The 486,625-nt window shown below is 45.9% G+C and overlaps 7 protein-coding genes across 9 annotated transcripts; 3 read left to right on the forward strand and 4 right to left on the reverse strand.

Moving 5' to 3' along the window:
• Positions 1 to 20,420: 20,420 nt before the first annotated feature.
• Positions 20,421 to 134,794, reverse strand: anxa6 (annexin A6). 2 transcript variants are annotated; one of them, XM_073067115.1, is made up of 26 exons: positions 134,670 to 134,794; positions 126,392 to 126,449; positions 105,799 to 105,895; positions 102,613 to 102,707; positions 99,000 to 99,113; positions 96,361 to 96,451; positions 95,660 to 95,739; positions 92,566 to 92,622; positions 91,601 to 91,694; positions 90,287 to 90,382; positions 81,650 to 81,708; positions 79,335 to 79,457; positions 77,420 to 77,478; positions 69,457 to 69,535; positions 54,057 to 54,138; positions 50,986 to 51,080; positions 49,373 to 49,486; positions 47,752 to 47,842; positions 45,198 to 45,277; positions 43,363 to 43,416; positions 40,959 to 40,976; positions 33,966 to 34,059; positions 29,535 to 29,630; positions 28,301 to 28,359; positions 24,630 to 24,752; positions 20,421 to 21,463 (listed from the first exon to the last, which is right to left on the reverse strand). In XM_073067115.1, the coding sequence occupies exons 2-26, from the start codon at positions 126,407 to 126,409 to the stop codon at positions 21,404 to 21,406; spliced, it is 2,028 nt and encodes a 675-aa protein (XP_072923216.1). In that variant the 5' UTR covers positions 126,410 to 126,449; positions 134,670 to 134,794; the 3' UTR covers positions 20,421 to 21,403. The 2 variants fall into 2 exon arrangements, with proteins under 2 accessions (XP_072923216.1, XP_072923217.1); XM_073067116.1 differs by lacking the exon at positions 40,959 to 40,976 and having other exon boundaries at positions 134,670 to 134,793.
• Positions 134,795 to 150,251: 15,457 nt separating this feature from the next.
• Positions 150,252 to 240,126, reverse strand: gemin5 (gem (nuclear organelle) associated protein 5). The gene is made up of 28 exons (XM_073067120.1): positions 239,855 to 240,126; positions 238,657 to 238,811; positions 237,992 to 238,173; positions 234,630 to 234,781; positions 232,832 to 232,945; positions 232,132 to 232,261; positions 229,153 to 229,315; positions 226,484 to 226,696; positions 224,059 to 224,144; positions 222,721 to 222,803; positions 221,067 to 221,203; positions 218,873 to 218,946; positions 217,779 to 217,960; positions 208,766 to 208,905; positions 203,997 to 204,168; positions 202,597 to 202,812; positions 191,621 to 191,752; positions 187,954 to 188,076; positions 183,003 to 183,098; positions 181,688 to 181,825; positions 172,920 to 173,067; positions 169,922 to 170,041; positions 168,643 to 168,853; positions 166,504 to 166,767; positions 161,905 to 162,067; positions 159,567 to 160,191; positions 152,247 to 152,334; positions 150,252 to 151,821 (listed from the first exon to the last, which is right to left on the reverse strand). The coding sequence occupies exons 1-28, from the start codon at positions 240,042 to 240,044 to the stop codon at positions 151,648 to 151,650; spliced, it is 4,671 nt and encodes a 1,556-aa protein (XP_072923221.1). The 5' UTR covers positions 240,045 to 240,126; the 3' UTR covers positions 150,252 to 151,647.
• A 1,797-nt stretch (positions 240,127 to 241,923) lies between these two features.
• mrpl22 (mitochondrial ribosomal protein L22) lies at positions 241,924 to 257,575 on the forward strand. Its single transcript, XM_073067119.1, has 7 exons — positions 241,924 to 242,155; positions 242,239 to 242,281; positions 248,523 to 248,655; positions 251,765 to 251,830; positions 253,893 to 253,970; positions 255,465 to 255,534; positions 257,273 to 257,575. The coding sequence occupies exons 1-7, from the start codon at positions 242,134 to 242,136 to the stop codon at positions 257,479 to 257,481; spliced, it is 621 nt and encodes a 206-aa protein (XP_072923220.1). The 5' UTR covers positions 241,924 to 242,133; the 3' UTR covers positions 257,482 to 257,575.
• A 1,871-nt stretch (positions 257,576 to 259,446) lies between these two features.
• apbb3 (amyloid beta (A4) precursor protein-binding, family B, member 3) lies at positions 259,447 to 323,525 on the reverse strand. 2 transcript variants are annotated; one of them, XM_073067117.1, is made up of 12 exons: positions 323,285 to 323,525; positions 309,445 to 309,644; positions 301,782 to 301,873; positions 294,348 to 294,405; positions 286,408 to 286,554; positions 283,973 to 284,100; positions 274,359 to 274,473; positions 270,128 to 270,215; positions 267,288 to 267,371; positions 264,627 to 264,742; positions 261,700 to 261,879; positions 259,447 to 261,066 (listed from the first exon to the last, which is right to left on the reverse strand). In XM_073067117.1, exons 1-12 carry the CDS (start codon positions 323,331 to 323,333, stop codon positions 260,818 to 260,820), a joined length of 1,506 nt encoding a protein of 501 aa, XP_072923218.1. In that variant the 5' UTR covers positions 323,334 to 323,525; the 3' UTR covers positions 259,447 to 260,817. The 2 variants fall into 2 exon arrangements, with proteins under 2 accessions (XP_072923218.1, XP_072923219.1); XM_073067118.1 differs by lacking the exon at positions 323,285 to 323,525 and adding an exon at positions 323,152 to 323,265.
• Positions 323,526 to 386,167: 62,642 nt separating this feature from the next.
• On the forward strand, positions 386,168 to 401,406 carry LOC140739143 (SLC35A4 upstream open reading frame protein-like). The gene is made up of 3 exons (XM_073067123.1): positions 386,168 to 386,278; positions 387,125 to 387,223; positions 401,209 to 401,406. Exons 1-3 carry the CDS (start codon positions 386,264 to 386,266, stop codon positions 401,404 to 401,406), a joined length of 312 nt encoding a protein of 103 aa, XP_072923224.1. The 5' UTR covers positions 386,168 to 386,263.
• Positions 401,407 to 401,872: 466 nt separating this feature from the next.
• Positions 401,873 to 407,706, forward strand: LOC140739142 (probable UDP-sugar transporter protein SLC35A4). Its single transcript, XM_073067122.1, has one exon. The coding sequence runs from the start codon at positions 401,880 to 401,882 to the stop codon at positions 402,849 to 402,851; it is 972 nt and encodes a 323-aa protein (XP_072923223.1). The 5' UTR covers positions 401,873 to 401,879; the 3' UTR covers positions 402,852 to 407,706.
• Positions 407,707 to 455,018: 47,312 nt separating this feature from the next.
• Positions 455,019 to 467,593, reverse strand: camlg (calcium modulating ligand). The gene is made up of 4 exons (XM_073067124.1): positions 467,392 to 467,593; positions 461,979 to 462,439; positions 457,847 to 457,912; positions 455,019 to 456,901 (listed from the first exon to the last, which is right to left on the reverse strand). The coding sequence occupies exons 1-4, from the start codon at positions 467,540 to 467,542 to the stop codon at positions 456,710 to 456,712; spliced, it is 870 nt and encodes a 289-aa protein (XP_072923225.1). The 5' UTR covers positions 467,543 to 467,593; the 3' UTR covers positions 455,019 to 456,709.
• Between the last annotated feature and the right edge of the window lie 19,032 nt (positions 467,594 to 486,625).

Raw genomic sequence — 486,625 nt, forward strand, 5'->3', positions numbered from 1 at the left:
CAGCAAGCCGGGCTCCAGCCTCTCCCAGGCATTCTGTCCGTTCACTTCACCACACTTTGCCCATGCTGCCCCCCTCTGATATGTAAACCCCTTCTTATTTCTAGTTCGGGTGTGTTGGTGGGGGTGGCATCTCTGGTTAAGGGGCAGGGCGCTCACCGGGCACTCAGCTCTCACTTCGACAGGCAGCCTAAACCAGGTGAGGATAGCTGGAGGGCCTCATCCCCCGGTGAGTCGGGGCCACGGTCCAGTGGACAAAGCCAATTAGTGAGATCCAAAGGCCAGGAATGGCTCTGCGATGCCCTGCGGAGAACGAAGAGCATGACTAGGTACAGACTGCAACCAAGGAAGCCACAATTGTTCTGACTACTTGCACCACTGGAGCCAGACTTCCGAGATTGAGAGATTGTAACTGTTGCCGTGCAATGGCTTTTCCACTTTAAAAACTCTCCCACACGGGCCTCCCGTCGCCATCCAACATCACAGCATTTCTCGTTTTCTTATAACTGGAGGTCATGCACTTCACACTTTGACCTTTCTCTGTCGCTGCATGTCGTCAGAAGCTCAGAGAACTGTACAGCCATGGGAACAGGCACTTTGGGCCCACACCATTACACCAAAAGACATAATAGCAGAATTACGCCATTTGGCCCATCAAATCTACTCCTTCATTCCATTGTGGTTGATTTATTATCCCTCACAACCTCATTCTCCTGCATTCTCCCCGTAACCTTTGATACCTGACTAATCAAAAGACTATCAAGCTCCACTTTAAATATACCCAATGACTTGGCCTCCACAGCCTCCTGTGGCAATGATTTCCACAGATTCACCACTCTCTGGCTGAAGAGATTTCTCATCATCTCTGTTCTAGACGGACGTCCCTCTGTTCGGAGGCTGAACAAAGTACGTTTATTATCAAAGTATGCAGGCAGTATACAACCGTAAGATTTGTCTTCCCACAGACAGCCAGGAAACAAAGAAAACCATGGAACCCGTTCAAAGGAAACATCAAACCCTCCCCCACCCTGCACGCCAAAAATTTAGCACAGGGCAGCAAAAAAACGAATGAGAAACCGAATATAAAACAGAAAATCGAAAGAGTCCAGGTATATTCAGTTCAGCTCAGTGTTCACTATCTGCAGGGCACCCTGACTCAAAAAGGCCCAAAATAGCAAATAAAAGGAGTTTACCAAAACCCAGAAACACATCGTAACGTGAACAACAGAGTCGAGAAAGGAGTGAACAGAAACATCAAGTGGCCAATCCACAAACCGCGTTGATTAAAGACCCAGGACTCGGGTAGCATCCTCTGACAGCATCGAGGGGGAGAAAGAGAGCGAGAGACACCATTCAAATGCAGGGGCCTTCCTCCTTGAGCACCGAGCGAGAGGGGTCGAGATCGTCGCATGTAGACACCTTCCTCTGGCAGCAGCGAGCGAGAGGGGTCAAGATCGTCGCATGTAGACACCTTCCTCTGGCAGCAGCGAGCGAGAGGGGTCGAGATCGTCGCATGTAGACACCTTCCTCTGGCAGCACCGAGCGAGAGGGGTCGAGATCATCGCATGTAGACACCTTCCTCTGGCAGCAGCGAGCGAGAGGGGTCGAGATCGTCGCATGTAGACACCTTCCTCTGGCAGCAGTGAGCGAGAGGGGTCAAGATCGTCGCATGTAGACACCTTCCTCTGGCAGCACCGAGCGAGAGGGGTCGAGATCGTCGCATGTAGACACCTTCCTCTGGCAGCAGCAAGCGAGAGGGGTCGAGATCGTCGCATGTAGACACCTTCCTCTGGCAGCACCGAGCGAGAGGGGTCGAGATCGTCGCATGTAGACACCTTCCTCTGGCAGCAGCGAGCGAGAGGGGTCGAGATCGTCGCATGTAGACACCTTCCTCTGGCAGCACCGAGCGAGAGGGGTCGAGATCGTCGCATGTAGACACCTTCCTCTGGCAGCAGCGAGCGAGAGGGGTCGAGATCGTCGCATGTAGACACCTTCCTCTGGCAGCAGCGAGCGAGAGGGGTCGAGATCGTCGCATGTAGACACCTTCCTCCTTGAGCACTGAGCGAGAGGGGTCGAGATCGTCGCATGTAGACACCTTCCTCTGGCAGCAGCGAGCGAGAGGGGTCGAGATCGTCGCATGTAGACACCTTCCTCCTTGAGCACCGAGCGAGAGGGGTCGAGATCGTCGCATGTAGACACCTTCCTCTGGCAGCAGCGAGCGAGAGGGGTCGAGATCGTCGCATGTAGACACCTTCCTCCTTGAGCACCGAGCGAGAGGGGTCGAGATCGTCGCATGTAGACACCTTCCTCTGGCAGCAGCGAGCGAGAGGGGTCGAGATCGTCGCATGTAGACACCTTCCTCCTTGAGCACTGAGCGAGAGGGGTCGAGATCGTCGCATGTAGACACCTTCCTCTGGCAGCAGCGAGCGAGAGGGGTCGAGATCGTCGCATGTAGACACCTTCCTCTGGCAGCAGCGAGCGAGAGGGGTCAAGATCGTCGCATGTAGACACCTTCCTCTGGCAGCAGCGAGCGAGAGGGGTCAAGATCGTCGCATGTAGACACCTTCCTCTGGCAGCAGCGAGCGAGAGGGGTCGAGATCGTCGCATGTAGACACCTTCCTCCTTGAGCACCGAGCGAGAGGGGTCGAGATCGTCGCATGTAGACACCTTTCTCCTTGAGCACCGAGCGAGAGGGGTCGAGATCGTCGCATGTAGACACCTTCCTCCTTGAGCACCGAGCGAGAGGGGTCGAGATCGTCGCATGTAGACACCTTTCTCCTTGAGCACCGAGCGAGAGGGGTCGAGATCGTCGCATGTAGACACCTTCCTCCTTGAGCACCGAGCGAGAGGGGTCGAGATCGTCGCATGTAGACACCTTCCTCTGGCAGCAGCGAGCGAGAGGCAGGTAGATGGTGCTGAACACCTCTCGCCTTCCGCTCACTTCTCAATGTTTTCGATCTTCATTGGCGAGATCAGCAGCCATGGGCTCACGCCCCATCTCCAGGCTTCTTTGCTCTGAGGCCACACGCCTCACAGAACACCCTCAGCAACAGCAAAGCACCAGATTGCACTTTCAGCCCAAAACACACCACCAAAATGTACATCACAGGCTCCAACAGCAGAAGAAACATATATGAAAAAACAAGACATTAAAGAAGTGAAAGTAGTGTTTTGTGAACCGTCTGAAGGGTGTCACACCCTTGTCGTGTCATTTGCTGGCTCCATCTTCTAACCAGCTTCCCCAGCATCGACGACACCTTCAAAAGGTGATGCCTCAAAAAGGACCCCCATCACCCAGGACATGCCCTCTTCCCATTGCTACCATCAGGGAGGAGGTACAGGAGCCTGAAGACCCCTCTTCCCATTGCTACCATCAGGGAGGAGGTACAGGAGCCTGAAGACCCCTCTTCCCATTGCTACCATCAGGGAGGAGGTACAGGAGCCTGAAGACCCCTCTTCCCATCGCTACCATCAGGGAGGAGGTACAGGAGCCTGAAGACCCCTCTTCCCATTGTTACCATCAGGGAGGAGGTACAGGATCCTGAAGACCCACACTCAACAATTCAGGAACAGCTTCTTCCCCTCCACCATCAGATTTCTGAATGGACATTAAACGCATGAACACTACCTCAATAATTTTTCCTCTTTTTGCATGACTTATTTAATTGTTAAAATACATTTCTTACGATAATTTATGGTTTTTTTCAATTACAATGTATTACAATATACTGCTGCTGTAAAACCAGAAATGTCAAGACATCTGGCAGTGATGTGAAATCTGATTCTGGTCCTGATCCCCAACCTAGGCCTCTTATTGTCTTACATGCATCTATTGGGTCCCCTTCACTTCAGAGAAAAACAGGGCCCCATTAACCCAAATTCTCCCCGTAACTAAAGCCCTCCAGAATAGGAATCAGGTTCAGATTGATTTATTTATCACATGTACATTGAAAGACACAGTGAAATGCGTTATTTGTGTTAATAAGCATCACACCCAAGGATGTGGTGAGGCAGCCTGCAAATATCACCATGCATTTCTGTGCCAATGTAGCATGCCTACCATGTTAAACAAATGTTTTAGCCCTCAAATTTTAGACTCTCTCACCCTGGGAGAGTATACCCCATCTATGCCTTCAAAGATTTAGAAATCCGTATAACGTTATCCTTCAGGGTTCTACATTCCAGTGAGAATAAACCAGGCACATCCAATTTCCCCTTGTAACTACAGGCCTCCAACACAGACAAACTCCTGGTGTAACTACAGGCCTCCAACACAGACAAACTCCTGGTGTAACTACAGGCCTCCAACACAGACAAACTCCTGGTGTAACTACAGGCCTCCAACACAGACAAACTCCTGGTGTAACTATAGGCCTCCAATACAGACAACCTCCTGGTGTAACTACAGGCCTCCAACACAGACAAACTCCTGGTGTAACTACAGGCCTCCAACACAGACAAACTCCTGGTGTAACTACAGGCCTCCAACACAGACAAACTCCTGGTGTAACTACAGGCCTCCAACACAGACAAACTCCTGGTGCAACTACAGGCCTCCAACACAGACAAACTCCTGGTGTAACTATAGGCCTCCAATACAGACAACCTCCTGGTGTAACTACAGGCCTCCAACACAGACAAACTCCTGGTGTAACTACAGGCCTCCAACACAGACAAACTCCTGGTGTAACTACAGGCCTCCAACACAGACAAACTCCTGGTGTAACTACAGGCCTCCAACACAGACAAACTCCTGGTGCAACTACAGGCCTCCAACACAGACAAACTCCTGGTGTAACTACAGGCCTCCAACACAGACAAACTCCTGGTGTAACTACAGGCCTCCAACACAGACAAACTCCTGGTGCAACTACAGGCCTCCAACACAGACAAACTCCTGGTGTAACTACAGGCCTCCAACACAGACAAACTCCTGGTGTAACTATAGGCCTCCAATACAGACAACCTCCTGGTGTAACTACAGGCCTCCAACACAGACAAACTCCTGGTGTAACTACAGGCCTCCAACACAGACAAACTCCTGGTGCAACTACAGGCCTCCAACACAGACAAACTCCTGGTGTAACTACAGGCCTCCAACACAGCCAGACTCCTGGTGTAACTACAGGCCTCCAACACAGCCAACCTCCTGGTGTAACTACAGGCCTCCAACACAGCCAACCTCCTATGGGCCTCCAGGAGGTTCCGGTGACATCATCGTCCAGAATGGCAGCTTAAATCAATAGCACCTCTGGAAAAACGCATATTTTGCCCCGTTAATCCATCAAATATAAGATCTTTCGAAAATATCTGAATTGATAAGGGGGGCAAGAATGGTGAAAGAGAATGGAGATTTAAAAAAAGCATCACTGCGGAGCCTGTGGACGAGAAGGGTGCAGCAAGCGGCTCTCCTACCCAAACGTGTGGTAGCGAGGCTGACGGTGGGCCTTGTTCAGGCGAAGCGGCAAATATGATAAAAATTCTGAAAGAGATACGGTGATTCCAAAAAGATATAAAACAGCAATTGAATGATATCAAGTCAGAGCTCACCAACGTCAATCAAAAAATAGCGGTGGCAGAGGCACGAATTGAGAAGGTGGAAGATCGCGTGCAAAACGTGGAACAGATACTAGGTAAGATGATAAAAATATTAAACTGGGAAGATCATGGCAGAAAAATATCAGGATATACAATGTTCCTGAAGGAGCAGAGGGTTTGTCTATAATGGAGTTTGTAGGAAAGTCGCTGTGGGACACGCTGAAGATTCCTTTGACTATGGAGCTTGAAATTGAGAGGGTGCATCATGCACTCGTCCCGAGGTCTACTGGAGACAGAGAAGATAAGCCACACTCACACTCAATAGTAATTCGATTCCTTCGATAGAATACCAAGGCGGAGATTCTACGAAGGGCCTGGGGAAAGAAGAGGGTGTTTGTGGACAGGAAATTAATATATTTCGATCGAGGTTACCCCCTGGCAGTCCTACAGAAACATAAAGGATACTCTGAAGTAAAGCAAATATTAAAGCAAGAAAAGATTAGATTCCAAACTCCATACCCTGCTAAACTGCAAGTGTGTTATGAAGATGGGATCCAACTGTATCAGACAGTGGAAGAGGTGACTACAGACATGAAGGGCAGAGGGTTGCCCGTCAGCATGATCAAACCAAGGGAAAGCCTGGCTGAGCAGTTATCTGCTCTGCTTGGGAAATAGTGAGAGAATCGAGAAAGTGGGGAACGGGAGGAGGGCAGGAGAAGTATATCAGGAAGAGACTGGGAGTTTTCCGAAGACAGCCCTCACCCCCTCCAGAAGAGCTGTAAGGTTTGGCTAACTTTAAAAGTGTTGAGAAGCTAAACAGAAGCAAAAATAAATGGTGCTATACCTATCACAAGAAATACTTATTATAATGTAGATTTTATATTACTCAATTATTCTTTTTTATTCACTCATTCACTCCTTTCTCCCCACCTAAATGAGAATATATATATGGGAGGAATACACAGGAAAATCTTTTCTGTGTAATGGACACAGATTTGTTCACTTACTTTTATGGGTACTGCAGTGGGAGCCCTCAACTCACAGGTAGGAGGGGCTATCCCCCACAGCTAGACGTTGCCTCTAGCTCAACCCAGGGTCATCTACTAGAGACCTCAGCCTTGGAATCACACCTTCATTGCCTTTTTTTAAAATTATTTGCGTTTCTTGGTTCTTATTTGTTCAGGAAGTAGATCGATTAAGTTTTATTCTGCTAATCTCAATTATATATTGACAGATAAATACATATGGCTCAGGACAAAGTAAAATCCATTTCTTTTAATGTCAATGGACTGTTAAACCCAATCAAACGCAGTAAAATTCTATCCAAAATAAAAAAAGAACAAGCCCATGTAGTATACTTACAGGAAACTCACTTAAGTGATAATGAGCATGGAAAACTAGAGGATGGGCTTCACTAATCTGTTTTTCTCCTCATATAAATCAGGACAAAGGAGAGGAGTTGCTATCCTTATCTCAAACAAGCTAAATTTTGAAAAAGTATTCGACATGGGAGGTAAAGAGGGCAGATATATTCTGGTAAGGGGAAATATAGAGGGAAATCCAGTTACTCTATTGAATATATACGCATCCCCAGGAAGTGATATTAGTTTCTTTCAGAAAATTACTAATATTATGGTAACGGAAACAGAAGGTCTCCTGATATGTGGGAGCGACTTAAATTTACAATTACAACCAAAGTTAGACTCTTCCAATAGAAAAACCTATGAAACAAAATCCTTACATAAGAAAGTTAATACACTTTTTGAGGATGTTGGTCTAATTGATATATGGAGGAACCTTTTCCCCAACAGAAGGGATTACACTCATTATTCTGACCCCCATTCTGTATATACAAGGATAGACTATTCCATAACATTTGGAAAAGACAAAGACAAAATAAACACCTGTGGAATTGGGACAATAGATGTAAATGACCATGCACCTTTATATTTATCTGTTGATTTTGACCTACAACCAAAGAATACTATTTGGAATCTAAATTCAAGTCTACTCAATGGTCCCTACTTTAAGGAACAAATTAAAAAAGAAACTGGTCTTTACTTAGAATTCAATGATAAGGGAGAGGCTTCACCTCCCATTCTATGGGATACTCTGAAGGCTGTTTTAAGAGGGTAAATTATAGCGATATCTTCATCTAAGAGAAAAATAAGGACTAAAATGTTAAAGGAATTACAAAATAGGCTGAAGGAACTAGAGAAAAAACACAAATTGAACAATATGGTCAATTATCAGGATACAAGATCAACATAGATAAAACCCAATTACTTTCATATAACTATAGCTCACCAAGAGAAATTGAAAGTATATATCCCTGGGCATGGCAAACAGATAGTCTTTCAAATATTTGGCCATCATTATACCAAAAGATTTGGCAAAATTATCAGAATGCAATTATCAGACTATATATATATATATATAAAGGAAGATATAACAAGATGGAACCTAATTCCTTTTTTTAGTCTCAGTTCAAGGATTGAGTCTATTAAAATGAATATACTGCCCAGACTATTATATCCCTTTCAGACCCTACCAATAGAGATTAAACAAAATCAATTCAATGAATGGAACAAAATGTTATCAAGATATATTTGGCAAGGTAAAAGGCCTAGAGTTCGTCTCAAAACTTTTCAATTAGCCAAGGAAAAGGAGGGATGGGGCTTGCCTTCTCTTAGAGATTATTATTTTGCAGCACAGTTGAGAGCTGTGATATGTTGGTGCAACCCATCATATGACGCTCAATGGAAAAACATTGAGGAGCGGGTACTTCCCATCCCCATACAAGCAATCTTGGCTGATAACAACCTGCAAAGGTACATAAATACTATTGATAACCCATGGGTGAAATTGACTCTTAAAATATGGAATACTATTATAAAAAATATAAACTAGAGGGAGATATTGCAATTCTTAAATAGATAGATAGATAGATACTTTATTCATCCCCATGGGGAAATTCAACTTTTTTCCAATGTCCCATACACTTGTTGTAGCAAAACTAATTACATACAATACTTAACTCAGTAAAAATATGATATGCATCTAAATCACTATCTCAAAAAGCATTAATAATAGCTTTTAAAAAGTTCTTAAGTCCTGGCGGTAGAATTGTAAAGCCTAATGGCATTGGGGAGTATTGACCTCTTCATCCTGTCTGAGGAGCATTGCATCGATAGTAACCTGTCGCTGAAACTGCTTCTCTGTCTCTGGATGGTGCCATGTAGAGGATGTTCAGAGTTATCCATAATTGACCGTAGCCTACTCAGCGCCCTTCGCTCAGCTACCGATGTTAAACTCTCCAGTACTTTGCCCACGACAAAGCCCACGATATGGTGTGCATATGACTCGAATTTTACACCGAATAAGCTGAATGCTAGATTTAAGGACTGGACAGCTAAAGGAATAACAGTTCTTTGCAATATAATGAAAGAAGGAACACTGGTCGGTTTTGAAACACTTAAAGAGAAACACTTATTAGAAAAACAAGACTTTTATCAGTATTTACAGATGCGACAATATGTTAGTAGGACAGTTAAAATGTAACCAAGGCAAGTACATGTTTGATGGAGCCATTTAGAAAAGTATTTAATTCAGATAACGGTAGTAGAATCATTTCAAGCGTGTATAAGGGTTTGTCAAATCTTAAAACACATTCAACTTCATACATTAAAGCAAAATGGGAGAAGGAAGGAGGGATAATTATACCTGAGGAAGAATGGACAACAATATGGAGATATCAATGGAAGTGTACCAGTTCACAGAAATGGAGGGAGTTTGGATGGAAAAACTTGATAAGGTATTTTATTACACCCTCTCAGAAATCCCATTATGATAGTAACCTCCCTGTTTGCCGGAGAAATGGTGGAAATCAAAATGCAAATCATCATCATATTTTCTGGGAATGCCCCGTTATCAAAGACTTTTAGAGTGGGATACACAATGCCCTACAAGACATCTTTAAATGTGAAATACCCTTAGAAAGTAACACCATATATTTTGGGTATATACCTCAAGAATAGTTGTAAAGAGATAAATATTTAATGAATACACTGCAGGTGGCTGGTAAAAAGACTCTTTCTAGGAAATAGTTATCACTGGAGAGCCCAACCTTAAATGCATGGATGGAAATTACAATGGACATTTACAAAATGGAGAAGGTAACAGCATCTGTTACTTGTAAGTTGGAACAATTTCCTTCATACTGGGAAAAATTGTTTAACTACATAACACCTCATAGGCCTGATTTTATTCTCACAAATCAATGAATCTGTTGTAAAAAAAAGATCACTCCCTACTTGTACATAGTTTTCTCCTTTTGCTTGTTCTTTCTTTCCTCTCTTTTCTATAAGAGTTACCTCAGATAAATACTTTGTGGAGATTTGTGGCATATATGACTATATGATATACATGTACAATATCTGAAATACATCTTATGGAAATGTTTGTTTGATGATGAACTTCAATAAAAAATAAATTACAAAAAAACTACAGGCCTCCAACACAGCCAACCTCCTGTAAAACTACAGGCCTCCAACACAGCCAGTCTCCTGGTGAAACTACAGGCCTCCAACACAGCCAACCTCCTGGTGAAACTACAGGCCTCCAACACAGCCAACCTCCTGGTGAAACTACAGGCCTCCAACACAGCCAACCTCCTGTAAAACTACAGGCTTTCATTACAGCCGATCTCCTGGTGTAAGTACAGGCCTCCAACACAGCCAGTCTCCTGGTGAAACTACAGGCCTCCAACACAGCCAACCTCCTGTAAAACTACAGGCTTTCATTACAGCCAATCTCCTGGTGAAACTACAGGCCTCCAACGCAGCTAAGGAGAGGGGATGCTGTGTTGCATTTGTGGTTTCTAAATGACAATAAACTGAAACTGAACTGAGTTAAATGATCTGATCCAGCGAGAGACTCCAACCGTCCGAGTTAGTCACCCTGTGGTCCACACAGCATCGTGAGTGTGTGTGTCTCGTGATACGCACCTGGCAGGCATTATTGGGTAGTACTGAGTCAGCCTGATATGGTGGGAATCCCCTTAGGAAGTGCTCTAATGGGTTAGGTATTCAAAAATTGAAGGCTGGCCTGTTATCAAGACACCACCAACTATATAAATGTTCTTTACAATCATCCAATCTGCCAACAACAAAGCGCTTTTTTTCTTTTTAGAAATCTTGGCCGAGTGCCAGATATGTCAGTTAAAACTGAGTTCTCTTGATATCATCTGCACAAGTCTGTGTGTGCACAGGTGCAATGAAAAACTTTCTTGCAGCAGCATCACAGACATGAAGTGTCAGATAAACAGCGGCCACACAACTGAAACATACGCTCAGTGGCCCCTTTATGTGGGACCTCCTATACCTAATAGAGCAGCCACTGAGTGTGTGTTCGCGGCCCATCCACCTCAAGTTTCAACGGTTAGTCCATTCAGAGATGCTTTTCTGCACACCACTGTTGTAACGCGTGGTTATCTGAGTTTCTGTCGCCTTCCTGTCAGTCTGGCCATTCTCCTCTGACCTCTCTCATTAACAAGGCATTTCCTCCCACAGAACTGCCATTCACTGGATGATTTGTTTCTCATAGCTTTTTCTGTAAACTAGAGCATTGTGAGTGAAAATCCCAGGAGATCAGCAGTTTCTGAGATAGTCAAACTGCTTTGCCCGATACCAACAACCATTCCACAGTCAAAGTCACTTAGATCACATTTCTTCCACATTCCGATGTTCGGTCTGAACCTCTTGACCACGTCTGCCACACGACTGGCTGGTTGGATATTTTCATTAACAAGCAGGTTAACACTTCAGCACAAGTCAACATGGTTACACAAGGGATGTGTTCGGCACAACTTTGTGGGCCGAAGGGCCTACATTGTGCTGTAGGTTTTCTATGTTTCTACCTGCCTAATGAAGTGGCTGCTGAGTGTGTCTTGATGTTCTTCTGTTTCGGAGTGGGACACAAAATACCATCCATGAAGACAGAGTCTCAACACAAAATGTCAACTGGTCATTCTCCTCCATAGATGCTGCCCGACTTGCTGGGTTCCTCCAGCAATTTGTGTGTGGCTCCGGATTCCAGCATCTGAACTTACTTGCATCTCCAAAGATATTCAATGCCTCTTGGTTGTAGGATTGTATGAAAACAGACCTAGGATAAGTTGGTTAGTTGGCTTATGTACCGAGACACAGTGAAAAACGTGGTGCTTTGTGTGCTGTTCCTACAGATCAGATCATTACACCGTGCATTGAGGTAGAACAAGGGAGAACAATAACAGAATGCAGAATAAAGTGTCACAGTTACAGAGAAAGTGCAGTGCAGGCAGACAATAAGGTGCAAGGTCATAATGAGGTAGATTGTGAGGTCAAGCATCTGTTTCATCATATTAATAAAGTTCAGCTCAACACATCAAACCATACAGTGAAATGCATCATTTGTGTCAATAACCAACACTGTCTGAGGATGTGGTGTTCCAATAGCTCAGTGGTTAGAGTGACACTGTTACAGATCAGGGCATTGGAGTTTGGGGTTCAGTTCCGATTTTGTCTGTAAGGAGTCTGGATGTCCTCCCTTTGGCCATTTGGGTTTCCTCCGGATGCTCCGGTTTCCTCCCACAGTCCAAAGATATACAGGTTCGTAGGTTAATTGGTCATGTGAATTTTCCTGTGATTAGGCTGGGGCTAAACCGGTGGGCTGCTGGGTGGGTCAGAAGGGGCTTTTGTACTCTGTTGCTCGAAATAAATGAAATTAATGTGCTGGGTGCGGCTCACAAGTGTCACCATACTCGCGGCACCAGTGCAGCGTGCCCGCAACTCACTGACCCTAACCCATACGTCTTTGTAATGTGGGAAGAAACAGGAGCACGAAGTGGAAACTATGCCATCATGGAAAGAATGTACAACCTCCTTACAGGCAGTGGCTGGGATTGAACCTGTTGTGCTAACCACTACATACATTCAATAGTCCTAAAACTACAGGGTGGACGCTGTCTTTGAGCAGCTGCTGCTTTGGGAACTCTCTAGTAGCTAGCACAGATTTGATGGGCTGAACAGCCTGTTCCTTTTTGTCAAGAATTTTAATACACTAAAGACAAAAGGCATCTCTCAGAGCTTGAGAAACAATTCAAACCGAAGTGCTTCAGCCCACCACAGAATGACACAGACAAGACCATCAGGTGAAGGATGGGACATTTCGTCATTTGGGGCTTTCCAGAGTTAAGATTAGCTCCACGTGTGAAAAGATTCTGTTTAGCAATTTGCAGAACTGATCTGATACAAAAAAATTACTTCCTGTTGAGCTGTGTGCAAACCCTCAGTACTTTTAATCATAATTCTGTTTTTTTCTCTTCCTCCTGGAACTTGCCTGTGAAGATTCAGCTGAAGTTCACTAATGACAGAATCGTAGCCTTATCCAGCACATTGTGATTATCATGTGACTCAATGTCCTTTCCCCATTCTCTTCACTATGTTCCTTCTCCAATTTTCTTTTGCAATCTCCTGTTAACCCACTCCCAGAACATTGCAACTCACTGGGCTGATAATCACCTCTTCTTTTCATCTCTGAGTTCCACAGCCATGAGGTAATGTTACAGCTCCTTAAAACCCTGGTTAGATCACACTTGGAATATTGCATTCAGTTCTGGCCATCTCATTATAGGAAGAATGTGGAAGCTTTCTGAGGATAGGTTGAGTCAACTGGGGCTTATCTCTTTGGAGTAAAGGGGGATAAGAGGTGACTTGATAGAGGTGTACAAGATGATAAGAGGCTTGGACAGAGTGGACAGTCAGAGACTTTTTCCCCCAGGGCAGAACTGGCTGATATGAAGGGGCATTATTTTAAGGTAATTAGAGGAAAATAAATCAGAGATATTTTGCTTTAAACACAGAGTGGTGGCACATGGAATGCTCTGCCAGGTTGGGCATTTTAGCAATCCTTAGACAGGCATTTGAATGATAGAAACATGGAGGAAGGAAGGGTTAGAATGAGCTTAGAGTAGGTTAGAAGGTCAGCACGATACTGTGGGCTGAAGGGCCTGTACTGTTCCATGTTCTATTGCTGAAACTTGCTGTTAGCTCAGAGGGGCGACCAGAAATCATTCTTTTAAACATGAACACCAGAGATTCTGTAGATGCTGGAAATTCAGAACAACACACATACAAAGTGCTGGAGGAACTCAGCAGGTCAGGCAGAATCTATGGAAATGAATAATCATTCGATGTCAGGCCAAGTTCAAGCTCAAGTTCAAGGTGAAGTTTATTGCCATCGGACTGTACGTACGTACAACCAAACAAATTAACATTTCTCTGTATTGCAGTGCACCTACAACGCATACATTACACACAGCAAATAAAGCAAAATATTACCACAAATACATTGTAACTCAAAATGCATGTAGTAAGGTGTAGCATAGGTAAACAGTAAACACTACAGTAAACAGTAAACAGCTCGCTGTCCTAGTGACAAGACCTTGGTGGTGGCAGGATATTCATCAGTCTCACAGCCTGAGGGAAGAAGCTGTTACCCAGTCGGGCAGTCCTAGTCCTGATGCTCCTGTACCTCCTCCCTGATGGTAGTGGGTCAGAGAGATTGTGGGATGGGTGGTAGGGATTCTCAACAATGCTTCAGGCCCTTCGTCTGCAACGTTCCCGGTAAATGTGACAAATAGGCGGAGGAAGACCCCGATGATCTTCTTGGCAGTTTAACCTTCACCAGCACGCTGCCTGAATTGCCCAGTTTCTCGATCACTTTGTGCATGTTGCTCTGGATTTCCAGCATCTTGTGTTTACCAGAATACTACCTGGATTAGATGGATTATGGACAGCATGGTAGTGCAGTGGTTAGCACAATGCTTTACAGTACAGGCGACCCGAGTTCGATTCCCATTGCTCTCTGTAAGCAGTTTGTACGTTCTCCCTGTGACCATGCAGGTTTCCTCCGGGTGCTCTGGTTTCCTCCCACAGTCCAAAGACATACCAGTCGGTAGGTTAATTGCTCATTGTAAATTGTCCTGTGACTAGGCTGAGTTTAAATCAGAGAATTGCTGGGTGGTGTGGCCAGAAGGGCCTATTCCATGCTGTATCTCTATTAAAACATAAAAATATATAAACTATAAAACAAACGGGTTATACTCCCTGGAGCATCAGAGGCTGAGAGGAGACCTAATGAGGGGTTTATAAGGTTATGAGAGGTGTAGATTGAGTGGACAGAATCCTATTCTCAAGGTAGATGTGTCAAACATCAGGGGGTGTGAGGTGGAAAGTTTAAAGGAGATGTGAGGGGCAAGTTTTTTTTAAAAACACAGAGAGTGGCGTGCTGCCAGGGAAGGTGGTGGAAGCAGATATGATAGTGGTGTTAAAGAGGCTGTTAGACAACTGTTCCTTAAGGTTGTCATAGCCAGGGGAGGTAGTGGGGAATAAGCTCCCACTACCTATTAAAATGCACCTTGTGTCTGAAATAGCCTCTGATATCTAAGAGTATCTGCTCACCTTCACGTGTGGCTTAACTATCCATTTCCACTGACAGGAGAACGGACAAACACAGGTCACTGGCGCCTTAAACAGTCGCTTCAGGTAGATAGGGCTCGTCAGCTGTGGTTGGCAGATCATTTCAAAGGAAAACTCTGATCTCAATCCTCTGCGATACCCACTCACGGGGAAGGCTTCCGGAGTAAACCTCGAGGGACAAATCTGGAGCTGGAGTCCCTGAAGCAAGCCCTACATTGAGTTTAATGCTGAGTGGCAACTCCTGCGATGCCACCGGTGCCAAAACGTATAGGTCTCTGCCATTCCTTTGGATTTGTCAGGTTCAGGGAGAGAGGGAGATTGCTACATGGGCACCAGCTCGCTCTCCACATCATACTGCACTAGCTGGCATACTGACTTGTGTATCACATAGACAGTTGGTATGCAACATCCGTGGTCGAGTACCGTACTATGAATATAAATTTACATTGAATTTGATGCTTGGTAGATAGGTAGGGTGGGTGGGTAGATAGGTAGCAAAGGGAAGAGTGGGTAGATAGGTAGCAAAGGAGAGAGTGGGTAGATAGGTAGCAAAGGGGAGAGTGGGTAGGTAGGTAGCAAAGGGGAGAGTGGGTAGATAGGTAGGGTGGGTGGGTAGATAGGTAGCAAAGGGGAGAGTGGGTAGATAGGTAGCAAAGGGGAGAGTGGGTAGATAGGTAGGGTGGGTGGGTAGGTAGGTAGCAAAGGGGAGAGTGGGTAGATAGGTAGCAAAGGGGAGAGTGGGTAGATAGGTAGGGTGGGTGGGTAGATAGGTAGCAAAGGGGAGAGTGGGTAGATAGGTAGCAAAGGGGAGAGTGGGTAGGTAGGTAGCAAAGGGGAGAGTGGGTAGATAGGTAGGGTGGGTGGGTAGATAGGTAGCAAAGGGGAGAGTGGGTAGGTAGGTAGCAAAGGGGAGAGTGGGTAGATAGGTAGCAAAGGGGAGAGTGGGTAGATAGGTAGCAAAGGGGAGAGTGGGTAGGTAGGTAGCAAAGGGGAGAGTGGGTAGATAGGTAGCAAAGGGGAGAGTGGGTAGATAGGTAGCAAAGGGGAGAGTGGGTAGATAGGTAGGGTGGGTGGGTAGATAGGTAGCAAAGGGGAGAGTGGGTAGATAGGTAGCAAAGGGGAGAGTGGGTAGATAGGTAGCAAAGGGGAGAGTGGGTAGGTAGGTAGCAAAGGGGAGAGTGGGTAGGTAGGTAGCAAAGGGGAGAGTGGGTAGATAGGTAGCAAAGGGGAGAGTGGGTAGATAGGTAGCAAAGGGGAGAGTGGGTAGATAGGTAGCAAAGGGGAGAGTGGGTAGGTAGGTAGCAAAGGGGAGAGTGGGTAGATAGGTAGCAAAGGGGAGAGTGGGTAGATAGGTAGCAAAGGGGAGAGTGGGTAGGTAGGTAGCAAAGGGGAGAGTGGGTAGGTAGGTAGCAAAGGGGAGAGTGGGTAGATAGGTAGCAAAGGGGAGAGTGGGTAGATAGGTAGCAAAGGGGAGAGTGGGTAGGTAGGTAGCAAAGGGGAGAGTGGGTAGGTAGGTAGCAAAGGGGAGAGTGGGTAGATAGGTAGCAAAGGGGAGAGTGGGTAGATAGGTAGCAAAGGGGAGAGTGGGTAGATAGGTAGGGTGGGTGGGTAGATAGGTAGCAAAGGGGAGAGTGGGTAGATAGGTAGCAAAGGGGAGAGTGGGTAGATAGGTAGGGTGGGTGGGTAGATAGGTAGCAAAGGGGAGAGTGGGTAGATAGATCAACCATAAGACCATAACACTTAGGAGTAGAAATAGGCCATTCAGCCTATCAAGTCTGTTCCAGCCTTTCATCACAGCTGATCCATTTCAATCTTAACCCCATTCTCCTGCCTTCTCCCTGTAACCTTTCACTCCTTGACTAATCAAATATCTATCAACCTCTGCCTTAAATATACCCAATGTCCTGGCTTCCACAGCCACCTGTAGCAACAAATTCCACAGATTCACCACTCTCTAGCTAAAGAAATTCCTCCTCATCTCCATTCTAAATGGACATTCCTCTATTCTAATGCTGTCCTCTGGTCCTAGACTCCACCAAAATAGGAAAGATCCTCTCCACATCCACTCAAGGCCTTTCAACATTTGATAGGTTTCAATGAGACCCCTCTCATTCTTTTAAATTCCAGTGAGGAAAGGCCAAGAGCCATCAATCACTCTTCATTAGTCTTTCATTCCCAGAAAGTCTTGTGAACCTCCTCTGAACCCTCTCCAAAGTCAGCATAAGGAGCCCAGAAGTGCTCAGAATTCTCCAAGTGAAGCCTCACCAATGCTTTATAAAGTCTCAGGATACTACCTTTGCTTTTATATTCTAGTCGAACTGAACACTAACCGCATTTGCCTTCCTCACCACAGATTCAACCTGCAAATTAACCTTTAAGGAATCCTGCACAAGGACTCCCGAGTTCCTTTGCACCTCAGATTTTTGAATTTTCTCCTTGTTTAGAAAATAGTCTACATTTGTATTCCTTCTACCAAAGTGCATGACCATACACTTCCCGATACTCTATTCCATCTGCCACATCTTCGTCCATTCTCCTGATCTGTCCTTGTCCTCTCTAGTCTCCCTGCTTCCTCACCATTTCCTGTCCCTCCACCTATTTTTGTATCAAATGAAAACTTGGCCACAGCGCCATCAATTCCATCATCCAAATCATTAACATTTGTAAAAACATGTGGTCCCAACACCAATACCTAAGCAACACAACTAGTTACCGGCAGCCAATCAAAAAAGGTTCCCTTTATTCCCACTGTTTGCCTCCTGCCAGTCAGTCAATGCTCTGTCCATGCTAGAATCTTTCCTGTAATACCATGGGCTCGTGGTTTGCTAAGCAGCCTCATGTGTGGCATCTTTTCAAAGGCCTTCTGAAAATCCAAGTACACAACACCAATCAATTCTCCTTTGTTTATCCTGTTTGTTATCCCTTCAAAGAATTTTGACAGATTTATCAGGCAAGATCTTCAAACATCTTCCCAACCACTGAGGTCAGACTAACTGGTCTATAGTTTCCTTTCTTCTGCCTCTTTTCCTTCTTGAAGAGTGGATTGGTATTTGCAATTTTTCCAGTCCTCTGGAATCATTCTAGAAACTAGTGATTCTTGAAAGATCACCAATAATGCCTCCACAGTCTCTTCTAGCTGCCTCTTTTAGAACTGGGGTGTAGTCCATCTACCTACCTTCAAGACTTTTCAGTTTCCCAACCATTTTCTCCCTTGTAATAGCAACTGCACTCACTTCTGCTCCCTGACACTCTTGAAATTCTGGGTGACTGCTCGTGTCTTCCACAGTGAAGACTGATTCAGTTCATCTGCCATTTCCTTGTCCCCCATTCCTACCTCTCCAACATCATTTTCCAGTGGTCTGATATCTATTCTTGCCTCTCTTTCACCCTTTATATACCCTCTTTGATAATGATAACAAGCTTACCTTTGTATTCCATCTTTAACCCCCCCCCCCCATGCCCTTATGGGTTTTAGTGTCTTCTGGTTTAACTTCCCACTGAGTGGAGGGATAGGTCAGTAACTTTGCTGATGACACAAAGGTTGGAGGTGTTGTGGATAGTGTGGAGGGCTGTCAGAGGTTACAGCAGAACATTGATGGGATGCAAAACTGGGCTGAGAAGTGGCAGATGGAGTTCAACCCAGATAAGTGTGAAGTGGTTCATTTTGGTAGGTCAAATATGATGGCAGAATATAGTATTAATGGTAAGACTCTTGACAGTGTGGAGGATCAGAGGGATCTTGGGGCCCCGAGTCCATAGGACACTCAAAGCAGCTGCGCAGGTTGACTCTGTGGTTAAGAAGGCATACGGTGTATTGGCCTTCATCAATAGTGGCTTTGAGATTAAGAGCCGAGAGGTAATGTTTCAGCTATATAGAACCCTGGTCAAACCCCACTTGAAGTACTGTGCTCAGTCCTGGTCACCTCACTACAGGAAGGATGTGGAAACCATAGAAAGAGTGCAAAGATTTACTAGGATGTTCAAGCAACACACACAAAATGCTGGTGGAACACAGCAGGCCAGGCAGCATCTATAGGGAGAAGCACTGTCGATGTTTCGGGCCGAGACCCTTACCTAATGCGAAGGGTCTCGGCCCGAAACATCGACAGTGCTTCTCCCTATAGATGCTGCCTGGCCTGCTGTGTTCCACCAGCATTTTGTGTATGTTGCTTGAATTTCCAGCATCTGCAGATTTCCTCGTGTTTACAAGGATGTTGCCTGGATTGGGGAGCAAGCCTTATGAGAATAGGTTGAGTGAACTCAGCCTTTTCTCCTTGGAGCAACAGAGGATGAGAGGTGACCTGATAGAGGTGTATAAGATGATGAGAGGCATTGATTGTGTGGATAGTCAGAGGCTTTTTCACAGGGTTGAAATGGCTGGCGCGAGAGGGCACAGTTTTAAGGTGCTTGGAAGTAGGTACAGAGAGGATGTCAGGGGTAAGTTTTTTTTTTGTGTTTTTTTTTTACGCAGAGTGGTGACTGCGTGGAATGGGCTGCCGGTGACGGTGGTGGAGGCGGATACGATAGGGTCTTTTCAGAGACTCCTGGATGGATACATGGAGCTTAGAAAAATAGAGGGCTAAGGGTAAAGCCTAGGTAGTTCTAAGATAGGGACATGTTTGGCACAACTTTGTGGGCTGAAGGGCCTGTATTGTGTTGTAGGTTTTCTAAGTTTCTATGTTTCTTCTATGTAATATTTGTTCTGTTATATGCCTTCTGTTTGGCTTTTATGCTGGCTTTGACTTCTCTTGTCAGCCATGGTTGCATCACCCGGTATTTAGAATATTTCTTCTTCTTCGGGATGTATCTATTCTGCACCTTCCAAATTGCTCCAGAAACTCCAGCCATTGTTGCCTTGCCATCATCCCTGCTAGTGAGCCTTCCAATCAACTTTGTCCAGCTTCTCTTTCATGCCTCGATAATTCCCGTTACTCCACTGTAATACTGATACATCTGACTTTAGCTTCTCCTTCTCAAATGGCAGGGAGAATTCCATCCTAGGTAGGTAAAGTAGGGAAAGTAGTGAAGGAAGGTAAGCAGGGTAGGTAGATAGGTAGGGCATGTGTGGGTGGAGTAGGTGGGTAGGTGGGGTAGGGTAGGTCAGATAGACAGAGAGTAGGTAGGGTAGGTAGTTAGAATATACAGTTAAGACAGGTTGATAGATTGGACAAGCAGACTGAATGGACAGGCAGGATTGACAGACAGGTAGATGGATAGACAGACAGACAGACAGATATATAGCTCATATAGACAGATGATCAGAAAGACAGAGAGATTGATAGCTAACACAGATAGACCACTGTGTCCCCTCATTTGAAAAAGGTTTTACTTCTTGACCTCTTAGAGAAATAGAAGGCAAAGTCAAGGTGGATCTTTACATGTTTATTGGCTTCTTCCATCTTATAAAACAACTCAGGCAGATTTGCAAGCTCAAGGAGCACTAGGAGGAACATAGATTGCGTGCAGAAGACAGCCATGGGGAAATCGGCTGGGGGGGGCACCAGCAAGATTGGGTGGGGGTATCAGTGGTGATGTCATCCCAGAGGCAGAGAGGCATTCAGAACTCCAGGTTTGGGGGCGGGGACAAGAAGGGATACCCAGTCCAAATGGATGGATTTCCTAAAAAGGTGGCTGCAGAATCTCACTCCTCCATTTCACCTACCTTTCCCACTCCTTCCTCATCTTCCATCACCTCCGATAGTTAACTCACAGAGCTTTTCCTTTCAATGAAGTACTGGGACATCAGAACCAGAGGCACCAAGGGTTGGGGACTTTGAGGAGGTAGTGTGTGGGATTCTGAACGAGGGTGAGGGGAATGGATGTAAGACTGAGAGAGAAGCACGTTGTCTTCACAGGGGTAGGGTGCAGAATATGACCCCAGACGGTTGGAGAACAGGGATCCCATGGAGAGGGCAAGGCTGGGTCCGGTCTTCTGATGGGACACGGGATGAAGGAACAGGGTAAAATCCACCAATGAAAAGCAGTGGTCAAAGGTCAGGAACTGCAGGCCACCAATGGCAGGAGCCAGATCACAGATCCGAAGGGGGGTCGATCCACAGATCCTGCGGTTCGACGACTCCTGGACTGGGGCCGGATCAGAGAGTTCTGACCTCCTGGCAGAGTCCCAGTGGGGATTTGGGTGCTTTGGGAACAAAGAGAGCAGAATCATATGCACAGTGACACACGTGGGGTCAGCAAGACCCCAACCCAGGCTCCTGCCGCGGGGATAGGTTGTGGGGTCGGGAAGGGGTGGATTGGAAACGTTGGCATTTCGTCCCACGATGCTCCTGTACTGACATCCTGCCTGCGGCCAAGGACATCACCAACACGACAGGATGGAAGCACCATTTCTAGTCCTCTCCACCACACAACGCTAGAAGAACGCTACTGTATTCCCCCGACGTATCACTCTAGGAACGAACACAAAAAGGGCATTTATTTAACACACCATGCAGATGAGATTGATGCCTTCAAAGATGAAAGATTAGCTCTATTTGACACACATGTTGAAACCTACAGTGAAATGCATTGTTTGCGTCAAATCAAACCACAGAGGATTTTGCAAGAGTCACCTACATAACACGTTCACGACTCACCATCCCTAACCACGCGTCACTTGCGGGCTGCCCCAGCACATCCTCAGACTGTGTTGGTCATTGACAAGGACAATGCATTCCACTGCCGGTTTCAATGATTCCACACGTGACTAATAAAATCAAATTTAATCTTTAATCCAGGCATCTTCCTGCTAAACCTCTTCTGCTCCCTCTCCAGAGAAGAAAATTGCTTCGGTTTATTTGCCACATGTACGTCGAAATGTTAAAACAGGCAGGGAAGGGCATTGCTTGCGTCAGTACCCAACACAGTCCGAGGGTGTGTTATGGGCAGCCCCCAAGTGTCCAGCAACAACTTCCTAATCCTGACCCGGGCATCCATGGAATGTGGGCGGAAACCGGAGCACCTGGAGGAAACCCACGCAGTCACAGGGACAATGTACAAACTCCTTATAGACAGCAGCGGGAATTGAACCCTGATGGTAGAGCTGGCACTGTAACAGGGTTTCACCAACTGCTACCGTAACACCCGTTTTACAAACAGTGGCTCATTCATAGAGTTCCCTAACTGGTCCATAAACCACCACCTTCTTTCCTTGAGATCTTCCTGTTACAAGAATCACCCCTTGTAGTAATGATCAGTGAGGCACAGAGAATCTGTAGTTACCAACAAGTAACTTTTATGTTTCAACTAAAAGCACGTGGGTTCACACTCATATCTACCTGTGTGCTCCCTACTAGAACCCCTGACACTGCATGAACGGTCAATGGAGAGGAAAGGATATTACCCGGGAAAGGAGTCTACACTGGCCAGGCGTTCCTCGTGGTCCCGATCTCCACGTGTCCGTGGGGCCCTCCTTATCCGCGATGGCTGGTCTCTGGCTGCTGGAGAGTTATTGCCCTTGTGTATTTGGAGCTCCTCATCAATAGAACCATTGGATCTCCACCCCATTGGCTCAAGGTCACCTGACCTACCTGGGTCACCTTCTTACTGGTCATTGTAGAGGGCTACAGCCAACATTGTTTCATGGTTCTGCCCACCCCAGCCTTGTGTGTTTGTGTCTTTACACTCTGCCTGGTCCAAACCAGTTAAATGAGGCGACCCAGAGTCTAACAAGATTACCGATTGCAGGTCTGGCATTTTACATAACACGAGCTACTCCTCTGAGAATGGTCTCAGGTTTATTGCTCTGATAAGATTGTCCCAGAGTCAGGAGTCAGTTCAGAGTCCATTCCCTTTACATAACAAATGGCTTCTTGTTTTGCGAATGGCTACACGTTTAGCTGATCATTATCTGAAGCTTCCCGTGTCCACATTCAGTTGCTCTGATGAGATTATCCAAGAACAAAAAGTCCACAAAATGGGGGGAGGGAAACAAAGACAACTGGCTTGTCTCCTTCCCCTGTCCTTGATCAGACTGAGGTTTCTTCTGGCCAACATTCCCAATCCAGCTCCCTCTGGAATGCTCCAACTAGGACCACCTTTGGAGCGACAGAGCATGAGGGGAGACTTGATGGAGGTGCATGAGTTTATATGTGTCCCTTTAGAACAGAGATGTGGAGGAATTTCTCTAGCCAGAGGGTGGTGAATCTGGAATTCATTGCCACAGACGGCTGTGGAGGCCGAGTCACTGGGTATATTTAAAGTGGAGGTTGATAGGTTCATGATTAATCAGGGTGTCAAAGGTTATGGAGATGGCAGGAGAATGTGGTTGAGAGGGGTAATAAATCAGCCATGATGGAATGGCGGAGCAGACCTGATGGGCTGAATGGCCTAATTCTGGTCCTATGTTTTATGGTTCCCCACTCACCGAGCTTCACCTAACACCTGCCAGCTGGTAGTCCTTCCCCTCCCACAACCTTCTTATTCTGACTTTGTCCCCCCTTCCTACCCAGTCCCGATGAAGGGTCTCAGCCTGAAACATCGACTGTTAATCCATTTCCGTAGACGCTATCGGACCTGCGGAGCTCCTCCAGAACTTTGTGGGTGCCGTCATTGAGATAAGAAGATGGATAGGGGACGTTTAGAGGGTAATGGGCCAAATATGGGCAGGAAGGACTAGCTCACTGGGCGTCATGGTAACGTAGAGGTTAGTGCAATGTTATTACGGCTCAGGCGTTCCAGAGTTCAGAGTTCAATTCCCGTAAGGAGTCTCTGTAGGTCTTCCCTCCAAGGGTTTTCTCTGGGTCATCCTGTTTTCCCTCTACAGTCCAACAATGTACGGGTAGGTTACTTGATCATTGTAAATGTCCCATGATCAGGTTAGGGTTAATCCGATCCCGCCGAAGGGTCTCAACCCGAAACGTCGACTGTACTTTTTTCTCCCCCCATAGATGCTGCCTGGCCTGCTGAGTTCCTCCAGCATTTTGTGTGTGTTGCTTGGACTTCCAGCATCTGCAGATTTTCCCTTGTTTATGAGAGAAATACAGGTGTGGCTGAAGTTTCTCTGCTCTACGCTAGGGGTTCCCAATCATTTTCATGCCACAGACACCTACCGTTAACCAAGGGGTCCCTGCCCTACGCCCTTAACGAACCAGATTAGACTTTACAAGAATCTTCTCATTTTGTGACCACAAATTCAAATTGGTCAGCACGGTAGGACAGTGATTAGCACGACATTGGAGCTGGGAGTTCAACTCCGGTGCTGTCAGTAAGGAGTTTGTACAACCTTCCCACGAAGGTGCGGATTTCCTCCCACAGTCCAAAGGCAATTCGAAGGTTAATTGGTCCTGTCATCAGGCTAGGGTTAAAAAGGTGGGTACAAGGTGACATGGCTTGTTGGGCCAGAATTAACGTTTAGGCATACACATGTTTAGAGCTAAACAAAACAGCTTTCCTCCAGGGACAGGGTACTAAATACAATACGCATAATCACACACAGTAGTTACTACATCACACACAGTCACAAAAAAATAACATTTGCACAAGTGCTCAGTTCCACATTTTGTGTGCATTGGTTAAGATTTCCAGCATCAGCAGAATCTCGTGTGTTTAGGAAGATGTTAAAGTTGTGAGACTTGCCTCGATGAAGGAGTACAGTGAGGCATCGTAGGTCTTCTTGAATTCCTGGCGGATGTTCACCAAGTCGATCTCACTTCTGGAAATCATGATCCTGATCAGAGTCCTGTCATCCGTCCCAGCTCCCTGGAAAAGACACACCAGGGGAAGGTCAAAGTCAGAATTCAGATTCAAATTCTTTTATTTATCACATCTGCATCCAAACATCCACTCCCACATCACTCCTATAACAACCACCACTTCTACCAATGGGACAAAGGCAGTGTATGACACGCTTGCCTTTACTAGACAAGGCAATGAGTTATGTTACCGCTTTAGAAAGCTTCATCTCTGAAGTATTACAATTCCCATTCTCCCATAGTCCATCCACTCTCCTCTCCTATCAAATTCCTTCCTCTTCAGTCCTTTTTCCTTTCCCACCTATCACCTCCCAGCTTCTTACTTCACACCTCTCTCCTTTCCCACTCTCCTGGCTTCACCCATCACCCTCTAGCCTGTACTCCTTCCCCTGCCCTCACCTTCTTATTCTGGTATATTCTCCCTTCCTTTCCAGTCCTGACAAAAGGTCTCGGCCTGAAACGTCGACTGTTTATTCCTCTCCATAGATGCTGCCTGACTTGCTGAGTTCCTCCAGCATTCTGTGTGTGGGGAAAAAATTGGTCTCTGTTTCCACAGAGAGTGGAATACAATGTCTGGGGTATTGACCGGTTGCATCACAGCCTAGTACAGAAACACCAATGCCCTTGAATGGGAAATCCTACAAAAAGTAGTGGTTGTGGACCAGTCCATCACAGGTACAGCCCTTCCCACCACTGAGTAAACCTACACAAAGCACTGTCACAGGAAAGCAGCATCCATCATCAGCAAATCTCACCCCCAGGACATTCTCTCTTCTCACTTTTGCCATCAGGAAGAAGGTACAGGAGCATCAGGACTCACAGCACAGGTTCAGCAACAGTTATTACCCCTCAACCACCAGGCCCTTGAACCAGAGGGGATAACATCACTCAATTTCACTCTCCCCATCACTGAACTTTTCCCACAACCAATGAACTCACTTTCAAGGACTCTTCATCTCATGTCCTTCATATTTATTGCATATTTATTTATTATTATTAGTGCTTTCTTTTTGTATTTGAACAGGTCGTTGTCTTCTGCACTCTGGCTGAACGCCCTAGTTGGGCAATCTTTCATTGATTCTGTTATGGTTATTATTCTATAATTACCACAATACCCAATTAACTTAGAGAATAATAACCATAACAGAATCAATATATACCATAACATATACAACCCTGAGATTCATTTTCTTGTGGGCATACCTGTTACGTATCCCGTAATGGGTTAAAAAGGACCAGCAGATATGGACACACCTGGAGTCGGAGTCTTCCGTTATAAACACTATTTTATTAGTAACTACGTCCACAAGAAAATGAATCTCAGGGTTGTATATGTTGACATATATATACTTAGCTAATAAATTTGCTTTGAACTTTGGTGGTGGAGAAAACGGTGTTTAACGATAGAGGTGTTTAAGGGTCTCTTTGATGGATGTATGAACGTGCAAAGAATGGGGGACATGGACCATACGTGGGCAGAAGGCATTAGATGTCCTAAGCTTTAATGGTTCAGTACAACATCGTGGGCTGAAGTGCCTGGTCCTGTGCTGTCGTGCTCACTGTCAAACACCGCCATCTGCAGGCATCTCCCAGCACTGCAGACCGTTCTGATCATCGCAATCTATCCTCTTCCCTGTCACTGGGCCTAAATCCTGCAATACTCCCCAGCAACACTGTGAATGCTCCTTCACCAGAAAGACAGCTGTCAAAATTGAAGTAAATTTATTATCAAAGCATGTAAATGTCACAAATACAAATCTGAGATTCTCTCAAAGACTCTCACAAATTTCTACAGATGTAGCATGAAGAGAACTGGGATGAACTGAATTGAATTGACTTTATTACTTACACCCTTCATATACATGAGTTAAAATCTTTACATTACATCTCCATCTAAATGTGCAATGTACATTTTATAGCAATTTATAATAAATAGTATGTATACCAAAATAACATACAGTTGTATCAGCATGAATTAATCAGTCTGATGGCCTGGTGGAAGAAGCTGTCCCAGAGCCTGTTGGTCCTGGCTTTTACGCTGTGGTACAGTTTCTTGGACGGTAGAAGATGGAGCAGTTTGTGGTTGGGGTGATTCAGGTCCCCAGTGATCCTTTGGGCCCTTTTTACACACCTTTCTTTGTAAATGTCCTGAATAGTGGGAAGTTCACATCTACAGATGAGCTGGGCTGTCCGCACCACACTCTGCAGAATCCTGCAATTGAGGGAGGTATAGTTCCCATACCAGGCAGTGATGCAGCCAGTCAGGATGCTCTCAAATGTGCCCCTGTAGAAAGTTCTTGGGATTTTGGAGCCCACACCAAACTTCCTCAACTGTCTGAGGTGAAAGAGGCCTTTTTCACCACACAGCCGGTATGTACAGACCACGTGAGATCCTCAGTGATGTGGATGCCAAGGAACTTGAAGCTGTTTACCCTCTCAACCCCAGATCCATTAGCCCGCCTCCATTCCCCCTGCAGTCCACAATCAGCTCCGACATTGAGGGAGAGGTTGTTTTCCTGTCAGGGGAGGGGAGGCACTGCCCAGGATCAGTAAAAGCTGCTGAAAGTTGTAAACACTGCCAGCTCCGTCATGGGCACGAGCCTCCCCAGAATCCAGGACATCTTCAAAAGGTGATGCCTCAAAAAGACGGCATCCATCAATAAACAGCCTCAGCACGCAGGCAGGACACGCCCTCTTCTCGTTGCTACCGTTAAGGAGGAGCCTTGTGATAGCTTCTCTACATAGATTGATAGTATGTCCATAAAGTGACGCTGGGCACAGGAATGTCTGTACAGAAGGTGACTGAGGTGAACTACATATACCTGTCTGGACACGCCCCCCCGCTGACTGCTCCTGTGGCTCCTCCCACTGACCGTGGCTCCTCCCACTGACCCCGGTATAAAGGCCATTGGGGACTCCGCCCCGGCCTCAGTCTCCAGGATGTAGTGTGGTGGTCAATTGCTGCTTGTTCTTTCTTCCAGCCAATAAAAGCCTATATCTCGCCTCACGTCTCAGAGAGTTATTGATGGTGCATCAGTGACTGACAGGAAATGATAAAGTAGAGGTGGTTGGGGGTGCGGAGGGGTGGGTTAGTGGGTGGAGGTGTCGATCAGCCTCACTACTTGGGGAAAGTCACTGTTTTTGAGTCTGGTGGTCCTGGTGTGGATGCTACGTAGCCTCCTCCCCGATGGGAGTGGGACAAACAGTCCACGAGCAGGGTGGGTGGGATCCTTCATGATGTTACTGGCCCTTTTCCAGCACCTTTCTGTATCGATGTCCATGATGGTGGGTCGGCTGGTGCCGGTGTTGCCTTGGGCAGTTTTGACCACCTGTTGTAGACAATTTCATTACAGCTCCAGGGTGGTGGGTGCCTGGAACGAGCCCCCCGAGCGGCAAAGGAGGCAGATTCTAGATTCAAGTTGTTTAATGCCATTTCCAGCACACGAGTGTAAGGGAGAACAAAATAATTGTTACTCTGAATCCGATGCAGCACAAAAAAAAACACAGTAAGATAAGTACATAAGATAGCTTATATACAGAGATAGTGTACTTTACCTTCATGGACTTGTATAACCTCTCTGCAAAGAACGACGGTTTGTTTTTGATGGAACGCACTAGAAGAGAGAGAAGGGAAAACTTCAGGCGCATCATAATTGTACCTTTATCATCTAGAGATCCCCAACACTGCACTGTTAGCAAGTAAAATCTGAATTTACCTTGTGGAATTTAATTACAACCAGGTGGTAGAATCAGGTTTAGTGATACCTTTCAAACAGAGTTATGGACTGCGGGGCAGAACTACATCTCCGCCAAAGGAGGTGTAAGCTGCTCCTTCCCTCCGCTAGCCTGCAGGATCACCAGTGAGAAAGGTGTAAGTCCCTGCTTAGCCCCCCGCCACTCGATCAGGGTCACGTGACGCCACGGGAGCAGGTGGTGGATGGTCGTTTGAGCAGCTGGTACAGATCACAAGCCCTGGTTATGCGACCACTGACGCCAGGCAGACAATCTCTGGACAGTACTGATAATGGCTTGGCTCACCGTGGTCTAAAGACGCTGCCCAGAAGAAGGCAACGGTAAGCCACTTTTATAGAAAAATCTGGCAAGAACAATCATTGTCATGGAAAGACCACGACTGTCCACCTCAAACAACATGGCAGATAACGAATGAATGAAACGGAATTGAAATTGGTTCATTGTCACATGTACTGATCACTGCACAGTGCACTGGGGTAGAACAAGATAAAACAGTAACAGAATGCAGAATGAAGAGTTACAGTTACAGAGAAAGTGCAGTACGGGTAGACAAACAGATGCAAAATCATGAGGTAACCAATTAATCTACTAACCCAACACACACAAAATGCTGGTGGAACACAGCAGGCCAGGCAGCATCTATAGTGAGAAGCACTGTTGACGTTTCGGGCCAAGACCCTTCGTCAGGTCTCGGCCTGAAACGTCGACACTGCTTCTCACTATAGATGCTGCCTGGCCTGCTGTGTTCCACCAGCATTTTGTGTGTGTTGTTGTTTGAATTTCCAGCATCTGCAGATTTCCTCGTGTTTGAATCTACTAACCCAACTGTCTTTGGAATGTGGGAGGAAACCAGAGCATGTGGAGGAAACCCACACCGTCACAGGGAGAACGTACAAGCTCCATCCAAGTAGCGGCAGGGTTGACCCTGGGTCACCGGCGCTGTATCGCGGTATGCTAACTGTGCCGCGATTTTGGTTTTTATGCCAGGTTTCCAGCAGCCTTTCAGCCCAACACGATGTCGTTCGCAAAGACTCACCGACTGCAATCAGCCCGTACATTAGGTCTCCCGACATCTCGGTCTTGATGGCCTGCTCGATGTCCCTGTTGGTCAGTTTAATGTAATCCTGAAATACTGAAAGGAGGCCAAGCCTGTGAATTGTCAGTCAGCGCGGGTCAGTGAGTGAGAGAGTCAGAAAGTTATGTTGCAGCTGGATAATGGAAAAACTTTTTCACCCAGAGAGTTGTGGATCCGTGGAATGCTCTGCCTCAGAAGGCAGTGGAGGCCAATTCTCTGGATGCTTTCAAGTAAGAGATAGATAGAGCTCTTAAAGATAGCGGAGTCAAGGGATATGGGGAGAAGGCAGGAACGGGGTACTGATTGTGGATGATCAGCCATGATCACAGTGAATGGCGGTGCTGGTTAGAAGGGCCGAATGGCCTACTCCTGCACCTATTGTCTATAATAATATATTTTTTATTATATATTCAGAGATCCAACACGGTAACAGACCTCACCAGCCTAACGAGCCTGCCATGTACAATACACCCATGTGACCAATTAACCTAATAATCGGTACGCCTTGGGACTGTGGGAGAAAACTGGAGCACCCAGAGGAAACCCAATCAGACTCAGGGAGAACATACAGACAGCAGCGGGAACTGAACCTGGGTCGCTGCGCTAACCACTATGCTTAACAGCATAGTTCTGCCCCATGTCCCACACACTTCCATCCACAGGGCTGCGGCACGGTAGTGTAGTGGGTAGCACAACGCTTTATAGTACCAGTGGCCTGGGTTCAATTCCCGCTGCTGCCAGTAGGGAGGTTGTACGCTCTCACCTTGACCACGTGGGTTTCCTCCCATTGTCCCGAGAAGTACTGGTTAGGTTAATTGGTCATTGTAAGTTGTCCCGTGATGAGGCTAGGGTTAAGTAGGTGGGTCGCCGGGCAACACAGCTTGAAGGGTTGGAAGGGCTGTTCCACGTTGTTGTTCGCTGAGCGAAGGGTGCTGAGTAGGCTACGGTCAATTATGGAAAACTCTGAGCATCCTCTACATAGCACCATCCAGAGACAGAGAAGCAGTTTCAGCGACAGGTTACTATCGATGCAATGCTCCTCAGACAGGATGAAGAGGTCAATACTCCCCAATGCCATTAGGCTTTACAATTCTACCGCCAGGACTTAAGAACTTTTTAAAAGCTATTATTAATGCTTTTTGAGATAGTGATTTAGATGCATATCATATTTTTTACTGAGTTAATTATTGTATGTAATTAGTTTTGCTACAACAAGTGTATGGGACATTGGAAAAAAAGTTGAATTTCCCCATGGGGATGAATAAAGTATCTATCTATCTATCTATCTCAATGAATAAATAAACAGCCTTGGACATTGAAGTGTCTGTCTATTTGTTACGTAAATGAATGTGCAACTTCTCCTCAGCAAAGATGCACATCAACATACTCACACCTGGGTGTGCAGCTTCACCTCAAAAACCAGAAAGTGCTTTTCACAAGGCTTTGTGAGGTTCGTAATAACTTTGCGATTGTTGTAAAGTGTGGGAACCGTGTGTGATTTCTGCAATATCAGCACGTTATGTTCAGACAGGGTGAGGACACAGAAGAGATTCTCCAGGATGCTGCCTGGATTAGAGAGCGTTACCTATAAAGGAGAGGTTGGATAAATGTGAGCCACACACACAAAATGCTGGAGGAACTCAGCAGGTCAGGCAGCCTCTATGGAGAGAAATAAACAGCCGACATTTCGGGCCGAGACCCTTCCTCAGGACTGAAAAGGAAGGTGGAAGATGCCAGAATAAAAAGGTTGTGGGGAGGGGGAGGAGGGCAAGCTGGAAAGTGACAGGTGAGTGCTGGTGCGAGGGAAGATAGGAGTGTGAGGAAGGGGAGATGAAGTAAGAAGTTAGGAGGTGAGAGGTGGAAGAAGTGAAAGGCTGGAGAAGAAGGAATTTGATAGGAGAGGAGAGAGGACCACGGGAGAAAGGGAAGGAGGAGGAGCACAGAGGGGGGAGGCGATAGGTAGGTGAGGAGAAGAGAAGAGGTGAGAGGAGAAGCAGAATGGGGAAACAGAAAAAGCGAGAAGGGGGTTGTTTTCTCTGGAGTGGTGGAGCTCATCAATTATAAGAGGCAAAGATGGAGTAGGCAGTCAGAATCTTTACTCTGGGATAAAAATGTCGTGTACCGGAAGACGAGTATTTAGAGTGAGTGGGGAAAGTTGAAAGATTTTTTTTACACGGGGGAGAGGTGTGTGCTTGGAGTGGTCTGCCAGCACTGATGGCAGAAGCGGAAATGATAAACACGTTTAAGAGGCTCTTAGACACACGATTATGCAGGGAGTGGAGCATTCGATTCATGTAAAGGGCATACTTTTACAGTGACTGTTGGAAAAATATATAAACGGGCGAGAGCAGACATTGGACTGCTGGAAAATGACTCTGGAACAGTGGCAATGGAGGATGAAGAAATGGTGGTCAAACTGAAGAGATATTTTAGACCATAAGATATAGGAGCAGAATTAGGCCATTTGGCCCATCAAGTCTGCTCCACCATTTCATTATGGTTGATCCAATTTTCCTCTCAGCCCCAATCTCCTGCCTTCTCCCTGTATTCTTTCATGCCCTGACTAATTAAGAATCTATCAATCTCTGCCTTTAATATACATGAAGACCTAGGCCACTTTTATTTTTCCAGGTCAACATGGTTTCCTCAAGAAAAAAGCTTGCTGACAAATCTGTTGGAATTCTTTGAGGGAATAACAAGCGGGATAGACAAAGGAGAATTGGTTGATGTTGTGTACTTGGATTTTCAGAAGGCCTTTGACAAGGTGCCACACATGAGGCTGTTTAACAAGCTACGAGCCCATGGTATTACAGGAAAGATTCCAGCATGGGTAAAGCGGTGGCTGATTGGCAGGAGGCAAAGAGTGGGAATAAAGGGAGCCTTTCTCGATTGGCTGCCAGTGACTAGTGGTGTTCCACAGGTGTCTGTCTTAGGACCAATTCTTTTTACATTATATGCCAATGACTTGAATGATGGAATTGATGGTTTTGTGGCCAAGTTGGTAGATGATACAAAGATAAGTGGAGGGGTAGATAGAGTTGAGAAAGCAGGGAGTCTGCAGAAGTTCACAGATGGATTGGGGTAATGGGAAAAAACTTATAGATGGTATATAGTATAGGGAAGTGTGTGCACAAGGATTAAAGACTTGTAGATGGTATATAGTATAGGGAAGTGTGTGCACAAGGATTAAAGACTTGTAGATGGTATATAGTATAGGGAAGTGTGTGCACAAGGATTAAAGACTTGTAGATGGTATATAGTATAGGGAAGTGTGTGCACAAGGATTAAAGACTTGTAGATGGTATATAGTATAGGGAAGTGTGTGCACAAGGATTAAAGACTTATAGATGGTATATAGTATAGGGAAGTGTGTGCACAAGGATTAAAGACTTGTAGATGGTATATAGTATAGGGAAGTGTGTGCACAAGGATTAAAGGCATAGACTATTTTCTAAACAGGGAGAACATTCAAAAATCAGAGGAGCAAAGGGATTTGGGAGCCCTTGTGCAGGATTCCTGAAAGGTTAACTCGCAGGTTGAGTTAGTGGTCAGGAAGGCAAATGCAGTCTCAGTATTCATTTTGAGAAGACTAGGATTGAAAAGCAAAGATATAATGTTGAGGCTTTATAAGGCAATGGTGAGGCCTCACTTGGAGTAATGTGAACAGTTTTGGGCCCCTTATTGGAGAAAAGGTGTGCTCACATTGGAGAGGGTCAAGAGAAGGTTCATGCAAATGACTCCAGGAATGAAAGGGTTAATGTATGAGGAGCGTTTGACGGCTCCGGGCCTGTACTCACTGGAATTTAGAAGAATGAGCGGGGATCTCATTGAAACCTACCAAAAATTGAAAGGACTAGTGAGTGGATGTGGAGAGGATGTTTCCTATAGTGGGGGAGTCTAGGACCAGAGGGCACAACCTCAGAATAGAGGGATGTCCATTTAGAACAGAAATGAAAAGGAATTTCTTTAGCTGAAGAGTGGTGAATCTGTGGAATTCATTGCCACAGAGAGTGTACAGGCATTAGGTATATTTAAAGTGGAGGTTGATAGGTTCTTGATTAGTGAGAGTGTCAAAGGTTACAGGCAGAAGGCAAGAGAGTGGATTTGAAAGGAATAATAAATCAGCCATGATGGAACAACGAAGCAGGCTTGATGGGCCGAGTGGCCTAATACTGTTCCAATGTCTTAGGAAGGGATGTCAGAGGTAGTGGTGAATGTGTGGACGGTGGTGGGGGGGGGGGGGAGACGGTTGGGGAGGCACGGTGGGGGGGGAGAGCAGACTCTCTCTTAGCCCAAGTCATACACAGTGGAGAACGGGAGGGCGGGGGAATGGGGATGGCCTCAGGAATCCCGGGGGTTGCAGAGACTGGGAAACAACGCGGCTGAACTCACCCCTCCTGAGGTGGGCGTAACTCCTGGTACACAGTATACTGATGAACTTCGATTCCATTGAGGCAGATTCGTCATCGCTGGAGCTGCACAATTCCTGGGAATCAGAAGGTATCGGAATTATATCTGCATTCATGGAACCGGAGAGATGCCTCTTTGACCACTGTGGTGCTCGCTCTCCGCACTGACCCCTCCCCGTCTCACCCACCACAAGCCCCATACATTCCTCTCCTGATTTTAAGATCACAGAGACTATTTGCCCCCAGCTTTTTCTGGGGGGGATGGGGTGAGACCTGCACTGTCTCCCTTTCCAGGGGAAAGACTTTTTCTCAGGTTTATTTTATTTAGAGATACAGTATGGCCCAATGAGCTGTGGACCCCAGCAACCCACTGACTTAACCCTAGCCAAATCATGGGACAATTTACAATGACCAATTAACCTACTAACCCGTACATCTTTGGACTGTGGGAGGAAACCGGAGCACCTGGACAAAACCCCCATGATCAAACTCCTTACAGATACACACAAGAATTAAACCTTGAACTATCCAAAAGTGTCTTAAAAGACCTTATCGTATCCGTCTCCACCACCGTTGCCGGCATCCTATTTCACGCACTCACCACTCTCTGAGTAAAAGAACGTACCCCTGACATCTCCTCTGTACCTACTCCCCAGCACCTTAAACCTGTGTCCTCTTGTGGCAGCCATTTCAGCCCTGAGAAAAAAGCCTCTGACTATCCACACGATCAATGCCTCTCATCATCTTATACACCTCTATCAGGTCACCTCTCATCCTCTGTCGCTCCAAGAAGAAAAGGCCGAGTTCACTCAACCTATTCTCATAAGGCATGCTCCCCAATCCAGACAACATCCTTGTAAATCTCCTCTGTACCCTTTCTATGCCTTCCACATCTTTCCTGTAGTGAGGCGACCAGAACAGAGCACAGTACTCCAAGTGGGGTCTGACCAGGGTCCTATATAGCTGCAACATTATCTCACGGCTCCTAAATTCAATTCTATGGTTGATGAAGGCCAATACACTTTACCCCTTCTTAACCACAGAGTCAACCTGAACAGCTGCTTTGAGCGTCCTATGGACTCAGACCCCAAGATCCCTCTGATCCTCCACATTGTCAAGAGTCTTACCATTAATACTATATTCTGCCATCATATTTGACCTACCAAAATGCACCACTTCACACTTATCTGGGTGTTATACTGTATTGTTTAGGGAATAATGACAAGAAAAAATAGTCTGTACATGCTCAAGCAACAAGTGCTGGAGAGAGAACTTCCGGGTTTTCCTGATCCGCGGTTGGTTGAATCCACGCATGCGGAATCCGTGGATGTGGGATGTGGAAGCTATGGAGAGGGTGCAGAGGAGATTTTCCAGGATGTTGCCTGGTTTGGAGAACAAGTCATATGAAGCAAGGTTAGCAGAGCTGGGACTTTTCTCTTTGGAGCGTAGAAGAATGAGAGGGGACTTGATAGAGGTCTACAAGATTATGAGAGGCATAGATAGGGTAGATAGCCAGTACCTGTTTCCCAGGGCACCAATAGCAAACACCAGAGGGCATATGTACAAAATTAAGGGAGGGAAGTTTAGGGGAGACATCAGGGGTAAGTTTTTTTACACAGAGGTTTGTGAGTGCCTGGAATGACTTGCCAGGGATGGTGGTGGAGGCTAAAACATTAGGGGTATTTAAGAGCCTCTTGGACAGGCACATGGATGAAAGGAAAATAGAGGGTTATGGGGTAGTGTGGGTTTAGTACTTTTTTTAACGATTATATGGGTCGGCACAACGTGGAGGGCTGAAGGGCCTGTAATGAGCTGTAATGTTCTATGGTTCTATGGATTGAACTCCATCTGCCACTTCTCAGCCCAGTTTTGCATCCTATCAATGTCCCACTGTAACCTCTGACAGCCCTCCACACTATCCACAACACCCCCAACCTTTGTGTCATCAGCAAATTTACTAACCCATCCCTCCACTTCCTCATGCAGGTCATTTATAAAAATCACGAAGAGTAAGGGTCCCAGAACAGATCTCTGAGGCACTCCACTGGTGACCGGCCTCCATGCAGAATATGACCTGTCTACAATCACTCTTTGCCTTCTGTGGGCAAGCCAGTTCTGGATCCACAAAGCAATGTCCCCTTGGATCCCATGTCTCCTTACTTTCTCAATAAGCCTTGCATAGGGTACATTATCAAATGCTTTGCTGAAATCCATATACACTACATCTACTGCTCTTTCTTCATCAATGCTTGTAAGGCATGACCTGCCCTTGACAAAACCATGTTGACTATTCCTAATCATATTATACCTCACCAAATGCTCGTAAATCTTGTCTCTCAGGATCTTCTCCATCACCTTACCAACCACTGAGGTAAGATTCACTGGTCTATAATTTCCTGGGCTATCTCTACTCCCTTTCTTGAATAAAGGAACAACATCCGCAACCCTCTAATCCTCCAGAACTTCTCCCGTCCCCATTCTGTGTAAAAAAAACCATCTCTGACATCTCCCCATACTTTCTTCCCATCTCCTTAAAATTATACCCTCTCGTATGAGCCATTTCCACCCTTGGAAAAATTCTCTGGCTGTCCACTCAACCTATGCCTCTTATCAACCTCTCCTCATAAGACATTATGCCAGGCAGCATCCTGGTGAATCTCCTCTGCACTCTCTCTAATCCAGGCAGCATCCTGGTAAATCTCCTCTGCACCCTCTCTAATCCAGGCAGCATCCTGGTCAATCTCCTCTGCACCCTCTCTAATCCAGGCAGCATCCTGGTAAATCTCCTCTGCACCCTCTCTAATCCAGGCAGCATCCTGGTGAATCTCCTCTGCACCCTCTCTAATCCAGGCAGCATCCTGGTAAATCTCCTCTGCAGCCTCTCTAATCCAGGCAGCATCCTGGTAAATCTCCTCTGCACCCTCTCTAATCCAGGCAGCATCCTGGTAAATCTCCTCTGCAGCCTCTCTAATCCAGGCAGCATCCTGGTAAATCTCCTCTGCACCCTCTCTAATCCAGGCAGCATCCTGGTAAATCTCCTCTGCACCCTCTCTAATCCAGGCAGCACCCTGGTGAATCTCCTCTGCACCCTCTCTAATCCAGGCAGCATCCTGGTAAATCTCCTCTGTACCCTCTCTAATCCAGGCAGCATCCTGGTAAATCTCCTCTGCACCCTCTCTAATCCAGGCAGCATCCTGGTGAATCTCCTCTGCACCCTCTCTAATCCAGGCAGCATCCTGGTCAATCCCCTCTGCACCCTCTCTAATCCAGGCAGCATCCTGGTAAATCTCCTCTGCACCCTCTCTAATCCAGGCAGCATTCTGGTGAATCTCCTCTGCACCCTCTCTAATCCAGGCAGCATCCAGGTGAATCTCCTCTGCACCCTCTCTAATCCAGGCAGCATCCTGGTGAATCTCCTCTGCACCCTCTCTAATCCAGGCAGCATCCTGGTAAATCTCCTCTGCACCCTCTCTAATCCAGGCAGCATCCTGGTCAATCTCCTCTGCACCCTCTCTAATCCAGGCAGCATCCTGGTAAATCTCCTCTGCACCCTCTCTAATCCAGGCAGCATCCTGGTAAATCTCCTCTGCACCCTCTCTAATCCAGGCAGCATCCTGGTAAATCTCCTCTGCAGCCTCTCTAATCCAGGCAGCATCCTGGTAAATCTCCTCTGCACCCTCTCTAATCCAGGCAGCATCCTGGTAAATCTCCTCTGCACCCTCTCTAATCCAGGCAGCACCCTGGTGAATCTCCTCTGCACCCTCTCTAATCCAGGCAGCATCCTGGTAAATCTCCTCTGTACCCTCTCTAATCCAGGCAGCATCCTGGTAAATCTCCTCTGCACCCTCTCTAATCCAGGCAGCATCCTGGTGAATCTCCTCTGCACCCTCTCTAATCCAGGCAGCATCCTGGTCAATCCCCTCTGCACCCTCTCTAATCCAGGCAGCATCCTGGTAAATCTCCTCTGCACCCTCTCTAATCCAGGCAGCATTCTGGTGAATCTCCTCTGCACCCTCTCTAATCCAGGCAGCATCCAGGTGAATCTCCTCTGCACCCTCTCTAATCCAGGCAGCATCCTGGTGAATCTCCTCTGCACCCTCTCTAATCCAGGCAGCATCCTGGTAAATCTCCTCTGCACCCTCTCTAATCCAGGCAGCATCCTGGTCAATCTCCTCTGCACCCTCTCTAATCCAGGCAGCATCCTGGTAAATCTCCTCTGCACCCTCTCTAATCCAGGCAGCATCCTGGTCAATCTCCTCTGCACCCTCTCTAATCCAGGCAGCATCCTGGTAAATCTCCTCTGCACACTCTCTAAATCTTCCACATCCTTCCTATAATGAGGTGACCAGAACTGAACACAATATTCCAGGTGTGGTCTAACCAGGGTTTTATATTCCTGATTTCCCTAATTATTTAATTTCCCCAACTGCTGCGGTGGGGTTTGAACCTGTAGCCTGGGATCTCTTACTGGTAGATGAGAAATCTGACCATAAGTCACAGTTTGCGAAGACTGCTGGGAGAATTATCGAGGTCTCTCTCACGCCCATCCAGGCTGTACACCAGAAGCTCTGTGTCTGCAGAGCCCACACTTTGTCAAGTACTCCTCCCATCCGACCCACCATCTCTTTGACTTCCTACCATCAGGCAGAATGTATCGCAGTATAAAATCAAGGATTGTTAGGCTGATAACAGCTTCTTTCCCCAGGCTGGGAGACTTCTGAACACCTAGTACACGTTATTTATGACAATTCCAGTAGCACAGTGCACAGTTGTATATTTAACTTTTGGTCATACAGTACTGTGCAAAGTCTTGGGCACACATACTGTGCCTATAAAAAGTATTCACTCTCCTTGGAAACTTTCATGTTTTATTGTTTTACAACATTGAATCACAGTGGATTTAATTTAGCTTTTTTTGACACTGATCAACAGATAAATCCTCTTCCGTGTCAAAGTGAAATCTGATCTTTACAAAGTGATCTAAGTTAATTACAAACATAAAACACAAAATAATTGATTGTATAAGTACTTACCCCCTTCAAGTCAGTATTTAGTAGAAGCACCTTTGGCAGCAATTACAGCCTTGAGTCTGTGTGGATAGGTCTCTATCAGCTTTGCACATCTGGACACTACAATTTTTCTCCATTCTTCTTTACAAAAGGTGTTCAAGCTCTGTCAGATTGCACGGGGATCGTGAGTGAACAGCCCTTTTCAAGTCCAACTACAAATCCTCAATTGGGTTGAGGTCTGGACTCTGACTTGGCCACTCCAAGGTATTAACTTTGTTGTTTTTAAGCCATTTCTGGGTAGCTTTAGCTTTGTGCTTGGGGTCATTGTCTTGCTGGAAAACAAATCTTCTCCCAAGTCACAGTTCCCTTGCAGACTGCATCAGGTTTTCCTCCAGGATTTCCCTGTGCTTTGCTGCATTCATTTCACCCTCTACCTTCACAAGCCTTCCAGGGCCTGCTGCACCAAACGTAGCATTTAGTCTGATGGCCAAAAAGCTCAATTCTGGTTTCATCAGACCATAGAACCTTCTTCCAGCTGACTTCAGAGTCTCCCACATGCCTTCTGGCAAACTCTCGCTGAGATTTCATGAGAGTTTATTTCAATAGTAGCTTTCTCTTTGCCACTCTCCCATAAAGCTGTGACTGGTGAAGCACCCGGGTAACAGTTGTATCACAGTCTCTCCCATCTCAGCCACTGAAGCTTGTAACTCCTCCAGAGTTGTCACAGGTCTCTTGGTGGCTTCCCTCACTAGCCCCCTTCTTGCACGGTCACTCAGCTTTTGAGGACGGCTGCTGTAGGCAGATTTACAGCTGTGCCATATTCTTTCCATTTCTTGATGATTGACTTAACTGTACTCCAAGGGATATTCAGTGACTTGGAAATTTTCTTGTATCCATCTCCTCACTTGTACTTTTCATAACCTTTTCATGGAGTTGTTTGGAGTGTTCTTTTGTCTTCATGGTGTAGTTTTTGCCAGGATACTGACTCACCAGCAGTTGGACCTTCCAGATACAGGTGTATTTTTACTACGATCAATTGAAACACCACGACTGCACACGGTGATCTCCATTTAACTGATTATGTGATTTCTAAAAACAATTTGCTGCATTCTTTGGTTGTCAGAATTAAAGGGCAGGAGGGGAGTGAATACTTACGCAATCAATTATTGTGTGTTCTATATTTGTAATTAATTTAGATCACTTCATAGAGATCTGTTTGACCTTTGACATTGAAATCTTTTTCTGTTGTCAAAAAAGCCAAATTAAATCCACTGAGATTCAATGTTTAAAACAATAAACATGAAAACTTCCAGGGGGGGGGGGTGTGAATACTGTTTATAGGCACTGTATATAGCTGGGACGCCTTAGACTTTGCACATTACTGTAGTAATTTTATGCATTGCACTGTAGTGCTGCCACAAAAAAAGCTAATTTCATGGCATATGTGAGTGATGATAAATCTGATTCTGATATGGGTCTCTATTGCAGACAGAGTGGGAAGGGGGCAGGGAGAGGGGAATCATGGTTGGGGAAAGGGGGAAGGGAGAGGGGAAGGGCGCAGGAAGTACCAGAGAGACATATTCCGTAATGATCAATCAACCAGTTGTTTGGAATCAAATGATCTTGCCTGGTGTCTCAGAGATGGGTGGGTCTGCACCCTCACCAACACCCCTCCAGCCCTGACACTCCTGCTCTGCCACCTGTCCCACCCCTCCCATGGCGCTCCTCTCTCACCATTCCCAATATCCTTTACTTCTGCCAGATTTACAAATTTGCTCTTTGCTCCACATTGAGAAATACAGCACTATGCAAAGGTCTCAGGCAACCTAGCTATATGAACGTGCCTGGACTTCTACACAGTACAAAATGTGCACTTCCTATCAACTCATACAGTAAACTACAGAATAGTACAGAAACCTGAGCTCGTGCCCAGGATGACACAGGAATGAATTCCCACAGTGACTTACCAGATAGCCTGTGACAAGCTGAGGAGGTTGGCAGAGAAAGAAAGATAGAAGAGAGACATTGCTAATGTGACAGACATGATGCAACAGACAGACAGGACGAGTACGGACCAACACAGTTCCATTGCAGAAACACCTGACAGAATATCCTAAAGCCGGATAGATACCAATACCATATTTGGGGTACGGTAAAGGCCTGCATAGCAGGAAACATAGAACTTGATTTGTACACAATACTTGCCCACAGATATGATCATAGGCAGAGAAGGGAGGAGACAAAGAGCGAGGTGAGAGAGAGGAGGGGGGAGGGAGAGAAGAGAGGGGGGAGGAGGGGAGAGAGGGGGGGAGAGAGGGGGGGAGAGAGGGGGGAGAGAGGGGAGAGAGAGGGGAGAGAGAGGGGGAGAGAGAGGAGGAGAGAGAGGGGGAGGGGGAAGGGAGGGGGAGAGAGGGGGGAGAGAGAGAAGGGGGTGTGAAGGGGCAAGGAGCGGGGAGGAGGGGAGGGGGTGAGGGGGCAAGGGTAAGAGGGGGTGGAGGGAGAGGACGGGAGGAGAGCGGATGAGAGGAGGGGGAGAGGGGAAAGGAGGGGGGAGTAGGGTGAGGGGTAGGAGTAGTGGTGAGGGGATGGGTGGATAAAGGCGATAAAGGGGGCTGGGGGTCAAGGGTTGGGGTGGGAAGAGGGGGAGGGGGAGGCGGACAGTGAGGGGCAGAGATGGTGGAGGGAAAAGGGGGAATGGGGTGAAGGGGGGTACAAAATTCTGGAGGAACTCAGCAGGAAAGGCGGTATCTATGGAACTGAATAAACAGTCAAACCAAGACCCTTCATCAGGACTGGAAAGGAAGGGGGTAGAAGCCAGAATGAGATTGTGGGGAGATGGGGTTCATCTGTCAGATTCTGCCCACCTTCTGATTCTCAAAGAATTGGTCAGAGCACACCTGGGGTATTGTGAGCTGCTTTGGGCCCCATACCTAAAAAGGATGTGTTGGCATCAGAGAGGGTCAAGAGGAGGTTCATGATCTCAGTAATGAAAGAGTTAACAAATGAGAAGCGTTTGATGGCTCTGGGCCTGAACTCACTGGAATTTAGGAGAATGGGGAGGTGGTCTCATTGAAACCCATTGAATATTGAAAGGCCTAGATAGAGTGGCTGTGGAGAGGACATTTCCTATAGTGGGGGAGTCTAGGACCAGAGGACACACACAGAGTGGATGTGGAGAGGATGTTTCCTATAGTGGGGGAGTCATGGACCAGAGGACACAGATAGAGTGGATGTGGAGAGAATGTTTCCTATAGTGGGGGAGTCTAGGATCAGAGGACACAGATAGAGTGGATGTGGAGAGGATGTTTCCTATAGTGGGGGAGTCTAGGACCAGAGGACACAGATAGAGTGGATGTGGAGAGGATGTTTCCTATAGTGGGGGAGTCTAGGACCAGAGGACACAGATAGAGTGGATGTGGGGAGGATGTTTCCTATAGTGGGGGAGTCTAGGACCAGAGGACACAGATAGAGTGGATGTGAAGAGGATGTTTCCTATAGTGGGGGAGTCTAGGATCAGAGGGCACAGATAGAGTGGATGTGAGAGGATGTTTCCTATAGTGGGGGAGTCTAGGACCAGAGGACACAGATAGAGTGGATGTGGAGAGGATGTTTCCTATAGTGGGGGAGTCTAGGACCAGAGGACACAGATAGAGTGGATGTGGGGAGGATGTTTCCTATAGTGGGGGAGTCTATGACCAGAGGACACAGATAGAGTGGATGTGGAGAGGATGTTTCCTATAGTGGGGGAGTCTAGGACCAGAGGACACAGATAGAGTGGATGTGGGGAGGATGTTTCCTATAGTGGGGGAGTCTAGGACCAGAGAGCACAGATAGAGTGGATGTGGAGAGGATGTTTCCTATAGTGGGGGAGAGTGGATGTGGAGAGGATGTTTCCTATAGTGGGGGAGAGTGGATGTGGAGAGGATGTTTCCTATAGTGGGGGAGTCTAGGACCAGAGGACACAGACAGAGTGGATGTGGAGAGGATGTTTCCTATAGTGGGGAGTCTAGGGCCAGAGGGCACAGATAGAGTGGCTGTGGAGAGGACATTTCCTATAGTGGGGGAGTCTAGGACCAGAGGACACAGATAGAGTGGATGTGGAGAGGGTGTTTCCTATAGTGGGGGGAGTCTAGGACCAGAGGGCACAGCCTCAGAATAGAGGGACGTCCATTTAGCCAGAGCAGATGAAGGGTCTCAGCCCAAAACACCGACTGTTTATTCCTCTCCATAGATGCTGTCTGACCTGCTGTTCCTCCAGCACTTTGTGTATTTTCTGGTTCTATTTCAGATTTCCAACATTTTCCATTTTTAAAATAATTTCTCCCTCTGCTTGCTTTTGGCGTCCCAGGTATAAATTCTGCCCATCTGTACCTTGGCATCTTCGGCCGCACGAGCCAAATTTACATCACCCTCTTCTCGATTGGCCTGTCACGAGAAAACAAAAAGTACATTAATGTCACCATATACTGCCTTAAGACTCATGTTCTTGCAGGCATTCACAGGAAAGCACAGAAATACAATGAAATTTACAAGAAGCTATACATAAACAACCAGGAGAGTTGGAATCCTGAAAAATGAGCCTGCAGGTTGTGGAATCAATTCAGTGTTGAGGTGACACTGGTTCAGAGGTCTGATGGTTGTAGGGTAATAACTGTTCCTAACCTGGTGGTGTGGGACCTAAGGCTCCTGTACCTCCTTCCTGATGGTAGAAGATTCCAGGGAGTTGGAGGAAGCCACAGGACTAGAGGGCCCTCTGCTGGGTGGAGTTGACATTGGATGTCACTATTTACATCATGGAGCCCCCTCTCCCTGCAGCTGATGAACCCAAAGGAACGGCAGAGGCTGACGCAGTTTGCTACCCGTGGCATTGTAGGAGTTGTCACTCAGCATCGAACTCAATGTCGGACTGCCTTCGGGACTCCACCTCCGGACTTTTCCCTCGAGCTTTTCTTATCCACGTTTGGGTATAGCCGCAAGGCAGCCGAGGTTTGAGATTAGAGTTTTTTCCTTCTCCTAGACGAGCTGTTAACCACGGCTGAAAAGCCCCATTTGCCCAAAATGACTGGTTTTAATGCGCCAGTAACCCACCTTTGCCCATTCCCCTGTCATTAGAATTGGTCCCACTGAGCTAAGCCACACGTGAAAGCCAGGAGCTGGGTTGGTTGTCGGAGGCTATCTCAGACACACACCATTGGGAGCATTTCACTGCTAGCTGGAGCTCATCTCCACTACATCTCCAGATACAACCACCTGAAGGAACAGGACTAGAGGTGCTGAGTTTTACAAAGGAGCTCGTGCGTGCTGTGTCCCAGAGTTTCCAAGGAGCTGATTATTTACTCAGGGGGATGAACACGCTCGTCCCCATCGATGGGTCAGCAGTGGAAAGGATGAGCAGCTTCTACTGCCTGGACATCGACATCTCAGACAGTCTATCCTCGGCCCAGCACAGGATACAATCACCAATAAGTCACACCAGCAGCTCTGCTTCCTTTGAGGGGATTCAGTATGCCTAGCATATTTCCGCAGTTGTACAAGGGAGAGCATTCTCACAGGTTTAATCACTGCCTGGTGCAAGATTCCACTGCTCAGGATCGGAAGAGATCGCAGATGGCTGTAGACTCAATCAGCTCCTTCGTGGACACTAACTTCAAAACCATCGAGAACGTCTTCAAGAGGTGATGCCTCAAGAAGGTAGCCACCATCATTAAGGACCTTGGTCATCCTTCATTACTGCTTGATGCACCATCAATAACTCACGCCGAGACTTAGGTAGTGAGATATCGGCTTTTATTGACTGAAGAACAACACTACATCCTGGGGAAAATGAGGGAGAGCAGCAGGCCACAGTCGCCTTTATACAGGGGTCTGTGGGAGGAGCCACAGGAGCAGTCAGACAGGTATATCTAGTTCACCACACTGCTGTCAGGAAGGAGGTACAGGGTGCTGAAGATACACATTCAATGTTTCAGGAACAGCTTCTCCCCCTCCACCATCAGATCTCTGAATGGTCCACGAACACTTACTTGAACATCACTCTGTTATTACAAAACAAATTTCACATCGTATAGGTCACTGACAATAAACCTGATTCTGATTTGGATCTGCGAGGAACTGACTACCGGGCTCAAGGCAGAGTTGGTCCAAGACACCAGTGCAATCCAGACAGAGCAACAGCACTTATTCCATGGTCTTCAGTCCCCTCATACCTGGATTAGCGAAATAAGGAATCTCTTGAAGTGACCAGACGTCTCAGAGCCGACATCCTCTTCTAAACTGTTGTGATAGGCTGAAGAGAGAATAGAAACGGAAACACAGAAATGTGATACCAATGACTGAGTGCATGGGGAGCACACCCTCTCTCTCTGTCTCTCTCCCTCCCTCCCTCTCCCTCTCCGTCTCAGAGAACGTGTGCCACACCGTTTATCAGATTATGTCTGATCTCATTTTCATTTCAGCTCCTCAGTCTCGGAATCAGTTCACCACCCGCCCCCTCAGTCATCATCGCCCCCTGAAAAAATAATGAAACGTTTTGTTTCCACCGCACTTTGGGGGACCGACTCACAACTGCAAGAGAAACATTCTGCTTCTTTTCTGTCTTAATTGGGTGATTCTTCATTTTACAAAGACAGATCTAAATTTAAATTTTTCCATCAGGCAGCCGATAACAAAAACGTGAAAGCACGTCCCACCAGGCCCAAGGACAGCTTCTACCCCACTGTTATCAGTGAAAGCACGTCCCACCAGGCCCAAGGACAGCTTCTATCTCACTGTTATCAGTGAAAGCACGTCCCACCCGGCCCAAGGACAGCTTCTACCCCACCTTTATCAGTGAAAGCACGTCCCACCAGGCCCAAGGACAGCTTCTACCCCACTGTTATCAGTGAAAGCACGTCCCACCAGGCTCAAGGACAGCTTCTACCCCACTGTTATCAGTGAAACCACATCCCACCAGGCCCAAGGACAGCTTCTACCCCACTGTTATCAGTGAAAGCACGTCCCACCAGGCCCAAGGACAGCTTCTACCCCACTGTTATCAGTGAAAGCACGTCCCACCAGGCCCAAGGACAGCTTCTACCCCAGTTATCAGTGAAAGCACGTCCCACCAGGCCCAAGGACAGCTTCTATCTCACTGTTATCAGTGAAAGCACGTCCCACCAGGCCCAAGGACAGCTTCTACCCCCACCTTTATCAGTGAAAGCACGTCCCACCAGGCCCAAGGACAGCTTCTACCCCATTGTTATCAGTGAAAGCACGCCCCACCAGGCCCAAGGACAGCTTCTACCCCACTGTTATCAGTGAAAGCACGTCCCACCAGGCCCAAGGACAGCTTCTACCCCACTGTTATCAGTGAAAGCCCATCCCACCAGGCCCAAGGACAGCTTCTACCCCACTGTTATCAGACTACTGAATTGTTCCCTTGTACAAGAAAATGGAGTCCATTCCCAGTAGGATGGACTCTTGACCTCACAGTCTCCCTCGTTATGACCTTATTGTCTGCCTGCATTGCACTTTCTCTGTAGAAACATCAAGTCAGACTAGCAAGCACATAATTAGGCCTTTTGGATTATCTAGTGCATACTGAACTATCAACCTGCCTACTTCCATTGACCTGCACCTTGGTCCATATCCCTCCCCTCCATGTACCTACACAAACTTCCCTTAAATGTTGAAATTGACCCAGCATCCACCACCTCCACTGGCAGCTTGTTCCACACTCATATTCCCCCTGAAACATTTCACCTTTCACCCTTAACTCATGACCTCTAGTTCTAATCTCATCCATCCTCAGTGGAAGAACCCTGTCTATACCCCCCATAATTTTGTATACCTCAATCACAGGGGTTTCCAACCTTTTTTATGTCACGGACCCCAACCATTAACTGAGGGGTCTGTGTGGAAAACCCTGCTCTATCAAATCTCCCCTCAATCTTCTACGTTCTGGGGAATAAAGTCCTCATTCGGCATCCCGTTGTTGTTGGGAACAGCTTGTCTGGATAATATGCAAACAAAGCCTTTTCACTGTATCTCGCAGTGTGTGACAAGAATAAATGATAATTCAATGTGAATAATAATTCGCATTCAGCCAAATACAGACAAAAGGGAAACAATACAAAACAGACAATAAATAAAACACAGAACAGTACAGTACAGCACAGTAGAGGCCCTTCGGCCCATGATGTTGTGCTGGCCCTTTAACCTACTTCAAGATCAATTTAACCCTTTGCTCCCACAAAGCTTCCATTAATCTACCATCCATGCGCCTGTCTAAGAGTCTGTTAAATGTCCCTATTGTATCTGCCTCTACCACCACCCCTGGCAGGGTGTTCCACACGCCCTCCACCCTATGTAAAAAACCTACCTCTGACATGCCCCTATACTTTCCTCCAATTACTTTAAAATGATGCCCCCAGGTATTAGCCATTTCATCCTTGGGGAGAAGTCTCTGAATGTCCACTTGATCTACTCCTCTTATCATCTTGTACACTTCTATCAAGTCTCATCTTCTTTTGCTTCAAAGACAAAAGCTCCAGCTCGCTCAACCTGTCCTCGTTAGACATGCTCTCTAGTCTAGATCTGGTCTACACCTTTTTGATGCCATAGACCCCTACCATTTAACGAGGAGTCCGTGGCCCCCAAGTCGGGATCGCCTGCTAAGGCTTCCACATCCTTCCTATAATGAGGTGATAAGTAAATCCCAAATATTCTCAGAGCCGGATGTGAGAGATAAACTTGGATTAGTCCTAGGTCATGTAAACTCACCTTCCTTGTAGGCCTCCTTGATGTCCGAAATCTCCTGATTTGTTCTTGTAGTAAGAATTTCGATCAAGGCCCTTTCGTCCGTGCCTGCGCCCTGTGCAAAGCAAGAATGTGATAGTCCTACAGCTCAGAAACAGGCCCTTTGGCCCAACTCATCCATACTAAACATGTTGCCCCAACAAGTCCCAGTTGCCCGCATTTGCCTGAAGTCCCTTGTTGGATTCTGAGGTTTTCAATCCAAGGTTCTTTCAGAAGTTAGGAAAAAGGCACAAAACCTGTCACTTTGTGATCATTTTATTAAGCATTGATAGAACAAAGGAACAGAACAGGAGCTAGAAGCAGAAAGCTTAAAGACAAAGAGACTAAGATGCTGGATGCCCTCCATTGATTGGGGTTGGCCATGGACATTGTGTACATGATACACAAGCTGGTACACATGCCAGGACAGTACGATACGGAGGGTATGCCAATGCCCATGTGGCAGGCTCCCCTCTCCATGCAGCTGATGAACCCAAAGAAATGACAGCGACGGATACAGTCTGGCACCAGCAGCATCGCAGGAGTTGCCAGTCAGCATTGAACTCAACATTAGGTCAATGAATTAGGCCATTCAGCCCATCACACCCACTACACCACTCCATCACATCTGATCAACCCCATCGTCCTACCTTCTCCACGTAACCTTTGACCCCCCCTGACTAATCAAGAACTTACCAACCTCCGCTTTAAATATACTAATGACTTGGCCCCCACAGCTATCTGTGGCAATGAATTCCACAGATTCACCACCCTCTGGCTAAAGAAATTCCTCTTCATCTCTGCTCTATATGGATTTCCTTTTATTCTGAGGCTGTGCCCTCTGGTCCTATACTCCCCCACTATAGAAAACATCCACTCTATTGGGCCCTTACAATAATATAGATCTGTTCTCATTCCTCTAAACTCCAGCAAGTACAGGCCCAGACCTATCAAATGCTTCTGACACGTTAACCTTTTCATTCCTCCGATCATTCTTGTGAGCCCCTCTGGACCCTCTCCAATGCCAGCATATCCTTTCTTAGATAGAGGGCCCAAAACTGCTGATAATACTGTGTGTGGCCTGACCAAATCCTTGTCAAGCCTCAGATGGGCCAAAGGGTCTGCTTCCCATGATTCTACAAAGTCTGCAGATGCTGGAAATCCAGAGCAGCACACACAAAGTGCTGGAGGAACTCAGCAGGCCAGGCAGCGTCTATGGAAATGAATGAACAGTTGATGTTTTGGGCCGAGACCCTTCATCAGGGCTGGAAAGGAAGAGGGAAGATGCCAGACTGAAAAAGTGGAGGGAGAGGAAAGAGGACAAGGTGAAAGGTGATAGGTGAAGACAGAAAGTGGGAAAGATAAAGGGCTGGAGAAGACAGAATCTGACAGGAGAGGAGAGCAGACCATGGGAGAAAAGGAAGGAAGGGGGTTACCAGGGGAGGTGATGGGTAGGCGAGGAGTAGAGATCAAAGTGGGGAATAAAAGAAGAGCGATTCAAAATTAAAACCCCACACAATGAGAGATGAAGATGGAGAGCAGTCTCTGAGCTGAGCCCATGATCTTGGTTGATCTCAGGAGGGGTGTGGGCCCAAACACAACTCACCTTCATTGCCTTCTGAAGCTGTTTGGCATCAAACTCAGCGGGAGTCATCATGAGGCCGAGAAGGATTCGCTGCAGGTTCCCACCAATCTCAGACTTCAGGTCTGCCATCAGGTCCTGGGGGGAGTGGGGGAGACAGTCAGAGTGAAGGGCTGCCTCATATCAAACCACGTTCTACCACACACCCAGAGTAAGATCCCATCCAGCCTGGTAATCTCCCCATCCTTCCCCATCTCAGCCCAATACACCATTCCCTCACCCTCCCCTAAATCTAGTTCCACCTCCACAATAATACCCCTCCACCCAACTACCCCCAGTCTAATCCATTCCACTCAATCTAAACCCGTACCCTCATCCAGGCAGCCTCAGTAATCCCTCCCTCCCTTCAATTTACCCCACCCCAATACCCCCTTAGATCTAACTGCACCTTCCTCTCCCCCTCCTACCAGTCTATTAAGCCATTCTTTTACCCCCTCCCTCAGTCTAATGACACCCTCCCTCCTGCCTGTCTAATTCCACTGCCGTTCCCTGCACAGGGCGGCCCCTCTCTCTTCATTCCTTCAAGCGTCTGCAGAATCTCTTGTGCTTTTGAGAAGGTTTGGTATGTCATAGCAAACCCCTACAGATTTACGTACCGCGGACACCAGTCTGACTGGTTGTACCCCCGTCTGGCACGAAGGGGCAACTGCGCAGGGTTGTAAACTTAGCCAGCTCCATTACGGGCACTAGCCTTCCCACCATCGAGGACACAGAACATTACAACACAGTACAGCTCCTTCAGCCCACAATGTGCCATTTTAACCTATTTTAAGATCAATCTAACCCTCTCCTCCCACATAACCCTCTACTTCCCTTTCATCCATGTGCCTATCTAAAAATCTCTTAAATGCCCCCCTAATACTTCTCCAATGTGATGCCTCAAAAAGGTGGCATCCACCATTAAGGACCCCATCACCCAGGACGTGTCCTCTTCCCACTGGGGGAAGTACAGGACTCAACGTCTTAGGAACAGCTTCTTCCCTTCCGCCGTCGGATTTCTGAATGGTCCGTGAATCCGTGAACACTACCTCACTATTCCCCTTTTGCAGAATTTATTTATCTATTATCATAAGTTATAGTAATTTTATATGCAGTGACTCAGAATCAGGTGTCAGCACTGTACCGCTGCCACAAAATGAACACAGAGGGTAAAGACTATCTGCTGGTCGAAAGCCACAGCCACCGTGTTATTTGTCGATCGGCCCATTTGAAGAACACTGTAGGCCTTCCACTGGCTGCGTTTGGCACCAGGGTACAGGCGTCCGGCACCAGAATACAGCTAGCGTTTAAATACAGAGCGCGTCCAGCTGCAGCTCTCTGAATCACCGTGGGCTGGGCGTTGTGTAGGCAGTGCTGTGGAAACACTGGAAAGGGTGCTGCAGGTAGGGGGCCCATATCTCTGTAACTTGAACACTTTAGTCTTTGTCGTTGTTGATAAATGGTTAAAATTTTAAACAGTTCGTGTCTTCTGCCCCCTTTACTGAATCCATGAACTTATTTCCCTCCGACAGTGCCCTTCAGATCTTACGTATGTTTGAATATGTCGGCCTCTATCCTTCAAAGCACCGAGGACCTACCCGGCCCAGCTGGGATTTGAACTGCTGCCGGAGCTGTTGTCTTTGTGCATTGCTCCTCTGGGAAATTATGTTGATGATCGCCTCCTCATCGGTGCCTAGACAAGAGAGCGGGCAGCCTGTGTTAGCAGATACACAGATACAGAGAGGAACAGGCGCTACCGGCCCAATGACCCGCACTGCCCAGCAAACCCCCGACTTAACACCAACTACCCAAACCACGGGACAATTTACAATGATCAATGACCCTACTAACCGGTACGTCTTTGGACTGTGGGAATGATCACGGGGAGAATGTAAAACTTTCTTACAGAGGACATCAGAAATGAACTCCAAACCCCAACACCCCGAGCGGTAACAGCATCACGCTAACCGCCACCCTACCGTGGCGCCCTTCGACGTTTTCCCTCCGATCACCGGTGGGAATCCCCTCCCTGCTGGTAGAGGCAGAAGCAACGAGGGGTGTAGTCTGTACCTTCCCGTTTCTCCCCTTCCAACCCAACAGGTGCACCGCCCAGCGACCCACCTACTTAACCCAATCCTATTCACAGGGCAATTTACAATCACCAATTAACCTACTAACTTCGGACTGTGGGAGGAAATCCACACGTTCATGGGGAGGACGTACAAACTCTTTACCAAGGATGCCAGAATTAAACTCAAAACTGTGACATCCAAAATATGATAGAGTTGTGCTAACCGCTACAATACTGTGGCACACAAATTAATTATTTCCTTCGACCCAACTCATCCATACTGACTGCTCACGCTTGGCCCATATAGAAACATAGAAATCTACAGCACATTACAGGCCCTTCGGCCCACAATGTTGGGCTGACCATGTAACCTACTCTAGAAACTGCCTAGAATTTCCCTACCACATAGCCCTGTTTTTCTAAGCTCCATGAACCTGCAGGAAAGGCCCTATTGTATCTGCCTCTACCACCATTACTGGCAGTGCATTCCACACACCCACCACTCTCTGTGTGAAAAACTTACCTCCGACATCCCCCTTGTACCTACTTCCGAGCACCTTAAAACTGTGCCCTCTCATGATACCATTTCAGCCCTGGGAAAAAGCCTCTGGCTGTCCACACGATCAATGCCTCTCATCACCTTCTACCTCTAAACCTCTCCTATCCAGATGGTAACACACACAAAATGCTGGAGGAACTCAGCAGGTCAGGCAGTATCGATGGAAAAGAGTAAACAATTGACGTTTCAGGACGAGATCCTTCATCAGGACTGGAAAGGAATGGGGAAGATGCCGGAACAAAAAGTTGGAAGGAGGGGAAAGACGATAAGCTAGCAGGTGATAGGTAAGACCAGGTGAGGGGGAAGATGGGTGGGTGGGGGAGTGGGATGAAGTGAGACACTGGGAGGTGATAGGTGAGACCAGGTGAGGGGGAAGGTGGGTCGGTGGGAGAGGGGATGAAGTGAGACACTGGGAGGTGATAGGTGAGACCAGGTGAGGGGGAAGGTGGGTGGGTGGGGGAGGGGATGAAGTGAGACACTGGGAGGTGATAGGTGAGACCAGGTGAGGGGGAAGGTGGGTGAGGGAGGGGGATGAAGTGAGACACTGGGAGGTGATAGGTGAGACCAGGTGAGGGGGAAGGTGGGTCGGTGGGAGAGGGGATGAAGTGAGACACTGGGAGGTGATAGGTGAGACCAGGTGAGGGGGAAGGTGGGTGGGTGGGGGAGGGGATGAAGTGAGACACTGGGAGGTGATAGGTGAGACCAGGTGAGGGGGAAGGTGGGTGGGTGGGGGAGGGGGATGAAGTGAGACACTGGGAGGTGATAGGTGAGACCAGGTGAGGGGGAAGGTGGGTCGGTGGGAGAGGGGATGAAGTGAGACACTGGGAGGTGATAGGTGAGACCAGGTGAGGGGGAAGGTGGGTGGGTGGGGGAGGGGATGAAGTGAGACACTGGGAGGTGATAGGTGAGACCAGGTGAGGGGGAAGGTGGGTGAGGGAGGGGGATGAAGTGAGACACTGGGAGGTGATAGGTGAGACCAGGTGAGGGGGAAGGTGGGTGGGTGGGGAGGGGGATGAAGTGAGACACTGGGAGGTGATAGATGAGACCAGGTGAGGGGGAAGGTGGGTGGGTGGGGAGGGGGATGAAGTGAGACACTGGGAGGTGATAGGTGAGACCAGGTGAGGGGGAAGGTGGGTGAGGGAGGGGGATGAAGTGAGATACTGGGAGGTGATAGTTGAGACCAGGTGAGGGGGAAGGTGGGTGGGTGGGGAGGGGGATGAAGTGAGACACTGGGAGGTGATAGATGAGACCAGGTGAGGGGGAAGGTGGGTGGGTGGGGAGGGGGATGAAGTGAGACACTGGGAGGTGATAGGTGAGACCAGGTGAGGGGGAAGGTGGGTGGGTGGGGAGGGGGATGAAGTGAGACACTGGGAGGTGATAGGTGAGACCAGGTGAGGGGGAAGACCCTCATTATGAAGATGTTTCAGGAACTGCTTCTTCCCCTTCACCATCAGAATTCTAAACATGAACACCCCCTCTCTATTCCACTCTCTTTTGGCACTTTTTTAAATATACGTTTATTGTAACTTATACTGATTGTTTAGTGTATTGCACAGTAGTACTGTCACAAAACAACAAATCTAATCCTGTGCTCCAGTGATAAAAAATGATCCTGTTTCTGTTTCTACACCTTGGGTGCCATAGTAACGTAGTAGTTAGCACAATGTTTTTTCAGTTAGAGTTGATATTCAATTCCGCTGCCATCTGTAAGGAGTTTGTACGTTCTCCCCATGAAAGCATGGGTTTTCTCCAGGTACTCCCACAGTCCCAGATGTTCATTGGTCACTGTAAATCGCCCTGTGATTAGGCTAGGGTTATGTCAAGGGTCGCTGGTGGCGCAGTTCGAAAGGCCAGAAGGGCCCTTTCCATGTTGGATATCTCAATATATAAAAAGCTTCTAGCAGTTCAAAATTCTTAGTCAGGACCCCAAGCCGCCTCTCTGGCAATTAGATTCACAGATGGGATGGGCGAGAGTAAATTAAAACACCAGCCATCCGACAATGAGATGCAATGCTTCTGGAAGCTTCCACAACTCTGACCTATTCCTTTCATTGCCTTGCGGAGGGCCTTTACGTCCACCTCAGGTTTGAAGTCAGCAGCTGGGCCTATCGTCCCCTTCAGCTGTCGTGGGGAAGGAAAGTAAGAAGGATTGGTTACTTGATGGGAATTGATGGGTGTGCAGGGGTTGAGGGAGGAGGTGGTAAGGGGAGGGAGCAGTGAACCCCAAACCCTGTGCCCTGTGAGTTTCTCAGGGTCCTAAGTGAGTAACTGGATAACACAAGGACCCTGTGATACACAACTGAGTGAAACTCGATAGCGTTCACTCAGTACAAGAGGAATAAGCAGCCGTTTGACCCACTGCATTAGAAAGCAGGTGTAGTGAGTGAGTAGAGTTTGCAGAACACACACACAAAACGCTGCAGGAACTCAGCAGACGAGGCAGTATCTCTAGAGAGGAATAAACAGTCAACGTTCAGGGGTTCAGCCTCAGCAGCTGGGGTGTCCGTCCACCCAAACCCACTGTCAGCCTCAGCAGCTGGGGTGTCCGTCCAAACCCACTGTCAGTCTCAGCAGCTGGGGTGTCCGTCCAAACCCACTGTCAGCCTCAGCAGCTGGGGTGTCCGTCCAAACCCACTGTCAGTCTCAGCAGCTGGGGTGTCCGTCCAAACCCACTGTCAGCCTCAGCAGCTGGGGTGTCCACCCAAACCCACTGTCAGCCTCAGCAGCTGGGGTGTCCGTCCACCCAAACCCACTGTCAGCCTCAGCAGCTGGGGTGTCCGTCCGTCCAAACCCACTGTCAGCCTCAGCAGCTGGGGTGTCCGTCCGTCCAAACCCACTGTCAGCCTCAGCAGCTGGGGTGTCCGTCCAAACCCACTGTCAGCCTCAGCAGCTGGGGTGTCCGTCCAAACCCACTGTCAGCCTCAGCAGCTGGGGTGTCCGTCCGTCCAAACCCACTGTCAGCCTCAGCAGCTGGGGTGTCCGTCCGTCCAAACCCACTGTCAGCCTCAGCAGCTGGGGTGTCCGTCCGTCCAAACCCACTGTCAGCCTCAGCAGCTGGGGTGTCCGTCCGTCCAAACCCACTGTCAGCCTCAGCAGCTGGGGTGTCCACCCAAACCCACTGTCAGCCTCAGCAGCTGGGGTGTCTGTCCGTCCAAACCCACTGTCAGCCTCAGCAGCTGGGGTGTCCGTCCAAACCCACTGTCAGCCTCAGCAGCTGGGGTGTCCACCCAAACCCACTGTCAGCCTCAGCAGCTGGGGTGACCGTCCGTCCAAACCCACTGCAGCCTCAGCAGCTGGGGTGTCCGTCCAAACCCACTGTCAGCCTCAGCAGCTGGGGTGTCCGTCCGTCCAAACCCACTGTCAGCCTCAGCAGCTGGGGTGTCCGTCCGTCCAAACCCACTGTCAGCCTCAGCAGCTGGGCTGTCCGTCCAAACCCACTGTCAGCCTCAGCAGCTGGGCTGTCCGTCCAAACCCACTGTCAGCCTCAGCAGCTGGGGTGTCCGTCCGTCCAAACCCACTGTCAGCCTCAGCAGCTGGGGTGTCCGTCCGTCCAAACCCACTGTCAGCCTCAGCAGCTGGGGTGTCCGTCCGTCCAAACCCACTGTCAGCCTCAGCAGCTGGGGTGTCCACCCAAACCCACTGTCAGCCTCAGCAGCTGGGGTGTCCGTCCGTCCAAACCCACTGTCAGCCTCAGCAGCTGGGGTGTCCACCCAAACCCACTGTCAGCCTCAGCAGCTGGGGTGTCCGTCCGTCCAAACCCACTGTCAGCCTCAGCAGCTGGGGTGTCCGTCCAAACCCACTGTCAGCCTCAGCAGCTGGGGTGTCCGTCCGTCCAAACCCACTGTCAGACTCAGCAGCTGGGGTGTCCGTCCAAACCCACTGTCAGCCTCAGCAGCTGGGGTGTCCACCCAAACCCACTGTCAGCCTCAGCAGCTGGGGTGTCCGTCCGTCCAAACCCACTGTCAGCCTCAGCAGCTGGGGTGTCCGTCCAAACCCACTGTCAGCCTCAGCAGCTGGGGTGTCCGTCCATCCAAACCCACTGTCAGCCTCAGCAGCTGGGGTGTCCGTCCATCCAAACCCACTGTCAGCCTCAGCAGCTGGGGTGTCCGTCCGTCCAAACCCACTGTCAGCCTCAGCAGCTGGGGTGTCCGTCCGTCCAAACCCACTGTCAGCCTCAGCAGCTGGGGTGTCCACCCAAACCCACTGTCAGCCTCAGCAGCTGGGGTGTCCGTCCGTCCAAACCCACTGTCAGCCTCAGCAGCTGGGGTGTCCGTCCAAACCCACTGTCAGCCTCAGCAGCTGGGGTGTCCGTCCGTCCAAACCCACTGTCAGACTCAGCAGCTGGGGTGTCCACCCAAACCCACTGTCAGCCTCAGCAGCTGGGGTGTCCGTCCGTCCAAACCCACTGTCAGCCTCAGCAGCTGGGGTGTCCGTCCAAACCCACTGTCAGCCTCAGCAGCTGGGGTGTCCGTCCGTCCAAACCCACTGTCAGCCTCAGCAGCTGGGGTGTCCGTCCGTCCAAACCCACTGTCAGCCTCAGCAGCTGGGGTGTCCGTCCGTCCAAACCCACTGTCAGCTTCAGCAGCTGGGGTGTCCGTCCAAACCCACTGTCAGCCTCAGCAGCTGGGGTGTCCGTCCGTCCAAACCCACTGTCAGCCTCAGCAGCTGGGGTGTCCGTCCGTCCAAACCCACTGTCAGCCTCAGCAGCTGGGGTGTCCACCCAAACCCACTGTCAGCCTCAGCAGCTGGGGTGTCCGTCCGTCCAAACCCACTGTCAGCCTCAGCAGCTGGGGTGTCCACCCAAACCCACTGTCAGCCTCAGCAGCTGGGGTGTCCGTCCGTCCAAACCCACTGTCAGCCTCAGCAGCTGGGGTGTCCGTCCATCCAAACCCACTGTCAGCCTCAGCAGCTGGGGTGTCCGTCCAAACCCACTGTCAGCCTCAGCAGCTGGGGTGTCCGTCCGTCCAAACCCACTGTCAGCCTCAGCAGCTGGGGTGTCCGTCCGTCCAAACCCACTGTCAGCCTCAGCAGCTGGGGTGTCCGTCCGTCCAAACCCACTGTCAGCTTCAGCAGCTGGGGTGTCCGTCCAAACCCACTGTCAGCCTCAGCAGCTGGGGTGTCCGTCCGTCCAAACCCACTGTCAGCCTCAGCAGCTGGGGTGTCCGTCCGTCCAAACCCACTGTCAGCCTCAGCAGCTGGGGTGTCCACCCAAACCCACTGTCAGCCTCAGCAGCTGGGGTGTCCGCCCAAACCCACTGTCAGCCTCAGCAGCTGGGGTGTCCACCCAAACCCACTGTCAGCCTCAGCAGCTGGGGTGTCCGTCCGTCCAAACCCACTGTCAGCCTCAGCAGCTGGGCTGTCCGTCCAAACCCACTGTCAGCCTCAGCAGCTGGGGTGTCCGTCCGTCCAAACCCATTGTCAGCCTCAGCAGCTGGGGTGTCCGTCCAAACCCACTGTCAGCCTCAGCAGCTGGGGTGTCCACCCAAACCCACTGTCAGCCTCAGCAGCTGGGGTGTCCGTCCGTCCAAACCCACTGTCAGCCTCAGCAGCTGGGCTGTCCGTCCAAACCCACTGTCAGCCTCAGCAGCTGGGGTGTCCGTCCGTCCAAACCCATTGTCAGCCTCAGCAGCTGGGGTGTCCGTCCAAACCCACTGTCAGCCTCAGCAGCTGGGGTGTCCATCCGTCCAAACCCACTGTCAGCCTCAGCAGCTGGGCTGTCCGTCCAAACCCACTGTCAGCCTCAGCAGCTGGGCTGTCCGTCCATCCAAACCCACTGTCAGCCTCAGCAGCTGGGGTGTCCGTCCAAACCCACTGTCAGTCTCAGCAGCTGGGGTGTCCGTCCATCCAAACCCACTGTCAGCCTCAGCAGCTGGGGTGTCCGTCCATCCAAACCCACTGTCAGCCTCAGCAGCTGGGGTGTCCGTCCGTCCAAACCCACTGTCAGCCTCAGCAGCTGGGGTGTCCGTCCATCCAAACCCACTGTCAGCCTCAGCAGCTGGGGTGTCCGTCCAAACCCACTGTGAGCCTCAGCAGCTGGGGTGTCCGTCCATCCAAACCCACTGTCAGCCTCAGCAGTTGGGGTGTCCGTCCGTCCAAACCCACTGTCAGCCTCAGCAGCTGGGCTGTCCGTCCAAACCCACTGTCAGCCTCAGCAGCTGGGCTGTCCGTCCAAACCCACTGTCAGCCTCAGCAGCTGGGCTGTCCGTCCAAACCCACTGTCAGCCTCAGCAGCTGGGGTGTCCACCCAAACCCACTGTCAGCCTCAGCAGCTGGGGTGTCCACCCAAACCCACTGTCAGCCTCAGCAGCTGGGGTGTCCGTCCAAACCCACTGTCAGCCTCAGCAGCTGGGGTGTCCATCCAAACCCACTGTCAGCCTCAGCAGCTGGGGTGTCCGTCCGTCCAAACCCACTGTCAGCCTCAGCAGCTGGGGTGTCCGTCCGTCCAAACCCACTGTCAGCCTCAGCAGCTGGGGTGTCCGTCCAAACCCACTGTCAGCCTCAGCAGCTGGGGTGTCCACCCAAACCCACTGTCAGCCTCAGCAGCTGGGGTGTCCGTCCAAACCCACTGTCAGCCTCAGCAGCTGGGGTGTCCATCCAAACCCACTGTCAGCCTCAGCAGCTGGGGTGTCCGTCCGTCCAAACCCACTGTCAGCCTCAGCAGCTGGGGTGTCCGTCCAAACCCACTGTCTGCCTCAGCAGCTGTGGTGTCCGTCCAAACCCACTGTCAGCCTCAGCAGCTGGGGTGTCCGTCCGTCCAAACCCACTGTCAGCCTCAGCAGCTGGGGTGTCCGTCCGTCCAAACCCACTGTCAGCCTCAGCAGCAGGGGTGTCCGTCCGTCCAAACCCACTGTCAGCCTCAGCAGCTGTGGTGTCCGTCCAAACCCACTGTCAGCCTCAGCAGCTGGGGTGTCCGTCCGTCCAAACCCACTGTCAGCCTCAGCAGCTGGGGTGTCCGTCCAAACCCACTGTCAGCCTCAGCAGCTGGGGTGTCCGTCCGTCCAAACCCACTGTCAGCCTCTGCAGCTGGGGTGTCCGTCCGTCCAAACCCACTGTCAGACTCAGCAGCTGGGGTGTCCGTCCGTCCAAACCCACTGTCAGCCTCAGCAGCTGGGGTGTCCGTCCAAACCCACTGTCAGCCTCAGCAGCTGGGGTGTCCGTCCAAACCCACTGTCAGCCTCAGCAGCTGGGGTGTCCGTCCAAACCCACTGTCAGCCTCAGCAGCTGGGGTGTCCGTCCGTCCAAACCCACTGTCAGCCTCAGCAGCTGGGGTGTCCGTCCGTCCAAACCCACTGTCAGACTCAGCAGCTGGGGTGTCCACCCAAACCCACTGTCAGCCTCAGCAGCTGGGGTGTCCACCCAAACCCACTGTCAGCCTCAGCAGCTGGGGTGTCCGTCCGTCCAAACCCACTGTCAGCCTCAGCAGCTGGGGTGTCGGTCCGTCCAAACCCACTGTCAGCCTCAGCAGCTGGGGTGTCGGTCCGTCCAAACCCACTGTCAGCTTCAGCAGCTGTGGTGTCCGTCCATCCAAACCCACTGTCAGCCTCAGCAGCTGGGGTGTCCGTCCGTCCAAACCCACTGTCAGCCTCAGCAGCTGGGGTGTCCGTCCGTCCAAACCCACTGTCAGCCTCAGCAGCTGGGGTGTCCGTCCGTCCAAACCCACTGTCAGCCTCAGCAGCTGGGCTGTCCGTCCAAACCCACTGTCAGCCTCAGCAGCTGGGCTGTCCGTCCAAACCCACTGTCAGCCTCAGCAGCTGGGCTGTCCGTCCAAACCCACTGTCAGCCTCAGCAGCTGGGGTGTCCACCCAAACCCACTGTCAGCCTCAGCAGCTGGGGTGTCCGTCCAAACCCACTGTCAGCCTCAGCAGCTGGGGTGTCCATCCAAACCCACTGTCAGCCTCAGCAGCTGGGGTGTCCGTCCGTCCAAACCCACTGTCAGCCTCAGCAGCTGGGGTGTCCGTCCGTCCAAACCCACTGTCAGCCTCAGCAGCTGGGGTGTCCGTCCAAACCCACTGTCAGCCTCAGCAGCTGGGGTGTCCATCCAAACCCACTGTCAGCCTCAGCAGCTGGGGTGTCCGTCCGTCCAAACCCACTGTCAGCCTCAGCAGCTGGGGTGTCCGTCCAAACCCACTGTCTGCCTCAGCAGCTGTGGTGTCCGTCCAAACCCACTGTCAGCCTCAGCAGCTGGGGTGTCCGTCCGTCCAAACCCACTGTCAGCCTCAGCAGCTGGGGTGTCCGTCCGTCCAAACCCACTGTCAGCCTCAGCAGCAGGGGTGTCCGTCCGTCCAAACCCACTGTCAGCCTCAGCAGCTGTGGTGTCCGTCCAAACCCACTGTCAGCCTCAGCAGCTGGGGTGTCCGTCCGTCCAAACCCACTGTCAGCCTCAGCAGCTGGGGTGTCCGTCCAAACCCACTGTCAGCCTCAGCAGCTGGGGTGTCCGTCCGTCCAAACCCACTGTCAGCCTCTGCAGCTGGGGTGTCCGTCCGTCCAAACCCACTGTCAGACTCAGCAGCTGGGGTGTCCGTCCGTCCAAACCCACTGTCAGCCTCAGCAGCTGGGGTGTCCGTCCAAACCCACTGTCAGCCTCAGCAGCTGGGGTGTCCGTCCAAACCCACTGTCAGCCTCAGCAGCTGGGGTGTCCGTCCAAACCCACTGTCAGCCTCAGCAGCTGGGGTGTCCGTCCGTCCAAACCCACTGTCAGCCTCAGCAGCTGGGGTGTCCGTCCGTCCAAACCCACTGTCAGACTCAGCAGCTGGGGTGTCCACCCAAACCCACTGTCAGCCTCAGCAGCTGGGGTGTCCACCCAAACCCACTGTCAGCCTCAGCAGCTGGGGTGTCCGTCCGTCCAAACCCACTGTCAGCCTCAGCAGCTGGGGTGTCGGTCCGTCCAAACCCACTGTCAGCCTCAGCAGCTGGGGTGTCGGTCCGTCCAAACCCACTGTCAGCTTCAGCAGCTGTGGTGTCCGTCCATCCAAACCCACTGTCAGCCTCAGCAGCTGGGGTGTCCGTCCGTCCAAACCCACTGTCAGCCTCAGCAGCTGGGGTGTCCGTCCGTCCAAACCCACTGTCAGCCTCAGCAGCTGGGGTGTCCGTCCGTCCAAACCCACTGTCAGCCTCAGCAGCTGGGCTGTCCGTCCAAACCCACTGTCAGCCTCAGCAGCTGGGCTGTCCGTCCAAACCCACTGTCAGCCTCAGCAGCTGGGCTGTCCGTCCAAACCCACTGTCAGCCTCAGCAGCTGGGGTGTCCACCCAAACCCACTGTCAGCCTCAGCAGCTGGGGTGTCCGTCCAAACCCACTGTCAGCCTCAGCAGCTGGGGTGTCCACCCAAACCCACTGTCAGCCTCAGCAGCTGGGGTGTCCGTCCGTCCAAACCCACTGTCAGCCTCAGCAGCTGGGGTGTCCGTCCAAACCCACTGTCAGCCTCAGCAGCTGGGGTGTCCACCCAAACCCACTGTCAGCCTCAGCAGCTGGGGTGTCCACCCAAACCCACTGTCAGCCTCAGCAGCTGGGGTGTCCGTCAGTCCAAACCCACTGTCAGCCTCAGCAGCTGGGGTGTCCACCCAAACCCACTGTCAGCCTCAGCAGCTGGGGTGTCCACCCAAACCCACTGTCAGCCTCAGCAGCTGGGGTGTCCGTCCGTCCAAACCCACTGTCAGCCTCAGCAGCTGGGGTGTCCGTCCGTCCAAACCCACTGTCAGCCTCAGCAGCTGGGGTGTCCGTCCGTCCAAACCCACTGTCAGCCTCAGCAGCTGGGGTGTCCGTCCGTCCAAACCCACTGTCAGCCTCAGCAGCTGGGGTGTCCACCCAAACCCACTGTCAGCCTCAGCAGCTGGGGTGTCCGTCCGTCCAAACCCACTGTCAGCCTCAGCAGCTGGGGTGTCCGTCCGTCCAAACCCACTGTCAGCCTCAGCAGCTGGGGTGTCCGTCCGTCCAAACCCACTGTCAGCCTCAGCAGCTGGGGTGTCCGTCCGTCCAAACCCACTGTCAGCCTCAGCAGCTGGGGTGTCCACCCAAACCCACTGTCAGCCTCAGCAGCTGGGGTGTCCGTCCGTCCAAACCCACTGTCAGCCTCAGCAGCTGGGGTGTCCGTCCGTCCAAACCCACTGTCAGCCTCAGCAGCTGGGGTGTCCGTCCGTCCAAACCCACTGTCAGCCTCAGCAGCTGGGGTGTCCGTCCGTCCAAACCCACTGTCAGCCTCAGCAGCTGGGCTGTCCGTCCAAACACACTGTCAGCCTCAGCAGCTGGGCTGTCCGTCCAAACCCACTGTCAGCCTCAGCAGCTGGGGTGTCCGTCCGTCCAAACCCACTGTCAGCCTCAGCAGCTGGGGTGTCCGTCCAAACCCACTGTCAGCCTCAGCAGCTGGGGTGTCCGTCCAAACCCACTGTCAGCCTCAGCAGCTGGGGTGTCCACCCAAACCCACTGTCAGCCTCAGCAGCTGGGGTGTCCGTCCGTCCAAACCCACTGTCAGCCTCAGCAGCTGGAGTGTCCGTCCGTCCAAACCCACTGTCAGCCTCAGCAGCTGGGCTGTCCGTCCAAACCCACTGTCAGCCTCAGCAGCTGGGGTGTCCGTCCATCCAAACCCACTGTCAGCCTCAGCAGCTGGGGTGTCCGTCCAAACCCACTGTCAGCCTCAGCAGCTGGGGTGTCCGTCCAAACCCACTGTCAGCCTCAGCAGCTGGGGTGTCCACCCAAACCCACTGTCAGCCTCAGCAGCTGGGGTGTCCGTCCGTCCAAACCCACTGTCAGCCTCAGCAGCTGGAGTGTCCGTCCGTCCAAACCCACTGTCAGCCTCAGCAGCTGGGCTGTCCGTCCAAACCCACTGTCAGCCTCAGCAGCTGGGGTGTCCGTCCATCCAAACCCACTGTCAGCCTCAGCAGCTGGGGTGTCCGTCCAAACCCACTGTCAGCCTCAGCAGCTGGGGTGTCCGTCCAAACCCACTGTCAGCCTCAGCAGCTGGGGTGTCCACCCAAACCCACTGTCAGCCTCAGCAGCTGGGGTGTCCGTCCGTCCAAACCCACTGTCAGCCTCAGCAGCTGCGGTGTCCGTCCATCCAAACCCACTGTCAGCCTCAGCAGCTGGGGTGTCCACCCAAACCCACTGTCAGCCTCAGCAGCTGGGGTGTCCGTCCGTCCAAACCCACTGTCAGCCTCAGCAGCTGGGGTGTCCGTCCGTCCAAACCCACTGTCAGCCTCAGCAGCTGGGGTGTCCGTCCGTCCAAACCCACTGTCAGCCTCAGCAGCTGGGGTGTCCACCCAAACCCACTGTCAGCCTCAGCAGCTGGGGTGTCCGTCCAAACCCACTGTCAGCCTCAGCAGCTGGGGTGTCCACCCAAACCCACTGTCAGCCTCAGCAGCTGGGGTGTCCGTCCAAACCCACTGTCAGCCTCAGCAGCTGGGGTGTCCGTCCGTCCAAACCCACTGTCAGCCTCAGCAGCTGGGGTGTCCGTCCGTCCAAACCCACTGTCAGCCTCAGCAGCTGGGCTGTCCGTCCAAACCCACTGTCAGCCTCAGCAGCTGGGGTGTCCGTCCGTCCAAACCCACTGTCAGCCTCAGCAGCTGGGGTGTCCGTCAGTCCAAACCCACTGTCAGCCTCAGCAGCTGGGGTGTCCGTCCGTCCAAACCCACTGTCAGCCTCAGCAGCTGGGGTGTCCGTCCAAACCCACTGTCAGCCTCAGCAGCTGGGGTGTCCGTCCGTCCAAACCCACTGTCAGCCTCAGCAGCTGGGGTGTCCGTCCAAACCCACTGTCAGCCTCAGCAGCTGGGGTGTCCGTCCATCCAAACCCACTGTCAGCCTCAGCAGCTGGGGTGTCCGTCCGTCCAAACCCACTGTCAGACTCAGCAGCTGGGGTGTCCGTCCGTCCAAACCCACTGTCAGCCTCAGCAGCTGGGGTGTCCTTCCGTCCAAACCCACTGTCAGCCTCAGCAGCTGGGGTGTCCGTCTACCCAAACCCACTGTCAGCCTCAGCAGCTGGGGTGTCCACCCAAACCCACTGTCAGCCTCAGCAGCTGGGGTGTCCACCCAAACCCACTGTCAGCCTCAGCAGCTGGGGTGTCCGTCCGTCCAAACCCACTGTCAGCCTCAGCAGCTGGGGTGTCCGTCCGTCCAAACCCACTGTCAGACTCAGCAGCTGGGGTGACCGTCCACCCAAACCCACTGTCAGCCTCAGCAGCTGGGGTGTCCGTCCGTCCAAACCCACTGTCAGCCTCAGCAGCTGGGGTGTCCGTCCGTCCAAACCCACTGTCAGACTCAGCAGCTGGGGTGTCCACCCAAACCCACTGTCAGCCTCAGCAGCTGGGGTGTCCGTCCAAACCTACTGTCAGCCTCAGCAGCTGGGGTGTCCGTCCATCCAAACCCACTGTCAGCCTCAGCAGCTGGGGTGTCCGTCCGTCCAAACCCACTGTCAGCCTCAGCAGCTGGGGTGTCCATCCGTCCAAACCCACTGTCAGCCTCAGCAGCTGGGGTGTCGGTCTGTCCAAACCCACTGTCAGCCTCAGCAGCTGGGGTGTCCGTCCAAACCCACTGTCAGTCTCAGCAGAGCAGCATTAGTGGAAGAGCAGGAGATTCCGCAAACCGGGTTCATCACTTAAAGAGACAGTAACCCAGGGGTTGCAAAGTTCAATAGTTGAAAGGGGAGAGAGGGTGGGAGTCCTGTCTACTCTGTCGAGTGATAGGGAGGGGGAAAATCGGTGTCAAGGTTGGAGGTGGAAAGGGAGGATAGCGAGTGGTGTGGGAAAGGGGGAGTAGGGTGGAAGGGGGCAGTGGATGGGGACAATTGGGGAGAAGGGGGTGAGACTGATATGAAAGGGGGTGATGGGGAGAGAGGGAGAACAGTGAGGGGGAAAAGAGGTCGAGGAGGGGAGGGAATCTGCAGGTTGGATGGGAACTGTATAGGCTGAAAACACTATGTCTGCATCCTGGACACGCGCCTCTTTAACTGACTAATGCCGTTTGCCTGTGATTCTACCACAAAGGTAAAATCAAAAATCAATTTTTACTTTCTTTATCTAAACAGTGAAAAGTATCACAACGAGCTCCGTGTCAGAACGTTTCCCATTCATTTTCATGATTGACAGGTCTGTACTGAGTAAGTTTCAGAAGGACATTATGGTGTGAGGGGGTTTAACCTTCAATGCGCCACTGTAAACCCTCAGTTGCCCCTCTTTACAACCAGTGGACTCCTTCCAACATGGGCACTACGAGCTCAACGTTTAAACTGACCAAAGGAACTCCAGGGAGATGGGTCACTGTTCGACTGACTGCCTGTCCTACTACATCCCATCACCCAACTGCCTCAGAAACAGCTTGGAATGTTTTAAAAGCTGCAGGAATTTAAGTGAATTCAAATATAAAGGGCTTGAAATATCCATTTCAATTTCACTTGTCTGCAAATTCTTTAATGAACTGTTTAACCTCACCATCTGCCTCGCACCTTATTGTCTGTGTGCACTTTACTCTCTCTGTAACACTTCATACACAACACGCACAAAATGCTGGAGGAACTCAGCAGGTCATGCAGCGTCTTTGGAGAGGAATAAACCGTCAACGCTTCAGGCCAAGACCCTTCAACAGGGTATGTGCTTCACACCCTTCCAGAGGGGCAGATTACTCACCTCCAATGGGGAGTAATCCAGGGCGCCTCAGGGCGACTCGTGTGGCAGCAGAACTCTCAATGGACACGATTAAATATTCTCGTTTCAGCCTGATACAGCTGAAAAGCACAACTGTTTCCAAGGTCAGAACAATCAGCAAAGATTTCTTAATGCATTTAAACGAACTATCGCTGCTTAAAACGGACGGAAACAATGCCGATTGTGGACAGACTCCTCACCGGATTCCACTCAGGAAACGTGGCTGCAGGTCAGGAATACAAATGAGTTTAAGGAAACAGGGTTTTAAGTTCCCAATACCGACTATCTCCTGTCAAACGTACAGTTTCTGGTGAATAAAATCGATGATCTCAGAGTCAGGGTGCTGAATCAGAGGGACATTAGGATGGTGTGTGTCCTTTGTTTCACGGAATCCTGGTTAACCTCTTCCGTACCGAATGCAGTGATTCAGATTGACGGATTTACAATACACCGTCAGGACAGTGTCCTCAAAAGCAGAGGTGGAGGAGTGTGCCTCATGATCAACTCTTCTTGGTGCACAAATATGTCAGTGCTGTCCCAATTCTGCTCACCAGACCTGGAATATCTAGCAGTAAAGTGCCATTCTTTTTACCTACCACAGGAGTTCTCCTGGGTCATTTTGGTAGAAGGTTACATTCCACCTCAGGCCAATGTCAAGCAGGCTTTAGATAAGCTAACAAAGGGGATCTACAAGCACGAAACAGCGCAGCCTAACACTTTCACCATCGTTTTGGGGGATTTTAACCAGACCAATCTGAAAAAAATCACTAAGCAATTACCATCATCAGATCATTTGCATACCAGAGGAAACACCACACTGCACCATTGTTACACCACCAAGAGTGCCTACCGTGCAGGAAGTCTGATCTCCTGGCTGCGCTTCTACTCCCGGAGTATCGGCAGAGACTGAAGCCTGCAGCACCAGCAGTGAGGACCAAGAGGGTATGGACAAGGGAAGCACAGGAACGCCTACAGCACTGCTTTCAATCAGTGGACTGGACTGTATTTAGGGATTCATCTTCAAACCTGGATGAGTATGCTGCAGTTGTTACTGACTTCATTAAAACCTGTGTGGATGAGTGTGTGCCCACAAAGACTTACTGTACATTCCCAAACCAAAAGCCCTGGATGAACCAGCAGGTACGTCGTTTGCTGAAGGCTAGATCTGTGGCTTTCAAATCTAGCAACCCAGATCTGTACCAGAAAACCAAGTATGACCTGCGAAGGGCTACTTCAAGAGCAAAGAGACAATTTCAAGTGAGGTTGGAGGCGACGTCGGATGTACGACAACTCTGGCAGGGTCTGCAAGACATTACTTCCTACAAAGTGAAACCCAATAGCATGAATGACAGCGATGCTTCACTACCAGATGAACTCAACGCCTTCTATGCACACTTTGAAAGGGAGAACACAACTACAGCTGTGAAGATCCCTGCTGCACCTGATGACCCTGTGATCTCCGTCTCAGAGACCGACATTAGTCTGTCTTTAAAGAGAGTGAACTCTCGCAAGGCGGAAGGTCCCGATGGAGTACCTGGTAAGGCTCTGAAAACCTGTGCTGACCAACTGGCGGGAGTACTCAAGGACATTTTCAACCTCTCACTGCTATGGGCAGAAGTTCCCACCTGCTTCAAAAAGGTAGCAATTTTACCAGTGCCTAAGAAGAATAATGTGGGCTGCCTTAATGACTATCGCCCGGTAGCACACACAGCGACAGTGATGAAATGCTTTGAGAGGTTGGTCATGACTAGACTGAACTCCTGCCTCAGCAAGGACCTGGACCCATTGCAATTTGCCTATCGCCACAGTAGGTCAACGGCAGATGCAATCTCAATGACTCTTCACACGGCTTTAGACCACCTGGACAACACAAACACCTACGTCAGGATGCTGTTCGACTATAGCTCAGCATTTAGTACCATCATTCCCACAAATCTGATTGAGAAGTTGCAAAACCTGGGCCTCTGTACCTCCCTCTGCAATTGGATCCTTGACTTCCTACCAAAAGACCACAATCTGTGCAGACTAGTGATAACATTTCCTCTTCACTGACAATCAATACTGGTGCACCTGAGGGGTGTGTGCTTAGCCCACTTCTCTATTCTCTCTGTACCCATGACTGTGTGGCTAGGCATAGCTCAAATACCATCTATAAATTTGCTGATGATACAACATTGTTGGTAGGATCTCAGATGGTGACGAGAGGGTGTACAGGAGAGAGATGCCAACTAGTGGAGTGCTGTCACAGCAACAACTTGGCACTCAACGTCAGCAAGATGAAAGAGCTGATTGTGGACTTCAGGAAGGGTAAGACGAAGGAACACATACCAATCCTCATAGAGGGATCAGAAGTGGAGAGAGTGAGCAGCTACAAGTTCCTGGGTGTCAAGATCTCTGAGGACCTAAATTAGACCCAATATATTGATACAGTTATAAAGAAGACAAGACAGCAACTATACTTCATTAGGAGTTTGAAGAGATTTGGTATGTCAGCAAATACACACAAGAACTTCTATAGCTGTACCATGGACAGCATTCTGACAGGCTGCATTACTGTCTGGTATGGGGCGGGGGGGGGGGGGGGTACTGCACAGGACTGAAAGAAGCTGCAGTGGGTTGTAAATTTAGTGGGCTCCATCTTGTGGAGATTATATGGACTGGTTGTATCACTGCCTGGTATGGAAACATCAATGCCTTTAAACAGAAAATCCCACATAAAGTAGTGGATACGGTCCAGTCCATCAATGGTAAAGCCCTCCCCATCACTGACCACGGCAACATGAAATGCTGCTTGTTGCAGGAAAGCAGCATGCTTTATCAGGGGTCCTCGCCACCCAGGCCATGCCCTCTTCTCATTGCTGCCATCAAGAAGGTGGTACAGGAGCCTCAGTACTCTCACCACCATGTTCAGGAACAGTTACTGCCCCTCAGAGATTAGGCTATTGAACCAGAAGAGATAACTTCACTCAGCCCATCACTGAAATGTTCCCACAACCAATGGACTCATTTCAAGGACTCTTCATCTCATGTTCTCGGTATTTATTGCTATTCATTAATAATTGCATTTGCACAGTTTGCTGTCTTCTGCACTCTGGTAGAACGCACTAATTGTGCAGCCTCTCATTGATCCTGTTAAAGTTACTATTCTATTGATTTGCTGAGAATGCCACAAAAAATGAATCTCAGGGTTGTTTATGCTGAATTATATATACTTAAATATAACATTTACTTTAAACTTGGAACTTTCTGAGGTTGTGCCCTCTGGTCCTAAACTCCGCTCACTATAGGAAACAACTTTTCCACCTTCACTCTACCTTGGTTTTTCAATATTTGATAGGCTTCAATGAGGTTTCTTTTAAACTCCAGTGAGTACAGACCCAGAGCCACCTCATCCATTAACCCTTTTATTCCCAGGATAATTCTTGTCCTCCAGACCAAGATGGACTCTCGGCCTCTCCATCTACCTCATTATGAACTTGCACTTCATCATTTACCTGCACTGCTCACCTTCGGTAGTTTTTACAATTCATTCTGCGTTGTTCTCCCTCAGTACACTGTGTAATGATCTGATCGTATGCAAGACAAGTTTTTCACTGTACTCAGTCCATGTGACAATAATAAGCCAATAGCGATAAAGGAAGGCAGTGGAAGCCAGACGAAGGTGGTGGGGAGAGTGGGTATTACTGTCTCTTTAAGGTCAGTGTGGTGTGTCTGTAGGACGGACCAGACACAAGCCGTGTTTAGCAGACGGAAGTGGTTAGCAGATGGTTAGGCGAGGAAGGGGTGTCTGAAGCCAGGGTGTTTAAACCAAACCTCGACTCTTGCAGTGGCACTGAGTTCCCAGGTCTGATAGGCGACCTGCGCGGCCTCAGGGAAAAATTCACCCGCAACACTGTAATGTCAAGCAAATAGGACAAGATGTGAGGCCCGAGAGGGGTGAAGGATACCGAGATCGATGGGGCTGGGGAGGTTGGGGATGCATATGTTTCAAAACTCCACACCTGAGGCCACTCATGTTGCCAACCCCCACCCTGCCTCCATTTCCAAAATCCTTGCCCCCAACCTTGATTATTGACAATATCTTCAAGAGGTAGTGACTCAAGATGGCAACATCTATTATGAAGGACCCTCACCATCCAGAACATGCTATCTTCTCATTACAACCATCAGGGAGGACCAGAAGACACAAAGTAGGAGCAGAAATTGTCACTCAGCCCATCTGGGCTGATATATTACCCCTCTCAACCCCATTCTCCTTCCTCTCCCCATAACCTTTGACACCCTGACTAACCTAGAAATTATCAATCTCTGCTTTAAATATACTCAATGACTTGGTCTTCAGAGCCATCTATGGCAATGGATTCCATGGATTTACCACCCTCTGGCTAAAAAATTCCTCCTCATCTCTGTTCTAAATGGACGTCCTTCTATTGCGAGGCTGGGCCCTCTGGTCCTAGACTCCCCACCATACAATGCATCCGCTCCACATCCACTCTATCTAGGTCTTTCAATATTTGATAGGTTTCAGTGAGGTCCCCCCTCATTCTTCTAAACTCCAGTGAGTACAGACCCTGAGCCATTAAACACTTTCTGTATGTTAACCCATTCATTCCTGGAATCATTCTTGGGAAACTCCTCTGAAGACTCTCCAATGCCAGCACATCCTTTCTTAGACAAGAGGCTGAAAACTGCTCACAGTACTCCAAGCACAGTCTGACAGTGGCTTATAAAGCCTCATCTTTGCTTTTATATTCTATTTCTCTCAAACTGAAAGCTAACATTGTATTTGCCTTCATCACCACTGACTCAATCTGCAAGTTAACCTACACAAGGACTCCCAAGTCCCTTCACAACTCTGATTTTTGAATTTACTTTATTTAGAAAATAGTATGTTTTTCCTTTTACAACCATGTACTTTACTACCCTATATTCCACCTGCCACTTCTTTACCCATTCTCTCATCTGTTTAAGTCCTACTGCAGACTCCCAACTTTATCAACACTACCTGCCCCTCCACCTAGCTTTGTATCATCTACAAACTTGGCTACCGCCAGGACTTAAGAACTTTTTAAAAGCTATTATTAATGCTTTTTGAGATAGTGATTTAGATGCATATCATATTTTTTACTGAGTTAAGTATTGTATGTAATTAGTTTTGCTACAACAAGTGTATGGGACATTGGAAAAAAAGTTGAATTTCCCCATGGGGATGAATAAAGTATCTATCTATCTATCTATCTATTAATTCCATCATCCAAATCATTGACATATCCCAATAACAACCCTGTGGAACACCACTAGTCATCAGCAGCCAACCAGAAAAGGCTCCTTTCATTCTCACTCTTTGCCTCCTGCCAATCAGCTACTGCTTTATCCATGCTGGAATCTTTCCTGTAATACCAAGGGCTCGTAGCTTGTTAAGCAGCCTCATGTGTGGCACCTTGTCAAAGGCTTTCTGAAAATCCAAGTACACATCATGCACTGACTCTCCTTTGTCCATTCTATCTGTTATTTCCTCAAAAAATTTCAACAGATTTGTCAGGCAAGATTTCCCCTAAAAAAAAGTATGCTGACTTTGACCTGTTTTACCACGTTTCTCCAAGGACTCCAAAACCTCATCCTTGACAATCAATTCCACCATCTTCCTAACCACTGCAGTCAGACTAACTGCCTTATAATTTCCTTTCTTGTGCTTCTCTCCCTTCTTGAAGAGTGGAGTAACATTTTCAGTCCTCCGGAACTAATCCAGAACCTAGTGATTCTTGAAAGATCATTACTAATGAATGCCCCCACAATCTCTTCAGCTACCTCTTTCATAACCCTAGGGTGCAGTCTATCTGGTCCAGGTGACTTATCTATCTTCAGACCTTTCAACTTCCCAAGCACCTTCTCCTGAGTAATAGCAGTGACACTCACTTCTGCAACCATCCTCCCCACCCCGACACTCTCACATTTCTGTAATACTGCTGGTGCCAACCACAGTGATGACTGACGCTAAATACCTATTCAGTTCACCCGCCCTTTCCTTGTCCCCCATTACTACCTCTCTAGCATCATTTTCCGCTGGTCCAATATCCAATCTCACCTCTCTTTTACTCCATATATCTAAAAAACTTTTGGTATCCTCTTTGATATTTCTGGATAGATTACTTTTTCCTCTTCTTATGGCTTTTTAGTTGCCTTCTGTAGGTTTTTAAAAGCTTCCCAATCCTTGACCTTCCCACTAAGTTTTGCTATCTTATATGTCTTCTCTGGCTTTTATGTTGGTTTTGACTTCTCTTGTCAGCCATGGTTGTGTCATCCTGCCTTTAGAATACCTCTTCATCTTTGGGATGTATCTATCCGACACCTTCTGAATTCCCCAGAAACTCCATTGGTTGCTGTTCTGCTGTAATCCCTGCTATTGTCCCCTTCCAATCAACTTTGACCTGCTCCTCTCTCATGCCTCTGTAATTCCCTTTACTCCACTGTAATACTGATACATTTGGTTTTAGTTTCTCCCTCTCAAACCACAGGGTGAATTGCATCATATTATGATCACTGCCTCTCAAGGTTTCCTTCAACTTAAGCTCTCTTATCAATTCTAGTTCATAATACAACACCCAGTCCAGAATTGCATTCCCCTTTTGGGCTCAACCACAAGCCACTCCAGAAGCCATCTAGGAGGCACTCTACAGATTCCCTCTCATGGAATCCAGCACTAACCTGATTTTCCCAATCTACTTGCGTATCAAAATCCCCCATGACTATTGTAACATTGCCTTTAATACGTGACTTTTCTACTTCCACTTCCACTTGAAATCTATATCCCACATCTTGGCTATTGTTCAGAGGCCTGTATGTAACTCCCAAAAGGGTATTTTTACCCTTTCAGTTTCTTAACTCTGCCCACAAGGATTCTGATCCTATATCTACAAGAGCCTAAAGACCCACACTCTACAATTAATTAATTCGCTATCAGACCCCAAAAACTATGAACTATTGAACAGTACAGACCCTTCAGCCCACGATGTTATGCTGTCCTTTTAACCAGCTCTAAGGTCAATCCAACCCTTTCCTCCTCCATAGTCCTCCAGTCTTTTCTATCACCTATGTGCCTATCTAAGAAGTTTTTTTAATTAAATGTCCCTAATGTATCTGTCTCTGCCGCCACCCCAGGTAGCACGTTCCTCACACCCACCACTCTCCTTGTAAAAACCTACCTCTGACCCTATACTTTCCCCCAATCACCTTAAAATTATGCCCCCTGGTATTAGCCATTTCCACCCTGGGAAAAAGTCTCTGACTGTCCACTTAATCTCTGCCTCTTACCATCTTATACACCTCTATCAAGTCACCTTTCATCCTCCTTTGCTCTGAATAACATTGTATTCTGTAACACTTTATTAAAGTCAGTGTCATAGAACACTACAGCACATAAAACAGGCCTTTCAGCCCATCTAGTCCATGCCAAATCCAGCAAACCACAACTGAACCATGGCCCTCCATATCCCTCCCATCCAAGTAACTATTCAAGTTTACCTTCAATGTTTTAATCAAATCCGCATCCACCACTCTCACCACCCTACGTGAAGTTCCCTCTCATGTTCCCCTTAAACATTTCACCTTTCACACTTAACCCAGGACCTCCAGTTTTTGTCCCAACCAACCTCAGCCTGCTTGTATTTACCCTATTTATACCCCTCATAATTTTGCATATCTCTATCAAATCTCCCCTCAATCTCTACGCTTCAGGGAGTAAAGTCGTAACTTATTCAACCATTCACTATAACTCGGGTCCTCAAGTCTTAACAACATACTTGTAAGATTGTTTTTGCACACTTTGAATCATATTTACATCTTTCCTGTAGGTTGGTGACTAAAACTGCACTTAATACTCCAAATTAGGCCTCACCAACGTCTTATACAATTCTACTATAACATCCCATCTCCTGTACTCAATACTTTGTTTTGTGAAGGCCAATGTGCCAAAATTTCTGTTTATGACCCTATCTACCTGTGACACCACTTTCAAGGATCTGTATTCCCATTCTGCTTTCCTTCGTCAGGAATGATCTGTCTGGATAGCAGGCGAGCAAATGTTTTTCACTGTTTCTCAGTACCTGTCAATAAAAATCTGATACCTGACTTCCCTTTCCCACCTTCCCCAAGCCTCTGTCTCCCCTGGCTGCGTCTGGCATTGCACCGTGCTCCCAGTGTCTATTCACATACTGAATGTTTGAATGTTCAACACATATTACAATCCCCCCCCCACCCTCCCTCTGTAAGCTGTAAAGAAGAAAAAAGCTCTAATTCACTCAACCTTTCCTCATGAGACATGCTCTCTAATTCAGGCAGCATCCTGGTGAATCTCCTCTGCACCCTCTCTAATCCAGGCAGCATCCTGGTAAATCTCCTCTGCACCCTCTCTAATCCAGGCAGCATCCTGGTAAATCTCCTCTGCACCCTCTCTAATCCAGGCAGCATCCTGGTGAATCTCCTCTGCCCCCTCTCTAATCCAGGCAGCATCCTGGTCAATCTCCTCTGCACCCTCTCTAATCCAGGCAGCATCCTGGTAAATCTCCTCTGCACCCTCTCTAATTCAGGCAGCATCCTGGTGAATCTCCTCTGCACCCTCTCTAATCCAGGCAGCATCCTGGTAAATCTCCTCTGCACCCTCTCTAATCCAGGCAGCATCCTGGTAAATCTCCTCTGCACCCTCTCTAATCCAGGCAGCATCCTGGTCAATCTCTGCACCCTCTCTAATCCAGGCAGCATCCAGGTGAATCTCCTCTGCACCCTCTCTAATCCAGGCAGCATCCTGGTAAATCTCCTCTGCACCCTGTCTGATCCAGGCGGCATCCTGGTCAATCTCCTCTGCACGCTCTCTAATCCAGGCAGCATCCTGGTGAATCTCCTCTGCACCCTCTCTAATCCAGGCAGCATCCTGGTAAATCTCCTCTGCACCCTCTCTAATCCAGGCAGCATCCTGGTAAATCTCCTCTGCACCCTGTCTGATCCAGGCGGCATCCTGGTGAATCTCCTCTGCCCCCTCTCTAATCCAGGCAGCATCCTGGTGAATCTCCTCTGCACCCTCTCTAATCCAGGCAGCATCCTGGTCAATCCCCTCTGCACCCTCTCTAATCCAGGCAGCATCCTGGTAAATCTCCTCTGCACCCTCTCTAATCCAGGCAGCATCCTGGTGAATCTCCTCTGCACCCTCTCTAATCCAGGCAGCATCCTGGTCAATCTCCTCTGCACCCTCTCTGATCCAGGCAGCATCCTGGTGAATCTCCTCTGCACCCTCTCTAATCCAGGCAGCACCCTGGTAAATCTCCTCTGCACCCTCTCTAATCCAGGCAGCATCCTGGTGAATCTCCTCTGCACCCTCTCTAATCCAGACAGCATCCTGGTCAATCTCCTCTGCACCCTCTCTAATCCAGGCAGCATCCTGGTCAATCTCCTCTGCACCCTCTCTAATTCAGGCAGCATCCCGGTGAATCTCCTCTGCACCCTCTCTAATTCAGGCAGCATCCCGGTAAATCTCCTCTGCACCCTCTCTAATCCAGGCAGCATCCTGGTAAATCTCCTCTGCACCCTCTCTAATCCAGGCAGCATCCTGGTGAATCTCCTCTGCACCCTCTCTAATTCAGGCAGCATCCTGGTGAATCTCCTCTGCACCCTCTCTAATTCAGGTAGCATCCTGGTGAATCTCCTCTGCACCCTCTCTAATCTAGGCAGCATCCTGGTAAATCTCCTCCGCACCCTCTCTAATCCAGGCAGCGTCCTGGTGAATCTCCTCTGCACCCTCGCTAATCCAGGCAGCATCCTGGTAAATCTCCTCTGCACCCTCTCTAATCCAGTCAGCGTCCTGGTGAATCTCCTCTGCACCCTCTCTAATCCAGACAGCATCCTGGTAAATCTCCTCTGCACCCTCTCTAATCCAGGCAGCGTCCTGGTGAATCTCCTCTGCACCCTCTCTAATCCAGACAGTATCCTGGTGAATCTCCTCTGCACCCTCTCTAATCCAGGCAGCAGCCTGGTCAATCTCCTCTGCACCCTCTCTAATCCAGACAGTATCCTGGTGAATCTCCTCTGCACCCTCTCTAATCCAGGCGGCATCCTGGTCAATCTCCTCTGCACGCTCTCTAATCCAGGCAGCATCGTGGTAAATCTCCTCTGCACCCTCTCTGATCCAGGCAGCATCCTGGTAAATCTCCTCTATACCCTCTCTAATCCAGGCAGCATCCTGGTGAATCTCCTCTGCACCCTCTCTAATCCAGGCAGCATCCTGGTAAATCTCCTCTGCACCCTCTCTAATCCAGGTAGCATCCTGGTAAATCTCCTCTGCACCCTCTCTAATCCAGGCAGCATCCTGGTGAATCTCCTCTGCACCCTCTCTGATCCAGGCAGCATCCTGGTAAATCTCCTCTGCACCCTGTCTGATCCAGGCGGCATCCTGGTCAATCTCCTCTGCACGCTCTCTAATCCAGGCAGCATCCTGGTAAATCTCCTCTGCACCCTCTCTAATCCAGGCAGCATCCTGGTAAATCTCCTGTGCACCCTGTCTGATCCAGGCAGCATCCTGGTGAATCTCCTCTGCCCCCTCTCTAATCCAGGCAGCATCCTGGTGAATCTCCTCTGCACCCTCTCTAATCCAGGCAGCATCCCGGTCAATCCCCTCTGCACCCTCTCTAATCCAGGCAGCATCCTGGTAAATCTCCTCTGCACCCTCTCTAATCCAGGCAGCATCCTGGTGAATCTCCTCTGCACCCTCTCTAATCCAGGCAGCATACTGGTGAATCTCCTCTGCACCCTCTCTAATCCAGGCAGCATCCTGGTAAATCTCCTCTGCACCCTCTCTAATCCAGGCAGCATCCTGGTGAATCTCCTCTGCACCCTCTCTAATCCAGGCAGCATCCTGGTGAATCTCCTCTACACCCTCTCTAATCCAGGCAGCATCCTGGTGAATCTCCTCTGCACCCTCTCTAATCCAGGCAGCATCCTGGTGAATCTCCTCTGCACCCTCTCTAATCCAGGCAGCATCCTGGTCAATCTCCTCTGCACCCTCTCTGATCCAGGCAGCATCCTGGTGAATCTCCTCTGCACCCTCTCTAATCCAGGCAGCATCCTGGTAAATCTCCTCTGCACCCTCTCTAATCCAGGCAGCATCCTGGTGAATCTCCTCTGCACCCTCTCTAATCCAGGCAGCATCCTGGTGAATCTCCTCTGCACCCTCTCTAATCCAGACAGTATCCTGGTGAATCTCCTCTGCATCCTCTCTAATCCAGGCAGCATCCCGGTAAATCTCCTCTGTATCCCCTCGAAAGCTTCCACATCCTTCCTATAATGAGGCGAGCAGAACTGAACACAATATTCCAAGTGTGGTCTATCCAGGGTTTTATAGAGCTGTAACGTTACCTTGCAGCTCTTGAACTCTACCCCCACCCTGACAAAAGAAGGCCAATACACCATGTACCTTCTTTACCACCCTACCAATCTGCACTGCATCTTTGAAGGATCTATAGACAGTTCAAAAGTATCAAAAGAGCAGGGGAATAAAGGTGGGTGTGATTAGCTGTAACCCCACTGACGTAGACAATAAATTAAATCTGAGGCCAACTCCTACCCTTGACAACAGTCCCTACACTGTAACCCTGTGAACAAGCCCTCCCCCCAGTCTCTAGCTTTGGGGTGGGGATGATGTGGCTTCAGTGAACAGCCCACCCACCCCTCTGCCTCCAGTAGCCGGGTAACGGCTCCCATTTCTATCCGTCAGGGATGGAGACAAACTTACTCGTCGTCGCCTCCACACAACCGTAGCAGAGCTCGCTTGTACTCCCCAGAAGTGTCACTCTGTAAGGAAGAAAGGATGAGTGAAAACCTATCGTTTCCCCATCTGTGATCACCCCCCTCCACCCACTCAGAATCCGAATCACTGTCTTACGTGACGTGAAATTTAAAGAGAAGGTTAATCAGGACCTGCCCTCGCTACCACCAGGGAGGAGGTACAGGAGCCTGAAGACACACACTCAGTGTTTTAGGAACAGCTTCTTCCCCCCACTCTCAGAGTTGTGAATGGACAATGAACCCATGTACACTAACTCTTTTTTTTTCTCTTTTGGCTCTCTTTTTGCACTACTTAATTTAATTGTATACAGCACCAGTAACAGTAAAACTATAGGTCATACAGTACTGTGCAAAATCTTGGGCACATGTATTGTGTGTGTGTATTTTTTATTGTATTATGAGAGCCCCTCTGTTGGTCAGGGTCGATCATAGCTGTTGCATCCTAGCAGTCTAGATACATAGAAACATAGAAAATAGGTGCAGGAGTAGGCCATTCGGCCCTTTGAGCCTGCACCACCATTCAGTATGATCGTGGCTGATCATCCAACTCAGAACCCTGTACCTGCTTTCTCTCCATACCCCCCGATCCCTTTAGCCACAAGGGCCATATCTAACTTCCTCTTAAATATAGCCAATGAACCGGCCTCAACTGTTTCCTGTGGCAGAGAGCCTGCCTGGGCAGTACAATATGGAGAACAAGCTGTTTCCCACGTGGCTGATGAAACCAAAGGAATGGCAGAGACCGATACAGCTTGGCACCGGTGGCATCGCAGGAGTTGCCAGTCAGCATTGAAATCAATGTAGGACTGTCTTAGGGAGCCCGGTCTGGATTTTTCCCCTCGGGGTCTACTCCCAAAGCCTTCCTCATGAGTGGGTATTGCAGCAAGGCAGCGGACATTTGAGATCAGAGTTTTCCTTCTAGATATGCTGCCAACCACAGCTGACAAGCCCCATCTGCCTGAATATATAGTTTTTAATTTATATTTTTTTATTGTCCAATGCAAAGTACTGCTGCCGCAAAACAACACATTTCACGACATAGGCCAGTGATATTAAAGCTGGTTCTGATTTATTTGTCACATGCACAGTGAAACAGTGGAATGCCTCATCTGTGTCAACAACACTGTCCAAGGACGCGCTGGGGGCAGCCCACGAGTGTCACCACGCTTCCGGCACCAACATAGCGTGCCCACAACTCACCAACCCTAACCAGTACGTCTTTGGAACGCAGGAAGAAACGCACGTGGTCACAGGGAGAACGTACAACCTCAGTGCAGACAGCAGTGAGAATTTGACCCCGATCACCGATTCCTGACGCTGCAAGGCATTTTGTTGTTTTCCTGGCTGATCTTCACAGAAGTGAAGGATTTTTAGCGTGATGTTCCCAACCCACCACCACCCCTCAAATTCGCCAACATTTCCTTTCTGCTCAGGAGGAGATTCCCAAACTCACAATCTCAGGAAAGTTTCTGACAACTTTAAAAATGGTTTTGTAGAGAGCATTCTGAGCGGTTGAGTCACAATCTGATATGGAGGCTCCAATGCAATGGATCACAAGAGGGTTGTCGACCCACACAGCTCCTTCATGGGCACGACCCTCCCACCATCAAGGACTTCTTCAAGAGACATTGCTTCAAGAAGGCAGCATCCATCATTAAGGACCCTCACCATCGGGGACATTCCCTCTTCTCACTGCTATCATCAGGGAGAAGGTACAGGAGCTTAAAGACACACGCTCACCTACACTCAACTATTCATAACAGCTTCTTCCCCTCCACCGTCAGATTTCTGAATGGACAATGAACCCATGAACACCACCACAACATTCCTTATCTTTTGGAATTATTTGCCCCGACACTCACCCGGATCATACTGTGCAGTGATTTCTCATACTTTTTTCGAAACTCCTCGCGGATGTCCAGCATGTCGATCTCGCTACGCGACACCATGATTCGGATCAGTGTGTTGTCCCGTGTTCCCATACCCTGTGGGGGGTACGTAAGAGAGAGGGTGGGGAGGGGGGAGAGAGGGGGGGAGAGAGGGGGGGAGAGAGAGGGGGGGAGAGAGGGGGGGGAGAGAGGGGGGGAGAGAGGGGGGGAGAGAGGGGGGGAGGGGGGGGGGAGAGGGGGGGGAGAGGGGGGAGGGGGGGGAGAGGGGGGAGAGGGGGGAGAGGGGGGGGAGAGGGGGGGAGAGAGGGGGAGAGAGGGGGAGAGAGGGGGGGAGAGGGGGGAGAAAAGAGAGTGAAAGTGAGAGGGAGGGAGAGACGGTTGATGGGGAGAGAGGGGAGAGGAGATAGAGAGGAATGTAGAGAGAGGGAGGGAGCAAGGGAAAGCCCTCATCTGGTGTTCTGTCCTTGAAGTCTGTATCTACCCTCTGCCTCGGCTGCTGCACAACATCAAAGGGGCCCGCTTTGTGGGAGGGGGGGCGTGTTCACAGGGATAACACACTGGCACAGTGGTTAGTATAACACTTCACAGCGCCAGTGATCAGGGTGCAATTCTGCTGTGCCAACGCCCATCACAGTCCGTGGCCTGAAAGTGTCACCGTGCTTCGAGTGCCAACACAGCATGCCCATAACTCAGCTACCCGAACCCGAGCATCTGAGGGATGTGGGAGGAACCCAGGTGGTCACAGGCAGATTGTACGAGCAGCGCTGGGAATTGAACTGCAATTGGTGGTCACAGGCAGATTGTACGAGCAGCGCTGGGAATTGAACTGCAATTGGTGGTCACAGGAAGATTGTACGAGCAGCGCTGGGAATTGAACTGCAATTGGTGATCACAGGAAGATTGTACGAGCAGCGCTGGGAATTGAACTGCAATTGGTGGTCACAGGAAGATTGTACGAGCAGCGCTGGGAATTGAACTGCAATTGGTGGTCACAGGAAGATTGTACGAGCAGCGCTGGGAATTGAACTGCAATTGGTGATCACAGGAAGATTGTACGAGCAGCGCTGGGAATTGAACTGTAATTGGTGGTCACAGGCAGATTGTACGAGCAGCGCTGGGAATTGAACTGCAATTGGTGGTCACAGGAAGATTGTACGAGCAGCGCTGGGAATTGAACTGCAATTGGTGGTCACAGGCAGATTGTACGAGCAGCGCTGGGAATTGAACTGCAATTGGTGATCACAGGAAGATTGTACGAGCAGCGCTGGGAATTGAACTGCAATTGGTGATCACAGGAAGATTGTACGAGCAGCGCTGGGAATTGAACTGCAATTGGTGATCACAGGAAGATTGTACGAGCAGCGCTGGGAATTGAACTGCAATTGGTGATCACAGGAAGATTGTACGAGCAGCGCTGGGAATTGAACTGCAATTGGTGGTCACAGGAAGATTGTACGAGCAGCGCTGGGAATTGAACTGCAATTGGTGGTCACAGGCAGATTGTACGAGCAGCGCTGGGAATTGAACTGCAATTGGTGGTCACCGGCCCTTTATCAGAGTTATAGTCACTGCTACACTACTGTGTCTCACTGAGGAGATGCTTGGATAGGTACGTGGATGGGAGGGATATGGTCTGGGTCAATGGGACTGGCATGGGCTAGAAGGGCCAAGAGGCCTCTTCCTGCGCTGTAGTGGTCTATGACTCACAAGTACATCGAAACATACAGTTACACAAACAACACATTTCATTGTATGGCTCGATGCACCTGCGATCAATCCAATCAATGGCCAAGCTGTACACCTGCTCGTTAATGCAAACATATAAGCAGCCAATCATCTGGCAGCAACCCAACGCACAAAAGCATGCAGACGTGGTCAAGAGGTTCAGTCGTTGTTCAGACCAAACTTCAGAATGGGGAACAGATGCGGAAGAATGTGATCTAAGCGACTTTGACAGTAGAATGATTGTTGGTGCCAGATGGGGTGGTTTGAGTATCTCAGAAACTGCCGATCTCCTGGAATTTTCACGCACGACAGTCTCTAGGGATTACAGGGAATGGCGCCGGAGAGGAGTACCGAGAAAGGACACCTGACGAGTCTGGGCGATAAAGATCGAGAGTGCAGCTCAGAGGGAAATGGAACTAATGCTGAGAAGTGGGATTAACAAAGGTAGGTGTATCGCCAGCACTGAACTGCTGGGCTGAAGGATCTAATTCTCTGCTTTACGACTGTCTGAGAGCGTCACCCTGGGATACGTTGAGGTTTTCCGCCAGCGCGAGTTGCTTTACCTTCATGGCCTTGAAGAGTCGGGAGGCGAAGTACTCCGGTTTGTTTCTGGCACACCTGACTGCGGGGCACAGGCAAAGAGACAACATTAACCAGGGGGCGTCAGACCAAACCTCCAACCTGCCCACCGATCGCAGCGAAGACCCGGGCAAGCGCAGGGAAGGACCGGGGGAAACGGTGTGGGGAAGTGTTGGTGTGGTGTACCCCCCCCCCCCCAACCCCAGGGAAGGTTTCCAGTGGAGAGCATTCTGACTGGCTGCATTAGAGCCTGAATCACGGTTAACATCCCTGACATACGTCAGATATCTCCTGGCAGCAGCCATGAAAATAAATACAAACTGCGTAAACAAAGAGGCAACACACATAAAATACTGGACGAAGACTGTAAGACACAAGAACAGAATGAAGCCATTTGGTCAATCGAGTCTGCTCTGCCATTCAATCAAGGATGATTCTTTCCTGCTCCTCCTCAGCCTTCTCCCCAGAACACTTGATGCCGTGTCCAATCAAGAACCTATCCTGCTCTGCCTTAAATACGAGGGGTAATTGATAAGTGTGTGGTCTAGGGTAGAAGGAGTCAACTTTAGAAAACCTAGCACCTTTATTTTTCAACATCATCCCCTCCTACATTTACACACTTAGTCCAGCAGTCGTGGAGCATACGGATCCCTTCTTTGTAAAAGTGGTCCACAGCGGGGGGTGATTGATAAATTCATGGCCCAAGATAGAACGAGATGAGTTATACAGCTCTCATTACACGCACATACAGTTCAACTCTGTGTGAAAATGCAGGAAGTTTGAAGTTAATAACTCATCTCCTTCTACCTCAGGCCACGAACTTATCACCTCTGCTGTGGACTGCTTCTACAAAGAAGGGATCCGTATGCTCCACGACCGCTGGACTAAGTGTGTAAATGTAGGAAAAATAAATGTGCTCGGTTTTCTAAAATTGACTCCTTCTACCTTAGGCCACAAACTTATCAATCACCCTCATACATCCAATGACCTGGCCTCCTTAGTTGCCTGTGATAACAAATTCCAGAAATTCACCACTCTCTGGCTAAAGAAATTTCTTTGCATCCCTGTTTTAAATTGACAGCCCTCTTGTCCTAGACACTCCCATCATGAGAAACATCCTTTCCACATTTACTCTGTCTAGGTCTTTCAACATTCAAAAGATTTCAATGAGATCCCCCCTCATCCTTCTAAATTCCAGCAAGTACAGACCCAGAGCCATCAAATGATCCCTGTATGATAACCCTTTCATTTCTGGAATCATCCTCTGGACCCTCTCCAATGCCAGCACATCTTTTCTAAGATGAGGGGCCCAAAACTATTCATAATTCTCAAGGTGAGGCCTCACCAGTGCCTTATAAAGCCTCAGCATCACATCCCTGCTCTTGTATTCTAGACCTCTTGAAATTCATGCTAACATGGCATTTGCCTTCCTCACCACCGACTCAACCTGCAAGTTAACCTGCAGGGTGTTTTGTACAAGGACTCCCAAGTCCATTTGCATCTCAGATTTTATGATTTTCTCCCAGGTTAGAACATAGTCTGCACATTGATTTCTACTACGGAAGTGCATGACCATGCATTTTCCAACATTATATTTCATTTGCCACTTTCTTGCCCATTCTCTTAATCTGTCTAAGTCCTTCTGCATCCTACCTGTTTCCTCAACACTACCTGCCCCTCCACCAATTTTTGTATCATCTGCAAACTTGGCAACAAAGCCATCTATTCCATCATCTAAATCATTTATATACAACATAAAAACAAGTGGTCCCAACACCGACCCCTGTGGAACACCAGTAGTCACTGGCAGCCAACCAGAAAAGGATCCTTTTATTCCCACACACTTCCTCCTACCAATCAGCCAATGCTCTAACCAAAATATACAACATCCACAGCATCCCCTTTATCTATCCGCTTGTAACCTCCTCAAAGAATTCCAACAGGTTCGACAGGAACTCAGCAAGTCAGGCAGCATCTGCGGAAATGAATAAACAGGCAACATTTTGGGCCTAGACCCTTCATCAGGACTGGAAGTGAAGGGGCCAGATGACAGAATGAGGTGCAGACAGGGGAAGGAGGACTAGCTGGCAGGTGATAGGTGAAGCCAGGTGAGTGCGGAAGGAAGATGAAGTAAGAAGCTGGGAGGTGATAGGTGGAAAAAGCAAAGGGCTGAAGAAGAAACCTGATAGGAGAGGAGAGTGGACTATGGGAGAAAGGGAAGGAGGAGGGGAACCGGAGTAGGTGATAGGCAGGTGAGAAAAAGAGGGAAGAGGCCAAAGTGGGGAATAGAATGAGAGGGAAGAGGGAGGGGGAAAGTTACCGGAAGCTGGAGAAATAAATGTTCATGCCATCAGGTTGGAAGCTTCCCAGATGGAATATGAGGTGCTGTCCTCCACTCTGAGAGCGGCCTCATCGTGGCCACGGACCAACGTGTCAGAATGGGAATTGGGAGAGGAATTAAAATGGCAGTGAGGTAGTGTTCACGGGTTCATGCACCATTCAGAGATCTGATGGCAGAGGGGAAGAAACTGTTCCTAGAACATTGAGTGTGGATCTTCAGGCTCCCAATGTCTGTAATGAGAAGAGGGCATGTCCTCAGTGGGGATGGTCTTCAATGATAGATTCCACTGCCTTCGATGGTGGGAAGCTGTGCCCACAATGGAGCTTAGCAAGTCTACAAACCTTTGCAGCTTCTTTCGACCCTACGCACTGGTGACTCCTTACCTGGTGGTGATGCAACCAGTTACAATGTTCTCCATGGTACATCCGTAGAAATTTGCGAGAGTCTTTGGTGACTTACCAAATTTCCTCAAACTCCTAATGAAATGCAGTCACTGTCATGCCTTCTCCATAATTGCATCGATGTATTCAGTCCAGGACAGATCTTCAGAGATGTTGATGCTCAGGAGCTTGAAACTGCTCGTCTCCTCCACCACTGACAGCTGAATGAGGACTGAAGTGTGTTCTCCTAACTTCTCCTTCCACAATCAGTCCCTCGGTCTTGCTGCCACTGAGTGTGAGGTTGCCACCTGGACTGAAAGCTCCAGTGCAGAGGACAGCAAGAGGCTGCACAGGACCGTAGACTCCGCCAGCTCCACCACACACACAACCTTCTCCACCGTCAAGCACGTCTTTAAGAGTCAGTGTCCAGACGGTAGAAACTATCACCACATAGGACATACCCTCTTCTCATTTTTAGCATTGGGGAGGAGGCAAAAGACCCCAAATCAACTATTTAGGAACAGCTTCTTCGCTCCACCACCAGATTTCTAAATGGTCCTCATTATTCCATCCTTTTCTTTCCACTTTTTATTTTGAAATATATAGTAATTTCATGTCCTTGCAAACCAACAAATTTCACATCATGAAGATGTTGATGGTAAACCTAATTCTGGTTTGGGGTGAGAGGGAGGTCGAGTGACAGTCGGGTTCAGGAACTAAGAGTGAACATGTTCTCCCAGTTATAGTGGAAACGTGGCGTCTCATAAACCAACAACCTAGTTCAAACTGTGTCAGTTCGATTCCCCTCCAGGGAGGGTGAAGCTTGCCCTCCATTGTTGCTTGCAAACGTTTACAGATCTACTGTTGAAAGTGGACCTGACTGGTCTGGATACTTTGAACGCTCATCACGCTCTGGTACTGCAGAGGAACATCAGGAGCTGCAGAGGGAAATGGACTCAGCTCAATACCTCATGGAAACTTCCCTCCCCACCATCGCTATTCCCTACAGAGGCTCTGCAGAAGGCACCATTCATCATCAAAGACTCCCGCCATCCAGGCCATGCCATCTTCTCACAGCTCCCATCGGACAGAGATACAGAAGCCTGAAGTCCCACGCCACCAGGTTCAAGAACGGCAACTTACCGTCAACCATCAGGTTCTTGAACCGAACAACAAAACTGCAGTCATTACAGTTAAGTAACACTGTGACCACTTTGTGCTAAAATTAACTTTAAAAAAAATTCCAATTGTTTTTACACCATCTTAAAAGCTTCTTACCCCAGGCAGTTAATCTGATCATTCTAGTTAGCCCCTCCACCATCCCCTCTATCTACTACCCCTATCACGGCACTGGAAACACTTTAAACCACTGTTCATAATGTTGTTTACATTGTAAATACATGCTGGTGATTAGGTATTTATGCACATTTTATTCAGTAGCCATACTTCAACCTCTAACTTTACTTTTATAAGATTCTTTATTCTTTATAATTGTTGAATGTTCTTTTGTTACGTGTTCATATAACCATATAACAATTACAGCACGGAAACAGGCCATCTCAGCCCTTCTAGTCCATGCCGAACGCTTACTCTCACCTAGTCCCACTGACCTACACTCAGCCCATAACCCTTCATTCCTTTCCTGTCCATATACCTATCCAATTTTTTTTTAAAATTACAATACCGAACCTGCCTCTACCACTTCTACTGCAAACTTGTTCCACACAGCTACCACTCTCTGAGTAAAGAAGTTCTCCCTCATGTTACACCTAAACTTTTGCCCCTTAACTCTCAACTCATGTCCTCTTGTTTGAATCTCCCCTAAAAGCCTATCCACGTCAACTCTGTCTATCCCCCTCATAACTTTAAATACCTCTATCAAGTCCCCCCTCAACCTTCTACACTCCAAAGAATAAAGACCTAACTTGTTCAACCTTTCTCTGTAACTTAAGTGATGAAACCCAGGTAACATTCTATTAAATCTCCTCTGTACTCTCTCTATTTTGTTGACATCTTTCCTATAATTCGGTGACAAAACTGTGCACAATAATCCAAATTTGGCCTCACCAATACCTTGTACAATTTTAACATTACATCCCAACTCCTATACTCAATGCTCTGATTTATAAAGGCCAGCATACCAAAAGCTTTCTTCATCACTCTATCCATATGAGATTCCACCTTCAGGGAACTATGCACCATTATTCCTAGATCACTCTGTTCTACTGCATTCCTCAATGCCCTACCATTTACCATGTATGTCCTATTTTGATTATTCCTCCCAAAATGTAGCACCTCACACTTATCAGCATTAAACTCCAACTGCCATCTTTCAGCCCACTCTTCTAACTGGCCTAAATCTCTCTGCAAGCTTTGAAAACCTCCATTATCCACAACACCACCTATCTTAGTATCATCTGCATACTTACTAATCCAATTTACCACCCCATCATCCAGATCATTAATGTATATGACAAACAACATTGGATCCAGTACAGATCCCTGAGGCACACCACTAGTCACCGGCCTCCAACCTGACAAACAGTTATCTACCACTACTCTCTGGCATCTCCCTTCCAGCCACTGTTGAATCCAACTTACTACTTCAATATTAATACCTAACGATTGAACCTTCCTAACTAACCTTCTGTGCGGAACCTTGTCAAAGTCCATATAGACAACATCCACTGCTTTACCCTCGTCAACTTTCCTCGTAACCTCTTCAAAAAATTCAGCAAGATTTGTCAAACATGAACTTCCACACACAAATCCATGTTGACTGTTCCTAATCAGACCCTGTCTATCCAGATAATTATATATACCATCTCTAAGAATACTTTCCATTAATTTACCCACCACTGACATCAAACTGCTAGGCCTATAATTGCTAGGTTTACTCTTAGAACCCTTTTTAAACAATGGAACCACATGAGCAATACGCCAATCCTCCGGCACCATCCCTGTTTCTAACGACATTTGAAATATTTCTGTCAGAGCCCCTGCTATTTCTACAATAACCTCCCTCAAGGTCCTTGGGAATATCCTGTCAGGACCTGGAGACTTATCCACTTTTATATTCCTTAAAAGCGCCAGTACTTCCTCCTCTTTAATCGTCATAGTTTCCATAACTTCCCTACTTGTTTTCCTTACCTTACACAATTCAATATCCTTCTCCTTAGTGAAGAAAAGAAATGGTTCAAAATCTCCCCAATCTCTTTCCGCTCCACACATAGCTGTCCACTCTGATTCTCTAAGGGACCAATTTTATCCCTCACTACCCTTTTGCTATTAATATAACTAGAAACCCTTTGGATTTTATTTTCACCTTACTTGCCAAAGCAACCTTGCATCTTCTTTTAGCTTTTCTAATTTCTTTCTTAAGATTCTTTTTACATTCTTTATATTCCTCGAGCCCCTCATTTACTCCGTGCTCACCACAACAAACTCTAATACATGTAAATGCATGTGGTGAATAAAGCAGATCAATTCTCTTGTTGAAATTGTATTTTATGAGTATTAATGTTTTTCCTGTGACTGCTGTTTATCCGATGCTGCGACAATTCAGAATTACAATCAGAATCGGGTCGCATTTGTCGTCAAATTGTTAGCATGGCAGCAGCAGTTCAATGCAGTGCATGATACTATAGAAAGGATAAATAAAAAATTTAACAAATACAGTAAGTATATATATGTGTATTGAATAGATTAAAAACAGCACAAAAACAGAAATGATATATAGTGTCTATAATCACCCCCACCCCTTGGGAGTTTTCTTGGCTTGTTTTACAATGTTGAATCACAATGGATTTAATTTGGCTTTTTTTGACACTGATCAACAGAAAAACTCTTTTGTGTCAATGTAAAAACAGATCTTTACAAAGTGATCTAAATTAATTACAAATATAAAACACAAAATAATTGATTGCATAAATATTCACCCTCTTTAATATGACACATCAAATCATCACTGGTGCAGCCAATTGGTTTTAAAGTCACATAATTAGTTAAGTGGAGATCACCTGTGTGCAGGTGTTTTAAATGATTGTAGTAAAAATACTCCTGTATCTGGAAGGTCCAACTGCTGGTGAGTCAGTATCCTGGCAAAAACTACATCATGAAGACAAAAGAACACTCCAAGCAACTCCACAAAAAGGTTATTGAAAAGCACAAGTCAGGAGACAGATACAAGAAAATTTCCAAGCAACTGAAGGAGTACAATTAAGTCAATTGTTGAGAAATGGAAAGAATATGGCACTGCTGTAGATGTGCCTAGAACGGGCTGTCCTCAAAAACTGAGTGACCGTGCAAGAAGGGGACTAGTGAGTGGGGCCACCAAGAGACCTATGACAACTCTGGAGGAGTTACAAGCTTCAGTGGCTGAGATGGGAGAGACTGCGCATACAACAACTGTTGCCTCAGTGCTTCACCAGTTGCAGCTTTATGGGAGAGTGGCAAAGAGAAAGCCACTGTGTTGAAAAAAAACTCTCATGAAATTTCAGCTAGATTGCATGTGGGAGACTCTGAAGTCAGCGGGAAGAAGGTTCTGTGGTGTGATAGAACCAAAATTGGGCTTTCTGGCCATCACACTAAATGCTATGTTTAGCGTAAGTCAAACACCGCACAGCATCAAACTCATACTATCCCTACTGTGAAGCATGGTGGTGGCTGCATCACGCTGTGGGGATGCTTCACTGCAGCAGGCCCTGGAAGGCTTGTGAAGGTAGAGGGTAAAATGAATGGAGCAAGATACAGGGAAATCCTGGAGGAAAACCTGATGCAGTCTGCAAGAGAACTGTGACTTAGGAGAAGATTTGTTTTGTTTTCCAGCAAGACAATGATCCCAAGCACAAATCCAAAGCTACAGAGGAACGACTTAAAATCAACAAGGTTCATGTCCTGGAGTGGCCAAGTCAGAGTCCAGACCTCAATCCAATTGAGAATTTGTGGCTGGACTTGAAAAGGGCTGTTCACTCACAATCCCCATGCAATCTGACAGAGCTTGAGCAGTTTTGTAAAGAAGAATTGCAGTGTCCAGATGTGCAAAGCTGATAGAGACCTATCCACACAGACTCAAGGCTGTAATTGCTGCTAAAGGTGCATCTACAATATACTGGCCAATCAATTATTTTGTGTTTTATATTTGTAATTAATCTAGATCACCTTGTAGAGATCTGATTCCACTTTGACACAAGAGAGTCTTTTTCTGTTGATCAGTGGTTAAAAGCCAAATTAAATTCACTGTGGTTCAATGTTGTAAAACAATAAAACATGAAAATTTCCAGGAGGGTGAATACTTTTTATAGGCACTGTATATTTAAAAAAACGTGAGGTAGTGTTCATGGGTTCAATGTCCATTTAGGAATCGGATGGCAGAGGGGAAGAAGCTGTTCCTGAATCGCTGAGTGTGTGACTTCAGGCTACTGTACCTCCTTCCTGATGGTAACAGTGAGAAGAGGGCATGCCCTGGGTGATGGGGGTCTTTAATAATGGACGTTCCCTTTCTGAGACACCTCCTTGAAGATGTCTTGGATACTGCGGAGGCTAGTACCAAGATGGAGCTGACTAATTTTACAACTGTCTGTAGCGTCTTTCAGTCCTGTACAGCAACCCTTCCCCCATATCAGACAGTGATGCAGCCTGTCAGAATGCTCTCCATGGTACATCTATAAAAGTTTGAGTGTTTTAGTTGACAAATGAAATCTCTTCAAACCCCAAATGAAATATAGCAGCTGTCTTGCCTTCTTTATAGATGCCTCAATATGTTGGGACCAGCTTAGATTCTCAGAGATCTTGTCACCCAAGTAAGTTTCTCCTTGCACCTGTGCACCTATGGACTTGAGCAGATGACAATCGACTTGACTTTGACTTCCCGCCAACCATCAGCAAAAGTGTTTCCTTACCCACTGTCAACATCAGCTTCTGAAAGTCGCCCGAAAGCTCGTCCCGCAGGCTGTCTTCAATCTCCTTCCCAGCGATATCCCGATACTCATCAAACACTGGAAAAGAATATTTTTTTTTAAAGAGATACAGTAATAGTAACATGCCCTTAAGGCCCACACCAGCAAATGTTACCCATGTGAGCAACTAACCTGTACATATTTGGGAAGTGGGAGAAACCAGAGCACCCAGAGGAAACCCAGGTGGTCACGAAGAGAAATTACAGACAATGGCAGGAATTGAACCCAGGTTGCAGATGCAGTGTAGTGTTATGCTAACCACACATCACTACGTAGCTTCAATAACTTTTTATTGCTCATTTCCAACAGCTGCATTATTTTGTTTTCCAATTATTACAGAAATTAAACCCAGGTGACAAAATAGCTCCCCAGCCTAGTGCAAATTTAGAAAGAGAGTACTGCAACAGGCCACTACACTAACAACTGCCAGCCACCCGGACAGATGGTTAGCATTGAACAAGGAAACACTCACATCCTGACAAGGTCGACTGATTGCTCCTTCTGATCGTATCAGGGGACTGGTAACCAGACCAGACCATTGTCATACAGTCAAAGGCCCTTCGGCACAACTCAGCCATGATGCCACCTAAGTTAGGCCCATTTGCCTACATTTGGACCAAACCCCTCCAAACCTTTCCTATTCAGGTACCCGTCTACATCTAAGAAAGGACATGCTGGCATTCGAGAGGGCACAGAGGAGGTGATCCCAGGAATGAAAGGGTTAAAATATGAAGAGTGTTTGATGTGTCTGGGCCAATACTCGATGAACTTAGTTTAGGAGAATGGGGGGGGGGGGGGGGGTGAAATCTCATAGAAGCATACCGAATATTGAAAGGCCTATATTGAGTAGATGTGGAGGGGATGTTTCCTATAGCGGGTGAGTCGAGGACCAGAGGGCGCAGATAGAGTGGATGTGGAGGGGATGTTTCCTATAGCGGGTGAGTCGAGGACCAGAGGGCGCAGCCTCAGAATACAAGGACATCCCTTTAGAACACAGATGAGGGGGAATTTCTTTAGCCAGACAGTGGTGAATCTGTGGAGGACAAGTCATTGGGGATATTTAAACCAGATTGATAACATCTTGATTAGTAAGGGGGTCCAAAGTTATAGGGCGAAGACAGGAGAATGGGGTTGAGAGGGGTAATACATCAGCCACGATGGAATGGCGGAGTGAGCTTGATCAGCTGAAAGGCCTAATTCTATTCCTGTGTCTTACGGAGCAGCTGCTGGCAGTTCCATGTTGCTGTTGAGCCATACCTAACCGAAGGTGGCAGAAACTACGGCTTCCCAGAATGGTGATAAACTGGCTCTCTTCTGTTCCCCACTGGAGCTCCCCGGCTTCGTACAGCTCCTGCGGGATTCAAAACACAGCCATGAGCATCAGGAAGATATTTGGCCCATTAATCCTATCATTTCTGGAGACAATCTACAATCCTCGACGCCTGCTGTGAGCTGGTAACATGATTAAAGACCCATCCCATCCCGGACACTGTCTGTTCAGTCTCCTGCCGTCTGGTAGGAGATGCCGAAACATCTCAGCCAAGACAGTAAGACTAGGAAACAACCTCTTCCCAGCTGTGCAGCTGAATAATGCTACACCCTGGCTTTCCGTTGGCCTTTGAATGTTATGGACCATCAAAGTCACTTGTTGCATGTTATTAAACCATACCACACGCATGGTAAATACTTGTTTTGCACAGACCGGAGCAGCACTCCAATCTCGTTATCAAGAGATTCAGTCTTTGTTCAGACCAAATGTCAGACTGAGGAAGAAATGTGATCTACATGACTTTGATCATGGAATGATTGTAGGTGCCAGGCAGGGATGTCAGAAACTGTTGATCTTCAAGGATTTTCACACACAGTCTCCAGAGTTTACAGAAAATAGTGTGGGAAAACAAAAATAAAATCCATTGAGCAGTGGTCCTGTTGGGGGAATGCCTCGTTAGTGAGAAAGGGCCAGAGTAGTTCAAACTGACAGGACAGCGTCAGTAACTCAGACAGCCACACGTTACAACAGTAGAGTGCAGAATGGACAACACGTCGAATTTTGAAGGGGATGGGCTACAGCAGCAGAAGACCACAAACGTACACAGGTACGAGAGGTCTGTAATAAAGTGGCCTCTGATTGTATACGGTGAACAAAGTTGATCCTTGAACCTTATCATTTTACACACCTCTATCAAGTCACCGAGTCTGGGTTTGACCTGCTGCAGACCTACCTTGGCGTCCTGAGCCACAAGATCCTCGCTCACAACATCATCCTCCTCTCTGGTTCCCTGGGAGGCACAAGGGGCAGAAAGAACAAAAGATTAATCTCTCACCCTGGTACAACTGTCACTGGATTAACATAGGAAGAGCTTGAAGGCTCTGGGCCTGTACTCACTGGCGTTTAGAAGAATGAGGGAGATCTCATTGAGAACTATCAAATATTGAAAGACCTGGACACAGTGGACATGGAGAGGATACTTCCAGTGATGGGTGGGAGGGGGTGGTGAATCTGTGGAATTCATTGCCACAGACGGTTCTGCAGGACAAATCATTGGATATATTTAAAATGGCGGTTGATAGGTTCTTGATTAGTAAGGGCATCAAAGGTTACGGGGAGAAGGCAGGAGAATTTGCTTTAGAGTAGGGATTCCCAACTTTTTTTTTTAAGCCCTAGACCCCTACAGTTAACTAAGGGGCCCGTGGACCCCAGGTTGAGAGAGATAATAAATCAGCCATGATGGAATGACAAAGCCGACTCACTGGGCTGAATGGCCTAATTCTGCCCCTGTGTCTTATGAGTCCGTGATCTGGGGACCTGAACTGCTCACCCAGCCAGCACAAGTTGAATCTCATTGCATCATCTGCGATAATTGCCACTGTAGCGTAGCAGTTAGCCTGCGCTATGACAGCTCGGGGCATTCCGGAGTTTGCCGTTCAGTTCCCGTGCTATTCTGCAAGTCCTTCCTGTGGAATGCGTGGGTTTTCCCCAGGTGCCCTGGTTTGCTCCCATTGTCCAAAGGAGTACCGGGTAGGTTAATTGGTCAATGTAACTTGTCCCATGATTAGGTTAGGGTTGGTATAGACGGAGGTCCCACGTGTTACCAAAGGCGTGAGCCTCAAATAGCCTCGGACAACCAAGTCCAGCTCGCGGCCTTCGCTTGTGGCTGAGCTACTAGGCCCGTTGGAACTGATCCTACTAATAGGAGAAGGGGCAAAGGCAGGTTACTAGTGCCTTAAAACTCGTTGATTCGGGCAGATAGGTCTCACCAGCCCTGGCTGGCAGCTTACCTAGGAGAAGGAAAACTCTGATCTCAAACCTCCTCTGCCTTGCAGCTGTACCCACTCATGGGGAAGGCTTTGGGAGTAAACCCCGAAGGAAAAGTCTGGAGCTCTCCCCAAGGCAATCCAATGGTGAGTTCAATGCTGACTGGCAGCTCCTGCGATGCTGCTGGTACCAAACTGCATCGGTCTCTGCTGTTCCTTTGGGATCATCAGTTGCATTATCCATGGTCGACTCTGACCAGTGCAGACCCTCACCTCATCGGGTTAGGGTTAATCAGGGTTGCTGGAAGCCCAGAAGGGCCCACTCCATGCTGTATCTCCAAATAAAATAAATTCAAATAATTACCCAAAATCAACTTTTAAAAAGGATGAGTTTGGGATGAGCGGACACAGAAGAACATGTACACAGTGCTGGCACAGGTAATCAGATCAGTGAAGCTGGCTTTCAGCAGAGGTACAAGTTTAAGACTAGGGACATCCTGTTACAGTTGTACAATAAACACACACAAAATGCTGGTGGAACACAGCAGGTCAGGCAGCATCTATAGGGAGAAGCGTTGTCAACGTTTCGGGCCGAGACCCTTCGTCAGGCGCTTCTCCCTATAGATGCTGCCTGGCCTGCTGCGTTCCACCAGCATTTCACGTGTGTTGCTTGAATTTCCAGCATCTGCAGACTTCCTCGTGTTTACACTTGTACAATACTTTGGTTAGGCCGCACTTGGAGTATTACACACATTTGTGGTCACCACACCACAGGGAGATGATTAAGTTAAAAATGGTTTAGAAAAGATTCACTAGGATAAAGACACAAGGGATTGAAGGTACTAGAATCTGGAGAGGCAAACAATCTGCTCATGGAACTCACACTAAACGCAGGAGAAACTCGGCAGGTCAGGCAGCATCTATCTGCCGGGGAAATTGAACCTGGGTTGTTGGCGCTGTAATGGTATTACACTAAACTATCTACCCTATCCTGTCATTACACTAACCTATCATAACACAAACCCATCATTAGATTAATCCATTTGCACTAAACCATCATTAGATTAACCCATCTACACTAACCCATCATGACACAAACCCATCATTACACTAACTCATCCACACTAATCCGACATTACTCAAACCAGTCATATGCTAACTCATCCACACTAACCTATCATTACACTAACCCATCTAGGTAAACACTGGAATTGTCCAAGCACAGTAGGCAATGGTCCAAGTGGAAGATGGGATGAATGCTGATAGGTGCTCTTGGGTCAGTACGGCTACAATAGGCCACATGGCCTGTTTCCATGCTCTATGACTCCATGACCACAACAGTTAATTACAGACAACAATAACATCAGCATTGCCCTCCTTTCCTGACAATAGCCCAGAAATAGGCCCTTCTGCCCATCTAATCCATACGGATCTGTTATTCTGCCTAGCTCCATTGACCTGTACTCGGACCAGAGCTGTCCATACCCTTCCCATCCATGTACCTAACCAAGTGTCTCCGTAATATTGAAATCAAACTCACATCCAACACTTCCAAAGGGAGTTCGTTCCACACTTGCACTGCCCTCATGCTGGCCTTAAACATTTCACCCTTAACCCATGACCCCTGGTTCTAGTCCCACCCAACCTCAGTGGGGAAGCCTGCTTGCATTTACCCTATCTATACCCCTCGTAATTTTGTACATTTCTATCAAATCTCCACTCAGTTTTCTACATTGCAAGTAGTAAAGTCCTATCCAGATGACTCCCTCTCCTCCAACCTCTCAAGTCCCGGCAATATCTTTGTAAATTTCCTCTGCACTCCTTCAGTCTTTCTTGTAAACTGTGAAGTGGAGGTTGGGGAATTACCTGTTCACTCAAGAGGCGACTGTCCTACCATGAATTTACCTCATTGTACCAAAATGGGCAAGAGTTAGCAACACAACACCAATGTGACCTCATGCATTATCAAGTCAGGTTCCATCATCACTCCTCATGCACAAGTTCACAGAGGATAGGATAGAGTAATATTTTTCTACACAGTTCCATCGGCAGAACATGTACCTGCAGGAGCACCACCAACATCTTCTTAAAGTGTCCAGATGTGTCTCCGACAACATCAGTTTCCAGATCGGATTCGTACACTGTGCAGGAGAGGATACAATGCTGTCAGAGGCAATGGAGGGTGACCTGCTACTTCCTCCTGGCTCCTGAACGCCTGCCACTCTGAATCCTCTCCTCCCTCTCCACCACTCCTTCCTCATCTCACTCTCCCACCACCTCCCCACCTCTCTTTCTACCACACATCCACCACCTCCTCCCTCTCCCCCTCACACCCACCACCTCCTCCCTCTCCCACTCATACCCACCACCATCTCCCTCTTCCGCACACACCCACCTCCCTCTCCCCCGTACACCCACCACCTCCCTCACCCCGACACACCCACCTCCCCCTCCCCCACACACCCACCACCTCCCTCACCCCGACACACCCACCACCTCCTCCCTCTCCCACTCATACCCACCACCACCTCCCTCTTCCGCACACACCCACCTCTCTCTCCCCCACACACCCCACCTCCCTCCCCCCCCCACACACCCACCTCCCCCTTCCCCTGCCCCTGCCAGACATGCTGATCACAGGTTTGTCCTTTGGGTCAGCAGGCACAAGCTGGTGATGAGCAGGCAGTGACAACCTGGGTCAGTGGTACCCGAATCACCAGCAGTCCACAACCTAGGTTACATCACTCGAGCGTTCACCTCACCTTCCTTGTAGACGCTGGTCAATGCATGAATCTGTTTATTGTTCCTGGATGCAAGAACTTCAATCACACACTTCTCATCCGTTCCCAGACCCTACAAAGGGAGGGAGAAATGAGGCATCTAAAATGAGGCCAGGATGGTAGTACAGCAGTTAGCACAGTGCCTTATAATGCCAGTCTGATGCACCATCAATAACTCTCGGAGACGGGAGGTGGATGATAGGCTTTTATTAGCAGCAAAAGGGACCACGACATCTCGGAGACTGAGGGAGGAGCAGTGCCTCCAATCGCCTTTATACAGGGGTCTGTGGGAGGAGCCACAGGAGCAGTCAGCAGAGGGGCGTGACCAGACAGGTATATGTAGTTTACCACACAGTCATCAGGGAAAGGAGTTTCTACATTCTCCCTGAGACCCTGTGGGTTTCCTCCGGGTGATCCGATTTCCTCACCCAGTCCAAAGATGTACGAGTTGGGGTTAGTGAGTTGTGGGCAGGCCACACAGGCACCAGAAGTATAGTGACACTTGCAGGCTGTTCTCAACACATCCTCGGACTTTGTAGATCATTAATGCAGAGCGCATTTTACTGTAGGTTTTCATATACGTGGCAAATAAAGCTAATCTTTACCAAGACGTAGGAACAGAATTGGGCCATTTGACCCATCAAGACTGCTCTGTCATTTCATCATATCTGATCCAGTTCCCTATCAATCCCATTCTCCTGCTTCTCCCCGTAACCTTTGACACCCTGACTAATCAAGAACCTATCAACCTCTGCTTTAAATATACCCAGTGACTTGGCCTCTACAGCCGCCTATGCTAATGAATTCCAGATTCACCATCCTCTGGGCTAAGTAATTCCTCCTCATCTCTGTTCTAACTGGACATCGCTCTATTCTGACTCTGTGCCCTCTGGTATCTTTATCTATCTTTAGGCAGATTTTTCAAACCACGTCACCTCAGGTTCAATTCCCAAACAATCCCCTCCACCTCTTTTTGAGTATCAAATAGACAATCTCAAATTCAAGTTTAAGATGAAATTTATTGCCATCTGAGTGTACCTACAGTGTCTCGAAAAAGCATTCATTCGAACCCCCCCAGAAGTTTTCATGTTTTACAACATTGAATCACAGTGGATTTAATTTGGCTTTTTCTGACACCAATCAACAGAAAAAGACATTTGTGTCAAAGTGAAAACCAATCTTTACAAAGTGATCTAAACTAATTACAAATATAAAACACAAAATAATTGATTGCATAAGAATTCACCCCCTTCAATATGACACACCAAATTACATTCAAGAAAATTTCCAAGTCACTGGATATTCCTTGGAGCACAGTTAAGTCAATCATCAAGAAATGGAAAGAATATGGCCCAGCTGTAAATCTGCCTGGAGCAGGCCGTCCTCAAAAACTGAGTGACCGTGCAAGAAGGGGACCAGTGAGAGAGGTCATCAGGAGACCTATGACAACTCTGGAGGAGTTGCAAGGTTCAGTGGCTGAGATGGGTGAGACTGTGCATACAACTGTTACCCGGGTGCTTCACCAGTCACAGCTTTATGGGAGAGTGGCAAAGAGAAAGCCACATTCCATCACAGCACATCAAACAAAATGTTACCACAAAAAGGTTAATAAAATACTAATACACAGTGCATGTAGTGCACTGAAGTTGTTCTGAAGCTGATCTGAGGCTATTTGAGAGGGGAACATTGGTGCCAGGATTTGAAAGTGAGGCTGAGGCCAAACTCAAACCAGAAGATCACTTACAATCTGACTGCGATGAACAACGAATTCCCCAACTTCCAGTAATATGCTCCCCCTTTGTCCCATTTCTCTCTCCTCCCAATTCACTCACCCCTGCCCACATCACCCCATTTCTTTACCCTCCACCACCCCCTCATCCCAGTGGCCCCCCCACACTGGTCCTAACTGCCCCCACCCCCCCAACTCCCTCTCTTGGCTCCATGCTGCACCTTCCTCTCTGATCAGATCCAACTATCTATAGCCCTTTGCCATCTTCACCCCTCACCTCCCAGCCTCTGTCACTATTCCCACTTTCCCCTCCTCCGTCTGCCTATCATCCCCAGTCATCTGGATCCACGCATCACCTCCCAGCTTCTATCACTATTCCCACTATCCCCACCTCCATTTGCCCATCATCCCTCCCCACCTGGATCCATCCATCCCCTCTCAGCCTCTATCACAATTCCCACTCTTCCCTCCTCCGTCTGCCTATCATCCCCAGTCACCTGGATCCACCCATCACCTGCCAGCCTCCCACCTTCCCCATCACCTATCCCCTCCCAACGTCTCACTTCATCTCCCCCCCACCCACCCACCTTCCCCCTCACCTTCCCCCTCATTTGCCAGCTTGTACTCTTTCCTCTCTCCCCCAACCTTCTTATTCCAGCTTCCTCCCCCCTCCTGATGAAGGGTCTCAGCCAAAAATGTCGACTGTTCGTTCATTTCCATGGATGCTACCTGTTCCTAAGCAGCTAATTATTATTTTCCTCCTAAGTAACTGTAGGATTTTTGATGAAAAGAGTCAGTGATTCTCAGACAAAGTTGCTCTGATGAAGAGGTGTTACATCTCACCGAGGAGCCCTGGGCTGGAATTGCCAAGCATTCAACCATGTCACTGTACCTTGATGGCGTCCTTCAGCTCCTTGGCATCGTACTCGGCTGGTGTCTTCATGAGCCCCACGATGAGCCTCTCAAACTTCCCCGTCAGCTCATACTTCAGATCATCGATCAGATCCTGTAACAGAAAGATCGTAACAGAGACACGCGTGGTTCAAAACCCTCAACCATGGAGAAGTGGCCTTGGGTTCTCCACCACCCCCAGTGTTCTTCACAGTAATAAGGCCAAGAGTAAGAATTATGCCATTCAGCCCATTGAGTCTGCTCTGTCGTTCCATCACATCACCGAACATGGAAGAGTACAGGCTTCTCAGCTCACAATGTTGTAGAATTCAATCTAACCCTTCCCTCCCACACAGTCCTCCATAGTTCTATCATCCATGTGCCTATACAATTGTTTCTTAAATGTCCCTAATGTATCTGCCTCTACCTCCACCCCAGACAGCGTGCTCCACACACCTGTCAGTCTGTGTATAAAATCCTACCTCAGATATCTCCCCTAAACGTTCTTCTAATCATCTTAAAACTATTTCCCCTCGTATTAGCTATTTCCACCCTGGGAAAAAGTCTCTGACTGTCCACTCAATCTATGCCTCTTAGCATCTTGTACACCTCCGTCTGTCACCTCTCATCCTCCTTCTCTCCAAAGATGAAAGCTCTAACTCACTCAACCTGTCCTCATAAGACATGCTCTTTAATCCAGGCAGCATCCTGGTAAATCTCCTCTGTACTCTCTCGAAAGCTCCCACATCCTTCCTATATTGAAGCGACCAAAATGGAACACAATATTCCAAGTGTGGTCTAACCAGGGTTTTATAGAACTGCAACATTACCTCACGGCTCTTTAACTCAATCCCTGACTAATGAAAGCCAACACACCAATCACCTTCTTAACCACCCTTTCAACTTGTACAGCAGCTTTGTGGAATTTATGGATTTTGATCTCAAAATCTCTCTGTCCCTCCACACTGTGAAGAACCCTGCCATTCACCCTGGACTCTGTCTTTAAGCTTGACCTTCCAAAGCGAATCACTTCACACTTTTCCAGACTGAACTCCATTTGCATCTCCTCCACCCAGCTCTGCATCCTGTTGTGACCCACGACAACCTTCTACACTATCCACAGCAAATTTCGTGTCACCTGCAAATCACTAACCCACCCTTCTATTTCTTCATACAAGTTAATTACAAAAATCACAACGAGCAAATTTATTTTCAACCCCATTCTCCTACCTTCTCATAACCCTTAATTCCTTATCGGTGAAGAACCCACCAACTTCCCCTTTAAATATACCCAATGTCTTATCCTCCACAGCTGTACATGGCCATCAATTCCACACATTCACCACTCTCTGGATAAAGAAATTTCTCCTCATCTCTGTTCTAAATGAACATCCCTCTATTCTGAGGCTGTGCTTTCTGGTCCTAGACTCACCCACCATCGAAAACATCCTCTCCACATCCATTCTATCCACTATTTGGTAGGTTTCAAAGATCCCCCTCATCCTTCTGAACTCCAGTGAGAACAAACCCTGAAACATCAAACGCTGCTCATACATTAACCCTTTCCCCTGGGATAATTCTTATAAAACTCCTCTGGTACCTCTCCAGGGACAGTAAAACTTTCATTAGATTGGGACCCAAAATTCCAAAAGTAGTCTGACCACTGCCTTATCAAGTCATCAACTTCAGTCTTGGAAACTCCAATTGACCGCAATGTTGAAGACTTCCTGGGAGCCGGGGACAAGCTCCAGATGTCTACCCTAGCGTCACCATGGCTTACTTACCTAGATGTCCCTAACAAATTAAGTTAGACCTTCTTTTGTCTTACTTAATCTTTTGGCCCATCTAGACCTTCCCACAATTTCTTTAAGCCAGAGGGTGGTGAAACTGTGGGATTCTTGCCAGAGATGGCTCTGGAGGCCACATCATTAGGTATATAAAAAGCCGAGGTTGATAAGTTCTTGATCAGTAATGGTGTCAAAGCTCATTGGGGGGGGGGGGGGGGGGGGGAGAAAGGCAGGAGAATAGGGATTAAGTATTGTGAATACTTTTGGATCCCGTACCTACAGAAGGATGTTCTAGCATCGTGGGGGGGGGGGGGGGGGGCGGGGGATGCAGGGGTCCAGAGGAGGTTCACGAGAACGATTCCAGGAATGAGAGTTTGATGGCTCTGGGCCTGTACTCACTGGAGTTTTTTTTAAAAATTGAGGGTGAGCTTATTGAAACTTATCAAATGGTGAAAGGCCTGAGTGGATGTGGAGAGGATGTTTTCGATGGTGGGAGAGTCTAGGACCAGAAAGCACAGCCTCAGAATAGAGGGGTGTCCATTTAGAACAAAGATGAGGAGAAATTTCTTTAGCCAGAGAGTGGTGAATCTGTGGAATTGATTGCCATGGACAGCTGTGGAGGCCAAGTCATTGGGTATATTTAAAGTGGAGGTTGATGGGTGATGATATCAAAGATTACGAGGAGAAGTCAGGAGAATGGGGTTGAGAGGGAAAATATACGAAACGTGTTGGTCTGGTGGAACAGACTCAATGGGCCGAATTCTTCTCCTGTATCTTACGGCCTTAAACATCCCAATGTAGGAAAAGTTGGATAGGCTGGGCGTATACCCATGGGATTTAGCCAGGTGTGGGGGGGGGGGGGTGTATGCCCATGGGATTTAGCAGAGTGGGGGGGTGTATGCCATTGGAATAGACTAGGCATATGTCCATGGGCTTTAGCCAGGTGAGGGGGGGGGTCTATGCACATGGGATAGGCTGGGCGTATATCCATGGGATTTAGCTGAGTGTGGGGGGAGGTGGGGTGTACTTCCATGGGATTTAGCCAGGTGTGTGGGGGGGGGGGGTGTATGCCCATGGGATAGGCTAAGTGTATGTCCATGGGATTTAGCCAGGTATTGGGGGGGGGGGGGGGAGTGTATGCCCATGGGATTTATCCAGGTATGGGGGGGGGGTATGCCCATGGGATTTAGCCGAGTGTGGGGATAGGGTGGGATTAGATCAGGGGTTCCCAACATGTGGTCCATGGACCACATAGTCAATGGTAAGATCCATGGCATAAAAAAGGTTGGGAACCTCTGGATCAGCTTGATCTTGGAGTAAGTTAAGAACATGATACAAGCAAGGGATGATACCCTGCTATACTGTTCTATGGCTTCAAGCGTGGCTACGGAGTGCTCTATAAAATAACCGGAATGGTAATGATACACTGTACCTTGGTGACACAAGCCTGCAGAAATGACGAACACGAGGAGATTTTTTTTTAAACACAGAGGGTGGTGGGTGTGTGGAATGTGCTGCCAGGGGTGCTGGTAGAGGCAAACACATTAGAGGCAATTAAGAGACTCCGAGACAGGCTAATGGATGACAGAAAAATAGAGGGCTATGTAGGGGATTGAGCTGAGAGTAGGTTAAAAGGTCATCACAACATCATGGGCAAAAGGGATTGTACTGTGCTGTAATGGTCTATGGCCAACCTGGGGAAAAGGGGTTGGCTGTATCTATGCTTCTGATAACCTATGCTCTTCCATCATCCGAGGGCCCGTACCGTGTGCAATGTTCTGCATTCTTTGTGTTAAACATTCTGGAGAAGACAAGGTGATAAGTTACCCTTCCGTAGAGAGTTTTGTAGTTCATGTAGATCTGCTGCCGCTGTGCGTTTGACCTGGAGGTCAGGAGGTCAATGATGGTTTCCTTGTCACTGCCTGTATTCAGAACAGAAAGAATAATACAGTTACTGCAGCTGAGGAAGCCACCGTTTCTATCCCTGCTCTTCTATCACCCTCAACTCAGCCAGTTAGAGGCGGCACCATAGTGTAGTAACGCTTTACGGTGCCAGTGACCTGGGTTCAATTCCCACGGCTGTCTTTAAGCAATTTGTACTTTCTCCTCGTGACCGTGTGGGTTTCTCCGGGTGCACCAGTTTCCTCCCACAGTCCAAAGGCGTACCGGTTAGTAGGTTCATGGTCAACTGGTGTAAATGGACGGTGCAGGCTCATCGGGTCAGAAGGGTCTGCTACTGTGCTGTATCTCTGAACCACCCTTTGGGACTGCCTAGTTATCAACCAGAGACAGCTCATCCACTCGCTTTGTGAGGTCACCCTGGGCCTGATTCTGCACGGTACCATCTCCAAAACCCCAGGAATCATGTAGAGAAAATACTGAGGTGACTTGTGAAGGCACAAGGGACTTTAGACAGGGGCAGTAGAAGTTCAAAGTTCAAATTGAATTTGCTATCAAAGAACAGTTTGCTATCCAGAGACAGAGAAGCAGTTTCAGCGACAGGTTACTATCGATGCAATGCTCCTCAGACAGGATGAAGAGGTCAATACTCCCCAATGCCATTAGGCTTTACAATTCAACCGCCAGGACTTAAGAACTTTTTAAAAGCTATTATTAATGCTTTTTGAGATAGTGATTTAGATGCATATCATATTTTTTTACTGAGTTAAGTATTGTATGTAATTAGTTTTGCTACAACAAGTGTATGGGACATTGGAAAAAAGTTGAATTTCCCCATGGGGATGAATAAAGTATCTATCTATCTATCTATCTATCTATCTATCACATATATTACCATGTACTGCCTTGTGATTCATTGTCTTGCAGGCATTCAGAGCAAAATAAAACAGAATTTGGGTGGTCGGTAGAGTAGCCGTTAGTCTAACTATTACAGTGCAACTCCTGCCACTGTCTGTAAGGATTTTACATGTTCCTGCGACCACGTGGGTTTCCTCTGGGTGCTCTGGATCCCTCCCACAGTCCAAATACAGTCAGTTGCAGCATTCTACGTTGGGGCCACAAGCGTGGCGACTTTCGAGGGCTTCTTCTAGCACATCCTCGGACTGTGTTGGATGTGACCCAAATGATGGTATTCACCGGAGGTGTAAAGCACCAAGCAAAGCAAATTCTTTCCGGGAGAGGCGTAGATAACTCTCAGAAACCAGCCTCCCTCCACGGACTCTGTCTACACTTCCCACTGTCTCAGTAAAGCAGCCGGCAGAATCAAAGACCCCACCCTCCCCAGACATTCTCTCTTCCCCCCCCCCCCATTGGGCAGAAGATACAAAAGCCTGAAAGCATGTCCCACAGGCCCAAGGACAGCTTCTACCCCACAGTTATCAGTGAAAGCACGTCCCACCAGGCTCAAGGACGGCTTCTACCCCACTGTTATCAGTGAAAGCACGTCCCACCAGGCCCAAGGACAGCTTCTACCCCACTGTTACCAGTGAAAGCACGTCCCACCAGGCCCAAGGACAGCTTCTACCCCACTGTTATCAGTGAAAGCACGTCCCACCAGGCCCAAGGACAGCTTCTACCCCACTGTTATCAGTGAGAGCACGTCCCACCAGGCCCAAGGACAGCTTCTACCTCACTGTTATCAGTGAGAGCACGTCCCACCAGGCCCAAGGACAGCTTCTACCTCACTGTTATCAGTGAAAGCACGTCCCACCAGGCCCAAGGACAGCTTCTATCCCACTGTTATCAGTGAACGCACGTCCCACCAGGCCCAAGGACAGCTTCTACCCCACTGTTATCAGTGAGAGCACGTCCCACCAGGCCCAGGGACAGCTTCTACCCCACTGTTATCAGTGAGAGCACGTCCCACCAGGCCCAAGGACAGCTTCTACCCCACTGTTATCAGTGAAAGCACGTCCCACCAGGCCCAAGGACAGCTTCTACCCCACTGTTATCAGTGAGAGCACGTCCCACCAGGCCCAAGGACAGCTTCTACCTCACTGTTATCAGTGAGAGCACGTCCCACCAGGCCCAAGGACAGCTTCTACCTCACTGTTATCAGTGAAAGCACGTCCCACCAGGCCCAAGGACAGCTTCTATCCCACTGTTATCAGTGAACGCACGTCCCACCAGGCCCAAGGACAGCTTCTACCCCACTGTTATCAGTGAGAGCACGTCCCACCAGGCCCAAGGACAGCTTCTACCCCACTGTTATCAGTGAGAGCACGTCCCACCAGGCCCAAGGACAGCTTCTACCCCACTGTTATCAGTGAAAGCACGTCCCACCAGGCCCAAGGACAGCTTCTACCCCACTGTTATCAGTGAAAGCACGTCCCACCAGGCCCAAGGACAGCTTCTACCCCACTGTTATCAGTGAAAGCACGTCCCACCAGGCCCAAGGACAGCTTCTACCTCACTGTTATCAGTGAAAGCACGTCCCACCAGGCCCAAGGACAGCTTCTACCCCACTGTTATCAGTGAAAGCACGTCCCACCAGGCCCAAGGACAGCTTCTACCTCACTGTTACCAGTGAAAGCACGTCCCACCAGGCCCAAGGACAGCTTCTACCCCACTGTAATCAGTGAAAGCACGTCCCACCAGGCCCAAGGACAGCTTCTACCCCACTGTTATCAGTGAAAGCACGTCCCACCAGGCCCAAGGACAGTTTCTACCCCACTGTTATCAGATCCTTAAACAGGCATTTAATACAATACGACGAACTCTTGACTGTGGTTCTCCTTCCCCTCTGAACGTCCTGATTCTGGCTTTTTCCCCCTTCCTTTCCAGTCTTGATGAAAGGTCTCGGCCTGAGATGTTGACTGTTAATTCCCTTCCATGGATGCTGCCTGGCCTGCATAGTTCCTCCAACATCTTGTGCATGTCAGCCCATTTTGTCTGTAGTGGAAGAAGTTGGTGAACTGATCTGCAGCTCCCAATCTGTGGTGGTGAAATCGGAGTACCCTCCACACTTCCAGGTGCTGGTTTACTCTGAGCCCCACCCCGCCCGAGGCCCATCAATACCGAGCCAGGAGTTAACGAGAGAAGGAGCTTCCTCACCAATTCCTTTCATAGCGTTGTAGAGAATTTCTGCATCCTGATTGGCCGAAAAATTCTGGGAGGCCTTCACACTGCCCCGGTACCCAGCCCTGCCGCCCTGTGGGAATCAAAGTACATCAATGAATCCATCTGTCCTCACTATATTGTAAAGAATTTATTTATTAAAATATACCCACCTACACACCACCAGTACTTTATCATTTCCTGTCGGAGTCATCTTATGTACATACCCTCCTGTTCCTCACATCTCTTTATGGGCATACAACCGATCTATATCACCTGTCTTATGTATTTACAGTCCTGTGTAAGTGTAAGGCAGATAACACCAAGACTTTTGTACAGTACTGCATTTGTCAGTTTGGAGCAGAGAGCGAGTGTGTAAACCTGGTGGGAGAAAAGGATTCTGGGAACGGGAAGGGTGGAGCACTACGGTAGTCGTGTGGGACAGAAGGCAGAGCAGGAGTGCCGGGGCGGGTGGGGTGAGATAGGGTAGTGGGGGGGGGGGGGGCACTGATGCAGACACACCCAGCCCTGAGACACCAGGTAAGGTCATTTGATTCCAAACAATTGGTTTATTGATCATTACAGAATGTCTCTCTGGTGCTTCCTGCTCCCACCCCTCCCTTCCCCTTTCCCCAACCATGATTCCCATCTCCTTGCCCCTGTTCCCACTCTCAGTCCACAACAGAGATCTATATTAGAATCAGATATGTTATGAAATGTGGTTTTTTTGTGGAAGCAGTACAGTGCAATACTTAAAATTACTACAGTACAGTGCAAAAGTCTTGGGCACCCTAGCTGTATATATATGCCTAAGAGTTTTGCTCAGAACTGTAGATTGATTCAGCAATTTTTCACTCTTGTATTCTTTATCTTACTGTGTTTTTGTTTGTGCTGCATCAGATCCAGAACAACAATTATTTTGTTCTCCTTTACACTCGTGTACTGGAAATGACATTAAACAGTCTTGAACACATCATATCTCACGGTCACATTGGTTAAATTCTGAAGGAGGACTGTCTACAACTCTGCCCAGCTGGGAGCATACGAGGTATCTCACTAACGACTCAGTTTCAGATTTATTTATCACAAGGGTTCCCAACCTGGGATCCACAGACCCCTTGCTTAATGGTATTGGTCCAAGGCATTAAAAAAAATTGGGAACCCCGATCGATCACAAGTGCATGGAAACATACAGTAAAATGTGTCATTATACGAGTTTTTGTCATCCTACAAAGTTCTACAGATAACAGTGGAAAGCATTCTGTCAGGTTGCAAAACCACCCGGTCTGGAGGCTCCAAAGCACAAGTGGCTGCAGAGGGAGGGTTGTAGAGCCAGCCAGCTCCTTCCAGGCACAACCTTCCCCATCATTGAAGACATCTTCAAGAGGCAGTGCCTCAGGAAGGAGTCATCCATCACTAAGGACCCCCATCACCCAGGACATTCCCGCTTCTCATTGCTACCATCAGGGAGTGGGTACAAGGGCCAGGAGACACACACTCAACAATTCAGGAACAGCTCCTTCCTCTCCACCATCAGATTTCCGAATGGTCCATGAAGCCATGAACACTATCTTGTTATTAATTCTTTTATATTATTCATTTATTTTTGTAACTCATATTCTCTTTATGCCTTTACTTTTCCACAATTTATTTCTGTAATTTATAGATTATATGTATTTGCACTTCACTGCTGCTAAAAAATAACGAATTTGGTGTTGTAGAAATCAGTGATAATAAATCTGATTGTGATTTGAACGCTGACCTTGCCCATGTTGGAGGGAGGTGTCTGACCGCTCACACTGATGGCTGGAGTTGGCAGGGTCACATAACTCTGCCATCGCCAGGTAACCCGAGTCTGGACACCAAAATCGGAAGGTTGAAGAACTAAGTCAGTGAGTCCAGTGGTTGAGACAAGAAGCTGAAAGGTCCTGGGTCAGCACGTCCTGCCCAGGGACTGCAGGCTGGATGTCTATCCTTGGGTTGAAGGCTTGCCAATGTGTGTGAATGGTTAGGCGGTTGGGGAAGGAGCTTGATTAGCTGTTAAGAGTCAAGTGATGGAAAAATACAGCACAGAATCAGGCCATTTGGACCTTCTTCCATGTCAAAACCATTTAAATTACATACTCCCATCGACCTGCACCCAAACCACAGCCCTCCATACCTCTATCATCTATGTACCTATCCAAACTTCTCTTAAACGTTGAATCACGCTTGTATGCATCACTTGATCTGGCAGCTCGTTCCACACCCTCACGACCTTCTTAGTGAAGGTTTCCCCTCAAATTTTCTCCTTTCACCCTTAACCCATGACCTCTAGTTGTGGTCCCACCCAACCTCAGTGGAAAAAACCTGCTTGCATTTACTCTATTTATACCCCTCATAATCTTGTATGCCTCTATCAAATCTCCCCTCAATCTTCAATGTTCTATGGAATAAAGACCTAACCTATTGAACCTTTCCCTTTAACTCAGGTTCTCCAGTCCCAGCAACATCTTTGTAAGTTTTCTCTGCACTCTTTCAATCTTATTTACATCTTTCCTGTAGGTAGGTGACCAGAACTGCGCACAGTACTCAAAATTAGATCTCACCAACCTCTTTATTTCAACTTCAACAAACATCCCAACTTCTGTACGTAATACATTGACTTATGAAGGCCATTGTGCCAAAAGCTTTCCTTACAACCCTACCTACCTGTGACGTCACTCTCAATGAACTATGGACTTGTAGTCCCAGATCCCATTGTTCTACCACGCTCCTCAAAGCCCTACCATTCATTGTGTAAGATCTACCCTAGTTGGTCCTCCTGAGGTGCAAACCTTGCAGGTGTCTGCATTAAATTCCATCTGCCATTTTTCAGCCCACTTTTCCAGCTGGTCTGGACCCCACTGCAAGCTCTGACAGTCTTCCTCACTCTCCACTGCACCCTCAATCTTGGTGCCATTCGCAAATGTGCTGATCCATTTAACCAGATCATCATCCAGATCATTGATATAGAGGACAAACAACAAAGGACCCAGCACTAGTCCCTGCAACACACCACTAGCCACAGGCCTCTAATCAGAGAGGCAACCATCTCTACCACTCTCTGGCTTCTCCCACAAAACTAATATCTAAACCAATTTACTACCTGATCTTGAATGCCATGTGACTGAACCTTCTCGATCAACCTCCCATGCAGGACCATATCAATGGCTTACTAAAATATCCACGTAGACAACATCCACCGCCTTGCTTCTTCCACTTTCCTGGTAACATCTTCAAAAACCTCTATAAGAATGTTTAGATAAGACTTAACATGCACAAAGCCATGCTGATTATCCCCAAACAGCCCATGTCTATCCAAATACTTTCCAATAACTTTCCCACATCCGATGTCAGGTTCGCCTGCCTATAATTTTTTGGTTTATTTTTAGACCCTTTCTTTAACAGCTTAACATTAGCTATCCTCCAACCCGCCAATACCTCATCTGTCACTAAGGATGTTTTAAACGTCTCTGCTACAGCCCCTGCAATCTCTGCACTTGCCTCACACAAGGTCTGAGGGAAAACCTTGTCAGGCCCTGGGGATTTATCCACCCTCAGCAAACACCTCCTCCTCCGTAATCTGTACAGGGTCCACAACCACACTGCTGCTTTGCCTCATTTCTGTAGACTCTGTGTCCATCTCCCGTGTAAACACAGATGCAAAAAGTCCATCTGAGATCTCCCGTGTCTCTTTTGAGTCCATGCATAGATTACAATTCTGATCTTCCAAAGGACCAATTTTGACCTTACAATCCTTTTGCTCTTAATATATCAGTAAAGTCCCTTAGGATTCTCCTTCACTTTGTCTACTAGGTCAAACTCATGCCTTCTTTTTGCCTTGCTGATTTCATTTTTAAGTGACCTCTTACATTTCTTATATTCAAGTACCTCGTTTGCTCCTACCTGTCTACACGTACCTGCTATGCACCTGTTATTTTTCTTAACCAGGGCCTCAATATCTCTTGAAAAGTAAGGTTTCCTATACCTGCTATCTTTAACTTTTATTCTGATTACACATACAAGCTTTGCACTCTCAAAATTTCACTTTTGAAGGCCTGCCTTTTACACCTTTGCCAGAAAACAGCCTGTCCCAATCCACACTTGTCAGATCCTTTCTGATATCATCAAAATTGGCCTTTCTCCAATTTTGAATCGCATCCCATGGACCAGGCCTATCTTTTTTGCAAATTTACTAATGGTATCATGATCACTAGATGCAAAGTGTTCTCTGTCACCTGCCCTGTCTCATTCCCTAACAGCAGATCCAGTGTCGCACGCTCTCTCGTTGGGACTTCTAAGTACTGATGAAGGAAACTTTCCTGAGCACATTTGACAGAGTCTATCTCAACTAGTCCTTTTACAGTGTGGGATTCCCAGTCAATATGTGGAAAGTTAAAGTCACCAACTATAACAACCTTGTGTTTCTGGTTGTGGTTTTGTCGTTGTTGTTGTTGCTTATGTTGTTCTGCTTCTGCCAAACACTGTGGACATGTTATGTTGGCACTGGGATGTGTGGCAACACTTACAGGTTGCTCTCAGCACTTCTTCAAGCTTGTGTTGGTTGTTACACATAAATGACATATTTCACTGTGTGTTTCCACGTACACGTGATAAATAAATTAATCTGAATCTGAACCTGCCTTCCAGTAAAAGTCTGGTGTGGACGTTGCTAATTTCAGGGTTCCCAGAAAAAAGTACGGGGGATATCAGAGGTAGGTTTGTTTTTTACTCAAAGAGTGGTGGGTGCATGGAATTCCTCCAGCATTTTATGTGTGTGATGCTCTGGAGTTCCAGCATCTGCAGAATCTCTAGTGTTTAAGGAGAGACTGGACAGATTGGGGCAGTTTCTCCTGGAGTACGAGGGGGTATAATTTGAATGTGATTGGAGGAAAGTATAGGGGAGATGTCAGAGGTAGGTTTTTTTTCCCCACAGAGAATGGTGGGTGTGTGGAATGCCCTGCCAGGGGGGCAGTAGAGACAGATACATTCAGGACATTTAATGTATCTAGCTGTTTAAGCTGTGGATATAGATTAGCACATCACAGGAACCAGTCACTCCTTCATGGACTGTCTACACTCCTCAGTATATCAGCCCTTACATTGGCACATGGATGGGCTACATGGGAGGGTAGGGTTGGAAAGGTTAAGTGGTCAGCACAACATCGTAGGTTGAGGAGCCTGTTGTGTGCTGTAGTGTTCTATTTTCTATTTATTTATTTAGACCATAAGCAGAAATAGGCCATTTGCCAATCGAGTCTGCTCTGCCATTTCATTATGGCTTATGCAATTTTCCTCTCAGCCCCAATCTCCTGTCTTCTCCCCGTATCCCTTCTTGCCCTGACCAATCAAGAATCTATCAACCTCTGCCTTAAAATGCATGGTCATGCACTTTGGTAGTAGAAATAAATGTGCAGACTATTTTCTAAACTGGGAGAAAATCCAGATATCTGAGATGCAAATGGACTTGGGAATGCTTGTGCAGAACAGCCTAAAAGTTAACTTGCAGGTTGAGTTGGTGGTGAGGAAGGCAAATGCCATGTTAGCATGAATTTCAAGAGGTCTGGAATACAAGAGCAGGGATGTGATGCTGAGGCTTTATAAGGCACTGGTAAGGCCTCACTTTGAGTACTGTGAACAGTTCTGGGCTCCTCATCTAAGAAAAGATGTGCTGGCATTGGAGAGAGTTCAGAGGAGGTTCACAAGGATGATTCCAGGAATAAAAGGGGTATGATATGAGAAAAGTTTGATAGCTCTGGGTCTGTACTCACTGGAATTTAGAAGGATGAGGGGGGATCTCATTGAAACCTTTCGAATGTTGCAAGGCTTTGACATGGTAGATGTGGAAAAGATGTTTCCCATGATGAGGGAGTCTAGACAAAAGGGCACAGCCTCAGTATAGAGGGGCATCCAATTAAAACAAAGATGCTGAGAAATTTCTCTCGCCAGAGAATAGTGAATTTGTGAAATTTATTACCACAGGCAGCTGTGGAGGCCTGGTCTTTGGATGTATTTAAGGCAGAGCTTGATAGGTTTTTGATTGGACACAGCATCAAAGGTTACGGGGAGAAGGCCAGGGAACGCGGCTGAGGAGGAAAAAAAAGGATCAGCCATGATTGAATGGCGGAGCAGACTCAATGGGCCAAATGCCCTATTGCTTCTCCAACATCTTATGGTTTAAATATACATAAATATTTGGCCTCCACAACTACCTGCAGCAAGTCCACACGTACAAAAGAACTGGATGAACTCAGCAGGTCGGGCAGCATCTGTTGAAATGAGCAGTCAATGTTTCGGGCCGAGACCCTTCGTCAGGACTGAAGGAGGAGGGGGCAGGGGCCCCATAAAGAAGGTGGGGGAGGGGGAAGGTGCAGGTGAAAAACCAATCAGATGAAAGATCATGGGGTGGAGGAGGGGAAGCAGGGAGGGGATAGGCCAGAGAGGTGAAGAAGGAATGTAAGGGGAAAGCACTATGGGTAGTAGAAGAAGGCAGAATCATGACAGAGGTGATAGGCAGCTGGAGGAGGAGGAGGCAGAGTGAAACTGAGATGGGGGAAGGGAGAGGGAGGGAATTACCAGAAGTTGGAGAATTCGATGTTCATACCAAGGATCTGGAGACTACCCAGGTGGTATATGAGGTGTTGCTCCTCCAACCTGAGTTTGGTCTCATTATGACAGTAGAGGAGGCCATGTATGGACATATTTGAATGGAAATGTGAAGCAGAGTTGAAGTGGGTGGCAACCGGGAGATCCTGACTGTTGTGGCAGACGGAGTGGAGGTGCTCGACGAAGCGGTCCCCCAATCTGCGTCGGGTCTTGCCGATGTAGAGGAGGCCGCAACGGGAGCACCGGATGCAATAGATTACCCCAACAGACTCACAAGTGAAGTGTTGCCTCACCTGGAAGGACTCTTTGGGGCTCTGAATGGTGGTAAGAGAGGAGGTGTAGGGACAGGTGTATAGAAATAGGTGTATTCCCTCCCTCTCCCTTCCCCCATTCCACTTTCTCTCTGCCTCCTCTTCCAGCTGCCTATCATCTCTCTCATAATTCTGCCTTCTTCTACTACCCATAGTGCTTTCCCCTTGCATTCCTTCCTCACCTCTCCTGCCTATCCCCTCCCTGCTTCCCCTCCCCCACCCCTGGATCTTTCCTCTGATTGGTTTTCCACCCTCCCCCCACCTTCTTTATTGGGCCCCTGCCCCCTCCTTCTTCAGTCCTGATGAAGGGTCTCGGCCCGAAACGTTGACTGCTTGTTTCAACAGATGCTGCCCGACCTGCTGAGTTCATCCAGCTTGTTTGTACGTGTTGATTTGACCACAGCATCTGCAGTGTACTTTGTGTTTACCTGTAGCAAAGAATTCTACAGATTCGCCATTCCCTGGCTAAAGAAATTCCTCCTCATCTACATTGAGGCTGTGTCCTTTGGTCTTAGACTCTCCCACCACAGAAAATGTGCTCCTCACATCCACTCTACCAAAACCTTTCACCATTTGATATGTTTCAATTAGGTCACCCCTCATTCTTCTGAATTTGAGTGAATACAGGTGCAGAGACAGACGTTCTTCATATGACAAGCCATTCAATCCTGGAATCATTTTTGTGAGCCTCCTTTGACCCCTCTCCAGTTTCATCCCATCCTTTCTGAGATTAGGGACCCAAAACTGCTCACAATCCTCCAAGTGAGGCCTCACTAGTACTTTATAAAGTCTCAATGTTGTATCCTTGCTTTTATATTCTAGTCATCTTGAAATGAATGCTAACATTGCATTTGCCTTCCTCACCACAGACTCAACCTGCAAATTAAACTTTAAGGAATCCTGCAGAAGGACTCCCAAATCCCTTTGCACCTCAGCTTTTTGTATTTGTCTCCATTTAGAAAATAGTCAACCCTTTCATTACTTCTACCAGAGTGCATGACCGTACACTTCCCAACACTGTATTCCATCTGCCATTTCTTCAAATCTACTTAAGCCCTTCAGTGGCCTCTCTACTTCCTCAGAACTACCTGCTTCTCCTCCTATTTTCATATCATTTGCAAACTTTGCAACAAAGCCATCAATTCCTTCATCCAAATCATTAACATATAATGTAAAAAGAACCAGTTGTAACACAAACCTGTGTGGAACACCACTAGTCACTGGCAGCCAATCAGAAAAGACTCCCTTTATTCCCACTCTTTGCCTCCTGCCAATCAGCCACTGCTTTACCCATGCCTGAATCTTTCCTGTAATACCATAGGCTCATAGTTTGTTAAGCAGCCTCATGTGTGGCACCTTGTCAAAGGCCTTCTGAAAATCCAAGTACACAACATCAATCCTCTCCTCCTTTGTCTATCCTGCTTGTTATTTCTTCAAAGAATTCCAACCGATTTGTCAGGCAGGATTTTCCCTTGAGGAAACCATGCTGACTACGGTCTATTTTATCATGTGCCTCCAAGTACACCAAAACCACACCCTTAACAATCAACTCCAGCATCTTCCCAACCACTGAGGTCAGACAAACTGGCCTATAGTTTCCTTTCTTCTGCCTCTCAAACCTTCTTGAAGACTGGTGGCATTTTTAATTTTCCAGTTTTCCGGAATCATTCCAGGATCTAGTGATTCTTGAAAAATCATTACTAATGCCTCCACGATCTCTTCAGCCACCTCTTTCAGAACTCTGGGGCGTACACCATCTGGTCCAGCTGATATATCTACCTTCAGACCTTTCAGTTTCCCAAGAACCTTCTCTCTAGTAATGGTAACTTCACACACTCCATGATCCCTGACACCTGGAACTTCCACTACACTGCTAGTGTCTTCCACTGTGAAGACCGATGCAAAATACTGATTCAGTTTGCCCGCCATTTCCTTTTCTCACATTACTACCTCTCCAGCATAAATGTCCACTTTCATCTCTCTTTTACACTTTATGTATCTGCAGAAACTGTAGGTATGCTCTTTAATATTATTGGCTAGCTTACTTTCATATTCCATTTTTACCTTCTTAATGACTTTCTTAGTTGCCTTCTATTGGCTTTTAAAAGCTTCCCAATCCTCTAACTTATCACTAATTTTTGCTCTATTATATGCCCTCTCTTTGGCTTTTATGTTGGCTTTGCCTTCCCTATTAATCATGGTTGTGTCATCTTGCTATTAGAATTCTTCTTCCTCTTTGGGATGTATAAAATCTGTGCCTTCCGAATTGCTTCCAGAAATTCCAGCCATTGCTGCTCTGACATCACCCCTGCCTGTGTTCTTTTCCTATCGATCTGGCCAACTCCTCTCTCACGCCCCTGTAATTCCCTTTACTCCACTAATACTGAATTTAGCTTCTCCTTCTCAAATTTCAGGGTGAATTCAATCATACTATGATCAATTTCCTCTAAAGGTTATCAGAGGTTACAGCAGGTATTGATAGGATGCAAAACTGGGCTGAGAAGTGGCAGATGGAGTTCAACCCAGATAAGTGTGAAGTGGTTCATTTTGGTAGGTCAAATATGATGGCAGGATATAGTATTAATGGTAAGACTCTTGGCCGTGTGGAGGATCAGAGGAATCTTGGGGTCCGAGTCCATAAGACACTCAAAGCAGCTGCGCAGGTTGACTCTGTGGTTAAGAAGGCGTACGGTGTATTGATCTTCATCAATCATGGAATTGAATTTAGGAGCCGAGAGGTAATGTTGCAACTATATAGGACTCTGGTCAGACCCCACTTGGAGTACTGTGCTCAGTTCTGGTCGCCTCACTACAGGAAGGATGTGGAAGCCATAGAAAGGGTGCACAGGAGATTTACAAGGATGTTGCCTGGATTGGGGAGCATGCCTTATGAGAACAGGTTGAGTGAACTCGGCCTTTTCTCCTCGGAGCGACGGAGGATGAGAAGTGACCTGATAGAGGTGTATAAGATGATGAGAGGCATTGATCGTGTGGATAGTCAGAGGCTTTTTCCCAGGGCTGAAATGGTTGCCACAAGAGGACACAGGTTTAAGGTGCTGGGGAGTAGGTACAGAGGAGATGTCAGGGGTAAGTTTTTTACTCAGAGAGTGGTGAGTGCATGGAATGGGCTGCCAGCAACGGTGGTGGAGGCGGATATGATAGGATCTTTTAAGAGACTTTTAGATAGGTACATGGAGATGAGTAAAATAGAGGGCTATAGGTAAGCCTAGTAATTTCTAAGGTAGGGACATGTTCGGCACAACTTTGTGGGCCGAAGGGCCTGTATTGTGCTGTAGGTTTTCTATGTTAACTTAAGCTCTCTAGTCAATTCCGGTTCATTGCACAACACACAGTTCAGAATAGCTGATCCCCTAATGGGTTCAACCACAAGCAGCTCTAAAAAGCAATCTTATAGGCCTTCTAGAAACTCCCCCTCTTGGAGTCCAGCACTTACCTGATTTTCCCCAATCTACCTGCATTTTGAAATCCATTATGACTATTGTAACATTGCCCTTTTGACATGCATTTTCTACCTCCCATTGTAATTTGTAGACCACATCCTTACTGCTGTTTGGGGTCTGTATACAATCCCATCAGGGTCTTTTTACCCTTGCAGTTCCTTAGCTCTATCCACAATGATTCAATACTTCCTGACCCTTTCTCACCTCTTTCTAATGATTTAATTTCATCTGTTACCAACAGAGCCACACCACCCTCTTTGCCCACCTGCCTGTCCTTTCAATACATTGGGTATCCTTGGACATTAAACTCCCACCTATAATATTCTTTCTGACATGGTTCAATGCTGCCTACGACAACATACTTGCCCATCTGTAACTGTGCTACAAGTTCATGGTCCTTATTCCGTATACTTCGCACATTCAAATATAACACCTTCAGTCCTGTACCCACCCTTCTCGATCTTGTCCACCTTTTACATTGCAACTCATGCTGTTGTGTGCAATTCTGCCCGATCGATAGCCTCTCCTTGCCAGGACTCTCACTACACATTGCCTCTGTTCAGCACGATCACTCCTCTGCCAAATTAGTGTGAACCCACCCAAAAAACTCTAGCCAACCTGCCCACAAGGACATTTGACCTCCTCTGGTCCTTAGAATATTTATCTGAATATAAAGCATGGATCAGACCTTTCCAGCCCCACCAGCCACACCACCCAGCAACCCGCCAATTTAACCCGAGCCTAATCACAGGACAACTACAATGACCAATTAACCTACTGACTGGTACGTCTTTGAGCTGTGTCAGGAAACCAGACCACCCGGAGGAAACCCACGCAGTCAACGGGAGAACATACCACCTCCTTACAGAGGAAGAGGGAAGGGTTAGATTGATTTTAGAGTAGATTAAAAGGCTGTCACAATATCGTACGCCAAAGGTTCTGAACTGTGCTTACTGTTCAGTGATCTATGTATGAAGACACTCCCTCCCTCACTCTCTCCGTCTGTTCCAGCCCCTGGAACTAGCTGATCTCAATGTCAGATTCCACCAACAACCAGCAAGTCCCCTCCCTCACGAGTATACCGGGCAATCTAAATAAACTCACACAGCTGTCGTACATGAGGCAGAACTGGGAAGGGTTCATTCATCCCAGTGTATAGTGTGTGGAGACGTCAATGCCCATATCGGAACCAAATCCTCCCATCTTGATTTTTGACCTTTTCAGTACCTTCCCCTACATACTGTTCCTGATGAAATCATCACAGTGCATTGAGCTGAAATAAATAAAACTATAATAATGCAGAATAAAGTGTAAAAGTTACCGGAAACAGGCAGTGCAGGTAAACAACAAGGTAGGTTGTGAGGTCAACAGTCCATCTTATCATACAAGAGGTCTGTTCAAGCCTCTGATAACAGTGGGGTAGAAGCTGTCCTTGGGCCTGGTGGGATGTGCTTTCACTGATAACAGTGGGGTAGAAGCTGTCCTTGGGCCTGGTGGGACGTGCTTTCACTGATAACAGTGGGGTAGAAGCTGTCCTTGGGCCTGGTGGGATGTGCTTTCACTGATAACAGTGGGGTAGAAGCTGTCCTTGGGCCTGGTGGGACGTGCTTTCACTGATAACAGTGGGGTAGAAGCTGTCCTTGGGCCTGGTGGGACGTGCTTTCACTGATAACAGTGGGGTAGAAGCTGTCCTTGGGCCTGGTGGGATGTGCTTTCACTGATAACAGTGGGGTAGAAGCTGTCCTTGGGCCTGGTGGGACGTGCTTTCACTGATAACAGTGGGGTAGAAACTGTCCTTGGGCCTGGTGGGACGTGCTTTCACTGATAACAGTGGGGTAGAAGCTGTCCTTGGGCCTGGTGGGACGTGCTTTCACTGATAACAGTGGGGTAGAAGCTGTCCTTGGGCCTGGTGGGACGTGCTTTCACTGATAACAGTGGGGTAGAAGCTGTCCTTGGGCCTGGTGGGACGTGCTTTCACTGATAACAGTGGGGGTAGAAGCTGTCCTTGGGCCTGGTGGGACGTGTTCTCACTGATAACAGTGGGGTAGAAGCTGTCCTTGGGCCTAGTGGGACATGCTTTCACTGATAACAGTGGGGTAGAAGCTGTCCTTGGGCCTGGTGGGACGTGCTTTCACTGATAACAGTGGGGTAGAAGCTGTCCTTGGGCCTGGTGGGACGTGCTTTCACTGATAACAGTGGGGTAGAAGCTGTCCTTGGGCCTGGTGGGACGTGCTTTCACTGATAACAGTGGGGTAGAAGCTGTCCTTGGGCCTGGTGGGACGTGCTTTCACTGATAACAGTGGGGTAGAAGCTGTCCTTGGGCCTGGTGGGACGTGTTCTCACTGATAACAGTGGGGTAGAAGCTGTCCTTGGGCCTAGTGGGACATGCTTTCACTGATAACAGTGGGGTAGAAGCTGTCCTTGGGCCTGGTGGGACGTGCTTTCACTGATAACAGTGGGGTAGAAGCTGTCCTTGGGCCTAGTGGGACATGCTTTCACTGATAACAGTGGGGTAGAAGCTGTCCTTGGGCCTGGTGGGACGTGCTTTCACTGATAACAGTGGGGTAGAAGCTGTCCTTGGGCCTGGTGGGACGTGCTTTCACTGATAACAGTGGGGTAGAAGCTGTCCTTGGGCCTGGTGGGACGTGCTTTCATTGATAACAGTGGGGTAGAAGCTGTCCTTGGGCCTGGTGGGATGTGCTTTCACTGATAACAGTGGGGTAGAAGCTGTCCTTGGGCCTGGTGGGACGTGCTTTCACTGATAACAGTGGGGTAGAAGCTGTCCTTGGGCCTGGTGGGACGTGCTTTCACTGATAACAGTGGGGTAGAAGCTGTCCTTGGGCCTGGTGGGACGTGCTTTCACTGATAACAGTGGGGTAGAAGCTGTCCTTGGGCCTGGTGGGACGTGCTTTCACTGATAACAGTGGGGTAGAAGCTGTCCTTGGGCCTGGTGGGACGTGCTTTCACTGATAACAGTGGGGTAGAAGCTGTCCTTGGGCCTGGTGGGACGTGCTTTCACTGATAACAGTGGGGTAGAAGCTGTCCTTGGGCCTGGTGGGACGTGCTTTCAGGCTTTTGTATCTTCTGCCCGACGGGAGAGGGGGAAGAGAGAATGTCTGTGGTGGGTGGGGTCTTTGATTCTGCCGGCTGCTTTACTGAGACAGTGGGAAGTATAGACAGAGTCCGTGGAGGGGAGGCTGGTTTCTGTGATGTGTCCACAACTCTCTGCAGTTTCCTGTGGTCCACGGAATGGAGTCTGGCTGCTGTGATGGACCGGATTACGTCCACAACTCTCTGCAGTTTCTTGTTGTCACGTACAGAGCAGCTGCTGTACCAAGCAGGATGCACCCAGACAGAAAGCTTTCTATGGTGCGTTGATAAAAATTGGTTGAAGTTGACAGGGTCATGCCAAATTTCTTTAGCCTCCTGAGGAAGCAGAGACTTTGGTGAGATTTCTTGGCTGTGACGTTGACATGGTTGAACCAGGACAGGCTATCAGTGGAGTTTACACTGAGGATCATGAAACTCTCAACCTCAATAATGCTGATGTAGACAGAAGCATGTGGGTCACCCCACCACCTTCCAAAGTCGATAACTAGCCCTTTTGTTTTACTGCCATTGACAGAAAGACCGTTGCCATGACGCCATGCCACTAAGCTCTATCTCCTTATCTCCTTTCTGTACTCCAACTCATTGTTATTTGGGAATCAGCCTTTCCTAGATTTGAGACCCAGAACCACTCACAATACTTAACCCCTTTATAAACAAGAATTCATCAATCTCTGTGTTAAATACACCCAATGGCTTGTTCTATAGCCATCTGTGGCAACAAATTCCACAGATTCACCACCTGCTGGCTAAAGAAATTCCTCCTCATCTCTGTTCTAAAGGGACATTGCCTCTCTCCCGCTGATGCAGATTCTGGTAAACAGTCATGAGTGTACAGGGAATGGAGTAGGGGTCTGGAGATACAAACCAGAGTTCAGAATCATCGTGGCAGATCCTTGCTGATTGTGGTCTGTTGGTCAGAAAGTCAAGGATCTGTTAACAGAGGGACCTGTTAACTGCCAGGGTCTGGAGTTTGATGATGAGATTGGATACTAGAAAGCTTGGAAAGAGTGGACATGGAGAGGATGTCTCCATTAGTAGGAGAGAAGTGGACCAGAGGGCACAAACTCAGAAAAGAAAAACCTCCCTTTAGAACAGAGATGAGTCCAGAGGAGGTTGGTGAGAATGATCCCAGTAATGAAAGGGTTAATGAATGAGGAGCATTTGATGGGTCTGGGCCTGTACTCACTGGATTTCAGAGGATCGGGGGTCCTCATTGAATCCTACCAAATATTAAAGAGGATGCGGAGAGGATGTCTCCTGTAGTGCAGCACTGTGGGTGTGCTATGCTGGCAACGGAACTGTGGCAACACTTGCAGGCTGCCCCCCACTCACCTCCTCAGGTAGTGCTGGCTGTTGACGTACATGACGTATTTCACTGTAAGTTTCCATATGTACTGAACCTGAATCTGAACCCACCTTCCAGTGAAAGTCCAGTGCAGATGTTGTTACTCTCAGAGTTCACAGAAGAAAGCATGGGGGGGGTGGGGAGAGATGTCAGAGGTAGTTTTTTTTTACACAGAGTGGTGGGTGTGTGGAATGCACAGCCAGGGGTGGTGCTGGAGGCAGATACATTAGGGATATTTCAGGGCCTCATATATAGAGGTGGATGATAGAAAAATGGAGGGCTATGTAGGAGGAAAGGGTTAGATCGGTCTTAGTGTAGGTTAAAGGGTCAGTACAACATTGTGGGCCGAAGGGTCTGTACTGCGCTGTTCTACGCTCTATGTGCTATGAATTACCACACTCTGGAACAAGAGCAAATTTTCCACAAAAGGACTTCCATCTGTCTCCCTCCGTGACTTTGCCTGAGAAATCTATATCGCCCTTAATCCAACGTGGGGCCCCTTTTCACTTCCCGGATCATCCCCTCCCCTTCCCCATTCCCTCCACCCCCCCTCCCCTGGAAGCGGCTGTCCACAGCTGCTCTCTGCCACACTGCGTTGGGCTATAAATAACACCAGCTCGTGGGCTCCTGCTGAAAGCTTCATTCTCTTATATGGTTGTACGGAGCAGAATCTAAATAGCAAGGTGGTTAGTTACATCCCTGGCAACACCAACAGCAGGGACTTGTCTACTCTGGCTGAATCTACTGTCAGCCACACAGAGAATTATCCAGCTCAGAAACAAGCCCCTCGGCCGCTACCTGTCCATGCCAACACTTTCCGTTACTTACCCCACATTCAATGCAAACATTCCAACATTTTGAGAGGGATAGATAGAGTTGACGTGAATAGGCTGTTTCCATTGAGTAGGGGAGATTCAAACGAGAGGACATGATTTGAGATTTAGGGGGCAAAAGTTTAAGGGCAACACGAGGGGGTATTTCTTTACTCAGAGAGTGATAGCTGTGTGGAATGAGCTTCCTGTAGAAGTAGTAGAGGCCAGTTCAGTTGTGTCATTTAAGGTAAAATTAGATAGGTATATGGACAGGAAAGGAGTGGAGGGTTATGGGCTGAGTTCGGGTAGGTGGGACTAGGTGAGATTAAGAGTTCGGCACGGACTAGGAGGGCCAAGATGGCCTGTTTCCGTGCTGTGATTGTTATATGGTTATATGGTTATTCAACCTCACTCTCAGTGGCCACTTTATTAGGAACCTCCTGTATCTAAGAAAAGTGGACATAAGGCAGAATAAAGGCTTGGCATAGACTAGATGGGCTGAAAGGCCCATTTTTGTGTTGTATTGTTTCAAGGCAGGGGTTCTCAACCTGAGGTCCATGGCATAAAAAAATCCCTGCTCTAAGGGAACAGTTAAAACCACAAGGGCAGGGGTCACATGCTAACACAAGACAAGGTAGGCGGTTGAAATTAAGGTCCTTTTGTCTGCCCACTGTGTCTTCTGGAAGCTTCAAATTCCACAGAGTACATTCCTGAGCTCAACACAGAGCACTACAGCACACTATGGCCTGTCTAGGCCATGCTGACCTATTATTCTGCCCAGATCTATCGACCTACGCAGGGAGCACAGCCCTCCATACCCCTCCCATTCATATACCTATCCAAACGTCTCTTAAACATTGAAATCAAACCCACATCCACCACTTCCACCGGCAGCTCATTCCATACTCTCACCACCCTCTGAATGAAGAAGATCTCCCTCATATTCCCCTTAAACATTTCACCTTTCACCCTTAACCCATGACCTCACCCAACCTCAGTGGGTCGTCTCACCCAACCTCAGTGCAAAAAGCTTGCTTGCATCTGATGATGAACGCTGGTTCATCAGAAGGGAACTCCATTACTGTAGGACATTTTTCCCACCTGCGCTGAGTAGGTTTATAGTGAGGATCGGTGCGTGTGCACCGATTTCCACTCTTTAGGCCAGGGGACGTTCCACAACGGCACAGTGGGCTGCAATGACTGTGGTGACCACAAGGTTGAGTATCGGAGTTTTCCTTCTCCTGGACAGACTGCCTGGCAGAGCTAACGAGTCGCATCTGCCCGAGTTGTCCTTCTCCCAGGTTGGCTGCCAACCAAGGCTGATGAGCCCAGCCTGCCCACCCAGTTATACCACCGGACACTTGGTCACACTGTGACATAGCAAACTCCGTAAGAACAGGGAGGCCATGTGAAGGCATTGCTGTGGGCACAGTAGTGTAGGAGAGGCCAAATGTGAGTGATTTTCTGCACGGCAAGCCAAACAGTGGTCCTATAGTGATCACTACACCTGGAAAGAAGAGACTTCACCTTCCTTAAGTGAGGAGGACACCCAGCCCAGGACTCACTCGTCTCCAACTTGCATTTACCATGTCTATACCCTCATAATTTTAAATACCTCTATCAAATCTCCCCTCATTCTCCTACACGCCAGAGTATAAAATTCTAACCTATTCAACCTTTCCCTATAACTCAGGTCCTCAAGTCCTAGCAACATCCTTCTAAGTATTCAACTCCACGACTGAGAAACTAGTGAGAGATCCCTCTGCATCTGCTCATTCACCTCCATGCAGGCCCCAAGCAGTCCTCCCAGGTGAGGCAACACTTCATCTGTGTTGGAGTCACCTATTGTGTCCAGTGCTCCTCTACACTGGTGAAACCCAACGTAAATTGGAGGGCAGATTCCTTGAGCACCTCCACTCCATCTGCTGAAAACAGAATTTCCTGGTGGCCAACCACTTTAATTCCTGTCGCCATTCCCATGCCGACATGCCAGTCCGTGGCCTCCTCTTTTGCCATGCCGAGACCACCCTGGGGGAGCAACACCTGATATCAGGCGCTACGGTAGCATAGCGGTCAGCATGGTGTTGCTACAGCTCGGGGCGTCAGAGTTCAATCCCGCTGTCATCTGTAAGGAGTCTGTATGTCCTTCCCACGGAATGTCCAGGTGCCCTGGTTTCCTCCCACAATCCAAAGACACACCAGTTAGAAGGCTAATCAGTCATTGTAAAGTGTCCCATGATTAGGCAAGGGATAAAGCGGGGGTTACTGGGCAGCACAGCTCAAAGAGTCATAAGGGCCTTCTCTGCCCTTTTCTCACTGTTACCATCAGGTAGGAGGTACAGGAGCCTGAAGGTACACACTCAGCGATTCAGGAACAGCTTCTTCCCCTCTGCCATCCGATTCCTAAATGGACATTGAATCTTTGGACACTACCTCACTTTTTTAAAATATACAGTATTTCTGTTTTTTGCATGATTTTAATCTATTCAATATACATATATTGTATAAAGTATACTGAATAAGATTTATTATTATTTTCTTCTAGATTATGTATTGCATTGAACTGCTGCTGTTGCTCTGTTAACAAATTTCACGTCACATGCCGGTAATAAACCTAATTCTGATTCTGCACTGCATCTCCAAACGAAATAATTATTCCATTCAGGTAGACACCAACCTGATGGCATGAACATCAATGTCTCCAACTTCAGGTAATTTTTATCCTTTTCTTCTATTTGCCCTCTTCTTCAATTCCGCACACTGGCCTCTTACCTCTTCAGCTCACCTGCCTATCACCTCCCTCTGGTTTCCCTCATCCTTCCTTTTCTCCCATGGTCCAGTCTCCTCTCCTATCAGATTCCTTCTTCTCCAGCCCTTTACCTCTTCCACCTATCACTTCCCAGCTTCTTACTTCACCCATTATCCCTAACCCACCCACCTTCCTCCTCACCTTTCACCTGCCAGTTTGTCCTCCTTCCCCTCCCATCTTCTTATTCTGGCTTCTTCCCCCTTCCTTTCCAGTACCGATGAAGGATCTCGGCCCAAATCGTTGATGGGGTATTCCTCTCCATAGATGCTGCCTGACCTGTTGAGTTCCTTCAGCTTTTGGTGTGTGTTTCTCTTTTGTAAAGTGCCCCTCTCAACCCCAGCTCCTGTTGTACGATAGATGATAATTTTTCCGAAGAGTGGGCACGATTCTAACGTGGGGAAAGCGTCGTCAAAATCCCCACAAAGTGTGCAGTTGATAGAGCTACACGTCGTTATTGTCACAGGTTGAATTCCCAACCTGAACACATAATCCATACAGTCAAACAGCACAGAAACAGGTCTTCTGGCCCTCTGGGTCTGTGCTATCCCATTTTAATCTCACATTCCCATCAATTCCCCTCCCCCATATTCTACCCCTCGCCCACACATTGGAGGAAACATCTAATATACGACCCACCCTGCAGCCTGCTTTGTCCAAAAGCTCCCTTTTGGAAAGCACTAGAGCAGGATTAAAACAAAAACTTCACGCCATCTTAAAAGTTTCTTTCCCCAGGCAGTTAATCTGTTCAACCATTCTGGCTAGCTACCCACCCCCACAACCCCTTCTACTTATACCTCAGCTACTGTACTGTAAGCGATTTAAACCACTTTTTATAACGCTGCTTACATTGCAAATACATGCTGGTATTTATATATTATTGCATATTTTATTCTATATCCATACTATAACATCTAACATTATTTTGATATAATTCTCTGCAATTGTTGACTGCTGCTGTTTTCTGTCACCCCCTGCCCAGATTCCTAACACATGTAAATGTACATTCGGTGAATAAAGTCGATCCTTGATACCAAAGTACTTGGCGGACACCCAGGTGGTCAACGAGAGAGTGTGCAAACTCCATGCACACAGATAGTGCCAGAGGCCGGGATCGAACCGGGGTCTCTGGATCTGTGAGACAATGCCTCAGCCGGATGTGCTGCTATACCCCTCAATAGCTGGTCAGTAGGCTAACTTGCTGCTGTAAATTACCCTAATGTAGATGAGACGGGAGGTCTGTTGGGATTTAGACCACAAGACACAGGAAACACAATTATGCCATTCAGCCCCTCTGGTCTGCTTCACCATTTGACCATGACTGATGTATTTTCCCCTCTCCTGCCTTCTCCCCACAACCTACGACACCCTTCCCAATCAAGAACCTATCAACTTCTGCTTTAAATACACCCAGTGTCTTGGCCTCCACAACTGTTTGTGGTAATGAATTCCAAAGATTGGCCATCCTTTAGCTAAAGAAATTCCTCCTCATCTCTGTTCTAAGTGGACGTCCCTCTATTCTGAGGCTGTGACTCTCCCACTATAGGAATCCTCCTCTCCACATCCACTCTGTCTACACCTTTCAATACTCGATAGGTTTCAATGAGATTCTATCTCATTCTTCTAAACTCCAGTGAGTACAGGCCCAGAGCCATCAAATGCTCCTCATGTGTTAACCCTTCCATTCCCAGAATCATTTTTGTAATCCACCTCCAGACCCTCTCCAATGCCCGCACATCTTTTCTTGGACAAGGGCACCAAAACTGCTCACAACAGTCCGACCAATGCCTTATAAAGCCTCTGCATTACATCCTTGTTTTTATATTCCAGTCCTCTCAAAGTGAATACTAACATTGCATTTGCCTTCCTCACCACCCACTCAACCTGCAAGTTAACCTAGAGGGAATCCTACACGAGGACTCGAAAGCCCCTTTGTACCTCTCATTTCTTAATTTCCTCCTCATTTAGAAAATAGCCTATGTCTTTATTCCTTCTACCAAAGTGCGTGACCACACCCCAGCCCACCACACCGTATTCCATCTGCCACTTCGTACCCATTCTCCAACACCCCACCGTCTCTTGTGCCTCCCCCTACTTGCCCGGTTTGATCAGCTCACCTTCACCACAGCTGACATGTCTTCGAGTTACTTCGATCGGATGCTGAGGAGAATTAATCTGGAGAGACAAAAAGAGAGAGGCAATAATAATTTATGAATTGGACATTGTTCCATTTTGGATGCATCTGTCCACACTCGGTTGCCTGGACCATCAATAATTAATCTCATATTAGACCAGGATCTGTAAATAGAATCAGATGAAGCAGCAGACATTGTTTACTTACCCAAACATGCTGCAGGAAACCCCGTCTGAAACATTAATTTAATCAGCTCCTTAAAGTTAAGATTCAAGACTGTTTAAAGTCACTTCCAGTAAAGGAGAATGAAATAATTGTTACTCCGGATCCAGTACAGCACAAAAAAATAATAGTAAGATAAATAACACAATAATTTGAAAAACACACAACATAAATCCGTAAGAAAGCTTCTATGTACAGATTGAAAGTTTATCTATAAAGTGACACTAGGCACGGGAGTGTCTGTACATAAGGTGACTGACAGGAAATGATAAAGTAGTGGTGGTTGGGGGTGTGGAGGGGTGGGTTAGTGGGTGGAGGTGTTGATCAGCCTCACTGCTTGGGGAAAGTAACTGTTTTTGAGTCTGGTAGTCCTGGTGTGGATGCGACGTAGCCTCCCTGATGGGAGTGGGACAAACAGTCCATGAGCAGGGTGGGTGGGATCCTTTATGATGTCACTGGCCCTTTCCAGCACCATTCTGTATCTATGTCCTTGATGGTGGGTAGGCTGGTGCTGGTGGTGTGTTGGGCAGTTTTGAGTTGAATATACCGTACCATAGCAGAAGTTATGCCAGCACCTGCCTCTCCGACGCCTGCAGCCTACACACGTCTTCAGTTTGAGGCACTTGATGACAATGCATGCAGGTCGCTGCCAGTCAGACTGCAGCAGTGCAGGGGGTCACGTAGTCTTCTCTGCTGCATGACTGCCTCAGGGACACACACACCCTCCTCCGCAGCAGCGCCACCAGAGATTCTGCAGATGCTGCAAATCCTAAGTAACATGCACACACAACCAGCAGGATGAGCTTCCAGCCTTGAGCACGTGCTGCACCTCCACATCAATAGACAATAGACAGTAGGTGCAGGAGTAGGCCATTCGGCCCTTCTAGCCAGCACCACCATTCACTGTATTCATGGCTGATCATACACAATTAGTACCCCGTTCCTGCCCTCTCCTCATATCCCTTGACCCCGCTATCTATAAGAGCTCTATCTAACGCTCTCTTGAATGCATCCAGAGACTTGGCCTCCACTGCCTTCTGGGGCAGAGCATTCCACATATCCACCACTCTCTGGGTGAAAAAGTTTTTCCACATCTCTGTTCTAAATGGCCTACCCCTTATTCTTAAACTGTGGCCTCTAGTTCTGGACTCACCCATCAGCGGGAACATGCTTCCTGCCTCCAGTGTGTCCAATCCCTTAATAATCTTGTATGTTTCAATCAGATCCCCTCTTATCCTTCTAAATTCTAGTGTATACAAGCCCAGTTGCTCCAATCTTTCAACATATGACAGACTCGCCATTCCGGGAATTAACCTTGTGAACCTACGCTGCCTCCCTCAATAGCAAGAATGTCCTTCCTCAAATTTGGAGACCAAAACTGCACACAATACTCCAGGTGGGGTCTCACCAGGGCCCTGTACAGCTGCAGAAGGACCTCTTTACTCCTATACTCAATTCCTCTTGTTATAAAAGCCAGCATGCCATTAGCTTTCTTCACTGCCTATGTACCTGCATGCTTGCTTTCATTGACTGATGTACAAGAACACCTAGATCTCGTTGTACTTCCCCTTTTCCTAACTTGACTCCGTTTAGATAGTAATCTGCCTTCCTGTTCTTGCCACCAAAGTGGATAACCTCACATTTATCCACATTAAACTGCATCTGCCATACATTTGCCCACTCACCCAACCTGTCCAAGTCACCCTGCATTCTCATAACATCCTCCTGACATTTCACACTGCCACCCAGCTTTGTATCATCGGCAAATTTGCTAATGTTACTTTTAATCCCTTCATCTAAATCATTAATGTATATTGTAAACATCTGCGGTCCCAGCACCGAACCTTGCGGTACCCCACTGGTCATAGCCTGCCATTCCGAAAGGGACCCGTTAATCACTACTCTTTGTTTCCTGTCAGCCAGCCAATTTTCAATCCATGTCAGTACTCTGCCCCCAATACCATGTGCCCTAATTTTGCCCACTAATCTCCTATGTGGGACTTTATCAAAAGCTTTCAGGAAGTCCAGGTACACTACATCCACTGGCTCTCCCTTGTCCATTTTCATAGTTACATCCTCAAAAAACTCCAGAAGATTAGTCAAGCATGATTTTCCCTTCATAAATCCATGCTGACTCGGACTGATCCTTCTACTGCTATCCAAATGTGTCGTAATTTCCTCTTTTATAATTGACTCCAGCATCTTTCCCACCACTGACGTCAGGCTAACCGGTCTATAATTCCCTGTTTTCTCTCTCCCTCCTTTCTTGAAAAGTGGGACGACATTAGCCACCCTCCAATCAGCAGGAACTGTTCCTGAATCTATAGAACATTGGAAAATGATTACCAATGCGTCCACAATTTCTAGAGCCACCTCTTTAAGTACCCTGGGATGCAGACCATCAGGTCCCGGGGACTTATCTGCCTTCAGACTCAACAGTCTATTCAACACTGTTTCTTGCCTAATATAAATTTCCTTCAGTTCATCCTTTACCCTAGGTTCTCTGGCCACTATTACATCTGGGAGATTGTCTGTGTCCTCCCTAGTGAAGACAGATCCAAAGTACCTGTTCAACTCATCTGCCATTTCCTTGTTCCCCATAATAAATTCACCTGTTACTGTCTTCAATGGCCCAATTTTGGTCTTAACTATTTTTTTGCTATTCACATACCTAAAGAAGCTTTTACTATCCTCCTTTATATTCTTGGCTAGTTTACCTTCGCACCTCATTTTTTCTTGGTGCATTGCCTTTTTTGTTATCTTCTGTTGCTCTTTAAAAGCTTCCCAGTCCTCCGGTTTCCTGCTCATCTTTGCTATGTTATACTTCTCTTTTATTTTTATACTGTCCTTTACTTCCCTCATCAGCCACGGCCACCCCTTACTCCCCTTAGGATCTTTCTTCCTCTTTGGAATGAACCAATCCTGCACCTTCTGCATTATTCCCAGAAATACCTGCCATTGTTGTTCCACTGTCTTCCCTGCTAGGGTATTGTTCCATTGAACTTTGGCCAGCTCCTCCCTCATAGCTCCATAGTTCCCTTTGTTCAACTGTAATACTGACACGTCCGATTTTCCCTTCTCCTTCTCAAATTGTAGGTTAAAACATATCATATTATGGTCACTACCTCCTAATGGTTTCTTTACCTCGAGGTCCCTGTTCAAATCCGGTTCAGTGCACATCGGAGGACGTTGGGCACACACTTTACAAGATCTGCTCGATGCCGGGCTGTGGTTCGGAGGGGGTGGGGGGGGGGTCTCCTCTCCAATCCTGCCAGTGTCTCGTGCTGGAGACAGAGGCAGAGGCAGAGCCAGTGCATGCCGTTGGGTGGGGAGATGTTACTCAGCCCATCCGCCTGCTCCCTCAGGGCATCACAAGAGAATCCAACTTCACACAAAACTCTCCCTGGGTCAGTCGCTCCCCCTCGACTAGCATAACTAAACAATTCTCTGCTCACGATCTCTCTGCCATTTCAAGGTAGCTTCAGACATACTGGAATTGGTTTAATATTCTCACTTGTCCACCCAGATCAGATCGTTACACAGTGCACTGAGCTAGAACGATAACAAAGTGTAACACACACAATGCTGGAGGAGCACAGCAGCTCCAGCAGCCTCGGGAATTAACAATCAATGTTTTGGGCTGAGACCCTTCATCAGGACTGGGAAGGAAGGGGGCAGAAGCAAGAATAAAAGTGTGGGGGGAGGGGAAGGACAAGCTAGAAGGTGAAAGCTGGAGCCAGGTGGGTGGAGGAGAGGGGGGAGGATGTAAGAAGCTGTGAGGTGATAGGTGGAAAAGGCAAAGGGCTGGAGAAGAAGTAAACTGACAGGAGAGTGGAAACAGAATAAAGTGTAAAAGCTACCAAAATAGTGCAGAACAACACACACACACAACGCTGGAGGAACTCAGCAGGTCAGGCAGCATCAGTGGAGAGGAATAATCAATGTTTCCCAAGACCCTTCCTCAGGACTGTGATCATCAGAAAGTAACATCATCTAGAAATGCAGTGTAGGCAAACAATGGCGATGACTTCATTTTTACAAACAGAACTTCAAAAATTCAAAGTCTCTCTTCCTCCACCATCCCTCCCAGTTAGACACCTGCTGTCCTATTTAACTGGCCACTGAGTGTATGTTCATGGTCTTCTGCTGTGGTAGACCACCCACTTGAAGGTTCAACGCGAGATACTCTTCACCCGTGGTAAAGTGTGGTTATTGCAGTTACGGTCACCTTCCTGTCAGCCTGAGTCTGACCATTCTCCTCTGACCTCTCTCAGTAACAAGATATTTTCACCCACAGAACTGCTGCTCACTGGATGCTTTTTGGGGTTTTTTTTGCACCATTCTCTGTAAACTCTAGAGGCTGTTAATCCCGGGAGATCAGCAGTTTCTGAGAAACTCAAACCACCCTCTCTGGCACCAACAATCATTCCACAGTCAAAGTCACAGAGATCACATTTTTCCCCATTCTGATGTTTAGTCTGAACAACAACTGAACTTCTTGACCATGTCTGCATGCTTTTGTGCGTCGAGTTGCTGCCACATGATTGGCTGATTAGATATTTGGATTAACAAGTGTATGGGTGATCCTCATAAAGTGGCCACTAATTGCACATTGAGATAGGAAAAAGTAAACAGAATGCAGAATATAGAAAACAAAATGCTTGTGATAATAATTATGGAAACTAGCCTCCCCTCCATGGACTCTGTCTATACTTCTTGCTGCCTCAGTAAAGCAGCCGGCAGAATCAAAGACCCCACCCACCCCGGACATTCTTCCCTCCCCCCCCCCCCCCCCCCACCACCACTGGGCAGAAAATAGAAAAGCCTGAAAACTCAGGTCAGCTTCCACCCCACTGTTATCAGACTATTGAAAAGTTCTCTCACAGACTAGGGAACTGGCTCTTGACCTCACAATCTACCTCATTATGACCTTGCACCTTATTGTCTGCCTGCACTGCACTTTCTCTGTAACTGTGACACTTCATTCTGCATTCTGTTACTGTTTTCCCTTGTTCCACCTCATGCACAGTGTAATGATCTGATCTGTATGAACTGTGTGCAAGACAAGTTTTTCAGTGTTTCTCAGTACATGAGACAATAGCAAACCAATTCCAATAAACTAATTCCCATAGATGAATGAATTTAAAATTAAATCCCAAAAATGTATGTGTTCAGATGGGAGTTTGGATATCCTCTCTCTCTCACACACACACACACAACCCTCCCCCCACCCCACCCCGTGGGGAACTGTGTGAGGTAACTATTACAGAGGGATGAAGTACTCTCTCAAAAGCATCCATCCAACTAAATCGACACCACACCTTCCCTAGAAAACACAGCTCACACAAAAATGTGCCAGCAGTTTTAAAATTCACACCTTGCTCTACACAAGACAGTTATTTTGGTATATCTGCTCAGTGGGAGCATGCAGACTCAGTGAGAGAGATAATTATTTTAAAAGCTGCAGAATTCAGACCAGTCATAATTCACAGGGGTAAGGACACTGCACTGAAATTATAACCCTGCCACAGAACAAAATGGAGAAAAACAGAAGCAAGCAGAGTTTGAGGGGAAGAACATTGTATCTGATTTGGGCAGAACCACGAGAACATTTGGTGTTTAGCCAGGTCTCCTCTGCCTCTCTGTGATCCAGTCATTTTTACAGTGTGGTTCTGTAATATACACAGGGTCCTCATACCGTGAGCCTTTGAGACCGCTGTTCAGGGGAATAAATATTCCTGCCTATCTGCTTAGTTCAGGTTCAGTTTATTGTCACTCAACCGTACACATGTATACAGCCAACCAAAAAGAATGTTCCTACAGACCAAGGTGCACATCACTCACACACATAACACAAAGTAATATTACCATAAATAAATTTACGAATAACAAGGTGCACTTACAACACAAGTCAGAAAGTAAGCAGTATAACATTTCATGCATATGTGATCTGGGTGATGGCCGGGAGTTCAGTAGTCTTACAGCCTGGGTGAAGAATTTGCATCCCACCCTAGCAGTCCTTGTCCTAATGCTACGGTACCTCCTGACCGATAACAGTCCTTGTCCTAATGCTACGGTAACTCCTGACCGATAACAGTCCTTGTCCTAATGCTAGGGTAACTCCTGACCGATAACAGTCCTTGTCCTAATGCTACGGTAACTCCTGACCGATAACAGTCCTTGTCCTAATGCTACGGTAACTCCTGACCGATAACAGTCCTTGTCCTAATGCTACGGTACCTCCTGACCGATAACAGTCCTTGTCCTAATGCTACGGTACCTCCTGACCGATAACAGTCCTTGTCCTAATGCTACGGTAACTCCTGACCGATAACAGTCCTTGTCCTAATGCTACGGTAACTCCTGACCGATAACAGTTCTTGTCCTAATGCTACGGTAACTCCTGACCGATAACAGTCCTTGTCCTAATGCTATGGTAACTCCTGACCAATGGCAGTGGGGGGGGGGGGGTCAAAGAGATTGTGGGACAGGTGGAGGATAACTGACAATGCTAAGAACTCGGGCTGCACAGCTTGCTGGATAAATACCTCAAAATTTACAAGTGTGTTTCTCTTGGGGAGGAAAACTGGTAAGACTGCCAGTTATGTCAAGGCACAGGTTGCACGCAATCAAATGCTAATTTTTTGAAAGAAAAAATAACTGGAAAATAAATCAAACTTTTGAAAGAGTTTCACTGAGTGTTGAAAGAACTGAAAATGTCAGAATCAGGTTTAATATGACCGGAATATGTTGTGAAATTTGTTGCTTTGTGGCAGCAGTACAATGCAATACAGAATAAATCTATTAATCACAATAAGTATATATCTATAATTATAGTGCAAAAAGGGAGAAGAATTGAGCGGTAGGGCTCATTGTTCATTCAGAAATCTAAGGATGGAGGGGAAGAAGCTGTCTGCTAAATCATTGAGTGTCTCTCTTCAGGCTCCTGTACCTCCTCTCTGATGGTAGCAATGAGAAGAGGTCTGTGGTTAGGTCTATTAAATTGTGGGGTTTTTTTCAAAATTTCTTCTGCTCTGCACAAGGCTGCGCCTTGCGGGAGAGAGGGAACGACAGGGTGGGCTGGGTGTGGAGGATGATTTATCGGTCAGCTGTTAAAGCCTGTTGGAAAGGCCACTGCAGTGGTCACACCTCAACACTGCGGAACCAGAACTCAGCCCCTGGGACAGCAGGACACAAAATATATGGTGTAAAATCAAATTTTGCTAATTCCAAAGCTGTCCCCTTTTTAAACCTTTTTGATCTTTCCAAAGAGAAAGAGACACAACAAAGTCATAGGCGCTTATCTTAAAATGGTCAAACTGTATCAGTGTTAAAACAAAGTGACACAAAATGTACATATTTTGTTATAGATGTGGATACAATAAATATTCACATTGTCTTCTGAAAAAAAGTAACATTTTCCAAGGCAACATTTGAGATTTTCTTCAATCTCCATTCACAGTGAAGTTATTTAACACAAAAAGAGTTCCATTAAATTCTTCAAATAACAGATTTAGATTTTTAAAACTATTTAGCAGACATAACATTTACATATAATCATTTCAGCATATCTTTCAGTAGATGGCTACAATTGCTACTTATTTCCTTCAAAGGCAACCACCTGATCTGCAAACTTTAAAGCAATTTGACATTACAGAATATTTAAAAGTAATAATGTACAATTTTTTTAAATGCACCTCTTGCACCATTTTAAACAACTTCGGGTTGAAAGCTGAGCAAAGTGACATTTAGAAACAAGACTCGTGCACCTTTTAAGAACTATTAAACGATAATTATGCTGTGCCGCAAAACAACAAATTTCACGACATTTGCCGCTAATATACCTGATTAAGATTCTACAATTTAACAGTCCTACAGAAAAATATGAGAACAAATATCCAGGTAAGTTTAGAAAACGGACCGCACTTAATAAATTGTTTAAATGATGCTTAAGTAACAATCTCTCAAAACAACTGGACACATGTCTTTAGAGTAGACGATGTCTTTGCGATATCGTGGTCCCGGCCCCTGACACTCACCGTAATTCCGAGCTGCGCTCAGTGCGTCTCCGCCCGTCTCTCTGCTGTAGTCGCCGGCTGGCTCCCTCCTCCCCCGACGTCGGGCGGACCCTGACGTGGCGCAGAGTCCTGCGGCTGTCTCTGCCGCTTGGGGCGACCCCCCAGCCTCCACGCAGAGTCACTTGCACGGTGTGACCACTGGGGCGTCAACTTGGGAAGGTCAATGTGAAAAGTACATTCAGAATTGTAAAACAGTTTAATGCCGTTTCCAGTACACATGTCAAGGAGAACGGAATAATTGTTATTCCGAATCTGATGCATACCAAAAAATTATAAAGATAAAGAACGCAATCATAATAAACAAATAATAACTATAAGTACATAAAATGGCTTCTATATGTAGATTGATTGTATGCCCATAAACTGGATTACATCCGCTCTGACAGTCATCGGGGTAATCTGGTTCCAGGGAATCTGGATTACCACCTTTCTAACTGTATCCAGGTATTCTGGATTATCCCTCTCTGACTATGATCCAGACAAGGCTTGCAAGTGAGATATAAAATGCCCTTGGGAACATTGAACCATACAGCAGTAAACAGGCCATTCAGCCCATCACATTACACACAACAGCACACCATGGCTGTTTTGGCCCACCATGTTACACACAACAGCACACTATGTGTCCATTGACCCACGTTACATAGGACAGGACACTATGGGTTCATCAGCCCACAGATTTGAACACATACTTAGTGGCCACTTTATTAAGTACACCTCTACACCTGAGCATTAATGCAAATATTTATATTATTTATTTCTTTAGGGTACAGTGTGGAACAGCCCCTTTGGGTTTTTGAGTTACATCACCCAGCGACCCACCAATTTAACGCTAGCCTAATCACAGAACAATTTACAATGACCAATTAACCTACTAACCTACTAACTAACCTACTAACCTAATTAACCTACTAACTGGAATCTCTTTGGACTGTTGGAGGAAACACACATACACAGGAAGTAACTTACTTACAGAGGACACTGGAATTGAACTCTGATCTAGAATGCCCTGAGCTGTAATAGCATCAAGCTAACCGCTACACTACCGTGGCACCCCTCTTCTCACCCAATCATGCGGCAACAAATCAGTGCAGAAAAGCATGCAGATTCAGTTTTTATTCAGACCAAACATCAGAACGGGGAAGGAATGTGATCGAGCTGACTGACTGTGGTGTGATGACCCCATCACCCAGGACCTGCCCTCTTCTCATTGCGACCATCAGGGAGGAGGGACAGGGGCCTGAAGACCCACACTCAATGTTTCAGAAACAGCTTCTTCTCTTCTGCCATCAGATTTCTGAATGGACAATGAATCCATGAACACTGCTCACTACTTTGTTCCATTATTTCATTTGCTCTCTTAATTTATAGAATATGTATATACACATATATGTATTTACAGTATATACTATATTTATTACTGTATATAATTCTTATTGTAATTTATAATGTTTATTATTATATAGTGCAATGTACTTCTGCCACAAAACAAAAAAAAACTTCATGACATATGCCAGCGATATGAAACCTGACTCTGACCCATGGGGATCTGAAAGTTGTACAAGTTATGACACCTGAAAAGTTAAACAAGGAACCAGGTCAGGTCACAGATCTCTCAACGGGTGAGCATCTGGAGGACAGTGACCACCACTCCCTGGCCTTTATCATTATCATGGGAAAGGATATAACCAGAGAGGACAGGAAAATTTTTAATTGGGGAAGGGCAAATTATGAGGCTATAAGGCTAGAACTTGCGGGTGTGAATTGGGATGATGTTTTTGCAGGGAAATGTACTTTGGACATGTGGTCGATGTTTAGGGATCTCTTGCGGGATTTTTGGGATAAATTTGTCCCGGTGAGGAAGATAAAGAATGGTAGGGTGAAGGAACCATGGGTGACAAGGGAAGTGGAGAACCTAGTCAGATGGAAGAAGGCTTAGGTTTAGGAAGCAAGGATCGGACGAGTCTATTGAGGAATATAGGATAGCAAGAAAGGAGCTTAAGAAGGGGCTGAGAAGAGCAAGATGGGGGCATGAGACCTTGGCAAATAGGGTAAAAGGAAAACCCCAAGGCATTCTTCAATTATGTGAAGAACATAAGGATGACAGTAGTGAAGATAGGACCGATTAGAGATAAGGGTGGTGTTACAAACCCTGTAACTGGGTGTCTTACCAGCAAAGATAGAAGTGTCCATTGGAGTCTGGTGATACTATTTTCACCAGTATTTATTAGTAAAAATATACAAAAATAATATCAATGCAAATATACAGATAATATACGTCATCAATACTAAACCTAAAAGTGCAGGTATAATGATAATCAATAAGAAATAAGCTCTATCGTTGTCTAGGGGATAATGAATTGTCAGATGGAAATATAAAGTTCAGTTCAGTTCATGCAGGCTGCGGTAGTTGTTGGTCGCGGTGTTTCAATTGTTGGAGAGAGAGAGAGAGAGAGAGAGAGAACAGTAACAGCTACTGACTTGCCAACCTTCCTTTACGATTTTGATCCGTCGATGCGTTGTTGCTGTGGCCATTCACGTATGACCCCTCTGTCCTTTAGCTAGACCATTCTTCCGTGGTGGACTCGTCACCCAGGCAAGGGTGGACACACACACAAGCCCCCACCGGTCTCGCTAAAAAAAACACTGTGAGTTAAAATTTACCGACCCTCCATTCAGTTTCCAGTCTCCCATCCTGTCTCATGGGGGTTCTGATGCTCACTAGCATTTCTCCTGGTGTGTCTGAGGGATGTTACCCCAGACCCCACTTTTATCCCCACTCACGGGGTCTCAGGTGTCAATCAGGTTGAGATGATGTAACCCATCAAACCAGCCCAGTCTGGTTGTCCCCTGAGGGGTTTCAATGAATAGAACAGTACCAAGTAAACAATCCTTCTCCACAAGACAATAGCAGTAATCAATGGTTCCGTTCTGCTTTTGTTAGGAGGAGACATTCCACCTTAGCTGTGCCTCTCTCTCATTAACTTTCATGAGCTGTTATCAATAACAACTGCCCTGGCAGAGTCCTGTGTCTCTCTCACTTCCTTGATAACAGCATCGGAATAATAGCGATTTGCGATTCTCCAAAGGGGGGGGGGCATTGGCGATTTTGCACCCTTCTGCCCATCAGAGTTGTTCATCATTCGTAACAGTGGGAAGATGTGCCTGGAGGCTGTGGAAGTGAGCGAGGTCCTCAATGAATACTTCTCTTTGGTATTCACCAATGAGAGGGAACTTGATGACCGTGAGGACAATATGAGTGAGGTTGATGTTCTGGAGCATGTTATTATTAAGGGAGAGGAGGTGTTGGAGTTGTTAAAATACATTAGGACGGATAAGTCCCCGGGGCCTGACGGAATATTCCCCAGGCTGCTCCACGAGGTGAGGGAAGAGATTGCTGAGCCTCTGGCTAGGATCTTTATGTCCTCTTTGTCCACGGGAATGGTACTGGAGGATTGGAGGGAGGCGAATGTTGTCCCGTTGTTCAAAAAAGGTGGTAGGGATAGTCCGGGTGATTATAGACCAGTGAGCCTTATGTCTGTGGTGGGAAAGCTGTGGAAAAGATTCTTAGAGACAGAATCAAAGGGCATTTAGAGAATCATGGTCTGATCAGGGACAGTCAGCATGGCTTTGTGCGAAGGGCAGATCGTGTCTAACAAGCCTGATAGAGTTTTTTGAGGAGGTGACCAGGCATATAGATGAGGGTAGTGTAGTGGATGTGATCTACATGGATTTTAATAAGGCATTTGACAAGGTTCCACACAGTAGGCTTATTCAGAAAGTCAGAAGGCATGGGATCCAGGGAAGTTTGGCCAGGTAGATTCAGAATTGGCTTGCCTGCAGAAAGCAGAGGGTCGTGGTGGAGGGAGTACATTCAGATTGGAGGGTTGTGACTAATGGTGTCCGACAAGGATCTGTTCTGGGACCTCTACTTTTTGTGATTTTTATTAACGACCTGGATGTGGGGTAGAAGGGTGGGTTGGCAAGTTTGCAAACGACACAAAGTTTGGTGGTGTTGTAGATAGTGTAGAGGATTGTCGAAGATTGCAGAGAGACATTGATAGGATGCAGAAATGGATTGAGAAGTGGCAGATGGAGTTCAACCCGGAGAAGTATGAAGTGCTACACTTTGGAAGGACAAACTCCAAGGCAGAGTACAAAGTAAATGGCAGGATACTTGGGAGTGTGGAGGAGCAGAGGGATCTGGGAGTACGTGTCCACAGATCCCTGAAAGTTGCCTCACAGGTAGATAGGGTAGTTAAGAAAGCTTATGGAGTGTTAGCTTTCATAAGTGGAGGGATAGAGTTTAAGAGTCGCGGGGTAATGATGCAGCTCTATAAATACAGCTGAATGGCCTGTACTGTGCTGTGTTGATCTTTGTTCTTTGAAAGTGAAAACGCAAACAGGTGAGCTCCTTGTACAAGAGCTGGTCCCCACTCCCAAGTACCCGAGCAGCATTTCCCTTTTAAATTGTCAATGGTAAACTACCACCATTTAATTTATAATATCTGACTTCCAGCCCCACTCGCACCTACACTGGTTTATTTATGAGATGTTGGCAATTAAGATTCGGCCGTAACCATGGACACCACTCAGTTGGATGAGCAAATGTAATCCTATGGTCATCCCTGAAGTGTTGCCTGGGAGATTCATCCCCAGAGACACTTGTACACTATTAATTTCATTAACCTGCAATTGCACTCAGAGCACAGAACAGTAGAGCACACTACAGGCCCTTTGGCCCACAATGTTGTGCTGATCCTTTAACCTACTCTGATCAATCTAACCCTTCCCTCCCACATAAACTTCCATTTTTCTATCATCCATGTACTTATCGAAGAGTCTTTTAAATGTCCCTCATGTATCTGTCTCTAACACCACCCCTGGCAGCACGTCCACCACTCTGTGTAAAAACCCTACCCCTAACAATCCCTCATACTTTCCTCCAATCACCTTGTAATTACATCTCATCGGATTAGCCATTTCCAATCTGGGAAAAATTCTCTGGCTGTCCACGCTATCTATGCCTGTCATCATCTTATACACCTCTATCACGTTTTCCTCCAGCATCCTAACGATGTGTGGGGTCAGTGGGTTAATTGGCCATTGTTAATTACCCCAACTGTGGGGTGAGTGGTGGAATCTGAGAGATCTCAATGAAAACTATCAAATATCGAAAGGCTTAAATAGAGTGGAAATGGAGAGGATGTTTCCTACAGTGGGGAAGTGTAGGGCCAGAGGACACAGCCTCAGAATAGAGGGACGTCCCTTTAGAACAGAGATGAGGTTAGCCAGGGGGTGGAGAACCTGTGGAATTCATTGCCACAGACGGCTGTGGAGCCCAAGTCATTGGGTCTACTTAAAGCGAAGGCTGATAGGTTCTTGATTATTCAGGGTGGCAAAGGTTCTGGGGAGAAGGCAGGGGAATGGGATGGAGAGGGATAATAAATCACCCATGTTGGAATTGTAGAGTAGTCTCAATGGGCTCCTGTGTCTTATGGAAGTAGCTGTTCCTGAACCTAACAGTGTGGGACTTCAGGTTTCGGTACCTCCTGTCTGATGGGCGTTGTGTGGAGATGGCGTGGCCCGGATCGTTAATGGTGAATGTTGCGGAGCCTCCTGTAGATACTGCCAGTGCTGGAGAGGGCTGTGCCCATGGTGTATCGGGCAGAGTCCACTACCCGCTGCAGCTTCTGACATTCCTGCGCAATCGAACTGCCACACCAGACCGCGACGCAACCAGTCAGAACACTTTCAATAGCAGTTCATAGGAGTTTGTTCGATGGGTCAGCCATGACGATCTGTTCCTTTATCTCTCACTCTCTTTCCTCCTTCATCATATAGACCCCAGTAGCTCAAGAAGACAGCTCACCACCACCTGCTCCAGGAAGACCCAGTGGGTAGGTCCCCAGTCTCTACCGCTCCAGAGACCCAGGCTCGATAGGAAATATCTGAAAGTTTTAGAGAGGGTGCAGAGGAGATTTACCATAACATCAAGAAGGATCCCACCCACCCTGTTCATGGACTGTTTATCCCACTCCCAGCAGGGAGAAGGTACGTAGCATCCATACTAGGTCCACCAGACTCAAAAACAGCTACTTTTCCCAAGTAGTAAGACTGATCGACACCTCCACTCACTAACCCACCCCTCTGCACCCCCAACCACCAGTACTTTATTGTTCCTTGTCAGAGTCACCTTCTGTACAGACACTCCTGTGCCTAGTGTCACTTTATGGGCATACAATCAATCCATGTACATAATCTCTTATATATTTATATTATTATTGTGTTCTTTATCTTATGTTTTTTTGCACTGCAGTGGACCTGGAGTAACAATTATTTCATTCTCCTTTACACTCGTGTACAGGAAATGACTTTAAACAATCTTGAATCTGTATGGAAGAAATGCACAATTGTAGCAGTGTGCTACACGCAGCGCTGAAATAACGACACGGAGTCGGTGAGCTGCAGTTACAAAAGAGGTTTATTCAAACTTCGTAGCCTCGCTTTAAAGCCTTCCTGTTCCCGTCCTCCCCGGGCGGAAATGCGTATTCACAGTCCCGTCCCGCGCGCGGGCTTTTCCCCTTGCTGGTGAAGCAGGCTTGGTGCCCTCTTTGGGACCGGCCTCAATGCCGGCGCGCGCCACTTTGTGAGCCGGTTCGAGTGCGCTGGGAAGTGGGTCGCCACAAAACAAAGTCTTCACTGTACCTCGGTACACGTGACAACAATAAACCAATTTATCAATCACAAAATTCAGGATTGTTTATTCAGTGTAGATGGACTGCACTCTGCATTCTACAACCTCCAGACCCTTCCCCCGCTCTCTGTGGTCCATGACTAGGTCTGATTCTTCAGCATATTTATCCAGAGGCGGGCCTCGCTCAACAACCTCTTGTGCCAAGCTGCTCCTGTGTCTTAAATGGGCTCTTTGTCTGACCCTTTCCACAGAGCTGCAGAGCTCAAACACTGATGAGGCCCAGGAGCCTTCTTGTAACACCAACCCCCCCCCCCCCCCCCCCCCACCCACCAATCTGCCTCAGATTTTAATCCTGGCAATCAGATTCAGCTTTATCACTGACAAAGACTGTGAAATTTTCCAGTATGGACACTAAAGTACTGCATGCGTGACGCTATCACAGTTTGGAGTGTCGGAGTTCGAAGTTCAATCCCAGCTTCCTCCATGAAGGAGTATCTGTACGACCTCCTTGTGGAAAGTGTGGGTTTCCTTCTGTTGAAAGACGTACTGGGTCGGTTACTCGGTCATTGTGAATTGTCCAGTGATTAGGTTAGGGTTAATCGGTGTTTGCAGGGGTTGCTGGGCATTAGGTCTCAAAGAACTGGAAGGGCCCATTCCACACTGTCTTTCTAAATAAATAACTGTGTTCTTTAAATGATGCAGTTGGGGTGTGTGAAGAGTCCAGGGAAGGCAGGACCTCTGGTGAGGGGGCTTGTCCTGTCCATTCTAGGGCAGCTCACTCACCAGAGGCTCAGCTCTCACCCTGTGGCTCCAAGTAGCTGTTTGCAGGCTAGACCAGCTCAGAGGACAGGAAGGGCCTACCCCTGCCGTCTCTCTAAATAAAGTAAATTGTATTATAAATTACAATAAAATAGATATTAAAATAGTGCAAATAAGGCAGAAAATATTCATTCAGAATCGGGTTTATTATCACTGACGTACTCTGAGACACTGCTTCTTGAAGATGTCCTGGGTACTTTGTAGGTTAGGACCCAAGATGGAGCTGACTAGATTTACAACCTTCTGCAGCTTCTTTCGGTCCTGTGCAATAGCCCCCTCCATACCAGACAATGATGCAGCCTGTCAGAATGCTCTCCACGGTACTATAGAAATTTTTGAGAGTACTTGTTGACAGACTAAATCTCTTCAAACTCCTAATGAAGTATAGTCACTGTCTTGTCTTCTTTATAACTGCATCAATGTTGGAGCCAGGTTAGGTCCTCAGAGATCTTGACACCCAGGAACTTGAAACTACTCACTCTCTCCACTTCTGATCCCTCTATGAGGATTGGTATGTGTTCCTTCGTCTTACCCTTCCTGAAGTCCACAATCAGCTCTTTCGTCTTACTGACGTTGAGTGCCAGGTTGTTGCTGCGGCACCACTCCACTAGTTGGCATATCTCACTCCTGTACGCCCTCTCGTCACCATCTGAGATTCTACCAACAATGGTTGTATCATCAGCAAATTTATGGATGATATTTGAGCTATGCCTAGCCACACAGTCATGTGTATATAGAGAGTAGAGCAGAGGACTAACCATACAGCTGAGGTGCGCCAGTGTTGATCGTCAGAGAGGAGGATATGTTATCACCAATCCACACAGATTGTGATCTTCTGGTTAGGAAGTCGAGGATCCAATTGCAGAGGGAGGTACAGAGGCCCAGGTTCTGCAACTTCTCAATCAGGATTGTGGGAATGATGGTATTAAATGCTGAGCTATAGTTGATGTTTATATAATGTTTACACTGCTAACACATGACTGTGCAGCCAGATTCAAGGAGAACCTGATCATTAAATTTGCTGATGATACCACAGTGGTGGGGCTCTTCAGCAAAAATGATGAATCAATCTACAGGGAGGAGGTTAAACACCTAGAGAGCTGATGCAGTGAAAACAACTTGATGCTTAATGTCAGCAAAACCAAGGAGATGATCGTCGATTTCAGACAGTCTCAGCCTGAGCACACACCCCTCAGCATCAGCGGCTCCACAGTGGAGAGAGTGGAAAACATCAAGTTCCTTGGGGAGCAGATCTCGGACAATCTCACCTGGTCCAGGAACACCACTGGGATTGTGAAACGAGCCCAGCAGAGATTGCACTTTCTGAGGAAGCTTAAACAAGCATCACTCCCCACTAACATCTTAACTACATTCTACAGAGGCGTGGTTGAGAGTGTGCTGACCTTTTGCATCACAACCTGGTACTCCAGCTGCAGTGCTGCCAACAAAAAAGCCTTGCAGAGGGTGGTTAGGGGAGCAGAGAAGGTTATTGGGGTCTCCCTACCTTCTGTCCAAGACCTCTTTCAGAGTCGATGCCTCCAGAAGACACGATACATCATTAAAGACCCCTCACACCCTCTCCATGAACTGTTTGTTCTTCTGCCATCAGGTAAAAGTTACAGGAGCATCAAAACTAAAACCACAAGGCTACTAAACAGCTTCCTCCCACAGGCAGTCAGACTGCTAAATAGCTGCTCTACCTGACTCTGCTTTGGACACTTTTAACTTGCACTGGACACTTATAACTTGTTTTCAACTGACATGTGGCTGTTGTGTTTTACTATTTATTGTTATGTTTATTATTTAGTGTTGTGTTTGTTATGTTATGATTGCACTGCTCCTGGGAAACGCTGTCTCATTCTGCCCTGCAGAGCTGATGTACGGTTAGAATGACAATAAAGTTTTTGAATCTTGAATGAACAGCATCCTGACATAGGTGTTTGTGTTGTCCAGGTGGTCTAAGGCTGTGGGGAGACCCATTGCAATTTGCCTATCTGCTGTTGACCTGTTGTGGCGATAGACAAACTGCAATGGGTCCAGGTCCTTGCTGAGGCAGGAGTTCAGTCTGGTCATGACCAACCTCTCAAAGCATTTCATCACTGTCGATGTGAGTGCTAACGAGCAATAGTCGTTAAGGCAGCTCACATTATTCTTTTTAGGCACTGGTATGATTGTTGCCTTTTTGAAGCAAGTGAGAACTTCGGCCCATAGCAGTGAGAGGTTGAAAGTGTCCTTGAATACTCCTGCCAGTTAGTTGACACAGGTTTAGACCATAAGACATAAGAGCATGGCTGATCCGTTTCCCATTCAACCCCATTCTTTTCCCTGTAACCTTTCAGACCCTGACTATTCAAGAATCTAACAACCTGGCCTTCAGAACCACCTGTGAATTGAATTGACTTTATCTCTTACATCCTTCACATACAAGAGTAAAAATCTTTATGTTATGTCTCCATCTAAATGTGCAATGTGCAATTATAGTAATTCATTATAATTTATAATAAATAGAACAGTCAATGTAATATAGAGTACACTCAAGTCAGAGTGAGTTCATCAGTCTGATGGCCTGGTGGAAGAAGCTGTCCCGGAGCCTGTTGGTCCTGGCTTTTATGCTGCGGTACCGTTTCCTGGATGGTAGCAGCTGGTACATTTTGTGGTTGGGGATGACTCGGGTCTCCAATTATCCTACGGGTCGTTTTTACACACCTATCTTTGTAAATATCCTGAATCATGGGAAGGACAACGAATTCCAGATTCACCACCCTCTGACTTATGAAATTCCTGCACATCTCTGTCCTAAATGGACATCCCTCTATTCTGAAACTGTGCCCTCTGGTCCGAGACTCTCCCACCAAAGGAAACTTCATCTCTACATCCACACTGTCTAGGCCTTTTCAATATTTGATCAAAATGACAATAAAAAGTGACTTGATTTGACTTCTCCAGCCCTCTGGAACCATACCAGAATCTATAGATTCTTGAAAGATAATTTCCAATGTCTCCATAATCCCTTCAGTCACAGCTTTCACTAACTCAGGATTATAGTCCAAGTCCAGGTGAATTATCTACCTTCTAACCTTTCAATTTCCCAAGCCCCATCTCCCTAGTAATTGCAATTGCACTCACTTCTGCACCTTGGCACTCTTGAACTCCTGGCACACACCTAGTGTCTTTCACAGCAAAGACTGATGCAAAATATTTATTCAGTTGGTCCACCATTTCCTTGTCCCCATTACTACCTCTCCAGCATCATTTTCCAGCGATCCAATATCCACTCTCACCCCTCTTTCACTCTTTATATGTCTGAAAAAAAAACTTCCGGTATTATTTTTGATATTGGCTAGCTTAGCTTATGATTTTTTAAAATTGCCTTCTATTGGTTTTTAAAGATTTGCCAATCCTCTAACTACCCAATATTTTTGTTCATTAAATGCCCTCTCTTTTGCTTTTATGTTGACTTTGACTTCTTTTGTCAGCCATGGTTGCATCATCCTGCCTTGGAATACCTGTTCTTCTTTGGAATGTATCTATCCTGGGCCTTCCGAATTGCTCCCAGAAACTCCAGCCATTGCTGCTCTGCCATCATCCCCGCTAATGTCCCCTTTCAATCAACTTTGGCCTGCGCCTCTCTCATGCCTCTGTAAATGCCTTTATTCCACTGTTGTACCGATACATCTGACTTTAGTTTCTCCCTCTCAATGGTGAATTCTATCATATTATGATCACTGTTTCCTAAGGATTCCTTTACCTTAATCTCCCTAAATGTATCTGGTTCATGATACAATACCCAGTCCAGAATTGCAAATTTCCTAGTGGGCTCAACTAAAAGCTGCTCTAAAAAGCCACCTGAGACATTCTACAAATTCTTGCTCTTGGGATCCAGCATCAACTTGATCTATCTATCTACATATTGAAAACCTCCAGACTTAACAAAACGTGCTTTTTCTATCTCCTGCTGTAATTTGTAGACCACATCCTGACTACTGTTCAGAGGGCTGTAATTACCTCCCATTAGGGTCTTCTTACCCTTACAGTTTCTGAACTCTACCCACAAGGATTCCACATCTTCCGATCTGATCTCACCACTTTCTAAAGATTTCATTTCACTTTTTACAGCAGAGCCACTCTTTCTCCTCTGCCGACTTGGCTGTTCTTTCAATAGATTGTGTATCCTTGGATATTGAGCTCCCAACTTCAGTAGTCTTTCAGCCTCGATTCAATGATGTCCAGTGTCTCACCTGCCAATCTCCAACTGCACTACAAGGTCATCTACCTTATTTTGTATTGTGTACATTCAGATACCACCTTTGGTCTTGTATTCGTCCTTTTCAGTTTTGTCCCCCTCTTACACTGCAACCCATCCCACTGACTGCAATTTTGCCCTATTAACTGTCTGTCCTCCCTCACAGTCTCATGATACAGTACCTCTGCTTGTAAACCAACACCTCTATCCTCAGCTTTATCTCTCTGGTTTCCACTCCACTGGCAAACTAGTTTGAACTCTCCCCAACAGTTCTAGCAATCCTGCCCACAAGGATATTGATCCCCCTTGGGTTCAGGTGTACAGGTCATACGTTACCCAGAAGAGATCCCAATGACCATAAATCTGAAACCCTGCCCTCTGCACCAGTTCCTCAGCCACACATTCACCTGCCAGATCATCTGATTCTTGCCCTCACTGGCACATGGCACAGGCAGCAATCCGGAGGTAGTTACCCTGGAAGTTCTGTTTTGCAACTTTCTACCTAATTCCCTAAAATCTCTCTTTAGGACCTCTTCTCCTTTCATCAATGGTACCAATATGTACCAAGACGTCTGGCTACTCACACTCCCCAATCCATGACGTTCCTGATGCTGGCACCTGGGAGGCAACATACCACCTGGGTCTCTCTATCACGTTCACCTACTTCTATAACATCAGCTATTACCGATGCATGCCTTCCCTTCCGAGGCACAGCACCAGAGACCCAGTTGCTGTGACTCCCCCTGCTAGGTCGTTTACCCGCCCCCCCCAACAATATCCAGAATGGCATACTCGTTACTGAGGGGAACGGTCACAAGTACTTTGTGCTGGCTGCCTATTTCTCTTCCCCCTCCTGACAATCACCTATCTGCCCCCTGCAACCTAGGGGGTGACCACCTTCCAGCAGCTCCTGGCTACCGCCTGCTCATTTTCTCATATGGGCCTGAGTTGTCGTTCCGGCTCCGTTACGCATTCTCTGACGAGCTGCAGCTGTGGTTATCCAGGAGGCTGGAGGACTCTCAGAATTCCCATTTCTCACACGTAGAACATAACACAGCCTCTGGAACCATTCTTACTGTTGTAACTAGACACTTACAGATGAAGAATGAGCAAGAAAGAGCTTATCAGGTACTCACACTGCCCACGTCTGTTGAGCCAAAGTCTAACGGCTCCACTCCAATGATGGCGGCTCCATTTGACACCGCCTTATTTTTATTTGACTTTGCTAATAACTCCCAAACTCTGATTGGCCGATGTTCAAGCTCCTGAAAAATGGCTACGAAGCGCTAATTTTTAAAGTTTTCTCCTCAACCCGAGTGAAGACCATTACCTTTCACTTCCAAAGTCCAATTGCTCGCTGTTTAAACTTTATTTTTCCCTTTCCATATTTGCAGTAATTTTTGTACTTTGGTTGTCTGTCCATCCTGCTGGGTGTGATCTTTCATCAATTCTATTGTATTTCTTGTATTTACTGTGATTGCCCTCAAGAAAATGAATCTCAAGGTTGTTTATGGTGATATATATGGCCTTTGATATTAAATTTACTTTGACCTGTTTGAAAATGTAGTGAAAAGCTTGTCTTGCACTCTGTTCATACAGATCAGATCATTACACTGTGCACTGAGGCAGGACAAGGGAGAACAGTAACAGAAAGCAGAATAAAGTGTCACAGTTACAGAGAAAGTGCAGTGCAGGTGTGAGGTCATTACAAAGTAGGTAGTGAGGTAGTGCTCATAATTTGATGGCAGAGGAAAAAAACTGTTTTTAAAACATGGATTGAGAGTCTTCAGGCTCCTGAATCACCTCCTCCCGATGAGAGGAGGTTATGTCCCGATGGTCAGGGTCCTTAGTGATGGATGCCTCATTCTTGAATCACGGCCTCTTGAAGATGTCAATGGTGAGGAGGGTTGTGCTCATGATGGAGCTGAGTGAGTCTACAACCCTTTTGAAGATGTCCTCGATGGTGGGGAGAGTTGTGCCCGTGATGGACCGGGCTGAGTCTACAACCCTTTTGAAGATGTCTGTGATGGTGGGAGGTGTCAGTATTGTTTTACAGAGTTGTACTAAAGTGCATTAATCCTGTAATGTCCTTGTCAGGCACTGGTCAGTGATGTAAAATCCTTTTAAAAGTAGTGGATTTGGCCCAGTACATCACGGGCAAAGCCCTCTCAACCATTAAACACAGCTACGTGAAACTCTTGTCATAGGAAAGCAGCATCCATCATCAGAAATCCCCACCATCCAGGTCATGCTCTCTTCTTGCTGCTGCCAGCAGATAGAAGGTACAAGAGTCTCAGGACTCACAGCACCAGGTTCAAGAACAGTTACTATCCCTCAACCATCAGGCTCTTAAATAAAAAGGGATACTACTCTCACTTGCCCCATCGAGATGTTCCCATTTATTTATTGTTCTCATTATTTATTGCTATTTGTTCATATTTGTATTTTCAGTTTCAATCTCCACGTGTCAGTGGGTGTGGTAAACCATGTATACCTGTCTGGACATGCCCCTCTGCTGACTGCTCCCACAGACCCCTGTATAAAGGCGATTGGGGCACTGCTCCTCCCTCTGTCTTCAACATGGTCGTGCCCGTTTTCGCTGTTAATAAAAGCCTATCATTTGGTACTCTACTTCCAGTCTCCTAGAGTTATTGATAGTGCATCAGTGGGGCACCTCACATCCACAATGGTTGGTCTCTAATCACCATCTTCTACGTGAAGACCTCTGCTTTTATACTAATTTCTTACCAATTCAGACAATGCATTCCAGTGTCATTGGCTGCAGATTATGTGCCTGACTTTTAACACTTTTTTATTGGCTCTGCTCCAGGCTAGCATCCATTTATTGCCTCTTCCCAGCAAGTGACAATCAGTACTTTATGGCTTTTTGTTCTCAATCAGCAACCAACTTGAATCATGTAGGGCAGATACAGACCCCAACAGTCACAAACCTGCATGTTATATCCAACCAAAGAACACCTCACAAATAACTGCTTATTTGGAAGTGATCCCTGGTCCAGCAGATTACATTCCATGGAACATCATTGTATTAAAACACTCATCAAACCAAGTGACTGACTTGCAAAATGGAGAACACAGAGTCTCTTCATAAAATGGCAGCCTCCATCTTCTTCTTCATGGTAAAAACAAAGACAATTGGTCTGTCTGCTTCCACTGCTATACACTGAAGTATAGACTAGTTCTTTTTGCCAACACTGCAGAGAGTTGTGGACACATCACAGAAACCAGCCTCTCCTCCCTGGACTCTGTCTACACTTCCCACTGTCTCAGTGAAGCAGAATCAAAGACCCCACCCATCCCAGACATTCTCTCTCCCCCCTCTCCCATCGGGCAGAAGATACAAAAGCCTGGAAGCACATCCCACCAGGCTCACTGTTATCAAATCATTAAATAGTTTGTTGGTATGGTAAGATGGATTCTTGACCTCACAATCTACCTCATTATGACCTCACAACTTATTGTCTGCCTGCACTGCACTTTCTCTGTAACTGTGACACTTTATTCTGCATTCTGTTATTGTTTTCCCTTGTTCTACCTCAATGCACGGTGTAATGATCTGACCTGTTTGAACAATATGCTAGACAAACTTGGACATGCAAACTTTTTACAGATGGTGCTGGGAACTGAACTCTGAACTCCGACACCCTGTGCTGAAATAGCATCTACAAGACATGGTTTTTGCTGTACCTCGGTACCTGTGACAATAAGAAACCGATTTACCAAGCAAGTGGCAGGAGTGAGAAGTGGCAAGAGCTCGGAGAACTGATGATGCAGGAATTTTTTTATTGATTTCTTTTGTTAGTACAAAAACAGGATATAGTCACAACCTAGAAAAATCAAACCCAGCAGTCCACACACGACTCAGAAATAGAACAGAAACCCCTCCATCCGGAATCAACACACAGCCTGAACCTTAAATCTACTGATATGCTCCTTCAATCTATCTCCCCTGTTTGATACATGTTGGAGGGAGGTCCAAGATGACATGGCCAGGGCTGGGGGGTGAGTTTAGTATCAAGGGAGATCCTTCGTCTTACACACACACACAAGAACACAGCTCTCTGCTGAAGGGCCTATAGGGAACTATACCTTAGGGGATGAATAACAGATCTCCTGATTTTCTGAACACTAATCAGCACTACAGAGATCCTCAGCTCTGATCTCCAAACAACCCCGTCAACCAACGAGAAGCTGATGGGTCCCAGTACACATTGGAAGTACGGGGATGGTGGGAGAGAGGAGTGGTGAAGAAGTGGGGGTGCAGTAGGCCTCTGTGGGATATGGAATCCGTACAGGGTTAGGGACCGGCCCTTCCTGTCGGTGCTGCTCTCCAGTGCTTGCCTGTTACTGCTCTCTTAGTTTTCCACTTGGTGGAAGGACAAGCTGGACTAGAACAACCTCCAATGTACAGGCCAGGACACACAGGGACTTGGGCAATATAATAATCATTCTGTGACTGTTTTCCTGCTATTGTAACCATAAGTACTACATCAGCAGTGTGCTGTTGGTAATGCGTTTTTTACCTTGGCCCCAGAGAAACGCCGTTTCACTTGGCTATACTTTTTGTGTGGTTGAATGATATTAAGCTTGAACTTGAAGAAATCCAAGACACAAGATGGATTGAGCTCCCTGGATTTAGGAGAGAGGTCAAAGTCCTTTGAGAAGAGATCTGGTACTGTGAATACGAGGTGTATCGGTTTCTGTACCACGTCAGGGAGGTTCCAGGCTCGGAGTGTGGGGAATTCTGCTCAGATCAGTCAGCCTCGAGGCCTGGCTGAGTTCGGCAGCTAGGCAAGAGGGACACACAGGCCCAAAGGTTCACTCAGCACATCTGCACTTCATGTCCTCTGGCAAGTCCGCTTGAACAGGGTGTGCGGGGAGAGTCTGTTCCACTCTGAATTCAAGGAGCGTCGTTAGTCCATAAATCCCACTGTGGAATTCCCAAATCCATGAGAGGTGGAGAAGGTGAGATTGTAACAGATCTCAAAACTCAGGGTCTGTTCTCAAAGTTCACGCAGTTCTCCCTGACCTCCCCAGACTGACGGTAAACTCGAGCTGCATTTGGAACTCCAAACACAATCACTCGATCCAATGGGAGATCGGACACTCCCAAGAGTTGCTCCAGATCCTGGGAATTTCGGTCCTGACACATCTCCGTCTCAGTCTGTATCCCGCCGGAATTTTCGGACAATCTGCTGCACCTTGGCCGTGCCGTAGGCCTGAGCCAGAGATAGGGCAGATTCCCGGTGAGCAGGGGGCAGCAGGGAGGGGGCAAGAGAGTCGATGGCAAGGAAGACAAGGCAGCAGTCAATGACATCCGGGAAGGAGTAACGCTGGAAGAGAGGGCAACACGGAGTCAGGACATTCATGGGAGAACAGCACACACACCCACAGAAACCTCCCCACTGGCGTCACTGTTGCAAGGGCTGGGACGGGAGGGTGGAATTCGGTACAAGTAGGCGGAGCAGGAAACCCGACTGTGCCCCTCTCCGGGGCTGGGGGCAGAATTAAAGGGTGACATGTCAGGGTGGTGTCAACGGGAATCTCGGGGGGTGGGGGGTGGGCAAAGGCAAGGAAGGTGACAAGGGAAGGGCTGTGGATCAGAGTAGGGGCCACGGAAAGGTTAGAGGGGTGGAGTGCGAGGGATGAGTAGGGTGAGGGAGGCGTGCAAGGGTCACGTGGAAGGAGTTGTACAGGAAGAACCCCCTCCTCCTTCAGGCCTGCCACCCACAGTAAAACATCGATGACCGTTTCTCACCTTGACGGCCTCGTTGATCTCCGCCTGCTCTCGGCTGATGTCCTGTAGCTCTCCCATCAGACTCGCCATGGAGACGGTTCCTTCCTCCCTGCAGAGAGGAGAGGGAGAGTTTCCTTTCAATACCACCCGTTCCATCCCTCACCCCTCCGTGCTGGCTCCAGTGGAAAACAGCAGACACTGTAACTTACACAAGATGTCCCAAGCTGTGGTCAGACTTCGGACTGTGCACTTGTGCCCAGCCATGAGGCTCTACAGGACACTGGTGAGACCACACTTGGAGTTTTGTCTGAAGTTCTGGTCTCCCAGATGTAGGAAAGATGTCAGTAAACTGAAAAGGTGCAGGAAAGATTCACGAGTATGTCGCGTATGTTGCTGATACTAACAAAAGATTCTGCAGATGGTAGAAATCCAGAGAAACACATATACAAAGTGCTGGGGCAGCTCAGCTGGTCAGGCAGATGTCTGGAAATGAACAGTCATTTCGGGCTGAGACCCTTCATCAGGGCTGATGGGTTTGACTTTAAGGCAACACCAGGAGTGTCCATGGGGTAGAATAAACAATTAACGGAACTGTGTGTACGACTGGTAATAGTGGAACTATCTGTACATAATAGACGTTGTGGGAATGTATTGTGGTGTTTTAGTGAGATAGCATCGATCTTTTCAAATGCTTTCCCAAAATTGTTTAGCCTTCTCCTCTTTTCCCATTCCCTCTTACCCCTTCTCTTCTCCTCACCTGCCCATCACCTCCCTCTGGAGCTCCCCCTCTTTCCCCTTCTCCCAAGGTCCACTCTCCTCTTCCATCAGATTCCTCCTTCAGCCCTGTACCTCTTTCTGCCTGTGCTTAACTGTGAGACTGTACTAGACTTTGGTGAGACCATGCTTGGAGTGTTGTGTGTAGTTCTGATCTCCCAGCTGTAGGAAGGAAGTTATTAAACTGAAGAGGTTGCAGGAAAGCTTCGCGAGGTTGTTACCAGGACTGGAGAGCTTGAGTCCTAAGGAGAGACTGAGAGCATCTTTGGAGGTATTACTTTGTGTAGGACTAGTAACTCTGTGGCATTGCCTGTAATCAGTGTGTAAAACTGTTGTAAATAACTAACAGGCATCGTGGGAATGTACTGTGATGTTTTAGTGAGATGGAGCCAAACTTTTCAAATGCTTTCTCGAAATTGTTCAGCTGTCTCCTCCCTTATTAACTGTCCCCATTCTGGCTTCCCTCTCACCCCTTCTCCTCTCCTCCTCTGCCCTAAACCTCCCTCTGATGCCCCCCTCCTTCCCTTTCTACCAAGTCCACTCTCCTCTCCCAAATTCCTCCTTCAGCGCTTCACACCTTCCACCTATCATGTCCCAGCTTCTCACTCCTCTCACCTTCCCCCTCACCTGGTTTCACCTATCACCTGCCAGCTTGTAATTCTCCCCCACCCCCTCCTTTCCAGCCCTGATGAAGGGTCTCAGCCCAAAATATCGACTGTTTCTTTCCCTCCATAGCTGCCGCCTGACCAGCTGAGTTCCTCCAGCATTTTGTGTGTGTTGCTCTGGATTTCCAGCATCTGGAGCGATGGAGGCTGAGCAATGACCTTACAGAGGTTATAAAATCACCAGGGGTGCGTAGAATATAGATGGCCAGTCAGCGGACAACCACTGCTCCTTTCCCTGGGCAAAAAATGACCAGTGCAACAGGCCATAATTTTAAGTTGATTTGAGGAAAGTCTAGGGGAGATGTCAGAGGTCACCGGTATTTTTTTTAAACCCACAGTGTGGTGGGTGAATGGAATGCCCTGCCAGGGATGGTGGCAGAGGGAGATGCATTAAGAACATTTAAGATACTCCTAAGATGACAAATCCGTTGGAATTCTTTGAAGAAATAATAAACAGGATAGACAAAGGAGAATTGGTTGATGTTGTGTACTTGGTTTTCAGAAGGCCTTTGACAAGGTGCCACACAAGGCTGCTTAACAAGCTACGAGCCCTTGGTATTACAGGAAAGACACTAGCATGGATAAAGCAGTGGCTGATTGCCAGAAGGCAAAGGGTAGGAATAGTGGGAGCCTCTTCTGGTTGGCTGCCGGTAACTAGTGGTGTTCCACAGGTGTTTGTGTTGGAACCGATTCATTTTACGTTATATGTCAATGACTTAATGATGGAATTGATGGCTTTGTTGCAAAGCTTGCAGGTGACATGAAGACAGGTGGAGGGGCAGGTAGTTTTGAGAAAGTAGGGAGGGTACAGAAAGAATTAGACAGATTTGGAGAATAGGCAAAGAAGTGGCAGATGGAATATTATGTTGGGAAGTGTACAGTCACATGTTTTGATAGAAGAAATGAAAGGGTTGATAATTTTCTAAATGGAGAGAAAATACAAAAACTGGGGTGCAAAGGATATTGGGAGTCCTTGTGTAGGATCCCTAAAGGTTAATTTGCAGATTGAGTCTGTGGTGAGGAAGGCAAATGCAATGGTAGCATTCATTTCAAGAGGACTAGAATACAACAGCAAGGATGTAATGTTGAGACTTTATAAAGCACTGGGGAGGCCTCATTTGGAGTATTGTCAGCAGATTTTGACCCCCCTTCTTAGAATTGAATTGACTTTATTTCTTACAACCTTAACATATGTTACGTCTCCATCTAAATGTGCAATCATAGTAATTTATAATAATTTACAATAAATAGAACAGTCAGTGTAATATAGAGTACACTCAAATCAGCGTGAGTTCATCAGTCTGATAGCCTGGTGGAAGAAGCTGTCCCGGAGCCTGTTGGTCCTGGCTTTTATGCTGCGGTACCGTTTCCCGGATGGTAGCAGCTAAATAGATTGTGGTTGGGGTGACTCGTGTCTCCAATGATCCTACGGGCCCTTTTTACACACCTGTCTTTGTAAATGTCCTGAAGAGTGGGAAGTTCACATCTACAGATGTGCTGGGCTGTCCACACCACTCTCTACAGAGTCCTGTGATTGAGGGAGGTACAGTTCCCATACCAGGCAGTGATGCAGCCAGTTAGGATGCTCTCAATTGTGCCCCTGTAGAAATTTCTTAGGATTTGGGGGCAAACTTGCTCAACCATCTGAGATGAAAGAGGCACTGTTGTGCCTTTCCCACCACACAGCCGGTATGTACAGACTACGTGAGATCCTCGGTCATGTGGGTGCCGAAGAACTTGAAGCTGTTCACCCTCTCAACCCCAGATCCATTGATGTTAATAGAGGTTATCCCGTCTCCATTCCTCCTGTAGTCCACAACCAGCTGCTTCGTTTTTGCGACATTGAGGGAGACGTTGCTTCCTTGACACCACTGTGTCAGGGAGATGACTTCTTCCCTGTAAGCCGCCTCGTTATTGGTTGAGATAAGGCCAATCAATGTAGTGTCATCGGCAAGTTTGATTAGCAGATTGGAGCTGTGGGTAGCGATACAGGGAGTAAAGGAGGGGACTCAGTACGCAGCCCTGAGGGGCTCCTGTATTGAGAGTCAGAGGGTTGGAGGGAGGGAGCCCACTCTTACCACCTGCTGGCAATCTGCTGAAACTGGAGAGGGTTCAAAGAAGGTTAACGAAAATGATTTCAGGATTGAACGGCTTGTCATATGAAGAGAGTTTGATGGGTTTGGCCTGTATTCACTAGAATTCAGAAGAATGAGGGGTGACCTCATTGTAACCTAGTGAATGGTGAAAGGCCTTGATAGAGTGGATGTTTCCTGTAGTGGGAGAGTCTAAGACCAGAGGACCCAATCTCAGAATAGAGGGGCAACCTTTTAGAACACAGATGAGTGTTAGCCAGAAAGTGGTGAATCTGTGGCATTCTCTGCCACGGGCAGCTGTGGAGACCAAGTCTGTATGTATATTTAAGGCAGAGGTTGATAGATTCTTGATTGGGCAGGGCATGAAGGGATATAAGGGGATGGGGTAGTGGGGAAGGCAGGAGATTGGGGCTGAGGAGAAAATTGGAACAGCCATGATGAAGTGGCAGAGCAGAGTCAATGGGCCAAATGGCCTCATTCTGCCCCTGTATCTAATGGCGTTATGATAGAAAAATGGAGGGCTATGTGTGAGGGAAGGGTTAGATTGATCTTGGGAGTAAATTAAAGGGTCGGCACAACATTCTGGGCTGAAAGGCTATTCTATGCTCTAGGTTCCATTCTGCTTGTTTTAGCTCATACTTCATGGTGTAACGATCTAACCTGTATGAACAGCATGCGAGACCTGTTGCACCTGATTGTCTGCCTGCACTGCACTTTCTCTGTAACACTACCCTGCATTCTGTTGTTGTTCTACCTCAATACACTGTGTAATGATCTGATCTGTGTGAACAGTGTGCAAGACAAGTTTCTCCACTATATCTCAGTCCACCTGACCATAATAAACCAAATCCAATACTCTAGATGCGGCCGAACCTCAGGAACACAACTGACTAACAGTTGAACTCGGTAGGGGGTAATGGGTTAGACAGGAGGGAAGGGTTAGACTGATGCTTACCTACAGAATGTTGTCACAACGGCAGAAGTGTGTACGGGATTGACTGAAACATCTACGGGAAGTTTGGATGGGAGGGAAATGGAAGGCATGGGACTATGGTGCAGGTTGATGGGACTAGACAGAATAAGTTTGGCACAGAATAGATGGGCTGAAGGGACTGTTTCGGTGCGGTAGTGCTCTATGACTATAAACATCGCAGGCCAAAGGGCCTGTACTGTAGTATTGAGTCGCAAACCCCAGCCATGGACCGAGCGCTACGGCTCTCCAACCCAAACTCCAACCCCAGTCCTGAAGATGGCCTGATCACAGAGCAGAACTAGAGAGCAGGCCATTCTAGATTGGGTATTGAGCAATGAGGAAGGGTTAGTTAGCAATCCTGTCGTGCGAGGCCCCTTGGGTAAGAGTGACCATAATATGGTGGAATTCTTCATTAAGATGGAGAGTGACATAATTAATTCAGAAACAAAGGTTCTGAACTTAAAGAAGGGTAACTTTGAAGGTATGAGACGTGAATTAGCTAAGATAGACTGGCAAATGATACTTAAAGGGTTGACGGTGGATATGCAATGGCAAGCATTTAAAGATCGCATGGATGAACTACAACAATTGTTCATCCCAGTTTGGCCAAAGAATAAACCAGGGAAGGTAGTGCACCCGTGGTTGACAAGGGAAATTAGGGATAGTATCAAGTCCAAAGAAGATACATATAAATTAGCAAAAAAAAAGAGGCACACCTGAGGACTGGGAGAAATTCAGAGACCAGCAGAGGAGGACAAAGGGCTTAATTAGGAAAGGGAAAAAAGATTATGAGAGAAAGCTGGCAGGGAACATAAAAACTGACTGTAAAAGCTTTTATAGATACGTGAAAAGAAAAAGATTGGTCAAGACAAATGTAGGTCCTTTACAGTCAGAAACAGGTGAATTGATCATAGGGAACAAAGACATGGCAGACCAATTGAATAACTACTTTGGTTCTGTCTTCACTAAGGAGGACATAAATAATCTTCCGGAAATAGTAAGGGACCGAGGGTTAAGTGAGATGGAGGAACTGAGGGAAATACATGTTATTAGGGAAGTGGTGTTAGGTAGATTGAAGGGATTAAAGGCAGATAAATCCCCAGGGCCAGATGGTCTGCATCCCAGAGTGCTTAAGGAAGTAGCCCAAGAAATAGTGGATGCATTAGTGATAATTTTTCAAAACTCCTTAGATTCTGGATTAGTTCCTGAGGATTGGAGGGTGGCTAATGTAACCCCACTTTTTAAAAAAAGGAGAGAGAAACCAGGGAATGATAGACTGGTTAGTCTGACATCGGTGGTGGGGAAAATGCTAGAGTCGGTTATCAAAGATGTGATATCAGCACATTTGGAAAGAGGTGATATCATCGGACAAAGTCAGCATGGATTTGTGAAAGGAAAATCATGTCTGACGAATCTTATAGAATTTTTTGAAGATGTAACTAGTAGAGTGGATAGGGGACAGCCAATGGATGTGGTATATTTAGATTTTCAAAAGGCTTTTGACAAGGTCCCACACAGGAGATTAGTGTGTAAACTTAAAGCACACGATATTGGGGGTATGGTATTGATGCGGATAGAGAATTGGTTGGCAGACAGGAAGCAAAGAGTGGGAGTAAACGGGATCTTTTCAGAATGGCAGGCAGTGACTAGTGGGGTACCGCAAGGCTCAGTGCTGGGACCCCAGTTGTTTACAATATATATTAATGATTTAGACAAGGGAATTAAATGTAGCATCTCCAAGTTTGCGGATGACACGAAGTTGGGCGGCGGTGTTAGCTGTGAGGAGGATGCTAAGAGGATGCAAGGTGACTTGGATAGGTTAGGTGAGTGGGCAAATTCATGGCAGATGCAATTTAATGTGGATAAACGTAAGGTTATCCACTTTGTTTGCAAGAACAGGAAAACAGATTATTTGAACAGTGGCCGATTAGGAAAAGGGGAGATGCAACGAGACCTGGGTGTCATTGTACACCAGTCATTGAAGGTGGGCATGCAGGTACAGCAGGTGGTGAAAAAGGCAAATGGTATGTTGGCATTCATAGCAAAAGGATTTGAGTACAGGAGCAGGGAGGTTCTACTGCAGTTGTACAAGGCCTTGGTGAGACCGCACCTAGAATATTGTGTGCAGTTTTGGTCCCCTAATCTGAGGAAAGACATTCTTGCCAAAGAGGGAAGGTTCACCAGATTGATTCCTGGGATGGCAGGACTTTCATATGAAGAAAGACTGGATCGACTAGGCTTATACTCACTGGAATTTAGAAGATTGAGGGGGGGATCTTATTGAAATGTATAAAATTCTAAAGGGATTGGACAGGCTAGATGCAGGAAGATTGTTTCCGATGTTGGGGAAGTCCAGAATGAGGGGTCACAGTTTAAGGATAAAGGGGAAGCCTTTTAGGACCGAGATAAGGAAAAACTTCTTCACACAGAGAGTGGTGAATCTGTGGAATTCTCTGCCACAGGAAACAGTTGAGGCCGGTTCATTGGCTATATTTAAGAGGAAGTTAGATATGGCCCTTGTGGCTAAAGGGATCAGGGGGTATGGAGAGAAAGCAGGTACAGGGTTCTGTGTTGGATGATCAGCCATGATCAAACTGAATGGCGGTGCAGGCTCGAAGGGCCGAATGGCCTACTCCTGCACCTATTTTCTATGTTTCTAAGAATAGCCTACACAGTCAATCCCTTATCCCCCAGAGAGATTGGCCCGTCAATCCCTTGTAATGTCCACACCAGAGAACTCACCCAAGCTCAGAATGGTTCACTGACACTCAAAAAAATTCTCCCCTCACAGGGGAGGGTCCCTGCACTGGGAATGCAACTGATTATCCCAGCTTACCTTAATGGGAGCTCCTGCTCACAGCGGCTCGAGGTGGGTCTTTCCTCAGATGTTGCCTTCGATGTGTCATTGAGTGCCAGTTCTGGCTCAGTCCCAGCCCCAGGCTCGGGCCCAATCTCAGGCCCAATGTTTGCATTGGGCCCAGCCCCAGACTCGGTATCGGGCCCTAAAGCTGGCTCACTCTTGGGCCTAGGCACGGTCCCACTCTCGGGCTCTTTGTCACATTGAGGCCCAGTCTTCAGCTGGGCCCCACTCTTCAGTGCCTCAGTGCTAGATGACTGTCTCTGGTGAAGACTGACCAGTGTGGCCACTGCCTGCTGGACCTCTGCTGTCTTCCTCTCAAGGGCCTGCAGCCGGGCGTGCTCCACTGACAGCAGGAGGCCGCAGCGAGCCAAGAGTTCTTGGGCCGTGCTGCCGAGTCCTGGCCCACAGCTGCTGTCTGTGGGCACCTGCTCAGGCCTCTCCTCAGTGCTGCTCTGCCATGTTCTGGAATGTTCTGCACCCAGCGCCCACCACAGCTCGTAAAGCTGCCCGTAACAAAGGAAGGCTCGCAGGCTCCGGAGAGCAGCAAGGCCGAAGGGTTCGGGGGTCAGCTTGGCCTCCAGGTCCGGTATGAAATCTGCCCCTGGAGAGAGAAAGGGAGAGGGAGGAGTGGAGAAGGACAGGGAAGGAGAAGGAGAGAATGTGTGTAATGGGATACTGCAAAGAACCCTGACGTTCAGCTGTATCTTGGTTGTGTGTGAGGGAGTTTCATCCTGTTCCTGAGTGTGTGATGGGACGGTGTGGAGGGAGAGTCACTCTGTCTGACCCCCGGGAGTGTGTGATCGGACAGTGTGGAGGGAGAGTCACTCTGTGTCTGACCCTGGGAGTGTGTGATGGGACAGTGCAAAGCGAGCTACGCTCTGTGTTTGACCCCTTTTTTTCATATACAAAGTACTTTTATTACTAATTCAGTGACTAACACAATTACTTCACTACAAATAGACAATACACATTAAACTAAAATGTTTCCATCTCTGTCAATGATGGCAATAACCCCCCGTGGAGCCCAACGGTCCCGGAATGCCTCTATGGTCGCTGTGGACTGTGCGTGTTCCTTCTCAATATTTACCCGGGCATGAACATACCCCCTAAACATGCCCAGCCTGGGCTGAGCCTCCCGCCACCTGTTTCCAAGACCCCAGGAGAAAGCTGACAAGGACATCCTCATCCCTCCATGCCCCCCTCCTTACTGGATGACCGTATATAGATAGGGTGGGGCTAAAATGCAACCAGAAGGCGAGAAGCAGCCCGCGCAGATACGCAAAAAGGGACTGCAGCCTCGCACACTCTATGTACATGTGTTACATGGTCTCCTCCAGCCCGCAGAACTGACATGCGGGTGGGAGATCCGTGTACAAACTGAAGAACTTATTGCAGGGCACCGCTCTATGCAGCGCCCTCCAGCCGAGATCCCCCAGGTGCATGGGAAGAACCCCCTCGTAAAGGAACTTCCATTGGGGACCGTCCTGACCTGCAGGTGGAAAGACAGACCGCCATGGCGTGTCAGGATGGTGGACAAGGGCAAGGAAGTGCAGGGTGTGGAGCAGCAGCCCATACAGGTAAACTCCTACCTGTATCCCTGAATGGGACGGTGGGTGTCGAGGAGAGACGGCTCCAGTTGTGTGGATGTGGCTCTTGGATGAGATTGCGGGGCCTGGGCCCGGCAAGCAGCACAGCCTGAGTCGTTCCACACACCTGACATCCGTCGAGATAGGGTGAGATTGCGGGGCCTGGGCCCGGCAAGCAGCACAGCCTGAGTCGTTCCACACACCCGACATCCGTCGAGATAGGGTGAGATTGCGGGGCCTGGGCCCGGCAAGCAGCACAGCCTGAGTCGTTCCACACACCTGACATCCGTCGAGATAGGGTGAGATTACGGGGCCTGGGCCCGACAAGCAGCACAGCCTGAGTCGTTCCACACACCTGACATCCGTCGAGATAGGGCAAGGGTCGGCCAGGACTCCGCCCGCTGCCAGAGGAGGGGATTCCCGGCCTGAGGCGACCATGTTCCAGACTCTCAGTAGGTCCTGATAGAAGCCGGGCAGACTCCGCAAAGCAGCACGGCTGACGCCTGCCGGTGATCTCATCGTGAAGACAGCAGCCCCTCCGGAGAAAGAACGTCGCCAACTGATGCCACCTGACCCTGGGAGTGTGCGGCGGGACGATGTGGAGGGAATTTTATCCCGCGAGAATATTAACAGGTCAGTGTAGAGCAGGTGCCCCCAACATTTTTTAATGCCATTGAGTCCGTGGACCCCAAGCTGGGAACCCCCGGTGGAGAGAGAACTTCACTTACCCTTTGGGAAAAGCACTTTGCCAATCTCTTGCATCAATGTGAAGTCTCCGGCGCTGAGACATCGGACAAGAACCTTCAGCAGGGCGACCACCGACTCGGCGTAGTTTGATAGCAGCGTGCAGGACAGAGCCAGGCTCAGCTCGTGAGACATCTGCAGCTGTAACTGGGAGACAGGGATTTCCCGGTCACTGTTAGGTAGTGGGGTTGCAGTTTGTGCAGGGGAAACGATCGGGGAGGGGCAGGAAACCCAGAACCCCACCCCGCTGCCTGGATTAGAGAGTGTGTCTTACGAGGAGGGAGCTCTAGTTCTCTCTTTCGATAGGAGGGTGAGAGGTGACTCGACAGAGGTGTACAGGATGATAATGAGCATAGTTGGCAGCTCATCTGATCTCAAACCTCGGCTGCCTTGCGTCGATACCCACTCACGGGGAAGGGATTGGGAGTAAACCCTGGAGGTGGAGTCTGAGAGGCAGCCCTGTGTGGCACAGATAGAGTGGACAATGAGGCCCTCTGTTGGTCGAGGTTGACCACAGCCGTTCACGTGATACACATGCCAGGGGCAGACGATATGGGGAGCAAGCTGTTACCTGTGTAGCAGGCTCCCCCTCTCCACGCAGCTGATGAATCCAAATTAACGGCCGAGACCGATACACTTTGGCATCAGCGGCACCGCAGGAGTTGCCAGTCAGCGTCAAACTCGACGTAGGACTGCCTTAGGGACTCCAGCTAGGATGTTTCCTCAGGGTTCACTACTAAGGCCCTCCCAGGAGTAGGTAGCAGAGCTTTGAGATCAGAGTTTTTCTCCTTCCAGCTGTACTGCCAACCACAGTTAATGACCCCCATCTGCCTGAAACGACTGGTGCCAGTAACCCGCCTTTGCCCCTTCTCCCGTCAGTAGAAACGGTTCCACCGGGCTTAGTAGCTAAGGCACACGTGAAGGCCAGGAGCTGGACTTGGCCGTCAGAGGCTATTTGAGGCACACACCACTGGGAGCATTTAGTAGGTAGAGGGAGCTTGTCCCCATTACCCGGCTATAACAACCTTAAGGAACTGAGCAATAGAGTGGGCAGCCAGAGACTTCTTCCCAGGACAGAAATGTCAATAAGAGGGGGCATAAAGTATTTGGAGGAGTTGTGGGGGGATGTGGCAGAGGAGTTGTGGGAGGATGTGGCAGAGGAGTTGTGGGGGGATGTGGCAGAGGAGTTGTGGGGGGATGTGGCAGAGGAGTTGTGGGGGGATGTGGCAGAGGAGTTGTGGGGGGATGTGGCAGAGGAGTTGTGGGGGGATGTGGCAGAGGAGTTGTGGGGACCTTGGCCAGAGGGGGGGAAGCTAGTAAACTACACATGTACTGAAGACCGGTGAAAAACGCCCTCTGCATGCCATCCAACAGAGATCGCCCCCTCACATCAGTGCACCGAGGTAGGACGGGGGAAACCAAGAACAGAACAGTGCGGCACCAGAAATCCTGGCAAACCTCGGTAGACCTGTGGTGGAGAGCATTCTGACAGGCTGCATCACAGCCTGGTCTGGAGGCCCGAGTGCCCAGGATCACAAGAGGGCCGGAGAAAGACCCAGGCAGCTTTATCATGGGCACAGTCTTGTCTACCACTGTGGGCATCTTCAGGAGATGGTACCTCAAACGGGCAGCATCCGCCATGAAGGACCCTCACCATCCAGGATGCGCCCTCTTCTCACTACCACCATCGGGGAGGAGGTTCCAGAGCCTGAAGACCCACACTCAAATATTTTAGGAACAGCTTCTTACCCCTGCCATCAGATTTTTGAACTGTGCATGTACACTACCTCATTATTCTTGTTTTTGCACATTTTTTTGCAATTATAGTAATTTTATGTCTTAACACTGTACTTCAGGTGCAAAAGCACAAATTTTACAGCATGTAAGAGAGTGATAATAAACAGGAGAAGTTCTGCAGATGTTGGAAATCCAAAACAATGCACACACACGCAGACAAAACTCAGCAGATCAGGCAGCATCTATGGAAATAAATAAACATTCGACATTTTGGGCCGAGACCCTTCTTCAGGGCTGGAAAGGAAGAGGGAAGATGCCAGAATATAAAGGAGGGGGAGGTGAAGGAGGATCGCTGTAATAGGTGAGGCCAGGTGAGTAGGGAAGGTAAAGGGCTGGAGAAGAAGGAATCTGATAGGAGAGGAGAGTGGACCATGGGAGAAAGAAGGAGACCCAGAGGGAGGTGAGAAGTAAAAACATCAGAGTGGGTAATAAAGGGTGGGGGGGGGGGGGGTTAAATTTGGTTACCAGAAGGAGAAATCGATATTCATGCCACCAGGTTGGAGGGTACCAAGACAGAATAATATCAGAGACATAGAAAAGTACAACACAGCAACAGCCCTTTCGATCCATCGTTCATTCCAACCCACTCCTGTCCCCCTGTAAACTGCCCACTCCTGGCCCCCTGTAAACTGCCCACTCCTGTCCCCCTGTAAACTGCCCACTCCTGTCCACCTGTAAACTGCCCACTCCTGTCCACCTGTAAACTGCCCACTCCTGGCCCCCTGTAAACTGCCCACTCCTGGCCCCCTGTAAACTGCCCACTCCTGTCCCCCTGTAAACTGCCCACTCCTGTCCCCCTGTAAACTGCCCACTCCTGGCCCCCTGTAAACTGCCCACTCCTGGCCCCCTGTAAACTGCCCACTCCTGGCCCCCTGTAAACTGCCCACTCCTGTCCCCCTGTAAACTGCCCACTCCTGTCCCCCTGTAAACTGCCCACTCCTGTCCCCCTGTAAACTGCCCACTCCTGTCCACCTGTAAACTGCCCACTCCTGTTCCCCTGTAAACTGCCCACTCCTGTCCCCCTGTAAACTGCCCACTCCTGTCCCCCTGTAAACTGCCCACTCCTGTCCCCCTGTAAACTGCCCACTCCTGTCCACCTGTAAACTGCCCACTCCTGTCCCCCTGTAAACTGCCCACTCCTGTCCCCCTGTAAACTGCCCACTCCTGTCCCCCTGTAAACTGCCAACTCCTGTCCACCTGTAAACTGCCCACTCCTGTCCACCTGTAAACTGCCCACTCCTGTCCCCCTGTAACCTGCCCACTCCTGTCCACCTGTAAACTGCCCACTCCTGTCCCCCCGTAAACTGCCCACTCCTGTCCCCCGTAAACTGCCCACTCCTGTCCCCCGTAAACTGCCCACTCCTGTCCCCCCGTAAACTGCCCACTCCTGTCCCCCTGTAAATTGCCCACTCCTGTCCCCCTGTAAATTGCCCACTCCTGTCCCCCTGTAAACTGCACACTCCTGTCCCCCTGTAAACTGCCCACTCCTGTCCCCCTGTAAACTGCACACTCCTGTCCCCCTGTAAACTGCCCACTCCTGTCCACCTGTAAACTGCCCTCTCCTGTCCACCTGTAAACTGCCCACTCCTGTCCCCCTGTAAACTGCCCACTCCTGTCCCCCTGTAAACTGCCCACTCCTGTCCCCCTGTAAACTGCCCACTCCTGTCCACCTGTAAACTGCCCACTCCTGTCCCCCTGTAAACTGCCCACTCCTGTCCACCTGTAAACTGTCTAATCCCATTGACCATTATGAAGTGTTCCTCTCCGCCCTGAAGGTCTTGGCACAAGAATGGCCAGAGACCAACATGTCCAAATGGCAGTGAGAATCGAGATTAATATGCTTGAACACTGGGAAGTTCTGCTTTTGGTGGATGGAGCTCGAAAGAGCAATCGCCTAATTTACGATGGGTCTGAAATGGGAGACCAGTGATAATAAACCTGATTCTGATCCTGAAAATACAGAATCAAGTCTCACACCGACTGAAAAGGTACAGTGCAGACGGACAACAAGGAGCAAGGTCAAAATGAGTAGACGTGCTTTCATTGATAACAGTGGGGTAGAAGCTGTCCTTGGGCCTGGTGGGACGTGCTTTCACTGATAACAGTGGGGTAGAAGCTGTCCTTGGGCCTGGTGGGACGTGCTTTCACTGATAACAGTGGGGTAGAAGCTGTCCTTGGGCCTGGTGGGACATGCTTTCACTGATAACAGTGGGGTAGAAGCTGTCCTTGGGCCTGGTGGGATGTGTTCTCACTGATAACAGTGGGGTAGAAGCTGTCCTTGGGCCTGGTGGGACGTGTTTTCACTGATAACAGTGGGGTAGAAGCTGTCCTTGGGCCTGGTGGGACGTGCTTTCACTGATAACAGTGGGGTAGCAACTGTCCTTGGGCCTGGTGGGACGTGCTTTCACTGATAACAGTGGGGTAGAAGCTGTTCTTGGGCCTGGTGGGACGTGCTTTCAGGCTTTTGTATCTTCTGCCCGATGGGAGAGGGGAGAAGAGAGAATGTCTGGGGTGGGTGGGGTCTTTGATTATTCTGGCTGCTTTACTGAGACAGTGAGAAGTGTCGACAGGGTCCTTGGAGGGAAGCACCCAGGAGTTAGTTAGGAGGGGGCTTCTGGCTTCTTACATTTGGAAAACCCGTTGACATTTGGCCCAAGACTGAGGAAGGACAGGGACAATGGGGAGGTGCTGGGGGCTTACTGAGGAGGAATAGGCAGGGTGGAATGGGACAATGACCAGGAGAGAGGGCAGACACTGTGGCGGACGAGGAGGAGGAATGAAGTTACCAGTCTAGCCGGTGTGTTGGCTGATGCCTCAGGGTACACGGTGGTCCTCAGCTGGCCGTGAGCCGCCTCCAGCCGGCACTCGTCCACCACACTGACTCCAAACTCGCTGCTCCAGGCGGTCAGCATGGAGTCGATAAGGTTTCCCTCCGCGTGGAGGCTCCAGTTGTGGTAACGCGGAGGGTCGATGCTCCTCCAGAGAACCAGCTGCTTCTCGGCCAGGGTCCTGTAGAGCAGCTCGTAGGTACAAAGCACCAACCTCTGACCCTGTGGACAAACACGTTCACACACTGAGACCCTGCCACAGGAGCCCAGGAAGAGGAGAAAGAGAGGGATCTTGGGGTCCAAGTCTCTAAATCCCTCAAAGTTGCTGCACAAATCGATAGGGAGGGAGGTTAAGAAGGCGTCTGATGTGTTGGTCTTCATTTTTAATTTACTTATTGAGCTGCATTGTGGAACAGGCCCTTCGAGCTGTGCCACCTAGCAACCCCCCCCCCACCCCCGATTTAACCCTCGCCTAACCACAGGACAATTTACAATGACCAGTTAACTTACCAGTTGGAACATCTTTGGACTGTGGGAGGAAACCAGAGCACCCAGAGGAAACCCACACGTTCCACAGGGAGAACTTACAGACAGTGGCAGGAGTTGAATGTCTGCACAGGAGGTTCACCCTGGATTAGAAAGCACGTCTTAAATGTCCCTAATGTACGACCACACTCACTGCTTTCTGTGTAAAAACCCACCTCTGGCATCCCCTCGTATACCTCCCTGCAAACACCTTACAATTATGCCATTTCTGGTTAGCCATTTCCACCCTGGGAAAAGGTCACTGGCTGTCCACTATCTATGCCTCTTACCATCTTCTACACCTCTATCACCTTCTCTCCAAAGGGCACATTAAATCTATCTTCAGAAGACCAGCTCTCTAATCCAGGCAGCAACATGGTAAATCTCCTCTGCACCCTCTTCCACATCCTTCCAGATCTGAGCACAATATTCCCAGTGTGGTCTAACCAGGGTTTTACAGAACTGCAACATTACCTCAGGGCTCTCGAACTCTGAGGCCTGCACACGATAAGCCTTCTTAACCACTCTGTCAACTTGCGTGGCAACTTTGAGGGATCTGTGGACGTGGACCCCAAGCTGCCTTCTTGAGCCAGGGCAGCCGCTGAGGCTGCTGTTTGCCAACAATGCTGTTAGGGAGCGAGTTCCATGGTTTTGACCCAGAGCCAAAGCCAAAGCCATACAGCAGGGAAACAGGCTTTTCGGCCTATCACATCCATACTAACCCAAGATGCTTTCCTCAGGTTATCCCATCCCCCTGCGTTTGGCCCACATCCTACTGGACCTTTCCTACCCACAACTTGCTTTTAAATGTGGCAATTGTACCCATCTAAGACGGCGGTGAACCACGGTACCTGTAAAGGCGATCAACAAACGCAATGTGGTGTGCAGGATCACCTGGGGAGACTGCAACAAGAACTACATCGGTCAGACAGGACGTAAACTCTCAGCTCGAAAACGGGAACACAAACTGGTGGTACGGAGACATAATCCAGTGCTGCTGACCTCAGTACTTGAAGATCGAGAAGGGCACCACTTTAACGAGGACACCATGGAGGTTCTGGCCCACGCAAGCACGAAGCAGGCAGGAGAACTTTTAAGAGCTTTTGATCTCTTCCGATAACTCCATGAACTAACATATTGAAATAGACACTATCTATGAAGCCTAAGAGCCAAAGAAACGCTAAACAGTAGAATTCAAAGGTCAACTGAAGGGGCAGTCAATCAGGATGGAGGCAAGCAAACTGGGGCCTATATAAACACCAGCGCTCCCAGAGAGGAACACCAACCGCGCACTGAGGATGTCACCTCAACTGGTGATGAAACGTCTGCAAGCTCATTGCTATACTCGGTGAACACCACAACATGAAACTGTACCCATCTGGTCCACTTCCTCTGGCTGCTCGTTCCATGCACCCACAATCCTCTGTGTGGAAAAACCTACCTGTCAGGTCGGAAATATCCTTCCCCCTTCTCTCCTGGGGAAGGAGCTGACGCAGTGTTTTTGGGAGGAAGTTATTACTTGTTTTGGAGGACTAGTGACACGTTTCCCAGCTGGGACAGACTTAAACTTACCAGCAGACTGTCATTCCCACGCAGGACGTCCTGAGCCCCCAGCCAGTCTCTCTGTGCCAGGAGGTCCAGGGCGCATCTGGAGGAGAGCTGAGAGCACAGCTCCCGCTCCCCAGTGATGGAGGCCACTTCGGCTGCTGTCCGCAGAGAAGCCACGTCACCCTTCTTCGCCAAGACCTTTGCCGCGTCATAGGGCGATTCGGTTGCCAGGTAGCTGGAACAAAAGGGAGGCGCGGTGAGCGGGTTCGGTTACCGTGGGTGATGCCGCCTTCTGGACTGGCTGCCATGGGAACAGGCCCTTGGGCCCAGAGTCCTTGTCAACCATCCTTTCAACTCTCTCTGCATTCCTACCAGCGGCCTTGATTCACTGGCCTCTCATCATTTCCGGGAAAAGTGTGAAACAAAAGGGAGAGGATAAAGGGAATGGCTTTTTACCACAACTCCCACACGGATTCAGATCTCTGGACTCAAAGTCCAGCACGGGGACTTCAGGGGGAGCTCCTTCACTCAGAGGGTGGTGAGAGCGTGCAACAAGCTGCCGGTGGAACTGGTGAGTGCAGGTTCGATTGCAACATTTAAGAGAAGTTTGGATAAGTTCATGGATGAGAGGGGTTTGGAGGCGGTGGTTCAGAAGTGGTGGTCGACAGAACTAGGCAGGAAAACTGTTTGGCATGGACTAGATGGGCTGAAGGGCCTGGTTTGGTACTGCAGTGCTCTGACTCTAAATGCTAGAAACACTCGACAGCATCCACAGGGAGAGCAAGTGTTACTATTTCAGGTTGAAGACCTTTCATCAGAAGATACTGTCAACATAGAACAGCTAGATTAGAACTACAGGCCATGGGTTAAAGGTGAAAGGTAAAATATTTAAGCAAACATGAGGAGTAGCTTCTCCACTCAGAGAATGTCGACCAAGCTGCCAGCGGAAGTGTTGGATGCAGGTTGGATTTCAACACTTATGAGAAGTTTGGATAGGTACATGGATGAGAGGGATATGGAGGACTATGGTCCGGATCCAAGTTGATGGATGTTGGCAGAATAACATTTCATCATGGAATAGATGGGCTGAAGGGCCTGTTTCTGTTCTGTGGTGACATGTGCAACAATAAATAGAGGGACAATCAGAAAACAACCAAATGGTACAGAGACTATAGTGCAGCCTGAAGCGTCAACAGCAAGATCTCACCAACAGCACCCAGGAGAATAAGGAGAATTCTTCCAAATGGTGCCAGGATTCGAAGGTCTGGAACTTGGGCTGGCTGAATTACCAACTCCCACTTACCACTTTGCTGCGATGGAATAGTGCCCGTCTTTCTCCATGACGCTGGCCCAGTGGGTGTAGAGCTCCCTCAGCACAGGGTCGTCTGGCTGGAGAACGGCCTTAGCGAGGGCGATGGCCTCTCTATTGAAACACGATTCACATCTCTCAACAAGGTAGAACAGCATCAAATTCCAAAAACACCACGACACAAGAAGCACGGTCAGAGGCTGGGTCTTACAGAAAGGGGTCAGGGTGGCGGAGGATGCGGGGTGGTCCCATAGAGGTTTCTGAGAGTATCAGATGCACAGACAGAACAGGCAGCGAGCATCTTCTTCATGCATTTCAGCTGGGGGGGGGGAGGTAATTACAAAGGAGATGTGAAGGGCAAGTTGTGTTTTTTTATAAACACAGAGTGGTGGGTGCTTAGGGTGGGGGTAGAGGCAGAAACATGACAGACAGTTAAGAGACATTTAGATGGGCAGATGAATGTGAGGAAAATGGAAGGAGATGGACATTGTGTAGACAGAGAGGATTAGTTTAGATGGCTATTTGATGACAAATTTAATTGGCTTGACACAACAGTATGGGCTGAAGGGCCTGTTACTGTGTTGTATGTTCTATATGTTAAATGTTCAAAATACAGAGTAAATTTACTTTCAAAGTACATATATGTCACCATATACAACTCTGTGGGCATTCACAGCAGAACAAAGAAACACAATAGAATCAATGATAAACTACACACAAAGACAAACAACCAATGTGCAAATACAAATACATAACCAGATAAACAGCAAACAAGACAAATAAGTAGACAATGAGAACACGCATGGTAAAGCCCCTGAAAGTAGGTCCAAAGGTTGTGCTCAGTGATCAGTTCACGTGGAGAGGTACGGCAGTGGAACACTTTCACAGAGCCAGTGACCCCGGTTCAATTCCCGCCCCTGTCCATAAGGAGTTCATACATTCTCCCCGTGTCCGCGTGGGTTTCCTCCGGGTGCTCTGGTCTCCTCCCAAGGCCCAAAGACAATTAGGTTCATTTGTCACGGGGGGTGTAATTGTGCAGTACAGGCTTGTTGGGCCAGGAAGGCCCGTTACTGTGCTGTAACCCTAAATAAAAATAATTAACATATAAAATTATGAAAGAGATTAATAGAGGCAGGAAAGTTGTTTTCACTGGTAAGTGAGATTAGAACTAGGGGGACGTAGCCTCAAGATTCAGAACAGATTTAGGACGGAGATGAGGAGAAACTGCTTTCCCAGACTGGAATGAATCTGTGGAATTCTTTGCCCAGGGAGGTAACCCCATTAAATTGATTTAAGATACAGTTCAATAAATGTTTTGCATAGCAGGGGAGTTAAGGGTTTTGGGGAAAGGACAGGTAGGTGGAGCTGAACTCAGAGCCAAAGGAAGGGGGCAGAAACCAGAATAAGAAGATTCGGAGAGGGGAGGCAGCACAAGCTCGCAGGTGATGGGTGAGACTGAGTGAGAGAGGCTCGACATTTCATCACAGCTGATCCATTTTCCCTCTCAACCCCATTCTCCTCCCTTCTCCCCGTAACCTTTCACGCTCTGACTAATCAAGAACCTATCAACCTGTGCCTTAAATATACCCAGTGACTTCGGCTCCCCAGCTGTCTGTAGCAATGAATTCCACAGATTCACCATCCTCTGGCTGGAGAAATTCCTCCTCATCTCTGTTCTAAATGGACGTCCCTCTGTTTTGAGGCTGTGTCCTCTGGTCCTAGACTCCCCCTACCATGGGAAACATCCTCTCCACATCCACTCTATCTAGTCCTTTCAGTATTTGATTGGTTTCAATGAGATCCCCCCCCCCCCCCCACCCCATTCTTCTAACCTCCAGCGAGTACAGGCCCAGACACCAGGGTGAGCTGAAACTTGGTGCTCATGTGAATCCTGCAGAGTAAGCAGTGTACTCGGTGAAAATAGAACAAACTATAGCCAGGGGGTGGTGAATCTGTGGAACTCATTGCCACAGATGGCTGTGAAGGCCAAGTCATTGGGCATATTTAAAATGGAGGATGATCGTTTCCTCCAGTAACTTTTGTTTGTCCCCACACACAGTTTGTCCCATGCAATCATTCCCCTAACCACCCCACCCCTCCACCAGGGAGCAGGAGATGGAAAGGAAGACAGAGGACTTCATAGAATGGTGGTATGGTCAACACACTTGACTAATTTTTGGAACGTTTAATGGCTCTGGGCCTGTACTCAATGGAGTTTAGAAGGATGAAGGGGGATTTTGAATATTGAAAGATGTGGAGAGGATGTTTCTTATCATGTGGGTGGGGGAGTGGGGGGGGGGGGCAAGGACCAGAGGGTACAACTTGAGATGAGGAATTTCTTTAGCCAGAGCATGGAGAATTTATGGAATTCATTCCCACCGATAGCTGTGGAGGTCAGGTCATTGGGTCTACAATATTTAAAGCAGAGGTTGATAGGTTCTTGATTGGTCAGGGCATCAGTGTTTATGGGGAGAAGGCAGGAGACTGGGGCCAAATCAGCCACAATGCATTGGTGGAGCTGACTCAATGGGCCAAATGGCCTAATTCTGATGTAATCTGTCTGGGTTGCTTCCAATCTGGTAGCATGAACATCGATTTCTCAAACTTCTGGTGATTTCTCTCCCCCCCTGCCTCCCCCAAACCCATTCTTGTTTTCCATTCCCCATTCTGGTTCCCCTCTCACTTCTCACCTGTTCATCACCTCCTTTTGGTGTCCCTCCCCCTTCCCTTTCTCCTATGGTCCATTCTCTTCTCCAATCAGATTCCTTCTTCTTGAGCCTATTCTCTTCCACCTATCAATTCCCAGCTTCTTACTTTATCCCCCTGCCGGGAAAGCCTGGGGCAGTGGGGGAAAGCAGGGTATTGGGTGCTGAATGGCCTCACACGATAGTGTTGGGTTTTGTATTCCTCTGCGAATCCAGATCAGTATTAGACCCCCCCCCCCCCCCCCCCACCATCGCGATCCAAGAGTCAGTAGCACGGTAACTCCTACCGGAACATCTGATGATCCTTCAACAGCTGGACTGCCTCGTACACGCGGTGAATGGAGAGCAGGAGGGTGGCTGCCTTGGTGAAATGCTCCTGGAGACACAGCTGTCTGACAAATGCTTCGACTGTCCGCACCCACACCGCGTAGCCAGCTGTAATCCAACAGCAGAATCTGGATGAAACCGCTTCCAGAGAGATCTCCCCCGCACCCTCCCAGCGAGAGCTGTCATCCATTTCAGGCACACTGTGGCACCAATACACACATACACAGCACACCGAGTTAGATATGGAGCTAAACTCAAATAACAATTACAGCACGGAAACCGGCCATCTCAGCCCTTCTAGTCCATGCCGAACACTTACTCTCACCTAGTCCCACTGACCCGCACTCAGCCCATAACCCTCCATTCCTTTCCTGTCCATATACCTATCCAGTTTTACTTTAAATGACATTACCGAACCTGCCTCTACCACTTCTACTGCAAACTTGTTCCACACAGCTACCACTCTCTGAGTAAAGAAATTCCCCCTCGTGTTACCCCTAAACTTTTGCCCCTTAACTCTCAACTCATGTCCTCTTGTTTGAATCTCCCCTACTCTCAACAGAAAAAGCCTATCCACATCAACTCTATCTATCCCCCTCATAATTTTAAATACCTCTATCAAGTCCTCCCTCAACCTTCTACGCTCCAAAGAATAAAGACCTAACTTGTTCAGCCTTTCCCTGTAAATTAGGTGCTGAAACCCAGATAACATTCTAGTAAATCTTTTCTGTACTCTATTTTGTTGACATCTTTCCTATAATTCAGTGACCAGAACTGTACACAATACTCCAAATTCGGCCTTACCAATGCCTTGTACAATTTTAACATTACATCCCAACTCCTATACTCAATGCTCTGATTTATAAAGGCCAGCATACCAAAAGCTTTCTTCACCACCCTATCCACATGAGATTCCACCTTCAGGGAACTATGCACCATTATTCCTAGATCACTCTGTTCTACTGCGTTCTTCAATGCCCTACCATTTACCATGTATGTCCTATTTAGATTATTCCCACCAAAATGTAGCACCTCAGACTTATCAGCATCAAACTCCATCTGCCATCGTTCAGCCCACTCTTCTAACTGGCCTAAACCTCTCTGCAAGCTTTAAAAACCTGATTCATTATCCACAATGCCACCTACCTTAGTATCATCTGCATACTTACTAATCCAATTTACCACCCCATCATCCAGATCATTAATGTATATGACAAACAACACTGGACCCAGTACAGATCCCTGAGGCACACCACTAGTTATCGGCCTCCAACCTGACAAAGTTATCCACCACTACTCTCTGGCATCTCCCTTCCAGCCACTGTTGAATCCATTTTACTACTTCCATATTAATACCTAACGATTGAACCTTCCTAACTAACCTTCCGTGTGGAACCTTGCCTTACTTAAGTCCATACAGACAACATCCAGTGCTCTACCCTCGTCAACTTTCCCCGTAACCTCTTCAAAAAATTCAATAAGATTTGTTAAACATGACCTTCCACGCACAAATCCATATCACACACTCCAAGGTCAGGGACGGCATGTGCTAAATACAGAGTGAAGCTCCTGTGGGAGGGGGAGGGGGAGAGAGGGAGAGGGAGAGAGGGGGAGAGAGACACACACACACTTCGTCGACACTGTCTCATGACATCACACACTCGCAGGTCAGGGACAGCACAGAGTGAAGCTCCCAGCACACTGTTCCATCACACACTCCTGATCACGGACAGGACGGGAGAGAATGAGAATAATTTAGTTTCATTGGCATTTGAATATTATGGTCATTTATACTGACTTATTTGGGATTGTAGCACGTTAAAATATCTTGTTTCTGTTTACTGTACAGAATAGACAGAGTAGAGCTTGTTACGTACCCGTGACACGTGACAGTGGTACCCTTGTCACGTGACTGGGGTTGAAGTTATACTGGACATGAGGTAATGGTTTTGTGATGGTGGAGTGATGTCATTTTCCCGCCAGTAGAGGTCATGTGACAGGTTTTTTCTACAGGGTATAAAAGGAAGACCCACCCTGTCAGGTGGGGCAGTTCGTGGCTGGATTTGCCAAGATGACTTCATGTTACTGTGTGATTTAATGTGATGACGCAGTTTAGTTAAAAATGAAGTTTTGTTAATGCCAAAAGTTTAAAAGGTCAGAGCCAACGGTTTCTTTGCTAATGGAGAGTGAAGTTTGGAGATCAAGAAAAATCGATTTTCGATGGATTGACTTCGACCTTGTGTGATCCTCATTCGGAAGGATTTCGTTGACTATTCTCGCTGTTGACCCCTGGGATGACCAGAAAGGGTTTGAGAATAGTGTGGAAGAGAGGTCAGTCACTTTAAGTTGTTATATTTAATAAAATTCGACGTGGGAGTTCGACGCTGGGAATCGAAGGACATCGACGTGGAAGAGAATTTACATTGCTTTAAAAAGTCTCTCCTTTTAAAAGTACCGTGAGCTTTTGAACTGTCGGCATATCGTTCTTTGAACTGTTTTCATTCGGCATATCGCTTTGGAGAACTTTTTTTTCAATACTACTTTAAAGACTGTTTGAGACTGCAAAGCTATTAAGAACTGTCTGACCAGCTGCCAGCAGCTGAGCTCGGACCATTGTTTGGGTTTGTTTACTTTTGAAGGGGGTTTGTTATCAGTGTTTAATAAACATGTTATTCGTTATAAAACCCCTTGCCTAACTCATCTATATTATTGTTGCCCGAATACGTAACATAAATATGGGGGTACGTCCGGAATTGAATTTTTGAGTTTAAAAAGTTTTTTGAATTTTGAATCGGTGTTTTGGTAACGGGGATTGCTCGATTCTTTTTGTTTGATTGGCTTGTGAGTGGTATTCGGCAACGATGAATATTGATGAGTTTCTGGATTCGCCAGTCGCGGATTTGTTAGCGAAGGCGAAAAAAACTGAAGTGTCTGAGATCGCTAATCGGTTGCATCTTAAAGGGATTTTGCCAACTACTTCAAAAGCTGTAATACAGAGAAAGATCGCATCACATTTTGTGGCTTCGGGTCATTTTGAAGAATCGATTTTAGAATCGTTTCCAATAAGTAGTCTGGAGATGCAGTTGCAAATTGAACAAATGATGTTAGAAAGGTGTAAATTGGAAATTGAGCAAAAGCAGAGAGATTTTGAATATGCAATGGCTAAATTAAGGTCTGTAGAACAGTCTGCTAATTCTAAAAAACCGTTTGTTGCTAGCCAAGAAATTAAATTGGTCCCTCCATTTAGTGAAACAGAAGTGGAGAGATATTTTCAACATTTTGAAACTATTGCTCAGATGTCAGAGTGGCCGAAAGATAAATGGTCAGTGTTATTACAGAGTGTAATCAAAGGCAAGGCACAACAGGTTTACACAGCTTTAACTGCTGCGCAAGCATTAGATTATGATATTGTGAAAGAAAATATTCTCAAATCGTATGAATTGGTCCCAGAAGCGTACAGGGAAAGATTCAGGTGTTTGAAAAAGTCTGTGGAAAAGACTTATGTGGAATTTGCCTATGATAAAGCTATGTGTTTTGAGAGATGGGTTTCTTCTAAAAATGTAAATGAGGACTATGAGACTTTGAAAGAGCTGATTTTGATGGAGGAATTTAAAAGAAGCATTCCTGTTGAAGTAAGGATCTACTTAAATGAGAGGGATACTGATAAATTGCAGGACTGTGCTAGATTAGCTGATGAGTATGTTTTAATCCATAAGAATAAATTTCCTCAGGGTAGAATTTTTAAGAGGAAAAATAATATGGAGACTCCAGGTAAATCAGAAATTAAATTAGAGGTTAATGAGAGAGGTAAGGAGGAAGGAAAACCTGTGAAGGAAAGACAGTTTGGTCTTATTTGTAACTATTGTAAGAAGCCTGGCCATGTAATAGCTAACTGTTTCAAATTGAAAAAGAAAGAGAAGGAAGCAGTTCCAGATGCTTGTGTGCAACATACTGAAGCACCTGTAAAGTTACAGGGTTTGGTAAACACAAATGAGGATTTGTTAGAGTCTGACAAAGTTAGAAAGGGATATGATCATTTTATAACTGAAGGGTTTGTATCCTTGAAAGAAGGATCTACTCTGGTGCCAATAAAAATTCTTAGGGATACTGGAGCTTCTCAATCACTGATGTTAGATAGTGTGTTGAAGTTTAATGAAGAGAGTGATACTGGTGAGGTAAATTACATAAGAGGTGTTGGAAGTGATTTTATGCCTGTACATTTACATGAAGTAAATTTAAAGTCAGGGTTAGTTACAGGATTTGTTAAGGTAGGATTACAGCATAGCTTACCTGTGAAGGGTATTTCTTTATTGTTAGGTAATGACTTGGCAGGTGGACAAGTTTTTCCTGAAGTGCATTTGACAATGGAATCAGAGGAACCAGAGGTGAATTCTAACACAGATTTTTCTTGTGTTGTGACTAGAGCTATGGCTAAAAAGATTGATGTGCAGAATGAGGTTGTTACTCATGACTGTTCAACTCAGGATTTGAGTTTTGAGGATGTGTCAGAAACTTTCTTACCTTCGTTGTTTGAACAAGATTCTGGGAGTAAGTCTGACTATGAAGATTTATCTTTGTCACGGAAGGAGATGATAGCAGAGCAGAATAGAGATCCTGAGATTGTAAAATTAAGGGAACAAGCTTTACTAGGTAGTGAAATTGAGAAGGTGTCAGTAGGATATTACTTGGAAAAAGGAGTGTTGATGAGAAAGTGGAGGTCGCCTACAATTCCTGCAAGTGAGGAATGGAATGTTGTTTACCAGGTGGTTGTTCCTAAAGTTTATCGGAATGAGATTTTGACTTTAGCTCATAGTGTGCCTTTAGGTGGACATCAAGGGGTAAGGAAAACTGTGGACAAGATTTTAAAACATTTTTACTGGCCTGGTTTAAGAAAAGATGTGGCGATGTTTTGTAAGACGTGCCATACTTGTCAAATTGTGGGTAAACCAAATCAGGTTACACCAGTAGCTCCATTACAACCTATTCCAGCATTCGGTGAACCGTTTTCTAAAGTTATTGTAGATTGTGTTGGTCCATTACCAAAGACAAAAACTGGTTATCAGTATTTGTTGACTATCATGTGTACTTCGTCTAGGTTTCCAGAGGCAGTACCACTTAGGAATATAAAAGCTAAAACTGTGACGAAGGCTCTTATAAAATTCTTTACTTATTTTGGATTGCCTAAGGAAATACAAACTGATCAAGGTAGTAATTTTATGTCTGGATTGTTTCAACAGATAGTTTATAAATTGGGAGTTAAGCAAATTACTTCGTCTGCATACCATCCAGAATCGCAAGGTGCTTTGGAGAGGTTTCATTCTACTCTCAAGAATATGATTAGGACATATTGTGTGGAGAATGAAAGTGACTGGGATGAGAGTATAAACTTACTTTTATTTGCAGTAAGGGAATCGGTACAGGAATCTTTAGGTTTTAGTCCATTTGAACTTGTGTTTGGACATAGAGTTAGAGGACCTTTAGCTTTATTGAAGGAACAGTGGATTAGTAAGGAAGTGCATACTAATTTGTTGGACTATGTTTTGAAATTTAAGGACAGGTTACATAAAGCTTGTAGCTTAGCTAAGGAAAATTTGAAGTTGGCTCAGGAGAAAATGAAGACTTGGTATGATAAGGAAGCTAGGATGAGGATGTTTAAGCCTGGAGATAAGGTGTTGGTTTTTTTCCCAGTGCAGACAAATCCTTTACAAGCTAGATTTCATGGACCTTATGAAATTGTGTCTAGAGTTAATGATGTGGATTATGTAATAAAAACTCCAGATCGTAGAAGGTCAACACAACTTTGCCACATAAATATGATTAAACCATATTTTGCGAAACAATCTGATACTGTGACTGTTGTGGTTAGTGAGAATGAGTTGGATTTAACTGGGAACATGATAGATGATTCATCTGACTTTCATTCTAAATCTAACATTGTTTCTGTTAGGTTACCTAATTCGACTATTTTGGAAAATATGGATGAGAAATTAGCACATTTACAGCTAGAGCAGAAACAACAGATGAAGGAATTGATTTTTAAGTATAAGGATTTGTTTCCAGATGTTCCGAGAAGGACTACTATAGCTTCACATGATGTAGATGTTGGAGATGCCAAACCTATTAAACAACATCCATATAGGATGAACATGGAAAAATGTGAACTTGCTGAGAAAGAAATTGAATACATGTTAGAGAATGATATTATTAGACATTCTAACTCGAATTGGAGTTCGCCATGTGTAATGGTGCCAAAACCTGATGGTAGTATTAGGTTTTGTACGGACTATAGGAAGGTGAATGCTGTGACGAAGACAGATGCATATCCAATTCCTAGAGTAGATGATTGTGTAGATAAAGTTGGAAAAGCAAAGTTTCTTACAAAGATTGATTTATTGAAAGGGTATTGGTGTGTTCCACTAACGGACAGAGGTAGAGAGATTTCTGCATTTGTAACTCCATCTGGGTTATATGAATATAATGTTCTTCCATTTGGGATGAAGAATGCGCCAGGTACTTTTCAGAGGATGATTAATTCTGTGATTCAGGGATTGAAAGATACTGATGCTTATATTGATGATTTAGTGACAGGAAATGATACTTGGGAAGCACACATTATTGCGGTGGAGAAATTGTTTGAAAAGCTTTCAAAAGCTAACTTGACTATTAATTTAGCCAAGAGTGAATTTGGACATGCTACTGTGACTTACCTTGGTTATGTTGTAGGTCAAGGTAAGGTGGCTCCTGTTCAGGCAAAAGTTCAGGCAATTTTAGAAATTCCCACTCCGACGGGGAAAAAAACTCTCAGAAGGTTTTTGGGAATGGTAGGATATTATCGAAAATTTTGTAAGAATTTTGCTAATGTTGCCCTTCCATTAACTAATCTTCTGCAGAAGAATGTGAAGTTTGTGTGGACAGTGTTTTGTCAGGAAGCATTTGAAAAATTGAAAACAATGATATGTGAACAACCTGTGCTTAAGGCACCTGACTTTGAAAAACCTTTTTCATTAGCTGTGGATGCTAGTGATGAAGCTGCGGGAGCAGTATTGATGCAAAGGAATGAGGGTGATGAGGTTGATCATCCAGTAGCTTACTTTTCTAAGAAATTTAATAAGCATCAAAGAAACTATTCAACAATAGAGAAAGAATTGTTATCTCTTGTTTTAGCTTTGGAATATTTTGAGGTATATGTTGGTACAACTCAAAAACCACTTATTGTTTACACTGATCATAATCCGTTAGTTTTTCTGAGTAAGATGAAAAACAAAAACAGAAGATTGTTAAATTGGAGTTTGATGTTACAAGAGTACAATATTGTGATAACTCATATTAAAGGTAAAGATAATGTGGTTGCTGATTGTCTATCTCGATATTGAATGTACAATGTTTTTTTTTTGGAGTGGTTTTTTTTATTGTAACACTCCTACTGTATTGTATATTGTGTATGTTATATGATTTATATATTTGTTTTTTTTCTTGTAAGTAATTGTTAAAATTTTTGTTCTTGTCAGACCAAAAATGTTTTTTTTGGAGGGAGGTGTTACGTACCCGTGACACGTGACAGTGGTACCCTTGTCACGTGACTGGGGTTGAAGTTATACTGGACATGAGGTAATGGTTTTGTGATGGTGGAGTGATGTCATTTTCCCGCCAGTAGAGGTCATGTGACAGGTTTTTTCTACAGGGTATAAAAGGAAGACCCACCCTGTCAGGTGGGGCAGTTCGTGGCTGGATTTGCCAAGATGACTTCATGTTACTGTGTGATTTAATGTGATGACGCAGTTTAGTTAAAAATGAAGTTTTGTTAATGCCAAAAGTTTAAAAGGTCAGAGCCAACGGTTTCTTTGCTAATGGAGAGTGAAGTTTGGAGATCAAGAAAAATCGATTTTCGATGGATTGACTTCGACCTTGTGTGATCCTCATTCGGAAGGATTTCGTTGACTATTCTCGCTGTTGACCCCTGGGATGACCAGAAAGGGTTTGAGAATAGTGTGGAAGAGAGGTCAGTCACTTTAAGTTGTTATATTTAATAAAATTCGACGTGGGAGTTCGACGCTGGGAATCGAAGGACATCGACGTGGAAGAGAATTTACATTGCTTTAAAAAGTCTCTCCTTTTAAAAGTACCGTGAGCTTTTGAACTGTCGGCATATCGTTCTTTGAACTGTTTTCATTCGGCATATCGCTTTGGAGAACTTTTTTTTCAATACTACTTTAAAGACTGTTTGAGACTGCAAAGCTATTAAGAACTGTCTGACCAGCTGCCAGCAGCTGAGCTCGGACCATTGTTTGGGTTTGTTTACTTTTGAAGGGGGTTTGTTATCAGTGTTTAATAAACATGTTATTCGTTATAAAACCCCTTGCCTAACTCATCTATATTATTGTTGCCCGAATACGTAACAAGCTCCCGCCACATTCTCCTAAGGCCTTCGGTTGGAGAGACTTCAGTTGAAGTTCCCGCCACACTGTCTCGTATGCATTCCCATGGCAGGAATAATACAGGTTGGCTACGTCCCTCCTAAACAAAAATGGTTAAAGAACAAGGACAAAGGAGGAATCTGCCTCAGCTCACAAGGAAAAGAGAGTGTACTGGCAGCAGCAATGCAAGACCGCATGGTCTGAGTTCAAATCCCACCACAGACTCTGAGTGCATTCTATTTTTTTGAAGGAAATATTTGTGTCTGTAAACATCAGCGGGTTTTGGAGAGGAAGGTGTCCGGAAAGAAACTCACCCATGGGTGCTACGGCGACCAAGGTGTCATTCAGCTCCCCCCTCTCAATGGCCATCTCCAGGGCTCCCTTCACGTCGCCTTTCCACAGCAGCAGTTGATAACGCATCTCGGGGTGACCAGCCTCAACATGGTTCTTAGCTGTCGAACAGAAAGCAGAGGCTGGGTGCTGAGAAATGACAGCAGTAATTCCTGATGGATACACCTTACAGTGTTACTTTGTGTTTTTTGAGAGACTGGGCGAGCTAGGGCTTTTCTCTTTGGAGTGAGGAGGATGCGAGGTGACTTGAAAGAGGTGTACAAGATGACGAGAGGCAGAGATCGAGTGGACAGCCAGACAGAAACTTCTTCCCAGGGTGGAAATGGCTAACATGATTGCGTGTAATTTTAAGTTAAATGGAGGAAAGTGTCGGGGAGGTAGAGGGATGTCAGAGGTGGGTTTTTATTTATTTTTTTACACCGGGGTGATGGTAGAGCCACCAATAGAAGAGGTTATAATTTTAAGATGGTTGATGGAAAGTACAGTGAGGCAAATTTTTTAACAGAGAGTGGTGGGTGCTATTGGGTGGTGGTAGAGGCAAATGCAGTAGGAGCATTTAAAAGCCCCTTAGGCACATGAATGATGGAAAAACGGAGGGTTACATGGGAGGGAAGGGTAAGCTTGATCTCAGAGTAGGTTAAAGGGTCAGCACTTCATTGTGGGCTGAAGGGTCTGTACTGTGCTGTCGAGATGAAGATCATAAGGGGTATATAGACAAGGTAGGAGGCCAGTCTTCTTCCTGGAGGTGGGGCAACATCACTGGCACATGCTGGAAAAACCTTTCATCCGGGAAGGGGGCAGAATCCCTGCCTTCTCATTCTGGCTTCTTTCCCCTTCCTTTCCCATCCTGATGAAGGGTCTCAGCCCGAATCGTTGACCATTTATTCACCTCTACAGAGGCTGCCTGACCTGTTGGGTTCCTTCAATATTTTGTGTGTGTTTCTCTGGATTTCCAGCATCTGCAGAACCTCTGGGCACAAGCCTCCCATATCAAGGACATCTTCAAAAGGCAAAGCCTCAAAAAGAGGCTTCCATCATTAAGGACCCTCACCATATAGAACATACCCTCTTCTCATTACTATCTCAAGGAGGAGGTACAGAAGCCGGAAGACACACGCTCAATGTTTCAGGAACAGCTTCTTCCCTTCGGCCATCTGATTTGTGAGCAGACATTGAACTACCTGTTCATGGATTGCATCTCACCGGACTGTGAGAGTCACGCACCCCCCCCCCCCTCACCCCTCCAGCCAGATACAGATCACCAACCCAGGACCTTACCTTCCTCCTGGAACATCTGGTAGAGCGCCGGTCGGTCCACGAAGAGGCCGAGCTGTATCTGGTCCCCTGACCCCACCTGCCCGCGGCTGTCGGACCCTGCAACAAAACCACACACTGGGTGAGTGAGATACTGATGAAGTTTAACACCAAATCAAAGGTTTTGAAAGTAGTTCAAGAATGGCCCCCACAATGTTTGAAAGTCTTGGTTAGAATCAGAAATTGAACAACAGATCTTCTCTAAATTTAAGCATGACATAACATCACATAACCATTGAGCGTGAGTAGGCGGAGCAACATCCTTCCATTTAAGCAACACTGCCCTCCTAGCTATAAGAGAAATAAAAGCCAATATATGCAAATCAGATGTCTCCAAAGTTATGCCTTTTTCTCCAACAATACCAAACAAGGCAGTCAAAGGGTTAAGCTTAAAATTTACTTTAAAAAGTACAGAAAAAGTTTGGAATACTTCCTTCCAGTATTTTTCAAGACTCGGACATGTCCAAAACATATGGATTAGTGAAGCCTCTCCATTGTTGCATCTATCACAATAGGGAGATATATCTGGATAAAAACAAGATAGCTTGTCTTTGGACATGTGGGCCCTGTTGGCTAATAACATAAATCACTATGAGATAAGGATTTTTTTCTGTCTTTCTTTCTTTACCAAACAGCTTCAACTTTGGTAGTGGGTTTATGTTATTTTTTTATAATAAAATTATTACAATTCAAATTACAATTTAATTAATGTACATGTTTGATTATGAATATAGGGTACTGCGATTGCAAGTATGATTTAAATACAATGTATTCGGCACTATTCTATCCTTTTTTTGATTCATAATATATAATCCTCATGTACTCTGTATTCTTCTATGTGAAAATTAATAAAAATATTGAAAAAGAAAGATTTCTTTAAGTCTTTATTTACTTCTCTACCTAATCTAAATGAATATATGTTAATAATGGGTGGTGACTTCAACTGTTGTTTAAATCCTCTGCTGGATAGATCTATATCCATTCAGGCTTTACCAAATAAGTCAGCCACTTAAATCAATTATTTTTTGACTGATAATGGAATTTTCGATATTTGGAGATTTCTGCATCCTAAGGACAAAGAGTTTTCATTTTTCTCACATGTTTATCATTCTCACTTGAGAATTGACTATTCTTTTATTGACTCTCGTTTTATTCCATCTGTAACTGGTTGTTATTATGACATTATAGCCATCTCTGATCATGCTCCAATGAAACTTTCTATTAAATTAATGGATACAGCTTCTAGTACTAAGCAATGGCGATTTGATTCTACCTTACTGCAAGATCCGGATTTCATTAAATTTATGAAGGAACAGATTGATTTCTTCTTTTCAACTAATTCCATGGATGAAATTTCCTGCGGAATACTTTGGGACACTTTTAAAGCATATATATGTGGATAGATTATCTCCTATTCTGTTGGTTTGAGAAAACGTATTAAGAAGGAAACTCTTTTATTGGTTGATAAGATTAAAGAAATTGACAAGAAATATTCGATTGCTCCTAGTAAGGAGCTTTACAAAGGGTTGAGCTTCAAATGGAACACAGTTTATTACTTACATCTTCAATTGAAAATCAGTTAATGAAAACCAGAACTGATTTTCATATATATAGTGATAACCATGATGACAGTTAACCATGATGAGATAAACAAATCTTTTCAAGATTTTTATACCTCCCTATATCATTCTGAATTTCCTCATGATCATAATACCATGCATGATTTTCTTGGGAAATTGAATTTTCCAAAATTATCATCAGAAGAACTTTTAATATTAGAAACTCCTATTATGGATGCAGAAATTAAAGGTGTTATTTCCTCTATGAATTCTGGAAAAGCACCAGGTCCAGATGGGTATACAGTGGAATTTTTAAAGTGTTTTTCCTCTACTCTTTCTCCTTGGTTATTCAAAGGGTTTTGAAGAAGCAATTAGACTAGGTAAATTGCCACAATCTTTTTATAGAGTTTCCATTTCTTTAATATTGAAAAAAGATAAAGACCCTACTGACTGTGCATCCTATAGACCAATATCCTTATTGAATGTAGATTCCAAGATCTTTTCCAAGTTAATGGCGACCAGGCTGGAGAAGGTATTACCTCAAATTATCTCGGAGGATCAAACTGGTTTTATTAAAAATCGCTATTCTTTTTTCAATATTAGATTATTGAATATTGTTTATACTCCTTCACGCAGCACCTCAGAATGTGTCATTTCATTAGATGCGGAGAAAGCATTTGATAGAGTTGAATGGCCATATTTATTTACTGTGCTTGAGAAGTTTAATTTTAGTCCAACATTTATATCCTGGATTAAATTGATATATCATACTCCAGTAGCCTCGGTTTTTACTAACAATCAAAGATCTCCCTTTTTTCGTTTATTTCAGGGTACCAGGCAAGGTTGTCCTCTTAGTCCATTATTATTTGATATTGCTATAGAACCTTTGGCAATTGCTATTAGAGAATCACCTAACATTTTTGGCATTAATCGTGGGATGGATATACATAAGTTATCATTATACACAGATGACTTGTTATTATATATTTCTGATCCTGAGAAATCCATTCCTGCAGTTATATCATTGTTGGCTCAGTTTAGTAATTTTTCCGGGTATAAATTGAATTGTTCCCCTTAAATAGACAGGTTCCAATTTATGGAAATTTACCTTTTAAATTAGTTAATGACTTTTTTATATACTTAGGGATTAAAATTACAAAAAATCATAAGGAGTTATTCAAGGTTAATTTTTTACCCTTAATTGATCAGATTAAATGTTTGTTCACTAAATGGTCACCATTGTCTTTATCTCTGATAGGTCGGATTAATGCTATTAAGATGATTATTTTACCCAAGTTCTTATATACATTTCAAGCGGTACCAATTTTTATTCCGAAATCCTTTTTTGACAATGTTGATTCAAAAATTTCCTCATATATATGGCAGAACAAAAATCCTAGATGAGGTAAAAGATATTTACAGAAGGCAAGGAGGGAAGGTGGATTGGCATTGCCTAATTTTAGATTTTATTATTGGGCAGTTAATATTCAATATTTGAAATGTTGGTTAAGGGATTGGGATTTATCTCCTAGCCCTCATTGGGTAAATCTGGAAACTAAATCTGTACAAGGATTTTCATTGGGTTCTATTTTAGGGACTTCTCTTCCCTTTGCTCTTTCTAAATTGCATAAACGAATTGACAATCCGATAGTCAAACACACTTTACGTATATGGTTTCAATTTCGGAAATTTTTTGGGTTGAATCAATTTGTTTTAACTATTCCTATTGTATCCAATTTCTTTTTTCATCCTTCTATTATGGACCAAGCTTATTCAGCTTGGAAGACTAAAGGAATACTACAATTTTCTGATCTATTTTTGGATAATTGTTTTATGTCTTTTGAACAATTATCTAATAAATATAATTTGCCCAGATCTCATTTTTTTTTTTAGATATTTACAGATTAGGAATTTCTTAAACACTGTACTTCCTACCTTTCCAAATCTTGATTCCTCGGGTATTTTGGAGAAATTGTTAGAACTAAATCCTTTTCAGAAAGGTGTAATATCAAATGTTTACAATATAATTATGAAAATACGTTCAGAGGTCTTTTATAAGATTAAAAATGATTGGGAAAGAGAATTTAACTTTACTATCCCTATTGAGAATTGGGATAAAATTCTTCAATTAGTTAATTTATCCTCTATATGTGCTAAACATTCATTGATACAGTTTAAAGTTGTGCACAGGGCTCATATGTCCAAGGCAAATTGGCTCGTTTTAATTCCCATATAAATCCTTTATGTGACAGATGTCATTCTGAGATAGCGTCTTTAACTCATATGTTTTGGTCATGTCCGCTTTTGAAAAAATATTGGAAATACATTTTTGATATTATTTCCACGGTATTGAACATTGATTTACAACCTCATCCTATTACTGTAATCTTTGGTTTACCAATGATGGGGTCAATCCATTTATCTTCTTCTGCTTGTAGGATGATTGCATTTCTTACATTAATGGCTAGAAGATCTATTTTGTTGAATTGGAAAGAAATTAATTCCCCTACCACATTTCATTGGTTTTCTCACATTAAAATTAAATTTAAACATTAAATGTTTAAATTTGGAATAAATTAGAAGTGTCATATATGATCCTTCTATTAAATTTGAAAAGACTTGGAGGCCATTTATTCAATATTTGGGAAGACTTAACTATAATGTACTTATTGCTTGTGTATCCTTTTATGTTCATTTTAATTTTGTAAGTTTGTAATCCCATTATCTATGTACTAATCTTATCATGTTGATATTAATAAAAAGATTGAAAAAGAAAGAAAGAAAAAGAAAAATACTGATAGAATTGGGAGGGAGAGAGGTGGGAGACACAGAGAGAGGAAAAGAGAGATGTGAGGGGCTGGTTTGCAGAGGTGGAAGTGAGAGAGGGGTTGGGGATGCAGAAGAGGAGAGAGCAAACGAGAGGGTCACAGAGATGGGTGGGGGAGAGATAGTCCTAGGTGGGGTAGAGAAAGGGAAGGGAGATGGTGGTGGGACACTGAGAGGGGAGAAAGGGAAGGGAGATGGTGGTGGGACACTGAGGGGGGAGAAAGGGAAGTGAGATGGTGGTGCCGCGCAGAGAGGGGGAGAAAGTGATGAGACATCGCGGTGGGCCACAGGGAAGGGAGAAAGAATGGTGGCTAAGGTGGAGGGGTGAGGGAGAGAGAGACCTAGGGTGAGGGCACTAGAGGCAAGACAAGATTGGGATGTGGGCGAGGGGATCCGGTGGGCAGAGAGGGGAGAGAGAGAGCAGAGTTGGGGGGACCCATGGGGGGGGGGGGAAGGAGGAATGGTAGGGTTAGCTCCGATTGGCGGGAGGAACAAGCACAGAGCAGGAAGAGAGGCGAGCACCCACTCACCCTGTGTGTACAGGATATTGGCGAGGTTGACGCAGTCGGCGTGGAGCTCGTCCTTGGTCCTGTGATCATTGGCCGTACTCAGCGGAAGCATCGACCGGACCTTCTTCTTCTTCAGCAGAGCCTCTGCAACACAAACATTGTGGTCAACACTCTGTCCGGAACTACAGTCAGCACCCAGCACTCAATGTGCCAGAATACCTCCCTCTAACATCACCCGACACTCTCCTCCAATCTCCTTAAAGTCATACACAGGCTCCAAGGGTAGTCATAGCCGAAGGGTGGTGGTGGAGACGAGCTCCCACTGCTAAACAAATGCTCTTCATGGCGTGCGTCTCAAACAGCCTCTGACAACCAAGTCCAACTCCTGGCCTTCACGTGTGGCACAGTTCTTATGCCCGGCGGAGCTGTTCTCACTGACAGGAGAAGGGGCAAAGGCGGGCCACTGGCGCCTCAAAACCAGTTGCTCCAGGCAGATGGGGCTGGTTAACCACGGATGGTATCTCATCTAGGAGAGGGAAAACTCCAATTTCAAACCTCTGCTGCCTTGCGGCTATACCCTCTCACGGGAAAGGCTTTGGGAGTAAACCCTGAGGAAAAATCCGGAGTCGGAGTCCCGAAGGCGGCTGACTGCTGTACCCAGCACCGGCACGGCAACTCCTGCGATGCTGCTGGCACCAAACTGTATCGACTTTTGTCGTTCCTTTGGACCTGTCATCAGCATGGAGAGGGGGGGTCCCACTGCATGGACAACAGACGGATCTGCATATCAACTCTGCTCTGGCTTGCGTCCTGGAGAAGCCACTCTCAGTGACTACCAGAGGCACAGTGACCATGGTCGACCATGACCGACAGAGGCCACTTCATACAACACAGAAAATGGACCTTCAGCATAAATGGTCCATGCTGAGCACACCATCTTCCCTGCTGGTTCAAAGTTGAAAGCAGATCCTATCAAAGTACATGTATGTCACCATATACACCCTGAGATTTATTTTCTTGCAAGCGTTTCGATTCAGAGGATCTGTCCTGGCTCCAGCACGCAAGTGTCACAGGTAGAAAGCACGGCTGCACCTCTACTTTCAGAGAAGACTGGAACGATTTGCCATGTCATCTACAACTTTGAGACCCCTCTACGGATGGGTGGTGAAGAATATAATCGACAGGTTGCACCACGGCCAGCTATGGAAACACAAATGCGCTTATAAAGAACATCCTTCAGAAATAGTGGATATGGCCTAGTCCATCACGGGTAAAGCCCTCCCCACTACTAACCATATCTACACTACACAGAGCGCTGTCACAGGAAAGCAGTGTCTATCATCAAGAACCCCAGCATCCAGGTCATGATCTCTTCTCATTGCTGCCATCAGGAAGGTGGTATAAGAGCCTCAGGTTTAGGGACAGTTATTACCCCTCAACCAACAGGCTCCTGAACAGAAGTGGATAACTTCACTCAACTTCATTTGCCTCATCACTCACTGATCCCACAAACTATGGACTCACTTTCAAGAATTCTTCATCTCATGTTCTCAATATTTATTGTTCATTTATTATTATGATTTTTTTTGTATTTGCACAGCTTGCTGTTTTTTTGCACACTGGTTGTTTGTCTGTCCTGTTGGGTACGGTCTGTCATTGATTCTATTATGGTTTTCAGCTTTACTGTGAATGCCTGCAAGAAAATTGATCTCAGGGTCGTACATGGTGACATAAATTAATTTTGATAATAAATTTACTTTGAACAAGGAAATACAATAGAATTAATGAAAAACTACATTCAGACGAAGACCCCCACCTCCCATAACTATACACAAACAATGCCTCATAACCCTCCAAACCTCTCCCCTCCATGCACCTACCCTGGGGGAAAACTAGGACTGTCTACCTAATCCCATACCCCTCATGTCACAAGTCAAAAGTCAAAGTAATTTTTTTTTTAAACCGAAGTATTTATCCATCACCTTTTACGTCCTTGAGATTCATTTTCTCACAGACGTTTATAGAAAATTAAAGAAATACTATAAAATTTATACTATAAAAATTATACATACAGTACTGTACAAAAGTCTATATATAAGATAGAGTTATATCTATACAAGACTTTTGCACAGTACTGTATGCATAATTTTTCATAAATTCTATAGTATTTCTTTAATCTGTGACTCTTGTACAGTATTGTATTTGTCAACGTGGAGCAGAGAAAGAATTTGTAAATCTGGTGGAAGCAAAGGATGTCGGGAAAGGCAAGGGTAGAGCATCACAAGAGGGGTGTGGGACCGGAGGCAGGGGAGTGCCAGGGGCTGGGAGAGGGGTTGCGTGGGTGCAGACAAACCCAGCCCTGAGACAGCAGGCAAGGTCATTTGATTCCAAACAATTGGTTTACACAATGTGTCTCTGATCCTTCCCGCTCCCTCCCCCATCCCTTCCCCTTTTCCCAACCAACCATGATTCCACAATAGAGCCCCTTATCAGGATCAGGTTTATCATCACCCACATGTCATGAAATGTGTTCTTTTTTTGTGGCAGCAGGACAGTGCAATACATATAATTTCTACAGTACCGTGCAAAAATCTTGGCCTCCCTTGCTATACAGATGTGCCTAAGACTTTTGGATAATACTGTAGATGTCACAGTATACTATCTTGAGATTCATTTTCTTGTAGCATTTACAAAAAATTAAAAAATACAATAGAATTTATGAAAAATTATACTTAAACTTGTACGAGGTCACCCTCAGCATCAGAATAAGCTTCTAGTCTGAGCAAAGTGTAACCCTTCTTCACACTCTTTCCACTGAAACATCTTTCTCATAACATCACACACGGTACTCCAGGTTCAGCCTTGCTCAGTCAGTGCGATGTCCAACACATTGATGCAATCGTGATAGGCAGCACACCAGTGGCTCTCGCTACTTGGCTGTTTGGGGAGATTTGGCAAGTCACCGAAGACACTTGCAAGTTTCTATAGACGAACCACGGAGAGCATTTTGGACAGGTTCTGTCCGGTACATAGTACAAGATCAAACGAGGCTGCAGAGGGTTATAGGCTCAGCAATCTCCATTACTCGTGTTTCATATCTGAAGAGCACCCTCCTCGTTAGCCACAACACCACCGTTCAAAGTTTAAATTCAAATTTATTGCCAAAGTACATGCGTGCCTCCATATACAGCCCTGAGATTTGTTTTCTTGTGGGCATACTCAGTAAATCCAAGAAACAGTATAGAATCAATGAAAGACTGCCCCCAACAGGATGAACAATCAACCGATGTGGAAATACAAAATAAATAAATAAACAATAATTAGAGAACATGCGATGAAGAGTCCCTGAAAGAGAGTCCATAGGTTGTGGGAACAGTTCTGTGTTGGGGTGAGTGAAGTTGAGTGAATTACCATCAGGGAGGAGGTACAGGATCCTGAAAACTCACACTCACCAATGTAGGAACAGCTTCTTCCCCTCAGCCAGCAGATTTCTGAATGGTATTGAACCCATTGTTAGAACTTTTTTCCCTCCACTGTTTTGAAAGTTGTAGTAATCTTATCTTTTCATTGCACAGCTAAACAACTTCACATGATCTAACACAGTAAGAACAAACCTGATTCCAATTCACTGATCCTCTTGGAGAAATGCACACTTCCCATGACACAAAGAAGCAAACAGAAGATTCACCTGGCTTATCTCTCTTCTTCTCATCCCTCGTCCGGTCCTTCCTGGCCTGAGGCTTTGGGATTGCAGGGACATGTGCAGCACTGGGACACGAGGGTTCCACGCTCTCCTGAGATCTGTGCTCTTCCAGAGGCGCTGTTGGGAATAATCGGGAGACATGTCAATCATACAATCCCAAGGTAAATGATACAACACTGGAAATCAAAGACTGTAGATCAAGGATCAGCTTTGTTGGCCAGATCTGTACATTGACACGTGTTAGGGAAATGCTGTGGTGTGTTCGTCAGGGTGTGACATGTAACAAACATCAACACTGAACAGTAATGAGGAAACAGACAACACTAAATTGAACTGAACCAAACTGAACATTACTACACTGGTTCAATGACTCTGCAGTTTGATGTTTAAAAGTCAGCTTTTCACTCGTTTTTGCCGTTTGCACGATTTGCTCTTTTTTTTGTGTGTTGGGTGAACGGGTTCCATGGTGTTTCTTTGTTTCCTGGCTAACTGTGGGAAGATGGATTGCATACTGCATACATACTTGATAATGAATTTACTTTGAACTTTGAATAAAAAATATACAAAGTTAGAAGTACATATATGAAATAAAATGTGCAGAAATACACAAATACCAGCAAATATTTACAATGTAAACAGCGTTATAAAAAATGGTTTAATGTGTATACAGTGCAGTGACTGAGGTCATAGACAGCGGGAGATGTGGGGAAGCCAAATAGAATGGTTGATCAGATTAGCTGCCAATTACAGAATGTAGAATAAATCCCTTCCTCCCCAATACCCCTCCTCCTTCCCTTTCTCCTATGATCCACTCCCCTCTTCTTTCAGATTTCTTCCTCTCTAGCCCTTTCCCTTTCCTACCCATCTGGCTTCACCTGTCACCTTCCAGCTTGTCCTCCTTCCCCTCCCCCCACCTCCTTATTCTGGTGTCTTCCCCCTTCCTTTCCAGTGCTGATGAAAGATCTCAGCTTGAAATATTGACTACCTACACACTTCCATGGATGCTGCCTGACCTGTGTGTTGCTGCAGAATAGTGTTACAGTGCAGGCAGACAATACCACAGTGGTGTAGCGGTTAGCGTAACGCTATTACATCTTGGGGCGGAGTTCAGAGTTCAATTCCAATGTCATCTGTAAAGAGACTGCATGTTCTCCTCATGGAATGCATGGGTACTCTCTGGGTACCCTGGTTTCCTCCCACAGTCCTCCCAACGTCTTTGGACGTTCTGGTTAGTAGGTTAATTGGTCATTGTAAATTATCCTGCGACTATGCTAGGTTTAAATTGAGGGTTGTTGGGCGATGCAGCTCAAAGAGCCTATTCCGCATTGTATCTCAATAAAAATAAATAATTAAAGGTGCAGTACAAAGTAGGCTGTGAGGTCAAGTCCATTTTATTTACTAGGGGAGCGTACAATAGTCTTGTAACAGTCCGTTCAACTATCTTACTGTGATAAAATAATCGTCAGGTTCTCAGCTGGATCTAAGGAATTTATCCACAGTCTGAGCAGAAATTTATTAGGTCCGAGCAGAAATCACCAGTAAAGAGAGAGAAGATGATGATATGATTGAGAAAGTGCAGAGGGAGGGAAGGAAGGGTCAAGGGTCAACTTTATTCACCATATACATTGACATTGTTGGGAATTTGCTGTGGTGCATTGGGCAGGGTGTGACATCCAACAAAAAACTACATTCGACTATTACAAAGAATTATTCAAAAATAAAGTTAGAGGTAGAGACATAGAATAAGATGTGTATAAATACCAGTGTGTATTTACAATGTATTATAAAATGTGGTTTATAAATAAATGTGAATTCAGAAACACAAAAGTCTGGAAACACACAAGAGGCCAGACAACATCTGTGGAGAGAAGAAGCGTCTACGTTTCAAGTCAAAGACCTTGCAGCGGACTGGGAGGATTGAAAGATTTGTTTTATTTGTCACACACACAGTGTTAAAGTGAAATGTGTCCTTTGCAGCAACGAGCAACACCGTCCGAGGATGTGCTGGAGGCAGCCCACATGTGTCACCACACTTCCAGCGCCAACATAGCGTGCCAACAACTCAGGAACCCTAAGCCGTATGTCTTTGGAATGCAGGAGGAAACCAGAGCACCCGGAAGAAACCCACACAGTCACGACCGAGCGTACAGGCAGAGGAGTGAATTGAGCCCCCATCTTACAGCTTCCGCTGTAAAGCGTAACGTTAACCACTGCGTTGCCGTGCCACCAATAAAGCGTGTTTATCATTCTCCAAGAGGAAACCAGGCCTTGAGCCCAGTCAAGGCAGTTTACCACCAACAATGCAGTTCTCCCCTTGTCTCAGGATCAGTAGGACATGCTTCAATCCATGGGTGTAGCAGTCAGTGGGGACTATTACACCTCAGGGCGTCCGAGCTCAGAGTTCAATTCCTGTGCCGTTCTGTAAGGAGTCTTTGTACGTGGAATGTGTGGTGTCCCCAGGTGCTCCAGTTTCCTCCCAGTCCAAAGGTGCACTGGGCAGGTTAACTGGTCATTGTAATTTGCCCTGCGATTAGGGTAGAGTTAACCAGGTTTGTCAGGGGTTACAGGGCAGTATGGCATGAAGGGCAAAAGGGCGTAAAATAAATATGCCTGACATCAGACACAGGCACAAAAGTACAGACACTGTTACAACACACAAAATGCTGGGGGATCTCAACAGGCCAGGCAGCATCTATGGAAATTAATAAACAGTTGACGTTTCAGGCCAAGACCCTTCCTCAGGCCTGCTGAAGGATCTTGGTCTGAAACATTCTTCTCTATAGATGCTGCCTGACCTGCTGAGTTCCTCCAGCATTTTGTGTGTGTTGCTCAGATTTCCAGCATCTGCAGAACTTCTCTTGTTTATGACACTGTTATAACTCTACTAAATAGTTCCCTCACACACGGGCTTGTTTCTGTGCCATACAAATATAAATCAATGACCTTTTCACTGATCCCCATTTAGTAACATCACACAACAGAGAAACAGGCCAACGTGCCCTACCAATCAGCCATTTAATCTGTAGCCTTCTCAGCCCTGACAGTTCTCATCTTCATCCAGATGTTTAAAGAGTCTCTGTCTCTATTGGATCCGACTGCTTAATTCACAGATTAGACTGTTTTATTGCTTTTTTTTTGCAGTTTAACATGTTACGTACTCATGACACGTGACAGTGGTACCCTTGTCACATGACTGGGGTTGAAGTTATACTGGACTTGAGGTAATGGTCTTGTGATGGTGGAGTGACGTCATTTTCCCGCCAGTAGAGGTCATGTGACAGGTTTTTTTTTACAGGGTATAAAAGGAAGACCCACCCTGTCAGGTGGGGCAGTTCGTGGCGGGATTTGCCAAGCTGACTTCATGTCCCTGCGTGATTTAATGTGATGACGCAGTTTAGTTGAAAAATGAAGTTTTATATATTGCCTAAAGTTTAAAAGGTCATTGCCAACAGTTTCTTTACTGTGGAGACTGAAGATAAAAGTTTAGAAGATAAAAATCGAGGAGGATCGATTTTCGACGGTGGATTGGTTTCGACCTTATTTGATCCTCATTCGGAAGGATTTCGTTGACTGTTCTCGTGTTAATCTCCGCTGGGATAGCGGGAGATTGAGAATAGTGTGGAAAGAAGGTCAGTGCCTTTAAGCCGTTATATTTCATAAAATTCTTCGTGGGAAAGTTCGACGCCGGGGGAATCGAAGGACAACGACGTGGAAGAGAATTTAAATCGCTTTAAAAAGTCTCTCCTTTTAAAAGGACTGTGAGCTTTTGAACTTTCGGCATATCGCTTTAAAGAACTGTTTCTTTTCAATACCACTTTAAAGAACTGTTTTTTTTCCAATACCGCTTTAAGAACTGTTATGCTGCAACGCTATTAAGAACTGTGAATCTGCCGCACAGCAGCTGAGTTCCGGTTACGCTAATGTTTGTTTACTTTTGGGGGGTTTGTTTTCAGTGTTTAATAAATGTATTATTTGTTATAAAATCCCTTGCCTAACTCATATATATTTATTGTTGCCTGAATACGTAACAAACAATTAATTGTCTGCTTGTATTTGATATAATTATTTATATACAAGTAGCTGGTTAATATGCACCTTTCTAGCTATGGTATGTGGATACAAGTATAATATGTGTTTACACAAAGTATAATTCTGAAAAGTTCTGGAAGCATCTTTGAAGCATTATTTGAATAATTGTTTTCTCATTGGTTAACTTTTATCTATAAATTTGAATGGAATTTTTTCTTATCTATGGGTATAAAAATAGCTAAACACAAAGCCTTCTTGATCTTAGTTCTTAGTCTCTCTCTTTGCTCAGTCGCCTTCTATCACTGTCTGTTCAATTTTCCTTTATCAACTCTTAATAAAATGATCATGAAGGAACAAGTTTTGTGCCTCTTTCCTGACTTCCGAAAGAATCTTGCATCAAAAACATCAGAATCCAACATCTCTTATAAGATTACAAGAGTGTCTCTGGCACTCTTAAGACTGTTAAACAGTTCCTTAGTATGATAAGTTGGGCACCTGACCTCGTTTATGGCCTTATCGTTTTACCTACACACTTTCTCTGTTACTCTTAATTCTGCGATGTTACAGTTTTAACCTGTTCTACCTCAATGCATCTGATTGACTTATGTAGGGATACAGTGTGAAGCAGGCTCTTCCGGTTCAACGAGCCTCACCACCCAGCCCAGCAACCCACCGATTTAACCCTGGCCCAAGCACAGGACAATTTACAATGACCCACTGACCTCCGAGCTGATACGTCTTCGGACTGAGGGAGACAACCGGAGCAACTGGAGGAAATTCACCCATTCCACAGGGAGGATGTACACCAGGGTCAATTGAGAGTGGCCAATTGTCCCACTGACCCTTTCATTGCTGCAATGTGGGAGGACATGGAAGGCACAGAAAGGGTGCAGAGGAGCTTTACAAGGATGTCGCCTGGATTGGGGAGCATGCCTTATGAGAATAGGTTGAGTGAAATTGTCCTTTTCTCCTTGGAGTGATGGAGGATGAGGGGTGACCTGATAGAGGTGTACAAGATGACGACAGGCATTGATCATGTAGATAGTCAGAGGCTTTTCCCCAGGGCTGAAATGGTTGCCACAAGAGGACACAGGTTTAAGGTGCTGGGGAGTAGGTACAGAAGAGATGTCAGGGTTAAGTTTTTTTACTCAGAGAGTGGTGAGTGTGTGGAATGGGCTGCTGGCAACGGTGGTGAAGGCGGATATGATAGGGTATTTTAAGAGACTTTTAGATAAGTACTTGTAGCTTAGAAAAATTGAGGGCTATGGGTAAGTCTAGTAATTTCTGAGGTAGGGACATGTTCAGCACAGCTTTGGGGGCCAAAGGGCCTGTATTGTGCTGTAGGTTTTCTATGTTTCTAAACAGGAGCACCCAGGACAGATAGACATAGAGACAGACATACTTTATTGATCCCCAGGGAAATTGGGTTTCATTACAGCCGCACCAACCAAGAATAGTGAACAAATATAGCAATATAAAACCATAAATAATTAAAGAAAAAGTTAGGTTAATTATGCCAAGTGGAAATATGTCCAGGACCAGCCTATTGGCTCAGGGTGTCTGACACTCCAAGGGAGGAGTTGTAAAGTTTGATAGCCACAGGTGGAAATGACTTCCTATGACGCTCAGTGTTACATCTCGGTGAAATGAGTCTCTGGCTGAATGTACTCCTGTGCCTAACCAGTACATTATGGAGTGGATGGGAGTCGTTGTCCAAGATGGCATGCAACTTGGACAGCATTCTTTTTTCAGACACCACCGGCAGAGATTCCAGTTCCACTCCCACAACATCACTGGCCTTATGAATGAGTTTGTTGATTCTGTTGGTGTCTGCTACCCTCAGCCTGCTGCCCCAGCACACAACAGCAAGCATGATAGCACTGGCCACCACAGACTCGTAGAACATCCTCAGCATCGTCCGGCAGATGTTAAAGGACCTCAGTCTCCTCAGGAAATAGAGACGGCTCTGACCCTTCTTGTAGACAGCCTCAGTGTTCCTTGACCAGTCCAGTTTATTGTTCATTTGTATCCCCGGGTATTTGTAATCCTCCACTATGTCCACACTGACCCCTTGGATGGAAACAGGGGTCACCAGTGCCTTAGCCCTCCTCATGTCCACCACCAGCTCCTTAGTCTTTTTCACATTAAACTGCAGATGATTCTGCTCGCACCATGTGACAAAGTTTCCCACCGTAGCCCTGTACTCAGCCTCATCTCCCTTACTGATGCATCCAACTATGGCAGAGTCATCAGAAAACTTCTGAAGATGGCAAGACTCTGCAGTAGTTGAAGTCCGAGGTGTAGATGGTGAAGAGAAAGGGAGACAGGACAGTCCCCTGTGGAGCCCCAGTGCTGCTGACCACTCTGTCTGACACACAGTGTTGCAAGCGCACGTACTGTGGTCTGCCAGTCAGGTAATCAATAATCCATGACACCAGGGAAGCATCCACCTGCATCACTGTCAGCTTCTCACCCAGCAGAGCAGGGCGGATTGTATTGAACGCACTGGAGAAGTCAAAAAACATGACCCTCACAGTGCTCGCCGGCTTGTCCAGGTGGGCGTAGACATGGTTCAGCAGGTAGACAATGGCATCCTCAACTCCTAGTCAGGGCTGATAGGCGAACTGGAGGGGGTCTAAGGGTGGCCTAACCATAGGCCAGAGCTACAAAGGAGAAGCCCATGTGGTCATGGAGAATGTGCAAACTCCACACAGACAGAACCGAAAGTCAGGATCAAACTGGAGATAATGATGCTGAGAGGCTGTAACACCACAAGCCGTAGCACAATATTATCCATTAGCAACCCTTGACTTCAGACCACAAGACACAGGAGCTGCAACAGGCTATTTGGCCCCTTGAGTCTTCTCCACCGTAGTAGATTAATTTTCCCTCTCAACCCCATTCAGAATCAGAATCAGGTTTATTATCACCGGCATGTGACATGAAATTTGTTAACTTAGCAGCAGCAGTTCAATGCAATACATAACCTAGCAGAGAGAAAAATATAATAATAAATAAGTAAATCAATTGCAGCATACGTATATTGAATAGATTAAAAAACTTGCAAGAAACAGAAATACTGTACACTAAAAAAAGTGAGGTGGTGTTCACGGGTTCAATGTCCATTTAGGAATTGGATGGCAGAGGGGAAGAAGCTTTTCCTGAATCGCTGAGTGTGTGCCTTCAGGCTTCTGTACCTCCTCCCTGATGGTAACAGTGAGAAGAGGGCAAATGTTAAATGCTGAGCTATAGTCAATGAACAGCATCCTGACGTAGGAGTTTGTGTTGTCCAGGTGGTCTAAAGCCGTGTGGAGAGCCATTGAGATTGCATCTGCCATTGACCTATTGTGGCGATAGGCAAATTGCAGTGGGTCCAGCTTCTTGCTAAGGCAGGAGTTCAGTCTAGTCATGACCAACCTCTCAAAGCATTTCATCACTGTCGATGTGAGTGCTACTGAGCGATAGTCATTAAGGCAGCCCACATTATTCTTCTTTGGCACTGGTATAATTGTTGCCTTTTTGAAGCAAGTGACAACTTCCACCCATAGTAGTGAGAGTTTGAAAATGTCCTTGAATACTCCTGCCAGTTGGTCAGCACAGGTTTTCAGAGCCTTACCAGGTACTCCATCGGAACCTCTGCCTTGCGAGAGTTCATTCTCTTTAAAGACAGAGTAACATCGGCCCCTGAGACGGAGATCACAGGGTCATCAGGTGCAGCAGGGATCTTCACAGCTGTAGTTGTGTTCTCCATTTCAAAGTGGGCATAGAAGGTGTTGAGTTCATCTGGTAGTGAAGCATCGCTGTCATTCATGCTATTTGGGTTTCACTTTGTAGGAAGTAATGTCTTGCAGACCCTGCCAGAGTAGTACATCCAATGTCACCTCCAACCTCATTCGAAATTATCTCTTCGCCCTTGAAATAGCCTTTTGTAAATCATACCTGGTTTTCTGGTACAGACCTGGGTCGCCAGACTTGAATGCCACAGATCTAGCCCTCAGCAGACAACCTACCTCCTGGTTCATACACAGCTTTTGGTTTGGGAATGTACAGTAAGTCTTTGTGGGCACACACTCATCCACACAGGTTTTAATGAAGTCAGTAACAACTGCAGCATACTCATCCAGGTTCGAAGATGAATCCCTGAATACAGTCCAGTCCACCGATTCAAAGCAGTGCTGTAGGCACTCCTGTGCTTCCCTTGTCCAAACCTTCTTGGTCCTCACTGCTGGTGTTACAGTCTTCAGTCTCTGCCTATACTCAGGGAGTAGAAGTATAGCCAGTTCACACTTCCTGAAGTGAGGGTGTGGAATAGCACGGTAAGTATTCTTGATGGTGGTGTAACAGTGGTCCAGTGTGTTGCTTCCCCGGTATTGCAAGTGAACTGTTGATGGTAATTGCTTAGTGATTTTTTTCAGACTGGCCTCGTTAAAATCCCCAAAATGATGGTGAAGCCATTAGGGTGCACTGTTTTGTGCATATTGATCCCATCGCTCAGATCATCTGTAGTCTGATTGACATTGGCCTGAGGTGAAATGTATACCACTACCAAGATGATCCTGGAAATTGTAGATATTCAAGGTCTGGTGAGTAGAACTGGGATAGCACTGATATATTTATGCACCAAGAAGAGTTGATCGTGAGGCATACTCCTCCACCTCTGCTTTTGAGAGACATTCTCTCAGTAACCTTTCACATCCTCACTAATCAATAGCCTATCAAATTCCACTCTAAACATACCCCATGACTTGACCTCCACAGCTGCCTGTGGCGATGAATTCCACAGATTTACTATCACCTGGCTGAAGAAATTCCTCCTCATCTCCATTCTAAAGGAACGTCTGGATATTCTGAGGCTGTGCCCTCCGGTCCTAGACTCCCCCATTACAGGAAACATTCTCTCCACATCCACGCTATCTGTGCCCTCCGGTCCTAGACTCCCCCATTACAGGAAACATTCTCTCCACATCCACTCTATCTGTGCCCTCCGGTCCTAGACTCCCCCATTACAGGAAACATTCTCTCCACATCCACTCTATCTGTGCCCTCCGGTCCTAGACTCCCCCATTACAGGAAACATTCTCTCCACATCCACTCTATCTGTGCCCTCCGGTCCTAGACTCCCCCATTACAGGAAACATTCTCTCCACATCCACTCTAACTGTGTCCTCTGGTCCTAGACTCCCCCACTATAGGAAATGTCCTCTCCACATCCACTCTATCTGTGCCCTCTGGTCCTAGACTCCCCCACTATAGGAAACATCCTCTCCACATCCACTCTATCTGTGTCCTCTGGTCCTAGACTCCCCCACTATAGGAAACATCCTCTCCACATCCACTCTATCTGTGCCCTCCGGTCCTAGACTCCCCCATTACAGGAAACATTCTCTCCACATCCACTCTATCTCAACATTTCAGTATTGAAAGCTCAAAGTAAATTTTATGGTCAGAATACAAATATGTCAGGGTGGTTTTCATACAACGCTGGATTCATTTTTCTGTGCGCATACTCAGCAAATCTAAAGAATAGTAACTATTCTAGGATCAATACAACCTCAATCAGAGTGTAGAAGACAACAAACTGTGCAAATGCAAATATAAATAAATAGCAATAAATAATGAGAACACGAGATAACAAGAAAAAGAGTTCTTAAAGTGAGATCATTGGCTGTAGGAACATCTCAATGATGGGGCAAGTGAAGTTGAGTGTAGTTATCCCCTTTTTGATAGGCTTCAGTGAGATTGCCCCTCCATCTTCTAAACTCCAGCGAGTACAGGCCCAGAGACATTCATGCTCCTTAAATGTTAATCCATTCATTCCTGGAATCATTCTTGTGAACCTCCTCTGAACCCTCTTCATTGCCAGCATATCCTTTCTTAGATATGTGGCCTCACAATACAGTCGGCACTCTTTATCCGCGGGGGATTGGTTCCAAGACACCCCGCGGATACCAAAAAACGCGGATGCTCAAGTCCTTTATTTAACCTATCTCTGAGCGGTGGACTTTAGGACCCAGCGGAATCCTGGACCTTATTTAACCTGTCTCTGAGCGGTGGTCTTTAGGACCCAGCGGTGCAGCTCTGAATCTGCAGTGTTTTTGTTCACGAAAATAATCACGATTGAAAATAAAGTGGAAGTAATAAAGCGATCGGAAAGAGGTGAAACACCACCAGTCATTGGAAAAGCATTAGGCTACAGTCGGTCAACAATTGGAACAATTTTAATGGAGTATGTGAAAAGCCCTGCCCCAATGAAAGCTACAATTATTACTAAGCAACGCAGTGGTTTGATTATTGAAATACGTATGTTTCTTAAGTGTTTTATATGCATAGAAAGGTAAAATATATACTATATACTAAGAAAAACTTTTGACTAACTGACGCTAAGTAATACCGGATGTACCTGTTCTGACTTCAAATCCGACTTAAAGACGGACTCAGGAATGGAACTCATTCAGAACCCAGGGACTGCCTGTACTTTTAAGTCATTTCTAGATTACTTTGCCAATAGAATGTAAATACTATGTAAATAGTTGTTATACTGTATTGTTTAGGGGATAATGACAAGAAAAAATAGTCTACATGCTCAAACAACGAGTGGAGAGAGAACTTCCGGGTTTTCCTGATCCTCAGTTGGTTGAATCTGCGCGTGCGGAATCCGCGGATAAGGAGGGCCGACTGTACACTAAGTGTGGTCTGACCAGTGTCTCAACATTACATCCTTGCTTTTATATTGTACTCCTCTCCAAATGAACGCTAACATTGCATTTGCCTTCCTCACTACCGACTTGACCTGCAAGTTAACCTCTGAGGAATTTTGTGAAACTCCAAAGTCCCTTTGCACCTCCTCTGAACCATTAGATATTGGGCTCAAAAGGGGGTCAAAGGTTAGTGTTCACCCCTCTGGGCCATGGAATACAAGCAATCAGTCATACCTGGCATCTTAGAGGTTCCAACAAATCCCACTTCAACTTCCCCAGGACATTCCAGCTCCTCGCAGACACGGGGGGTGGGAACGGTCTCTGATGGAGTGTCCGAAAATCCCACTCCTCCCAGACCCTCAACACTCTTGTCCGCTTTTTTCTTGGCTTTCTTGGATTTGGGTTTCAAGCCGTTCATCTTCTTCCTTTCCATCTCGGAGAGCTTCTTCCCTAATTGGGGCACAACGACCACATTTCAGAGATATTTAAAGACAAGGAAGATCGAGGTCAGCTTTACTCATCACACCACACAAAGACTAAAACATTGAACCAAACAGTGAAACACATCATCGGTTTTTCGTTTTGCGATGTGCTGGGATGCAAGTGTCGCCATGCTTCCAGCACAAACACAGCATGCCAACAACTCGCTAGCACCAACCTGTACATGACAGTGGGAGGAAACCAGAGCACCTGGAGGAAACCCACACGGTCTGGGGAGAACGTACAAACTCCTTAGAGACATCAGCAGAATGGAATCCGCATCAATGCCACAAGAAACCACACACAGCTCTGCAGATTATGGAAACCAACCTCTTCTCCATGGACTCTTACTGAGGCAGTGAGAAATGCAGACAAACAGCCGGCATAAACAAAGACCCCACCCACCCCGGACATTCTCTCCTCTCCCCTCTCTCTTCAGGCAGAAGATACAAAAGCCTGAAAACACGTCCCACCAGGCTCAAGTACAGCTTCTACCCCGTTATTGGAGTCTTAGTCTGACCTCTTGTATGACAAGGTGGACTTACAATCGACCTCGTTATGATCTTGCACTTTGTTTACCCGCACTGCACTCTCTCTGTCGCTGCTACACTTTATTCTGCATTGTTACTGTTTTCCCTTGTTCTACTTCAGTGCTCTGTGTAATGATCTGACCGGTATGGACAGTATGCAAGACAAGACTCTCACTGTATCTCGGTACAAGTGACAATGATAAACCAATTCCGATTCCATCTCAAACGCAGTAAACACAGGCCTAACAGCGAGACTCACATCCATAAACAATTAATTCAACGAGAGGCTGCACAGTAACATTAGTGGTGAGTGTAACATTATTGTAGACCTGCGTTCAATTCCGACTGCTGTCTGTAAGGAGTTTGTACGTTCTCCCAGTGACCATGTGGGTTTCCTCCGGGTGCTCCAGTTCCCTCCCACAGTCCAGAATCAGAATCAGGTTTATTGTCACCGGCATGTGACGTGGAAGATGTACAGGTGGGTCGGTGGGTTAGTAGGTTAACTGGTCGTGAGTGCAATTGGGCAGCAGGGGCTCATTGGCCCAAGAGGGCCGTTACTGTGCTGTACCTCTAAACAAAACTAAAAGAAAACGAAATGCAAGGAAGGATCCACATTGTCAGTACCTTGAGGAGGTCTGGTGTGTTCCTGCTTTGAGACCTCCCACCGCCGCACCGTGAAGTCGTCCCCTCCTGTCCAGACCATGTCTGCCTCCACTGGTGACCACTGCACGCCCAGCAGTCTCCCCGCGTGTCCTCGAAAGTTGCACTTGGGCTCCTCCTTCAGGACGTCCCACACCTGCAGCGTGAAGAACCGTTAACATTTACACACGGTGACATTCACCTCAACCATCAGGCTCCCGATCCGGTGTGGATAACTTCACTCACCTCAACACTGACCTGACTCACTGGCAACTCAGTATTATTTATCTGTTTATTACTTGCATAATCTGTCTTCTTTTCCACGTTAGATATTTGTCCCACTCCCATCAGGGAGGAGGCTACATAGCATCCACACCAGGACCACCAAACTCCAAAACAGTGACTTTCCCCAAGCAGTGAGGCTGATCGACACCTCCACCCACTAACCCACCCCTCCACACCCCCAACCACCACTACTTTATCATTTCATGTCAGTCACCCTACATACAGACACTCCTGTGCCTAGTGTCACTTTATGGACATACAAGCAATCTATAAGCTATCATGTATTTATATTTATTGTGTTTTTTTTAAATTAATGATGCGTTCTTTAACTGTTTTTTTTATTCTGCTTCGGCTCTTGAGTAACAACTATTTTGTTCTTCTGTACACTTGTCCTGAACGATCTTGAATTTTATGTATAACTTTTCATGAATTCTATTGCATTTCTTTATTTTCTTGTTAACTCCTGCAAGAAAGTAAATCTCCAGGTAGTGTATGGTGACATATGTGCAAGAGATTCTGCAGACGCTGGAAATCCAGAGCAACACACACAAAATGCTGGAGGAACTCAGGAGGTTAGGCAGCACCTATGGAATAAAGTGCTGACATTTCAAGCTTATATATGGTAACATATGTACTTTGATAATAAATTTATTTTGAATTTGACTATGAAACCAAGCTTTTCGATAGGTGTGACAATAACAAACCATTACCAATTCCATCTCCACCAGCCTCTGGGGAAGTGAGCCCTCTCCTGGTCAATGGGTCTCTCACTGTTTTATTTACTGAACCAAAACACGATGTTTGCAATGTTCCCTATCTCCGCTCAAAGGTGGACAACCACCTGCTCTGGTCTCTCTACAGAACCAACCTTGTGCCCATTTCAACCAATCTGGGAAATCTCCTCTGCACCACAGTGTCCAGGAACAATGTGGCTCACTACCATAAAACACAGGAGGAGAATTAGGCCATTTGGCCCATCTAGTCTGCTGTCATTCCATCATGGCTGATTTATTATCCCTTCAACCCCATTCGCCTGCCTCCTCCCCATAACCTTTGTTGTCCTGAATGATCAAGACCAATCGAACTCTGTTTTAAATATACCCAATGACTTGACTCCATAGCCATCTGTGGCAATGAATTCCACAGATTCACCATCATCAGGCTAAAGAAATTACTCAACATCTCTGTTCAGAATGGACGTCCCAGAATTTGGGTGGCAGAGTGGAGATATATCTCTACAAAAGGAGGTGTAAAACGTTCCTTCCTCCTCTAGCCTGTGGGTCACCCTTGGGCAAGATGTCGCACCCCGATCAAGGTCACGTGAAGCCATGGGAGCAGGTGGTGGACGGTCGTATGAGCAGCCGGTGCAGATCACAAGTCCCGGTTATGTGACCACTGACACCAGGCAGACAATATCTGAAGAGTGTTTATAATGGCTGGGCTCACCCGTCTTGTAAGGACACTGCCCAGAAGGCGGCAATGGCAAACCACTTCGGTAGAGAAAATTGCCAAGTACATGAGACTATGACCACCCACGTCATACAACATGGCACATAATGATGATGTCATACGACACTGCACAGAATGATGAAGTATTCTGAGGCTCTGCCCTCCGGTCCTACCCGCTCCCACTGTTGGAAACATCCTCTGCACGGTCACTCTATCTAAGCCTTTCAGTGCTCAGGGGGTTTCAATGGGATTCCTCATCATTCTTCTAAGCTCCAGCGAGTTCAGGCTTCGAGCCATCAAACACTCTGCAAGCTTTAACCCTTTTATTCCCAGGATCATTCTCATGAACCTCCTCTGGACTCTCTCCAATGTCAGCACATCCATTCTCAGATTAGGGGCCCAAAACTGCTCACAATACATTCTTACCAGTGCCTAATAAAACCTCAACATGTCACCTTTGCTTCTATATTCTAGTCGTCTCCAAATGAATGCTAACAACACACTTGCCTTCCTCACCAACGACTCAACCTGCAAATGGATTGCTTTTATATTTATTGTGTTTTTTGATGCTGTATCAAATCCTGAGTAACAATCTCCTTTACACTGGTGTATTGAAGAATGACAATAAACGATCTTGGACCTATAGCACAGGGGTTCTCGACTTCTTTTGTTGCCATAGGCCAATACCATTAAGCTAAAGGTCCATGGACACCACTGTGGAAACCCTGTACTAGGACTCCCAAGTCCGTCTCTGGGATGTGGGAGGAAACCGGAGCATCCAGAGGAAACCCAGATGGTCACAAGGAGAATATGCAGACACCACACACACTCGCGTACGCGCACACACACAGAGTTTGGAATTGAACCAGGGACTCTGGTGCTGGGAAGCTGCGACTCTACCCTCTGCTGCTGACTCGGCCACCCATTCAGGACCTGATGGCAACGTCCACCCTAAGCACGGGGTTCAAGGTCCATCCCACGGACAAACATCTTGGCCTTCAGAGCTGGCAATGTTTTACATACAGGAATTTAAGGGCAGGAAGTCAAATTGCAGCAGCAATTCCTATTGGTGCCCCAAACTGTCAATCATATTAGCTGATCATATCTGCCTGCCCCATTACTCGAAGGGTGCGGAGGCTTGGGAGGGGTGCAGAGGAGGTTCACCAGGATCAATGCACAAACGCTGGAGGAACTCAGCAGGTCAGGCAGCATCTACGGATGGAAATAAACAGTCAACATTACGGGCCGAGACCCTCCAAAGATGCTGCCTGACCAGCTGAGTTTCTCCAGAATTTTCTGTGTGTGTGTGTGGCTGAAGATTTCCAGCATCTGCAGAACCTCTTGTGTCGGGACTAGAAGGTATGAGCTGCAAGGAGGGGCTGGACAAAGCTGGGTTCTATTCTCTGGAGCGGCAGAGACTGAGGGGAGATCTAATGGCATGGATAGAGTAGGCAGGAAGTATCTTTTCCCCAGTGTTTAAATGTCGAATACCATTTTAAGCAACACACACAAAATGCTGGTGGAACACAGCAGGCAAGGCAGCATCTATAGGGAGAATCACAGTCGACATTTCAGGCCGAGACCCTTTGTCAAGACTAACTGAAAGAAAAGATAGTAAGAGATTTGAAAGTGGTGGAGGGGGAAGATCCGAAATGATAGGAGAAGGCAGGAGGGGGAGGGATGAAGTTAAGGGCTGGAAAGGTGATTGGCAAAAGAGAGACAGTTGGAGAAGGGAGAGGATCATGGGACGGGAGGCCTAGGGAGAAAGAAAGAAAGAGGGAGGGGGGCACCAGAGGGAGATGGAGAACAGGCAAAGAGTGATTGTGAGAGGGACAGAGAGAGAAAAAAGGTGGGGGAGGAATAATAAATAAATAGATAGATAGATAAATAAATAAATAAATAAGGAATGGGATAAGAAGGGGAGAAGGGGCATTAATGGAAGTTAGAGAAATCGATGTTCATGCCATCAGATTGGAGGCTACCCAAATGGTATATAAGGTGTTGTTCCTCCAACCTGAGTGTGGCTTCATCTAGACAGTAGAGGAGGCCATGGATAGACATATCAGAATGGGAATGAGACGTGGAATTAAAATGCGTGGCCACTTCCTCATCTTCGGGCATGCATTTTAAGTCAAGGTTTGGACTGAAACCCTTCCCCAATCCTGATGGAGGGTTTCAGCCAGAAACATTGACTGTTTATTCCTCTCCATAGATACCAACTGACCTGCTAAGTCCCTCCAGCATTTACTGTGTGTTCCTCTGGATTTCCAGCATCTGCAGAATCTCCTGTGATTAAGCATTTAAGGTGAAAAGGAGGAAGAAGTTTATAGGAAATACACGGGGCAAGATTTTCTTTGATACTGAAAAGGTGGGGAGTGCCTGGGACGGACTGCCTGTGGTGGTGCAAGCTGAAATGTGGCGTTGAATATACAGACAGACGGACATACTTTATTGATCCCGAGGGAAATTGGGTTTCGTTACAGTCGCACCAACCTAGAATAGTGTAGAAATATAGCAATATAAAACCATAAATAATTTAATAATAATTAGTAAATTATTCCAAGTGGAAATAAGTCCAGGACCAGCCTATTGGCTCAGGGTGTCTGACACTCCGAGGGAGGAGTTGTAAAGTTTGATGGCCACAGGTAGGAGTGACTTCCTATGACGCTCAATGTTACATCTCGGTGGAATGAGTCTCTGGCTGAATGTGCTCCTGTGCCTAACCTGTACATTATGGAGTGGATGGGCAACGTTGTCCAAGATGGCATGCAACTTGGACAGCATCCTCTTTTCAGACACCACTGTCAGAGAGTCCAGTTCCACCCCCACAACATCACTGGCCTTACGAATGGAATAGAGAGATAGGGATCACTTACAGGCAGAAGGGATGACCTAATTTGACATTTTGCTCAGCACAGATATTGAGGTGCTATCTCCTGCGACCCACCTTCACGTAAAACACACCCCATCCAGACTACAGCCCAAGTCAGCTCACAGTCGATCCCAGACCGAACACTCACCTGGGCAGTGCCATCGTAGCAGGCAGACACCAGCATGGCATCGTGGTGGGGGCTCCAAGCCAGGCTGGTGATCTTCGCCGTGTGCCCCGCGAGGGTTCGGAACGGCTCTGTCATCGTGGTCGGCGTCCCAGAGGGATGTTCTGGGACAGAAAGAGAAATAGTAAATACAATCAGTTTATTATTCTCACACGAGGACAGTTCAGAAATCTGGTTGGTAAATTGGTTTATTAGTGTCACGTGTACCGAATGCACGCCAACCACTCAGATCAGTTCATCGCATCAGTGCACCGAGGTAAAACAATAACAGAACGCAGAATAAAGTGTTACAGTTACAGAAACTGCAGAGCAGGTGGACAATAAGGTGAAAGGTCATAATGAGGCAGAATGAGAGGCCAGGAGCCCATCTTACTGTATCAGGGAACCATTCAAGGGTCTGATAACAGTGGGGTAGAAGCTGTCCTTGGGCCTGGTGGGACGTGCTTTCACTGATAACGGTGGGGTAGAAGCTGTCCTTGGGCCTGGTGGGACGTGCTTTCACTGATAACAGTGGGGTAGAAGCTGTCCTTGGGCCTGGTGGGACGTGCTTTCACTGATAACGGTGGGGTAGAAGCTGTCCTTGGGCCTGGTGGGACGTGCTTTCACTGATAACGGTGGGGTAGAAGCTGTCCTTGGGCCTGGTGGGACGTGCTTTCACTGATAACGGTGGGGTAGAAGCTGTCCTTGGGCCTGGTGGGACGTGCTTTCACTGATAACGGTGGGGTAGAAGCTGTCCTTGGGCCTGGTGGGAAGTGCTTTCACTGATAACAGTGGGGTAGAAGCTGTCCTTGGGCCTGGTGGGACGTGCTTTCACTGATAACAGTGGGGTAGAAGCCGTCCTTGGGCCTGGTGGGACGTGCTTTCACTGATAACAGTGGGGTAGAAGCCGTCCTTGGGCCTGGTGGGACGTGCTTTCACTGATAACAGTGGGGTAGAAGCCGTCCTTGGGCCTGGTGGGACGTGCTTTCACTGATAACAGTGGGGTAGAAGCCGTCCTTGGGCCTGGTGGGACGTGCTTTCACTGATAACAGTGGGGTAGAAGCCGTCCTTCGGCCTGGTGGGACGTGCTTTCACTGATAACAGTGGGGTAGAAGCCGTCCTTGGGCCTGGTGGGACGTGCTTTCACTGATAACAGTGGGGTAGAAGCCGTCCTTGGGCCTGGTGGGACGTGCTTTCACTGATAACAGTGGGGTAGAAGCCGTCCTTGAGCCTGGTGGGACGTGCTTTCACTGATAACAGTGGGGTAGAAGCCGTCCTTGGGCCTGGTGGGACGTGCTTTCACTGATAACAGTGGGGTAGAAGCTGTCCTTGGGCCTGGTGGGACGTGCTTTCACTGATAACAGTGGGGTAGAAGCTGTCCTTGGGCCTGGTGGGATGTGCTTTCACTGATAACAGTGGGGTAGAAGCTGTCCTTGAGCCTGGTGGGACGTGCTTTCACTGATAACAGTGGGGTTGAAGCTGTTCTTGAGCCTGGTGGGATGTGCTTTCAGGCTTTTGTATCTTCTGCCCGATGGGGGGGGGGGGGGGGGGAGAAGAGAGAATGTCTGGGGTGGGTGGGGTCTTTGATTCTGCCGGCTGCTTTACTGAGACAGTGAGAAGTGTAGACAGAGTCCGTGGAGGGGAGGCTGGTTTCTGAGAGCGACCTAAGCCTGTCTTGGAAAGAATTTGTTTTGGTTGGTCCTCTAGCCACAGAGTGAAGACCATCAATTGCGCCAGCGATCAATACAGTCCGAGGATACGTTGGCAGCAGCTCTCAGGAATCACCACGCTTGCAGCGACAACAACCTACTAGCCTTCAACTGTTTAATGTGGGGGGAAACCAGAGCAATCAGAGGAAACTCACGCGGTGACAGGGAGAACATACGAGCTCCTTACACACAGTACTGGGAACTGAAAGGGAAAAGAGAGAACGCCCAGGGTGAGGGGGTCTTCAATCATGTTGGCTGCACGATCATAATGAGTCAGACTGCTAGGCAGATGGAATAAGTCCAATTCACTGTTATGGTCAGTGCCAACACACAGGGCCTGTACCTGGGCTTTTATGAGCATCCAGGGATCTCACAGTTGGAACATGGGATCTCGCTGTGCAGGAGGGACACCCCGGGATCTCTCAGAGTTAGAACGTAGAACGGTAGAGCACAGTTCAGGCATTTCGATGCACAATGTTCTTCTGACTTTGTAACCTGCTCCGAGATCAATCCAACCCTTCCCTCCCACATTGCCCCCATTTTTCTATCAATCATGTGTCTATCTAAGAGCCTCTTAAATGTCCCTAATGTATTTGCCTCGACCACCACAAGGCATTCCACACACCCACCACTCTCTGTGTAAAAAAAACCTACCTCTGAGTTAAAGGAAAAAGACAGTATCCATTCACCCTATGCCCCTCGTGATAGGGTATGGATCACCTCTATAAAATTACAACTCAGTCACCAATATGCCAAGAGTTCTATCCTCTCTAAGCTCTCCCCATAGCCCAGTCGCTCGATTTACAATCAGGTTTATTGTAATCCACATGGCACAGGAGCAGAATTAGGCTGTTCAGCCCATCTAGTTTGTTCTACCATTCCATCACGGCTGATTCATTATCCCTCTCAACCCCATTCTCCTGCCCTCTTGCTGTAACAGAATTAGAATCAGGTTTAATATCACTTAAACACGTTGTGAAATTTGTTTTGCGGCAGCAGTACATTGTAATACATAATAAAAACTATAAATTACAATAAATACTTACAAAATAAGAAAGTCAAATTAAATAAGTGGTGCAAAAGGAGAGGGAATAAATAGTAAGGAAGTGTTCATGGGCTCATTGCCCATTCAGAAATCTGACGGTAGAGAAGAAGCTGCTCCTGAATCGTTGAGTATGTGTCTTCGGGCTCCTGTACCTCCTCCCTGATGGTAGCAATGAGAAGAGGGCACGTCCTGGGTGTTGGTGGTCCTCAATAATGGTCACTGCCTTTTGGAGACATCATCTTTGATACCCTAACTAATCAAGAACTTATCCAACCTCCGACCTAAGTGACTTGGCCTTCACAGTCATCTGTGGCAATGAACTCCAGATTCACCACCTTCTGGCTAAAGAAATTCCTCATGCCTGTTCTAAATCAACACCCTTCAAGTCTGAGGCTGTGCATCATCACTGACATAATCTGTCATTCTGTGGGAACCATACATTGCAAGACAGAAAAATTAAAAATAAAGGGGAATAGCGAGGTAGTGATTGAGGGTTCATGGACAGTTCAGAAATCTGATGATAGAAGGTCCTGTTGGATCGAAAAGTTTAATTCTTAGATTAGACTGTTTAATTGTTATTTCCTTAGCAGCTTAACAATTAATAACCAGCTTGTATTTTAAGTAGTTCTCATATGCATGTAACAGTTTAACATGCCCTGTAGTGGCTATAGTATGTACATGCAAGTTCTGTGTATCTACCAGAGCAGCCTTTCTCACCTTTTTGCCCCAGAGGAACCCTTCAAATAATTTTCTGGTCTGAGTGAACCCCTGCATAAAAATTCTTATATCTACAACTCATGGTACATTAGTGTGATCAGTAAGCGTAGATATAATAATCCAAAAATTGTCAGTTTATTTCAAGATTTCCTTTAGCAGCATGATTTTTCCAAAGATTCAGTTTCCTTTTAAATACAAGAATCTTGTCACTTGAAGTCAAAACACTTTCTCCAGGGCCCTGCAGAGACTTGTCGAACTGGTTCATATGTTAAGTAGACTATTTTCTGCAGCCATTCTTCATCTTCAAAGCACTTAGCAAAATCTGGCCTACTATTTTCTTGAAAGTACTCCTGCAATTCACCTTTCAGCTCAAACTGTTGAGAACTCTTCTTCTGCTAATCCACCAGATTTCTGCATGTAGCAGGAGATTGATGTGCTCTTTGTCCAGGTTCCCACACAGTTTTTTTTTAAACATTCTCCAATTAACTGGCCATAAAGCGACTAAATAACTTGCTTCCTGATTCACTTTACTGACTGTGACTTTATTTTCAAAAGCTTTAATCTGCTTGTTTTGAGATTCCAATAGTCGTTTAAAATAATCAGCATTTTAATGTGTCATATGGTTGTGATTTGTACTTGTGTCTTTTCAATTTTACTGGAACCACACCTACACTTATAAGTTATCTGCTACAGACTAGGCACAACGGAACAGGACAACTCGGATCACCAGAACATGTAAAACCCATTGATAAACACCTTTCATTGTAAAGACGGATTTTTTGTGTTGCTCTAGTGCAGTGAAATGACTCAGAAGATTGTAATTAACCTTATCAGAATTGTCCGTAGGCCTTGGCCTAGAATCCTTCTCTTCCAAAATCGCCAGACTGGACCGGCTTGAGAATGAAAGTTTCCCTCCAATTTTCTACTATCCCAGTAGGGTTTGTTTGCTCCCATAAGTCAGTCAGTGGTGCACAAGGGGAAGTTGGGGGAGGTAATTCAGGAGGGAGAGGCTGGCGTCACAGCCCAAATTGGACGAGTCCATTCAATGCTCGGAAAGCACACTTCAGGCTCCTCATCACCCTACCGTCCTCCCCTCCGTGCAATACAACACTCACCGATTATCAGCCTACCATCCTCCCCTACATGCAATACAACACTCACCGATCATCACCCTACCATCCTCCCCTCCGTACAATACAACACTCACCGATTATCACCCTACCATCCTCCCCTCCGTACAATACAACACTCACCGATTATCACCCTACCGTCCTCCCCTCCGTGCAATACAACACTCACCAATTATCAGCCTACCATCCTCCCCTCCGTACAATACAACACTCACCGATTATCAGCCTACCATCCTCCCCTCTCTGCAATACAACACTCACCGATCATCACCCTACCATCCTCCCCTCCGTACAATACAACACTCACCGATTATCACCCTACCATCCTCCCCTCCATACAATACAACACTCACTGATTATCACCCTACCATCCTCCCCTCCGTACAATACAACACTCACCGATTATCACCCTACCATCCTCCCCTCCGTACAATACAACACTCACCGATTATCACCCTACCATCCTCCCCTACATGCAATACAACACTCACCGATCATCACCCTCCGTACAATACAACACTCACCGATTATCACCCTACCATCCTCCCCTCTCTGCAATACAACACTCACCGATCATCACCCTACCATCCTCCCCTCTCTGCAACACAACACTCACCGATTATCAACCTACCATCCTCCCCTCTCTGCAATACAACACTCACCGATTATCACCCTACCATCCTCCCCTCCGTACAATACAACACTCACCGATCATCAGCCTACCATCCTCCCCTCTCTGCAATACAACACTCACCGATCATCACCCTACCATCCTCCCCTCCGTACAATACAACACTCACCGATCATCAGCCTACCATCCTCCCCTCTCTGCAATACAACACTCACCGATTATCACCCTACCATCCTCCCCTCCGTACAATACAACACTCACCGATCATCAGCCTACCATCCTCCCCTCTCTGCAATACAACACTCACCGATCATCACCCTACCATCCTCCCCTCCGTACAATACAACACTCACCGATCATCAGCCTACCATCCTCCCCTCTCTGCAATACAACACTCACCGATCATCACCCTACCATCCTCCCCTCCGTACAATACAACACTCACCGATTATCACCCTACCATCCTCCCCTCCGTACAATACAACACTCACCGATCATCAGCCTACCATCCTCCCCTCTCTGCAATACAACACTCACCGATCATCACCCTACCATCCTCCCCTCCGTACAATACAACACTCACCGATTATCAGCCTACCATCCTCCCCTCCGTACAATACAACACTCACCGATCATCAGCCTACCATCCTCCCCTCTCTGCAATACAACACTCACCGATTATCACCCTACCATCCTCCCCTCTGTACAATACAACACTCACCGATCATCACCCTACCATCCTCCCCTCTGTACAATACAACACTCACCAATCATCAGCCTACCATCCTCCCCTCTCTGCAATACAACACTCACCGATCATCAGCCTACCATCCTCCCCTCTCTGCAATACAACACTCACCGATTATCAGCCTACCATCCTCCCCTCTCTGCAATACAACACTCACCGATTATCACCCTACCATCCTCCCCTCTGTACAATACAACACTCACCGATCATCACCCTACCATCCTCCCCTCTGTACAATACAACACTCACCGATCATCAGCCTACCATCCTCCCCTCTCTGCAATACAACACTCACCGATTATCAGCCTACCATCCTCCCCTCTCTGCAATACAACACTCACCGATTATCAGCCTACCATCCTCCCCTCTCTGCAATACAACACTCACCGATTATCAGCCTACCATCCTCCCCTCCGTACAATACAACACTCACCGATTATCACCCTACCATCCTCCTCTCCGTACAACACTCACCGATCATCAGCCTACCATCCTCCCCTCTCTGCAATACAACACTCACCGATCATCAGCCTACCATCCTCCCCTCTCTGCAATACAACACTCACCGATCATCAGCCTACCATCCTCCCCTCCGTACAATACAACACTCACCGATCATCAGCCTACCATCCTCCCCTCTCTGCAATACAACACTCACCAATCATCAGCCTACCATCCTCCCCTCTCTGCAATACAACACTCACCGATCATCACCCTACCATCCTCCCCTCTCTGCAATACAACACTCACCGATTATCAGCCTACCATCCTCCCCTCCGTACAACACTCACCGATCATCAGCCTACCATCCTCCCCTCTCTGCAATACAACACTCACCGATCATCAGCCTACCATCCTCCCCTCTCTGCAATACAGCACTCACCGATCATCACCCTACCATCCTCCCCTCTCTGCAATACAACACTCACCGATCATCACCCTACCATCCTCCCCTCCGTACAATACAACACTCACCGATTATCAGCCTACCATCCTTCCCTCTCTGCAATACAACACTCACCGATCATCACCCTACCATCCTCCCCTACGTACAATACAACACTCACCGATCATCACACTACCATCCTCCCCTCCGTACAATACAACACTCACCGATTATCACCCTACCATCCTCCCCTCTCTGCAATACAACACTCACCGATCATCAGCCTACCATCCTCCCCTCCGTACAATACAACACTCACCGATTATCAGCCTACCATCCTCCCCTCCGTACAATACAACACTCACCGATCATCAGCCTACCATCCTCCCCTCCGTACAATACAACACTCACCGATCATCAGCCTACCATCCTCCCCTCCGTACAATACAACACTCACCGATCATCACACTACCATCCTCCCCTCTCTGCAATACAACACTCACCGATTATCACCCTACCATCCTCCCCTCCGTACAATACAACACTCACCGATCATCACACTACCATCCTCCCCTCCGTACAATACAACACTCACCGATTATCACCCTACCATCCTCCCCTCTCTGCAATACAACACTCACCGATCATCACCCTACCATCCTCCCCTCCGTACAATACAACACTCACCGATCATCACCCTACCATCCTCCCCTCCGTACAATACAACACTCACCGATCATCACCCTACCATCCTCCCCTCTCTGCAATACAACACTCACCGATCATCACCCTACCATCCTCCCCTCCGTACAATACAACACTCACCGATCATCACCCTACCATCCTCCCCTCCGTACAATACAACACTCACCGATCATCACCCTACCATCCTCCCCTCTCTGCAATACAACACTCACCGATCATCACCCTACCATCCTCCCCTCCGTACAATACAACACTCACCGATCATCACCCTACCATCCTCCCCTCCGTACAATACAACACTCACCGATCATCACCCTACCATCCTCCCCTCCGTACAATACAACACTCACCGATCATCACCCTACCATCCTCCCCTCCGTACAATACAACACTCACCAATCATCACCCTACCATCCTCCCCTCCGTACAATACAACACTCACCGATTATCAGCCTACCATCCTCCCCTCCGTACAATACAACACTCACCGATCATCACACTACCATCCTCCCCTCCGTACAATACAACACTCACCAATTATCACCCTACCATCCTCCCCTCTCTGCAATACAACACTCACCGATCATCACCCTACCATCCTCCCCTCCGTACAATACAACACTCACCGATCATCACCCTACCATCCTCCCCTCCGTACAATACAACACTCACCGATCATCACCCTACCATCCTCCCCTCTCTGCAATACAACACTCACCGATCATCACCCTACCATCCTCCCCTCTCTGCAATACAACACTCACTGATCATCAGCCTACCATCCTCCCCTCCGTACAATACAACACTCACCGATCATCACCCTACCATCCTCCCCTCCGTACAATACAACACTCACTGATCATCAATGGCCTCTGCTACCTTGTGTTAAAAACGGAGAAAGGGCTCAAATAAACTGTCCTACTGTGTACTGCTGTACTGGGCTGAGATTGCAAGCCAGGCTGCTCGGTCACTGCCCACCACTGGGGGCGCTAGCATCGCGTGTTGCGTGAAGTTCAAACAATGATGCTTTTTTAAAAATCTCAATCTCTCATGGAACCCTGGATGAGAAACCCTGACCCAGAGGTAATATTGTGTGATCATTGGCACTTTATTATTTGCATAAGGGGCAACTCATTGGTTGACTCTTATCTACAGATCTGACTGGAATTTTCCATGTGTAAATAAGCTGCAAGAGGTCAGCGCCATCTTAGCCCCTTAGCATTTCCTCCCTCTCTTCACTTAGTACACGTCCATCACTGTTGATTTCAACTTCTCTTTGTTCTAATAAAATGATCAGGAAACAAGTTTTGTGCCTCTTCCCTGACTTCTGAAAGAACTTTGAATTAAAATCATTACAATCCAGCAGCTGGGTGGGGGTGGGGGGGGGGGGGGGGGGAAATGGAAGCCAAAGGCCTACAGACACTTACCCAACACGGTCCTGAGGTTGTGGACATAGACCACAGCGTTGTTGGATCCAGAGGCCAGCAGGAAGCCGAGCTCAGGGTCTGTGCTGTGGGTGTGGTGCCAGCGGATGGCATTGATGAGTTTGTGATGTGTCTGGACGGTGCACAATAACCTCAGGAGTGGAGCCTGGAAGATCTCAATGGAGCTGTAACAAGGAGAAAGCAGGGAGACCCAGCTGGGTAACAAAGCCAGAAATATGAAACTGATCCCAACAGAGGTCACAGGGCAGAATCACCCCACGTAAAGCATGGCACAGGCCCATCGGCCTAACTGCTCCCCACTGACTAACGTGCCCCCTCCACGACCTTTGGCCTATCTCATTCGCGCTGAACCATTATTCCATCTAGTCCCATCAACCTGCACCCAGAGCCGTGCCCTCCATACCCCTCCTATCCACGTTACTACCCAAAGTTCTCTTAAGTGTTGAAATTGGACCTGCATCCACCACTTCCACTGGCATCTCGTTCCACACTCTCACCACCCTCCGAGTGAAAATGTTACCCCTCAGGTTCCCCTTAAACATTTCACCTCTCACCCTTAACCCATGACCTCTAGTACTCAGCTCACCCAACCTCAGAGGAAAAAGCTTGATTGCATTTACCCTATCTATACCCCTCGTAATTTTGTATACCTCTATTGAATCTCCTCTCAGTGTTCTACATTCTAGTGAATACAGTCCTAGAACCCTTCCCTATATCTCAGGTTCTCAAGACCCGGCAACATCCCTATAAATTTTCTCTGCACTTTTTCAATCTTATTTACATCTTTCCTGTAGGTGGGTGACCAGAACTGGACATAAAACTCCAAATTAGGCCTCACCAACATCCTGTACAACTTCAACATCCCATCTCTTGCACTCAATACTTTGATTTATGAAGGTCAATGGGCCAAAAGATTTCTTTATGACCCTATCTTCCTGTGACACCACTTTCCGGGAATTACGGACGTGTACTCCCTTTGTTCTACCGCGTGAACCGTTTATTCCGTGAGCTGCGGCCATTGCATCTTGGTGAAGGTGACACTAACTGAACCTGAAACAGCGAGGTGTTCCTCTTACCCGTCATCATTGCCGATCGCCAGGACCGTCCCATCCGGCTTCCAGCTCAGTTCACTGTGGCCTGGGAGTTTGTGCTGCAGGATCGAGGGGAATTTTGGGAGAATTATTTCCAGCTAATTAACTTCTCATCAACCCCAGCACTTGCCCGGACAAGGGCAACTCCAACCACACTCAAAGGCAGCTTGACACCCACAAAGAATTGTGATTTTATAAACCCTCCACGACCCAAAACGTTTATCCCCCTCACTCGCTCCCTGTACAGACCATCCAGAACACAGAATGGTACAACACAGTTACTAGCCCTTCTGCCCATAATGGTGTTATTTACTAACTAACTACCCACTGGTCCCTTCTGCCTACACAACGTCCATATGCCTCCATTCATAGGGCTACCTAAAATGTACTCGCTGGAGTTTTGAAGAATGAGGGGGGATTTCTCCGCAACCTATCGAATATTGAAAGGCCTGGATGGAGTGGATGTGGAGAGGATGTTTCCTGTAGTGGGGAGTCTAATACGAGAGGACATAGCCTCAGAAGACAGAGAGCCATTTAAAACCAAGCTTTGAAGGAATTTCTTTAACCAGAAGGTAGTGAATCTCTGGAATTCGTTGCCACAGATGACTGTGGAGGCCAGGTCACTGGGTATATTTAAAGCAGAGGTTGGTAGGTTCTTGTTTAGTCAGGGTGTCAAAGGTTACAGGGAGAAAGCAGGAGACTAGGGTTAAGAGGGAAAGTAAATCAGCCATGATGTAATGGTGAAGCAGACTCAATGGGCTGAATGGCTTAAATCTGTCCAGTCTTATGATCTTACGCACTTCTAACATACTTGCCTCCCGCACCACCTCCCACCCTGACCCAAAACATCAGCTGTCCAATTTCCCTCCATAGATGCCACTCGACCTGCTGAGTCAGGGGCAGCCTAGCGGAAAGCGTAACGCCTCACAGCACCAGCGATCGAGGTTCAATTCCACCGCCATCCATAATGAAACTTGTAGGTTCTCCTCATGACCCTGTGAGGTGCCTCCCACATTTCAAAGACCATAAGACATAGGAGCAGAATTAGGCCATTCAGCCCATCGAGTCCGCTCTGCCTTTCTATCATGACTGATTTATTTTCCCTCTCAACTCCGTTCTCCTGCCTACGGCCCGTAACCTTTGACATCCTGACTAATAAAGAACCTCCGCTTTAAATATACCCAATGACTTGGCCTCCACAGCTATCTGTTTCAATGATTCCAGAGAATCACCATCCTCTGGCTAAAGAAATTGCTCATCTCTGTTCCAAAGGGACATCCTTGTATTCTGAAACCGTGCTCTCAGGTCCTAGACCCTCCCACTACTGGAAACATCCTCTCCACGTGCACTCTATCTAGACCTTTCAGTATTCTAAGCTCCAGCGAAAACTGGCCTCGAGCCATTGAACACTCCTCATAGGTTAAATCTTCCTCTCCCGGGATAACTCTTGTGAACCCCCTCGGGGACGAATCGTATGGATCAGTGACAGTGAGCGGTGGACGTGCTACGGTAACACCAGAAACACAGTGACACGTGCAGGCTGCCCCCAGAACATCCTCAGACCGCGTTGGTCGTTGATACAAGAGATACATTTCGCTGTGTGTTTTGACATGCTCTCAATGGCCGTTTTATTAGTTAGAGGAGGCCACCGAGTGAATGCTCGCGGTCTTTTGCTACTGTAGCTCATCCATCTCAAGATTCAACGTGGTGCGTGTTCAGAGACGCTCTTCTGCACACCACTGTTGTAACGCGTGGTCACCGTCACCTTCCTGTCAGCTTGAACCCGTCTGGCCATTCTCCTCTGATCTCTCTCATTAACAAGGCGTTTTCCCTCACAGGACTGCCGCTCACTCAATGTTATTTTGTTTCTCGCACCATTCTCTATAAACTCTAGAGACCGTTGGGCATGAAAATCCCAGATCAGGAGTTCCTGAGATACTGGCACCGACAATCATTCTGCAGTCAAAGTCACCTAAATTACATATTTTCCCCATTCTGATCTGAACAACAACTGAACCTCTCGACCACGTCTGCCTGCTCTCACGCATCGAGTTGCTGCCGTGCGACTGGCTCATTAGAGTGGGCGCACACTGAGTGCAGGTCTGACAAATACAGCGGAAATTAATCTCGTCCTCCATCGGACTGCTTAGCGCTCCAGATTTCAGCACCGGCAACCCACCTTGATCCCATTTGTTTCCCGGATGATCCGGTTGATATCCTGAGCGTCTGCCGTCAGTCTCCAGGGGTTGTGCTGGAGGATAATCCCCTCGCCCGCACAGCTGTACAGGGTCACGGCTGGACCGTCCCCAGCCCCAGCTGACGGGAGAAAGACCAGGGTTCACAAGTCAGCGTTGCCAGCAATGCAAGGGTTAACCCACAATAACAACTTACATCTATGTAGCTTCGATGTAAACCAGAAGCGGGTTTAGTATGTTGTGAAACTTGTTCTGTGGCAGCAGTTTCGTGCAATACATAACAATAAAAACTATATATATCAATTAGAAATATATATCAATTAAGTGAGTAGTGCAAAAAGAGAGGAAACAATACTCAGGTAGAGTTCATGGGTTCAATGTCCATTCAGAAATCTGATGGCGGAGGGGTAGAAGCTGTTTCCGAATCATTGAGTGTGTGTCTTCAGGCTCCTGTGCCTCCTCCCTGACGATAGTAATGAGAAGAGAGTGTGTTCTGGGTGATAGGGGTCCTTGATGATGGAAGAAGCTTTTTCGAGATATTGCCTTTTGAGGATGTCCCTAATGTGGGGAGGCTAGTGCCTGTGAAGGAGCTGACTTGAGTTTACAACTTTCTGCAGCACGTTGGCGTCATTACGCTCAATGAAGTGTTGGTATCATTTCAAGAGCACCAGAATATAAAAGCAAGAATGCAATGCAGAGGTTCTATAAAGTGTTAGAATGTTCAAAGTAAACTTATTATCAAAGTATGTACTTATCACCAAATACTACCCTGAGATTCATTTTTTTGCCTTCTAGATAGGCAATACAATAGAATTAATGAAAGACTACACACAAAGACTGACAAACAACCAACGTGCAAAGGAAGAGAAACCGTGCAAATGTAAAAAATAATAATAATGATTTGAATTGAGAACAAGAGCACTTGAAAGTGACTCTGTAGGTTGTGGAATCAGTTCAGTGTTGAGGTGAGTGAAGTTATCCATGTTGGTTCAGAAGCCTGAAGGTTGAGGGATATAATTGTTCCTGGACCTGGAGGTGTGGGACCTGAGACTCCTGTACCTTCTTCCTGATGGCCGCAGCGAGAAGAGAGGATGACCTGGATGATGCTGGAATGGTGTCAACAATTTTGGGTCTCACATCTCGGGAAAGATGGACAGGCACTGGAAAGAGTCCAGAGCTTTACGAGAGTCACGAATCAAAACGTATGAGGAACGTTTGATGCCTCTGGGCCTGCAGTAGGATGAGGGGGGATCTCATAGAAACCTATCGAATGTTGAAATACCTGGTTGTTGTCCATGTGGAGAGGGTGTTTCTTATAGTGGGGGAATTAAGACCAAATTGGAGGATATCCCTTTAGAACAGGGATTAGAAGGAATTTCTTCAGCCAGATGGTGGTGAATCTGGGGAATTCATTGCCACAGACAGCTGTGAAAGCTGTCATTAGGTATACTTAAGCCAGAGATTGATCGGTAAGGATGTTAAGTGTTACGGGCAGAAGACAGAATGGCCTAATTCTGCACCTATGTCTTTCAGTCTTGTGGTTACAGAACTGAGTGCGCTGAATGTTTAGAAACTGGGATGGGATGTGTAGCCAAGAAAGAGGGTATGTGAAAACTCAAGGGGGTGGGAGAGACCCACCTGTAGTCACGGGAGGCACAGGGGGTCCCCACGCCAGAGCATACACAGTTTTCCTGTGGTAGGAGCTGGAAATCTGAGGAGACCTGGAATGAAAGGAGAGGAAATCATAAACACAAGGGATTCTGCAGATGCTGGAAATCCAGAGCAAAACACACAAATTGCTGGAGGAACTCAGCAGGTCAGGCAGCACCTATGGAGAGGAATTAACATGCGATATTTTCAGAGAGGGGAAGGTCAGTCAGTGGGGGATGGTGAAGGTGCAGCAGGGGTTGGGGCTGGGGTCAGAGGAGTGTAGAGGGTGAAGAGGAGGAGTGCGAGGGGAGAGGAGGGTTGGGGTGGTCAGTGAAAGTGGGTTGGGGTGACTCAACCTGCAAGTTAACCTTAAGAGAATATTGAACTAGGACAGTCCTTTCAGGTGAGCCAACACTTCACCTGAAAATCTAATGCGGCCATTTACAGTGTGGAGCAGGCCCTTTCGGCCCAGCAAGCCTCACCTCCCCCCCAACCCACCGATTTAACCCTAGCCTAATCACAAGGCAATTTACAATGATCAATTAACCTACTATCCGGTACTCCTTGGACTGTGGGAGGAAACCAGAGCACCCGGAGGAAACCCATGTGGTCACAGGGAGAACGTACAAACCCCTTACAGAGGACGCTAGGACTGAACTCGGAACCGTAAGAGTGTCGCGTTACCATCTGCCCTACAACAGCACCTCTACTGTACTCAGTGCTCCCGATGTGGTCTCCTCTACATTGGTGACGCAAAGTAAACTGGGGGACCACTGGGAGCACATTCACTTCATTCCCCGTACACAGGATTTCCTGGTGTCCAGCCATCTTAATTCCAATACCTATTCTCACTCTGCTCATACATATCACAAGTCCCAGTTATGTGACCACTGATTCCAGGCAGACAGTCTCTGACAGTATTGATAATGGCTGAGGTCACCCGCCTTGTAAAGACACTGTTCAGAAGGCGGCAATGGCAAACCGCTTCTGTGGAAGACTTTGCCAAGAACAATCATGGTCACGGACAGATAAGGATCACCCACGTCATAGGAACCAACTGGAGTGTCGGTGTGGGCATCACCTCCTATTCTCCCAAGTGATACGGGAACTCCGGATGTGATACAGAGGTTTCAATAGGTACGTTTAATGTCAGGGAAATGTATACAATGTACATCCTGAAATTCCTTTTCTTCGCAAACATCCACAGAGGAGTGCCCCAAAGGTGAGAGAGTTCAAGCCCCCCTTACCAAGCAGAGGAAGGTCTGAACAATACCTGCAGGGGGCAGGGAGCGCTCTGGAGAAAGGTGCTGTATAAATGAAGCTCACTTGTTTGAGTAGATTTCGTAGATGCCCACTTTGCCATCCTCCGTCCCGAATGCCAGCAGGCTCTCCTTCGCTGGGTGCCAACACAGCTGAAACAAAGGAAACAAGCTGAAGCGTATCGGATCAATTGTGAGAATGCAGCGAGTGCACAAGCAGCTGATCGACTGGGCCTCCTACGTGCGGGGCTCCCTCTTTTCGCACAGGATTTTCTTTTTAATTTTGGCGGCATGTACTCCCAGCACATACCATTACCAGTATGACTCAGTAAAAACATTTAATCGGACTCCATAATCATCTGTGCTTTGTGCATATGTAACGCACATCACCAGCAAAGTTCCCAATAGATATCAGAGGCACCTTAGCCATAACAGGGAGACCATCTCTTGCAAGATGGCAAGGAACTGCACAAAGTGGGGAACACTGCCCAGCACATCACAGAAACCAGCCTCCCCTCCACGGACTCTGTCTACACTTCTCACTGTCTCAGTAAAGCAGCCGGCAGAATCAAAGACCCCACCCACCCCAGACATTCTCTCTCCCCTCTCCCATTGGGCAGAAGATACAAAAGCCTGAAAGCACGTCCCACCAGGCTCAAGGACAACTTCTACCCCACTGTTATCAGACCCTTGAATGGACATGTTGTACAATAAACTCTTGACCCCATAATGTCACTCATGACTTGAACTGTATTGTTTACTTACACTGCACTTTCTCCGTATCTGTGCGATGGAGTTTGCCACACACACACACACACACACACACACACACACACACACACACACACACACACACACACACACACACACACACACACACACACACACACACACACACACACACACACACACACACACACACACACACACACACACACACTCACGTCGTTCTGTTGTCAATGCACTCAGTGTGTGCACTTCAATGTTTCAGCCCGATATATTCTGATAATGAGTTTGCCTGTACGGTGCCGTTCCCATCATACACAGTGGAGTACTCCATTTTTTCAGCAATGGGGATGTGTCAATGTGTATATGTTGTTAGTATACTGTACTTAAGGGAGATACTTCTGCTTATTTTGTAATATGCTTGTAGCTACATGGCGGGGTGCTTCATATACTAATGCATGTGCTGTCTTAAGTTAACTTTGTTGGTAATTAATGATATCTCCTGTTGTCTAATAACTGAGACGAATCACTCTCTGCAGCAGAGCGAGATTGAGCTGCCAGTTCAGACTGGTCAGGTACGAGTAAGGAACTACTGAGATCTTTTTGTAAATATTGGTACCTTTCGTTGTGCTACCTTTACTAATTTTTAAAATTCTTGTATTTTGTTGCGGCAACAAAAAAAAACATAACATATGTGAGAGATGATAAACTGATTCTGATATGGGTCTCTTTTGTGGACTGAGAGTGGGAAAGGGGCAGGGAGAGGGGAATCATGGTTGGGAAAAGCGGAAGGGCAAGGGAAGGGAGCAGGAAGCACCAGGGACACATTCTGTAATTGTTTGGAATCAAATAACCTTGCCTGGTGTCTCAGGGCTGGGTGTGTCTGCACCCACGCATCCTCCGCCCCTGACATTCCTTCTCTGCCATCTGTCCCTCAGGACCCCACCCCCGCCACTCTCAACATCCTTTGCTCCCACCAGATTTACGAGCACGCTCTCTGCTCCTAGTGCAAAAGTGTCAGGCACCCGAGTTATATGTATGTACCTAAGATTTTTGCACAGTTCTGTAAGAGACATTTGATAGGTAGAGGGAGAGGCTGGTTGGCGGGGGAAGGGAAGGTAAAATTATGGGCAATCGGCAAGCAGGGAGGATGCTGTGGGTGGCATAGACTCGATAGGCCGAATGGCTTGGATCACTATGGCGAATGACACGCACTGCACCCGTGCACAACTGATGGGCCAGGGAGCAGGCCTTATGAGAATAGGTTGAGCGAACTCAGCCTTTTCTCCTTGGAGCGACGGAGGATGAAAGGTGACCTGATAGAGGTGTACAAGATGATGAGAGGCATTGATTGTGTGGATAGTCAGAGGCTTTTCCCCAGGGCTGAAATAGTTGCCACAAGAGGACACAGGTTTAAGTTGCTGGGGAGGAGGGACAGAGGAGATGTCAGGAGATTTTTTTATTCAGACAGTGGCGAGTGCGTGGAATGGGCTGCCGGCAACGGTGGTGAAGACGGATACGATAGGGTCTTTTAAGAGACTTTTGGATAGGTACATGGAGCTCAGAAAAATAGAGGGCTATGGGTAAGCCTAGTAATTTCTAATGTAGGGACATGTTCAGCACAACTTTGTCGGCCGAAGGGCCTGTATTGTGCTGGAGGTTTTCTATGTTTCTATGACCCTGATCCCGACTGGGAGAACCGGGTTGACGGATAGATTAGCCTCCATTTTCCCCACCACGACACCAGCGAACTGACGGCCACTCACCGACGTGACCTTTGACTTGATGCCTTGCCAGAGGGTCTTGATGTCGTAGGGGCCCTGGAGCGAGATGGTGTCCCACACTCGGATCATCCCGTCGCCCACGCCCACGGCCAGCGAGCCCACGTTCACCGGCGAGAAGGCCAGGCCGTACACAAAACCGCCAAGCGTCGGCAGCGTCCAGCAGCAGTCCAGAGTGGACAGGTCCCAGCACTTTACCTGTGGGCAGCACGAGCAGCGGTCACTGCAGGTCTTGAGAGGGCGGACAGACCACAGGAGAGGGTGGGATCCTTCGCCCGAGACCCCACTGGTCAGTACCCAGCAGAGCCAGGCAGCATGTTACTTATGTCAGTGAGCCACAGTCCTACCACCACATCACCGGCAATACCCTACCTGCCATCAAGGCCACACACACAGAAAGGTGCCGATAAAGAGCCAGTAACATCCTGCTCATGGACCGTTTGCCCCACTTCCCTCAGGGAGCAGGCCATGTGACATCCAAGCCAGGACCACCTAAAACAGTTACTTTCCCCAAGCAATAGACAATAGGTGCAGGAGTAGGCCATTCGGCCCTTCTAACCAGCACCGCCATTCACTGTGATCATGGCTGATCATCCACAATCAGTACCCCGTTCCTGCCCTCTCCCCATATCCCTTGACTCCGCTATCTTTAAGAGCTCTATCTAACTCTTTCTTGAAAGCATCCAGAGAATTGGCCTCCACTGCCTTCTGAGGCAGAGCATTCCACAGATCCACAACTCTCTGAGTGAAAAAGTTTTTCCTCAACTCCATTCTGAATGGCCTACCCCTTATTCTTAAACTGTGGCCTCTGGTTCTGGACTCCCCCAACATCGGGAACATGCTTCCTGTCTCTAGCGTGTCCAATCCCTTAATAATCTTATATGTTTCAATCAGATCCTTTCTCATCCTTCTAAATTCCAGTGTAAGGCTGACCAACAGCTCCACCCAGTAACCTACCCTTCCACAGCCCCAACCACCACTACTTTATCATTTCCCCTCAGAGTCACCTTATATAGGCACTCCTGTGCCTAGTGTCACTTTATGGAGGTGCAATCAATGCATATAACCTACCTTGTGTATTTATATTTATATAATCTATTTTATTTATTTATATAACCTATTTATATTTATTGTGTTCTTTATCTTATTGTGTTGTTTGTACTACATTGGGTCTGGAGTAACTTGTTCCCCTTCATACTTGTGTACTGAAAGTGACATTAAACAATCTTTAATAGCTGAATCTTCTGAAGTCAAGAGATCAAATGTCAGTGAGGCAGCTGACGATCTGAATTAACTAGCCACGTCAATAGAAATATTAGAGTCTGCACTGAATATCGATCATGTTTTTAAAATTTTTTTTATTATTAATCTCTCCCACATTAACGCAGAATACTACAGCACAGAACAAGCCCTTCAGTCCTCATTGTCATGCCAGTCTTATAACCTACCCCAAAAATCAATCTAACCCTTCCCTCCTAAAAAGCCTTCCATTTTTCCATCACCCATGTGCTGATCCAAGAATCTCCTAAGTGCCCCTAATGTATCTGCCTCTACCACCACCCCTGACAGGATGTTGCATACATCAAACGCTCTGTGTAAAAATCCTACCTTGGACATTCCCCACCTACACTTTCCTCAAATCACCCTAGAATCATGGGTATTCCACCCTGCGGAAAAACGTCTCTGGCTGTCCACCAAATCTGTGCCTCATCACCTCTACTAAATCACCTCTCATCCTCCGTCGGTCCCAAGAGAAACGGGCACTTGATGGTCTGCACCACATTGATGGGCCGAAGGGCCTGTTCCGGTGTGTATCAGCCTGAGGTGCTAATGCCTGTTTGCGACTGGTCTGGAATGATTTGGGTTCAAGTAAACGAGGTGAGATAATTTACAGAGTGGCATGGAAACAGGCCATTCAGCCCAGCATAACCGTGTTGAACATGATACCAGATTAAACTAAAATTTATTTAGTGATACAGCATGGAGTAGACCCTCTGACCCTTCCTGCCACGCAGCCCCAGCATCCCCACAACCCCAATTAACCCTCGCCCAATCGCGGGATCATTTACAATCAACAACTACCCTACCCCCTACGTCCGTAGTCTGTGGGAGGAAACCAGTTAGCACGATGCATTCCGGAGTCCAGAGTCCAATTCGGACATCAACTGTAAGGAGATCCCATGAAATGCGTGGGTTTTCTCCGGGTGCTCCGGTTTCCTCCCACAGTCCAAAGATGTACCAGTTAGCAGGTAAACTGGTCATTGTAAATTGTCCCGTGATTAGGATAGGGTTAAATGGGGGGGGGGGGGGGGGGGTTGCTTACTGGTGTGGCTTGTAGAGCCACAAGGGCTTCCGCACTGCATCTCGAAGTAGATCTGCCCGCACGCGATCCGCATCCCCCATTCCACAGGGTCAGATTGCACGCGCGTGTGTGTGCACCCTTAACTCCTGGTGGAGTCGTCGGGGCACCGTCGTGACAAGCTTTTTGCACCGATCTTTTTGCTCATCTTACAGCGCATCTGAAACCTGGCGGAGCCCATCCCTCTCCAGGTTTTTGGAGCCGGCTGGATTCGAACTCAGGAGCTTTCACTCCGAAGTCCGGCGCTGATGCCACTACGCCACCAATCGGCCACATAATGTCGGGAAGCACTCACGTCTCGGTCCATGGAGGTGGAGAGCAGCAGCTCAGGCCCAGCGTCTTGGCGGATGGAGCTCAGGTTGAAGACGATCCTGTTGTGGTTCTGGCCCTCAGATCGGCCCAACAGCGTCCATTTTGGCTTGGCCGACTTCGCCAAGTCCCAGAGCAGCAACTCCCCCCTGCAGGGGAAGGAAAGACCCTCGTCAAACAGCTGTCCACATTCACATAAACGATCGATGGCAGAAGGGGGACGGGAGGTGAATAGCGGCTGCTGTAACGTAGCAGGTTTTGAGGAGAGAGCACCAGAGAGGTTGGGAGGACAAGCAAGAACTCCCAAGCTAGTGCTCTGGGCTTCTGAAGCCACAGTTACCAACAGTGAGGGATCAGAGTCCGATTTATTGTTTTGAAATTTAGCAAGTCAGGCAGCATCAACTGAGAGGACAAACAGTCAATGTTTCTGACTGAGATCCTTCATTAGGACTGTTTATTCCCCTCCGTAGATGCTGCCTGACCTGCTGTGTCTTGTGTGTGTTGCTCAGGATTGCCAGCGTCTGCAGAATCTCGTGTTTTAGTTGTGAAATTTGCTGTTTTGTAGCAGCAATAGTGCAAGCAGGACAAATCAGTATAGGCTACAATAAAAATAAATTGAAGGGGCCGAGGCCTCTCTTATTCATATGTATTGGGCTTGTCCTAGCTTGGAGAAATTCAGAGAGATGTTTTTTTAAACTTTATCTCATATACTTAATTGCTATTTGGAACCTAACCCTGTGATTGCTCTTTTCGGCACTTCGGGAGAAGCTGACACGCATTTAACTCCGACTAAGCGTCGTACATTGTCTTTCGCCTCTTTTTGCCAGACGTGCAGTCCTTCTTAGGTGGAGAGATGCTGCCCCACCCACTCATGCTCAATGGTTCAGAGATATAATGTCCTGCTTAGACCTAATTCAGACATAAAAGTTCCAAAAGGTCTGGGGACCTTTTCTTGAATATTTTCATAATTCACATTTAGATTAAGGGTGCATCCCTCCCTTGTTTTATTTTGCATTTAAATCCCTTACTTCCAGCTTCTTACAGTTAAGATTTATGGGTTTTTTTGTGTAAACATATTATAGATTAGGTAGTAGGCAATATACCTTCATTTTATAAACTCAGCTCTGTGGTGATATAGTCCTGATTAACTTTTTTATATATCCCTAAGGTTGGCTTGGAGTTGGGCAGTGGGAAGGTGGGGTGGTAGCTAACTTTATAGCATTCTAATATGGGTGTTTTTCTTAATTGTTATGAACTGTGCTTTTGATATGTTTGTTTTGCACTGTATAAACCTCTTTTTTGTTTTGTTGCATTGTAAAAACTCATAAAAAAGTTAATAAAATAAATAAATTGGTACAAAACAAAAAGACAAAATGAGGCGGTGTTCCTTTTGTCAATGTCCATTCAGAAATCTAATGGCAGAAGGGAAGATGTTCCCAAAACATTGAGTGCATGTGTCTTAGTACGGAGACCGCAAAGTCCTTAGTAATGGATGGTACCTTCTTGAGCCACCACCTTCTGAAGATCAAAGTTCATAGTAATTTTATTGTCAAAGCACACATGTCACCAAATACAACCTGGGATTTGTTTTCCTGTGGGCATGCTCAGTAAATCCAATAAACACAATAGAATCAATGAAAGACCAGACCAACAGGGCATAGAACCAGTGTTGAACAACAAACTGGGTAAATAGAAAAAGAAAGAAAGAAATAATAATAATAAATAAACAAACAATAAATATCAAGAACATAAGATGAAGATTCCATAGGTTGTGGGAACATTGCAATGATGGGGTGAGTTATCCACTTTGGTTCACAAGGTTGAGGTTTCTGAATCTGATAGTGTGAATCCTGAGGCTCCTGCACCTCCTTTCTGACGGCAGCAGCGAGAAGAGAGCACGTCCTGGGTGGTGGGGGTCCCTGATGGTGGAGCGTGCTTTTCTGTGATAGTATTTCAATGGTGGGGAGTTTCTGATGCTGTGCAGTGACCCCTCCATACCAGACGGTGATGCAACCAGCTGGTTCCCTCCAGCAGTATATTATGTCCAGTGGCTTAGTGACTGGTTGATGAGTTTATTTTCTTTCTTTTTCTACTTTTTAAATTAATTCCCTTTCTTTCTGTATTCTATTCTTTACTGAGTAAATAAATATTAAAGTAATTTCTTTGAGCGTCAAAGTACACTCATGATCAAAGTACGTATGCAGTAAACATCCGAGATGTCTTCCCAGACAGCCACGAATCAAAGGAAACCATGCAACACCGTTCAGCGAAAATATCAATCCCTCCCCAATGAGCCCAAAAAACTGCGCAAATGGCAAAAAAAACGAGTGAAAAACACAAAATGTAAAACACAAAACCGAAAGAGTCCCGGCACATTGAGTTCAAACCAGCATGGTACCATTCTTTATCTGCAAACTGCCCCGATTAAAATCGCCCTCAGCAGCAACAAGAAGAAAAACGAGTGAGCAGAAACCCATCATAACGTGAACTACAGAGCCCAATGCACAAATTGCACTGACTTCTTACTCAACATCACTCACCCTAACTCTGAACTGCTCCCACAATCCATAGGCTCACTTTCAAGGACTCTTCATCTCACGCTCTCAATATTTATTGCTTATTTATTATTTTTGATTTTTCTTTCTCTTTTTCTATTTGCACAGTTTATCTTTTGCTCGTTGGTTGTTTGTCCAGCTTGCTGGGTACGGCTTTTCATTGATTCTATTCTGTTTCGTTACATTTACTGTGCACGTCTGCAAGAAAATGAATCTCAGGGTTGTGAATTCTGATACACATTGATAATAAACTTACTTTGAATTTGTTCACCAATACCTCCTGCTGCTGAATCAGAAGAGGAGGAAGAATGATTTTTAAAAATATTTTCGTCACTCTCGAGTGCATTGAAGAGGTAATCGGAAGCGAGGATGACGGTTCAAGGAGCAGACTGGCCAGAGGAACTACTTACCCAAAGCTGCTGGTCAGCAGCTGGGTGGGGCGGCCCTGGGGCCAGTGCAACGTGAGCCATATCCGCTCCTTAGTCCCCATGTCGGCCGCTCCTCGCCTCTTCAGCTGAGGCAACTTCAGGGTCACCAAACCTGTAAGAGAGATCGTTCCAGATCCGAATCAAGCACGGAGAGCTTCACCGTGTCTCAGGCACAAAACAAACCCAGAAAGGGGGAGGGTTCCACAGATTCACCACTCTCCAGTAAATCCATCGAGTGAAGCTCTCCCCACACACTCCCAGGGCAGGGAAAGCACAGATTAGCCAAAAGCCAACGTGTCCACAAGAGAGTCTGCAGATGCTGGAAATCCACAGAACACAGACAAAATGCTGGAAGAACTCAGCAGGTCAGGTAGCATCTATGGAGAGGAATAAACCGCTGACATTTTGAGCCCAGACCCTTCATCAGGACAGGAAAGGAAGGAACGTGGGGGGGGGGGGGGGGAGAGTACAACCTGCCAGGTGAGGGTGAAGGTGGGTGGGGCAGCGGGGATGAATCAAGAAGCTGGGAGGGGAGAGGTGGAAGAGGTAAAGGGATGAAGGAGGAGGAATCTGATTGGAGAGGACTGTGAACCATGGAAGAAAGGAGAGGAGGACGACGAGAGGGAGGTCTATTTCAGAGAAGTGTGAGGGAACAAGAGGGAGTGAGTGAAGTTAAATTTACCTTTCCCCTTAGAGCAGTTCCAAATCCGAACTGTTTGGTCCCTGCTCCCAGACGCCAGCGCACAGAACCGTACCGTCTCCTCTTTTACATGGTTCCCATTCTGTTCATCAGTTTCTGACAGGAAAGGAAACATTCCAGATGTTTAAAAAATACGTGTGTTGTCCCTGTGATAGGACACACTCCCAGAATAGGCACAAGGCTGGTTTAACAAAACCTGAGGATGTGGGGTAATACAGAAAATAACACTGACATGAGAAAGTCACTATCCTGTTCAATTGTAAATTTAGACATACTGCTAGACAGAGTGAAACTCCCTCTACACTGTCCCGTCAAACACTCCCAAGACAGGAAGTGTCTTCTGCGGGCTGGAGGAGACCGTGTACCACATGTACATGGAGTGTGCGAGGCTGCAGCCCCTTTTTGTGTATTTGCGTGGGCTGCTTCTCGCCTTCTGGCTGCATTTTAGCCCCAACCTATTTATATATGGTTATCCAGTAAGGAAGGGGGCATGGAGGGATGAGGATGTCCTAGTCAACTTGCTCCTGGGGCTGGCGAAATCCGCCATCCGAAGGTCTTGGAAACGGGTGGCGGGAGGATCTCCCCGGGCAGACTGCCTGGCAATGTTTAGAGGGTATGTTCGTGCCCGGGTAAATATTGAAAAAGAACACATGCAGTCCACGGCGACGTTAGAGGAGTTTCGAGAACATTGGGCTCCGCGGGGTGTAAATGCCATCATGGATAAAGATGGCAACATTTTGGTGTAATGTCTATTGTCTATTTGTAGTTTAGTTATTGTGTTTGCCACTGTTTTGCATATATTGTATAGCACCGATATTTGTAATAAAGGATTTTGAAAAAAAAAGACAGGGACAGCACAAATTAAACACAGAGTGAAACTCCCTCTACACTGTCCCATCACACACTCCCAATACAGGGACAGCTGCCCTTGTCAACTTGCTCCTGGGGCTGGCGAAAACAGCCATCCGTGGGTCTTGGAAACGGGTAGCAGAGGGATCTGCCCAGGCAGACTGTCTAGAAGTGTTTAGGGGGTATGTTCGTGCTTGGGTAACTATTGAGAAGGAACATGCACTGTCCACGGTGACCTTAGAGGCCTTCCAAGACCGTTGGGCTCTGCGGGGTGTAATTGCCATCATAGAGAAAGATGGGAATATTTTGGTTTAATGTGTATTGTCTATTTGTAATGGAGTAATTGTGTTAATCATTGTTTTGTATGTACTGTATAGCACCGAATTAAAGGAAATTTTGTATTAACAAAAAGACAGGGACAGAACGGGTTAGACACAGAGTGAAGCTGCCTTCACACTGTCCCATCAATCGTTCTCAGGACAAGGAAAGCACAGGTTAGACACAGTGAAATTCCTTTCTGACTGTCCCGTCACACACTCCCAGAGCAGGGACAGCATGGGTTAGACACAGAGTGAAATTCCCTCCACACTGTCCTGTCACACATTCCCAGGACAGGAACAGCACAAATTAGACACAGAGTGAAGCTCCCTCCACACCGTCCCATCACACATTCCCAGGACAAGGTCAGCACAGGTTAGGTACAGAGTGAAACTCCCTCCACACTGTCCTGTCACACATTCCCAGGACAAGGATAGCACAGCGCTGATCGTTTCAATACACTTGTCGTCACTTTGCATGATGGTTCCTGCAGCTGATTGGAAACTCAAGCTGGAGGGAGAGGATGTCACGCACCCACACAACGCAAGGGACTTAAACTTGCACCCGCAGACCCCCCCCACCCCCACCCAAGGACGAGGCACACTCGCCCTACCTGCCATAGAGTCAGCACAGGGAAGCTGTCCCTCCTCCCACAGCTGTGGACACCAGGCCAGGGACTGGATCTCCCCATCGTGACCACGGAGTCTGTGCACCACCATTCCCTTCCTCTGAATGTCGATGATGACAACCATTCCATCTTTGTACCTGGACAGAGGAGAGGGAGGTGAAGGAACAGTTAAACTGCCAGCATTGTCGGAAAATGGTCTCAAAAAACCTCCGCAGGTCAGTGAGCAGGGAATAAATAGTCAACGTTTCGGGCCGAGACCCTTCATCAGGACAGATTAAGATAGCTTAACGTTTAATGTCACTTCCAGTACCTCACTGTATGGAAGAACAAAATGATTGTTACTCCAGTTCCGATGCAGCACAAAAACAAAGAGATAAAGAACACGATAATAATAAAAAACAATAAATATAAATACGTAAGATAGTTTATACACATAGACTGATTGCATACCCATTAAGAGATGTTGGGCAAAGGAGTGTCTATACATAAAGCTGCCAGAAAAAGTTTGTGAACCCTTTGCAATTACCTGGTTTTTGCATTAATCGAATTTGTTGCCACGGGCGGCAGTGGAGGCCAAGTCATTGGGTGTATTTAAGGCAGAGATTGATAGGTATCCGAATAGTCAAGGCATCAAAGGTTATGGTGAGAAGGTGGGGGAATGGGACTAAAGGGAAGATTGAATCAGCTCATGATGAAATGGTGGAGCAGACTCGATGGGCCGAATGGCAGACTTCTGCTCCTTTGTCTTATGGTCTTAATTACTCATAAAATGTGGTCTGATCTTTATCTAAGTCACAATAATAAACACAATCTGCCTAAACTAAAAACACACAGATAATTACTTCTAATCATTACAGCGTTTAAACAATCTAGATTCAAAAAAAGTGGAGTCAGATGTTCCAATCAATGAGATGAGATTGGAGGTGCCGTTTGTAGAGATGCCCTGCCCTATAAAAAGACACACAAAGTCAGATTACTGAGAGCCTACGCTTTTCAAGAAAGATCTTCTTATGTGCACTATGCCTCAATCAAAACAACTTTCAGAGGATCTTTGAAGAAGAATTGTAGAGATGCATGAAGCTGGAAAAGGCTACAAAAGTATTTCTAAAAGACCTGAGTGTTCATCGGTTCACAGTAGGAGAAATTGTCTACAAATGGAGGAAACTCAGTACTGTTGCTACTCTCCCTAGGAGTGGAGAACCTGCAAAGATCACACCAAAAGCACAATATGCAATGCTGAAGAGATAAAAAAACAACCTGAGGGGTAACAGCAAGAGATTTGAGGAAATCTCGAGAACTTGCTAAAGTCTCTGTTCATGTGTCCACTATAAGCACTGAACAAGAATGGTGTTCATAGAAGGACAACCATGGAGGAAACCACTGCTCTCCAAAACAAAACATTGCTGAACATCTCAAGTTTGCAAAGACTACCTTGATATTCCACAATGCTCCTGGGCCAATATTCTGTGGACAGGTGAGACAGAAGTTGAACTTTTTGGCAGAAATGCACACCACTATGTTTGGAAGAGAATGGGCACTACACACCAATGCCAAAACCTGATAACCGTGAGCAGGGTGGAAGGAGCATCATGGTTTGGGGCTGTTTTGCTGCCTCGGGGCCAGGACAGTTTTCAATCATTGAGGGAACAATGAATTCAAAATTGCGTCAAGACATTTTACAGGAGAATGGCAGGGTAGCAGTCCGTCACCTGAAGCTTCATAGGAGTTGGATGATGCAACAAAACAATGATCCAAAACACAAAAGTTAATCAACAGAATGGATTAAAAACTAGAAAATTCATGTTTTGATATGACCAAGTCAAACTCCAGACCTTAATGCAATTGAGATGCAGTGGCATGACCTGAAGAGGGCTGTTCATGCAAGGTATCCCAGAAGTATTGATGAACTGAGACAGTTTTGTAAGGAAGAATGGTCTAAAATTCCACCAAGCCAATGTGCAGGACTGATCAACAGTTACCGGAAACGTTTGGTTATAGTTATTGCTGTACAAAGGGGTCACACCAGTTATTGAATGCAGAGGTTCACAAACTTTTTCTAACAAATTCATGTAATATTTGATTATTTTCTCAATCAATAACAAGTATAATGTTTTTGTGCTATTTAATTAATTTGGCTCTCTTTATCTAGTTTTAGGACTTGCATGAAGATCTGATCACATTTTAGGTGATATTTATGCAGAAATAAAGAAAATTTTACAGGGTTCACAAACTTTCCAGCACCACTGTAAGGTGATTGTAAATGAAACAATGAAGGTAGTGGTGGTTGGGGGTGTGGAGGGGTGGGTTAGTGGGTGGAGGTGTCGATCAGCCTCGCTGCTTGGGGAAAGTAACTGTTTTTGAGTCTGGTGGTCTGCTGTGGATGCTCCATCGCCTCCTCCCTGATGGGAGTGGGACCAACAGTCCATAAGCAGGATGCGCGTCTTAATTCTATTGAACTTTTGCCGGTTTTCAAAGCAATCCTACCACCCACTTAGATCACCTAACCTTGATCCCACATAAATAGTGCATTAGAACACCTTAGGGGTCCCAAAGTTGTATGATGTTAATGAGATTAGATCATAAAACCAGAAGGCAAAGGAATAGAAATAGGTTATTCAGCCCATCGAGTCTGCTCCACCATTCCATCGTAGCTGATTTATTATCTCTCTCAACGCCATTGTGAGCAAATTTGGGATCTAAGAAAGAATGTGCTGGTATTGGAGTTAACGTTAACGTACGAAGAGCATTTGATGGTTCTGGGCCTGTACTCACTGGAGTTAAGAAGAATGAGGGAAAAGCTCATTGAAACCTATCAAATATTGAAAGGCCTCGATAGAGTAGATATGGAGAGGGTATTTCCCACAGTGGTGGAATCTAGGAGCAGAGGGCATAGCTTTAGAACAGAGGGATGTCAATTTAGAACAGAGATGAGGAGGAATTTCTTTAGCCAGATGGTGCTGAATCTATGGAATTCGTTGCCACAGATGGCTATAGAGGCCAGGCCATTGAGTATATTTAAAGCAGACATTGTTTTAAAACTTAAGAAATAAGACATAGGAGAAGAATTTGGCCATTCAGCCCATCAAATCCAACATTCCATCACGGCTGATTTTTAACCCTCTGAACCCCATTCTCCTGCCTTTTCCCCGTGACCTTTGACGCCCTGACTAATCAAGAACCTATCAACCTCCACTGTAAATATACCCGGTGACTTGCTCTCCACAGATGCCAGTGGTGATTCACCACCCTCTGGCTCAAGAAGTTTCTCCTTGACTTCTTAGAGTTATACGCATCCCAAGGCGGAGGGCGACATGCTCCCGGGTAACAGTAAGGATGCAGGTGCCTACCCCACAGCCACGTGCTCCTCGTAGTGTGGTGAACAGGAAAGGCAGAAGACGTGTCGGGGCTCCGGGAAGTAGCTCTGTGTATCATCCTTGAAGTGCCTCCAGCAGATGACCAGTCCCTTCTCATCACCTGACACCACCATATCCTTCCTGAGCGGGGACCAGTGCAGGGCAGTGATGGTCGCCTGTGATGGGAGGGGGAGAGAGAGAGAGAGAGAGCCAGGAGCCAATTAGACACGTGTGAGCGGCTGCAGGATCTCCTGCCAATTCACCACCCGGGCTCACATTCCACCCCAACATCCAGATTGGGTACCAACTTAGCGCAGTGGTTAACACAACACTGATACAGCTCAGTGCAGAGTTCAGAGTTCAATTCCGGCGCCACCTGTAATGAGTTTGTACGTCCTCATGAATGCGTGGGTTTCCTCCGGGTGCTCCGGTTTCCTCCCACAGTCCGAGGACGGACAGTTCGGGTTAGTGAGTTGTGAACAAGCTACGTTGGTGTCAGAAGCGTGGTGACACTTACAGGCTGCACCAGATCCTGTTTTGATGGACGTGCGATGAATAAAGGGAATCTCCAAACTTTTAAATTTAATTTTTTATCAAAATTAAAATGTAATCTGTAATTTCTTTTTCCTGGTGGGGACCTGCATCACTGGCACACTAACCTGGTGAGCTGCGTGCTCCTTCAGCATGGCTTTAGTCTCCGTGTCCCAGATTTTGACAGTGCCATCGTCGGACGCGCTGGCACAGATACCGGACAGGCCCGGATGTGGGCAAAACACAAATCCCGTCACCCTCTCCGTGTGGCCCGTCAGCTCCCCTGCAGTCCAACAGTCACATTTCTTACATCAGGACAGGTAAGACTAAACTCAGGCAAATTAACATAAAAATATTTATTATCAAAGTTCAAAGTAAATTTATTATCAGAGTTTGTATATGTCACCGTATAAAACCCCGAGATTCATTTTCTTGCAGGCACTCACAGTAGAACAGGAAAAAAACAATAAAATCAATGAAAAACTACAAAGACTGATAAACAGCCGATGTCTAAAAGACAAAAGAATACAAAAACAAGAAATAATACTGAAACATGATTTGTAGAATCCTTGAAATTGAGTCCACAGGTTGCTGAATCAGTTCATACCTATACTAATTGGGATTCATTTTCATGCAGGCATATACTTAAAGAAACAATAGAATATTTGAAAATCTTGAAAGACTGGCATTCAACCAATCTACAAAAGACAAACTGCGCAAATAATACTGTAAACATTAAAATGTATATTCCCCCCCCCTCTATTTTCCCCCTTAGATGGGAATCTTGAACAGCAGAGATGAGATGGGCCTGTTTCATGCCTCCATGACTCTAAAAGAACAATCTTTCATCAGGCCTGGAAGGGAAAGGGCAAAAGGCACAAGAGTAGGGGCAAGAGAAGGAGCTGGCAGGTGATAGGTGAGGCTGAAGAGAAGGCAGGGGTGGGGCGAGGGGGTAAAAGGGGGAAGATAGGAGCTGGGGGATGACAAAGACTGAAGGAGGAATCTGGCCAGGCGACAGTGGACCATGGAATAAAGGGCAGGCAAGTTCAACATGGTCAAAGTGGGCCACTGGCTCCAAGCTGTAGAACCCTCTGCTTCCAGTTTAGGTATTGGGAGTTTGTGTCTCTCACATCTCCAAGGGAAACCTCACTCGCTGAAGAGTTAAAGGGGCATATAAAGGTTGAAGAAGGGCGCTGTTGGGACGCATGGGGGATGAGTTGAGAGACTGACCAACGCAGGCTTCTCCCTCTCACCTCACCTCACCCCTCTATCATACTTCCCCCTGCTCATCCCTCCCTCTGCCCCGGGGGTGGGGGCGAGTGTTACCGAGGACGAGAGGCCGGTCCCGGGTAACCCCCAGCAGGAAGACTCCGTTCTTGGCTCCGAAGCCCAGGACGCCGCCGAGGCTGGTGTCGCTGCAGCGGCTGCAGTACCAGTTGGGAGACGGGGTGAGCAGCCGGCCCGACATGGCCGCCTCCGACTCCGCGGCTCCGGCTCCCGATCCTGTCCCGGGCATGAGGGCTGCCGCTCCGCTTCACCTCGGCCGGCCTTGGGAGGGGAGAGCCGCTCCTCGTGTGCTCTGCAGTCCCTCCCCTTCCCCTCGCTTCCCCCTCCCAGGGCGGCAGCTCCTCCCTCCGATACCGCCCCCAACATCTCCGCAGATCCGGCGGGCCCGAGGGAAATCTCTTCACTTAAAGCAACCCCCGGGACCCGACCCGGCCCTCGGTGTCACCGCCTGTGTCCGGCGGAATTTCTCCAACACCATCAAAGCTCAAAGTAAGCTCAAACACACACACCTCCCCTCACACAACTCAGAGTTCAGTTTCTTGTGAATCTGAAGGACCATAACCATAGGGAATCAATGAAACACCACGGGGCGTTTAACCGGGTGCAAAAAAAACCTCAAACTGTGCAAATACAAAAAGAAATAATGTATCAATAAGCAATAAATATCGTGGAAAAAGATGAAGAGTCACTGAAACAACACACAAAATGCTGGTGGAACACAGCAGGCCAGGCAGCATCAATAGGGAGAAGTGCTGTCCTGATGAAGGGTCTCTGCCCGAAACGTTGACTGCTCCTTTGAACGGATGCTGCCCGACCTGCTGAGTTCATCCAGCTTGTTTGTACGTGTTATTCTCCCTATAGATGCTGCCTGGCCTGCTGTGTTCCACCAGCATTTTGTCTGTGTTGCTTGAATTTCCAGCATCTTCAGATTTCCAAGAGTTATTTAAAGTCAAGTCACTTTTTATTGTCATTTTGACCATAACTGCTGGTACAGTACACGGTAAAAACGAGATGACGTTTTTCAGGACCATGGTGCTACACTGAACTACGTAAAAACAACACATAAAAAAAACTACACTAGACTACAGACCTACCCAGGACTGCATAAAGTGCACAAAACAGTGCAGGCATTACAATAAATAATAAACAAGACAATAGGCCCGGTAGCGGGCAGTGAATTGGTGTCAGTCCAGGCTCTGGGTTTTGAGGAGTCTGATAGCTTGGGGGAAGAAACTGTTACATAGTCTGGTTGTGAGAGCCCAAATGCTTCGGAGCCTTTTCCCAGATGGCAGGAGGGAGAAGAGATTGTATGAGGGGTGCGTGGGATCCTTCGTAATGCTGTTTCCTTTGCGGATGCAGTGTGTAGTGTAGATGTCTGTAATAGCGGGAAGAGATGGTCTTCTCAGCTGACCTCACTATCCACTGCAGGGTCTTGTGATCCGAGGGTGCAATTTCTGAACCAGGCAGTGATGCAACTGCTCAGGATGCTCTCAATACAGCCTCTGTAGAATGTGATGAGAAAGTGAGTCCATTGGGAACACTTCACTGATGGGGTGAGTGAAGTTATCCCCTTTGGTTCAAGAGCCTGATGGTTGAGGGGTAATAATTGTTCCTGAACCTGGTGGTGTGGATCCTGAGGCTCCTGAACCTTCACGCAAAGGTGCTGGAAAAGGGCTAGTAACATCTTGAAGAATCCCACCCACTCTGCTTATGGACTGCTTATCCCACTCCCATCAGTTTCTCTAACCCACTCTCCTTTCCCCATCCCTCTCTCTCTATCCCCACTCTCTTCTCTCTCTATCCCCCTCCTTCTCCTCCTTTCTTCCCAACTCTCTCTCCCTTTCTCTACCCCCTTTCCCTTCCCCTTTCTCTCTCTCCCTCCCTGGCTCCCAAACGTTGTGTATCCCCGGGGAAATTTTGCAGATGCTGGGAATCCAAAGTAACTAACAAACACACACAAAACTCTGAAGGCTCTGAGCATCATTTCTCTGGACACTGCCTGAATTCCTCTTTCATTCTGTGGGCGTTGCAATTTCATGTCCCAGCTACGGGTCCCGCGCGCACTGAGGAAACGCGTTTCAAAACCGCGACCGATCCACCCAGCCAGGCCGGCGTGGCGAACACTTCGTTCGATCCCTCAGTTGTAGAGCCCACGCCGGACGCACCGCTTTCTCCGTTAATATAAAAGCACACACACACAGAAAAGCAAAATGTAATAAATCATCAGTCTGAGCCAGTCAGCCATTGCAATCGAGGGCGGAGTGGGGGAAATCGGGGTGTGCGATTGGTCGAGCCTGAATAGTGTGGCCGAATGTAACATGGCAACTTCCCTCTGGCCAGGTGGGTGTCTGTGTACTGTTCGCTCAATGAGTGTCGCCGGCTCCTCTCTCCCGTTCTTATTTGTCTTCCTGTCTCTGTTTAAGGTCTGGCTGCCGTGAGGAATCTCCTGACACACGTCCATTCAAGGTGAGAGTGCGTAATTGTGCTGGCATTGGAGCAGTTCACGGGAATGATCCCGGGATGAAAGGGTTAACGCATGAGGAGTATGTTAGAGTCGTAGAAAAGTACAGCACAGAAACAGGCCTTTCAGCCCATCGAGTCCGAACCATTTAAACTACCTACTCTCATCGACCTGCACCTGGACCATAGTTTGATGGCTCTGGGCCTGTACTCGCTCAAGTTTAGAACAGTGAGGAGAGATCTCATTGAAACCTATCGAATATTGAACGGTGTAGATAGAGTGGATGTGGAGAGGCTGTTTTCTATAGTGGGGGAGTCAAGGCCAGAGGACACAGATAGAGTGGATGTGGAGAGGATGTTTCCTGTAGTGGGAGAGTCAAGGCCAGAGGACACAGATAGAGTGGATGTGGAGAGGCTGTTTTCTATAGTGGGGGAGTCAAGGCCAGAGGACACAGCCTTAGAAGACAGATTCCATTTAGAACATTTCTTTCGCCAGAGGTATGAACCTGGAATTCTTTGCCATAGGCGGCCGTGGAGTTATTGGGTATATTTAAAGCGGAGGTTGATTGTTTTTTGATTGGTCAGGGGATCACGGGGAGAAGGCAGGAGAATGGGGTTCAGAGGGATAATAAATCAGTTTTGACTGAATGGCAGAGCAGGGTTGTTGAGCTGAAGAGATGCTGCCAAAAAGCCATTCTTCCAGAGTGAAAATAATGCCAAGAGACTCACCTGTGCACAAAAACACAAAGACTAGGGTGCCTAAGGGAATTGATTAAGTTTGGTGGTCACACTAAATGTTGGTTTGATTTAGTTTTTTCTGTTTACTGCTCTTAATAGTAATTTTTTTGATATTTAGAAAGCATCTTTGCTTTACAGAGTTTTTTACGTGTCTAAGACGTGCTCAGTACTGTAAGTCCTTGATGGCAGATACATTGGACAGTTTTGACTACTCGTCGCAGAGCCCCCAGCTCATGTTTTCAGTATTATCTTTTTATTGTTTACACAATTTGTCCTTTTTGCACGTTGGAGGCTTGTCAGTCTTTGTATTGTGTGTTTTTTTTTGTGGAAACTATTGTATTCCTTTATTTTCCTGTGGGTGCCTTCAAGAAACTGCCAAGAGGACCACAACCATGTTGTAGGATTTGGAGGCTTGCATGCCTCACTGACCCGGAAAGCTATGCTGACTGGAGTCTCAGCCTCGTGCTTTGACTCTTGGTGGGGTCATCCATGCCAAACAGGTCAAAGGGTAGAGGCCAGACTAAGAGTGGTCCACTGGTACTCCAGGTTCGGGGCTTCAGCTCAGGGTTAACAACCCTGACTAGTCACACAAGAGCGTTATGGAAGCAGCAATGAAGAATCTTTCTACGTCTGAGTGGCCAAAGACAGACAGAGATGAATGACCTTCATTACCATCCGAAACACTAGCAGCCGTAATGAGCGTAAAAAGTAAGTAAAGGTCATTCTAGCTCAAAGTAAGCTTCTTACGTATACCATATACAAACTTGAGATTCATTTCAAGGCATTAATCATCATCAAATGCCTGTAATGCCACTGATATTTAGGGCAGCAATGGAGGTCCTCCATCTCTGTCTGTCCTTGGCCATCTTCTCTATTGTGCCCAGGAGTGGTTCGGGACTTCATTTTGGTAGGGCACCGAGTTGTATTTGGTCTCTCATGTTTTCTCCGTCCATCAGGGGTCCAATGAAGTGCTGTCTCGATGATGGAGTTGGTCTCTCTCTTCTCATCACGTCCCCAATCCATCTCCAACATTTAGGCTTGTGCTGTGGAATGACAACGGCTTGGCATGGTCGTTCTCTGTCACACGCCAGCATTCTGCTAGCTTGCCAGTGTTGTACATGGTTCGAACATTCCTAAAACCAATTCTGGTCTTGATCTTGGTGGTGTTCAGGGCTTCCAAGGAAGGTGGGACCTGTACAGAAGGGATGGTTTGCAACTGAACTGGAGGGGGACTAATATCTGAGGGCGAAGTTTGCACAGTGGTGTTTAGAATAGCAGGGGAATGGGAACCAGAGTGCCAGAACAGTTAGTGGAAAGGTTGTGAGGGCAGATGTGGTTAAGATCTCAGACAAAGTTAGAAATCAAAAAGTTGAGCATGGTGTGACTAGTGTTCTGAGCTGTGTATATTTCAATGCAGGAAGTATCGTCGGAAAGGCAAATAATAAAGCTGAAGATGAGGCAATGTGAGGTGAGAAGAGACTGTCGATAGGGCAAAATTGCAGGCAACAGGATGAATTGCAACGTAAAAGGCAGACAAAATCAAAAAGGGTAAATACAAGACTGACGGTGTTGTATCTGAATGCGTGCAGTATATGGAATAAGGTAGGTGAACTTGCAGCACAGTTGCAGATTGTCAGGAATGTTGTTGTAGGCATCACTGAATCATGGCAGAAAGAAGATTATAGCTGGGAGCTTAATGCCCAAGGATTAACATGGTATCAAAAGGACAGGCAGGAAGGCAGAGGGGGCAGTTTTGCTCTGTTGGTAATAAATGAAATCAAACCACTAGAAAGACATGGGGTTGGAAGGTGTTGAATCATTGTAAATAGAGCTACAGAACTGCAAAGGTAAAAATAACCTTGATGGGGGCTGTATACAGACCCCCCCCAAACAATGGTAAGGATGTGGTCTACAGATTACAACGGGAGATAGAAAATGCATGTCAAAAGGGCAATGTTACAGTAGCCATGGAGATTTCAATATGCAGGTAGGTTAGGAAAATCAGGTTGGTGCTGGATTCCAGGAGGGGGATTTTTTAAGAGTGCCTGTGGGATGGCTTTTTAAAGCAGCTCGTGGTTGAGCCCACTAGGGGATCAGCTATTCTGGATTTGGTGTTGTGCAATGAACAGGAATTGATTACATTAAAGGTTAAAGAACTTTTACGGACAAGTGATCATAATGTGATCGAATTCACCCTGAAATTTGAGAAAGAGAAGCTAAAGTCAGATGTATCAGTCATACACGAGGAAATCTGCAGATGCTGGAAATTCAAGCAACACACACAAAATGCTGGTGGAACACAGCAGGCCAGGCAGCATCTATAAGGAGAAGCACTGTCGACGTTTCGGGCCGAGACCCTTCGTCAGGACTAACTGAAAGGAAAGATAGTAAGAAATTTGAAAGTAGGAGGGGGAGGGCAAATGATAGGAGAAGACCGGAGGGGGTGGGGTGAAGCTGAGAGCCGGAAAGGAGATTGGCAAAAGGGATACAGAGCTAGAGAAGGGAAAGGATCATGGGACGGGAGGCCCAGGGAGAAAGAAAGGGGGAGGGGAGATGGAGAACAGGCAGAGTGATGCGCAGAAAGAGAGAAAAAAAAGGAGGGGGGGAAAGCTAAATATATCAGGGATGGGGTAAGAAAGGGAGGAGGGGCATTAACGGAAGTTAGAGAATTTAAAGTTCATGCCATCAGGTTGGAGGCTACCCAGCCGGTATACAAGGTGTTGTTCCTCCAACCTGAGTGTGGCTTCATCTTGACAGTAGGGGAGGTCATGGATAGACATATCAGAATGGGAATGGGACTCGGCCGGAAACGTTGACAGCGCTTCTCCCTATAGATGCTGCCTGACCTGCTGTGTTCCACCAGCATTTTGTGTGTATCAGCCTTACGATGGAGTAAAGGGAATTACAGAGGCATGAGAGAGGAGTTGGCTGGAACTGATTGGAAATGAACACTGGCAAAGATGATGGCAGAGCAGCAATGACTGGAGTATCTGGAACCAATTCGGAAGGCACAGAATATATACATCCCAAAGAGGAAGAAGTATTCTAAAGGAAAGATGACAGAGGAGTCAAAAGCAACTTAAAAGCAAAAGAGAGGGCAGATAATAGAGCAAAAATTAGTGGGAAGTCAGAGCATTGGGAAGCTTTTAAAAACCAACAGAAGGCAATAAAATAGTCATTAAGAAGGTAAAAATAGAATACGAAAGTAAGCTAACCAATAATATTGAAGAAGATACCAAAAAGTTCCTCTGTGTGTGTGTGTGTGTGTGTGTGTGAGAGTGTGTGTGAGTATTTAGTGTAAAAGAGAGGTGAGAGTGGATATCGGACTGCTGGAAGACGATGCTGGAGAGGTCGTAATGGTGTACAACAAAATGGTGGATGAACTTAATCAGTATTTTGCATCAGTCTTCACGGTGGATACTCTAGCAGTGTAGTGGATATCAGGGACATGAAGTGTGTGAAGTTATTACTAGGGAGAAGATTATTGGGGAAACTGAAAGGTCTGAAGGTGGATAAGTCACCTGGACCAGATGGTGGACACCCCAGAGTTCTGAAGCAAGTGGCTGAAGAGATCATGGAGGCATTAGTAATGATCTTTCAAGAATCACTAGATTCTGGAATAGTTCCAGAATACTGGAAAATTGCAGAGGATACTCGACTTTAAGAAGAGAGAGAGGCAGAAGAAAGGAAACTATAGGCCAGTTCGTCTGACCTCAGTGGTTGGGAAGATGTTGGAGTTGATTATTAATTGTGATTTTTCAGGATACTTGGAGGCACATGATAAAATAGGCCGTAGTCAGCACAGTTTCCTAAAGGGAAAATCTTGCCTGACAAATCTTGAAATTCTTAGAAGAAATAACAAGCAGTATAGACAAAGGAGAATTGGTTGATGATGTGCACTTGGATTTTTAGAAGGCCTTTGACAAGGTGCCACACATGAGGCTGCTTAACAAGCTACAAGCCCATGGTATTATGGAAAAGATTCTCTGATGGTGAAAACAGTGGCTGACTAGCAGAAAGCAAAGAGTGGAAATAAAGGGAACCATTTACTGGTCAACTGCCGGTGATTAGTGGTGTTCCACAGGGGTCTGTGTTGGGGCCGATTCTTTTTATGTTATATGTCAATGAATTAGATGATGGAATTGATGGCTTTGTTGCAAAGTTTGCAGATGATATGAAGATAGGTGGAGTAGCAGGTAGTTTTGAGGAAGTAGAGAGGCTAGAGAAGGACTTAGACAGATTTGGAGAGTGGACAAAGAAGTGGCTAATGGAATACAGGTTCAGGAAATGTATGGTCGTGAACTTTGGTAGAAGAAATGAAAGGGTTGACCATTTTCTAAATGGAGTGAAAATACAAAAAATCTGAGATGCAAAGGGACTTGGGAGTCCTTGTGCGGGATTCCCTAAAGGTTCATTTGCAGGTTGAGGCTGCGGTGAGGAAGGCAAATGCAATGTTAGCATTTGTTTCAAGAGAACTAGAATATAAAAGCAAGGATGTAATGTGACTTTATAAAGCACTGGTGAGGCCTCACTTGGAGTATTGTGAGCAGTTTTGGGTCCTTGATCTTAGAATGGATGTGCTGAAAATGGAGAGGTTTCAAAGGAGATTCACAAAGATGATTCCAGGATTGAATGGCTTGTCATATGAAGAACATTTGATGGCTCTGGACCTGTATTCACTGGAATTTAGAAGAATGACAGCTGACCTCATTGAAATCTGTTGAATTGTGAAAGCCTTGATAGAGTGGATGTGAAGAGGATGTTTCCTATGGTGAGGGAGTCTAAGAACAAAGGATACAGCCTCAGAATAGAGGGGCATCCTTTTAGTTATGGAGATGAGGACGAATTTCTTCAGCCAGAGAGTGGTGAATCTATGGAATTCTTTGCCAAAGGCTGCTATGGAGGCCAAGTCTTTATATATATTTAAGGCAGAGGTTGATAGATTTTTGATTGGTCAGGGCATGAAGGGATACGGGGAGAAGGCAGGAGATTGCGGCTGAGAGGAAAATTGGATCAGCCGTGATGAAATGTCAGAGAAGACTCAGTGGGCCAAATGGCCTAATTCTGCTCTTATATCTTATGGTCTTATGGTGTTCAGGAGTTCTTTCATCGAGACTCAGGTCTAACACACACAGATATAGGATTCTTCTTTGCTGTTTCCATAAACAATTTTTTTTGTCCAGTCAGGGTTGCTAGCCCTGAGTGGAACCTTCGAATCTGGAGGACCAGTGGACCACTCTTAGTCAGGCCTCTACTCTTTGATCTGTTTGGCATGGGTGAACCCTACCATGAGTCAGCACACAAAGCCATGGACTCCAGTCAACAAGGTTGTGGTTTTCTTGGAGGTAGACTGACCTTTACCCAGGTTAAATGTCGGCACAAAGTTGTGGGCTGAAGGGCCTGTACTGTGCGGTGATGTTCTCTGTTGACGATCTGGAGAGGGTACGGAAGAGATTCACCATGATGCTTCCCTACATCGTAAAAACACTGCACCGATCTGCCTCCTCAGGTTACAGGCATCATGCACAGCCGTTCCTCACTCGAACTTTCACTCCAGCCTCGCTCTACCTGCGAGAAGCTGGGAGAGGAAGAACCGGAAAGTCTACCCTCCGCAGCTGCCGCACGAGCCTCGCCGGCCAGTGGTGAGTTGTCCCTTTACTGAGTCTCTGAATCAGGTTTATCGTCACAAAAGTATGAAACGAGCAGGATTTCCTGATAGCCAGCCATTTTAATTCTAATTCCCATTCCCATCCCAAAATGTCGGTCCATTTCCTCCTCTTCTGCTATGAAGAGTCCGCTCTCAGGTTGGAGGAGCAACACCTCATCATCTTTCCTGAATAGCCTCCAACTGATGACATGAACATAATTTTCCCCAACTTTTAAACTTTTCGTCCCTCTCCCAGTTCACTCTTTTTCCATTTCCCATTCTAGTTCCCCTGTCACCCCTTCTCTTCTCTCCTTATCTGCCTATCACCCCCCCCCCCCCCCCCCCGGTTCTCTTCCATCCCTTTCTCCCATGGTCCACTCTCCTCTCCTATCAGACTCCTTCTTCTTCTTCAGCCCTTTACCTTTTTCACCTATCACCTCCCAGAGTCTCACTTCATCCCCCTCCCCACCCACCCACCTTCCTCCTCACCTGGTCTCACCTATCACCTCCCAGAGTCTCACTTCATCCCCCTCCCCACCCACCCACCTTCCCCCTCACCTGGTCTCACCTATCACCTCCCAGTGTCTCACTTCATCCCCCACCCACCCACCTTCCCCCTCACCTGGTCTCACCTATCACCTCCCAGTGTCTCACTTCATCCCCCTCCCCACCCACCCACCTTCCTCCTCACCTGGTCTCACCTATCACCTCCCAGAGTCTCACTTCATCCCCCTCCCCACCCACCCACCTTCCCCCTCACCTGGTCTCACCTATCACCTCCCAGAGTCTCACTTCATCCCCCTCCCCCACCCACCCACCTTCCCCCTCACCTGGTCTCACCTATCACCTCCCAGTGTGGGTGGGTGGGGGAAGGGGATGGAGTGAGACACTGGGAGGTGATAGGTGAGACCAGGTGAGGGGGAAGGTGGGTGGGTGGGGAGGGGATGAAGTGAGACACTGGGAGGTGATAGGTGAGACCAGGTGAGGGGGAAGGTGGGTGGGTGAAGGAGGGGGATGAAGTGAGACACTGGGAGGTGATAGGTGAGACCAGGTGAGGGGGAAGGTGGGTGGGTGGGGGAGGGGGATGGAGTGAAACACTGGGAGGTGATAGGTGAGACCAGGTAAGGGGGAAGGTGGGTGGGGGAGGGGGATGGAGTGAGACTCTGGGAGGTGATAGGTGAGACCAGGTGAGGGGGAAGGTGGGTGGGTGGGGGATGAAGTGAGACACTGGGAGGTGATAGGTGAGACCAGGTGAGGGGGAAGGTGGGTGGGTGGGGAGGGGGATGAAGTGAGACACTGGGAGGTGATAGGTGAGACCAGGTAAGGGGGAAGGTGGGTGGGTGAGGGAGGGGGATGAAGTGAGACACTGGGAGGTGATAGGTGAGACCAGGTAAGGGGGAAGGTGGGTGGGGGAGGGGGATGGTGAGACACTGGGAGGTGATAGGTGAGACCAGGTGAGGGGGAAGGTGGGTGGGTGGGGAGGGGAATGAAGTGAGACTCTGGGAGGTGATAGGTGAGACCAGGTGAGGGGGAAGGTGGGTGGGTGGGGAGGGGGATGAAGTGAGACACTGGGAGGTGATAGGTGAGACCAGGTGAGGGGGAAGGTGGGTGGGTGGGGGAGGAGTGAAGTAAGAAGCTGGGAGGTGATAGGTGAAATGGTAAACAGCTGAAGAAGGAGTCCGATTGGAGAGGAGAGTGGACCGTGGGAAAAGGGAAGGAGTAGGGGCATCAGAGGGAGGTGATGGGCAGGTGAGGAAAAGAGAAGGGATAACAGGGGAGTCAGAATGGGGAATGGAAGAAAGGGGAAGTAAGAGAAATAACAGAGATTTGAGAAATTAATGTTTATGCCATCGTGTTGGAGGTTACTAGACAGAATATGAGGTGCTGAGAGTGGCCTCATCGTGGCAGTAGATGAGATTATGGATCAACATGTCGAAATGGGAATGGGTTAAGGAATTAAAATGGCTGTCCATGGGGAAATCCTGCTTTTTGCAGATGAAGAGAAGATGCTCAACAAAGTGATCCCCCAATCTTCGTCGGGTCTCACTAATTTAGAGGCCTCATCAGGAGCACCAGATACAGTAGATGACCTGACTGGCTCGCTGGTGAAGTGTTGCCTCATACGGATTATGTAGTTTGAAAGTGCTTTACAATGGGATAAATGTATAAATGTGAAAGATAATATTAAAAATAATTGAAGACAAAAAAAATTGTTTGTGAAAAGCAAGGTTGTATAAATTGGTCCAGAGCTAGAGTTTAAAAGTGTCAACTGAGTCTGCGTCCCTTATTGTTTTACGTATTAAATTCCACAGTTTAAAAATATAGTTCAGAAAAGCTAAGCTGACAATTATCTTTTGAGGGAGATTCTTTAAGAGACTGAAAGTGTTTTCACACAGAGTGGGTGGGTGCCTGGAATGGCTTCCCGGGATAGTAATGGAAGCAGGCAGTTTGATAATGTTTAAGAGGCCTTTACAGAGACACATGAATATGGAGGGTGGGGGTAATGGGGATACAATGGAGGAGGACATTTAGTTTTTATGGCAACATCACAAATTCCTGGGTTCATTGTCCATTCAGAAATCTGGTGGTGGTGAAGAAGCTGTTCCTGAATCGTTGAGTGTGTGTCTTCACCCTCCTGTACCTCCTCCCTGATGGTAGCAAAGAGAAGAGGGTTGTCCTGCATCGTGAGGGTCCTTAGTGATGAATGCTACCTTCTTGAGGGATCACCTCTTGAAGATGCCCTCGACATCATCTGCACCATGTTCTATAATCGATTTTCCTGTGGCCCTGGTGAATTCAAAAGAAGTGGGGATTTCATATCTGTGAATCCTACTTGCAGTCCATTTCCCTTTCTGCTCCATTTCCGGACCATGGTCAGAACCTTCCCAAGTTCCTGACCTCTGGCAATCCAAACACCAAACCTGGTCTGTCCACGCACCCAGTTTACACTCTGGGCTCCTCCAGCTTGCGTTCCGGACTGCTGAAGGAGGCAAATTCCGAACCATCGTGAATTCTGAACAGTCAGATGCAAGGGGAGCGGGTTGGTGAGTTTGAAGGCCAAGGCCAAGGTTTTGGACCTTACACATTCTCCTCTACATCCACAGGAGGTTTACCACTGCAGAAGACAGATTAAGTATAGCAAGGACAAGATGTGGTACCTGGCAAAGATGGTGAGTCTCTGAAGTCTGGTTACCATGGTGATGTGTCTCACGGCAACCTGATTGTGCTTTGTGCTTGCTTATCTGGGGAAATGACACCTTCTGTACCTGTCGCTTTCTGCACCGATAATATTTTGATTATGGACTCTCAGAATCAAAATTATTATCACTGACTTTACAGTACTGTGCAAAAGTCTTAGGCACATATATATTGCTAGAGTGCCTAAGACGTTTGCTCAGTATTTGTCATTTTGGAGTGGAGAGCGAGTTTGTAAATGTGGTGGGATCAAAGGATGTTTGGAATGGTGAGGGTGGAGTGCCTTGTGAGGAGGGTGGGACAGGTGGCAGAGAAGGAATATCGGGGTGGGGTGGGGTGGGGTGGGGCTGTGGGTGCAGACACACCCCGTCCTGAGACACCAGACAAGGTCATTTGATTCCAAACAATTGATTACATCATTACAGGATGTCTCTCTGCTGCTTCCCACTCTCTCCCCTCTCCCTTCCCCTTTTCGCAGCCTGATTCCCCTCTCCCTGCCCCCTTCCCACTCTCAGTTCCCAATGGAGAACCACACCAGAATCAGGCTTATCATCATTCTCATATGTTTTTGTTTGTTTTTTTGCAACAGCATGACGGGAATACATAAAATTAAATTACTACTGTACAATGCAAAAGTCTTAGACACTCTATCTCTACATACATATATATATATGTGCCTAAGAAGAGAGATTGAATAGGGTGAGTTGTTTCACACTGCCCTAGTCAATCTGTTGTTATAACTGTAGCTCTCCATTCCAGCCACCAATAAAGTGATTGAAATTGTGCTGCACAGGTCAATTGAGACCTTCCGGTGTCTCATCCCGAAATGTCAACTGTTTATAACCTTCCATAGACGCTGCCTGACTTGCTGGGATCCTCCAGCATTTCATGTGTGATGCTCTGGATTTACTGGATCTGCAGAGTCTCTTATTTTACCCACAGTGGTCTTCAGATAAGAATTAAAACAGTCCCATAGTACAGTGGAGTAGACTCTTGACTTCACAAGCAATCTCATCGTGGGATTCCTGTAAAATTTGATCCTCGTCCATTTTTACAGATGCACCATAGAATCACCTGTTTGGATGCATCACCACTTGGTACAGCAACTGTTCTGTCTGTGACCACTGTCCTGTCTCAATACACGACAGTCTGGTACCACTGTTCTGTCTGTGACCACGGTCCTGTCTCAATACACGACAGTCTGGTACCACTGTTCTGTCTGTGACCACTGTCCTGTCTCAATACACGACAGTCTGGTACCACTGTTCTGTCTGTGACCACGGTCCTGTCTCAATACACGACAGTCTGGTACCACTGTTCTGTCTGTGACCACTGTCCTGTCTCAATACACGACAGTCTGGTACCACTGTTCTGTCTGTGACCACTGTCCTGTCTCAATACACGACAGTCTGGTACCACTGTTCTGTCTGTGACTACTGCCTTGTCTGAATGAATAGTAGCTTGGTACGACAAATGTTCTATCTGTTCTGCCCAGCCTCGATACATGACGGTTTGGCACAACAACTGTTCGTCTGTGACTGCTGCCTCAGTAAATCAACCAGTACCATCAAAGACCCCACACACCCTGGACATTCTCTCTCTCCCCTCTCCCATCAGGCAGAAGATACAAAAGCCTAAAAGCACGTCCCACCAGGCTCTACCCCACTGTTATCAGACCAGTGAATGGTTCCCATGGTATGATAAGATAGACTCTTGACTTCACAATCTACCTCATTATAACCTGGTATGTTATTGTCTGCCTGCACTGCACTCTCTCTGTAACTGTGACACTTTATTCTTCATTCTGTTATTGTTTTCCCTTGTTCTACCCCAATGCAGGGTGTGATGATCCGATCAGTATGAACAGTGTACAAGACAAGCTTGTCACTGTATCTTGGTACAATATTAAACCAATACCAACATCATGCCAGGGTGGTGCAAGACCTGGACATAATGGTGCAGAGGTTCTGGGTATTGAGAGGTGGAATTGAAAGAGCCTCCGTCTGTAGATTTTAACATCTGTGTTTTTATTGGTAGATAAGAGGGATGACCTTTGACCAGGCCATTGCCCAACTCCAGTTCAATGACAAAAAGGGAGCAAAGGTTATGTTGGAGGTAAGAGACACCTGAGGACTACGCAATATCCATATGATGAGGAAACATTGAATAAATTAGGCCTTTATTCCCTGGCACGTAAGAGAATGTGAGCTATAATCAGGAGTGGTATAGATAGGGTAACAGTTCGCAGGCTTTTTCCACGGGGCAACACACACAAAATGCTGGAGGAACTCAGCAGGTCAGGTAGCATCTGTGGAAAAGAGTAAACAGTCGACGTTTCGGGCCAGTTCCTCCTGCATTTTTGCGAGTGTTGCTTGGATTTCCAGCGTTTGCAGACTTTCTCTTGTTTGTGATTTTTCCACTGAGGTTGGATGAGACAAGAACACAAGGTTCATGGGTTAAGGGTGAAAGATGAAATGTTTAAGGGAAGCATGAGGGGAAGCTTTTTCACTCGAGGGTGGTGTGGGTGTGGAACAAGCTGCCAGTGAAGACGTGAGGTCAATTTCAATATTTGAGAGAAGTTTGGAGGGGTTAGGAAGTCTGTGGTCCAGGCACAGGTAAATGGGACTAGGTGGGAGATCAAGTTGGTATGGACTCGATGGGCCAAAGGGACTGTTTCTGTGCAGTATTACTCTATTCTCCCTGTCGACCCACTTCTAAATCATAAGAAAAGCTCACATTTATATAGCGCCATTAACTCATCGCTGCTTTGTAACGCTTCTGACAGCTTCCCAAATCTTTCCACTCTTCCATTTTATCCTTTGTTTTCTTCTTTGGGTGAATGTGATCATGTCTGGCATGGCCAGGATTTAAAGCCCATCCTTGATTGACCCATGAGGAGGGATTTCTTTAGCCAGAGTGTGGTGAATCTCGATGGTTGTAGAGGCCAAAGTCATTGATATATTTAAAGTGTAGGTTGATAGGTTCTTGATTTGTCCAAGTGTCCAAGTCAGGGAGAAGGCAGGAGAATGGGATTGAGAGGGTTAATAAATCAGCCATGATGGAATGGTGGAGCAGACTCAATGGACTGAATGGCCCAATTCTGCTCCTATGTCTTATGGTCTTAGAACTCAGAGCAGTGGCTTTGGAAAGTGATGCTAGCTTTTGGCCAAGCAGGAATGGTTTGTCCTGAGTTCCAGGTTGCTCCTCTATCTCCTGTCTACCACAAACTGCAGGGAGACCTGAGATTATGACAGTCATATACAGAGTAGGCAGATGATATCTGTTTCCCGAGATTGCAACATCTAATACCAGAGGGCATGCATTGAAGGTGAGAGGAGGTTATTTTAAAGATGTGAGGGGAAAGGTTTCTTTTTACACAGAGAGTGGTGTGTGTCTGGGAGAAACATTAGAGACTTCTAAGGGACATTTGGATAGGTTCCTGAATGTGAGGAAAATGGAAGGTCATGCACATTGTGTAGGCAGAAGAGATTAATTTGATTATGAATTTATTTGGTTCAGCACAATATTGTGGGCTGAAGGGCCGTACTGTTCTACGTTCTATAATGCAGCTGCCTCTCACCCTCTCCCTCCATCTCCTACCTGCCTCAGGTCCTTCTAGAAGCTCAGGAAATGGCGGTGAGGAATCACAATCTGGAATATAGATCCAACCTCTACATTGGTAAGCTCCGGTACCTGGGTGTTGCTCTGGGAATTCTCCTGTCTCTGTGTCCCCCTTCACTCAAGGCGTCAGGCCAGAGCCAGTTCGTCTGGCCTGAGTTTTATTGGATAATGGTGCTACCGGGTGGGGGTGGGGGCTGTTGTTAAAGGCAGGGAGGTCGAGGGGAATGGGAAGTTAGCAGGATCAAGACTGGCAAAGGGACAGTGGGGGTCAGTTTTGTTTCACCTCTGGTCGGTTGGGGAATAAAACCATCAATTTCAGCAATGGCTGGACTCGTTCCATCCCTCTGCTCTCCACCTTTTTGTTTTCCTCTCTCCTTTTCTCGCTATACCTTTTTTCCCTCTTTCCATTTGCCCAACTCTGTGACTCTGCCTGCCTCTGTGGCACTCTTTCTGCCTGTCCCCGCATCTTTGTGACTCTCTCTTCGCCCGTTCCCGTGACTCTCTCTTCGCCCATTCCCGTGTCTCTGTGACTCTCCCTCTTCGCCCATTCCTGTGTCTCTGTGTCTCTCTCTTCGCCCGTTCCCGTGTCTCTCTCTTCGCCCGTTCCCGTGTCTCTCTCTCTTCGCCCGTTCCCGTGTCTCTGTGACTCTCTCTCCGCCCGTTCCCGTGTCTCTGTGACTCTCTCACTTCACCCGTTCCCGTGTCTCTGTGACTCTCTCACTTCACCCGTTCCCGTGTCTCTCTCTTCACCCGTTCCCGTGTCTCTGTGTCTCTCTCTTCACCCATTCCCGTGTCTCTGTGACTCTCTCTTCACCCGTTCCCGTGTCTCTGTGTGTGTCTCTCTCTCTCTTCGCCCGTTCCCGTGTCTCTGTGTGTCTCTCTCTCTCTTCGCCCATTCCCGTGTCTGTGTCTCTCTCTTCACCCGTTCCCGTGTCTCTGTGTCTCTCTATTCACCCGTTCCCGTGTCTCTGTGTCTCTCTATTCACCCGTTCCCGTGTCTCTGTGTCTCTCTCTTCACCCGTTCCCGTGTCTCTGTGACTCTCTCTTCACCCGTTCCTGTGTCTCTGTGACTCTCTCTTCACCCATTCCCGTGTCTCTGTGACTCTCTCTTCACCCGTTCCCGTGTCTCTGTGACTCTCTCTCTCTTCGCCTGTTCCCGTGTCTCTGTGTCTCTCTCTTCACCCGTTCCCGTGTCTCTGTGTCTCTCTCTTCACCCGTTCCCGTGTCTCTGACTCTCTCTTCACCCGTTCCCGTGTCTCTGTGACTCTCTCTTCACCCGTTCCCGTGTCTCTGTGACTCTCTCTTCACCCGTTCCCGTGTCTCTGTCTCTCTCTCTTCACCCGTTCCCGTGTCTCTGTGACTCTCTCTCTCTTCACCCGTTCCCGTGTCTCTGTGTCTCTCTCTTCACCCGTTCCCGTGTCTCTGTGTCTCTCTCTTCGCCTGTTCCCGTGTCTCTGTGTCTCTCTCTTCACCCGTTCCCGTGTCTCTGTGACTCTCTCTTCACCCGTTCCCGTGTCTCTGTGACTCTCTCTTCACCTGTTCCCGTGTCTCTGTGACTCTCTCTTCACCCATTTCTGTGTCTCTCTTCGCCCATTCCCGGGTCTCTGTGACTCTCTCTTCACCCATTTCTGTGTCTCTCTCTTCGCCCATTCCCGGGTCTCTGTGAATCTGTGTCTCTCATCAGGAATTCATGACCCTCGGACTGTATGAAAGTTGAAGAAGGGGGAGGGTGGCCGTCCTCGAGCACAGTCCCTTTGGGCTCCCTCTCATTGCCTGCTTCTTCCCTCTCTGACCAGCCGAGTCCTTCTCCGGTAAGGGCCAGTACCTGAAACGTCTGCGTTACCACGGTCGGGGCATGTTTGGTATTATGGACAGGGTCTACTGTCACTACTTTGTGAAGCTGGTGGAAGGCAACCCCCCGATCGAGAAGAAGACCACTGGACTGGACCAGGCCAAAGAGTACGTGCAGAGTCTACGCAACCGAACCGTTATCCACGCCCTGTAGCGGACCCAACGCAGCACTGTTCTATCAATGGACTGGTAGCTGTGTTTGGGGCATTGCCTGTATAACTGTTGTAAATAAATAACACACATTGTGAGACTGTTCTCCGGTGTTTGACCTTTACAATTACCTCGTTCAGCTCCCTCCTCTTGTTTTCCATTCCTCTTTCTGGTTCCCCTCTCACCTTTTCTCATCCGGATCCTTTTCCCTTTCTCACCCCTTTCTCTCCTCACCTGTCTATCACCTTCCCTTGGTTCCCCTCCTCCTTCCCTTTCTCCCAGAATCTACTCTCCTTTCCTAACAAATTCCTTCTTCAGCCCCTTACCTTTCCAACCTACCACCTCCCAGCTTCTCATTTCATCTTGGAGAATGGTGGGTGGGTGCAATGCCCTGCCTGAGGCGGTGCACATTTAAGATGGGCACATGGATGATAGAAAAATGAAGGGTTACCATATGTGGGAGGGAAGGGTTAAAAGTTCTCATCCTTTCCACTTGCCCATCACCTCCCTCTGGCGCTCCTTCCCTTTCTCCATGGCCCACTCACCTCTCCTATTAAATTCCTTCTTCTCCAACCCTTTACCTATCACCTTCCAGCTTCTCACTTCATCTCCCACCTCGGCTAGCCTCAACTTACCTGCATCAAACACAGCATGAGACCGTCCGTTGGTCAGGATCGACCATGGATGTTGCACCCTGGTGTCGCAGGAGTTGCCGGTCAGCGTTAAACTCAGCGTGGGACAGCCCTAGGGACTCCGGCTCTAAAGTTTTCTTTGAGGTTTACTTCTGAAGCTTTCTCCAGGAGTGGGTGCAGCCACAGGGCAGCAGAGGTTTGAGATCAGAGTTTTCCTGTCCCTGGGTGAGCTACCAACCACAGCTGATGAGCTCCATCTGCCCAAAGCAACTAATTTTAAGGCAGCAGTAACCTGCCTTTGTTTCTTCTCCTGTCAATGGAAACAGTTACACGTGCCATTGGGAGCATTTATAGGTAGTGGGGGCTTATCCCCACTACCCCCCCAATCCCTGGTTAGAGCAACCTTAAGGAAACAACACGCTCAGGATCTCAGTAGGTCAGGCAGTATCTATAGAGAGAAATAGATAGAATGATTCAACTAGACTAGAAAAAGGGGAACTAGCTGGTATCAGTTTCTCCTCACCTCTGGTCTAAAGATCTGAAAAAGGTGGAGGCAGTCTGCCTTTCACTCCCCTCCCTCATCTGAATCCTCCACCAATCAGCTACCAGCTCTTGTTCCTCCCCTTACCCCCAACCTTTTCATACAAGCCAGGTTTCCTCCTTCCAGCCCCGATGAAGGGTCTTGACCTGAAAGACCCTTCATCATCCATTTCCCTCCACGATTTTGCCTGGCCCGCTCAATTCCTCCAGCAATTCCTGCCTTGACCCCATACACAGTTTGTCCCATGCAATCTTTCCCCTAACCACTCCACCTCTCCAACAGGGAGCAGGAGATGGAAAGGAAGTCAGAGGACTTCATAGAATGATGGTATGGCCAACTCCCTTGACTGCTTTTTGGAGTGTTTAATGGCTCTGGGCTGTACTCACTGAAGTTTAGAAAAATGAGGGGGATCTCAGTGAAAATCTATCGAATATTGAAAGACCTCGTTAGAGTGGATGTGGAGAGGATATTTCCCACGGTGAATGAATCAAGGACCAGAGAGAGCAGCCTCAGAATAGTCCATTAATATAGTGATGAGGAAGAATTTCTTCAGTCAGAGGATGGCGAATCTGTAGAGTTAATTGCCATGAACAGCGCGGAGGCCAAGTGATTAGATTTAAAGTGGAGGTTGATAGAATCTTGGTTAGACAGGGCACCAGAGATTACGGGGCAAAGGCAGGAGAACGGGGTTGAGAGGGATAATAAATGAGCCATGATGGATTGGTGGAGCAGACTCAATGGGCTGAATGGCCTCATTCTGATCCTGTGTCTTTTGGAATTCATTAAGCAACTCACTGTCTTAATATTTTAGAAATTTATTCAATAAAGATTGGGCCGATCAAACATCGCTGCCAAGAGAGAAAGCATAAATGTAACGGCATTACAGACACCTTCAAAGGGCCGGCACACAAACCATTAAAAATGGGAACTGCAGAGGGGAAGGAGAACAGCCTGGGGACTTGCAGTAAAGACAAGCTCTTCGTGCAGCTCCCAAGTGCTTGTAGGAGGGGGAGGAGTGGAAGATTTGCCGAGGATTGCAAGGTGAGGAACAAGGGATGAGATGGAGTTTGCCCTGTTATGCACTTTTCCATTCCCCTTCATGACACAAAGGTTGGTGGTGTGGATGGTATAGGGTGTTGTCATGGGTTACAATGGGACATTGACAGGATGTAGAGCTGGGCCGAGAAATGGCAGATGGAGTTCAATCCAGAAAAGTAACGTGATTCACTTTGGAAGGTCCAACTTGAAGGCAGAGTACAAGGTTAATGGCAGGGTTCTCAGCAGTGGGAAGGAACAGAGGGACCTTGGGGTCTGCATTCATAGATCTTTCAAAATCGTCACACAAGTGGATAAGGTGGTTAAGAAGGCTTTGGTGCATTGGCCAAATTAGGGGATTGAGTTCGAGAGCCACAAGGTAATCTTACAGCTCCATAAAACCTTGGTTAGGCCACACCTGGAATATTGTGTTCAGTTCTGGTCACCTCATTATAGGAAGGATGTGGAAAATTTCGAGAGGGTGCAGCCTGGATTAGAGAGCATGTCCTATGAGGACAGGTTGAGTGAGCTCGGGCTTTTCTGTTTGGAACAAAGGAAGACTTGAGAGAGGTGTACGTGATAAAAGGCATAGATTGAGTGGACAGCCAGAGACTTTTTCCCAGGTTGGAAATGGCTAATACGAGGGGGCATGATTTTAAGGTGATTGGAGGAAAGTATAGGGGGATATCAGAGGTAGGTTTTTACACAGAGAGTGGTGGGTGTGTGGAACACTCTGCCAGGGGTGTGGCCGAGGCAGATGCATTAGGGACATTTAAGAGACTTTTAGATGTGCACATGGATGAAAGAAAAATGGAGGAGTGTGTGAGAGGGAAGGGTTAGATTGATTGTAGAGTAGGTAAAAGGGCTGGCACAACATTACAGGTTGAAGGGCCTGTACTGTTCTATGTTGGGAAGAAACTGGAGCGTCCGGTGAGAAAACCCACGTGGTCACAGGGAGAACGTGCAAACTCCACCAACAGACGGTCAGGATTGAACCAGGCTGTCGGGAGCTGCGAGGGAGCGTCTCCAGCTACACCACTGAAATATTCTCTATCCCTGCAAACCTTCAGCTGTGAGCAACCCCTGGTGCTCCCTTCCTCTACCGTTCCCTTGCCTCCCCCCTCCCCAAATACTATGGCATCTGCAGCACGGACGGCTTTTGCCGGAGTGTGTTGATCAGCGTCAGCAAGCCCCGCTTCAGGTTTGAGGCTGCTGACAGCTTGGGGGTGGGGACCAGGGCTCCGGCCTCTGTTTCTGTGATGCCGAGTGGCAGTGGCGGAGCAGCGTTTTTCTTCAGGCCCGCGGTGGTGCTCTCTGTCCCGAGGGCTCCCCTCGAACCGGCTAGTGGAGCAGCAGCCACCAGACACTTCTGATACTGCAGCTGTTGGGATAGAAGCAGGGAGGGAGAGTCAGACGGCAGCCAGAATATCGTGGACGCAGATGATCCCGTGAACTGACATCCGGCCACAAAGTACAACCACATACAAGTGCACCAACCGAGGCCAATCAGCCAATTGGGCCATACTAGCTCTTCCAAAAACAACTGGTTTCTAAAGAACAACATCCACACAACGCTGTAGGAACTCAGCAGGTCAAGCAGCACCTACAAGAGGAATAAAGAGTCGATGTTTTGGTTCATAATCCGGATGAAGGGTCTCAGCCCGAAACGTCGACTCTATTCTTCTCCATAGATGCTGCCTGACCTGCTGGGTTCCTCCAGCATTTTGTGTGTGTTTCACTGGATTTCCAGAATTCCCCATTCTTGTTCCTCTCTCACCTTATCTCTTTACCTGCCCATCACTCCCTCTAGTACTCCTCCTTCCCTTTCCTCCATGGACTGCTACCCTCTCCTTTCAGATTCCCTCTCCTCCAGCCCTTTATTCCTTTAGCCATTCAACTTCCCAGCTCATTACCTCAGCCCCTCCTTGCCACTGGTGCCGTGACAGCATTACACTAACTGCTCAGAGCTAGCAGCAAGGAAAGGGCCGAATGCACTGTATATTAGGAGACTCACCATGCAGGCAGCCTGAACTGCCTCGGAGACATAACCAGCATCTGGCTCGCACCAGAAGACGTGGCACTCAAAGCACTGTTGACTGGTATCCACCACGAGGCCGAAGGTGTGGGGGTCCTTCCCCACTCCCAGGAAGGTCAGGTACCGGACACGGCATTCCCACCACGGATCTTCCCTCTCCTGGACAATAACAAACGGAATGGCGCTCAGAGACATCCCCAAAATCTGGGCCCCTCCATGTCACAACTCCCAGCAGGCAGACGGTATAGAAGCTGGAAGCCCCTCGCCACCAGGTTCAGGAACAGCTACTTCCCTTCAACCATTCGGTTTTTGAACCAACTGGCATAACCCTAATCACGACCTCAGTACAGCAACTTTAAAACTACCTTGCATGACAATGAACTCTGTTGTTCTAATGTGTTCTTTCTTATTAATTACTAAATTAATCCCAGCCAGTTACAGATATGTGATCACTAAACGGGAGAATTAGAACTTTACAGCACAGTACAGGTGCTTTGGCCCGTGATGTTGTGCCAACCTTTTAGCCTCCTCTATGATCAATCTAACCCTTCCTCCCACAGAGCCCTCCATTTTTCTATCATCCACATGCCTGTCTAAAAGTCTTTAAATCTCCATAATGTATCAACTTCATCACTACTCCTGCCAGCACGGTCCAGACACCCACCACACTGTGCAGAAAGAACTTACACCAAAATCCTCCTTATACTTTCCACCAATCACCTTAAAATTGTGCCCTCTCATATTAACCATTTCCACTCTGTAAAAAAGTTGTCGAGCTGTCTACTCAATCTATGCCTCTAATCAATTTGTACATATCTCCACCCCATCACCCTTCCCTCCCACATAGTCCTCCATGTTGCTATCTTCTATGTGTCTAGGAGTTTATTAAATTTATCTGCCCTGCCTCTACCACCACAGTATCAACCAATTCTCCTTTGCCTACCCTACTTGTTATTTCTTGAAAGAATTCCAACAGATTTGTCAGGCAGGACTTTCCCTTGAAGAAACCATTCTGACTACAGCTGATTTTATCATGTGCCTCCAAGCTCCCTGAAACCACATTCTTATCAATTGACTCCAACATTTCCCAACCTCTGAGGTCAGACTATAGTGATTCTTAAAAGATCATTACTAATGCCTCCACTTCAAAACCCTAAGGAGTACACCATTTGATCCAGGTGACCTACCTATCAACCTTCAGACCTTTCCGATTCCCAAGAACTTTCTCCTTAGTTATGGTAACTTCACACACTTCATGGTGACCCAACACCAGGGACTTCCACCGTACTGCTAGTGTCTTCCACAGTGAAGACATGCAAAATACTTATTCAATTCATGCACTATTTCATTGTCCCCTGTTAGTGCCTCTCCAGCATCATTTCCCGGTGATCCAATATTCACTCATGCCTCTCTTTTACACTTCATGTATCTGAAGAAACTTTTTGTATCTTCTTTGATATTATTGGCTAGCTTACTTTCATATTCCATCTTTACCTTCTTTATTGCCTTCTTTTGGTTTTTAAAAAGCTTCCCAATCCTCTAACTTCCCACTAATTTTTGCTCTATAATATGCCCTCTCGTTGGCTTTTATGTTGGTTTTGACTTGTTCACCACAGTTGGGTCATCTTTCCTTTAGAATACTCCTTCCGCAAAGGAAACAGCATTATGAAGGACCCCATGCACCCCTCATACAATCTCTTTTCCCTCCTGCCATCTGGGAAAAGGCTCCAAAGCATTCGGGCTCTCACAACCAGACTATGTAACAGTTTCTTCCCCCAAGCTATCAGACTCCTCAATACCTGAAGCCTGGACTGACACCTTGTCCTACTGTCCTGTTTATTATTTATTGTAATGCCTGCACTGTTTTTGTGCACTTTATGCAGTCCTGTGTAGGTCTGTAGTCTAGTGTAGCTTTCTCTGTGTTGTTTTTTTATTATGTAGTTCAGTGTAGTTTTTTTGTACTGTGTCATGTAACACCATGGTCCTGAAAAACGTTGTTTCATTTTTACTATGTACTGTACCAGCAGTTATGGTCAAAATGACAATAAAAGTTGACTTGACTTGACTTCACTTCCTCTTTGGGATGTACAGTATATATCCTGTGCCTTCCGAATTCCTTCCAGAAATTCCACCCATTGCTGCTCTGCCGTAATCCCTGCCAGTGTTCTTTTCCAATCAATTCTGGCCAACTCCTCTCTCATGCCTCTAATTTCCCCTCATGACTTTATCTTAGAAAGGATGTGCTGAAACTGGAGAGGGTTCAAAGAAGGTTCACAAAAATAATTCCAGGATTGAATGGCTTGTCATATGAAGAGCATTTGATGGCCCTAGGTCTGTATTCACTGGAATTCAGAAGAATGAGGGGTGACCTCATTGAAACCTATTGAATGGTGAAAGGCCTTGCTAGAGAAAACATGGAAAGGATGTTTCCTTTGCTGGGAGAGTCTAAGACCAGAGGACACAGCCTCAGAATAGAGGGGTGTCCTCTTAGAATGGAGGTGAGAAGGAATTCCTTTAGTCAGAAGAGTGATGAATCTGTGGAATTCTTTGCTACAGGCAGCTAGGGAGGCTTTATGTATATTTAAGGCAGAGTTTGATAGATTCTTGAACGGTCAGGGGATGAAGGGATACGGGGAGGAGACAGGAGATTGGGGCTGGGGAAAACTGGATCAGCCATAAGTAAATGATGGAGGAGATTCAATGAGCCAAATGGACTAATTCTGCTCCTATATCTTATGATCTTATGAAATCCCTCCTACAGAGCAGATAACCCTCAATTTCTCTCACACCCACCGTGCCCATCTAAGAGTCTTTGAAATGTTCAGAACCAATCGCGACACAGCATACAAATGGGTGGCTGTGTGGCACAGGTCTCTGCATTGTGGAAGGTTCAAAACGGGTCTCACCTCTCCCTTAGAGATGGACAGCGTGGTGTCAGTGACCCGGAGCAGTACGGACGGCCACGCCTCCCGATCCGAGGAATCTAACAGACTCTGGATCACCTCGTTAACCAGCGACATTCCTAGGAAACGAAGAGACATCGAGGACTTTAAACACACGCTTGAAATTTACCCGCTAAAAATAACAACAACCTTCTCGGAAAATCAAGAGTCTGAATTGGAATCTGGTTTATGGTCTCTGATGTCATGAAATCTGCATTTTGCAGCTACACTACAGTGCAAGGTGTAAAAAGATCACTGTAAATTAAAATATAAAAACAAAATAAATGAATTGTGCTAAAGAGGAATAGTGCGGGAGTGTTCACAGGTTCATGGAAGAAGCCGTTGCTAAAATGGGGGGGGGGGGGGGGTGTCTGTCTGATTGTCTTCAGGCTCCTGTACCTCCTCCTTGATGGTAGTAATGAGGAAGGTCCTTAATGATGCACCACCTTTTGAAGATGTCCTCAGTGCTGGGGAGGCTGATAGAGTTGGCTGTGTTTACAACCCTCTGCAGCCTCCTGCCATCCAGGTTTCTCCAAACTAGATGGTGATACAACCAATCAGAATATTCTCAAAGTTCAAAGTAAGTTTATTATCAAAGTATATATATGTCACCATATATAACCCTGAGATTAATTTTCTTGCAGGCTATCACAGTAAATAGCAAGAAACACAACAGATCCATGAAAAATTCTAGAGAACGAAGATGGACAAACATCTAATGTGCAAATGACAGCAAACCGTGCAAATACAAATAGAGAAATTAAAAAACAAATAATAATAAATAAGCAATAAATATCAAGAACATGAGATGAAGAGTCCTTGAAAGTGAGTCCATAGGCTGCGGGAACAGTTCAGTGATGGGGCGAGTAAAACTGAGCGAAGTTATCCCAGTTCAAGAGTCTGATGACTGGGGGGTAATAACTGTTCCTGAACCTGGTGGTGTGGGACCTGAGGCTCATTGTGGTGAGTGAAGTTATCCACACCGGTTCAGGAGCCTGATGGTTGTGGGGTAATAACTGTTTCCTGAACCTGGTGGTGTGGGTCCTGAGGCTTCTGTATCAACTTCCCGATGGCAGCAGTGAGAAGAGAGCGTGGCCTGGGAGGTGGGGGTCCACATCATGGATGCTGTTTTCCTGCAACAGCATTTTGTGGAGATGTGCTCAGTGATGAGGAGGGCACATACATATATAGCGATGGTACCTAAGGCTTTTGCCCAGTACTGTGGTAATTTTATGTATGGCACTGTACTGCTGCTGCAAGAAAAAACAAATTTCGTGACCTAAGTGAGCAATGATAAACCTGATTCTGATATGGGTCTCTATTGTGGACTGAGAGTGGGAAGGGGGCAGGGAGAGGGGAATCATGGTTGGGAAAAGGGGGAGGGAGCGGGAAGCACCAGAGAGACATTCTGGAATGATCAATAAACCAATTGTTTGGAATCAAATGACCTTGCCTGGTGTCTCAGGGCTGGGTGTGTCTGCACCCGTATCATCACCCCCCAGCCCCGGCACTCCCCTCTGCCACCTGATCCGCATCCATCCATGGCACTATACCCCCACCATTCCCAACATCCTTTGTTACTGCCAAATTTACAAATTCATTCTCCGCTTCACGTTGATAAATACAATACTCTGCAAAAGGCTTAGGCACCCTGGATACAGATATTCACAGAGCTGGGGACAGAAAGTTATGTTGAGAATACTTAGACCCAATATGTCTTATCCCAGCAACCATGGTGGGAAGGACTAGGAGAGGATGTGGGAGTTGCAGTAAGGCAAGGACTGAAAACAGCGTTCAAGAGAGGGTGACTGGCAGAGTGTGTTCAAACCCGGACAATGGAGACCTCTGAAGTGAGACTGCCACAGCCACGTCTGCTCTCCACAAACTAGACAGGAGAGGGAGACTGCAGCAGTGGGTCCCTGATGTGAGAACATCTCTAGAAAGATCTTTGAAGAACATAACTTCTCTCCAGAGACAGATGAGGTGGGAAGGATGTGAAATACACCCAACAACTAAGGGACAAAAAAAAGCCTTTCTAACTTCAAAGTGTGAGTGGTTGTCAGCTTATAGTTTCTGTTGAGTTTGAACACCGCTACTGTGAATGACAATTGATCTTGCAAGTAAGGAATTCAAACATATATAATCGATCAAGTGGTCAATATCCGTTACTGGTAACCCAATTCTGTATGAAAATAGCAGTTTATTGTTCAGAATTCAGACCTGTGTGGGTGACGGGGGCCACACTGGTCTCCCTGTGCACAAGTAAAATGAAGTGTGGTTGAGTCGTAAGAGCGTGTGTGTTCTGGAACCAGTTATTTCACTTTAGTATCCACGATGACAGGAATAATACCCTCGGGATTGAAGAGGAAGTGCGAGTTAGAATTAAGCCCCTGTTCTTGAAAAGCTTCAGCGAGAGGTCCCTGGTCCACGCAGGAAAGAAAAACAGTGACCGACTGTTGCTTTGCGACTCTTGGGTCACTGCCCAGATTTTTTCTCTGCACATTGGGTCTTTATTTAATGGGTTCCTTTGGGCTTCTTTTTGTGGCTCCCTGCAAAGAGACGAACCTCAAGGCTGTATAACGTATACACACTTTGAACTTTGGATTCACGGAGGGAATTACTCACCTCTCGAGGTGGCCACAGGCAGGAATCCAACATACTGCACCCGAAATGTCTGTGTCGACTGTCTCACAGCCTCCAGGAGATCCACTGGAAAATAAGAGTGAGATGTACAGTGCGTTCCTGCCAATACAGTACCAACTGAACACCTCCCACAGCCCACGGACACTGTCCTCTCCCCACTGAATCCCCTCCCACAGCCCACGGATACTCTTCCTACCGCTAACTCTCCCCCCACCCAGTGGTCAATCGTGTCCATTCTGGGGCAGCACAGTCACCTTTGGTCCCCACCAGACACTCAGCTCTCACCTGTCACTCCAAGTAGCTGTCAGCATGTGACGGTGGCCACACCCCTTCGACAGGCAAGCTAAACCAGGTGAGGGTAGCTGACTGGCCTCATACTCGGTGACAAGCTAAGTCTGCTCTAGTGGACTGGGAAGAGGAGATCCACAGTGAGATCCGTGGAGAGCAAAGGGCAGGACAAGGCAGAGACGAAGTCCTGGTCATTCACTGCAACCAAGCAAGCCCTGGGTTGTAATGACCACTCGTAACACTGAGCCAGGTGTCCGAGGTCGAGAGAGTGGATCTGCCCTAGTGCACCAGCTTTTAATTTATTTTATTTATTTAGAGATACGGCGCGGAGCAAACCTCTCCAGCCTCCACCACGGAACCTATCCATACCTGATCATGGAACAATTCACAATGACCAATTAATATACTCATCCGTATGTCTTTGGACTGAGGGAGGAAACTGGAGCACCCAGAGGAAATCCATGCATTCATGGGGAGGACATACAAACTTACAGAATTGAACTCTGAACTCTGAACTCTAATAGTATCGCATGAACCGCTATGCTACCGTGGTGTCCAAAGTCTTCCTCTTTAAAGACTGTCCCGCACACATTTGTTTAACTGTCATCATTGGATGGTTAAGAATGGTTCCTTAAGTTTATCATAGCCAGGAAGGAGGGTATTGGGGACAAGTTCCCACTACCTATTAAATGCTCCCAATGGCGTGCATCTCAAATAGCCTCTGACAACCAAGTTCTACACTCCTAAACTGTGGAATTCAATATCGAAAACTTTAAGGGATGCAGACTTGGCTGACACTTCTAACATTAGCTCAAAACCTATTTATTTAACCTTGCTTTTAACTAACATCTTTCCATCTTTTATTTTCATGTTTATTTTTATTTTTTTATTTTATTTTCTTATTTGTACTTTTAGCCCATTGTAGAGCACTTGAATGACAGCATCTGTAGGAAAAGTACTCTAAATAAAGTTATTTTTATTTTTTCTCAGCTCAAGCTGGTAAAATCTGAGGTACGGCTATAGCCAAGCACACTCATTCCTCAAATGTTAGGAACTTTTGGACTATTCTAGTGGTGTTTAGTGCTGTGGCTTTCTGAAGACTTACATAGATATTGTTGTGTGGGCCTAATTGTTTAATACTATTATGTTGTGACTTTGGGATGACACAATTGGAATGATTCCTAAGGTGGTCTTAGCCAGGGGAAGAGTGGGGATGAGCTCCCACTACCTATAAAGTGCTCCCAATGGTGTGTGTCTCTAACAGCCTCTGACAACCAAGTCCAACTCTTGGCCTTCATGTGTGTCTTAGCTACTAAGCCTGGCAGAACGGTTTCTACCAAAGAGAGAAGGGGCAAAAATGGACCACTGGAGCCTCAAAATCAGTTGCTTCGGGCAGGTGGGGCTCATCAGCCTTTGATGGCAGCCCGCCTAGTAGAAGGAAAGCTCTGATTTTAAACCTCCGCTACCTTGCGGCCATACCCACCCTTGGGAAAGGATTTGGGAGTAAACCCTGAGGAAGAAATCTGGAGCCGAGATCTCTCAGGCAGTTTGATGTTGTTTTTCAACTTCACTCTGGCAACCTCTGCGATAACACAAGGTGCCAAACACTTGCCCTTCCCTTGGACTACATCAATGACATGGAGAGGGGCAACAGCCGGTTCTTCAAACCTTCCCACCCAGGCCTGCACCCTGGAGAGGTTACAGTCCACCAGAGGCACAAACCAATGATCCCCTGGGATCGACGGCTGCCTGCTACTACTACAATTGGGACAATGTATAACCTGTTCATGTTCCATAGTCTTTCAATTCCAATTCAGCATATTCCCGGTGTTTATCAATTATTGATTTCTGTATGTTGTGTGTGTTTGGAATGGCTATATCTATAAGTTATTCTTGCTTGTTTATCCTGCAATATTATATCCAGACTGTTATCATGGATTGTCCTATCTGTAATAATGGACCAGTCACAGTATAATTCGTAGGACTCCGATTCTAAAACTGGATCAGGCCTGTATTTATGGTAAGCTATGGTGTCTTTTATGAGTTCGTATTTTAAAGTAAGATTTTGATGAATGATGCTTGCCAGTTGATTGTGCCTGTGCAAGTAGTCAGATTGAGTTAAACCTCTACAGGATCCTGTAATGTTGTTATTATTATAATAGTGGGAATGCATCACTTGCTTCACAACAAATCAACGGATTGTGCTGGGCAAGTGTGTTACAGTGCTTCTGGAGCCAATACAGCCTGCCCACAACTCATTAACCCTCACCATTCTCACCCTCGATGCTCATTCTTATCCTCGGCCGTTAGGTTCTATAAAGAGTCAACCCATAACTGTTAGACTGTTTGTGGTAACTCACTCTTTATTCTTTCTACTTCTCTTCTGATATTTCGGTGTCTGTGCACTTGTAATGCTACTGGGACACTGTAATTTCCTTTGCGATCAATAAAGTATCGATCTACTTATCTATCTACCATACACCTGTCTCTGTGCTCTGGTGCCACTTGGCCCCAATAATTAAAAGACCAGGTACCTTTTAGAGGCAGGTCATCCTGACACAAATCTTCCTCCACTCCTGGGACCTTTGCAAAGTCGTTGTTCATTGTATGTTTTGCCATGATCTGGAATGAGTTATGGAACATTTCAGGTTTTGAGACAGTAAACAGACCAGCATCCTGGACTTCTTCTCTGGGTTGCCTGGACTGGGGCGAAGTAAGGGGTGGGGCTGTTTCTCTGGACCAGGGGGTTCACGAACCTCTTAGTTAATATGAGAGGTCTGTTGTACACAAAGGGTTGGGAACTCCTGCTCTAGCTCAGCGACACCCTCTTCTCTTCTGGTTAGACCACACTTGGAGTATGTGTTCAATTCTGGTTGCTCCATTATAGGAAGGATGTGGAAGCTTTATAGAGGGTGCAGAGAAGATTCACCAAGATTCTCTGGATTAGAGAGCATGTCTTATGACGCATACTGAGCAAACTAGAGCTTTTCTCTTTGGATCGAAGGAGGATGAGAGGTGATTTGTTCGAGTTGTACAAGATAAGGGGCATAGATCAAGGGGACAGCCAGAGACTTTTTCTCAGGGCAGAAATGGCTTCCTCAATACCACTTGCCCCTCTACCCATCTTCATATTGCCCACAAACTTGGCCACAAATCCATCAATTCCTTTGTCCAAATTGTTGACATACAACATGAATAGAAGCCATTCCATCACAGACCCTGTGGAACACCACTAGTCACTGGCAGCCAACCAGAAAAGGCTCCCTTTATTCCTACTGTTTGCCTCCTGCCAATCAGCCAAGCTAGAATCCATCCTGTAATACCATGGGCTTTTATCTTGTTAAGCAGCCTCATGTGTGACACCTTGTCAAAGGCCTTCCGAAAATCCAAGTAAACAACATCCACTGACTCTCCCTTGTCTACCATGCCTGTTATTTCCTCAGCAAATTCCAACAGCTTTGTCAAGCAAGATTTCACCCTTTAGAAAACCATGTTGACTATTTTATCATGTACTTCCAAGTACTCCGAAACCACATCCTTAACAATAGACTCCAACATCTTCCCAATCACTGAAGTCAGGCTAACTGATCTAATTTTCTTTCTTCTGCATCCCTCTCTTCTTAAAGAGTGGAGTAACTTTTGCAATTTTACACTCTAGAACCATTCCAGAATCTAGTGATTTTTGAAAGATCATTACTAATGCCTCCACAATCTCTTCAGCTTACTCTTTCAGAACCCTGGGGTGTAGTCCATCTGGTCCACGTGACTTGTCTACCTTCAGACTTTTCAGCTTCCCAAATAACCTTCTCGTTAGTAATGGCAATGACACTCACCTCTGCCCCCCTGACACTTTCGCATTTCTGACACTCTACTAGTGTCTTCCACAGGGAAGACTGACACAAAGTACTAATTCAGTTCTTCTGCCATTTCCTTCTCCCCCATAACTACCTCTCCAGCGTCATTTTCCAGCGGTCCTAAATTTACTCTCGTCTTTCTTTTACTCTTCATCTATAAAACACTTTGGTACTTCCCAGTCCTCTAACTTCCTACTAATTTTTGCTTTATTACATGCCCTCTCTTTGGCTTTTATACGTACCTTGGATTCCCTTGTCAGTCATGACTGCCTCACCCTCCCTTTAGATTACTTCATCTTTGGGACGTATACATCCTGTGCCTTCTGAATTGCTCACAGAAACTCCAGCCACTGCTGTTTTGCCATCATTCCTTCCAGTCAACTTTGGCCAGCTCCTCTCGCATGCTTCTGTAATACCCTTTCCTCCACTGTATACTGACACACACAATTTTTGTTTCTTCTCAAACTCCAGGGTGAATTCAATCATATTATGATCACTGCCTCTTAAGGGTTCCTTTACCTTAAGCTCCCTAATCAAATCTAGGTCAGTACATAACACCCAATCCAGAACTGCCTTTCCACTGGTGGGCTCAACCACAAACTGCTCTAAAAAGACATCGCATAGGCATTCTACAAATCCCTCTCTTGGGATCCAGCACCAACCTGATTTTCCCAATCTATCTTCATATTGAAATTCCCCCTTGATTATCTCAACATTGTCCTTTTTACATGCCTTTTCTATCTCCGATTGTAATTTGTAGCCCACATCCTAGCTACTGTTTGGAGGCCTGTATATAACTTCCAACAGAGTCTTTTTACCCTTGCAGTTTCTTAACTCTACCACCAAGGTCTCTACATCTTTTGATCCCATGATCTCTTTCTAAGGATCTGATTTCATTTTGCCCACTCCCTCTACATACCTGCCTGTCCTTTCAATTTGATGGGAACTTGAGGAGAATAAATAAAATAAAAATGGGATTATGCACTTTGAAGATTGGTAGGGCACTGAGGAGTGTGGTAGAACAAAGGGATCAGAGAAATCATTCTTTGAAAGCAACATCACAGGCAGATTGGAACACAAAGAGAGCTTTTGACAGAACGGTCTTTAACTATTGATTACATGACTTGGGATGCTATGATGAAGTTGTGTAAAATAATGGTAAAGACAAATTTGGAGTATTGTGTGCAGTCTGGTCACCTACCTATAGGAAAGATATTAATGATATTGAAACAGTGCAGAGAAAATTTTACAAGAATATTGCCAGGGCTTGAGGACCTGAGTTATAGGGAAAGGTTGAATAGGTTAGGACTTTATTCCCTGGAGTGTAGGAGAGTGAGGGGAGATTTGATAGAGGTATATAAAATTATGAGGGGTATTAATGAGGTAAATGCAAGCAGGCTTTTTTTTACTAAGGTTGGGTGAGACTAGTACCACAAGTCATAGGTTAAGGGTGAAAGGTGAAATATTTAAGGGGTAACTGATGGGAAACTTCACTCAGAGAGATCCGAGAGTGTGGAAGGAGCTGCCAGAGAAAGTGGTGGATGCAGGTACGATTTGCTACATTTACAGTCCTGTGCAAAAGTCTTAGGCACATATATACAGCTGGGGTGCCGAAGACTTTTGCACAGTACTGTAGTAATTTTAAGTATCACACTGTACTGCTGCCACAAAAATAAATTCATGACATGTGAGTAATTATAAACCTGATTCTGATATGGGTCTCTATTGTGGACTGAGATTGGGAGTGGGGGGGGGCAGGGAGAGGGGAATCATGGTTGGGAAAAGGGGAAGGGAGAGGGGAGGGAACAGGAAGCACCAGAGAGACATTCTCTAGTGATCAATAAACCAATTGTTTGGAACCAAAAGACCTTGCCTGGTGTCTCAAGGCTGGGTGTGTCTGCATCTGTGACCCTACCCTCCCAAACCCCCGGCACTCCTTCTCTGCCACCTGTCTCACACCCCTCCACAGTGCTCCACCCTCACCATTCCCAACATCCTTTGCTGCTGCCAGATTTACAAGCTTGCTCTCAGCTCCACCTTGACAAATACAGTACCGTGCAGAAGTCTTAGGCATCCTAGCTATATACACTATGTGCCTTAGATTTTTGCGGAGTATTGTACATTTGGCTAAGTACATGGATGGGAATGGTATGAAGGTCTATGGATCAGGTGCTAGTCGATGGGACTAGGCTGAATAAGAGTTTGGCTAGATGGGCTAAAAGGCCTATTTCTTCGCAGTAGTGAGTAAGTTAGGTCAGTGATGGTGGACCTCATCACTAATATGGCTTAAGAGGTCGATGGAGTGGAATGGTTTAGAGCAGCAGTTCCAACCTGGGGTCCATGGACCCCTCAGTTAGTGGTAGGGGTCCACCATGTTTGAGAGCCACTGACTGAGAAAGGGATGGGCCAAAAGCAGGTAAATGGGACTGGCTTAGATAGGAATCTTGGTCAGCAAGGATGAGATGGACCGAAGGGCCTGTTTCTGAGCTGGAGTGCTCTGTCAGGTCAATGACGTGGAGCTCCTCACTGTTTCGGCATAAACAGGTCCATAGTTGGGAAAGGTTGAGAGGGATATGTGCCAAAAGCTGGCATATGGGACTGGCTTAGATGGGAATTTTGGTCTGTATGGATGAGTTGGACTGTGGGGCCTGTTTCCGTGCTGAATGTTTCTTTGATTGAATGAGTTTGCTCTAGATAAAGAGAACACCCTTGAACGAGTTGGAAATTATGCTTTTGGAGATATATACAGTATTTCTCTGTCCATTTTAATGTGTTCTTGAATGAACAGCACGACCAAGGAACCAAGGTTCAGGTGCACCACCGATACTCCCAGCACTGAACCAGAATCAGAGTCATTGCCACGCCAAACAGAGAGCAGCGGGGGTCCTGGTTAACGGCCGAGCGGACTTGCCTGGGAGCACAGCTGGTGTAGGGCCGAGGCGATGGCCTTGGCTGGTGAGTTGCAGTGGAAGACGTGGCACTTCAGCATGCAGGTGTCCTTGTCGCTGGCCACGTAGGCGAAGTCTCTACCCAAGGTGAGAGAGAAAAACACACTCAATAGTGAACACACTGAACAAAAGGGTTCCACAAATGATCTTTCTGTCTACAGAGAGTTGTGGACACAGCTCAGCACATCACAGGTCCATACAAATCATTATTATCGATGCACCATAGACAGCATCCTATCCTGATGTACCACGGCTCGGTCCAGCAACGGCTCTGCCCGTGACCACAGGAAACTGCAGAGAGTTGTGGACACATCACAGAAACCAGCCTCCCCTCCACGGACTCTGTCTACACTTCCCACTGTCTCAGTAAAGCAGCCGGCAGAATCAAAGACCCCACCCACCCCAGACATTCTCTCTTCCCCCCCCCCCCCCCATCGGGCAGAAGATACAAAAGCCTGAAAGCACGTCCCACCAGGCCCAAGGACAGCTTCTACCCCACTGTTATCAGTGAAAGCACGTCCCACCAGGCCCAAGGACAGCGTCTACCCCACTGTTATCAGTGAAAGCACGTCCCACCAGGCCCAAGGACAGCTTCTACCCCACTGTTATCAGTGAAAGCACGTCCCACCAGGCCCAAGGACAGCTTCTACCCCACTGTTATCAGTGAAAGCACGTCCCACCAGGCCCAAGGACAGCTTCTACCCCACTGTTATCAGTGAAAGCACGTCCCACCAGGCCCAAGTACAGCTTCTACCCCACTGTTATCAGTGACAGTACGTCCCACCAGGCCCAAGGACAGCTTCTACCCCACTGTTATCAGTGAAAGCACGTCTCACCAGGCCCAAGGACAACTTCTACCCCACAGTTATCAGTGACAGTACGTCCCACCAGGCCCAAGGACAGCTTCTACCCCACTGTTATCAGTGAAAGCACATCCCACCAGGCCCAAGGACAGCTTCTACCCCACTGTTATCAGACTCTTGAACAGTATGAAAAGATGGATTCTTGGCCTCATAGTCTACCTCATTTATGACTTTACACCTTACCTGCACTGCACTTTCTCTGTAACTGTGACACTTTATTCTGCATTCTGTTATTGTTTTCCCTTGTTCCACCTCAACGCACTGTGTAATGATCTGATCTGTATGAATGGCATGCAAGAAGATTCTTCACATTATCTCGGTACGTGTGACAATAATATTCCAATTTACCAGTCTGTCAGCAGTTCATCTCCTCTATCTATAAGCGTGCTATCTATATCTACTATCGGTTGAGTCTGACCATCCTAACTGTGCCAGTGGTATTTGACATTTCTACCCCAGGGGTAAATGTCCTCTGGACTGTTGAGTATTTGCTGTTTACCTGTGCTGTGCACTACGTGCATTTTAAAGTATATTTATTAACTCGTTCATGGTCATATTTTGTTTGACAGTATGTGCTGTGTGAGATAAACGTGTTGTGGGTGCAGAGGAAACTTGTTTTGTTTGGTTGCATAAATGTAGTCAGATGGCAATAAACTTGATCTTCAAAAGATTCTGATCATCTTCCGTCTGTTCCTCTCATAATCTTATCAGATCTCCCCTCTTCTCTGCCGCTCCAGAGAAAACAACCCAAGTTTATCCAATCATTCCTTGTGGTTCATACCTTCTAATCCTGCTGATCCTCTGCAGCACATTGTCCTAAGCCTCCCCATCCATCCTCAAACTGAACATTTCAGGCAAAATCAATCAAAAATGATTCCAGTAATGTAAATGCATACCTTCTGGTTTTAGACATCTAATCACTAGGAAAAGGTCTACTCTATCTATGTGTCTCAAGCTTATAATCCTCTATCACATCTACCCTCAACCTGTGCCACTCCAGAGAAAACAACGCAAGTTTCCGCAGCCTCTCCTTATAGTGAAGGCCCTCTAATCCAAAAGGCCATAAATTAGAGGAGCAGAATTAGGCCATTTGGCCCATCGAGTCTGCTCTGTCACTTCATCATGGCTGATCCACTTCCTTCTTAACCCCAATCTTCTGCCTTTTCCCCGTATCCCTTCTTGCCCTGACTAATCAAGAATCTATCAACTTCTGCCTTAAATATACCCTGTGACTGACCTCCACAGCCACCTGTGGCAACAAGGTGGTTAAAGAAATTCCTCCTTAAGTCCATTCTAAATGACTGCCCCTCTATTCGGAGGCTGTGTCGTCTGGTCTTAAGATGCTCCCACCACAGGAAGCACCCTCTCCACATCCACCCTATTGAGGCCTTTCAACATTTGATAGATTTTCAATGAGAGCTTACCCCCCCCACCCCTCCGCCATTCTTCTGAATTCCAGTGAGTGCAGACTCAGAGTCATCAAACCTTTCTCAGACAAGCCTTTCAATCCTCCTCACGAACCTCCTCTGGACTTTCTCCAATGTCAGCACATAGTTTCTAAAATAAGGGACCCAAAACTGCTCACAATACTCCAAGTGAGGCCTCCCCAGTGCTTTATAAAGACTCGACATTACATCCTTGCTTTTATATTCAGGTCCTCTCGAAATGAATGCAACCTGCAAATTAACCTCTAGGGAATCTTGCATGAGGATCCCGAGTCTCTCTGCACCTCAGATTTTTAATAGAAAATAAATAATCCAGTGAACCTCTTCTGTACCCCTTCCAAGCCTCCACATCCCTCCTGTAAAGGGTGCAACCAGTTATCAACCTCCAGTATTTCTATGAAGCATTCTGCAATTTAAAAGGAACTTGCACTTCGTCCCTGCACAGGAACCAATGCTTCTCAACACAAGTAATACCAAATGCAAAGTAATGGCTGAGTTCAAAGTAAATTTATTATCGAAGTACATATGCCACCATATGCTACCCTGAGTTGCATTTTCTTGCGGGTGTTCACAGTAGAACAAAGAAATACAATAGAATCGATGAAAAACTATGCACAAAGTCTGACAAACAACCAATGTGCAAAAGCAGACAAACTGTAAACACAAATGAATATATAATACTGAGAGCATGAGTTGTAGAGTCTGTAGGTTGCAGAATCAGTTCAGGGTTGAGGTGAGTGAGTTATCCATGATGGTTCAGGAGCCCGATGGTTGAGGGGTAATAATTGTTTCTGAAGCTGGTGATGTGAGTCCGAAAGCTCCTTTACCTCCTGCCTGGTGGCAGCGGCAGTAAGAGAATATGGCCTGGATGGTGGGGGCCCTCGATAATGGATGCGACTTTCCTGACAGCACACCATTTGATGTGCTCAATGAAATAGACCTCATCGTCTTGGTAAGTACACACGCGTCGAACAGCCAACTTTCAATCACTGGCCCGTATAACCCCACAGGTCCAGAATTACTCAATAATTTGAAACAACTTGCTTTATGCCATTAACAGCTTCATATTCTCTAAAAGATCTCACCCAGCTGGTTTTGATTACATTACAAAATGAATTGACAATAAATTTAGGAAAGAGAACAGAATTGCTAACTAACTGCAGGAGGAACTCGGCATGTCAGGTAATAAAGGAATAAACAGTCAACATTTCGAGCCAAGACTCTTCATCAGCACTGATTATTCCTCTTCACAGCTGCTGCCTGACCTGCTGCATTCCTCCAGCATTTTGTGTGTGTTGCTTAAGATTTCCAGCATCTGCAGAATCTCGTGTGTTCAAGAATTACAAACATTGTCACTCCAAGTTTTGTCAGTACATTGAGAATAAGAGGGTCTGGAGCTTAGAGGAGGGGGGGAAAAGAGGGGAGAGGAAGAGGGGTGAGAAGGGGGGTGAAGGGTTTATGACCTGCCAATGATCAAATTATTCAATGACATTTCGAGGACGAGAAAATGAATATGTTGGGTTAGAATTGTGTGTGTACTGAGATACTGTGTATACTGTGATACTGTAAATCTTTAGTTTGCATGCCATTCAGACAGATCATCCCATATGAGAACTATCAGATAAAAGTAAAAAATTCAGATTTTTTAATCACATAAACATCAAAATTTACCCTCAGTGGCCAAACCATACACCTGCTTATGAATGCAAATATCTAATCAGCCAATCGTGGCAGCAACTCAGTGCATAAAAACATGCAGACATGGTCAAGAGGTTCAATTGTTGTTCAGATCAAACACCAGAATGGGGAAGAAATGTGATTTAAGTGACTTTGACGGCGGAGTGATTGTTGGTGGCAGATGGGGTGGTTTGAGTATCTCAGAAACTGCTGAATTCCTGGGATTTTCACACACAGCAGTCTCTAGAATAGTATGAAAAACAAGAAACAACATCCTGTGAACGGCAGCTCTGTGGGCAAAAATGCCTTGGGAGAGGTCAGAGGAGAATGGCCAGACAGAAAGGTAACAGTAAATCAAATACCCACGTGTTACAACAGTGGTGTGCAGAAGTTCATCTCTGCACACACAACACATTGAACCTTGAAGTGGATGGGCCACAGCAGCAGAAGACCACAGCGGGATCCACTCCTGTACCTAATGAAGTTGCCGCTGAATGAAAAACACAAAGTGTTGCTGCTTCCGAGGAAGTGCAGTGCGGGTGGACATATAAAGAGGAAAATTGCAAGATCAGGAGATCATGTTTTAGTGTATAAGAGCTCTGTTCTCAAGAGTTTTTACAGCGGGTAGAAGCTGTCCTCTAACCTGGTGGGACGTGCTCTCACTGATAACAGTGGGGTACAAGCTGTCCTTGGGCCTGGTGGGACGTGCTTTCACTGATAACTGTGGGGTAGAAGCTGTCCTTGGGCCTGGTGGGACGTGCTTTCACTGATAACAGTGGGGTAGAAGCTGTCCTCTAACCTGGTGGGACGTGCTTTCACTGATAACAGTGGGGTAGAAGCTGTCTTTGAGCTTGGTGGGACGTGCTTTCACTGATAACAGTGGGGTAGAAGCTGTCCTTGGGCCTGGTGGGACGTGCTCTCACTGATAACAGTGGGGTAGAAGCTGTCCTTGGGCCTGGTGGGACGTGCTTTCACTGATAACAGTGGGGTAGAAGCTGTCCTTGGGCCTGGTGGGACGTGCTTTCACTGATAACAGTGGGGTTGAAGCTGTCCTTGGGCCTGGTGGGACGTGCTTTCACTGATAACAGTGGGGTAGAAGCTGTCCTTGGGCCTGGTGGGACGTGTTCTCACTGATAACAGTGGGGTAGAAGCTGTCCTTGGGCCTGGTGGGACGTGCTTTCACTGATAACAGTGGGGTAGAAGCTGTCCTTGGGCCTGGTGGGACGTGCTTTCACTGATAACAGTGGGGTAGAAGCTGTCCTTGGGCCTGGTGGGACGTGTTCTCACTGATAACAGTGGGGTAGAAGCTGTCCTTGGGCCTGGTGGGACGTGCTTTCACTGATAACAGTGGGGTAGAAGCTGTCCTTGGGCCTGGTGGGACGTGCTTTCACTGATAACAGTGGGGTAGAAGCTGTCCTTGGGCCTGGTGGGACGTGCTTTCACTGATAACAGTGGGGTAGAAGCTGTCCTTGGGCCTGGTGGGACGTGCTTTCACTGATAACAGTGGGGTAGAAGCTGTCCTTGGGCCTGGTGGGGACGTGCTTTCACTGATAACAGTGGGGTAGAAGCTGTCCTTGGGCCTGGTGGGACGTGCTTTCACTGATAACAGTGGGGTAGAAGCTGTCCTTGGGCCTGGTGGGATGTGCTTTCACTGATAACAGTGGGGTAGAAGCTGTCCTTGGGCCTGGTGGGACGTGCTTTCAGGCTTTTGTATCTTCTGCCCGACGGGAGAGGGGAGAAGAGAGAATGTCTGGGGTGGGTGGGGTCTTTGATTCTGCTGGCTACTTTACTGAAACAGTGAGAAGTGTAGGGAGGGGAGTCTGGCTTGTGTGATAAACTGAGCTGCTTTCACAAACCCCTGCAGATTCTTGTCGTCTCAGCTGAAGCATTTGCCGCACCAAGCTTACCAGAGATGCCACCGTCCAGCAAATAAATCTGTAAGATACAAAAACCCGACGGCATGTACCATCGGGCTTAAGGACAGTCTCTATCCTGCTGTTACAGTGTATTAATTGTTCTCTGGACTCCTGACCTCGTTATGACCTCACACCTTATTGTCTGCCTGCACTGCACTTTATCACTGTAACTGTGACAGTTTATTCTGCATTCTGTTATTGTTTTCCCTTGTTCTACCTCGCTGCACGGTGTAATGATCTGATCTGTATGAGCAGAGTGCAAGACAGGTTTCTCACTGCATCTCGGTACGTGTGTCAATAATAAACCAATTGCAATTCCAAAGCTAGGGAGGACTTTGCCTGTGGGCTTATCCACCACTTTTTGTGAGTTCTCCCATTCCTGGACCTTGGCCGTGATGCAACCAGTCAGGAGACTCTCCACTCTGCATCTATAGAAGTTTGCCAAAGTTTTAGATGACATGTTGAGTCTTCACAAACGTCTAAAAAACGAGAGGTGTTCTCATGCTTCTTTGTGCTGGCTCTCACGGGCTGCTTGATATGATAACTCCAAGAAATTTAAAGTCACTGACCCTCTCCACCTCCGATCTCCTAATGAAGACTGTCTCGTGGTCGGCCCGCTTCTTCCTCCTGTAGTCAATAATCATCTCTGGTTTTGCTGAGGGGTTGTTCACATCCATCAATAAAAACTACACTAGCCCATGAAATTCACTGCAGACAGCCGGAACTCACAGCTCAGAGCTGTTACGCTTTGAACAACAGGCTAATTAAAGAACTGCAGATTAAACCAGCCAAACCATGAAGCTAATTAAACCTCCACAGGTTGCAAATGGTTAGACGATTTAAAAATAGCTTTGCATTTATTTTATTGCTCTCTTAACCCAACTATTCCAATTCTTAATGTGCCCAAATTCTATCCCTGGTATTTAGTCAGAGTGCTACAGCACAGAAGCTGGGCCTTTGGCCCAGTTAGTCCATATCAAGCCGTTATTCTGCCTAGTCCCATCACCCCACACCTGGACCATAGCCCTACATACCCCTCCCATCCATGTACCCTATGCTCGCAGCTCACTCTGCACTCTCAACACCCTCTGAGTGAAGGAGTTACCTCTAAGGTTCCACTTAAGTATTTCACCTTTCACCCTTAACCTGTGACCTTAGTTTTACTCTCATTCAACCTCACTGGAAAAAACCTGCTTGCATTTACCCTATCTATACCCCTCATAATTTTGTATACCTCTATCAAATCACCCCTCATCCTCCACGTTCCAGGGAATAACATCCTGTACCTCAGACCCTTGGGTCGCAGTGTCTTTCCTTAAATTCCTTGTAAAGGTTTAAACGGTTGGTTTCAACATTAACTGGAAACCCAGAAATCCCATTCCAATGCAGAGTTTATCAGTCAATAGATCACAAAAAAGCAGGTGATTGTGCGACCCACAACATTTCAATTCAAAGCCAGAGAAAGGAAATAGAAAGTCAAAAATTCTACCTGTCCCTGTCTCCACGGCAGCACGAAGAAAAGGAAATAATTAAATAGAGAACGTCCAGTAAGCATTCCAATTCAAGGCATTGCTGAAGGGAGACAAGATATTCAGTTCACTGCAAGTAAACACTCTCAGCTAAAAATTCAGCTTATACACCAGCTGTATAATGTTGGCGGAAGATTCCAGAGGCCCCAGGTTCCTCAGGCCTGCTGTTGTCTCAGAACCTCAGCCAATTCTCCCAACCTCTAACTCTGCTTGTGACCCAGACAGCAGAAAACACAGGCAGCTGCATAGATACAGAAAGGTGCCAGTAATATCACGAAGGATCCCACCCACCCTGCTCATGGACTGTTTGTCCCACTCCCGTCAGGGAGGAGGCTATGTTGTATCCACACCTCGACCACCAGACTCAAAAACAGCAACTTTCCCCAAGCAGTGAGGCTGATCAACACCTCCACCCACTAACCCACCCCTCCACACCCCCAACCACCACTACTTTATCATTTCCTGTCAGTCACCCTACATACAGACACTCCTGTGCCTAGTGTCACTTTATGGACATATGATCAATCTATGTATATAAGCTATCCTATGTATTTATATTTATTGTGTTGTTTTCCTTTTGTTGTGTTCTTTATCTTTTGTGATTTTTCTGAGCTGCATCAGATCCGGAATAACAATTATTTCATTCTCCTTCCACTTGTGTACTGGAAATGACATTAAACAATCTTGAATCTTGAGATGCTGAAGCCTTTCCCTGACATGATCTTCCCCGTTCCTCTTCCGCCCACCTGATGACCCTCTCATATCTTTACAGATGCACCACAGTTCCTCTCCATAGACGCTGCCTGACCTGCTGAATTCCCCCAACACTTCACTCTGGGTTTTCAGCACCCGCAGAATCTTGTGTGTTTACTATCGGGATGCATCCCAGCTCGGTCCAGCAACGGCTCTGCCCATGACCACAGGAAACTGCAGAGAGTTGTGGACACGTCACAGAAACCAGCCTCCCCTCCACGGACTCTGTCTACACTTCCCACTGTCTCAGTAAAGCAGCCGGCAGAATCAAAGACCCCACCCACCCCAGACATTCTCTCTTCTCCCCTCTCCCGTCGGGCAGAAGATACAAAAGCCTGAAAGCACGTCCCACCAGGCCCAAGGACAGCTTCTACCCCACTGTTATCATTGAAAGCACGTCCCACCAGGCCCAAGGACAGCTTCTACCCCACTGTTATCAGTGAAAGCACGTCCCACCAGGCCCAAGGACAGCTTCTACCCCACTGTTATCAGTGAAAGCACGTCCCACCAGGCCCAAGGACAGCTTCTACCCCACTGTTATCAGTGAAAGCACATCCCACCAGGCCCAAGGACAGCTTCTACCCCACTGTTATCAGTGAAAGCACATCCCACCAGGCCCAAGGACAGCTTCTACCCCACTGTTATCAGTGAGAGCACGTCCCACCAGGCCCAAGGACAGCTGCTACCCCCACTGTTATCAGTGAAAGCACGTCCCACCAGGCCCAAGGACAGCTTCTACCCTACTGTTATCAGTGAAAGCACAACCCACCAGGCCCAAGGACAGCTTCTACCCCACTGTTATCAGTGAAAGCACGTCCCACCAGGCCCAAGGACAGCTTCTACCCCACAGTTATCAGTGAAAGCACATCCCACCAGGCCCAAGGACAGCTTCTACCCCGCTGTTAGCAGTGAAAACACGTCCCACCAGGCCCAAGGACAGCTTCTACCCCACTGTTAATAGCATATTGAACCGAGCTCTTGTACAATAAGATGGATTCAGTTCTATTTATTCTATCCTAATCCCAAGGTATTTACTGTTTAGAGATACATCATGGAAGAGGCCCTTCCAGCCCAATCGCTATGCTACCATGGTGCCCCTGCAATTTGTCTGCCTCCACTGACCTACTCTATAACTGTAGTTGGAGTATATAACTGTACTATAACTGTAGTGCTCTGTCCTGAATTCTGTTTGTACAATCTCAAACTACATGTTACATAGTGCAGTCAGTCCTGATGAAGGGTCTCGGCTAAAATGTCAAGTGTTTATTCATTTCCACAGCTGCTGCCTGACCTGCTGAGTTCCTGAAGCATTTTGTGTGTGTTGCTCTGCAGAATCTCATGTCTTTCAATTGCTTTGGTCCGGGCAGCAGAGTGATTCCGCACTGTAAACTGACCTGCCATGGTTACAGCCAACACCCCACACACGGATGTTGATTATGGGCTGGGAATGGATCAGACTGTGGTCGATGGGATCCACCAAGCTGAGAGTATCCTTCCTGAGGACCAACACCATGTCCTGACCCTGAGGGAAGAGAGGCAGAGTTCAACATTCCAGAAATGTCCAACCAAACCCAAACCCAGAACACCCCACACAAATCCCCCAAACCCAGAGCACCCCACACAAATCCTGTACTCACAAATACCCCAAACCCAGAGCACCCCACACAAATCCTGTACTCACAAATACCCCAAACCCAGAGCACCCCACACAAATCCTGTACTCACAAATACCCCAAACCCAGAGCACCCCACACAAATCCTGTACTCACAAATACCCCAAACCCAGAGCACCCCACACAAATCCTGTACTCACAAATACCCCAAACCCCGAGCACCCCACTCAAATCCTGTACTCACAAATACCCCAAACCCAGAGCACCCCACACAAGTCCTGTACTCACAAATACCCCAAACCCAGAGCACCCCACACAAATCCTGTACTCACAAATACCCCAAACCCAGAGCACCCCACACAAATCCTGTACACAGGAATACCCCAAACCCAGAGCACCCCACACTAATCCTGTACTCACAAATACCCCAAAACCAGAGCACCCCACACAAATCCTGTACTCACAAATACCCCAAACCCAGAGCACCCCACACAAATCCTGTACACAGTAATACCCCAAACCCAGAGCACCCCACACAAATCCTGTACTCACAAGTACCCCAAACCCAGAGCACCCCACACAAATCCTGTACTCACAAATACCCCAAACCCAGAGCACCCCACACAAATCCTGTACTCACAAATACCCCAAACCCAGAGCACCCCACACAAATCCTGTACTCACAAATACCCCAAACCCCGAGCACCCCACACAAATCCTGTACTCACAAATACCCCAAACCCAGAGCACCCTACACAAATCCTGTACATAGTAATACCCCAAACCCAGAGCACCCCACACAAATCCTGTACTCAGCTCAAGAGCACAGAATAATGAGCATCACATGTGAAATGGCAATTTCACACTCCCACTCCCACTTCCAGTCCGTCACAACTACGCTCAGGCAGGGTAGGGTGACACGGTGCATGTATACTGATAGTATAATACTTTGCAGGGTTTTGATCCTGCTGTAAGGAGTTTGTCCATTCTCCCCTTGACTACATAGGTTTCCTCCCACATTCCAAAGACATGTGGGTAAGTAGGCTGATTGGTCACATGGGTGTAATTGGGTGGTGCAGGCTCGTTGGGCTGGATGGGCCTGTATCCAGGCCGTATCTCGAGGTAAAGTTGGATTGCTTTAGCTGGAGTATCAGAGGCTGAGGGGAGACATGATGGAAGTTTATAACATTATAAAAGGAATTCAGAGGATTTCTATCCCCTCCCTTCCCCCCCCCCCCCCGTCAATGTCAAATACCAGAGAACAACAATTAACATGAGAGGGGAAGCTTAAAGGAGATTTACTAGACAACACACACAAATTGCTGGAGGAACTCAGCAAGTTAGGCAGCATCTGTAGAGAAGAATAAACGGTTGATGTTTCAGGCCGAGACCCTTCATCAGGACTGGTATGGAAGGGAGATGAGGCCAGGATGAGACGGCGGAGGGAGGGGAACGAGTACAAGCTGACAGGTGAAGCAAGGTGGGTGGGGGACAGGGATGAAGTGAGAAGCTAGGTGGTGACGGGTGGAAAAGATAAAGGGCTGGAGAAAAAGGAGAGTAGAGTGGACCATAGGAGAAAGGCAAGGAGTGGGGGACCCAGGGGAAGGTAGTAGACCACAAAACCATAGATATAGGAGCAGAATTAGGCCGTTGAGTCTGCTCCGCCATTTTATTCATGGCTGATCCACTTTTCCTCTCAGCCCCAATCTTCCACCTTCCCCCTGTACCCCTTCATGCCCTGACCGTTCAATGATACAGCAAACCTCTGCCTTAAATGTACCCAGTGACTCGGCCTCCAAAGCTGCCCGTGGCAATGAATTCCACAGATTCACCACACGCTGGCTAGGGAAATTCCTCCTCATCTCCATTCTAAAAGGATGCTCCTCTATTTTGGAGCAAGAGAGGCCAAAGTGGGGAGCTGAAGACGGAAGGGGGTGGGGAAAAAAACAGCAGAAGTTGGAGAAATCAATGTTTGAGGCATATCACCTTTACAAGACAAGATATTTTTAGGTATAAACAAAGAGTGATAGGCGCCTGGAAGCAAGATGTAGACAGACACATGAACTGGCAGGGAATGGAGGGATAAAGGCCAGATACAGGCAGATGGTCAGCACAGAAACTGTGGGCTGAAGGGCCTGTTCCTCTCATGCCTGATGTACTTCTCTAAGGGTTTCTGCTCGTTCTAGTCACTAAGGGAGCATCACAGAGTGGCGCACCTCTCCCCAGGACAATCCCGTTTGCCTTTCCTCGGACTTGCTGTAGGACAGCTGTTGGATGCAGTTGTTCACCGCGATGCTGCTCTTCCCGGGAGTCAGGTCCTCCTCCGGGATCTCCACCCAGCCCAGAGACTGCACGGCAAAGCACTGGAAGGAAGCAGAGGAAAGAGCCGTCACATTAGAATAGAACCAAGGGTCACACACTTTACTAGGGACGTCCTGAACCAAGTTCAGTGGTCGCTGAGCATATGTTCACGGTCTTCTGTTGTGGTAGCCCATTCACTTCGAGGTTCAATGTGTCATGCATTCAGAGATGCTCTTCTGCACACCACTGTGGTAACGTCTGGTTATTTGAGTTAACGTCACCTACCTGTCAGCTTGAACCATTCCGTCCATTCTCCTATGACCTCTGTCATTACAAGACATTTTCACCCACAAAACTGGCGCTCACTGGATATTTTTTTTGGATTTTTGCACCATTCTCTGTAAACTCTACAGACTGTTGTAGAGAAAACCCCAAGAGAGCAGCAGTTTCTGAGATCCTCACCTCTCCTCTTCTCCTCACCCGCCTATCATCTGCTTCTGGATCCCCCAGCCCCTCCCATGGTCCACTCTCCTCTCCAGCCCTTTACCTTTTCAACCTGTCCCCTCCCAGCTTCTCACTTCCCCTCCCCACCACCGCCTGGCCTCACCTGTCACCTGCCAACTTGTCCTCCTTCCCCTCTCTCCAATTTCTTATTCTGGCATCTTCCCCCTTCCTTTCCAGTCCTGACTAAAGGTTTCAGCTCAAAATGGTGACTGTTTATTCCTCTCCATAGATACTGCCTGATCTGCAGAGTTCTTCCAGCATTTTGTGTGTGTAGCTCTGGGTGACAGGGTTGTCCCTCAGCTCCCTATTAAATCTCTTCCCCCTCACCCTAAACTTGCGCCCTTGAATTCTTGATTTCCCCCCACCTTGGGAATAAGACTGTGTATTCACCCTTTCTATTGGGCCACCATGGCCACTATCACAGCTTGGAGCATCAGAGTTCAGAGTTCAATTCCCATACTTTCTGTAAGGAGCCTGTACATTCTCCCCGTGACCATGTGGGTTTTCTCCGGGTGCTCCGGTTTCCTCCCACCATCCAAAGACATGCCATTTAGTAGATTAATTGTAAATTATGAATTGTCCTGTGATTAGGCTAGAGTTGAATCGGTTGGCTGCTGGCAGTGTGGCTCGAAGGGCCGGGAGGACCTGATCTGAGTGAGATAAATCTAAACACCTCGGGATTTTGTACTCCTCCGATTCTTCAGTATTCTAATGAAAAAGTCCCAACCTCCTCATGGTTCCCATAATTCTCTCAAATCTCTACAAAACCCGTGTGAGTACTATACAATGCACAGAACTGTCTGCGTTGGCGGAGCGGCTTTGTCAACCACCTTTGCTTTATCTGCCCCAAAAGGCATGTGGCCCTGGTGGCCAGCCCTATCAATGGGACTTCCCATTCCCTTTCCAGCACATCAGTCCATGGCTCCTCTACTGCCACAGCCAGGCCCATTTCAGATTGAAGGATCATCACCTCATACTGAACGGGTAGCCTCCAACCTGATGGTACGAACATCGAGTTATTTAACTTCCGGTATTGACTCCCCACTCCCTTTCTCTCCTCTTCCATTCCCCATTCTAGTTACCATCTCAGCCCTCCTCTTCACCTCATCCACATATCGCCTCCCTCTGGTGTCCTTCATCTTTCCCTTTCTTCCATGATCCAATCTCCTCTCCAATCAGATACAATCTCATTCAAACCTTCACCTCTTCCACCTATCACCTCCCAGCTAATCACTTCAGCCACCTCCCCCACCCACCCACCTTCCCCCTCACCTGGTCTCACCTATCAACTCCCAGTGTCTCACTTCATCCCCCTCCCTCCCCCACCCACCTTCCCCCTCACCTGGTCTCACCTGTCACCTCCCAGTGTCTCACTTCATCCCCCTCCCCACCCACCTTCCCCCTCACCTGGTCTCACCTATCATCTCCCAGTGTCTCACTCCATCCCCTTCCCCCACCCACCCACCTTCCCCCTCACCTGGTCTCACCTATCACCTCCCAGTGTCTCACCATCCCCCTCCCCACCCACCCACCTTCCCCCTCACCTGGTCTCACCTATCACCTCCCAGTGTCTCACTTCATCCCCCTCCCCACCCACCCACCTTCCCCCTCACCTGGTCTCACCTATCACCTCCCAGTGTCTCACTTCATCCCCCTCCCCACCCACCTTCCCCCTCACCTGGTCTCACCTATCACCTCCCAGTGTCTCACTCCATCCCCTTCCCCCTCACCTGGTCTCACCTATCACCTCCCAGTGTCTCACTCCATCCCCCTGCCCCACCCACCCACCTTCCCCCCTCACCTGGTCTCACCTGTCACCTCCCAGTGTCTCACTTCATCCCCCTCCCCACCCACCTTCTCCCTCACCTGGTCTCACCTATCACCTCCCAGTGTCTCACTTCATCCCCCTCCCCACCCACCCACCTTCCCCCTCACCTGGTCTCACCTATCACCTCCCAGTGTCTCACTTCATCCCCCTCCCCCTCACCTGGTCTCACCTATCACCTCCCAGTGTCTCACTTCATCCCCTTCCCCCACCCCCACCCACCCACCTTCCCCCTCACCTGGTCTCACCTATCACCTCCCAGTGTCTCACTCCATCCCCTTCCCCCTCACCTGGTCTCACCTATCACCTCCCAGTGTCTCACTTCATCCCCCTCCCCCACCCCCACCCACCCACCTTCCCCCTCACCTGGTCTCACCTATCACCTCCCAGTGTCTCACTTCATCCCCTTCCCCCTCACCTGGTCTCACCGATCACCTCCCAGTGTCTCACTTCATCCCCCTCCCCACCCACCCACCTTCCCCCTCACCTGGTCTCACCTATCACCTCCCAGTGTCTCACTTCATCCCCCTTCCTCCCCCACCCACCTTCCCCCTCACCTGGTATCACCTGTCACCTCCCAGTGTCTCACTTCATCCCCTTCCCCCTCACCTGGTCTCACTGATCACCTCCCAGTGTCTCACCTCATCCCCCTTCCTCCCCCACCCACTTTCCCCCTCACCTGGTATCACCTGTCACCTCCCAGTGTCTCACTTCATCCACCTTCCCCCTCACCTGGTCTCACCTATCACCTCCCAGTGTCTCACTTCATCCCCCTCCCCACCCACCTACCTTCCCCCTCACCTGGTCTCACCTATCACCTCCCAGGGTCTCACTTCATCCCCTCTCCCCACCCACCCACCCACCTTCCCCCTCACCTGGTCTCACCCCTCACCTCCCAGTTTGTATTTCTTTATCTCCCCCCACCCCCACCTTCTTTTCTGGCTTCTGCTCCCTTCCTTTCAGTCCTGCTGGAGGATCTCAGCCCAAAACATCGACTGATTATTCCTCCCCTTAGATGCTGCCTGTGCTGCTGAGTTAAACATAGAACATAGAACAGACAGGCCCTTTGGCCCGCAATGTTGTGCTAGTCCAAGATCAATCCAACCCTTCCCTCCCACATATCCCTCCATTCTTCTATCATCCATGTGCTTATCTAACAGTCCTTAAATATCCCCAATGTATCTGCCTCTGCCACCACTCCAACAGGGCATTTCACACACCCAGCATTCCCTGATACTTTCCTCCAATCTCCTTAAAATTATGCCCTCTTGCATTAACCACTTCCACCCAGGGGAAAAAGTCTCTGGCTGTCCACTTAATCTATGCCTCATTGTCTTGTACGCCTCTATCAAGTCACCACTCATTCTCCTTCACTCCAAAAACGAAAAGCCCCAGCTCGCTCATAGGATCCTCTGTCTTCACAAAACATGCTCTCTAATCCAGGTGGCATCCTGGTAAATCTCTGCACCCTCTCTAATCCAGGCAGCATCCTGGTGAATCTCCTCTGCACCCTCTCTAATCCAGGCAGCATCCTGGTGAATCTCCTCTGCACCCTCTCTAATCCAGGCAGCATCCTGGTAAATCTCCTCTGCACCCTCTCTAATCCAGGCAGCATCCTGGTAAATCTCCTCTGCATCCTCTCTATTCCAGGCAGCATCCTGGTAACTCTCCTCTGCACCCTCTCTAATCCAGGCAGCATCCTGGTAAATCTCCTCTGCACCCTCTCTAATCCAGGCAGCATCCTGGTAAATCTCCTCTGCACCCTCTCTAATCCAGGCAGCATCTTGGTAAATCTCCTCTGCATCCTCTCTATTCCAGGCAGCATCCTGGTAAATCTCCTCTGCACCCTCTCTAATCCAGGCAGCATCCTGGTAAATCTCCTCTGCACCCTCTCTAATCCAGGCAGCATCCTGGTCAATCTCCTCTGCACCCTCTCTAATCCAGGCAGCATCCTGGTAAATCTCCTCTGCACCCTCTCTAATCCAGGCAGCATCCTGGTGAATCTCCTCTGCACCCTCTCTAATCCAGGCAGCATCCTGGTGAATCTCCTCTGCACCCTCTCTAATCCAGGCAGCATCCTGGTAAATCTCCTCTGCACCCTCTCTAATCCAGACAGCATCCTGGTGAATCTCCTCTGCACCCTCTCTAATCCAGGCAGCATCCTGGTGAATCTCCTCTGCACCCTCTCTAATCCAGGCAGCATCCAGGTGAATCTCCTCTGCACCCTCTCTAATCCAGGTGGCATCCTGGTAAATCCCCTCTGCACCCTCTCTAATCCAGGCAGCATCCAGGTGAATCTCCTCTGCACCCTCTCTAATCTAGACAGCATCCTGGTAAATCTCCTCTGCACCCTCTCTAATCCAGGCAGCATCCAGGTGAATCTCCTCTGCACCCTCTCTAATCCAGGTGGCATCCTGGTAAATCCCCTCTGCACCCTCTCTAATCCAGGCAGCATCCTGGTAAATCTCCTCTGCACCCTCTCTAATCCAGGCAGCATCCTGGTAAATCTCCTCTGCACCCTCTCTAATCCAGGCAGCATCCTGGTAAATCTCCTCTGCACCCTCTCTAATCCAGGCAGCATCCTGGTAAATCTCCTCTGCATCCTCTCTATTCCAGGCAGCATCCTGGTAACTCTCCTCTGCACCCTCTCTAATCCAGGCAGCATCCTGGTAAATCTCCTCTGCACCCTCTCTAATCCAGGCAGCATCCTGGTAAATCTCCTCTGCACCCTCTCTAATCCAGGCAGCATCTTGGTAAATCTCCTCTGCATCCTCTCTATTCCAGGCAGCATCCTGGTAAATCTCCTCTGCACCCTCTCTAATCCAGGCAGCATCCTGGTAAATCTCCTCTGCACCCTCTCTAATCCAGGCAGCATCCTGGTCAATCTCCTCTGCACCCTCTCTAATCCAGGCAGCATCCTGGTAAATCTCCTCTGCACCCTCTCTAATCCAGGCAGCATCCTGGTGAATCTCCTCTGCACCCTCTCTAATCCAGGCAGCATCCTGGTGAATCTCCTCTGCACCCTCTCTAATCCAGGCAGCATCCTGGTAAATCTCCTCTGCACCCTCTCTAATCCAGACAGCATCCTGGTGAATCTCCTCTGCACCCTCTCTAATCCAGGCAGCATCCTGGTGAATCTCCTCTGCACCCTCTCTAATCCAGGCAGCATCCAGGTGAATCTCCTCTGCACCCTCTCTAATCCAGGTGGCATCCTGGTAAATCCCCTCTGCACCCTCTCTAATCCAGGCAGCATCCTGGTAAATCTCCTCTGCACCCTCTCTAATCCAGGCAGCATCCTGGTAAATCTCCTCTGCACCCTCTCTAATCCAGGCAGCATCCTGGTAAATCTCCTCTGCACCCTCTCTAATCCAGGCAGCATCCTGGTAAATCTCCTCTGCATCCTCTCTATTCCAGGCAGCATCCTGGTAACTCTCCTCTGCACCCTCTCTAATCCAGGCAGCATCCTGGTAAATCTCCTCTGCACCCTCTCTAATCCAGGCAGCATCCTGGTAAATCTCCTCTGCACCCTCTCTAATCCAGGCAGCATCTTGGTAAATCTCCTCTGCATCCTCTCTATTCCAGGCAGCATCCTGGTAAATCTCCTCTGCACCCTCTCTAATCCAGGCAGCATCCTGGTAAATCTCCTCTGCACCCTCTCTAATCCAGGCAGCATCCTGGTCAATCTCCTCTGCACCCTCTCTAATCCAGGCAGCATCCTGGTAAATCTCCTCTGCACCCTCTCTAATCCAGGCAGCATCCTGGTGAATCTCCTCTGCACCCTCTCTAATCCAGGCAGCATCCTGGTGAATCTCCTCTGCACCCTCTCTAATCCAGGCAGCATCCTGGTAAATCTCCTCTGCACCCTCTCTAATCCAGACAGCATCCTGGTGAATCTCCTCTGCACCCTCTCTAATCCAGGCAGCATCCTGGTGAATCTCCTCTGCACCCTCTCTAATCCAGGCAGCATCCTGGTAAATCTCCTCTGCACCCTCTTGAAAGCTTCCACATCCTTCCTATAATGAGACAATCAGAACTGAACACAACACTCCAAGTGTGGTCTAACCAGGGTTTTATGGAGCTGCAATGTTACCTCATGGCTCTTGAACTCAATCCCCCCAATAATGAAGGCCAGCACACCATACACTTCCTTAACCATCCTATCAAACTGCACTGCATCAATGAGGGATCTATGAATGTGGACCCCAGGTCCCTCTGTCCCTCCCCACTGCTGAGAACCCTGTCATTAACCCTGTACTCTGCCTTCGAGTTCCACCTTCCAAAGTGAATCACTTCACACTTTTCAGTTCAAGTTTATTGTCATTCAACCGTACACATGTACACTGCCAAACGAAACAATGTTCCTCTAGAGCAGGGTGGACAACAGAGTCCATATAACTCACACACACAAGACACTAAGCATTACAACCACAAATAAATTAACAAATAATAAGGTGCATATAAAGACTTAATAAAGTACTGGTGAGGTCTCACTTGAAGCATTTGTGAGCAGTTTTGGGCCCTTATCTTAGAAAGGATCTGCTGAAACTGGAGAGGGTTCAAAGGAGGTTCACGAAAATAATTCCAGGATTGAATAGCTTGTCATATTAACGAGCGTTTGATGGCTCTGGGTCTGAATTCAGAAGAATGAGGGGTGACCACATTGAAATCTATCGAATGATGAAAGGCCTAATAGAGTGGATGTGGAGAGGATGTTTCCTATGGTGGGAGAGTCCAAGACCAGAGGACACAGCCTCAGAATAGAGGGGATGTCCATTTAGAATGGAGGTGAGGAGGAATTTCTTTAGCCAGACAGTGGTGATTCTGTGGAATTCTTCGTCACAGGCAGTAATGGAGGCCCAGTCTTTCTGTATATTTAAGGCAGAGGTTGATAGATTCTTGATTGGTCAGGGGAGAAGGCAGGAGATTGGGGCTGAGAGAAAAATTGGATCAGCCGTGATGAAATGGCAGAGCAGACTTGATGGGCCAAATGGCCTAATTCTGCTCCTATATCTTATGGTCTCACACAAGTTAAGAGGTAAACAGTATAATGTTACTGGCACTTCACAGATGATGAGACCTGGATGGTGGCAAGGAGTTCAGTGGTCTCACCGCTGGGGGAGGAATCTGTTTCCCATCCTAACAGTCCGTGTCCTAATGCTCTGGTACCTCCTGCCTGATGGTAAGGGGTGAAAGAGATTGTTGGATGGATGGGAGGCATCATGCTAAGAGCCCTGAGATTGCTGCTCTCCAGTGGGCGGAAGAGAGACTCCACTGATCCTCATGGCGGCCCTTACCATCCTTTGTAGGGACTTGCAGTCAGACGCCTGACGATTTCTGTACCAGACAGTGATGCAGCTGCCAGGACTCTCCCGGTGGTGCCTCTGTAAGAACTGGTTAGAATGGTGCTTATGTGTCTTTCTGGGGAGAGCAAGAGGGGGCAGTAATACTGGTGTGACGCTGCTTTGGTCAAACTGATACCCTGTCACTGTTTCCGAGACACACAAACAAGGCAGAAGTTGTCTGTACCTTTGACTCTGAGCTCCTCTGAAGATCAAAGTTGCCGTCTTGCCAAGGTACCTCATCCCTGTAAAAGAGGACATCAGATGAGAATGTATTGTTAATTTTAAAAAATTTCATTTAGAGTTACAGCATGGTAACAGGGCCTGCACAGAAAGACAGATGACAGACCATAAAACATAGGAGTAGAATGAGGCCATTCAGTCCATCAGATCTTCTCTGTCATTCCATCATGGCTGATTTATTATCCCTCTGAACCCCACTCCCCATAACATCCGATGCCCTGACTAATCAAGAGCCTATCAACCTCTGCTTGAAATATATCCAATGTCTTGGCCTCCGCAGCCATCTGCGGAAATGAATTCCTTTTGGCTCCTCCATTCTTTTTTTTCACTACAAAAAAAAAAACCCCAAGAATGAAATAGGAAATTAACACAGTGCAAGATAAACATACAATGGTAATATAATACAGAAATATAATAATTGAAAAAGCACCCAAACTGAAGTCGTGTAAAGTTAGTGTCCACCCCCACCCCCACAAGAAAAAAAAACTCCAGACCAACCAGAGCAAAATGTAGGAAATATAAATCAGAACATTCAAACCCCCAAAACTGTAAATACAATTAAAAACAGAAGATAATAATGCCTACTACCAAAAAAAAAGCTGAAAGCAAGGGACTGAAAAAGAAACTTAGTCAAAAGGAAAGTTATGAAAATACTCAATAAAATGTCCCCAGACTTTAAGAAACTTTATGTCCAAATTAAGAATTGAGTAATGAATTTTTTCAAGATCTAAACAGGACATAATATCATTAAGCCATTGAGCGTGCGTGGGTGGGGCAACATCTCTCCATCTAAGAAGAATTAGACAACTAGCCAGGAGAGAAGCAAAAGATAATATTCGACGTTTAGTCAAACTCAAACGTATATCTGTCTCAGCAAAGAAACCAAAAAGAGCAATTAAAGGGTTAGGTTCTAAGTGGCGATTCAGAATACAGGATAAAGTTAAGAAAACATCCCTCCAAAATTTCTCTAGACTAGGACAGGTCCAGTACATATGAATGAGAGAAGCCTCACCACTTTTGCATTTATCACAAAGAGGACTAATATTAGGATAAAATCGAGATAATTTAGATTTGGACATATGAGCCCTATGAACAATCTTAAACTGTAAAAGGCAGTGGTGAGCACAAAGAGAAGTTGAGTTAACCGACTTGAGAATCGAGTCCCAAACCTCATCAGATAAAGGGATATTTAAGTCATGCTCCCAAGCCATTCTGATTTTATCCAAAGGGGTGTGCCATAAGGATACTAATTTATCACAAATAAAAGATATTAAACCTTTACATAATGGATTAATAGAAAGAAACAAGTCCATAGCATTTTTCTTGGGCATCTCAGGGAAGTTGGGTAATAAAGGATTAATGAAGTGTCTAATTTGGAGATATCTAAAGAAATGGGCATTAGGTAGATTAAACTTAGCAGAGAACTGTTGAAAAGATGCGAAGCGATTATCAATGAAAAGATCTTCAAAATACCTAATGCCCTTTCTATACCAATCATAAAATGTTGAATCATGCATAGAAGGTAGAAAAAGATGATTATGTAAAATAGGACTAGAAAGGGAAAAACCATAGAAACCATAAAATTTCCTAAACTGGGCCCATATTCGCAGAGTGTGTCTAACAAGAGGATTAACATTTAGTCTAGGCAAACTACTAGGGACTGCAAATCCAAGAAGTGCAGAGATAGAGAGATCCTTAGTGGAATTCAGCTCCATTGCTACCCATGTCGGGCGGTCAGACTGGCTATGGAAGAAAGACCAGAAGATAAATCAACGAATGTTAGCTGCCCAGTAGTATAGACGGAAATTAGGTAAGGCCATGCCGCCCTCTTTTTCAGATTTTTGAAGGTAAGTTTTGTTAATTCTGGAACACTTACCCTTCCACAGATAGGACAAAATAATAGAGTCTAAGGAATCAAAAAAGGTTTTAGAAATAAAAATTGGAATAGATTGAAATAAGTATAAAAATTTAGGGAGAACATACATTTTAATTACATTAACACAACCTACCAAGGACATAGATAAAGGTGACCATTGTGACAAACTCTGTTTTGTAGAGTACAAAAGATTGGCAAAATTTTCACGAAAAAGATCCTTAAAATTCCTTGTAACTGTAATACCAAGATAGGTAAATTGATTATCAACTACTTTAAAGGGGAGGTCGCGAAATAGTAATACTTGTGCTTCTTTATTAATTGGAAAAAGTTCACTCTTATGTAAATTAAGTTTATAGCCAGAGAACTGGCTAAATTGATCAAGAAGTGAAAACATTGGAGGTAAGGATGTGGACAGATTTGAAAGAAAAAGTAATAGATCATCAGCATAAAGAGAAACTTTATGCTCAACACCCTCCCTCCAGATCCCCGTCAATTCAGGACAACTTCGAAATGCAATCGCCAGAGGCTCTACAGCCAAATCAAAAAGAAGGGGACTTAAGGGGCATCCTTGACGGGTGCCATGTTTAAGGTTAAACAACTGGGATTGCTGAGAATTAGTCAAAACAGAGGCGGTAGGACACAGATATAGTAATTTGATCCAAGAGATAAAACTTTGACCGAGGTCAAATTTTTCTAAAACCGCAAAGAGGTTCCACTCTATACGATCAAATGCTTTCTCCGCATCGAGAGAGACAACGCATTCAACCCAGTTGAAGGTGAGTATAAAATATTAAATAAACACCGTATGTTAAAAAAGGGAAGACGATTTTTAATAAAACCAGTTTGATCATCAGAAATAATAGAGGGGATAACAGTTTCTAATCTATGAGCCAAAACTTTGGCCAAAATTTTAACATCAACATTAAGCAAAGAAATCGACCTGTAAGAGGAGCACTCTGTTGGATCTTTGCCCTTTTTAAATAAAAGGATAATACATGCCTCATTAAATGAGGGTGGCAATTTACCATAATTAAACAAATCAGATAGTACTGAGAGTAACTGAGGTGAAAGAAGTGAAGAGAATGATTTATAAAATTCTATGGGGAACCCATCAGGACCAGGAGATTTGCCTGACGACAGTGCAGAGATTGCAAAAGATACTTCTTCTAATGATATAGGCTCATTAAGTTTTGCTTTAGAATCAGATGAAACCGAAGGGATATTCAAGCTATTTAAAAAAAGGTCAACAGAAATATTCTCATTCAGGGATTCGGAGGAATAAAGCTGAGAATAAAAATTCTTAAATAAGTCATTAATTTCTGAGTGATTTGATGTAATATCCCCATTCTCCTTCCGGATCTTTGTAATATGTTGTTTAGCTTTAGAACGTCTCAACTGATTAACTAGAAACTTGCCAGATTTGTCACCATGAATGTAAAAGCAACTCTTACTTTCAAGAAGTTGACGTTCAACTTGTTGAGTAGAGAGAAGGTCAAATTTAGTTTGGAGTTCTACACGCTTCTTATATAATTCGGGGTTTTTAGTCTGAGCATATAATTGATCTAATTCTTTAATCTGATTAATCAGGTCTAATCGCTCTGAACGGGACTTTCTATTACGATTCGCTGTATATGAAATTATTTGACCCCTCAAATATACTTTCATAGCATCCCAGACAATCTGGGATGAAATTTCAGATGATGTATTAGTGTTTAGGAATAAAGTTATCTGGTCCTTAATAAATTTTACAAAATCATCATCCGATAATAAAGTCGGGTTAAAGCGCCAATGTTTAATCCTTTGAGGGAGACCAGGAAAATTTAGAGACAAAGTGACTGGGGCATGATCAGAGATCAGTATACTCTGATAGTCACAAGAATGAACAAATGAAATAAGTTGATTATCAATTAAGAAATAGTCAATTCTAGTAAAGGTATGATGAACATGTGAAAAAAAGGAATAATCTCTCTCAGTAGGATGAAGGAAACGCCATATATCAGAGATACCATAGTTAGAAAGAAAAGAGAGAATAGCTAAAGCAGATTTAGTAGGTAATCTAGTAACAGGGGACAATCGATCCAAAGTTGGGTCTAACCAGCAGTTAAAGTCGCCACCCAATATAAGAGAATATAGGTTCAGATCTGGTAATGAGGAAAAAAAGCGTTCAAAAAAATTAACATCATCTGAATTGGGAGCATACAGGTTAGCTAGTACTACCTTAGTATTATATAATTTGCCAGAAACAATAATAAAACGGCCATTTGTGTCAGATATCTTACTATGGAGTTCAAAAGGAACATTTGAGTTGATAAAAGAATGGAAACCCCGCTAGCTTTGGCCGGGAAGGATGAATGAAAATGTTGACCCACCCACTTTGACATAAGCCGAGAATTATCCAAACTACGAATATGAGTTTCTTGGAGGAAAGCAATGTCAGCTTTAAGTTGCTTAATATGGGAGAAGACTTTTCTTCTTTTAACAGGATGATTCAATCCCTTTACATTCCAGCTCACAAATTTCAATGGACTAACCATTATCAATTGTTAAGACGTAAAAGGCAGTAGGCATATACAAGATCTAACATTGCAATAACAGTTTGGAAGCAAAAATATAAACATAAATCAATAAAATCAGGACATAGACATGTCCTGGATAACAAGGAAAAACAAAAAAAACAATAGATGGTGTTGGTACTGGAGAATCCACCCCACCCTCACAACCCAAAACTAGATGGCTACCCAAAAAAGCAGCTAGCTCTACAAAAAAAGGACACCCCAAAAACCAACTTCCAGTTCCGTAACATTAACATAAGCTCCATGTAAGTAATATAGCAGATACTAACTAATTTATGCACTACAAATCGAAATTACAAATAGGAACAACTTCATCAGAAAGAATATAAAACTTACTACAAAATAATAATCAAGAACTAATCTACCCGTGAGAAACTATGAAAAATTGAAAAAAAAGGGTAAAAGGGGGAAAAAAGGGGGAAATTCTATATTTAAAGAGAGTACATATCAGCTGTTTTAAAAAAAAGGCAGGTCTTATACAGTAAATTGACAGGGAGACCTTCAATAAAAAACTCTAAGCCTCCCAAATAACTTAAGACCAGTTGTAGTTCTCTACAGTTAAAGTTATTCAAAAGTAAACTAAATTACACAAATGAAATCTAAGTCCACAGGAAAACATTAATTTAAATCATCTATTTAAGAAAATCACACCAAGTCCAAGGAGAGACCAACTAAAACCCTTAGGTTCTGAGTAGTTAAGGACTAAATTATTCAAATAGAGTCTGAGTTCGCAAATAAGACTTTAATTCAAGAAATAATCATCAGCCATTTTAGAAAGTCAAACCGGGTCCAAGGAAGTCAAGATGGCTGGAAGATTTCCAACAAACATCTCAGCCTCTCTAACTGACTTAAACCACTTATATTCTCCAGTAGTAAGCGTAATTCGAAGATCGGCAGGATTGCGAAGGGAAGGTTTGAATCCACGATTAAAGAGCTCTTTCATAACGCCTTTGAACTCGGCACGCATCTTCAGAACCTGGGGAGCATAGTCTTCCATGATATGAATGGTATTATTTCGGAAAGTCAGCATGCCTCTTCGGCGTGCCTCCATAATCAAACGGTTTTTCACCTGATAACGATGGAAACACAGGATAACTGGTCGTGCTCTAGAACCCAAAACAGCTCAAGGGACATAAATTCTGTGAGCTCTTTCTAGCTCAGGTGGAGTCGGGAGAAATTCTTTCCCGAAAATCTCACAGAGAAAAGAAGAGAAAAATTCAACGGGGGAGCCCGTTTCAGTGGCCTGTGGCAAACCGAGAATTCGCAGATTGCAGCGCCTGCTCCGATTTTCGAGATCCGCCATTTTGGAAATAAGTTTGCTGCTTTGCTCCGTTAAGTTGGAACAGAGAGTTTCCAAATGCTGAACGCGGCGTTTTAAATCTTCAGAGGTTAGGTCGATGCGAGATAAATGTTCGGCTTGATCATCCACTCTGGCGTTAATCTGATCCAATTTTGACTCCAGCTGACTGATAGAGGCTCTAAATTCAGTCTTGATATCAGTTCAAATGTCTTGTCCATTCTGTTCCAGGATAGAGAGAATCTCGGCAGACAAAGACGTGGGAGTTTCTTTTTTCCCGGATTTAGAATTTTTTGCAGCCATTGTAAGATAGACGTATTCGCAGGCAGATAAGAAAAAACAGATAGAAAAACGAACTAAGGTTTAAAAAGGGAGACACATAGTGCGAAGGTAAGAAATGTAACGGAGCAAAAGTTTGAAGCGACTAAACAATCGCCATCTTACCGGAAGTCTGGCTCCTCCATTCTAAAGGGACGTCCTTGTATTCTGAGATGGTACCCCCTCTGGACCTAGACTACCCCACTTTAGGAAATGTCCTCTCCACGTCCATGGTATCCAGGCCTTTCAATATTCAGTAGGTTTCAATTGAGATTCCCCCTCATTCTTCTAAACTCCAGCAAGTACAGCCCAGAGACATCAAACACTCCTCAATCCTGGGATCATGCATATGAACCTCCCTCTATTTTGAGGCTGTGCCCTCTGGACCTAGACTCCCCCACTATAGGAAACATCCTCTCTACATCCACTCTGTCTGTGTCCTCTGGTCCTAGACTCCCCCACTATAGGAAACATCCTCTCCACATCCACTCTATCTGTGTCCTCTGGTCCTAGACTCCCCCACTATAGGAAACATCCTCTCCACATCCACTCGATCTGTGTCTTCTTGTCCTAGACTCCCCCACTATAGGAAACATCCTCTCCACATCCACTCTATCTGTGTCCTCTGGTCCTAGACTCCCCCACTATAGGAAACATCCTCTCCACATCCACTCTATCTGTGTCCTCTGGTCCTAGACTTCCCCACTATAGGAAACATCCTCTCCACATCCACCCTATCTGTGTCCTCTGGTCCTAGACTCCCCCACTATAGGAAACATCCTCTCCACATCCACTCTATCTGTGTCCTCTGGTCCTAGACTCCCCCACTATAAGAAACATCCTCTCCACATCCATTCTATCTGTGCCCTCTGGTCCTAGACTTCCCCACTATAGGAAACATCCTCTCCACATCCACTCCGTCTGTGTCCTCTGGTCCTAGACTCCCCCACTATAGGAAACATCCTCTCCACATCCACTCCGTCTGTGTCCTCTGGTCCTGGATTCCCCGCGATAGGAAACATCCTCTCCACATCCACTCTGTCTGTGTCCTCTGGTCCTAGACTCCCCACTATAGGAAACATCCTCTCCACATCCACTCCGTCTGTGTCCTCTGGTCCTGGATTCCCCGCGATAGGAAACACCCTCTGCACATCCACTATCTAAATCCAACCATATGCCCAGCTTTCCCTGAAGTCTGGCAGGCTCACAGGAGGCATACCGACATTACAGGAGACACGGTCAGTCTCTTTGAGTCAATGTGCAGCCGATGCAGTTGGGAGCCTAGACAGCGGCTGAGAAGGAGGGAGGCCTCACCTGAGATCAAGTGAAGAAGATTCTGGCATGTTGCTCTCGAACTTCCCACCTCTGGTTGTGCGATGAACAGCGACAGGACCCAGATCAGCAGCCTGTGACAGTGAACAAGGTGGAGATCAGAGTCAAAGAGCAGGAAAACAGGCCCTTTGGCCCAGCTCAACCATTCCAGCCAATGTGCCTATCTCAGCCTGTCTCATATCCCTCTAAAGCTTTCCTGTTCCTGTACAATACTGTGCAAAAGTCTTAGGCACATATATATAGCTAGACTGCTTAAGGCTTTTGCACAGTACTGTAGTAATTTTATGTATTGCAATGAATTGCTGCAAATTTCATGGTATATGTGAGTAATAATAAACCTGATTCTGCTATGGGTATCTACAGTGGACTGAAGGTGGGAAGGGAACAGGGAGAGGGGAATCATGGTTGGAAAAAGGGGAAGGAAGAGGGGAGGGGGTGGGAAGCACCAAAGAAACATTCTGCAATGATCAATAATCAAATGGCCTTGCCTGGTGTCTCAGGGCTGGGTGTGTCTGCACCCATACCCCAACCCACCCTGGCACTCCTTCTCTGCCACCTGTCCCACACCCCTCCTGAGGTGCTCCACCCTCACCATTCCCAACATCCTTTACTTCCGCCAGATTTACAAACTCACTCTTAACTCCTTGTTGACAAATACAGTACTGTGCATCCTAGCTGTGCATACGTGCCTGAGCATTTGCACAGTACTGTACCTATCAGACTCTGAGACACAGGAGCAGAACTAGATCATTCAGTCCACCATTCCATCATGGCTGCTTCCTTATCCCTCCCAACCCCACTTCTCCTAGTGACCTTTGACACCCTGACTAAGAAGCTGTCCAAATGTCTCTAATACTGTAATTGTACCCACCTCTATCATTTCCTCTGGCAAATTATTCCATCTAACCACCACCCCCTATGTGAAAAGAATCCCTTTAAATCTTTCCCCTCTCACATGTCCCTTCTGTTTCTGGTATTTGGGTGTACGTACAGGAGCCTGAAGGACAAACACTAAATATTTTAGGAACAGCTTCTTCCCCTCTGACATCATATTTCTTAAACGTCCATGATCACTACCTCATTATTCATCTTTTGAATTATTTATCTCTCTATTTAAATAAATAAATTCACAGCACATTAGCGTAGCAGTTAGCATAACGTACCTGTCTGGGAGGGAACTATCTGAGATAGACTGGGACTGTTTAACCTGGAATGGAGGAGGATGAGGGATGACTTCATTGAGGTTTATATATTAATAAGGTACAGAGATAAGGAGGGTGACCAGAAACTAGACTAGAAAGCAGAAGTTACAGTGAGAAGGACAAGGTTTAAAGGGGACCGGGACTGTTTAACCTGGAATGGAGGAGGATGAGGGATGACTTCATTGAGGTTTATATATTAATAAGGTACAGAGATAAGGAGGGTGACCAGAAACTAGACTAGAAAGCAGAAGTTACAGTGAGAAGGACAAGGTTTAAAGGGGACCTGGAGGATAGTTTTCTCAACCCAGAAGCAGTTCAGTACCGTAATGGCAAGCGTAATGCTTCACAGTACCAGCTGCCGGGTTCAATTCCTGCCGCTGTCTGTAAGGAGTTTATACACTCTCCCCGTGACCATGTGGATTTCCTCTGGGTGCTCCGGTTTCCTCCCACAGTCGGAAGACGTACCGGTGAGGGTTAGTAAACTGAGGACATTATGTTGGCCACGGAAGGATGGTGACACCTTGTTGGTCGTTGACGCAAATGACACATTTCACTGTATGTTTGGAGGTACACGTGACAAATAAAGCCAATCTCTAGACTCCTCTACGGTGGGGAGATAGACTGTGGTCATTCACCTTATCCATGCTCCTCACAATTTTATAAACTTCTATAAGGTCATTCCTCAGCCAACCTCACTGCAGAGTAAACCACCCAGCTGTCCAGTCTCTCCCTGCAAGCCAGGCCTTCCAGCGTCAGTAAGCAGCCTGGGGCGTTACAGTGGAGCACTGGACAGATTACAGACTGTAACTTACAGCAGAGATTGGGAGTTAAGTGGCAAAATCAACAAAATAAACTTTGTTACTGGAAATCCAAAACAGAAACGGAAGATGGTGAACATACTGAACGGGTCAGAATCTGAAGTGGAGCTTGATAGTCAGGATGTGAAAGGTTATCGAGAGAAGGTAAGCTGGTATATTTCTGTTGCAGGCACTGAGATGTGTTTGTGATTGGTAAGGGGGGGTAAAGGATTTTGAGAAAATGGGGTTGAGAGAAAAAATATCAGCCATGATTGAATCACAGAGCTAATTGAATGGGCTGAATGGCCTTTCTGTTCCTGTATCTTGTGGTCAGGCCGTAGACATCTAAAATAAAAATGTAACCTTTCCTCATAAGGTATGGTCTCTCGCCCACCAGGGACTGCTGGGGTGATTGAGTGAGGTTGGGCTTTTCTCTTTGGAGTGAAGGAGGATGAGAGGTGACTTGATAGAGGTGTACAAGATGATGAGTGGCAGAGATCGAGTTGACAGCCAGAGACTTTTTACCAGTGGGGAAGCAGCTTGTAGGAGGGGACATAATCTTGAGGTAACTGGAGGGAAGTATTGGGGAGATGTCAGAGATATGTTGTTTTTTTACACAGAGAGTGGTGGGTGCGTGGAAAGCACTGCCTGGGATGGTGGTAGAGGCAGATACATTGGGGACATTAGGGACACTAAAGAGACTCTTAGGTAGTCACATGGATGATAGAAAAATGGAAGACTAAGTGGGAGGGAGGGGTTAGATTGATCTTAAGAGTAGGTTGAAAGGTTGGCACAACATTGTGGGCCGAAGGGCCTGTACTGTGCCTAGGTGCTCCAGTTTCCTCCCACAGTCCAAAGAAGTACTGAATAGTAGCTTATTTGTTTTTTTGTAAACTGTCCTGTGAACGGGCTAGGGGTGCTGGGTGGTCTGTCTCGTTAGGCCTGTTCTGCACCGTATCTCCAGATAAAAAATAAAATAAGATAAAACTATGGGAAGACATGGTGTGATTTGTTGGTCACCAGTTAGGAGATTACACAGGGAAACAGCCAGCTTCATTGTTAGATCAGGTCAAAATGGGAAAAGATTTCTGAAAGCACTCCAGTTATGTTCTTTAAACCAATATAGATGTTCCAGTCGACCCTCAACAATTTTAAATTATACACCATCGACAGTATCCTCTCTGGGTAATTGACCCTCAACAACTTTAAATGGTCCACCATCGACAGTATCCTATCTGGATGCATCACAGATTGGTACGGCAACATGAATGGCTCTCCACACAGCTTTAGACCACCTGGACAGCACAAACACCTATGTCAAGATGCTGTTCATCAACTATTGTTCAGTATTTAATACCATCATTCCCACAATCCTGATTGAGAAATTACAGAACCTGGGCCTCTGTACCTCCATCTGCACCTGGATCCTCAACTTCCTAACCGGAAACCATAATCTGTGCGGATTGGTGATAACATATCCTCCTCACTGACGATCAACACTGGCGCACCTCAGGGGTGTGTGCTTAGCCCACTGCTCTACTCTCTGTATACACGTGACTTTGTGGCTAGGCATAGCTCAAATACCATCTATAAATTTGCTGATGATTCAACATTGTTAGTAGAATCTCAAATGAAGATGACAGGGCGTACAGGAGTGAGATATGCCAACTAGTGGAGTGGTGTCGCAGCAACAACCTGGCACTCAGCATCAGTGAGACGAAAGAGCTAATTGTGGACTTCAGGAAGGGTAAGACGAATGAACACATACCAATCCTCATAGAGGGATCAGAAGAGGAGAGAGTGAGCAGCTTCAAGTTCCTGGGTGTCAAGATCTCTGAGGATCTAACCTGGTCCCAACATATCGATGCAGTTATAAAGAAGGCATGACACCGGCTATACTTTATTAGCAGTTTGAAGAGATTCAGTATGTCAACAAAGACACTCAAAAACTTCTATAGATGTACTGTGGAGAGCATTCTGACAGGCTGCATCACTGTCTGGTATGGGAAGAGGTGGGAAGCTACTGCGTAGGACCAAAAGAAGCTGCAGAGGGTTGTCAATTTAGTCAGCTCCATCTTGGGTACTAGCCTACAAAGTACCCAACACATCTTCAAGGAGTGGTGTCTCTTGAAAGGCAGAGTCCATTATTAAAGACCTCCAGCACCCAGGACATGTCCTTTTCTCACTGTCACCCTCAGGAGGTACAGAAGCCTGAAGGCACACACTCAGTGATTCAGAAACAGCTTCTTCCCCTCTGCCACCCAATTCCTAAATGGACATTGAACCCGTGAACACTACCTCACTTCTTTATTATATATTATTTTTGTTTTTGCATTATTGTTGATCAATTCAATATACGTATACTGTAATTGATTTACTTATTTATTATTAGTTTTCTTCTGCTATATCACGCATTGCATTGGACTGCTGCTGCTAAGTTAACAAATTTCACAACACATGCCGGTGATAATAAACCTGATTCTGATTCTGACCAAAAGAAACTGCAGAGAGTTGTGGAGAGTTGTCCCCTAGTACAGTAAAACGGATTCTTGACATCACAATCTACCTTGTTTTGACCTTGGACCTTATTGCCAACTTGCACTGCATGTTCTCTATAATTGTAACACTTTATTCTGCCTTCTGCTACTGTTTCCCTTGTCCTATCTCAATGCACTGATCTCCATGAGAGCTCTGTGCACAGTCGCTTTTATCCCCTGCTGCCTGAGGAAAGCAGCCAAGGTAACTAGAGATCCCTCCCACCCCAGTCATTCTCTCCTGTCCCTCCTCCCAGCAAGTTACAAGATCTTGTGAACATGCTCTACCAGGCTCCGGGACATCTTCTATCTCACTGCTGTCAAGCTCCTGTGAACGGACCTCCCATACACTAAAAGATGAACCCTTCATCTCCCAATCTGCCTGACTATGACTATTGCACTTTATGTGTCTGCCTACACTGCACTTTCTCTGTAAGACCCTCCGCTGTTCGGAGTTGACCTTTGATGTTGCGTCCTAGCTGTCATTCACAAGCCAGTATGCAAGCTAGGGCTGTACGATATGGGTTTTACTCCCAAAGCCTTCCCCATGAGTGGGTATAGCCACAAGGCAGCAGAGGTTTGAGATCAGTTTTCCTACATAAGAAATACGAGCAGGAGTCAGTCATCCGGCCTATTGAGCCTACTCGCCATTCAATAAGGTCATGACTGATCTGGCCATCTCTACCTTCTTGACTTTTCCCCATAACCCTCAATTCCCCTACTGTGCAAAAATCTATCCAACCTTGTCTTAAATATATGTTACTAAGGTAGCCTCCACTGCTTCTTTGGGCAGAGAATTCCACAGATTCACCACTCTCTGGGAAAAGCAATTTCTCCTCATCTCTGTTCTAAATCTACTCCCCTGAATCTTGAGCCTATGTCCCCTAGTTCCAGTCTCACCTACCAGTGGAAATGACTTTCCTGCCTCTATCTTATCTTGTATGTTTCTATAAGTGGATGTAGTGTACCTCAATTTTCAGAAGGCATTTGATAAGGTCCCACATAGGAGATTGGTGGGTAAAATCAAAGCTCAGGGCATCGGGGGGAAGACATTGACATGGATAGAAAACTGGTTGGCAGATAGAAAGCAAAGGGTAGCGGTGAATGGGTGTTTCTCGGAATGGCAGGTGGTGACTAGTGGGGTGCCACAGGGCTCGGTATTGGGACCACAGCTGTTTACCATTTACGTCAACGATTTAGATGAAGGCATTGAGAATAACATCAGCAAATTTGCTGATGATACTAAGCTGGGTGGCAGTGTGACATGTGATGAGGATGTTAGGAGAATTCAAGGTGACTTGGATAGGCTGGGTGAGTGGGCAGATACTTGGCAGATGACGTTTAATGTGAATAAGTGTGAGGTTATCCACTTTGGGAGTAAGAACAGGAAGGCAGATTATTATCTGAACGGTGTAGAGTTAGGTAAGGGAGAAATACAAAGAGATCTAGGAGTCCTTGTTCATCAGTCACTGAAGGTGAATGAGCAAGTGCAGCAGGCAGTGAAGAAGGCTAATGGAATGTTGGCCTTTATTACAAAGGGAATTGAATACAAGAGCAAGGAAATCCTCTTGCATTTGTACAGAGCCCTGGTGAGACCACACCGGGAGTATTGTGTACAGTTTTGGTCTCCAGGGTTAAGGAAGGACATCCTGGCTGTAGAGGAAGTGCAGCATAGATTCACGAGGTTAATTCCTGGTATGTCTGGACTGTCTTATGCAGAGAGGTTAGAGAGACTGGGCTTGTACACGCTGGAATTAAGGAGATTGAGAGGGGATCTGATTGAAACATATAAGATTATTAAGGGATTGGACAAGATAGAGGCAGGAAATATGTTCCAGATGCTGGGAGAGTCCAGTACCAGAGGGCATGGTTTGAGAATAAGGGGTAGGTCATTTAGGACAGAGTTAAGGAAAAACTTCTTCTCCCAGAGAGTTGTGGGGGTCTGGAATGCACTGCCTCGGAAGGTAGTGGAGGCCAATTCTCTGGATGCTTTCAAGAAGGAGCTAGATAGGTATCTTATGGGTAGGGGAATCAAGGGATATGGGGACAAGGCAGGAACCGGGTATTGATAGTAGATGATCAGCCATGATCTCTAAATGTCGGTGCAGGCTCAAAGAGCTGAATGGTCTACTTCTGCACCTATTGTCTATTGTCTATAAGATCTCCTCTCAATTCATCTGAATTTCCTTCTCCTAGGTGAGCTGCCAACCACAGCTGACGAGCCCCATCTGCCCAAAGTGACTGGTTTTAAGACACCAGTAACCTCCCTTTGCCCCTTCTCCTGTCAGTAGAAGCATTTCTGCCCAGTTTAGTAGCTAATCCAGATGTGAGGGCCAGGAGCTAGACGTGGTCGTCAGAGGCTCTTTGAGACTTTCTCTGTAACTGTAACATTATATTCTACATTCTGTTTCTTTATACTATCCAGTTATACAAACATATAGAATTATCCATATGAACAACATGCAAAACACAGTTTTTCACTGTATTTCGGTACTTGTGACAGTAATAAACCAACTTATCAGATCAACACACACAAAACGCTGGAGGAACTCAGCAAGTCAGGCAGCATCTATAGAAATGAATAAACAGTCAACATTTCAGACCAAGACCCTTCATCAGGAATGGAAAGGAAGGGGGAAGATGCCAGAATAAGAAGGTGGGGGGGGGGGGTAGTGGGAGATGTTCAAGCTGACAAGTGATAGGTGAAACCAGGTGAGTGGGGGGGATGGGAAGTAAGAAGCTGGGAGGTGATAGGTGGAAGAGGTAAAGAGCTGAAGAAGAAGGAATCTGATAGGAGAGCAGAGTGGACCATAGGAAAAAAGGGAAGGAGGGGCACCAGGGGGAGGTGATGGGCAGATGGGGAGAAGAGGTATGGGGAGGGGAACAGAGTGGGGGAATGAAGAAGAGGGAAGGGGGAGGGAGAAACAAAAGATGGAGAAATCAATGTTCATGCCATCAGATTGGAGGGTACTGAGATGGAACAGAAGGTGTTGTTCCTCCAACCTGAAAATGGCCTTAGATTTCTACCATTCACCTACTCATGAACGAAGCCCTCACATACTTCACTCCAAACACGCATGGCTGTCCCCACTGTCTCTCACTGCCCTCTCACCTCATTCCCCAGAGCAGGCAGCACCACGGGCGGAAGTTTGCCAGAGGCCAGGCCAACATCCGGACCACAGGCTGGGTGCTGCCACTGGGTAGTGCCCGTTGGCACGTGCCAATAGTAGGTCCCACTGGAGTCTCGGATGGTTCTCCAGCCCGGAGGCAGGTCATGGTCCATCTCCAGGGACTGGTCATTCCATAAGTTGTCTAGAAACACAACATCAGGGTACGAGTTATTGGATATCTATAAGACCTGGTACAAGTTTATAAAGTTCAAAGTAAATTTATTATCAAAGTGGATATATGTCATCATACACAATCTTCAGAGTCATTTTCTTGCAAACATTCACAATGAAAACAAGAAACAGGATAGAATCAATGAAAGACCACACTCAGTAAGATGGACAAACAACTAAAGTGCAAAAGACAACAAACTGTGCAAATACAGAAAGAAAAGAAAAATAAATAAAAAAGAAATATACAAGTTGTTAAAAGTGATTCCATAGGTTGTGTTATTAGTGCAGTGTTGGGGTGAGTGAAGTTATCCTCTCTCGATCAGGAACCTGATGGGTGAGGGGTAACGGTTGTCCCTGAACTTGGTGGTGTGAGTGCTGAGACTCCTGTACCTCCTTCCTGATGGTAGGTGCGGGAAGAGAGCGTGGCCTGGGTGGTGGGGGTCCTGGATGATGGATGCTGCTTCTGTGTGACAGTGCTCTGAGTAGACGGGCTCAACGGTGGGGAGGGCTTTACCTCATGAGACATAGATAGGGGAGGCAGCCAGTGTCTTGTCCCAGGATAGGTACGTCAGGCCACTCAAAGTAACTGCACAAATTGATTAAGAAGGTCTATGGTTTGTTGGCTTTCATTAGTCAGCAATTGAGCTCAAGAGCCATGAGATAATGTTGCAGCTCCACAAAACCCTGGGTTGACCACACTTGGTGTATTGTGTTAAGTTTGGTTGCCTCATTATGGGAAGGATGTGGAAGCTTTAGAGAGGGTGCAGAGGAGACTCGCAAGTATGCTGTCTGGATTAGAGAGCATGTTTTATGAGGGAAGGTTTTGTTCTTTGGAGAGAAGGAGAATGAGAGGTGACTTGATAGAGGTATGGACAATGATAAGAGGCATTGATGGAGAAGGCAACCAGAGACTCATTCCCAGGGCAGCAATGCCTAATACATACAGAGTGGCACACATCACCATCCCTTCCTTCATTGTTGCTGGGATTCCCAGCACCGTGGGAGTACCTCGCACCAGAAAGACTGTAGAAGATTGAAGTAACTTCTCACCACCATCTTGAAGGCTACTTTGCAATGGTCAGTAAATGCTAATCATCAGCGTCCCCTTTCCCATACAAAAGTCTGAAAACGCATACCACCAATTTCACGGACAGCTTCTACCCAGCTGTTATAAGCCTATTGATTGGTTCCCTATTATGAAAAGATGGATTCTTGACCTCACAATCTATCTCATTATCAACGATCAATCAAGTAGTGTCCACAGAGAGAGGACCGCAGTCTCCAATTTTCCATCGGGCAGAAGATACAAAAGCCTGAAAGAACATTCTACGGGGTCACGAATAGCTTCTATCCCACGGTTATAAGCCTTTTGAATGGTTCCTGGGTATGCTAAGATGAACCCTTGACCTCATAATCTACCTCATTTTGATCTTGCACCTTATTGTCTGCCTGCACTGCACTTTCTCTGTAACTGTGACACTTTATTCTGCATTCTGTTATTGTTTTCCCTGGTTCTTCCTCAATGCACGGTGTAATTACTACGGTCAATTATGGATAACTCTGAACATCCTCTACATAGCACCATCCAGAGACAGAGAAGCAGTTTCAGCGACAGGTTACTATCGATGCAATGCTCCTCAGACAGGATGAAGAGGTCAATACTCCCCAATGCCATTAGGCTTTACAATTCTACCGCCAGGACTTAAGAACTTTTTAAAAGCTATTATTAATGCTTTTTGAGATAGTGATTTAGATGCATATCATATTTTTTACTGAGTTAAGTATTGTATGTAATTAGTTTTGCTACAACAAGTGTATGGGACATTGGAAAAAAAGTTGAATTTCCCCATGGGGATGAATAAAGTATCTATCTATCTATCTATCTATCTAATGATCTGATCTGTATGAACTGTATGCAAGACAAGCTTTTCACTGTATCTAAGTACATGTGACAATAAGAAACCAATTCCGACCTAGTAAATGATTTAATTGACAGTGGGGGGGGGGGGGTCCTCTAACTGGTTGCATCACTGTCTGGTATGGAGGGGCCACCACACAGTATCAGAAAAAGCTCCAGAAGGTTGTCAACTCACTCGGCTCCATCACGGGCACCAGCCTCCCCAGCATCCTGGATGCCTTCAAAAGGTGATGCCTCAAAAAGGAAGCATCCATCACTGAGGACCCCCATCACTCAGGTTATGACCTCTTCTCATTGCTGCCATCAAGGAGGAGGGACAGGAGCCTGAAGACATAGACTCAATGTTTCAGGAACAGCTCCTTCCCCTCTGCCATCAGATTTCTGAATGAACCCATGAACACTACCTATTTTTTTGCACTGCTTAATTTAATTTTATATATACACATTTATAGTCTGCTGCTGCTGCAAAGCAACCTATTTCACAACATATGCCAGTGATATTAAACCTGATTCTGATTTTCAATTTGGAAAATCAAGGTAACTTGAGCCTGTGGATGGCATGGGCTTGTGGAAAGATCAAATGTTCCCAGACTCCATAAAACAAGTTGTGGAAATCTGAATTCTCTGATTTCTTCGCTGTACGTTGTGAGTGATTAAGTGAAATCTTGCAGTACAGGGAACTGCTGAGTGTGGTTTTGGAAAAGGGATCTTTCTCACGAGCCAAGGCATTTCATTAGCCCAGCTTCCCACCTTCTGTTACAGTGGAGTGATTTGTGTGTCTGCTTCCAATTTACCTTGTTCCCCTGCGACAGCTAAGTCTTTGGGTTTGGAATGGAATAAATTGCAGTACTTTCAATGACAGGTAAAAATAATGGACACTTCTTCCAAGAGCTAGGCAATTTCTTTATTAACCCTGCCAAATGAATCATCTCACACCCTGCAGCTTCTCACTGCCTTTCACTGACAGACTTTCTTGCTGTATCCTGATGACACTGGTTACACCTGCACTCTGCAATTGTTAGAAGACTGTATGAGTAGGCCATTCAGCCCTTCAAGCCTGCTGTACATTTCAATATAATCGCATGAGAGGGTGCAGAGGCAGTTTACTAGGAAGCTGCCTGGATTAGAGGCCATGCGCTATTACGAGAGGGTGGACAAAATCGGGCAGTTTTCTCTGGTGCAGCGGAGGCTGAGGGGAGATCTGATGGAGGTGTTTAAGAGTATGACTGGTATAGAGTAGACAGTCAGTATCTTTTACCCAGGGTTAAAATGTCTAATACCAGAGGGCATGCGTTTAATGTGAGAGGAGTAATTTCAAAGGAGGTGTGAGAGGCAAGTTTTTTTACTCAGAGAGTGGTGGGTGCCTAGAAGGTGCTACCTGGGGTGGGGGTAGAGGCAGATATATTAGGGACTTTCAGATAAGCACATCAATGTGAGGGAAATGGAGGGATATGGACATTGCGTAGGCAGAAGGGACTAGTTTAGTTGGCCATTTGATTACTAATTTAATTGGTTTGCAACTTTTTGGCCCAAAATATTCATTCCCATAGATGTGTTGTTGAGTGGTGCTGCTCGGTGAGCCAGGAGATTCTGATCTCTAAATAGATTAATTAATTGATTACATTAGCCAAGTAGCAGTGTGGTGGTAAATGGGTTTCTCAGGTTGGGAGGGATATCCTGGGGATCAGTGTTAGGACCCTGGCTTTCTTCCTGATCTATCGGTGATGACCTGGTGTTGGGTGCAAGCCCCAGTTCCTCAGCCTGCTGGTAGAACAAAGGTTTTGTGCACTGCGAAAATGGTAAATTGGTTTATTATTGACACACGTACTGAGATGCAGTGAGAAACCTGTCTTGCACACTGTTCATACAGATCAGATCATTACGCCGTGCGTCGAGGTAGAACAAGGGAAAACAATAACAGAATGCAGAATAAAGTGTCATAGTTACAGAGAAAGTGCAGGAAGACAATGAAGTAGATTGTCAGGTCAAGGAAATGGTCTTGTACTAGTGGGCTATTCGACATTTATTTTACTTTTTTTAGCGATACAGAATGGAACGGGCTTTCCTGGCCCAATGAGCCCCACCGCCCAGCAACCCACCGATTTAACTCCAGCCTAATCACAGGACAATTCACAATGACCTATTAACCTACTAACCATTATATCTTTGGACTGTCGGAGGAAACCAGAGCACCCAGAGGAAACCCACATGTTCATGGGGAGAATGTGCAAACTCCTCACAGATGATGCCAGAATGGAACTCTGAACTCCGATGCCCTGAGCTGTAATAGTGTTGCGCTAAAACAATGTTGCCATGGCACCAGTGCCATGCTCTGTCATATAACTGTGGACGGAAGATGTCCTTGAGCCTGGTGGGACATGTTTTCAGGCATCTGTATGGGAGAGGGGACACTGATATGGTTGGCATTTACTGACCAGTCACAAGTATCCCTGAAGGGGGTGGACAGCATTTACATAGAACATAGAATAGTACAGCACAGTACAGGCCCTTCGGCCCACAATGTTGTGCCGACCCTTAAACCTTGCCTCCCATAAACCCCCCCCCCCCACCTTAAATTCCTCCATATACCTGTCTAGTAGTCTCTTAAACTTCAGCTGGGTCTTCTGCAGCCTTTCTGGAGAGTGGTGCTCCCACAGTGCTGGGTGAGAGTTCCCCCACTTAGACCCAGCAACGCTGAAGGAAGGGGCAGTGACAAGTGCCGGGGTCATTGGGACCTGAGACTTGCAGGGCAACCTGCAATCTTGCCCCTGCTGCAGGTGAGGATCCGGGATTGGAACCTGGTGTTAGAGGAAGCACAGGAGATTCTGTAGATGCCAGAAATCTGGAGCAGCACACAGAGGGACTCAGCTGGGTCAGGCTGCAACTATGGAGAGGAATGAACAGTAGATGTTTCAGCCATGGTCTCAGAATGGCGGTGCAGGCTCGAAGGGCCGAATGGTCTACTTCTGCACCTATTCTCTATTCATTGATGCTACCTGTCCTGTTGAGTTTCTCCAGCATTTTGTGTGTGTTAGTCTGGATCTCCAGTATCTGCAGAATCACTTGTGTCTAAAGAGAGATTGGATAGACTGGGCCTGTTTAACCTGGAATGGAAGATTGGGGTGGGGGGGGGGGGGGAAGTGACTTCATTGAGGTTTATATATTAATAAGGGACAGAGATAAGGAGGGTGACCAGAGTCTTTCTCCCAGGGTACAAGAGTTTAAACTAGAAAGCAGAAGTTACGGTGAGAAGGGCAAGATTTAAAGGGGACCTGGAGGACAGGTTTCTCAACCCAGGGGCAGTTCGGTACCGTAATGGCAAGCTTAATGCTTTACAGCATCAGTGACCCAGGTTCAATTCCTACCGCTGTCTGTAAGGAGTTTGTATGTTCTCCCTGTGACCTCTGGATGCTCCAGTTTCCTCCAGCTGTCCCTGAGTTGTGGGCAAGCTATGGAAGTGTGGTGACGCTTGTGGGCTGCCCCCTTGCAGTGTTGGCCATTTACATAAACAAAATGTTCCACTGTAGGTTTTGATCTACATCTAACAAATAAAGCTAATCTTTATCTTTATCTATCATTAGGAAGTTTTTCCAAATGACATCTCAACTATGTCAGCCCAGGCTCAATTCCCCTACAGAAAGTTGTAGACACAGCCCAGTCATTACAGGCAAAGCATGAAAAGACCCCCGCAATCGAGCCATGCCCACTTCTCACTAGCAATATCGGGAAGGGGTACAGGGGCCTTTGATCCTACACCACCAGGTTCAGGGAAAGTTATTACCTTTCAAGGGTTGTGGAGTGGAGATACGCCTCTACCAAAGGAGGTGTAAGGTGCTCCTTCCCTCCGCTAGCCTGCAGGTCACCCTTGGGCGAGGTGTAGCACCTGCTTAGCCACCCGATCATGGTCATGGGAAGTCATGGGACCGGGTGGTGCAGATCACAAATCCTGGTTGTGCAACTACTGATGCCAGGCAGACAGTCTCTGAAGTGTATTGATAATGGCCGGGGGGCTGGGGTCACCCGTCTTGTAAAGACACTACCCAGTGGCAATGACAAACCACTTCTGTAGAAAAAATTGCCAAGGACAATCATGGTCAGGGAAAGACCATGATCACCTATGTCATACGACATGGCACATAACAAACAAATGAACCTTCAACCATCAGGCTCCTGAACCAGCGTGGATAACTTCACTCACCTCAACACTGAACAGATTCCACTTTGAATGACTCTACAGCTCATGTTCTCAGTATTATTTTTATCTTTACAACTCTCCAGTGTATTTTGTACACTGCAGTCACTGTTATAATGTTTTTGCTAAATTAATGTTTCTAAACAGCACAGCACTTTAAACCCCGCTTTCTGTTGCTGTATCTCTTGCCTGTCTATAACTCTTTCCTAATCCATAAATCTTCAAGAGGCCAATCTGTCCCTTTAGCTTGTTCAGCCTGTGTGTATGCCCCCAGTGAAAAAATTACTCTTCATTCCAACTGCAAGCACAGCAGTAATCTAGCTTGATGCCACTTCTCCCTCTCTCTCTCTCTCTCCTCCTCTCCTTCTCACACAGACAATGTCATGTCTATAATTAACTCCAGCCACACTGAGTGACAGCCAGATAACCACTCAAACAATTAAATGGCTGTGGGCGGCAAGAGGGACCACAGGAAGGAAAATTAACTGCCATGGCTTTCGCTCGGAACTCTCCACCTCAGCAGCCTTGCATGGAGATCTGAATGTACTGTACAAAGAAATTGGATGAGATTGAAACAGAGAATTTGACCCGTTGGGTAACACACACAAAACGTTGGAGGAACTCAGCAGGTCTTGCAGCATCTATGGAAATGAATACAGTCTCGGCCCGAAACATCGACTGTTTATTTATTTCCATAGTACCTGCCTGGCCTGCTGAGTTCCTCCAGCATTTTGTGTGTTATTCTGGGTTTCAATCACCTGCAGAAACTCTTGTATTCGATATGTTGGCCTTCATTAAGATCGTAGGTCCATATGACACAGGAGCAGATTCACATCAAGTCTTCTCCACAATTTCATCATGACTGATTGGCTACCCCTCTCAACCCTATTCTCCCCATAACATTTGACACCCTTACTAATCAAGAACCTATCAACCTCTACTTTAAATATACTCAAGAACTTGGCCACAGCTGTCTGTGGCAATAAATTCCACAGGTTCACCACTCTCTGGCAAAAGAAATTCCTCCTCATCTCTGTTCTAAAAGGATGCCCTTTTATTCTGAGGCTGCCCCCCCCCCACCCCCCCACCACCATAGGAAACATGCTCTCCACATCCACTCTAACTAGGCCTTTTAAAATTCGATAGGTTTGAATGAGATTCCCCCCTCACTTTTCTGAACTCCAGTGAGTGCAGGCCCAGAGCCATCAAACACTCCTCATACATTAACCCTTTAATTCACAGGATCATTCTTGTGAAGCTCCTCTGGACCCTCACCAATGCCAGCACACTCTTTCTCAGATAAAGGGCCCAAAACTGCTCACAATACTCCAAGTGTGGTCTAACCAATGCCTTATAAGACCTCAGCTTTAGTTGGGGGATTGAGTTCAAGAGCTATGAGGTAATGTTACGGCTCTATAAAACCCTGGTTTGACTACACTTGGAGTACTGTGTTCAGTTCTGGTCGCCTCATTATAGGAAGGATGTGGAAGATTTCGAGAGGGTGCAGAGGAGATTCACCAGGATGCTGCCTGGATTAGAGAGGGTGCAGAGGAGATTTACCAGGATGCTGCCTGGATTAGAGAGGATGCAGAGGAGATTGACCAGGATGCTGCCTGGATTAGAGAGGGTGCAGAGGAGATTCACCAGGATGCTGCCTGGATTAGAGAGGGTGCAGAGGAGATTCACCAGGATGCTGCCTGGATTAGAGAGGGTGCAGAGGAGATTCACCAGGATGCTGCCTGGATTAGAGAGGGTGCAGAGGAGATTAACCAGGATTCTACCTGGATTAGAGAGGGTGCAGAGGAGATTCACCAGGATGCTGCCTGGATTAGAGAGGGTGCAGAGGAGATTTACCAGGACGCTGCCTGGATCAGAGAGGGTGCAGAGGAGATTTACCAGGATGCTGCCTGGATTAGAGAGCATGTCTTATGAGGACAGGTTGAATGAGTTGGAGATTTTCTCTCCGGAACAAAGGAGGATGAGAGGTGACTTGATAGAGGTGTACAATCTTGTAAGAGGCATCGATTGTGTGGACAGCCAGAGACTTTCTCCCAGGACGGAAATGGCTAATACGAGGGGGCATAACTTTAAGGTGATTGGAGGGAAACACTTGGGTGATGTCAGATGTTTTTATTTTACACACAGAGCGGTGCGTACGTGGAACACATTGCCAGGGGTGGTAGAAGCAGATACATTAGAGATATTTAGAGACTCTTACATAGGCAGATCAATAAAAGAAAAATGTGGTGCTGAACAAATTAAACTAATAATTAAAAGCCTAACTAAATGAGGGTTAGTAAATTGTGGGCATGCTATGTTGGCACCAGAAGCAATGGTGACTCTTGCCAGCTGCCTTGGACTGCGATGGTCACTGCCCAAACAATACATTTCACTGTGCAAAGTCTGAGCTACGAATATATATAACTAGGGTGCCTAAGACTCTAGCACAGTATTGTAGTAATTTTATGTGAGTGGAAGGGGGCAGGGAGAGGGGAATCATGGTTGGGAAAAGAGGAAGGGAGAGGGGAGGGAGCGGGAAGCACCAGAGAGACATTCTGTAATGTTCAATAGAGCAATTGCTTAGAATCAAATGACCTTGCCTGGTGTCTCAGGGCTGGGTGTGTCTGCAGCGACACCACCCCCTGCCCCCGACACACCTCTGCCACCTGTGCCACACCCCTCCTGCGGTGCCCCACCCTCACCATTCCCAACATCCTTTGTTCCCACCAGATTTCCAAACTCACTCTCCGGTCCATGTTGACATGTAGAATACTGTGCAAAAGTCTATTGCACCATAGCCAAGATTTCAGCAAAATACTATATTTTCAATACATATGTGATAGCTAATCTCTTAAAAAATCTCTCTTCTGCCTACACAATGTCCATATTATAGAGAAAAGGTGAATGTTCAGATTTTATCCCCTGGTGTGTCGGAGAATGAGGGGAGATTTGATAGAGGTATACAAAATTATGAGGGATATTGATAGAGTAAATGCAAGCAGGCATTTTCCACAGAGGTTGGGTGGGACTACAACCAGAGGTCATGGGTTAAGGGTGAAAGGTGAAATGTTTAAGAGGAACCTGAGCGTGATCTTCTTCGCTCAGATAGTGGTGAGAGCGTTGAACAAGCTGCCACGGGAAGTGGTTCCCACTTAAAGGGGAGTTTGGATAAGTACATGAATGGAGGGGTATGAAGAGTTATGTCCCAGGTGTGAGAATGTACGTTAATAATAAATTTACTTTGAACTTAGAACTTTGAACAACCTCTAACCTGAGAAGCGTATTCTCTGAGGTTTGACATTTGTGACCCTGGGGAAAAGATTCTGACCATCTACCCTATAGGCAACATAAGAGCTCAGCATGGACTAGATGGGCTGAAGGGCCTGTTTCTGTGTTGTAGCACTCCATGACTTTATGCTGCCTCCTTAAGAGAATGGGTGGCTGTACCTGGGCAAAGGGCGTACAATGTGGTGAAACAATCTCCAACTGCCCTGCAGATTCTGCATAATTGGGTAATCTCCAATTACTCCAATTCTAATCTCCATAGTGTACGATGGAGATCTTTCCTACTGGTTGAATCATGCCTGGTCTGGAGGCTCCAAATCAGGATCACGAGATGCTTCAGAAGATTGTAGACTCATCGAGGACATCTTCGAAAGGCAGTGTTGCAACAAGGCGATATCCATCATTAAGAATCCTCACGGTCCAGGACTTTCCTCTAATCATTGCTATCATCAGGGAGGAGGTACAGGAGCCTGAAGACCCATACTCAATGATTCAGGAACAGCTTCTTCCCATCTGCCATCAGGGAGGAGGTACAGGAGCCTGAAGACCCACACTCAATGATTCAGGAACAGTTTCTTCCCATCTGCCATTATATTTCTGAATGGTCCATGAGCCCATGAGCACTATTTTATTTTTGTAACGTCAGACAGTTTTTACGTCTCGCACTGTACTGCTGCCACAAAACAACAAATTTTATGACATATAGTACTGTGCAAAAGCCTTTCTTTTTTCTGTTTCTTTCTCTCTCACAGACTCTCTCCCCTCAGATGCTACATGTGCATCTCCAACATTCACATCTCCATCAAGTTCAGAATCTGTTTTTAGTTCTTCTCATGAGCAGCAAAGTCACGTCCTTTTGGAATTGGAGGGGGTACAGAAACCCAAACCTTCCCTCTCACTCCAGGCTGTGAAAGGGTTAATTTCAAGTTGCAGATAATAGTAATTTCTAACCATTTGACACCAAGTTTGGGGGTGGAGGGGACAGTGGTGAAGGCTATGAAAGCTTGATTTGGTGAGAGATTATCAAAAGAATCTGGGTGTCCTCGGGCACAATTTGCACAAGTATGTTGGTAATTAGGCCAACAGATTGTTATTGCTAAGTGGGAGGTGAATTGAATGTAAACAGGGAGAAGTCATCTTCAGAAAATCACAGAACACTAATGAGACCACATTTAGACTGCTGTGGACAGTATTGTTCGAGTTATTTCAGGATGGTTGCGAAGGTATTGAAACCAATTCAAAGAGGGCAACTTTTACTTCAAAAGTTCAAAGGTTCATTGATCAAAGTATGTGAGCAGTATACAGCTCTGAGATTCACCTTCTCCAGATGTTCATGGAACAAAGAAAACTTATACCCAAATGCACAAGTTGTCTTAAGAAGGGACTGGGTGACTTGGGTTTGCAGCAACTCAGTTTAGAAGAGGGAGAGGGGATTTGATTGAAATGCAGAGTTCTGAGGGGCAGGTGTGGAGAGGATGTTTCCTCCCTTGTGAGAGAATCTTGAGCTTGGAGCCACTGTGAATTGAGTGACCACTTATTTTTAAACAATGTCCCTCTCAGGAGTTTTTGGAGCTCTCTTAAGAGTCCCGGTGTTGTACAACAGTGAAGCAGGCCCTAACGCCCAACTGGTTCATGCTGATCACAACATCCTCCCTTCTATCCCAGTCACAGCTTAAACCACTGCCCCACAAACAATCACATCACTCTAAGACCTTAAATGGAGTTCTACGTTCTCAATTGGGCAGCACAGTAGTGTAGTGGTTAGCACAACGCATTACAGTTCCAGCGACTCGGGTTCAATTCCCGCAGCTGCCTGTAAGGAGTTTGTACGTTATTCCTGTGACCAGGAGGTTTCCTCCAGGTGCTCCAGTTTCCTCTCACAGTCCAAAGACCTACCAGTTGGGAGGTTAATTGGACAGTGTAAATTGTCCCAGGAATAGGCTAGTATTAAATCAGAGGGATAGCTGGTCAGCATGGCTCAAAGGGCTGGTAGGGTCTATTCCCCACTGTGTGTCAGTAAATAAATTACAGAAACACAGCTTTCAGCCCAACTATTCCATCCCGACCGAGGCTCAACGAAGCCAGTCCCATTTGCGTGCATTTTGCCCGCTTCCCTCCAAACCTTTTCTACCTCTCCCAGTATATTTCAAATGTCATTACTGCACCTGCCTTAACCAACTCTTCTGGCAGCTCGTTCGACCCAGCCAACACCCTCTGGGTGAAAAAGATTCCCCTCAAGTCACTTTGCAAATCTTTCTCCTCTCACTCTCATCCACGCAGGTGTGAGGTGTGCACTTTGGGAGTTCAAATGAAAGGAGGGAGGTTGCATTTAATGGTTGACCCCCTAACAGCACTGAAGTACAGAGGGATCGTGCGATCCAGGGCCACAGTTCTCTGATAGTGGTAAATGCCGTGTATGTCATGCTGGTCTTCATTGGTAAGCGTGTTAAGTACTGTATAAGAGTGAGGAAGTCATGTTGCAGGTCCATAAAACTTTAGTTAGACCACTTGGACTATTTGTGCCATTCTGGTCATCAATGTTATAGGAAGGATGTGGAGAAGGTTGGAGAATGGGGTTGAGAGGGAGAATAAAGCAGCAATGATGGAATGGCGAAGCAGACTCGATGGGCTGAATGGCCTCTCTGGTCCTATGGACTGTGGAGAAGTTCACCAGGATGCTGCCTGGATTAGAAGCCGTGAGCTAAAAGGAGAGGTTCAAAAAGCTCACCTTGTTCTCACTAAGGTGTCGGAGGTTGAGGTGACACCTGAGGGGCACATATAGGGTCATTATCATCATCATCATTATGTGCCGTGCTGTATGACATCATCGTCATGTGCCATGTTGTATGACATCATCATTATGGGCTATGTCACATGACATGGGCGATCATGGTCTCATGACCACGATTGTTCTTGGCAAATTTTTCTGCAGAAGTGGTTTGCTTTTGCCTTCTTCTGGGCAGTGTCCTTACAAGACGGGTGATCCCAGCCATTATCAATACTCTTCAGAGATTGTCTGCCTGGTGCCAGTGGTCACATAACCAGGACTTGAGATCTGAACCAGCTGCTCCTACGACCATCCACCACCTGTTCCCGTGGCTTCACATAACCCTGATCGGGGTCTAAGCAGGTGCTACACCTTGCCCAAGGGTGACCTGCAGGCTAGCGGAGGGAAGGAGCACCTTACACCTCCTTTTGTAGAGACGCAACTCCACACCACCACCCACACTTAGAGGGTAGACAGTCAGAATCATTTCCCCCCAGGATCAAAAATGTTAAACCTCAGAGGACATGCTTCTAAGGTTAGAGGGAGTTCAAAGTTCGAAGTAAATTTATTATTAAAGTACATACAGTATATGTCAAACACGGAAAAATCTGCAGATGCTCTGGAGGAACTCAGCAGGTCAGGCAGCATCTATGGAAATTAATAAACAGTCGACGTTTCGGGCGAGACCCTTCTTCAGGACTAGAAACATCGACTGTTTCCATAGATGCTGCCCGACCTGCTGAGTTCCTCCAGCATTTTGTGTTGCCACACTATATATCACCAGACACAATCCCGAAATTCATTTTCTTGTGTGCATTACAGGAAGTTTAAAGAGGATGTGAGAAGCAGGTTATTTCACACGAGGGGTAACGGACCCAGAATGGACTACTAGGGGTGGTGCTGGAAAAAGGCAGTTTGAGGCGTTTAGACAGACACGTTTTTATGAAGGGAATGGGGGGGGGGGGGATATGGATGATAGGCTGGAGGAGGACATTCAGTATGAACTGGTTAAAATCAGCACAGCATCGTGGGCCGAATGGCCTGTCCGCTGCTATACTGTTCTATGCTCAGACTCCGGTCCTCAGTAGGTGACTCCACCCCCGCAACAGCTCGCCCCTAACTTTACTAGGCAGCCTCTGATTTAGACCAGGGGTAAACAACTTCCCCCCCCCAGTCCAGCCCCTCCCCTTCCAAGACCCCAGAAAGACCGCTTAACCTTAACCGTTTCGGCGCCGGGCTCGGGGCAGCGGGCTTGTGAAGCAGGCCGGGGTTTGCAGGGTTAACCCGCTGCCGTCGCTCGGGGGTTCGGCTCCTACCTGGACACACCTCCCCTTCTGGGGACGGATTGATTGCAAACGGCGCCGGGTTTGGAGGAGACCGAGGGTGAGGTACCCGACACAAACCGTGCCGCTTCCCTGACACTCTAAGTCACCAGGGATCTCGACGCACCCTCGCAGTTGACAATGATGATGGCGAGCATGTAGTCCTTCCCCAGCATGGCTCCCGGCGAGAGGGGGGCTCGCCGCCTCTTCCATAAACAAGGAGAGGGTCCCGGTTAATCGCTCGCACCGCCTGGCTACGCCGTTTCTGCTGATGGCTTCCTCGCTCCGCACCAACAGCTCCGGATCCCACCGCACTGGAACCTGGAGGAACGCGTTACCCAGAGATGGCAACCACACGCCAGCTTTGGAGACCATTAACCCCTTCGGCGCAGCTCTCGGCGCCGATCTGTTAACCCTTTCACAGCCCCGGAGTGTGAGAGAGGGGCGGTCTGGACCTCTCCCCACCCTGATTCCTGCAGGACCCTCCCTTGAGAAAAATCTTTTAAAACAACAGAATCTGCACTCGGTGGAGGTGCGGACCCTGAAGCTGAAGGTCGTGCAGCGTCTGGGGAGACGGAGGGAGAGGAAGGGGGAAAAGAGAGAGTGAAGGGAGGAGGAAGAGGGATAGATAGATGTGTTTTTTTTTGTCTGAGGCTCTTTGCCAGAACAGAGAGAGAAAGGGAGCAGGTTCATTAGCACTGACAAATGTGAAATGTGTTGCTTCGTGGCAGCAATACAGTGTAATACATAAAAACTATAAATTATTATAAATATATATTAAAATAAATTAAATAAGCAGTGCAAAAGAGAGCAAAGTAGTGTTAATGGCCTGTGCAGAAATCTGATGGCAGAGGGGAAGAAGCTGTTCCTAAAATCTTGAGCGTGTATCTTCAGGCTCCTGTACCCCCTCGCTGATGGTAACAATGAGAAGAGAGCATGTCCCGGGTGATGGGGGTCCTTAATGATGGATGCCCCCTTTTGAGGCATCGCCTTTTGAAGATGCCCTCGCTGGTGGGGAGGCTCGGGTCCACGATGGAGCTGGCTGAGTTTACAACTTTCTGCAGCCTTTTCCGATCCTGTGAAGAGTCAGCCGCGCACCCCCCCCCTCCCCCACCCCACGATGCAGCCAGTTAGAAAGCTCTCCACGGGACATCTGTAGAAATTTGTACCGAGCTGTTAAGGGGAACAAGAACTACCAAGTATTTTTGAAGATATTCTTAAATAAATAATCAGTTCACAAAAGTAAAGTCAACACAAATGAAACCAGCAAGTGGTTCAGTGAAATTTTAAGAGACACAGAGCACTGGAGATGCTGGAAAATACTCTAAAGTACTGAAGGAACTCAGCGGGTCAGGCAGCATCTGTGAAGGGAAATTGTCAGTCTACGTTTGGGTTGAGGCCCTTCACCGGAAATGGCAAATATTGATTGAACCAATTTTGATACAGGGTCTTGAGGAATTGAATCATTTTGTCCTGTAAGTTAGGCATCCTCACCCTTGTCCCTTCTTCCTTCCCTTTCTCCCATGGTCCTCTCCCCTCTCTTATCAGATTCCTTCTTCTCCAGCTCTTTACCTTTCCCACCCACCTGGCCTTACCTATCACCTTGTAGCTATCCTCACTTCATTCCCCTCCCCCCATCCACCCACCTTCCCTCTCACCTATTGCCTTCCAGCTCGTTCCCCCACCTCTTTATTCTGTCATCTTCCCCTTTCCTTTCTAGTTCTGATGAAAGGTTTTGACCTGAGAGTTCAACTGTTCATTCATTTCCAGGGATGCTACCTGACCTGCTGATTTCCTCCAGCATTTTGTGTGTGTGTTGCTCTGGATTTCCAGCATCTGCAGAATCTCAAGTGTTTAGGTATAATTTAAGTTAATTCATATTTGTAATGTTCTCTGTGGCTGCAGCACAAAGCTAATTTTCATGGCATTTTTTTGTTGCCCCCGACAATGAAAATGAACTTGAACTTTGCTGGTGCTGTCCTGTGACCAGTGACCTGGATTCTGCCCGGGTAATGTTCCAAACATCCTCTGGCCCAGCAGCCCCTGAATCCGTCTTCAAGTTACTCCATTCCTGGAAATCCTCTTGCTGAGTAAGCAATAAATCTGTGAGGAGCAGGCAAAGACTGGCAAAACGCAAACCACTGAAACAATCCAAGGTCAGCTCGATCTGCCAGGGCTAATTAATCGATTCCAAGTCCGTCACCTTGGATGAGGGTGTATACGTGGTGTAAAATCACCAAATTATAAAAAACGTACAGCAAAAACATCCATTCTATCTGTGTACTGTACCTCATAATCTTCTGCAACGTCAAAGTCAATTTATTATCTATGTTACCACACACTGTACCAATGGGATCAATTTTCTTGCAGGCATTTATAGGAAATTAAAGAAATACATCAGAATTTTTGAAAAACTATAAATAAAGACGATGTACAACCAATTTACAAAAGTAAGTCAAATTGTACAAATAAAAAATACATAATACTGAGAACATGGGCTATAGAATCCTTGAAAGTGAGTCTGTGGTTGTGGAATCAGCTCAGTGTCGGGGTGAGTGAAGTTACCAACGCTCGTTCAGGAGCCTGATGGTTGTAGGGTAATAACTGTTCCTGAACTTGGTGGTGTGGGATCTATGGCTCCTGTAAGTCCTGGCAGATTGAAGTAGAGAGAAGAGAGCATGGCCTGGATGGTGGTGGTCTTTGATGACGATACAGAGGATAAAACAGTATAAGTTAGAAGCATAGTCCATTTCCCCTGGATGGCCATAGAACATAGTACACCAAAAGCACAGTACAGGCCCTTTGGCCCACGACGTTGTACCAACAATTAAACCTACTCCAAGATCTATCATTCTTCCCTCCCACATAGCCCTCCATTTTCTATGATCCCTGCCCCTATCTAGGAGTAACACACACAAAGTGCTGGTGGAACGCAGCAGGCCAGGCAGCATCTATAGGGAGAAGCGCTGTTGATGTTTCGGGCTGAAACACAAACTGTTTTTCTTTCATTTAGTCGTGACGAAGGGTCTCGGCCCGAAACATCGACAGCACTTCTCCCTATAGATCCCTGCCTGACCTGCTGCGTTCCATCAGCATTTTGTGTGTGTTGCTTGAATTTCCAGCATCTGCAGATTTCCTCATGTTTGCCCTATCTAAGAGTCTCTTGAAAGTCCCCAATATATATTTGCCTCTACCACCGCCCCAGGCAGGTTATTCCACACACCCATCACTCTCTGTGTTAAAAAACACCTCTGACATCCCCTCCAATCACATTGAAACTGTGCCCTCTTATATAAACCAAGGGAAAAAATCTCTGGCTGCCCACTTGATCTATGCCTCTTGTCATCTCATACACTTCAATCAAGTCACCTCTCATTCTTCGCGCTCCAGGGAGAAAAGTCCTAGCTAGTCCAAACTGTCCTCATGAGACGTGCTCTCTAATCCAGGCAGCATCCTGGTAGATCTCCTCCGCACCCTCTCTAATCCAGGCAGCATCCTGGTGAATCTCCTTTGCACCCTCTCTATTCCAGGCAGCATCCTGGTGAATCTCCTCTGCACCCTCTCTAATCCAGGCAGCATCCTGGTAAATCTCCTCTGCACCCTCTCTAATCCAGGCAGCATCCTGGTGAATCTCCACTGCACCCTCTCTAATCCAGGCAGCATCCTGGTGAATCTCCACTGCACCCTCTCTAATCCAGGCAGCATCCTGGTGAATCTCCTCTGCACCCTCTCTAATCCAGGCAGCATCCTGGTGAATCTCCTCTGCACCCTCTCTAATCCAGGCAGCATCCTGGTGAATCTCCACTGCACCCTCTCTAATCCAGGCAGCATCCTGGTGAATCTCCTCTGCACCCTCTCTGATCCAGGCAGCGTCCTGGTAAATCTCCTCTGCACCCTCTCTAATCCAGGCAGCATCCTGGTGAATCTCCTCTGCACCCTCTCTAATCCAGGTAGAATCCTGGTTAATCTCCTCTGCACCCTCTCTAATCCAGGTAGAATCCTGGTTAATCTCCTCTGCACCCTCTCTAATCCAGGCAGCATCCTGGTAAATCTCCTATGCACCCTCTCTAATCCAGGCAGCATCCTGGTAAATCTCCTCTTCCCCCTCTCTAATCCAGGCAGCATCCTGGTAAATCTCCTCTGCACCCTCTCTAATCCAGGTAGAATCCTGGTTAATCTCCTCTGCACCCTCTCTAATCCAGGCAGCATCCTGGTGAATCTCCTCTGCACCCTCTCTAATCCAGGCAGCATCCAGGTGAATCTCCTCTGCACCCTCTCTAATCCAGACAGCATCCTGGTGAATCTCCTCTGCAGCCTCATTAAAGCTTCCGCATCCTCTCCGTAATGAGGCAACTGGAACTGAACACAATACCCGTGAGTGTGGTCTAACCAGGGCTTCATAGGGCTGCAACATGACCTTGTGGGTAATGACGACCAACAGAATATACACCTTTCTAACCACCCTATCAACCTGTGCGGCATCTAGGAAGGATCTATGGACGTGAACCCCTAAATCCCTTTGTTCTTCATCACTGCTGAGAACCCTGAACTCTGCCCTCTAGTTCGATCTTCCAAAGTGAATCACTTCACACTTTTCTGAGTTGAACTCCATCAGCCACTACTCGGCCCTGCTTCGCAACCTATCTATGACCCATTGTGACTTATGACAACCTTCTACACTATTCACAACACCAACCTTCATGTCATCTATATCAACACAGCACCCATTTAGATAAACACCCCCTCCCAACTTCCTGCTTAGTCATAAAAACAGCTTTCTTTTGCACTTCTACCCCATTCCTCTCCCCAACCATTCATAAAAACGCTCTTCCTTTCCATTGATGCCGAAGTCATTGAAATGTACACCCATTCATACTTGAGTTGAGTTGAGGCATCTGTTAGTTTTGCGAGACCGTGGATCTGCGCCTGGAAAGTCGCGGTGAGGCGACGCTGGAGTGTCCTCTCCAAGGTTGTTTGCAGTTGCCCAGGCAGCGAGTCTCCCCTCCACGCCATTGATGTTGTCCAAGGGAAGGGCAAGAGCCGATACAGCTTGGCACCAGTGTCGTCGCAGGAGTTGTCAGAACGAGGTTGAAGGCAACATTTGGACTACCTCAGGGATTCCAGCTCCGGATTTGTCCTCAGGATTTACTCCCGAAGCCTTTCCCATGAGTGGGTACGGCCGCAAGGCGGCAGAGGTTTGAAATCAGAGTTTTCCCTCTCCTAGATGGACTGCCTTCCCAGGCTGACAAGCTCCACCTACCCGAAGCACTGGTTTTAAGGCACCAGGACCCGCCTTCGCCCCTTCTCCTGTCAGTAGAAACAGTTCCACCGGGCTTAGAGGCTAAGCCACATGTGATGGCCAGGAGTTGGACTTGGTTGTCAGAGATTATTTGAGGCGGATGCCATGAGGAGCACTTTAGGTAGTGGGAGCTTGTCCCCTCTACCACTCCTTGGCTTGACAACCCTGGAACCCATTCATAATACGACACCATGATTATAACCTATTACAATAAATTACAATCATGTATAATTCATATGTTTGTGAAATTATAATTTTTTAATGGTAATAATAAAGTTAGAACATAGAGCAATACAGCCAAGGAATAGGCCCTTTGGCTTACAATCCCTGTGCGATCGCGGGATCAGGAGTGGAAAGTTTCACGTTCTTGGGTGTCACCGTCTCTGAGGGTCTGTATTGATGCAATTACAAAGAAAGTACAACAGCGGCTATATTTCATTAGGAGTTTGTGGAGAATTGGTATGTCACCAAAGACTCTCGCAGATTTCTATAGATATAACGTGGAGAATATTCTAACTAATTTCATCAGTGTCTGGTGTGGAGGGGCCACTGCATAGGATCGGAAAAAGCTGCAGAAAATTGCAGATTTAGCCAACTCCACTGACCTCTCCAGCTTGAAAGATATGATGAAAAGGGAATGCCTCAAAAAGGGGGCATCCATCATTAAGGATCCCACCACCCAGGAAATGCCCTCTTCTCATTGCTACTATCAGGGAGGAGGTACAGGAGCCTGAAGACTCACACTCAACAGTTTAGGAACAGCTTCTTCCCCTCCACCATCAGATTTCTGAATGGACAATGAACGCGTGAACAGGACACCGCTACTTCTGTTTCCTTTTGCAAATATATATTCCTTATAGTAATTGGTAGTAATTAGTATTATGTACTGCAATGTCGTGTTGCTGCAAAACAAGTTTCACGAAGTATGCCCGTGATATTAAATCAGATCTGATTCTGAACCATGGTGCCAGTTTAAACTAATTCCATCTGCCACACATGGTCTATACCCTCCATTCTCCGACCGTTTATCAGTCTGCCTGAATATTCCCAAGGCAGCCCTGCCTACATTGGTAAGACCCAGCATAAACTGATGGGGGGAGACACTTGATCAAGTACCTCCATTCCATCTACCAAATACAGAGTTTCCCGGTGGCCAATCATTTTCATTCCTATCCCCAATCCCGTTCTGTCATGTCGGTCAATGGCCTTGTCTTGGGCCACGATGAGGCCACTCTCAGTGTGGAGGAGCAACACCTCATATTCCGTCTAGGTAGCCTCCAACCTGACGGTATCAACATCCGTTCCCCCTTCTGGTGACCTCTCTCTTCTTTTCCCCCTCACCCTTCCATCCTCTTTTATTCCCCAATCTGGCCTCTTACCTCTTCTCCTCACCTGTCTATCACCTGCCCCTGCTGCCCCTCCTCCTTCCCTTTCTCCCATGGTCCACTCTTCACTCCTATCAAATTCCTTCCACTCCAGCCCTTTATCTTTCCCACGTGCCCGACTTCATCTATCATCTTCTTGCTTATCCTCCTTTTCCTCCACCCACTTTTTTCTTCCGGCTTCAGGCCGGGGCGTCGGAGTTCAGAGTTCAATCCTGTGTCCTCTGTAGGGCGTCTGTACGTTCTCCCCGTGAATGCAGGGGTTTTCACTGCATGCTCTGGTTTACTCCCACGGTCCAAAGACGTACCAGTTAAATTGATTGGTCATTGTAAACTATCCTGTGATTTAGGCAAGGGTTAAATCTGGGGGCTGCTGTGGCACTGCTCGAAGGGTGAGAGAGGTCAGAGGAGAATGGCCAGATGGGTCAAAGCTGATGGGAAGGTGATAGTTACTCAAATGGCCGACTCCTGCTCCTAGATTAGATGTTCTTGCGTTTCTAACTTGTCAAACCTCTTCTTATAGCTATTATTTTCAAATGCAGGCAGCGTGCTGGCAAATCTCTTCTGCGCTCTCTCCAACACCTCCACATCCTTCCCGTTATGCGGTGACCAGAGCTACACCCAATACTCCCAATGTGGATTAACTAGAGTTTTATACAGCGACATTTTCACCCATTAAAGCTTGGAGGAAGATGGAAGCATTGAGGCAAATGCAGAGGAGAGTGAGCAATTCTCGGAGAGGCGCTGGTTCGAGTTGCTTCTCTCGCAGGGGCCACTGGTTCGAGTCACTGCCCCTAGAGGGGCCACTGGTTCGAGTTGCTTCCCTCGGAGGGGTCACTAGTTCACATTACTTCCCTTGGAGAGGCCGTTGGTTCGAGTCTCTGCCCTCAGAGGGGCTGCTGGTTAACTCACTACCCATTGCTTTGACTCGTTGCCCTCGGAGGGACTGCTGGGTCCCAATGCTCTTGGAGATTTTATTGAAATTCTGAAATTGATGGATTGGATTGTAGCTCATATTGGCCTCTTTCCGTTTTTATTTCGTGTTCTCACCCATTCTTTCTCGTTGCTGATTGACGGCTGAGGGTTTCTTGTCCAACGTTCTTGTTGCTCCTCCACGTGGGTGAACTGTTAGCTTTTGTGCGAGGGAGGTGGGAGGGGTTGGGGGGCTGTTGGGATTTGCAAGATTTATTTCTTTTCGTGTGGGGGGAGGTTGATATCTTTCTTTCGGCCACTTCAATGGTTTTCTGATTCCTGTGGCTATCTGGAGAAGACAAATCTCAGAGTTGTATTCTGCATATGTAGTTTAATAATAAAATGAATGTTTGAACCTTTAGCTGTAACATGACCTGCCAATCTTTTTAGGCAGTGCACCAACCGATGAACATCCACTTACGTTGTCACCTTCAGGAAGCCGTGGGTTTGCACACCAAGATCCCTCTGCATGTCACTCTTTCCAGGTTCCTGTATTTTACTGTGTAAGTGGCAGGAAGTACATAAGCCTGAAGTCCCACGCCTCCAGGTTCAAGGGGCACTACGGTAGCGTAGTGGTTAATATGACTCTATTACAGCTGGGGGGCATCAGAGTTCGGAGTTCAATGCTGCTGTCCACTCTAAAAGTTTGTGTGTCCTCCCATGACTGCAGATGCTTCGGTTTCCTCCCACAGTCCAAAGATGTACTGGTTAGTCAGTTAATTTGTCATTCTGAAGGGCCTTTTGAGTTGCAGAGTGGGTCAGAAGAGCCTGTGCCACACTGCATCTCTAAATAAATAAGTAAAATAGCTACTTTCCTTCTACCATTCGGTTCTTGAACCGACCAGCACCACCCGAGTCACTGCGGTTTGGTAACACCATGACGCCTTCTTAACCACTCTGAATGACTATGCTTTTTGTTCTAATAATGTTCTTTTTCTCTTAAAAATGGTTTTTAATTCATATTTACCCTGTGACTACTGTTTACCTGATGCTCTGTGCCCGAGATGCTGCTTCAGGTAAGTTTTTTAATAAACATTGAACATAGGAGCAGAATGAGGCCATTCAGCCCATTGAGTCTACTCTGCCATCCCATCATGGCTGATTTATTAGAAAGATAGAAAACCTACAGCACAATACAGGCCCTTTGGCCCACAATGCTGTGCCGAACATGTCCTTACCTTAGAAATTACCTAGGGTTACCCATAGCCCTCTATTTTTCTAAGCTCCATGTACCCATCCAGGAGTCTCTTAAAAAACCCATCATATCTGCCTCCACCACCGTCGCCGGCAGCCCATTCCACGCACTCACCACTCTCTGAGTAAAAAACTTACCCCTGACATCTCCTCTGTACCTACTTCCAAACACCTTAAAACTGTGCCCTCTCTTGCTAGCCATTTCAGCCCTTGGAAAAAGCCTCTGACTATCCACACGATCAACGCCTCTCATCATATTGTACACCTCTATCAGGTCACCTCTCACCTCCGTCACTCCAGGGAGAAAAGGCCGAGTTCACTCAACCTATTCTCGTAAGACATGCTCCCCAATCCAGGCAACATCCTTGTCAATCTCCTCTGCCCCCTTTCTATGGCTTCCAATCCTTCCTGTAGTGAGGCGACCAGAACTGAGCACAGTACTCCAAGTGGGGTCTGACCAGGGTCCTATATCGCTGCAACATTACCTCTCGGCTCTTAAACTCAATCCTATGGTTGATGAAGGCCAATACACCGTATGCCTTCTTAACCACAGAGTCAACTTGCGTAGCAGCTTCTGTACTCGATACTGTGACTGATGAAGACCAGTGTATCAAAAGACTTCTTCAGCACCATGTCTTCCATTGAGACCACTTTCAGTGAACCATGTCGTTGTACTCCAACGTCCCTCTGTTCTACAACACTCCCCAGACCCTACTCCACCCTACTCCTCACTGTGAACATCCTACAATACTCCCCCGGACCCTACTCCTCACTGTGAACATCCTACAACACTCCCCAGACCCTACTCCTCACTGTGAACATCCTACAACACTCCCCAGACCCTACTCCTCACTGTGAACATCCTACAACATTCCCCAGACCCTACTCCTCACTGTGAACAACCTACAACACTCACCTGGACCCTACCATTCACTGTGAACATCCTACAACACTCACCCGGACCCTACTCCTCACTGTGAACATCCTACAACACTCCCCAGACTCTACTCCTCACTGTGAACATCCTACAACACTCCCCAGACTCTACTCCTCACTGTGAACATCCTACAACACTCACCCGGACCCTACTCCTCACTGTGAACATCCTACAACACTCCCCAGACTCTACTCCTCACTGTGAACATCCTACAACACTCCCCAGACTCTACTCCTCACTGTGAACATCCTACAACACTCCCCAGACTCTACTCCTCACTGTGAACATCCTACAACACTCCCCAGACTCTACTTTTCACTGCAAAAGTCCACCCGAAATTGTTTTACCAAAAATACAACACCTTGCACATATCTGAATTAAACTTGTGATCGGAAATATTTTGCATAAAGGCAATGGCTTTGTGAATCAAGTAAACTGATTATCAAAGTATGCATATGTTTTCTCTTTGGAGTGAAGAAAGATGAGAGATGACTTGATAGAGGTGTACAAGAGGCATTGATCGGGTGGACAGCCAGAGACTTTTACCCAGGGCAGAAGTGGCTAATATGAGGGGGCATAATTTTAAGGTGGTTGAAGGAAAGTACATATAGGGGGAATGTCAGAGGCAGGGTTTTACACAGAGAGGTGTGTGTGTGTATGGAACTTGCTGTTGGGGTGGTGGTAGAGACAGATACATTAGGGACATTTAAGAAACTCTTAGATAGGCACATGGATGTTAGTAAAATAAGGTGTTATGTGGGAGGGAAGGGTTAGATTGATTTTGGAGTTAATTCAAGTCAAGTCAACCTTTATTGTCATTTCGACCATAACTGCTGGTACAGTACATAGTAAAAATGAGACGTTTTTCAGGACCATGGTTTACATGACACAGTACAAAAACTAGACCGAACTACGTAATAAAAAAAAACACAGAGAAAGCTACACTAGACTACAGACCTACACAGGACTGCATAAAGTGCACAAAAACAGTACTGGCATTACAATAAATAATAAACAGGACAGTAGGGCAAGGTGTCAGTCCAGGCTTCGGGTATTGAGGAGTCTGATAGCTTGGGGGAAGAAACTGTTACATAGTCTGGTCGTGAGAGCCCGAATGCTTCAGAGCCTTTTCCCAGACGGCAGGAGGGAGAAGAGTTTGTATGAGGGGTGCGTGGGGTCCTTCATAATGCTGTTTGCTTTGCAGATGCAGCGTATAGTGTAAATGTCCATGATGGCAGGAAGAGAGACCCCGATGATCTTCTCAGCTGACCTCACTATCCGCTGCAGAGTCTTGCGATCCGAGATGGTGCAATTTCCGAACCAGGCAATGATGCAGCTGCTCAGGATGCTCTCAATACAACCCCTGTAGAATGTGATGAGGATGGGGGGGTGGGAGATGGACTTTCCTCAGCCTTCGCAAAAAGTAGAGACGCTGCTGGACTTTCTTTGCTATGGAGCTGGTGTTGAGGGACCAGGTGAGATTCTCCGCCAAGTGAACACCAAGAAATTTGGTGCTCTTAACGATATCTACCAAGGAGCCGTCGATGTTCAGCGGGGAGTGGTCGCTCCGTGCCCTCCTGAAGTCAACAACCATCTCTTTTGTTTTGTTCACATTCAGAGACAGGTTGTTGGCTCTGCACCAGTCCGTTAGCCGCGGCACCTCCTCTCTGTATACTAACTCATTGTTCTTGCTGATGAGACCCACCACAGTCGTGTCATTGGTGAACTTGATGATATGGTTCGAGCTGTGTGTTGCAGCACAGTCGTGGGTCAGCAGAGTGAACAGCAATGGACTGAGCACGCAGCCCTGGGGAGCTCCCATGCTCAGTGTGATGGTGTTGGAGATGCTGCTCCCAATCCGGACTGACTGGGATCTCCCAGTCAGGAAGTCTAGGATCCAGTTGCAGAGGGAGGTGTTCAGGTCCAGTAGGCTCAGCTTTCCAATCAGTTTCTGAAGGATGATTGTGTTGAATGCTGAATTAGAAGGTCAGCACAATATCATGGGACAAATAGCCTGTAATATTCTGTTATCAGATACTACCTTGAGGTTCATTTTATTTCAGGCATTTACAGGAAAATAAGGAAATAAAGTAGAATTTATGAAAAACTATACATAAACAAAGACTGACAAACAACCAATGTGCAAAAAAAGCCAAACTGTGCAAATAAAAAATAAATGAAGGGAATTGTAAAGAGCGAGTCTGTAGGCACAGTAGAACCAGTTCAGAGTAGCAGTGATTGAAGTCATCCACACTGGTTCAGGAGCCTGATGGTTGAGGGTGGCATGGTAGCGTAGTGGTTAGCACAATCTTTACAATACAGGCGACCCAGGTTCAATTCCCGCCGCTGCCTGTGGGTTTGCTCCGGGTGTTCTGGTTTCCTCCCATATTCCAAAGATGTACCGTTTGGTCATTGTGAATTATCCCATGAGTAGGCTGGAATTAAATTGTGGGGTTGCTGGACAGTGCGACTCAAAGAGCCCAAAGAACCCACTCCATACTCTACTTCAATAAATAAATCACTGTTTCTGAACCTGGTAGCGTGGGGCCTGAGACTGATGGTAGTAGTGAGAAGAGCGTGTTGGATTAGAGTGCAGAGTTGTTACATTTATTGTATTTTTCTTGTAGTTTACCTTGCTTGCTTGCTTGCTTGCTATGCTTGCTTTTAATTTTTATATTATGTATACACGTAATTGTTCAGTGTATTTTTAAGTAATTATCGGGCAGCTGATTCCATACCTTTTAGAAGCTTCTCAGTTTTTTGTGTGGAAGGTGTCTTGTCATTTAAATCCGTCTATTTCGTAGGTGAATTGTTATCACTGGAATGAGGCGACCACGACTGCTTTCACTTTCTGTTCCTCTCTGTCCATTGTTTGGTCTTGTAACACAAAGTTCAAAGTTCATTTATTCTCAGAATATGTGTATCGTATACAAGCTTGAGATTTGTCTCCTTACAGGCAACCACAAAACGAAGAGGCCCAATGGAACCCGTTAAAGCAAGAAGGCCAGCAAACACCCAAAGTGCGGAAAAAACCCAAATTGTACAAACAATAAAAGTAAGCAAATAACATTCCAGACTGGTTCACAAAAGTGAGTCCAGAGCCAAGATGCCTGTCGTCACTGCAGCCGACCCAGGGACCCGTAATTTCATTCCACAGCCTCAGCTCATCACAGGGACTAGTAAACCTCCTGGAGCTGTGAGCGGAGCACTGGCTGGCCAAACCCCTCGCTCCCGACCCCGACACCCTGACCTTTTCAATGTGGCCCTGGTGCTTAAATCATCCAAACGTCGGGTCGTTCCCGCCCTCGGGCCTGGGCACCGCTGCCTCGACACGCCCTGGGGCCTGGGCACCGCTTCCTCGACACGCCCTGGGGCCTGGGCACCGCTGCCTCGACACGCCCTCGGGCCGGGGCACCGCTGCCTCGACACACCCTCGGGCCTGGGCACCGCTGCCTCGACACACCCTCGGGCCTGGGCACCGCTGCCTCGACACGCCCTGGGGCCTGGGCACCGCTGCCTCGACACGCCCTCGGGCCTGGGCACCGCTGCCTCGACACGCCCTCGGGCCTGGGCACCGCTGCTTCGACACGCCCTCGGGCCTGGGCACCGCTGCCTTGACACGCCCTCGGGCCTGGGCACCGCTGCCTCGACACGCCCTCGGGCCTGGGCACCGCTGCCTCGACACGCCCTCGGGCCTGGGCACCGCTGCTTCGACACGCCCTCGGGCCTGGGCACCGCTGCCTCGACACGCCCTCGGGCCTGGGCACTGCTGCCTCGACACGCCCTCGGGCTCAATAGAACATTCGTAGCCCCCAGGCTTCATGACTTCCGGAGATCCTCTGGATCAATGTAACGGTATGGGATGGCCAGGATGAAGGGCTCCTTGATAGTGGATGCTGCTTTCCTGTGGCAGTGCTCCTTGTACATTTGCTCAGAGGTGGGGAGGGCTATGCCTGGGATGGACTGGCCTGTGTCCACCGCTACACTCAGCGGGTCGAGATCAAGTTCAAGTTTATTATCTTCCCACTGTACACACGTAGACAGCTAAACGGAACAGTGTTCCTCTGGACCAAGGAGCTACAGTATGTCAGATGTAGTACTCATCCATCATCAAGGAACTCAGCAGGCCAGGCAGCATCTATGGAAAAGAGTAAACGGTCAATGTTTCGGGCCAAAACACTTCTTCAGGACTGGAAAGAATATGAGAAGTCAGAGTGAGGGGAGTGGTTTCCATGGATGCTGCCTGACCTGCTGAGCTCCTCCAGCATTTTGTGTGTGTGCTGCTCTCCAACCCCAGGACAGGCCACCTCCAGCCTCCAGTGGACTCACAGACATCGGGCCTACAATTTCAAGATGTTTCCTAAAGCAAATGGATCAGATAATGTGAACAGATTTGAATGAATCAGCATTAGGCCAGAGAGCCAGTACTAAAAATAGAATTAGATCTATACTCTGATAGTATTACTGCACAGAAATAATTGTTGGTGTAATAGATTTCCAATCCTCTGTGGCTCATCTGTGCTAAAAGAAAAACCTGCATTGTCTTTCAGTCTTTCTGTCTCCACAGCTTTTATTTCATTGAATAAACCTAGCAAAAGCACAAAATAAACGTATTGTGTCCTAACTGTTAAACTGTTGCTAGGTAATTCAAGTTGGTAACTAGACTGTGGCCAGTAGGTGAGTGGCCTGGTCCTGGGGCTGAAGGTTGAGTGTTCTTTAGCCAGAGGGTGGTGAGTCTAATTTTGCACCTGTGCAAAATCGGAGCCACGTTCACATAGCTAGGGTGTCTCAGACTTCTCGCTCAGTATATAGTCATTTTATGTATCGTACTGTATCGCTGCCACAAAAAAAAAACAAATTTTATGACCTATGTGAGTGATGATAAACCTGATTCTGATAGGGGTCTCTATTGTGGACTGAGAGTGGGAAGGGGGCAGGGAGAGGGGAATCATGGTCAGGAAAAGGGGAAGAGAAAGTGGAGGGAGTGGGAAGCACCAGAGAGACATTCTGTGATTATGAATAATCAAATTGTTTGGATTCAAATGACCTTATCCGGTGCTTCAGGACTGGGTGTGTCTGCACCTGCACCCTGCCCCACCCCTGGCACTCCTTCTCTGCCCCTGTCCCACACCCCTCCTGAGGCACGCCACCTTCCCCATTCCCAACATCTTTTGCTCCCGCCAGATTTACAAATTCACTCTCTGCTCTACATCGACAAATACAGTACTGTGCAAAGGCCTTAGGCACTCTAGCTATATATACTTCGCACTTTTGCACAGGGCTGTATTTGTCTGTTTATATAAGAGTCATTGAAACCTGTCATTGAATATTGAAAACCCTAGACAGAGTGGATGTGGAAAGGATGTTTCCTATAGTGGGGGAAGTCTAGGACCAGAGGACACAGATAGAGTGGATGTGGAGAGGATGTTTCCTATAGTGGGGAGTCTAGGACCAGAGGACACAGATAGAGTGGATGTGGAGAGGATGTTTCCTATAGTGGGGGAGTCTAGGACCAGAGGACACAGATAGAGTGGATGTGGAGAGGATGTTTCCTGCAGTGGGGGAGTCTAGGACCAGAGGGCACAGATAGAGTGGATGTGGAAAGGATGTTTCCTATAGTGGGGGAGTCTAGGACCAGAGGGCACAGATAGAGTGGATGTGGAGAGGATGTTTCCTATAGTGGGGGAGTCTAGGACCAGAGGGCACAGATAGAGTGGATGTGGAGAGGATGTTTCCTATAGTGGGGAGTCTAGGACCAGAGGACACAGACAGAGTGGATGTGGAGAGGATGTTTCCTATAGTGGGGGAGTCTAGGACCAGTGTACACAGATAGAGTGGATGTGGGGAGGAAGTTTCCTGTAGTGGGAGAGTCTAGGACCAGAGGACACAGACAGAGTGGATGTGGAGAGGATGTTTCCTATAGTGGGGGAGTCTAGGACCAGTGTACACAGATAGAGTGGATGTGGGGAGGATGTTTCCTGTAGTGGGAGAGTCTAGAACCAGAGGACACAGATAGAGTGGATGTGGAGAGGATGTTTCCTATAGTGGGGAGTCTAGGACCAGAGGACACAGATAGAGTGGATGTGGAGAGGATGTTTCCTGTAGTGGGAGAGTCTAGGACCAGAGGGCACACCAGAATAGAAAGACATCCCTTTAAAACAGAGATGAGGAAGAATTTCTTTAGCCAGAGAGTGGGTGAATCTGTGGAACTGATTGTCACAGATGGCGGTGCATGCCAAGTCATTGGGTGTATTTAAAGGGAAGGCTGATAATTAATGTAAAACACAGAAGAGTACAGCACAGGAACAGGCCATTCGGCCCACAATGTTGTGCTGAACCAGCTAAAAAGCAAATCAAAACCACCCAAACACTAATCCCTCCCTCCTACACAAGGTCCAGATCCCTCCATCTTCCTCATATCCATGTGCCTTTCTAAATGTATCTTAAAATTCTCTCATGTATCTGCCTCTAACCCCACCCCAGGCAGCACATTCCAGCCACCCAGCACTCTCCGTGTGAAACCTTACCCCTCACACCTCCAATGCGTGCCCTCCGGTGTGAGACGGTTCAAACCTGGGGAACAGATACTCTCTGTTGATGCCTCTCATAATCTTGTAAGCCTCTATCAGATCTCCCCTCAGCCTCCAGCAGTCCAGAGAAAACAACTCAAGTTTATCCAGCCTCTCCTGATTAGCCAGGGTGTCAAAGGTAACGGGGAGAAGGCAGGAGAATGGGGTGGAGAGGGATAATAAATCAGCCATGATGGAATGACAGGGCAGACTCGATGGGCTGAATGGCCTTATTCTGCTCCTATGTCTCAAGTCCGACACTCTGCTGGGGCACCAAGGGAGTGAATCAGAACCAGGCTTGTTATCACTGACATGAGATTTATTCGCGAGCCCATGAACAATAGAAACACAGAAAACCTACAGCACAATACAGGCCCTTCAGCCCACAACTTCACTACTTTGCAAATCATAAAGACAAGAGATCCTGCAGATGTTGGAAATCCAGAGCAACACACGCAAAATGCTGGAGGAACTCAGCAGACCAGGCAGCATCAATGGAAAGGAATAAAGAGTCGATGTTTCGGGTCAAAACCCTCCGTCAGGACCCTGCTTTTCCTGGTGCATCAGTAAAAATCAGTGAGAGTCATCGAGGGCATGCCAGATTTCTTCAGCCCTGTGAGGAAATAGAGACCTTGGTTCTGTCTGCCCTCTCTCCCACTGCAGCCTCTGTAGACAGTCTGCTCGCCCACTGCTCCTACGGTTTAGTGAGTTCCTCAACATTACTACGCTTTGAGGTCGAAGCTGCTGACCGTGCACGAACAACGCAGCAGTTAAAAAGCTGTTCATCCACTTTAATGGCTGCTGAGTGTTTCTGATGGCACTGGGGATCTTGCCAGAGAAATTAAGCAGCCTGCATTGTTGTAATTCAACATCTCATAATTAAAGAGGTTTTTAACAGAAGCTCTGAATGATCCCTGAACCTTGGTCTGGTTGCCTTGAGATTTTGAATCCTTGCTTCTTCAACCCGCTGAGCAGCCTCCTCCATCTTCCTTCCCAGTTTACCCTGAGTTCAGAGCAGTGCAGAACCATGAGCCTCAGGCCTTGACACCCTGACCTTTTCAATCTGGCCCACTCCAAGGTCATTGTCCAAACATTGGGTTCAGTCACTCTGATTTACTGCAGGGCCTGGATGCCACTGCCTCAATTTGGCCTGTACCTGACCTTTCCAATTAGGCCTGGCATTTAAACCATCATCGTCCAGACGTCAGGTTCAGTGATGCTCCGGGATCTCGATTCAGTCTGTGCACGACCTTTCCGATTCCGCCCAGTGCTTAAAGCGACTGAACTTCCGTGGGTCCTCCGTGCTCATGGCGACAGGCCCACTGCCTGGCCTGGCCTCAGTTCTGCCACATCGAATTGCCTGCAAATCCAAAGGGAAGTCACAGACTACGTGAGGACAGAGCATTGCCCTTGTAGCCCAGCTGGGCCATGTTTGTGCTGCATGTCTCCACAGGGGGACAGTTATAGAGCCAAACAGAACAGATCAGGCCCTTCTGCCCATATGCTTCATGCAAGCCAAAATGCCCATTTCACCTGGTCCCATTTGCCTGCATTTGGCCCATAACCTTCCAAACATTTCCTATCCATGTACCTCTAGCAAATGTACTGTGGAGAAGATTCTGACTGGCTGTGTCACCGTCTGGTGTGGAGGGGCTGCAGTACAGGATCAGAGAAAGCTGCACACTCAACCACCTCCATCATGGGCACTAGCCTCCCCAGTATCGAGGACATCTTCCAAAGATGATGCCTCAAGAAGGAGACATCCTTCTGTAAGGACCCCCATCACCCAGGACATGCCCTCTTCTCATTGCTACCATCAAGGAGGAGGTACAGGAGCCTGAAGACACACACTGTTCCAGAGACAGCTTCTACACCTCGGCCATCAGATTCCTGAACAGACAATAAACCCATGGACATGACCTCACCACTTTTTCTCTTCTTACTCTACTTATTTATTTATATACACATTTCTTTTTGTATTTTATACATGGAGAGGTAGTGTAAAGTGTGGAAAACCTAAAGTTCCTTGGAGTTATGTTGTCAAAGCAGCTGACATGGACCAGCAACACCTCGCTGCTTGTAAAAAAGGCACAACAAAGACTCTTCTTCCTCAGAAAGCAGAAACAGGCCAAACTCCAAGAAAAGCTGTTGCTTAACTTCTACAGAAGCACAATTGAAACCACCCTGACCAACAGCGCCACCGTGTGGTATGCCAGCTGCACAGCCGCTGAGTGACAAGACCTGCATCGTGTGGTGGAGGCAGCCCAGTGAATTGTCAGGTTGGAGTTCCCAGGACTGGACACCATCTATTCCAGCAGACTCAGGAGGAAAGCAATCAGTAAAACCAGAGACACCACACACCCCGGCCACTCCCTGTCTGACCCGCTGCCGTCCAGCAAAAGGTTCAGGACACTAAAACCCAGAACAAATAGACTGAGGAACAGCTTCTACCCCAGAGCTGTGGCCTCCATCACACCACTCCCACAGAACAACGACTGAAACTGTGAGCACACACAAGGACTCAAATACTTGCACTAACAGCACTTTGTGCATTACTGTGACATTCTGGTGTTGCTGTAACTTATTTTCTGCTACATATCTATTTAATACTGTTTTTCTGTTAATGTCTTGTTTTTATCTACCACTTTGTTTGATTGCTTTGGGTGGCAGGGTGGAGATACGTCTCTACCACAGGAGATGTAAGGCGCTCCTTCCCTCCGCTAGCCTGCAGGTCAAGGTGTATCACCTGCTTAGCCCCCCATCAGGGTCATGTGAAGCCATGGAAACAGGCGATGGACGGTCGTATAAGCAGCTGGTACAGATCACAGGTCCTGGTTATGCAACCACTGACGCCAGGCAGACAATCTCTGAAGAGTATTGACAATGGCTGGGGTCACCCATCTTGTAAAGACACTGCCCAGAAGAAGGCAATGGCAAACCACTTCTCTAGAAAAAAACTTGCTGAAGAACAGTCATGGTCAGGGGACTATAATCGCCCACTTCATGTGACATGGCACATAGTGATGGTGACGGCTGCCACAAAACAAGAGATTTCACAACATCTGTCAGTGATAGTAAAGCGGATTCTGATTCTGACTCCGTACAAATACCTTTTAAATATCGTTAATGTACCTGCCTCAACCAATTTGTCTGCCAGCTCATTCGATATGCAGACCACCATCTGGGAGAAAATGTTGCCCCCTTGATCCGTGAGATAAAGTGCTCGCTTGAAGGTTTTTGGAGACATACCTTGCATTAATGAAAGCTTTATAAATATGAGTTATTAACTCTGAGGTAATCTTCTGGCAGTGGGAAAGATTTGCTGCTGTCCATTCCAAATTAATTGCAAAAAATCTTTGTAATTCAAGCACAATAGATGACTAAGATTTGTATTGAGGTCAGAATCAGACTTAGAAGTCAGAGCGCTGAAGGATTAATTAAAGCGTCAGAGATTAAATCCTTCTAAGCTTTGATTATAAGGTTTAAATTGTAGGGAGATGAGGCATGGGTGATATAAAAAGCTCTACAGTACATATGTGGTTTTCAAAACATTATTCATGGGCTCTCCGCTCAGAATCAGAACCAGAATCATGTTTAACATCACTGGCATATGTTGTGAAATTTGTTGTTTTGCGGCAGCAGTACATTGCAATACAGAATAATAAAAATTATAAATTACAGTCAGAAGTAAAAAATAAATAAAGTAAGTAGTGTGAAAATCCTGAGGTGATGTTCATGGGTTCATTATCCGTTCCGAAATCTGACGGTGTAGGGAAAGGAACTGCTGAGTGTGTGGCTTCAGGCTCCTGTACCTGCTCCCTGACGAGAAGAGGACATGCCCTGCGTGATGAGGGTCCTCAGTGACAGATGCTGCCTTTTTGAGGCATCGCCTTTTGAAGATGTCCTCGACGCTGAGGAGTCCAGTGCCCATGATGGAACTGGCTGAGTTTACAGCTCTCTGCAGCTTTTACCGATCCTCTTGATGTAGGAATAGATTTGTTCCTGTCTATTAAAAAAAGATGCTTCTTTTTAGGATCTGGAGAGGGTGCAAACAGATTTAAAACATAGAACATGGAGCATTCCTACAGGTCAGGTCGTTAAACAGCGTGTTGAGGTAGAACAAGGGAAAACAATAGCAGAACACAGAATGAAGTGTTACAGTTACAGAGAAAGTGCAGTGGGGGCAGACAGTTAGTTGTTTGTAGGGTTGTTCACTGAACCTGGCGGTTAGGTCACAAACATTTTGTCACCAGTCGAGGTGACATCATCAGTGCACAATTGAGTGACTTTTCTGCCGAGTGCTCGCGTTTATATCGGCCTGGCTCGCTTTGACTGTTTGGCTATCGCGCTGGCCGCTAGACTCCACTGGGTCCGGGCCAACCAGAAAGCTGGGTGGTCTCCACTGGCTGTTTTCCTACCAGCCAAGTTCAAATTCAAGTTTATTGTCAACTGACTGTACAGCACAGAAGTGTAGTGGTTAGCACAACATTTTACAGTGCCAGGGACCGTTGTTCAATTCCCGCTGCTGCCTGTATGGAGTTTGTATGCTCTCTCCCCTTGGGTTTCCTCCTGGTGCTCTGGTTTCCTCCCACAGTCCAAAGATGTACCAGTTATATTTTTTTCAGATTGGATTCAACTTTATTGTCATTGTGCTGAGTAAAGATACAAAGCCAATGAAATGCAGTTAGCATCTAACCAGAAGTGCAAAAGAATAGTGTTATTTAGAACCATGGAACCATAGAACATTACAGCACAGAAACAGGCCTTTTGGCCCTTCTTGGCTGTGCTGAACCATTTTTCTGCCTAGGCCCACTGACCTGCACCTGGCCCATATCCCTCCATACCCCACTCATCCACGTACCTGTCCAAGTTTTTCTTAAATATTCAAAGTGAACCCACATTTACAACTTCATCTGGCAGCTCATTCCACACTCCAACCAGACTCTGTGTGAAGAAGCCCCACCTCATGTTCCCTTTAAACTTTACCCCCTTCACCCTTAACCCATGTCCTCTGTTTTTTTTTCTCCGCTAGCCTCAGTGGAAAAAGCCTGCTTGCGTTTGCTCTATCTATACCCATCATAATTTTATACACCTCTATCAAGTCTCCCCTCATTCTCCTATGCTCCAGGGAATAAAGTCCTAACCTATTCAACCTTTCTCTGTAACTCAGTTTCTCAAGTCCCAGCAGCATCTTTGTAAACCTTCTCTGCACTCTTTCAACCTTATTAATATCCTTCCTGTAATTTCGGTGACCAAAACTGCACACAATACTCCAAATCTGGCCTCACCAATGCCTTATACAACCTCACCATAACATTCCAGCTCAAGACTTTGATTTATAAAGGCTAATGTGCCAAAAGCTCTCTTTACTACCCTATCTACCTGTGATGCTACTTTTAGGGAATTTTATATCTGTATTCCTAGATCCCTCTGTTCTACTGCACTCCTCAGTGCCCTACCATTTACCTTATATGTTCTGCCTTGGTTTGTCTTTCCAAAGTGCAATACCTCACACTTGTCTGTATTAAACTCCATCTGCCATTTTTCAGTCCATTTTTCCAGCTGGTCCAGATCCCTCTGCAAGCTTTGAAAACATTCCTTACTGTCCACTACACCTCCAATCTTTGTATCATCAGCAAATTTGCTGATCCGATTTACCACATTATCATCCAGATCATTGATATAGATGACAAATAACAATGGACCCAGCACTGATCCCTGTGGCACACCACTAGTCACAGGCCTCCAATCAGAGTAGCAATCCTCCACTACCACTCTCTGACTTCTCCCATTGAGCCAATGTCTAATCCAATTTACTACCTCACCATGTATACCTAGTGACTGAATCTTCCTAACTAACCTTCCACGTGGGACCTTGTCAAAGGCCTTACTGAAGTCCATGTAGACAACATCCTCTGCCTTCTCTTCATCCACTTTCCTTGTAACCTCCTTGAAAAACTCTAACAGATTTGTTAAACATTTACAAAATAGCTGAATAAAAAGTAAGTGCTACATGATACAAATATAGAAGTACTGAGACAGTACAATATGGGTGCAATACTGCTTAGCGCTGTGATGTGAGGTTCAGCAGGGTCACAGCCTCAGGGAAGAAGCTCTTCCTGTGCCTGCTGGTGTGGGAGCGGAGGCTCCTGTAGTGCCTACCAGATGGGAGGAGAGTAAAAAGTCCATGGTTAGGGTGAGATGCATCCTTGATAACGCTCTTCGCCCTGCCCAGGCAGCGTTTATGATAGATGTTCTCAGTGGTGGGCAATTGAGTGCCAATAATCTGCTGGGCAGTTTTCACCGCCTGCTGGAGTGCTTTGCGGTCCAATACGGGACAATTGCCATACCACACTGAGATGCAGTTGGTGAATATGCTGTCAATGGTACAGTGGTAAAAGTCCGTCAGTATCCTGGGACAGAGATGGGCTTTCTTGATGCTCCACAGGAAATAAAGGCGCTGTTGCACCATTTTGATCAGGATGGAAGAGTTCAGACATCAGGTGAGATAATCGGAAATGTGGACACCCAGGAATTTGAAGCTTGATACACGCTTCACTACAGCTCCACTGATGTAGATGGAGACGTTAGTGTGGCTCTTAGCATGCCTGAAGTCCACAATGATTTCCTCAGTCTTCTGGGTGTTAAGGGCCAGGTTATTGTCGGCAAACCACGCGGCCAGGTGCTGGACCTTGTCCCTGTAGGCTGTCTCATCATCCCCTCTGATCAGGCCAATCACTGTGGTGTCGTCTGCAAACTTGATTATGGAGTTAGAACCATGTACAGGAACGCTGAAAAGGGAGTACAGAAGAGGGCTCAGCACACAGCCTTGAGGCACGCCGGTGTTCAGGGTGAGAGTGGAGAAGGAGAGGTTGTCTAACTTAACAGATTGGGGTCTGTTAGTCAGAAAGTCCGAGGTCCAGTTGCAGAGGGATGAGCTGATACCAAGCTGGCGAAGTTTGGCGATCAGCTTGGAGGGGGTCACAGTACTGAATGCCGAACTAAAGTCAATGAACAGCGTTCTGACGTAAGAGTTGGGGCTGTCCAGGTGGGTCAGGGCAGAGTGAGTGCCGTGGAGGTAGCATCCTCTGTTGACCTGTTGGTGTGATAGGCAAATTGATGGGGGTCCAGAGTAGTGGGCAGACAGGAGGTAAGTAGGTTAATTGGTCATTGTAAATTGTCCCGTGATTAGGCTAGGATTAAAATCAGGGAGTTGATGGGCGGTGAGGCTGAAAGGGCCAGAAAGCCCTATTTCACACTGTATTTCAATAAAAATAAAATATATACAACCAAAAAAAATGTTCCTCCAGACCATGATGCTCCTGTCATACCTGCAACTGGCCACCAGAGGGAAGCAGAGATGACAAGGTCAACCATGCCTATTAGACTACTGTAATTATTAACACATTTTAATTCCACGTCCCATTCCCATTCTGATATGTCTATCCATGGCCTCCTCTACTGTCAAGATGAAACCACACTCAGACTGGAGGAACACCTTATATACCGGCTGGGTAGCCTCCAACCTGATGGCATGAACATTGACTTCTCTAACTTCTGTTAATGCCCCTCCTCCCCTTCTTACCCATCCCTGACATATTTAGTTGTTTTTTTTCTCTCTCTCTGCCCATCACTCTGCCTGTTCTCCATCTCCCTCTGGTGCTTCCCCCCCTTTCTTTCTCCCGAGGCCTCCTGTCCCATGATCCTTTCCCTTCTCCAGCTCTATATCACTTTCGCCAATCACCTTTCCAGCTCTCAGCTTCATCCCACCCCCTCCAGTCTTCTCCTATCATTTTGCATTTCCCCCTCCCCCCACTACTTTCAAATCTCTTACTATCTTTCTTTTCGGTTAGTCCTGACGAAGGGTCTCGGCCCGAAACGTCGACAGTGCTTCTCCCTATAGATGCTGCCTGGCCTGCTGTGTTCCACCAGCATTTTGTGTGTGTTGTTGTTTGAATTTCCAGCATCTGCAGATTTCCTCGTGTTTGTAATTATTGTTATCACCTGTAGACCTGTCTAAATTCCTTTGCACAGTCTTGGCATCATCTTTTGCAAGTGAAGCTTTGCCTTTGTTTGTAGGAATCTCAAGTTTCTGAAACTCTAGGTAATGTTTTTTTGGATTTTGATTTTACCTGAGTTTTTGGACCCGCTGTACCTTGTCTGCTAAGGAATCCAATAAAACCTTGTTGGATTTTCCCCTCTGATTTTGTGTGACTTTTCTCTGCAGCTGGGTTCACCACTATTCTGTGTGAGGGAAGTTACCTGGCCAGCTGTGACAGCATCCCGCGTTCCGGATGGGATGAAGCTAGAGAGGATGCCGAGGAGATTCACAAAGACTTTGCCAGTGCTGGAAGGCTCGGGTTACAAGACGGACAGATGTGGTGGAGATGGAGGAACTGAGTAAAGGGAACAGCATTTTTACAAGTGGGAAGATGTATACACGCTGGCCACTTTATTCGGTGAATCCGTACACCGGAGAGTTAATGCAAGTATCTAATCAGCCAATTCTGTGTATCTGAACTGATTCCACAACAGACAGACTCGCTTTCAAAGTCTTCAAAACTTGCGTTCTCTGTATTGTCTGTTTTTAATGCACAATTTCTCTTCATTTGAATGTTGGTGGTTTGTCAGTCTTTGTTTGTGTATAGTCTTTCATAAAATTTATTGTATTAAGGACCTCCAGCACCCAGGGCATGCCCTTTTCTCGCTGTTACCATCAGGTAGGAGGTACAGAAGCCTGAAGGCACACACTCAGCCGATTCAGGAATAGCTTCTTCCCCTCTGCCATCAGATTCCTAAATGGACATTGAATCTTTGGACACTACCTCACTTTTTTAATATACAGTATTGCTGTTTTTGCACATTTTAAAAAATCTATTTAATATATGTAATTGATTTTCTTGCTTATTATTAAGTTTTATTTTATTTATTATTATTCTTTTCTCTCTCTGCTAGATTATGTATAGCATTGAACTGCTGCTGCTAAGTTAACAAATTTCACGTCACATGCCGGTGAGAATAAACCTGATTCTGAGATACAGGGAGAACGGGCTCTTTCAGCCCATTGATCCACAGCACCCAGCAACCCACCTGCTGAACACCAGCCTAATCACAGTGCAGATTACAATGACCACTAACCGAATGCCACCGTATTTCTTTATTTTCCTGTTAATGAAAATGAATCTCAGGTTTGTATATGGTGACATATTGATGCACCATCAATAACTCTTGGAGACGTGAGGCGAGATAAAGGCTTTTATTGGCTGGAAGAAAGAACAAGCAGCAATTGACCACCACACTACATCCTGGAGACTGAGGGCAGGGCCCAGGCTCCAATCTCCTTTATACCGGGGTCAGTGGGAGGAGCCACGGTCAGTGGGAGGAGCCACAGGAGCAGTCAGCGGGGGGGCGTGTCCAGACAGGTATATGTAGTTCACCACACATATACGTACTTAATTTACTTTGACTTTGACTTGGAGATATTTTTAAGAGTTTAAACACATTCCTGTTGGATGGGCAGTCAACAGGAAACCAGCTTCAGGTTGTCTCTGTGATTTCTTTCCATTCTCAAACACCAGAGAGTAAAGATTTTTGATTTACAGTGAGTGGTTGAAGATTAATATTTCAGGAGTTTTAAATCTTTGAGCAGAAGATTAGCTTCTGGGTAGTTCAGTAGTTTTTCACCTGAGGCAGCTTAGATCCAGGGGACGGTGAGGCAATCTCACTGAAACGGCATACATCCACAGTGTCCTCGATGTCTGGTTGCCATTGAAATCACTGCTCTGTTTCTCCAGTCGATTCCTTCCTCTCCGAACCTTCTCTCTGACAGCTCAGGGTAAAGTACAAATAAAGAGCATGAAAAGTCAAAGTCCGTTTAAAAACAGAGGTGGAGGAGGAGGGGGAGGTGAGGTGGAGGAGGAGAGGGAGGTGAGGTGGAGGAGGAGAGGGAGAGAGGTGGAGGAGGAGGGGGGAGAGAGGGGGAGGTGGGGTGATGATGCACCATTAATAACTCTCTGAGACGTGAGGCGAGATATCGGCTTTTATTGACTGGAAGAAAGAACAAGCAGCAATTGACCACCATGCTACATCCTGGAGACTGAGGGCTGGGCGGAGTCCCCAATCGCCTTTATACCGGGGTCTGTGGGAGGAGCCACAGGAGCAGTCAGCAGGGGTCTGTGGGAGGAGCCACAGGAGCAGTCAGCAGGGGTCTGTGGGAGGAGCCACAGGAGCTGTCAGCAGGGGTCTGTGGGAGGAGCCACAGGAGCAGTCAGCAGGGGTCTGTGGGAGGAGCCACAGGAGCAGTCAGCAGGGGTCCGTGGGAGGAGCCACAGGAGCAGTCAGCAGGGGTCTGTGGGAGGAGTCACAGGAGCAGTCAGCAGGGGTCCGTGGGAGGAGCCACAGGAGCAGTCAGCAGGGGTCTGTGGGAGGAGCCACAGGAGCAGTCAGCAGGGGTCTGTGGGAGGAGCCACAGGAGCAGTCAGCAGGGGTCTGTGGGAGGAGCCACAGGAGCAGTCAGCAGGGGTCTGTGGGAGGAGCCACAGGAGCTGTCAGCAGGGGGTCTGTGGGAGGAGCCACAGGAGCAGTCAGCAGGGGGTCTGTGGGAGGAGCCACAGGAGCAGTCAGCAGGGGTCTGTGGGAGGAGCCACAGGAGCAGTCAGCAGGGTCTGTGGGAGGAGTCAGCAGGGGTCTGTGGGAGGAGTCAGCAGGGGTCTGTGGGAGGAGCCACAGGAGCAGTCAGCAGGGGGTCCGTGGGAGGAGCCACAGGAGCAGTCAGCAGGGGGTCCGTGGGAGGAGCCACAGGAGCTGTCAGCAGGGGTCTGTGGGAGGAGCCACAGGAGCTGTCAGCAGGGGTCTGTGGGAGGAGCCACAGGAGCAGTCAGCAGGGGTCTGTGGGAGGAGCCACAGGAGCTGTCAGCAGGGGTCTGTGGGAGGAGCCACAGGAGCAGTCAGCAGGGGTCTGTGGGAGGAGTCACAGGAGCAGTCAGCAGGGGTCTGTGGGAGGGGCCACAGGAGCTGTCAGCGGGGGTCTGTGGGAGGAGCCACAGGAGCAGTCAGCAGGGGGTCTGTGGGAGGAGCCACAGGAGCAGTCAGCAGGGGGTCCGTGGGAGGAGCCACAGGAGCTGTCAGCAGGGGTCTGTGGGAGGAGCCACAGGAGCAGTCAGCAGGGGGTCCGTGGGAGGAGCCACAGGAGCTGTCAGCAGGGGTCTGTGGGAGGAGCCACAGGAGCAGTCAGCGGTGGGGGGGGGGGGGGGTGTCCAGACAGGTATATGTAGTTCACCACGGGTGAGGAGAGGGGGAGAAAAGTAAAGTGGAGGTGAGGAAGAGAGTGAGACAAATGGAGAGGAGGGGTGAGAGAGAGGGTGGGAGGAGGGAGAGGGAAGAGAGAGACAAGGGAGATAATGAGAGGGGGTAAGGGGAGGCAGAGGTAGAAGAGGGGGAGAGAGCAGGAGAGTGACTGAGACAAAGGGAGAGAGGGAGATATTGAGATGGAGGAGGGGAGGTGGAGGAAGAAGAGGGAGAGATAGGAGGAGAGAAAAAGTGTGAGAGAGAAATAATGACATTTATTTTTATAACTTTTAATGTAATATATAGTAAATTTGTTTTTGTGGACATTCTGGTTTCTGTCCCTGCAGTCTCAATAAAATCGCTCCATTAAACTTACGTTAACTCTCTCACTGCTTAGTTAACCTTGACCAGACCTGTTTCTGAGCACTTCACCAATATGTTTACATCCCCTTAGTTAAGAATTAAGAACAGGGAAAGTTTGAATAGGTTGGGACTTTATTCCCTGGAGTGTAGGAGAATGAGGAGAGATTTGACAGAGATTTATACAATTATGAGGGGGCATATATAGGGTAAATGCAGGCAGGCTTTTTCAACGAAGGTTGGATGAGAGGAGAAATAGAGGTTTTGGTTTAATAGGACCATAAGGTATAGGATATAACTAGGCCATTTGGCCCATCAAGTCTGCTCCGCCATTCAATCATGGCTGATCCTTTTTCCCTCCTCACCTCCACACCCGGCTTTCTCCCTGTAACCTTTGATGCCATGTCCAATCAAGAACCTATCAATCTCTGCCTTAAATACACCCAACGACCTGGCCTCCACAGCTGCATGTGGCAACAAATTCCACAAATTCACCACCTTCTGGCTAAAGAAATTTCTCTGCATCCATTATAAGTGGATGTAGTTCACCACATCCCTCTATCCTGAGGCTTTCCCCTCTTGTCCTAGAGCCCCATCACAGGAAACATCCTTTCCACATCTACTCTGTCTAACCTTTCAACATTCAACAGGTTTCAATGAGACCCGCCCTCATCCTTCTAAATTCCAGCAAGTACAGACCCAGAGCCATCAAATGTTCTTTGTATGATAACCCTTTCATTCCTGGAATCGTCCTTGTGAACCTCCTCTCGACTCTCTCCAATGCCAGCACATTTTTTCTTAGATGAGGAGCCCAAAACTGTTCACAATACTCAAGGTGAGGCCTCACCAGTGCCTTATAAAGCCTCAGCATCACATCCCTGCTCTTGTATTCTAGACCTCTTGAAATTCATGCTAACATGGCATTTGCCTTCCTCACCACCGACTCAGCCTGCAAGGTGTTCTGTAACCTTTAGGTTGTTCTGCACAAGGACTCCCAAGTCCCTTTGCATCTCAGATTCCTGGATTTTCTCCCCATTTAGAAAATAGTCCGCACATTTATTTCTACTACCAAAGTGCATGACCGTGCATTTTCCAACACTGTATTTCATTTGCCACTTTCTTGCCCATTCTCCTAACCTAAGTCCTTCTGTAGCCTACCTGTTTCCTCAAAACTACCTGTCCCCCCACCTATCTTCATGTCATCTGCAAACTTGGCAACAAAGCCATATATTTCATCAGCTATATCACTGATATACAGCATCTATTCCATCATCTAAATCAGGGGTGTCAAACTCATTTTAGGTCACGGGCCGGATTGAGCAAAATGCAGCTTCATGTGGGCCGGATCAGTCGGACGCGTGCGAACGCAGCTTTCGTTGCCTCCGTTTTTTCAGCCTGCTCTCATGTGTCTCAGTCTCTGCTATAACTACAAAGTGTTTCACTTTACAAATTCCGTTTCTTATGAAGAAGACTGCCGAATAAACACTAAAAACCCTGAAAACCTGGTACCTGAATAAACTCAGCATTAGCCATATCATATGCCATAGGCGCTTTGATTACTGGGGCCAGCTTTAATAGTAATTAGATATTATCCCGCGGGCCAAAGATAATTCCACTGCGGGCCGGATTTGGCCCGCGGGCCTTGAGTTTGACAAATATGATCTAAATCATTGATATACAGCATAAAAAAGCAGTCCCAACACCGACCCCTGTGGAACACCACTAGTCACTGGCAGCCAACCAGCCAAGGATCCTTTCATTCCCACTCGTTGCCTCCTACCAACTAAAGCTGAAAGGGGAAAAGTTTAAGGGGAAACATGAGAGAGAACTTCTTCACTCAGAGGGTGGTGAGAGTGTGGAATGAGATGCCAGAGGAAGTGGCGGGTGTGGGTTCAATTGTGCCATTTAAGAGAAATTTGGATATGTACACGGATGGGTGGGGTTCAGAGAGCTATGGAATTAGTTCAGCACAGACTAGATGGGCTGAAGGGCCTGTTTCTGTGCTGCAGTGTTCTGTGACTCTATAATTAAATTTGCTAAATGCTGGTTATTGAATCAGGGAATTGCAAAGAGAGTCACAGAGCAGTACAGCTACAGAGAAAGAGCAGTACGGGTAAAGAATAAAGTGCAGAAGGTCTTAGTCCTTGCTGAATCTCTAAATAAATAAATAAACCAACTAACAAATAAATAACAAGGTAGACTGTGAGGTCAAGAGTTTATCTTATCATACCAGCAAACTACTTAATAGTCTAAAGTTGAATTTCCCCATGGGGATGAATAAAGTATCTATCTATCTATCTATCTATCTATCTATCTATCTATCTATCTATCTATCTATCTATCTATCTATCTATCTATCTATCTATCTAATACATTGGGATAGATGTTGTGTATTTAATATTTCAATAATCTTATAAATATTGTTTGATTAAGCAGTCTTGTTCCTTTAAATAATCCACTGTGGGTTATGTATAAATACTTGAATTCCATACGTAATCACGCTACCATGTGACATGTGTGAGGCTCAATTAAATTAAACTGAAAGTTAGACCCTCGTTCCCGGACTCCCGTGACTTCCTTAGAATTAGTTTAATGTTTTGACGTTACAAAACGTAATGTCCTTGATGGGGCGGGGGGGATGTGCTTTCAGGCTTTGGTATCTCCTGCCTGACGGGAGAGGGGAGAAGAGAGAATGTCGGCGGTGGGTGGGGTCTTTGATTCCGCTGGCTGATTTACTGCAGCAGTGAGAAGTAGCACAACAGTGGTGTGGCGGTTGGCATGACACCATTACGGCTCTGCAGGAGTCTATACGTCGTCCCCGCGGAATGCATCGGTTTTCTCTGGGTGCTCCCATCTTCTGCCACGGTCCAAGGACGTTCAAGGTAGATAAATTGTTGAGTGCAGATTGTCCCCTGGTTAGGGTAGGGTTAAACTGGTGTTGTTGGAGATTGCTGGGGTGGTGGACCTCAAAGGGTCGGAAGGTCTTATTCCTGTCTGAATCTTTAAATAAATAAACCAACACACATATAAATAAATAAAAGTACTGTGTAGTCCACTGGGGGAAGATTGGATTAGACCAGAAGATATAGGAGCAGAATTAGGACATTTGGCCCATCGAGTCTGTTCCACCATTTCATCATGGCTGATCCATTTTCTCTTTCGGCCCCAATCTCCTGCCTTCTCCCCACGTCCCTTCATGCCTTGACAAATCAAGAATCTATCAATCTCTGCCTTAAATATACATCCAATGACTTGGCCTCCACAGCTGTCTGTAGCAACAAATTCCACAGATTCACCACTCTCTGTCTCAAGAAATTCCTCCTCACCTCTGTTCTAAAAGGAAGCCCCTCTATTCTGAGGCTGTGTCCTCTGGTCTTAGACTCTCCCACCATAGGCGACATCCTTTCCACATCCACTCTATCAAGGCTTTTCATCATTTGATAGACTCCATGACGTGCCGAGCTGCGTCCACAACTCTCTGCAGTTTCTCATGGTCACAGGTAGAGCAGTTACTGTACCAGACCACGATGCATCTGGATGAAGGTGCGTAATTAACAATTGGTGAGGGTCAAACTTGTGCCATGATTTGATCTGTATAAACAGTATGAAAGACAATATTTTCGCTGTATCTCTGTATGAGCCCCCCCCCCCACCCCAGTTGGTTGGAGTGGACGATGAATGGTGTGTCTCAGCTGGCTACTTGATACCCAAACCCAGTACTCAGGCCAGGGCAGTTCGATATGGAGAGTGAGCTGTTGCCCATGTAACAAGCTCCCCCACTCCACATGGGTGATAAATCCACAGGAATGGCAGACACCGATACAGTTTGGAACCAGCGGCATCGCAGGAGTTGCCAGTCGGTGTTGAATTTAACGTAGGACTGCCCTAGGGACTCCGGCTCTCGATTTTCCTTGAGCTTTTTCACGAAACCTTCCCCATGAGTGGGTATAGCCGCAAGGAGGTTTGAGGTCAGTTTTCCATCTCGTAAATAAGCTGACAACCATGGCTGACAAGCCTGAAAACAACAGCTTTTAAGGCACCAGTAACCCACCTTTGTCCCTTCTCCTGTCAGAAGAAACAGTTCCACTGGCCAAGTCACTAAACCACTCGCGAAGGCCAGGAGCTGGACCTGGTTGTCAGAGCCTATTTGAGACACACGCTATTGAAACGTGGGAGCTCATCCCTACTACCTCCCCCGGTCACGATGACCTTCTGTCTCTCTGTACATGTGACAATAATAAAGATGTACCAAGAACAAAGTCAATAAAGATCAGGATTTTTCTGTTTTCGGTGACTTTGACTTAAAGAGTGGAGTATTTGCCAGCAGACAGCCTCTGTGTCTGGAGGTTATGGGTTCAAAACTCAAGGCGAGGAACCAACTGTCTACTCTGGCTTGTTAAGTACCAATGGGAGATCTACATTACTGGAGACACAGAAATATTAAACCAAGCTTACCCTTTCTCTGACCTGCTGAGGTAGGTGACTCTGACACTAATAAAAGAAAGATCTTGAAGCAAGAAGCAAGGCTCCACATCTGGAAAATGCCAAGCAATTTTTCATCCCTTATCTAAGGAAGTATGTGCTGGCATTGGAGCGGTTCACAAGAAGGATCTCAGGAATGAAAGGGTTAACATATGAGGAGCATTTGATGGCTCTAGGCCTGTACTCACTGGAGTTTAGAAGGATGAGCAAGGGTTCTTATTGAAACCCACCAAATAATGAAAAGTCTAGATAGAGTGGACGTGGAAAGGGTTTTCCCTATCGTGGGGGAGTCTAGAACCGAAGGGCACAGCCTCAGAATACAGGGACATCCCTTTGGAATAGAGGTGATGAGGAATTTCTTTAGCCAGAGGGTGGCGAATCTGTGGAATTTATTGCCACAGATGGCTGTGCAGGTCCAGCCATTGGGTATTTTTAAAGCAGTTGACGTTTTGGGCCATGACCCTTCTTCAGGACAGGAAAAGAAGAGGGCAAAAGGCAGAATAAGAGGGTGGGGGAAGGGGGAGAAGCATGAGGTGGTAGGGGGTAATACAGTGGATTCCTGTTACACGTTGGGACACACCGGGACCAGTACATTTTGGCCCAATTAAGCAGCTGCCCCATTTAGCCAAAGTTTCATGGAAATATTTAAAAAGGTATAAAAAAAAAGAAAAATTGAGTAACAGATTATGTGTTTAGATGAAATATGGAACAAATTTTAACACTAGCAATAGTACAATAGTACTATAAAACTGGGTATTAGTTCCCAAAAGTTATTGATGGAGGAATTCATCCAGTTAATGCAATGAACAAAATCAACACAAGCACCTACAACGCTGTTGGTGACTGCATCCTCAGAATCCTCATTTGCTTTGTACCATTCAAGATGATTGTCAATTCCTTGGCTGCATAACTCTGGGGAAGACACACTCTGGTCTCGCCAAACCCATGAGATTGAGGCGACTCTCTCACCCCAAACCCCGGTTTGTGGGGACGCTGTGTAATTCGCTGCCCTGTTACAACTCAGTGCCAAGAAACAACAGACAGCACACTGCATGCGATTAAAGGAATTATATTTATGAATCTTAACTAAAGGGCTAGTAAAGAAAAGAAAGGGAAAACAAAAAGGGTCCATTATAATTAGACAGTCAAATGTGTACCAGTTGGAGCTCCATTCACCGATCCCCAGTTGACCTCAGTGCTTGGCTCCGTTGAATCACAATCTCCCCACCCGGTCGTATCCTACGACTGATTCTCTCCAGCATCTTCTCCCTTCATATCCCGCCAAACAAAGGGTCCAGTTCACATTCCAAAGCACCCGTTATCGCTAACCATAACACAAACACTGCTTCTACAGAAAGACCATTCCGTTAGCAGTGAAACCTCTTCCATGGTGTTACACCAACTATTAGTGACAAAAATCACTGCTTTTGAGCACAAACACACATCTGACATGATTTAAAAGCTGTTTGCTGCAAGCACAGTATAGTGTCCAATAGCCACAAAAGTGCATGTGACTGAGACTAGTTAGAAACTGTTCAGCAGCAGTCTCCAGTCCCAATTAAGCGACAGAGTGTCCCAAATAAACAACGGGAATCCCACCTATTTTCTCAACTGATTTTTGCTTTTTGAGAGTTATCCGAAATAAGTGTCTGCCCTGTTTAACCAATAGCCCAGTTAACTGGAATCCACTCTGGTCTTGTTAGTCTCCAACCTGATGGCATCAACATCAATTTAGTAAATTGAACATAGAACAATAAGGCACAGTACAGGCCATTTGGCCCACAATGTTGTACTGAACCTTCTCCAAGATCAATTGAACCCTTCCCTTCCACATAGCCCTAATTTCTATGTCTTCTGGTAACCATATGACTCAGTACCCCTCCCCTTTTGTTTTCTCTTATTCCTCTGGCAGCCTTAACCCTTCTCATTTCTCTTCCCCATCTTCATGACCTGCCTATTATAGGTGATAGGCAGGTCATGAAGATGAGGAAGAGAAATGAAATCTTCCCTCTCATGCTCCTCCACCTTCCCTTTCTCCCATGGTCCACTGTCATCTCTTACCAGATCCCTCCTTCAGCCCTGTGACTTTTCCACCTATCACCTGTCAGCTTCTTACACCATTCTCTCTCCTCACCCTACCTTTCCCCTTTCACCTGGTCTCACCTCTCTTATCCTGGCTCCCCTTCTTATCTTTTCTCCTCACTTGCCTCTCACCACCCTCTGGTTTCCCTTCTCGTTTCCTTTCTCCCATGGCCCACTCTCCTCTCCCATCAGAATCCACTTTCTTCAGTCCTTTACCTTTTCCACCTATCATGTCCCAGCTTCTTACTTCATTTTCCCTCCCCCACCTCCCCATCACCTGGTCTCACCTATCGCTTGCCAGCCTGTCCTCCTTCCCATTCCTCCCATAAGACCATGAGAGATAGGAGCAGAATTGCCCATCGAGTCTTCTCCACCATTTCATCACGGCCGATCCAATTTTCCCAACCCCAATCTCCTGCCTTCTCCCCGTACACCTTCATGACCTGACCAATCTGCCTGAAATATACATAGAGACTTGACCTCCACTACTGCCCGTGACAAAGACATACACAGATCCTCCACTCACTGGCTAAAGAAATCCCTCATCTCTGTTCTAAAAGGATGTCCCTCTTGCCTGAGACTCTCCCACCATAGGAAACATCCTCTCCACATCCACTCTGTTAAGGCTTTCACCATTCGATAGGTTTCAATGAGGTCACCCCTCATTCGTCTGAATTCTAGTGAACACAAGCCCACAGTCATCAAACGCTCTTCATATGACAAGCCATTCAATCATCTTATTCTGGCTTCTTCTTCCTTCCTTTCCAGTCCTGATGAAGGGTCTCAGCCTGAAACATTGACTGTTTATTCCCCTCCATGGATGCTGCCTGACCTGCCGAGTTCCTCCAGCACTTTGTGTGCGTTGCCATAGACAACAGGTGCTAGGGAAAGTGTGCTACCATGAACTGAAGACTGGTTATCACAGTGACAACAGAAATCTTGAATATACAGGGGTTTTTTTAATGCTGGATTTAACCCTAGCCTAACCACAGGACAATTTATAATGACCAATTAACCTACCAACCTGTACATCTTTGGACTGTGGGAGGAAACTGGAGCACCCGGAGGAAACCCACATAGTCATGGGGAGAACGTAAAAACTCCTTACAGGCAGTGGCCGGAATTGAACCTGGGTCGCCTGTACTGTAAAGTGTTGTGCTAACCAACACATTCCATGTCATACGCAGAGTGTCCCTAGGATCAGTTCTTGGTGCTCAGCTTATTGATCTTTATTTTTAGAGTTTAGAAGAATGGCGGATTTTTAAGATCTTTTTAAGATTTAAGAAACATTTAAGATCATGATGAGATAAATATCCAGAAGTTTGTGACAGAAACTCATAACATTATGAAAAGCACAGAAAGATTAGACAGAATCTTTTTCTCAGAGTAGAAGTGTCAAGTACTAGTTTGAGTTAAAGTTTTCTGTCATTCAACTGTACGCACGTACGCCACCAAATGATACAAAGTCCCTCCAGACCAAAGTGCACAACAAGGTACATACAACTCATACACAAACATAAACTGATATTTACCACAAATAAATTAACATATGATAAGGTACATTTACAACACGATAAAAATTAAATAGTATAATGCTACTAGCCCTTCATGTGTGATGAGACCCGGGTGGTGGCAGGAAGTTCGGTAGTCTTAGAGCCTGGAGCTGTTTCCCATCCGAGCAGTTCTTGTCCTAATGCTACAGTGCCTCCTGCCTGATGGTTGGGGGTCAAAGAGATTATTGGACTGATGGGACACATCATTGACAATACTAAGGGTCTTGATAAATATCTCTGCTGGGTGGAAGAGGATCATTGTCCCAATCATCCTCTCAGCAGCCCTTTGTAGGGTCTTGCAGTCAGATGCCTTATGATTTACTAAAAGGTCAGGAGAGGGTGAGTTTAAAGGAGAGGTTTGGGGAAAGTTTTCTTTTTGCACAGAGAATGCGGATTCACTGAAACAGCGAAGTGGAAGTGGAAGCGGATGTGATAGGGGCATTTCAGAGGCTGTTTCACCAAGGTCTGCTGAGAGGATCACCAGGGTCTCCCTCTTCCCTATGTAGGACAATTATTGGGAGCGTTGCAGATGAGGGCCTGAAGAATTGTTGAGGATCCCTACTACCAGTCTCTTTGACCCACTACCATCAGGAAGGAGGTACAGGAGCATCAGGACTGGGACTGTCAGACTGGGTAACAGCTTCTTCCCCCAGGCTATGAGCCTAATGAATACCCCGTCACCACTGAGGTCTCATCACTAGGACAGCGAGCTGTTCACTGTTTAACTGTGCTGCGCACTACATCCATTTTGGATGAAATTTTATTTACTTATTAGTGGTAATATTTGGTTTTATATACTGTGTGTGATGTACAATACGTATAGTGGATGCACTATGATCTGGAGGAACGTTGTTTCGTTTAGTTACACATACGTACAGTCAGATTGCAATAAACCTGAAATTGAACGTGAGTGGGTTCATGTACAGTCATGGTCAAGGCCAGGTTTATTGCCCCATGCACGGACAGGTGCAATGAAAAAAACCTACTTGCACCGCAGGCACATAGCATCAGATAAACAATGGCCAGAACAAAAGTATAATTTAAACATAAATTATACACAGACAGAAGGGATTTAGTTTATTTTGTCATTTTGTTCAGTGGGTTGAAGGGCCTGTTCCCGTGCTGCACTTTTCTATACTGTTGAGAACTGCTTGTTCTTGCTGGTAACACCCCACACACCTTCGATTTACCGGTCACGTCACTCAGGGGTTTGGGCTGTATTATATTCTTTGTGTGACTGTATCTTTATCTGCTACTGTGTGACTGTTGGTATTGTGTTTTGTACCTTGGCCCTGGAGTAACGCTGTCTCATTTGGCTGTGCTTGTGTATGGTAGAATGATAATTTGAACTTGAACTATATTCTATGAAATGTAAGATATCCTAAGGGGCATAGTTAGGTAGATGCCAAGAAGTTTTTAGTAGTGGGAGAAGCTCGGAGAGAGGGACGTGGTTCAAAGTTCAGAGTAAATTTATTATCAAAGTACATACACATCACCATTTTCATCTTCTTGCAGGCATTCACAGTAAATACAAATTTAATAGAATCAGTGAGAAACTGCAAACAACAGGATAGACAACCCACCAGTGTGCAAAAGACAACAAACTGTGCAAATACAAAAAATCATAACATACAGAAATCAATGTGGAAAACACCAGAAACATGCTGAATTAAAAGAGGAAATTGAAAGACTATGAAACATGAACAGGGTATACACTGTCCCAATATCTACAACTGGTATCATCCCAAATTCACTGCACAATAGTATTAAACAATTAGGCCCACACAGCAATATTTATGTAAATCTTCAGAAAGCCACAATACTAAACACCACTAGAATAGTCCAAAAGTTCCTAGCATTTGAGAAATGAGTGATTTTACCAGCTTGAGCTGAGAAAAAATAAAAACTGGCACAGAACGTTGTAGAGTCATGAAGAAGTTCTGGGGAGGACCGTGGGGAACTGGCACAGAACGTTGTAGAGTCATGAAGAAGTTCTGGGGAGGACCGTGGAGAACTGGCACAGAACGTTGTAGAGTCATGAAGAAGTTCTGGGGAGGACCGTGGGGAACTGGCACAGAACGTTGTAGAATCATGAAGAAGTTCTGGGGAGGACCGTGGGGAACTGACAGATAGATAGATAGATAGATACTTTATTCATCCCCATGGGGAAATTCAACATTTTTTCCAATGTCCCATACACTTGTTGTAGCAAAACTAATTACATACAATACTTAACTCAGTAAAAATATGATATGCATCTAAATCACTCTCTCAAAAAGCATTAATAATTGCTTTTAAAAAGTTCTTAAGTAGTTTACTTAAATACATTAAATACAATCAACCCCGGCACTTTAACATATCTTACTCCTGGCGGTTGAATTGTAAAGCCTAATGGCATTGGGGAGTATTGACCTCTTCATCCTGTCTGAGGAGCATTGCATCGATAGCAACCTGTCGCTGAAACTGCTTCTCTGTCTCTGGATGGTGCTATGTAGAGGATGTTCAGGGTTTTCCATAATTGACCATAGCCTACTCAGCGCCCTTCGCTCAGCTACCGATGTTATACTCTCCAGTACTTTGCCCACGACAGAGCCCGCCTTCCTTGGGACCGTGGGGAACTGGCATGGAACGTTGTAGAGTCATGAAGAAGTTCTGGGGAGGACCGTGGGGAACTGGCACAGAACGTTGTAGAGTCATGAAGAAGTTCTGGAGAGGACCGTGGGGAACTGGCACAGAACGTTGTAGAGTCATGAAGAAGTTCTGGGGAGGACCGTGGGGAACTGGCACGGAACGTTGTAGAGTCATGAAGAAGTTCTGGAGAGGACCGTGGGAAACTGGCACAGAACGTTGTAGAGTCATGAAGAAGTTCTGGGGAGGACCGTGGGGAACTGGCACAGAATGTTGTAGAGTCATGAAGAAGTTCTGGGGAGGACCGTGGGAAACTGGCACGGAACGTTGTAGAATCATGAAGAAGTTCTGGAGAGGACCATGGGGAACTGGCACAGAACGTTGTAGAATCATGAAGAAGTTCTGGGGAGGACCGTGGGGAACTGGCACAGAACGTTGTAGAGTCATGAAGAAGTTCTGGAGAGGACCGTGGGGAACTGGCACGGAACATTGTAGAGTCATGAAGAAGTTCTGGGGAGGACCGTGGGGAACTGGCATGGAACGTTGTAGAGTGATGAAGAAGTTCTGGGGAGGACCGTGGGGAACTGGCACGGAACATTGTAGAGTCATGAAGAAGTTCTGGAGAGGACTGTGGGGAACTGGCACGGAACGTTGTGGAGTCATGAAGAAGTTCTGGAGAGGACCGTGGGGAACTGGCACGGAACGTTGTAGAATCATGAAGAAGTTCTGGAGAGGACCGTGGGGAACTGGCACGGAACGTTGTAGAGTCATGAAGAAGTTCTGGGGAGGACCGTGGGAAACTGGCACGGAACATTGTAGAGTCATGAAGAAGTTCTGGGGAGGACCGTGGGGAACTGGCACAGAACGTTGTAGAATCATGAAGAAGTTCTGGGGAGGACCGTGGGGAACTGGCATGGAACGTTGTAGAGTGATGAAGAAGTTCTGGGGAGGACCGTGGGGAACTGGCATGGAACGTTGTAGAGTCATGAAGAAGTTCTGGGGAGGACCGTGGGGAACTGGCACGGAACGTTGTAGAGTCATGAAGAAGTTCTGGAGAGGACCGTGGGGAACTGGCACAGAACGTTGTAGAGTCATGAAGAAGTTCTGGGGAGGACCGTGGGGAACTGGCACGGAACGTTGTAGAATCATGAAGAAGTTCTGGGGAGGACCGTGGGGAACTGGCACGGAACGTTGTAGAATCATGAAGAAGTTCTGGGGAGGACCGTGGGGAACTGGCACGGAACGTTGTAGAATCATGAAGAAGTTCTGGAGAGGACCGTGGGGAACTGGCACAGAACATTGTAGAATCATGAAGAAGTTCTGGGGAGGACTGTGGGGAACTGGCACAGAACATTGTAGAATCATGAAGAAGTTCTGGGGAGGACTGTGGGGAACTGGCACGGAACGTTGTAGAGTCATGAAGAAGTTCTGGAGAGGACCGTGGGGAACTGGCACGGAACGTTGTAGAATCATGAAGAAGTTCTGGAGAGGACCGTGGGGAACTGGCACGGAACGTTGTAGAATCATGAAGAAGTTCTGGGGAGGACCGTGGGGAACTGGCACGGAACGTTGTAGAATCATGAAGAAGTTCTGGAGAGGACCGTGGGGAACTGGCACAGAACATTGTAGAATCATGAAGAAGTTCTGGGGAGGACTGTGGGGAACTGGCACGGAACGTTGTAGAGTCATGAAGAAGTTCTGGAGAGGACCGTGGGGAACTGGCACGGAACGTTGTAGAATCATGAAGAAGTTCTGGAGAGGACCGTGGGGAACTGGCACGGAACGTTGTAGAGTCATGAAGAAGTTCTGGAGAGGACCGTGGGGAACTGGCACGGAACGTTGTAGAATCATGAAGAAGTTCTGGAGAGGACCGTGGGGAACTGGCACGGAACGTTGTAGAATCATGAAGAAGTTCTGGGGAGGACCGTGGGGAACTGGCACGGAACGTTGTAGAATCATGAAGAAGTTCTGGAGAGGACCGTGGGGAACTGGCACAGAACATTGTAGAATCATGAAGAAGTTCTGGGGAGGACTGTGGGGAACTGGCACGGAACGTTGTAGAGTCATGAAGAAGTTCTGGAGAGGACCGTGGGGAACTGGCACGGAACGTTGTAGAGTCATGAAGAAGTTCTGGGGAGGACCGTGGGGAACTGGCACAGAACGTTGTAGAGTCATGAAGAAGTTCTGGGGAGGACCGTGGGGAACTGGCACAGAACGTTGTAGAGTGATGAAGAAGTTCTGGAGAGGACCGTGGGGAACTGGCACGGAACGTTGTAGAGTCATGAAGAAGTTCTGGGGAGGACCGTGGGGAACTGGCACAGAACGTTGTAGAGTCATGAAGAAGTTCTGGGGAGGACCGTGGGGAACTGGCACGGAACGTTGTAGAGTCATGAAGAAGTTCTGGAGAGGACCGTGGGGAACTGGCACAGAACGTTGTAGAGTCATGAAGAAGTTCTGGGGAGGACCGTGGGGAACTGGCACGGAACGTTGTAGAGTCATGAAGAAGTTCTGGGGAGGACCGTGGGGAACTGGCACGGAACGTTGTAGAGTCATGAAGAAGTTCTGGGGAGGACCGTGGGGAACTGGCACGGAACGTTGTAGAGTCATGAAGAAGTTCTGGGGAGGACCGTGGGGAACTGGCACGGAACGTTGTAGAGTCATGAAGAAGTTCTGGGGAGGACCGTGGGGAACTGGCACGGAACGTTGTAGAGTCATGAAGAAGTTCTGGGGAGGACCGTGGGGAACTGGCACGGAACGTTGTAGAGTCATGAAGAAGTTCTGGAGAGGACCGTGGGGAACTGGCATGGAACGTTGTAGAGTCATGAAGAAGTTCTGGGGAGGACCGTGGGGAACTGGCACGGAACATTGTAGAGTCATGAAGAAGTTCTGGGGAGGACCGTGGGGAACTGGCACAGAACGTTGTAGAATCATGAAGAAGTTCTGGGGAGGACCGTGGGGAACTGGCATGGAACGTTGTAGAGTGATGAAGAAGTTCTGGGGAGGACCGTGGGGAACTGGCACGGAACGTTGTAGAGTCATGAAGAAGTTCTGGAGAGGACCGTGGGGAACTGGCACAGAACGTTGTAGAGTCATGAAGAAGTTCTGGGGAGGACCGTGGGGAACTGGCATGGAACGTTGTAGAGTCATGAAGAAGTTCTGGGGAGGACCGTGGGGAACTGGCACGGAACATTGTAGAGTCATGAAGAAGTTCTGGGGAGGACCGTGGGGAACTGGCACGGAACGTTGTAGAGTCATGAAGAAGTTCTGGGGAGGACCGTGGGGAACTGGCACGGAACGTTGTAGAGTCATGAAGAAGTTCTGGGGAGGACCGTGGGGAACTGGCACGGAACGTTGTAGAGTCATGAAGAAGTTCTGGGGAGGACCGTGGGGAACTGGCACGGAACGTTGTAGAGTCATGAAGAAGTTCTGGAGAGGACCGTGGGGAACTGGCATGGAACGTTGTAGAGTCATGAAGAAGTTCTGGGGAGGACCGTGGGGAACTGGCACGGAACGTTGTAGAATCATGAAGAAGTTCTGGAGAGGACCGTGGAGAACTGGCACGGAACGTTGTAGAGTCATGAAGAAGTTCTGGGGAGGACCGTGGGGAACTGGCACGGAACGTTGTAGAGTCATGAAGAAGTTCTGGGGAGGACCGTGGGGAACTGGCATGGAACGTTGTAGAGTCATGAAGAAGTTCTGGGGAGGACCGTGGGGAACTGGCACGGAACGTTGTAGAGTCATAAAGAAGTTCTGGGGAGGACCGTGGGAAACTGGCATGGAACGTTGTAGAGTCATGAAGAAGTTCTGGGGAGGACCGTGGGGAACTGGCACGGAACGTTGTAGAGTCATGAAGAAGTTCTGGAGAGGACCGTGGGAAACTGGCATGGAACGTTGTAGAGTCATGAAGAAGTTCTGGGGAGGACCGTGGGGAACTGGCACGGAACGTTGTAGAGTCATGAAGAAGTTCTGGGGAGGACCGTGGAGAACTGGCACGGAACATTGTAGAATCATGAAGAAGTTCTGGAGAGGACCATGGGGAACTGGCACGGAACGTTGTAGAATCATGAAGAAGTTCTGGAGAGGACCATGGGGAACTGGCACGGAACATTGTAGAATCATGAAGAAGTTCTGGAGAGGACCGTGGGAAACTGGCATGGAACGTTGTAGAGTCATGAAGAAGTTCTGGGGAGGACCATGGGGAACTGGCACGGAACATTGTAGAATCATGAAGAAGTTCTGGAGAGGACCATGGGGAACTGGCACGGAACATTGTAGAGTCATGAAGAAGTTCTGGAGAGGACCGTGGGGAACTGGCACAGAACGTTGTAGAGTCATGAAGAAGTTCTGGGGAGGACCGTGGGGAACTGGCACGGAACGTTGTAGAGTCATGAAGAAGTTCTGGAGAGGACCGTGGGGAACTGGCACAGAACGTTGTAGAGTCATGAAGAAGTTCTGGGGAGGACCGTGGGGAACTGGCACGGAACGTTGTAGAGTCATGAAGAAGTTCTGGAGAGGACCGTGGGGAACTGGCACAGAACGTTGTAGAGTCATGAAGAAGTTCTGGGGAGGACCGTGGGGAACTGGCACAGAACGTTGTAGAGTCATGAAGAAGTTCTGGGGAGGACCGTGGGGAACTGGCACGGAACGTTGTAGAGTCATGAAGAAGTTCTGGAGAGGACCGTGGGGAACTGGCACAGAACGTTGTAGAGTCATGAAGAAGTTCTGGGGAGGACCGTGGGGAACTGGCACGGAACGTTGTAGAGTCATGAAAAAGTTCTGGGGAGGACCGTGGGGAACTGGCACAGAACGTTGTAGAGTCATGAAAAAGTTCTGGGGAGGACCGTGGGGAACTGGCACGGAACGTTGTAGAGTCATGAAAAAGTTCTGGGGAGGACCGTGGGGAACTGGCACAGAACGTTGTAGAGTCATGAAGAAGTTCTGGGGAGGACCGTGGGGAACTGGCACAGAACGTTGTAGAGTGATGAAGAAGTTCTGGGGAGGACTGTGGGGAACTGGCACGGAACGTTGTAGAGTGATGAAGAAGTTCTGGGGAGGACTGTGGGGAACTGGCACAGAACGTTGTAGAATCATGAAGAAGTTCTGGGGAGGACCGTGGAGAAATGGCACGGAACGTTGTAGAGTGATGAAGAAGTTCTGGGGAGGACCGTGGGGAACTGGCACGGAACGTTGTAGAGTCATGAAGAAGTTCTGGAGAGGACCGTGGGGAACTGGCACAGAATGTTGTAGAGTCATGAAGAAGTTCTGGGGAGGACCGTGGGGAACTGGCACAGAACGTTGTAGAGTCATGAAGAGGTTCTGGGGAGGACCGTGGGGAACTGGCACGGAACGTTGTAGAGTCATGAAGAAGTTCTGGGGAGGACCGTGGGGAACTGGCACGGAACGTTGTAGAATCATGAAGAAGTTCTGGGGAGGACCGTGGGGAACTGGCACAGAACGTTGTAGAGTCATGAAGAGGTTCTGGGGAGGACCGTGGGGAACTGGCACAGAACGTTGTAGAATCATGAAGAAGTTCTGGAGAGGACCGTGGGGAACTGGCACGGAACGTTGTAGAATCATGAAGAAGTTCTGGGGAGGACCGTGGGGAACTGGCACGGAACGTTGTAGAATCATGAAGAAGTTCTGGAGAGGACCGTGGGGAACTGGCACGGAACGTTGTAGAATCATGAAGAAGTTCTGGAGAGGACCGTGGGAAACTGGCACAGAACGTTGTAGAATCATGAAGAGGTTCTGGGGAGGACCATGGGGAACTGGCACGGAACGTTGTAGAGTCATGAAGAAGTTCTGGAGAGGACCGTGGGGAACTGGCATGGAACGTTGTAGAGTCATGAAGAAGTTCTGGGGAGGACCGTGGGGAACTGGCATGGAACGTTGTAGAGTCATGAAGAAGTTCTGGGGAGGACCGTGGGGAACTGGCACGGAACGTTGTAGAATCATGAAGAAGTTCTGGAGAGGACCGTGGGGAACTGGCACGGAACGTTGTAGAATCATGAAGAAGTTCTGGGGAGGACTGTGGGGAACTGGCACGGAACGTTGTAGAATCATGAAGAAGTTCTGGGGAGGACCGTGGGGAACTGGCACGGAACATTGTAGAGTCATGAAGAAGTTCTGGGGAGGACCGTGGGGAACTGGCACAGAACGTTGTAGAGTCATGAAGAAGTTCTGGGGAGGACCGTGGGGAACTGGCACGGAACGTTGTAGAATCATGAAGAAGTTCTGGGGAGGACCGTGGGGAACTGGCACGGAACATTGTAGAGTCATGAAGAAGTTCTGGGGAGGACCGTGGGGAACTGGCACAGAACGTTGTAGAGTCATGAAGAAGTTCTGGAGAGGACCGTGGGGAACTGGCACGGAACGTTGTAGAATCATGAAGAAGTTCTGGGGAGGACTGTGGGGAACTGGCACGGAACATTGTAGAGTCATGAAGAAGTTCTGGAGAGGACCGTGGGGAACTGGCACGGAACGTTGTAGAGTGATGAAGAAGTTCTGGGGAGGACCGTGGGGAACTGGCACAGAACGTTGTAGAGTCATGAAGAAGTTCTGGGGAGGACCGTGGGGAACTGGCACGGAACGTTGTAGAGTGATGAAGAAGTTCTGGGGAGGACCGTGGGGAACTGGCACAGAACGTTGTAGAGTCATGAAGAAGTTCTGGGGAGGACCGTGGGGAACTGGCACAGAACGTTGTAGAGTCATGAAGAAGTTCTGGAGAGGACCGTGGGGAACTGGCACGGAACGTTGTAGAATCATGAAGAAGTTCTGGGGAGGACTGTGGGGAACTGGCACGGAACATTGTAGAGTCATGAAGAAGTTCTGGAGAGGACCGTGGGGAACTGGCACGGAACGTTGTAGAGTGATGAAGAAGTTCTGGGGAGGACCGTGGGGAACTGGCACAGAACGTTGTAGAGTCATGAAGAAGTTCTGGGGAGGACCGTGGGGAACTGGCACAGAACGTTGTAGAGTGATGAAGAAGTTCTGGGGAGGACCGTGGGGAACTGGCACAGAACGTTGTAGAGTGATGAAGAAGTTCTGGGGAGGACCGTGGGGAACTGGCACAGAACGTTGTAGAGTGATGAAGAAGTTCTGGGGAGGACCGTGGGGAACTGGCACAGAACGTTGTAGAGTCATGAAGAAGTTCTGGGGAGGACCGTGGGGAACTGGCACAGAACGTTGTAGAGTGATGAAGAAGTTCTGGGGAGGACCGTGGGGAACTGGCACAGAACGTTGTAGAGTGATGAAGAAGTTCTGGGGAGGACCGTGGGGAACTGGCACAGAACGTTGTAGAGTCATGAAGAAGTTCTGGGGAGGACCGTGGGGAACTGGCACGGAACGTTGTAGAATCATGAAGAGGTTCTGGGGAGGACCGTGGGGAACTGGCACGGAACGTTGTAGAGTCATGAAGAAGTTCTGGGGAGGACCGTGGGGAACTGGCACAGAACGTTGTAGAGTGATGAAGAAGTTCTGGGGAGGACCGTGGGGAACTGGCACAGAACGTTGTAGAGTCATGAAGAAGTTCTGGGGAGGACCGTGGGGAACTGGCACGGAACGTTGTAGAGTGATGAAGAAGTTCTGGGGAGGACCGTGGGGAACTGGCACAGAACGTTGTAGAGTCATGAAGAAGTTCTGGGGAGGACCGTGGGGAACTGGCACAGAACGTTGTAGAGTGATGAAGAAGTTCTGGGGAGGACCGTGGGGAACTGGCACAGAACGTTGTAGAGTCATGAAGAAGTTCTGGGGAGGACCGTGGGGAACTGGCACGGAACGTTGTAGAGTGATGAAGAAGTTCTGGGGAGGACCGTGGGGAACTGGCACGGAACGTTGTAGAATCATGAAGAAGTTCTGGGGAGGACCGTGGGGAACTGGCACGGAACGTTGTAGAGTCATGAAGAAGTTCTGGGGAGGACCGTGGGGAACTGGCACAGAACATTGTAGAATCATGAAGAAGTTCTGGAGAGGACTGTGGGGAACTGGCACGGAACGTTGTAGAGTCATGAAGAAGTTCTGGAGAGGACCGTGGGGAACTGGCACGGAACATTGTAGAGTCATGAAGAAGTTCTGGAGAGGACCGTGGGGAACTGGCACAGAACGTTGTAGAATCATGAAGAAGTTCTGGGGAGGACCGTGGGGAACTGGCACGGAACGTTGTAGAGTCATGAAGAAGTTCTGGAGAGGACCGTGGGGAACTGGCACAGAACGTTGTAGAATCATGAAGAAGTTCTGGAGAGGACCGTGGGGAACTGGCATGGAACGTTGTAGAGTCATGAAGAAGTTCTGGAGAGGACCGTGGGGAACTGGCATGGAACGTTGTAGAGTGATGAAGAAGTTCTGGGGAGGACCGTGGGGAACTGGCACGGAACGTTGTAGAGTCATGAAGAAGTTCTGGGGAGGACCGTGGGGAACTGGCACGGAACGTTGTAGAATCATGAAGAAGTTCTGGAGAGGACCGTGGGAAACTGGCACGGAACGTTGTAGAATCATGAAGAAGTTCTGGGGAGGACCGTGGGGAACTGGCACAGAACGTTGTAGAGTCATGAAGAAGTTCTGGAGAGGACCGTGGGGAACTGGCACGGAACATTGTAGAGTCATGAAGAAGTTCTGGGGAGGACCGTGGGGAACTGGCACGGAACATTGTAGAATCATGAAGAAGTTCTGGGGAGGACCGTGGGGAACTGGCACGGAACATTGTAGAGTCATGAAGAAGTTCTGGGGAGGACCGTGGGGAACTGGCACGGAACATTGTAGAGTCATGAAGAAGTTCTGGGGAGGACCGTGGGGAACTGGCACGGAACATTGTAGAATCATGAAGAAGTTCTGGGGAGGACCGTGGGGAACTGGCACGGAACGTTGTAGAATCATGAAGAAGTTCTGGGGAGGACCGTGGGGAACTGGCACGGAACATTGTAGAATCATGAAGAAGTTCTGGGGAGGACCGTGGGGAACTGGCACGGAACATTGTAGAATCATGAAGAAGTTCTGGAGAGGACCGTGGGGAACTGGCACGGAACGTTGTAGAGTCATGAAGAAGTTCTGGAGAGGACCGTGGGGAACTGGCACAGAACGTTGTAGAATCATGAAGAAGTTCTGGGGAGGACCGTGGGGAACTGGCACGGAACGTTGTAGAGTCATGAAGAAGTTCTGGGGAGGACTGTGGGGAACTGGCACGGAACGTTGTAGAATCATGAAGAAGTTCTGGAGAGGACCGTGGGGAACTGGCACAGAACATTGTAGAATCATGAAGAAGTTCTGGGGAGGACCGTGGGGAACTGGCACGGAACATTGTAGAATCATGAAGAAGTTCTGGAGAGGACCGTGGGGAACTGGCACGGAACGTTGTAGAATCATGAAGAAGTTCTGGAGAGGACCGTGGGGAACTGGCACGGAACGTTGTAGAATCATGAAGAAGTTCTGGAGAGGACCGTGGGGAACTGGCACGGAACATTGTAGAATCATGAAGAAGTTCTGGAGAGGACCGTGGGGAACTGGCACGGAACGTTGTAGAATCATGAAGAAGTTCTGGAGAGGACCGTGGGGAACTGGCACGGAACGTTGTAGAATCATGAAGAAGTTCTGGAGAGGACCGTGGGGAACTGGCACGGAACATTGTAGAATCATGAAGAAGTTCTGGAGAGGACCGTGGGGAACTGGCACAGAACGTTGTAGAATCATGAAGAAGTTCTGGGGAGGACCGTGGGGAACTGGCACAGAACGTTGTAGAATCATGAAGAAGTTCTGGGGAGGACCGTGGGGAACTGGCACAGAACGTTGTAGAGTGATGAAGAAGTTCTGGGGAGGACTGTGGGGAACTGGCACGGAACGTTGTAGAATCATGAAGAAGTTCTGGGGAGGACTGTGGGGAACTGGCACGGAACGTTGTAGAATCATGAAGAAGTTCTGGGGAGGACCGTGGGGAACTGGCACAGAACATTGTAGAATCATGAAGAAGTTCTGGGGAGGACTGTGGGGAACTGGCACGGAACGTTGTAGAATCATGAAGAAGTTCTGGGGAGGACCGTGGGGAACTGGCACAGAACATTGTAGAATCATGAAGAAGTTCTGGGGAGGACCGTGGGAAACTGGCACGGAACGTTGTAGAATCATGAAGAAGTTCTGGGGAGGACCGTGGGAAACTGGCACGGAACGTTGTAGAATCATGAAGAAGTTCTGGGGAGGACCGTGGGGAACTGGCACAGAACATTGTAGAATCATGAAGAAGTTCTGGAGAGGACCGTGGGGAACTGGCACGGAACGTTGTAGAGTCATGAAGAAGTTCTGGGGAGGACCGTGGGGAACTGGCACGGAACGTTGTAGAATCATGAAGAAGTTCTGGGGAGGACCGTGGGGAACTGGCACGGAACGTTGTAGAGTCATGAAGAAGTTCTGGAGAGGACCGTGGGGAACTGGCACGGAACGTTGTAGAGTCATGAAGAAGTTCTGGAGAGGACCATGGAGAACTGGCACGGAACGTTGTAGAATCATGAAGAAGTTCTGGAGAGGACCGTGGGGAACTGGCACGGAACGTTGTGGAGTCATGAAGAAGTTCTGGGGAGGACCGTGGGGAACTGGCACGGAACGTTGTGGAGTCATGAAGAAGTTCTGGGGAGGACCGTGGGGAACTGGCACAGAATGTTGTAGAGTCATGAAGAAGTTCTGGGGAGGACCGTGGGGAACTGGCACAGAATGTTGTGGAGTCATGAAGAAGTTCTGGAGAGGACCGTGGGGAACTGGCACAGAATGTTGTAGAGTCATGAAGAAGTTCTGGAGAGGACCGTGGGGAACTGGCACAGAACGTTGTAGAGTCATGAAGAAGTTCTGGGGAGGACCGTGGGGAACTGGCACGGAACGTTGTAGAGTCATGAAGAAGTTCTGGGGAGGACCGTGGGGAACTGGCACAGAACGTTGTAGAGTCATGAAGAAGTTCTGGAGAGGACCGTGGGGAACTGGCACAGAACGTTGTAGAGTCATGAAGAAGTTCTGGAGAGGACCGTGGGGAACTGGCACAGAACGTTGTAGAGTCATGAAGAAGTTCTGGGGAGGACCGTGGGGAACTGGCACGGAACGTTGTAGAGTCATGAAGAAGTTCTGGGGAGGACCGTGGGGAACTGGCACAGAATGTTGTAGAGTCATGAAGAAGTTCTGGGGAGGACCGTGGGGAACTGGCACGGAACGTTGTAGAGTCATGAAGAAGTTCTGGAGAGGACCGTGGGGAACTGGCACGGAACGTTGTAGAATCATGAAGAAGTTCTGGGGAGGACCGTGGGGAACTGGCACGGAACGTTGTAGAATCATGAAGAAGTTCTGGGGAGGACCGTGGGGAACTGGCACGGAACGTTGTAGAATCATGAAGAAGTTCTGGGGAGGACCGTGGGGAACTGGCACAGAACGTTGTAGAGTCATGAAGAAGTTCTGGAGAGGACCGTGGGGAACTGGCACAGAACGTTGTAGAGTCATGAAGAAGTTCTGGGGAGGACCGTGGGGAACTGGCACGGAACGTTGTAGAGTCATGAAGAAGTTCTGGGGAGGACCGTGGGGAACTGGCACGGAACGTTGTAGAATCATGAAGAAGTTCTGGAGAGGACCGTGGGGAACTGGCACGGAACGTTGTAGAGTCATGAAGAAGTTCTGGGGAGGACCGTGGGGAACTGGCACGGAACGTTGTAGAATCATGAAGAAGTTCTGGAGAGGACCGTGGGGAACTGGCACGGAACGTTGTAGAATCATGAAGAAGTTCTGGGGAGGACCGTGGGGAACTGGCACGGAACGTTGTAGAATCATGAAGAAGTTCTGGAGAGGACCGTGGGGAACTGGCACGGAACGTTGTAGAGTCATGAAGAAGTTCTGGGGAGGACCGTGGGGAACTGGCACGGAACGTTGTAGAGTCATGAAGAAGTTCTGGAGAGGACCGTGGGGAACTGGCACAGAATGTTGTAGAGTCATGAAGAAGTTCTGGGGAGGACCGTGGGGAACTGGCACGGAACGTTGTAGAGTCATGAAGAAGTTCTGGAGAGGACCGTGGGGAACTGGCACGGAACGTTGTAGAATCATGAAGAAGTTCTGGGGAGGACCGTGGGGAACTGGCACGGAACGTTGTAGAATCATGAAGAAGTTCTGGGGAGGACCGTGGGGAACTGGCACGGAACGTTGTAGAATCATGAAGAAGTTCTGGGGAGGACCGTGGGGAACTGGCACGGAACGTTGTGGAGTCATGAAATTGTACAGCACAACACAGGCCTTCATCCTAACCTGTCCATGTCAACCAAGATGTCTATCTGTGTTAAATAATTCACCTCATAGCCTTCTACTCCATTCCTATAACAATATATCAGCATATACAACCCTGAGATCCATTTTCCTGTGGGCATACTCAGCAAATCTCTAGAATAGTAACTGTAATAACATCAACGAAAGATCAACCGGAGTGCAGAAGACGACAAACTGCAAATGCAAATATAAATAAATAACAATAAATAGCGAGAATATGAAATAAAAAGATAAAGAGTTCATAAAATGAGATCATTGGTTGTGGAAGCATTTCAATGATGGGGCCAGTGAGAGCAGTTTTTGTTCAAGACCCTGACAGTTGAGGAGTAGTAACTGTTCTTGAACCTGGTGGTGTGAGTCCTGAGTCTCCTGTACCTTCTACCTGATGGCAGCAATGAGAGACGAGAGCGTATGGCCTAGATGGAGGGAGTCTCTGATGATGGATGCTGCTTTCCTGTGACATGTAGATGTGCTCAAGGGTTGGGAGGGCTTCACTCATGATATATGGGGCTGAATCCATTACCTTTTGTAGGATTTTCTGTTCAAAGGCATGGGTGTTTCCATACCAGGCCATGATGCATTTTGTCCTGCATACAGATCAAAATATCACACAGTGCCGTGAGCTGGAACAAGGTAAAATAACGAGACAGAATAAAGTGTCAAAGTTGCTGAAAAAGTGCAGTGCGGGTAAACGACACTGTTGCAACCAAGTTTTTCATTGCACCTGTGATTCAATGTACTTGTGCAAATGACAATCAACTTGACTTTGATCAGATCTTTTTAAATTTCTCTGCTCACTCTTTGAACCTGTGTCCTGAGCCCCGATGCCACTGTTTCAAGCAAACCGCCTGGGGATTTAGGGATCTGCAGAGACAGCTTAGGTGATAAACCATCTACACTGGTATTGAATTACATTCTCTGCAACAATATTTATTAGTATATCAAAGTTTTAAAATCTGATTCATGTTTAACATGCATTTCACAGAGATAGAAACATAGTAAACCTACAGCACTATACAGGCCACAAAGTTGTGCCGAACATGTCCCTACCTTAGAAATTACTGGGCTTACCCATAGCCCTCTATTTTTTCTAAGCTCCATGTACCTATCCAAAAGTCTCTTAAAAGACCCTATCATATCCACCTCCACCACCGTTGCCGGCAGCCCATTCCACACACTCACCACTCTCTGCATAAAAAACTTACCCCTGACATCTCCTCTGTACTTACTCCCAAGCAACTTAAACCTGTGCCGTCTTGTGGCAGCCATTTCAGCCCTGGGAAAAAGCCTCTGACTATCCACACGATCAATGCCTCTCATCATCTTATACACCTCTATCAGGTCACCTCTCATCCTCCACCGCTCCAAGGAGAAAAGGCCGAGTTCACTCAACCTATTCTCATAAGGCGTTGTTACGTACCCCGTAACTGGGTGTCTAACCAGCAGAGAAAGAAGAATCCATTGGAGTCTGGTGGTACTATATTTAAAGGTGTTTATTAATGAAAATAAGCAAAACCATATCAATAATGCAAATATACGTATAAAACAAGTTAGCAGTAATAAACCTAAAAGTGTAGGAATAATAATAATAATCAATAATAAACAAGCTCTATCAATGTCTAGGGGTAAATAAATTGTCATAGAAAAGTATAAAGTTCAGTTCAGTTCAGTTCATGAGTGCTGATGTAGTTATGGTTGTTGTATTGTAATCGTTGGAGAGAGAGAGAGAGCGAGTGAGTGAGATGTAACAGCAACAGCAGCCCAAACCTTCCTTTGCTTTCTTAATCCGTCGTGTCATTGTGGTCATTCAGTTATGACCTCTCCGTCCTTCTGCTAAACCGTTCTTCTGTGGTGGACTCATCACTCTGGCATGAGTGGACACACACACAAGTCCCCACTGACCCTGCTTTTACACTGATAGCCTTACTGACTGACCTCCTGGTTCGGTCTTCGAAGCCCCCACCTTTCTTGTGGGTTCCAACACTCAATCAGTGTCCACTGGCGTGTCTGAAGGGTGTCTCTCCAGACCTGTCTTTTATCCCTACTCACGGGGTCTCAGCTATCCATCAATCCTGAATGACTGTGTCCATCAAATCAGGCCACTCCTGCAGTCCACTGAGGAATGTTATTGAGCAAACTATTGTCCTTGCAGCGAAACAGTAAATAATTCAAAAAGGAGTCACAATACAGTTAATCAGCAATTTCTCCCTCTCTCTTATCTGTCGCAGATGTTCTTGCCTGGTTTTCGTCTCTTTCTCATGGTCAACGTAACAACAGTAATAGTTCATGGTTCTCAGGAGGGGGGGGGAATGGTTAACTCTTTATCCCATTGTCCATCAGGTCTGTTCATCACTCATAACAGCATGCTCCCCAATCCAGGCAACATCCTTGTAAATCTCCTCTGCACCCTTTGTATGGTTTCCACATCCTTCCTGTAGTGAGGCGACCAGAACTGAGCACAGTACTCCAAGTGGGGTCTTACCAGGGTCCTATATAGCTGCAACATTAATTCTCAGCTCTTAAATTCAATTCCATGATTGATGAAGGCCAAAGCATCGTATGCCTTCTTAACCACAGAGTCAAACTGCACAGCTGTTTTGGGCGTCCTATGGACTCGGACCCCAAGATCCCTCTGATCCTCCACACTGCCAAGAGTCTTACCATTAATACTATATTCTGCCATCATATTTGACCTACCAAAATGAACCACCTCACACTTATCTGGGTTGAAGTCCATCTGCCACTTCTGAGCCCAGTTTTGCATCCTATCAATGTCCCATTGTAACCTCTGATAGCCCTCCACACTATCCACAACACCCCCAACCTTTGTGTCATCAGCAAACTTACTAACCATCCCTCCACTTCCTCATCCAGGTCATTTATAAAAATCACGAAGAATAAGGGTCCCAGAACAGATCCCTGAGACACACCACTGGTCACCAACCTCCATGCAGAATGTGACCCGTCTACAACCACTCTTTGCCTTCTGTGGGCAAGCCAGTTCTGGATCCACAAAACAATGTCCCCTTGGATCCCATGCCTCCTTACTTTCTCAATAAGCCTTGCATGGGGTTGTCGTTAGGTTGCATCTGGAATTTCCAGTTGGCGGACGATTTCCCTCCACGCTGCTCTGTCCCAACACTTGTCGTTAACGTCGTTGTTTTGATCCTTATTTGGAGCTGACATATTGGGAAATCATGTATTGGCAGGTTACCGCAGCGGTTTGCTTTTGCCTTCTGCCAGGTGAGTTTAAAGAGATCACCACCACTCTTCTTGATAGATCATCTGCTTGCAAAGCAGCCATTGTCTTCCAAGGTCGTAGCTCTTCCGCCTTCCCCACCAAGTCTCCTGCTGGGTCCACCGTCGGCCATCGCTCGCAACCCCGAGCAAGGGACCCTTACCAGGTGCTACCAGCCGGGTCAGCTGGACATGGAGCGTTTCGCAGTGCCGGATCCGGGCTGGGTGTTGCAGCGGTCAGCGGCTGTGGTGGGGTCACCGGGGATGGAGCAGCAGGGCCTGGGCTTGAAGTGACGGTGCTGGTGGCTGCTGAGCCTGGGCGCGGTGGCGAAGGGCTGTGAGCAGACGTCGCAGGCGAAGGCAGGCTCCCGGGAAAAAATAACAGGAAACACACTTGCATCCTTAAGATCTTGTCCAACCCTCCTTTGGAAGAGACGCATTCTCATGGTTCCCGCTGTGTTTCTCCCACCTTTGTACACTGCCGTTGCTATCCCACCGCCATCTTGGGTGCATGGGGGTACCTTATCAAATGCCTTGCTGAAATCCACATACACTACATCTACTGCTCTTCCTTCATCAACGTGTTTAGTCAGATATTAATCTTGCTACAGCCATTGGGTGTACAATGAGTCGCAGGTGACCAATGGCGAGCTGGATCAAAATCAGGTTTAATATCACTGGCATATGTCATGACATTTGTTGTTATTCGGCAGCAGTACATTACAATACATAATAATAAAGACTGTAAAATACTGTAAGAAGTAATAATATATTTTAAAGTAAAAGAGTAGTGTAAGAAGAGGAAAAAAGTGCTCATGGGTTCAATCTCTATTCATATATCTGATGGCAGAAGGGAAGAAGCTGTTTTTAAATCATTAGACTGAGTGTCTTCAGGCTCCTGTACCTCGTCCCTGATGGTAGAATTGAGAAGAGGGCATGTCCTGTGTTAGAAACATAGAAACATAGAAAATAGGTGCAGGAGTAGGCCATTCGGCCCTTCAAGCCTGCACCGCCATTCAGTATGATCATGGCTGATCATCCAACTCAAAACCCTGTACCTGCTTTCTCTCCATACCCCCTGATCCCTTTAGCCACAAGGGCCATATCTAACTTCCTCTTAAATATAGCCAATGAACCGGCCTCAACTGTTTCCTGTGGCAGAGAATTCCACAGATTCACCACTCTCTGTGTGAAGAAGTTTTTCCTCATCTCGGTCCTAAAAGGCTTCCCCTTTATCCTTAAACTGTGACCCCTCGTTCTGGACTTCCCCAACATCGGAAACAATCTTCCTGCATCTAGCCTGTCCAATCCCTTTAGAATTTTATACGTTTCAATAAGATCCCCCCTCAATCTTCTAAATTCCAGTGAGTATAAGCCTAGTCGATCCAGTCTTTCTTCATATGAAAGTCCTGCCATCCCAGGAATCAATCTGGTGAACCTTCTCTGTACTCCCGCTATGGCAAGAATGTCTTTCCTCAGATTAGGGGACCAAAACTGCACACAATATTCTAGGTGCGGTCTCACCAAGGCCTTGTACAACTGCAGTAGAACCTCCCTGCTCCTGTACTCAAATCCTTTTGCTATGAATGCCAACATACCATTTGCCTTTTTCACCGCTTGCTGTACCTGCATGCCCACCTTCAATGACTGGTGTACAATGACACCCAGGTTTCGTTGCACCTCCCCTTTTCCTAATCGGCCACCATTCAGATAATCATCTGTTTTCCTGTTCTTGCAACCAAAGTGGATAACCTCACATTTATCCACATTAAATTGCATATGCCATGAATTTGCCCACTCACCTAACCTATCCAAGTCACCCTGCATCCTCTTAGCATCCTCCTCACAGCTAACACCGCCGCCCAGCTTCGTGTCATCCGCAAACTTGGAGATGCTGCATTTAATTCCCTCGTCTAAATCATTAATATATATTGTAAACAACTGGTGTCCCAGCACTGAGCCTTGCGGTACCCCACTAGTCACTGCCTGCAATTCTGAAAAGGTCCCGTTTACTCCCACTCTTTGCTTCCTGTCTGCCAACCAATTCTCTATCCACATCAATACCATACCCCCAATACCGTGTGCTTTAAGTTTGCACACTAATCTCCTGTGTGGGACCTTGTCAAAAGCCTTTTGAAAATCTAAATATACCACATCCACTGGCTCTCCCCTATCCACTCTACTAGTTACATCTTCAAAAAATTCTATAAGATTCGTCAGACATGATTTTCCTTTCACAAATCCATGCTGACTTTGTCCGATCATTTCACCTCTTTCCAAATGTGCTGTTATCACATCTTTGATAACTGACTCTAGCATCTTCCCCACCACCGATGTCAGACTAACCGGTCTATAATTCCCTGGTTTCTCTCTCCCTCCTTTTTTAAAAAGTGGGGTTACATTAGCCACCCTCCAATCCTCAGGAACTAATCCAGAATCTAAGGAGTTTTGAAAAATTATCACTAATGCATCCACTATTTCTTGGGCTACTTCCTTAAGCACTCTGGGATGCAGACCATCTGGCCCTAGGGATTTATCTGCCTTTAATCCCTTCAATTTACCTAACACCACTTCCCTACTAACATGTATTTCCTTCAGTTCCTCCATCTCAGTAGACCCTAGGTCCCTTACTATTTCCAGAAGATTATTTATGTCCTCCTTAGTGAAGACAGAACCAAAGTAGTTATTCAATTGGTCTGCCATGTCTTTGTTCCCTATGATCAATTCACCTGTCTCTGACTGTAAAGGATCTACATTTGTCTTGACCAATCTTTTTCTTTTCATGTATCTATAAAAGCTTTTACATTCAGTTTTTATGTTCCCTGCCAGCTTTCTCTCATAATATTTTTTCCCTTTCCTAATTAAGCCCTTTGTCCTCCTCTGCTGGTCTCTGAATTTCTCCCAGTCCTCAGGTGTGCCACTTTTTTTTGGCTAATTTATATGTTTTGTTATGAAGGATGAACAGCTCTGATGGGCAGAAGGGTGCAGAGATGCCCATGTCCCCCCCCCCCCCCCCGGGAGAATCACAAACCATTACTGTTGCTATGCTGCTCATGAGAGAGAGAGATGAGGAGGAAACATGCAAGAACATCTGCTACTGATAAGAGAGGGGAGAGAGACTTGTTGATTCACCGTATTATGATTTCTGAGAGGGTTATTTATCTTGTACCATTCTGTTCATTAACATTCCTCAGTGGACAGCCGGAGTGGGTTGGTTTGATGGACACAGCCATTCAAAATTGATTGATAGCTGAGACCCTGTGAGTAGGGGTAAAAGTCAGGTCTGGAGAGACACCCTTCAGACACACCAGGAGACACACTAGTGGACACTGTTTGAGTGCTGGAACCCACGGGAAGGTGGGGGCTGCGGAGACCGAACCAGAAGATTGGTCAGTAAAACTCACAGTGTTATAGCAGGGCCGGTGGGGACTTGTGTGTGTGTCCACTCATGCCAGAGTGCCGAGTCCACCACAGGAGAACGGTCTAGCTGAAGACCAGAGGGGTCATAACTGAATGACCACAATGACGCGACGGATCAAGAACGCAAAGGAAGGTTTGCCTGACTGTAGCTGTTACATCTCGCTCACTCTCTCTCTCTCCAACGATTACAACATAACAACCATATCTACCTCAGCATGCATGAACTGAACTGAACTTTATACTTTTCTATGACAATTCATTATCCCCTAGACATCGATAGAGCTTGTTTATTATTGCTTATTATTATTCCCACACTTTTAGGTTTATTATTGCTAATGTGTGTAATCTATATATTTGCATTATTAGTATTGATTTGCTTATTTTACTAATAAACACTTTTGAATATAGTACCACCAGACTCCAACGGATTCTTCTTTCTCTGCTGGTTAGACACCCAGTTACGGGGTATGTAACAGTTTCTTCTTTGGACTTGATACTATCCCTAATTTCCTTTGTCAGCCACGGGTGCACTACCTTCCCTGGTTTATTCTTTTGCCAAACTGGGATGAACAATTGTTGTAGTTCATCCATGCGATCTTTAAATGCTTGCCATTGCATATCCACTGTCAACCCTTTAAGTATCATTTGCCAGTCTATCTTAGTTAATTCACGTCTCATACCTTCAAAGTTACCCTTCTTTAAGTTCAGAACCTTTGTTTCTGAATTAACTATGTCACTCTCCATCTTAATGAAGAATTCCACCATATTATGGTCACTCTTACCCAAGGGACCTCGCATGACAAGATTGCTAACTAACCCTTCCTCATTGCTCAATACCCAATCTAGAATGGCCTGCTCTGTAGTTGGTTCCTCGACATGTTGGTTCAGAAAACCATCCTGCATAAATTCCAAGAAATCCTCTTCCTCAGCATCCTTACCAATTTGGTTCACCCAATCTATATGTAGATTGAAGTCACCCATTATAACTACTGTTCCTTTATTGCACGCATTTCTAATTTTCTGTTTAATGCCATCCCCAACCTCACTACTACTGTTAGGTGGCTTGTACACCACTCCCACCAGTGTTTTCTGCCCCTTAGTGTTATGCAGCTCTACCCATATCGATTTCACATCCTCCAGGCTAATGTCCTTCCTTTCTATTGCATTGATCTCCTCTCTAACCAGCAATGCTACCCCACCTCCTTTTCTTTCCTGTCTATCCCTCCTGAATATTGAATATCCCTGGATGTTGAGCTCCCATCCTTGGTCACCCTGGAGCCATGTCTCTGTGATCCCAACTATATCATATTCATTAATAACTATCTGCACATTCAATTCATCCACCTTGTTACAAATGTTCCTCACATTGACACACAAAGCCTTTAGGCTTGTTTTTACAACACTCTTAGCCCTTGTCAGAAACGGGCCACGTTCCCCAATAATGGCTTCAAGACAAATTCAAGGAAACAAAGTTTATTAACAGTTCTGCAGAGCTGGGCTCCCTCAGAGAAGGGAACCCTGAACCTTACAGGGCAGCAGATTTTATCCTTCTTCCTTACCCCTCCCCTCTGACAAAGACCTTCTGAGCCTCACGGAGTAATTCACTCAAGGGCTTGCTGTTCCAATCTTCCATTTTCTCCAGCTTTTTCCTAATGTCCGGCCAGGCTTTGGACACAAGCTCTACTCGAATTAGTTGTTGTCCCACCTCTGTCTCTGGGTCTACCCCGGCATATTGTTACATATTTTTCCGAATCCTATCCAGGAAATCGGTCGGGGTCTCATCGGGGTTCTGGTGGTTCCCGAAGGCTTTGGTGAAATTGTGTCCCTTGGGGACTGCCTGCCTTATCCCCTTTATTAGGAATTCTCGCATATCCCTCATATTTTTCCGGCCCCCTTCTGTTTGCTTATTCCAATCTGGGTCTACAAGGGGGAATTTCTGTTGCGGTTCTACTTGTCCTTGTTCTCCTTCTCTTTCCCACATCACCATGGCTGCCTGTCTTATCATTTGTCTCTCCTGGGTGGAAAACAAGGTTCCCATAATCGAGTGCATTTCATCCCAGGTATAGGTGTTAGGTCCTAAAAATTGGTCCAACTGTTCAGCCAGGCCCATGGGGTCTTCTAATAGGCCTTTCATTTCCTTTTTGAAGTTTCTTACCTCGGTACTCGTCAGGGGGACGTTCACATATCCCGTTCCCCCAACTCCCCCTGCCATAGGCACTTCTCTTAGAGGACATAGCTTGGTAGCCTGTTCGACTTCCTCTTTGTTAGTTTTAACTGTCTGTGACCTGGTTTGCACCCTCCTAGCTTCTGTACCCCGCGGTTTTGCACGCTCCGTTTCCTCTTCACCCTGGACTGCATCTCCTCCAGCTGCAGCTGCCAACTCATTTTCACTTCCCCTTTCCTCAGGGTCTTCAATTTCTGGAGCGGTAGAGGGCACATATGGGGGCGGCAGATGGTCGAGCACCTCCCATGTATTCTTTTTCTGTTCCCCTTCCTTTATCGTTTTCAACTTATAACTATTTGTCGTTGGTAACCAGCATAGGGCATAATCACTTTCTTCGGGTTTAACGTTAGGTTTTGAATTCACGTACAGATTAAGGGCTTGTTGTACCCAATCCTCGCTAGACCCGAACTTAGGCCACCACACAGCCGACCCTTAGATCGGCTGGCGGGACCATAATTCACAGTACTGTATCATTTTTTCTTTGACTTCCCTTTTCGCCTCCCATAATCCCAATTTTCTAACATCCGTCCCAACGGACTATCAGGGGGTACCCCGGGGTATTTTTCATCATTGGCGCCTGGATTTCCTTTACCCTTTTCTCTCTTAGACCCCTTATTCCCCATCTCGAGGACTTGCTCGGTTCCAATCCACCCGCAGGCACCCCGTAATTCCACAATTCTCGTGCACTACGTCTCTGCAGGAATTTAATTTGAATGTGACCCACCTAGCTCGGTCACTCCTGTCCAATTCTGGAACCTGTATTCCCGCGATCGCCCAGGAATTCACCTGCAGGCACCCCGCAGTTCCACAATTCTCGTGTACTACGTCTCTACAGGAAGAATCACCTGCAGGCACCCCGCAGTTCCACAAATCTCGTGTACTACGTCTCTACAGGAGAAATCACCTGCAGGAACCCCGCAGTTCCACAATTCTCGTGCACTACGTCTCTGCAGGAATTTAATTTGAATGTGACCCACCTAGCTCGGTCACTCCTGTCCAATTCTGGAACCTGTATTCCCGCGATCGCCCAGGAATTCACCTGCAGGCACCCCGCAGTTCCACAATTCTCGTGTACTACGTCTCTACAGGAAGAATCACCTGCAGGCACCCCGCAGTTCCACAAATCTCGTGTACTACGTCTCTACAGGAGAAATCACCTGCAGGAACCCCGCAGTTCCACAATTCTCGTGTACTACATCTCTACAGGAGAAATCACCTGCAGGAACCCCGCAGTTCCACGATTCTTGTGTACTACGTCTCTACAGGAATTCAATTTCTTACCTGGGTCCTGTGCACAGAAATTACTCGATCGCTCACTGTCTCAACTGCCTCGACAACACCTCTTTGTTTCCTTGAGTCCGCCGGATATCACTCGCTCAAGCCGCGCGGGGCAACGAGCAAGGAATCAGGGACTGCCGAACTCGGCAGGGTGCACCTTCTCCGATGTCCTTCCTTGCCCCCCTCACGGCTGGAGTGTGGATCCCGGACGAGCCCCCAAGTTGTCAGCAACGGGCCACGTTCCCAAATAATGGCTTCAAGACAAATTCAAGGAAACAAAGTTTATTAACGGTTCTGCAGAGCTGGGCTCCCTCAGAGAAGGGAACCCTGAACCTTACAGGGCAGCAGATTTTATCCTTCTTCCTTACCCCTCCCCTCCCTGACTCGGGAGGTACACAGTGTTTTCCCATTCCATATTTGGAGTTGTTTTTTTACACATTTCTGTAATACAATAGTCCATAAATCAGGACTTCAATGATTCCACAAACAGTTAATCTTGTCAGGGCTTCTGCATTCATAATTAAATCACATTTGTTTACAGACTTTAACCCAGACATAATTAAATCACATTTGTCCCCGGACATAATTAAATCACATTTGTCCTCTGACTTTAACCCAGACCTCTTTCAGAAACGCACATCTTAATTTTGAATCTTACAGCCCTTATACAATTATGTTGAAAAGTGGCTCTTTTTGCTTTTTGCCCTGGATTTGCCTGCCTGTCACTTTTACTTTTCACCTTACTACTTTTTGCTTCTACCCTCATTTTACACCCCTCTGTCTCTCTGCACTTGTGTTTGAGGGTCCTTAATGACGAATGCCACATTTTGGAGTTATTGCTCCTTGAATAAAAACACAAGATGCTGGCAGAACTCAGCAGGCCAGACAGCATCTATTGGAGGAGGTAGTGACAACGTTTCGGGCTGAAACCCTTCATCAGGAGTGAAGTAACATGGGATGGTCGAAGGGGGATAAGAAGTGGGGGGAGGGATGAAGTAGAGAGCTGGGAAGTGATAGGCTGAAGGGAAATAGGCTGGGGGAAGGTGGAGAATTATGGGAAATAAAAGAGAAAGAAAGGTAGAGCTGGGGGGAGATTATAGTGAGGAGGGAAAAGAGAGAGAAAGAGAACCAGACTAAAATTATAGATAGGGATGGGGTAAGACCTCCGTTGATACCCCTGCCCCCCTTACCCCATCCCTATCTATAATTTTAGTGTGGTTCTCTTTCTCTTTTCCCCCCGAAACGTCATCACTACCTCCTCCCATAGATGCTGTCTTGCCTGCTGAGTTCTGCCAGTATTTTGTGTTTTTATTTATTTCCAGCATCTGCAGATTCACTCGTGTTACCATTGCTCCTTGAAGACGTCCTGGGTGCTGGGGAGGCCACCTTCGCCCATGATGGAGCTGAGAACTTTCTGCAGCTTATTTCCACCCTGTACAGTGGCCCCCACCACACCAGCCAGTGATCCCCAAGGAACCAGAACAATTAGCTTTAGACAAACGATCATACTGGGAACTGGAATCATGAGCCTCAGGCTGAATCACTGAGCTTCAGGTGACCAATGGGGTGACAGATCGATGATCTTCAGGCGACCAGTGGAACTTTATCATAACTTTATCATTGATACCAGTGGTATCAATAAACTTTAGTCAACCAACGGGATGCCAGGTCAGCGGGAAGCTGGAGGAAAGAATCTCCGGCGACTAATGGTAAATCGGATGAAAGGGGTTCGAGTGACCAATGGGAAGCCAGATAAAAGTGCCACAGACAACCAATCGGGAGCCTGATGAAGGAGGCTTACACCAGCCAATGAGGAGCCAGCCCAGATGGGCGTGTCAGGACTGGGACCGCCACGGCCCCCGGTCTTCGTGCTGCGCGTGCGCCGTTCTCCGGCCGGGCGGAGAGGGAGGAGTTCGCCGGCGCGGGTAAGATGGCGGACGATAAGGTTAGTTGTTCGGGTGCCGGCGGGCGGATTCGGGGGTTGCCATTGGCAGAAGTAGGGGGATAGGGACGAGGGGATCAACGGGGAGCGAATGGGAGAGAGCCACCGCGGCGGGAACGGGACCGGACTGGTGCTGAGGCCTCGGGTTTGGATGAAGTTCAGTGCCACACCTGGGAGGGGCCAGGAGCGACGGGGAGTATAGGCTACTCGCCCTGGAAGGGGAATGGGGTGGTATGGATGGGGGAGGTTGGGTGGGGATGGGGCAGGGAGCAAGAATAGTATGGGCATTGGGAGGTAGGAAGAGCGAGCTGGTCTAGGGGTATGGAGGTGGCATGGGGGTATTAAGGATGATGTGGGCATGGGGAGTGGTATGGGGTGAGAAGATGGGGAAGTGCGGAGAGGGAGATGCGGTTAAGGATTGGGAGGTGGTTGGGAAGAGATGGGACGGCAATGGGGTGCGAGTATGGAGTACAGATGGGTAGGTGGGGAGGGGTTAGGAAGGATGTAGTGGGCAAGAAGAGTGGTGTAAGAGTGAGGAGATGGAGCTTGGATTGGGAATTTTGGAAGGGATGGACAGGTGCATGTGGAGAGATGGGGTAGAATGATGGGTGGGGTGAAGATGGGTTAGGGAGCATGAGATGGGGATGGATAGCTGAGTGTAGAGCTGTATAGGGGGTGTGGGGGGAAGAGGTGGGATGGATGTGGGTTCTGGGCCACCAGAGGGAGGCAGAGAAGGTGAGGACATTTTGAGCCTCAAGAAGGGAGCAGCTGGGCTTTTAGGAAAGGTGAAGAAAAGAGGAAGGGTTTTTATTGCAGATTTTTATCTGGTAACTTTTGGTCTTGCTGCAGGACACACTGGGTAAGCTGAAGGACCTTGCACAGCTGAAGGGTCAACTGGAGAGCATCCAGCGGAAGGTGGAGGAGGAGGTCCAGATGGGACTGCCGAATGTGAGTATGAAGTAAATTAGAGTGATTTAACCCCCTGTGGTTAGTACGGTTTAAGATTGATCTGGAGGTCTCAAGATGGCACTTATGGAGTGAAGCTGTTTTAGGCTTCGCTCCAATCCTTCTACTTTTTTCTACCTACAATCACCCCCTAATTGACCTGTTTATACCTATTTTAAAGGGGTTGATACTTATGAAATTTTTTTCAACTGTTTGAATTATTTTTCAACTTGTTAAAAAGTCTAAACCACGAGAACCTAAGGAATCGAAACTGGTGAAAGAACCTTTAACTTTGGAAGCAATTGCAAAACTTATGGATGAGAGACTTGGAAAACTGGAGAATAAACTAACCCCAAAGCTTTCTACGCTCGATGAAATTTTAAAGACAGTCATTGCAAAACTTCAATCACTTACACTGGATTCTCAACAACAGCAAGCAAGAATTTTAGCTCTCGAAGATGCCACTTGCCAGAGAGATCGCGAAATTGAAACTCTGGAACAACAGCAATCTTCGACTTCTCAACTGCTAGATCATTATAAATCTAAAATTACTGATCTTGAAAACCAGTCTCGAAGACAAAATCTCTGGATAATTGGGCTTCCGGAAAATTTTGAGAACGGTGATCTGACTGTATTTTTCTCTAAATTTTTAATGGACGTCTTCGGCTCAGAAGTTCTGGATACCCCTCCAATAATCGACCGGGCACATCGCATTTCTCGTTTTCAACCAGCTCCAGGTACGAAACCATGACCAGTGATTCTCCGGATTCATTATCCTCATACTAAAGAACGTCTGATTCGGGCTGCCTGGAAAAAGGGTATGATCAGCTTTCAAAATTTCAAATTTCGTATTCTGGAAGACTACAGTCCCGAAGTTTTGAGGGCAAGAATGACTTTTAAATCAGTTATGTCGGAAATTCATCAGAAAGGCTACAAAAAAGCATTGTTATTTCCAGTACAATTGAGAGTTACTCTCAAAGATGAGACTTGTCGGTTGTTCAGACTCCAGCGGATGCTCAAAGATTTTTTGAAGAATAGTACGTTTTTCACTACGAGTTGACTAATGTATTTTTACTATTTGTATTAATTTTTTTCTTTATGCTGTTATGAACCCCATAACTGGGTCACTTACCAGCAAAGATAGAGAGGTCCGCTGAAGTCTGATGGTACCATTTTTAAACGTTTTTATTTATAAAGGGGCACAAAAGTAAGGTTAATACAAACATTCAGATAATATACGTCGTCAATACTCAATCTAAAGCACGGGTATAGTAATAATCAACAATTCGAAGTAGCTCTATCGTTTGTCTAGGGGTAAAACTATTGTCTGATGGAAATATAAAAAGTCTCGCCAGTTCATGAAGGCTTTTAGCCGTTTGAGGGACCGCTGGGTGTTCACGGGTTGGAGAGAGAAAATAAACTTGCCAGCCTGTTGGACTCAAATCGTGGAGCCGGGAACGTGAGTTCCCCGTTGTCAGTTCGGAATCCTTTTCGGGGTTATTAGCTACTCGATTCCCTAGCTAGGGGATCCAAATCACACGTGGCTCCCGAGCAGCTTCCCGTTCTTACGGGAACGATGAGCGATGGTGTCTCCGTCTGGTGCGTCGCTGGAGTACCGCCTCCTGCAGTCTCCGTTTTATCATGGCTGGCAGATTTGTAAATGTCAATCAAGGTAGGGTGATACAATCCCCACCCCACATTGCCCGAGGGTATCCATGTCCCTGATAGCTGGTACGTACTATAGAGTTGCAATTCACACAGGTGCCTCTAAGAACAATGGTCAAATCCGTTGCATTGTCTCTCATTTCCTGGGTCCAAGACCCGAATTAATAGTGATCTTGCGATTCTCCGGAAGGAGGGGGCTGGTCCCGCACCCTTCGGCCCCTCAGGGCTGTGGTACATTCATAACAATGCTAATAATTAGTCTATAGATTCGGACCTTTTATAATTTGATAATTCTTACGTGATGGCTGATAGTGTATTTTTTACACACTTAAGTAAAGGTCCATTTTTTTTTGGTTTATTCTGAGTTCGTTCTTTTTATATTATTATTCTGTTAGTTTTGAAAGTAACTCATTAGATTTTTTAAAAGTTTATATACACTTTTTATATCTTTAACGCTTAAATATTAAGGTTTTTTAAAGAAACTTTTTTCTAAGATGCAGTTTCTTTTTCCCATAAGACCTTCGTGCTTAGATACGTCACATCCATTTGGATGTGTAAAAATATTAATACAATATTATCCATTCTTGGGTTTTAACGTTTTAGTTTTTTTTCTTTTAATCCTTTTGTTTTATATATATAACACTAATTTTATAGTTTAATCTTTGTTAGACTAACCCTTTTTTAAAAAAAATATGGGTGGTTTGTGTCTGTTTTTTTAACTTTTTCGTTTAAGTTGCAGTCTTGAGACATGGGGGTAAAGTTAGTATTAGTTTGCCTGCTTGCCTCTTTTTGGCTTTTTTTCTGGGGTTTTGTGGGTGGGGGAGGGTGATTCTTTTTGTTTTGCTTGCCTCTTGTTTAGTTCTACTTCATGGGCTGACTCAAAACTACAAAAATGGTTGGAGTGTCATAACTTACGGTTCCTCCTTGAACTTACTTCCCTCTTCCGGATTCATGAGTTCATCTTTTTTTTAACCTTATGTGTTAACTGCGATAAATATTGGCAATATGGATAAGATTATTAATTTTGTTTCTTGGAATACTAATGGTTTAAATCATCCGATTAAACGGAAAAAAATATTCAAAGTATTCCACAGAATGAATGCTAATATTATCTTTGTACAAGAGACTCATGTGAGGAAGGTGGATAGTCAACGTTTTTTTAGGTTTTCGAATTCCCAAGCCAAAGTAAGAGGCGTTTTATAGATTCTCAACCTCTTTTATACACTATGAAAATTTCAGACCCACAAGGTAGATTTTTGCTTATTACTGGTTATTAAAAGTAGTTTTAGTTAATGTTTAAACACTGACTGTCCTGAATTTTTTAAGTGTTTATTTACATCCTTTCCTAATTTAAATGAGTACATGTTAATAATGGGTGGGGATTTTAACTGTTGCTTAAATCCTTCGATGGATAGATCTAAGCCCACCCAGGTTCTTCCGAATAAATCGACCTCTCTTATTAATTCCTTTATGGTTGATTCTGGAATTTCTGAAATTTGGTGATTCATACACCCCAACGATAAAGAATTTTCATACTTTTCTCATGTTTATAATTATTCAAGAATTGACTACTTTATTGATCATCGTTTACTTACAGATGTTATTGATTGTAAATATGATTCCATTACCATTTCTGACCATGCACCTTTGAAGCTATCTATTAAGACAATGGATTCATCTTCTAATGCTAAATCTTGGAGGTTTAACTCTACTGCAGAACTCAGACTTTCTTAACTTCATTAAACAACAAATTGATTTGTTTTTTTCAACAAATTCTACAGAAGAGATCTCTAGTGGAACATTACGGGACACTTTTAAAGCATTTATTCGCAGACAGATTATTTCATACTCTGCTGGAGTTAGGAAATGAACTAATACTGAAATATTAACATTGGTTGATAAAATTAAAGAAATTGATAAGATTTATTCAGTGACCCCCAGTAAAGAACTTTATAAAGAGAGAGTTGAACTTCAAATGGAGCATAGTTAGTTATTATCCTCTTTGATTGAAAATCAGTTAATTAAATCTAGAACCCAGTTTTATGTACACGGAGATAAATCTGGCAAATTATTGGCTGATCAATTGAAAACTGCTTCGGTTAAACGACAAATCACTAAGATTCGTAAACGAGATGGCACTTTGACGATTGATCATAAAGAGATAAATAAAGCCTTTCAAAATTTTTATAATTCTTTATATCAATCAGAATTTGTTGAGGATTCTTCCATAATGGATGAACTTTTAAGAAAATTGAATATCCCGAAATTAACAACAGAAGATAGTGTACTTCTAGACGCACCTATTACGGAAACCGAAATAAAAGAGGCTATTTTTTCAATGAATTCAGGTAAAGCTCCTGGTCCGGACGGTTATACATATGAATTTTTAAAATCCTTTTCTTCTATACTCTCTCCTTGGCTTTGTAAAATTTTTAAAGATGCGTTAACTGTAGGTAAATTACCACAATCTTTTTATGATGCCTCCATTTCTCTAATTCTTAAAAAAGATGAAGACCCCACTGAATGTGCATCTTATCGGCCTATATCCTTGATGAATATGGATTCTAAGATTTTTACCAAAATTTTGGCCACTAGATTAGAAAATATATTACCTCAAATTATCTCTGAAGACCAGACCGGATTTATTAAAAATAGTTGTTCATCTTTTAACATTAGAAAATTAATTATTATAATTTATACTCCTTTATCTAAAATACCAGAATGTGCCATTTCCTTAGATGCTGAAAAAGCATTTGTTAGAGTTGAATGGCCATATTTATTTAATACATTGCAGAATTTTAATTTTAGTCTGAAATTTATATCATGGATTAAATTAATATATTATAAACCTTTGGCTTCGGTTCTTACCAATAATCAGAGATCTTTTTTTCAGTTATCCCATGGTACGAGGCAAGGCTGTCCTTTAAGTCCTCGTATTATTTGACATTGTTTTGGAACCTTTAGCCATTGCCATTCATGAATCACCTAATATTTTTGGTATTATCCATGGGGAAGGGACTTATAAGTTATCATTATATGCTGATGATTTGTTACTATACATATCTGGCCCTGAGAGATCTATTCCTACTACTTCATCCTTGCTTGCTCAGTTTAGTAGCTTTTCTAGTTACAAACTGAATTTTAATAAGAGTGAATTATTTCCATTAAATATGCAAGTTCCAATTTATAAACACTTACCATTTAAAGTTGTCACAGATCATTTTACTTATTTGGGTATTAAAATTACCAAGAAACATAAGGATTTATTTAAAGTTAATTTTTTACCTTTAATTGACCAAATCAAGCAACTTGTTACCAGGTGGTCCCCATTATCTCTGTCATTGGTTGGTCGAATTAATGCTGTTAAGATGATAGTATTACCCAAATTTTTATATTTATTCCAAGCATTACCAATTTTTATTCCTAAATCTTTTTTTGATATTATTGACTCCAAAATAACCTCGTATGTGTGGCAGAATAAAAATCCTAGATTAAGTAAAAAAATATTTACAGAAGCCTAAGAAGGAGGGTGGTTTGGCTTTGCCAAATTTGAGATTTTACTATTGGGCAGTTAATATTCGATATTTAATATTTTGGACACAAGAATTGATTATAGCATCTTGCCCACAATGGGTAAATTTGGAATGTAAATCTGTACAAGACTTTTCATTGTTTTCTATTTTAGGATCTTCGCTTCCTTTTGCTTTATCTAAATTGAATAAACAAATAACCAATCCTATAGTTAAACATACATTACAAATATGATTTCAATTTCGTAAATTTTTTGGCTTGGATAAGTTCATCTTATCAAGCCCTATTATATCTAAATTTTTTTTCAGCCCTCTTTTATGGATCAAGCCTTTGTATTATGGAAAACAAAAGGTATAACATGTTTTCGTGATCTATTTTTAGACAATAGTTTTATGTCCTTTGAACAGCTATCTAATAAATATATTTTGCCTAAAACTCATTTTTTAAAATACTTGCAAGTTGGAAATTTCTTGAATAATATGTTACAGTTTTTTCCAAAATTATGTCCAATGGACATTACGGAAAAAATTTTAGCTCTGAATCCTTGCCAGAAGGGTTTAGTAGCCATCATTTATAATATGATCATGAAAATACAGCCAGAAGTATCAGGAAAAATTAAGAAGGAATGGGAAAAAGAGCTTCATTGTCTTATACCCATTGAGCAGTGGGAGAAAATTTTACAATTAGTTAATTCTTCTTCTATTTGTGCTAAACATGCCTTAATACAATTTAAGGTTGTACATAGGGCTCACATGTCCAAGGATAAACTTGCTCGATTTTATTCTTATGTTAATCCAACCTGTGACAGATGTCATTCTGAAGTTGCTTCATTGACCCACATGTTTTGGTCTTGCCCTTGCTTGCAAAATTATTGGAAAGATATTTTCGGTACTATTTCAACAGTTCTGAATATCAAATTGCAACCGCATCCTATTACTGCAATTTTCAGTTTACCAATGGTGGATAATAGTTGTTTATCCCCCTCAGCTCGGCGGATGATTGCATTTGTTACGTTAATGGCTAGAAGATCTATCCTACTGAATTGGAAAGAAATTAATCATCCAACTATATTTCAGTGGTTTTCTCAAACTGTTTCTTGTTTGAGTTTAGAAAAAATTAGAAGTGTTGTCTTTGACCCTTCAGTTAAATTTGAAGAAACTTGGAGACCATTTATTCAACATTTTCCTATGAGCTAAACTGACTTTTCCTAAACCTTACTTTTATTATCCTTAATTATTTGGTTGGAGGTAAGGAGTTATTGACGCTACTGTGTATATTTGACATAATGCAATTACCCATGTTGGTTAGGTTTTTTTCTTTTTTTGGGGGGGGGTTTCTTATTTACTCCTTTTTTTGTAATTACTATGAGTTTGGGAGGTTATTATATATGGATTATCATCTATTTGTATTTATACTTTAAACTATTAATTATGTACTCAAACTATTCATGTTTGTTTAAAATTAATAAAAAGATTTTAAAAAAAGATTGATCTACTGATGGGCAACAGCTTGCTGGCTATTTTCAAGGCGAGAAATACAACAGAGTACTCTGGATAATTTTGGTACCGCGAACAATGAAGAGACAAGCGAAGGCAAGGCTGATCCAAGGGTTGAGGCGTGCGAGTGCAAGATGGAGTCGGAGGGAGATCGAGGCATATTTGAGACGAAGTGGGAGACGGAGCTGGAGTGGACAAAGCAGAGAAAAAGAATGTAGGAGTTTCAGCGCCCATCCTCCTAAACTGAGAGCGAGGTTGGATTGACTAGGTACTGGGCCGATTTGGAAAGGCTGGGTATGGGCAGGAATATGGCAGTGGGGTCTAGGCCCAGAGCATATCTCTGCAGCAGAGCCCGGATCCTAATGCAGGAACAATTTAAATGCCAGTCTGGATGAATTGAAAAGGCTGGGTGTCAGGGACCAGAGAAATTCTGCTCGCTCTCTTGCGCCAAGACAAACTCTGGTTGGTCCAGGCTTTGTGTCTGCAAGCTTCATTACGATTTGCTCTACTGTGTGATGAACTGAGGCTGTGGGCCTGTTCAGGCTGCTCCATGCTTCAGGCCAATGGATTCACTTTCATTCTGAAAGCTGCTGCTTGCTTTTCTTGTTTGCACAGTCAGTGTGTTTTATCCTAATCTGCACATTGGGTGTTGGTCTGTTTTTTAATTGGGTTCTTTCGGGTTTCTTGTTTTGTGGCAGCATGTAAGTAGACAAATCTCAAGGTTGTACAATTTTTCATACTTTGATAAGAAATGTACAGGAACCTCAGGGCTCAGACCACCAGGTTCAGGAACAGTTATTACCCTTCAGTCCTCAGGCTCCTGAACCAACATGGGTAACTTCACTCACCTTAAATCTGAAATGTTCTCACAACCTATTGACTCACTTTCAAAGTCTCTTCATCTCATGTTCTCAGTCTTATTTATGTGTTTTTTTTTTGTATTGCGCAGTTTGTCTTTTTGTACGTTGGTTGTTTGTCCATCTTTGCATGTAGTTTTTCAGTGATTCTATTGTATTTCTTTGTTTTGTCATGAATGCCCACAAGAAAACCTACTTGGCCTGTATCCCTCTCAACCTTTCCACACCAGCAAACTGTCCCAGTGCCTTTTAAATATTGTCAAAGATCAAGAATCAACTTTATTCACCACATACATTTACATGTATTTGGAACTTGCTCTGGTGTGTTGGTTAGGGCACGACATGCAACAAAAAACATCATTTAACAATTATAACAATTCAAAAAATTGCAAAAAGATGGGAACCAGAGTGCCAGAACAGTTAGTGAAGAGGTTGTGGAGGCAGATTTTGCTAAGGCCTCAGACAAAGTCGGGAATCAAAAGGTTGAGCATGGTGAGACTAATGTCCTGACCTGTGTACTGTATATTTCAATACAAGAAATATTGTAGGAAAGGCAGATGAGCTCAGCGCATGGATCAACACCTGGAATTTTGATGTTGTAGCCATAGTGAGAATTGCTTGCAGGACTGGCAGTTCAATATTCTGGGATTCTGTTGTTTTACACATGACAGAGTGGGAGAGATAAAGAGGGGTGGTGATACTAGTCAGGGAGAATGTTACAGCAGTGCTCCGTCAAGACAGACTGGAGAATTTGTCCAGTGATGTGTTATGGGTGGAACTGAGAAAGAAGAAAGATATGACCATATTACTGGGGCTATATTACAGACTGTCCAACAGTCCGAGGGATTTGGAGAAATAAGTTTATAAAGAGATCGCAGACTGTTGCAAGGAACATAAGGTTGTTGTAGTAGGTAATTTGAACTTTCCACAGATTGACTGGGAATCCCGTACTGTAAAAGGACTAGATGGCTTTGAGTTTTCAGAAAAGTTTTCTTCATCAGTATGTAGAAGTCCCAACGAGAGAGTGTGTGGCACTGGATCTGTTATTAGGGAATGAGACAGCAGATGACATAAGTTTGTGTAGGGGAACACTTTGTATTCACTGAGCACAATGCATTAGTTTCAAAGTAAATAGGCAAAAACGGGCCTGGTCCATGACTTCGAATTCTAAATTGGAGAAAGGCTAACTTTGGTATCAGAAATGATCTGGCAAGTGCAGATTGGGACAGGCTGTTGTCTGGCAAAGGTCTACTTGGAAAGTGGGAGGTCTTCAAAAGTGAAATTTTGAGAGTATGTACCTATCAGTATAAAAAGTAAAGATAACAAGTGTAAGGAACCTTGGTTTTCAAAAGATATTGAGGCCCTGGTTAAGAGAAAAAAGGAGGAGCATAGTAGGTATAGACAAGTAGGAACGAATGAGGTGCTTATGGAGTACAAGAAATGCAAGAGAACACTTAAGAAATCAGGAAGGCTAAAAGGCGGCGTGAGTTTGCTCTAGCAGACAGGGTGAAGGAAAATCCTAAGGGATTCTACAGGTATGTTAAGGGGGAAAGAATTGCAAGGGACAAAACTGGTCCTCTGGAAGACGGGAGTGGCAATCCATGTGTGGAGCCAAAACAGATGGGGAGATCTTAAATGCATTCTTTGCATCTGTATTTACTGGGAAGACAGAATACAGAGTCTGTAGAAGTGAGGCAAAGTGGCATCAACTTCACAGACCCTGTACAGATTACAGAGGAGGAGGAGGTGTTTGCCACCCTGAGGAAAATCATGGTAGTTCCTCAAGGCTTGACAAAGTGTTTCCTCAGATCGTACAGGAACTAAGTTCAGAAATTGCTGGGGCCAGAGCAGAGATATTTAAAACATCTTTAGTGACAGGAGAGGTACCAGGATAGCCAATGTTCCGCTGTTTACAAAAGGCTTTAAACAGAAATCAGGAAATTATAGATGAGCGAGTGGGAAAGTTAGTGTAAGATATTCTAAGGGACTGGATATAAAAGTATTTGGATAGACATGGACTGGTTAAGGATTGTCACAATGGCTTTGTGCATGGGAGGTCATGTCTAACCAACCTTAGATTTTTTTTTAAATAGTTACCAGGAAAGTGGATGAAGGCAAGGTAGTGGATGTTGTCTACGTGGACTTTAGTAAAGCATTTGACAAGGTCCTGCATGAGAGGCTGGCCAAGAAGGTTCGGTCGCTTGGCACTCAAATGAGATAGTAAGTTAGATTCATTTCATAGCTTGTCACACCAGAGTCAGCCATTCTTTTCTGGCGCGTGGTGTCAAGATTGGTCTCCTTTTGGATTAACTGGGTCACTGTATGAATGTTCCTGACTCAACGGCGGAGTGGCTAGCTCAGTGCTCAGCCCGGCAAGAATGGAAAGCGTGCTCAAGGGGAGGGCTAACTGGGTTCGAACTTGGGAGCCTTTGCTCCGGAGTCCGGCACCAGCGGGCTAGAGTAAATTGGATTAGACATTGGCTTTGTGGTAGTAGATAGTTGCCTCTCTGATTGTAGGCCTGTGACTAGCGGTGTGCCGCAGGGATTGGTGCTAGGTCCTTTGTTGTTTGTTATCAGTGATCTGAATGATAATGTGGTTAATTGGATCAGCAAATTTGCAGATGGCACTAAGACTGGGGTGTAGTGGACAGTGAGGAAAGCCATCATGGCTCGCAGAGGGATCTGCATCAGCTGGAAAAATGGGCTGAAAGCTGGCAGATGGAATTTAGGGCAGACAAGTGTGAAGTTTTGCACTTCGGTAGGACCAACCAGGGTAGGTCTTACAGAGTTGGTAGGGCACTGAGGAGTGTGGTAAGACAAAGAGATCTGGGAATACAGGTATATAATTCATTGAAAGTGGTGTCACGGGTACAGTGCCTATCAAAAGTATTCACATCCCTTGGAAGTTTTCATGTTTTAATGTTTTACAACATTGAATTACAGTGGATTTAATTTGTCTTTTTTGACACCAATCAACAGAAAAAGATTCTTTTTTGTTTCATAAATATTCACCCTCTTTAAGTCAGTATTTAGTAGAAGCACCTTTGGCAGCAATTACAGCCTTGAGTCTGTGGATAGGTCTCTATCAGCTTTGCACATCTGGACACTGCAATTTTTCCCCATTCTTCTTTACAAAACTGCTTAAGCTCTGTCAGATTGCACGGAGATCGTGAGTGAGCAGCCCTTTTCAAGTCCAGCAACAAATTCTTAATTGGATTGAGGTCTGGGCCCTAACTTGCCCACTCCAGGACATTAACTTCGTTGTTTTTAAGCCATTCCTGTGTAGCTTTGGCTTTATGCTTGGGCTCATTGTCTTGCTGGAAAATATATCTCCTCCCAAGTCTCAGCTCTCTTGCAGACTGCATCTGGGTTTTCCTCCAGGATTTCCCTGTATTTTACTGCATTCATTCTACTCTCTACCTTCATAAACCTTCCAGGGCCTGCTACAGTGAAACATCCTCACAGCATAATGCAGCCACCACCATCCTTCAAAATAGGGATGGTGTGTTTTTAATGTGTGGTGTTTGTCTTATGCCAAACATTACGTTTAGTCTTTTGGCCGAAAAGCTCAATTTTGGTTCCATCAGACCAGAGAACCTTCTTCCAGTTGACTTCAGAGTCCCACACATGCCTTCTGGCAAACTGAGTTTTCATGTGAGTGTTTTTTTTTAAAACAGTGATTTTCTCTTTGCCACTCTCCTTTAAAACTGTGACTGCGGAAGCAGCTGAGTAACAGTTGTTGTATGCGCAGTCTCTCCCATCTCAGCCATGAGAGCTTGTAACTCCTCCAGAGATCACAGGTTTCTTGGTGGCCTCCCTCACTAGTCCCCTCCTTGTACGTTTATACAGTTTTTGAGAACAGGCTCCTCATGGCAGTTGTGAATCTGCCTCATATTTTCCATTTCTTGGTGGTTGAAATAACTGTACTCCAAGGGATATTCAGTGACTTGGAAATTTTCTTGTATCTGTCTCCTGATTTGTCCTTTTCAATAACCTTTTCGTGGAGTTGCCTGGAGTGTTCTTCTGTCTTCATGGTGTAGTTTTTGCCAGGATACTGTCTCCCCAGCAGTGGGACATTGCAGATACAGGTATATTTTTACCACAATCAATTGAAACACCTTGATTGCAAGGTTTTACATTTGTCATTAATTGTCATTAATCATGTTGTAGAGATCTGCTTCCACTTTGACATGAGTCTTTTTCTGTTGATCAGTTAATCCACTGATTCAATTTTGTAGAACAATAAAACTGTAAAAGTTCCAAGGGGGTGAATGCTTTTTATAGGCTCTGTAGATACAGGGTTGTGAGGAAAGCTTTTGGTACATGTGCCATGGTAAATCAATGTACTGTGTACAGAAGATGTTAAGCTGAAGGTATTTAAGATGTTGGTAAGGCCTAATTTGGAGTATTGTGTGCTGTTTTGGTCATCTACCTACAGGCAAGACATAAACAAGTTTGAAAGGGTGCAGAGGAAACCTATAAGGATATTGCTGGCTCTGGAGGACCTGAGTTATAAGGAAAGATTGATTAGGTTAGAGCTATATTCTTTAGAATGTAGAAGATTGAGAGATTTGATAGATACAAAATCACGAGGAGTATAGACAAGGTAAATGCAAGCAGGCTTTTTCCACTGAGCTTGGGTGGGACTTATAGCCAGAGGTCATGGGTTAAGGGTGAAAGGTGAGAAGTTTAAGGGGAAACTTCACTCAGAGGGTCATGAAAGTCTGGAATGAGCTGCCTACACAGGTGGTGCTTGCGAACTTGATTTCAATGTTTAAGGCAAGTTTGAATAGGTACATGGATGGAGGGTCATGGTTGTCATACAGGTCAATAGTAGACAATTTAAATGGTTTTGGCATAGACTAGAAAGGCTGAAGGGCCTGTTTCTGTGCTGTACCCCTCTATGACTAATTATATAAGAAATAAAGTTTGAGGTTAAAGTATAGACATGAAGAAAAGTTGTGCATAAATATAGTAAGGATTTATCATGTAAACAGTATAAACAGTGGTTTAAAGTGTTTACAGTGCATTGCAGTGACGGGAGTACTAGAGGGTGGGTGAGGGCTAACTAGAATGATTGATCAGATTGACTGCTTGTGGGAAGAAACTTTTCAGATGGTGTGAAGTTTTTGTTTTAATAGCCCTGTAACTTTCCAGAAGGGAGCTTTTGGAAAAGGCAGTTTGCAGGGTGTATTGTTTCTGTAATGCTTTTTCCATGCCCACTTCTTTGTCCTGGACACATACAAGTCTTGCCTGTGTTCAGGACGTACAAATTGAACGATCTCTGCATTAGAACACCAGAAGTGGAAACAGTTCATTGGTGAGACTGACGGTGGGGGAGTTGCTTGGCCTCGGTTGTGCAGACTAGGCCCTCATGCTGTGGGATCCATGCGCCCAGGGGAAGAGGTGCTAGAGGCAGTGTGGGAGAGATGTGGCAACAGGCTGGAGTCTGCAGGCTGGCTGTCCCATCAGGGCTGGTCTCAGTGTTTGCTCCCTGGAGGACAAGTTGGATTGCCTTCATCCACTGCTTACGCAGCATGAGGTGAGGAACTGCTGCCTGTTTGTTCTTGCAGACATATGGCTTCAGGACAGCATCCATGTGCCATCATTGTTCAGGCATAGCACCAAGAGTTATGCTACCATTATTTTATCACTGTGTGCTGTGAGATCCGGCATTGGTCTGGGTCGACCACAGATGGTGCATTCTAGCTGTCTGCGTGATATACAAGCCAGGTCAGCACAATATGGAGAGCAAGCTGTTTCCCAAGTAACAAGCTTCCCCACTCCACGCAGCTGATGAATCCATAGAAACAGCAGACCGATACAGCTTAACACCAGCAACATCGCAGGAGTAGTCAGTCTGCCTCAAACTCAACGTAGGACTGCCTTAGGACTCCAGCTCTGGATTTTTCCCTCGGGGGTTTATTCCTGAAGCCTTCCCCACAAACAGGTATAGCTGAAAGTTGGGAGTTTTCCTTTGATCAACCATGGCTGACGAGACGCATGTTAAGGTGCAGCTAACCAGCCTTCGCCTCTTCTGTCTGTAGAAACGGTTCCACCAGGTTTAGTAGCTAAGCCACACGTGAAGGCCAGCAGCTGGGCTTGGTTGTCAGAGGCTATTTGATACGCATGTCATTGGAAGCATTTACAGCTCATGGGAGCTTATCCCTACTATCTCCGCCAGCTATGACAACCTTAAGGAACCTGTGTGACTGTGTGCTGTGTCCTGCACGTTGGCCTCTGAGGAATGATGTTTCATTTAGCTGTACGTGTCTGAATAGTTGAATGACAACTAAACTTGAGCTTGAATTTACAGCCTTTTGGGGGGGGTGGGGGGGGGAGTTTGGCATTCTGCTTAGTGAATAAACAGTATGCCAGACAAGCTTTTCACTGTATCTAGCTATACGTAACAACAAACCTATTCCATTTACTGTTACAGGGTGGCTCGCTACTCGCCTCTCCCTTCCTGAAGGGCTTCCTCGCTGGCTACGTGGTGGCAAAGCTGCGGGCATCTGCCGTGCTAGGCGTGCTGGTGGGCACAGCCACTGGGATCTATGCAGCTCAGAACTACAACATCCCCAACGTGGAGAACTCTGTCAAAGACTACCTGAGCTCCCTGAAGAAAGGACCCAAGTAAGGATCACCCCCCCTCTCCAACTCTTCTCTCTCCCCCCACCCACTCCAATCTTCGCCACAGCTTCCAAGCCGGCTTCTAGCTTCTCCAACGCCAGCTAACCTCCGGAGGAGAAGGCAGTGGGGAGAGTTGGATGCAAGCTTTGGGTCAAGATACCCCAAGTATTTTACAGCAGCAGGACGGTGCAATACATAAAAAATTATTTTAAGTTAAAACAAGAAATATAAATAAGCAGAGCAAAGTACATGATTGTGTTTATGGACTGTTCAAAAATCTAATGACAGAAGAAGAAGCTGTTCCTAAACTGTTGAGTGTGGCTCTTCAGGCTCCTGTACATCCTCCCTGTGGAACTTGAGCCTAACATTGACTCTGAAAGACGGGTACTTGGCTGGCCTCATTCCTACCCTATAGCACCCGTTGGCATTTGCTTTCAAGTGTTTAATTGTCTTGGCGGGCCTCTGTCTAGGGGGAAGGGGATGGAGTCATGGGAGGATGCTGCTGCCACTGACAGAGGCCGGCTGAGAAGACAGCTATACTGGGCACTGGCACTACTGATGTCGGCACTGGCCTACGGCTCTCATGCCCCCCTGCTCACCCTGTGCAAGGTGGGGTCGGAGGTCCCCTTCAGCAGCTCATCCGTCGTGGTGCTGACCGAGTTGGTCAAACTGTGTGCATCAGCTGTCGGCCTCCTCCTTTCCCGCGGCCGCTCTCCACCACTCCCGCTCTCCCCCTCCGCCTCCCTAATGGCTGCTGTCCCCTTCGCCCTGCCTGCCGCCCTCTATGCCATCAACAACAACCTGGCAGTCCACATGCAGCAGCAGATGGACCCCATCACCTTTCAGGTTCTGGGTAACCTCAAGATCGTGGCCACCGCCACCTTCTGCGGCCTCCTCCTGCGCCAGCGTCTCTCCCCCCGCCGCTGGCTGGCGCTGTTGCTCCTGACAGCAGCTGGCGCCTGTCACGCTGGCTCCATCCGTCGACATGATGACCGGGAGTCCCTGGGACCCCTTCGCCCCTACCTCACTCCTCTGGGTGCCACTTACTGTGCCCTGTACTGTACTGTGTCCGGTCTCTCTGCAGCCTGGACCGAGTGGGCACTGAAGTCACAGCCGCTGCCTCTCAGCCTGCAGAACTTCTTCCTGTACGCTTTCGGGGTGGCTGCCAATGCTGCAGCGCACCTAGCCTCCTCCCCGGCGGACGCTGGCTTCTTCCAGGGCTTCTCACCATGGGTTGCCCTCATCGTGGCCTCTCAGGCCCTGAACGGGCTCCTCATGTCCGTCATCATGAAGCACGGCAGCGGCATCACCCGCCTCTTCGTGATCTCCTGCTCCATGTTGGTTAACGCGGGGCTCTCTGTCGCCCTGTTCAGAGTGGAGCTCACCCCCTTGTTCTATGTAGCCGCAGCCCTGATCTGCGTGGCTATTCATCTCTACTACAATATTGGGTAGCACCAACTGAGAGCTTTTCATCTCAATCTGTTCCCTCACTTCAATGTTTACAGAAAAGTTGGGCTTTCACCTGCCCACACTAAATGCCCAATAAATTAACAAGGGCACCTTAGCTCTCTGCTTCTCAAATTCTATTCTTATCTACTTTGGATTTGAGAGGGATAGTAAATCAGCCGTGTTGGAGCAGTTAATGGGCCAAATGACCGAATTCTGCTCTGTGTCTTCAGGAGCTGTTGAACTCTGGCCATAAGGTACTACACCAAAACTCATCATCCTTAGATGTGGGTGCCACGGGATTATAATGGTCAGCACAATGCTGTTGTAGCTCAGGGTGTCGCAGTTAAATTGGGGCATTGTCTGTATGTTCTTCCCACAGTCTAAAGACTTGTCAGTTAGTAGGTTAATTGGTCAATGTATATTGTCCAGTGGTTAGACTAGGGTTAAGTCGGTGGGCTGCTGGTCAGCACAGCTCGTTGTGCTGGAAGGGACTGTTCCACACTATCTAAATAAATTCTCATGGTTGGGATATGTGACCATAGAAAAGATTTCTCCCCAATTTTTAAACCAGATTTCTGCCTAGGTTGTTGCCTTGGCTTTCCATTCTTCTGTGAGAGCAATGTTGTCAGGGTCTTCATCTACTCTAAATGGATCTGGTAGCATCTCAAAGCTGTTGTATCTTAGCCTGTGTATGGGGAGCACATCTGGTCAGTCAAACGTAGCCTTCCTTGCTTGACTTTGTTGTAAGCTAGTCCACGTACTGCTGGAGTGAGAGGGTCCTTTGTAAATGTGCCACAATTACCACATAGAACCCTTTGGCTCACGAGGCTGTGCCAACCTACTAACCTATACAAAAAACCTTAAAATTGTCGCCCATTTATTAGCCATTTCCACCCTGCGAGAAAGTCTCTGGCTGTGCTTTCTATCTATGCTTCTCATGATCTTGTACACCTTTATCAACTCACCTCTCAGCCTCCTTCACAACAAAGAGAAAAGCCCCAGCTCACTCAGTCTGTCCTCATAAGACATGCCCTCTAGTTAAGGCAGCTTCCTGGTAAATCTCCTCTGCACCCTCTCGAAAGCCTCCAAATCCTATGAGACAATAAAATATGAGATATGTTAACCTCTTCGCCATAGAGGCACTAGAGTAAGAAACAGGCCCTTCAGTCCTTCTAGAATGTGGTTTCACCTCAGGAGTCAGTTTTTGGAGGTCATCGGTGCAAGGCTGATTGTGTCCAGATGTTACACTTTACGTAGTCAGGTTATTGACATTAAAGACCGATCCCACCCTCAGGCCAGGTAGAATGCTCCCCAGTGATATTAGCTGCACAGACTGTCTTCTGATCTCCCTGCTCTACTTTAATTTCTGAGCATGTTTCGGTATCACCAGCAAAACCAAAGTCTTTTATTTAAGGTGCTGAATGGGTTGGAAACTTACAGCGAATTTGTCTTTCTTGTCGATCCATAATCATGCCCCAGATTACTCCTCGCTGTGTTGATGTGACCACATCATAGACAACCGCCATCTCGGCAGCATCTTGGATCCTGTACAGGAACTACTTGTGTTTACATATTGTGAATGAACTTGCTGGAAAAAAAGTAACTCCTTGATCTGTCACCTATTATTTTTCTTTAGTGATGTTATTAGTATTCAAATGTATGCAAATGAAGCATTGTATTAATGATTATTTGGAATATAGAGGAAATATATATGTGGCTTTTTGCTGAATAGAGATGTATTATTTGAAGAGCTGTTGCAATATTCAGGGTTAAATGCCTGTCACAATCTTAAAGGTGTGTGACAATTTTAAGTGCTGTTGCAACTGCTGTTTTAACTCTTTCTAGGCCAGAGGTTCCCAGCCTAGCTTAATTGTGTTTGTCCATGGCATTAAAAAAGGTTGGGAACCCCTGCTCTAGGCTGAAGTAGCAGTATCTTGTGTCAAAAGCTCACCCGTCCATTGCCTTTTTTTTAATTGTTTCATCTTCCCAGTGGGAATCTATAATGTGGCTGTGGCTGGTTAAGACACTTCAGCCTCTGATCCAAGACTGGAATACTCAACTGGTCAGGCAGCTTTTGTGCAAAGTTTCACATCAGAGACCTGAACGTGTCTTAAAGATCTCTGATATGAAACCCCCTTCCAATTAGGCTTCCACCAATGTCATAAACATTTCAATATTACATCCCAAACTAACTGGCCTTTAGTGCCGGCATTGCGCTTGGGAAGTTTAAGAGAGCGGGAGGTGCAGAGATTGGGGTGGGGTTCTCATTCTGTACCACTCCCACAGCCCGTAATCAGTGGAGTGAAAGGAACCATGGTTCTTCAGTGATGTTGAAACCATTTTCCAGCTTTCAGACAATTTGTGCCTTTATTACATAACTTAATGAAAACAATGCAAGTGTTTTTTTTCCAAATTTCTTGGCTGCCAATTAGTTTTTAAACATACTTCTGTGGTTTTTAATTTTAAGTTTTAAATAAATTCCGGATAGAAGTTAGAGACTGGATTTCTCTATAAAGGATTTTAAATCGGTCTGGATTTTTTGTTATTACACTCTTCTCCAACAATGTGACACAGAAATGGGACAAATTGATTTCTGCTTCCTGCGGCCTGGGAGAACACTAAATTGCTAGTCCTGCCATTAAGGGTACAGATTATTTGCTAAACACGAGATTCTGCAGATACTGGAAATCTAGAGCAACACACATGATGCTGGAGAAACACAGCAGATGGGGCAATATCTATGGAAAGGAATAAATAGCGTTTCAACCAAGACCCTTCATCAGGACAGGGAAGGTATTTTGGCATCTTCCCCTGTCCTTTCCGGTCCTGCTGAAGGATCTCTGCCCAAAATGTTGACTGTTTATTCCTCAGTAGATGCTGAGTTCTGTGAGTGAGTGAATGTGCGTGCGTACAGGCTGATCAATGCACAGCTTAATGAAATCTGATGCTGCTGTTATTAGGATCTCTTCCTAAATGCACCTTCATTTTATTACTGTTGGTACAGGTAATTCTAGTCCAATAACTTCTGTGGTCCAACGTGCTCTGAATCTGTAGTATAGATCTGTACTTATTAATTCTAAGTAAAATCTGAACTATCCGTAGCTTATCAACCACTTTTGCAATCTCAGCCAACAGCGTTTCCACCTTGAGGAAACTTTGGTCTCTCTTATTGCTTTATTATTGTCACATGTACCGAGAGACAGGGAAAAGTTTTTTTTTGGTTTGGTATGCTGTGCAGAACAGATCAAGGGTCAACTTTATTCACATGTACATTCACATTTACAATGCATTCTGGTTAATTGGGTCACATCCAGACCAGTACGTTTTGGCCCAATTTAATGGCTACCCCAATTAGCTGGTTTCATGGAAATTGTTAAAAAGGTAGAAAAAGTACAAACTACCATTTAACTGAATAACAAATTATGTATTTAAATGAAATACAGAGCAAATTGGAACACTATCAATGCTTCTACAGTACTATAAAACTGTATTCATTCGTATTAGTTATTGAGAGGAATTCAGCCAGTGTACGTTCTTTTGAGTGTAAATGAGCAAAAGCAATGCAGACGCAGTGTAGATAATGAACTGCCTTCATACAATGTTATCAATGACAGCTTCCAACTAATTTCCACTATACCTATAAATTCATCATAATTCCTAACTTGAAGTAATGAAATCGTTTCGTTTTTACTCCCAGCTGCTTCCAAGACTGAAACCATGGTGAGCAAAACAGTTCTGAATTGTCTTGCTTATTTCCCGTTGATTATCAGTGACAAAAATCTCTGCTTCTTGAACACAAGTGCACACTAATGCAGTTTCTAACTGTTCTCTCTCAGCACAGTGACCACACAAGTGCACGTGACTGATGTTAGTTAGAAACTGTTTGGCAACAATCTTCTGTCCCAATGAAACAGCATAATGTTCCAAATAAACAAAGCCAATCCTGCCAATTTTCTCCATTTTTGTTCTTTAAGAGTTGTCCCAAGTGGCTGCCTTATTAACCAATGGCCCAATTAATCAAAATCCACTGTTTTAGGAATTTAATGTATGTTGGTGCAACATGCAAAAAAAAATTCAACAGTTATAAAGAATTGTATAACATAACAAAACAATGTTAGAGGTTAAAGTATGGATATGGAATAAAATGTGCAATTATAGAATTACAAACATGTATTTTCAATGTAAACAAAATTATAAAAGGTGCTTTAAGGTGTTTACACAATGCATACAAAATGCTGAAGGAACTCAAGTCAGACAGCATCTTGCTGAGTTCCTCCAGCATTTTGTGTGTGCTTCTTAAGATTTCCAAAATCCGCAGAATCTCGAGTTTGATTCAAAGCAAAAGTTCAAAAAGTTAGTACAGAAGGTAGTACAAAAAAGAAAACAATGCTGACTATAGTGTTACAGTTACAGAGAAAGTGTGGTGCAGACAGACAAAGTGACAGTACAGATGGTTCTTGGAGCTCTTCCACTGAAGCACTCAGCTTCCTCTGAACAGGACAAAAGTTTATGGTGCTGGTCTAAACAGTTTCACCTTGTATTCCTTGCACTCAGCTCTGAACAGACTATGGTCTTTGGAAGTTGGAGTTCTGCTCTCACCCAGACACTTAAGTTTGTAATTTTTCACAAAGACCGGAATAGCAGAGCAGACAGTGGTTTTTAGTTGTAGTTGCTGCTGATGCAAGATTCCCAACATTTTATTTGAAGGTTGTCAGTGACGACTTTGGGAAAATTTCTTAAAGGAAAATCTATTTGCCTGTTTTGGTATCAGTCACTAAAATTCTGGACCTGGTACAAGGGTACTATATCTACATGATGATGTGTTATGTTATGAAATAAAGATATTTTATGAAGCAGAGCCTAGAGACTGAGTGTTATTTACTCTGATTTATGAACTGGCACATGACTCAGAGGTTACGTAGTTTAGAGTGTTGAATTCAAGGGTGGATATCAGTGAATGGTCTGAGTGTTGGATAAATGTGTCATTTCATTCCCTCACACCCACACCCAGCTATTGGTTAGAATGGACTTTTCAATACTTTGGAATTTGTTTTGCAAGTTCAAGTTTAATTGTCAGTCATCAGTAAACCATATATTGCAACACCTAAATGAATAGTGTTCCTCTGGGGTCAAGGTGCAGAACATAGTACCAACAATCATTCAGAGGACAAAACATATATAGCCCACAACAGTTCTGTAGTTGCTAACATTACTGTATCAGGGACTAGTATGTACAGTACTGTGCAAAAGTCTTGGGTATGTACACATGAAACCTCGCTGGTCTCCTTGGCTGCGTGAGTCTAGGGAATACACACTCTGGTGTCGTTATACCGTGAGATTGAGATGAATCTCCCACCCCAAACACCAGTTTGTGTGGATGCTGTGTAATTCGCTGCCACGAAACAGACAGCACACTGCATATGACTAAAGGAATTATATTTATGAGTCTTAACTAAAGGCTAGTAAAGAAAAACAAAAGGGGCCCATTATAATTAAACAGTCCAATGTCTTATGGTCTTCTGATCTTATATCAGTTGCCATCATGTCTCCCAATGAGGTATGGTTCTTTCTACTTTGATTAACATGCTAAAAGTATTTCAGACCCAGAGAGTCTCCCTGAGAAAATAAGACAATTACACACAACATTCCTACAGAATGGCTACAAAGTGAAGGAAATCAATAGGGCCCTTAAAAGGGCTGATGAGAAAAATTAGGAAACCTAATGAGGAAGAACCAGTTACTCCCACCTGTCTTCCCCGTATTTCCATGGTTTCTGGTAGGATCGCCAGTATCCTGGAAAAATTCCAGATTAATACCATTCACAAACCCAGAAGGAAGCTCACATCACAGCTTGTGCGGGTCAGAGACGACTTGGGACTCAGGACAGCTGGCGTTTACAGGATTTCCTGTGAATGTGGAGCAGTGTAAATTGACTAGACAGGGTGCATGGTTGAAACACATATCAAGAAGCATTGAAGGTGTATTTATTTGGGTTACCCGGAGAAATCGTCACTGGCAGAACACTGCATTTGCAATGGCCACAGGTTTGACTTTGATGGCACAAAACTGCAATGGTTTTTAGGACCACCTGGTGAAGGAAGCCATTGATATAAAAACAGAAAAGGATTTTAACAAAGAAGATCTTGCTCTAAGTCAGAACTGGAATTCGATTGTAAGCAACATGGGACAGTGGAAACCCGAATGGATGAGGACTAATCAATCAGGAGGGACGGACAACGGGGGTGTATATACCACCGGACTAGATGTGCCTAGACATCATCTCTGATGAATGTGGTGGAATTTTTCATTGAAACATTGGTTACAATCAACACCTGTACCCAGATGGAAGCCCGAGAAGAATTTATTCACTAATGCCATTATTCCTCCACTCAATGCAGAATCACACTTACCAAGTAATCTACAAATGTTTCCAACAAAAACATACCAACCGGTATTTCAGATTCACAGAATCGTTACAGCCCATCAATTCCTTCCAAGTTTTATGCAAGAGCCATTCAATCCTAGTCTTCTCCCTAAAATCTGCCTTTGTTCTCCCCCACCACACAGACTGATATTAACCATCCTCCCCCTGAATACTATAACCGATAGTGGCTCAATCATTACTCATAGGCTTTAACTGTATGAGGAGCATTTGATGGCTCTGTACTCACTGGAGTTTAGAAGAATGAGGGGGAATCTCATTGAGAGTATCAATTATTGAAAGGCCTAGATAGAGTGCATATGGGAAGTAGGCTTCCTATAGTAGGAAAGTCTAGAGTCAGAGGGCACAGATTCAGCATAGGATGTCCATTTAGAAAAGAGAGGAGGAGGCATTTCTTTAGCCAGGTGGTGATAAATCTGTGGAATTCATTGCCACATATGACTACATAATAATAATAATATATGAATATTTAAAATGGAGTTTGATTGGTTCTTGATTAATAAGGGCATCAAAGGCTACGGGAAGAAGACAGGAGAATAGGGTTGAGAGGGATAATGAATCAGCCATGATGAAAGAGTGGAGCATGCTCAATGGGCCAAATGGCCTAATTCTGCTCGTACACCATGTTTTTAGTCTAACCAGCCACAGAAGCAAATCAAAACTTCCCAATGTCAGTCTAAGAGTAACACACACACAAAACGCTGGAGGAACTCAGCAGGTCATGCAACATCAATGGAAACGAGTCCCAATGAAGGGTCCCTGCCTGAAACATCAAATCGTTATTCCTCTGTATAGGTGCCATCATGAAGGATGTACAGGAGTCTTAGGTCCCACACCATCGGGTTCAGGAACTATTACCCTTCAACCATCAGGCTCCTGAACGAGAGTGGAAAACTTCACTCACCCAACCACGGAAGGAATTCCTTCCATCAGGACCTGATGAAGGGTCTCAATCTGAAACATCAGCTGCTTACTCTTTTCAATAGATGCTGCCTGGCTTGCTGCTTTCCTCCAACATTTTGTATGTGTTACTCTGAATTTCCAGCATCTGAAGAAACTCTTGTTCTAGAGTTGTTTTCGCTCCTTTGCGAATCACCTTCATGCTATTTGTGACCCCCTGGACCAATAGGAATTGGTTTTCTATCTATTCTGTCTTGACGCTTCATTCTTTTGAATAGCTCTAACAGCCCTCACTGTATACTCCTCTCTTCCAAGTTAACTTGTCTCATTCCTCAAAATACTTTTTGTGCACTCAGCAAAAGCTTTGCATTTATCGGAAGGAGTGGAACCCAGAAACCTCAGGTTTTGCTGAGTCACTGTTTTGTCCACGTTGAACTTGACTGCCTTATCCACTTTACAGTGGGCCTGACATCTAATCTCTCGTGCATTGATACAAAAGGTCAAAATAGCACCACCTGCTGTGCAGTGCGGGATGTTACAAAATACAGGAAGTGAGAGAAGGAAGAGGCACTTCAGCTCATTGAGCCATTCAATGATGGAGATAACTGATCATTTGCTAACCACCCATCCATTTGACACTATAATACATAAAGACAAAGAAATCCATAAACAAGAGATTCTACAGAGGCTGGAAATCCATAGAAACACATGCACAAAATACTGGAGGAACTCAGCAGGCCAGTCAGCATCTATGGAGAGGAATAAGCATTTAACATTTTGGGATAAGATCTGATGAAGAGAGAGGAAAGAACAGTCAAAGTTTTAGGCAGAGACCTTTCATCAGGACTCAATCTCCTAATGAAATCTGGTCATTGATTTGTGATCGAATCAATATGTCCTGATAAGGGGTCTTGGACTGAAACATCAATTGTTTATTCCTCTCCATAGATGCTGCCTGATCTGCCAAGTTCCTCCAACATTTTATGTGGTGTGTCTGAATGTCATTGATCAAGGCACAAAGTGCCAAGTACATTTAAAGAACAGATTGCATTTACATTGCCAGATTAATGAGGTGTTGGCAGGAATCTCCTCAGATAAAAATCTGATATTGACCACATCAGGTGGTGTCAAAATCAGACCCAGGTTCATCATTGACATCTCAAAGTTCCAAGTGAATTTCTTTTCAAAGTAGATATATGTCACTATTCCAGCCCTGAGACTCATTTTCTTGTGGACATTCATAGTAAATACAAAGAAACACAATAGAATCAATGAAAACCTCACACAACAGAGACATACAAACAACCAACGTGCAAAAGACAATAATGTTCAAGTTTAAAAATAGAAAATAATAATACTAATAATGAATAAATATCAAAAACACAAGTTGCACAGTCCTTAAAAGTGAGTCCATGTGTTGTGGAATCAGTTCAGTGTTGAGGTGAAGTTATCCACTCTGGTTCGAAAGGGAGTGGCTTGATGGGTTGTAATCGTTTCTGAACCTGGTGACGGGTGTTGTTTTGCAGAAGCAGTAGGGCACAATACACAATGGTACAATAGAAAGTATTTAAAAAATAATATTGCAAAAAGAGCAAAGTGGAGAAGTTGTGTAGGTGTGTTAATGGGCCATTCAGAGATCTGTTGGCGGAGGGAGGAGCTGCTGAATGTGGGTTTTTAGGCTCCTGTATCTCCCCCCGATGGCAGTAATAGGAAAGGGGCATATCCTGGGTGATGAGGATCTCCAATGATGAATGCTGCCTTCTTGAGGCACTGTCTTTTGAAGATGTCTTTGTAAGTGGGGAGGAATGTGCTTACGGTGGAGCTGGCTGAACCCTGCAGTATTGTGTTCATGTGCCTCGGAGCCTCCACACAAGATGGTGATACAACCAGCCAGAAGACCCGCCATGGTACATCCGCAGAAACTTGCTAGAGTCTTTACTGATATACCAAATCTCCTAAAACTCCTAATTAGGTATACTGCTGAAATGTTTCCTTCATGAGTGTATCAATATATTGGGCCAAGCACAGGTCCTCAGATGTTGACACCCAGGAACTTGAAGAACTTGCCCTTTCCACCGCTGACACCTCGATGAGGACTTGTCTGTGTCCTTTCCCTCCCTGAAGTCTGTAATCAATTCCTTGCTATTACTAATGATGCAACACCACTCAACCAGCGGATCCATCTCACTCCCTCACAGCTCCTCGTCACCATCTGAGATCTGCCAACAATAGCTGAATCATTGTCAAATTCCGCCACCTCCAACAAGATCCCACTACCAAACACATTTTCCCCTCCCCCCCTTCTGCTTTTCGCAGGGATCGCTCCCTACGCGACTCCCTTGTCCACTCGTCCCTTCCCACCGATCTCCCTCCTGGCACTTATCCTTGTAAACGGAACAAATGCTACATCTGCCCTTACACTTCCTCCCTCACCACCATTCAGGGCCCCAGACAGTCCTTCCAGGTGAGGCGACACTTCACCAGTGAGTTGGCTGGTGTGGTATACTGCGCCCGGTGCTCCCGGTGTGTGGCCTTTTATATATTGGTGAGACCCAACGCAGACTGGGAGACCGTTTCGCTGAACACCTGCACTCCGTCCGCCAGAAAAAGCAGGATCTCCCAGTGGCCACACATTTTAATTCCACGTCCCATCCCCATTCTGATATGTCTATCCATGGCCTCCTCTGCTGTCAAAATGAATCCAAACTCAGGTTGGAGGAACAACACCTTATATACCGGCTGGGTAGCCTCCAACCTGATGGCATGAACATTGACTTCTCTAACTTCTGTTAATGCCCCTCCTCCCCTTCTTACCCCATCCCTGACATATTTAGTTGTTTGCCTGTTCTCCATCTCCCTCTGGTGCTTCCCCACCACTTTCTTTCTCCCATGGCCTCCCGTCCCATGATCCTTTCCCTTCTCCAGCTCTGTATCACTTCCGCCAATCACCTTTCCAGGTCTTAGCTTCATCCCACCCCCTCCGGTCTTCTCCTATCATTTCTCATTTCCCCTTCCCCCCCCCCCCACTTTCAAATCTCTTACTATCTTTCCTTTCGGTTAGTCCTGACGAATGGTCTCAGCCCGAAACGTCGACAGTGCTTCTCCCTATAGATGCTGCCTGGCCTGCTGTGTTCCACCAGCATTGTGTGTGTTGTTGTCAGCATTATCTCCTTGTTTTTATATTCTATTTCCCTTACAATAAATGCCAACATTGCATCTGCTTTCTTTACCACAGACTCAACCTGCAAATTAACCTTCTGGGAGTCTTGCACAAGGACTGTTAAGTCCCTCTGCACCTCTGATGTTTGAACCATCTCCCCGTTTAGATAATAGTCTGCACTATTGTTGCTTTTACCAAATGCATCTTGGTTGTTGCCAACACTCACCGTGACAGAGTCTGCCCTTTCTCCGCACTTGGTTTTGGCTTTTTGCCAGTCCTCACCATGATGGAGTCTGCCATTCCTTTGCATCTGGGTTTAGTCATTGCCAGCAATGAGCATAGCACAGCCCTACCATAATCCAACCCCACATCCACTCAGTACCTGAAAACCTGTTGACTTCCCCTGCAAGGGACCCAGTGACGATGCTTCAACATCCCTCTCCCATGGAGCAATCCAGATAAATGATCGTGCCATGAGAATCTAGATAGTAGACAGGGTGAGAGGTGAGTTATACAAGATGACAAGAGGATAGATAATGGTCAACCAGAGTCTTTTAGTGCAGAAATTGATAATATGAGGGGGCATAATTTTAAGGAGATTGGAGGAAAGTATAGAGGGAATGTCAGAGGAGTTGCAATGTACTGCCAGGGATGGTGGTAGAGACAGCTACATTAAAGACATTTAAGAGACTCACATAGACACACGGATGAAAGAAAGACTATGTGGGAGGGCTATGAGGCTGAAGGGCCTGTACTGTGCTGTATTGTTCTATGTTCTACAAATAATGAAAGGATATGGAATCAAATGAATCAGGTTGGGAGGAGGGTCATGCACAGCAATTTAAATGTGATCGCATTCGGAAGATGAGCGACATACGGGGATCAGCCAAGTACAGCGTCCACACCAAGGTGAAGCTGTACCAGAGCTGCGCTCTGTACACGTTCTTGTACAGGTCAGAACGCTGGCGCATGACAGAGAGCGACCTTGCCAAGCTGTCATCATTTCACACCATGAGCCTCCGGAAGATCCTCCGTATTTTCTGGCCAAGAAAGATCTCCAACCGCGCCCTGCTTCCATTGTATCATCAAAGAGACATGGCCACAATCAGCAATTCAGGAACAGTTCTTCCCCTCTGCCACCTGATTTCTAAATGAACATTGAACCCAAGAAAACTACCTCACTTTTTTAAAATCTGTTTTTGCACCATTTGTAATGTAACTATTTTCTATATATATTACTATAATTGATTTACTTTTTTATTTTCTTCCTATATTTATCATGTATTGCATTGCACTTCTGCCAGTAAGTCAAATTTGGTGACATATGCTGGTGATATTAAACCTGATTCTGAATCATCAGGAGGAATGTTGGAGATGCATTGGGTACGTGATGAGAAGAGATCAACTCCATCATCCCCTGAAAGGCAGAGGAAACACGAGAGACCAAAGACAACTTGGGGCCGTACGGCAGAGGCAGAAATGAGGACCCTGAACCACGCCTGGGGTACAATAGAGATGATGGCCAAGGACAGACAGAGATGGAGCAGCTTTATTGCTGCCCTGAATTCCAGCAGCATTAAGTACATTTGGAAGGATGATCACTTTATATCCTGTATAATTTTAAAACTGTATTGAGAGACAAGGGTCCTCTATTTACCAACACTTACAGCAGAACTTGCAGCAAAATATTCATGGAGAACACAAATACTGACTAGGAGCCACTGTGCCTTTTGTTCCAGTTTCGGTTTAACCCTGAGGGAGCAAAACTGTTTGCCATGATGATGATGATGGATGTGTCCTTCAGGACACTTGGATGCTCCAGGACACAATCCTGGGCAGAAAGTATGGAGATCCTGTGATGCCCAGTTGTCTAGATACCCCTCTCAGCCTCACTGGCGTGGTCCAAAGGAAAGCACAGCAACATGTTTGGCTGCAGGAGCTGCCGGAAGGATGTTCGGTAATGTCCAGCCACCTTAGTGTCTCCAGTTTGGATTTTCTGTCTGGGTTTACTCCCATAGCCTTCGTCTCTCCTGAGGCTGCCCACAGGGCAGTGGAGCTATTTACCCACAGCTGGGGATCATACAGTAGCTTTCCTATAAATAATCAGTAATGATATGTGACAAGAAATAGTTTAGCACCCGCCCCCAGCCTCTCAATACAAGTCTCCTACCTGGAAGCAGTTTAATTGGGAACATCGTGTGTTGGATACTCGTAACAGAGAGATGGCAGTCAGCGATACAGTCAAACCAACACTTAACACACACAAATTCCTTTCTTCATTATGTTAGAGACATCAATCAGTTTGAGTTAATGTTTCCATTTATAAAAAAAGCTGTGATAGCAAATTGATACGTGCATCAAGTTCTAGTCATTTTTGGGGGGTTATATCACAGTACATTGTACTCTTAATTCAAAAGCTCTAAAAAGTGAAACATACTTTTGAGCACTAAATCCCCACTCTATATGAATCATCGGGGAATTCAGTTTTTTTAAAGCAGTGTAATTTTCTTCTATTTGCAGGATGAGGCACTGAAGGGGAAGAACTGCAGGAATCCAGACTGAATGAGGAACTCAGTTGAGCTTTTTTTAAAGATGGTATTAATGGAAGTATTACTTTTAAAAGGATAACAGAGAGTGCAGGGAATTTTTATTCTTGATTTCGAGATACTGCTTAGTAACAGGCCCTTCTGACCCCACAAGCCCACACTGCACAATCACTCCCACGTGCCCAATTAACCTACTAACCTGTACGTCTTTGTGGGAGAAGACGACCAAGACTTAGCTGGATCTAATATGGCAAGGGAAATTCAGTTATGAGACTGGATCAACTGGGTATTTTCCTTGGTGCAAAGGCGGCTGTCGGGCAGGTTTCCCATTTATTTTATGCCATGGACCCCTACCATCAACCGAGGGGTCCATAGGTCCCAGGTTGAGAATCCCTGCTTTAGGGGGATCCGAGATGTGTGCAGTCTATGGGATATAGACAAGGAAAGTTTCTCCATAACAGACTACAGAAGGCTAAGATCGTGGATTTAAACTGAGGAGTGAAAGGGTTAGAGTGGGCCTGGTTTCTTTGTCCCAACCAAGAGGATGGTTGTAATCTTGAATAGTGCACTGGGGAACAGGCCCCTTGGCCCAGAATGCTGTGACAAACAAACTAAACTAATAATTACCTAATCCCTTCTGCCTAACAATATCCCTATCCTTCCATTCTCTGCACATTCATGACCCTATCGAAGAACCTCTTCAACATCTTTCATATTTGCCTCCTCCTCATTCCTGGTACAGGTGACTAAAAAAATATTGCCTGTGCATCGCCTTCAATTTACCCCCTCTCACCTTAAAAAATGCCCTCTGTGGAAAGGTACTGATTCTTTCATTTAACTTTGCCTCTCAATCACGTAAACTTCTTTCAGGTTTCCCAATTACACCCACATGCCCCATTAACCGACTAACTGGCACACCTTTGGAATATGGGAGAAGACTACCAAGATTTGCATGGACCTTACCTGGGATGGAAAATTCAGCCTCCAAAGCTTCAGGGAAAACTACCCATGTTTTCTGGGTTCTGCCGAAGGGTCTCGGCCCAAAAAGTCAACTGTTTATTCCTTTCCACAGATGCTGTCTGACCTGCTGAGTTCCTCCAGCATTTTGCGTGTTGCTCTAAGTTTACTGGACTGGAGAGCATACCTTATGCTGAAAGGTTGAGTGAGCTAGGACGTCTCTTTGGAGTGAAGGAAGATGAAAGTTTACTTGATAGAGGTGTGCAAGGGAAGAGACATAGATAGAGTGAACAGCCAGCACCTTTTCCCCCAAGGCTAATATAAGAGGGCATAACTGTAAGGTGCTTGAAGAATACAAGAGATGTCAGAGACATTTCTTATAAACAGAGTGGGTGCATGGAATGTGGTAGTAGAGTTGGTGGTAGAGGCAGACACAGACATTTAAGATAAGCACACAGATGAAAGAAAAATGGAGGGCTATGTGAGAAAGAAGTGTTTGATTGATCTTGGAATACATTAAAAGCTTGGCACAACATCATGGGCCAAAGGGCCTGTACTGTGCCATACTGTTTTACGTCTATACAGCTTCTCCTGAAGCTCATTTCCTCTAACACAGGCAGAACATTAGCTAAACCTCTTCACCACCAAATCCGAAGACTCCATATCCTTCCTATAATGGGGTGACTAGACTGAAGGCAGTACCCCACTTGCAGCCTAATCCGTTTTTAAAAGTTGCAGCATAATCACCTGACCTTTGAACTTCACACCTTGACTAATTAAGGCAAGCACATTTTCAAGTTCAAGTTTAATTGTCATTCACCCATACATGAAAACAGCCAAATGAAACAGCATTACTCCAGGGCCAACAGTAGCAACAGTAGCACACAGTACAAGGCCCATGTAGCCCATAAGATATTAGTCAAATACAATGACTCAAAAAAATAGTCCGAGACCCTGAGTCGATGAATGATGCAGCAGCCTATCAACTTGTGCTGATATTTTCAGGGAGTTAAGGACTTGGATGCCAAGATTATTCTATATATCAATGGTTTTAATAGCCATGCCATTTGCTGTGTACTGTCCCTTTACATTTGATCTCCCAAAGAGCAACACTTCACACTTGGGCAGATTATACTGAAATAATACAGCAAATCATATAGCCTGATGTGTCTTTAGTCTGTGTTACTGACCTGTATTGAATAATGAATGGATTGCACTCTGTAGCTCATATTATGCATTTCCGGTCACTATCCTCCCCCCACCTTCTTATTCTGACTTCTCATCCTTTTTTTCTCCAGTCCTGATGAAGGGTCTCGGACTGAAACGTCGACTGTACACTTCTCTATAGATGCTGCCTGGCCTGCTGAGTTCCTAGCAAATGTTGAAATCTGCCCAAAGCAACAGACCCCAAATGGGGTTAGGGTTTGCAATTTGTGTGTGTTGCTTGGATTTCCAGCATCTGCAGATTTTCTCTCGTCTGTGATTGCAGTTCAGCACTAAATTAAAGTGAACCTTCCAAAGCTAGTTCAATGACTCTCATGGTTTATATTCTGTGTTTTTCACTCTACGTTTGCTGTTTGCACTATTTTTTGCTTGCCCATTGGGTGCTTGATGTTAACTTTGAAACGGTTCCAAAGTGTTTCTTTGTTTCATGGCTCTTTGTAGGAAGAATAATCTCAGGGTTGTATACTGCATACATACTTTGATAAAAAATGTACTTTAAATTCAAACTAAGATCTAAAATTAAACAAAATTTGTACATACCTGTAGCTAAGTATTAAAGTTTTCTGGACTAACAGCAGTATTGAGTTGTATCAATTCTACCAGTAATTTAGATATCATTAGGGATGAGAAAGATAGGATGTTGTACAGGCAGGGGTTCCACAGTAGCGTAGTGGTTAGAGTGATGCTATTATAGTTTGGGGCACTCTGATATTCAGAGTTCAATTTTGGTGCCATCTGTAAGGAGTTTGTGTGTTCTCCCTGTGACCACGTGGGTTTCCTCTGGGTGCTCTGGTTTCCTCCCAGAGTCCAAAAATATACAGTGAAATGGTCATTGTGAACTGTTCTGTGATTAGACTAGTGTTAAATGCTGTGATTGGACTGTAGTTCATATTGATCTCTTTTAGCTCTAAGTTTCTTTCATGTTCTCGCCCATTCTTTCTTGTTGCTGATTTCCGGGCTGGGGAATTGGGTGGTCTGTTAGTTTCAGTGCAGGGGAGGGGTGAGGGATTTGAGTTTGCACGTTTTTGCTTATTTTTCCTTTGAGCAGAGGGATTGATGTTATTCTTTCTATGCTTTTTCTGTATTTGCCTATCTGAAGGCAAATCTCAAGAGTTGTATTCTACATACATACTTCGATAAAAAAATGGACCTTTGAAATACACGAGTTGCAGGGTGTTGTGGCTTGTTGGGCTGGGAGGACATGTTCTACATCACATCTCTAAAATAAATAAATACATGAAAATGAAACGAACTGAAACAATATTGGGTGTGACCATTTGTGTGGGCTGGGTCATCAAGGGAACAATCTAAAGACAGGTTGAGAGGCATTGTGCTTGTCAAACAGTCAGAACTATCAAACTTTGTCTAACAGAAACTTAGTGTTATAGCCAGTTCTCAGAAAGAACGCATTTTTTAGTTGCAGGGTATGGAAAGAAGGCTTACATAATATTCTAACTGCACAAAATATCTTACTGCTTTGACTAACAAAAAAATTTCACGCAGATGCTGGTGATATTAAACCTGATTCTGAAAGCAGTTGTAGATTTAGTTTAAAAAGAAATGGTAATGGTGCACAAAAGGCTACAGCTTTCTTCCCTGACAGCATCACTCAATGTGTATTTAAATTCTTGTCAAAAAGGGAGGAGTGGCAATGGAATTGTTAAGTAATAACAGATTTCATTTTTTGTCATACCAGTGCTTTGTTTAACGACATTATGGATTAGAACAGGACTGATAAGATAGAGACAGAAATTCTTTCCACTGATAGGTGAGACTACCAGCAGAATTAGGAGGCATCAAGATTCAGGGGAATAAATTTAGGATGAAGAGAGGAAACTGCTTTTCCCCCAGGAGTAATGATTCTGTGGAATTTTCTGCCTAGGGAATCAGTAGAGACCACTTCATTAAATATACAGTGGGTTCCAGTTAATTGAGCCATCGGTTAATTTGGACAGCCATTTATTTTGGACAACTCAAAGAACAAAACCTAAATTGAGACAATAGTTGGGATTAATTTCTGTTTGTTTGGGACACTGTCACCTAATTGAGACAGGAGACTGGTGCCAAACAGTGCCAAACTAGCATCAACCGCATGCACTTGCATGGCCGCTAGACACTACTGCCGTGCTTAAAATGAACAACGTTTATAAATAGTGTCAGTTGTACGTGTTTGTGTTCAGAAAGCAGTGGGTTTTTTTGTTACGAATAGTTGGTGAGAAATAAACAGCAAGACAATTTGAAACTGATTTGCTCACTGCAGTTTCAAGCATACAGGCTTTAAGGTGCCAAAACCGGCTGGAAGTGCAAATTAACTATTTCACTACTTCAACTACAGAGAGTTTGAAGGCATTGAAACTCATCTTGAATGTAACAGTAATAATGAAGATTTGGATAATGCTGTCATTGATAGCATATTATAAAGGCAGCCCATTACCTTCACCAGGTGTCTGCACTGATAGTGTTCACTGCATACACTGGACGAGCAGCATCCGTGGAAACGAACGGTCAATGTTTCAGGCCACGACCCTTCGTCAGGACTTTTTCCTAATGAAGGGTCTCGGCCTGAAATGTTGACTGCTCGTTTCCACGGATGCTGCTGGACCTGCTGAGTTCCTCCAGCTTGTTTGTACGTGTTGATTTGACCACAGCATCTGCAGTGCACTTTGTGTATACACTGGATGAATTCCTCCCTTGATAACTGAGGTTTTATAACACTGTAGAATGATTCATTCTGTATTTCGTTTAAGTAACTTATTACTCACTTTGCCTTTATTAAAATACCTTTTTATCTATTTCCATGAATCTTTGGCTAATTGGGGTAACTGCTTAATTGGGCCAACATGTAATGGTACTGATGTGTCCTAATTAACTGGCATAGATTGTATTTGAGACAGATAGATTTTTGGATACCAGAGGAATTAAGGGTTATGGGGAAAAAATCAGTAGATAGAGCTGAGTCCATGGTCAGATCAACTATAATCGTATCAAATGGCAGATCAGGCTTGCCAAGGTTGATGGCTTACTCCTCCTTCCATTTCTTATGTTTATGTTCTGATAACAAATACTCACACAGAGTACTGGAGGAACTCAGCAGGTCAAACAGGTCAATGAAGGGAACAGTCAGTAACTCTCATTGATGTGCAATGTTAGCACATCTTATCCTTGCTCTACAGATGCAAACCAACCTGCTGAGCACTTCCACTTTAAACTGAGCATCTGCCCTATATTGCCTTAGATCTTAGCATGGCTTCGACTGTTTGGCACAACCACCAGCCTTTAAAGAAATCACTGGATTTTTACATTTGCTTTTAAGCTGGTGAATAACTGAATAATGTCTCCAATTCACAACTATAATTTGTAAATCGCAAACGAGAGAAAATCTGCAGATGCTAGAAATCAGAACAACACACACAAAATGCTGGAGGAACTCGGCAGGCCAGGCAGCATCTATGGAAAAGACTGCAGTCAACATTTCTGGCCGAAACCCTTCAGCAGGATTGGAGAAGAGCTGAGGAGTAGATTTAAAAGGTGGGTTGAGAGGAGAGAGAAACATAATGCGATAGGTGAAAACTGAAAGGGGAGGGATGAAATAAAGAGCTGGGAAGTTGATTGGTGAAAGGGATACAGAGCTGGAGAAGGAGAAGTCTGATAGAAGAGGACAGAAGGCCATGGAAGAAGGTCAAGGGGTAAGGAACACTAGAGGGAGGCAATGGGCAGGCATGAGAATAAGATGAGAGAGGGAAAAGGGGAGACAGAATGGTGAATGGGTGTGGGGTTGCATTTCCAGAAGTTGGAGAAATTAATGTTCATGCATCAGGTTGGAGGCTACCCAGACAGAATATAAAGCATTATTCCTCCAACCCAAATGTGGCCTCATCACGACAGCGGAGGAAGCCATGGATATCAGAATGGGAATGGGAAGTGTTATTAAAATGGGTGGCCACTTGGAGATCCCACCGTGCTTACCGAAGCATTGTCTTCCAATCTACATCAGGGCTCACCAATATACAGGAGGCCAATTCGCTTTACAGAATTGTTTTTATATGTGCCCAAGACTATCGCACAGTACTGTATACAGTGATATGTATGTGCTCTTATAATAAACTTAAATTTAAACTTTGAACTTCAGAACTGAAGGGTGACTGGTTCTGATAAAATGAGTTCAGAAATGATAAACTAATTACTGGAGATCTTTTCCACCAGCCTCAGAAGTGATCCGATTTCACTTATGAGCACTTAATTCCAAATAATTGAAATATTTCACATTTAAGAGTTTATGCCTGGGAAAGGTTTTGGAAATGAACTGATTAGGAGATGCTTGCGAGGCTCCTGGCAGACTAGCAATAAATATCTTCCAATGTGGTTGAGTTGGTGGCACAGTTCTACACGGGTACACATTTATGTGCATTCACTTCATTGTATACTAACGATCAATGGCATGAATGTAAATAACTCCTGATTGCACCAATAGTCCAGGAAACTGCCTTGCAGCAAGACATTCCTTGCATTAATTCAAATCTCTGTAACCATTGCTTGTACAAAATTCCCACTGCACCAATTTACTCAGTGGCCATTTTATTAGGTACCTCCTGAAACGGCCACTGAGTGTTTGTGGACTTGTGCTGTTGTAGCCCATTCACGTCAATGTTTGGTGTGTTGTGCGTCCGGGGAGGCTCTTCTGCACAATACTGTTGTAACGCACGGTTATGCGAGTTACTGTTACCTTACTAACAGCTTGAATCAGTGTGGCCATTCTCCTCTGACCTCATTAACAAGGAGTTTTTCTTTTCCCCCCACAGAACTGCTGCACAGTGGATGTATTTTATTTTTCACACCATTCTCTGTAAACTCTAGACTGTTGTCTCTGAAAATCCCAGGAGATCAGCAGTTTCTGAGATACTCAAACCACCCCGTCTGGCACCAACAACCATTCCAGGGTCAAAGTCACTTATTTCTTCCCCATTCTGTTGTTTGAGCTGAACAACTGAACCTCTTGACCATGTCTGCATGCTTTTATGCATTGAGTTGCTGCCACATGTTGGCTGATTAGATATTTGCATTAACAACCAGGTGTACAGGAGAACCTGATAAAGAGGACACTGAGTGCATACCAGTGGGTGATCTTTTATCTCTTTTTGTTTTCCTACACCAGTAGTTATCTATCATTTCCAATGCCTTTATAATTTGAAAGTTGTTTTTATGTCAGACCCAAACTTCTCCTTCTCTTTAGAGAGGGTGTAGAAGGGATTTGCCAGGATGCTGCCTAGATTAGAGGGCACATTTTAAGAGGATACACTGAGTAAGCTAGGTCTTTTCTCTTTGACGCAAAGGAGGATGAGATGTGATTTGACAGAAGTGTATAAGATTATGAGAGGCATAGATAGAGTGAACAGTCAGTACCTTTCTCCTAGGGCAGCAATGGCCGATAACAAAAGACAACTGCTTAGGATGAGTGTGGGATCATTTAGTGGAGATGTCTGAGAGTTTTTTTAAAAATAACAGTATATGCCTGGAACAGAATGCCAGGAGTGATGGTAGAGGCTGATACAATAGGAACATTTAAGGATTTTTAGACAGGCAAATGGATATTTATTGGAATAAACTGCCAGAGGAAGTGGCAGAGGGGTAATTATAGCTTTTAAAAGAAATTTGGACAGATACATTGATACAAAAGCCACGATATATATGGGTCAAACATAAGGGCATGGAGGTCTATGGTGAAGGTTCATGGGACTAGGCAGAATGATAGCTTGGCATGGACCAGCTGGGCCAAAATGGCCTATTTCTATGAATATTACAGGCAAACGGGACTAGCTCAGGTAGATACCTGGATGGCATGGATGTGTTGAGCTGAAGGACCTATTTTCATGTTGTGTCACTCTATGAATTGATGATTCTGGGCGAGACAGTAGACAAAACATCCTTGTATGTGGTGATTAGTGCAAATTCAATTGTGGCTTTCAAAAGAGACTGAGTTAAGATCTTAACAGAACTAAAGAGACTGATGGGGACAGGGCATGATCTCAGATGCAGGAAGGGAGTAAGATGGTGAAAAGGGAGCACAAAGGAAACGTCCATAACCCTACTACCACATGAGAGCACGGACAGTTCAATGTCACCACACACAATCAGGGGTCACGTAGCATTAAAGATAGATTAGAAATTACCCAACAATTAATCTGAATCTCAGACTTCCTCTTGCCACGTTTTCCAGCCAATTTGTGCTCGGCAGGCAAGTGCAAATTTTCAAATGAAGCTGGCTGGTATCTAAATTCTGGATTTCCATCATCCTTTCTGAAGGATGTAATGTTGAGGCTTTAAAAGGCATTAATCAGACCAAACATGGAGTAGTGTGAGCAGTTTCTGGCCCCTTATCTATGAAAAAAATCTGCTGGCTTTGGAGAGGCAGCAGAGGAGGTCCAGGAGCATTACCCCAGGAATGGAAGGGTTAACACATGTTTGTTGGCTTTGGGCCTGTCCTTGCTGGAGTTTAGAGGAATGAGAGGGGATCTCTTTGAAACCTATTGAATGCCATAGATAGCAGATGTGGAGAGGACATTTCCTATAGTGGGGGAGTCTAGGACCAGAGGGCACAGCCTCAGAATAGGGGAATGTCCATTTAGATGAGGAGGAATCTCTTTCACCAGAGAGTGGTGAATCTGTTGAATTCATTACCACAGATGGCTGGAGAATGGGACTGAGAGAAGTAATAAATCAGCCTTGATGGAATGGTGAGGCAGACTCCATGGGCTGAGTGGCCTAACACTGCTCTACGTCTAATGGCCTAAACTCACCCATTCCATTATTTTAAGTCGCATATGTCAATTTTGCTTGATTGATCAATCACATATTACAGCAAGATACCTTATACAGTAATTGCTTTTCATTGCACATTTATTACCAAGGCTAAACTTTAACTTGAGTTCATGTGCAAATGTGAAAATCTATCAATGTGAAAATCCTAGGAGGTACTACAGCACACAAAAGGATTTAAATATGGCCATTTTGGCAGTAAAGCCTGTTGTATTAAGTATGGAAGAAAGAAAGGTAATTAATAGGTTCTTGCATCTTGTAGGCAAAATGCTTTATAATCATTGTCACTTGGAAAACTGCGTTTTTCCTACCACTTTCACTTGTGTTGTTGGGAGATGGCAATATTAAGAATTGCCTGACACCATGTCACACTTGGTACTGCTTTCACAGATCCAGCCATTCCTCCCTTGCCCATGTGCATCTCCCCCCCCCCCCCACTTCATCTGCTTTCCTCCCATATCCCAACTCTTGCAAATTGCCACAGATGTACCGTGGAGAACATTCTAACTGGTTGCGACACCATCTGGTATGGAAGTCCAATGCACAGGATCAGAAAAAGCTGGTTGTAGACTCAACCAGCTCACCATGAACACTGACCCCCCACCTACTCCCACCACAGACCACATCTTCAAAAGACAATGACTTAAGTAGAATCAATCATGAAGGACCTTCACCATCCAGGACATGTCTTCTTCTCATTACCACCATCAAGGATATGATGCATTTTCAGTGTTTTATGAACAGCTTCTTACCCTCCACCATCAGATTGCTTGGGAGGCGGGATCGAGATACGTCTCTAGGTGTTAAGGTGCTCCTTCCCTCTGCTAGCCTGCTGGTGATGTTTGGATAAGTAGCACCTGCTTAGCCACCCGATCAGGGTCACGTGAAGCCACTGAAGCAGGTTATGGAGGATTGTGTGATCTGCCAGTGCACATCACAAGTCCTGGTTATGTGACCACTAATGCCAGGCAGACAATCTCTGAAGAGTATTGATAATGGCTGGGGTCATCCATCTTGTAAAGACACTGCCCAGAAGGCAGCCATGGCAAACCACTTCTGTGGATAAAATTTGCTCAGAACACTCCTGGCCATGGAATGACCATGATCAGCCACATCACATAACAACCGAACATCAGGTTTCTGTTAGAGCCATCAACATGACCTCACAATTTTGCACTAATTACTTTTATTGTAACATGGTATTTTGTTTTGCACTGTACAGCAGTCACCAAATTTCATGTCAGTGTTAATAAACCTGTTTCTGATAGGTTAATTGACCACTAAGTTACCTTTACTGTTGATAAGTAGCAAAAGGGAACTGGAAAATAAGCTATATGGAAATAAGCAGGCTGTCCTGTCATGAATTGAATGAACCTTCCAGTGTCAAGGGAATAAACAGTGGAACTTAATGTTGCTAGAATATCTGTGAATACAAAGCATAACCAGAGAGGTGAGCAGACAAGGTACAGGGATCAGAGGAAAGGTCATCAACCTGTTTTTCCCTCCACAAATGCAGCCTGAGCTGCTGAGGACTTCTGGCATTTCCTGTTTTTATTTCAGTTCAAAGTAAGTTTATTACGAAAGTACATACTGAGTAGTCACTTTAGTAGGTACAGGATTGGAACCTGGTGTAGTCTCCTTCTGCTGTAGCCCATCCATCAAGGATTGACCTCTGCATTCGGAGATGCTCTCCTCCACACCAATGTTGTGCTGCATGCTCATCTGAGTCACTGTCACCTTCCTGTCAGCTGGAAGGAGTCTGGCTGTTCTTCTCTAACCTCGCTCATTAGCCAGATGTTTTCACTCACAGCACTGCCACTCTCCATGTTCTATTTTCTCACACCATTCTCTATAAACCCTAGAAATTATTGAGTATGAAAATCCCAAGAGATCAGCAGTTTCTGAGATATTCAAAAAGCACCCTATCTAACAGCAACAATTATTCCATGGTCAAGGTCACTTAGATCATATTTCTTCCTCACTCTGATGTTTCCCCAATCTGCCATTAGATTTCAGAACAGACAATGAACCCATGAAAACTATTTTTCTTCCTTTTTACTTGCACTACTTTTAAAATTGTTTTAAATATACAATATACTTATATTGTAATTTAGTTATGATTATGTATTGCAATATACTGCTTCCACAGAACAAATTTCACAACATATGCCAGGGAAATTAACCGATTCTAATCTGAACTGAGAAGGGGCTCATGTTAATGGTGGAGCTGGTTAAGGCAACGATGCTTTTGCTGCTTTTTCTGACTCTGGGCATTGGATCTTCCAAAGCAGACTGTGATCTAACCAGTCAGCATGTTCTCCATGGTACTTCTGTAGAAATTTATGAGCTGGGATGTGGGAAGACAGCTGAACAACTAAGGGAATTGGACATGGAAGGAATGTCTAGATTGGATCTGGATTGCTGGATCTGTTTGACAGCAGCACCAACTGTGACACCATGATGTTAAGCAGCTCCTAATATTCCCATATCCCAACAACATTCAAGTGAACATAGAATAGTACAGCACAGTACAGGCCCTTCAGCCCACAATGTTGTGCCAACCCTCAAACCCTGCCTCCCATATAACCCCCCACCTTAAATTCCTCCATATACCCATCTAGTAGTCTCTTAAACTTCAGTGTTTCTGCCTCCACCACTGACTCAGGCAGTGCATTCCACACACCAACCACTGAGTGAAAAACCTTCCTCCAATATCCCCCTTGAACATTCCACCCCTTACCTTAAAGTTATGTCCTCTTGTACTGAGCAGTGGTGCCCTGGGGAAGAGGCACTGGCTGTCCACTGTCAGCCAGCAAAAAGTGGTGACTATGTCTGCATGTTTCTATTAATTGAGTTGCTGTCACATAGGCTGATTCAAAAAAAAAAAGAGCAGATGTACCTAATAAAGTGGCCACTGAGTGCAGCTACCCTGAGATTCATTTCCTTGCAGGCATTCACAGTAGAACAAAGGCAATAAAATCAATTAACTACACACAAGTCTGATAAACAACTAATGTACAAAAGATGTGCAGTCTCTTTAACTTGTTTTCCCATTAGACAATAGTTCAAAATCTGTTGATTTTTATTGGATTTATTCACTAGATGTATGAAAATACAAATCAATTTGCCTCAAGATTTGGATAATTTTGCATTCTCAGCACCTTATGGAATTTCCCTCTGTCCAAAATGGTTGGCATTTCAAAAGGTAACCACACATCTAACAGCTTTGAATTTATTTCAAGACCCTTAAATTAAAATCAATTTTAAAGACATTCATATGACCCATTAGGTTTCTGCATTTTGGTTATCGTGTCCCAGACCTTACCCAGTCCCATTAACAGAAAGAGCAGCCACTGTAGCAAACAATGTAGGACTGTGCAACAAGACCATCATACAATATCAGACATCCATTTACCACGTTCAGGGAAGAATAACTACTTGAACAGTACAAGTACTAACATTAGTACACTATTGCCTCATTTACAACAGCAAAAGTAGTTTAGTCACATTAATATTAGTAAGGTACATGAGAGAGAGATTTCATTACATGGTGACTTGAGATTCAAAGTTCGGACTTCTTTCGGCAAAGGTAGAGACATTGTAGCTGGAGTTTTTCGAAATCCTGAAGGATTTTGATGAAGTAGGCAACAACCAAGGGATGCAGATTTAAAATAATGAGATTTAAAAGAAATGCACTTGGAGAATTTAGAATAATTTCAATGGGTCATTATGACCTGGGACAGACTGATGAATGTGGAGAGGATATTTCTTAGTGAGTGAATTAAGGACTGGAGGGCACAGCTTCAAAATAAGGATGCCCCTTTTGAACTGAGAGCAAAAGGAATTTCTTTAGTCAGAGCATGGTGGACCTATGCTATTCATTGTCACAGACAGCCACGGAGGCCAGTTCATTGGGTATATTTAAAGCAGTCTTTAATAAGTTCTTAATTAGTAAGAGTGTCAAAAGGTTATAGGGAGAATAGTGTTAAGGAGAATAAAACAGGGGGATGTCACGTGATGACATAGGATTGAGACATGGAAATCCAGCTCTCCCACAAAAAAAACTAATAAATTAATGTATAAGTGAAGAAAAGTTAGTAAATATTTTCTAAAAATTAGATCTAAACTACTCAGGATTTTCCTTGGCTATGCCTCCTAAACAGACACAGAAGAAACTACTTTGAAGACAGTACAAGCTGGGCCGGCCACCATGAAGGAGCCTCGGGCTCAAGTGCATCTTACCTCCGGCGATACAGAACAGGAATTGGCTGCAACATCAACAGTCTCCAAGAAGGAACAGGAACTGTGCGTGTGTGAAGGAAGGGGCATGCACAAACACGAGCAATTTGAACTACAAATCCCAGCTATGATTGGAAGTGGAAGTGAAAATGAATCTGAGGTGGATTCGGATTCCGATTCTCTGGAACATACAGATGAAGATGAGGCAAAAGAACAGGAAGAGGTTGGAGGTAGAAGATCTTCTGGAGACATAAAAGCTTTGGTGCAAATAATGCACAAATTAAAAGAATTAAAAACATTAATAGCAAAAGATATTAAAAATATGAAGACTGTTTGATAAAATGGTGAAAAAACAGAAAATGGACAAGAAAGTTAAGTTGGAAGAAATAACAGGAGACACTATTGATAGAGTGAATAAAATGGAAGATAATATTCTTGCCTAGACATCAGAAAGAAAACAACTGTTGGAAAAAATAGATGTGCTTGAATATTTTAGTAGATGAAATAATATTAAAATTGTTGGTCTTAAAGGTATAGAGGGAGAGGATCCAATAAAAAATTTTCAAAAATGGATCCTGGAAAATTTGGAAATGGAAGAGGGAACTCAGTTGATTGAAATCAAAAGGGCCCACAGAGCCTTAAGACCAAAACCTCAACCTGATCAAAACCCACGACCAATCTTGATAAAATGCTTAAGATATCAAGATAAAAAGATCCTGAAGGCAGCTGCCCAATGTGCCAGAAAGAGAAATGAGCCATTGATAGAAGGGAAAGCAGTTCTTTTCTATCTTGATACAAGTTATAACCTTTTGAAGAGAAAGAGGGAATTTAATCCAGTGAAAAAAGTTATGGGAAAAGGGTTATAAATTTATATTGCGCCACCCAGCAACACTGATAATTTTTTTGGATGACAGAAAAAGATTTTTTTATTTTTTATTTATTCATTTATTTATTTTTTTATAAACTGATCATCGGGATGCAGAGGAGTTTGCACAAGAACTCCCAAATATTCGCTAGACACAGTAAAGATTTAAAAGTGAAACAGATTAAAGATGAAGATGGGGACAGTGAAGTGAGTTGATGGACATTAAGGACAGAAGAATATTTAAATATACTTTTAATTATATGATACAGGGGAGAAAGGTAAAAATTTGAGAAATATTAATTGAGAGTAGTGATATTTTTTCTTCTCTTACACTTTTTTCATGCTACGGGGAGCTGGGGAACTTCAGATCAATCGCTAAGGGATTCACATGTATAATCATGGCGATTGCCATGACCCACACAATGGAGGGGGTAATGTGTTTTCCCCATTCACATTAGCAGGGGGTTTTTGTTGTTTTTTTTCCTTTATAATCTATTTTTCTTTTAACTTTCTTTCTTTGCCTGGATGATCGGAGGGGAGACATAGCAACATGGAGAATTTTAAAATAATTCCCCAAGGTACTACGAGAGTTGAAATATTATGTATTATAGATTGGAGTAACCCTGTTAAAAATAATGACTATTTTAATGAATTTAAGTTTTACTGTTAATGGGCTTAATGGACTGGTGAAAAGAAAGAATTTTAACATACATGAAAATGTAAATACATAGCTTTTATACAGGAAACATTTAACAGATAGATCAGAAATTAGAGAGATTGGGTCAGAAATGTTATTACAGCTTCATTTAATTCAAAAGCGAGGGGAGTTGCAATTTTGGTTAACAAAACTTTACCAATTAAAATACAAAATGTATTACCGGTAATTGATTCTGCAGGAAGATATGTAATTATACATTTCAAATCTCTTCAGAACTATGGACTCATGAATATTTATTCACCAAATGAAAATGTAAAATTTATACAAGAGGCTTTTTTGAATTTGGCTGACACACGATAAAATATTAATAGGTGGAGACTAAAACTTTAATCTAGACCCAGTTTTAGATAGAACAAAGGTTGTTACAAAACCAAAAGTAGCAAAATTAACTTTATCATTGATGAAAGATTTAAATTTGATTGAAATATGGAGAAGAATTAACCCAAGATTATTCATTTTATTCAAATAGACAAAACTTATTCAATGATAGATTTTTTCCTACTATCAGCAAATATTCAAGACAGAGTGAAAAATATGGAATATAAAGCAAGAATATTGTCAGATCATTCCCCCTTGACAATGATAGATGAGGAATCAATTTACAGATGACATTTTAATAATGAATTAAATCTCCAAGATTTGTGATTTTATGAAAAAACATTCATTTTTTTTTTTTAGATACAAACTCATTCAGTTGATGATAAATTTATATTATGGGAAGCGATAAAGGCATATTTGAGAGGCCAGATAATAAGTTATATTTCTAAGGAATATATGGTAGAAATAGATCAACTGGAAAAAGATTACAAAATTAGAAGAATCTCAAAGATATGACAGAAGAACAAAGACAACTTGTTAATAAGCTACAATAGTTCAGACATACTGAACAGAAAAAGCAATTATGAGAACTAAACAGATATTACGAACTAGGTGAAAGATCACACAAGATTCTTGCTTGGCAGTTAAAAACAAACCAGGCTTCCAAAATGATAAATGCAATTAGAACAAGTGTAAATAAAATTACATAAACCTTTATAAATCAATGAAACTTTAAAAAAAATTTTATTCTGAACTATCAATCAGAATCACAAAATTATATTGTTGAGAGAGAAAGGTTTTTTTTTTAAAAAATCACAAAACTCCCAAAATTGAATTCGGAAGAACAGAAGGGATTAGATGTGCCTTTTACATTAAAAGGTCAAAGAAGCTCTAGGATCACTTTAGAGTAATAAATCTCCAGAAGATGGTTTTCCACCTGAATTTTACAAAAAGTTTAAAGATTTATTAATTCCTCCTTTTATGGAGCTAATACACCAAGCAGAAAGAACGCATAAACTTCCAGAATCTTTTTCGACGGCTATTTTAATAGTATTGCCAAAAAAGACAGATCTTTTAAAGCCATCATATAGACCTATTTCTTTGTTGAACACAGACTATAAAATAGCAAAGATTTTATCTAATAGATTATCTAAATACTTACCAAAATTAATACACGTGGACCAAACAGGATTTATTAAAAATAGACAATCGGCAGATAATGTAACTTGGTTACTTAGCATAATTCATTTGGTACAAAAGAGGGAAGAAATGAGTGGCAGTTGCTTTGGATGCAGAAAAAGCATTTGATAGATTGGAATGGGATTTTTTTAATTTTTTTTTTTAAATACAAGGTATTGGAAAAATATGGATTAGGAGTATCTTTTATAAAATGGATTAAAACCTTAAGTACTAACCCCAAAGCTAAAGTGGTGACAAATGGCCAAATTTCATCATTTCAGTTAACAAGGTTGTCCATTATCACCTGCTTTGTGTTGGCAATAGAACCATTAGCTGAATTAATTAGAACTGACTCAGATATTATGGGTTTCAAAGTTAATCAGGAGGAATACAAGATTAACTTATTTACTGATGTTCTGACTTATCTAACCCATTGCATTTGTTGCATAAATTTTCTAAATTGGAATATAGGAAAATATCAGGGTACAAAATAAATTGGGATAAAAGTGAAATTCTACCCCTTACTAAAGGAGATTATAGTCAATGTCAATTAATAACTCAATTTAGATGGCCAATAAATGGTATAAAGTATTTAGGTACAAGAGTTGATATAAAGAATTTATATAAACTAAATTTGCCATTATTGAAAAAATTTGAGGATCTTGACAAATGGATGATGTTACCAATAACATTTAGGTAGAGTCAATATATTCCCTAGATTACAATATTTATTCCAAACACTACCAATAATTACCGCAGAAGTTTTCTTCAAGAGTTAAATAAATGTGTGAGGAAGTTCCTTTGGAAAGGTAAGATGTCAATATCATTGGAAAAGTTGACATGGAAATTTGACCTAGGAGGGTTACAATTACCAAATTTTAATTATTACAAAGCAAATCAGCTTAGATTTATTGCATCTTTTTTTGATGAAGATAAACCAGCATCAATTAGAATAGAATTAGATAATAGGAGAAAATATACCAGAAGATTTTATATATAAATGGGAATCTAAATGGATACAGGAAAAGAAAGAATCTCCTATACCAAAACATTTGAATGATTTCTGGAATAAGATAAATGTTAATGAGAAAGAAATCTTTATTAGCAAAGAGACCTTTAATTCAAACTTATTCCTTTTACAATGGATAATCAACTTTTATATAACTGGTTTCACAAAGGGATTAGATATATAGGAGACTGTTTTGGAGGTATATTAATGTCATTTGACCAATTAAAGAATACATACAAAATATCAAATAACACTTGTTATTTCCAATTAAGGGCTTATTTAAGAGATAAACTGGGTCAAACAATGTTATTGCCGAAACCTAATGAAATAGAAACTTTAGTTAAGGAAAAATTAAAATTTCTGGTATGTATAATTTGATTCAAAAACAGGCAATTAAACAATAAGTCAAGACAAAAATGGGAAACTAATTTGAATATTAAAATTGATGAAACAAGTTGCTCAAGATTATGTCTTGACAGTATGACAAATACAATAAATGTTCGACTAAGATTAGTACACTAACTTTTTATATCAATTATATATTACACCACAAAAAATAGATTAAACTCAAATTTATCTGATCAATGTTTTCGATGTAATCAAGAAATTGGTACTTTTTTTTTTACACTCGGTCTTGTTTTAAAATTCAACCTTTTTGGACAAAGGCAAGAGTTTTACTAGAACAAATTGGAATACAACTTCCACATAATCCAACATTATTTTTACTAGGCGATATTGAAGGGATAAAACCGAAACCCAAATTGAATAAATATCAAAGAATTCATAAAAATTGCATTGGTGGTAGCCAAAAAGGCTATTGGTTACTTGGAAATCGGATTCATACTCAAGTATAGATCGTTGGAAGAAATTTTTTTAGCTGCATTCCACTTGAAAAAATTACTTGTAATTTGAGATAAATGACATATTTCTGAAAATTCGGTGCCTTTATTTACAAAAGATAGGATTAAATATATTGGTGCTCCGAAGATAAAATTATTGGTTATTCTGGGGAAAGAAATAAATACATATTAAAGCTATTATGAACTCTATGGAGCATGTGGGGATCTTCCGATATCCAGGCATTCATTCTTCTCTTTTCTATAGGGATATGTTAGGGGGAGGGGTTAAGGGGAGGGGGAAAACGGTTGATAATTGTTTTCTTTCTAACCTATTTAAAAATTCAATAAAAATGTATAAATAAGAACAAAATATCATGATGAATTGCGGAGTAGACTCAATGGGTCCACCGCAAATTGAGTGCCCGCAAACATATGCATTTTAATATATTTACTTAGAACGGTGCATTTGAAATACAGTACCATTCAGCACATGATTTCCTCAGCCATTCATATCCATTTTATTGAATATATCGTGCTTTGGTCGAACTTTTGAATCTCAGTGGATCGGGAAACAAAAGCGTCAACTCGCAATATCAAAACCGATGTACAAAGTTTGCTCGTTCCAAGTGAAGCTCATTACATTGAAACAAAACACCAATCAGCTGTCCAACACAACTACTTCCCAATTGTGCCATCAGTTTGAACAAAAAAAATCTCCAGTTCAGCAAATATCAAAACTAATAATAAACGCCCAGAAAGCGGAAAGACAAATTGCCAGGTTTAGCAAATCGGGCCCAGATGCATTTGTCTTTTTTTTCCTCTTTTAAAATATTGCCAAGATGTTTTCCCTTCCTGCTAACGATTCTCAAAAGATCTGGTTCATTTCATTCCGAAAGTTGCAAACTCTACTCCAACAATTACATACACATCCGTACCCAGACTACTTAAATCCATACCGCCGAGCACAGCCGCTTGATATCTTACAAGGAAATTGGTGTTAAAAAACAGATTGGTCAGTTGAATTGACCAGCGGGTTTTACGACCAATTGAGACCCCTCTTGAGGTACTGCATCCACTTTTCCCGCTTAACCCCGATTCCCCTGGTCTCCGGACTCGTTGGATTTCTCCAATTGCTTCTCCTTATAAAGCGACCACAGTCCAATATCGGGCAGGAAAACCGGAGCCACGATAACCAGGCCGGTCATTTGCAAGCTCTTCTGTTTCCGCTTCATCCCGTCAAGGGTCAACTTTTCTCCCTCTTCTCGCTACCGTCCAGCCAGTGAGCAGACGTCCAGGAGCGAGGAGCCCTGAAAGCGCCCAACTTCTCTTGGCCGAAGGACCACACGACCCCGAGATCACCAGGGAAAGGGATAAGAGGATCTGTAAATCCAGACAAATGCACTACTTAAAAAAGCCAATGACACGTATTAACAATCAAAGAACAAAACAAAATTTGGAACATTGAAGAGTTAATGGCCAATACTCAACAGACGCGCACACGGTACTTTTAGAGTTGCTCACAGTTTAACACCAATCCTCTTGAACTCGCAAAGGCGCAAATGAGAATCGGAACCGATGGAAACGAAAGACTCAATTGATACGCGGTCCTTGATTAGTCCGTTCCGTTCACCCCGGCGAGTGGCCACTTACCTAGAAAGCAGCCGCAGTAGCAACCCATTTGCCCATTCCCAGGGATAACAAGCGTTGTCTTTTCAACCTCACCCACCTCCCCCCCCCCCACACACACACCCTCCGGCTTACTATGTGGGGGATTATTGGATTTGTCACACTGTGGGGGAGGGGGCAGTGGTACTGGGGAATCCAAATGCAGGACACGAACACGTTTTCGAAGGTTAACTACAATAGAGTTTATTACTCCTTACAATGAGAACCGTGACGCAAAGATAGAACAGACCTTGGACACGAGGACCGCCACGGCCAGCACTTAGTACTTTGGACTTGGAACACCAGGGCCAGGACTTGATACTCAAACACAGGACATGAAACACGGAGGCGGGACTCCACCTTAAGACATCAGGCATGGAGCCGGGAATCTTTAACACCAGGGTCAGGACCCTTCTAGGGTACAGGGCCGGGACCCCTCTTTAGACAGGACATGGATACGGAAACCACACAACGACAGTTCATTCGAGTAGCGGCAAACGGCCTGCCTACCGCGCTGGATACACGACGACAAAACAACGTACGGTACTATCACTGGACCCAAGTTTGTTCCAAGCTGCGGGAGCTCTTAGCTCACCCCTGGCTGGTTAACCTTGCCCGGACCCACTCGGGCAAGGGAAGGCGAATTGCTGGCACTTGCTGCTGGAGGAGTCTTGGCTTGCTCCAGCTAGATGACTTCGCTAATACTCCAAAACGCTCTCGCCACGAACAGCTGAAACCAGGGGCATATAAACTGCCGGTTCGGTCGAGAGTAAATTACCTTAATCACCAAGCTAGAGGGACACGTGAAACAGGGGAACAAGGAGTCAATGGTCCGGATCATAACACAACCTAGATAAATTTAAAGGGAAACTGATCCGGACCATGACAGGATTAGCACAGAACTCAGACTACAGCATCTAAAATATAAAGTGGTGCAGGAAATCGGAAATAAAAGCAACTAAATCTGGAAATGCTCAGAACAGGCAACATCTTTGGAGAGAGAAACAGTGGAAGGAAATCAAAACTGGCGGCGCGGGTAGCCTGAAATCAAACAAGATAGAAATATTCAGGTCAGGCAGCATCTGTAGGGAGATAAAGGGTTAAAATGACAGGTCAAAGACCCTTAACCAGGATTGTCGTTTGCTTTAATAAAGAATAGATTCGGTTTTATTTATAAAAATAATTGATTTCTGTTGAAGTATCTTTGACTTGGAATGAGAACGAATGAACATTTAAGGTCAATATCCCTTGAACTGAATCTTTAGAAACTGATTAAAAATAACAAGTTTTAAATGTTAATATCGGCAATGGCCAGTATCCATTCAACTTCGCCCAATGTGGATTGGCCACACAAGGCCAATGCCACTGTTGATAGCCAAGGCCACAAGAGAGATGCAGGGAGTCAGAGGGATTGGCCAACCTCCAATGCTCACCATACAGGAGTGGACTTTGTCCAGCCTAGATGATCAGCAGATCCTGGATCAATCCCACCCCTAAACTTCCAGAATAACCCTTCCCCTCGACAAAATCACTGGGCAATAGAATCAAGTCTATGGGGCAAAGAGAAAATAAGTGTTCACAGAAAACAAAATAGTTTGCTGTGGCATATGGGAGGACCCATGTGTAGGTAGCGAGGGAGGGAACAGTTGGGAGAGGAAGTCCCCCAACTACTCAGGGGGCCACATGAGTGGCAACAGTGTTATTGGCTTTATGAAATGTAATAAAACACGACTTAATGCATTGTCTATTGATATAAAAATTAAATTCTTGTAAATTACTTTTTATTATGAATAAAGTTTATTTTGATTAAAAGAAGATTTGCATTCATATTATCTCCCATTTGGTGTCAGTTTGGTCAAGTTTGTAGTGCCCTTGGATCTGATTCATTTGTAAGTTTGATCCCTACATTGGAACTTAATCCAAGTTGGCATTTCAGTGCAATGGAGAGAGACAGCTGGGTAGTGTTTTCTTTTTCTTATTGTGTTTTATTTTATTGAATTTTTTTTGTACTACATCTGAATCATGGTAACAATTATTTTGTTCTCCTTTACACTTGTGTACTGGAAATAACGTTAAACAATTTTGAATCTTGAATGTTGAATAATGAATAACGGAGCTCGTTGAGCTCTGGTCAAAGGAGAGAAAAGAATGTATTGCAGATGTTGTAGTAACTGTCAGCCAGGGCTATCAAACAGGAACTGCGCATAAAGAATTTGAGGGGAGCAGAGAGTCCCGGGAGGAGACTCAGGAATACTGAAGAAGGATTCTTCATTGTGTTTCCATAACAATTGTTTTACGAGTCAGGAATGTTGGCCCAGAGCTGAACTCCCAAATGGAGGTCTGGTGGATTACTCTGAGTCTATCTCTACCCTGTTAACTGTTTGGCAGGGTGACGCTACCAAGAGCCAAAACATAAAGCTCTCCACGTCATTGAAGCACGCAAACCACAAACCATCACAAGGTTGTGGTCCTCTCAAATGGTTCTAGGATGTTGGAGGGAGCTTGGAAAGAGGACTGTTATGCTTGGTAACAGCTTCTTCCCCCAGGCTGTGAGACTTCTGAACACCCTGCTTCCACCCAATACACACAATTAATGACAACACCAGTAGCATTATACTGTTGTATATTTATCTATATGTTATATATGCACTTCATGTCAACTTGAACATCTACAGAATATGTTTTATTATCTGTTGATATTATTGTATTAATATTATTTTATGTGCTGTATGTACTGTGATTTGCACCTTGGTCCCTGAGGAATGTTGCTTTTAGTTGTATGCATAGTTTCAATAACAATAAAATTGAACTTGAGAGGTACAATGGAAGAATGTGAAAGTTACTAAATTTGAGATTTTGGGCAAAGAGCAGATTATTAAGGATGTGTGCAGACTTGGGCACAGGGAGCAATGTGAACCATTATTTGCTTTACTGGTGACTAATTAAGCTATCAGCTCTACCCTATACTGATGGTATTAGAAGGAACAAGTCTGTGATCAGGGCTCAAGTATTCTAGGCATGAACTGATTTCTTTTGAACAATGGAAACTGGAAGAGGGATCTAACAGAAATGTATAAATTTATAGAGAGAATAAAGAAAGGATTTTGTCGGCCTAGAAGACCTGAGTTATAATGAAAAATTGAATAGGTTAGGACTGTACTCTTTAGAATGTAGATGGTTTGGAGGAGATTTGATAGAGGCACACACAATGATGAGGTGTATAGAAATGGTAAACACAAGCAAGCTCTTTCCACTGAGGTTGGGTGGGACTACAACCAGAAGTCATGGGTTAAGGGAGAAAGGTGAGAAATTTAAGGGGAACATCAGAGGAAATGTCTTCACTCAGAGGATTATGCGAATGTGGAATGAACTGCCAGCACAAGTAATCCATGCAGGCGTGATTTCAGTGTTTAAGAGAAGTTTGGATAGGTACATGAATAGTAGGAATGTGGATGGCTATGGCCTGTCGACATGCTGTATCTCTCAATAAAAATAAAATTTTTAAAATAAATATAAGAGCATAATCATTGACTATTTAAATTCGTACACAATTCAGAACAGGCTGGATGAGCTAAGAGAATAGAAGGGTATCAGACTGATCCAGTTCACCAATGCTCAGAGCTGAATAGTAGAGGGTATTTGACCAGATAGAAGAGGATAAGTGCTAGAGGATAACGATAAGGATAGAGGATAAGGATGAAAGAAGAGGATAAGTGCTAGTGCCAAGAATAAGGTCAATGCCAATACAAGGGAGAAAAATGATCTTATATCAGCTGACGTAGAATCAGAATTTGTTTAGTGGAACTAACTAAGAGATTTATAAGGTATTACGTATTAGTTCCTGAATGTTGTTCCTGAGCTGGGTGTGGAAATGGGGATAAGCTCCCATGGCGGGCATCTCAATTAGTCTCTGACAAGCAAGTCCAGCTCTTGGCTACCAAGCCTGGTGGGACAGTTTCTACTGACAGGAGAAAAGGAAAAAGCGAGTTACTCGCACCTTAGAACTAGTTGCTTTGGGCAGATGGAGCTCGGCAGCCGTGTTTGGCAGCTCATCTAAAAGGAAAACTCTGATCTCAAACCCCCGCTGCCTTTCAGTTATACCCACTCATGGGGAAGGCTTCTGGATTAAACCCAGAGGAAAAATCCAGAGCAGGAGTTAGTCTGACATTGAATTCAATGCTGACTGAGAACTCCTGTGATGCCACTAGTGCCAAACTGCATTGGTCTCTGCTGTTACTTTGGATTCATCAGCTGCATGGAGAGAGAGAGCCTACTACATGAGCAGTAGCTTGTCCTCCATGTCATACAGGCCTGGCCTTCGTATCACATAGACAGCTAGGATGCAATATCCATGGACTATTCAGGAAAATTGAGGGCCTCGGGAACAGTAGTTGTGATAGAGAATTGTACAGCATTGAAGTAGGCCATTTGGCCCAGCTGATCAATGCAGACCAGTAGGTACCCTCCCCTGTGAATCCCATCACCCACCCTTGGCCAACAACACTATGCTCAACTGATTAATGTGTAGATTGAAATACTCAAATGTAGTCAGCAAATCCAGTTTCAACTCCTCTCAGGCAAGGTATTTAGGTGCTCATTTCACTGCCTGGAGGTCCTCTCAGATCCTCCGTAAATCTTTCTCCTTACCCCAGATCTGTGCCTCCTCATTGAGGAAGAAACAGGTGAAAAGTTGCTATTACTAAGGAGAAGAACAGTGGGAATGGTGAAATATCCGAAGGTAGATAAGTCACTTGGATCAGATAGACTAGGGTTCTGAAGGAAGTAGCAGAAGAGAATGTAGAGACACTAGTAATGATCTTTCAAGAATCACTGGATTCCAGAATGGTTCCAAAGGACTGGAACATTGTCAATGTCATTCCACTCTTTAAGAAGGAAGAGAGGCAGAAGAAAGAATTATTGGTCAGTTAGTCTGACTTCAGAGGTTGGAAATATGTTGAAGTCTATTATTATGGATGAGGTTGACTCAGTTGGAGGCTCATGATAAAATAGGTCAAAGTCAGCATGGTTTCCTTAAGGGGAACTCTTACCTGACAAATCGTTTGGAATTCTTTGAGGAAATAACTGGCGGAGGATAGACAAAGGAGAGTTGGTGGATGTTGTTTACTTGGATTTTAAGAAGGCCTTTGACAAAATGCCATACATGAGGCTGCTTAACAAGCCAAGAGCCCATGATATTACAGGATAGATACTAGCATGGATAGAAGATTGACTGACTGGCAGGAGGCAAAGAGTAAGAATAAATGAGGTCATTTTTCAGGTCGGCTGCCGGGGACTAGTGGCATTTTGCAGAGGTCAGTGATGGGGCCACTTCTTTTCACATTATATGTCAATGATCTGGATGACTGAATTCATGGCTTTGAGGCCATGTTTTTGAATAAAATGAAGATAGGTGGAGGGGCAGGTAGTGTTGAGAAAGCATGGAGTCTGCAGAAAGACTTTGACAGATTGGGGGAATTGGCAGATGGAACATAGTGTAGGGAACTGTATGATAATGCACTGGTAGAAATAATAAAGGTGTAGACTATTTTCTAAATGGGGAGAAAATTCAAAAATCAGAGGTACAAAAGGACTTGGGTGTCCTTGTGCAAGATTCCCTAAAGTTTAACTTGCAGCTTAAGCTGGTGATAAGGAAAATATTAGCATTCATTTTGAGACGGTTGAGTATTTAATATTTGAATATATATACACACACATAATCATACATAGCTCATGGGTAATTAGCTTATGTATACCGAGCTATTGGAAAAGTATTTTGAAGCAGATGAAATAGCCGATGAGAAGCAACTGCCAATTTTGCAGAATGCATTGGGTTTAAAGGCATACAGTTTGCTTCAAAGTTTGGTCCAATCAAGCTATTAGATGGAGGAACACTTAGAACCATGCATTGTTGATTATGAATCGCTTTAGGTTTCAAAACCATAATCAAAAAATGGGTGAGTCCATTTCAGCATATGAGGCTGAATTGAAGAAATTGTCTCTACATTGTCAGCTCAGTAATGGGCTTGAGGGATCTTTTGGTTTGTGGAATTTTACAAGAAAGCATTCAAAAGCAGCTCCTAGCTGAAGCACATCTTACATTTAAAAGATCAATGGAAATCGCCGTTTCAATGAAAACTGCAGACAGAGGTGTATTTCAATTGCAGTCAGGAATCAAACTGAATGTGAACAAAATTGCATTGTCCATACAGAAACTGGCTTGGCCAAATAAATTGTGTTGCATTGTGCCAGGGACTCACATGCACCAAACAAATGCAGATTTAAACATGAACCTTGCAGAAAATACAATAAAGTAGGAAGCATACAAAGAGCATAGACAATAGGTGCAGGAGTAGGCCATTCAGCCCTTTGAGCCAGCACTGCCATTCAATGTGATCGTGGCTGATCGTCCACAATCAGTACCCTGTTCCTGTCTCCCTATATCCCTTGACTCCACTATCTTTAAGAGCTCTATCTAACTCTTTTTTGAAAGCATCCAGAGAATTGGCCTCCACTGCCTTCTGAGGCAGAGCATTCCATAGATCCACAACTCTCTGGGTGAAAAAGTTTTTCCTCAACTCTGTTCTAAATGCCCTACCCCTTATTCTTAAATTGAAAAATAACTGAAAAATATAAATAAAAAGTGAGGTAGCGTTCATGTGTTCAATGTCCATTCAGAAATCAAATGGCAGAGGGGAAGAAGCTGTTCCTGAATCATTGAGTGTGTGCCTTCAGGCTCCTGTACCTCCTCTCTTATGGTAACAATGAGAGCAGGGCAGGATGTTGGACAGATAAAAATAATTGACCCACACAAGGCAGAGAAAATGCTAAAAAGTCAAGTTGCAGTTTCAAAAGAGCACTAATCTGCATGCTGTCGATGGAAACTCTGATTATGATGAGTGTGGCACAGAACTATGTAGCCTTGGAATTAACAGTGTGAAAATTAGCAATAGATGAGCAATATGGCTTACACCAAAAGTAAACGTCAAACTAATTAAAATGGAATTAGACACTGGTTCAGCTGCTTCAGTCATCCCACAAAATGAGTTTGAACGGCATTTAAAATATACTGAACAGAAGTCTGAAGATATCCAACTAAGAACTTCTACTGGAGATAAGATAACTCCCATGGGAATGACATGTGACTGTGAAATACAACAACCAACAAGCCTTATTGATCTTGTATGAGGTAAAAATTACAGAAGGACCAGCCTTGTGGGGGCTTGATTGGCTGAGACTATTGCAACTTGATTGGAGATCCATCCGCCATCTGCTTGTCACATTCCCTGCAATGAAGCCAACAGACGGAGAATATAGAAAGGTACTGGATGATGCCACGACTGTCTCCATGCTGAACACCATGAACCATTGCCCAACAGAGGACAAATACGTGTTAGTGCCAACCACTGTGCCTGATTGAAAAGTATCTTGAAATAAGGACAGACTATGCTGCTCAGAGGAAGTGTGAAAGTGACAAAAGAAGTGGTCCAGCTACAGGAGTTTTCATTGGCAATGCATCTGAGGAAGCTTCTGATATGTTAATCAGTCAGGTACTTGCAAACGGTGGCTTGGTTTTAAGCTGAGAGAAAGTTGCATGCATTCAGCTTTTGTGAGTATAAAGAACCAGAATCTATTCTGCATGCACTAAGGTAATGGAATGAAATTCAAGAGGGAGACAAAATTCTCCTTGTAAAAGTAGATGCAAAGACCAAAGCCCAGCTGGATGAATGGGATGCCAAAAAGAACGGCATCAATGGAGATCCATCAGATGATGTTGTGGATGCAGAAGCCAATAGCAGAGATCAGATCATAAAAGGGGCAAAAGAAGAATTAGTAAGAGAATACTCCAGTGAACTAAATGGACCTTCCCAAGGTCAAGATGCTCAAATAAAGAAAAAGGAAATAAGAGATGGAGAGAAGAAACGAGAAAGAAGAAGAAAGGGATCAAAGTAGATCTGGAGAGAGAAAAGGTGAAAAGGAGTGTCCAGAGCTGTCAGAACTACTTCCTGTAGTCTCAGCGTCAACTTTTACAACTGTCACAGAGGAGGCCCAGAAGCTGAGATTTTCACAGCCACTAATGCCAGGATCTGGGCAGTTGTCAGAGGTTATTTGAGGCACATGCTATTGGGAACATTTAATGGATTATGGGAGCATTTAATGGGTGGTGGGAGTTAATCCCCACTAGCCCCACCCCCAGCTATGACAAACTTAAGGAACAAAAAAATGTACTTAAACTTTGTATTATGTATTTAAAGCAGTGCCAAATTGGGTGGTTTGAGGTAATTGGTTAAGGGTGATGTCCTGAGATTTATCCACAACAGTCTCTCGAGTTCATAGAGCATGGTGCAAAAATCAAAAATACATCCACTGAGTGGCAGTTCTGTGGGTGAAAATGCCTTGTTAAAGAGAGAGGTCAGAGGAGAATGGCCAGACTGGTTCAAGTTGACAGGAAGGTAACGGTAACTCAAATAACCACACGTTACAGTGATGCGCAGAAGGGTAACTCTGAAAACACAGCATGTCAAACCTTGAAGCGGCTGGCTACAACAGCTAAAGATCATAAACATATACTCAGCGGCCACTTTATTGGCTACAGGAGGTACGTCATAAAGTGGACACTGAGAGAGTGTATATGAATGGCAAAAAAAATCAATTCCCTTATAATAGTGTTACGAACCCCGTAACTGGGTGTCTTACCAGCAAAGATAGGAGTAGCCGTTGAAGTCTGATGATACTATTTTTAACAGTATTTATTAGTAAAAATACACAAAAATAATATCAATGCAAATATACAGATAATATACGTCGTCAATACTAAACCTAAAAGTGCGGGTATAATAATAATCAATAAGAAATAAGCTCTATCGTTGTCTAGGGGATAATGAATTGTCCGATGGAAATATAAAGTTCAGTTCAGTTCATACAGGCTGGCGTCGTTGCTGATCACCGTGTGGCAGTTGTTGGAGAGAGAGAGAGAGAGAGAGAAAAAAACTTGCCGACTTTCCTTGTTACGATCTTGATCTGTAACCGTCCTTTAGCTAGACCGTTCCATGGAGGACTCGCCACCCAGGCAAGGGTGGACACACACACAAGCCCCCACCGGTCTCGTAGAGTTTCTCCTGGTGCGTGTGAGGGGTGTTCCCCAGACCCGACTTTTATCCTTACTCACGGGGTCTCAGATGTCAGTCAGGTTGGGATGATGCAATCCCTCAACCAGACCACTCTGGCTGCTCCTGAGGGGTTTCACTGAATAGTACAGTACTCAATACACAATTCCTTCTCCAAGAGACAATAGCATTAATCAGTGGTTCCGTTCCACTTTTGTTAGGAGACATTCCACTTTTTGTGTATTCCTGCATTGTCAATAACAACTGCCTTTTCTGTTATCCTGTGTCTCTCTCTCATTACTGACATGATGTGTATCTCTCTCATTTCCTGGGTATCAGACCCGAAATAATAGCGATCTTGCGATTCTCAAAAAGGAGGGGGCGACGTTGCACCCTTTGGCCCATCAGAGTTGCTCCATATTCGTAACAATAGCCACAAAAATCCGACAGGAAAAAAGGACTATTTTTGGTTAACTGGGGATAAAAAGAGATGCTATAGCACTAAATCCACAGAAAAGGCTTCTAACATTGCCAGAAATAGCATTGGACCTGACAATCAAGAGCATTTTAGAAATCAAAGACATAGAAATTGGAAGAAAAGACAATTAAAGCTTATACTGATATGCAAAAAAGTAAAAGACAAGTAAAAAGCAAAGTGAAAAATTAAAGACAGACAGGAGAATTAATAATGGAGAATGTAAAAGTGATAGAGAAATTGATGTTTTGTGTCTGTCTTCAAAGAGGATCAAGAGTCTAGCTAGATTAGGGAACAGAAAGAATTTAGGACGAGTTTTTTTTTAAAAGAGATATTATAAAGTTGAAAGCTGACAAATCCCACAATGTTCATCTCAAAATTCTCAAAGTCCGCTCTGGAGCTATTAAATACATTTATACCTTTTTTAAACAAACTTCTACAGAGTCTGGAATGGTTATTGGAGCAAATGAAAGAGAGAGAGAGAGAGAGAGAGAGAGAGAGTAAAAGCAAAATTACTTACGGGTACCACAGTAGTGTAGCAGGAAGCAAAATTCTACTGAAGCACCTGCAAACCAGGCTCAATTCCAAAGACATCTAAGGAGTTTGTACCTTCTCCCCTTCTCCCCTTAATTAACTGTAAGGGATTCTTGCGGGTGCTCCAGTTTTCTCCCATATTCCAAAAACACACTGGTTAGGTTAATTGAACGCATGTTCCCGCTGATGGGCGAGTCCAGAACTAGAGGCCACAGTTTAAGAATAAGGGGTAGGCCATTTAGAACAGAGATGCGAAAAAACTTTTTCACCCAGAGAGTGGTGGATATGTGGAATGCTCTGCCCCAGAAGGCAGCGGAGGCCGAGTCTCTGGATGCATTCAAGAGAGAGTTAGATAGAGCTCTTATAGATAGCGGGGTCAAGGGCTATGGGGAGAAGGCAGGAACGGGGTACTGATTGTGTATGATTAGCCATGATCACAGTGAATGGCGGTGCTGCTCGAAGGGCTGAATGGCCTACTCCTGCACCTACTGTCTATTGTCTATTGTCTATTGCATGGGCGTACTCCTCAACCGTCAGGTTCTTGAACCAGAGGGGATAACTTCACTTGCCTCATCATTGAAACACTCCCACAATCTATAGACTCATCTCATGTTCTTGATATTTATTGCTTATTTATTATTATTTCTTCTTTTTGTATTTGCAAAGTTTGTTGTCTTCTGCACTCTGGTTGAACATCCTAGTTGGGCATTCTTTCATTGATTCTGTTATGGTTATTATTCTATAGATTTATTAAGTATGACCACAAGAAAATGAATCTCAGGGTGATATATATGCACTTTGATAATAAATTTACTTTGAACTGGGTAGTGTGGATTCAATGAATTGAAACTTACTGTTACCATGTTGCATCTCCAAATAAATCAATAAATCAACAATACACTATTAATGATCTAGTATTAGTGCACACGCTTGAGTCGAGTTTGATGGTCTCCCAAGAAGTCGTATGTTAGGGTAGATTCCCTTAGTGGAGAAAGCCTCTGAGTCACTTTGCTTAACGTGGGGAGGTTGATGCACAGACAGACATCACATCGTCCTTGACACTGTAGGTTCTCTGACATGGAATGCAAGATGACTGGAGACCCTGTGTGTGTGTACAATCAGTCATACAACACACTCTGCACGAGATCACAAGGAACCAGAGGGTTACGGCCACATCACAGCACATCGCAGGAAGCAGCCTCCTCTCTGGGTACTCTGTCCACATTTCTTGCTGCCTCAGTAAAGCAGCCGGCATAATGAAAGACCCCACCTGCCACACGAGCTCTCTCCTTTCCTCTCCCACCGGGCAGAAGGTACAAAAACCTGAAAGCATGTACCATCAGGGTTGAGGACAGCTTCCGCCTCACTGTTATCGGACTCTTGGACAGTAAGTTGGACTCTTGGCCTCGAAGTGTACCTAATTATGATCTTGTATTTCATTTACCTGCACTGCACTCTTACAGTAGCTTTTACACTTCATTCTGCAATCTTATTGGTTGACGTTATTCCAGCCCAATGCACTGTGTAACGATATCAACAGCATGCAAGACAAGCTTTTCAGGTATATTACTACATGTAATATAATGAACCAATAGCTATTCAACCCACTATTTATAAGACAAACTTTAAGTGCCTGTGTTGTGTCTGTTGAAGACATGTGTCTATTTAAACTTCCAGATCAAGATAGCGTTACTGAAGGTGGGAGATAGATTACTGGTGACTTTCCAAGCAAGGAATATGACTAACTACTCTATGAATAACACTTCATGTGGAAAACTATCACCACAATGAAGACACGAGCAAGGGCAAGGCTGATCTGACAGTGAAAGCAAGTTCTTGTGGCTGGAGTGAGGTGGAGGCATGTCTTCCAAACAAAGTCAGAGTCTGAGGCGGCGTTGAAGAGAGTAGAGCAGAGAAAAATTGGAGTGGAGCTTTTTCAGAGCCCACCCACGCGAACCGGGAGTGAGATTTGATCCATCCAAACGCCAGGCCGCTTTGAAACAGCGAGTATGGGCCAGCCCAGAGCGTATCACTGCAGCGGGGCCTGGGTCCTCGTGTGTGAGATGAGCTGGTGTTTGGATATTTTAAATGGACTGAAACGGCAGGGTGTCAGGACCGGAGGCGAAGGTCGGGGCCGGTTCTGCTCCTGCTCCACTTTCCCCAGTGCTGAGCCTGTGTCGTGCTGTGGCTGCTCTGGGCTTAGTGTCCAGGAGCTTTGCAACAACTTGCTCCACAGTGTGATGAACTGAACCTGAGGCTGTGATTCCCACCACTGTTTGTAAGGAGTTTGTACGTTCTCCCTGTGACTGTGTGGGTTTCCTTGGGGTACTCCAGTTTCCTCCACATTCCGAAGACATATTGGATAGGGTTAGGAACTTGTGTGCACGTTAGCTCTGGAACTGTGGTTTCACTTGTGAGCTGCCCCGACCATAATCCACTTTGATTTGATTTGATGCAAAGAATGCATTTCACTGTAGGTCTCAATGTTTCGATGTACACGTGACAAATAAAGCTAATCTTAACTTCCAAGGTTCACCTCGCTTTCCAGTCAAGGACAAGTAATGACTTTGGGTTTATTGCTGGGGAATATCTGGGAAGCATTTCCCTTCCCAAAATCATGATTTTGAGACCATCAAAGTTTAGAAGGAATTCTCTTGCTCTATCTGTGCATTACCAAAAGTTCGCAAAATCGATGAGTTATTAACTTCAAACTTTCTGCATAATCACTCAAAGAGTTGAACTGCATGTGCATGCAACAAGAGCTGTATAACTCATCTCCTTCTACCTTAGGCCACAAACCTATCAATCACCCCTGCTGTGGACACTTTCTGGAGGTCCAAGATCCGTATGCTCCACGACCGCTGGACTGAGTGTGTAAATGTAGGAAGGGACTATGTTGAAAAATAAATGTGCTAGGTTTTCTAAAATTGGCTCCTTCTACCTTAGGGCACGAACTTATCAATCATCCCTCACACTTTGAATGAAGTTGAGCATTGATGCTAAAGTCGATCCTTGAAAATTGGTATCTAACAACATGGATGTTTTAATGCAACATTTAAAGTACCATTTCAACTCATTCTCCATGCATTGAAATGCATTTGCTAAGCTTTGTTTTCTAACTAATCATTAAAAGTCTCCGTAAAGACCAGTTTTATTTTCATTTGTTATCCTTTTCTAAAATCTTTTCACAAGACGTTATTGATGTTGGCATGTTGGTCTGTTTTATTTCTAGTTAGTTTCCCAAGCAGGTGATACTGCGCCTTATTTAGTTCTGCAAGAATCAATGTCCTGCAATGATATAGGAGACCACAGGCACTAGTAATTTCTTTCGTAATAGTATTTCTTCCATTATTGAAATCAAAGAATGACGAGAAATCTTCAACAAAAAAACTTCATAATATTTACCAAGTACCAATGAAGGAATGAGTGCAATGGCATAACTTAATGAATAGCAGAAAGAGACCATTCAGCCCCTCATGTTCAATTCTATCACGTTTGATCCTTCACCTCCTTGCAGAATCAAAACCAGGTTTAACATCACTGGCCTGTACTTCTTTTGACGTTATACATTAATGATTTGGATGATGGAATGGATGGCTTTATGGCCAATTTTGCAGACGATGAAAAGTTATGTGAAGGGACAAGTAGTCTGAAAAAGCAGGGAGTCTGCAGAAGGATTAGATTTGGAGAATAGGCAAAGGATTGGCAGATGGAATATTGTGTAGGGAAGTATATGATCATCCACTTCTGTAGAAGGAATAAAGGTATAGCCTAATTACTATATGGAGAAAGTACAAAAATAAAAGAATCAGAGGTGCAAAGGGACTTGTGAGTCCTTGCCCAGGATTCCCTGAAGTTTAACTTGCAGGTTGAGTCAGTGGTAAGGTATGCAAATGCAACATTAGCATTCGTTTCAAGAGGACTAGAATACAAGAACAAGGATAGCAGTAGCAGTAGTATTTTCAGCAGCTTTGAGCTCCTCACCTAAGAAAGGATGTGCTGGCATTGGAGAGCCCAGGGGATGTTCACGAAAATGACCAAATAAATAAAAGGGTCAACCCTTTCATTATATACATTTGATGGCTTTGGGCATGTTCTTGCTGGAGTCTATTTGTATCTCATTGAAACAAAACAAATAGAAAGATATGGATAGAGTGGATGTAGGAAGGATGTTTCCTATAGTGGGGGCATCTAGGACCCACAGGCACAATCTCAGAATAGAGGGACATCCATTTAGAAGAGATGAGGAGCAATTCCTTCAGGCAGAGTCTAGAATCTGTGGAATTCATTGCCACAGATGGCAGTGGGAGCCCAGTCATTGAGTATATTTAAAGCAGAAGATGATGTTCTTGATTAGTCAGGGTATCAAAAGGTACAGGGAGAAGTCAGGAGAATGGGATTGAGAGGGATAATAAATCAGCCATGATGGAATGGCAGAGCAGACTCGATGGGCTGAATGGCCTAATACTGCTCCTGTGTCATATGGTATTACATTACAATAAAAAATAATAGTACAAAAGATGCTGTTCATGAACCAGAACTCAGATGGTAGAGGGGAAGAATCTTGAAGAAGTGTTGTATTCTTAGTTCCCTTTGCATCACCAAATGGCTTGTGCTAATCATACAGGATTAGCTAATCATAAAGGATTCAAGAAGCCTTTGTTCAAGATCCTGACGGTTGAGGGGTAGTAACTGTTCTTAAACCTGGTGGTGCGAGTCCTGAGGCACTTGTACCTTCTACCTGATGACAGCAGTGAGAAAAGAGCGTGGCCTGGGTGGTGAGGATCTATAATAATAGATGCTGTTTTCCTATGGCAATGTATCATGTAGATGTGCTCAATGTTTGGGAGGGCCTTATCCATGATGTACTGGGCTTTATAGGATTTTCCACTCAAAAGGCATTGGTGTTCCTATATCAGGTCGTAATACAGCCAGTGAGCACACTCTCCACCACACATCTATAGAAGTCTGCCAAGGTTTTTGAGGATATGCCAAACCTCCAAAAACTCCTGAAGTAGAGGCACTCTTGCTTCCTTTCTTCCATCAGTTTGTGGAAGAATTCCCTCATGCAGACAATGCAACAGGAGGGTGGGTGGTTGAAAGTTAAAAGGGTGTTACTGGACTTGTCAATCACAGGGTTTTGCAATAAAACAATCTTATTTAGCCTGTGAATTGAAGACTGCTTAGCCCCCTTCTCTACTCACTTTACACCTATGACTGTGAGGCTAGGCATAGCTCCAATACCATATTCAAGTTTGCTGACGACAACACTGTCATTGGGCAAATCAAAGGTGGTGATGAATCAGCATAATAGCAGGAAGATTGAAAAGCTGGCCGAGTGGTGCCACAACAATCTCTCAGATCCAGATATAAATAAACCCCAATAAACAACAAACATGAAAAGGCAATGTAACAGAGTCCTAAATGAGTGTAGCTATCCCTTCGTTCAAGAGCCTTATGGTTGAGGGGTCGTAACTGTTCTTGAAGCTGGTGGCGTGAGTCCTGATACACTTGTACCTTCTACCTGATGAGAGCAGTGAGAAAAGAGCATGGCCTGGGTGCTGAGAATCTTTGATGATGGATGCTGATTTTCTACAGCAATGTTTCATGTCGATGTGCTCAATGGCTGGGGGGGTTTTACCCATGATGAACTGGGCCAAATCCAATAGGATTTTCTACTCAAAAGGCACTGGTGTCAATTCGGAGCAAGAAGGCTGCGAGTGAACTGCTGATTTTTCGGAGTGAAGGGAGTTTTTTTCCTACTCGGGTTAGAGAGGCGAGACTGCGCAGGCACGTGATGTCAGCCAGTAGCGCACGAAAGGTTTAAAGAGACCACCATATCCAGCAGGCAGCATTGGAGCGGGCAGTAGAGTGAGAGGTAGCAGAGTGGCAGGGCTTTGGCTGAACTGGCTTAGGTGGTAACGGGATGAGGCGAGGTAGGAATTATGCGTGAGGCCAGTTTTCTGTGCTCAGTGTCAGGCACGGGGGGTCCTGGAGTCTCCCAGCCTCTCGGACGGCCACATCCGCACCAGGTGCGTCGAGCCGCAGCTCCTGAGGGACCAAGTTAGGGAACTGGAGATGCATTTCAATGACCTTTGGCTGGTCAGGGAGAGTGAGGAGGTGATAGAGAGGAGTTATAGGCAGATGGTCACACCAGGGCCACGGGAGACAGTGAAGTGGGTCACAGTCAGGAGGGGGAAGGGGAAGAGTCAGGTACTAGAGAGTACCCCTGTGGCTGTACCCCTTGACAATAAGTACTCCTGTCTGAGTACTGTTGGGGGGGACAGCCTACCTGGGGGAAGCAGTAGTGGCCGTGCCTCTGGCACAGAGTCTGACCCTGTGGCTCAGAAAGGTAGGGAAAGGAAGAGGAAGGCAGTAGTGATAGGGGACCCTAAAGTTAGGGGATCAGGCAGGCGATTCTGTGGACACAGGAAAGAAACCCATTGCAAGTTTGCCTCCCAGGTGCCAGGGTCCGGGGATGTTTCGGATCGCATCCAAGATACCCCGCAGCGGGAGGGAGAACAGCCAGAGGTTGTGGTACATATTGGTACCAATGACACAGGTAGGAAAAGTGAAGTAGTCCTGAAACCAGACTACAGGGTGCTATGAAGGAAGTTGAGAAGCAGGACCACATAGGTAATAATCTCGGGATTACTGCCCGTGCCACGCGACAGTGAGAATAGGAATAGGAATGAAGTGGAGGATAAATGCGTGGCTGAGGGTCTGGAGCAGGGGACAGGGATTCGGCTTTCTGGATCACTGGGACTTCTTTTGGTGCAGGTGTGAACTGTACAGAAAGGACAGGTTGCACTCGAATCCCAGGGGAACCAATATCCTGGCAGGGAGATTTGCTAAGACTACGGGGAGAGTTTAAACTAGAATTGTTGGGGAGTGGGAACCGAACTGAAGAGACTGGGGAAGAGGAGGTTAGCTCACAAATAGAGAAAGCTTGTAGGCAGTGCGAGAGGGAGGATAGGCAGGTGATAGAGAAGGGACGCGCTGAGACCGAAGGCTTCAGATGTGTCTATTTTAATGCAAGGAGTGTTGAAAAGAAAGCAGATGAAATTAGAGCGTTGATCAGTACTTGGAAGATATGATGTCGTGGCCATCACAGCAACTTGGATGGCTCAGGGAGAGGATTGGTCACGGCTGCAGAAAAGGTGGACGCCCTGGAGGGATTGTCTACAGAGTCTCTGTGGGTGTGGTTAGGAAGAGGAAGTGGTCAATAAATTTATCGGGTGTTTTTTTATGGGCCACCTAATAGTAACAGGGATGCCAAGCAGATAGGGAGAGAGATCCTTGAAAGGTGTAATAATAAGAGTTGTCATGCTGGAAGATTTTAATTTCCCAAGTATCGATTGGCTTCTCCCTAGAGCAAGGGGTTTAGATGGGGTAGAGTTTGTTAGGTGTGTTCAGCAATGTTTCCTGACACTATGTAGATAAACCTACAAGAGGAGAGGCTATACTTGATTGACATTGGGAAATGAAACTGGTCAGGTGTCAAATCTCTCAGTGGGAGAGCATTTTGGAGATAGTGATGATAATTCTATCCCTTTACAATAGCATTGGAGAAGATTAGGAACAGACAAGTCAGAAATGTTTTTAATTGGAGTAAGGGGAATTATAAGGCTATCTGGCAGGAAATTAGAGGCTTAAATTGATAAGAGATGTTCTCAGGGAAAAGTATGGAAGAAATGTGGCAAATATTCTGGGGTTATTTGTGCGGAGTTGTGTATAGGTATGTTCCATTGAGACAGGGAAGTTACAGTAGGGTACAGGAACTGTGGTATACAAAGGATGTAATAACGCTTACAAAAGGTTCAGAGAGCTAGGTAATGTTAGAGATGTAGAAGACTATAAGGCAACGAGGAAGCAGCTTAAGGATGGAAGCTGGTGAGCCAGAGGGGGTCATGAGAGTGCCTGGGTGGGCAGAATGAAGGAAAAGCCCAAAGTATTCTCGAAGATTGTGAAGAGCAAAATGTCACGTGACACCTCGGGACAAATGGAATGGATTGGGATTCTTCATTCTATTACAGTACTACTTTTCAGAATAACATTGAATTCAAAAGTGAGATGCACAATTCCATCCACAACTTTAAATACACTTAAATGTAGTACCTTATGCTATTGATGCATGCTACTGTTGCAAACCTCAGCATAAGAAAAAATCATCTAAACAGGACTGTCAACTTCCTATGCAAAGGATATACTTCAAAGGTTTCCCACAGTTGATTTCCGAGTTCAAGGTGCATGAAGCTCCCTTTAGCCTTTTCAGAATAATATGAAATTAAATCCCCCTTTGTATGACTATAGAGGTCCATTTTGGCAAACATACTGGTAGAATGGAAATCTGATTTTTAAAAAAGAGCTGTGAAAATCAACTTTCTATTGAAATGACTGCTTTTTTTCATTTTTTGTAAACATTTCCTTCAGGAAACTCTCTTCCATTGACACTAATAGTGTCCACCAGAATCACCATTGATCCACACCCTTTTGATTGTTTATCCCTGCAAGAGCATGGATGAGTATACTTAGTGATGACAAAATTGCAATTTAAACACAGATATTAATATACTGGACAATTGCTACAGTTCTATAAATCTGTATGTGAATACAAGAAACAGCGCAGAAATTGAAATTGAGATTAGCCTACCAATTACCTTCTTAATTGCTTATGTTAACTGTGTTTTGTCTACAAAGGCATCTAAATTCCACTAAACACCAGCAATTATTGTTAAAAGCAAAATATTGTTTAATCTTCCAACCAGTGTGAATAATATACTTGCCAGTAACTCACCTATTTGCATACTGAATTGCATCCACCTTGCACCACTTTCCACCTTTATTGGCGAGTATGGATAAAATGAATGGAAGAAAGTTTAGATGTCAGTAGGTAGTATTTTTTAAAACAGGGAATGATCTGCATCTGGAACACACTTCAAGGGGTGTTGGTGGTGGAAGCTCCATGTATTTCCCCTCTCCATCTGCACAATGACAGCTTTGTACACAGGTCCATGAAATAAGGAAATGGAGTAATGAGAAAAAATTCTAGTGAGTGTCCTTAACTGGGAAGGTACTGCATTTAGAAACAGATGTGGCTGTGATCACCCCAAATAACAAAAAAAATTATCATCTTTGCAAATGAGAAAAAGTACAATAATAAAAAATCCAATTTTAGGATAGTAGAATATCAAACATTTAATTAAGTTTCTCTTACAGAGTAATGATAAATGATAACATGGGGTGCAAACTAAATTCAACAAAAAGATCCACTCATCATCATTCACTAAATTCAACCAAAGCAACATTTGTAAGCACAGGATTTGTTCTTTTTTTAAACCAGATTAAAGAATGATTTAACATAAAATTTCAATTAACCTGAAGTGACAGGTTAATTGCTTAAAGATTCATTCAAGGAAATACAGCCTCATACATGTTGATAGTTTTACAATGTATTTGTAAGATATGACAGCTCTCCTTCACTTCAAAGTTGCTTTTCTCATGAGCTGCTCATCACTGCCACACATTGGTTTTGACAACATAGGATCTTGGGAGTTGCCTCTTACTGAACAAAATCACATGCTATACAGCAGCTTCACCAAGATTTTTTAAAAACCCACATGCATACATGAATATTATTTTTAAGTACCTCTTTACAGTAATGGTTCACAATTTAACTAGTAGCAATTTCTCATTTAAATGTTTAATGTAGTGAAGTCTGAACTTGATATGATTGCCTCGCAATCAAATTAACCTTTAATACATCTTCTAGTATTAAACAGCATGATTTAGAAAACAACAACAGACACCAAATCAAAAGGAAAATGAAATTGGTTTGAACTATGTAACAGGATTTTATTCAAGATTCCAGCATTTACCTCATCATAATGTGACATAACTCTGCAGCCACTCAAATAGAAAGAGGCATATTCCCCTTCACGTATCACGCAAGCACCCAGTATATAGAGAAAAAAATTCACTGCTGTTGTTATACATGACTTCCTTGTTGATTCATCCTGCCCCTTTGCTGGAGGGCAACAGAGACTGAACAGTGTTGAGAATACCCATGTATCATCTACACTACAAAGTCACATAAATGCAAAACTTTAGTGCTGGCTGTCAAGTAAACCGTTACATCAATGGCAGTTTTATTGCAGAGATTTACACAATATGTAAATTGTTGTGCACCTAACTTTTAATTGATTTTGCACTGCAAAATAAAAACATTCACTTTGCTCTTGAACGGCTTACAGAAAACACAAAATCTAATATAAATACAAAAACTGGGTGAAATAATTTAATCACAATATGCACAATGAAAGAATAAACACACTGAACAATCAAACTTTCAACTTTGAACAAGTTCACACTGAACTTTCCATTCAAACACAGTCCCAAACTGTAGAAACAAACATCAGATAAACAGTCATTTATAGTGTCAACTTTTCAAAACGATACACTCTTTTGTTGTATTCTTAGTTCCCTTTGCATCACCAAATGGTTTGTGCTAATCATACAGATATAATAAGATATACAGGCAAGGTGAGGTTCTCAGTGCATTCTGAACTGTTTTTGTTTAAACTAGTAGTCGTAACAAACTTTGCAAAAATGGATTAAAGGTAAAATATTTCTTGAAGTTCTTTCATTATGGCTTTCCAACCACACAGCTTATTTTTTTTGCTGAATCTTATTTTTCCTTCAACTATTATTTGAGTGAATTGATCCAGGGGATAAAAGTAACTGAAAGCCTCCAATAGCCTGAAAGACCAGTGCCTGTTAAGTCTAAAGGAATGAACGGCACAGAAGTACATACCGCAAAGTTAAATGAAAAAAACTTTTCTCACTTTTCCCTTCCCCTCCTGTGCTGAATGAAGTCAAGGTACATCAACTCCAAGAAAGAGAAGGATTTCATGGGAGAAGATAAAGGTGAAAAAATAGACACAAAGATCTGCAAATACATCTCCCATTTTCCCATATGTATCCATTGAGCGATTGATGACTTCTGCAGGGATTCCTGACAGAAGCAAGGCTGCAGTCAATACCGTTGTCTTTACCTTCTTCTCACTCTACAAAAGGAACAGAATTACTATTACCTTTTTAAAAATCTCTTCATGTAAAACATCGTGTGACTCTCGCACTCAATCAAGCTTGTGATGGAGAGGTAAAAATAATATGACCCTAATGGTGTGTCACCAATACTGAAGTGAATGACAGCATTAACTACAACATAGACTGCACCTTTTATGGTGTAGTCCTCAAATTACCCTCTATTAATCCTCAGTGTCAAACTAAACAGACAAAACAACAAGATGAAACTCACGCACTGGGAATGCAATGTATAGAAAAAAAAGACTAAAAGTTATGCATTTTGTGAAATCAGTAGCTTTGTAAGTTACAAAGATAGTGCACTAGAATTCAAGAGTAACATGTGATGTCAATAATCAACAGTGGATTATTGTGCATTTCTTCAGTGGCTCTTTTTAAAGAAGTCTTTTTAGTCATTCTGCAATGGGGGCTGTTATTTTTGGCTGCAGTAGTTTATAAAAATAAACAATACATACTTCTATAAAAATCACCTGGAATTTAATCAACTTAGATGACAGATATATCCTAAGTCACACAGCACTTAATTATGTGAATGATGATTTCATAAATTACCTTCAAATCAGTGGTAGCTGAAGAATGCTAACATTTCCTGCTGTATGTATAACATTTTTCCCCAAGAACTATACAGAAGCAAATCAATTCTAGGTAACTGAAGTAACATTTGCAAGATGCATTACAAATGATGTGTAAAACATTGGAAGATACCAGATGCATACCATCTGCACCTTTTACCTTAACATTTATTTTTGCTACAAATTAGAAGCTGAAGTTCTATCCAAACTGAAATCCAGACCAACTTTCAGGCCTTTTTTAAAAGGCTATCTTGCTACTAATTTCATGCTTTGTTGGAATTGTTTTTAAAGCTCCATCGTACTTAATTACATAGTGAAAGAATTAAATCTTACCTTTGGAAAGTACTTTGATAGACCAATATATGCAAGTTGAAGAGTCAAAAAGGGAGCAAAAATGGCCTGCAAGAAAAAGATTAATTAGTGAAAAAGCTACATGTGGAGCTGAGTTGAATGACCTTTACACACCCATTACAAGTGAAAGGGTGCATCATTAATTGTAAACTTCCAGAAGCATTGGTTCTGAATTTGCAGTGGTGAAACTGCTGTCATGTGTAGTTTAATGCAGAAATTCTGAACGTGCTAAAAGACTGAACTGTTTTGCAGTATGAGTTTCAACAACTCCAAAAGCTCAGGCGATACACAGCTTGAAATTTAGAAATGTTTGGAAACACAAATGTGACATAACATTAATGTAAAAAGATGTCACAAACCAAAACATTAAGTGTTTCCTTTTATGGTCATGATACTGCATAAGAATTTCCAAGACTTTGTTCGCGTTCTTTAAAAGCATCACCAGTTGAACAAATGAAATAAGCATTTATAAATTAAAATAAGAAAAATTGCATGTTTATATTGACAAGATTTATAGCTAAAACATCAGGGACCATGACAAGTACAGCAAGATGAACAAGATTATAAAAGTTAATATTTCTATCCAAACCCACTTTTCATATCCTCTGCACAGCTGTTTTCTATAAGCACTACACCTAATAGTAATTACAATGATCAACAATTGGTTTCAAAACATTAATTAGCTATCTGGTGGCCTACTGTTCTGACTATCTGCTCTGATGTGACAATGATTATGTAATCATGTAATCACTGAGTCTGAACAATTCTGCATAACTACACAAAATTTATTCCCCCAATGACTGTGAGAAGAACCCAGTAAATTACATATTGCAATCTTCATTCTCAAAATAATTGACTGAACAGTTTCTGGATCTCTGAAGATGCTCAAAGTATCCATGCTGTTTTCACAGCATGAATCAAAGTTCAGAGAAAAATGCAAAAACAATATTAGTTTTTTTTATAATTGAGGTCCACCGCATTTAACTCTTGTTGATGAGAGAAACTTCTAGATTGATGTAGAGCCAGTCATTTACGTATGCACATTTTTTCTAACAGTAATTGTTACGATACTCATTGGTAAAAAGAGTTCAAAATCAACAGCTAAATATGACCCTAAACAATGTTATGAGACAACTACAAAAACTATTTTCTGAACAATTCTGATGAATAATCCTTTATTTTAAAGAAAATTGGTGCTTGCTGTTTCTATAGACCAGACAGATAAAAGAACTGAACTAAATAAAAGCTGGTTTAGAAATATCACAAATGCACCATATCAAAATGGCAAGGCATTCACAGCAGCTCTTGTCCACCTTTAAGCTCTCATATCTTTTGCAAACTCAGTTTTGCACCCATTTTAATGAAATTATTCATTCAGTGCAGTGTTCATTTTACATAAAATCAATTATTTCCTATATTCAAAATGCTATTGTCAATCTCAACAACATCAATTTGAACAATTTTTTAAAACTTGTTTTAAACTTTTAAAGTTCTTAAACTAACTTTTTAAAAAGTTACTGGAGTGCACCTCTACTTCCTAGAGATTTTAATCTAAAGTTTCTGAGAAATAAAACAAGTATTGGCAATGATTGCTTGATCTTTCTGATACTTTCATTCATTCTGCCTCTCAGTTTAAGTCAAAAAAGTGTTTTTTCATACAATACACTCCAGGGATATAGAACATAATGGTATAGGACCTTCTATCAGTTATAAAATAAATGAAATCTTTTGCAACTACCAACATCTTTCCCTTGAAATTCACAAACAACTGAGAAATAGTAGACTTGCCTGGGTGGCAAATACTTTAAAAATTGGAATTTGGACTTAAATTTTTAGTTGGTTGTATCCATTTTATTTGTCATATCATAAAACTAGATAGATACTTTATTGATCCCAAAGAAAATTACAGTCACAGTAACATTACAAGGGCACAGATATACAAATATTAGAAGAGAAGAAAGAAAGAATAAAAAATAAGTTACCTCAAACAGTCTAACAGCTGGGGGTCATCACTTCCTCGGCTAATGTCCGAGAGTAAGAATGAGCTCATATACTCCAAAGAGTAGCTCAGTTGTCTCAGTTCATTACTGAAAGTGCTCCTTTGTTCAGCCAAGGTGGTACGCAGAGGGTGAGAAACATTGCCCAGAATTGCCAGGATTTTCCATAGGGTCTTGTGTTCTACCAGGGCCTCCACTGTGTCTAGTTTAACTCCTAAAACAGAACCAGTCTTTCTAATCAGTTTACTGAACCAGTTGGCATCACCCATGTTGATGCCATTGCCTCAGCACACCACCGCATAGAAGACTGTACTGGCGACAACAGACTGGTAGAACGTGTGAAGAACATTTTTCCTACATTTGTCTTATAAAACTAACAAGTCCCAACTCAACGAACAGTAACTTTAGCACCAGCAGAGATAACTGAGCACTGTAGAACATGGAGGTGAGCAGTAAAGCAGAGGGATCTGGGAATACAGATCCACAATTCCTTGAAAGTGGCATCATAGGTTGATGGGGTTGTAAAGAGATTTTTTTTTGGTACATTGGCCTTCATAAATCAGTGCACGGAGTACAAGAGTTGGGACGATATGTTAGAGTAGGTGAGGCCAAATCTGGAGTATAGCCTGTAGTTCTGGTCACGTACCTACAGGAAAGATGTCAATAAGATTGAAATAGTGCAGAGAAAATTTGCAAGGATGTTGCCAAGACTTGAGGACCTGAGTTATAGGGAGAGGTTGAATAGGTCAGGACTTCACTCCTTCATAGTTTTGCATACCTCTATCAGAGGTGTTTAAAATTATGAAAATATAGTTAGTGAATCATGCAGGCTTTTTCCAGAGGCTGGTGAGACTAGAACTAGAGGCCATAGGCTAAGGGTGAAAGGTGAAATATTTAAGTGGAACCTGAGGGGAACTACTTCACTCAGAGTGGTGCAAGTGTGGAATGAGCTGGCGGTAGAAGTGGTGGATGCGAGTTCTATTGCAATACTTAAGGAAAGTTTGGACAAGTAAATGGATGAGAGGGATAAGGACGGCTATGGTCTGGGTCTGGGTAGATGAGACTACACAGAAAAACAGGTTGACATGGACTAGATGGGCCAAAGGGCCTGTTTCTGTGCTGTATGGTTATAAAAACCATAAAACTTCAACATCTGAATTCAAAAATGACATTGACAAGAATATTTTGAAAACTAAATCAAATCATTTAATGTATTTTTTCAAAAATAATCATTGGTATTATCAATAAGAAATTGATTTCTGGAAATAAGAGTACCAATATAAATGACTGGATTCTACCATCCATCATGATGAAGATAATGTTCTTTACTAAACTAAAAAAAAAATCAAAATTTAGCTTCACCAACATTCACAAAGACCTAACTGTCCTTTGAAAAGGGAGGTCCATGTTGCAAAGTCAGTCATTCCAAGGTGTATTTATTGTCATCCCTGGTGTTGTTAGGAAGTTCACTGAGAACTAAATCACATGGAAAAATTCTTATAAAACATACTACAAGATAGGAAATAGCTTCTCCCCACAAAAAAAGCATAAGCATGGAAGTTTGCCAAGCTGTTACTTTAGCTCGGTGAAACATTGAAAACAAACCTCATATAACAAAGCTTAATCTATGTCTTGTAATAAAATAATTTGTAATGAAGCATACGGCAGGTACAGTGTACTGAAATTTTCCAAATTTATGCCAGCACAAAGCCTGATCCAGGAGTCCCTGTGCACATCAGCATTCCTATAAACCAACAAAACCAGGGACTGTCATGGAGCAATGTCCAGGTACACAATGTAAATGAATCAAAATTCAATAAAAGACTTGTCTTCAGCAGTATCTCAGGTGCAAGATGAAGGAAAAGTTTTAGTGCCTTGGTCAAAAGCTTTCTGCAAAACTGAATTCAGTCCTGCCTTTATTGTATGTATTAACTAGCAATCAATTCCAAAACTTTCACTTCACTGTCTCACTTGGTTCATTTGCATCTCCCTGTGACTGTGATTGCACATTCTTCCATTTGCTAAGGAATGCCATAGGTCCTTTGCAAGCATACATAAAAGAAATTCCTATGAAAATGGTTAAGTATTTTACACTAGAAACCAGATGCAGCACTTACCAGATATTTGCATACAAAGATTCTAACCATTAAGGCTAGAAGAGCACTACCCACCAAGCGGAAAACCCGAAATGTGCCAAATTCTTCATTTTCACCTCCATTCTCCTGAACAGGTTTTTCACTCATCAGCTGATTTCGAAGTTTCATTGCTTCATCAAAGCGTGATATATACTGCTCAATACCACGGCGGGGAGAATGCTCCAGTGGCAACTCTGATGTTCCCAGGTCCTGACTTCCCAGACCCAAATCAACATCAGCCTCATTAGTTTTGTTAATTGAGTCTTTTCCGTCTGCAGAATATGGCCCTTGACTCTCTGTTCCATTAGCATAATGAATGGATGCCACTGAACCATCAGTTTCGTCTGGAATTCCTGGAGTTCTTTTGGATAAGCCCGAAGTCAGCAGAGATTCTGTTTTCTCCAGTTCATATGGTGGAAGAGAATCCGCTCGGTTCCCTTCTTCTGCATATAAAGAAACAAAGAAATACTGTATTTATCTTTCAAGTAAGTATAATTAAATAAGTATTCAAAGTGTATGAAAAAAAAATCATGGACACTTCATTTTTTAAGTTGGCATGTTACAAGGTTACTTCCAATTCTAGGTCCTGATTTTTATTTTAATAATTTATGTTGAATCTGATGAAGCGCTTTTAGAAGCCCATATAACATTGTACACCAGAACAGCTGATCAGATTTATGGTAGGATCTTCATATTTAGCATGCCTTTTTTATTGGGAAGAGCAAAGCATTACAGAACTAAAATTTAATATATTTGTATTTTCACTTTTACTAAGCGTTCACAGCACAGCCAAATTTCTAATTCAACCGGAATAATTTCAACGTTGCTACCTGGTTCCATGAGAATGTTTGCTAGTTCATTGCTTGAAGCAAATCAAAAGAATAAATTACAAGCTAAGTTATGTTTCTGGCAATTTGGAGTCCAACTGGTTACTGTATGATGTTATATTAATTATATGTTATATCAATATGCTTGTCTACAACCCGAGCAGAGCACCCTTTGCTGCTTGCCTAGGCATGTCTGGGTGGGATGGATTCTACTGCACCACCCCAGAATAAAAGGACAGTGTGCTATCCCACATGTATTGTATTGGCCTATAGAGCAAAACCATCTTACACCATCACTAACTGCACTATGCTCCTGTTGAACCCAGAATCAAACACTTGCTGTCAAGGCAATCTACTGAGCTCTGTATTTTAGAGCGGGGTCAGAGGAGGGGACAAATAACAGAAGAGCACAAACCATGTGGAGATAGAAACAAAGAAAACCAACAGGATAATGCTGTGCCGAACGTGTACTTACTTTAGAAATTACCTAGGGTTACCCAAAGCCCTCTATTTTTCTAAGCTCCATGTACCTATCCAGGAGTCTCTTAAAAGACCCTATTGTATCCGCAAATTTTTTTAAAAAATCAGGAAGACAAAGGATAAGAAATTTTCAGCGGTCACACTTGCTTCTTTTAATGTAATTAGTGATTAAGTCGAAATAATGAGAAATTTGATTTTGCAAACAGGAGGAAATCTGCAGATGCTGGAAATTCAAGCAACACACACAAAATGCTGGTGGAATGCAGCAGGCCAGGCAGCATCTATAGGAAGAAGCACGGTCGACGTTTCAGGCTGAGACCCTTCGTCAGGACTAACTGAAAGAAAAGATAGTAAGAGATTTGAAAGTAGGAGGGGGAGGGGGAGATCTGAAATGATAGGAAAAGACAGGAGGGGGAGGGGTGAAGCTGAGAGCTTTTACTTTTTTTTAAAAAGAGCTTTTGATTTTACTTTTTTTATTTAGAGATACAGTGTGGAATAGGCCCTTCAAGCTGCACAGCACAGCATTCCCTGACAAAACTGATTTATCCCGAACCTAATCACTGGACATTTACAATGACCAATTAACCATCCCACTACGTCTTTGGACTGTGGGTAGAAACCAGAGCACCTGGAGAAAACTCATATATTCCACGGGGAGAACGTACAGGCTCCTTACAGATGGCACCAAAATTGAACTCCAAATCTGACACCCCTAGTTGTAATAGCTTCATGCTAACCGCTATGCTACTGTGGGGTACCTACATTCATCCACACATTAACACTCTCCTGAAGCTTCAATGAAAGATGTGAGAAACAGTACTAGTGAAGCTGAGTATAAAGCCACATGGTAAAAGTGGCCTAGGTATTCCTGATATACAGGCAATATGTTTTGCGTTAACTTTGCTATTCCAAAAGATAAAGCACCAGAAAGTCAGTCAGGGACTTAAATCAGGATCATGATCGCCTTCCTGGAATTGCAATATCAATGGTGCAAATGGTAATAGTGCATCTTGAAAATTAATAAGGCAACACGAGTGAATCTGCAGATGCTGGAAATAAATAAAAACACAAAATGCTGGCAGAACTCAGCAGGCCAGACAGCATCTATGGAGGAGGTAGTGACGACATTTCGGGCCGAAACCCTTCATCACTACCTCCTCCCATAGATGCTGTCTGGCCTGCTGAGTTCTGCCAGCATTTTGTGTTTTTATTGAAAATGAATAATTTAGTTTTGCTGCAGGCGGAGAAAACAGAAAAACTTTCCCTCATAAATCAGATCAACTGGAAGTGTCCAATTCAAACTTGGAATGAAGTGTCCCCAATGTAGAGGCTGGTTAGCAAATCCAATGTAGAAAACTGTTTCAGCTGCTAATGGGCTATGAATAGGGTTCATGTGGAATTCAGTGTTAAGAATTAATGACACATATACTGCACATAGATTGGGTAAATTAGATTAAAACCACTACTCATTAACAGGAAAAAAAACCTATAAAAATTAAATCTGTCTGGTGTTTCAACATATTGACCGAAAGAAATTTACCACTTGTTAGGGGAGATATATAGTTATTATAAAATATATTATATATATTAAACAGAGGTTAGTCAGTCAAGAAGTCAGTTATGACCTTTCTGATAGGTATTCAGTAGCATGCAAAGGTTTGGGCACCCTGTTCAAAATTTCTGTTACTGTGAATAATTAAGCAAGTAGAAGATGAACTGATCTCCAAAAGTCATAAAGATGAAACATTCTTTTCAACATTTTAAGTAAGATTAGTGTATTATTTTTGTTTCGTACAATTTTAGTGTGGAAAAAAAAGGAAAGGAGCACCCTGCAAAAGTTTGGGCACCCCAAGAGATTTGAGCTCTCAGATTACTTTTACCAAGGTCTCAGACCTTAATTAGCTTGTTAGGGCTATGGCCTGCTCACAGTCATCATTAGGAAAGGCCAGCTGATGAAAATTTCAAAGCTTTATAAACACCCTGACTCCTCCAACCTTCTCCCAAAAATCAGCAGGCATGGGGGGTGGGGGCAGTGTAGTGTGTATGCCCCAGTTTACATCAGCAGTGTGAGGTTGAAAGCTTCAGGTACCAGGGAGTGATCATCACCAATACCCCGTCCTGGTCCAACCATAGATGCCGTGGCCAAGAAAACTCACCAATGTGTCTGCTTTCTCAGGAAGCTAAAGCAATTACTAAAGAAAGATTGAACCTTGTCCATCTTTAATCAGTACACCATAGGAAGCATCCTCTCTGGATGCAGAACGGCTCAGTATGGCAACTGCTCTATACATGATTGCAAGAAACTGCAGAGAGTTGTGGACACAGCCCAGTACATCACAGAAACCAGCCTCCCCTCCATGGACTCTCCATCTGCACTTCTCACTGCCTCAGTAAAGCAGCCAACATGATCAAAGACACCACCCACGCCAGACATTCTCTCTTCTCCCCCTCTCCCACTGGGCATAAAATAGAAAATGCTGAAGGCAAGTGCCACCAGGCTCAAAGTTTTTACCCCACAAACCTACTGAATGGCTGTAAGTATGACAAGATGGCTCTTAACCTCACAATCTTTCTCACAATTTGAACAGTATGCAAAACAAGCACATGTTCTGCCAGTGACAATAATAAACCAATTCTAATTAATCCCAAACTGCCGTAGTCACAAACTTTAATTAATTCAGGGATCATATATACTTACAAAGATAGCGATTCACATCAAGATGGGAGTGTCTTGTGACAGTGAATTTAGATATACTGACAAAAGGCATGTTCTGGGAGCACCAGGAAAGGTCTGCATCAAAGCTGAGAACACTGTGAACAGTTCTGCACAGAAAATATTGGATACGTGGAAGAATTTATTGTTGCCTTCTAGTCTTGAAGTAGGAGATGGATTTAGAATCCACAGAGTTAATCATAAAGTGAATCCAGGGAAATTTATCTCCACTTTTTTATTTGCCTGCAGCCTTTCTGGGCTGACAAACGTAACCTTCAACATTTGCCTATCATCTTAATTTTAAGCACTTTAAGTGTACAGCTTATACTTAGAAAAGAAGGAAAAGGCACATTTCTTTGTAATGTAATTAATGAAGCAGAATAGGAAATATTGAAATAGCAAGCATAGTAATTTAAAGTTCAAAGTGCAAAACACTGTTCCATTTGTTCCAAATGTTACTGAAGATCATTATTCATAAATGAAGATACATCACTATCTTTGTGTCATAAATCTGTCATTTTTTCAGCTAGCAAAATAATTCTTGCTATGTCATGCCTACACAAAACTGCAACACCCCCCCTCAGAAAATTGCAAACCCTCAGAAGTTTATAATTCATATTATTGTTCAAGTACAAGATCTTCTTCCCATTAGTAAAGGATATAGCTTGTAGCTCATCCTTTTTACTGAACTTGTGCAATCAATGACGTATAGGCTTATCATCTTCAAACCATTATCCTGTATTAATCCTACTCTCCTTCTCAACCATACAGTATATACCTATTCCATTCATATTCTCAAGGCATAATTAGCCTAGGTTTGACACAAGTAGTGGGAAAACCTCCAGACGTGATCAAGATCTCAAATTCTTGATTTTTCTTTTAAGCGTGCAAATGGGCCCCAACCACCCCAACCATTTGTCTTCGCCTGGCATTGGACATTAACGCCAATACATCAACACATTTTTCAAAAACGTTTAATCCAATCTTCCGTAATCGGCATTAAGAATTTGTAGGAATAACTCAGCGGGTCGAGCAGTTATGAAGGGGAAGGAATGATGGATGTTTCGGGTCAAAACGCTGCTGAGAGAACAGATGCTGCTCGACCTGCTGTGATTCCAGGATCTGCATTCCCTCCCTTCCCACCTTTGTCTGATATTCAGTGCGCGGTAATCGCGTCTAGTTTCAAAAGAGTGGGTGCGTTTTATTGTTTGCTGCGTTATTGTTATCACTAACAATGGTTCCGCCTGTGCATGTGAATCGCTGGAGTTGAAGGCGGAGGGAGCTCCCCGTGGTCCAGGGACCGCTGCTCGGCTGGTTACCGAGGGCCTGAGCTCGGGCCCCAGGCCGCGCCTCCTCCACCCACTCGCTAACTCACCCGCCCCGTTTTTGTTGAAACCCATGATTCGGTTCAGCCGATCCTCCGAGTTTAGGAGCAGCTTCCTCCGGCGGAGTTCGGCTCTTCTCCGTGCCGAGCTCATCTTTCTCTGGTCGTCTCCGCCGTTCAGCGCGCTGCCACCGCTCTCCATCCCCGACAGCGAGTCCGAGTCCGGCGCCGGCGCCGCCGCCGCCTGTGAGCCGGGCGCACGCCGATGACATCACCGAGACCGTCTCCGGGCAACTTCAGGTTGCAGTCAATCCTCCGGGGCAACTTCAGGCTGCAGTCAATCCTCCGGGGCAACTTCAGGCTGCAGTCAATCCTCCGGGGCAACTTCAGGCTGCAGTCAATCCTCCGGGGCAAAGTCAGGCTGCAGTCAATCCTCCGGGGCAACTTCAGGCTGCAGTCAATCCTCCGGGGCAACTTCAGGCTGCAGTCAAACCTCCGGGCAACTTCAGGCTGCAGTCAATCCTCCGGGGCAACTTCAATCGATCCTCCGGGGCAACTTCAGGCTGCAGTCAAACCTCCGGGGCAACTTCAGGCTGCAGTCAATCCTCCGGGGCAACTTCAGGCTGCAATCAATCCTCCGGGGCAACTTCAGGCTGCAGTCAATCCTCCGGGGCAACTTCAATCAATCCTCCCGGGCAACTTCAGGTTGCAGTCAATCCTCCGGGGCAAAGTCAGGCTGCAGTCAATCCTCCGGGGCAAAGTCAGGCTGCAATCAATCCTCCGGGGCAACTTCAGGCAGTCAATCCTCCGGGGCAACTTCAATCGATCCTCCGGGGCAACTTCAGGTTGCAGTCAATCCTCCGGGGCAACTTCAGGCTGCAGTCAAACCTCCGGGGCAATTTAAGGCTGGAAAATTGAACCGCCCCTGTTCTCACAAATATTTCTTGCATTTAAGTTCATTTGTAAGCTAAGTGAATCTGTGTCACTGTGCCAGCTCAAGCTACGCCCATCCCAAACAAAGGCTGGTGCTCTGTTCATGTACAAAGCCCAGCAGTGAGTGGGCAGAATATTCCTTCACTTACAATAAAGACAAATGAGTAACTAGATGAAAGCCTGAGGAAGAAATTCAAAAAGCCAAAATAAAAAGAGGTGGCGTATTTTGGGGGAACGATGCCCACTTGCAAATGTTTTAACTTAAGCAGTAGAGTATTTTTATTATACTATTGTCCTGATGGAGGCTCTCGACCTGAAACGTCGAATGTTTATTCCTCTCCGTGTATGCTGTCTGGCCTGTTGCTCCCGTATTTTGTGTGTGTAACTATGTATTTTTATTAATATTAAGCACGTTTATGCTTTGTAGTTAATGTATTTTAAAGAAAGCAAAAGAAAACCAAAACGAAAATTTGGATTTTCATCAGACCAATGTCACTTACTAAAAATATAGTTGCTAGTTTTTAGTATATATCGGTTTCTCACAGTATATTCAACAAACACTCCAGTTAATAATCTCACACTGCTTTCATCGCCCACTTTGCAAAATCAGTGCTGTTAATAATCTGTTCCCTCCTATCTCTAGATTCAAACTCTGTGTTAGTTCAGGAAGGTTTGTGCCCCACCCCTCAAGGTAGTTTTTACCAGTTCTTGGACCATGTTGTCATTGCCAATGCCCATGACTAAAGTTTGGGGGACCTTAGATGCAGCTATGTAGGTTGAACAATTTCTCACTTGTCTTGTTAATTAATTCTATTCCAGCAGGAAGTTTATTGAAGCTGAGGGGCAAGGTTGTGGTGAGACCTATCAGTAGGATGGAGCACAGAAGGACGGCATTGACACGGAAGTGATGATGCAAGTTTGTTAACAGCAACATACCTTACTGGAGGGTATGTAAATAAAGAGAGTGGGGGGAGAGATGAGAGGAACGAAACTTTGCTTACAAATGAGAGAAACAAAAGATAGTAGTTGGTGGATATCAATAAAGGAGAGTGTTGGAAAAGATGGATCTAATGCCCCCTCCTTAGTCCCCTCCCCCAGCAACTGGCTGATTCAGTACAAACTGTGAAGAAAGGCTTTTTATATAAAACTGTTCAGAACAGTGTTCAGGCCTGATGTCTGAGGCAAGTCTGGATGAGTGTTGCACCTAATATATTCTGGGAAATCTGTTGTAGCTATTTCCATAATCTAAAAATGTCTGTAACAGAGCAAACCGTTTCATATACGTATAAAATCAGTCTTTTCCTGTCCTGATGAAGGCCCTCAAAATGTTGACTGTTACTCATTTCTATAGATGCTGCCTGGCCTGCTGAGTTCCTCCAGCATTGTGTGTGTGTTGCTTTGGATTTCCAGCATCTGCAGATTTTCTCATGTTTTTAGTCTTTTTCTTGATAATATGATAGTATGACCTTTCCAATTTGGCATTTTTCTGATCAATCTTCATATTGACTTTTCTCAACGGAACAAAACTTGACATTTTTTTAAAGAGCTGGCTTCAAACATAATTCATTTTTGATTCACTGTTTGTTGCTTCTTGTTGGTCTCCAAACTTTTCTTAAAAATGCAAAACGCTGTATAACACCCTAAGACCATAAGATTTAGGAGCAGAAGTAGGCCATTCGGCCCATTGAGTCTGCTCCGCCATTCAGTCATGGGCTGATCCAATTCATCCAGTCATCCCCACTCCCCTGCTTTCACCCCATACCCTTTGATGCCCTGGCTAATCAAGAACCTATCTATCTCTGCCTTAAATACACCCAATGACTTGGCCTCCACAGCCGCTCGTAGCAACAAATTCCACAGATTTACCACCCTCTGATTAAAGTAATTTCTCCGCATCTCAGTTCTAAAAGGACGTCCTTAAATCCTGAAGTCGTGCCCTCTTGTCCTAGAATCCCCTATCATGGGAAATAACTTTGCCATATCTAATCTGTTCAGGCCTTTCAACATACTTAATATTTCTATGAGATCGCCCTTCATTCTCCTGAACTCCAGGGAATACAGCCCAAGAGCTGCCAGATGTTCCTCATACATCCCTTTCATTCCTGGAATCATTATCCTGAATCTTCTCTGAACCCTCTTCAATGTCAGTATATCCTTTTTAAAATAAGGAGCCCAAAACTGCACACAATACTCCAAATGTAGTCTCACAAGAGCCTTATAGAGCCTCAACATCACATCCCTGCTCTTATATTCTGTACCTCTAGAAATGAATGCCAACATTGTATTCACCTTCTTCACAACCGACTCAACCTGCAGGTTAACCTTTAAGGTATCCTGCACAAGGACTCCCAAGTTTCTTTGCATCTCTGCATTTTGAATTCTCTCCCCATCTAAATAATAGTGTGCCCATTTATTTCTTCCACCAAAGTGCATGACCATACAATTTCCAACATTGTATTTCATTTGCCACTTCTTTGCCCATTCCCCTAAACTATCTAAGGCTCTTTGTTTTGTCAACACTACCCACTTCTCCATCTATCTTTGTATCATTGGCAAATTTAGCCACAAATCCATTCATCCCATTGTCCAAATCATTGACGTGCATTGTAAAAAGCAGTGGTCCCAACACTGATCCCTGTGGAACTCCACTGGTAACTGGCAGTCAGCCAGAATAGGATCCCTTTATTCCCACTCCCTGTTTTCTGCCGATCAGCCAATGCTCCACCCACGCTAGTAACTTCCCTGTAATTCCATGGGATCTATTTTGCTAAGCAGCCTCATGTGTGGCACCTTGTCAAAGGCCTCCTGGAAATCCAAGTGCACTGTATCTACTGCATCTCCTTTGTCTACCCTGCTTGTAATTTCCTCAAAGAATTGCACTAGGTTTGTCAGGCAGGATTTTCCTTTCAGGAAACCATGCTGGCTTTGGCCTATCTTGTCATGTGCCTCCAGGTACTCTGTAATCTCATCCCTAACAATTGATTCCAACAACTTCCCACCACTGATGTCAGGCTAACAGGTCTATAGTTTCCTTTCTGCTGCCTCCCACCCTTCTTAAATAGTGGAGTAACATTTGAATTTTTCCAGTCATCTGGTACAATGCCAGAATCTATCAATTCTTGAAAGGTCATCACTAATGCCTCCGCAATCTCTCCAGCTACTTCCTTCAGAACCCAAGGGTGCATTCCATCAGGTCCAGGAGATTTATCTAACCTCAGACCATTAAGCTTCCTGAGCACCTTCTCAGTTGTAATTTTCACTGCACAAACCTTACTTCCCTGACACCCTTGAATGTCCGGTATACTGCAGACGTCTTCCACTGTGAAGACTGATACAAAATACGCATTCAGTTCTTCTGCCATCTTTGCATCTTCCATTACAATATCTCCAGCGTAATTTTCTATTGGTCCTATATCTACCCTTGACTCTCTTTTACCCCTTATATACTTAAAAAAGCTTTTAGTATCTTCTTTGATATTAGTCGCCACCTTCCTCTCATAATTCATCTTTTCCTTCCAAATGACCTTCTTAGTTTCCTTCTGCAAGTTTTTAAAAACTCCCCCATCCTCTATCTTCCCACTAGCTCTGGCTTCCTTGTATGCCCTCTCTTTTGCTTGTAATTTGTAGTTATCCAAGTATCCAGTTATCCAAATGTCTAGTTATCCAAATATCTAGATATCCAAGTAGACAAAACAATAATTCATTATGCCTGTACTAACCTATTCAATTGCAGAGTAGATTTCCGAATGGACATTGAACCCATGAAAACCACTTCACTACTTTTTTAATTTCTATTTTTGCACTGCTTGCTTAATGAGACTATTATATACACACTTACTGTCATTCAGAGATTTTGCTCTCTATTAATATGTATTGCATTGTGCTGCTGCCGCAAAGACAACAAATTTCACATTCCCTGATGATATTAGATCTGATTCTGAATTGTATCTGCAATTTTAAAATATGAATTATTTTAGTGTTTACTGAATTCTTTTCAGAACAATGTTTTAAATTGCTATCTCTGTTTGTAAACCATAAATGCCTTAATCAAATTGTAAAGCTGCTTTAATTAGTTCTTTTATTTATTTAGAGATAGAGCTCAGAACAGGCTCCTTTGGCACAACGAGCCACACTGCCCAGGAACTCAGCTATGTAACACTAGCTCAATCACAGGACAACTTACAATGACCAATTAACCCACTAACCGGTACATCTTTGGACTGGAGGACCCAGAGGAAACCCACGTGGTTCACCCACACAACTCCTTACAGCTGGCACTGGAGTTGAACTTCAAACTACAGAGCCCCTGGAGCTGCGATGGCATCGCATTAACCACAACATGACTGTGGTTATTGTTATTTTCCCAATACAAGTGGTCTTTCAGGGTAACTTTAGCTGAAGTTGGCATCTTACAGCATAACATCTGCAATATAATGTTGAGCTATGTTTTGGTTTAAAGTCACTTTTCAATATGATTCCTTTTATTTCATTTTCAATATTCTTTTTCCAAATTTTTAACATCTGTAGTGGGGGTGGTTTTCCAAGGAGACTGAACAATTTTATGTCATCAGATTTCAATAACAAAGCAGCTTTTTTTGGGGGGGGGGTTTAGATAACTGTGGTGAAGAGGGAGAACGGATGTGCATCCAACTTTAGCTTGCCATGGTGTTTGTATGTGATTCCACCGTAGATTATCATTTTGTGCTCAGGTCAGAATTTTGTTTGCCATTTGACTAATTTCTGAGATCCCTGCACCAGTTACTACAATTGTTAAAGCTAGTTAGAATAGAAATACTTGGACCATGCTACAGTTCTGTCAAACCCTGCAGCTGCGTTTTACAGTGTTTAGTTTACTACTTATGTCGAATAGCTTATTTGGGAATATGCAATGCAACCATGACGTTTCCAATTTTCATTACAAAGTTGAGAACCGTCATCTCCTTTTTTTGTCCAGGCTGTTGACATGGAACAGACTGGATTTCTTCTCCCAGTGGGAAAGCTTTGGAATCCCATTTGGAAGTGGACTTGAGTCTTGAGTTTTAAGTTAAATTTTAAGTGTTGGCATTGATTCATTTGGATTTTTTTTCTCATTCATGACATTCAAAAGAGAACTAGACAATTTAACAGAAAGGGGGTATAGATGGGGTAAATGCAAGCCGGCTTTTTCAGCTGAGGCTGGCTGAGACTAGAACTAAAAGTGCATGGGTTAAGGGTGAAAGGTGAAATGTTCAACTTGAGGGGGAGCCTCGTCCCTCAGGGTGGTGAGTGTGGAAGGAGCTGCCAATAGAAGCTTGTTCGATTTCAACACTTAAGAGAAATTTGGGTAAGTACATGGTTGGGTGTAGTATAGAGGGCTATGTCCAGGTACAGGTGGATGCGACTAGGCAGAATAATAGTTTGGCATGGACTAGATGGGCTGAAAGGCCTGTTTCTGTACTGTGCGGTTCTAAGAGTCTGACTCTATCTTCTAAAACTCCATTTTATAGTACTGGGGAACTATTAGATATAACAGTGGGTAGAAACGGTCCTCACACCTGGTGGTTGATGCTTTCAGATTTCTGTATTTCTGCTTGATGAGAGGGGAGAAGAAATAACGTCTGGTGTTATGAGTGATGAACAGACCTGACGATCAATGGGGTGCAGAGTTAACCATTCCCAACCCCACTCTTGAGAACTACGAACTATTGCTGTTGCTATGCTGCTCATGAGAGAGAGAGAGATAAGGCCCAGGCAAGAACATTTGCTACAGATAAGAGGGGGAGAGAGACTCTTGATTTACGGTATTATGACTCTTCCTGGATTCTTCTTCCTCTGCTGGTCAGACACCCAGTTACGGGGTACGTACCACTGGGTTGAGTAGAGTCTTTGATTACGCTCGCTACTTTACTGAGGCAGCGGGAAGTGTAGACAGAGTTCTTGGGCCACTGGTTTCTGTGATGTGCTGAGCTTGTGTCCACAACTCTCTGCAGTTCCTTCTGCTCACATGCGGAACAAGTGTCACAGCAGCTGTTATGGGTCCAGGCAGGATAACCTGGTTTTCTACTCCTGGGGTGTCCTCAGCCGATCTTGTTGCGGCGCAACTTGATGGATACGATTAAATATTCCCATTTCAGTCTGATACAGCTGAGAATCGCAACTGCTCCCAAGGTCAGTATAGTTAATAAAGATGGTTTAATACGATTGAACAACCTATTGCTGCTTAAACCCGACGGAAACAATGCTGATTATGGCCGTACATTGGAGAAGGAAACGCGGCTGCCGATCAGGGATACAGGTGTGTTTAAGAAAACAGGGCTCTCTGCTTCAAATCCCACAATAATACGGGCAAACGTACTGCCTCTGGTAGATAAAATTGAAGATCTCAGAGCTAGGGAGCTTATCAGAGGGACATTAGGACCTCGTGTGCCCTTTGTTTCGTGGGATCCTGGTTAACCCCTTCCATACCCGGCGCTGCAATTCAGATTGACGGGTTCACTATACAGAGTTAGGACAGGACTCTCGAGTCTCTCAAAAACCGAGGTGGAGATGCCTCAAGATCAACTCATCTTGGTGTACGAATGTGTTAGTGATGACCCAGACTTGCTTACCAGTCCCGGAATAGCTCGCAATTAAGTGCCGTCCATTTTACCTGTCACGGGACATTTCAGCGATCAGTTTGGTAACAGTGTACATTCCACCTCAGGCCAATGTCAAACAAGCTCCAAATGGTCTAAGCGACGTGAAAACAAACACAAAACAGCACACCCTGAAGCCTTCAACATCACTTTGGGTGATTATAACCTGGCCAGCATGAAAAAGTCACTAAATAATTACCATCAACTAATCACTTGTAGTACCAGGGGAAACAATGCACTGGACCATCAAGAATGCCTACCGTGCTACTCCACATCCTCACTTCGGGAAGTCTGATCTCCTGGCTGTACTTCTACTCCCTGAGTATAGGCAGAGACTGAAGACTGTAACACCAGCAGTGAAGACCAAGAAGGTTTGGACAAGGGAAGCACAGGAACGCCTACAGCACTGCTTTGAATCAGTGGACTGGACTCTATTCAGGGATTCATCTTCGAACCCGGATGAGTATGCTGCAGTTGTTACTGACTTCATTAAAACCTGTGTGGATGAGTGTGTGCCCACAAAGATTTACTGTACATTCCCAAACCAAAAGCTGTGGATGAACCAGGAGGTAGGTTGTCTGCTGAGGGCTAGATCTGTGGCATTTAAGTCTGGTGACCCAGGTCTGTACCAGAAAACCAGGTATGATTTGAGGAGGGCTATTTCAAGGGCGAAGAGACAATTTCGAACAAGGTTGGAGGTTGGAGGTGACATCGGATGTACAACAACTCTGGCAGGGTCTGCAGGACATTCCATCCTACAAAGGGAAACCCAATAGCATGAATGGCAGCGATGCTTCACTACCAGATGAACTCAACACCTTCTATGCACGCTTTGAAAGGGGGAATATAACTACAGCTGTGAAAATCCCTGCTGTAGCCGGTGACTCTGTGATCTCTGTCTCAGAGGCTGAGGTTAGACCGTCTTTAAAGTCCTGTTGGAGTACCTGGTAAGGCTCTGAAAACCTGTGCCAACCAACTGGCGGGAGTATTCAAGGACATTTTCAACCTCTCACTGCTACGGGCAGAAGTTTCCACCTGTTTCAAAAGGGCAACAATTATACCAGTGCCCAAGAAGAGTAGTGTGAGCTGCCTTAATGACTATTGTCCAGTAGCACTCACATCTACAGTGATGAAATACTTTGAGAGGTTGGTCATGACTAAAATCAACTCTTGCTTCAGCAGCAACCTGGACCCATTGCAATTTGCCTATCACCACAGTAGGTTAACGGCAGATAGAATCTCAATGGCTCTTCACTCAGCCTTAGATCACCTGGAAAATTCAAACACTTATGGCAAGATGTTGTTAGTTGACTATAGCTCAGCATTTAACACCATCATTTCCACAATCCTGATTGATAAATTGCAGAACCTAGGCCTCTGTCCCTCCCTCTGCAATTGGACTCTCAACTTCCTAACCGGAAGACCACAGTATGTGATAACATCTCCTCCTCGCTGATGATCAACACTGGTGCACCCCAGGGGAGTGTGCTTAGCCCACTGCTCTACTCTCTCTATACCCATGACTGTGAGGCTAGGCATTAGCTCAAATACCCTCTACAAATTTGCTGATGATACAACCATTGTTGATAGAATCTCAGATGGAGATGAGAGGGTGTACAGGAGCGAGATATACCATCTGGTTAAGTTGTGTTGCAGCAACAACCTTGCTCTCAATGTTGGTAAGGTGATTGTTGGCTAGGTGAGGGAACACGAACCATTCCTCATAGAGGGATCAGAAGTGGAGAGAGTGAGCAGCTTCAGGTTCCTAGATGTCAAGATCTCCCGACATTTGATGCATCTATAAAGAAGGCAAGACAGAAGCTATATTTCATTAGGAGTTTGAAGTGATTTGGGTTGTTACATAAAACATTCGAAAACCTCTGTAGATGTACCGTGGAGAGCATTCTGACAGGCTGCATCACCGTCTGATATGGACCAGAATATCTTGTCAGATTCAGGTTTATTTTCACTGACATACTGCATGTGGTGAAATTAGTTGTTTTGCGGCAGTGGTACAAAGCACCACATTATAAAATACAACATGAAGCCGTCACTAAAATGTTTTCGGGCTCCCGTACCTCCTCTGTGACCTCTGTAACGACAGCAATGAGAAGAGGGCATGTCCTGGGAGGTGGGGTGTTCTTAATGTTGTATGGTGCCACTTTGAGGCATTGCCTTTTGAAAATATCCTTGCTTGTTGGGGGGCTCGTGCCCATGACGGAGCTGGCTGAGTTTACAGCCCTTTGCAGTGAGAACAGGCTGTTGGTGATGTTGAGTCCTAGGAATTAGGAACCCTGTTGACCTCAAGACCACTGATGTAAACAGGTGTATTGCAACCACTCCCTTCCTGAAGTCAATGACCAGTTCTTTAGTTCGGCTGACATTGAGGGAAAGGTTGTTGTTATGACTGTACCCTATCAGATTGATTGCAAGAATATGGCAAGTGCACATGCGGCTCATTGACTAGTTTGTGAATCAACGGGGCCTGCTACGCTTGCAGGCTCTCTGTTTTCATGCTGGCATGTTTTAGTCTCACCGCTCCCACACCATAAGCTGCCCGGTGCGCATCAGGACTCAGTAAAAATGTTTGATCACGTTGCTCCGTTGCGGTTCTTGCTCCGCGCTTATGTGGCAATGACGCCACGTCACGAAGCTCTCTATCTGCTTCCTGTACTCTGACTCATTATTACAGCCCAGCCCAGTGAAACCATCTGCAGACTTGCAGGTGTGAGAGCAGAACCTGGCCACACAGGCGTGAGAGAGATTCTGAGTGCCCCGACCTCTGCATCAACGTCTGGTACAGGAATTGCAAGGCATCTGACCGCAAGTCCCTCCAAGGGATTCTGAGGACCACAGACAGGATCACTGAGTCTCGCTTCCACCTGTCAAAGATATTTGTTAAGAGCACTGTGCACGTAGGGCCCTTAGCATTGTCTGTGATCCCTCGCATCCATCCAACAATCTCTTCGACTCCCCTACCATCAGCTGGGAGAACGGTTAGGATAGGAAACAGCTTCGGCCTCCAGGCCATGAGTCTACTGAGTTCCCGGCCACTATCCAGGTCTTACCGTGTATGAAGCGCCAGTAGCATTATGTAGTTTACTTTTATAACTTGGGTCATAAATGCACCTTATTATGTGTTAATTTACTTGCAATATTAGCACTATATATGCTGTGTGTGAGTATGTACTGTCTTGTGCACCACGGTCCAGAGGAACGTCGTCTTGTTTGGTGTTGTACATGAGTACAGTTGAATGACGATAAACCTGAACTTGAATTTGAGTAGAATATGGAGCTGAGGACATAATCTTCTCGAGCACTAGAGCTGGTGGTGGTGTTGCTATCTATCCTCACTGATTGCAGTCTGTTGGTCAAGAAGTTAAGGATCCAGTTGCAGAGGGCAGCATTAACTCCCAGGTCTCAGAGTCTGGGAATGAGTTTGCTTGAAAGTGCAGTCAATCGCCAATAAGCAATGTTAACGTAAGTGTCTTTACTGTCCAGGAGCTCCAGAGATGATTGAAAGGCCAGGAATTGGCATTTGGTATAGAGCTGCTTCAGTGGTAGGCAAATTGCAGTGGGTTGAGTTTGTGTGGGAGGCTGGAGTTAATGCGTGTCATGACCAACCTCCCAAATCTTCTTCATAGTGGTGGATGTCAGATCTACTGGGCAGTAGTCATAAAGGCATATTGCCTTGTTTTCTTAGGTACTGAGATGACAGGGCCTTCTTAAAGAAGGTGAGAATCTCAGACTGAAGCAGAGAGAGATTAGAAATCTCTCCAAATGCTCCTGCCAGCTGACCTGCACTGGGTCTAAGGGCATAGCTAGAGATGCATCCAGACGTACATTTTGTAGCCCATTATAGTGTGTAAGCCCCGCTAAAACTGTTGGCTGTCTGGAATTTAATTTTGGATTGGTATTGCCTCTTGGTATTTCTGATAGTTTTATAGAGGTCAAATCTCAATTTCCAGTAAAGGTTGGGGTCACCTGGTAGATTGCTGCGGTCCTAGACTTCAATCTGGAGAGGATCTTCCTGGTCATGCATGGCTTCCAATTTCAGACCCCCCAGATTGTCCTCTTCGGTACACAGTCCTCAACACACTTGCTAATAGAGTCCATGATGGTGATACTCACCGAGGCTCTTTCAACATGACCAGTCTAGTCACTCAAATGGGTTGCGTGGAAGATCATCTTTTTCCTCAGACAAGCGTTGTGAGACTTTCTGTATGGTACCTTCAGGTTACAGATCTGTTTGTTTGCAGGGTTAATAAGGAACAGAGCCTTGTCATCTTATTTACCAAGGATGGGAGTTAGTTCAGTAGGCATCTTTGATGGCTGTTGAGCCATGGTCAAGGGTGTTGGACTTCTGCTGGGACAGGAGATGTGCCGGTAATATTTCGGTAACATGCTCTTGAAATTGACTTGGTTGAAGTCACCAGCAATGATGAAGAGGGCCTCAGTGTATCCCATTTTAACGCTGTTTAATCAGAAAGCCAAACTTTAATTGGAAATAAAATATAACTACTAAAGAGAACTTCTTCTTTCTTTGCAGTTGCTTGAACAATTGGATAGTGAACGGAATAATCCAGGCATAATTTGCCTGTTTATATTTTAACTTCTCTCTTAACCATCAACAGTGGAACATAGAACATAGAAACACAGAAAAAATACAGCACAATACAGGCCTTATGGCCCACAATGCTGTGCCAAACATGTACTTACTTTAGAAATTACCTAGGGTTACCCATAGCCCTCTATTTTTCTAAGCTCTATGTACCTATTCAGGAGTCTCTTAAAAGACCCTATCATATCTGCCTCCACAACCGTCACCAGCAGCCCATTCCACGCACTCACCACTCTCTGCGTAAAAAAACTTACCCCTGATATCTCCTCTGTACCTACTTCCAAGCACCTTAAATCTGTGTCCTCTCATGATAGCCATTTCAGCCCTGGGAAAAAGCCTCTGACTATCCACACAATCAATGCCTCATCATCTTATACACCTCTATCAGGTCACCTCTCATCCTCCGTCGCTCCAAGGAGAAAAGGCCGAGTTCACTCAACCTATTCTCATAAGGCATGCTCCCCAATCCAGGCAACATCCTTGTAAATCTCCTCTGCACCCTTTCTATATTTTCCACATCCTTCCCGTAGTGAGGTGACTAGAACTGAGCACAAGTACTCCAAGTGGGGTTTGACCAGGGTCCTATATAGCTATAACATTACCTCTCGACTCTTAAACTCAATCCCATGGTCGATGAAGGCCAATACACCGTATGCCCTCTTAGATAGATAGATAGATAGATAGATACTTTATTCATCCCCATGGGGAAATTCAACTTTTTCCCAATGTCCCATACACTTGTTGTAGCAAAACTAATTACATACAATACTTAACTCAGTAAAAAAAAATATGATATGCATCTAAATCACTATCTCAAAAAGCATTAATAATAGCTTTTAAAAAGTTCTTAAGTCTTAGCGGTAGAATTGTAAAGCCTAATGGCATTGGGGAGTATTGAACTCTTCATCCTGTCTGAGGAGCATTGCATCGATAGTAACATGTCGCTGAAACTGCTTCTCTGTCTCTGGATGGTGCTATGTAGAGGATGTTCAGAGTTATCCATAATTGACCGTAGCCTACTCAGCGCCCTTCGCTCAGCTACCGATGTTAAACTCTCCAGTACTTTGCCCACGACAGAGCCCGCCTTCCTTACCAGCTTATTAAGACGTGAGGCGTCCCTCTTCTTAATGCTTCCTCCCCAACACGCCACCACAAAGAAGAGGGCGCTCTCCACAACTGACCTATAGAACATCTTCAGCATCTCACTACAGACATTGAATGACGCCAACCTTCTTAGGAAGTACAGTTGACTCTGTGCCTTCCTGCACAAGGCATCTGTGTTGGCAGTCCAGTCTAGCTTCTCGTCTAACTGTACTCCCAGATACTTGTAGGTCTTAACCTGCTCCACACATTCTCCATTAATGATCACTGGCTCCACAGAGCCACAGAGTCAACCTGCGCAGCTGCTCTGAGCGCCCTATGAACTCAGTCCCCAAAATCCCTCTGATCCTTCACACTGCCAAGAGTCTCACCACTAATACTATATTCTGCCATCATATTTGACCTACCAAAATGAACCACTTCCAATTCCAACCTCACTCCTTCCAAACACTTTGCTCTCCGCACCAATCCCAACCTTACTATAAAACCCGCTGATAAAGGAGTAGCTGTTGTAGTCTGGCATACTGACCTCTACCTGGCCGAGGCACAGCGACAACTCTCTGATACCTCCTCTTATTTACCCCTTGATCATGAGTCCACTAAGGAGCACCAGGCCACTGTCTCCTATACCATCACCAACCTTATCAGCTCTGGGGATCTCCCATCCACTGCCACCAACCTCATAGTTCCCACACCCCGCACTTCCCGTTTCTACCTCCTACCCAAGATCCACAAACCTGCCTGTCCAGGTAGACCTATTGTCTCAGCTTGCTCCTGCCCCACCAAACTCATTTCTCCATACCTTGACATTGTTTTATCCCCCCTTGTTCAATCTCTTCCCACCTATGTTCATGACACTTCTCACGCTTTGAATTTTTTCAATAATTTTAAGTTCCCTGGTCCCCACCACCTTATTTTCACCATGGACGTCCAGTCCCTATATACCTCCATCCCCCACCAGGAAGGTCTCAAAGCTCTCCGCTTCTTTTTGGATTCCAGACCTAACCAATTCCCCTCTACCACCACTCTCCTCCGTCTAGCGGAATTAGTTCTTACTCTCAATAATTTCTCCTTTGGCTTCTCCCACTTCCTCCAAACCAAAGGTGTAGCCATGGGCACCCATATGGGTTCCAGTTATGCCTGCCTTTTTGTTGGCTTTGTGGAACAGTCCATGTTCCAAGTCTATACAGGTATCCGACCCCTCTTTTCCTTCACTACATTGATGAGGGCATTGGTGCTGCCTCCTGCACGCGTGCTGAGCTCGTCGACTTCATTAACTTTGCCTCCAACTTTCACCCTGTCCTCAAATTTACCTGGTCCAATTCTGACACCTCCCTCCCCTTTCTTGATCTTTCTGTCTCCATCTCTGGAGACAGCTTATCTACTGATATCTACTATAAGCCTACAGACTCTCACAGCTACCTGGACTATTTCTCTTCCCACCCTGTCTCTTGCAAAAATGCTATCCCCTTCTCACAATTCCTCCATCTCCGCCGCATCTGCTCTCAGGATGAGGCTTTTCATTCCAGGACGAAGGAGATGTCTTCCTTTTTTAAACAAAGGGGCTTCCCTTCTTCCACCATCAACTCTGCTCTCAAACGCATCTCTCCCATTTCCCACACATCTGCCCTCACCCCATCCGCCCTTCAACCCACTCGGGATAGGGTTCCCCTTGTCTTCACCTACCACCCCACCAGCCTCTGGGTCCAACGTATAATTCTCTGTAACATCAGCCACCTCCAACGGGATCCCACCACCAAGCACATCTTTCCCTCCCTCCCTCTTTCTGCTTTCTGCAGGGATCGCTCCCTACGTGACTCCCTTGTCCACTCATCCCCCCCCATGCCTTCCCACCGATCTCCCTCCTGGCACTTATCCTTGTAAGCGGAACAAGTGCTACACCTGCCCTTACACTTCCTTCTTCACCACCATTCAGGGCCCCAGACAGTCCTTCCAGGTGAGGCGACACTTCACCTGTGAGTCGGCTGGTGTGGTATACTGCGTCCGGTGCTCCCGGTGTGGCCTTTTATATATTGGTGAGACCCGATGCAGACTGGGAGACCGTTTTGCTGAACACCTACGCTCTGTCCACCAGAAAAAGCAGGATCTCCCAGTGGCCACACATTTTAATTCCACGTCCCATCCCCATTCTGATATGTCTATCCATGGCCTCCTCTACTGTCAAGATGAAGCCACACTCAGGTTGGAGGAACAACACCTTATGTTCCGTCTGGGTAGCCTCCAACCTAATCGCATGAACATTGACTTCTCTAACTTCCATTAATGCTCCTCCTCCTCTTCTTACCCCATCCCTGATATATTTAGCTTTTTTCTCCCCTCCTTTTTTTTTCTCTCTTTCTGCCCATCACTCTGCTGTTCTCCATCTCCCTCTGGTGCTCCCCTCCCCCTTTCTTTCTCCCTAGGCCTCCCGTCCCATGATCCTTCTCTAGCTCTGTATCCCTTTTGCCAATCACCTTTCCAGCTCTCAGCTTCACCCCACCCCCTCCGGTCTTCTCCTATCATTTCGCATTTTCCCCTCCCCTTCCTACTTTCAGATCTCTTACTACCTTTCCTTTCAGTTAGTCCTGATGAAGGGTCTCGGCCCGAAACGTCGACAGTGCTTCTCCTTATAGATGCTGCCTGGCCTGCTGCGTTCCACCAGCATTTTGTGTGTGTCACTTCACACTTATCTGGATTGAAGTCCATCTGTCACTTCTTAGCCCAGTTTTGCATCCTATTAATGTCCCGTTGTAACCTCTGTCAGCCCTCCACACTATCCACAACACCCCTCCAACCTTTGTGTCATCAGCAAATTTACTAACACATCCCTCACTTCCTCATCCAGGTCATTTATAAAAATCACAAAGAGGAGGGGTCCTAGAACAGATCCCTGAGGAACACCACTGGTCACCGACCTCCACGCAGAATATGACCCGTCTACAACCACTCTGTGCCTTCTGTGGGCAAGCCAATTCTGGATCCACAAAGCAATGTCCCCTTGGATCCCATGCCTCCTTACCTTCTCAATAAGCCTTGCATGGGGTACCTTATCAAATGCTTTGCTGAAATCCATATACACTACATCTACTGCTCTACCATCATCAATGTGTTTAGTCACATCCTCAAAAAATTCAATTAGGCTCATAAGGCATGACATGCCTTTGACAAAGCCATGCTGACTATTCCTAATCATATTATGCCTCTTCAAATGTTCATAAATCCTGCCTCTCAAGATCTTCTCCATCAACTTACCAACCACTGAAGTAAGACTCACTGGTCTATAATTTCCTGGGTTATCTCTCCTCCCTTTCTTGAATAAGGGAACAGCATCTGCAACCCTCCAATCCTCCGGAACCACTCCCATCCCCATTGATGATGCAAAGATTATTGCTAGAGGCTCTGCAATCTCCTCCCTCAACTCCCACAATAGCCTGGGGTACATCTTGTCTGATCCCAGAGACTTATCCAACTTGATGCTTTCCAAAAACTCCAGCACATCCTCTTTCTTAATGTCTATATGCTCAAGGAATATGGAGTAAATCTGACCCATGACAATGAACTGGTAATTTTGCACTTTCTCATACAAGCTTGGACATATCGCTGAGGAATTCTGAAGATATTTAAGTATTTACAGGAAGGATGTGGAAACCATAGAAAGGGTGCAAAGGAGATTTACAAGGATTTTGCCTGGATTGGGGAACATGCCTTATGAGAACAGGTTGAGTGAACTCGGCCTTTTCTCCTTGGAGTGACGGAGGGTGAGAGGTGACCTGATAGAGGTGTACAAGATAATGAGAGGTATGGATCGTGTGGATAGTCAGAGGCTTTTCCCCGGGTCTGAAATGGCTAGCACGAGAGGGCATAGTTTTAAGGTGCTTGGAAGTAGGTACAGAGGAGATGTCAGGGGAACGATTTTTATGCAGAGAGTGGTGAGTGCTTGGAATGGGCTGCCGGTGACGTTTGTGGAGGTGGATACAATAGGGTCTTTTAAGAGACTCCTGGATAGGTACATGGAGCTTAGAAAAATAGAGGGCTATGGGTAACCCTAGACCATTTCTAAAGTAAGTACATGTTTGGCACAGCATTGTGGGCCAAAGGACCTGTATTGTGCTGTAGGTTTTCTATGTTCTATTTTGAAAGAAATCGGAAGTATTATGGAACTTACGCAAGCAAAATAACAATGCACAGATTGATTGATTACTGACACACTTAGTTCAATACATTTATCAGAGATCACAATTTCCGTGAAATGCCATACACATCGCATGGAAAACACTCCTTTGTTTGTGAAAATAATTGTTGAATTCCAGATATCAGGAATGACCTTGTCAGAGGAAGGGGGAAAAAGGCATTTCCAGACAGGTGTAAGGGGAGGGTGGGCAGAAAAATGTTCAGGGTTTGCACTTTTCTATTAGGATGACTGTATTCTCCACTCCAGTCCAGTCAGTTTTCAACTGCTCTGTACTTAGTGGGCTATGGTTCTGCAGATCACTCTTCTAACGTGATCTCATTACAGCATAAACGACCCTTTTGGCTCGTGGGGCTTCCTGGAATGGAATGGAATTGCATCCAAACTGTTTTGCATTTTCAGTAACTAGCTTAATAAGTCCAAAAAAAAGCACGTTTCAAAGGTGAACAACAAGCTCGGGAACAAATTGTGGACAACCTTTCAGGACAATGATGATCAGATACAAAGATATAGAGAAAGGAAACAGGGAATAGTGAACAAAAGTGAAAGTCAGTGATAGGAAACCATTTATCACACTGTTTTTCTGCTGCACTTTGAAGAATGCTTCACAATAGCTGCGTCCATCAATTAAGATCCTCACTCTAAACTCTAAAATACAGTAGAATGCACCCTCTTGTGGTGGGATACATTATTAGCGCCTTATCACCAACAATAATACAATGTTCAAAAATATTTCACTTCAAAGTCATTTTTTTGATAAAATGGAAAACACGCATTTTGAACTTTAAGTATTGAATGTGTCACTGAGGCAAAGTAATGAATAGATGAATCTAAGGATTCTTTATTAACAGAAAGATAATTTTGAAACATCCATCTATGCTAGATTATTACCCCCATTTTCTCAAAGTTCAAAATTCAAAGTAAATTTATTACCAACTCTGAGATTCATTTTATTGTAGGCATACTCAATAAATCCATAAAAGCATAATAACCATGACAGAATCAATGAAAGACCTCACCACCTTGGACATGGACTTGTGTGCAAAAACACAAACTGCAAGTACAAAAAAGAAAGAATTACAGTAAATAAATACGTAAGCAATACATATCGAGAACGTGAGATGAAGAGTCCTTGAAAGTGAGTCCATAAGTTGTAGAAACTTTTCAATGATGAAGTGGAGTGTAGTTCACTCAGCTTCGGTTCAAAATCCTGAGTAACAACTATTCAGAACCTGGTGGTGTGGGTCCTGAAGCTCCTGTACCTTCTTCCTGATAGCAGCAGTGAGAAGAGAGCGTGTCCTGGGTGGTGGGGTCCCTGGTGATGGATACTGCTTTCCTGCAACCCAGTATTATGGAACGAGATTGAAATCTGTAACAAGTTTTGTGTTCAAAGCCAGTTCAAGCGATGTGAAGTTCTATCTTATACATTCTGTGATATCCCAACTGTAAAATCATCCCAATGGGTGGCGTAATGGCAGAGTAAGTTAGTGTCGCTAATTCAGAACTCCTGAGACCCAGAACATGGTAGTCTGGTTTTTAGAGGTGGCTTTTGTAAAAATGCCTGTATAATGTGCCCTGTATAAGTAATGGGCAACATCAATCAAAATGGGAAATAAAATATAATTACAAAAGAACAGAGGGGGAGATGGGGCTGCAATGATGACTTTGCTGGGAGTTGGGATGGAAAAATGAGTTGAATGTCCTCTCCCTGTACTAATTATTGGTTGATACTTTGGGGTGTAATCCAGGGAAGGGTAGCAGCTCTGGTGAAGGGGCTCATCGTGTTCAGTCTGGGGCAACTCACTCGCTTTCAATCTCCATCAGATA

Source organism: Hemitrygon akajei, chromosome 15 (genome assembly GCF_048418815.1).
Source record: "Hemitrygon akajei chromosome 15, sHemAka1.3, whole genome shotgun sequence".
Lineage (NCBI taxonomy): Eukaryota > Metazoa > Chordata > Chondrichthyes > Myliobatiformes > Dasyatidae > Hemitrygon > Hemitrygon akajei.

Excerpts from the sequence above, each read along its gene's own strand:
- anxa6 (XM_073067115.1), bottom strand. Across the intron at positions 47,843-49,372 it reads AGCTTCAGAAGGCAATGAAG|GGCGCAGGCACGGACGAAAG; the intron begins GTGAGTTGTGTT and ends TGCTTTGCACAG. Across the intron at positions 28,360-29,534 it reads GTACGGGCTGATTGCAGTCG|TGCGTTCCATCAAAAACAAA; the intron begins GTGAGTCTTTGC and ends TCTCTCTTCTAG.
- gemin5 (XM_073067120.1), bottom strand. The coding sequence starts at position 240,044 with ATGCCCGGGACAGGATCGGGAGCCGGAGCCGCGGAGTCGGAGGCGGCC. Across the intron at positions 234,782-237,991 it reads GAGGAGCACGTGGCTGTGGG|GTACAAAGATGGAATGGTTG; the intron begins GTAGGCACCTGC and ends TCCTCTGTCCAG. Across the intron at positions 162,068-166,503 it reads CCAACACACCGGCTAGACTG|TTACAGCTGCAGATGTCTCA; the intron begins GTAACTTCATTC and ends CCTGTCTCCCAG.
- mrpl22 (XM_073067119.1), top strand. The coding sequence starts at position 242,134 with ATGGCAACTTCCCTCTGGCCAG. Across the intron at positions 248,656-251,764 it reads ACGAGCCTCGCCGGCCAGTG|GAGGTTTACCACTGCAGAAG; the intron begins GTGAGTTGTCCC and ends CTACATCCACAG. Across the intron at positions 255,535-257,272 it reads TAGATCCAACCTCTACATTG|CCGAGTCCTTCTCCGGTAAG; the intron begins GTAAGCTCCGGT and ends CTCTCTGACCAG.
- apbb3 (XM_073067117.1), bottom strand. The coding sequence starts at position 323,333 with ATGCTGGGGAAGGACTACATGCTCGCCATCATCATTGTCAACTGCGAG. Across the intron at positions 309,645-323,284 it reads CATCATTGTCAACTGCGAGG|ACAACTTATGGAATGACCAG; the intron begins GTGCGTCGAGAT and ends TTGTGTTTCTAG. Across the intron at positions 286,555-294,347 it reads AGAGGAGCTCAGAGTCAAAG|TGCTTTGCCGTGCAGTCTCT; the intron begins GTACAGACAACT and ends GCTTCCTTCCAG.
- LOC140739143 (XM_073067123.1), top strand. Across the intron at positions 387,224-401,208 it reads TCCAGATGGGACTGCCGAAT|GGTGGCTCGCTACTCGCCTC; the intron begins GTGAGTATGAAG and ends TTACTGTTACAG.
- LOC140739142 (XM_073067122.1), top strand. The coding sequence starts at position 401,880 with ATGGAGTCATGGGAGGATGCTGCTGCCACTGACAGAGGCCGGCTGAGA.
- camlg (XM_073067124.1), bottom strand. The coding sequence starts at position 467,542 with ATGGAGAGCGGTGGCAGCGCGCTGAACGGCGGAGACGACCAGAGAAAG. Across the intron at positions 462,440-467,391 it reads TTTCAACAAAAACGGGGCGG|AAGAAGGGAACCGAGCGGAT; the intron begins GTGAGTTAGCGA and ends CTTTATATGCAG. Across the intron at positions 456,902-457,846 it reads TATCAAAGTACTTTCCAAAG|AGTGAGAAGAAGGTAAAGAC; the intron begins GTAAGATTTAAT and ends TTCCTTTTGTAG.